This window comes from Wyeomyia smithii, chromosome 2, assembly GCF_029784165.1.
Source record: "Wyeomyia smithii strain HCP4-BCI-WySm-NY-G18 chromosome 2, ASM2978416v1, whole genome shotgun sequence".
In the NCBI taxonomy this organism is placed as follows: domain Eukaryota; kingdom Metazoa; phylum Arthropoda; class Insecta; order Diptera; family Culicidae; genus Wyeomyia; species Wyeomyia smithii.
The window spans coordinates 174,709,257-175,285,972 of record NC_073695.1 but is presented as its reverse complement, the minus strand read 5'-3'; the positions used below and the strand labels follow the sequence as shown (position 1 = coordinate 175,285,972).

Below are 576,716 nucleotides of genomic sequence, written 5' to 3'. Positions count from 1 at the left end.
AAAAAAACAAAAATACAAAAATACTAAAATACTAAAATACAAAAATACAAAAATACAAAAATACAAAAATACAAAAATACAAAAATACAAAAATACAAAAATACAAAAATACAAAAATACAAAAATACAAAAATACAAAAATACAAAAATACAAAAATACAAAAATACAAAAATACAAAAATACAAAAATACAAAAATACAAAAATACAAAAATACAAAAATACAAAAATACAAAAATACAAAAATACAAAAATACAAAAATACAAAAATACAAAAATACAAAAATACAAAAATACAAAAATACAAAAATACAAAAATACAAAAATACAAAAATACAAAAATACAAAATCAAAAATACAAAAATACAAAAATACAAAAATACTAAAATACAAAAATACAAAAATACAAAAATACAAAAATACAAAAATACAAAAACACAAAAATACAAAAATACAAAAATATGATAAAATGACAAAAAAAAAAACAAAAAGGCAAGAGGGCAAACAGATAAACAGACAAAAGGACAACAAGACAAAATAACGAAATGACAAAAATACAAAAATTACAGAAACAAAATAATACATTAATACAAAAATACAAAAATACAAAAATACAAGAATACAAAAATACAAAAATACAAAAATACAAAAATACAAAAATACAAAAATACAAAAATACAAAAATACAAAAATACAAAAATACAAAAATACAAAAATACAAAAATACAAAAATACAAAAATACAAAAATACAAAAATACAAAATCAAAAATACAAAAATACAAAAATACAAAAATACAAAAATACAAAAATACAAAAATACAAAAATACAAAAATACAAAAATACAAAAATACAAAAACACAAAAATACAAAAATACATAAATACAAAAATACAAAAATACAAAAATACAAAAATACAGAAATACAAAAATACAAAAATACAAAAATACAAAAATACAAAAATACAAAAATACAAAAATACAAAAATACAAAAATACAAAAATACAAAAATACAAAAATACAAAAAAACAAAAATACAAAAATACAAAAATACAAAAATACAAAAATACAAAAATACAAAAATACTAAAATACTAAAATACTAAAATACTAAAATACTAAAATACAAAAATACAAAAATACAAAAATACAAATATAAAAATACAAAAATACAAAAATACAAAAATACAAAAATACAAAAATACAAAAATACAAAAATACAAAAATACTAAAATACAAAAATACAAAAATACAAAAATACAAAAATACAAAAATAAAAAAATACAAAAATACAAAAATACAAAAATACAAAAATACAAAATCAAAAATACAAAAATACAAAAATACAAAAATACTAAAATACAAAAATACAAAAATACAAAAATACAAAAATACAAAAATACAAAAATACAAAAACACAAAAATACAAAAATACAAAAATACAAAAATACAAAAATACAAAAATACAAAAATACAAAAATACAAAAAAACAAAAATACAAAAACACAAAAATACAAAAATACAAAAATACAAAAATACAAAAATACAAAAATACAAAAATACAAAAATACAAAAATACAAAAATACAAAAATACAAAAATGCAAAAATACAAAAATACAAAAATACAAAAATACAAAAACACAAAAACACAAAAATACAAAAATAAAAAAAAAACAAAAATACAAAAATACGAAAATACAAAAATACAAAAAAAATAAAAATACAAAAATACAAAAATACAAAAATACAAAAAAAACAAAAAAACAAAAATACAAAAATACAAAAATACAAAAATACAAAAATACAAAAATACAAAAATACAAAAATACGAAAATACAAAAATACAAAAATACACAAATACAAAAATACAAAAATACAAAAATACAAAAATACATAAATACAAAAATACAAAAATACAAAAATACAAAAATACAAAAACACAAAAATACAAAAATACAAAAATACAAAAATACAAAAATACAAAAATACAAAAATACAAAAATACAAAAATACAAAAATACAAAAATATAAAAATACAAAAATACAAAAATACAAAAACACAAAAATACAAACCGAAAAATGAAATGGCAAAAAATAATAGAGCATTAGACTACAAATCTAAAAGAAGATTAGACAATATGCAAGGAGACAGAACGAACACAACACAAAATGGTTTAACTTTTTGGAACAAGACAAATTTTCGCGAAGCTATTTAAAAATGGTATTGATGACTAAAAATATATTTAGAACCAAAACGGTTTGTTCGATCGGTATGACGTCCTTGGAAAAGTTGTAAATATATGTACACTCCAAAAAAAAATATATTTTTTCCAAAGTTAAAAATTAATTATCTAAAGAAGCTTATTTAAAAAAAATGATTTTTTTTATAAATACTAAAAAAGATAACCTAAACAATGAAGACCGTCCGATCATGTAGAAATTAAGGGAAAAAAAATAATAACTATAAGTTATTAACTCGAAAACTTATAACTATAAGTTAATAACGTTATAGCATGAGCATGAGCATGATTGACCGCCCGCGGTTGCTACTCCGTTATTGCCTGATCAGCTGGATTTACACAGAGAACCAACGGATGATGTTTAGGGCTAACACCCATCCTCAATGCGTAAAAACTGGTGACCTTAATCTTTATATTAGGCAATACCAGCGCCGGCCGTATCCGAATGCAGGTCAAAGAAGGAGTGTGTATAGGAATATGTTGACGTGATACTCGCTTCATTTATAAGTTAAAAACGTTATAAGGTATTAACTTTAAAAAATATTTTTGAAGAGCGTACATTTTTGTAAAAGACGAAATTATTATCTACAACTTTGCCGAAGTCGTCACATCATCAAACAAACCGTTAGCATTTTCAAATAACTTCTCAAAAACGAATCGTGTTCCAGAAAATAGCACAAAATAGCATCTTTCGCCCATTGAAACATCTATGTCAAGCAACATCAGCCACATAAATAATGGTCGATAAAATTGGTTGCCCGTTTTTTTGGGGAATTGCACATAAAGAAAACAGAACGAAGAGAAAAACAGACAAGAACATAAGTATATCAAAAAATAAAACTAAACAAACGAAAACAAAAAAAATTAGACAAAACAAAATACAAAAATACAATAAGAAAAAAACACAGGCAAAAACTAAGGCAGAGACAAAAAAACTGACAGAAAGAAAAAAAAACAAAGAAACAACCAGACAAAAAAATACAAAAATACAAATACAGTCATACCTCGATATAAGGCAACTTTATTTTTATTTTCGTTACGTTATATCGAGTTACGTTATATCGAAGCAAAAAAAAATATGTTAAATTTTATGCAAGAATGTTAATGGTTACTCAAAAATGCGCGAAAACCTATTTTCCATAACCTATCAGTATTTTTAAACTTTTCTTATGCTCGTTTAGAAATATTTTCAGAAGCAAAAAAAAATTTTTTTACAATTGATACAAGAGGTCACTCAAAGATGCGTGAAAACTTATTTCCCATCACCTGTCAGTATTTTCAAACCGTTTTTAGGCCCATTTAGAGAAAATTTCAACAAGCAGAAAACAATTTTTTTTCTAATTGATGCAAGACTATGACTTGTTACTGGAGGATGCGTGAAAACCTATTTCCCATCACCTATTAGTATTTTTAAACCTTCTTTATGCACATTTTGGACAATTTTCGCATTGGTTTCATTGGATTCAAAATTCACTACAAACATTTTTTTGAAGCAATTTATAGCCCAAAAATAGTTGCTGTATCGATTATTTTCAATTTCAATACATTTTAAATATTACGTTATATCAAGGTAAAAGTTACGTTACATCGAGTTACGTTATATCGAGGTTGCCTTATATCAAGGTATGACTATATATAAAAACACATAAATACAAAAAAACAACAAAGCAACAACAAATAAATACATAAAGACAACAGGACGAAGAGAAAAAACAACATAAACATATCAAAAGGCAGAAAAAACATATAGATAAACAAAATAAAAACAAAAGAAGAACATACATACAAAAATACAGAGTAAAAACAGATAAGCAGATCAAAATAACCAAAAAAAGACTGAAAACAAAATAAACAAATAGATTAAAATACACAAAAATAAGCTAACAAAACAAAAGACAAAAATCAAAGAACAAAAGAGGAAAAAAGACAGAACGGCGAAATGACGAATAAACAAAAATAATCAAAAAGACAAAAAAACATCGAATCAAAACGAAACGAAAACGAAAGACGGAACGACAAAAAGTCATTGAGACAAAAAAGGCAACAAGAAAAATGAGAACAGACGAACAGACATATAGACAAAAAAAGACGAAAGACAAAGAGAAGAAACACAAAGCCGAAGAGAATGCCAAATGACAATGTGATAAAATAACAAAAAGACAAACTGATAAAAAAGAGAAGACAAAAAATAAAAGAGACAAAAAACAAAAAGCAAAAAAAAAAACAAACGACAAAGGAGACAAAGAGACAAAAAAGACAAGCTAACAAATTGACAAAAAGACAAGAACCAATAGCATAAAAGAAATAAAAAGTCAAAAGAAAATACTAGGATATAAAAAAAAACAAAAAAAGTCAGAAAACAAAAAGACAAAAAGCAGACAAGCAGACAGTCAAAATAACTAACTGACAAAAAGGCGAAAAGACAAGAATTCCAAAAGGCAAAACATAAAGAAAAAAGAGACAAAATGACGAACAGACAAATAGACAAAATGATAAAAACACTAGAAGGTGAAAAGGCAAAGAGCCAAAAAGACAAATTAAAAACGCAAAAAACAAGGACTCAAAAAGGCAAAAAGACATTAAGACATAATGACAAATATACAAAGAGACAGAATTATAAAGAGACATAAATTCAAAGCAGAGAAAGAGACAAACAAGAGACAAAAAAACAAAATTACATCGACAAACATACAGAAAGGGAAAAATACAAGACAAAAATACAAAAAAAAAAACAAATAAGATAGAAAAAAAAACGAAAACAAAGAAATAAAATAAACGGATGAAAAAAAAATAAAAATTAAAAAAGACATAAAAGACGAAAAGAACAAAAGATAAAAAACATAGACAAAAATAAAAAAAGACAAAAATACAGAGAAGACAAAGAATTAAAAAGACAAAAAACACAAAGAGAAATATGCAAAAACAGAGAGACAGAGAAATAAAGAGAAAAAAGAATAAACAAATAAAAGACAAAGAGGCAGAAAAACAATAAGACAAAAAAACAAAAGGAAAAATGACATAAAGGACAAAAAGAAGCAAAAACACAAAAATACAAAATGACATAGAGTCGAACAGATCAAAATGGACAAAAAGACAAAATGACTACAAGACAAAAGACAAAGGAACAAAAAGCCAAAAAAAAAAACAAAAATACGAATAGACAAAATGACATGCACAAAACAAAAAGTTGAATAATACATAAAGGACAAAAAGACAGAGACAAAAAGATAAAAAAAAATAAAAACACAAAAATACAAAGAGATACAATAATAAAAAGACAAACAGACAAATAGCCAAATAAGCAAGAAAGGACAAATAAGGAAGTCTTAAAGACAAGGAGACAAAAAGAGGACGAAAGGATAATAAAAACACAAAAAACTTATAAAAAGACAACCTGACAATGAGACAAAAAAAAACAAGACAAAGGAGACAAAAAGAGAAAAAAACTAAAAAACGAAAAAAACACGAAAGGAAAAAAACAAAAAGTCAGAGATAAAAAAAAAAAAAAAACAAAGAAATAAGCAGACGAAAATCATACAAAATGACAAAAAGACAAACAGATCAATGGACAAAAAAGACAAAATTATAAAAAATAAAACAAAAATACAAAGAGACAAAAATTGACAAGATAACAAAAAAAAAAACAAAAGTTACAAAGACAACAAGACAAAAAAGCAGAAAGGCAAAGAAATAATCAAAATAACAAACAGACAAAACGGACTAAATGACAAAAACAAGGCAAAAAAGGAAAAAATGCAATGAAAGACAAAATGGCAAACAGACAAATAGACAAAAAAGACAATATGACAAATAAAAGAAACGAAAAGACAAAGAGACAAAAGACAAAATAACAAAATGTCAAAAAAAGGCAAAAAACTGATAAAAAGACAAACTGACAATAAGACAAAAAAGGAACGAGGCCAAGGAGACAGAGAGACAAAAACGACGAAAACACTAGAAGAGAAAATAACAAAAATAACGAAAAAAAGACAATAAAGACAAATTGACTAAATCAAAAAGTACTAAAAGACAAAAAAACACAAAGAGTAAAACAAAAAAAAAACAAAACAAAAGTTAAAAAGACTAAAAGACAAATTAACAACTGACAAAAAATAAACAGTCAAAATCATATAAATGGCAAAAAGACAAACAGCCATGATTATCGTAGTAAAATTTTTTATCAATTTTAATTTCAAAACTGATATTCAATACACAGTATAAGGTAGTGCTTTCTTCATGATACTGAATTCAGTTGACCAATCCTATCCATACAGGTTGGACTCAATTATCCGGAGTTTTGAAAAATATTTCACTCCGGATAACCGAGTTCTCCGGACAATCGAACCGACTAATTAGATACATTTTTTAAAATTTCTCTCACCGAGATCAGTCAGTTTGTTGATAAAAATGATATTGTATTTGGTAGATATGCCGACCTAAAATATAAAAATTATCTAGAGTGTGTATCTCGATATTTGTCAAGTTTGTTCGTAATGTGATGAATCAATCGTGTAGGAAATGCATTGAATTAAAAACTCAGCAAATAGCGCAAACACTGCATCGAATGTCCCAATAAATGTAAAATACAGTAATCACCCGATTTTATCTGCCCCCGATTTTATCACATTTTTCACCCGATTTTATCATCATAAAACATTTCATTAAAAAAATGTCAGGGTGAACTGATTTTCTATTACGCTTCAATATTTAAGATATTTTTCATAATTCTGTGTATCATTCTGGATGCAGTTTACATTGAAAATTCAACCGATGCACAATGTTACATTTTGCTGTTATCGTGTTAATGATTGAATAGTGATACAAATGTTTATTATAACCGTATAATATGCTCGGAGAAGTTTCAAAATATTTGAAAACGCATCTTTTGGTGTAGAAAGCTTGGTGATCAATCCTCCTAAAAGTGAGATAGAATATTTACTTTTTGATTAGATAAAGATAGACGCTTGGTGTCTTAGGCAAAGTATTAGGTGATCTCAAAACAAGAAACATTACAGTAGACATCATGTTTCTATCTCTTACATATTGCAAGCAGCATAAAGTTTTCTATGAGAAGGCATTAAAAATCGTTATTTACATTTTAAGATTTCTCTGGTTGCAATATATGAGAGATATCAGCATGCTGTCTTCGGCAAAGTTAAGTGTTGTGAGAACATCTAATATTTTGCTTATGGTACTGCGCTACAAAAAAGCAAGTAATTAATTTTACCAATTCAAACAAAAACATGAACGAATAAAAACTTAATTGTAATTTATTTGCAACTTTACATCGATTTTTTTAGGTTTTTTATTTATTTAGGTTTGTTCAGAGAAGTTTTAGGCCACTGAATTATCTATCTAAGAAAATTTAAAAAAAAATAGTGACGATCGATTTTTTATAGTCACTTTTTGTTTTTGAAATTTTTTTTTCAGTATAGGATCTCGAATTGAATTTTTTAAATATTTCACAACAATTTTCTCAAATTCATGCCTTGACAACTTTTCTATATCTTTTGTCATTATTTAGATATATCGATTTATGAAAAAACAACTGCAGCTTCTTTCATATGTTTGTACAGATAAATTTTCCAAAAAAAGTTAGTTATTGATTAAACATCTTTAATTAAAAAAAAAATAAAATTTTAAAAATTTCCCTATTTTATCACGCCAAAAATCATCAGGGTGAGATATAATCGGGTGATCACTGTATAACATTTTAAAGGCTGAAATATTCAAAAATAGTGCTGTTTTCATTACATTTTGATATATTCTCACCAAAAAATGTTATTGTTTTTGTAGTTAAAATTGAACCTTGAAAACCTTTCCACACATCATTCTTGATACGAACTGTCTATCTGATTTATTATTGAGAAATTACAATTTCTCTCGCTCGCGGTAAGGACAATTCCAACTTCTTGTTGATGCAAGTTTTTTCCACCAAATATGCACCAAACAAAATCTAATGTTTTAAAAACCAAAACAGAAAAAAAAAGAAACTCAAATTTCATGGAAAATAGTTTTGAACCTAAGTTACTGCCTTGCGGAGCCTTAGCTCGATCGGAATTTTGAAAAATAAACTCTAAACCAACGAATAATCCTGTTTCAACAAACTTATACATACATATTTTGTCTGAGCACGATTGATGTTTTACCATTTTTCGAGGTCTTGTTTGTTCAGGATTTGTTTTTCATTACGTTATATCGAGTTACGTTATATCAAAGCACGAAAAAAAAAAATTCTCATTGATGCAAAATTGTTGCTGGTTGCTCAAAGGTTTTTTATCCTGTGACTACATTTTAGGTTTTGTAAAGTGGGCAATGTATGTAGTTTTACAAGGATGCGAAAAATGAACTGGAACATAAGGTTTGACATAGACTTAGAAAAATTTTCCCTCATCCAGATCCAGGTGGGACACGAACCCGCTATCTTCGATGTATCCGGCATTTGGCCAACTAAACTACTGGGAAGGTAATATCCCCTAAGAATAATATCGATCACCCTTCACTATCATGTTCCGATCTAAACACACACGCACACTGCCTTGTGTTCTACATGAGAATTTTTTTTTCTAAGTCTAAGACACACCTTTTGTTCTTGTTCATTTTACATACTCGTTGAATTACATACATTGCTCACTTTACCAAATTTAAAATAGATCTTCCTAAAAGAAAAAACCTTCTGATCTACATCAACGAGGTGTTGGTAGCTCATAACGCATGGTTAATATCAGTTTCAACATTTTTCAATTATTTCCTTTCGTAGAGAGACTAAGGCAAATTTTGTTATATGAACCTCCTAAAAATATTCGTTCGGTTGATTTGCTTTGCTCAATACAGACACAATGACTGTTTTCAGTAGTTCAATTTCCGCTAATCACAAGTGAGAAAATCCAACTTAAGCAAACCGTGTTACATATCCCAGTGTAAGCACAGACTCAATGCCATCAAAACCAGCATTGCCGTGAAACTTTTCCCTACATCAATAACTGAACCGTTAATTGCTTGAATGCACTTTCGCCGCGCCTGATGTAGTTGGTAAACAAAATTACGAAATACGATAATTACCGACAACTGAATACTGATTAGGGGAGCCCCCAGTGTTTGTATCTTGCGTTTGACTCGAATAAGGGGGATCGCATTGTTAAAACTACCGCAGATATTAGTTACGAAAAAGTTTAATGGCACTCCGGGAGCCGTGAGTGAGAACTTTACCAGCAATAAGTGTACACCAGCAGGCACCAATACGAGGTGTGTTTTTTTTTTTTCTAGGATATAAAAAAAAATTGCATTCATGTTTCACTGTACGTTTAGTGTGGGCTAACTGACGCTTCACACGAAAGCACATGAACTTTACCGCAAGAGATGTGCTCTTGTGCAGTGCCAATGAGAGTACACTAGACGAAGTAAGTACATACCAAGCGGCGCTGTACTATTCGGTCGGGGAGACGGATCAAGCCGCACCGTGGTTACTTATCTTGCCACCCAACTGCGTTGAATAAAGCTTGCCATAAAAATAGGTTTACATAAACTACCCGAGCCTCGCCGTTTCTCTTCCGAGCGTCCACTACCGCAGCCCACATCCGAGCACTAGCACTTTGTGTAGTGACTCTACTAGAGTAGATAGTGCTAGTAGATAGATAGCTCGAGCTTTGCTATGCTAGTGATGGTGGCGGCTGCTGATCATAACTACTGCAATAGTTCATTCAACTTTACGCTTCTACTTAGCGCAGCGGCGGCAACAACGGCTAGATCGAAACAGTTTCGGCACGTGTTTCTAGGGCTTGAACTTGTTTCCGTTCCTTTCACCATCAACCAGATGCCGACGGTCAGTTGTTTTTCAATGGGCTTTTCTGCGTTTCACACACAATTTCAATGTGTTTTGAGCACTTACATTTCGAACGATTTCTTTATCTGATGCATATTGCGCACTCAGTTAATTCTTTATCAACAGCATGAATCTCGATTACGGTTCCCCTTCGGTTGCACTTTCTGCACCTAAAACTTGAACAGGCTTAGCCAGTCCACTTGCATGCTCAACTCCCAGGTGTTATTTTTAATCAACTAGCAGGAGGTTTCGAACTGTAAATATACGAGTTCTTTTTGTTTGTTCAACTTATCACTATCACCTCTTGTTTCTCATCATTCTGCATAGTGTTCTAGTGAAACGTTTACTGCTGTAACTTCCGAAAATTTTCTGGTAGATCCAGTATAAAAAATTACGGGGGTATTCCAGGAAGTCTTTCGCCTGACTATACGCTCGTGTTGGTTGATTGGGCTTTTAACAGGTACTTATATTTGAAAAGTTAAGCAAAACAACGATTTGGTGAATCGCCTGCTAAACTTAGAGTTGATTGATTCAACAACAGCCTATCAGCTACGCACCTTGTCATCGCATTGCCCAAGGATATATGGACTACCGAAAGCACATAAGCAGGACCTACCGCTCCGGCCAGTCGTACCCAACATCGGAGGACCATCATACATGCTGTCTAAATATATTGGACGCATCGTGCGAGCATCGATTGAGTGTGAGTATAATGTAACAGACTCTTTCAGTTTCTGCGAGTACATTAATACGGTACGACTGCCACCAAGCTACATTCTTATTTCGTTGGATGTGGTATCTCTATTCACTTGCATACCCAGGAGTCTAGTAATACACACAATAATAACCAAATGGGATAGAATCAAACGACACACGAAAATCAACCTTGATTTTTTCATTGAAATTGTAAATTTCTGCATGGAATGTAGCTACTTCTCATTTCGTGGACAGTACTTCAAACAGATCTCTGGAACCGCCATGGGGAATCCCTTCTCGCCAACTGCAGCTGATTTAGTTATGGAATTATTGCTCGAAGAAGTGGTAGAACGGTTGAATTTCCCGCTCCCACTTTTGAAAAAATATGTAGATGACTTAATCCTTGCTGTGCCCGCAGACAAAGTCGAAGAAGTTCTAGATTTTTTTAATAGCTATGACAGCAACCTACAGTTTACGTGTGAAAGAGAAGAGGAAGGTAGAATTCCATATCTCGACATGGTGCTAGTCCGCAAAGCAGACCAGTCCCTCAAAACGGAATGGTATTCCAAACCCATGGCCTCGGGTAGATTCCTGGATTTTTTCTCTTGTCACCCGTTGCATATGAAAATTAATGTGGTTGCCAACTTTATCATGAGAGTACGAAAACTCAGCACAAACCTCCCCCCAAAAGCGATCAACGACATCATAGACGAACATCTTAAGGTCAACCACTATCCTTTATCGCTGCGAAATAGATTGCAGAACAGACTAATGAGGAAGAACGTACAAGATGCCCCAGCAGAAACATTGCCAACAACATACAAACCTATGCCCTACATCGACAGATTAACGGCGCGCATAAAGAAATCACTGCGTATAGATTTCCCAGAAATTACCCTCGCTACACGTAATGAGCACACCATAAACCATTTGTTCACGAACACCAAAGATCGGATCGCAACATTAGATCGCAGCAACGTCATTTACAAAATTCCCTGTGCCAACTGCGATGCGTGCTATGTTGGACTCACTACACAGCATCTCAAAACAAGAATCAGCAACCACCGGTCAAACATTAAAAAACTGGATGAGCTCAAGTCAAACGAACATGCCACCAGCCCATCTACTATTGCCAAAATACATCACCTGAGGGAAAAAACTGCTTTACTCCAACACAGCATCGACGAGAACCATTCATTCAAGTTGAATGAGGTGTGTATCCTGGATGAACATAGGCGAAAAACAGCGTTGAACGTGTTGGAAATGTGCCACATTATCACGAACGATCATACGGTAAACAAACGCAGTGATGTTGAAGGCTTAAGCACAACATATACAGCAATCATGCAACACGTCAAGCGGAGTACAGAAATAAACAACAGCAAACGTCAACGGTCGCTGACAGCTTCCACCGAGTGTCACACAGCATAACTTGTGCGCAATAGAGTTTGCATGCAAGGTTGCTGGTTACGGAAAAATTGGTTTAAGAATTGTTACGGAAAAATTGGTTTAAGGTTTAAGAAAAATTGGTTTAAAAATTGGTTAAAGTGTACAGTTTTTAATTTGTTTGTTTTTTTTTTTTTTAATTTGCATAATGTAAGAAGCATGAATTGTATTTGATATCATGTTTAGCTAATTTAATGTATTTTTGGATGTTCTGCTAGGATGATTACTTTCTGTTTTGACAATTAATGCTCTAGCCGAAGAACCACTTCACAGGAAAATGGTCCTCTCGGTAATGATGTTATGTGCATAATTCATGTATTTGTTTCTAAAAATCGTTTTGATCTTAATTTACTTGTAGAGCCTTGATAAAGAATATATATTATTCGAAACGTCGGTGTAAGAGAAAAATATCGTTTTCTTTTCACATTTTAAAGACTGCGAAGCCGAAAAAAACTCCCCTGAAAAGTTTAACTTCAACGAACATCGAAACTAGTCTCGATTCTACTTTGGAGGAGTTTGACCCTGCGCTAGGAACCGTTAAAGTAGTAGTGATAAACGTTTGTTGTTCCATAAAATAAAATTTACACGGCTAATTGCTTGAAAAAATTGGGAACTGTTCAAAACATAAAAGGAAGAAACAACATCCAGAATCGTGGGGACCAGAAAATGCGTAGCGAAAGAATGATTTCGGAAAGTTATCAGAGATGAGAGATTCATTCCCGAATGGCATTGAAGCAGCAGTGTTACCGTTCGTATGAGAATGCTTTACACAAGCGAGCTGTGTTTTGATAGAAAACTAACCGAATACCGATTCATTTTCCGAAACAAAAAATCTGCATGATTTCTAGATTTAATGCATATTCAGATCTTTTTAGTTATGTCGTTGTTGATAATGCAGTCGCCAAGAGCCAAGTGTTTTCCCCCAGCTGTCGAGTCTCACATCAGCCGTTCTGGTATCCCAGACACTGCTGGACATCCAATTCGTGGGCGATGACATTCGTGCCGAGGCTGAGCAGAAGACAAGGGTCACGAATGAGGAACTCACTGTGACGACTCCCGACAACTCCCGATATTGTAGTGTCTAAATGACTACTTATTTCCGAAAATGTGAAGGAACAGAAACTGAATCCCGCCAGGAGATCCATCGGCATACAGATCTATCTACCTGCTGAACATTATATTCAACACACTGGTGGAGCACACAGAGGGTATAAACGGTCCGGCAAGAACCCAGTTCGGTTTTCGAAACGGTAAATTCACGCTGTGTGCTGATCTTTCTGTCACCAAGACGACCGATGTGGCACTCCAGCGCAAGAGAAAGGTCATTCGCTATTGTGCACTCATCACGCTGGACGTGAAGAATGCAATCAATGTCGTTGTACAAAATTTTGAAAAACTACTTAGAAAATTGAGTACTAGTTTACAACATGGAGTAGGGTCAAAAGTGCGTTCCTATCACCACAGAAGTGCGGGAAGGTTCCATCCTAGGTCCGGTGTTGTGGAATGTCATGTATGACGGAGTGTTGAAGCCGAAGTTCACGGTAGAGGTTGTGATCGTCGGTTTTGCGGACAGGCGATGGCCAGAGTCGGAGACTGCAAAGCGATCTTTGAAGCTTTTGAGGGTTATGGTTGACGAAAAGCTCACGTTTATGAACCACGTCAACTATGCCTTTTAGAGAACCTTAATGGCTATTGCAAAGGTGTTAGGTATACAGCAGCTGGTGAAAACTTCTTGGCAGTGTGGTTTCGTCCATACTTAGGTATGGTGGCTGAGTGTGGTCTAAAGCGCTAGGTACTAACAGTTACCGTGGTAAACTGGAAAGTACCTACAAGCTCATGTACCTGAAGGTTACGAGCGTATAGTGTCATATGACGCAATCTGTGTCTTGTCTGGCATGATGGCATTAAGAAGGTCGTAGAGTGCTTCAAACAGTGTAACACAAGGGACATACGAGGTGCCAGTAGATCATCCTAGATGATCAGATACCAGCAAGAATAGTCGAATTCCGCGAAGAGTAGATGGACGCACCGACTTATTCTGGTGGCAGTCGGGCGGGTCGAGAAGTGCCATGAACAAGTGAACTTCCACCTGGCACAGGTCCACAGATGATGGATCTGCGGTGGTGGTGGTGATAGTAGCAAACATCCTGTGTCAACAGTCGAAATAAGTTTTGTGTTGAGATATGTGATGCAAGCTTAAAATGTCAGTGGTTCGTAATATTTTTTTGTGATCTGTTCGAAGTGTTTCCCAAAAAGAATATCAAAGAAAAAAAGTTTGTTTTTAATTTCATCGAATTCGAATCACCGACTAATCGCCGGAGAAATTAGCGAGCATCCGATTCCCATCCTGGACAATAAAAAAGTGTATCAATAATGCACCAGTCAGCGCACCCAACAACAAAGAGTGCAATTCGTCCTCGTGCCACACACTCGTACGGGATCACATTTCCATGACCTACCGCAAGCAAACATTGTGCAGCACACAGAAACCGGGAATACTGTAGCCTGCAGCATCGCCCCGCAGGCTTCCACACGGTCGCAACCTGGCAATGCAACGCGGTTGCTTCCGGAAGCGGTGGTTGCGCTCCTCTGCTAGCTACACGGGACATGTGGGTGGCGTCCTACTTTCTCGCTTACCCATCCACCAACAACAACGGCGACCACATCCGTGTTCTCATACCTGCGGCTGGCGCAGCCAGGCAGTCATTTCGTAGGACAGCATTTTATACTAGGAAAATTGCAAACTCACCACTATTCAGCAGGGTCAATTCGAGTGAAGGTGCCACAAAGAGGCAGAGGCTGCAGATTGAAAGTGCATATCTTTAATAGCCACTCAAATGCTTTCATCAAAGTGCAATTGCTACTGTACTGTGGATGCAAAGCAGCAGAGTGAGCGAGCAACCAATCGTATGTACGGTCATACATAATACTCAGGGTGAATGCACTCGCTATTACCCCAGGTCGGAAAACTGATCAAGTAGGGTTGGAACGGAAGAGGGGTGCGGGTTTGGGTAGTAAACTGCATAGGGTCTATTAGTGTGCAATTTTGCACACATTCGCGCACCAATTTGTAATCGCAAACTTCCGTGTCAAATGCAACGTTAGCTTAGAGAGTACGAGAGAAAGAGCGAAAATGCGACCACGGCGGCACGAGAGATTGTGAACTGCGAGCTTATAATCGATAAAATACATCCTCAGAAACGGAATAACAACACCAGCAACATTCGGCTTCGCGCAACAGATTTGTACGAAATTGCGAATTTGGTTGCGGGTAAAGTAAACAGTGAAGAAGTTTGCATCGTGAACGGTTTTTTTGCTGTGTTCGTGTGTTGAATCTATGGTGTGAAAAACATAAGGCAAAATTAGTACAGCGGCTTGGCGGCACCTGTTTGTGAATGCTATGAACTTTGTTGCTGAGAGCGATGCGAAGTAAAAAAGTACGCTAAAACATAATGAATCAAATGTGAGTTATTTTCTGTCCGCACAGCATGCACAGCAATGACACCTAATTGGAACTAAATTCCAGTTGAATCCCTCTAAAACGACATTTTTTATAACGAAAAATCTCGCTATAGCGACATTCTCAAAGGCTCCTCAGTTTTATACTAAAATCCTTCGTCTTATTGCGACATTTCGCACAACTATATGGTAATCTACACTTAAATAACATGTGCACTAATCTCGTAAATTATGTCACTAATTTTAAATGCTTCTTGATTTGCATTCTTTTCGTATATGTCATCATTTGTAGTGATGCTAGGAAACACATTATACACCTCTAAAAAGAGAGTAACTTATCCACTCTAGTTGCAAATGGTTGAAAACCGTGTAAAAATCGATAAATTGCTCGGTGGAAAATATCTTAATGATTGTTTTGTAAAATGTGCAAGTGATTTTAGTTCAGAACTTCAGATTTCAAAAATACGTTATGAATTACTTACTCACTAAACTCACTATTCAAACTTTACTCATGTTGAGAATGCAGCTTGGATATATACCTGCAGTTTAGCTCAAACTGACAAACGAATTGATATTGGAAGTTGGTTTCTTTCTTAAGAAAAATAAGAATCAAAGCATCATGCAAGTTCACGTTTTAGAGTAGTCACACGAATATATCACAAAAATATTTCAAAAAACCAATCAAATTATCCAAAAACACTCTATGTGAATCTTAGAATACATTTTTATTTTTATTACAAAACACAAAAAAAATAAAATATTGAAAACAAAATAGGTTCATGCTGCGGCCAGATAAATGAAGCATTGCAAAAAAATTCGACGATGATAGGTTCAGAAGGTTAAGAAAAATTTAGCAATATGTTATGATTGAGCATGAATAATTTTAATACTCTGAAGCTTTAGATAAAAAATTTTCCCAGGGATTTTAAGAGAGAGTGATAATCTAACGTGTTGTTAGCATTACATACTCTGAGGTTGAGCATGTTATTGTTTCCCTATTTTCATTTATTAAATAATATATTATTAAGTTAAATTAAATTATCCTTGTTATTTTTACCCGGCAAACTTCGTACTGCCACAAATTGAACTAAATGTTGTATTCTAAATTCTGGCTGAACTGTGACAATTACTGCCCCCCAGAATAAGCAATATACTCAAAATATGTTCTAGCTTTAGTTTATTTTATTTTTTTAGTATAATCACTGCGAAACACATAGCATTGATTTTCTAGGATATTTGATTGCACAATCCAATCAAATAATTTTACCCCTGAATATCAACGAATATTCTTTAGAACTTTCTTACTTTCTTTCTCACTTAACCTATTAAAGCCAAAACGTGTCTTCAAGGGGCCAATGTTGTTATAAACACTTAAGTTGACTTTGATTAATCTAGTCAGAAACAAAGCATTAAGAATACGTCCGTCAGTGGGCAATTCAGTCCTGGACACTTGATTTGATTTCTTTCGGTAAAGTCTATGAGTGCTTAGTAATTTTATGCACCGCCTTATGGGTTTGGTCCGTTTTTTGTGTTTAGACCCATATAGAACCGGAAATGCTATTCCAAAATGGAAAATTTATTCTTCAAGCGACAGGTATTACCTTGTAAAAGGGTTCAAAGAATTTAAATAAATATGATTCACAACCAATTTAGAACCTTTTTAATTCATTTTCAATGAAAATTTATGGGAAATAACAAACGTATGCAAAATTGTTGCAACATCTTATGGCTAACGGTTTTTTTGTTTACTGGGTACTTGAAGACTTTTCAAATTAAATGGGAAATATTGGGATATGCTGCAATCTGACGTCTCTTTATATATTTTCCTTTAGAATTGTTGCTTCAATGGTATAGATAAGCTGTTTTTTATTCGCGAATCACTTTTTTTTTGCACAACCGAAGTTAATTGATACTGCGCAACATCATATTCAACATTATAATTTCAAATTTCAAATCCATAGATTTGTAGATAGATATACAATAGTTCTTCAATTTCACTTTTGATAATGAATTTCATTTTTCATTGCACCAGCAAATATACTTAGATACTTAGATCAAGATCGGTCATTACAGTGTTAACACATCTATAAATAACAAACACCAGCATTTTGGTGTGAATATTTCTTTATTGATCAAAACAGACCGAGAAAAACTGACGCACGGTTAGAAAAAAATGGGCAATATTGCTGCAAGCGAGGAGTCCAATTGACGCAGACTATCTTTCCTGGGTTAATTAAAACAAACCGAAACGTAGATTGTACACAATTTTTTACTCATCGAAGGTTATGAGGGGGGAATGAACACACATTTTTTTCTACTAATAAATGAAAAAATAAAGAAAATGTTTTATATGTAACGAATCCGGATTCCTCTTATAAAGGATAAAGGAACCTCGAATGAGCAAATTTCTCTAGGAAGATTATAGCTATTCAACCATTCCTATGAATTTTGGAGTCCCTAGCCATTATCAGAACGCGTCAATTTACTTGAGAGTTCGCATAGTAATTGCTCGCCTGGTTCGTCGCTTCAACGTTATTTTTACGAGAAAACTTATTTAAGTTTCTGAAAAAATGTTGGTGTCTGGTGGCACCACAATTCACAGGAATGGCTAAAAACCTATAATCTTCCATTTATTTCTAGTTTGAGCTTTAGGGCCACATCGTGTTTACCAGTGTAATTATTTATTTATTATAATAACTTTCAAATTTTGCAATTATTTTTTATGCAAAAATTCAGCTCAATTTGCCTTCAACACCCCTGATAAAAGTGTATACTTAGTTCTTAGTTTACATGGAAAAAATTAATTTTTAATGATTTTTAACATAATTCAAATTATGTTATCTGCCTCTAGCAAAAAAGTTTATTGATACAAAGTGGTTAAAAATTGATAAAAAGGTGAGAAACTTCTTAAGAGAGATTTAATTCATTAGACCATAATGACACTGCTCACTAGGGTTAATCTCCTTAAGAGTATTAGGCTGATACAAATTTCGCATTCTGTTTATGTTCAAAGTAATTAAAATTATCGAAGCAGCGGGCGAAGAATAAATAACACCGAAAAGAAGAAAAAGGAATATCTTTAACACAAATTTTTATGCAAGTGAGCGGATAACACATAATTTATTTATAACTTTATCTTGGACCTCATTTTGATTGAAATTGTTCCCGACTTGTGATTAATTCAACAATGTAAGTCTGTTCTAATTTGATAAAAGGAAATAATCGTTCAGATGTTTTGAAGCATTTGATTAACGAGACTGTTAAAAGTATGAGCAACGCTGAGAGGTGACATCTGTGAACAACATTTTGTAACAGATGCAATTCTATATGAGAATTCCCAGCGATCTGGCATCGTGTCGAATCTGAGACGTTGGAAAGAGATAGCAATATTCGCATCAACCATGTAGCGATTACCAATCACTCACACAGCTGAGTAGAAATCAGAGCTCACATGTGTTGATCCATGCAAGATTCACACATGGAAAGATTTAGTACAACCAACACATCTGTGACATTCCTCATTCGAGCAGTTGACCAACACTGTTTTATGTTTTGTTTTTACCGACTGTTTCGCGCCCGTGTCGTTTTTTCCTGTACAACTTTTTTGCCGCGAAAGGCTTCAATCGAAAGCAAAGCATGGGCGAGATTTTCCGCGGCCCGGCGAGACAACAACGGTTCGTGCTGGTGTTTGTCGCGCGACGCAGAAGTTTGCCTGCCAGGAGAGGGCACAGTAAATTTGATCGCTAATTTTACTCGCTGCTGCATACATGCACATGAAAGATTATGCTACCGCGAGGAGAAAGCGCATGACGAAATGTATGCGCAAATCGCGAAAGCATGCGGTGGGCTTTTCCCACCACTCGTCCGCTTTGCCTGCATCCGCGAGCAATGTAGTGCGAATGGTGAGAGTGGACATGCAAATACGCAGTAACGACAAATGTGCAGCTGTAAAAAAGCGGTACGTCTTTGCTTGATTTGTTCAAATAGACACTAATCCAATTGAGCGCGTCACTACTAATTAAGAGTGCAATGATGTAGAACACTTCCGCATTATTGACGTTATGTTGCGAGAGGAAATTTAACTTAAAATGTATTCATATGTGATGTAATGTTTGTGCAGCTGCTGGATTTTCATTTTTTTCTCCCCTTCGATCTGAATTGGACCCCACCAGCGGTAATCCGATTCAGATATCGTTGGGCAAATACAACCCGAAACTGAAAGAGACTCGCACCGCCAGGTGGTTTGAGAAACCACCATCATCCAGCGTATGTATATACAGGGTGTATGCACATAACGTGTGTGAATATTTGTAGCGTGTGTCCCTAATATATAAGGTGTGTGGCTAGCGTGTGTGGCTTGCTTTAAAGCGTGTGTGTATGTTTATGGCGTGTATGCATCCTGTACCGCGTGTGTGCATGTTTATAGCGCGTGCGGCACCGCCACCACGACCGCCACCACCACCAGCGTTGCCAGGTATACAGATTTAGCTGGATTATCCAGATTTTTGAACATGTATCCAGGTAGACAGCTTTGATGTCCAATTATCCAGATTTTTCATGGATGATCCAGATTTTATTTTCTCTGTTCCGCAAAAAGGTCATCACTTCAATTTTGGCGCGAAATTTAGCAATTTTGTCACCTCAAATTTTGCGTACCTCAAGACTTTTATCCGAAAAATTAACCTTTCACACCACGAAATGACCTCCAGATTTTTTCCAGATTTTTATTTTGCCTTTTCCAGATTTTTAAAAAAATGACCCGGCAACGCTGACCACCACCGCCACCACCACCACCTATATAAGAGAATGTTTCTCCTCAAGCAAAACAGTTTACTAGCAGCAGGCAACAACTGCGAACATCAACACCGATGGCAGTAGGCGAAGTGGATCAGAAGCGGGCAACAGCGGCGGTGGTAGTGGTTAGCTGCAGTTCTTACCTCTTTCAGTTCGGCTCCCCTTCGATCTGAGTTGGACCCCACCAGCGGTAATCCGATTCAGATATCGTTGGGCAAATAAAACCCGAAACTGAAAGAGATTCGCACCGCCAGGTGGTTTGAGAAGCCACCATCATCCAGCGTATGTATATATAGGGTGTGTGCACATAACGTGTGCGAATATTTGTAGCGTGTGTCCCTAATATATAAGGTGTGTGGCTAGCGTGTGTGGCTTGCTTTAAAGCGTGTGTGTATGTTTATGGCGTGTATGCATGCCTGTAGCGCGTGTGTGCATGTTTATAGCGCGTGCGGCACCGCCACCACCACCGCCATCGCCACCACCATCGCCACCACCATCGCCACCACCATAGCCACCACCACCGCCATCGAAACCCCCACCACCACCACCGCCATCGCCACCACCACCACCACCGCTACCGCCGCCACCATCACCACCACCACCACCTATATAAGAGACTGTTTCTCCTCAAGCAAAACAGTTTACTAGCAGCAGGCAACAACAGCGAACATCAACCCCGATGGCAGTAGGCGATGGAATCAGAAGCGGGCAACAGCGGCGGTGGTAGTGGTTAGCTGCAGTTCTTACCTCTTTCAGTTCGGCTCCCCTTCGATCTGAGTTGGACCCCACCAGCGGTAATCCGATTCAGATATCGTTGGGCAAATACAACCCGAAACTGAAAGAGACTCGCACCGCCAGGTGGTTTGAGAAGCCACCATCATCCAGCGTATGTATATATAGGGCGTGTGCACATAACGTGTGTGAATATTTGTAGCGTGTGTCCCTAATATATAAGGTGTGTGGCTAGCGTGTGTGGCTTGCTTTAAAGCGTGTGTGTATGTTTATGGCGTGTATGCATGCCTGTAGCGCGTGTGTGCATGTTTATAGCGCGTGTGGCTTGCTATAGCGTGCGTGGTTTGCTATATAGCGTGTGAATGTCTAGCGTGTCTGTGCATGTCTGTAGAGCGTGTGGCTAGAGTGCGTGGCTTGCTATATAGCGTGCGTGGCTAGCAGTATTGCGGTTGAAATTTTGATATATACACTACCCGTCATAAGTTTGGAATCGCTTTACTGAGTATTGCAACACAGCGTTGCAATATTCGAACTGGGTATTGCAATACTCAGTAAAGCGATTCCAAACTTATGACGGATAGTGTAATTGCTAACAAATCACCTCATGTAGAATTTGATTATCACTGTGAATCATTCAAAACTAAATAAAAAATTTGCCATGTTGAAAAAATATTCACTTGTCAATAAATGGCATTGACAAACACAAATAACCTCAAAGTTTATCTGAAGAATTAACCCCAATTCAGTGTATTCCCAAACCTATTCCAAGAAATACATTGGCATGAGACAGGCTGTCATATTCTACGTTACCTCTGCGGTCGTGTCTTATAAACAACCTCTTCAACTTTTTTTTTGTATTTTCTTGTTTATTTGGGCTTACTAGCTTTTATGGTTTTTTTTTATAATTTTCCATAAGCTTGCTATTCTTTGTTTTTTTTTTCATTTCTTGATCTTCTATTTTCTGTTTTGTTTTGTTGTTTTTATTTGCTATTTTTGCACTATGTGTTCTACATATTTTCGTTTTTAATTTTTTTTGCGGTTTTACGAAAAAATAAAACATTTTCGTCAACATTAGATGAGTTAATTGTTTTGTATTTTCATTTTTGGTAATTGCTTGTTTTTTGAGTTTTAAGTATAATTTGTTTTCGTTTAATTATGTATGTTGTTTTTCCATTTTGTTTTTTATTTGTTAAAATAAAGCCTGTATTCTGTACTTTTTAATTCTTTTTATAATGTTTTTTTCGTTAACTTGGTCCTGTCATTTTTTGTTGTTGTTATCTATTTACTCATGTATTACCTTAAAATTGACTCCTGGTGTTTTTGTTTTTTTTTGCTTTGTGTTTTGTGTTCTAATCCTAAGTTTTTTTTCTTGTACTATTCGGTGAAGGCTGTTTCATGTGTTCACCATAAATTTTTCTGTTGTTGGTATTTTAATTTTATTTGGATTTATCTGTTTCCTGTTTTTAAGGAATGTGGCCATATTTGTTTGTTCTACTATTTTGGGAGTTTCAATTTTGCATATGTTTAATGTTTTTTATCTGTGGCGTCATCCACAAATTACGTAAGGACTTTTTTCGAAATTTTAGACCACCTTACCCCCTTCCACCATAATAAGGCTCAGTGAGATTTTGCATTACCCTCCTCCCCCCCACCCCATAAATCTTATATAAGATTTTCTTTTTCAGGAAAAAAATTTTTATGAAGAGTAACTTTTTTATACATGCCGTATTCGTGAAAAATGAAAACAAAACAAATTAACCAATTTAGTCAATATCATGTTAAAGTTAATAAAACTGAAAATTAAGTACACGAAGTAAAATACATAATTATTCAGATAAGGAGAATTCAAGCTTTCCCATGGTTCAACTGCTAAGATATCAGCGAGAAATAATCGAACTAATTTTTATTTTAGTTTTGTAAGTTTTTGTCTGTTTTTTATTTTTTTTTTTCAATCTTACATAAGATCTTCTCGAATTCCCCTCTCCCCCTCGTAAGCATTCGTAAGAAATTTTTAAACCCCCCTCCCCCACGTTCTCCCTCTGAACCCGTACATAATTTGTGGATGACCCCTACGCACCCTACCCGGTTCTTATATTCTCGAATTAATTCATCGTGAAAAAACGGTAACAAAAGTAATATAATACAATTTAGTGTTAAATAATAGTTTATAACCATTCAGCTTTCAAAATTAAAAAAAAAATCAAAATTGAAACAGGCAATCTGTTCCTCATTTTTTTTTTTTTTTTGTTCAAATCGTATTTAAAGAAAATTTCAATTTTCCAAATATATCTGTCATCTGTTATCTATGATTTGAAAAAGGAAACAAATCTGTAATTTTCCAAAAAAAACTTTGATAATGGCAACTCTGAGCACATATAAACATTGATTGTAATGGAGGCTGCAAAAATGCCCGTATCAAATTACAATGTATCATTTTCCGATTAGATGGAAAACATCGAACGGATACGGCAAAACGGGACAACTCAGCATCTCTCTGTATCGTTATCATTTTTATCATTTTGTGGAAGCAGTTTTGCTTTGCTCTACAGCTGTATAACGGCCCTGTGGCGTCACAAGTCAGCTATGAGCATATTGGTAGATGTTGCGAAAAATTTTCCCACGAAGGTAAATGACCGACGGCGACCCTGAAGCGAGGTCACCAACCTCCAAATATCGATTTTCCTCTCCCGGTAGCAACATTGTCCTGGCCGGTTTACCAACAGGAGAGAGAGAATGCTCTCCGTTTGCCTAGTTTCAGGCGCGGGTGCGGTTTGTGGATCCCGGAGGCGGCGGATGGCAGCAATCCGACGTCCCACTCGAGCCGGTAAAAGGACCTGTTACGAAACGAGCTGCTGCAATGCAATGCAGTAAAAATAGAACAATGTCTTCCGGGTTCACGATGGCGGCGAGTATTTTCGGAACGGGTGAACCCGTTGTCGATTCGTGTTCGAAATATACATTTGAACATAATCATGAATAAGGGACTAGACTAGTGTCGGCTGGCCGGAACGCAGCGGGTGACCAGGACACTAATTGCATTTCAATCGTCGTATATGGAGAGCTGCGAATAGATTTCCATTTAGTCCGATATTTCCTCCCCTCTCTGGCGGCATGGACCAAGCGTTCGCGTTTATGCTTTCAGTTTACTGACCTCGGACAATTTTCCCGCATTTTATCGATTTTCGCGCCCGTACTTGCAGGCCTGTCTGGATGAAGTACATAATCCTTTTCCTGGTTTCCCTCCCGGTTGTCGTTGCATCGCACCGACCGTTTGGTTGCACCGGTTATGCACATACGGAAATGCTTCCCATAGAGACATAAACGTACATGCCTACCAGGTGGTACTCGCAAAGTGGCCAAATTGAACGATTTATGATGAGTAAAAAATGCTGTACTGTAGGACTCATGACCAACGATGCACTGGTTAAAAAAAAAGGTTTTCAGAAGTGAAATTTTAAATTAATAAGGATGTGCGTTTGGTAAATCAAATTTTCTTTTATTTACGCATCCAGTGCATTGTATAATGGTAAGAATATTGCTTTTTGAAGCGTCATTACCAATTTTTTTGTTTATTTTTATTAATGAATATAGCAGTTTTGTATTTTATTGATTACCTTGTCATTATTCTGGTCATGTCAACGTACCTGTAACGAAAAAAAAATTATTTTTATGTGTACGATTGAGAACTAATCTAAAGGTTATCTATTTGCATTTTAAAAATATGAATCAGAAGATATAGGTAACCTCTTAATCCTCTGTTACACATACTGTTAAGTGCCTAAAATAACTTAACCTCCCTAATGAAAATCAAGTTTGAGATACCAAATAAACATGGTGTGGTGTGAGTCATTTTGAAAGCCCGTTTTAAAATATTCCATATTAGACTTTCGGTTGCTATGAAAACGGCTAAGTCCCAGAACGTCGATTTTCGGTCAAAATTTTTGTTTTCGAGATAACATCAGATCCCGACGTTTTATGAATTTTAAAGACATTTGGCATCGGAAAAATAAACTCGATTTCGACCCCTTGGTAGTTTTTCGAAGGTCAAAAAATCACAACTTTGAGCGCTTTGAGGCACCCCTAAATCATCTCCGATTGAACTGAAATTTTTCACAGATCATTTTTTTGGGACAATGAACAATATGTACATGGTCGGTGTTTGAAATCCAATGATGAATTTTTTTTTCATATAAGCATTCCCACCCTAATGGTCAGGATGGTGTCTGAAGTTTGTAAATCAACCCCAGTCGACATTTTTAAATGCAAGATGGCGACTCACGAATTCTGGAAAAACAACCCAAAATTGCCAATTGTACTTCATATGGGTGTTTCACGTTTAAAAAATATTAGTGTTGTATGGTTTATTGTTAAGGTGAAACGGGACGTGGTCGCGATCAACTCGAATTTTGCAATCTAATTTTTTCTTGATTTATGAAGACTACGTACATGGTCCCCGTGGCTCTGTGGTTAGCGATGTCGGTCGGCTAGCTCTCCCATACGGTTGTGATATCGGGTTCGATTCCCAATCGAGTCGAGGATCTTTTCGAGCTGGAAATTTTCTCGACTCAGCACTGTGGCACGGTGTACCGTTGTACTTATCCTACACATGCAAAATGTGCCAAAAAAACAATATCGATAACGAAATCTCTCAACTAATCTAGTTGATCGAGACCGCTATTAGCCCCAAGGCTGAGCGTGCGATATTGTTTACGTACATGAAACTTTGATTAATTGTTTTCACAACTGTTGCATGCCTGAAGTAGCAATTTGAGTGCTGTTTATTTAGTGAAAGCCGAATTTTTTACGATCAAAATACCGAAGTAAAAAGAACTCTAACCTCAAAATTGTATAGAAAAAGGACACAATCCCGTTTCACCTTAAACTTCAATGATTTTAATTTTTTTAGCGTCAAGGAACGTCGAATTTTAATAATTTTGGAAGCATTTGTAAGGTATTTTTAATACCTCTTAATATATAGTACATAGTTCACTAATACTTTTTAGGTTAGACAGAGGCGTCGAAAGGTGCGAGGGGCACGTGTGAATGAATTGTCTGTTTAGTGAATGTTTACATTCCAAGTATTTTTTCATCATTTTTTTTTTGCTGAAATTAGTGTGTATGGTGTGAGTAGTTGCTGCAGGCTGTAGAAGTACTCCAACATGCAACAACTTCAATGAATGCTGTAAGATAAGTATAAATTATAGTTTCGATTTGAAAAAATATTCGACACCTAAGTTCATTAAGCAGACAGTATGTAAAGTAGGGAGAGCGAAAAATAAACGAACTGGAAATATGATACAGATTTGGAAAAATATACCGCATCCCGACGGGATCCAAATCAGGGATCAGTTCGCTTAATTCTCGCTCTCCCTACTTCACATACTGTCTGCTTAATGAACTTGCGTGTTAACGAGTAAAAGCCGTTGTTAAAAATAGAAATACATTGGTGATGTTGATGTTACTTTCACGTGCGTCATGCCAGCAGTTCCATGTTTTCTGTTCAAATTTTATTCTTAAATTGAGTTTTGAAACATCTCGTAAAATCTTCTTCTATACCTATAAAAATGCAGTTCGGTCTGTCTGTTTGTCTGTCTGATCCATATAGGCTCGGAAACTACCGAACCGATCGACGTGAAAATTTGTATGTAGGGGTTTTAGGGGCCGAGAAAGGTTCCTATGATGGTTTGAGACCCCTTCCTTTCCTGGAAGAGAGGGCCCCCATACAAATGAAATACAAATTTCTGCATATCTCAAAAACTAACCAAGCAAATGGAACCAAATTTGGCATGTGGATGTTTTTATGAGTAACAAATATGTTCATATTGGTTCGGCACCTCTCCCTTTTCTGGAAGGGAGGGGTTCCATACAAATGAAACACAAATTTCTGCACATCTCGAGAACTAACCAAGTAAATAGAACCAAACTTGGTAGGTGGATGTTTTTAGGGGTAATAAATATATCCATATTGGTTTGACACCCCTTCCTCTTCTACAAGGGAGGGGTCCCATAAAAATGAAACACGAATTTCGTACAGCTCGGGAACCAATCAACCAAATATAACCAAATTTGGTATGTGAATGTTTTTAGAGATAACAAATATGTCCTAAATGGTTCGACTCCCCTCCCTCTTATGTGAGGGAGGGGTTCCAAACAAATGAAACACAAATTTCTGCTTATCTCGAGAACTAACCAACTAAATGGAACCAAATTTGGCAGGTGAATGTTGTTAGAGGTAACAAATATATCCATAATGGTTTGACACCCCTCCTTCTACTATAAGGGAGGGGTCTCAGGGGTCTTAGGTGTAACAAACCTGTCCATAATGTTTCGCCACCCTTCCTTCTTCTGGCATGTCTCAAAATACCATTTCGAAATCCAAGATGGCGAGTTCCGGTTCCAGAAAAACAGCGGCAAATGACCAAATACCACCCAACATGAGAATTTCCGGAATTGTTATGATGCACGGAAGCCACAAATCGACCTCAGACAACATTTTGAATTGTGATACCACCCAATATGAGTATCTCCGGAACCAGAATGATGCAAGAAGCTAAAAATTGACCTCAGACACCATTATGAATTGTAAGTTGGCAACTTTCGGTTACTAAAAAACGGCCAAAAATGGCTGATTTCCATACAATATATATTTTATATTGTATCTTCGGAACCAGAATGATACACAGAAGCTAGAATCGACTACAGAAACCATTTTGAATTCGAAGATGGTGACATCCGGCTTCTGAAAACAACCGAAAATAACCAAATAACACCCAATATGGGTGTTTCTTAAACCAGAATGACGCTCAGGGGCCAGAAATCGTCTCCTAATGCCATTTTAAAATCAAAGATGGCGATTTACGGTTTCTGAAAAATAGCCTGAAGTGACCAAATACCACCTAATATGAGTATCACCGGATCCAGAATGATGCAAGGTGCTAAAAATTGACCTCAAATCAATCAATTTGAAATGTTTAATATTATTAAATTAATCACTAAAATAGGCGGGACGAAGTTTGCCGGGTGGCTTATAAACGTGTAGGGTCGTTACTGTTTCGCTCGACCTGTGAACCGTCGTATATTGGTGCTCCGATTTTTCCACTTTTTGTTAATAACGTTCGTGGTTGTGGTTGTGGTGCAGTTGAACTGTTTGGCTGACTTTATGCGGTGAATGTTTGTAGAAAGAGGCGACACATCTGTGCGAGCGCTGCATTGTTGTTGTAATAATAAAGTCATGGATATGTTCACCGGTTTAATCTGCATAAATTTCATCAGCTACGGATTAGAGTAGCAGCTTGTTTTTATAACACTAATTTTGTTCAAATCGGTAACGTATTCTCTGAGATAAAAGTTTCATGGTTTTCTTATTTTGATACAATTCTATTTTTTTTCTAATTTTGATACAATCAAAAATCCGATAACAATGGATTTCAAGAGCAATCCACGGATCAACTAGATCTATCCATTGACACTAAGCCACTTCTGAGAGAAGTGGGTGAGATTGAAACATGGTACGCATACAGAAAATACTCAGTTTTTCGAACTAAATGGGTTGGTCTATGTGTATATGGCATTCGGCCCATTGGATCACTTTCAGATCTTCGGTTTTGCCATTGATAATTTACCTAAATAATATCGAAAGTATCGAAAAACAGAATACAGATATGTCAGAAAATAGGAACAGTATCAAAGAAACAGTAAAAATAAAAAAGTGGAAAAATACGAAGAAAGCTAACAACATTTTGTGAAAAAACGTAAAACAAGAAACATATTATTAACAAAGAACAAAATGAAAAGGGAATAGCATTCAGTTTGCATAGTTTCATTGCGCTCTGCTCGGTTAACGAGTAATTTTTGATGTTGAATTTTAGTGCACAACAATTACAAAATAATTCAAGCAAATAATTGAGAAACAAACAACAATAAAGTTGTAAGCAATTCATTTGGTTTCACATTCTATCATTTTTTCTAGTGTCCACGCCTTTGTTAAATACAATCAATCTAAAATAGGAAGTTTCGAATTTATTAGAACTATTTTTTTTTATTCTCGCTTATTTTCCGTCGGTCTAGTTCCGCCACTGTTGTGGCCAATCACCGACGCCCAGGGAGACGACTCCACACCCAGGACCCTAACTCACGACCCGTTTATTAACGGACCGGCGCCAACGGCTTTACTTCCTCATGCGATAGAAGGCGTGATCCCAGAGATTTATCGCCTCAGAAAATCTCCCGGTGTCGGCTAGGATTGAATCTTGACCAGTTGGGTTGGTTGTGAGTGGTTCACGCCACCTCACAACCATCGACACCTATGTCGGCGGTGGGATTATTAGAACTATTTTTAAATAAAACCTTTTGAATCATTCCATGAAAAAACGTACTAAAATTACTTAGATCTAAAACCTAAATTAATCCACCTAGCGGTCAGACTCAGCCTTTCTCATTCAAACTTATTATTTGTAAAAATAGATTTACATGATTGCTTGAATCCAATAATGGTATATTCACTCTTTTGGTTCTAAAACATTTATGTTGTAATTGAAGTATAAAATATGAAATTGGACGTAATGTTAGTGCTTAAGAAATAGCGAAATAAAAAAAATGACTCTTAATTTCGAACAGTTTAATCACGAGCGATACCGGGAACGTTCAAATACATACGATACCACATTTAAATCATGTTGAGGCCATATATATTGATCAAAGCAGGTATAGTGTTGAATAGTCTTTGAATTTCTTTTCTTTTTCCAAAACTTTTGAACAGCACATCAAATTGTTATGAAGTTTGTTATTTGTAAGTTTGAGAGATGACTCGGTTGTATGACACTAGTTATGTTCAAATAAGTCGTGTAATACTTAAGATAATAGTCTTTCGTTGTTTCAACAATTTAATACATAACGGTTGCTTAAGTTTGATAACAATCGAATGAAAAGGGAACGTATAGGGCAGCCAAACTTTGAAACAACGTGTTCAATCATAATTCATCAGTTAACCCTTAGCTAGCCCGTTCAGCTGATATCAATACTGTTCAAATCGGTTGTGTAGTTTCTAAGATAATGAAGTTTCGTGATTATCGCATTTCGATACATTACAGACGAAGTTACAGTTAAATTCAATAGGGTGTTATGAGTTAGCTAGACCTTTCATTTGACACTAATTTTGTGGAAATCGGTTCAACCATCTGTAAGAAAAGTGAGTTAGTCCAAGTAGTCTTCGGAATATGTTTCTTTTCATAGCTGGATTTCACATTTTTAAACATAACAGGCAAAGTAATAATCCGTTTGCAAAAAAATTAACAGAGTCTTAAGGGGCAAGACCTTAAGACCTTCCATATGACACTGATTTTATGAAAATCGGTCCAGCCATCTCTGAGAAAATGAGTGAGATTAAATAGTCTCCAGAACACGTTTCTTTCCATAACTTCTGAACCACATGTTCAATCTTCATAAAATTTAAAAGTTGAGGTTTTTTTAGGTAGCCTGTTTATAAGAAACTAATTTTATTTAAATCAGTTGTGTAGTTTCTGAGATATTGATGTTTCGTGATTTTTACATTTTGATACATAATCTCTAAACTAGAAATCAGATTACAATAAAATTCAATTGGGTCTTATGGGGCAACTAGACCTTTCATTTGCAATTAATTTCATTGAAATCGGTCCAGCCATCTCTGAGAAAATCGAGATTGGGAGAGCGTTACACTCACACACTTATGCACACACACATATACGACATTCGGCCCTTTTGAGCACTTTTATACCTTTAGTTTTTGCAGTGATTGCTATACCTTTCTAGGAGAAAGGCAAAAAGTGGCTTTTAATTTCAACTTCAATCCCGAGCAAGGCCGCAAAAATTGAAAATAGTAAAATATCAAATTTAAATGATGTTGAGGCCACATATTTTGATCGTAGCTGTAGTTTTAAACAGTCGGCGGGTTACGTTTCTTTCTATAACTTGACGCAGCGCCAAAACTAAAAGTTTGATTACAATGAAATGCTATAGCGACCTAAGCGGCAAATAGACCCTTCATTTGACACCAAGATAGAAAGAATCGGTCAGACCATTTCTGAGAGAAGTGAGTGCGAAAAAAAGGTGCACATACACACGTACACACCCACACTCACACACACATATACAGCTATACAGCTATACATGCAGAAAATTCTCGATTCGTCGACCTTTCATTTGAAACTAATTTTGTGGAAATCGGTTCAGCCATCTCTGAGAAAAATGAGTGAGTTTAAAAACCTTAGGATAACTTTTCTTTACATAACTTTTGAACCATATGTTCAATCATAACGAAGTTTAAAAGTTAAGGGTTTTGGAGACAACCCGATCATTTGCAACCAGTTTTATTGAAATCGGTTGTGTGGTTTCTGAGATATTGATGTTTCGTGATTTTTACATTTTGATACATAACCTCTAAACTAAAATCCGATTACAATGAAATTCAATAGCAACCTATGGCGCAACTAGACCTTTCATTTGCAATTAATTTTATGAAAATCGGTTTAGCCATCTCTGAGAAAAGTGAGTGAGAAAAAAAAGTTGCACATACACACACACATACACACATACACACATACACACATACATAGATACATACAGAAAATGCTCAGTTCGTCGAAAGGGGTCGAGTGGTATATGACATTCGGCCATTGGGACCACTTTTATACCTTTGGTTTTTCCAGTGATTGCTATACCTTTCTAGGAGAAAGGCAAAAATATTTTAGATGCCGTTGAAAGTTGGTCTATGTATTCGACTAGGAGACACAGGACTTTTTGACAGATATCCAAACTATCCTGACTCAGCATATTTTTCAAAAATGGCCTATATGGTTTAATAACTGAAATCTTTAAAAAATTGTATCTTAAAACCTTCAATTTCTACTGAGATTTTGTCTGCGGACGAGTTCTAGAAATTAAATTTCTAGACTCGGAACAAATATACACTGAAGATAAATTGAATTTTCATAGTGAATAAAAATTTTTTACTAGCTTTGCAAACAGCATCTTGTTTTTCAAATTAATAATATTTGCCAATTTATATTATTCGGGTATATGTTAAACTTGTCGCAAGATACAGCAAAGATTACTTTTTAAATTTCGTTGAAGTATATTTGTTCTAAATAAAGTGGTTCTCCACCTTGGCTTCGTAACCCTTTTTGCTAAGTACAAACAGCTTCGCGGCTGTTACAAGAATTCCAAATATAAGTTTTGTAACACGAGGCTGTGCTTGTCAGTCTCATATCGTCCTGCTTATCTAATTTGTTTCATTTCTTGATCTTAATTAGCAGAAGTGTTGAAAATCCGTCTTCACAGAGTAATGAAATGAAAATTTAACCGCCTGTCGAATTTTTCAAGGCCCTCGCGCCCCCTTTTCTCTGGTCGAAAGCAAACACAAAATTTAATTTGAAGCAAAAATACTCATATTTTGCCATTTCCCTATTTCGTGTGGGGTTTCACTATTGAAAATTGTATCAAAAGCTTGAGTTATGACGATTAACCCTCTAGTGCCCAAGTTAATTTCTGGACGGACTTCGGTAAAATCACTATGAATCATTACAAACACTTTGTAAGTATTCATTGAAGCTTTTTAGAGGTTTGACTGAAGCCCGCCATAAGGCGGCATTGGGCACTACAGGGTTAATATCTGGACGCACGGTAAAGTCCGTCACAATTCCTTTTGTTCAGAAAAAATTATACTTGATGGAGGTCGTTGCGTGGTTAGGTTCAGAATTCATGAAGGATTACTTTTTACTAACATATCAAAAGTATATCCAGGCCCGGATTAGGAGTTGTGGGGCCCAGGGGCCATATAATATGTCTCCTTTTGAGTTGTCCTAATTTCAATTAAGGAACATGTTTTACAAAAATAAAAGTGAGGGAAAGGTTACACGTTGCTCCCACAGACCGTTATAATAAAAAAATGTACACCATTCGATTCGTTATAACGTTATAATCTCTGGTCAAAATTTCAAAATCATCGTACGGCACATTTTTGAAGGTCGTAAAATACAAAAAATTGATATAAAACGTATTTCGTTATTGTAAAACACGTTTTCAACCACCATTTCATGAAATAATGTCCAAAATAGTTTCTACACATTCCAAGTGTTATATTTTAAGACATAAACAATTGGTGAAAAGATTTATTTGAAAATCTTACAGTGCACAGTGGTCTAAATTCGAAAAATCATGATCGTTCTAGATTTGACCGCGGAAAATTGATTTTATGCATTCAATGTCTTCAGCAAAATTGTTTTATAGAATAAGGTCTTACTTTCAGCGTTTTCGGTTTTTCGATCAATCCACCTAACAGTTAGACAAAAAAAAATTCAAATTTTTAATATACCAGCTTTTTTACGCGAATTCCGGAATTTATGCGTTTTTTTTACGGATTCCGGAATTTACGCGTTTTTTTACGCGGATTTCGGAATTGACGCGGTTTTTTACGCGGGTTCCGGAGTTTACCCGGATTCCGGGATTTACGCGGCACGTATCCTCCGCGTAAAAAGCGACTTTAGTGTATAATAAAAATTCTCTGTAGCAGCTTGCAGGAAACATACATGATGCGCAAACTTTGAACGTCGATTAATCGATACATTTTACATTTTTTAAGGCTTGATTCGGTTTGGCTGCACGCCGACCATTTGTCCTAAAGCATTTTTTCAAATCATTTCAAAAGTTTACCATAGACATCTAGACATACCTATATTTGAAACGTGGAAAAACTTTGATTCACCACTAAATCAAACCTGTTATTTTTTTAGCTTTCATCAACTCCCATCAACAGTCATCAAAACGAAAATAATCAGTTTTACTCAGCAGCTGCCCAATCACGAAAGCCAATTGTTGCAAACTTTCAAACCGGACAGGATATAAACAGTATGTCACAGACAACATGTTGCAAACAGTGAAACCATAATCGTATTCACCCAGCTCTCTTCTTTAGCCACATCCGTCAATTAATCAATCGTTCAATTAGTGCAATTGTGTGGCACCGGAAAAGCATTTCAACTCCACCGCTTGGCTATGACATCAATCATTCATCAGTCTGAACTAAGCAAATTATGCGGCGCTCGGTGATCGTACAAAAAAGAAAGACAGCCGGTAGTAGTTTGCTTCAACTGTTGTTTTAATATTTCGAATCAACAATTACGTACGGCATTCGATATACTACAGTCCCAAGGAAAGCCATCATCGGCCCTTGGGAGCAATACAGCTGGCTGGTTGGCTGACTGGCTTACGTTGCATAACTAGAAGACGCTTCTACACTATGTAAGTCCGTCTATATAGAGCAAATAATTTCCCGCGAGAAGATTTAGCTCCGGGGTATGGGTTGGTGCAAGGCGACAAGGAAAAATCCAACAGCATCACCAACTGCATTCAGCCAACTCGCAAAGGATTGGGGTAGGTCGTTGTCACTTATTACGGTGCGGGCAAGAAGAGTGTGAGTGCAGTGCAATTGCAAAAACCTCCAATCAGTCTGTCTGCGCCGTGGTCTGTGCTGTACTATTTATACATGGTACAGACTTGTCAAGTTTATGTCGGGAACGGAAACGGCCGGGAGCCGTGGAAGCAAAGTAAGGCACAGTGCAAACATCCCCTATTGCTGCCACTGCCGGCTACAAATTCACCGCACACCGCACTGCACCACCACACTGCATTCCACGGACCTGGCGACATTCTGCTCGGCCGGCATTTAGTGCAATCGTTCAAAGCGCCAGCGATAGAATCGTCCGTCGGTTGGTTTGGGGCGATACGAGAGGGGTAGATAAGCCTACTCCGTCGTTTTCCCTTGCCGGAACTGGCAGCACGGCAGCTGGCTATGTACGGCACAGTGGGTAGCAGGCGATTTCAGTTTTGCTTATTTATCAGGGGTTGCACCGTCAGAAGCGTTTGCATGCGAGTGCTGCATTTCAGTATTTTAGTGGCGTAAACAGAAGTATGGCTGGATTTCAGAGATGATGACTCATTTACATACAACATTCGCCAAAATGTAACTGGTTTCATTACAAGGCTGTGACTGTGAAGTGGTCATTGAAACACTAGTTTCACGAGCAGAGTGGTGAATTAATTCGACGAGATATTCTCGACACATAAATGAGGGAGATTTTGCCAAACAAAATTTTCGAATACATTCGGATTTTACAAAATTTGATTATTTAAGCAAACTTGAAGTGGGGCTCATGAATACCTCAACTGACGACAACTGACAATCTGTTATGATTAACCACAATTTAGAAATTAATATATTCTAGCAAACAGATAATTTGCAATTATCGGAATCGGAAATAGGAAATCACTGATTTGATTTGTCTAGACAACTAAACTGTGATAATGTTGTTTCGTTCTTCTGATCCTCACGCTATCAGCGAAGGTTGAATTCAGTTTCGATTATGTATTATGTAATACGATTTAAGTGATAATTACCAATCATAGAGCACATAATGATCAACTCTATAAATGCGTCCATTTTTGAATCATTCGTTACGTCTTTTTTAAGTTAATCGTTATTGTTCAGCGGCAATATGAGAGCGGCATACAACAGTATCTGACCCGGATCGGGCGGCTGAATCATTGAAATGCTGATCCCGCCAGCTACACCTAAGAATGCCATCCAAGAATGCCATCTGATTTATCAGCTGTAGGTATCACGACCCTGGTAAGGTAGCATACCGAAACCTCTCCTAACCACAAACAACGAAATCAGAAATACGGAACGAAACAATCGGTAGGACCTAGACTACGAACACTGGAACAGGAAACAATAAACGATTAGAAATTAGGTACTTGGAACGTACAATCTCTCAATGAACCGGTGCGAGCTGCCTTGCTTGCTCGAGAACTGGTCGCTGCAGCCATGCAAGACTGCACGCAACAGGCAGAACCGAGGAGATGGAACTGGAGGAGGACTTCAACCTCGACAGTGAATCGCTGGATGGAGGTTTCATCACTAAGCCTTGGTTCGCCTAGCGTAAAAAAAGAGAAGAATTCGACGGACTGTCTTTCCGATCCGGTGACGCAGCCGAATGACAAAGGGAAACCTGAGTTATCTCGTGCTTCTATCAAACGGCTCTCCCAATCGCAATGGCGGCGCCTGAAGAGACTGCTAAGCCAAGGCCATCCACGCGAGGAGGCCGCTATCTTAGTACGTCAACCAAACGACCAGACTGACCGCTCAGATCAAGTCGCAAACAAGCGACAACGGTCGACTGAGACAGTGTCGCCAAACACGAGCGCAAAGGGCCCGAACAGTAAAAAGCTCCGGGACTTGGGAGCCTGTTGCTGCGGTTACGCAGTCAACCCAACCCAGCACCACCGCTGATGGCAACCGTCCGCCAATGGGAACTCAACTAGATCCAACGAAGGATGCGTCGTCAACTTACGCTGCGTTCAGGAGAATCTCCATCATGCTCCGGGTGCCTCTAGGGTTCTTTGCAGGAGATTCGTCAAGGATCAGCTATACGTAGCGCTAATTCAGGAACCATAGATCCACGACACACGGATCCTTGGCTCAACCAACACAAACGGTAGATAATCTATTGCAACCAACAATCAAATCCTAGGACTGCAATTCTGTTGAACAGAAATATTAAATTTGTTCCTATTACAGAGTTCATCCAACGGGATTTGGTTGCTATTGAGTTGGAAGTCCCAACAACTAACGGCACCCAAGAGATAGTCGTTGACTCCCCTTACTGCCCTGGGGACGTGAACGACATACCACCATCCGAAGTCACAGCACTGAAGCTGAAGCACTCATCGCTGACTGCACTGCAACCGCGCACCACACAGTCTGGGGCAGCTTGGATGTCAACACACGAGGTGAGTACCTGCTTGAATACCTTACATTTAACAATGTTAATGTACGCAATGTAAGGAACGAGCCAACATTTAGTAATGCTCACTTTATGTAGCGCTCCGATAACAGAGTAAGTCAAAAACTAGCATGTCTCTGATGAAACCAGTTTATCAGACCATGGACACATCAGATTTGACGTCTAAGTTACCTCTCTGAGAAGAGAACATTTCAGGAGTCCTAAGAAAACCAACTGAAACTTTTTCAAGGCATATTTGGTTAGCTCAAAGACATCCTGCCATATAAATATTAGAACTCCAGTTGAACTGGATATCGCAGCGAGTGACCTACAGCATGGGATCACGGAAGCTTTCACGTCAAACTGTCCGTTAATGAAACAGATAGTCTGTCGTGATGTGCCCTGGTAGAACGAAACTCTCAGCATCCTGCGTCTGGAAACCAGACACTTGTTCAACAACACACACGCATCCCCCACAAAATATAACGCTGAGCTACGCAAATCCAAAAAGGAGATCCAGAGTTCGATTCCGTGGAAACATCCAAACTCTGCCTGAGGCAACGCGACTACAAAACGTGATGTTCAAAGATCATACCAATGGTCTTGAGCAATTGAAAAAGGAAGATGGAAGTATGCCAAAGAAACACTAGATGTTTTGATGCACATTCACTTTCCTGGTTCGACCGTGACCTCCGAGTTGAACGCTAAGAGCTACATAGCCTCCGACCCACACGCATGACGTCGCGTGACTCCGCAGGGCTCGTTTGTCGACTGTTCACGAAGACTTACATCAATCTTTCTGCGAAAATAGAACAGACTCAGGGAGGAGTTCTCTCTCCACTGCTATGGTCACAGCTAGGCTACGAAGTCTTAGGTTTTGCGGATGGCATAATCCTTATAGTTCGGGGAAAATGTGACGCAACTCTATCTAGTCGTATGCAAACGGCTCCTAATACAACCTCTGAATGGTGCTTGAAGGATGGGCTGAACATTAACCCCCCTAAAACAGTGATTATACCCTTCACCAAGCGAAGTATGTATTCAATCACTCCTCCACTATTAAATGAGGTAAGATTGAGCTTCAGCAACGAGACCAAATAGCTTGGAATCATTCTGGACAAGAAGCTGAACTGGACTGCTCAACTAGACTACGCTATAAAGAAGGCAACTTCAGCTATCTGGGCTTGCAGTACATTATTTGGCAAGACCTGCGGGCTAAAGACACAATAAGCGCCCTGGTCTTACATCACCATTGCTCAGCCACGTATAACCTACGCAGCCTTCGTATGGTGGACCAAAGATCATGAAACGACAGCCCAGGCAAAACTTACCAAAGTTCAGCGATTGGCCTGTCGTTGAACTTTGGTAAGTTTTGTCTGGGCAACTTACTGCCTCCACATCTACATGTGAAGAAGGAGGCGGAGCTTGGCGCACTACGGCTGCTAAGAAATACGACGAAGGTGACCTAACGGGTCATTCAAGCATCCTGAAGGAGTTCAAGCTAACACCTTTAGTAACAACAGTCTCGGACTGGATGGAAGCGAAGTCAAACATGGACGTTTCATATAGTGACAATCACATCGGCCGAGTCTTCCATCGGGCTCCATCTATACGGATGGTTCAAAAATTGGATCCCTGACTGGATAAATCCCTGATCCAGGTATATAAGCCACTATCTCTTTGGGTAAAGGGTCAACCGTCTTTCAAGCAAATCATACATCTGTGCTACGATCAGTCTAAAGCGTAACTATATACATGCCAAAATCTGGCATTAAAGTCTGCCATGTGTGTTTCCTGACTAGTCTGGGAGCGCAATACAGCACTCAAAGAACTTCCCCGCCTCAACAAAGTTATGCTACTTTGAGTACCCAGTTACTGCGGAATCGTAGGAAATCAACATGCCGACAGCCTAGCAAAACGAGAAACTGCTCAGCAATGCATTGAACCTGAACCTTTTCCGGGTACTTCCACATTCGCAATTAAAGGCGAACTAAGTACATGGAAAAACTAGAAATAGAAGGGTTGCAGACAAGCTAAACAATTTATCTACCCTAGCCTTGAGGTTACCAAAAAGCTACTTTGTGTAACCCGTAGTAAACTACGCATCATCACGGGACTCCTTACTGTCCTGCCCTTCATCATTGAAAGGAAATCGGCAAAGTCCCAACCGACAATTGCCGCTTTTGCAACGCTTAACCTGAGACCTCAGCGCATCTGCTTTGCTTTTGTGGGGCTATTGCTTCGTCGAGGTTCAACTTTTTTGGAAGTTACCTCTCAACTCCATACCAGGTATGGAGAACCAATCTCAAAACAGTCACTTTGTCTAATGCCCTTCAGGCATACAAAAAACGGCAGGGAGTCGAAATCGCAGCGATTCAGGAGGTACAACGGTTGAAAGCTGATGTCGTGGCAGAAGAGACGTGGATCAACGGGTCACAGAACAGCAGGAGGAACGAGACATAAATGGACTGTGGAGTAGTATCCACTGTGCCATTAAAACGACTGCGGGAGAGGTTGTAGCTACGACGCGTGGAAGCAGGGCCGGCGTCCAGTGCTGATAAAAGTCATTTTTCCCAGCAAAGTTTTTCGAAAATTACAGCCAATCATTTTCAATTTTCACTTCCAATGATCGCAGCACTCTTTCAGATACACTAGATTTTCGTCCTAGTAACGTGCTGTTATACTCATATGAAAAAGATCGCGCGCATCGTTCACGGTTACGGAATAAAATTTAACGACAAATCCAACCAAATGATCTTCACTTCAAAGCGAAAAAGAAAAACAAACAGCCCACTCAACCAAAATGAACCTCACCGAAACACTTTTTCACTGACACTGACCGATGCCTTGACAATCTTCGTTAACTGATAAACTGATTTTGTTGTCTTGCTTTCATCACATGAAATATGATGAGGTGTTTTGACAGTTCACTTCCATGAAAAAAGCGGGAAGGGAGAACTCTGAAAGGATTGTAAAAAAATAACATTTATGGATGCTTTTTTTCACCTTCACTCAAGAGTGTCAACAAATATCAACCCTGCCGGCGTCACATTGTTTTCCCGAGTGGGTAGTAATCAATGGAGGGGGATAATTCCGTGTGGGTAAGTACCCACAGAGACATTTTCCGAGTGGGTACTACTACCCACACTACCCACATGAACCGCCGGCCCTGCGTGGAAGACAGCGTAACGGCTGGTTCGATGCTGACTGCTGAGAGCTAGAGAGATGGATAAGAGAAACTGTGCCAGGAGCCACATGCTCACTGTAGTTACGCGACAGAACAGAGTGAGATACAGCGAGGCCATAGCTGCCGAAAATAGAGTCCACCGCCGGAAGAAGCGCGAGCACGAGGAGCAGGTGCTCGCCAACGCAGATAACAACTTTGCTAGAAACGACGTGCGGAGCTTCTATTGAAAAGTCAATAGAGTCAGAAGCAGGAATTTCCTAATGCCGGTGATGTGTGTGAATAACACAAAGGTTGCCGGCTTACGGATAAGCTGACGGTTACAGTCAGATGTCAGGATAACTTTCAGGCGCGATTGAATAGTGAGAAGCAGGATGAACAAAACTGGAACAGGATGCCACAAACATAGAAGGAGGTTAAAAAGGCCATTAATGAGCGGAAAACGGCAAGGCCACTGGGAAGGATGGTATCTCGGCCGAACTTCTAGAAGCGGAAAGCGAGCGGCTCTACTATGCGATCCATCAGATCATACTGAGGATATAAGTGGATGAACAAATGCCGAACGACTGGTTGAAAGGCCTCATATGCCCAATATACAAAAGAAGCCATCGACTGGATTGTTGCAACTATCGAGGCATAGGTAATGCCTCGATAATTGCAACAATCCAGTCGATGGCTCAACTCCGCATAAAAATTGCGCTCCTGTATCCTGTTCTTCAGATTGAACCCGTTAACGAAATCCTTCGTCGGCAAATACCAGACAGGGGCGTTCTATGACGGATCAAATTTTTACCATGCGACAAATCCTCGATAAGTTCAGGAAGTATAACTTGTAGACTCATTATCTGTTTGTAGATTTTGAGGCGTTATACGATTCAGTGAAATAAACGAGCTGCAGCAGATTATGTTGGAACACGGTTTCCCGACGAAAATAATCAAGCTGAGTCGTATGGCGCAGGAGGGATCGAAATCATGCTGGCGAGACATTAGTTGAGTTCGTTACGTTAGATGGACTGAAGCAGGGAAAGTAGATAGTAGGGCTGTGGAGGAGGACTTTAGGCCTTTTAGGAGAGGAGCGGTGAGGTTGAGACTTAGTACTAACTCTACCAAAACAAAGTACAGGGTAGCTGGCAGGAACCGTCGGAGTTCCGGTGGTGTCTGTGCTGAAATTAAGATTGATGAGAAACGATTTGAAGTGATTGATGAATTTGTTTAACTATGTGACCAACTGAGGTTTCGTAGTTTGCAAACTCGCACAAAACTAGCGCTGCATAAAATGCTGATCCTCCCGGTGGAATTCATAAGTATTTAAGCAAAGCAAAGCCTTGGTGCTACATTCCGATTCAGAACTCGACCTTCTGTTTACACAGACTTCGCAGTCAACTGTTTAGTGTACAGGACAGTTGCGGGGCTAGTGCTACGATCCTAATGACACTAACAATCTTTCCCGAGCCGAAACTCGAACCTACGACAACCGGCTTGTTAGGCCAGCATCGTACCTCGAGACCATCTGGGAGATCGTTATAAGCATTCATTGGTAGTAAAAAAAAACATCTTGACTTCCTGTTTCAGTTGTGGTATTCCTATTTTCGTCACATAGGACTTCTCTATTGGCCACGTTGCTAAAGATGTGATGTTCAACCAATATTCCCAATAAAATGCATGTATTAATTTTATAATTTGACTCGACCATCTGTTTTGTCGTTAGGAAAGTAATTCTAGTTCATTCTTTTTAGCCATTTTTCACATAAAAGTTTGCTCGTACTTTTTTAGTATTCGCTGTCGTCACCGCGTTTGAGCCCCAAGAAATAGTTGAGGTTAATTAAACTAAAGGTACATTTTTTTAGACATTTATTTTGACACTTGAATCCGTTATCAAAAAAGAACGGTCAAATAAACATAAAGGTCAAATCTTGGTACAGAATGTGATACTACACTTACCGTGTACTTTTTACGATAATAACATAGAAAACTCTTCGATACGCAATATTGAAAAAAGAACTTAGTATAATAGGTGAGGTAATAAGTATCGTGTCTTGTCTTGCTTCGCGTTATTAGTATAATAGGTAAGGTATTTGATGCTACCTTGCAGGAAAAAACTGTATCAACTGTTAAATCCAATAGTATAAAATATAATAACTCATTTACTATGGGGAATGTAGTAGATTATTTACAATTTATATCTACCCAATAAAAGGTGGGTTAATCTTTAATACTTCCTGCTAAACTGTACCAAAATCGACTGGACATGCATCACTGTGCACCAAACCACATCAAGCACGAGAACTCATACACGAACACGAAACGGCTACCAAACAACTTGCTGCTCGAAAGTGTACCTATGCTGCATACCTACTTCCAGCACGGGGTGGCCGATGCAGCTTGCGCTCGGGAATGGCTCTCCGGGGACCGGTAAAAGGTATGTACTACCTTAGAGAATCCATTCTTGGCTCTGCTTTGGGACCCGGCGGCGTTTGCCGGCAGATTGTCGCCATGCGGTTTGCTGTTTATTGATTTTAGATTGTTTTTTTTTCTAGTCTTCCCTGCTGTTCCGCTATTTTTCGAACTAGTCACAGGTAGATCGCCTACCCGGAAGTTGTTCCAAGTAGTTACACTATCGCTGCTCGATGAAGAAAAGAAATTTTGGTAGAGGCTTAGTCGCTTGTAAATTGAATTGGTTGAAACCATCTTAAGGAAAAAAGTTTTAAACCAATTTATGAAAGCAAACAAAGTTATACCTCGAAAACCTCGATATAACGTAACTTTTTCAGATATCTAAAAATTAAAATACAACAATTATTTTCGGGGTGTTCAATGTTCCGAATAAATGTTTTTAGTAAGTTTGAAGCCAGTAAGTACCGTACTGGGGTAAAGTTGAACTTTTTTCTTTCACTTGTTTGTGTCAGATTATGTTTGTCAACGAAAGGTTTACATATACTACTAGGTGATAGGAAATAAGTTTTAGCGCACTTTTTTAGTAACCATCAACAATTTTGCATCAATGAATAAAAATCTTTGCTTCGATATAACGTAACGAAAATAAATAAAGTTGCCTTATATCGAGGTATAACTGTATTTGCAATGTATTTAAAGGTCCTACAAGTTGTCCGTGTATACTTTAGTTAATAGCATTGGTTCTCTAACTCTTAAGATTTTATCAAAATTGCTCAAAGAATAAATATTAAACGGGACACAAACACTTATGGTTCTTACAATGTAAAAAAAAATTTTTACCTTTTTTACCGACCGGTTTCGGGTAAGCTGTTACCCATCTACGGGGCGATGTCCAACTCCATGTTGGAGGTTGGACATCGCCCCGTAGATGGGTAACAGCTTACCCGAAACCGGTCGGTAAAAAAGGTAAAAATTTTTTTTACATTGTAAGAACCATAAGTGTTTGTGTCCCGTTTAATATTTATTCGCGAGTTCTTACGTTGCACTAAAATTTAAAATTTAAAGTGATTGCTCAAAGATTCGCGAAAAAATATTGGGTATAATCGCGAAATCGGGTAAGAATTCCTTTGTTGATAGGAAGCCAAACGAAAGATTCAAAAGATGTTAAGCAATGGCCATTTTTAAAATTCATAGCTGTCAAACCCACCCAATAACCGATCACCGTTTAATAATCTCGCTACACTTGTCGCATATTGTTCATCCACACAATCAATTGTTTGCCTGCCATTCTGCGCCAAATTTCGCTTCACTGCGCGTCCGCAGATAATTGACGTTTTACCGGCTTTTTCACGGGGCAACCTCACAACAATAAACGATGAGAAATTTGTTTCCAATGTACGCCGCTCTTCGGCTGATTTTGATTGTTGTTGTTGTTTCTGTTGCTGCTTTCGCGGTTACTGTCGCGGTCATATTATTGCCGATGCCGCTGCTGCTGCTGACGAGCTGTTATTATTGTGTTATGATGATTGTATCATCAGCAGAATCGCACATACAGGCACAGCTGCTAGGTCGTTCGGCGTTCATTCACCCCGAGCTGGACAGAGCGTAGAAGCAAACTGTTTGGATGTACACTAGTATGTGTGCGTGCTAGAAGTGAGAAAATTTTGACAGCCAAAAATGGTTTAGCAGTGTTAGTGCGTGATGATATCTATCCTGCGAAACTGAAACTAACACCATCGCAAAGCTGTGGCTTCGAATGTGTTGATTTTAGTACAAAATTTGGTGTAGATTATAGCACATTGAATTCAACACAAAATAACCAAAAATAATATTATGGACCACAGATCTCGCTTCAAAACGCATCGCAATCGATGATATCGGATTGCAAGAGTAGGTAATGGTTTCTGTTTCCACACGGTGGTGAAGCGGACAGACTATACGCACCACTACCAGCAGGCATTTGTTTTTGTAGATCTCTCTCTTCACCCGATCGTCGCACAACCAACACACTTTCACGGCAGAGTTCGTTCACACATAAACATTATTTTGTTTACATACGATTTTTCTTTCCCCTCGCGCATACGTCATGCAATGCGTGCACCTCTTTCGCCGGAGGAGAGACAATTTTTGCATGTTTCTTCACCTCGCTTGCAAGAATATTATTGTTCACTGTTAGCTCGCTTTTTTTTGCTTCTATGCACTTTCTTCGTTTCTTGCGTTCATATTTTTCCGCATCGTTTCCTTGCTTTGATAAATTAATTATGCACTTCTACGTAAGTGCATGCTATTAAGGTCGGTCTTTCCCTCCTCAGGGGCGGTCAGTCAGCATATCGGCTGTTTCAGAAGAAATTCACTGAAGGAAGACTAATTAAGAAGCCCTCCGACGAAAACGGAAAAGTAGGGACAGATAAGCCATCTAAAGAGCAAGGTAGAGTGCAAAATACGAGATTTCTTCAAAAAAATTGCTAATGTTTGCAGCCTATGGCTCAGAAAATTTTGAGCTTTGTCATAGTCAACACTAAGAAAATTCTTTGCAAGTAGTGATGTTGGCAATGGCAACAACGCAAAATATCTAATCAAAGCGCGTAGAAAAACGACTTTGTTGTCAAGAGTGATAAATTTTGCGTTTGTATTCACACAATAAACGGGGCGTCGAATTTTGGTATGCCTTAAAAAGATGTTTGGAAGTAACACAGTAACACAACACATTGTAATGCGTCAATGGAAATTCACTCCTCCCCAAGTATGAGTTAGCTAAGATATGAATTTTGTCTAGGAATCCGTAGCATCTGACGTTTATTGAACAAGAGATAATGGCATGTTGTGAAAAAAAATAATAGCAAGTCTACAGTTTGCTCTATTAATCAGCAATTTAAGATTCTAATTCTGAAAATAGTCTTCATAATATCAAATCAGATAAATTATAACCAAATGCATCTAGTGCTTTCAACGAAAAAACTACTCTCTCGCTTGCGTGATGAAAGCTCATATCGAAATAATGGCTAGGATTGCCTAATTCGTAAGACCAAGAGGTTGGAAGGCAGCGAATTTTTAGCAGCTAACATTGTCAGATTTTGTAAAATATGGTTGCGATCCAGCGCCTATTGCATTATAGAAGAATTTCAGCAAAACCAGATCGAAATAGTGGTCTTATCAAATGTCATTAAATACGACACATCATATGAGCCGTTGCGGAACAGAGTGGTCTGAAGACCATTTGTTTTCAAAAGTGAGTTTTTTACATAATCCGCATCTACTCAAGAAACTGAAGTTAGGAGACTAGAAAAATTTCGAAAAATCGAACTTTAAGGTGAAACCTCATTAAATCCAAAAATGGCCGACTTCCAGTCACCACTTCGAATTTTCGAAAGCACAAGACTCGGAAATAGTTAATGCGTTCCCTGTGAAAATGCTATTTTATGTTTGCTGTGGTGGAGCAAACATAAAATAGAATTCTCATAGGGAACGCAATGAGTATTTCCGAGTCTTGTACTTTTAAAAATTCGAAGTGGTGAGTCGAAGTCGGCCATTTTTGGATTCAATGAGGTTTCACCTTAAAGCTGATTTATACCATGTTGAAATTTCGTTCGAAACAGAATGGCCATTCTGTTTCGGAACAGAGTGGTCTATGTACATAAATCAAGGTAATACCATCATGTAACATGTGACATGTAACATATTACATGTGATATGTAACTTGTCACTTGTCCTGTAACATGTTACATGTGGTTTGTAACATGTTACACGTAATGTAACACGAAAAATGTAACATGTCAAATATCATGTGATATGTAACATTTTGTGTTACATGTAATGTTACACGTCACATGTTACATGTGACATACCATGTACATCATATAACATGTGACACTAGCCATTTTATACGAGTTAACGTCATGTCCATTTATGTTTATGTACATAGGGCCCTCTGTTCCGAAACGATACAAGGATTCCAGTAAAATATATATGAAGTCAGAGTGGTCTATGTACATTGGTATGGTAAATTCACTTATTTCGCCAAAAAATGGTAATTTTATGTGTTCACATGTTAAACCACTTCATAACCTTTATATTAGAACATTTTGTTTGAAAGAATCCGTTGAACACAATTTTATTCAGATATTTTTCGAAAATTGCTTCTCCTGACAAATTTGCTCGATGGCACTTAGACCACTCTGTTCCGCATATTTTAACCAACAAATATTAACAGTTTATTTCATTTTTTAATGAAAGTTCTGAAGAATTTGAGTATGTTTTCATGCTATAGACATTTGAAATTTTGGTCCTTTTTTTAAATACAGTCAGGTTTTTTTACGCGGGTTTCTTTTTTCAATAATTCAAAAACACTACAAGATATCGACCTCATTCCAATCACGTTCTCCGTTCTAGGACGAAGTAATCATAAATCAATTTTCAAAAAAAATCACAATTTTTGGTGTGAGTATTGAAAATTTATAAAAATATTTTCGCGATGCAAGAAATGAAAAAGGAATGCCAGAAATCTATCAATGAAAAGTTTTCAAAAGTATTCGTTTAATTTATACAATTATAGTTTTTCCGAATCGCGAACCCAGAAAGTATATCCACCTATTTTATTATCATTTTTAAGCACTATTGCTGTTATTTTCTACTCCATTATAACTACTTTCTACTCCATATAACCGTAATTCTACTCCATTGCTTCCGACTCTATTACCTACTGTCAGAAGCAACTTTACATTTAGTTCCTGGATATCCAACCAACGTTAGACGAACTTCAAAAATTGACTTTCGTACCAAAAACAGAAATTTTCAAATTAGGTACAGTGCATTGTTGTAAAATCCAATACGAAATACATAAAATAAAACTGCAAAAACATAAAGTTAAAGTTTAATTATTTGAATGTTGCAAGTCTTAGAAAGTTTTAAATTGATCTTAACTAGGAATCTGCATTCTCAAATATCTTCCCAATAGTGCTGTTCGAAAATGTGTAAAGAGCAGTTTTTTCACTATTATTTCGATCTTGATCACCAAGATGAAAACTAGTGAAAAAAAAACGGTCAGGTAAAATTGATAAATCTTGAGCAATTATATTCTGGTAACTCAATCGATATCTGAAATAATCTGAATGAACGATTTCTTTGTAAAAACCGACTTTTCTCAGAAATCTACGTCAACAAAATGGTGTGAAAAGTGAGCGTATATTAGACGCCTCTGTTGAATTCACCTCTTTTCAATACAACTTACAAACAGCCATTGAAGTATTGATTACCTATAAAGTAAGAATTTCCTGCCGAGAGAAAAGTTTACTACAAGTTCGGTCGATGGGTCTGTTCTCTAATTATTTCTAATCTTTATATGATTATTTTTTTATCACAAATTTTCAATCAAGATAGAAGTTGAGTTGTCAGGTACAGCCATAACCCGCGCGAAATGAGTTGATTATGTAAAACTACGGTAAAGATGAGCGTGGCCAACAACATTCAAACAAAAATGCTACTATTTTTGGATCAACTTCTATTTTCAAACAACCCAACCTCAATCCAGTAATCAAATTTACTTGAAGTGTATAGTGAAATAATAAAACCCATATTAGAGTTATTATAGTTGATTAATCGCACACTTACAAAATAAACTTTTAAAAATCCCTCTGCGGTGCCCCAGGGTTCTCATTTGGGTCCGCTTCTATCGACCGATTTCGCATTAACCTGACCAAATGTTGGTAGCACAAGGATGAAAAAAATCGTTCAAGTGATAATCAATCAGTAGAGATCATCAGATTGAGATTTGCATTGGAGCCTTTGACCAAGGAATACATGAGAGAGTAAACGAGACACACGTTTGATACTTTCCGATGTTTAAAAAAATGAGTGTATATTTTAAGAATATTGCAACATCTTTATCATTATTATGAGTCCAATTTTATAGCATTGACAGACAAATTTTCATAATGTGCATCATTTCATACCGTCGTTTTCAAAAAACGAAAATTCTCGGTAATGATTCTACTGTAATTATCATTGACGATTCTTTTTCATATCTGTAACTAAGCAGCCGTATCATTGTTGATGAATGAAAACTACAAGAAGTATTTTATGCGATAAAAAATCGGAAGTGATTCTCCGAGTGAGTGATTTTTTCCATCCTTGGGTAGCACCCTTTAAAAAATTATTGGAACTTCATGAGTGTGGAGGCTCCACTACCCCAGGCTAGTGAGGCTTTGTTTTTAAATTTATCTGTTCAGGCATTTGAAAAGGGAGACCAAAACCCATCCCTGGACAACTTTTCCTGACTTTCTTTTCAAATTCAGTTGTGACAAGATTTGAGGAAAAGTTATCAAGGGGTGGTTTATAGGAAATTGTCTAAATTGTTATTTAAAAATATTGAAAAAATAACTGGCACAGTTGAGGAAAGAGAGTACTTCTAGCAATTTTTTTTTCAAACGGCTCCTAAACGACCATGTTGAACCCGCTCAATATAGCTTCAACGCTGTCAATAAATCTAAGATGACCGTTTTTTTTGTTGGATCACTTTTTGTATTTAAAGTAATTGCTTTTCAATGCGGGATCTCAAAATTAGTTTTTTGAATATTTTTTTTTTTTATTAAAAGTCCGAAAATTTTCTAAAAGTCATCCCTTGTCAACTTTTCCCTATCTTTTGTCATTATCCAGATATATCGATTTATAAACACACTAAATATAAACACGCTTTCAATGCGGAGAAAAAAAATCGCGTAAATTCCGGAATCCGCGTAAAAAAACCGTGTCAATTCTGAAATCTGCGTTGAAAAACTCGATTATCCGGAATTTCATTTTTTGGTGTTCGTTTCTAATTTTAATTCCGGAATTTTACCTTTACCATCCCTTCTGGCATATTTGTGACCATTTATGCCACTTACGACAGGTTTGGGACAGGTTTTTTTTTATTCTCGCTTATTTTCCGTCGGTCTAGTTACGCCACTGTTGTGGCCAATCACCGACGCCCAGGGAGACGACTCCACCACACCCAGGACCCTAACTCACAACCCGTTTATTAACGGACCGGCGCCAACGGCTTTACTTCCTCATGCGATGGAAGGCGTGATCCCAGAGATTTTTCGCCTCAGAAAATCTCCCGGTGTCGGCTAGGATTGAATCTAGACCAGTTGGGTTGGAGACCCTTTCCCGTGCCCTGTCCAAAATGAAACCATCGCCAATCAATTTGTTGATCAATTTTACATAAGAAATGCTATATTTAAGGTATCCAGCTCAACGGCTTTTAATTAGTGGGAATTTGGATTCATTTTTGCCAGTGTGCGTTAGTCGAAAATTAACATCGCCAACCAGCGTTGCCGGTGCTATCAATGTTTTGACTGGCTGTCGTGTGTGCCAAAAAGAGAAGCACACATTTTCATTTGTCAAGTCTCTATATGTGATCATGTGTAGGTGTGAAAAGATTCGTTTGCCTTCGCCATGTCAACGACAACAGCCGGCAACCGTTGGGAACGGTCGGCGGCAAAAATAGAAAAGATTCTATTTTTTGCAACAACAACAAGCGACGGTCGACCGCTGTGTTTTGATTGGTCGAAAAAGAACGGAACGGTAGTGGTTGACCGCTGCAACGGTTAGTCTGATACAGGCTTTAGGGTATCTTCAGCGGTGGTCCAAATCGTTGTTTTGTTCTATTCTTTTGGAACAAACTCAAATTCACTGCTGCACCGGTGGTGTAAATTTTGTTTTATACCAGATCTAGGGTAGGGAACATATTCTAAGCAGCTTTAGGAACCGCCTGTGTATTCAGACGAAATACTCGAAATGTGTTGGGTGAAATTCAAACAGTAGTATATCAATCTGTTCTTTATCGTTTTCTCTGTCAGAACTTGTTTTCAGATTGTAAAACTAAGTTAGCAAACTGTAACAATAATCAATTTAAAGTTCCCAATCGAGGGACACTATTCCAATCACCACGAACCAATTTTAAGCAGTTTCCATCTGTTTTGCAGCACCCGAAGTGGCTCCTGAATGGCTGCAATATAGGTCGATTTGTTTCAAATAAGGTTTGTTCATAGATTTCTATGTGATTAACGGTATTTTTTATATTCGTAAGACAGCTAGGCAATCAAAGTTTTCGTTTCCATCATTGAAATTGACGATATTGATCAAAAAGCAGAAGTTTGAGGCCTGTTTTCTGCGACTGATTAAAATAGGCGCTACTGCTTAAGCTGCTTTACCCTAAATTGAAAAAAATTGAAACTGGTATACGTTTTGGTCTATTTTTGTCGCGTTTTGAAACAAGAAATAGATCGTTCTAAAACCCTTTGTACGCTACCAATAGGTGGGTAAAATGTCATATGTCATATGTTTCAATTGAATTCCTCATTTTTAGCTATTTCCATATAAGCGTTTTGCGAGTGTTGGGGAATAAACAAAACAAAGATTTTTCATGACAATTCACAATTCGTTTTTGTGGCTTTTCTGAAAAAGAAAATGAACAGGTTTGTCGTTTTTGGCTTCAAGGAAACCGACCAGCAAAAGGGGGAATTCTAGAAGACCATAACCGTAGGTTCAACTACAGTCATCCCAGTATTATGGGCCAATGCACTTTGTATTGGGTTTTAATGTATGTTAATAACTTGTAATAGTCAAATTTAAGTTTGGTGAACGTTGTTCACGTTCACTAAACCTATATTTGACTATTTAAAGTTATTGAAATATGTTAGAAACCAACACAAAGTGTAGACTGGCCCATAATACTGGTTGGCCCATAATACTGGGATGACTGTACTTGGTTTGCAACCATCAGCAACCAGGATGACAAATATGTTGATTATTCGTTAATCGCCTTAATTTTAGTGGGACTAGAGAAGACCTCAAGAGGCCAGAAAAATGTTCCTCGAAGACACTGAACTGAAAACGTTCAAAATGCAGGATTGTTTCAATATCCTCAAAACCAAACCCAAGTTTGAAAAATTGATGAGACGAAAACGGAAGATGAACATTTACGCGATCAAATATTTTTCGCTGTCCTCCGAAGCCCTACTTGTAGCAGAAATTTTTCGATCATACCAATCCATCCTGAGAAATGTCACTGATGCTTGGGTCAAACCGTCAAATATATAAAGTCTTGAGGATATCTTGGCAATATAATCGTTCAATGTGCGTAAAAATTATCGAATTTCCGTTTGTTAAATATTAAGTGCTTTTTAATATAACAAGTTTCATAAACTGATAGCATGGGGTATTGAATTGTTGATAGTGTGACAGATGTCAGCGGTTTAAAACAACAAGATATACAACACCGGTGCGGAAAACGAAAAGTTGGTCTATATAAGCTGGTTCTATTCAGGTTTCGCTGGTGTATATCTAGTATAAAGTTGTTCCAAAAATAGACCACCGCTGAAGATGCCCTTAGACTCTAGCCTCATGGAAGCAAACATTAGTTGACCTATTGAGACGGGGAGATTCTGGCAAAAAAAATTGCCACTGATAGTTATAAAGGATATCACGACAGATAGTTGGTATCTACTCATAAAGTCTGTACCAGGCGTAATTGTCCGGGGAAATTCGACCTTGAAACTTTTCATCAATTTTTGCTGCTGAACAATGAAGTAATAATGATATCTGAAGTATCTCAAAATTGTCCATCATTTTATCAATCCAAAGACAAGTTGATTATCGTAAACCATCATGCTTTTGTAACTGTGTTACCATTTGAAAATTTTTATTCCGACGTCTCGCCTTGGTTTTAGTTTGAATTTAATTTAGAATGTACCCGTTATAGTGCGGGAAGGCATAGTTCTACAGGTGTACAGATGAATGTAAAAAAATGAAAAGGGGTAGAGCCCACACACCCACAAAGTTTCAATGAATTATGAGAGGGTGGTGCCAGCCTCTTAGTCGAGTTGGCGCGAAATTCTTCATTCATTTTGAGCATATATGTGACATTTCTTCAAAGTTAGCTCTATAATCGACAAGACAAACATTATGCTGGATCTTATTAGGCAGTTGAGTCAGTATTTTTAGGAACCATACACTTTCCAGTTATTATACGTCACTTTTATGAGAACAATTCTAGAAAAATGTTACCTAGTATAGAATTCTTAAGGTGTCACTCACGAAAAACGTACAGAAAATGTCCAAAAACAATTTCGTTAATACGCAATTCACTACTTGATTTGAACTTCATTTCCTCTATTGTCGTATGAAGCATTCTACATACGTAAACCGGGGTGACTTTGATCACTCTACCTCTTTTTTGAATTTGTGAGGAAAAGCGCTCGTAGAGCTTGGGATTTGTCGTAATCTTAACTAAGTGTGTTAAAATATGTCTGTAACTAAGTATGTATAAATATGTCTTTTCAAATGCAAATTTTTGTTTAAAATTTAATAATGAATGATCATTACGGTGTTAACACATCGATACATAACAAATACCAGAATCCAGTTTTTGGAAAAACGAGAACGGATTCGCACTACTTGAAAAATAAGAGGGTAATGTCATTTTCTTGTTCATTCATGACACAATGTATGTTTTTGATGGGGGTCAGGGGGCAGGGGGCAGGGGGTTGTTATAAAGCCACGTTATTATCTAGAGGGAATCTGCAACTTTGTCACAGTTGTTACAATGGGGTGGGGGGAGTCAACAAAACCTAAAAAAAAGTTACGTCATTCATGCATGCTCCCTAAGGTAATGCCGCGAACTGAAATCTTTATCTGCAATCATCAGGGCCAATTTTAGTCCTATAGCTGTCTTGAAATGTTGTAATTATAGTAGTTAATTACAGCAAAAGTTTGCTTGTGGAATAAAACATTTCTGCTGATTCGATTCAGTGATTGGTTGGAATTTCTTCTACACCTTATAAAAAGGAAGCTTTCTGGTAAGGGTTTGCATTTGCCATGAATCCACTTTTTTTTATACGAAGTAGGTATCTTTCTGATAAAACTTGAAAAGCTTCTAGTTCACAAAATCTGCCAGTGAATTTGAAGAGTTGGAAAATTAAAAATAAATCCTTCAAAAGTAGCTTTTCAGTTTGATCACATCTGTTCAACTGAAGAACCAAAAATGAGACAAAATCTTTTTATTTTAAGTATCGACATCTAGCGGTGGAGAGGACGCATTTTACACTCAAAATTTTATTACGCTTATATTCTATTCATCCAATAAAAGGACTGTATAAGTTCTCGTCGCTTTTTCGCCGTTTCGCCGAGAGAATCCTTTGTTCTCTCCGGTACTGGTATAGCGAGGGTGCCTTTTCATGATAATCGTACAGTACCACCCGCATACGTGCAACGGTTTTTATGTAGATTTTGTTTTAATGAATTTCATTGTTGCCCAAGTCAAAAAATGAATATCTTGACTAACGACAATCATTTTTTTACATTGTACCTAATGTCGTAAGCAGTACTGTGTAAAGCGCGTCTGATACGCATTACGTGCAATGTTAGGTATAAAAAACGGTACGAGAAAAAAGTATTGTCGTTGGTCGTGAAGTTCGGGTTCCAAGTACAACGAAAATATTCAAGAAAATCAACTAACAGGTTAAAATAGTTTCAACAGTCGCGTGATGTATAATCCAAGAAAATTTGTTAAACAATGTTTGAATGGTTGAAAGATTTTTAGTTCAATTTGTTCTATTGACGTTGATTGTAAATTGTTACTGAATTTCCACTTTAAAGATCTGCGGTCCTGTCTTAACATGATTTTGATAGATTCAACTATTCAAGATCACATTTTTGCCTGGTCATTGAAGCAAAGAAAAATAATTTTTTTGTGCATGTTCAAACTAGTGGAGCGAACTGTTCGAACGATGCACTGTAAAATCAATGTAGAATGGAACAGCAAAAAATGAATGCGAAAGCTTGGGCACCGATTTGCTGCAGAGTTTTGTTCGAAGTTGCATATCTGTTCTGTGGTTTGATCTTTACATAGGTATTCTTGAAATTTAGGATAAAGAGGAGTTAAGGTCTGGAACCAAAGATATGGTGTTTGATAGTCATAAAACAGTCGAGTTGTAATTCCAGCCGCTATTGTATTGTTACACTGTTCGAATGAAATTGCAAAGAAATTGTTCGATAATAAACAGAATTTTTTCTCATTGTGTTTGTAAACAATAGTTATTTTGCCGTATTAGATCATAATATGAAAGGTGCAAATCGAACAAAAAAGAAGAGTTCTACCGATATCTCGAAAGTAAAGCATGCATTCTAAACTGCTTGTGTAGCTTATTTCTGCTGTTCTCCACCTGGTAGCCCCAAGCTAAACTGGTTTCAACGCCTCACCGAAACCAGCAGAAAATTTGCCACAGTTTCTCTTCCATGACGAGAAGACCCCAAAATAAAAATTAAAATTTCATAACCGCAAGCTCTTCACGGATTGCCGAAATGCACATTTCTTGTGCGCTGCAGGCCTACCCGAGTTAACAGCCAGTGCTGCTGGCTTTCCACCTATATGCAACATTGATTCGCTGGAAAAGTCAATGCCCCTCGATGCGTTCGTGTAAACAAAAAAGTACCTACCTACCTACCACTCTATAATCATAATTCTTTTGATACGACCTTCTGTTCCTGTTTTGGTCGATTTTTATTACATCGACATAAATTGTGGAAGTGGCCGTCGTAATCGTAGGAATATACGACAAAAAAACTGACAAACCCACAGAGAACGATGCAACCGATGATTCTGATGGATGTCACCTCGAGCACTGGAGTGGTGAAACGAAATAAAAAAAAATGTATGGTGTACGTTTTCAATGTCGAATCTCGTTGCAGTAAAGGACAAGGGCGTCGATTATGCTGCTTCGGTAATGTTTTGTTGTATGTTGCGTCCGATGATCCACAGGCAAGCACCCACACCAATGAACATTTCACCACATATACAGTGAAACCGTGCAGATGATTTCGGAAAGGAAAGAGAGCATCGGGTTGGCGACTGTATGTGACGTCCGTGGTGCTACTGGGATTCTACGTTTTTTCGGGGGTCAACGACCTCATTGCTTTCTCTCTTTCTCTTTTCAGATCCTCTCTCTTGTGCACGTTCCACCGACCGCCGACTGGCCGACCTCTCCGGCCACGCAGCAACTGCGGATTGTCCCTTTTTTTGCTGGTGCGGCACGTGTATCCATGGTTGGTTGGCGACGGGCGGAAAAGAGGCGGAGGATTAGCGCGGAAATTCGTGCGAGGACCCACCGAAAGGAAGTGCACTCACTGCCGGCCGCCCGTGTGAGAGAAGTGTGAGTATTTTTGGGAAGAAAGAAAACCCGAGTATGCGCGCCAATTTCTTCAGAAGTTCTTCGCCGCCGCTGTGCGGACAGCGTTTATGCTTTTCGGTGACGGTTTTATGTTTCGCGATGCAGCGAAGTTCACTGGCATTTTTGTTGGCTATTTCATCGCAAGTTTTGATCAGAATTGGCAGCAATTTCATAAGAGTTTTTTTTTGGGTTGTCAAAATTAAATTGTTACAGTTAAGTTTCAGAACATATACTTTAATATGTACTTCAAATTGTATAAAATAAGAATCATCATCATATGACAATACCGTAATGCATCGTGAGTTTTCACAGGTTGTTTAGTATTCTTTTAAATTGGAACTATATATTTTTTCAAGGTTTCCAATAATTTATTTTCGATAAATTCCAAGTTTTAGTAATTTCATACCATGACATCCCAACATTATTGAGAAATGTGACATACTGGTTGCAATTTTAAAAATGATCGTGTTTGTTGAATCTATTTTTCATTTGTGTTGTCACCTTTTAGTCTCTTCGCTTCGCTGGGTTCTCCGTATAATAATAAATTATGAGCAATGAAAGACTTCATATCAAATATAGAAAATTCAAAGTTATTCTTGTATATTTGCTTTCCATCTATGAAAAGAAATCTGTGATGAAATTTTACACATATTTGGGACTTAGCGAACTAGGAATTTTTTGCGGGAAAAAAATAATAAAATATTATCGTGAAAAAATGTTTGTTTTGTTTTGAGTAAAACTAAAACATTACAATGAACACTAAATTTGAAATTGAAGGAAAAATCTGAAGATTATTCCTTCACAATACTATCGAAACTTAAAGTTGTTACATTATATTTCAATAATGTAGAATGATCTTAGTAATAATTTAAAATCAAAAAGCTATCTTTTCGGTACGTCAATATTCATGGAGATAACTTTTGAATTATTCGTCCAACTATCAGAAAGTGAATTATGTAATAATGATCATACAATTCCATGGATCTATACTTGTTGCTCAAGAATTGCGAATAACTCAGAAAAAAGCGTGTTTTCTTAAAGAAATCAACTGTACCATCAAAACCATTTTACATCATTAAAATATAATGAAAAAATAAGATAAATTTAAATTTAAATTGAAATTCAATAGTAAAATGACAAAAAGTGTAGATTTCTCTAAGATGTGTGTTTTTTTTAAATACTGTTATAATTTTTTGACAGTACAGTATTCAATAATCTAAATAGTTATAAGAAATTGAACATTTCAAATTTTTTAGGATATTAGCCTTAAGTCTGAAAAAATTTCTCCATCTGTGAAAAATTATTTATTTATTATTTTTTTTTTCTTAATTTAATTTAGCAGCCAAACACGTGTGCAAAAATTCATTCAAAACCAGATCATTTGGTATGGAAACGCTCTAGTGGTAGAACGAAATATAAAAAAAATTTGATGTGTCAAGCATCTTATATTCCACATGATATATGGAATTTGCATCAAACACAAGCGCAAAAAATAATTCTGATGGTTGTGACAATGCATGAAAACTTCTTAGTTTCCAAACGAAAAATGGCAGTAACTTTTGATTCAATTGAGTGAGATCATTTACACAGAAGATCATTCGAATAGTTGGGTAAGATTAGTATTACTTTTTTATGTTTGCTCTCTCATTTTTTGAGTGTGTAAATTCTTTCCGGTGGCAACGTTTGTTTCATCCCGACAATCAATTCTGTCTTATACCGATTTTTATATTTATTCATTCAACGGCACATATATCATGCAAATTTTGCGAGTCTATTTTCGCTCCAGCTTTTTAACTCTTAACCCGCTCTAGCATTCCATTTCCTGCATAGAGCAACAAAACATGGATGGTGAGTGTGTACTATTTCTTGCTACTAACCGCGACCAATCGATCAATCGAACAGACGAATGCCGGTTCCATGTATCTTTTTTATAGCCATGATAAATAGGGTAGACAAAAATTATCCACCATCATTTCTAGATTGTTGACTAAGATTGGAGGTAAAAATGTTGGTCACCCTATAACTTCGAGTTTCGTCACCGAAAGATCCAGTCGGTGCGGCTGGTGACTGAGTGACGATCCTTTGTCGTTGCATTTAATTTAGACGTTGGACTAACGTCTATATCGAAGTTAGGCACCTGAATTTGAAAATCTAGTAATTCAACCAGGGAAAACCAGGGAAAAGTGGTCAGGTTTTGAGCGCTTATATATCAGTCATTTCTTTTCAGAATTTCGAGGTTTTGGCATCAACCGATCAGAAATTCTTTTACGGTTGAATTTATGTAACAAAAATAACCTATTGTTCGAGATACACTATTGAAAAATTGATAAATCACATCGATTGTCTAAATCATACCGAGCAACCAATCACCACCTCTCTTCACAAGCACAGTCGACACTAACGGATACAACCGATCTGACTTTGTAAACAGTCTCGCAGCTTTCAACCAATAGCGAGCTCGCTTTCGGTAGTTGCAACAGGTGTTTCAACACCGTTTTATAATGCTTCTTTTATCATTACCACTGAACAGATTCTAAACACCAATGGCTTGATTGATAGGGGAAATATTGCGCAAGATTGTAATATAATAATTTAAATATGTTTTCGATACTAAACTAGTTAAAAGTTGTGTTAAAAGTCGCATTTCTTCATTCAGTTCGGTTCCCCTTCGATCTGAGTTGGACCCCACCAGCGGTAATCCAATTCAGATATCGTTGGGTAAAAACAGCCAGAAACTGCACGAGCCAGCACCGCCACTAGGAAAGCTACCTCCATTTAGTGTGTGTGCAGTGTGCACATATAGCGTATGTGCATCTGCATAACTATGACATTTGCGATAATAGTGATGATAGCTAACCAACCCATGTGTATTGATAGCTAGAGCTGTTGCTAGCTATAGCGTGTGTAAAGCAGGTATTAGACGAAGAAAATATTTGCTATTTTTGGTACGGATTTTATTTTGTGCAAATAAAATTCGTACCAAAAATAGCAAATGTTTGCTTCGTCTAATACCTGCTTAAGACATAGCATGTGTAGCATATTAAGGCTATTGCGTGTATATCCAGCGTGTGTACGGATAGTTATAGCGTGTGTGTGTGGATAGCTGCTGCGTGCGTAATGATTAGTTATAGCGTTTGTATGGATAGTAATAGCACATGGTTGGATAGCTTATGCGTATGTATAGATAGTTGTATCGGATATATGGATAGGAATAGCGTGTGTATAGATAGCTTTAGCATGTGTGTATAAAAAGCTACAGCGTGTGAATAAATAGTTTTTACGTGTGTATAGATAGTTATAGAATGTGTGTGGATAACTATAGCGGGAATAGATGAACAAAAAACTATAGCGGGTATCGAAGATTATTATTGTTATTAAAAATATTAAAACGTCTTAACGAACACAGTTATGAATTTGATTTAACAGCAGCGATTTTAACTTCTTCACCCAGTCTTAATTCATCGAGGAAAAATTACTGCCTATGAATGATCAACACTTATTTACTAGAAATTTCATTTAGATCAAAACAGGTTCTTTTGAGTATCATAAATTATTGGTAAAGAGAGTTGCAAGTTTTCTCAATGAGCATTCATTAAATTTTCGTTTTTGTTTCTCGGTGCGCGGTTTTGATTTTGTTTCTCGCACACAGAGAAAGAAACAAACTTGTCGCTATCGTGAAAAATTACAAAACAATTAGAAATGCTCTAAATCACAATTGAAGAAGTTAAGATATTTTCCTGTCACTCGCCAAAACCTTGATAACTACTACCGAAAAACGTGTAATTGAGCTCTAGCTATATAAGGTTATTGAAATAAACGTATTTTTTTTTAATGCATGAAGTTATATGCTGGGCTGGAGCTAACCTAGCATGAGTTTTATCGATTTAATGTCAAACAATTTTTAAATTCAAAATTTTCGTTTTAACCATTCTGGGCTCCAATTTCAGATAGTTTCGTTAAGTTTGCTTTTTGCTTAGATAGGAAAATTTTACCAATTCGCTCAATTAAATGATTGTCTTGGTAGTGCAGCTACGAACAAAGGTTTGATTCGAATATGTATGAAATGACAGCGATTAAATAAAAGATATCCATTCTTCTAGTATATATTATTATTTATAACGTTTAAACGTTTCAGCATTCAGAAATGCACTGTTAGATAAAATTGCAGCAAATACTAGAGTTGCAATTCTCTCTATTCTTTGTTTTAATGGAATATAAGAATACCGTAGTCCAACGTCATGCGGTCGTGTCTTGAATACCACCCTCCTACTTTTTTATTCCTTCTTCACTACCGCCGTTACTGTCGAGCGATCCAATCTTTCTGAATAGCAATTTCGATTCAAATTTTATGCATTTATTCTTTCAACTTCTCGCCAAACGATTTGCATCCGCTTCGAGTCAATGGCGACGCGCGGTAGCCGAGTGGAAGGGATCACTTCTATTGGCACGGCAACAAACCATTGGAAAGGAATATGAGGATTGATGAATTGGTTTTGCATTCGAGATCAGTACTTTGACTCGGAACGGAATGAATGAAAAACGAGCACCTCACGACGCACGGAGTCGACCGTCTCGGGCTGGAAATTAGAATCACTGCCTTGGAGTTAATTTCTAGAGCAACCGACGGTTGTTGACCCCTCCTGGGCTGGCCGGCAAGCTGCAGAACACAGCTGACAAACGAGACAGGAGAAAATCGAAGGTGTTGGAATAAAATTTGAATTTTGTGTGTGAAGGAAATAGAACAATAAAGGATTTGGGTATTTTTAGCATAGTGGTGGGTTCATAAGTGCCCACTATCGACATTACTCGGTTGTTTTTCTTGTATATTGCGAAATTTGTTCTATGCAACCAAAAACACAACCTTTCTGGATAGCCATTCCATATTTGCATATGAAAGTCATGCCGAAAATATTTTTTTTACGTTGATATTGCCAAATCTCGATCTACATAGTTTTTTTCATGTGACTTCATAAAAAATGTGAACTATTCAAAGTTTAAGTAAACTTAAGAATATTAATAATGTGTGAAAACTCATTTAAAATCATAGCAGTAAGAGGAAGGAAGGAATTCTACATTGTTATAATTAAATCAGATCTATTAAAAACATTTAATAATTTAATCAAAATAATCGAATTCATACAGATGCAAAATAAACTTACTGTTACTGTTCCTTTTGCTTGAATATGTTTTACGTACCTGTGGATGGTAGAAAAATAAAAATATTAGTTTAATTGTGTAAGATAGTAGGGTTGGTTCGATTTTTCAATTTCTGTTTGAACTTGCCGTAGAACCGTAGAACAAGCATCAAAGCATGCACAATTTTTTCAGGAAAAAAAGTTGCAAATTTCATTGACGAAATCATTACAGGGCTTTATTCATATTTTATATAGGTATTATTGCAGCAGCCATTTTTGGTTTAAAGCGTGTATGTTCATTTAATAATATATAAAATAAAATATTACCCATAATTATAAGCAATCCTTTATTTATATTCCTTTAAAAATGGTGCTTAGAACAAAAAAAAATATTCGAAGCACAATCCACCAGCTCCAAAAATTAAATCAAATAAAAACTATGTATTATGTTTTTAGCGGTTTCGGAAAACCGCTGAAAAAAATAAGTTTGAAACCTTACGACATTATTGAATCTCTAGTAATACTTGAAGGCAATGAATTTGAGAAAATTTACAGGAGTATTTGAAATTTTATTTTATGGTATCATAAAATTTACTATCTTCTGCAGTCAGAATGGGTGTTCTATTAGTGATCAAGATCACAAGCGTGTTGTGAAAGCGTTCACGCGGAATCCCAATGCTTCGATCAGGAATGTGGCCAAAAAGCTTAATCTGTCCAAGTCTTTCGCTCAGAAAGCCAAGGACCGGGAGGGACTGCATATATACAAAGTGCAGAAGGCTACAAATCGTGACGAACGGCAAAATAATGTTGGAATGTCATCATGGGCCTGGAAACTGTACGCCCAGATGCTGACGAAGCGTCATTGTCTCATCATGGATGATGAGACTCACGTCAAGGCGGACTTCCAGCAGCTTCTGAGGCTACTGTTCTTCACTGCCTAGCACAAGTTTGATGATCCGGAGTGTGGAGTCTGAGATGGTCCTAAGTACACGTAGTTCGGGAACGGCCAGTGCTAGTGCATCCTCTTCGAGCATTGGCCATGTCCCGTGTTCGTAGAGGACTATCGGGCTTGTATATGGACAAATGTTTGTGCATGGTGCACTTGGTACGGGGGCGACTTTGATTTGGTTTTTGTTAGAAAAACTTTTCTCTTCAAGAGTACCCACTTTGATTTGTTCAGCGCATCAAACTTCTCTATCTAGAAGAAATTATTTCGAAACATCCGGGAAACCCCATCAATAAAACCACGTTTTGTTATCAAATGATTCCATGTAAGCTCACTCTTTCTTTCTATCTCTCTATTTTTCTCTATTTTTCCCTTCTCGTTCTCTCTTTCTTTTTCCTTTTTTTCTCTTTCTTTTTCTCCTTCTCCTTCATTTTTTCCTTCTCTCTCTATGTCTCTCTCTCTCTCTCTCTCTCTGTCTCTCTCTCTCTTTCTCTTGCTCTTTCTCTTTTCCCAGACCTCAAGGTTTTGTTAGTACGCACGACTGCGAGCAAAACCTTCAATCCAATTTTCACTGCTTTGAGTTTCATACCACCTTCGAGCGCAATACCAAACAGGAGACAGGAAAGACCGTCGCCATGTTGAAATGCCTTGTGTGTTTCAAACGGGCACTCGAAATTTTTACACAGTATTGCATACCTTCCATCGTGGTCTTCATTAGTCTTGTCAGTTTGGCAGAGAAACCTTGTCGTCCATAACTTTTTATAGCTCTACACGGTCAATAGTATCGTTAGCGGTTTTGAAATCGATGAATGACAATTTAGGAGGATCCATGGGCGTAGCCAGAATTTCGATTAGGAGCGGGGGAGGGGGGCCAAGTTCTTCAAAATTTTAGAAGTAAAAAAATGATATCTTGAAAAATAGAAATAAATACTAGTAGTTAGTGACCAACACGGATTTGCCCGATACTTTTGCCGCTGCAATGTCCTTAGTAGATCAACTGAAAATCTTGTGCAACATAGGCCAAGCATTTCAATCAATTATTTTTGATTTGGATACTTCACACAGATGTTACGTCAATGGACCAAAAATATCGTTTTGCGCTAACGTATTCACTAAAAAATGGACTTTTTTCGGATGGTGGTAAAAAAATAACTAAGACAAATAATTGAGTTTCATAAATTTTCTTAGAAGGTAATTACGTTAGCTTACTTGCAAAATATATACGATCTTGAGTGCGGCTTTCAGGCAGTTAACCGGAACATTCGCCATGGCGGACGAAAACATACGTGCAGGCATCCCGATCAGAAGAGTATAACTAAAAAATTACAAAATTCTATCAACGGGAGATACAAATAACATATTTTGATACGATTTTGTATTTTCCAATTTGCTTTTGATAACAAAACTGAATCTGAATGAGTTACAATAACAAAACCTGAAATGAAGTTGTTCTGAAACAAATCTAACCTTTTTTGCGTCTCTATCAAAACCTGTTGTTTATAACAATGGTTGTTATCATACAGTTCTATGTGCTATCTACTTTTGTTAGAAAACTGATGCGTTAGTAACAATGTTTGATATGAGCTTGATATCAGTAGAATATTTTTTTGTTATGATTTCTGTTATTTCAACACCTAACGGGATCAAAATTAAAACACAATCTGAAAGGTTTTTCACATAACAAACTAACAGCCTCTGTTACATTTTTGTTTTGTCTTTCTGATCGGGATGTTTTTTAATTCTTTTTTCGTTTTATTTATCAATTCCTCCTGAAATTTCGCGACAAAATTGTTGAAGTAGATCTTAAGCTTGCCAGAAATCCTCGAACCACATCGACATTTAGTCGTTCCATCTCCTCAACCGATCGCCTGGAATAGTTAGCCGACTCCAGATCCGGCCAAAACTTCGTGTCTTCGGCCTTATCGTATTTTTTGGTGAACGACGCAACTTCCGGCAGGTACTTCGTACTATAAATTCCCCCATTCACGGCCAGTCCGGAGCGAAAGAAGAGCAGCTTTGACATCACCTTCTCACTGATTGTCAGCCACAGAAGCACCGTCTTGGGGAACTTGGTGTGGAAAGAAATTTCACCCTAGTGCTTACTTCTTTCGTGGTGGAAGTAAAATACAAAGTGCCCTACCAGTCGTTGCCATCCAGGGTGAGACAGTCGTCCATCACCACCATCGTGAATTGCCGGGAAAATCGATTCTTCCATCTTATTGAGGCGCTGCCGCTGCTTCATTGCCTGCAGCTCCGAGACTAGTGAACGGGTATTGGCCGTCCATGTTCGCCTGACATGTATGTGCATGTTCGCCAAGCACTGTTTGATCGGTTGCCCTGACCTCCAGGCCAGGCGCACGCAGCGATGTAGCAACTTTTCTCTCGGTCTTCCTCTTCAGTATCCTTTGGAACTTCTTGTCGCTCAGGGTCGTCGGCCGTCCGGAACCGAACTTTCTTTCAATGCTCTGATAGGTGTCCAATAGTTCCAATGTGTTATAGATGCCGGAACGGGCGTATCCGGTGTCAACGAACTGCCGCACGATGTCCGTTTTCGACGCGGCGGGGTACCGTTATTTAAACGCGCAAGTGAAATTTTTTCTGATGACTCATGGGTTAATATGATTGTTGCTGCATACGTAGTTTCGTCAGTGCGTGTAAAGGTAAATCCATGAAAAATTGGTATTTTTTGTCCATTTTCTTTAGCGCAAACGTTATTAGAGTTCTTGAAAACAAAATTCTGCCCCCCTCTGGCTACGCCTATGGGAGGATCTGCCGTGCGTGAAGATTTGGTCGGTTGTCGATCGCTCGATTCTTGCTAGCGGCGAATGATAATCTGGGAGAACACTTTATAGGCTGCGTTGAGGATCGTGATCACTCGGTAGCTCAAACATTCAAATTTTTTACTCTTCTTGTATACTAGCCATATTTCTCCCTCCTTCCACTCCTTCGGTGGCTTTTCTGTATCACAAATTCTGACTATTAGCTGATAGGGCCTAGCCTGGTAAGCTCGGCTGCGATGCCATCCTTTCTAGGTGATTTGTTTTTTTTTTGTGCAGCTGCGCATAAAAGTCGTCCTTACCGTCATCACTACTTTCTAGGTAAGGACTATGCATGTTAATCATTATCATTATAATTATTTATTTTCTAAAATTCAACCAACACAGGGCCTTAATGAATTGGTGGCTGGGGAAAGCTGCCTTGAAAAAGCACATGACGGTTTTCAAAGCGACATAAAAACCCAATATCTTGATAATGATTACAAAAATTTGACAATGTTTTTCTATACAATAACAGATTAGGCTAATCGCTCCTATATTCATCTCAGTACTCACATTCATCTCATCACGCCTTTTTGATCAACTTATCGTCAAATTTAACCATATTTTCAACGCAAAACTTTCAACCACTTGACAAAATCGAGAAGCAAATAGATTTACTTTCAAAAATTTGTAGAAATTTGACGGTAAATTGAACAAATGAGAGAAATGAGATGAGTATAGGTGCAGCTTGCTGTTGAGATGAATAATGGAGCGATTACCCTACAAACAAACAATTAAAAGTTGTCAAAAATTAAAATTTTGTCCATTCACATTGTACTCTTCTGCGAGACGACGGATTGGGTTCATGCAGGCCATAGACAGTCCTTGGAGTCCGGTGCAATCGTCGTGAGTTTGAATGAGCTTATACATTTTAGTATCATCAGCGTACAATAGTCTCGTGCCTGGAGGCAAGAGTCGGGTTACATTGTTTATAATAAAGGAAAATAGCAGAGGTCCTAATATACTGCTTTGGGGTACTCCGGAGTTGCTACAGAACCTGCTAGATTGCGACGTGCCCAGTTTACGGCAGTTTTTCGACCACGAAGATACGAACTAATCCATGCAACCATCTCAGGTGCATCACCTAATTTATCGCATTTAGCGCATAATATCTCGTGATTGACGTGATCGAATGCAGCTTTTAGGTGCGTATAGACCGCATCAACTTGAAAATTCCCATACCTCGTAAGCAAAATGATGTGAATTCCAGAAGGTTAGTCGTCGCGGATCTTGCGGGGTGAAAACCATACTGAACAGTGGAGATTTAGTTTTTCGCGTGGAACATTAGATGATCGTAAACTACGGCCTTCAAAACTTTCGATCAGACGCAGAGGAATGAAATCCCACGATAATGCTCCACATTGCTTTTTGAAAACCAGGAACATGTAGTATTCTTTCCAGCTGCGGGGGAATTGTTGACACTGCAGAGATATGTTGAAAATAGATGCTAATGAAGATTTTAAGGCCTCATGGCAGTTTTTTTTAAGACAACCGGAAAGGCATCAGGGCCAGGGCGGAAAGATTGTTTCAGATTACTGATAGCTTTCACTATATCCTCGTTCATAACTCTGAAAACGCTAGTGAAATGCTCAGCAAATAAATCACATTCACTGTTTAACATACATGCTTTTCTTTGGAGCAGGAACTTGCTGAAGAGGAGACCGTCCTCTTTGCGTCTCGTGTTGACAAATTTCCGAAATTCTTTGGAATTAAAACGAAGACAACGTTCTGTTTTTTGCACTACCGAGTGATAGAGTCTTCTGTTTAACTATTGATGATGCTAACAATGAATAAACGGCTCTTAATCCTTAACTTACATATCTACTTCCCAGAAAAAAAAGGGATTTGCAATTCCTTGTTCAGAGTTTTCAATCGTTAGTCCGTTTTCGTTGGCTGCATTTCAGGACGTATTTACATGATTTACTTTCTGAACTGATGGTTATTGCCGGATTGACAACATGGCCCAAGGTACGTCAATTAGCTGTTTCCATGTTTCAGCTGGCAGTCTATTGTAATCATAGCATGAACTTGTAAGGACCGAAGCTAGTTCGGTAGCTACTTCCAGGTTATTAACTCACCAATTGAGGCCCGGATCTGTGAACTCTGAGCATTAGATTGCAATCATGATAATTCATAGTACTACGCTTTTCCAATTCTTCGTGAAACGAACGAACGTGAGTACACTTAACTAATATTGAGCACGAGCTTGAACGACCGCACATTTCGTAGTTGCTCCGCCGTAATGAATTTGAGCTAGTAAAGCTGCACTAAAAACCATCGCATGATGGCTAATTCTGGATTAATTCAGTAGCTTCCGCTTTGTATAGATTGATAACGAAGCCGGCCACGTCCTTAGGGTCAGTTATGGAAAGAAAGAAGGAAGTGATAAGTGATGTATTTTTATGCTTTTACCCTTCTCTCTATACGCTTTTTCTTTACCACGTTAGTTACCCTGCTTAATATTGGTAACTAGGGTAATCGCAACAGCTAGAAGCATCATATTATATTCATTTTATTTCTCTCATTTTGTCCAGTTTACCGTCGAATTCGCATAAATTTTGAAAGTAAATCTATTTGCTTCTCAAGTGGTTGAAATTTTTAAGTTTTACGAAAGTAGAGGGAGGCTGAGAATAACTTGATCTGAACACTATTTCGTATAACTAGTTTACACACAAGGCAAATTCGTTACTGCTTTGTTATTAATGTTAATGAACGCTGCTAAAAATGATATAAATCGAACTTAATGTAATATCAAGAAGGCCGAATATTCAAAATCAAATACATCAAAATCAAAAATGCGAAGCTAACCATCCCTATGTCCTTCCAACCATCCCTATGTCCGTCATTGCTATATTTTCATCTATCTTCAACAGACCGGTAACTGCTCCGATAGCAACACGAATCTAGGATGTCACAAAAATCAGTTGCATATCTGTGTCATACACAAGTCAACCGACAAAGCAAGTAAGCTTTAATTTCAGTCTCAGTTGATTCTGCTGCTATAGCGATAGAGAAGCAGCAATATATAGAATTATTGACTTTGATAATAATGCTGGCATCAGTCAGTGAGAAAACTACGCTACGAGTGTGCGCAGGAACCCTCGGATCGGGGCTCATAAAAAGTGTCAGGATTCAATACAATGACGTTGCATCCCACAGTAGATTTGACGGTAGTGAGCGGACGAAACTATCGTAAGAGGGTCAATGACCTTCAGCCATGTCGACCCGTGCCGATTGGAATCGGAATGTAACAATATTTGCGCGAAAAAAAACGGGAAGTAATTACTTGTATTTAGTTGCATGAAAGAGGGATTGATAGCGGGTGGGATAATTCTCACGTAAAATGAATAATTTTTGTGTAAAACGTTTCCAATACGTAAATTGTATCCTGTGAGCTAGTGAACCATGATTTGATGTACATTTATGCGAAATGGGAACGAGAAAACGAACAAAGAATAAGTGTAACCCCCTAAGTCGTCAGCCGTATAACAAATGCGATTTTTTTATAAATTCCAGCGAACGAAAATACGAATGACAGTGACTTTCCCCAGCTTCATTGCGCAGAAAATGCAATCATCCAATGCCGTCGGTCGGCGAGAAAAAGGACCAACCAACTAACGGCGGTATCATCATAACAATAAAAAGCAACGAGTGCTCTTACCAGCGCAGAAGAGGAAAACAATCTGCATCTCTGCGATCCCTTTGAAAAGTAAAAAGACGCAGGTTGGAACTCATTCGCACCAGCCGCACGCTGCCTAACATCATAAAATGTAACGATATGACACTTGTCGCGTATTTTTTTCCTTGTTGTGGTTTAAACAACCTTCGAGGGATCAAACGATCGTCAGCGACGCTCTAGCGTGTGATATTGAGCGTTGCAGCGACCCACTCGTGAACTGCAGCTGTGATGCGACTTTTGATCCCGTCGAGCGATCATTTGCTTGTATGCGGAAAAGGTTGCTGTAATGTCGATCATTGTTTTGGTACGATAGAGGGTTTTCAAAACAAGATCATCGAACTAGTGCAAAAGACAGATTTTTTTAGTATATTTTAAAAGGATTACTACATCGATTACAGTTGTCACTTGCACAGGACTGTAACCTTTCGGCGCACAGGAAGTCTCAAGAATTTTAAATTACCCTGAATATATTCCAAGCACTTCTGTGACATTTATCATGTACCACAAGGAAGCAATCCTAAACCGCTGATTGTTACACGGTTTCGATTTTCGTGTTCACTAAGTATTTCTTTGCGTCTTAAATGTGCGCGTGTGCATCAATGGAATAAATTGTACAAAGTGTCATTAGGCAGTGCTTGCAGTCTAGTTGAATGAATATAGTACAAACCTAAACTTACGATGAAGGCGTCCAACAAAAAAAATCTATATCGTTTCTTTGTTTCTTTTGTGCATACACAGATTAAATTTTAAGTGTACATTTGTTTCTCACAACCTTTTACCAAAATTGTTTTTAATGCTTCATTCATATCCAAGATGTCCCGGGATTTGACTCCGCACCAAAAATGGTAAGCAGCAGAGCAAATGAATTTGAGTTTGGTTGTATTGCAATTTGTACATCCACGCTAACACCTTTTCATCATATGTAACCGGATTTATTCGTATTCCTTAGTATAAGATATCATTTCTCTGATAAATGTCGCTGATTAAAGGTCGTTAACTTTATAAATATGAGCCTGGAGATTTCTTCTACATTCAATAATGTACTAAAAATATATATTATTGCTCAGAATGTTTGGAATTTGTTTCTTGGGGAAACTTTCAAACTGAATACTAGGTAACACAGTGCACAGTGGGGCGACTCCATACAAAGGCTGGTCAGCAAAAAAAGTGTCGATAAATGCGACAAAAACTTGGTATTTACATAATTTTGGGGCGCTGAACACGAATTTGGCATAAATTTTTTGTTTGGGGCCGTCCATAAAGCACGAAATCCAATTTTTAATAATTTTTGGCACTTTTTTTTCTCTTTTTATAGAATTGTATGATCTTTGACCACAAGTAGGGCCACCGGGCGTTCTCCCCATTGAAAATATACGTAATTTATGGACGACCCCTCGAACTAAACAAATTTTGCCTAATTATATATATTTTTTTTAATAAACTAAAACAACATAAGTAATACAAACTATTTACAAATTGAAAAAATCATCATCGGCATCATCATCTTCCGCTGTGATCGCTTAAATCTCGTTTTGAATTGTTTCCAGAAAATTTGAAGTTCATTATACTTATCAGCACGAAAAATATCTTTCGCTGCAATTTTCATTTCTTCTAGTAATTTTCGATGTTTCATTGTTTCATATATATGTTATCTTCCTAACCCGGTTCCTATGGTTGAAAGAGGACATTTAAATACATGTATAACACCATGAATTGACAACTTACTAGACAATGAATTAGGTGGTGCCGCTAAAGTTGAAGGCTCCATAATAAAATTCAACGAATTTATGAATTTGAAAACCAAGACACTGGAATGACACAACGTTCTAAATGAATAGAAAAAGATGCAAAGGGGGACGACAGTTCTGTTTTTTTTTTCTCATAAAGCAAAATGTGAGCTTTTCTTTTGTATGCCAACGAGTGCGAAGCACAAGCAATCTTCAAACGGGCTATTGTTAGCCGGAGTTTGATGGTATGAATTTGCTGCTAGTATTTGACACTCTCAATCAGTTTAGCGAATTTTTTGAAAAGGGCTGGATGTTTTTAATATTGTTTCAAATTTGCAGAAAGTGATAAAGTTTGACATAATTAAAAGTTTCATAAAGATTTGTTTACTATTTTCTTATTTAACACTTATTTTATAACTTTTAATTGATAAATTTTGACATTTCGTCATATCATGATCGAAAAACTAACTTCGTTTAATATATCTGAAACATATTTATTAAAATGTAGGAAAAAAGAGTTTTTATATAAATCATTAGATAAAATTATTATCTTCTCTCCAGACTTAATAACCACTGCTCTAAAGCTTCGATAATATCATAGACTTCAGCACGTTATACACTGTTAGAGTGATAGTTTTTTTTTCTTCATCTATGAAGAGTGATAGCTTGCAGGAGGATATGATAAGGTTGATAAGGAAGGAAGTAGGTTACTAAGTCTGAAGAAGAAGACAAAAACCACTATGACACGGAGCAGGTTACTTCTCAATAAGTAGCCCTGCAGAAGGGTAAAAAAAAACAAAAATGTGCGAACAGCAAAAACGCCCGGACAATGCCACAAAAGATCAAAAAACTACTGGTCGCAGTGGGGTCCATACAAAAAAAAGTTAATAATTCGATAGGGTATCGGATCTACTGCCGCCAGGTTTGTCCTATTGCCGTCCGGGGGTTAACCCTAGAAAGATAGTCTGTGTTAATTTGACTCCTCGCGTTTAGTGACATTGCCCTCTACTTTCTTAAATAGTGCGAGTCCGTTCCCGTTTTTCAAAAAACAAAAACAATTGCGTTTGCGTTAGCGTTAGCATTTTCTTCATACTTTTCAGGGAAAAAATCTATAAAATTATTCGTCAATGTTTCGAAGGAATTCTCAAACTTTTCTTGTAATATGGCTCATTAGGCGGCGCACACCCTCATCGTCCGTTCGGGCTGTCTCATTTCACCAGGATTTCATCTGATTGATGTCTTTGACAACTTTTCCCTTTGCCTTGAGCCTTCCCATCATGATTACCTAGTATTCCTTTGTTCGAAGGATCGAATAAAGAACAAAATTCGTTTTTAAGGACATTATTTTTGGTACCGCTTAGACGTGATTGTTTTATTTGTAATGAAAACTTTCATTTTTCTGCCAAAGCTGCAAATGCCCTGCCAAATCATAAATTTGCGTGCAAATTTGTCGGCAAAAATAAATTGAAATTTGGTTTGAACATCCCCCAGAGCCGTTGCCAAATAAAATTTTTGACCTGAGATTTAGCCGAAGTTAGCCTTGACATAGGTTTCATCGTCCATCAGAAGATACCCGTCGAACTTGATCAGCACCTGGTACTATAGCTTCCGAGCATAGATTTGGCTACACTGTTCTATTTTATAATCCGATTTGGTTTGGTTGTTGCTCGATACGAGCTTTTTCCCGAAGTGGAACTCTTCTCACGATACTAAGGGCAGCACCGAATTTTCTGGCCAAATCACGGTCCAACAGATTGGAATTCCTCTTGATGGTCTTAAAATCTTACCACGCAGTTTCCGGTCGACATTTCCACTCCGATTATTGGGTTGAGGCTTTCGAATCGTCGTCAATGTTTCCATACACCATTTGATAACGCGTCATACGGTATTTCTGGTCAATTTCAGCTGTTTAGCTGGCCTAGAAGCAGACCATAATGGATTTTCCAAATGACTGCACAATTTTTTTCTTTTGCCTTCCATGTTGATTGTTTACAAAATACAATTGGTTTGCGGAATGTCAAAAATACATAGTTGAAGCTAACAAAATTCCCGACACATGAGCGCCAAGAACTTTCAAAACCGTCCACCAGAAGCGCCAATTATGAGCAAAAATTTGTTCAAATTCTGTAACAAACAAGCTCTACGTCAAGTAATTGAAGAACTCTTCCATGAAAGCGTCGATTGCCCAAAAATCGGCTGACGACTTTTCTCCACATATTTTAAGTTTCGGATAACACGGAATGTTCCTTTAAATGAGAATATAAAATTTGAAACTTTATTCTTTTCCTTCAGTAGTTTTGTAAGTGTTGTACAGTGTATGCTCATATTGATAGTGGCTTTTATATTGTTGATCGAATCCACTAATTGTTTTGTAATTTTGAAGTCTAGCTTTCCTAGAAAGATATAACGATCACTAACCAACCAAAATGTAAAAAAGTGATGCAAAAAGTCAAATGCCATGCACAACAACTGCATTATTGCATTCGAGAGTGATAGCAAGTGATATGTTCGAGGGGAAACTTTTCCTTTACAATAATTCTTTGAAGAATAGACGTAAGATAACATCAATGTGGTGGCCCTGAAAAGATTCAAAATGGCAATTAGGGTCGATTTACGGCCTATGAATATCATCCCGAATTTTGAAACACTCAAATAAGGTGGTATTTGCACATTTTTAGCTGACCAGATATCGGAGGTTGCCACTTTGCATTTCAAAATGGTATATGGAGTTGATTTCCGGCTTCCGAAAAAAAGCCATGTTGAGCAGTATTTGGCCATTTTCGGCTATTTTCCAGGAACCAGAAGTCAACATCTTAATTTTTATGCGGTTCTACGTCGACCTTGCGGTCGTGGCTTTACACACAACTCTTCTGTTTTTTTATAATACACTAACAGGAATGGAATAAACGCTCTGCGGTGCAAACAAGTTTAAACAATCAGGGTGCGCATGTAGATTGGAATGACATTTCACTTTTGATTCTGGCGCAAAACGAGAAAATATTAAATCTTTAATAATTTGTTTGTTGACCTCAAAAGGACAATTGCAGTTCAATTTACAATCGGATATGATCAAGGATGGAAAAAATCGTATCGCATAACAATCATTCGGGTATCATTTCTAACCATGCTATTCATTAGCTTTCAATCTAAGCAAACCATCGCTATTAGAAATTACACATTCTCACGCATACAAGAGACAAATTAGATCAAAGAAATATATGGTGGCTTTTTTTGATGATTTTGTTCCAGTATTGGCTGTCTTATGCGGAGTGAGCAACATATCGCGAGTGTTTCACGAAAGAATCATAAACGATTGCACTCGAGCGATCGCAATGATTCTTTCAAATGTTGGTTGCTTGTAGGCGGAAGTTGGCTACTCCACGTCGTGCTTTCGCCGTGATAAACCTCAATGATTCTTGGTGCTTTCAAATATCACATGCTAATGCACCATGCTGCAATCTCCGTGAGCATCGATGATACCTGCTTGCTCCGGTAAGCAAACCGTTGAACGCAATCTAACGTTCATTTGGATTCATGATTTTGTATCACTGGCGATAATCTCTCAAAGATTCTCGCGATACTGTTGAATGCAAGTGAACTTGGATACAATAAATATTATCGTGTTTGAATCATTCAGTCTCCTGCTATGGTATTCAGAACACTTAGAAGCGAAAAACAATCAGCAGCGTTTCTATGGGAAATTTGTACGCGAGTGGAATTATTAGGACGATACTTGATGAATAAAAAAACACATTTGCATGAAATATTGCTAGTGAGTGAAAATTTCCATGCTTGGATATGATGATGATGATCGCATCTCTATAGTACCCCGACAGTGGGAGTTAAGGCACTCTGACAACACAGTGGAAAGCTGTTTTTACACTCAAAATTAGACAGCCGGCAAAGATTGATTGGCAGGATCTAAAATGTTTCAGTTGCTTCCAAAACAAGTCAAAGTTTCACCGGAGGAAGTAGTCGTTTGTGTTCCACCTTCTGCTAGCATAATGATATATTTGATCCGAAAACAGACTCGGCAATTCTGCTGCTACCACTACCACTATTGGAACTCGCTGCCCGCTACTACTACTACTACTAACCACCACCAAGTTGGGTCCGTCCTTCTCACCATCCACTGTAGCAAAGGGCGAAATCGATCCGGCTTTTGCAGAATTTTTTTTCGAATCTTCCAAGCGATTTCTTACTGAGTCGATTCTTTAGCAAGTGATATCAACAATAGGCGAGATAAATTTTTTTGAGTAATCTTTCATATTTTGATCAATCGATATAGGCGAATCATTTTTTCGTCCATTGCTAATCCTTTAGTAAAATGATTGATTTGAGAAGAAGCAAGTCAAAGAATGCATTCCCGGTTAACTTGGTATAATATTCAGTCGACCATGTTAGGGAAAGCAAGTATTAAGCGACCATCAGATGTCGAAATCTGCCTTTCAACGAGGCTTGATGATTTTCCAATCGGTTGCTGTATGAATGAAGGAAATCCGTTAAAAATAATCGACTCATAAATATTTGAAATGGGCCATGTTGCCCGTTTTCCGGTTTTAAACATTGTAGCGGAACTTCCTGAGAGACGTAGTACTACGTCAAAAAAACAAACAGTGATAAAATTGACACGTCATTGTAACGTATTGATTTTTGAACACATAACAAAAATACAGAAAAAAAAACATTATACAATGCTCATCCTGTCAGTACCGTGGAATTTGATTGTAATGTTGATTTTCATACACTAGTGTTTATTTTCATTTCATAGGGTATCAGCTCTATTAACGTCAGGTTTTACCTATTATCGTTAGGGGGGTAAATGATGTCCAAGATCGTTAATTTCTTGCATAATGGTTCTTCATAATGCAGAGAACCAAAATATTGGTTCTCTATGACTTCGTTAACGATAACGATAATACGTAAAACCTGACGATAATGGACCTAACCTAAGTCGCATTTTGTTTGAGATTTTTAATACTTTTTCAAACAGTATCCAATTTTGACTGCTGGCAAAGAATTTTATTTTAGTTATTTATAATGGATTAATTTAATGTGTTTTTCTTTACTCAGTTTGTATTGCTCTTGGTTTTGTATATCACACATGAATTTCTAACGCCATAAAGAATTTAATGACATTCTGCCTTGACGTAAGTGAATCATTATCTTTACGTACAGCTTCGCGATCATTTTCTTGCCGACTTGTTTTGCTTATCGTCACGATTTGGAGTCACCATTTTTCGCAAGTCGACCGGCTCGTTTTTAGCTCGATTCACAGTTTAAGACGACACTCTCAGCTTGCTTGCGATATCTCGGACGGAGAGGTTTGAATTTCGTTTGGAACTCTTTTCGTCATTTTTGCGGACTTTGGATTTCGATCTTCCCCCGATCCTGTCTTCCTGGCAGTCGACAAACGTTCTTCGAACACAGTCATTGCGTTGATGCCGGTTGATTTGGCCACATTCAACAATTTTTCCAACTTGGCTTGCGAGTAGTTCGGATTTTCGCGATGCGCGAGCAAAACTTTGATGCGTTGTTTCTCTTGCTTCGACGCCATTTTTACAACTGAAGAGCAAATGTCAAAATCAAACATAATACTACACACACATTGTCAAAATTAAGGGGGTTCAGGTTTTTTTTTATCTAAACATAAAAAAATGCATCTCTGTCTGTCTGTCTGATCCATATAGGCTTGAAAACTACAGAACCGATTGGCGTGAAATTTTGTATATAGGGGTTTTAGGGGCCAAGAAAAGTGACTAAGGTATTTAAGGACCCCTCCCTCTTCTGGAAGGAAGAGGTCATACAAATGGAACACAGATTTCTGCACATTTCGAAAACTAACCAAGTAAATGGAACAAAATTTGGCATGTGAAAGTTTTTAGGGATATCAAATTTGTCTATATTGGTTCGACACCCCTCTCTCTCTTCTGGAAGGGAGGTGTTCCATACAAATGAAACACAAATTTCTGCTCATCTCGAGAAATAATCAAGAAAATGGAACCAAACGGGAGGGAGGTCTCCTATACAAATTAAACAGATATTTCAACCAGGTTTCCGGAAAACAGCCTAAAATGATCGGGTCGATGAATAAGTGCCAAAACTCGACTTCAGACGCCATTTTTGAATTTCAAATTGAAATTAAACAATAATAAATTTAATTTCAAAATGTGATTCCCGAAAAGTTTGACATATTTCATGTATGTTTCACGTAGGATGATGTTAAGAAAAACATCAATTTCGCAAAATTATACACCTGTAACCAAAAAACAAGTTTATTTCTGTTGGCATACAGAAAGCTGACATTACAGCGAAGCACTACACAAATTACGTTGATAAAATCCAATATCGTCATAGTACCCACCACACTCGAAAATGGTTTGTTTGGCTCCTGGCACGTATTGCTGCGAATATGCCAATAATGTATCCGTATACAAGCATTGATAGTTCAGCGCTCTTATCGTATATTATGCGCAACATGAAGCACTCCGCGCTGTACTTGCGAATACCTGCGGAAAACTGAACACATCGGTCGTACGTCTGAAACTTCACAATCCTGATAAGTTCAGTGGGTTGGATGAACGCTCCATTTTTATTTATAGGTTCGTTCCTCCTTCCGACTACACCGGTTCATGATACGAAAGGAAGAAAACTAAAATATGAAAAAGTTTACCATAATAGAAGAGGGCTGCAATGATTTATGATAGCTGTCTTCAGCCTAGGAGGTTCGATTATGTAAAACGAAGGAAAATTTGAATGAAGAAAAAAATCCTCACTGAAATGCATTGTTCGGTGACTGTATGTTTAGAACCAAGATTATAAATATTTTGTATATTTTTTCTTTCAGTTTCAACATCGAACCTTGGTAACAGCAAGGTCAATACTTCGCCATTCGGTGCTAAATTCCGCAAACATTTTCCAGTCTGCATGCGTAGGTGCAGAATGGCGGCATATTCGGAAGAATTTAATGTCCACGGTGACAAAAGCAGCGCGTCTCACGGTTCAGGGAACGTCATGCGAAAGCCGGCGTAAATTTGTCACCGTGTGCCTATGTGGCAACCTTTTCGATGGATTGCGGTGCACTTCTATCCGTCGCGTGCATGCGAAAACATTGTAGGACATGAACTTTTGTCGCACCACCAACAGATGCATCGCGGCAGCATGCGTGGGCCAAAAGATGACATTTACGGTCACAATCATGCGGAATTTACGGTCGCACGAAAAAGTGAAACGCTGGTGGTAGAACATTTAAAATAGCTCTTCTCTACTCGTTCGCTCAAATGTTGCTGCGAACGAATCAATTATATTTAACGTACGGTTGGATTTGCTTATTTCGCAGGACATCGACGAGACTGATTTGAGAGGTAATTAAATAGTTGGCAGTTTTGTTTGTCTCACAGAACCTTCGAGTGTGCCCTAATTCTACCTAAAGATGATTTTTGCAGCCTATTTAAGTATAGAATGTAAATATTGATTCTGGATGAAAACTGTTAAGCTAAAGAACTCTTAGGTCATCTTACAATGTGGTCGTTAATTACAACAAGAATGTAAAATGATAGAAATTTTATCAGAATGTAGTTGAGAGTGTCCATCGGTAGAAGGTCAACAAAATCGGAAAAAAGTAAAAGTGCCGAAAGTTTTCTATCATAATAAGTACTCATAAATGAGCTTGAATTCAAGAAAGTGAGGTTAAAAGGTCTAAATAAAATTCGGTTCTACCAGTGCTCAAAACCTAATGAAAGTAGTGAAGGTAAAGGTGCAGACATTTGGTTTGAATGATGACAAAACGTAACCATTAAAGTACACTAAAGTCGCTTTTTACGTGGGGGATACGTGCCGTGTTAAAAAAACCGCGTAAATTCCGGAATCCGCTTGAAAAAACACCGCGTAAATTCCGGAATCCGCGTAAAAAAAAACGCGTAAATTCCGGAATCCGCGTAAAAAAAACCTGCGTTAATTTTGCAATCCGAGTGAAGAGGAACCGAAACCCGAGCAAAAAAAAATACCGCGTAAATTCCGGAATCCGCGTAAAAAAAACGCGTAAATTCCGGAATCCGCGTAAAAAAAACCGCGTAAATTCCGGAGTCCGCGTAAAAAAAACGCGTAAAAAGAAACCTGCGTAAAAAAAACCGCGTAAAAAGCGACCTTAGTGTACATCATTTGTAGCGAGTTTGAAGAGTATCGAATTGAAAAAATTTTTGACAACTTATTTGTTTGTCGTTTTCTTATATCATCGGCCTAAGCATCTTGAACTACCTGTTTTTATTTGGCGATGTCAACAACATTTAAAGACGGTATTCTTTCTTGCATTCTTTCTAAATAAAATATTCTAAAATTTAAAGATTTGATAAAAAAGACTATACTAATTAGCCATTTGTGACGTTTTCATCACTCTCAACTGATCGGCTAATTACAGACATTATTCTATCAACGCAACCAGAGAAACCTGCCTATTTTCGCACATAAACCGTTTGTTATGAGCGTCAATCGAGAGATGAACAAAGTGCGAAAAAAAAAACGCCGGGACGCCGCAACTATGCTTGTATGTGCGCTTTAGGCAGCAACTTTGTCGTAATTTTGGGGATGTCTTAAATCAGTTAGTATGTAAGAACGTTGACAGCCACTGAACGCACACGCGTGTGCGTGGGGAGCACGCAGGAAAACTGGACGCACACGTGCTTTGTGTATTGTGACTGGCATTGTGTGTCTGTCGTTCGTGCGTAGCAAAACCGGTGATGAGAGTATCAAACTTTGGCGTTGCTCTTCTTTTCGTTCGCGGATACCAATCCTGTCAAATGGAGAGCTCTACTGCTGGAAGGTCAATGACCGTTTCGCAGTGTAATCGTAGGGTGGTCAGCTGATTGTGTTTGAAAAATTTATTCTTTCAATTCGGAGAATATAACAAAGCTGATGAAATACAGATTAATTCACAGATATCAATTGTATCTAAATGTAGTTGAATTGGTATACATCAGTCCCCCCCTTCCCACACATGATTTTCATTTTATACTAAAATCCTTTCGCAGTTCATTTTTTTTCTGCTCACGTACGTATATATTGGCACAATCAAACGACTGACATTTTAATTTAGCGATGATTCAGCTGATTGTCTAAGATCTATCGGTGTGGGCCGATCAGTATCATGCGACAAGGAAGAAAAAAAAATACGAAATTCGTTACACCAGCTGAAAACTGCTCTCCCACACATCGATTATTGTTTGTGTAGATAACTAACATTGCTGCGCGCGCTGTGTTTGTACTTCCCTGTGACCCAAATGAGACCAGAAGGTTTTGAAATGATTCAATACTTTCTTATGTGAACAAGTAAATGAAAAACTGCCTGTATTTTGTTTCGCTGACACTGAAAAGAGCGTCCGAATTAATTGACCTTGGAACGATTTCCGTACGAAATTTCGTTTCGGAAAGAATGGCGTATCACTAATTAGCCGTCGAAATTGAACTGTTCAGTACTTTGATTCAGTTGGTTGAATAAAAAGACGCACTCTATTTCAGTTACCAGATATCAATTGCGTTGATTGCTACCCGTCTTATCAGAACTTGTTCGGTACTCGCATGAGATTAGAAAAAAACCAGTTCTTATCTAAGTGGGTCAAAGCCCTGGCGGCGGAGTGTGAAAAACATTAAACTTCAAATACGTTGAATGCGAATGCGCAGGAGAACATCAAAGCGACCACCTGAGAAATTTCGTAACAAATTTCTAACGAAAAAACTTTAGATAACTAGTTTTCACTGGGCAACAAATGGTGAGTTGACAACCTGGAAGGAGCGTCAAACATAGCTTCGACCCTCACAAGTTTCTATCTCACACCTCCGCGAGTCATATGATTACACTAGACTGCCGGTTGGAACATGGATACAACTGGTTGGTGTTGCCTGGGCAATGTTGACATCCGACAATAGCTGAGTGAGAAGGTGCGACGCGATCATTGGCGCGTAAACCTTATTCCGGCGGTAGAGGAAATGCTTCGCCAACCTGAGCGTCTGTCACCAAGATGGTGCGGCTCAAAACAGCGTCTGATCTCCATGTTAGGAGCGGCTGATCAACGTCCTGGTGGCAGCGTGGGACTCTAAACAGAGCTGACACGATGGTCCCCCGGCGAGACAGGGGGTTGGGGAAGGCCCAACAAGCCGCCCCGGGAAACAACATGTTACAAACAACGTAAGAGATAATACGGATCGGAACAATCGGCATAGACCTAGGCAACGAAATGAGGACTACGATTGGAAACTTGGGACATGGAACTGCAAATCGCTCTGCTTTGCAGGATGCGACAGGATAATCTATGACGAGCTACATCCACGCAACTTCGAAGTCGTAGCGCTGCAGGAACTTTGTTGGACAGGACAGAAGGTATGGAGAAGCGGGCACCGGGCGGCTACTTTCTACAAGAGCTGTGGCACAACCAGCGAGCTGGGAACCGGCTTCATAGTTCTGGGTAAGATGCGCCAACGCGTGATGGGGTGGCAGCCGATCAACGCAAGGATGTGCAAGTTGAGGATAAAGGGCCGGTTCTTCAACTACAGCATCATCAACGTGCACTGCTCACATGAAGGAAGACCCGACGACGAGAAGGAAGCGTTCTACGCGCAGCTGGAGCAGGTCTACGATAGCTGCCCGCGACGGGACGTGAATATCGTTATTGGGGACATGAATGCTAAAGTAGGCCGGGAGGCAATGTACAGACCGGTAATCGGACCAGATGGCCTGCATGCCGTGTCTAATGATAACGGCCATCGGTGCGTAAACTTTGCGGCCTCCCGTGGTATGGTAGTCCGAAGTACCTTCTTCCCCCGCAAAGATATTCACAAATCCACCTGGAGATCACCCGACCAACAGACAGAGAACCAAATCGACCACGTTCTAATCGACGGCAGGTTCTTCTCCGACATCATCAACATTCGCACCTACCGCAGTGCGAATATAGATTCGGACCACTACCTAGTAGCTGTGTGCATGCGCTCAAAACTATCGACGGTGTATAACACCCGCCGAAGTCGAACGCCGCGACCAAATATTGAGCAACTGCGGGACGCCGAGGCTGCACAGGAATACGCGCAGCAGCTGGAGGCAGTGCTACCCACAGAAGAGCAGCTTGGCACAGCTACCCTTGAAGATGGCTGGAGAAGCATCCGATCCGCCATAGGTAGCACTGCTGTAGGGCTACTAGGTACAAGGGCCCCGAAGCATAGAAATGACTGGTTTGACGGCGAATGCAAACGGTTAGTCGAGGAGAAGAATGCAGCACGGGCGAGAATGCTGCAACATCGCACAAGAGCGAACGTGGAACGATACCGACAGGCACGGAACAGCCAAAACTCAGTCCTCCGAAGGAAGAAGCGCCAGCAAGAGGACCGAGATCGCGTAGCGATGGAAGAGCTGTACCAAGCTAACGACACTCGGAAGTTCTACGAGAAGCTGAACAGCTCCCATAAAGGCTTCGTGCCGCAAGCCGATATGTGCAGGAGCTTGGACGGCAACCTCCTTACTGACGAGTGTGAGGTGATCGAAAGGTGGAGGCAGCACTTCGACGAGCATCTAAACGGCGACGCAGTAGAGCGCGAGGACGGTATGGCAACTGATCTTGGTGCACGAGCAGAAGACATCAGAATTCCCGCCCCCGATCTCCTGGAGGTGGAGGAGGAGATTGGTCGGCTGAAAAACAACAAAGCTGCTGGAGTGGACCAACTTCCCAGCGAGCTATTGAAATACGGTGGAGAAACACTGGCTAGAGCCGTGCACTGGGTCATTGTCAAGGTTTGGGAGGAAGAACGAGTACCGGAGGAGTGGATGGAGGGTATTGTGTGTCCCATCTACAAAAAGGGCGACAAACTGGAGTGTTGCAATTATCGGGCAATCACTCTGTTGAACGCCGCCTACAAGGTACTCTCCCAAATACTTTGCCGTCGACTATCGCCATTCGCGAAGTAGTTCGTGGGGCATTACCAGGCGGGATTTATGGGTGCCCGCGCCACCACGGATCAGATATTCGCGGTTCGGCAGGTTATGCAGAAATGCCGCGAATATAACGTGCCCACACATCATTTGTTCATCGATTTCAAATCGGCGTACGACACAATCGATCGGGACAAGCTATGGCAAATTATGCACGACTACGGTTTTCCGGACAAACTGACGCGGTTGGTCAAAGCGACGATGGCTCGAGAAACCCGAAGAGGGCTGAGGCAAGGTGATGGTCTCTCGTGCCTACTGTTCAACATTGCCCTGGAAGGTGTCATTAGAAGAGCGGGGATTGACACGAGTGGCACGATTTTCCAAAAGTCGGTTCAACTGTTTGGTTTCGCCGACGATATTGACATTGTGGCTCGGACCTTTGTGAAGATAGCGGATACGTACATCGGATTAAAGGCTGAAGTCAAAAAGATTGGACTGGTCATCAATGCATCGAAGACGAAGTACATGAAAGGAAGGGGTTCACGTGAAGACAGTAACAGTATCAGTAACCTCCCACCTCGAGTTCAAATTGGCGGTGATGAAATCGAGGTGGTCGATGAGTTTGTGTACCTGGGCTCACTGGTAACTGCCGACAACGATACCAGCAGAGAAATTCAACGGCGCATTATGGCAGGAAATCGTGCATACTTTGGTCTCCGGAGGACGCTTCGATCGAGTAGAATTCGCCGCCGCACCAAGTTAACCATCTACAAGACGCTGATCAGACCGGTAGTCCTCTACGGGCATGAGACATGGACTATGCTTGTGGAGGACCAACGCGCCCTTGCGGTGTTCGAGCGGAAGGTGCTGCGTACCATTTTCGGTGGACTGCAGATGGAAAACGGAGTGTGGAGAAGGCGAATGAACCACGAACTGCATGAGCTGCTTGGGGAACCATCTATCGTCCACACCGCTAAGATAGGCAGACTGCGGTGGGCTGGGCATGTTGTAAGGATGTCAGACGACAGCTCGGTAAAGATGGTTCTTGGAACCAATCCGTCAGGGACGAGACGTAGAGGTGCACAGCGGGCAAGGTGGATCGATCAGGTGGAAGACGACCTGCGGACCCTACGCAGACTGCAGAGCTGGCGAACTGCAGCCATGGACCGAGTGGAATGGAGACGACTCTTACGTACAGCAAAGGCCACACCACGGCTTGGGACTGTTTGGTAAGGTAAGTAACTAGTTTTCACTAATTGTTCACAGCCTTGGAGTAGTAACAGTTATCGAGTAATTTTGTATTATCAAAAGCAAAAATTACATCGGCCTTGCTATGTTTATTTCGGAATTCCCAAATTATTTCAAAATCCTAATCGAAATCTGAGATCTGAGTTCATTAACCTACGAGTACAGAAATAAATCAAATAGGTAGAAGGATTCTCAATTTAACCGGAAAACGTTGACTCAAATCTTACCATCCGCTTAAATAATCTAAAAAAACAATTTGGAAAAACACGGATTAATTGGTACCGTGCATTAACTCCCTTATATTCAATCTTTCGTTAATCTTGAAAAAAGTTTATGCATTTGTAAAAATGTGCATCCCGTCGAAAAGCGTTGTTGAGAATCTGAGTAAAACGTGAATTTGGGAATGTCAAGAAATTCCTGTACTTAGATGCAATTTTAGTTAATAATTCCTGTAGATGCACGAAAAAAAAATTGGACAAATTTTTTTATTGTACCCATAAAAAACACTGGTATTTTTACTGTAAGCTTGGGAACGTTTGTTGTTATTACCATATTTTTACAATGTTTTTTGTTGTTGAATCTACCACCGACAATAATTTCACCATGAAAAACATTGTCAGTGACTTCTAAATGTATGGGAAAAGTGGCTGAAAAAATAATATCTGAACGTTTCTGCAATCGTCTGCCAATGACACGAAGATTCATCCTTTTACGAAAACGTTTGTGTTATCGCAGAACAATGGCTTTGTGCAAGAGTAAATCTGAAGTTAATATGTTGTACAGGACTGGACCCAAGACTGAAACTATGACAGAAAAACTATAAGGTTTTGAATTCCGGTAGACAACCTGCTGAGTTCGATCAGTTAGAATTTTTTTTTAAATTTTGATTATAGAAATTGGAAAATTTAAGTTAACAATTTCGCAATCAAACCTATATGCCAATTACTGTCGAATGCTTTTTCTATGTCTAAAAGAGCAACTCCAGTCGGATAACTCTCGAATTTTTTAACTCGTATCATATTAGTAACTCTGATCAATTGATGAGTAGCGGAATGCCCATGGCGAAATTCAAACTGTTAATTTGTAAAAATTGAATTTTCATTGATGTGTGGCATCATCCTGTTAAGAATAATTCTCTTAAACAGTTTACTTATCGAAGAAAGCGAACTGAATGCTCGATAACTTGAAACTTCAACTTTTATTTGGCTTTGAAATTAAAGTATTTTTTTCATTTTTCCATAATTTGGGAAAATATGCAATGTAAAAACTACTACTGAAAATTTTTACTAAAAATTCTATTGCGCTCTCAAGAAGATGTTTGATTAAAATGTTGAAGATTTCATTTCCACCAGGTGCTTTCATATTTTTGAAATTTTTAATAATTGATTAAATCTCAATCGAGCAAGTTTTTAATTATTTTCAACATGTAAAAAATCCTGGGAAAAAAACATTGAAGTGTGACTTCACCTTCAATTGGAATAAAAAAATTCAAATTTGAATTATGAACACCCTCAAACTGCTGAGCAAGTCTTTGAGCCTTTCGTTTATTGGATACAAGAAAATGATCACCATCTGAGCAGTTCCACAAAAAATGTCCCAGTTTCAGTATTATTTTTTAATAGTCATTTTTGATTTGGCTGAAACTTTGCATAGACGTTTCTAAGGACAATAGATGCCATTTTGTGCTTTTGGTTTAATTTTTTGGAACACGACTCATTTTTGAGGAGCTATTGAAAAATACTATTTTGGGAACGTATTGAGGTTTACAAATATTTTTAAAGCCAAAACGGTTTGTGTGATCGATGTGATATCTTCGGCAAAGTTGTAGATAATAATTTTGTTTTTCCGAAAAAATATACCCTTAAAAACAACTGTTTATTTTTTGAAGAAAAAGCTAAAAAAAATTGAAAACTATCTAAAAAAAAGCTCAGATTTCAAAAATCTGTTTTTTTAAATAAAAAACTACGAAAGATTACCTAAACAATGAAACCGGTCCGATCATGGAGAAATCACGAAAACAAAAGTTATAATATTTGAAAAAAAATTTGATTTTTTTTCACAAGGTATGAACCGTTTTGACTGTAAATTTTTTTTTATCCATTGAGCTCTATTGGAAAATAAAAATATTTCTACAGCCAAAACGGTTTGTTTGATTAGCATAGTGTCTTCGCAAAGAAATAATAGACATATTTTTTCTTCCAAAAAAAAATAAAACAAATTTCCTTCAAAAAAAAAACAATGCACCTCGAAAAAAAATAAAGAAAATTTTCTCAAAAAATCATAACTTTTTTTTATTAATTTTTCCATGATCAGACCGGTTTCATTGTTTAGGTAATCTTTCTTAGTTTTTATAAAAAAACAGATTTTTAAAAAATGAGCTTTTTTAGGAAATTAGTTTTTAATTTTTCTTCAAAATTTTTTTTAAATACCTAAATAATTTTTTTTAGAGTGTAATTTTTTTTCGGAAAAACAAAACTATTCTCTACAACTTTGCCGAAGACGTCACACCGATCACACAAACCGTTTTGGCTCTAAAAATATTTGTAACCATCAATACCTTTCCATAATAGCATTTTTCAATAGCTTCTCAAAAACGAGTCGTGTTCCAAAAAATTTAACCAATGCAATGGCACAAAATGGCATCTTTTGCTTTTAGAAACGTCTATGCAAAGTTTTAGTTAAATCAAAAATGGTCGATTGAATTGGTTGTCCGTTTTTTGTGGAATTCCTCATCTTTTGAAACTGCAATAGGCTTTAAAGGGTTCTTAAGAATCTTTGACAGCTTCCAAAAGGGTTTTGAATGTGGTTTCAATTTTTCAACTCTGGTCTCAATTTTTTTTTACTGCAAATCTGTATACATAGTTTTAAAAACAGGGTCACGAGAACGTTGATATTGACTTCTGCGAACATTTTTCAACGAATAAGCTTTTAGCTGAAGATTTTCATCAATTATTATTGGTAATTCAAATTTCACTTGACCCTTTGGAACAGAATAGTTTCTAGCATCAATAATCGCACATTTTAATGTTTCTAAAGTGGGTTCAAGATTCAATTCATTTTGCAAATCTAACTCATTATGAAAATTGTTCTCAATATAAGTTTTATATTTTTCCCAATTAGCCTTGTGATAATTAAAAACAGAGCTCATATGGTTTAAAATTGATTAAAGTGATATGGAAAGTTATTGTAAGATGGTCAGAATCAAAATCAGCATGTGTGATCAATACATGACTTTGATCTGATAGTACCAAGTCGATCGTTGATGGATTTCTTATAGTAGAAAAAAAGTAGGACTATTCGGAGATAAAATAAAATAATGTCCTAAGGAACAATCATTGAATAAAATTTTACCCTTAAAATTATTTTTAGAGGTATTCTATGATCGGTGTTTCATAAGATTGAACATTGCCTGTTGCAGAAAAGGAAGTTTACCTGCAGGCAGCTGATATTAGCAAATATATTCTAAGTAGCAATAATAGCTAAGCTAACCAAAGTATTTTCGTTTCCCGCCGTTTTTTGTTTATCCACATTAACGGTCATTTTCGAACTACCAGGATTTGCCGGCACTACGTTCGAACTACATACAATTCTTGCATTTGATAGGCGTTCCTCTACAGAAGTAGGAAAATTGAGCGGTACAATTGGAGATTTAAAATATGTTTTGAAGTTTGTTTCGAATGGGAAATTGATTTTTGTTTATCTTGCCTTTCCTTAACATTGGTAAAAAATGTACGCTGTTGGCACAGCGAAAATAATAATTCTTTTTCATTTGACATGTGCTCTTTATATGAGCAGAGTTTCCACAAATCAAACATTTTGGGTCCATATTACAGAATTTAGATCCATCATTTGCCATATCGTTGGCAAATACGGCATTGAGTAATATTCTTTTCACCTCCGCCAAACTTCCAATACAACTCAAACTTTACGCGCATATTATAGACAGCTTGTGCTTTTAAAAAATTAAATTGTTAACCTCAATTGTGCGGTTAAAATGAATAAAATAATTAACAAAGAAAATTCCAGGTCTCTGACTGTTCTCGTCTCGTCACGTGATTTTTGTTTTATAAAAGTTACCTGGGTAAGGGCTATGCCAAGTAATTCGTTGGCCAAGTAATATCGTTGGTGAGACCTTTTAAGACAACTTTTAACGGCTTGGCGTTTTTGGCGTCGCAGGTAAAAAATAGTTCAACTTTTCAATTAAATACTGAATAAGATGATTACAACCCTCAATTGAGCCCGCTAATAAGCGGCATTCGCTTCTACGGCCAATTTGATAGGTAACTTTTACGTCAGAAACAAACGTTGAAAGTTACTTTTTAAAAACATGAAATTGAGGAGAAATAGTTACTGCAATAGGTGGAACTTTTTCCTTTTTAAAAGACTTAATATTTTGAATAGGTTCATCAGAAATAATTTATATCGAATACATTTTCGCTGCAAACACCAGAAAAGTCCGAGAGGGAATGCTCTCTCTCTCTCTCTCTCTCTTTCTCCTCGTAGTGATGCGCGGTTTCTTTTTTCGCCCTGTCGTTTAGGTGTTACGATAAAAGTTAAAGACGAGGATGAAATTCAAAATAGGTAGTCTTGAAAAAAAAGGACGTGAACTTCAGGTAGTCTTTAAAAGACACATTGCCACTAATCACAAACTTTGAAGCTATAGCCCAATATGCTCACCCGCTATTTGTACGCACGGCACGCATGCAAGCTCGGCCAGGATAACGTCCTATAACTATACTACTGTCTATGCATAGTTGTCTCAATTTCTATAGAGTTTCCTATAAACTTAGAACAACTATACGTAGAACGGCAGTATACCAGAATCCAATTTGAACGTGTCATTTTTCATAAATTTCTTTACATATGCTTTTCCTGCCTCTATTCTCAAGTAACTGCAAATTTAAAAACTTAAAGTTATAACTTGAGAGACGTTCTAACTAGCAAAAAAGTTTATGTAATAAAATTCGCTGGAAATGGTGCATATATCAAGAAGATGGCTTGACAACGTATTTTTTTTATTTCTTTTATCACCAATATTTAATGGTTAATTTGTGAGCTCGAAATCCAATTTGTGGTAATTTGTGGTTAAGTGGTTTCCGAGAATTTTTCAAAAAACTGAGTCAAGCCATCTTGAAACATGATTTTTCTTAAAATGAATCGGACAACGATGATATATAGATCAATCGAAAGCTCTTAATTTGTGGTTAACGAAAATGTAATTTTAAAGTCATAATTATTAGTGTTTGTACAGAAATTTGTGTTTTATTGTTCACGTAGTTCTACGTTTTATTTATTTGTTGATGACGCTGCTGGCCGCTAATGGCGTTGGCTGTTTGCGGTGTTTGTCATTGCTATACTGAGCGTGCGTGTGGGGAATATGGTAAATATCGAGATTCGGGGAACTTAGCCAACACACTTGCTCTACTACAGGTAGCCCAACAGGCGCAGAATTGTATCAAAGAGTAACTCTAATAATCACGCACATAACTTGATGTTTACATTTACATAGCATATGTGGCTTCATTAATGTTATTGAACAGATGAAGAAATACGCTCGTATAATTTGTGTTCGCAAAACGGGCAGCGAAACAAATCGAAGAATTTGCAAGAAAAATGATGTAGCAAAATATCTTCATTTTGAATTTTCAATTTGTTGCTCACAGATTATATGATGCCTCGTGGAACCTACGTAGGTTGGAAAAAGGCTTTTAGACGGAATGTTATTTACCTGGATTATTGATTCTGTGCATCAAGTTAATTTTAAGTTTACTTAAATTAGTTGAAGTTCATTCACTTAACTAATCTCATTTAATCTTTGTTGAACTGAAACTCTGTTTTGAGCATGAGGCAGGTATTCGTCAAAATATGTCATGAATAACATTTTTCAAACGGGTCGCAAATGTCAATGCAGACGTTACCGGATGAGATATTTGCGAGGATGTGATGTTATGAACTTCCATTCCCCCGATGATTATATGATCGGATTCCGCGAGATTTGATAACTCTTTCAATATTGAAAACGCTCGAAAATACGTAAAAATCACTAATTTCGAAAACTTCTTAAGAGTAGCTATAATTTTTAATATCGGAATTTTTATCAACCGGTTTATTAGCATTGAACATAAAAAATTCATTTGGTGCATAATATTGATCAATTGTCATTTTTATTGACGCCTGGCACAACTTGGTTCGATTCCCAAAAAATGCTTGAAAATTTGTTTATTTTTACAGCGCTCCCAGCATATGATAATACCGTTTAACGTTAATCGAGTGATGGTATATTGTGAAGCATTTATTTAAGCTGCAGAAAAAAATATAGCGGCACCAAAAAGCGACATAATTTTTTTTCTTATTTTGGCCAGATTTTTGTTCTAGGTACTCTTCTGTGCGACGGTGCCACTAGTAGCTTTACAGACACGCGGACAGCAGAAATCTTCTTTATTACTTTGCTCATAAGTTAGCACATATGCATGAAAAATAACAGAAGAGCAACATTAAGTTGTTAACATCCGTCGAATTTGGATTGCTTTCCTTTGAAAGTACATTTTCGTTACCGGTATCCTTTTTGAAAACAAATTTACACATATCCATTCTGCGCCTGTTAAGCTACCTGTAATGCAAGTGTGTTGGCTAAGTTCCTAAGAATCACGATATTTAGCATATTCCCCAAACGCACGCTCAGTATAGCAGTGACAAACACCGCAAACAGCCAACGCCACTAGCAGACAGCAGCGTCATCAACAAATAAACAAAACGTAGAACCACGTGAACAATAAAACACAAATTTCTGTACAAACACTAGTAATTATGACGTAAAAATTACATTTTCGTGAACCACAAATTAAGAGCTTTCGATTGATCTATATATCATCGTTGTCCGATTCATTTAAATAAAAATCATGTTTCAAGATGGCTTGACTCAGTTTTTTGAAAATTTCTCGGAAACCACTTAGCCACAAATTACCACAAATTGGATTTCGAACTCACAAATTAACCACTAAATATTGGTGATAAAAGAATTAAAAAAAATTACTTTGTCAAGCCATCTTGATATATGCGGAAATGGTACACCAAATTTGAATCTACTGTTCTGTTACCTACCATTGCAAAATTTACAGACTGTTTCAGACTCACTTTTCAAATTGAAAAACTGTTTATGAGGTCACAATATTGAGAATAGCCTATGTTTCATTTGTTTCCACTACAAAAAGCAGAACTAAATGGAAGCAGAGCTTATTTCTAATATTTAATTTCATTCTAGGTACTAAGACGGTCAGTGAAAAATTATATTGCGATTAGTTTTCTAGCGTTCGAGCTGAAAATGATAGAAAACGCAAGTAAAAGAAAGACTGCCTATCAACTACGCTAGATTTGAAATATTTTTAAACAATTCGCGTCTTGACGCTCCTTTATATATTCAGTTTGGTAGTGAAACAACTGTAGAGGTCATTCCTGACTTGTCTGTCACTCAGTATAAATGAATACCGGAAAATTTGCAATAACAACAAACCATGACCTATCATCATTCGTTAGGATTCACTGACAGTAGTAGTAACAAGTCTAGCAGACCGTCCTTCTTTTCGGTTCATACAAAATATGCCAGCTACATTTCGGGTCCCTTTTTTCTACTATCTAAATAGGCAACACATCAGTTTTTTGCATGTCTGCCACGGCGCGCAATGCGTCTGCTACCGTGAGCCCTTTGCGATTTTCGTCCATCCAAAACGGACTGCTATTTTTAGTCATTGTCGGGTGTACAATGTCGCTGCTGCTACTGCTGCTGCAACGGTGTCTCTAATGACCACGGACAACGTCAACAGCACAATTCAGTTTCGGGCTTGTCAACTGCAAGGGACACCGAACCGGGGGAAGAGTGAGGACTTTTCTTAGCGTAAGCAATTTTTGCTGCAGTGTTGCAACTATTCCGTCGTTGCATTGTTAATTGCCCGTTACACACTGCACTCATTACACACCTCGTGCTGTGCCATGTGTGTTGGGGACTGGTGTTTGTGTGTGTTTGTGTTTATATGTAGGTGCACATTAGGCAGACTTTCGCTTGATTATGCTGATGACAATGAATATTTTAGCAGTCTTTGAACCCGGGATGACGAGTCGGTGTGTTGACCGGATGGCATGCTAGATCGGAGCTAGATGTTGGATGATGAAGAGATGCAACACAAACAGGGTGTACTGAACACTATGGGTCTTAATAATAGATTGGAAGATATTATAGATTCGTAAAAAAAATATGCACAAAACAATATAAGAGATTCGCATTATTGTTCACATTCAACCGTTATATGATTGACAGAATTGCCCGATGAGAATACCCGTGTAACTACATATCAATTTTGTTTATGTTCATTAGGTGTGACGTAGTCATAGGTACATACAAATAAAAAGAAATTCTTCGATATGGGAATTTTGGAGACATATTATCAAATCACCTAAAACCATTTAGGTGAGCTCCAAGTCTTCTAGGCTACACAAAAAATTTCATGAACTCTTATACCGATATTTTTAGAATTTTATTCAATCGCTTCTATAGCTACTAGAAGGCCCAGAAAAGTCAGTTTCAGATTGACCATTTTGGAAATACATTACCAAATCATCAAAGCCATAAAAATTGGAACCCATCTCTGATACTAATTTTTAGAAAAACAAGAACTCCAATGAAAGAGATTTTAAAGCAGTTGAGTTGTTGTATCCACTGGTGCTTAAGTCATAGTCATCGGACAAAAATTACAAAAGTTACAGGAATTTCAATTGGTAGTAGTCTTGTATTGGAATATCCAATAATACTTGGGATAACAAAGCTCTTTAGTAAATTTACAAATAAAAAAAATTCATAGAAGCCGTTGCAAATTCCACGCCGTGCTGAGAAGTTTGCATCCATCCAGCGCAACGAAGGAAAAAGTTCCATTCAGATTCATGTTTCCGAATAGACCAGCGGTGCGGGCAATAGCCAAACCAAGCAAGAAGTAGAAACTGGTAATCACGGGGAAATAGAAAGCAAAAATAGTGAAAACGTGAATCTTTCCGATTCTGTTCTTCAATTGCTTCTCCCAAGGGCCTTCGCTAGGTCTACCGTGTTTCCCGCTTATTAGCGATGCACATCTCCAGCAATCGATCGCTCGGAAATACAAAACATTGTGAAATAGGAGGGATGAAAATCATACCAGCAACAGAAGGCGAAAGAGAGAGAAAAGGCATAAGAGAATTGGCGAGATCCAGCAGCTCTTACAACCGAAACAGTTATACTGTGTATATATCATGGAAGCAGGGAACGCAAAGGCACCGGGGGGAAGTGGCGGACAAGAAGTAATGAAAGTGACCGCCGTAGAGCGAAACGACGTTGAACTTCGCAAACGGCCGGATAGCGGTATAAAATGGTTGGTTGGCAAGCATGTTAAGTAACATTGAAATCGAGAGGCCCGGCTGCAGGTAAATAATTACCCTCGAAGCCAAACTTGGCGGCAGGATGATAGTGGAAGAAAAATGATGTTGCCTGTTCATCGTACCATGAATTATTATCGAAGTAGGAAGTGAGAAAAAAAAACAAAGATATGCACAGCAGTTGAAGAGCTTGAGGTGACTTCAAAGTTCGTTGAAGCACTAGTCGTGTTACATGTGCTATAAATATTTCGCATTTAAAAAAAATCCACAAAAAATCTTACCTTGAACGCGTAAAATTACCCATTATCGCCTGCCATAGTTGTGAGGGGTTAGGTTCAGTAGATATCGACGAAAAGGCTTCTCTCAATTTTTTACACGCTTATGCACTTTACTTGGTTTTCTTCTTACAGTTATTGCTAAACTTCTTTTTCTTATTTTCTATGTAGATTTTATCCACTTTCACGGCCACTCCTGGACTACAGCACACCTGTCACTAAATTGTTTTACGATATCTGAAACGAACATAGAGGAAAAACGAGACACTGTTAAAATTAGTATTGTATAGAAGCAGATGTGGAAGGGTCGTAGCAGTAATCGATATGTTGGTGCATCATAACACGAATGTAGATTAAGAGAAACGCAATTGAACATGCATATTTTTCAATATATGTAATTTCATTCAGTGGTATCCAGTTGATTTGAAATGCCTATCATACGTAATTTTAACTTCATTTCCAATTGTTTCTTATTATTTCTATTCTAATTGGAAACGATCAAACAAACAATTGGAAACGAAGTTAAAATTACTTATGATAGACATTTCAAATAAAACCTGATTCGTCAAGATAATATAAATCGTTTGTTGATTTTTTCAAAGATTGTTTTATTCACTTTCGGCAGAAAAGTCTATACTATACCGTGGAATGCAACAAAATTTCTACGATTTCTTAATCATAATGTATGACGTTCAAGCAGTGTTGGGCGCAACTAACCAAAAATTTAGCGGCTCTAATCGTTACTCCCCTAAGCCAAAAATTATGTGTCACTGATCGGTAGACTCTAATAAAGGTGGATTAGCTAAATGTTTGTCAACTATAAATTTATATTTCTGCAACATTTAGTGAAACTTAATGTATTGCGTTAATGTATTGTGAGTTTTGAAAAGGTAACACGGTGCATCTTCTTGAATTTTTTTTAGTTTTTCTGGAGATTTGAGCAATTTAGAGCAAATTATATTATTATATTTATAATATTATTATTTATATTTTTTTGATTTATTTTTTTTTATGTATCATGCTCCCCAAAAGAAGTTAGATGTCAAAGATGACAAACAGTCTCATCAAATGTGTACAAAGCTGCAAGCAAGATCAAAGAGGAAACTCTACAAAACGTAAAAATGTAAACGCAAATGCGCAATGAACGAGATTTTCACATCAATGAACGAGATTTTCACATCAATGATGGTTTGAGCCCCTGATTTTGTAAAACATATCCCATAGTTATGAAATAGTCATATAAAAAGAACAATGCTTAGTGAGAGTGCCAGCCTTAATCTCCATCTGAGTGCTCTTTTTGAATGAATGGAATCAGTATTTTCTGCAAACACTCTTTCTGGTACCCTTCCTGGTAATTGGCCAAACCGCTAGATTTAACCCACGGCTCCGGATTTCCCTTATTGGATATCGCCATGTACAACAAAACTTTGCATTCAAACGTGTACTTGAACTTGTACATCACCTTTGAAGAAGTAGTGGATTTGTCTTTAGTGTAGAATCGGTCCTTTACGGTCATTCGAGACTATGATATCCGGAAAGTAGTATCATCCAAAATGAAAGACTTTCCGTCGTACTTCATAGTCATCCAGCAGCAGCAGGGATTTCACGGGTTGGATTCGATCGCCAGTGTACTCTGGGGATCTGGCTTTCTTGCTTTTTTTTATAAATTTTGTATATTTATATCAATTTGGATTTAACAAAATTTTACATTTTAAGTGATCAGCCTTGTGGCTATGCATCTTTGTTTTTAATAGGTTTTTTTACAAGAAAAAATGTTTGAATTTTGATGCTTTTATGCCTACTTCTCAAATCTGCTCATGTTATACAAAACATTTGTTAATTTTAATTATTAAAATATCCTAACTAGGGTAATTAACGGCTTCGTCAGGTGATATGCATTGTGGGCAGGATACAGTTTGCCAAGCTCCACTGCTTTTTTTCCACTTAGAAACTTAATGTATGTGAACTTACCTTGAACGTTGGAGTTTTTCTGTTCGCATGAATGAATCACTTCATCTAAAACTCAAACATATTTATTGCTATTTAACAAAAATTAAACTGCAACTCTAACACATCCAGAAATTCCACCCGGCCGAAGAAAACATTCACGAAACACATCTTCGCCGCTAGCAATATTTGGTTACGATTTTCTCGAGAAATATACACTCGTTCACTCTCAAATATTCTTAGTTCTGTCGCACTCGCGAAAGCAAATAACTCATGCACTTTTAACACTCACAATTCATGAAGGATACGTGATAAATAAAACTTAAATTCACCTAACACATCCAACAGGTTGGTTTACTTCGTCAGCAGATAGCACGGCATGTTTGCTGCTGTTTTTGTTGCCAGAACAAAAAGGAATCGTTTCTGTTGCAAAACGTGCCGTATCCTTTTTTTGAATAGAGTTTATGACATGTGAAACCATGTTTTGATGTTGATTGAATTGCAAAAACTCTTATTGCTATTTGCATGTTCCTACACAAAGAAATTACTTTATAAATCAAATAGATTTAGTAATCAGATTTAGAGTACAAACATATTTTGCGGTAAATTTGGAGCCACTGCACACGCTGCGCACTGCGCAAACATCTCGATCTCTTTTGTTCTCACACAGTAAACGACATCATGTATCAATCCCTCGAAAATCGTGTGTACAGAAGCGCAGCAAATACATATACAAAAATACAAATATGACATCACTAGTATTAATTTGCACGTACAACTTATGGCGTCAGAATTCTACTTATACTTTGAATGGCGGAATAACGAAGAACGTTTATTTGCAATTCATAGCAATGAAACTAGATGAAACGAGTATAGTTTTACAAGCTTTCTTTCCCTCTCTGCTACTGACGAACTAAACAAAATTTTGACCAAAATGGAAATGGCTTGACCAAAATGGAACTGTAAGAGTGTTATTTTTACAATTTTAAATTAGAAGCTCTGTTGAACTGTTTGTGTCTTTTCTTAATTTTTCCGATAAGATAAAAAGTAGGAAAGTATGCTAGATAGATAATAGATGCATTTGGTCAGCTTACTAAAGAAGGATGACAGTTTAAAACACGACAAACGACATAGACTGACGAGAATTGGTAATTTACCCTACTTAACCTAAATTGAAATTTTGAAATATTTCGTGCACAGAACTCGAGCACCTCACTCCAAATTTTTGACAGTACACTGAAGTCGCTTTTTACGCGGGGGATACGTGCCGCGTAAAAAAAAACGCGTAAATTCCGGAATCCGCGTAAAAAAACCGCGTTAATTCCGGAATCCGCGTAAAAAAACCGCGTCAAAAGCGACCTTAGTGTACTTTTCGAACTTTTGCTCTAGAGGTTCAATACCGGCGTGAATATGTAGGTCACTTGTTTTCATCCATGGTGGAAAGTTTAAAGCCATTTTTAGTATTTTATTTTGTACACGTTGAAGTCGCAGTTTATGAGACCGGGCGCATCCTTTCCACACAGAAATCGCGTATTATATTGCACGATAAATTATTTGCTTGTACACGTACACAGCAAATCGATTTTTGATGTTTAATTTTGATTCCCTATTTATCAGGGGGTACATGTGTCTTATAAGTAAATTACATTTGGTGATCACTTTTTCGACGTGGGCTCTGAAAATCAGTTTATTGTCAAATGTTGGTCCTAAGTACACTACTTCATTCAGCCATTGGAGGAGAAGTTCGCCAAATCGTATTCTACAGTCTTATGGAGGAACAAGTTTTGGAGATTTTAAATGAGAGAATAATATCACTTGAGTCTTGGTTGTATTTATAACGATTTTCCAGCTGGTGTAGTATTCGGATAAAGCATTTAGGCCAGTCTGTAGTTTTCTTGTTAATGCACGAATAATTCGACTAGTGTACATTATTGCCGTGTCGTCTGCAAATCGGGATAGAGACTCCTCCATCAGGCAGTGGAGGAATATCCGAGGTATATAAATTGTATAATATTGGTCCCAATATGCTGCCTTGTGGTACACCAGCTGGGATGGTATATTCTTGGGATAAGGCATGGTACAAAGAAACCTTAAATGGTCTGTCAGTCAAATAATCCTTGATAATTTTCGTTAAGTACACTGGGAAAATAAACATATGCAGTTTATATATCAGACCGTCATGCCAAACATTATCGAGTGCTTTTTCGATGTCGAAGAGCGTCATTGCTGTTGTTTTAGACCCGATTTGTTGTGTTGAAGAGTTTTGAAGACTCTAGTTAGCTGGGCATATGATAGGATTCGCTTTTGAATAGTTTTCTCGAACAGTTTCGAAAGAGCTGATAGAAGACTAATCGGTCTATAGCTTTCTGGGCTAGTAGGATCTTTACCCGGTTTTTGAACAGGTATTACTTTGGCCAATTTCCACAACGCAGGAAAGTGGCTCAATACTAAGCATCTATTGAATATCTCTGATAACAACGTGGTTTTCTTGCTACACACTATCCCTCCTTCTTTAAAGTCTTGCAAATGTATGACTTCGAACAACTTGGCTGCTGCCCGCGCTGACTTACCGAATCCTTGTTGTCAAACGTGTTACGTAGGAAGCTGAGCATTTTATTATACCACCTCTCTTCAGAATTACTGCCATGGAAGCCAGGATACGATATACGGTGGCTACCGGTACATTTCACTCCTAAAATGGTCATTTTTTCACGATCTACGTTTGTGTGGAAGAATTGTAGAAGACTAAACTTGCTAGAGAGAAATAAAGTATGTGAAAGTTTTCTGAAGAGTGTAAGGTTTTATAATATTTTTCGGCTATTTCAAAAAGTTGTATTCGAACTGTTGATAGAATGTATTCAATGCCCTACACATTAGGTAATTTCTAATTTTATGTTCTATCGTGTTTTATCATTTTTTACTTCACTTATAACGCATTTTTCATTTTACTTATCATTTTGAGGAATCCACCTAACCACGGGAAAAAGCTTTAAGTGGAAGCGGAAATACGTATATACGTGACCTGTAAAATGATAAAAGGTGTTAGAACTAAAAGTGGAATTTCTAGGGAATAATGGCTGTCTTAAAAAATATATGATTTTTTCTACAAAGATCTACAAAATGCAACATTTTGACTTTTTAACTAAAATGCTATGGAAGACGAAGGGGGATTATAAAAGGTATAAAAATTAATCAAAATACTTTCCAAGTTTTTTTTTTTTCGAGCAAAAAGGTGTACAGTGTCCCAAAAAAAACGATGTTGAAAAAGTCAAGGTGCTCAGCCCTAAATTGAAAGATAATGTTATTTATAGCATTTTTGTAGAACATTTCGACTTTCTAAAAAACTGTTTTCAGGTTGCCCAAACGTGATTTAGGAAAAAATGACTTTTTAATCTACAAACCCACTCTTTTGCACTTTTTTCAATTCTGTTCGATTCCTGCATTTTTTCATATATTTTTTTATTTTTGTGGGGTTGTTTTTGAATGTTTTGCATGATTCAGTTCAACATTGCATTTAGTTTTTTGATTCCCAGAACCCATTGAACATCGCAGAAAAATTAATTTTTCTAATAATATTTAGATAAAACCCTTCAAAACACAAAAAAAAATTTTTTGATCAATAACTGAAATTGTTATTGCAAAGCGGAACTTACAACAAAAATTTACATGAAATAAGATACTCGATATCTCATCGGAGAGCTGATATATGGGCATTTTTATATGTGATGGGAAACTATGCATTTGACCAATATGTTTAATAACTGTTTTATTTTGGGAGATAAAAAATAGCAATGTTCTGAGAAAAAATGCGTTTTCGGATGCCTGATGACTTAATAGAAGATTTGAAAATTCGGAAAAGTCTGCGGAAAAAGTTAGAACGAATATTGTGACTCTTAGTGCCTTCTAATAGAAAACTCAATTTTGCACGTAATATGTAAGAGATGGAAACATGATGTCTTCGGTAAAGTTTGTTTGTTGTTTTGAGATAACCTAAAACTTTTTCGAAGACATCTTGCGTCTATCTTATTCTGATTAAAAAGTAAATTTTTTATCTCACTCACTGGATTGATCACTCATCTTTCTACATTTAAAGATGCATTTTTGAATATCCTGAAACTTCTCCGAACATACCTAATGGCTATAATCAACATTTGAAGGCAAAGTAAAACACTGTGCAATGGAGATATTGAGCTTTAATGGCATTTTTGTGAAAATGCATAGTTTTCCATCACATGTATAAACGCCAATATCTCAGCCCCGATAAGATATCAAGGATCTTTTTTCATGTAAATTTTCGTCTTGAATCCCGCTTAGCAGTGAGGATTTCAGTTCTTGATCAAAAATTTTTATCATATGTGTTTTGAAGGGTTTTATCTAAAAATTATGAGAAAAATTCACTTTTTTGTGATGTTCAATGGGCTCTGTGAGTCAAATAATTGAATGCGATGCTGAACTGAACCATGCAAACTATTCGAAAACAACCCCACAAAAATAAAAAAAATATCTGGAAAAATGTAGGAATTGAACAGATTTGAAAAAAAATGCAAAAGAGTGGTTTTGTAGCTTGAAAAAGTCATTTTTTTATAAATCACGTTTGGGCAACCCGAAAACGATTTTTCAGAAAGTCGAAAAGTTCTACAAAAATGCTATAAATAACATTATCTTTCAATTTAGGGCTGAGCACCTTAACTTTTTCAACATCGATTTTTTTGGGACACCCTAGTGTACAGTTTCTTAGGTAGAATCACATAAACTAAAATTTTGCCAGTTCCTAATAAGGAACGCTAAATATCGTCTAAAGCTGTGATCATTATGATGCAGAATTATTAGTTTAATCATAAATATGACGCTATCCAACGTGAAATACAATACACTCTAAGGACATAAACAAGCATCAACTAGCCACAGGGTCAATTTAGAAGGTAATAAAAGACCTTCGAATAGAAAAAGGAAGAGGATTTTCCGAAAAAAACTGACGCCTTCTGTAGCTTTTGTTAAGGCTTCACAATAGGGTTAGTATTTTTATGCTCTGAAGCCAAAAATCAAAGAAAACTTCTTCGAAAAAAAAAAAACAACATCTCTGAACATCTGAATCTGAAGCATGAGACAGTAGAAATTTTGACGTAGCACTACTTCTTCCCGCAAGGTGTCAACATTATTCTGGAATCGGTTTCCTGTTACAACTTTGACATATGATTTTATTCATGGATAGCTGAACCAAAATTGATCACATTCTCATAATTTACTCACCAATCGATTCGTACTTTTTGTAAGATTTGTTATTACCAACTCATACACTACTGCAAACATAGTAAACAAATTCAAAAGAAATAAACTTTAATGCACCTGACAGGAATCCACTGAAAGGTTCCGAGTTTGTAAAATTGTGAGATAATGCTTGGTTTGCTAGGAAGTTGACTTATTTTATTTTCGAAGCTTGGATTTATTCTTACTTAGCCACTATTAGTTGTTTAATATGCAAACCGATCTATAAATTAGAATAGGTCCCTCTTGTTAGTATGCCATAGTTATTGCCTAAATTGTCAAACGATAAGCTCTCAATAATTTTCATCATGGATCTAGGAGTGGCATTTCTCTAATGAACCTTTTTGAAGGAAATATTTTAAATTTAACTTTATGTAACCAGTTGCTTTACGATAACTAATTTACAATATCGTTGTTGTAGAATACAAAATCAGTCTTATAGATCACGAGTCCTGGGCATGAATTCAAAACAACTCTAAACAATTGTTGGCAGATCGTAATCGACAATCGCAAATTCTCTGCTGTCCAAGTGTCCGAAAAACTGGGCGTTGCGCATTTGGCACGAGGAAAAAACCATTCGTTATGTTTTTCCCCAGTCTTTTTCCTCGTTCCCGGTGCAACCAGGAAGACAGGAATATCTTAACATTCAACATGAGGTTCGGTGCATTCTCAAGTACTAGCACACGTCTAAAAATAAGCAAACACTGATCGTCGGCATTCCGTTTGTGGGATGCTATTTTGCTTTTCACTGTGCATCGGAGCCTGACCCAAGTGCTCGCAAATGGTCAGCCGTGGCAATGGTGAGAAGGGTTCTTTTACTCGAACATAAGTGTCAGGCGAAAAAGCGAGTCGTGTTCTAGTACAGGCACGACTCTTTCGCAACAAATTGTTGCGTCAGTTGGAAAGTTGGTAAGCAATACGGGAATTGTCGATATTAAATCAGTTTTTTTGAAATTCTATAAGTAAAAAAAATCTTTTTAATTTAAGACTTGAAGAAACGGAACTAGAAACAAGTTTTTCAGAACAAAACTGTTGAGAATAAGTTTGAATATATGTCTTCATTTTATAACAATAGAGATAAAATAACCCGTGTGATGTCCATATATTGTAGGTATGGAGCGTAGTTTTGAATGGATTTGTTCTGTAATACGCAGACCCACCAAAGCTTTCAATCGTATAATAGCTCTTGGATCGATTACCGGAAAGACGAGCATTCTACAAATTTGTGTCACTTTAATAACGACAATTTTTAATCACACCTTTTTGAAAAGGTCTTTTTGAGGATGTAACCTTTTGCGTGGTGAGCCGGATGTATTGCAGATCAAAACCGGTAAACCTCAAACCTGTCTGATGAATAACAATAAAAGTGAAAGTCAGAAATACATTCTGTTAGTCATGCAGAGTATTGAAACGGATTTAATCAACTGCATTCAAATTATGATATGATCAAATATGTAAACCTTGGAATGGTCAGTTCAAGCCTTGGTGTAATCTATTTCGCCAAAGGTGTAACCCAGAATCATCGCAAACGGCTATTCGTACGTCGATCGGCAAAGTCCCCCAACCTTACAAACTGTCGCCTCGACGGTGAAAGCTGCAGATCGACTTAGCTTGCTAGTGAAAATATGTACGCTCACACACAGCCACAGTGCAAAAACTGGCAGAGCAGAAGAAATTGCGAAGAATTCAAACGAAACCTCTTCCGCAACTCTGCAACAACCGTACACAACATTAACAGCATTAGCAGCGCTCCACAAGACACTCTTTTCACTTGCTCCTCATCATCGTCATCCATCGTCGTTACCTCGTTCAACCACGGCGATGCACCTTGGGATGCATCATCGTCGTCGTCGTCCGTCGTCATAAAAGCAAAACTGCATTCACATACGTTACACAAGCAGGAAAAAAAGCCACAATCCACGATATGCGAAACAGAGACAAAAAAGGAAAGAGCATGCGAGCGAACGCGGACCAAGCAAAACAACTTCAGAACCTTCCGTCGAATCGAGGGCAACATCCTCGATCAACCTTAAATCGGCATGGAGAAAAGGCTATTGCTCTTTTGACACACATTTAATTATAAAACCGGCATATCTTGCGTATTTCTGTCCCCTGCTGCTTTGCCGGTGTGTGCGTGCTGCTATCCGGGCCGATGTGTGTGTGTATCCAAGATACGACCCCTTGGCTTCAACATCAGTCATGTGTTAGAAGTCATTCCGGTGTTGCTGCGGTATTAGTTTCAACGGACCCTTATCGCACACAGTCCCGACGATGATAGCCACAGAGCAAGGAGAGAGCGCATAAAAGGTTGAGCGAACCTGAGCATGTGGAGAGCACTGACAACACAACACTGATGACAACGACGACGACGGCACATAGCGAAGTCGCATGAAAATATAGGAAGCATCGAGTTTGCCGGTTGCAGCACGGCTTGTTGATAGGAATAACGATGTAGGGAGGACGGGTCGGGACAACGGCGCGGAGGTACATCGCGCGACAAAGTGAGAGCGCTGAAGAGCAGCTTATGTGTGTACGAAGAAGTACGTTGACACTGCGAGCTCGCCAGGCTGGTAGCGGATCGGTCCAACGCACTCAACAAAACAAAGCTGAGCCCTCTGTGAACATGACTAACGCGGGCTGGTCAGAGAAGCTAAATACCGCTTTAGCTGCGGATGGCATAGCTGGGTCGCACATATGAAGGGATGACGATATTTTACTGTTTAGTTTGTGACGCATTTTGTCTTTTTTTGCTGTTGAATGGGGTGCGTTTACGTGACTTGTTAGAACTTTGTATACTCTAATTTATGTAACTAGATTCGCTGAAATTTTATACGGTAATACATATTTTTAATTTTGGTGCTAATAATAAATTATTGATTAGATATACTGTAGATACGATAAATTAGCATTTATTCCCTTATAAGCAAACAAGGAATATGTGAATTTAAAAACATTGTAGTGACTAGTAGTTTATCTGTAGAACCCCAACCCTGTTGAATGGTTTCGGATTTCCAGTTCAAGGTAAGTTTGGTGAGTCTGGGTAGAAACAAACTCTAGTGAAAACAGAGTTCGAACCTAAAAATGCCTAGAAAAGCTGAAACATTTCCGCACAATTTTGAGATTGTTTCTTTCCACTTGATGATTTTGAGCGTAAAAATCTCAGCTTCCACCAAACAAATAGCACTCGAATTGCTACTCAATGTTTGCGTCAGCGCACATGGGGGTATTTTGATTGAAAAGTTGGAAAAAACTATTTTCATGCACAATAACGCTGAAATTTTCATATTCAGCAGTTTCTATGTCTTTAATATGAAAATTTTAATTGAAAGATGAATAATATCTACGTAGCAGTGATAAATAACTTTTCTTATATAAGTTATTTAAAATCATATACAGTCAGGTTTTTTTTACGCGGGGGATACGTACCTCGTAAAAAAACCGCGTGAAAAAACCGCGTAAATTCAAAAACCCGCGTAAAAAAAAACACGTTTTTTAAAAAATCCGCGTAAAGTAGTCCAGCAAGAAGGGCTTTAGAAAAAACCCGAGACACTCTAGAACCAGTATTTAATACAGTGTTTAATTGTCCTCTTTGACGGTCATTCCGGATCTTTCGGTGGGCGGAGAGTATTTTTTGGACTATGTCTTTTACTAGATAAACACTTAAACGTTTCTGGTTCCAAACCCACGTTAATTCGGAAATTCGTGAAAATGTTTTTGAATTAGCGCGGTGTCGCGTAAAAAAAACGCGTTAATTCAAAAATCCGCGTAAAAAAACCGCGTTAATTCAAAAATCCGCGTTAAAAAACCGCGTCAATTCAAAAATCCGCGCCAAAAAAACCTCGTAAAAAAACCGCGTATAAAAAACCGCGTAAAAAAAACCTGACTGTATATTGGCTCGGAAGAGGCTGTCAGCGTCAAAAGAATCTCCGAATTTTATTTATTTATTTCGTCAGGCAAATGTAGACTACAGTTATAATAATACAATGTTTTCTTATATTCTATACATTATTTCCAGTAGTTAGTCGTTTTTTGATTTGATTTCTGCCCATAGTGATGTCGATATTTTCGCAGTGCTGATTATAGTGACGCATCATGCGATTAATTGGGCCATTTTTTGAGTAGTTAGTTCTGTGAGAGTTTTCCGAAAATATTTTACGATTTCTTAATTGACGACTGGGTGCATAAAAATTTAGTTGCGATAATAATTTAGAAGATTGCACGCGTTGAGAAATAATGTCATTGATAAAGTAAAGCATTGAAGTTGAATGTAAGTTTGGAGTCTAAGACTACGCCCAGGTCCCTTACGATCGTAGTACTAGCCTCGCAATTGACCTGTACTGTGTCAACTGTTTGGACCGCGAGGTAATGATTTATAATAACAAACAAAAATTCGAGATTCGAATAGGAATGTAGGTCTGAAGGTTTGCTTTGTTGCAGACAGTTTCAATATAGACTGCACAAAAATGAACGATTGCACGAAAACAGATTTAGCTGGAATTATATTTTTATTTATATTTGATTTATATACAGTTTAACGAAGTAATATACAAAAACGTTTATTTATCAGACTTATCCTAAAAAACGTACCCAAATGTAACAACGACATCCTTAGAGGAATTGACTTGTTCTGGAACCAAGAGACTCAAAGTATCATTCATTGTAGGGAAGCGGATTTTGTGTCGATTAGATACTGTCCACGTGCGCATGATATCTGCTTTAATAACACCCATTCGCTGTTTCAGCATCTTTCACAATTTTAAGAACGATTCATTATTTGGAAAAACTGCGCCTCCAAAAAACTAAATTTTTCATTCCACGGTGTGGCAGAGGATTCTTGAAGTTATTTTCAAAGAAGTTTCCTTTGAAAGTTTTTTTCGGTGTCTGAAAACACGTCGCGATTTCAAAAAAACAACACATAAATTAAAACATTGCATAGGATTGCATAAAATCATAATATAACCTAAACGCGCAAACATGCGCAAGTTTTTTTTTCTGGACGTGTTTAAGGACACTCGTATCTACTCAAAAATGAGTTTGTTTGTGCACAGAAACGTCCATAACATAGAAAAAAACAATTTCGAAGCTTAATTCGAAAGGTAAAATATCTGTAATTGGCAATGCAAAATATACAGTCAACAAGACACCAAACCCTGCATCCAAAATGTTCAAAACCTAATGCATACCTCTCATTTGAAGATCCATATTCGAAACAGGCCGAATAAAATCACCAGTATTATAAATTCCACCGAAAAAATCACGAAACTTCGCATTCAAATCTGCTTTACTTTTCCTTCTAGTTTGGCAGCTGTTGTGAGCCAAAAACAAAACAAATTAAAGCAAAATAGTTGCCATGGGATACCCCCACTATCTATGAATCTAGTGGTATTAACTATGGGGGTTCAATGATAATTTTGAGTTTTGCAAATTATTCCAACTTTTTTACTCAAATACCCCTATGTGCAGCGGTGGAAACAATCGATCAACGTTTTACAAACGTCATTCTGATGATTTTCGAGAAAATTATCACGCAAAATTCGAGAACGGAGGTTCACCTTAAACCGAAACCTATCGTGTCACGTGGGATACTATAAATAACGTTGAAGCAGAAAAAACCTAGTTTAAAAAAAAATAAAAATACCAGACAATGTTGACCTCTCCACGCATGATCCGGATCTACAAGCTAGGAAGAGCCAGATTTTGAAATAAAATATATAACTATTCCAATGAAACTCAAATGCAATACCCAAGACCACATTGATCATATAAATTCGATTCGCATACCGCAGAGTGGTTCGAAATTTGATTAATGAGAAGGATTAGACTTATAGATGAGGAAAAAAAAAAAAGGATTAGACTTCACCACAATGTAATAAAGTTTGGTTTTCTTTTCAATATGAATCATTTATTGTTCGATAGAAAATCTAATCACCTATTTAAGATTGCTTAAACATTGTTCTTTGAAAATCTTCGGAACAAAAACATCAGTTCACAGAAATAACAAAAAAAACTATCCATAATGCACTCATGAGATTTCCGTAGTCTGTCTATTCACCAACTTAGAAGCCAGCCTTGCTCCTTAGCATACTTTTCACCATATTATGTACCAATTTAGAAGCCTCAGCATACTTACCAATACAGTTTCATCTAAAACATTAAGGTTTTCATCTGCAGGAGTAAGCGCTTCAGAGACGTGTAGACACTCCTCGAAGAAATGGTTCGAAATATAAGAATCATGATTATATGCTGATGGATTGAGAACCTTCTTAACAATTCCTTCGTCCTTCAGCATTTCGAACTCTGCATTATCGTCGTCGAAATTAACAATGATCGTTTGAACGTAAACTTATCATGAAACATGCCGATGACATTAAAGTAATTTTTGGGCAATCCTTAAATGATCAATAGTAAAAGGTCGTCCATATTCTATGTGGACAGAAAAATCGTCATTTTAAACCCCCTTCCCCGTTCCCTTCCGTGAACAGTGACAAAACCACCTCCCGCTTCCCCTTTTCGTCAACGGAGACATTTTTTTACAAAGAAGAAATGAAAAATGTTTGGTTCTGTGGTTTATATTGACTAAGCATGGAAAATATCAGCAAAAAATAACAATAATAATTTTAGATTCACCCCAAAACCACATAGACAAGAAAAATGGAATAAAAAAAATAATATCAAAATTCATCCCAATTGGTATGGTAAATACACCAAATCATCAGATCAAAAAAGGGCAAAATAGAAATCGATTCCAAATTAAGCTGTTATTGATCCCGATGTTGGAAGAGACTAAAAACGAAGATGATTTAGAACGTTGCAGGAAATTTTTGTTGATTGGGCGTCAAGAAAAGGCCGAAAGTTACTGTCAAAAATTTATTCCAAAATAATCTCAAAAATTTTAGAACGTTTCTCAAAAGTAGAAACTAGAGCGGGGGCCTAGTGTGGTTGGTAACGTTTCCGCCAACCACGCTCGACGCCTGGGTTCGAATCCCACCGCCGACATAGGTGTCGATGGTTGTGAGGTGGCGTGATCCACTCACAACCAACCCAACTGGTCTAGATTCAATCCTAGCCGACACCGGGAGATTTTCTGAGGCGAAAAATCTCTGGGATCACGCCTTCCATCGCATGAGGAAGTAAAGCCGTTGGCGCCGGTCCGTTAATCAACGGGTCATGAGTTAGGGTCCTGGGTGTGGAGTCGCCTCCCTGGGCGTCGGTGATTGGCCACAACAGTGGCGGAGCTAGACCGACGGAAAACAAGCGAGAATAAAAAAAAAGTAGAAAGAAAGCATACAAAAGTTAATGCTGAAAACATCCCTAAAATCCAGAAGAAGTTGAAAAAAAATCTTGAATAAATTTTTACTAAAAACATGTTAAAAAGAAAAACAAAAAAAAAATGGAAAACGTAACGAAAAACTAAAAATGAAAGAAACTATAAATTTTTTTCAAATCAGTTCGAACCTATTTTAAACAAAAATAATTTTAGTCCAAAAAATGGAAATTACTTTTGAAAGACAGTTAGGACAAAAAACAATAATAATAACAAAGCAACCAAATTTACATATAATCCACAAATGGAAACCGATTTTCATTTTCAAAATGTTCATAGATATAACATGTATTTGAAACTTCAACCTAAAAAACCAGAATAACTCCGAATTCAGCGGGAACTACTCTGAAGAATTCACCAAAAATATAAGCGCATGATTTTAGGTTTTGCTGAAAATAACTAAGAGCATTCAAAAGAACAGAACAAATTTAATTTAACTGCTGCGCTCTCAAATGCAGCAAAATAACCAAAAATGCACCCTTAAATAATTGGAATCACTTTGAAAGCTTATAACGTCAGAAAAAATAATAGCGAAAAGGCCACAAATAAAATTCCAAATTCCAAATTAAAGAAAAACATTGGAAGCAGTAGAAAAACATCTTCCAAATTTAGTTAAAAGAGGTTCCATAGATGGATGACACTGATTCAAAATTTAACTCACAACTTAGTTGAAAGCAAGGTTGCATATTCATTTTGAGGCGTCAGTTCAAATCAATTGGCCGCGTGCCGATAGCTAGTACAATTTTGAATCATGATGTATGACAAACTTGCAGTCCTGAAGTAATGCTACGAGTTTGACGAGGAAAGCTCTAACTCTGTTTTCATTCAATTCTACTACAAAACGTATCGAATCCCGCTTGAACCGTGATACGTATTTGGCTATGACTCATCGCGGTACTTACATTATGTAGACTGCTTCGAACCATTCGCTGCATGGAAAACTGTTTAATTTAGGGTATCTTTTGGGACTGTATTACTTTAAACAACAAGGTTGACCTCAACTCAGGAATGCACCTAACTAGTGGGAATAAACCGGTTTCCATCATCAGCTTGCAGTTGGGGGGTCGAAGGAAAAGGCTCCGAAATTTTTTACTCTATTTTCTACTTCTACTTTGTACTACGTTGTAACCCGGGTACCCACAAAAATGAAATGCTTCTAACCTTTTTTTATATTGACCGAATTTGGATCTTGGCCCGGTAAAAGATTGGAAAATTCATCTATTTTTAGAATCCGGGACTAACAGCAACATTTGGTTGCTATAAATCCGAAACTTCGGGAATATGTTTCAGTGAGACAAATTAGTACAATTGGCAATGAAACCAATTAACATTGGTAACAATCCATGAAATCACTTTAGAAGTTGATTTTTCTTCATTTTAGGTCCATCTGATGAGTTGATGGCCATTCTGCAGAAGTTTCTCGATTTTGAACATGGTCTCGGAGATCCGGTTTAACGGGAATCATATGGAGCCAACGGCTCCTTAGGTATCGTAAACCAAAATTAGACCAAATTTCCACAAACGGAACCTAAAGATCCGTTCAGAGAAATTCTTTTGACAGATCAATACCAAAAATCGGTCAAAAACTGAAAAAGTTAGAAGCATTTCATTTCAGTGGGTACCCGGGTACCCTGCCGAGCACTTATTGATGTTATAATTGTCGAATAGCTAACGGTTAAAAATAAATTGCAGGAAAATAGTAGTGCTGTATTGTTAAAAATAATTGTATTCCGATAATGTTAGGTTTTTTTAAATTTGAATGCTTCTGATTCAAAAATTTGAAAAAAAAACTTCTCGAGAAAATGTTTTCCAAATTTTCATAGAGATTTTAACAATAGCGAATTAGTGTAAGCAAAGCTCAGGTACTATAACAGCCTTCCTGTTTATGGACACAGATTTAGTTTATCACTTTAAGCTTTTTGGTTTGAAATGATTACTGTTATCGTTTAACATTATTGGCCAAAAAGTATTCCTAACAATATTTAAATTAAAAAAAATCTTAAACTTGGCCATTACTCTTTACGTCTTATTATTCTCTATTCTAGGCCTTGCACCAAATGTTTTGTTTTAACTTCACATTCCACAATAAAAGAATAAAGAATTACCACGAAAGATTAAAATAATGGTTGCAGTGTTTCAAATCTTACGAAAAAACAGAATAAATTCAATGCTTTTTGTTCAAATGTTACCATTGACTTTTTTCGCAGTGTAAATTTTTTCATGAGTTTTGTAAGTTTACTATATTTTATTTGGAAAGTTTCTTCAGTAGAAACACGAAGAAGGATTCCTGAGTTGTAATGCTTCTAATACTACAACGTATGCTACCCGTACAAAATATTCATTCTTTCTACAACAAATACGTATGCATAACTGCTTTTACAACAGAATCTGGCTGATAGGTCATTTGACCTGACAACTCTCTGCTTACACCGTATTCAATATATTCGAATACAAGTTTTCGAATGTTTGTCTTTTCCTGTTCTTTCGTATATTATATGAAAGAATTAGTAAGAAATCCGCCCTAGCATCATCATGGTAATGATAAGTATTCATAATTGAATTCCATGATTTTCCCTGAAATATAACATTATCTTCCCTGATATTTTTTTCAGCACAAAGAAGTGCAACGTAATAAACGCAGCTCTGAAATCCCGGTGAAAAATGTGCTCGATCGGATATGGAACCAAAACCGTAAAGGTCCCGGATTAGCCTTTTACGCTAAATAAATTCGTTTGGCGGTAAAAAGCCGTTAAAATACGAATCGCGTCTCGGTTGAAAATATTTCCCTGATTTTTTTTTCAGTTTTCCATGATATTCCTTGATTTTCGTGATCAATAATGAATTTCGTGATTTTTCCAGGTTTTCGCCACCCTGACAATATTCAAACGTCTGAATCGTGCGAGGTTAAGCGAAAGTTCTTCCATAGAATTATTGAAAGGTATCGTTTTGATTCAAACTTCGAACAGTCTCAAACTTCGAACACTTCAGTATAAAAATCATATTATTATAGCTAGAGTAATAAAAAATATGATTACTATACACCATTTCGTTCCTTGGAATGTCCTTTACCCAGTGATGTATAGCTCTTTACTGTGGGACCACTTCCAGGGAATCAGCAGGCGTTGAAAAAAGTGACAGCCAGTGTTGAGGCGGTTTGGCTATCTATCTCTTAGTGATTACATTGAAGTGTTCGGAATTTGAATCAAAGGCGAGTTCTGAATTATCACTTTTTTCATAAACAAAACATGTTTAAATCTATATAAATAGCACTTTAATTGCAACAACAATAAAATAACCGACATGTCAAACCTTTAGGATCGACGAGAAAATTTATTTTTCGTTGATTTTTCAGTGTAAGAAGTTATATCTTAGCTTAAGTGCTCGAAATTTGATGCCATACGGTACAATGAGTCATACTCTTTGGAGGATCGTAGAAGAACTAGTCAGTTAGATCTGCAAGGACACGGTAAGTCGTTAAATTTGTGAAGAAGCGTACCCGGCGAAAAAGGCAACGTTCAGTTCGAAAACTTGCCACCGATCAGAATATATATACTGGATCTGGCCAAAATATTTTGGTAACTGAATTTTGCTGTAATGCCTACAAAAATCGTAAAGTTCACGGCGGTTCTGAATCCTATCAGAAAAAAAATACTATTTTATCTGGAGCAGCCATAAAATGCACAACATGATCAATTGTGGGCAGCAGCAATATTTTAGGCAATATTTTGGAGTCCCAAATGAGTGTTTCCCGATTCTAGAGTGCACCTTAATGATACTTTGGGGGCAAGTTTGTCTTTTCTCCTCGGCGAAACACTGCCGTGTAGAAGATTTTGTTCCACCGCGCAAACTACTAGTCTCACACTGGTGAACAAAGCGACGCACTTGCTCGAAAAGAACAGCGAATCGCAAAAAATGCTGTATTTCTCCAGAGAGATAATAAACTGGTGTGGTCTTTCTTACACGAAAGGACAAAAAGCTCAACAACTACACCTCAGAGGTCACTGTGTGTCTCTCGTGTGAATATCGAATGAGAGGAAAACTTACGTAGGAAAATGTATTGCGTTGTTTGCTTTACATCTCGATTTCTATCCAGTTGATCTCTGCAGTGTACACTGCGGCGTACTTCTCTGTATTCTCTCTAGAGTAGGGTGGTCGGTTTTACCGACTTTTTGAAAAACCGGTAATTCGGTATTCATAAATATGAAAACCGGTAAAACCGGTAAAAAACCGGTATTTTTTCCGAATTAATACAAACCAGGGGTGACTCGTGGAATTTGAACCTACACACACAAATGTTTTTGCCGGGTTTCGGCAATTTATTGCCGAGAATGACACCACTGAGTACTCGGTAAAAAAAATGACAGCTGTCACATTTTTTCGTTCAACCAAACTGTAGTTTCGGCACAAAATATTACCGAGCCCGAATTTCAGTTACGAAAAAATGTGACAGCTGTCATTATTTCTTTAACCGAGCACTCATTGGTGCCGCTCTCGGCAATAGTTTACCGCGACTCGGCAAAAAATTTTAAGTGTGAACTTTTCCAACTATAAAATTCCTAAAATCATAGTTTGGGGAAGCAATGATGATTGTCCGCGAAAAAACGCAAGTCATTCTCTCAATAAAAATAAATAAAATAAAAGTGATAAATAATTAAAGAAATAGGGTGGCCGGTTTTCTGCGCAGTCTTATGCAAAAACCTGCCGAAGTGAACCACTGCCGAAGACATTACCTACACAAATTTGGATTTAAAATTAATTTTTTGTTTAGCGATTCAGTTTGCATCTACGTATGGACGTGTCGCTGCATAATTATGATTTTGCATTTATGAGTACCTATGCTTCATTACGGTCCAGTTTTTTTTGTAAGATTTGGACCTCTGCGACTATTGTTTTGATGATTTTGTCTTGTGGTGTAAGTTCCATATACAACACTGGATAAATTTAACAGTGTTTAAAAAACTTCAATGAATGAATCTAGTGATATGATTACGAAGAACATAATTTCGAAACCCATGTTACCAAAAAAAAAAACATGCAGATTTTTATTTCAATTTTCATTTACATCGCAAAACTTAGTTTCAAATTAGTGAATAACTTTAAAATTCTCAGAAAAACATTCAAAACTGTTGAGAAGAGTATATGAATGAAGAAAAAAAAGAAATAAAAAGAAATGACGATCAGACCAAAATTTACTTTTTACGAATCCGAAGGAATCGAAGGTAAATACTTCTTTATTCTGTACGATGCTTCTTAAACAGTTCGTCCAAATTATTTATTATTAAAATTATTTTAATAATTTTAGCTCCTGATGTAGGAACGAAAAATGTGGCATATGAACAAGTTTGTAACTGAAATGGAAAAAAAAATATTTGAAATGAGAGGTTGGTCAAAAATATATAAAAATATAGAAAATTATAGAAAAAGTCGAAATTATAACACGAGCAAATCCGGGAACATTCAGCTAGTTGCTAATAAAAGCCCGCTGCGGTAGGGGCGACGAAGCTTTGACCATTCTACAGCTATTTAAATTTCACTTTTTCAAGGAACAGTAATGGATGACATTCGCTGACATGATTGTGATTTTTACCTAGTTTGATTTTCATAATTTGTAGTTAAACTGGTAGGTTAAAAACCCACGAGTTTCCCCTGTGAGTATGAGTATGTAAGGAGATTAGCTGTTCTATTAAAAAAATAAATGTTTTGCTTTATTGACATGAAGTTTTTTGACAAATTATCGATACACATAAACACATCGTCTGACACATAATCACATATACACATAAACACATCGTCATCGTCCATGCAGAACAAGCAAAAAGATAACAAAAATTGATAAATAGGTAAGGGTAAAGGGGGGTAAGGGTTCAATGGTGCTTCTGTCAAAATGTAATTATTATATACCACGTCATGTGATTTGTAACGCCTACCTAGGTGGGTAGCGTTCATTAGCCTTACAATGATTTAACCCTTAAATGCGCACGACGTTAAAAAATCATCTAAAATCATAAAATCTTTGTTTAACAGGTTAACTGCTCTAAAACTTACCAATATGCATAAAAAAATTGAAAGATTTACTTTTTAATGTGCAAATATTACCATGTTGTTTCTAAACAACACTGTGACTTTATCGCAGAATAAAGTCGAAACAATTACTCATGTTAACAGTAACTTTAAAATTGACCTTTTTTTAGTATAACTACTGATAATTCAGACGTTTTCACTAACTAGTAACCTTACTTTGAAATTTATTTTCAAAGACAGTCAGCACCAGTCGGGAATCTCGCCATGTTTTATTTTGTTTCCGAGGTTTGGGCAGCGAAAATAAAAACAAAACATTCAAATACAGTACTTCCAGCTGTTAAGATTTCTTCGTTAGAGTCAAGAAAGCTGTTCTAATGAATTATATTTCTGAAAAATACTAAAATACGTATATTTTAAAACGTTTTTAGCAGTGTTGTTTTAAAACAACATTGCGCATTTAAGGGTTAAGAATTTTGTGACAAGTTTTTTTTTCTAATTTAAAGAAAAATACCGAAAATACCGGGTTTTCGCCTCTCCAATACCGGTATTTCGGTATTGAAAAAATATCGGTTTTACCGGTTTTTGTTTTACCGGTAAACCACCCTACTCTAGAGTGATTCACTACTCTTGTTTGGCTCAGCTGTGGTGTAAGCAGCAACTGTGTTATGTCTAAATCGTTTATGCGATGTAGCTACACGCGGACTAAACTTTTTATCCCGGTAATTTTTTTTTCACTTTCCGGATTACACTTTTTCTGTCCTACTCTACACTCGAAAGAAGCAGGGTGTACTTTTGGGAGTTACCAACACATTCACACGTATGTGTCAAAACTGGTGTGTTTTGGTTCTCGTTGCACGTGGTAAAGTGACAGGTTAATTTTTTTCAGCACATTTGCGAGATAGAAATATGAAATGGAAACGAGACAAAAAAATGATGGTGATAATGATCAAAACAAAACAAATTGACAGCTATCGTTATTATTACGCATACCAGTGCAACTACACTGAAAATGTTTTTTTCTCAAGCTGCAAAATGTAGTCCAGGCCGGTGTAGCTACAATATGAAAACGAATTTGACATTAGTTGTTACCAGGGGCGACACGTGGCTTTAAAATCTTGCACAGGTTGCATCCCCTACAAATAACATTATGCTTCAAGTTTGCTTGTTGTTTCTTGGGTAAAAACTTTGAGCGAAATAATGTCATAAAATATTTAATATGCGATAGCAAAATAAAATTTTAGAAAGTGACTGAGAATGTACAAAGCAAATCATATCTGCAGCTTAATTCGGGGGTTACCAGAAAAAAATTTGCTGCGTAAGTAATGTACAGAGAGGCGAAACCACAAAAGCATTCATTCAAAACATTTATCAAGATATAGTAAACTACGAGGCAAAAGCACTCAAATGCTGTTCATCCTCGCAAACGCTCTGCCGGCAAGCGGACACAGGATGGTCAAGGTTCGTTAATTCGTTGTTTTTGCCAGAAAAACTTTCAGCCAACTCAAACTCCGAAGAAGCGATTTTTCTGTGCAGCTCTTAAGCTCTTGCATAATCTACCTCCTTTCCCAGCTCTAAATAATAAACACCCAGTTCGCAGTCGATTACCATTCAATGAGGAAAGCACGGAGGAGAGAAAAAGGCTCGCCTTTCTTTCACTTCCACTAAAGTGCATTGCCCTCTTGCCAGTTTGCTCGTCCACCCGAGCAAGGAAGGAAGAAAGCATTACACTAAACTGTTTCTGTGTGTATGTGCACGGGTCATACAAGTTTTTTTTAATACATTTTTCCTGTTCTGCTCGACTTTCTTCGTCCGCCCCGCTAAGGCATTGCATTCGTTGCAATCGTTCGAGACTCTACACCGCACCGGGCCGAATTTCGCAGGATCACGGATGAGCGTTTGTACGAACTCGGATGGATGGATAGGAAGAATGGGAGGAATATAGGCCTCTTCTTGGATTAATTCAACAAGACTCGGATACCTTCTTGGGTTGCATTCTTTTATGTAGGTATGGGCAGCGTTTCCCCCCGAAAAGGGTTCATGGACCTCTACGGAAAATCTTCCTTGTTTTGACCCGTTTGTGTGCACTGCTGCCCCGGTGGTATCCGGTCTAATGCACCCGCTTGCAAAGAGCTGACTGAGAAATTCACCTTTAATTCGATGGATATCACGGTAGGCTTTTGTTCGCCGTCAAAGGGTTGTGTTTCAATTGTGATTATGACTGATCTAATCGTTTTTGTTTTTTAATGTTATTTTAAAGAACATTGAAATTAATGTGTAGTAACATTCCACGCGATTATGAATCAATAAACTATCCGAATGATGTCTTTATGTACCAAACTAATGTGAATTATAAATACAAGTAATTTCCAATTTTACCGCGATATAACATATTTCAATTGACTGCAAATCTTTCCTGAAGTGGAATCCAGTTCCTCTAAGAAAAACTTAACCGAAAATTAAAAACTTAATAATTATCATACGATTTCAGTTTAAATATTTTAGTTTTAATTGTCTATGTTCTTTTTTTTTATTTATTTTATATTTCTCTTCCTAATTACAAAACAAAACAATTTCACGGATAACAAAACAAAAATAAAATTTGAAGAAAATAAAACTAAAATCTAAAAGCAAAGCTTTTTAAATGAATTCAAAGAGAGTAATATCTAAGTAAAATTCTATTCAATAAATTGAATAAAAAATTTTTTTTTCACTCAGTGTACTTTTCTTAAAATATCTTTCAATTCTCGCCAAGTATGTGGAAAGGGTCCATGTGCCATATGTAAACAAGCCACAGCTTCACGTTTTTTAATGAATACAAGCTTAATCTACCCGTACAAGTAAGATTGTTTGAATTAAAATAAATTCTTTAATCAACAAATCTTATTGGTAAGGGTAGATTTTGTTTGTATCAATCAAAAAACGAGGAAACTTGGCTTGTTTACATATGGCACATGGGCCCTTTTCACATGTTTGGCGAGAAATCTGTTATTTTGATTGGTTTTTGAATAACCTATTTTGAAAGATTAAAGATGAAACCATGACTAATGAGAAGTTTTTGATAGTAAAAAGTTTTTTTGTACTCTATTTTGGATACACAAATACAAATCATGATATAAGTGGCTTGTCCTAATAACTTTCATTCACGGGATTGGTAGATCCACGCCAAATGATGGAACGCTCGGTAAGCATACTTTTTATGAAACTCTGAACTTAGAGCTACACTAAAAACCCTATTAAATTACGATATATTCCTAATTCTAGTTGTCAAAATCCACAGCGATTAGTCGTTTGAATGCATCCGTTTTTGAGATATTTTAAATACAATTACAGTTCATGGTGAACTCAAACACTCTTTCACGGATGCTCGGTACGCCCTTCTTCGACCCTTTTCATAACATATGAAGTTACTTCTACTCTTTTACTTTAAAATATTTGTTCATTTTTCAGTTCAAAATCCAATACTTCTCCTATCCACTTTCGTATGTTTGGCACAGCCATAAAAATCAAATGGAAAATTAAAAAAGATATCCACAATCAACCATGTTGTAAAATCCCACACCAAAAAAAACAAGCTTTATAAGTAATGTGCCTTAAAAACAAGCCACCTTTACTAACCTTGACCGTCATAAAGAAGGTTCGCAGTAATAACAACAATAATCCGTTTCGGTGTGCAAAATTCTTCGTCGCTATCGAATTCACACTAGCGCACCGCGTTTTCACATATCTTCTTCAATTTGCGATTCACTGACGAAGAAATAGCGAAGAAAAAATGGCACGTCACTTTTCCACTCCGCTCCGCTCTTCTTCAACTGTCCTTTAATTATTGCTGCAGTGCTTCAATCACTTTCGGTATCCAATTTTTATTAGGGATCTTCATTAACTAGTCGTGGCCGGTACTGCCACCAATCAATGCTTAATTTCACAAATCTTTCTCTCGTATTGCTAAGGTTATAACACTTTACATTAGTTGTTTTACTTCAACCCACGAAACTTTTGCTCACTATACAATCTTTGCCATGTCAAACTACTCTTCTTGTTTCGGAACAAAACGAATTCTACCCTCTACTATCGGTCATTTCAATTGACCAGGGAGGGGTTCCTTCACTCCAACTTCTTATCATCGTGCACTGTAAATTATTTCTCTGCCTTTCCAGCCCTTTCACTAGTGCAAATCTTTGACCTTTCGTAGAAGCCAGAAATATCGGGCGACTTTTGGCTACGATTACACCGAAATGTAAAACCAAATTACACAATTTTACCGAATAAATTCATACAGTATTAAAAATCGCCAGCATAGGACAAAAGAGGAGACAAAACTCCATTCCAGCTTATCAGTTTTTTTCCTTCTACAGAGAGCTCAGTGAAAAAAGAAAGACTTTCACAGTGCAGAACTCTGCTGTGCCGCTGCTTCACCAAGGCTCAAACCGACAACACTTTACTCCCTGAAATCACCGCTTCAAACACTATCGTCAGCCACTAAAGAGCATAAGTTAGAATAGTACACTATTTAGGATCGGTTACACTACTAGACGGGAATCGAAGGTCTCCAATGTCCAAGAGGAGAGAGCTAGCTGTGGGAACCGACTTTTCCGGCGAAAACCAGGCGATAAACATTAGAGACTATGAAAAAGTTGCGACCGTTTGATCAACTATGATGAGAGAAATGACTGTACGATATAATATGGAGCCCGGGGTGAACGACCGACCGAGCGCGTGTGTTTTTCAGGCGCACAAACACCAACAAACGCCAGCACTGCTCCTCCTCACGTAAAATGCGCAGCGACGTCACACGGACCCCGCTCTAACCCTCTTGCATTTTAACACTGTGTACAACGGGCACACTATCATCCGAGTTTCATCACACACACATTAGCACGGCTGCTCGACCCTCTCGAGCGATTATAAATTTGATTGAATGGGACTCGAATCGGCGCAGCCGTAAGCTAGCGGTACTGTGTGTGTTGTGTATATTGTAAGGAGTCGCCCATACTATAAAAACTGCTTTTAGTACAAACGTATCTCACGTGCACAAGAGATTATAGGGTGTTTAGAGCATTATCTATGTTTAGCTATTAGGGCAACAAAAACCTCTGATGATAAGTGTTACTGCATTTAGTTGACATCTTTGTTCTTTGCGTTGTACCCGTTGTACCTGATGGTTGCCAAGTATGATTAGCTATCATACGCAGCGCGCATTGGGCATTCAAACTGCTCGAATATTCTTTAGTGGAATTAATAACAACCGGAAAACACATACGAATATGTTTTCTATACGATCTGAAAAATGAAACAAGAAGACGCTATTGGCATCTCATTCTAACTTATGGTTTAGTACAATCATTGTGATATTCATAATTTTCGGAAGATTAGTTTCTGTTTTGACAACTGAGCGCCACTATCATGCGACGTCTATATTTGGTAATTCGTACTATCAAAATCAGTACGCATTTGTGTGAAATAATTAACATGAATAAATTTTAAAAAAAATCAAATGTTGAAGTGAAAATTTGTTTATAAATATTTTCTGTTATCTCCTGATGACAGCTTGTAATTAACATGAATTTCTAACATCGCAAGAGAAAACAAAGACGTTAGCACCGGTCTGTTAGTCAAAAAATACGGTTATGTAAATAACGATAATGTAATAATTAAGCAAAGTTTTTATCTTTAGTGAAGTTAATTATAACAATTTAATATGATTATAAAATATAAGAGAATATGAAGGCAACTTGTGGGCAACTGCATTCGTTATTTGCAACCAATATCATGTATACTGCATGAACATCAGCATGCATAAGCGAACTGCTTAGAAATTGAGTTTATGAAAGCCATTCCATGTCATTCTATACCATATGTTTTGATTTGAATGTAACATTGCACACGATTTGGCTGAGCAAACTAAGTAATTTCCACGGAAGGAGAAACTTTCTAGGCACAATAGGATTATGCACGATAAATCGATTTTGCTAATAGTCAGTTTTATGCGCATTTTAGTTAGTTTAGTTATCACGGTTTAATCTCAATTTTCTAAGCATTGAGCGGAAAACTAATGAAAACCATGACTCAACAACACCGAGATACCGAGATTTTGAATATTCTGTGTCGAAATCTCAGTTAGGGTGGGGTTGGGGTTTTCGGAAAAATGTGACATCTGTCCTTTTTTTTAACGGAGCACACAGTGGTGTCGTTCTCAGAAATAAATTACCGAGATTCAGCAGTAAATTCTAAGTATGTATACCAGTCTTTAAATATCACCTGAAAGATCTGCGTTTTCTGAGCAAAACGTGATTTGAAAAAAAATTGTTTCGTTGTCCTTCGGTTTTTTAAACACGAATTACAATTGCTCAATATCCATTGATAACAGTTCGCCCATACACTAGTTGTCATTTAATAGTTTTCGAGTAATTTTTATATTTTATTTGAAAACTGAAGGACAACGATGTACATTTTTTAAATATCACGTTTTGCTCAGAAAATTACACCCTTCTGCCATATATATAAAAATTAAAAATCCGTAAATAGCTAAACAACCCAAACTATATTTCATTGTACAAAAAAACATTATAAAACATTATTTTCAGTAACAAAATAAGCACTAAATTTTGAATTATTTTTCTGGAAACTCGAAGTTCTAAATCTAACTTTATAAAATTCAAAAATAAACACCAAATAATGTGATGTGATGTGATGTGAATAATGTGATCACAGAATGTGACTTTGAGCATCTTAATAGGATTTTGAGTAGGTAGTAGGGTAACGGTCGTCTTCGGCTGTGATTTTCTTTGGATGCTTTCTACAGAAGCCTACTACAGAAACTGCCGAAGTAGTCCATTGTTTTCTATGTTTTTGGTTATTAAGATATGTTTTCAAATTGATATCGATTATTCGTGTATGAATTTCAATACTAATTCAGATATTGTCCAGTTTGATTGCTGCTGATATGCATGTTAAACGAGATGGTTATCCAATGCACATCAGTTTTGTGAGAACATTATCATTATTTCTCCATTCTACGGACAAATTTCAAACATACTTAGAACAATAGCGACATCTAGTAACAATCATATAAAAGCTACAAGAAATATTGTTAGTGACATCTGTACGTCGTTAATTTGCAACAAGCATCTTGAAATGAGAAGCACATTTAGGTCAAATTCATCGTCATGTTGCCTCTAATGAATATAGATAGATAGTTGATAGTTTTGAAATGAAACTTGTTTTATCATTTTGACATAATTTTAACGCAGTTAACGGAAATCTATTTTATAGTAATGATCTGTCGATTAAAAAAAAATTAATTTTTAGTTATTTTTATAGAAACTAGTCAACGTTAAATTTTAAGTTGTTTCAAACCCAAAACGTTGTGGATTTCTTGGTGCTGATTGCCTCCTGCATACAACTTTATTGATAAAACGGATTACCAGTTGAAAAAAACAATAAGAAGAAACAGTATGATACAACTTGAATTTCTCACTTTTATCAGCTGCAATAAATTCATTTCTATAAATAATATAAATAATGATAATAACAATTGATTACAATTATTGTTACAATTATTTTTTTAATGAGTATCATTTTTCGTGATGACAAAGAGATGAATTAAATTCTTATCAAAAAATAATTTTGAAAATAAACCAAATAACCAATAAACAAATGACGATGGGTGAAACCCAAGCATTGAATCACACAAAAAAACAGAAAGCGCAAAAATAATCTGCGGAGTAACGTGATAATTCGTCCACTTAATGCTAGAACTAGATGACTCGAAATTTGTCGATTTTGAGTTAAGTATGCCATCGTATTTATCGCGTCGATCTCTATAATATATCCAAAACTCGTTGAAAAATGATTACAAGAAAAAAAGTTATTCATCAATTAGAAAACTAGATATCTCAGCGAAAATCCAGCGTATTTTGTAATAAAACTAAAGAACTCGGTTTTTTGTTGATTTTTTCGTTGCTATAACGAGCCTGAAACGATATGGATGCATTTCATAAAATCTGAAAATTTAATAATTGCATTTGAATCTTCATCACCAGAATAGGGCAAATTTTCAAACTCGTTTTTCTCGAAACGTCAATTTTCGAGTTATCTAGTTCTAGCATTAAGGGGACGAATTGTGCCGAAAGGCGCGTATTTTGACAAATCCTATTGGCGATTTAACGCAAAACTAAAAACAACTGTGCGACTTCTGGATTTGAAATTTAGAACTAGGAAAATGATAATAGATTCAATTTTTATATACACAGTAGACTGTTTTTTCATGTGAGATTTGCGTAAAATGGATGTTCTTGACCGCAAAAAGAATACAGCTGGTTAGAAATTTTCAGCAGCATCTAGTAGACTGCTTATTGTCAAGAAAATACATATGAAATTGTAAATATATGAGATCCGATTTCGTTTCAAATTTGAGGTTATGTTTTAACAGGAGTTGGTAGGTACATAGCGTGTTGGAATTGCATTTTCTTAGTTCAAATCTACCGTTTAGTGAAAAAAATCTTAATTTTTAAAGTTTCTCGCTACGTAAACTTGTGATAACTTACTTCAAATAAAATCTCGATAGGTTAAGATGCTGCCTACAAATCTCGACTACTTTGTGATAAGGTCGTATGTCTAAACGTAAACGAAACGAGTGAAAGTTATATCACAGACAGACGTCCAAGCAAGAACAACATTGATCAAAATTTCCATGTAAATTTTCAAAGTTAATTGCGTTATAAATCACTTGTACACTAGCGCCGCCTGGTGACCTTATCGCTACAATACATTTTTTGTACGAGGCTGGCGGTACTGATAGCGCTATCTGGTTACGGATTGCTACTACAAAAAACTTTACACAAGTTTGGAACTCAGCTTGGACGCAGACCGATGTCGTGGTAACAGTTTCCTGAAGCTGCCGCCGATGATGATGGCGCTACTGTTGGAAATATGGTCATAAGCTTTGTTCATTGTGCCGCATGTGTTACAGTACGGATTTTTCGCGTGCTTCTAACTATATTGAATGTAGGGCTATCCAGAACGTGTTGAAACATGTTTGAACGTGACCATTCATGATCTGCACAAAGTCCATAAAACGTTCAAAACAAAACAATCGTTTTTCGCTTTCTGCATTTCTTCACACCACTTGCAGCAACAGTTGATCTGGCATGGACGGTGCTTAATCGGCTGTTTCGCAAGCACTGACAGCCTTTTGACGTATAATCGAGCCAGAGAGCCAGAGAAAAACGGCTTCAAGCGAAATGTATGGGGATGACGTTCGTGACAGGGATGTGCTTGGACGTCTGTCTGCGGTTATATCCCTTGTACTTCACAAGAACAAATCATCTCTCACTCGTTTTGTTTACGTTTAGACATGATGATGATGATGATGATGGTCCCGCCACATACCCCTACAAAGGTTTGAGCTGGACGATTTATCTATAGATAATTAATATAGTCACATTTAAATCAGTTATACAAAAAAAAACGAACTGATTTTACTCCCAGATATAAACTTCTTCAAAAACTGTTAACTTGATTCACATCGGTAAAAATGTGAAGAGCTATAGAGCTACACAAAACTAGCACAGGGTTTTCATGACCTTCAGCCAGACTAACCACAACTACTTCATGATTTTTCTCTAAGCATTGTTAAAGAATCCATTTATATCTGAATTCCGCGCGCGAGGCTCAATCTTATGTAGTCACTTTCTATTATTTTTTAAAGCTACAACAATATAAAGGAAAAAATCCATCATCACCACCGTGACGAACACAGTAGTTTTTGTTAATTCATTACATATTGAAAAAGATCTAATATAAAATATGAATAAAATTTTACAACACAATCAGATCCGTTCGTAAAAACTTCGTCAGTTACATGCTTCAATAAAACAATAAATAAATAGATAGGTTCCAAAAATAAATAGTTCATCCAAATTAAATCCGTTGTTTAAACTTCGTCAGATAAACTCTCGTCATTTTATAAAAGTTTTAATTTTCGTTCTGTACAACAGAAACTTTCACGTGTGAAATACATTGTCTCTTGAACTCCGCAAGCGTTGGTGCACGTTTAACATGTCTTGGCATCGAATTGAAAAAATTTATACCTTTATAAAACAATGAATTTTGTGAAGCTCTTGTTAGAAAGAAAGGTGTTCTTATTTCATCCGCGTTTCTAGTGTTATATCTATGAAAATCACTTCCTCTTTCAATTCGATCACACAAATATTGAGGTAGCAAACCATTTATTATTTTAAAAATGAACACCATAGACAAAAAAACAATTCGTTGTTTCACGGATAACCATTGCAAAGCGTCCAACATAAAAGCAGAGGAAGTTAATCTTTCACAATTTAAAATCAAACGCATTATTCTATTCTGCAAACGCTGTAACCTCAATAATTGTGTATTATTGGCCAAAAACAAAAAGGTAGGGCAAAAATCTAAATGTGGAGAGATGATTGACTTGTATAGCTGTATTTTACTACTAATCGTTAATTCGTTTTTCAAACGGCATAGAGTTCCATACTTTTTGGCAATTTTCTTGATGACATTGTCAATGTGAGCGTTGAACTTTAGGTTGTCATCAATAATCATGCCAAGATATTTAATCTCCCGAACGCGACCAATTGCCTCATCATCAATCAAAACAGAGACATCGTCATTTACAACGGTGCGCGAGAAAATCATACACTTAGTTTTATCTATATTTAATTTCAATTGCTTATACTTCAACCATCTGTTTAGAGAACGTAAATCTTCGTTCAAGTGTGAAACGGCTTCTTCTACATTCTTAGCTGCAATGAATAACACGGTGTCGTCGGCAAAAAGATTGATATCACAAAAACGTAAAACTCGTCGCATGTCATTTATATACATAATGAATAAAAGGGGCCCTAATACACTTCCCTGTGGAACTCCAAGATCATTCTCCACGGGACTAGATACCGAATCATTATAAACAGTCAGTTGAGTTCTGTCAGACAAATAGCTCTCAAACCATCTGAATGCAGTACTCGAAATTCCAAAGCGCTTGATTGTGTTCAAAAATAAGGGCCTAGAAATTGTCTCAAAAGCGCGTTTTAGATCCAAAAAAACAGCAAATATTGTGTCTCTATTCTCTAAGTTGTCTTTCCATTTTGCTAGTACTAAGTTCAACGCGGTTCCACACGAATGGCCTTCCCGGTAGCCAGATTGTTCCGTCATTAATAACGAGTTGCTATTTAAATATTCTAACAGCTGACCTTTAACAACAAGTTCTAATATCTTTTCTAACGTGTGTAACATGTTGATGGGACGAAACTCTTCGGCTTTAATCGTTCCAGCAACCTTTTGAATCGGAACAACCAACGGTTCTTTCCACACTTTAGGGCACGTGCCCAGTTAGCAATGATTCATTAATAAGGTTCAGCAAAGTGTGACCAATAACATTGAAGCAATCTTGAATGACCCTAGCATTTACATTGTCTACTCCAGCCGTTTTACCTAATGAAAAACAAATATTTTTAAGGTCATCCATTGTAATTGGGTGAAAACCATCAAATCTACTATTAACGTTAGTCGGCTGTTTTATTTCATCCGGTTCATCGACCAGTTCAATTGATTGATTGATCAATGAAACACTATTGATGAAATAATCATTGAACTTACTAGCAATTACTTGCTCTGTTTGTTCTAATGTGCCATCAAAAGTTATGGACCGCGGTTTATTATTACTAGGTTTTAATGAAGATTTCAAAATTTTCCATAACTCTTTGCTGTTGTTTTGATGCTGAATAATCTTCCTCTGTATATATTCACAACGCGTCTTTTTTAACGTTTGTGAATACTTATTACGCGCGATCGTGTACTCCTTCCAATGATCCTGCCTGTTAGACCTACAAAACTTTTTGTACAATTTATCCCTTTTGCGTTTAAGGCGCAAAAGATCAAAATTGTACCAGCTGTTCGAGTTTTTCAGAGAAACTAATTTGTGTTCAACTAATTGATTCGTACACGTTTTCAAGATGTCTGTAAGAACAGCTGCCGAATCATCTAAATTACGGCCCGCGATTGGAAAATCCAAGCTTCTTTCAACAAGATTCGAAACAGTCTGTTTCGAATATTTTCTCCAGCATTTCAATTTTATTAAATCATTGTTATCATTCATTATATCTAATACATTAATCATTAATGTCTCATGATCGGTTATTTTCATATCGGAATTCGTAACTGAACGAATAGAATCAAAATTGGAATAAACATGATCAATCAAAGTTCTACTTCGCTGGGAAATGCGCGTATATTCGTCAACACTTTGTTTTAAATTGAAAGATTCAACTAAGCGCTTCAAATGATTCGAATTTGCATCATCTCGCCAGTTAATATTGAAATCACCAGCCAATATGTTCAATTTACTAAAATCAAGAAATTCCTCAAGCCAGTTTTCCAATATTTCAAGGAAACGCTGGTCACTGGTATTAGGAGAATGATATAAAACACCAAAATTACCCAACTTCATGCCACGAATTACTGTAATGCCCAAGAACCAGTTACCATCCTTAGCTTCGTTTCTGCAAAGCTCGAACTGAACCGATTCTCTGACATAAATAGCAAGACCGCCAGTTTGTCTAGAGTGTGATAAGCAAGCAGCAACGTTATATCCCGGAATACTATATTGATCAAATGCTTCAATATCGACAATATGTGTCTCTGATAAGAATACTAAAAGTGGACGTTTATCTTCAACTACCTGACGTAATGCAACGTAGTTTGTTGTCAACCCTGCAATATTAAAATACAGAAAATCAATGTGATTCACACTCTTCTTGGAACTTGTTTGCTATTTATTGAAACGCAAGCTGCTTTTCTTTTGATTAAAAAGTCTTTTATAAATCACGCACTCTGAACTGAATGCGGCATGGTTGACGTCCAAGTTCATTTTACGCTCTCTATTCATTTTTAAACAATTAACGCATTTCAATACAGTAGACGTGCACTCAGATGTCTTGTGCTTTTGGCTACACCTAGAGCATGTATCACAATTTTAGCAATCCATGCTCTTGTGTCCAAATTCTCCACATTTGAAGCATCTCAACACGTTTATCGCGGGAAGTACTAAGCATCGATCAAAGTCTACATTTACTTGCTTAGCAGCTAATAAGCTATTGTACGCTTCTAGATCAACTTCTATTACCGCGCTATACTTGTTATACATACGACCTTATCACAAAAGACTCCAGAAATCATCATTTTTACTACAGCGCCAGCTGTCAGTCGAATAGTCATTTTAATCGCCCATTGTGCTTTTTGAAAGGGGTGGTATCCGTGGTACATTGCGATCGACAGATTTTCGCGGCGCGTTTTATTTCAAAGTTTCGGTGTTTACGATTATGTGTATTAGTGGAATTGGTACCATAGCGTAATAGAAGTTGTATATCAGTGTTTACAACTTAAAATAAGTGAAATATGAATTGGTCGTTCGAATCCCCGTTGAACAAAGTTCGGAGAATTTTGGCATATTGATCTGAGAAAAGCCATTTTTGTTTATCCGCGTTCAGTGGCATAGTAGTGATGGGGAGAGACGAAAGGGGCCGTTCCTAAACCACGTGGTCATATTTGGATCACTTTTTACCCCCCGTACCCCCCCGTGGTCTTTTGGCCACCTCCCCCCCCCCTTTCGTCTTTAACCACGTGTTTTTTTAGTTTGTCAAGTGTCAAAAATTCGCTTAATTTTTTACATTTTTATTATTAAACATCCAGTACATTCTATATTTCTAACATTTGATTGCTTCTTGTGATCGACAGTTTTCGGCGGAGTAAATAAATTAAACTACATTTGCCAGTTTGTCCGTACGTTTCGAGTTACTACTGGCTTTCACTCATCATCAGCGGACTCTAAAATTAACTTTATTTAATATACATTCAGAACAAAAACACAAAATTCAAACATACAAACTTTACGACTTACTGTACACACCACAACTACTATTTTGTTTTCGTTTATCTAATTTTCTTCCTTTTCCTGTTTTTAGTTTGCAAATTATAGGGTTGTATGCAGCTTTGAAAATTATAGAGTCTTTTTGTTTGTTAACAACGTTATCATCTCCTCTAACTTTAATATGAAATGTTTCAGCTATTAGTCTTGTATTATGCCTAGATACCGTTTCTTTAATTTTAGTTTTGTCGAAATCAAACTTATGCCCTGTTTCTAAAGTATGTTGGGCTAAACCTGTGCCTCCGATGTTTTTCGTCTTAATATTATATTTGTGTTGTTCCAATCTCTTATACAAAAACTGGCTCGTTTCTCCGATATATGATTTGTTACATTGACCACAGTTAATCTCATATACCACGTTTGTGTTTTTGTCTTTTGGGATTTTGTCTTTAGTTTTTGTGAACAATATGTTTTTAATTTTGTCAAGTGGCCTATAAGCAACATCAATCCCAAATTGTTTTAGGTACCTAGCTAGTTTTACTCCTAAGCCTGTTATGTACGGTATAGCGACAAAGCGTTCATTCTTAATTACATTTGTTTTTTCCAGACTGTTGTACATTTTATGTAATCTTTGCTTTATAACATTTTTTACAAAGAAAACAGGATAATTATTTTTATTCATTATGTTTTTGACAACTTCTAAAGCTTTCTGTCTTAGGTCAGCATCGGTTAGTTTTAAAGCTCTATCTACTACAGCTATCACTGTGTTTTTCTTGTGACTGTCCGATTTGAAGTCCAGATACCTACCGTCTTGATCTTTGGGGAACCATTCAGTCGATATCTTTCCATCGCTTTTCCGTAGGATAGTGTCTAAAAACTTCAGCTTCCCTTCTGCTTCCATTTCGATTGTGAACTGCAGTCTAGGGTGAAAACTATTGAACACTGCAAGAATTTCATCTGTGTTTTCGCGTTTAGCACCCATCAAGCAGTCATCCACGTAGCGCCTAAAGAAATCCGGTTTTATACCTCGTGCTTGCAGTTCTTCTAGAGCCGCACTTTCAATTCGCTCCAAAACGATGTTCGCTACCACAGGAGACAAAGGTGATCCCATTGGAACTCCAAACTTCTGTTTATAAAAACTGTTGTTGTATTGGAAGAAAGTGGATTCCAATACTTTTTTCAACATTTCCAAAAATGAACATTTTTCGATAGAGGTATAATTTTCTATTTCATCCCAACGAAGGTCAACAGATTCTATCGCGAAGTCAACTGGTACATTTGTAAACAGCGATACTACATTCAGGGAGAAAAGTATTGTATCCGAATGTAGCTCTTGTTTGCATACATCGTTCACAAACTGAAAACTGTTCACTATATGGTGCGGCGTTTTTCCCACGACATTGTTTAAAACATTTGACAGGTACTTTGCCATTTTATAGGTCGCTGTTCCGATGATCGACACAATTATCCTCAATGGTCTTCCATTCTTGTGGGTCTTTGGTAAACCGTATACACGAGGTGGGTTGCAATAGAACAGCTTCAGTTTCATCTTTTGCGATTTATCTATGAAGCCTTTATCGTACCACTCGTCAATCTTTAAGTTGATCCTCTTCAGAGTAACAGCTGTGGGATCTCTTATCAATCGTTCATACGTTTTTTCGTCATTGATCAATGATTCCATTTTACTGTCGTACTCATCTCGATTCATGACTACAATCGTTTTGCCTTTATCAGCTTTCGTTACGATGATTTCGCTATGCGATTTTAAAAACCGCCTAGATTCATGCAAATCTTTTCTCAACCACTCATTCCGGTCGTGGAAAGGTTGCTTCGTATAATTGATATGATTGACAAGCGCATTTGATACATCATTTCGGATGATATCTGCTTCTTGAATGTTTTGTATTACACCTTCTATCTCGGAAAGTATCTAGGCGGTTTTCAAAATCGCATAGCGAAAAAATCGTAGCGAAAGCTGATAAAGGCAAAACGATTGTAGTCATGGATCGAGATGAGTACGACAGTACAATGGAATCACTGATCATTGACGAAAATACTACAAGGTATACAGCCCTAGGGGTTGTATGAAATGGTGACGTAGGACTAAATATATAATATATGCTAAACTAAATATTATTATATGCTGCGCTAAACTGTTCATAGGTAACACTACCGTTTATTTTTAATAGTCGTTATTTTAAAACTAACGATGCATGAATACATGAAAATTTTACACTAGTAGTAGTTGCGAAAATTCTCATAACTCTTATCTATAAGCATCTATAGTTCTGAAAAGAACCGATTTCATAATATTCAGTTAGAAATTCGTGCTACAGAACGCTGATAATCGCACCATGAATATTTTGTTGGCCGCGCATAAAATTTGCTCTCCGCTGTGCCCTCCAGTAGCTGTGCTAGCAAAATATCCTGCATCGAACGATGGTAAGTGTTGCTGCCGTATGCAAAATAAAGGTGTAACATAGTTCCGCAGTGCCTGGAAGTTGACTCGTATGCAGCTCTCGTTTCTCAATGTCGCGTACTTTTATCAGCTGCACTGCTCTCGCCTTTGTGTAACAAACTAAACTGAAGCTGAATTTTCTACACGCAGTCTTTTGTATCGAGTTCAGCGTAGATTTTTACCATTAAGGCGTGGCCACGTAGCTTATAGAAAGAAAGAGAAACAAACCAACACATCTTCAATACTACTGAGTGATTTTCATAAGCATCAAAAGAAAGTTTTTGCTTTCCCGATGCGAAAATCACTCTGGTTCTTAGATTAACTAATTTTCGTTGCTGATATTTGACTGATAACGGTGTTCGAGTGAACACAAACAAACAATTAAACCGGAAAATCACTCAATTTAGCAGTGAAAATTCTTGAAATGAGGGTTATATCTTGTGACAAACTATTCATAGGTAACACTACCGTTTATCTTTGGTGCGTCCTGGTCGTTATTGTAAAAATGATTATTTAGAAATAGATGAACATTTCACACTAGTAGTAGTTGTGAAAATTCTCATAACTCTTATCTTCATCATCTAATAGTTCTGAAAAGAACCGATTTCATAATCTTCAGCTCGAAATGTAGCTACAGAATGCTGATGATCACACCACCACCGGTAGCATCGATTATTTTGTTGGCCGCGTATAAAATTTGCTCTCCGCTGTGCCCTCCAGCAACTGTGCCAGCAAAATATCCTGCAGCGTACGATGGTTATTGTTGCTGCCGTATGCAAAATGAAGGTAACATGCTCCGCGGTGCCTGGAAGTTGACACGTATGCAGCTCTCGTTTCTCATTGTCGCAAAGCGTTAACAGCTGCACCGCACTCGCTATTGTGGAACAAACTAAACTGAAGCTGAATTTTCCACACGCAGTCTTTTGTATCGAGTTCAGCGTAGATTTTACCATTAAGGCGTGGCTACGTAGCTTATAGAAAGAAAGAGAAACAAACCAATACATCTTCAATACTACTGAGTGATTTTCATAAGCATCAAAAGAAAGTTTTTGCTTTCCCGATGCGAAAATCACTCTGGTTCTAAGATTAACTAATTTTCGTTGCTGATATTTGACTGATAACGGTGTTCGAGTGAACACAAACAAACAATTAAACCGGAAAATCACTCAATTTAGCAGTGAAAATTCTTGAAATGAGGGTTATGTCTTGTTGTGATAAACTATTCATAGGCAACACTACCGTTTATCTTTGGTGCGCCCTGGTCGTTATTGTAAAAATGATTATTGAGAAATAGATGAACATTTCACACTAGGAGTAGTTGTGAAAATTCTCGTAACTCTATCTTCAAGCATTTATAGTTCTAAAAAGAACCGATTCGATAATCTTCAGCTCGAAATGTATGCTACAGAATGCTGATAATCACACCACCACCGGTAGCATCGATTATTTTGTTGGCCGCGTATAAAATTTACTCTCCGCTGTGCCCTCCAGCAGCTGTGCCAGCAAAATATTCTGCAGCGTACGATGGTAACTGTTGCTGCCGTGTGCAGAATACAGGTAACATGCTCCGCGGTGCCTGGAAGTTGAATGGTATGCAGCTCTCGTTTCTCAATGTCGCAAAGCTTAACAGCTGCACCGCACTCGCTATTGTGGAACAAACTAAACTGAAGCTGAATTTTCCACACGCAGTCTTTTGTATCGAGTTCAGCGTAGATTTTTACCATTAAGGCGTGGCCACGCAGCTTAGACAAAGACAAACAAACCAAAACACTTTGTTGAGTCAAAATATGTAGGCAGTGGAATTTATTTCGTCCATGTTATTGTTATCTGTGCTTGGGAAGCAAGCCAAGAACAAGGGAAATGTATGGGAAAGCTTGACCTTGGAACTTTTCACCTTTTTCCACCATTAAGCAGTAAAGCAACAATGTTGAGCATAATATCAAAAAATTGTTACACATTTTATCTATCCACCGACATATAAATGACTAAGATGCATTAAGTCGTTCGCTTGCTATAACCGTTGGAAATCTGACGCAACATTTGCCAGTTTCATTTTCATTTTCACAAAGTGTAATCTAGTATAGAAAACAAAGACGTAGTCCTACGTCAAAACGTATGAACGATTGATAAGAGATCCCACAGCTGTTACTCTGAAGAGGATCAACTTAAAGATTGACGAGTGGTACGATAAAGGCTTCATAGATAAACCGCAAAAGATGAAACTGAAGCTGTTCAATTGCAACCCACCTCGTGTATACGGTTTACCAAAGACCCACAAGGATGGAAGACCATTGAGGATAATTGTGTCGACCATCGGAACAGCGACCTATAAAATGGCAAAGTACCTGTCAAATGTTTTAAACAATGTCGTGGGAAAAACGCCGCACCATATAGTGAACAGTTTTCAGTTTGTGAATGATGTATGCAAACAAGAGCTACATTCGGATACAATACCTTTCTCCCTGAATGTAGTATCGCTGTTTACAAATGTACCAGTTGACTTCGCAATAGAATCTGTTGACCGTCGTTGGGATGAAATAGAAAATTATACCTCTATCGAAAAATGTTCATTTTTGGAAATGTTGAAAAATGTATTGGAATCCACTTTCTTCCAATACAACAACAGTTTTTATAAACAGAAGTTTGGAATTCCAATGGGATCACCTTTGTCTCCTGTGGTAGCGAACATCGTTTTGGAGCGAATTGAAAGTGCGGCTCTAGAAGAACTGCAAGCACGAGGTATAAAACCGGATTTCTTTAGGCGCTACGTGGATGACTGCTTGATGGGTGCTAAACGCGAAAACACAGATGAAATTCTTGCAGTGTTCAATAGTGTTCACCCTAGACTGCAGTTCACAATCGAAATGGAAGCAGAAGGGAAGCTGAAGTTTTTAGACACTACCCTACGGAAAAGCGATGGAAAGATGTCGACTGAATGGTTCCCCAAAGATCCAGACGGTAGGTATCTGGACTTCAAATCGGACAGTCACAAGAAAAACACAGTGATAGCTGTAGTAGATAGAGCTTTAAAACTAACCGATGCTGACCTTAGACAGAAAGCTTTAGAAGTTGTCAAAAACATAATGAATAAAAATAATTATCCTGTTTTCTTTGTAAAAAATGTTATAAAGCAAAGATTACATAAAATGTACAACAGTCTGGAAAAACCAAATGTAATTAAGAATGAACGCTTTGTCGCTATACCGTACATAACAGGCTTAGGAGTAAAACTAGCTAGGTACCTAAAACAATTTGGGATTGATGTTGCTTATAGGCCACTTGACAAAATTAAAAACATATTGTTCACAAAAACTAAAGACAAAATCCCAAAAGACAAAAACACAAACGTGGTATATGAGATTAACTGTGGTCAATGTAACAAATCATATATCGGAGAAACGAGCCAGTTTTTGTATAAGAGATTGGAACAACACAAATATAATATTAAGACGAAAAACATCGGAGGCACAGGTTTAGCCCAACATACTTTAGAAACAGGGCATAAGTTTGATTTCGAAAAGGTATCTAAGCATAATACAAGACTAATAGCACAGAACGGAAGGTCATCTGTGATTCGAAAACTGCTGAGTGCTCAGTGAATTTTGCAGCGCTCCCTTGTGGTGGAAAGAACGCTTTTTACACGGAAAATAAATAGAATTTATACTTCTTTTATTGAAATCTGTCATACACACTGGTATAAATCTGCCATGCGAAAACACTACAGGTGCACTCTTTTAATGCGGTTATGTGTTTATTCTATATTATTAATTTGAAATTCTCTCAAGTTTCCCAGCAATAATGATTATCACAAGCATTTGAAAGATGTTTTATATTACACTTTTGACGTATGAGTACGAATAATATAATCGATCTAGAAATTTGCAAATTTTTACTACTGAAAGGAACGGGGATGAAAGGAATATTTAAATTGCGTCCGTCACGAAAAGTGATTAGGATTCGAATGGTTATAGAATCTGCGATCTCGAACCGTCCCAGATGGCCTCGAGGTACGATGCTAGCCTACCAAGCAAGTTGTCGTAGGTTCGAGTCTCGGCTCGGAAGAGACTGTTAGTGTCAGTAGGATCGTAGTGCTAGCCCCGCAATTGTCATGTACACTCAAACAGTTGGATGCGAAGTCGGTGTATAACAGAATGTCGAGTTCCGATTTAGAATGTAGTAGCAAGGCTTTGCTTTGCTTTAGAATCTGCGATTTACATAGTATCGCTGCACCAGAGAGATTGCATATCCTATTTGCAAAATCCTCTGTACTACCATTGAAAAGAAGATATTGGTTACATCCACATAATGTGAAAGATCATTCTAAGACTTATTTCAATTTAATATAAAAGTGTTCTAAATTAGTTTCGCTTCGACGCATATTGATTTTGTGGAATAGAACTCTGTGTGAAGAAGACCTGCTTTTTCGTGTGCATTTTTCGAAACAAGACCAGTAAAACAGTAGGTGTGAAACGACCTGCTCTCCTGCACTCCTGCTCAACATGTCGACGGGCTTTGGCAAAATGTATAACTGTGTTATTTAGGCCGAAGAGCAAGACTTCACATAGTGGTGTGCGAAACGGCTCTTTTGCAAAAGCGGCTCTGAACCGCTCACTCACCGTTCCGAACAGACTCATATGAACGGCTCATAGTTCACAATGATTCACGAGCGTTGAAAGTTCGTATTTTCTCGGTAAACTTCGGGTGTGCGCGAATCCACCAGTTTTGGTGCGCTCAAAAAACCGTAGCTCTTTTTCGTGAGCCGTTCATTCTTTCGCTCTTTTCTAAGAACCGGTTCATTCACACATTCAAATAAAATTATGATTTTTAAAAATTTTCTATCGTTATCCATCGGTTTTAAAATTCCGATTTAAAACAGTTAGAAATCTGCTCGAAATCGCTACAATAACAGTTCGCCCATGTACCAACTGTTATTTATACGATTTAGTGCGATTTCAATTCTTCATTGAAAAATTGAAGGACAATGATATAAAATCACGTTTGTTCTGAAAATTACACTCTTTTAGCTGATATATAAATACCAGAAATCCGTGAATAGTTAATATCGAAACATCGTTCGCCAAATTAATATGCCACAACCACATTATCCGTTCGTACAACCACATTATCCGTTGCTCCAGAAGCTTGTCCAAGTTTATCTAATCTCATCCTCCTTATTTTTATTCCATCGGATGCATCTAGCATCAATGAGTCCAAAACCGATATACCTTCGGAGTTTGGATCTCGGGTGATCGATAAAACGTGTGATATAATGAAATAACAGGATGAAACCTGTTTAGAAATTTCATGGTCGACTAAGGTATTGGTTCAATATTATAAAATATCTAGATATTTGCCTAACAAAGTTTATCTGTACAACATCTTCTTACAACACATAGTAGCACTTCCTTTAAACAAAAACAAAAAAAAAACACCATATTTGATTTATGACAACGATAAAGTTTCAAACTAATTTTTATAAATAACTGGCGCTAACACATGATACAATCGTGAGAAGAAGACCTTCGCAATAATTGCATCATTAACAGTTTCGAACACCCGGTTTTGAATAGCATTGATTGTGGTTCGTGTTCCAAACCAACATGTACGGGACATCAGATAGCTTGGGTTGATACTTTCACTTACTTCCACTATGCCACATTATAGATTTTCGAATATAAAAAATTACACAAATGTGAAACTTTGCTGTTTTCGCAAAACGTTTTTGCATTGCACGTAAAAGTTCGAATTGAACAGGTTAAACTGTTGAAATAACCGTCAATTTAAAACAACGAATAAATTATGCCACTTTATACCACTGTCGCAGTGGCATAAACGTACACGACAAATATATATTGCTGAGGGCAAAGAGAATTCATTCGTGATTTTTCAGTCCTCTTTGTGTGCACTTTCTGTTTGATCATATACCTGAAGTTGACCTTCCGTTCTGTGCTAATAGCTGAAACATTTCATATTAAAGTTAGAGGAGATGATAACGTTGTTAACAAACAAAAAGACTCTATAATTTTCAAAGCTGCATACAACCTCATAATTTGCAAACTAAAAACAGGAAATGGAAGAAAATTAGATAAACGAAAACAAAATAGTAGTTGTGGTGTGTACAGTAAGTCGTAAAGTTTGTATGTTTGAATTTTGTGTTTTTGTTCTGAATGTATATTAAATAAAGTTAATTTTAGAGTCCGCTGATGATGAGTGAAAGCCAGTAGTAACTCGAAACGTACGGACAAACTGGCAAATGTAGTTTAATTTATTTACTCCGCCGAAAACTGTCGATCACAAGAAGCAATCAAATAGATGCGGCGATAACCACGTTAAAACAATATTTCTAACATACAAAAGCTTCATTTTTGACTTGGTGGCAACAATAAATTAGAAGTCAGGAAAAAAGACCACGTGATCGTTTCGTTTGGTCCATAATGGAGGTTCGAAAATGGTAGATGCAAGTAACCAAAAAGGTCGGCTCCACCATTGCACAAAATGTAATGAGAGATCTTAAGAGAAAGGTGCAAGTAAGTCCTGACGGACAGTTAGATATGTTACCCAGTTATATGCTCTTGTTTTATGATTTTCCTAGCTTTTGGACAAATGTTGATGCACATAAACAGTTTTTATTTAATTCTGTTGAAACCTTGTCGCTCGGAGTGACAAAAGACCATGATAACTAAATTTTGATTGCGATTGTTTTGGCATTTTGTAAATAAACTTAGAACTCTGTTTCGTTTGATATCCATATTTGCATTTTCATTTCCGGCTATGAATGCATGAAACTTTATCAGTTTTTGCACTCAGTAGGTGTTTTAGTTTTTTCATTTGACAGGTAAGAGAATATCGGTGCGAAACACTGTGCCTCTGCGCGTCTGCGTCGGTAGTAAGGAATGGAGTGGTCGTCCGTAGTGGTCCGGTGTAAACGCGTCTTCAGCCCGAGTGAGTTTTACTCTACTAAGGTTTTCGGAGTATAGTGAATTTGCGAGGTGTAACAACATGTCTTTTCATGTCTTCCTGTGATCGTTTAGTCGGAGACTGCTTATTCGCTGTTTCTGCTAAAGCACGTTACAAACCGGAGTAGGTTTCGTTCGGTCGATAAATATCGTGATTAATCTAATGATCACGAAATATATACCTCTATTCGCCTTCGTAATGAGTTCAGGCTTTGATTTGCTCATCTTCATCTTAAAAAGAAAGAGTTTTCTTCCCTCTTAACAACTGCGAGCTTACATTCAATGTGCATCACACCATCTGCTGTAGAGAGAGCGCAGAGTAATAGTTTCTCTGACGAAAAAACGCTCCTAATTTGACAGAGCATCCGCGCACGCAAGAAAAATGAAATAAATTGCTCGGCGACCAACTGAGCATTGCGTTACCGTTCTCATCGCTCTGGGGTGCGGCAAATACAGTATAAAATCGAACTTTCTGCAAAATACGCACCCATGGTGAGTTGTGAATCTTCCTATAATATCAAATTCGAAAACGGTTAGGATGTGGCTTCAATATGAACCTAAATGTTTTGATATTTGGTCAACTTCTCTTCTAGTAAAGGAGAAGCTAACGAAAACTACTCCCTCTTAAACTGAGAGAGCAAATAAAGGTTTATCCCTAACACGTGATGATAAAGAGTGAAAAGGAACTCTGTGACTTAAATACTCTACGCCTAAATGTGGATAATTACTCACTCTGTGTGAGAGAAAGTCTAGTTCTCCAAGGGGTTTGGCAGGTAGAAAAGGAAATTTGGGCAAAAATCAAGAGAACGGAAGAAGCCTGAATGAGTTAATTTCGCGCGCAACTTTGTTCGACTCGTAACTTACCACGGTGATCAAACCCTACCTATCCGTTGCAGTCGTGGAGATGCAGAGGTAAACTCGGTCTCCGACAACAACGACTGTTACACTTCCTTTCTTTCTTACAACATGTTTATTTACCCTAACGGACGTGGCCGGTACCGTTATCGATCTATACAAAGCGGTAGTTACTGAATTGTTGTACACTGAAAATGGCAAACTAATCCCAAGTAGCCATATAGGTGGTTTCTTGTGCAACTTCACTAGCTCAGATCAATCACGGAGGAGCAACTACGAAATGTGCGGTCATCAAACTCAAGCTCAAGCTCAAATTCTAGTCAGTGCTCTTTGATAGATAGCTAGGCATGTATCCAGGAAAACTCGATAAAACTTTTGAACGAAAACAAACCTTTTACTTAAAAACATATTTCTATAATTATCCATTTTCCTTACGGCACATCAATAATAATTATAACAGTCTTTTTCTTAAATATAACATTATTCTGGTAAATCAAATTTTAGGTAACTATATATAGTGATCACAAGTTATGCAGTAGAATTGTTGAATTGCGATTCTAATGTGTTCATTCTTGTTTACCCTTGCGCCATTGCTTTGATTGTACTTTACTCATTTTTCATTTATCGTTAACGCCTTTCTAGTTACACTGTTTTCACGCTAGCAAAATAACAGGCACCTACTATTTTATTGGTCTTTTTTTCGCTGCCGCCAATCTAGTAACGGTTTGAGTAGTGTAATAAATGGCATTTCAACGCAGACATGCAGTAGGAAGGCCACCAATAACGTGACAAATAGCACCGTGGAAGAAAACAGGACCTAGAAGAGATTAAAACGGCTAATATTTGTACTGAAAAAGCAAAGACGTTGAGGGTAAAAATACCAGATTGATTCCATTGTACATCAAAGGAGTCGTGATATTCCGATAAATCGTGTAAATTACACTATATTGGGCAACGTAAGCGCAGTATGTGAGTTTAGCTGCCACTAGCATAATGGGATGCTGAAGAAGGCAACCGAAAAGACTCCCTGGTTGGAAACAGAGGTACAGCATAAGCATTGCGGTCAGTATGCCCCAGGAACTTTTCAGTAGAGAGCCGTAGATTGCAGTCGGAAGCGATCGCGAGTGCAGCTGATCTCGAGGCAAAACCATCGTTAAAGCCATCATTGTAATGAAGAATATTCCAACTGTCAGGAACATAAGCTTGAAGTGCTGAAAAGATACAACTAGCATTAGGGTATTACTTTACTGTTACAGAATAGTTTCGAACACCTTTATGGACTCAAGTTGTTTTTTCTTAATGTTTAATTTTTGGTATATCATTCCTGTGATCATCCCAAAAAAGTAATTTCCTGCGTTACTTTCAAATGTTACGTATACTTTTGTATAAAAATCAAGGTTCCGGATTTCATTTGTTAGATATCTGTAAAAGAATGGTTGTATTTACAGCGACAGATGAGTTGTGAAGGAAACGTTACCTATTTATAACCATTACAGTAGCATCCAGCTTATACACGTAGATAATCACAGCTGGGACCACAAACGCAAAGACAATCATTGCTCGAATGATGAACCAAAACGTCCTTGGGTATCTAAAATTGTATGAGACAATTATACGGCGTTTATGTGTAGTTTATTCTGAAGCAATCTCAACCAAAATTCAAAATAAATCACTCACTTCCAAATAACCATCATCACTATTGTTCCAACAAGAAACAGCTGAAAATCTGCTCCCATGTACCAAGTAAATTGTGCACACTAAGAAAGCAGTATGAATTAGCAAAAAACGCACCTAACAATGCCAATATAATTTACCGGTTCACTAGGACGAATATAATTGTTTACAAACAGCAGATTTGTCCACCAATTTTCGCGGCAATAGTCCTTGTAGCGAAAAGCCATCGGACCGTTTTGCAATCGCTGAAACCAGGATGCCTGGAAGAGGACTACTAGTGCATAAACTGGAAAGATTCTACAAAAGATATGACTATATTTTAAAATGTAATTTTCATTACATTTCTGGCTTCAATTACCGAAACAACCGGTTGAAGACTCTGTTCACGAAATAAGAAAACTTAAAATCGCTGTTAGCTTGAATGTGATCCGTAAAATTAACTGCAAGCACTGCTCCGCCGAAGAAGAAAAACTGCTGCACCACGTAAGTGTTCCCAGCCAGTAAAACAGGAAACCACGCCATATCGAATTGCTGTTCCACACTTTCTGGATTTTTTAGAGGAAAACGTAACAGCGGAATGCTGGCGTGCAACAGTAGAATAACCATCATCGTGAGAACTCTGGCACCATCCAGAAAGAGCAGATCATTGCGGGATCGCGAATTCAATGCTCCCAGCTTCCGCAAGTTTTCGGACAACGAAAAGGACTTGATCAGTCTGGAGCCTAACAAGATTAATAGAAGGTACAATCGGAATGCAGCCAAATGTCTCAGAAAAGCTCACCTTTGCATGGTAAATTCTTAACGTCAATTATCGTACTTGTGATGATTAGTGTACCAATAGCTGCAATGATTGCATTGAATAGTGTTTCTGGTAGTACTAAAACGAAAAATTGAAAATATGTGAGTGACAAAAGATATCGTTTCATGCCGTCATTTCGCTTACTGGTTGATGATGAATCTACTATGTTATTTGACGCTCCGACGCAGGTCGATGTTCGCGATGAAGAATTCAGACCGTAGTTTAATTTGATTCGTTCCGAGGCACATTCTTTGGCAAATTTCGAATCTCTGGTTGAAGCAGTACTGTGGTGTCTCCCGTCTTCTTCTAGACTAACTAAAGTGCAGCGATCTAAACAGATTCCCAGTTCTATTATATCACGACGGTAATGGCGTGGGTCATTGGAGTATTGCTAGTGGTTGAAAAGAAAAAAGGAAAGTTTAGCATAGTTAGGAGAACAAATATTTTTCTTTACAAAAAACCACAGAATCTCCGTTATTGATCATTAAAAGGACTTCAAATCATCGCACGGTGACGTCACGCATTTGAGTTTAACAGATACTGGTAACTCTCAACTAATCTAGTTGATCGAGACCGCTATTAGCCCTCCAGACTAGCGTGCGATATTGTTGTTGTTGTTAATTATTATTATAATCATAAGTATTATAATTATTCACAAACTGCACTGAAGACTTCTGTGTAGATGCACCATTGACTCCCATCTGGAAAAATGAAGCATTTCACACAGCAATTGAATATTCAACAGTAATGAATAACGAGGATGTACCGGAATACCACAAAACTGACTTCGAACAAGTCAAACGTAGACTACGCATAATAAATTGGCGTAGTATAATTTGTAAGGAAGGAAATGTCAACGAAATTTTATGAAATAATTAATCAAATTATATCAGAAAATGTATCACTAAAAGTAAGAAGACGAACGAACACCAACAAATTCCAGTGTGGTTTAATCCACAATTAAAGAACCTAAAAATTGAAAACAAAAAGCACATAAAATATACAAAAAAGACAACAATAGCGAAAATCTTCGAAATTACCAAGAAATTTGCTGTCAACTTGACGCAGCCATTAAAATTGCACATGAAGAACATAACCGTAAAATCGAACATCAAATCAAGTCTTGCCCTAAGAACTCAATTGAGCATGAGCATGAGCATGATTGACCGCCCGCGGTTGCTACTCCGTTATTGCCAGATCAGCTGTAATTACACAGAGAACCAATAGATGATGCTTGGGATTAACATTCATCCTCAATGTGTACAAACTGGTGACCTTAATCTTTATATTAGGCAATACCAGCGCCGGCCGCATCCGAATGCAGGTCAAAGAAGGAGTGTGTATAGGAATATGTTGACGTGATACTCGCTTTATTGGAAGCCGAGAACACCTCTGCACTTCCACGAGAAATCACTGGGATGTTGGAGAAAAGGGTAAGGTTTGCAGCAGATTTCGTTTTGATAAACGATGCGCTGAGTTCTAATACCGGGTTCATAATACCAAATATCGCGCGTACGAGTCCATTACATCTTTTACGGAAATCATAACGCGATCCGAACCCATTCCGGTTGATGACGCAACACCGCAAAAATAAAGCGCACGCAAGGATACCGGACCTATAACCTAATCAAGACAGACTCAAATATTCGAAAATCTGTTTATGAAGTCATTATGCAACTACCGAAACGTATCTCTCATTGATTTATCTCAGCTGACTACACAATGTTACGAAGCAACCATATATGCATTACCCAAAAACAAGAAAAAAGTAAATATATAGGCCCTCAACACATACTTCAAGCGGTCAGCAAGAGAACTTCAAAAACGGCCTATTTGCTTGGCCATCGCCGTCTGAAACGAACGAAAAAAGAAAGAAAAAAAAAAGGATGTGTGCATTGACAGACGAGTCGCGTTTAATCCTGATATTAATTGCAAATAATTGCGATATTTGGTGGCGATTAATTACGATGTTTTGTCGCGATAATTTATTTACGATATTTATCGAACGAACGGAACCTACTCCGAATCACTGCGTGCTGGAATAGAACCTACGGGTGGACAGTCTGCGAAAAAATGGTTTGGTTCACCTCGGAAGTCACAACACACCGAAAATCCATATTCGAGCAAAGCTCACCTGGGCCGGAAACACGTTTACCCCGGAAAGTTATGCGCGACCGCTCTATTCCCTCTAACCGACGCATACGCGGAGACACGGTATTTCGCGTTGATTACCACTTACTTCTTGAATAATGAAGCGAAGATACCTACTGAGTATGAAAAACTGGCAAAGTTTCATACATTCATAGCTAGAAAATTCAAAAAAAATGCAAATATGCATATCCAACAAGACCGAGTACCAATTAGATTCAGCGAAATGCCAAAATAATCGCAATCAAAATTTATTTGCCATGCTAACCGACAAGATTTCTACTTAATTAAATTAAAAATTGTCTATGTGTTTAAGTATTTACTCAAAAGCTAGAAAAATCATAAAACAAGGGTATAAACTGCTCAAAATGAAAGCAGAGAAAAAAACAAAAAAAAAAACATTGGTTCCCTTTTGCCTTGCAAATCAAACAACAAACACAGGCAGAACGTCACCAACACCAACCCGGTGGCATCGGTCTTGTTTCCTGAAGCTGCCGTGAAAGATAATGGCGCTAGTCTCATTTATGTTCTTGAAGGTTTGTTCACACAGCAGTGTAAGCGTGACGAGCAAAGCATAATATATGTTGTAGAGAGTTATGCGGCTTGAATCAATTTAAATATTAAAAAAAAGCTTGGCTTAGCTTTGTAAATTTGAAACACACAGGCATTGATACGCTTTCTCTTTTACACATACATTGAGATGGTATTCTTTAAGTCATCGCACGTTTGCCAGCTACCTGCAAGAAACACCGCCATTCGCAATCGGCAAGAGCAAACGTTGTGTACATTCTATAACAATGCAACGCATTTATTTTTTGTTTTATCAAGTAAACCTCTCGACGTTATGTGTAATAAACATATCATCCGAAAACAACACCTAAGTACACTGCCGCTGAACACCGACACTGTGTGCACGTATGAACAATGCTTTTTTTCTTGTTTCGATGAATCAGCTGTCAAATTGCATGTAAAATTGATCCAGTGATCCAGCTAATGCTGGCTTCACTTATGTTGTACGTAAACGTCAGTGATGCCACCGGGTTGACCAACACTAATACTTATCCTTCAATTCCCGCGTCCTCTCGGAACTATCATGCTAGTGCGAGAAAGTGCCGCACGCAAGAGCAACGGTCATCCTGCACTCGCACTTCTCTCGCTTTTCCTTGTTCACCTTGCACTTACTCACACACACACTTATGACAAGGCAAGGGCTAGCGGGAAACGTGCTCCGCCACCGAAAAAGAAATGCAGCTCTCATAAATTAGCCACAAAATTGCACGAATCTTTCACGGATTTCAACATTGACGTCACTCGGGGGGGGGGGGGGGGGGGGGGTGAATTTGTGGTTCATTAACTTGAAAACTTCCTCCCCGATAAGCGTGCAAATTTATATCAACAATGTTTTTGTGTCTGAGATGTAGTCTTGCCTGTGTCATGTTAGACCTTCAATAATGTAAAGCTTTGATGATTTCAAAACTGGTGGACCGATCAGCATTAAATTCGGTATGTAGAATCTATAGTAGCTGATGTATCTCAACGACTTTGAATTTTGTATGTTCCATTAGCGTGGCAAGAGAGGGGAGTAAATTTGTTATTTGTAAACTTCTCAACACCTAACTCAATTACCGTGCCAATTTCTATAAGTAGGTATGATTCTATAACATTGATCTCAGTGGCGTAGTGAGGAGAGGGTGTATTGAATTTCATTATTTGTAAATTATGAAAAAGTTCTTCATGAATATTTATATACAGGTGTTTTCGGATATGAGACTTGGTTTTGCAACATACCTTTGTCATTTGAAACTTTGCAATACTCAGTAGCGTAGTTAAGGAGAAGGGAGAGGGAATATTGCTACTTAATTTTTAAAACGCTCAACCGATTATCATTTAATTCGGTAAATATAGGTCGTGTAGTAGCATATATGTTTCAATAATTTAATAGATATCTATATCTATAAATGCGTATGTCTGCCTGTCTGTCTGTCTGTTCCCTATAGACTCATAAACTCTTGAACTGATTACCGTGAAAATTTGTGCATAGGGGTTTTCGAGTACGGGGAGTAACACTAAAATATTAGTTTTGCTCTATCTCATAAGCGTAGGCAAGGGGGGGGTAGATTGATGGTTTATGCCCGTGAAAACATCCTTCCCGATAACCGTGCAAACTTATACTCTATATATGTTTTAGTCTGAGATGTACTTTTGCAAATTTTCAAACCGCTTAACCGATTGTTATTTAATTCGGTAAATACAGGCCGTAAAGTAGCGTATATGTTTCAAAAACTTTAAATTATGTTTATCTCATACAGGAAGGGATGAAGCGGATATGAGGGGGTAGCAACTACAAATTTGTTCATTGTAAACTCTTAAACGCCAAACATAAACACTTCTAAACACCAAGAATGATCATTGTGTTGTTCTGTACGAAAACGAATCCCGTGATTTTGACTTTTCTGTATCTCGTGGTCGTAGTTTAAGAGTCGGGGGAGGGGGGCTTATTGCAACAACCTTTATTATCGTCTAATAGTTCATCAATTTGAATGTTTTGTTTTGCAAAGATAGTTATTTTCATCATCATTTAATTTGATTGCAAGGTGTTTCAAGTTTCAAGGGTGTTTTCATGATGTTGGTTTCCAACAGATTATCTTTGTTTTCGTAACAGTGGATTGGGAAACTACTTACGCCTCCATCAATATGCGGCAAAGTTGTAATATCATGACGGGAACTATTAAGCTATTACAAATGTCGAGACATGTTCAAGATACCACTCTCTGGTTCCTGGAAAACGTTCCAAAACGGTCCAATACCACCCAATATAATATTTCCTAATCCAGAACAGTGCCGAAGCTGGAAATCAAATCTAGAGGCCATTTTAAAATCCAAGATGGCGACATCCGGTATCAGAAAATTATCAAAAACTGACTATTATGGTTTGTCATGAAACCAAAATAATACCCAGAGATTGAAACGGTTACAGACACCCTTTTAAAATTCATAGAGTCGATTTCCAGTTTACAAAAAACCAGCCGGAAATGATAATGTCCAGAGACCTGAAATCAACTCTAGATACTATTTTTAAACCCAAGATGATGACTTCCGGTTTCCGAAAATGACCAAATACCACCCAAAATTGGCATTTCTGTAATCGAGATGATGCACATAGACCAAAACCCGTCCACAGACGCTATTTTGAAATTCGAGGTTGAAACTTCCGGTTGCTGGAAAATAGCTCAAAATAGTCATTCCATAGCCGAGATGATGCCCAAAGACCGGAATTCAAATCCAGACGCTATTTGGAAATACAAGATGGCGACTTCCGGTTACCGAAAATGACCAAATATAGACATTTCTGTAATCGAGGTGATGAACAGACCAAAAATCGTCCCAGACGCCATTTTTAAGTTTTAAGTGGCAACTTCCGATTTGTTGAAAAACAGGTAAAATTGTGATTCCATAACCGAGATGATGCTCAGAGACCGGAAATCATATGCATTTGCTATTTAGATATACAACCCGCCAAGGGATCAGAAATCAACTCAAGACGTTCTTTTGAAATCCAAGATGGTGACTTCCGGTTGCCAGAAATCGAAATGATCGACATATACAAAAAATCGACCCTTGACGACATTTTTCAATCCGCAGTGACAACTTAAAATCTGGAATCGCAACGTCGAATTACTGGAAAATAGCCAAAAAGATCATTCCGAAATCGCTATGATAACCAGAGATCGGAAATCAAATCCAGGCGCCTTTTTCAAATCCAAAATTGCGATATCCGGTTTTCTAAAATGACCAAATACTTTGGCAATTTCCGGTTTCTAGACAACAGCCAGCAATGAATAGCGGAACTTATTGACATAAACGTTTTGATACAAGATAATCCATCATAATCTTATCGACTATCATTCAAAGAATTATTGAAAAGGAGCAGTAAGCAGTAAACTCGACCTTATCCCTTGCGATCGTTCTAACATGCAATAACGCAAGCCATGTAAGTCTTATGTAGTTATACGTCAAATATGCGGTCGTGACTTTGCAAACAACATTACAAGATAATACCTCATTCAAATTAAAATTTATGACTTTTACGGATACTATTGATTTAGATGAATCTGAAATAAAGGCCCCAACATTTATTTTACTAGGCCTTTTAAAGTTTATTTTATAATGTTAGTTATAGTTATTTACCACCCAACACAAACAGGTGAAGGTAGTTATTAAAACGACTGGATACCTTTCTTATTTGTAAAACAAAAATATTTCTTAAATTATTTTGAATCGAAAGAATTGATTTCTATTTGTTTATATTTGGCACCTTAATCCTTTTTCACGTGCTGCTTGATTAAAGATTAAGACATTGCTGGATCTATCCCTGGCCAAACAAATATGCCAAAATTTCCGAAAAATTGGTTTCTACCACATAACGATTTGGTTTTCAATGTTCTCTTTATGTGCATGTAAAGAAGTGTAAATTCAAACGCGTTTTTGTACTGCATGGTAATGTTTTTGTATGTTTGAAATTATGGCTCTTTTGAGAGACATATAATTGTGGTCATAGGCTAAGAGGCGCAGCAACGCGGGCCGGGTGTTGGCTAGTATATTACATACGTCCGACCAATTCTGAAATACTGTAGCATTGTATGGAATCCCTATATTGTAACACATGAAGAACGCATTGAATCTTTCCAAAAACAATTTCTTTTGTAAGCGCTTCGTAAGCTAAATTGGACAGCATTTCCCTTACCATCATATGAAGCACGCTGCATGCTTATAGACACACAAGCACTTGAAGAACGCCGCGAACTTTCAATGCTTTACTTTATCAATGACATTATTTCTCAACGCGTGCAGTCTTCTAAATTATTATCGCAACTAAATTTTCAATTTTCATGCACCCAGTCGTCAATCAAGAAATCATAAAATATTTTCGGAAAACTCTCACAGAACTAACTACTCAGAAAATGGCCCAATAAATCGCATGATGCGTCACTATAATCAGCACTGCAAAAATATCCACATCACCATGGGCAGAAATCAAATCAAAAAACGACTGGAAATAATGTATAGAATATAAGAAAACATTGTTTTATTATAACTGTAGTCTACATTTGCTTGACGAAATAAATAAATAAATTATAATTATCAATAGTTATTATTAATAAATTAATTTTAAAAGGTTTGAAAATGTTTACAAATAATGTAATTTCCTTCAGTGGAACAAATCTCATTACAAACTGAGCTGTCCAACTCTTTTAGTTTGTTGAAGAGGAAACTGAGTGTTAGGCAGGCATTAGACGAGGCAAATACTTACTATATTTGGTACGGACTATTTTGGAAAAAAAATTTCCTTGGGTCAATATATACGCTATACTTTTACACTATAGCAAATATTCGCTCAGAACATTTTTATCAAATATATTTGCTATTCCATTGCACAAAAAAAAAACTGCGAAGCAAATCTAGTTGGAGTTGGTATCACCATTGATTAGAGAGTAGGATTCCGTGTTAGAATTTTGGTTGATTAATTGGAACGTTATTTCGCGGTTCCGATAAAATACCGAGACAAACCAGAAAGAAACGATAGAATGCTAAATAATCAGTTCAGTACGACTCAAAGTAAGTCAGTTTTAAAGCATTCGTATACCTACTTAATTATGCCGTAGAGATGATTTTTATTTTAAAATAGTGGTCCCGACCTAAGTTAACCTGACTTTAAGGTAATTAAGTTAATTCAAATAAGGCAACTATTTGCTCAGTAGTGAACTAACCAACCAAGAATGATATTAGGTACACGATACAAATATTTGCCTATTTTTTCGGTTACTGAGTAAGATAGTAAAGTTGTTTGCAGAAATCATGCTATACTGAGTAACTACATCCCTCGTAATCTGCAAGAAATAATTCTGATGAAGTTGCACGCGTTCAAGGTGCGGGTTAAACTAAATTTATCATATTGACTTTGAGCATGTTCGTGTGGAGCTAAATATAAGTTTTGCGTCTCAAAAGGAGTAATTTCCCTCACGTGGCATTGCCGTTTACCATAGCAAAATCTCAATGTAACCAAGTGCAATGATCACCTAGGTGTTAACTAAAGAATCTACATTGGTGTCGGGATTTCCGATAACGAGAGTCGTTTGAGAGTGTAGCATACATGAACAATAAAGTAAATAAGGATTCAAGGTTGTCTATAATAATGTTAAAGTATCCATGAAATTGGAATCCTCAAAATTGCATCTGTTATAAATTTGTTTGTATTCAAAATTTTCAATTGAAATACGTTCTTTTTTAATTGCAATAAAGTTAATTAAAATATACACCGTACTTCCGTACACAGTACGGAAGATGCTTTAGGTACTCACGTTAATTTCTCGCCACAACTGCGAGCTTGCGTTCTCTTCGAGGTGTGCCTTCACAACGCAGTACTGGTACTTGTCTGGGTTCGCACGTTTGCACTCGTCGAAGTCATCATAATCGTAGAGCTTGGGAAAATGCCTCCACGGCTCGACACTTCCTGCAAATTGGAAGAAATGAAACAATGTTTGTCAAACAACTTGTACGTCATTTCTGTCTATTTGATTTTTTTCAAATATTTGACCAACATAATTACGGGTGTGGGTTTATATTTGGTTAGAACAAATTGAATTACATTGTTTGGTTAGGTTCTCACACAACAGGGATATTTTAAAGCTGTAGCGAGAGTATGACCTTCAAAGTTTCTTGGTTAAAAAAGATCAATCTTTTTAAATACACCGGACCATGTTGCACAAGATTGGTTGTTTCTTATGTTTATTTGAAAACGTATGTTTGATTGCAGCTCAAATTCAATGGGGTTTTGTGCACTTTCTTCAAAAGACAAAAATTCTGCAAGCATCAAAATTTTGATTAATGAAAACGTTGAAAAGTTGTGTATGAGACACGACCGCGGTCCCAAAGAGATTCAAATGGAAGAGTCATGAGCATTTAGAAATGGACAACTTTTGACACGCTCTCGATGTTTTCGGTACTTCGATTTGCACCCCTACATATTCCATAATGCTGCCGCTGTAAGACGTAATGCTACGTAAAAAAGCAAGTGATGAATAAATCATTAGTTTCACTTCTAGCCAGTTTTTCTAATTTTACTTCAGTACAAAAATTGTGTCGAATTTTGGATATTTAAAAAAAGGGTTGGAAAAAACAATTTTACTATTTCTGCTCATGTGAAAACATGATCAGTGTTTCCTTTCAGGATAATTTTCTCGTGAAAAATGATCAATCTTTCACATATTTTTCACCAGACATAAACAACATTGAGTTTTGAGTTAGCTCAAAATGCCAAAAAAATGTTGGCGTAAAAATATAAAAGAAAGAAAATACCTAAAAAAAATTTTTTATTTTGGAATGATCTTCTAGGATTGCTGAATTCTATCAACCTGCGACGAGCTCATCATATCACGTGATATGTGAATATGCGTTACTGGAATTAATATGTCTCTTCCAATCTTTCTGGAGTTTTCTCATTAGTTCTTGATGTTCTGCAGACTGTTAAGCTCTGTAATATACTTAATTGTACCGTTGTGCAGGGCTTCTTATGATATGCAGGGCTATTATGGACTTTTCACTGCCATCAAGTTTTTTTTGCAATAATACATTTTAAACCGTTTTTTCAACGTTAGCATCATTAACGTACATAGGAACGCCTTTGACGCGCAACTGGAGGAGCGTGCATACGATAGTTGTCCAAAACATGATGTCAAAATGGTTATCGGATATCTCAACGCTCAGGTCAGAGGGAAGAATTCAGAACGGTTTTAGGAAAGTTCAGTGCACAGCGGCTCACGAACGAAAACTTTGACCCCGCTGCTTCCCAGAACATGGACGCACGTAGTACCTATTTCCAGCATAGCCTCACATACACCTGGAGATCACCATAACAGACTCCAACACAAATCGATCACGTTTTGATTGTCGGAAAGCACTTCTCTGAGATAATCCGAACCTGTCGTGGCACAAACGTCGATTCTGACCACTATCTACTGATGGTCAGAATGCGCCCAAAACTTTCGGTTGTCAACAACATCCGCTACCGTCACCCACCACGCTGTGATCTGGAGCGACTTAAACTCCCCAAAGTCCCTACTGAAAACGCGCAAAGCCTCGAGGCAGCGTTGTCGGATGGGGAGAGCTTCCCGAAAACCCCTCTGGAGGATTGGATTCGTCGAGAGGAACTGACGTAACGGCTGGTTCGACGAGGAGTGTCAAACGATTCTAGATGAGAAGAACGCAGCGCATTGATGCTGCTACAAGGGACCCGTCATTACATGAGTCGATGTAAACACAAACGAAGACAGCAGACCCATCTTTTCCGAGACAAAAAGTGCAACCTGAGAGAGCTGAACACGTAGATTCTTCAAGGAGCTAAACGCATCCCGCGCAGGCTTCGTGCCGCGAGCAGAAATTTGCCGGGATAAAGTTGTAGTAATCTTGACGGATGAACGTGAGGTGATCGGTAGGACCAAGTCGGTAGGAGGAACGATTTTGTGACTTTGTGGGAAGTTACCGAACCGGTTTTATACATGGACGATCGACAACGGACCAATTTTTTACGATGCTGCAGATCCTCCAGGAGTGTCGCAAATACCAAGTCTCCACGCACCACCTATTCATCGATTTCTTATCGATCGATCGCTTATGACACTATCGACCGTGTAGAGCTATGGAAAGTTATGGACGAAATGGCTACCCTGCGAAAGTAACAAGACTCCTTCAGGCCATGATGGATGGTGTACAGTACTGTGTGAAGATTTCGGGGGCATTACCAAGCCCGTTTGAAGCACACAAGGGACTTCGACAAGGCGACGGTCTTTTCTGCCTCCTGTGCAACATTGCGCTTGAAGGTATTATAAAACTTGCGGCCTTGCGGCCACGCGGGGCACGATCTTTAATAAATGCAGCCAGTTCATCTACTTTGTTGAAGATGTGGACCTTGTCGGAAGGACGTTCTAGGCGGTTACTGAACAGTAGAAGTAGTTGAAACGAGAAGCAGAAAAGGTTGGATTAAAGGTGAATACGTCGAAGAATTATCTGCTAGCAGGAGAAACCGACCTTGATAGGGCTCGCAAAGGCAGTAGCGTAGTGATCGACACAGATGAGTTGGCGGTGAATAACGAATTTGTGTTCCTCGAATCATTGGTAACGTCAGTCAACAGTTGCAGCAGAGAAATCCGCAGACAAATTGTAGCTGGAAGTTGTGTCTACTACGGACTTCACAAGACGTTAGGGTCTAACAAACTTCTTCCCGGTACCATGTACAAGACGCTTATAAGACCGGTAGTCCTTTACGGGCATAAGACATGGACAGTGCTCGAGGAGGACTTGCAAGCACTAGCCGTTTTTGAACGACGAATGCTAAGGACCATCTTCGGTGGAGTATGGAGGATGGCGTATGGAGGCGAAGAATGAACCACGAACTGACACAACTCTATGGCGAGCCCAGTATCCCAGAAAGCCGCTGAAACTGTATAAGGGTAAAATGGGAGGAACATGTTGTAAGAATGCCGGACAACAATCCCGCAAACACTGTGTTTATCTCGAATCCAGCCGGTACAAGACGAAAAGGCGCACAATGAGCTAGATGGTTGGACCAAGTGGAGCAAGATCTCGGAAATGTAGGAAGCTCAAAAAACTGGAGATAAGCTGCCATGGACCGAGTGCGTTGGTGTAACATTGTGACGTAGGTTGAACCTTGAGAGATGTTTTACCAGAAAAGTAAGTGAGTACATTTTTAACGTGTACGTTATCTTAGCTGTTAGCTGTTGAAATTTTCGTTCCAAAATCGTTATTTCTGCTAGTGATTGATTAACTGGAACAATTTTGAAAAAAAAAAAACTGGCAATATTCTGTTATTTTTTCGAGCATAACTAACGAAAAAATAATAAGGCTTACCGTTGCTATTAATTACATTAATTAACGAATCAGTAAAATCTTTGTCACTACCCCGTGCGTCATAGACACACTCACTGAATTAGCCTGTGTTTGCGTTTCAAATTTTTTCTAGAAAGCAGGCACAAAACATATCATTCATACACTACTCGATAGTAAGATGTCGTTTGTTTATATCAGCATCTCAAATATACGCTTAAAAAACATCAAAGCGAGCCGAAATGATCGAAGAATGATTGACAAATTAATAAAGCAATATTTATTGCACAAAAAAAAACTAGTTTCTAACTGTTAAGACTTCCGTATACGTTCACCAGTCCTGTTACATTTCAACATTTCGCGATGACCTTTTATAAGTTTGTAGAAAGTGAGTTTAAGACTTAATAACGCTCGTTATTATTTGGTAATGCCATCCGTATTGGTTCATACTTCGCATCATAATTTTACGATTACGAATTTCACGATTACGTTAGCAAGAATATTATTACCAGTAGAACAAGAAATAAATTATTTTTATTTTGAGCAGTGAATGTGGGGTTGATGATAGCAAAAGAACAGAAAAAACAGGAGGCTCGGTGGACTAACAGACTGGAATATGAATAAAAAAAGAAAAGAAATAAAGGGAATAAATCGTTGAAACTTGTTCGATGATTTGAAGATTCAAAAATTCTGAAGAATATTTTTACTCACAACTGTAAGATCAAAGCTTTTATTGATATCAAAAAGGAATAATGCGATGATCCTGAATAATTATCGCCCTATTAGTTTGATTAACCCGGGTTACGAGCTTTTCACGATGGTTTTGCAACTGTTAATAAGTTTCTCATAATAGTTCTAATGTTAGTAAATTATCTCAAAAGAATTCCGAAAGTCCGGAAGTATATTTCTAATTCTCTCACACTAAATCGTTTTATCATGAAAACAAAGACAAAAAACGAGCACAAAATTCAACAAAATTTTAAAATTAAAGGCAATTTGCGGTTAGAAGTAAGTTGTATTAGTTACAAATTGTGTAATTATTTTCACAGCAAATTGTTTGTACTCCACAAAAGATTGCAGAAACAACACGGAACGACAGATACGATTTTCTATGAAAATTTCATAAATTTGTAAGTGTAGAATTGTGTTTTATATTTTTAGATACGATTTTCTATGAAAATTTCATAAATTTGTAAGTGTAGAATTGTGTTTTATATTTTTTATGAGTATTGCTAAAAAAATAGAAAACAAGAATAAGTAGCGCAGCCTGAACTGATATCTTTTCATAGCTCAAAAATATCTTCATTAGATTAACTTATTTGTTTACGAACTAATTTCATTTTTTGTCATATTGACTTACATTTTAAGTTTAGTAAAGCGGGCAATGTATGTAGTTTCGCGGGAATGCGAAGATGAACGGGAATAGAAGGTGTGACTAGAATTAGAAAAAAAAATTCTAATCTCGTCTGGACGAAGGAAATTTTTTTCTAATTCTAGTCACACCTTCTATTCCCGTTCATCTTCGCATTCCCGCAAAACTACATAAATTGCCCGCTTTACTAAACTTATTTGTTACTATCTGAGTTCTCCCCTTTGTTGTTCCAATCGATTGACTTGATATTATTACAACAAAATAATGGGTTCAATGTTGGCCATTTTTGTCAAGGGTTTCTTTTTTTCAAGGGGGGGATTTGTTAGTAGCTCAAGTATTTATGATAAATATTAGTAAGTAATGAGTATGTGTGTCCAATCACAAATGGTGACTTCTCAACACAGTTAAAAATTTGTAATTTTAATTGTTAGTATTTGTTTGCTTTCGCAATTAGAACTTATCGCTCGTAGGGATTTAAACCTACTTGTCAGAAAAGGGGTCAAGGGTTTCTTTTAAACACGTTTATTTCATGTCTAAGCCAACGTTCCTAGAATATATTTCCTCGTTTTCAGGGTAACTACGGTTAACAGTTTACAATTTACTTAATTAATCACAGGAGTTAATTTATTACGTTCAACAACGTACAAACAATACAAACGAGTTGATGGTGCACAATTTTGATCAAAGTTGTGACCCGTTGTGATACCCTGGCGGTTTGAATTGTGAGTGATCTGGTTTGATGATAGTGTGTAAGTTCGAGAATCAGCCGTTTATTTTTCAAATTGGAAAGTCACAAATTAATTTTTGCATTCTGTACATTCACAGTGTAGCTCTGTAAAATTCGATTAGAATTTCGCACCACCATTTGAAGAGAACTCGTTTGTATTGTTTGTAAGTTATTGTATGTAATAATTTGACTCATGTGACTAATTAAGTAAATTGTAAACTGTTAACCATAGTTGTCCTGAGGACGAGGAAATATATCCTTGAAACCTTGACCTAGACCTAAAACGAACGTGTTTGAAAGAAATCCGTGACCAAAGTTGCCATCATTGATTTGGTCGGCGTGCGACCAGACCGAACCAAGCGCCAAAAACATTATCTCGAGTAATCGGCGATCAAAGTTTACTCAACCCGTATGCTTCCTGCAAGCTGCTGCAGAAAAATTTTGTTATAATACCATTATAAACTGTTCAAATGACTTCGTTTCTTCGTGAAAGATAGATTATCAATTTTAACATCCACTAGTGTTAAAAACTCAATTTTCAAAAAAATGGCGCTTGGTTCGGTCTGGTCGCACGCCGACCATTTATCAATTGCCAAAATCACAACTAAACGTCGAGTAATGTTTTGAGCGAGCGTATTTTGTGATTTTTTTGAATGCAATTAGCCGGTTTCGTTTGTTTTAGCCAAGAAAACAGCAAACAAAAATTCTTCCAACCTAATGTTCTTGCCTATTTTTTCAGTAAAAAATAATCGGAGTCACTAGAAATTTTTTTTACAGGTCTCAAAATCGAAAACATCTTTTCACTTTGATTCGAGAAACATTTTCTAAAAAAAATCGTTCATGAAGAGTTTTTTCGTCATAACCGTCAATTTTCATGGCCAAAATATTTATCGGGAACTTTTGCAGTTAACACAATTAGCACTTTAAAATCCGACTTCTTAATTTCAACACTGTCATACTTTCCATCTTCTTCGGCAACCACTTTAGATTACATTTCTTCGGAAAATAGTCTAGTTAATAGACTCACTTCTTTGTTCCGTGCATCTAGCTTCCGCTGTAATGACCAAAACCCAAACAATTACAAGGATCCAAACGGATTGCGTTTCCGCCATGTCGCCGTAGGCGTTGCTTATGGCGCTTATCAGTGCGCGCGCGTGAAGCTTGAAGCGTGTTCTCTTGAAAGCAGCTCGCACCTGACTAACCATGCGATCAGTTTCAAGTTCAAATATTCCACATGGTGGCAGTACTCTAGCGATTATATGGACACGTCTATTTTGTTTGCACTTGGTTTCCACAACTGTTTTCAAGGATTGACTAAGAGATCAATTTAATCATTTACGCAAAGGATCTCAAAGCATATAATGTCTGGATTAGATTGAAATGGGGAACGAAAAAAAATTTAAACCTCATAATATAATTTAAGAAATACTTGGCTTCGTTTTTGTTCTGTTCTCATGAAAGTCAATGGAACAATGGAATAATACATGAGGTAGCATATCAGTTCATATAAACTGTGAACGATTTATATTGATCCGTTCATTCGAAGGTACAACGAAATTTTAAAACTTGAATATTCACTCTTGAATGTTGTTTACCCTTGAATGTTGTTTACTTTGCTGCGGTATTTTGTTCTTATTTTTTACTTCGTTTCACTGCGACTGCCAATTACTTGACCTCTGTTAAACGTCTTCATTATAAATACTAGGTATATATAGAACAAAACCATTTCAAATGACCTAGAAATACGCGAAAATTTAATCGACCAATTATTATTTGAATGAAACTTTGCACACGTATTTGGCTTAGCAAACTGAGCATTTTTCACAGATGGAGAGATTTTTTACACCCATGAGTTACATTCTGAAAAGGCGTATGCCTTTTGGCATAGGTTTTATTCGAAGCATCGTAGCCCAGAAATCGTTGGTTGTATAGAAAAACTGTCTGAGAATGAGTTGTAGGGAATTGAACATGCATCATAAAAAAAATATACACTGCACGAAAAAAAACTTTTTTGACCAAAAAAAAATTAAAATATACATTAAATTTCAATTTAAAAAAAAGAGTTGAATTTTTTTTATTTTTTTTAAAGAAACTTTACGTTAATACGCAACTTTCAAAAAAAAAGTCCAGGATGGAGAAATTAAAAATAATTTTTTATGGTAGATTAATTTTTTTATAAAAATTCTAATGCAAACATTTTTTAAAATATTTGTATTCTGATGATTTCAAAAGATGTAAAGAGTCGTTTTGAATCAAAAAGCTCTTGGTAGTTAACATTTTAAAGGCATCGGTTTTCGAGTTATTTCTAATTTAAGCTCGAAAAATTATAATTATTTAGGAAAATACACGTTTTTCTTAATTTGTCCATGGTTCTCCAGCAAAAACCTGGTTCCGCTGAACACATTGGTGACATCGGATTTAAAATAAAATGGGGGTGTTTTGAAATAAACGAAGTTTTAGTTTTTAAACGTCAATATTGGCAACACTATTTACAAAATCTGATGATGCCATTCGATTGTAAATTTAATAATATTTAAAAAGAGTGTCCAATATTGTCTGTAGCTTCTAGGGTCTCTGAGCTATGATGTTTTTCCAAAACATGGAAAATGATTTTTTGTCAAAAAATACAAAAATGGAGGGCCCCGTAATTGGAGGTGGGTTGTCCGATTGACCCAAAATTCTGGATTTTTCAGTTTCGACCTAAAACAAGTCATTTTATTCATTTTGAAGTGAATCGGAGAAGGTCGTTGCTTGGTCACTTGACATGGAATGACCCGTATAGAGGTCGCTGCATTAAGTTTCGACCGTCACTGCGTCTCTACAGTACGTGTTTACTCACAATTTCCCTTTGTTTAGTCGATCAGCCGTTCTCGATGTGTACGTTCCTTTGTTTGAGTTTTTCTATACTTTTTAACTGTGATGTGAGTCATATTCAAAAGTTCTTAAATATGAGTGACAAGTTTGAGTTTTGCGTGGGGTCGAGCGCCAACGCCGTCAAAGTCGCTTAGCATCACATGTCTGATATCGCGAAAGAGGCTAGGCGCAGCCTTACATCAGATAACAAAAAGGAAGAAGAGGAAGATAAAGCCGGCGCAGGGATAACTGACTAAAAGTAAAAAAAATATTAGGGGCTTTATTATTGCGATTCTCAAGGTTTAGAAACTTAAAACGCGTTCTTCTCAAAACTATGTTTTCAAAATCGGCGAGCAGTAGAATTGAAAAAATTGACATCCGATTGACTTTAAATTTTAACTGTAGCTTCTTCATTAGATTATCTAGTAAAGTACACACGATTTTAGCGATTGATTAACAACAACAAAGGTTATAAACGAATAAAGTCGATTTTTTTTTTGTCGAAAATGAATTTTTTTTCAAACCGTTGCCATTTTGCGAATAAAAATTCAAAAAATATAATCATGTGTACTTCACTAGCGACACTTATATAGACAATGAAAATAATTTTGTTTTGGTTATAGGTGGCGTTGGGCACGACTTCTACTGCTCGCCGCGGAAGAACTTTTAAAACAGCGGTTTACGGCAATCGCTGCAAAGCCGCCATTTTGTAAAAAAAGTAGCAATATAATTTTTCTTCTATTCTCCAAGAGTTGCTCAATCCAACGATATATTATTTATACTCCTTACATCTCAAATGTCCTTTCAAAAAAATCATGAAAAAAGCCTTGTTTTTTTGAGCATTTGATAGATGTTACCCTTTAAATTAATTAAAGTGCAGCAATAATTATACCTAGATGGGTCATTAAACTATAGCTTATATCCTTGTTTTGCAAAATGAATTAGTATTAGACCTGTGCGCCGACCATGTTATTCGCGGCGGCGGCGTAGAAAACATTTTACCTCGGCGGCGATCGGCGCGCCGGCGACGAGTATCGACGTGACACTATCTACCGTGGAATGGGGTGAAATTGATCAGTGGGGTGAAATTGATCACCTGAAAAACCCGTGATAAAAAATACTAATTTAAAGATATTGATCTTACAACACTAGGCAATGTTAACGTGTCCTTAAACGCAACTTTTGCATAAATTCACATACCTGTCAATTTTTCATATTTTCGAAAAATTCTTCTAACTCAGTCAAAACTTAATCAAATTTGATCGAACAAGTTTCCAAATAACAAAAAAAAGTATTGAATTTACCTAAAGTAATCTTAGTTGAGGGTTAATTACGTAAATTTGAAGAAGTAAGTAAAGTTTGATAAAAAATCGAAAAATGTTATTTTCAACAATGATCATTCCATACCATTGAAGAAATACTAATGAATTCGCAGGAAACCACAAAAACTTATTTTCAGAGCTAGTTTTTAAGCTTTTGCAATAAACCGAATTGAAATCGGTCTAACGACGATCAAATAAGAGCAAATTTAGCAACAAGCAGCTCGTGAACCAAAATAAACAAATTTTAACCTGAAATATCTTTTTTTTTTTTTAATAGGGGGGGAATGTTTGTAATGATTTATTTATGTACTAATATCTGTTCAGAATTAATATTGTGTGTTCTGCCACAAATGGTGACATTTCAACACTATTATACATATTTGTACGCTTTTTTATATTATTGAATGTTATCAGCTTTCGCAGTTAAGTTAATGTAATTGTAGGAAAATTATTAAACCTACTTGTCAAGGAAAAAAAAGGAATAAAACAAAACTTAAAATAAACTTAAAACTATCTTACTGACTATAGAGTGAGCTAATCGTTGCAATTGAGGATTGCAACGATTTTTGTCGGATTTTTTTGATAATTTGGCTTGACATATTTTCTAATGTTTCTACATTAGTGAGCCTATGTAGCTCGTTTGTGCTAAACTAGGGAGGACGCTTCAAAATCATTTTCAAAAGTTTATTCTGAATCCTTTGAAGTTTGAAGTCCTTCCTAGTTGTACAACAACTCGTCCAGATGGGAACTGCATATAACATTGCTGGCCTAAAAATTTGTTTGTAAATTAACAGTTTATTCTTGAGACAAAGTCTAGAACTCCTGTTGATAAAAGGATATAAACATTTGATATACTTATTGCACTTTGACTGGATATTTTCAATGTGCTCCTTGAAAGTAAGATTCTTATCAGAAATTAGCCCTAAGTATTTAACTTGATCAGACCAATTTAAGACCACACTGTTCATCCTTATAACGTGGTTATGGGTGGGTTTGAGAAATGAAACTCTAGGCTTATGAGGAAAAATAATTAACTTTGTTTTAGAAGCATTAGGGGAAATCTTCCATTTCTGCAAGTATGAAGAAAATATATCTAAACTTTTTTGTAGCCGACTGCATATAACACGAAGGCTTTTTCCTTTTGCGGAAATGCTTGTATCGTCACAAAACAGAGATTTCTCACAACCTGGTGGTAAATCAGGAAGATCAGAAGTAAAAATGTTATATAAGATTGGGCCCAAGATACTTCCCTGAGGCACACCGGCTCTAACAGGCAATCTATTAGATTTACCATTTAGATAGTTAACCTGAAGAGTGCGGTCAGTTAAATAACTTTGTATCATTTTTGTAAGGTAATGCGGAAAACTGAAATTTGACATTTTAGCTATTAAACCTTTATGCCAAACACTGTCGAATGCCTATTCTATATCTAGTAGAGCTGCTCCAGTCGAACAGCCTTCAGATTTATTAGTTCGAATCATATTTGTTACTCTAAGTAACTGATGAGTAGTGGAATGCCCATGGCGAAAACCAAACTGCTCATTTGCAAAAATTGAGTTCTCATTAATATGTGTTATCATTCTATTGAGAATTATTCTTTCAAAAAGTTTGCTAATAGAGAAAAGTAAACTAATTGGTCGATAACTTGATGCCTCAGCTGGATTCTTTTCGGGTTTTAAAATTGGAGTGACTTTGGCATTTTTGCATTTCGTAGGAAAATGTGCTAGTGCAAAGCATCTGTTGAAAATTTTTACCAAGAAATTTAAAGAGTTTTCGGTAAGTCTTTTGATGAGGATATAGAAAATCCCATCATCTCCTGGTGCTTTCATGTTTTTGAATTTTTTGAGAATAGTTCGCACCTCATTCAAGTTTGTTTCCAATACCTCTTCAGAAAGAAATTCTTGGGTGGTGATCTGATCATACTTTTGGTTTACTTCATTTTCAAAAGGACTAACTACGTTCAAATTGAAGTTATGAACACTCTCAAACTGCTGAGCAAGTTTTTGAGATTTTTGTTCATTCGTTAGAAAAATGCAATCACCATCTTTAAGGACTGGAATTGGCTTCGAAGGTTTCTTAAGAACCTTCGAAAGCTTCCAGAAAGGTTTTGAATAAGGTTTTAGTTGTTCAACCTCTCTCATGAAATTCTCATTTCGCAAGAGAGTGAATCTATGTTTAATTTCCTTTTGTAATTCTTGAAAAATAATTTTCAAAGCAGGATTACGAGATCTTTGGTATTGACGTCTCCGTATGTTCTTCAAACGTATAAGAAGTTGAAGTTCACTGTCAATAATTGGCGCATTTAATTTCACTCGAGTCTTAGGAACTGATAAATTCCGGGCATTGAGTATTAAGCTGCTAAAATTTTCTAATGCTCTGTCAATGTCAGCACTATTTTGTAAAATAATATCATCATTCAAATTTTCTTCGATCGTAGAACGATATCTATCCCAATTAGTCTTGTGATAATTTAACACAGATCTAGTGGGATTTAAAATAGTTTCATGGGAAATAGAAAATGTTATGGGAAGATGATCAGAATCAAAGTCAGCATGAGTTAATAAATCACTGCATGAATGACTTTGATTTGTTAGTACCAAATCAATTGTAGATGGATTCCTAATAGAAGAATAACATGTAGGACCATTTGGAAATAAAACTGAATGAAATCCAGCCGAGCAATCATTAAACAATATTTTTCCATTGGAATTGCTTTGAGCATTATTCCAAGATCGATGTTTCGCATTAAAATCACCGATGATTAAAAATTTAGATTTATTTCTTGTGAGTTTTTGCAAATCTCCCTTGAAATAATTTTTTCGCTCACCAGTGCATTGAAAAGGCAAATACACTGCGGCTATAAATAAAATGCCAATACTTGTTTCAATTTCAATTCCCAAACTCTCGATAACTTTGGTTTCAAGATGGGGTAAAACACGATGTTTTATCCGACGGTGGATAACTATTGCAACTCCACCACCGGCAACAGCAATTCTATCAAACCTATGAACCATGTAATTTGGGTTCTTTTTTAGTTTAATATTTGGCTTTAAAAGCGTTTCAGTCACAACTGCAATATGCACATCGTGGACTGTTAAAAAATTGAAAAATTCATCCTCTTTCGCTTTTAAAGAGCGAGCATTCCAATTTAGGAAATTTACAGCATTATTTAAAACCATTGCTGAATTTCAATTTCATAACAATATTAGTTGTAAATTTTATACCTTCTTGAACAGCCTCGTACATCGAGTTACAGTTCAACAAAACGGACATTAGCTGCAGCATGGATTGTTGTAGGTATTCAATCTTTTCTGGAGTTGGACTACCTAAATCAATACTGGCTGACTTTTCAGCACCAAACACGAATGGTTTGTTACTGTTTGAATTTGAAATATTACCTGTAAGGACACTGGCATATGAACAGCCTGGTGTTGCCTGAACAGGATTTTTTGTCTGAAATTTGTTAGCTGAATTTAAATTGTTACCTACAGACACACCTGCTAATGAAAGTGCTGGTGATGCCTGAACAGTATTGAATGTCTTTTGTATACCCACATTGACAACAGGTTGCTTAGAATTCCTACGTAGTCTGGAAGCAATAATTTTTGACCTTACAGGACAATTAAAGAAATTGGATTTGTGATTTCCCCCACAATTTACACATTTGAAACTATTAGTGGTCTCTTTCACGGGGCAGATATCTTTCGTGTGACCAGTGTCACCACAAATCATACATTTTGCTGCCATATGGCAGTTTCGAGTTCCATGCCCATAGGCTTGACAATTCCGACATTGAGTAAGATTATGGATTTCTCCATGTCTCTTGAAATTTTCCCACTTTTTTCGCACGTTAAATAAAACACGTGCTTTTTCCAAACATTTCAAATTATTTACTTTGGTACGATCAAAATGTACTAAGTAATTTTCCTGGTGTATTCCAGTTTAATTAATTTTGGCATTTGCCTCTCGTTTCATCAAAATTACTTGGTTGGGAGCAAAACCAAGTGATTCTGACAAACATTCTTTGATTTCCTCAATAGTTTGGTCATTTGAAAGACCTTTCAAAACAGCCTTAAACGGTCTCTCGTTTTTGGCATCAAAAGAATAAAATTTATACATCTTTTCAGTCAAATACTGTAAAAGATGTTCATGGCCATCAAGAGATTCGGCCAAAATGCGAATTTCGCCTTGGCGGCCAATTTAAAAATTAACTTTCACATCCGACAAAAATGATGAAAGTTCTAATCGAAATGCTTTTAAATTTGCTACAAATACCACAATAGGTGGAACTTTAACCTTCTTCATAACGGCTTTATGCTCAGTATGAGAAGTTTGAATTTCTTGATCCCCAACGGAAGAAAGAATATCATACCTGTTAGTCGAAATTTCAGTGTCACTTGGAGGAGATGCCTCACGTTTCCTTGAAGCCGCATCAAAGCGAGCTTTTTTATTTTTTCCAGGCATAACTGGAAAACTTCACTACACTAACCTGAAATATCGTTATTTTCGTTGCCAAACTAGCTGTAAATGATATTTTTCAGTACAGAAATCATCATTTATCTTTAGCATATCGGGAAAAAGCACATTGCCAAAAGAATGTATGGATTTCAATGGTGATCAATTCCACCCCAATTTAGCTCATAGTACCTTATAGAATTATCGAATTTATTTAATGAAATAGACGATAGAAATTTCACCAACAGCCATAGAGGTTTACTGAAGCACAAACCAGTACTTGCTTTAAAATTATACTATTTCGGGAAAAATGTACATGGAGCTAGTTAAATGGAAATTGCTATAAAAATTGATCAATTTCACCCCGTTCCATGGTACCACCTATACAATATTGCGCATAATGTGGGCTTTTGTACTCTCATGCTCAGATTTTGTTTAATTCAACGTTAATCAAACAGAGAAAGTACAAACAAGTGTAAATCCCAAAAAAAATCATCAACGACCCCACATTAAAAATTTACAAAAAAATAATAGTTCCAGAGACGTTCACTTTGGGAAAAAATGATAGATAATTTTTCGATATGTTTGTTTTAATTAACCGTAGCCCGACGTAGAAAATTCGAATCTAAGAATCTAAGTAGAAATCTTACGTTGGAGTATTGTTTTCAACTTTCATATATTTTGTTAGACTACCAATGGAAAAACTGGGAAAAATGGGAAACTCTTTTCATTCGAATAGAGTTCTTCTTTGAACTCCACAGATTCTTCATTTTCTATTGCGATTTTTGGAACATTTTCATAATCATTACCATCTGGAAAATTTTTGTATGTTTGAAATAGCGTTCAACGCAACAAAATCACATGAACTATGGAATGTTATTTCCATGAAAGTGGCGCTTAAATATGACGGGTCGAAAGAGCCCCATTCAGATCGAAAGTCCGCAAATATCACCATGATAGTGTAAAATACAGTCGAACCTCTCTATTACGACAATTCACATAGCGACGAATCTCTCTTTAGCGACATTCTCAATGGTCTCTTCCACTTCATATTCATAAAACTTATTCGTTTTATTGCGACATTTCTCTATAACGACGGTCCCTTGCGATGTCGCTATAGAGCGATTCGACTGTAGCTAAAAGTGTTATTTTCGATGCCTCAACGTTCAGGCAACAGAGTAACGATAAATCAGCAAAAAATATAGTCGTGTTTGAAAATGTTTTTTTTTGAAAATTTTGATTAGTATGAAATTTATCGTGAATTTTGGCTAAAAGTTTATAATCGATGTTCAAATATTTAATTTGCGCAAAATTTTCAGTAAATCCCCGCATATTATCTCCAAAAAACTTAGTATTCTAAAGAAAACTAAAGTCTTTACCAAAAAACCTAAATTAATCCACCTAGCGGTCAGACCCAGCCTTTCTCATTCAATTTTTTATTTGTAAAAACAGATTTACATGAACGCTTCAATCCAATAAATGTATATTCACTCTTTAGTTTCTAAAACATTGATGTTTTAATCTATACATATATAAATGCAGTCAAGTCTGTCTGTCTGTCTGATCCATATAGGCCAGAAAACTACCGAACCGATCGACGTGAAAATTTGTATGTAGGGGTTTTTGGTGCCGATAAAGGTTCCTATGATAGTTTGAGACCCCTCCCTATTCTGGAAGGGAGGGGTCCCATACAAATGAAACATAAATTTCTGCACAACTCAAGAACAAACCAAGCGAATGAAACCGAATTTGGCATGTGGATGTTTTAAGGGGTAACTAATATGTTCATAATAGTTGGATGAAACACAAATTTGTGCACATCTCGAGAACTAATCAACCAAATGGAACAAAATTTGGCAGGTAAATGTTTTTAGTGGTAACAAATATGTACATAATGGTTTGAAATCCGATTCCCTCTTCTATAAGGGATCCCATGAAAATGTAACACAAATTTCGCACACCTCAAGAACCAATCAAGAAAATACAACCAAATTTGGTATGTGAATGTTTTTAGAGGTAACAAATATGTCCATAATGGTTTGACGCCCCTCCCTCTTCTGGAAGTACATGTTTCTTCACAAATTTTTGCACATCTCGCGAACTAATCAACTAAATGGAACCATATTGGCAGGTGAAAATTTTTAGTGGTAACAAATATGTTCCATAATCGACCTCAGACAACATTTTGGATTGTAAGATGGCAAACTCCGGTTTCTGAAAAACAGCCGAAAATGGCCGATTTCCACCCAATATAATAATATCCGGATCTAGAATAATACACAGGAGCTAAAATCGACCACAGATAGCATTTTAAATTCTAAGATAACGAATTCCATTCCAAATGACCGAATACCACCCAATATGAGTTTTTCTTTAACCAGTATGCCGTTCAAAATCCAGAAATTGTCTCCAAATGCCATTATGAAATACAAAATGGCGACTTCCGGTATCGGAAAAACAGCGACAAATGACCAAATACCACCCAATATGGGTATTTCCGGAACCGTAATGATGCACTGGAGCCACAAATCGACTCCAGACAACATTTTGAATTGAAAGATGGCAACTTCCGGTTTCTGGATAACAGCCTGAAATGGACGATTCCCATTAAATATTAGTATTTCTGGAACCAGAAAGATGCACAGAAGCTAAAAATTGATCACAGACACAATCTTGCATTTTAAGATGGTGACTTCCGGTGTCTGGAAAATGACCAAATACCATTCAATATGAATGTTTTCGGAACCAGAATTACGCCCAGATGACAGAAATTGATTTCACAGGCAATTTTAAAGTCCAAAATGACGACTTTCGGCTTCTGAAAAACAGTCCAAAGTGACCAAATATCACCCAATATGAGTTTTTCTTTAACCAGTATCCTAAATACCATTTTGAAATCCAAGATGGCGACTACCGGTTTGTGAAAAACAGCCTAAAATAAACAAATACTATCCAATATGAGTATCCCTGGAACCAGAATGATGCAAGGAGCTAACAATTGACCTCAGGCACCATTTTGAATTGCTAAATGGCAACTTATAGGCAACAGTCGTAAATGACCGAATAATACTCAATATGGATATTTCCGTAAACGTGATGATGCATAGAAACCAAACATTGACCCTGGACACTATTTTGAATTTGAAGACGACCACTTTTAGTTTCTGGAAAACAACCAAAAATACCTCCCAATATGGGTATTTCCGGTGTCAGATTGATGCCGGAATGTCTGCTGATAATGACAGAATACCACCCAATATGAATATATTCAGAATTAAGGCGATGTACAGAAGCCAAAAGACGAGGATGTTGTCATTTCGATAAAACAGAAATCATTTCAAAAACAGAAAATCATTTCAAACGATTTGTTATTTGACTTTGATCATATCCTATGGCCGATTCGTCGTGCATTTGCAGACTTCAAACAAACCGCAAGGAATCAATGAACTTGGAACGTTCAAGTAGTACGACACCACATTTGAATTATGTTGAGGCCACATATATCGATCAAAACAGGTATAGTTTTAAATAGTCTTTGAATTTCTCTTCTTTCCATAACTTTTGAGCCACTTATCAAATTGTCATGAAGTTTGTTATTTGTAAGTTTGAGAGATGACTCGTTCGTATGACACTAGTTATGTTCAAATAAGTCATGAAATCTTTGAGATAATAGACTTTCGTTGTGTTATTAACAATTTAATACATAACGGTTGCTTAAGTTCGATTATAATCAAATGAAATGGGAACGTGTAGGGCAGCCAAACTCTGAAACCACGTGTTCAATCAAAATTCATCAGTTAACCCTTTACTAACCCGCTCATCTGATAATAATAGTCAAATCGGTTGTGTAGTTTCTGAGATAATGAAGTTTCGTGAATGCCACAAGTCGGCACATTACAAATGAAGTTACAGTTCAATTGCAGTAAAATTCAATAGGGTCTTCTGAGGTAGCTAGACCATTCATTTGACACTAATTTTGTGGAAATCGGGTCGGCCATCTCTGAGAAAAGTGAGTAAGTCCAAGTAGTCTTCGGAATATGTTCCTTTGCATAGCTGGATTTCACATTTTTAAACATAACAGGCAAAGTAATAGTCCGACTGCAGAACAAACCAATAAGGTCTTATGGGGCAATTAGACCTTCCATTTGACACTGATTTTATGAAAATCGGTACAGCCATCTCTGAGAAACATGAGTGAGATTAAACAGTCTTCAGAACACGTTTCTTTTCATAACTTTTGAACCACAAGTTCAATCTTTATGAAATTCAAAACTTAAGGGTTTTCTAGGAAGCTCGTTCTTTTGAGATTAATTTTGTTCAAATCGGTTGTGTAGTTTCTAAGATATTGATGTTTCATGATTTTCACATTTTTAAACATAACCTCTAAACAAAAAATCTGATTACAATGAAATTCAATAGGGTCTTATGGGGCAACAAGACCCTTTATTTGCAATTAATTTCATGAAAATCGGTCCAGTCATCTCTGAGAAAAGTGAGTGAGAATAAAAATCTGCACATACACACACATACACACACACATACAGAAAATGCTCAGCTCGTCGAGCTGAGTCGAGTGATATATGCCATTCGGCCCATTGGAGTACTTTTTTACTTTCGGTTTTGCAAGTGATCTAGGAGAAAGGTAAAAATAATGAAAAACCATTAGTGATTTTTTAAAAATTTTTTCAACATTTTCGGGCTGCTCATACGTTTGCATAAAAATAATAAATAAAGATATATTTATAAACTTATGTTATGATGACTGAAACAATATTCTCTTAACAAACTGGCTCCGTGAACATCATTGATATTGATATTTTTAATTTCATTCGATTAAAAAGCCTAAAGTCTAAATATTTAATGTCAAATATTGTATCCAATTTCCCCAAATTGAAATTATTGACACATAGGGAACATTCGTAAATGCACGCTTAGGGGAGGAGGGGTACTTGACGAAGTGTTACAACGTGTGAGGCCACCATGCTAAACTGCGTCACGTAGGGGTTAAGGGGTATTTAGAATTGCCAAATAGCGTTCCCTTATCGGCTGTGATTCGCGGTATTTCTATAATCTAGCATACACCATTACTATCGGCGCGGTAAAATTTCCCTCGGCGGCGACGGCGTGCGTAAAGGTGTCGGCAGCGGGGTCTCGGCGTGGCGGCGCACAGGACTAATTTAGTATGTGATGCAAGACTTTTCCACAGCAGGAAAACGACCTCAACGATCGCTGGAAAAAGCCAAACCAGTCACGGCCCGCGGCCCACAGCTAAATTAAAAACTAATTATAGTTGCTCATGGCCAATCGTATTAAGATACAGAGCGTGGGTGTTTTGTTTGAGCCTTGTCGGACTGATAAATTTTATAAGCAGAGTTGCGCTACAGATGGCCTCAATCATTACACCAGATTGCTTTCTCAAGGGACTGGATTCTGGCATTCGATTGACTGCCAATGAATTAAAAATCAAAGTTTATATAAATATGTAAGTCTTTATTTTCCTGTAGCTACAGCACATGCATTCTGAGTGTACGTCAAGCGAAAACCTCGGTTCGCCACATCACCTGCGTCGTTGGCACTCGTAACGTAATACACAACAAATGGCGTAGTTGCACCTGCGAAAAAAAAAATAGTGATCAGAAAGAAAATTGGTTGCCATCAGTCCTGAATATACTTTGAGTGGATGCTAATCCTAGACCACAAAATCGATCAGCCGTTAAACCGGTGGGGTTAGGAATAATCAAATAGTCCGTTGTACACGCTGCACCCGAAGCTCCCACCGCTGCAGTTCCAAGCATGGCGGCAGTAACTGCAGTAGCGTCATTTGACATGGTAAACGCGAACGAATCACCTGTAGGCTAGAAATGGAAATGCTAAATTCTGTCTTTATCGAATTCCCCCGGCTTTCTTACCAAAGCGTACGTTATTGCACAATTTCCGGCGTTGGCTCGAATACATATGCCATAGTTAGAGTTGGCCAGTTGCCGTGTTCCAATCATCCCCAAACTGTTTAAAGCCGGATTAGCAGCGGATCCGTAGTTGAAACTAGAAATAATCCCAGTATTGGGGAAAAAATACTGAAGACATCCAGCAGGTGCCTGATATTGACTCGTACAGGATATCATGCTAAGTTGCATAAGCCAAAACCGATTGAAAGCCGTTGCTGCGGTCGTTGAAACCGTTATTCTGATCGAAGCAATTCCATTGAAAGCTACGTAAACATGCTGCCCGTTATTGTCGCCACAGATTACAGGAACTGAAGAGGCTCCTCCACTAATTTGAACATTGTCTACATTGCACACTCCATCGCCGCTCGGTTGTGCTAAGGTTAATGTAGTGAAATCGACCCTCAATTGACATACGGTTGTATCCGGTGGAACTACTGTTATTGTGCATCTGAATAAAAATTGCAAATTGCTGTAGCCCTGTTCATAAAGGTTTGTAATTGATAATTCTCTACTAACGTTCCACCTCCATTGAATGGTGAAGGATAACCAGTGTTTGTGAAATACGTTACATTTTGAGACGTTGAAGTACCACAACTAGTAATGACTGGGATAAAATAAAACCGATGCATAAATAACTTATTATGCTTGAAATATCGTCACGAAACTTACAAGTACAACAAACTGCTTGAGTGGTTAGTGTGGTACAACTTCCAGACGCCAAACCTCCATTGGCGGCACATTCACCACGAATCTGACATGTTCCAGTTAGTCCATTCGTTCCCGTACATACCGAATTGGCAATTCGTCCAATGGACCAGAATGGAAACACTTGAAAGCCACAAAAACATAATTATTATTCAGAAAACTTTTCAAACACTAATCTGACTACCTCGACCCTGGCGACTACTAGAACTCGTCACGTTCGATTCTATGCTACTTTCCTGCCATAATTTCGAGCAAAACACACTGCCGGTGAGGGTTATTATCACAACAAATCGGGCGATAAGCTTCATTTTCGTGTGATTCCGGTTGAATCTTTCTTGTAAATATAACATGCACAGCATGTAAACACAACCGCGATTGAACTAAAGACGCTTCCTATATTACGACGCTTTAAAAGCTGCCAAAAAAGGAAAGTGTTAGAAAAGCGCATCACGCTAATCAATCGGCGGCGGTGTGAAATATTCCGAGCAATTTTGACTCACTTGTTGTCACCGGAGCGGTTCGTTTCAAATTATGATTTAATCGATTGGCGCTCTGCTCTTGGGCCGCCATGAAACCTACGTATATAAATTTATCTACGTGTGTTTTATTGTCGCAGACTAGCTTTACAAGAGAAGTTTGACTTATTTGCTCAAAGCGTGTTGATAGATAAATTTTTTAGCAGTTTTCTTTAAGTGAAAGAAATTGATATCGAAAGTTTGAAGAAAGCAAAAAGTTTAGTGTACTACGGTAGTCCAAGAATAGTAGGAGGTTGTATCCAAGACACGACCGCATAAATGACGTAGAATTACGTACAATATTAACAAATGCATTGAGTGTTAATATACCCTAGTAACACAACTGGTTTTATCAAAGTTTTATAGCACTTTTTTGGCTGTATCGAGCGCCATAAAACTGATAAAACCAATATTTTTACTTGGGGAATGAGTTATAATGTCTACTAATGAAGGGTTGTTAATTTCGTGAACCGGATTCAGCATTGTTAGCAGAACGTGCCGAGTTAAAAGCCATACACAGCATACACGCACAAATCATACCATATTATAGACACACACACATCATACCATATCATACAGACACACACACACATCATACCATATTATACAGACACACACACAGCATACCATACCATGTCATACAGATAAACACACACATCATACCATATTATACACACACACACACACATCATACCATATCATACACACACATCATACCATATCATACCATATCATACACACACATGTCATACACACACATATCATACACACACACATATCATACACACACATATCATAAACACACACATATCATAAACACACACATATCATACACACACACACAAACACACATCATACCATATCATTCACACACATCTCACAAATCAAATATCACACATGCTACAGCTATCAACACACGCTAAAACCAGCCTACCAGTGACTTTCAAGGTGGCTTTTCTCAGCCATACACTCGATTATTCATTAAGACGGATGGATTTATTTCAATAAATAAATAAATAAAACGCTTCTTACACTGCTTCCGGGCCGGGTCCGTGTTCTCTCCGGGATTTCAATGCATTCACACTACCTCCGTATTTGAACCGTGCTCTGGCAGAGATCCGACTGTCCGGCACGAATTCGGCCCGGTCCCGGCACTGAAGCAGTGTGCAAAGCGCTTAAAGCTTTCCGCACGCGCTATAGATATGCATATACGCTATATATACATACACGCTGGATGGCGTTAGCTTCTTAGACCACTTGGAGGTCTGGTCTCATAAAATTTCTGGCTGTATTCACCCAACGATATCTGAATTGGATTATCACTGGTGGGCTCCAACCCAGATCGAAGGGTAGCCGAGCTAAACAAGAAACTGCAGCTGCCCACTGCCAACGCCGTTGCCACCGTCGCTGCTACCAACAGTTTCCACCGCCGCTGTTACTGCCGCTGCCAGCGCCGGGGGAACGGCAAGCCGACGCCACTCGCGTGAACCATGACATCGGCCTAATCCGATGCAGCAATCTACTGCCGCTATAATCCTTTGAACAGTCCGTCCGTCTAACCGTTCGCCAAAAGAATGTGAATAACTCGACCAAAAACACCCTTTTATAACCAAAGAATGCTCTGATATAGGCCCCGCCTTTTTGTTGAGTTTTACCATTGTCTAATCTTCAGGCGAGATTCCAGCATTTAATTTTTGTATCCAGTGGAAAAACACCGATAGTGATCTCGCACATGCAACGATATAACCCGTATCGTGTTGCGGCTGGGAACGTCAAGCGATTTTTTTGCTCGCTGCCAAAGAAAAATAGAAGAATACAGGGCTATCATCAAGCGGGATCTCAAAAAGACACGAAAGACAGTTGTCAACGAGTGACATTTTGTGACATTCATGCACCGAAAATGACTATTCTCCGTTCGCTTCTAACACGGGCATCTTCCTCGACAGCCAGCGAACGCGAGCTTTACACAGAAGTCAACGGTATCTTTCAGGATTCCTGCTAAAAACAGCCTTAGCTGGTCGTCTCTTCGATTTTCTGGACTATATCTGCCAAATGTGTGCCCAGTGCACTTCATGGCGTCTGCGCCAAATACCATTTTCCAGTTTGGCACCAACGATTGAAACGCCAAGAGCTCACCGATCAGTTTCTTTTAATGTTCATGCTTCATGGCCATAAAGGGTCACCGGAGAATCAGTGTTTTATAGAGTGCAAATTTTGTACGGGTTTGCAGGATTCGATTACACATAGGTATGGAAAATGTTAAACTTCGTAATGATCGTGCCGCTTCTGTACACGCCAGCTCTCCGTATAGCATCTTGCAAGGCTATGTTGACCAACAAGTTTGATATCCCGTCATCCTGCTTTAAACCATCTATGGTCAAGCCATAACCCTGTTTTTAACTGAATCGTACACTGCCCTGAAGTCTTTTAACAAGTTGAATTCTCAAAATTCATCGAGAATTTATCGCAAGGTGAACATTTGGTACGTAGTTAACCCTCTAGTGCCCAATATCGCGGGCTGCAGTCAAACCTCTAAAAAGCTTTAATAAATACTTAAAAAGTGTTTATAATGATTCATAGTGATTTTACCGAAGCCCGTCCAAAAATTAACTTGGGCACAAGAGGGTTAAGCATCCCCCTCGAAAACCACATTGATATTCGCCAGAAACGGTTCCCAGCAATGGTCTTAGTCTGTGGAACAAGATGCGGAAGAGAATTTTGAACGCGGTATTGAGAAGAGCTATGCCTCGATAATTGCTACAGTCTTTTAAAGCCTTTTTTGTAGGTTCCAACCCGTCCCAGGGCAGTTCTTCATCAGACGACACTCTCAGCATGATCCGATGGATGGATCGCTCCCGATTGTGAAGAGTTCGGCGGGAATGTTGTCCTTCTAGCCATTTTTGTAGTTCATCAGCACTTTCATTCAGAACATGAATTGATCTGAAAGCAGCTTACCTCATTTGGGTGCGGCAGGGTGTGCTTTCGAAAATTCTGGTGTGCAAAATAAGTGCTACAGATAGCCATGCCTCTGGCTGCAGCAAAATTGATAAGCGTCATGCCATTGTCGTTCGTAGTAGAGAGGAGGCTTTTTCTACTAGTTCCGGGGCGGCAGAAGTTTTCCTACCCGACTTGCGCAATTCAATCTTCGATGACGATCTCGTGTCCTTGGCACTTACTGTACGTCTTTTTAGGGAGAGCAACTCTCTTCAATGGGTTTATTATTTGTTGTTGCGTACACATTCATTAGACTGTAATTGAAGAATTTGCCGTTAACCCTAGAAAGATTTATTTATTAATTATTTGTTTTTTTTTATGCCTCAATAAATTTTTCGTGATGAGGAAAAGCCCTTTCGAGTCACAGTTTGTTACTCAAGAAGGCATAAAAACCTCATTTCTTTTCTTACTCTACTAAACATTTACAAAGCATAATCAAGAACACAAAAAAACGAACAAGTTACACACATGTTGTACATGATGATTGGTCAGTCAGCATAAAGCTATTACTAATTCTAGAGGTAATATCAATGATCCAGGATAGTTTATTTCGTTAAATTCTCGTCATTGAAGTTCTCGCCCTCTATTCAGAAGTTTTCGTTGAAATGCCGCATTAGAGGAGTTGAAATCGTAGAGGTGGTAGACCTCATTGAAGCTGGTAGCCATAAAACGAATCGGCTCGTGGGGACCGTATTTCATACGACGGGCATCGAGAGATAAAATGTCCTGCTGCCGTACATTCCCTTCAGGTGCGTAAAAATTAATTTGTGTCAGAATTTGCTCAGAATCAGCGGCTCCTTTCAGTATTTTTCCGACAAAAACAGACTGAGCAACGGATCTTCTGTGTTCTAGTGTAATCAGACCCAATAGGTTGCACCGGTGTTCATATGGTGGCAAGTTCACTGTATCTCGCCATGGCAAACGTCGAAGAGCATATTTTACGAATTTCTTCTGCACTGATTCGATTCTGTTTTGACGTAGGACTACGTCTTTGTTTTCTATACTAGATAACACTTTTTGAAATTGAAAATGAAACTGGCAAATGTTGCGTCAGATTTCAAACGATTATAGCAAGCGAACGACTTAATGCATCTTAGTCATTTATATGTCGGTGGAAAGATAAAATGTGTAACAATTTTTTGATATAATTTTCAACATTGTTGCTTTACTGCCTAATGGTGGAAAAAGGTGAAAAGTTCCAAGGTCAAGCTTTCCCATACATTTCCCTCGTTATTGGCTTGCTTTCCGAGCACAGATAACAATAACATGGACGAAATAAATTCCACTGCCTACATATTTTGACTCAACAAAGTGTTTTGGTTTGTTTGTCTTTCTTTAAGCTGCGTGGCCACGCCCTAATGGCAAAAACCTTCTCTGAACTCGATACAAAGGACTGCGTGTAGAAAATTCAGCTTCAGTTTAGTTTGTTACACAATAACGAGTGCTGCGCAGCTGTTAAAGGTACGTGACATTGAGAAACGAGAGCTGCATACAAGTCAACTTTCAGGCGCTGCGGAACATGTTACTTTTATTTTGCATACGGCAGCAACAGTTACCATCGTTCGCTGCAGGATGTTTTGCTGGCACAGCTACTGGAGGGCACAGCGGAGAGCAAATTTTATTATGCGCGGCCAAGAAAAATATTCAATACTACCGTTGGTGCAATCATCAGCATTCTGTTCGTTCTGTTGTTGTTCTGCACACGTGAAGATTATGGAATCGGTTCGGTTTTATTTTGCATGCGGCGGCAACAGGCACCATCGTACACTGAATGATATTTTGAGGGGAACAGCGGAGAGAAAATTTTATGAGCGGCCAACAAAATATTCAATGCTACCGGTGGTGGTGCGATCATCAGCAATCTGTAGCGCACATTTCGAGCTGAAGGTTATGGAATCGGTTCTTTTCAGAACTATACTTATTGAAGATAAAAGTTATGAGAGTTTTCACAGTTACTACTAGTGTGAAATGTTCATCTATTTCTCAATAATCATTTTTACAATAACGACCAGGGTGCACCAAAGATAAACAGTAGTGTTGCCTATGAACAGTTTATCACAACAAGATATAACCCTCATTTCAAGAATTTTCACTGCTAAATTGAGTGATTTTCCGGTTTAATTGTTTCTTTGTGCCCACTCGAACACCGTTATCAGTCAAATATTAGAAACGAAAATTAGTTAATCTAAGAACCAGAGTGATTTTCGTATCGGGAAAGCAAAAACTTTTTTTGATGCTTATGAAAATCACTCAGTAGGTGTTTTGGTTTGTTTGTCTTTCTCCAAGCTGCGTGGCCACGCCCTAATGGCAAAAATCTACTCTAAACTCGATACAAAAGACTGCGTGTAGAAAATTCAGCTTCAGTTTAACCCTCTAGTGCCCAGTGCCGCCTCTAGGCGGTCTTCAGTCGAACCTCTAAAAAGCTTCAAAAAGAACTTAAAAAATGTTTATGAGGCTTAATAGTGATTTTTTCGAAGTCCGTCTAAAAATTAATTTGGGTACTAGAGGGTTAATTTGTTACAGCGAGTGCAGTGCAGCTGTTAAAGGTACGCGACATTGAGAAACGAGAGCTGCATACGATTCAACTTCCAGGCACTGCCGAACATGTTACACCTTTATTTTGCATACGGCAGCAACAGTTACCATCGTACGCTGCAGATATTTACCTGGCACAGCTACTGGAAGGCACAGCGGAGAGCAAACTTTATTATGCGCGGTCAAGCAAAATATTCAATGCTACCGATGGTGCGATTATCAGCGTTCTGTAGCACGAATTTCTAACTGAAGATTATGGAATCGGTTCTTTTCAGAACTATAGATGCCTAAAGATAAGAGTTATGAAAATTCTCGCAACTACTACTCGTGTAAAATTTTCATGTATTCATGCATCGTTAGTTTTACAATAACGACCATTAAAAATAAACGGTAGAGTTGCCTATGAACAGTTTATCTATGCCTGTTCCTTGCAATAATTTCGAGCTAAACACATTGCCGGCTAAGGTTATTAACACTACAAATCGAGCGATAAGTTTCATTTTCGTGCTTCCCTTTAAATCTTTCTTGTAAACATAACAGCCATACGCGAATGAGTTAAAGATGCTATCCGGTATTACGAAACTTTTCAAGCTGTTGCCAAAAAAAGGGAAAGTGTCAGCTGCTCTCACGTCGATCACGTTTATCCACACGCGTAGTGTCCTCGTAGATTACGTTAAGAACAAAAAGAAAAAGATAAAGACGTTGCATTCCGATACATTGTCATTCTGATGAACAAAATTTGCAAAATGCTAAAATAACCAAGCACTGTGCTTTGTTGTCAGTTTGTTAGTACATGTTAGAGCATTGCTTGTGCAATATTTAGTTAGCTAATGAATGAACTGCTCTCAAGGTACCTACAGTTTGCTAAATTTGCAATTGCCCGCCAATGGATAAACAGCAATGTTTAGCACTAACTCGATGACGTCGCCGTTGAGAGCTCTGTTTACATGTGCTTTTATCTTCTGCTTTAGTATGTCTATGAAGGTGCACCATTGATTATTTCTTATGTCAACATCATATTATGTCAACAGTCATATGGTGGCGCAGAGTATGAAAAGAAAAACACTGTACCTGCATTCCCTAGAAATCGATTGACTTAATCATCCATTAACGTAAGCGCTGAATAGCGTAGCAAAGCTGTTAATTGACCACAGACAAACAAGATTGGCATCGATATTTTTGCTGAAAATGTTTATACTGAATGTTTGTTGTTGCCACACACGCAAAACAAAATATATTTTGGAAAGCTGATTTCAAAAAATTTTGTAGGTATCTACATTTTCATAGTCGGGGTTTTCTACGATTTTCTAAGTGATCCCAATGGTGAAATTTTGTTGATAATAGGGTAGGGAACGGCTTAAGCAGTAGCGCCTATTTTAATCAGTCGAAGAAAACAGGCCTCAAACTCCTGCATTTTGATCAATATCGACAATTTCAATGATGGAAACGAAAACATTGATTGTCTAGCTGTCTTACGAATATAAGAAATACCGTTAATCAAAAAGAAATTTGTGAACAATTGCAATTGTAACAAATCAACCTATATTGCAGCCATTCAGGAGCCACTTCGGGTGCTGAAAAAAAAAAACGCCTGCAAAACAGATGGAAACTGCTTAAAATAGGTTCGGGGTTATTGGAATAGTGTCCCTCGATTCGTAACTTTGATTGATGATTGTCAAAGTTTGCTAACTTAGTTTTACAATCTGAAAACAAGTTCTGATAGAGAAAACGATAGCGAACAGATTGATATACTACTGTTTGAGTTTCACCCAACACATTTTGAGTATTTCGTCTGAATACACAGGCGGTTCCTAAAGCTGCTTAGAATATGTTCCCTACCCTATATTGAATAGTCAGTTTCTCATTTGTTTCGTCGTTCTTCGGGATTAAATATGGATTTACTCTTTTGAGAAATCAACGTTTTGAAATAAAATTCGAAAATTTGAAACCTTATTCGACTCCATTTCAGAAGCTGTAAAGATTCTTATTTTGGTTATCAAAGATGATGATAAGTTTCTTGGAATGAGCCCTAATTAAGCTAGTCGTAATACCAAAATGGGATCTTGACATTGGTGGCAAAAGCTTTTTTTTAGATTTTACTTATAGTTGATTTCAAGATTCCTATTATTTTAAGCTTAGTCCACGTTCCGAACTATCCAAACGAAAATCGATAGTGCCTCCAACAAAAGCAGATATAATGTTTCGTCTAAATCCAAAACGCTTGTTTCTAACTACAGCGTTTTTAAAACAGTTTCACTTCAATATGCTCAAAACTACAAGCTTTGCAAATATTTGAATGTCATTTCTATTAATTTTGACTCTACATTTTTTTAGTTTTAAATAGTTTATTTGACACGGCACGATACAATTTATGTTTAACCGAGCCAAGTACATTTTTTTTTAAATTCTAAATTAGCAGGGAAAAGAGGGAGGCCTTTTCTTTATTCTCGCGGCCGACTACGAGCTAGTGGGGATTTAAGGTGAGAGGAGGGGTGTTACAATTTTGTTTTTAATTATTTTATATTACAGAATGTATTCATTTGTACGTGGCTAACCAGTGATGTTCTGTTTGAGCAGTTTTGGTCTGAGGTGTCTGCGTAAACATAGAGATGCCGAGTCTTCATTTTAGTGTCTCCAGCCGGGTGTATCATTCTCTTTCAGTTTGTGACAGAAATTGTATTCTAGCAAACAGATAAAAGAAATCAAATTTTAATGCCAGCATTTTTTATAAACCCGTATAGTTGTGTCATGTACTGGAGATCACCGCTTCCCAGAATGTCTCTAACGGGTACGTTCGGTTGTTTTCCTCGGGCCCGAAGGGAATCTATAAGCTCAGACCTAACACCACAGTATTCGGTACACGACCAAACAACATGCTCGATGTCATGGTAGCCATCGCCACAAACGCAGTGATTACTGTCTACAAGTCCTATACGAAAGAGATGCGTGTTTAACGTATAGTGATTGGACATAAGTCTGGACATCACGCGAATGAAGTCCCGACCTACATCCAACCCCTTGAACCATGCTTTCGTCGATACCTTAGGAAAAATGGAATGTAGCCACCGTCCCAGTTCATCTGAGTTCCATGATGATTGCCAACTGTTGAGTGTTCTCTGACGCAAAATGCTATAAAATTCATCATAAGCAAATGGTCTTTCATAAATATCGCCGTCAATAGCACCCACCTTAGCTAAAGAGTCAGCCTTTTCGTTACCCGGAATCGAGCAATGAGAAGGGACCCACGCTAAGGTAACCCGGTAATTTTTATCTGTTAAAGCACTTAAAAACCGCCGTATTTTCCCCAGGAAATACGGGGTGTGCTTCACAGGCTTCATTGATCGCAGAGCCTCAATGGCACTGAGACTATCTGTGAAGATGAAGTAGTGGTCTATGGGTAGGGTTTCGATGATTCCAAGAGAGTACTGAATAGCAGCAAGTTCTGCGACGTACACGGAAGCAGGAGCATCGAGTTTGTAGGAGGCGGTAAAATTTTCGTGGAAAACACCGAAGCCAGTGGACTCATCTAGATTAGATCCGTCAGTGTAAAACCTTTTATCATAACTAACATGTTTAAACTTATTGGAAAAAATCTTAGGGATCTCTTGGGGTCGCAATTGATCCGGGATACCAGAAATGTCTTGTTTCATGGTGGTGTCGAAGAATATAGCATTATTAGAAGTAGCTAAAAGTGCGACATTGGAGGAATCGTATGAAGAAGGATTAATATCTTGAGCCATATAGTCAAAATATAAAGTCATAAATCTGGATTGAGATTGAAGGTCGACCAACCTCTCGAAATTTTCAATTACTAATGGGTTCATAACTGTGCATCGAATTAGCAACCGGTAAGAGAGATTCCAAAAACGATGTTTCAACGGAAGAATACCCGCTAACACTTCAAGACTCATCGTATGGGTCGACTGCATGCAACCCAAGGCAATACGCAAACAACGATATTGTATTCTCTCTAATTTTATAATGTGCGTGTTCGCGGCGGAGCGAAAGCAGAAACAGCCGTACTCAAGAACTGACAATATCGTTGTTTGGTATAACCTTAGAAGGTCTCCTGGGTGAGCACCCCACCAAGTTCCGGTAATCGTACGAAGAAAATTAATCCTCTGTTGGCATTTTTGTGTCAGATACCTAATATGACAAGCCCAGGTGCATTTAGAGTCGAACCAGACCCCGAGATATTTAGCGACTAAAACCTGAGAGATCGTTTTACCCGTTAGTAGGAGCTGCAGCTGAGCTGGGTTATGCTTCCTAGAAAAAACGACCAGCTCAGTTTTCTCCGGAGAGAATTCGATACCCAGCTTAAGAGCCCATTCAGACAAAGTGTCTAAGGTATCTTGCAATGGTCCTTGCAGATCGCTAGCCTTGCCACCAGTAATGGATACAACGCTATCGTCTGCAAGTTGCCTTAGCGTGCATGAATTTGCAAGACATTCATCGATGTCATTGACGTAAACATTATATAAGAGAGGACTTAAACATGAGCCCTGGGGGAGGCCCATGTAACTAATTCGGGAAGTTGTCGAATCGCCATGTGAGAAATACATATGCTTTTCTGACAACAAATTGAGCAAAAAGTTATTCAAATTTGGTGAAAGTCCCTGCGAATGAAGTTTCGCGCTTAAAACTTCTACAGAGACAGAGTCAAAAGCCCCCTTAATATCCATGAACGCAGAAGCCATTTGCTCTTTTCGAGCAAAGGCAAGTTGAATTTCAGTAGAAAGCAACGCTAGGCAATCGTTCGTCCCTTTGCCCCGGCGAAAGCCAAATTGAGTATCTGAAAGTAACCCGTTTGTTTCGACCCATTTGTCTAACCGTAAGAGGATCATTTTCTCCATTAATTTCCGGAGGCAAGAGAGCATCGCAATCGGCCTATATGAATTGTGATCAGAGGCAGGTTTCCCGGGTTTCCGAATAGCAATGACTTTTACCTCCCTCCAGTCATGCGGAACAATATTTAGCTCAAGAAACTTGTTGAACAAATTCAACAAGCGTCTTTTTGCAGAGTCGGGTAGATTCTTCAACAGGTTGAATTTTATTCTATCTAACCCTGGAGCCTTATTGTTGCACGACAGGAGAGCCATTGAAAATTCCAGCATCGAAAATGGAGGCTCTTCCGTAGTTACTAATAACGCGTCGCGAAAGGTTTTCTGTTCCGGTACAGAGTCCGGACAGACCTTTTTGGCAAAATCGAGTATCCAGCGATCTGAATACTCCTCGCTTTCATTCGAAACGTCACGGTTCCGCATGCGCCTGGCGGTATCCCAAAGAGTGCTCATCGCTGTTTCCCTGGACAACGCGTTTACGAACCGCCGCCAGTACCCGCGTTTTTTCGCTTTTACTAAGCTCTTCACCTGCCTGCCCAGTGCCTCGTACTTTCGAAGCAGGTTGACAGTGCCGTACTCCCGGTAGTCCTTATACGCCGCGGACCTTCGCGCGTACAGCTCAGAGCACTCTTTGTCCCACCATTTGTTGGGAGGGCGCTGTCTAATCGTTACCCCGGGTATCGGTTTCGTCTGAGCTTGAGTCGCGGCGTCGATTATCAAGCCAGCTAAGAACGCGTATTCTTCCTCCGGAGGAAGTTCCTCGTGAGTCTCGATAGATTGCGCTATAATAGACTCATAACACTTCCAATCAATATTACGTGTAAGGTCGTAGGAAATATTGATTGGGTTCGGGGAAGTTGAACCATTAGCAATTGATATAACGATTGGAAGATGATCACTACCGTGGGGATCGTTGATTACTTTCCACCGGCAATCTAACGCTAGTGATGTCGAGCAAAGGGATAGGTCAAGCACGCTTTCACGTGCTGGAGGATTAGGTACACGTGTCGCTTCCCCAGTATTCAAAACTGTCATATTGAAGTCGTCGATCAAGTTACAGATTAAAGAAGATCGGTTGTCGTCGTACAGCGACCCTCATAGCGAACAGTGAGAATTAAAATCTCCCAATATCAAAAAAGGCGCGGAAAGCAACTCTGCTATATCAGTGAGATGCTTCTGTTCAATCCGCGCGGATAGAGGCATATATAACGAAACAAGGCATAGGTCTTTTCCATTCATATTCGTTTGAATGGCAACGACTTCAATATTCGAGATCGAGGGGAGGTCGATTCGGAAGAAGGAATAGCACTTTTTAATCCCTAAAAGTACCCCTCCACCGTGTGAGTCTCGATCTCGACGAATAATGTTAAAATCGTGGAAATTGAGTTGATCGTTTGAATTGAGAAAGGTTTCACAGAGCGCAAATGCGTCACAATTGTATGTATTTATTAAATGAGAAAATAGATCGAATTTGGGGATGATACTTCTGCAATTCCACTGTAATACAGTGATAAAATTCCTAACCTCTTTCGCCGTATTAGTCATCGAAAGATATGATAGCTGAAATGAGGGGCCAAGTTGCTGCTAGTTGCATCAAAAAGGTTTTCACTGTAGGAAGAAGGGCAAGGAGAATATTTTGTAGGGGATCTGGTATGTTGAATGTTTTAAATATCCAGTCCACAATATCAGAAAATTTTATGAACCCTGTTTCTTTTTTATCTTCTGATCGAGAAATGGGTGCACGAGGGGTTTTTGGTGCCCCAGGAAGCGGTGGGTACTCCTGGTTTGATTTAAAATTAAAACCGGGAGGTACTTGCTTCGGTTTTTCTTCACCGCTTCCTTTTTGTGTTGGCTTATTGGTCATTCCGCTAGGGGTTATCTTGCGACCTTTGCGAGAAAGATTAGGAGAGTTGATCATTCTCCTCTTCCTAGATCCTTCTGGCATGGCATAAGAACACCCTTCGAGGGGATCGTCAGATGTACCCTCATCGGTTGGCAAAAAGGAAAAGATGTTTCCTGTCGAGGGTGGCTCAGCACTCTTCAGCATTTCTGCGAAAGAGCGCTTTGATCGTTCCTTGAGGGAACGCTTTATTTTTTCCTCGCGCTGTTTGTACGCGGGACACGCCGAAAGGTCATGCCGAGTTCCCTCGCAGTAAAGACACTTTTCAGTATCCTCACTGCAAGCGGTCTCAGCATGATTGCCTCCGCACTTGCTGCAGCGTGCCTTGTTGCAGCAGTAGGTGGCTGTATGACCTAACTGCTTGCAGTTTTGGCAATGCATGACCCGCGGTACGAACAGGCGTACAGGCAGACGAACCCTGTCCAAAGAGATGTAGTTCGGCAGTGCGGATCCGGCGAATGTTACACGGAAGGAATCCGAAGGGAAGAATTTCTTCTTTCCTTCTTCGATGGATACTGAATGCAATTGCTTGACATCCAGTATCTTTACATCTTGAATCAGGGGGTTCTTGAAGCAGCCAACCCCGTGACGCAAAATGTCATCGACCGTGAGGCTTCCTTCGGTAACCACACCGTCGATCTCCACGTCCTTGGCAGGGATGTACACGCGGTACTCTCTCGTGAAGAGCTCGTAGCTAGCAATTGCGTTTGCTTGCTTCAAGCTACTCACAACAACTCGCAGTTTGTTCGGTCTAACCTTTGTAATTTCGGTTACGTCCGAAAACTGTTTTGCCAGGTCCTTGCCGATTTGAATTATATTTAGAGGCTTCTTTATGGGCCTGAAGTAAACTACGAACGGACCTTTCGAAGCATCTGGGTAAGCTTTCACCCGTGTTGCCGGTACCCTTGGTACGGGGCTAGGTAGCGGGGAAGGTAGAGGGGAATTGATGGGGGAGATCTCAATCTCTTCCCCAGTTGTTTCCACATCCAGGAATAGTTGCACCTGCATGTCGTCCATTTTGCGGGAGCGTTACGCTCTACCGCACACAAACGATAAATATTCGAATGTGAGGGGGGGTCAAGTAGTTGCTATTAAATTTTAAAAACAATTTTTCAAACTACAATGGCTCAAAATAAAAAAAAGGCAGTAATACTAATACTAATAACAATAGTAATAATAATAATAATAATAATAATAATAATAATAATAATAATAATAATAATAATGATAATAATAATAATAATAGTAATAATAATTATAATAATAACAATAATAATAATACTATTAATAATAATGATAAAAATTCTAAAGTGAATACTTCACCGAACGTCTAAGTCACGACCTCACGGCTGATAGTAGGATTAATCGAGCGTCTCCGCAGAACAAACAATGACGATCCAGCTTCGTGTTGTGACACAGTGGCCGTATCCTACACGCGACCTTGTAGATGCCACTTGTAGTTGACTTCCACTCGCTCGATCGTATGGTGGTCCGTGCTGCTAGCGGGGTAACAGCGGTGCGGGAGAATTATTCTTGCTGATATATCAGCTGCGTATCGGATCACTGGCGGGGTAGCCTGCCCCTACCAGTGTGCAGAAGATGTTTCTGCCGATATATTGCAGGCTATTGTTATCGCACACAAGAACTAATCGAAAAAAAAACACCCGTACGATAACTCGTGTATTGTTATTTTGCGAATCAAACGGAGATAAACAATTTGCGTCTAATCAAGACGAAAGCAAAACAACGAATCTGACTCTACATTTAGATGCAAAAACTAACAAACTTTGCTTAGAGTATACATTAAAGAAAAATTGAGCGAAAAGAAGTTAAAGTGGTAAAGCGTGAAGAGGTTCCAAAGTAGTAAACTCTCAAGCCTTGCAGATCATGGACAATACTATTAATCGTAAGTTCGCGTGTCGGTGCCGAGCGCTCAGTCTGAGCGACTTCACATTCGGTTGTGATAGCGCGATCAGTGCACATGTCACTATAGCTTCAAAGCCAGCACCTGGTGCTAATAGACTCGAAGCATTACCATGGATTGGCAATGTGTTGGTAGGACAAAGGGAAGGTTAAAGAGGGTTGCATGGTGCAGTTATTTTTGTTTGTTCCTTCTGTGGGTGGATGGTGTTGTTGGGTTTCGAACGTGTAAGTTTGGAGTGACCATTGTCCTAATTGTGCGATAAGAATATATTTTTGATCTTTCATGCAATCAGTGGATGTTAAACAGAAGCTCCCGAAGCTGTTCAAATATGATGACTTTGACGAGTGTCGAATAGGAAACCCTTTTTTCCAGTACTGTGTAGTGCGTACCGTTATACACCCCGATGAAGAATCAGAAATCTGGCGTAATATCAGTGTAAGTGTTTGGATTAGATGTTTCTATGTGTGTTATTCTCAATGATTCCGTGTGAAAAATTCTTAGAAGCCCAAAGCAACATGGGAATTGCAATAACACATACAAATTTGTTTCAAACCAGAAGAGATTTCGCACCTTGTTGGGAAGTCAATAATGTCATAGAAGTCGTATGAGGGAAATATTTACCACCAACAGGTTTCTGTTTGTTCCGACTTTGCTATTCGATCTTCGATTTTAACTACATAACATATGAGTGAATTCATAAAACACGAGTATCAATATCACACCCTTTAATTTTTTGTTTTTTTTTTGTGTCTTATAATTGTAACTTATAGCGTGTGATCCTATAAATCTTAGGCAGATAGGTTTGAGAATTTTATAACCTTGAATTATTTTTTGTTTGCAACAAGTAATAATGATGAATGTTGAATAATAGTTCATCATAAATTTTTAGAAATTTCATTCATTTCCAAAGATTTCTTCACCAAAAGTGAAACCTCCTACTTTTTTCGAACAGGGTATTTTTATCCTGAAAAAAAAAATCAATTATCATTGAAATAGAGGATTTCGTTTAAATGTTCTATTTGAAGAAAAGGCAAATAATTTTACACTTATTCGCAGACACGAATTCGATTTCTGATTAAAACTCTCGAATTAAAACCATATTATAAAACTACAACAGAAAAAGGATCGCGCAAGACTCCACATCTCAGACCTAAAGGTCTTCAATTAAAATTTCAATGCCCCAGTATTCGATCACCCAATATTCAAATATTTAAAATGACAATCATTCACCGCCAGACGTCCACCCATTCGCTGTACATTTACTCAGTTTACTTATTTTTGTTTGATAAATAGCTACTCACGGCAAATTCCCTCAATTTCCCGCGTGATCGCCTTGAACGCGGTCTTTGTCTGTCCGGCTGCGTGCGACGGGTGTCCGAAGCCGCCGCACCCATCTTCAAGGACGGCAATTTGGATCATCAAATCGAGCTGCTAACCGGCGATGATGCGGCGCGCGGCAACTTTGTCAGTCAATGTGTCAACAGAGAAATATATGAATCACATCGGCTGCAGGGATCGTCAACAATCTTGCACTGCTTTTCGGAGGATGATTTTCATCGAAGATTTAGTAAATATTTACGTCCGTTGTTTGATGATTAAAGCTGCAATTACCTCTTTTCATTACATTGAAGGTTTTAACGAAAAATGCTTTCTCGTACTGGCGGCCGCCTTGATTCTGTTGGTAAATATTGCCACATTACGTGACTATTGGGGAATTGAAGGAAACTGTGAGTGTTACCAAATCTGCGAATGTGATTTCTTTACGATTACTGATTCCATTTTAATTATAGTCAATCGCTTTTTAAAACCATTCTCTCTGCGTCGAAACATAAGAATGTTACTAGAAGTTAGCACCTCGAATGGAAATCTACGTTATTTAGACGGTTTGCGTGCAATCGGTATGCTCGTAATCCTTCTTGTACACGCTTCATTGCCGATGATTCGGATGCCGCTAAAAAATCCAGAAGATCTAGAGGAGGTTGGTCGATAATCTTTTAATCTTTATAAATGTTAGTATATATATATTTTTCTCAAAGCAAACCAACCATCCGTCCTTCCCCATCTGGAACTCCAACAACACGCACATGATTCAGTTTTTCTTCACCCTCGGAGGCATGGTGATGGCGGTCAGTTTCCTCAAACACATCGATCAAGAACCCCGCTTCAACTATCGTTATTTGAGGCTTAAAATACTAAACCGATTGGCACGAATCACCCCGGCGTACGCGTTTCTTATTTTCTATCAGGCAACGGTTTTCAAGCGCACTAAACAGACGCCGGTGGCGCCAAAGTTCATCGACTACTGCAGTGAACACTGGTGGGGAAATCTTCTGTTCATAAACAACTACGTTCACTTGGATGAACCGGTACGTTTAACTAGCACGCAAGCTGGTGTTAAAAGAAAGCTTGTATACGAGCGGTACAAGAAAATTGAATGCAAACTTTTTTGCTATTTTCTAGTGTATGAAATTTGGCTGGTATTTAGGGGCAGATTTTCAACTATTTCTTGTGGGCCTGACAATCATGGCGTTGATCTGGAAATTCCCTGGCTGCAAAAGGGCATGCGTCACTGTGCTAGTTTTGACTAGTTTTCTGCTTCCTGGATTCGTAATCTACAAAAAGAAATTAGATGCAACTATGCATTTTAATATGCGGTAACATTTTTTTGTTTCCTATAACAATTTAACTCAATCAACAAAACTCTTATGTTGTAGGGATGCACTTACTGAGTTACGGGATAACAAGTTTTTCCTACAGTTTTACACACCCGCTCAAACCAACGTTGGGTCATATTTCTTTGGAATAGTTGCCGGAATTATGTATCATTTAATTGTTCAAAATAACCAACAGTTAAAGGCAAAATTCTATTTGTCCAAACTATTAGAAGCTAGTTTTCTAGTATTTTGTGCCTTGAATGGACTACTTGTTGTTATACCTTCGGTAACAATAGAAAAGCCGTCACTGTTTTTGGCAATTTATGGATCAGCCTTAAAAGCTATGTTCGGAATCTGCTATTCCACGCTTTTCTGTTACCTTGGTCTAAAATCGAACTCTATCTACGTGGCCTTACTCGAACATCCCGTACTGCAAGTGCTAGGAAAATTGAGTTATAGCATCTACATTGTTCAGTATTCAGTAATTTACACTTTGTACTCCAATATGCATGTACCTATGATGTATGGAGCATTCAATATGGTACATACCTGTTAATAACTATAAGAAATTATTTAATTTAAACTATGTTTTATTTTACAGCTCTTAACGTCATCCGCAATAATGACAATCACGTTTTTGAGTGGCATTATGCTGCATCTGGCCGTAGAGATACCGTTTTACACATTGATCAAACAAATTATCTATGGAAAAATCAAAATATCTAAACTAATTAATTTATCGGATAAGAAAAAATAATTAGTTTACCGAGTGAACCACATTGGGATCAACCAAAGTAATCAGTTAATTGTTTTACAAACAACGGTAAACTAGTCACATAAATAAATGTATTATTTAGTTTTATGCCTATTGTATAGACACATGAAAATAAATAATTCGTTCATTTTTGAATCCCGTTTTTGATCACTTTTTGATCAAATTTCGAACACTTAACACTTTATGTAACTTCTTTCTCTGAAAAACTAACTATAAATGAATTTTATCATCGATCTTGAAGGTTAAGCATGTTGATTATTTTATTTTTGTTGCAATTAAGTGCTATTTATGTATATAGATTTAAACATATTTTGTATATGAAAATTCAGAACTCGGCTTTAATTCAAACTCTGAACACTTCAACGTTATCGCTTAGAGATGACTATCACTTTTTTCAATGCCTGCTGGTTCCCTGGAAGTAGTTCTACAGTAACGAGCTATCACTAGGTGAAGGACATTGCAAGGAACGAAAATAATCATACTTTTATTACACTAGCTATAATAATTCTCGCGTAATTTTTCAAAGTGACCTAAGTAACAATGACAGATTCTCTCCTCTCTCACTTTGTTTCGTTAATTACGTCGTCATTATATATATTTTCTAAGGTTTCTTCCCCTTAAACGAGAGATAGTAATACTGTCTTGCTTACTATGCATTGAGTGTTATGAAATATGGAAAAAATAACATAATTATTGATCAAAGAGAAAGTAAACAAAGAGAGTCTCTCAATGTTAGATAGGTCGCTTTGGAAAATTACGCGAGAGTTCCATTCTTATTCTGAAGTGTTCGATGTTTGAGACTGTTCGAAGTTTGAATCAAAATGGTGTTTAACAAAAAAGATTGTCAAAGATATACATTGGCTTCGGACAATTGGGTCATAAAGTTCCTAACGGTTTTCTGATTTTTATATACCAGCTGAAAGAGTGCAATTTTCTGAGCAAAACGTGATTTTTAAAAAATGTTCGATTTTTAAATGACGAATCAAAAACTGCTCGAAATGCCTTAAATGACAGTTGTTCCATATACACGCTCGTAAATAATAACTTATAAACTGAGCAACTCTGACTCAGTTTAGAACGATGTTCGTAGACGTCAATAAATGAGTAGAAGTCCTTTTTGATTTTGAGTAACTTTGACTCACTTTTTGGGTTCCCTTCATATAACTTCTTTCTGAGTAACGTCGCATATAACGACGTCCATTTTGAAAGTTGATTATGATGTGCTTCAGTTTGTAACATATGTTTTGACGTGGGACACGTCTTTGTTTACTATACTGGGATGCATTCTGTAAAATTGGAAATGAAACGGGCAAATGTTGCGTCAGATTTCAAACGCTAATAACAGCATAACCACATGATGGATAACAATAACCAATATGTTGTTGGATAGATAAAATGTATAACTATTTTGTAATGTGTTAATTATCACTTTAATTTCATTGCTAAGCGGTAAAATTGATAGTAATTTCAATAACAAATTTACGCTAATAATAAACCAATTACATGCGAGCATTCCTAGCACAGACGACGTGAATGGACACCATCCGTTCCCTGTGATATTCCCTGTATCAATTTCGAAATAAAAATTGACAGAGTCTCCCCGTCCCAATAGGTCAATTTATTTTTGCTTCCATGAGCTTAGACTAATATGATGTCTCGAAGGTAAAAGTTTTCCTAAAAATTTGAAACAATACCCATCCTTGAACAATCTCTAAACCTGCGTGTTAGGTACTGTAGAACCTAATAAAAACTGATGTCTTGGAAGAAAACATGCCAGTAAAAGCAACAGTACCAGTGGAGTATAGAACCGCAGGTCTCTCGTCGTCTATGATTGCATTGGTACTCTTCTATTCGTACTGCAGCAGTACTATTCGTATTGCAGTGGTACACTTTTGTTCGTACATTTCTATTCGTATGCAATTGAGGAAAAACTACAATGCTGTTGTTGATGGTGATTGAAAGTTTATTTCATAAATATGATTGCCATGAATTACTCAACAAGAATTGTAAATTTTTGCAACGGATATTTTTTTAATTTTATCTTCGATATTCACTAAATAATCGTGACCGGATAGTATCGAAAGAGTAAATTCCTAGAGTAAGAACCTGCGAATGCTTGTGATTTTTTAGTTTATTTAGTAAGATTCGTACAGAATCTCTTTTCATATTTCAAAATTGTTAGATGATATATTATTATTCTAAGCTTTACCATAATAAACGTATATTTCCTGTCTTCGTAATACAGCGAATGTAGTTGCAGGCAAATGAAAAAATTGTCAAGCAAAAAATAAAAATGTAATTGTGGATTTCCACGATTTTTTGCTGGAACTTGTTAGGAATTTTGTTCAAAATTTTTTCTTATGTTTTCCAATTGATGAACCTCTGTAAGGGCTTCCATATTATTTTGAAAGTAATATCCATACTATAGATTTGATTTAGTTAGAGTTAAATAAGACAAAACCATTCATTATGATAACGTAAGCATTATTGGATTTGGTTTTTAAGGATATAGAGATAATTCTGACTTTGACGCATTATGAGAAATTCTTGATGCTTCTTCAACAAGCACGATATGCTTGTGCCTTGTTAAATACATATTTTTTTGCACAGAAAAAAAAAATACTAAAAGCATAATATCGCCAAATATAAATGATATTTCTTCGAGTGTTGTTGAATATATTCCAAAAATTGATTTCCAGGGGAGGCTGAAAATAAACACATTGATTCTGTCTGCAGACTCTGTATATTTTGTAACAAAAAATCCCCTAATTACAGTGTTCAGTCCCACGTCACCATTTCATACAACCCTAGGGCTGTATACCTTGTAGTATTTTAATTGTGTGCGCCTCAGAAGGCATCATAACTGTTTACTATTATTACAAGGTAAAATTATTGATGAATATGTGGTGTCGTTTATTGGTCGTGGCGGATTTCTAGCCAGTAATGAAACTGAACTGTACCCAAAAAATGAGTAATGTCGTACTCAAATTTTGAGTAATAATGACTCATTTTTAAAGACGCCTAGTGTTACTCAGTTTTGAGTATTTGTGGAGTTACTCAATTTTAGAGTTGTTCCACTTTTTACGAAAATGCGTCAAATGTTACACATTTTAGAGTTATAACTTACGAGCGTGTAAAAAAAAATCTGTATTGTTTAAACATAAAGAACTTAATATTTTTTATGTTTTTATGGTACATAAACAAAATTATTAGCTAAAACGTGTGAGGAGTTGAAAATATGTTCAATTTGCTTAATATTTAATTAAATAAAATTTGGAGTGTTTATAAAAATTTATGTCAATTTCGAAAAATCTGTAAATCTGTACTTTTCGACGAAAATCTGTATATCTGTATATACAGATTCTGTACCGTTACTTCGGCCGAAAATCTGTAAAATACAGATTAATCAGTACATGTACATGGCATCCTTGCTAGTGGCCCGAGTCATCCCAGTCTTCAGAGCCAATCCTTATCCCGAAGTTACGGATCTAATTTGTCGACTTCCCTTACCTAAATTGATCTATCGACTAGAGACTCTAAGCCTTGGAGACCTGCTGAGGATTCGGTACAAGCTGTTGAGAGTTTGCGTGCCCCAGTCTTCGATTTTCAAGGCCGAAGAAGAGAATATCGACACAGCAATTTAATACCATGCTCTACCAGCCTGTCCAACCATATCTCTCTATGAAAGACTTCCATGGCTAGTATGACTGTTAAACAGAAAAGAAAACTCTTGATAACTTTGTTGGCTTCTCGAAGAAAAGGATTCATGTTGCCATGATTACAAAGGCGCTACCGTTTCCGGTGTGCACGCCAATGCAAACGTATACTCAACAGGCTCCAGAATTGTAACCAGATTTTCTTTCGCTCGTTTAATATATACTAGTGAATGTTGCATCAACCCAGGAAAACGAACGAACCTGTACAGAGGTAATTTCTGCAGGGGGCTGAACCCCTCCCACTGCCCATGTGAACTAGATTAACCGAGTTAGGATAAAAAGGTGTATTTTAGATTTTTGTTCAAGAAGCCTCAGAAATCAATTCGCTACTGTGCCTGGTGCCTGGTGTCAAGCGCTTACTTATTTACTCCATGAAAGAACAAATGTTTTAGTTGATAATAAGTTGATTCAAATAATAAAATCGTTAACACAAAACTATTCAGCCTTTCAGCTCGATTTTCAGTTTTCTATGATTAAGCACATATGTTATACATTTCAGATATACAAAAACTCAGTTTAAACAGATTTTTCATGTTGAAAAAATAAGAATGCATATTTCTTCGTTTCAGGATTACAGTTTTCTGGAAAACGGTATTTTCTGGGAAATAGTTTTCTGGTGATCGTTACATTCTGGCCTTCTGTTTTCTGGGGAAAAGGCTTCGGCGTTTTATTTTCTGGGGAATAGTTTTCGAGGAATTGTTATACAATCTTTCTGGATAGTTAACTTGGCGTCTGTAAGGTCGGGTTTATTTTAAAAGCGAATTATTTCTAGAGAATCATTTCAAAAGGTCCTATCTGCTTTGATAGATTTTTTGATCGATCACTTTCATTCAATCACAACAACTTATCAAACACCTTTTATGACACGTTATTTGCAAAAGTTGATAGCGGAGGGATCACTCTAACCTTCAGAATAAAAATCCCACTTGGGAGAGTTACTAAAGCTGAACCATTACCATTGCTGGTACGATGATGGCGGCGTTTATTGTCCAGATGACTGCCGAGACCTCCGACGATTCCAACGTGACCGTTGAAAGCAACAGATGATGGAAGCTGTTTGGAACCGCTTTCCGTGTCGGTTGAGCTGTCAGAAAGTGTACGACCCGAATCAATGCTCATTCTACGCTGGTAACGATTGTTTGTTCCTCCACCACTGGTACTGTGATAGTGATTGTGATGATCCCGACTATTGTTAGCGCTAGTGTAGCTGCTAACCGGTTGCATTTCCAAAGGTTCCTCGCGTTTATACTAAAACAAAAAGCGTTACTAGCGTTTGCAAACGATAAATAAATCAAAACATTAACAACATTTACCTGCATTAAAGGGTTAGTTCGCGGCATCCGACTGCTCCCAAGTCGTCGTCCGTGCAACCCACCAAAGCCTTCAAACGTATTTCCATTGCCTGCATTTAACGAGTCCATATCCCGGTAATTGTCATTGTTGCTCAACCTTTCATCACTGCTGGAGGTGTGCAAATTACCTCCGCTTCCAATCGTGCTGAGATGATTCTTATACACACTGCTAACTCCGCCTGTGCCACCGGCACCGGCATTCGAACCAATGATTAGGTTGTTGTTGTACGCATTTAGAGCAGTTCCCGTAATCACGTTAGTACTTTGGTGATATAAAGCAGTTTTGTATCCCAGAGGACCATATTGACCATCTTGTTCATTACTATTGTTGTTATTGTTGATGCTTGTTAAACTGGAGACGGTGGCCGTATTACTGGCTGGCGCGTAACGTTGCTGATTAATGTATCCGTACTTGTTGTTACTCATCTTTCTCGGAGGTGGAACCTTGTTCGTTACGTATTCGATTTGCTGCTGGCCTAGCTCTACTGGACTCGAGCTTTGAGATTGCGTCGTGATACTTTGGTAACCGGAACTACAAATGTTAGATATTTGTCCGATTGATATGTTGCTCCCTTTGCCGGTCAGTTGCTCTTTCCCTCCCTTCTGGTTTTCCGTAACTCCCTGTTCGTCTGCGTAGTTAAGCAGATCTTCCAGATCATCCAAGCTCATCGGCATATTGGATGGATTGGACGCTGGCGCGGCCGGAGTAGGAGTGCTACTCGTTACCATATCGCTGTGCGGAATCCCGAGACTAAGCGGATTTTTACCTAGATCTGAAAGTAAACTTAGCTGGGAGCCATTCAGGTTTCGGCTTCGACTGCCGTTGATATGTACTGTCGACTTTAGCAGCGGGGTGGGACTCTTTCGGTTAAAGGGATTACTTGGATCGAAACCAATCTGAATTAGGTTGTTCACGTTGGCATGCTCGTCCGCTTCATTGCTAATGCTACCATTACTAACGGTGACGCCGTTGTTTCTGGGCAGTGTACTCGCTCGAATGCCGCAGTTTAAAACAGGGCTTTTCTCTTTCTCATTTTTTAGGCTGCCGATGTTACTCGAGTTGTTTGAATAGTACTGCGAAACTGTACCGTAGGTCCGAATACTGCCAATTGGATACTGATACTTGTTCTCGTTGGAATTTGTACTAGAAACATTGTGATGTTGAATGTTTGCATTGACGACGTGCAAATTGGTTGCAGAATTAATACTTGAAGTGGAGTGTGAGTGTTGCAGTGAGTTCATGCTTTGGTTCTGACTCAGCAAAGGTCGTACTGTCGGATCATTATAACGAAAGATGTTCTTCTCTAGCGAGGTTGGAGTCAAAACACCACGAATAATTCCTCTTTCGGCAGTTGGTTTAACCGGTACGGTTATTGTGTTCTGATTCTCCTGATTTGGATATTTCTTCGTTTCAGGATTACAGTTTTCTGGAAAACGGTATTTTCTGGGAAATAGTTTTCTGGTGATCGTTACATTCTGGCCTTCTGTTTTCTGGGGAAAAGGCTTCGGCGTTTTATTTTCTGGGGAATAGTTTTCGAGGAATTGTTATACAATCTTTCTGGATAGTTAACTTGGCGTCTGTAAGGTCGGGTTTATTTTAAAAGCGAATTATTTCTAGAGAATCATTTCAAAAGGTCCTATCTGCTTTGATAGATTTTTTGATCGATCACTTTCATTCAATCACAACAACTTATCAAACACCTTTTATGACACGTTATTTGCAAAAGTTGATAGCGGAGGGATCACTCTAACCTTCAGAATAAAAATCCCACTTGGGAGAGTTACTAAAGCTGAACCATTACCAAAATGAAAAGACGCTCCGGAAAAACGATGAAAGTAGATAGGACCTTTTGAAATGTTTATCTAGATTTAAAATGAGCTATAATGCTTATTACTCGATCATAGTATTGAAATTTGAACGTCAAAGTCATGGGTATATCCTATCCACCTCATAGCTGGTGTAACAATGTCTCCCCTCATTCACGCCGGCTTTAATAATTTGCGTCTAAAAACTAGGGTTTATAAAAAGTATCTATTCAATTGTTCTGCTAGTTACAATTGTTATGCAATCTCTCTTAATTAAAAAAAAAGCTTTTTTCTAGGTAATTGCAAGAGTATCGAAGACATTGCATAACACTGGATATTCGAGATATAAAAGATATTTCCATAACCAACTTTATGATTATTCCGCAATCCATTAGCTTCCCTCGAATGCCGTTTTGGCATACCATTGCAAATAATAGTGACGGTAAGGAGCGTTAATCTCAGTTTCTTCATAAATCAACTAAATCAGTCACAGGGCAATACATACTGGACGGTTTACATTACAACAAGTTTCACATAAATAGTTCATATATTTCTTGATTACAGAAACCCTTTCTACAAGTAGCATGGTGTGGTGTGCTTTTTTGAGGAGGCATTCATATACGTAGAAAAAAAAAAACAATCTAACCGTACGTGGAAAACGATTCAATACAGATTGAGTTGAAAGGAAAAAGAAATAGTGCAAAGAAAAAAACCGAGAATCGAAGATCGAAAGTTTTACACCAATAGATTATAAGTGTATTTTTCAACAAATCTTTCCAAACAGAGCTTTCAAGTGTACGGATTTGTGTTTAAGACTACTGATAAGCTGAATTGATGATCGGGTCGATCGTATATTTTATTTATGAAATGGTTCTTTGGTTACATTTAATAAATTTACTGCATTTCTCTTGCTAATCCATAATGCTGCGCAGCCAAAAAAAAATCTTTTAAGACAAAAGCATCGCCAAGTCGCTGAATTGTTGAAGAGACAATCAAGCTGAATACTTCAATTTGTTATTAGGGAAACAAACAATTGATTCCAGGCAGTCGAATTGCTTTTCCATTGGCGTCAGGTTAGTTTTCAGTGGGCAGCTTTTCTTGTGGTTAATTATTAAGGTGGTAGCGTATCTCCTTCTGCATATAAGTACGCTTAGTTGTAAAGATATCCTTTAACAAATTTAGCAGAGCATGATGGTTGGTGTTTGATCTATATGCATCAATTGTGCTTTACTTAGAATCGAGTAAAAACTAGTAATGATAGATAATTATCATTTCTTAAAACTTCCTGCTGAATAATACATGTTTCAGGGTGCATCATATTGTACAATAAATAATTTAAAACCTTAAACGTAGGTATGTATAATTCAAAGCTTCTACATTTTACGATTATTTACAAATCATTTCTTTTCATTGAACTTTACCATTGCATTTCATTTGTTTTCTACGTTTATTTTTTTTTTTTCAAATCGACTTTGATCTTGGAATTTGCATCCTGGAAGTGTATGTGGGTGTGTATGCACGTGTGTGAGAGAGAGCAGTATCGATTTAGCAGGAGGATGCACTGGCATTGGTTGGTTGTGGCGAGCTGGCATCACTTTGATTCGACTGATTCTCGTAGCGATTGCGCAGACTGGAGAGGGCTGTTAATAGCCTATTGTTTGCCGCATCTAGAGCGGCAATTTGCTGACCTTGCGCCTCGATAACGCGCTGCTTGTGCGTCAAAACGAGTGACATTTTGTACTGTTCCCGTCGAAGTTCCTCCTCCATCGCCAGCAGACTGAAATAGAACCAGAACAAATGAGTACAAATACATTCAACAGAATATTCCAAAGCGTGCTTCATCACTTACCGTCCAATGATGCTTCGAATTTTGGTATCACTGTGGTGTGAAATGGCTTCCAAATCTTCGGTAACCTCCTTCAGCTCGGACTCCTCCAGCTTCTGCCGCAGTTCGTCCACTGAAGCCTGAAGTCGTTGGATTTCCCGTTCGCACTGTTCGACAGATTTGCTAGTGCTGGTACGATGATGGCGGCGTTTATTGTCCAGATGACTGCCGAGACCTCCGACGATTCCAACGTGACCGTTGAAAGCAACAGATGATGGAAGCTGTTTGGAACCGCTTTCCGTGTCGGTTGAGCTGTCAGAAAGTGTACGACCCGAATCAATGCTCATTCTACGCTGGTAACGATTGTTTGTTCCTCCACCACTGGTACTGTGATGGTGATTGTGATGATCCCGACTATTGTTAGCGCTAGTGTAGCTGCTAACCGGTTGCATTTCCAAAGGTTCCTCGCGTTTATACTAAAACAAAAAGCGTTACTAGCGTTTGCAAACGATAAATAAATCAAAACATTAACAACATTTACCTGCATTAAAGGGTTAGTTCGCGGCATCCGACTGCTCCCAAGTCGTCGTCCGTGCAACCCACCAAAGCCTTCAAACGTATTTCCATTGCCTGCATTTAACGAGTCCATATCCCGGTAATTGTCATTGTTGCTCAACCTTTCATCACTGCTGGAGGTGTGCAAATTACCTCCGCTTCCAATCGTGCTGAGATGATTCTTATACACACTGCTAACTCCGCCTGTGCCACCGGCACCGGCATTCGAACCAATGATTAGGTTGTTGTTGTACGCATTTAGAGCAGTTCCCGTAATCACGTTAGTACTTTGGTGATATAAAGCAGTTTTGTATCCCAGAGGACCATATTGACCATCTTGTTCATTACTATTGTTGTTATTGTTGATGCTTGTTAAACTGGAGACGGTGGCCGTATTACTGGCTGGCGCGTAACGTTGCTGATTAATGTATCCGTACTTGTTGTTACTCATCTTTCTCGGAGGTGGAACCTTGTTCGTTACGTATTCGATTTGCTGCTGGCCTAGCTCTACTGGACTCGAGCTTTGAGATTGCGTCGTGATACTTTGGTAACCGGAACTACAAATGTTAGATATTTGTCCGATTGATATGTTGCTCCCTTTGCCGGTCAGTTGCTCTTTCCCTCCCTTCTGGTTTTCCGTAACTCCCTGTTCGTCTGCGTAGTTAAGCAGATCTTCCAGATCATCCAAGCTCATCGGCATATTGGATGGATTGGACGCTGGCGCGGCCGGAGTAGGAGTGCTACTCGTTACCATATCGCTGTGCGGAATCCCGAGACTAAGCGGATTTTTACCTAGATCTGAAAGTAAACTTAGCTGGGAGCCATTCAGGTTTCGGCTTCGACTGCCGTTGATATGTACTGTCGACTTTAGCAGCGGGGTGGGACTCTTTCGGTTAAAGGGATTACTTGGATCGAAACCAATCTGAATTAGGTTGTTCACGTTGGCATGCTCGTCCGCTTCATTGCTAATGCTACCATTACTAACGGTGACGCCGTTGTTTCTGGGCAGTGTACTCGCTCGAATGCCGCAGTTTAAAACAGGGCTTTTCTCTTTCTCATTTTTTAGGCTGCCGATGTTACTCGAGTTGTTTGAATAGTACTGCGAAACTGTACCGTAGGTCCGAATACTGCCAATTGGATACTGATACTTGTTCTCGTTGGAATTTGTACTAGAAACATTGTGATGTTGAATGTTTGCATTGACGACGTGCAAATTGGTTGCAGAATTAATACTTGAAGTGGAGTGTGAGTGTTGCAGTGAGTTCATGCTTTGGTTCTGACTCAGCAAAGGTCGTACTGTCGGATCATTATAACGAAAGATGTTCTTCTCTAGCGAGGTTGGAGTCAAAACACCACGAATAATTCCTCTTTCGGCAGTTGGTTTAACCGGTACGGTTATTGTGTTCTGATTCTCCTGATTTGGATGAGGCTGTGGCTGAGGATTCTGTTGCTGAGTGGTGATGAAGTTGTTTGTTTCTTTGGCAATAGTAATTGCTTCTAAAATCGCAGGAAGAGGGTGCAGATCAACTTGTTTCGAAGCTGGTAATTTCTGAATACTCTCGGCAAGTAAAGTGTGAAGAATGGAAAGTTGTTTGCCTTGGTCAATATAACCGGCCCAATCGAGGATACTTTCTTGCAGTGGGGTTTCGGTGCGGGTTGAAATACTGTGGAGAAATTGTTTCATTCGGGGTGCTTCCTGCTCGAGAAAGTCGTTGAGGAATTCCATGAAATTTTCCTTCCCTTGAAACCGCGTAAAATTAGCCAAAGTTTGAAGAGTTTTGGCCACAAGCGTCAGATTGCGAGTTGCACGCGCGGATGGAAGCTCATTGGTGATGTTGAATAGACTAGGAGAGAGAATGGCCGGGCAGAGAAAGCGTAGGAAAATTGACGCACTAATTAGGTTATCAGCCATGTCTTCACGATCCAGCAACTGCAGTCGCTCGCGGAATGTTGAGAAGCAATCTCTCAGCTGGACAGGAAAATTTTTGCCACTGTCTACAATGCTGCTCCAGGCAGTTTTCACTGCATTTCTCAATGCTTGTTGTTGACGTGATAAGGAACCGTTAGCTTTCAAGGGATCCACTTCACAATCGCGATCTGACGAAATTATTTCCGATATGGGAGCGGAGAGAGTATCCTGAAGGTACTGTTCGCCTGTCAGTTTGAGGAACGCCTCCATACTTTTAGTAGCAAGAGAATTCCCTCTGAAGGTTAACCGTTGATCACCAACGCGAAGCAAATCCAAAGCGACCACATCCGTCAGAAAAGCCGCTGCCATCCCCTGTGCGTGCATTAGCAGAACCAGCGCTTGGCCAATGTCTTCCTTAGCTTTCACACCGATTACTGGCTCCAACACTTCACAAACTTTCTTATAGTTTTCTTTCAGGTAGTCCAGAAATTCCTGATAAACTCCAATGGGAAGAATATCTATGCTTTGGAAGCGACATTTTATCCTTAACGTAGGAATGGGTTCTTTGGAGGAGTTTTTGCTGATGCTATCATGCTTTTCCGCAATGATCGGGTACCAATCTTCGGAAAACGTTCTGGAAGTCACTTCGTGTATTGGAATTTTTACACAACCCACAAGTGCGTGTTTATCGCGCTTTTTCTTCTTTTCACCCTCTCGATAAACGTTAACCGTTATCACGTTTATATCCGGCACATCCGGAAAGTCAAAGTATTCTCCCCAGAAAAGTAGCTCCGTGCGCAACTTGATGGATGTTCGTCCATACAACGTTTTGTCCAGGTTAATCTCGCAAAAGTATTTCTTCTTTGGCGGCAGTGCTTTGGCTTCATACACCCACATTTTGAGCGAATTGTCCGTTCGTCTGGTGTTTTCGGCGTTCGGTGCAATCGATTTGCGTAAACTGTAGATCCAAAGATCCCGCTCCTGTCGTGACCCGCAGCTGTAATACCGCTCACCACGTGGACCGCCCCGTACCTGGAAGCAGTGTCTTCGGCCGAGCACTGAAGCGTGCACTGGAACCACTCCGATCGCACCGATACAGGAAAGGTCGATGGTGGACATCACAGCATGATTGGAGAGCAGACTCTCGTGTGATCGGGAACCCCGTAAGCCACCCTGTCCACGCTTCGAACGCTCCAGCTTGGTGACTGATTTTGTTCGCTTCAGCGGGTTCGATCGGAAGGAACTGAAAATATAAAACGATCTGTTAGTCGATTATTATTTAATGTCGGCGAGCTGGATTTTTGTAGCTACCGTTTTGAGAAGAAATTAGTGAAGCGGGATGTGGATTCGGACTTCTGGCCCAAGATCGGGGTACTGGGTGCCGACCCTCTGCGGCATGCCTTTTCATAGGATGTGTCTGTAAAAGAGAGAAAGAGAAGCAAAAATAAACACACTGAGCTTTTGTTCTGACATTTTCTGTGGCACGCAGCTAATCATAACTGGGGCATTGTGCAATTGAGATCACCACCATCAATCATCGCCTTTCATCTGCTGGAATTTTGGTTTCTTATCGTTTCGACCGTGACGGTGGCGGTGGGAAATGTGTCGTTTAATTTATTCTAACTGGCTGTCAGTTGATTAGGGTCTGTTTTGGTGATGCATCTGATTGGGATAAATGGAATGTGAGTGATATTCAATGCTGCAACTAGAAATTGTGTGCACAGCATATTACTCAAACGTCCAATTACTGTGATTAACGATTCTGAAGATCATAAAAATTTAAAAATTTAGTTCGAAAAATCCGAACAAATGGTTTTTTTATGTTATGCTATTATGTAGCATATGAAGACGGTAGTAATTTGATGAGATAGGTGAAAATGTCTTTCTCTACGCGCTTTAACTAGCAAACCGATGAATATGTGAAATGAACTATCATCTCAGATACACTCTCATGAAATCAGCGAAAGTGTCGCGAAGAAAAATGCATCATATTATAATAGATGTAGGGTAGAGCGGGGCTAGTTGGTTACGGGGTAAGTTGGTCAATGAAAATATCTTCGAATCTACGTATCAAACAAATTGTGTAATATGGGAGATATGTAGCGGATAACCAGAGAAACTAAATGACAGAATAAAGTACAGTTTCAATTAGGACGTATATTAAATACAGGTTGGTGCCAAATTGGCCATCATTCTACTCGGTTTTCAAGTTGAAACTTTTTGTCTGAACAAAGCTAGCCAAATTAAAATAAACCTAGTTCAATGCATAATGAAAGTACTTTTTGTTAGTTTTAAGTTGTGTAAAGCAAATTTTCGCCAAAATTTTATTTTCATGTATTTTAAGTAATTTTCATATTTAATACATTAGGGGCTAGTTGGCCCTATGCACATCATCAATGAATTCAAGTAACCAAGTAAATGCAATTTCAGGAACGGCGCATTTCGTGATGCATACTAAAACCAAACGAAAACAACACATTACTTTTCTCATGGTTTGAGATTTCGGAAAGCGAACGTATGACCAAAAATCCGGAAGAGGTTCGACTTCCACTGAGACGCTACAGGCTGCCGCAAATGCAGCGAGGAAGGATAGCTGAATGGTCCTTCCGAAATAAAACTGGTCAATTTACCCCACACCCTGACTAACTTACCCCATCTGAGGGGCTAGTTGGACAATTTGACATCAACTCAAAAAACATAAAATATCCGCAAAATCGTAGTCTATTTTGAGTCGTTCATGTTTTCTCTAGAAGCTACAGACTTAACGCAACATTGTCATGCAATGGGTTTTTGCCATAACATTCCCTACAAAAAGCTAGAGAACATTTTGACCAAAAATGACCAACTAGCCCCGCTTTACCCTACAACATTACTTTCGCCGTTTTCCAGAAGGGCTTTACTAATTGGTGTTTTTGAATCGTTGAATCTTTTCATCAAGTTTTTCGCTGATCAATGAAGGCATGACGCTAACTAACGTAACGTTTGCATTTAAAAAAATGGACTTTTTCCGGATTGTGATAAAAACACTAAGACAGATAATTGTGTTCTCCAGCTTACTTGCAAAAAAAATCTACGCCCTTATGAGCGGATTTCCGGCAGTTACCCGAAACATTTGCAATGGCATACGAAAACATGCGATTAGGTATATTTTTAAGTTTTTCCTTTGTTTTATTTATCAATTCCTCGACGAAACTGTCGGAGTAGATCTTCAGGTTTTAGGTTTTCCCAGAAATTTATGATAGGACGCAACTGGGGAACGCTGAACGGATTCGCCATTTTGGATACCACACCCAGGGTGGCAAAAAAAAATTAAAGTCAAATTCCCTGATTCCCCCAGAAATATAACATTAATTTCCCTGATACTTTTCGGCATTCGGAACAAAAAAGTGCAACATAGATGAACGCAACTCTGGAATCCCAGTGAAAAAAGTATTCAATCGGATATGAAACCGAACCGTAGATGTCCCGGAATAGCCTTTTATGTTACAAAAATCAGTTTTTGCGCTAAATAGTCGCTCAAAAAGGAATCGCGTCTGTCGCCCCCCTGACACCAGATCCGGCCAAAACACCACGTCTTCTCCCTTATAGTATTTCTTAATGAACGACGCAACTTCCGGTAGGCAGTTCGAACTTTAAATTTCCCCGTCTACGGTCAGTTCGCAGCGAAAGAAGAGCGGCTTTGACATCCCCTTTTCGCTGATTGTTAGCCACAGCAGGTGCTTTTTGGGGAACTTGGTGTGTGAAATGAACTTCACCTCGGAGCCCACTTTCTTCGCGAGGGAAGTAAAATACGAAGTGCCCTGCCAATCGTTGCCATCAAGGGTGAGATAGGTCCACGTCCCGATTCGCCGGGATTGACCTGACCTTTTTATTCAGCCGCTGTCTTTGCGTAGTTGCTTTTTAAGTATTTATTGAAGCTTTTTAGAGGTTTGACTGAAGCCCCCCAAAGGCGGCATTGGTTACTGGAGAGTTAAAAACCGTATGGTGAAAATCCGGGATGAAATGCCAATCGAAGTTGTGTGTGCGACTTGTGATAATTTTGAGAAGTGTTTGCGAGCCGTTATCAAATGCAAAGGGAAAAGATTTGAATTGAACTGATTCATCTGACTTTACTACTCTACTATGATAATGATAAAAAGGATTCATTTGTTAAATTTTTTTGGCATAAATAAAGTGTATCATTTTCACAGTCACACACAGTACACCCAAACATTTCTCATGAATGCGGCAACTCTCAAATTATTGCTATTGAATAAAAGTGATAATCAAGAACGTTACTAAAAATCATGCATGATTTGTTTTTTCAAAATCGTCTTAACGAATCTGCCTTTTTTAAGGAAACTGTTAAGATCCCTTCATGTACTAATTACATTTTTTGTCCTATGACATACATTTTAAGTTGTAAAGTAGGCAATGTATGTGATTTTTTCGACGATGAGAAAAATGAACACGGGCTGAGGATGTGATTTAGACTTAGAAAAAAAAATCCCTCGTCCATCATTACGCCTGGAAGCAAGTGATCATCATGGATTATGGCTTCATATTTTCATAAGTAATTCTATGGTGTGTAATGTGTGTAAAAGTGTCCTCGACGACTCGGACAACTCCCACTAAATTCGTTAAGAAAAAAATAAAAGCTATTCCTAAAATTCACAACATTTAAATGCCTGTTATAGAACAAAACAAATTTAAAAAAAATATTTTAAATATAAGTAAATCCATATTTAAGTAGAAGTTCTATTTTAGATTATTACAGGTCGGACTCGATTAACCAGAACTTCAAAAAAATTTTCATTCCGGATAATCGAGTTTTCAAATTTGCGATTAACGAACATAAAATAAATTTTTCCCTGTTTTATTTTATTTTTATGATGCAGTGGCAGAAAAGGGATAAAATCTTGAGAAGCAAAAGAAATTGGACATTGATTATTTTCACTTAATTCGAACATATCCCAAACATGCCGGAAGTGACATAAATGGTAACAAATATGGCAAAGGTAAAATTTCGGAATAAAATTTAAAAACGAACACCAAAAAAATAAATTCCGGATAATCTAGTCCGACCTGTATTTCAAGTGATCTAACAAAATCTATTACTCGATGATTAACAAACAAAACTAAACACAACCTGCGTCGCAGTAAAGCAGCCTCATAAACCTGTATCGTGCGTTAAGTTTCAAAAAGGCATATTTTACTCTAGTTCAAATAATTCAAATAATAATCACGATCTCATATTTCAAACTTCCCACTACTGAATCGAATCGGGAATCTTGTGGCGGCACGAGTCGGAATACTAAAGTGGCGACCGTGGCGTTATGCGGTCTCTCCTTTAGTCTGCGGTTTGCGGTGACGTGACCCACTCTCACTTCCGTTTCAGCTTGCTGGATCGTGCCAGCGTTTACTGATCCGACAGGAACGTGAATCTTAGGAAAGTCTAGTATTGTTCAGTTCGCGGGTACATTTCTAACATGGCCACTATTCATTAGGGAACAAATCAACAACGCTACCATAAACCAAATTCGAGTGTGTTATTGGCCAGTGAATGTAATCTACTAATAGGATCTTACCGACCACAAGTCATGGCTGCAGCCGGGGACTTACGGTGATCCGCTAAGTGTATCTCAGGGCTAAGTGACACTGTTGAAGCGAGTACACCAAGAGAGCAAAAGTGGTGTTCTCCATACTAGGATTACACTCGATCGTGGCTGTTTTGCGTCGGTCAAACGACGACGGCAACCGACCGTGAGGTTTCGATCCGACGTGAAAGTATAATTAACATATATATTTTCTCTGTTTGGTTTCGCGCTGCATCATGGTCGATACCGCTGGAGGTCGACCGTCTCAAGGGTATTTTAATTTGAGTGAAAATCTGTCCTCTTCGCAAGCCAGCTATTGCTGCGTTTGTAATGTCACGTGGATTGTTGTGGGACTTGAGCAGGTATAATAATCAAAATTTAATTTCCTGATCTCCCGGAAATAGCTTGAGACGTAGCAAACTGTGAGACCTTAGAGAAACGGAATAGAGCCATTACGATGCCAGACATCCCCCAATAAGTAAACGTCACGATATGGTGGCTAGTTGTTAGTTGGGTCTTTGACAATCAAGCCTAAAACAGGATGGAAGTTTTCTATTGAAAAGAAGCAATTTATTTATTACTGCTGTGTTTAATGAGTTCTCAGCTGTTGAAGAGTTTTTTGTGGTCACCTCGAACACAAGTCAAACAAAGGCGGAGAAGACTTCAATCAAGGGTGAAAAAACTCTAGGCCATTTTGTAACCAAGGTCATTTCATAGTTGTCTATAATTTTATATTAGGCAAGGTGTTAATTTTTCAACTTTAGGGAACACAATGAATTTGATTTTGTATCACTAGAGACTGAAATGATCGCAATAAAAAGTTCATTTCAAGACAGGTTTCCTTGCCTTATTTTGGCTAGCCCTGGTTTTTAGTGCACACAATTTTGTGCGCTAAGCTGTTTGGTGTTGACAGAACAGCGGGTTTCATACTACAAAACTCATTTTTAAAATAGAATTGGAAGATAATGCACAAATCCTGAGCAAAACTGTACGAAAATTAGAGGGCGTGTTTCCAATGCTACAGGGATACCAGATGTGCTAATTTGTCTACAAATACAGTTCTTTCTGATTTTCTGCAGATTTTTGTCCAAGTCTCCTTATATTTGCGTATAGAATTTTCAAAACGTGTGCAGTTTTTTTGCTCTTTCGCCTCTGCGAGAGCAGTTTTTTAGGTCTTCGAAAAGACCAGTGGCAAACATTTCTCAAAAAACATCTGTAATCTCTGTTGGTGCCTATACACATTATAACAACGCGATGTTAAAGTCAAAAACAAAACTACGTGAAGCACTAACTATAGGTAAGATAGTAAATTACTTGTCCATATTTTTCAACAGGTTCATTTAATATTGAATTTAAAGAACAAAGTATTAATATCTCTCTTTAAATTAACAGTTGCTGCGCTTTCTAGACATCATAATGTTCCTTCAAATTGTCCCGCACTAAAAACTTCTACCATTCTTCACTTATTTCTCACACTTGTACCATACGAAATATTACCCCGCATCGTGACTCAACCTTATCCAGCCAATTGAATGCCATATGAGCGGCAAAGGGGAAACCTAACGTACAATAATGGATTTCAATTAATAGGATTTAAAACCACGACGATGTCTTCTTCAGAACACCAAACGGCAGATGAAATTTATGCTAGTAAGTGTGAAGAAGATTACGAAGAAAAAGAAAGAAATAAAAACGCTGGGAGAAACCGTTGTTGGCCACAATAAAACAAGCAACTTGTACATGTGCGCTGCAGGAAGCCAAGATAAACAAACGAAAGATGTGATTTCGAAGCTCCAGAATTCATCGGTTAGGACGGTTCGGTTTGGATTTGTTTTCATTTCATCATCCACGCATAAGGCCTCCTATAACTAGAGTGGTAAGATGTGTTGAAATTCGGGACCCACGAAGACAAACAAGTTCAACCCGTTGAATCGGTTGTTTGGCTTGGGCTGATACGTGACACCTTTCCGAGTTTGGCAGACACACCGTGATGTTGGAGTAAATAGTTCCGAATTGGTGGTAAATGTTGGTATCAGTCCTCCTACTCACGAACTGTTCGTATTACAACCGATTCGGAATTAAACTTGAAATGCAACAAGATTTTGTCACGTTGAGATGCGAAGCGAAATGTTGGATTGACAGACCGATCATGACAGTGATTGTGGATGTAATTTTTTTTTCGAAGAAGGGAATGTCCGTGAAATCGATTCCTTTAAGTTCCAATGCGACGTGAACTGTTATAGAAAGGTCAATCGCATTTTCAACAACAACTGCTGGCTCAATGTTTGACATGCGTATTATATCTTTGCTTTCAAATGTGAAACTTGCTTGAATCTGACAGCGTCAATCGCCTTACTTAATGAATAAATTATTTTGGGACCAAAAATGCAACATTACAGATGTTCTCACCAATGTGAGTTGAGGAAATCACTTGGCATAGCTTATTATATTTGTAGACATATTATATTTGTAGCAAAGAAAATTTAATGATCATTACCAGAAGTTTTACAAAAATATTTGAAAACATTATGAGTGAGTACGAAGAAACTGTGCAAATAATTAGTTAAATATTGAACTTTCCACCCAACATTGTAAGTCATGTAAAAATTGTAGATATGGTAATATTTGGATAGCTTTAAATTGTCATTGCATAAAACCAATTATTTAAAAGAAATTGCAAAAGCTGATATAATCATGTTTCTGGAGAGATTCAAATCAGAGAAAAAATATTCAGTTGAAAACAGGCACAATAGGATTTGGCATGAAGTGTAAAGTGCTCACTTTCAAAATTCTTATACAGCACAGAGAAAAAGGGTGAGAAAAAGTGCAACAGAGCACACTGTTTCCAAAGCTGCAAAAACGTGATCGAAATTATTTTGACCCAGAAAACTTGATTTTAGAGGCATAGTGTCTTCAGTAAAGTTGTTTTATTAATTATTCTCCATATTATAGAAGCTACAGTTTTGTGATCAATCCACTTAACAGTGAAAAGAGAATTTTCCTTTTTTCATTTTTGCATATAAAAGTTCATCGTGTTCGGCAAAGTTGTAGCACAGAAACAACTTTGTCAGAGACACCTTACTTTTATCTGCCTATTTAAATGGAATTATGTGGAGTTTTCTATAGATTGCCACTAAAAATCAGTTCTTTCGATATAACTTTTAGTAGTGATTTTCTACAATTTTTCTATGTTCTATAATATTGTTTCCTATAACAAAACGAACAATTTTTTCGAAAGTAGTTTATTTTTATCTTACATATTTTTTTAGTTATTGACGATTTCTACTTAAATAATGCACTAATTCACACTAATCACTTTTTTACTCAAAAAAAAATTGAGTTTGGAGCCATAGTGTCTTCAGCAAAGTTGTTTTGTTAATTATTTTTCATTTTATGAAAGTTAGAATTTTGTGATTAATCCACCCAAAAGAGAGAAACGAATTTTATTTTTCTCAGTTTTGCATATAAAAATCAACTTTGCTGAGGAAATATGCTAAAAATATTTTATAACAAACAACTTTGTTGAAGACACCATATTTCTATCTGCCAATTTGAATAAGCTATTGTTAAGATTCCTTTTGATTGCCCCTAAAAATATTTTTTTCAATATAACTTTTTATAGTGATTTTCTAAATTTTTTCAATGTTCTACAATATTTTCCGGTATAATAAAACACACGAGTTTACCGAAGGAAGCTTATTTTTATCTCTTATAATTATTTAGTTATTGAAGATATCTATTAAAATAATGCACCAATTTACTTACAGATATAAACACAGGAGACAGCGAGAGACAAATGCCTATATCTGGATTGAATGATGTCTTAGTTATACTTTAATATAGAAATGGTTTAGTCTGCAGATATTTGCAGATTTTGAAGACATCTGTTAGTAAATTATTGCATTGTTCTAATAAAAAACGTCAATAACCAGAGAATTATGTGATACAAAAATAAACTTTCTTGGCAGAAATTGTTTGTTGTGTTATAACTAACAACATTGTAGAATATTGAATAATTATAGAAAATCACTGTTGAAAGTTATATTGAAAAAACTATTTTTAACGGTAATCTGAGGAAAACTCCACATAAGTCCATTTAAATAGACAGATAGAAGTACGGTGTCTTTGACAGAGTTGTTTATTATGAAATGTGCTACAACTTTGCCGAACACGATGAATTTTTATATGCAAAAATGAGTAAAGTAAAATTCGCTTTTCACTGTTATGTGGATTAATCACATAACTGTAACTTCTATAGCATGGAGAATAATTAATGGAATAACTTTACAGAAGGCACTGTGGCTCTAAAATCAAGTTTTTTGAGTCAAAATAATTTCGATCACGTTTTTGTAGCTTTTGAAACATTGTGCAGTGGTGAGCTAGAATTCCTTTTTCAGAAAGAATATCAGAACTGTGTTGTAGGATATGAACGGTTACGCAAAACGAAGTAAGTCTCAACTAACTAACTATATTTATGAAGAAAAAAAAACTAACTAACTATAGCAAAAAAAAACATCAAAATTTAACCAATAAAAATATAAAATTTAACTTTTGTCATAACTTGAATACCGAATAGCAACAACAACGTTAACGTCAATATTTGATTTCAAACTCCAAACCTTCCGGGCATGTGAACAGTTATCCAATAATTAAAGCATGTAAATGGCCTTTCTAATATTGGTTCTTCCCTGATTACGATCATCTTTCCCCGATTGTCGGGTGTACACATATCTCAAAGCTGTAGCTAACGGTCAAAATCGTTGCTGGTCATAAAAATGTCAGTTGTTGAGTTTTCCCATTCTTTCGTATAATACAGCGGTCGGAAAAAAACTACAGTAGCCAAGCGATCTGTGCTAGCCGTTCAAGCGCCGTGACTGAATCGATGACGGTTCCAAAGGTGCTGCCACTGAGAATTGGAAATCTAAACAAAACTGTACAATGGCGGTTGATACGATCTCTTTCATCGAAATTTCTAAAGATAAACTAAAAAGACTAGCTGTTAGTTGTAGAGTTTATTTGCTGCAAGAAAATTTGTCGGCGAATAAGAGTTGTTGATGTTATATTCCCCGTAAATTTCCCCATTGCTAACGCAAACTAATACGCAAATAAAACTGAATTTGTCGAATGTAGTATTGTAAATTTGAGCAAAACCACCACAGCATACAGTATAATTGTTTTACTTCAGTCTCAATATGATTTAAAATTACTATTTCACTGATTCGATAAAAAATTACACAGTATGCCACAAACGCAATACGGTACACACACTGCGGAGTGTTTTCCTTCCGCTAAATCAAATTTGGAATTCGAAATTTAATGAACTGTAAACGATAACCAAATTGGATTCCAGCAACGAATTAGGAACGATAACAGTTATGCGAGGGTAATGAAAGTCAACAAACAACGATTTTGTTGAGGACAAACGCTGTTATTATATTCGAATTAACATTCGTCGTTCTTAGAGGAGGCGTATCGCCTGGGTCCCTAGCAAGTGAAAACAGAACCAGACTGCTTGTTGTAGATAATACAGTTCTACTAAACATGATGCTGCATATTATGATCAGCGCCAATATGTATTCAAGCACATAGCTTTAGATACTGTGAAGTGGCAAAATGTGTAATATATATTTTTATGTAATGTTCGCTACAAATATACGAGCGTTGAAATCAAGAGCATTCGATAAAATAATAATTATACTTAAAAATAATCAGTACTCTGTCGGGCTCTGCACAGCCCGAAGGGCAAAATCTCTGCCTACTGTCGTAATGTACAGCGTACAAATTCGGAGGAAGCGTGTTGCTGGTTTTTACAGTTACTCCAAAACTGGAAGCATAAAACTACAAACGCGTTCCACTCCAACCATATCTGTGCACACTCCCATGTGCCGCTGACTTGTTACAGCTGGAGTAAATGACACCATCATATCGACTATTTTCGATTTATGATAGTAAGACTTTGCCGGGAGTCAAAAACTAAATCGTCCCCTTACAGTTTGAGTATGAGAGGGCAGTGGGTTCTGTTTGACGCGGTAAAAGACAGAAATCTCGTTGAAACATTCCATTCTCTGGGTTACCACCACTCCGAAGAATGCTGCACCGCGTGTGACTCACTCACAGCAACCTTCGCGGCATGTTAGTGATGTGCGTCTGAAGTGTATTTTTTTTTCAGAAGAATCCGATGGTGATGGTGACTTTGAGGTTATGAACTGAATTATATTTACCTGAAAAGAGAAAAATAACAGTCATTAGTCGTTAAGTTAGGAATAAATATATTTCTATGTTAATTTTGTATTTTTATTGTATTTCAAACATATATTTCCTGTATTATAATCAAACACGAATCATTTCAAAGAATGTTAACATGGAATCGTTCCTTCGAAAACACAATTTGCAAAAACCACCTGCAGTATGCTGGCGACACATGAAATGTTTCATTCTAACTATCTAAGTCATTTTTTAATCAAAACAAAAAAATACGGGAGCGTGATGGCGAAGTAAACAGTCAGTAAGTTCAAGGTGTTTTAGGTGATACTAGTCCAGTACATCGGTCACATACCATGCACAACGAAAAAGGGGTAATATTATCTATTCTTATTATTGTTGAAAGTTGAATCTTCATGTCGTGCCTCTATACAGGGAAGATATATGCAATACTGATTAAATCAGTATTGCATGTATCTTTCCTGTATAGAGGCACGACATGAAGGTTCAACTGTCAACAATTATAAAAATAGATGTATCATTTGCGACTATCATTCCAAATCAATGGGCTCAAGAAAATAAAACTAACGTGCAAAGTCCACAGGACAATTTAACGAGTCGATATGGTTTCTTTTCTCTAACTCCGAACATTTCACTTCAATTAAAAAGCCACTGTGACGACTCTGGTAATTATCGGACTTTAATTTTTCTTAACTTGGTCCATCCTGCTTTACAGATTCAAACCGACATGTGGGAAACCTAGCTAATGATCAGAACGTTTTTCATACGACAAATCTCCGAAAAGTTTCTACAATTTGATTCTGGACTTTAGAGTAGCGTACGATTCAGTCGGGTGGAATTAGTTATGCCACATAATACTTGATCATAGTATTAACCCTTGGTGTAATAAACGTTGGGGTAACGAGTGAGATATCTAAGATATTCTTTCATGCCGTTAGATGCCCCAAAGCAAAAACATTAGCAAAACATGTTAAGTTTACTATTGAACATTGCGTTAGTGGGAGCGCAAAGACGCACCCCTATAATTTTAGATGATTTTTTTCTTTATTAAGGTGGTTTTTAACCACAAGCTGACTCTCCACCCAACGCTGATGTTATTTAATCATTGATAAACATATATAAACATACAATTTCAATGTCGGATGTCCGATTCATGTTTTATTCATAAATCCTAAAAGATTTTAATTTTTTTTGCTACAAAATTTCAAATAATCTAGTAGAAGAATTAGAGCTTTTTTTCAAGAGCTTCGTTCGTGACGTGGGGTGATTTGGATCTTTTTTGAAACCGGGAAGATATTCTGTGAAAACTAAGCATGTAAAGTGGAATAAAAGTGGAAAATTTCGAAGGCTAACAGCTGCCATGAAACTGTACCTACTAAATGCATAAACAATATTCAATGTGTCGCCTGATAACTAACATTTAGAAGATTTGCCTGATATGATAATTAAGAGCAATTGCTCGCCGAGTTAGTCATTTCTACGTTTCTTATATGAAAACTTCATTTAAGTCTTTGAAGACTTTACGGCTTGGATTAGTCGATCTTCAATCGATCTGCGGAGGATCGATTTTTTCCGCCCGCATTTTCGGTTTTTGGATCGATTCATTAACTGCCGTGAGATGACATTGTGACGTAGATCCAAGTGATCAGTTTTTCAGTACGGCCCAAAAACGAAAGAATTCTTCGTCACTTTTGTATGGAAATGTATGCCAACGTCACTTTGTTTTTTTTTTATTTTATGCAACGTATGAATAAGTAACAACGAAAAGGAAGATACCAAAAGATAGGTCTTCGAATAATGAACAAATTGGCATGAAAAACTCAAATTCGAGAAAGTGGCACTTACGTCACTTTATCATCTCACGGCAGTTAATCCAAGAAAAATGGAAAAAATCGTTTCATTTTCGATTTGATTTTTTCTATCTTTTGAAAATTTTTATTTATTTTCAGCGTGCAGTAATTTTCTTAGATGCAATTTTGAGTAATTGTCAGTGATTCTGTACCGTTCTCAATGTTGTCTTATCGGTTTTTGAGCGGTTATGACATCATCATGGTGACGCACTAGCAGATATGATTTGATCGGTATGCAATTAAAACAAACCAAGCTACAAAATTATTATTTCGAGTAAACGGCCTTTAAAGTTTTAGGGAGTGTTTGCCATAGAGATTTCTTACAGGAAACGAGGCGAGCGGCGAGATACGCGTCTGACCAGTTTTGAGGGCGAGTAGCCGTCTATAATAGGATTTTGGACAAGTAGCTTGTTTGCGAAACTGTTCGATTCAGATGTCACCAGCCAAGTTTCACTCGCTTCCCTAATACAACAATTTACTCGTCTCGTCAGTAACTGCGGCGAGTTGCTCGCTCGTCTTCTGTAATAAGCTCCATATTATCATTATGAGCTATTCGAATGATTTCGATTCTTCATGAAAGATATCAAAGACACTACCGCATGACGTAGGACTACGGTATTTTTCTATATTTTTTATCTAACAGTGCATTTTTATTTGCAGAGACTTTAGAGCGCTTTGAACAATAATTAATATAAATAAAATATATGAATAAAACCTTATTTATATTGGCATCTCTACTTCGCAGATATTCGAATTAAGGAAGCATTTGTTCGTAGCTTTTAATGACAAGACAAACATTTGAATTAGCTAATTCGGTAGATTCTCCCTTTCTTAATAATCAGCAAATACGAACCTATTCGGTATTTGAGACCAGAACGATTCACTGCACCGGCGGCTGTCGAAAAATGAACATCAAGAAAAATATTTGCAAGGCTTTCCCTGCTATCAGCAAGGTTTTGTAGAAGAAAAAATTCAACTAGCCATTTTAATTACAACACTTTGAGGCACCAAAAGGTGCAAGTGGCCTTGATTCTTATTCTCTGGTTATTCCGGCCAGAATTCCAGCCATTTTAGTACTTTTGCAGTAGCCATGTACTACTAACAGCCGCTAGCATTACGGGTGAAAGGCAGGAGATGACCGGTGCTATTTTGTCTTTCCTCCTTTCAGCGGCTAGCGTCCGTACGTCACTGGTACGGTTTTAGAATGAAAATAATGGGGTGAAATGTTCGAATGTACTTTTTATATCAAGGTTTCGTCAGGAGGAGTTAAGAAGAGAAGATAATGGCCAGGGAAGTAAACAGAAAGTGACAACAACAACAACAAATCATTTACCGGTTGTATCCGTTAAGGTGCCGCCACACGGACGCTAATTCCCTTAGTTTCTAAGTCTTAGTTGAATGTAAAAAGCATTTTTTCATCACTGAATAGTAGGTTATGAACTATTCGGGCATGACGGAGTGATTCAGGGTCTCTATGTTATAGCTTTTGACAGTACAATTCCGCGTTATGATGAAAAAAATGCTTTTTACAATCAACTATGACTTAGAACCTAAGAGAGTTAGCGTCCGTGTGACGGCATCTTTAGTGTCAGCTGTGCTTGGGAAAGGAGTTAGTGATTGGCTGCTCGGTATGGTTTTGACAATCGATGTTATTTACCATTTTTTTAATAGTGTATCTCAAACAATAGGTTGCTTTTGTTACATAAATTTAACCGTAAAAAAATTTCTGATCGATTGATGCAAGAACCTCGATAACCTGATTTTAAATGACTGATTTATAAGCGCTCAAAACCTGACCACTCTTCCCTGGTTTTCCCTGGTTGAATTACTAGATTTTCAGATTCAGGTTCCCAACTTCCAGATAAACGTAGTCCTACGTCAAAAAATGGTGCTTGGTTCGGTCTGGTTACACACCAAGGGTATAGGCCTATAATCAATGCTACCTTGTATCACATTCCACATACAATAGAGCAATAGTTTGATATTTTGACGTATGCAATTCTGCAATGTCTTTTAAATGATGTTTCGACACGCGCGATTTTCCCTGAAAATCGTTCAATCCTACTTTACGCATTTTCGACTAGAAGCACCAAAACTCACAGGAACGATTCAAAAGCTATAATCTTTCTTTTTTTCTTGCCAGAGCTCTAAGGCAAACCTGTGTTGTCAAAAATTGTCATTAAACTCCCTGCTGGTCTCGGGATGCGATGCTGGTCTAAAAAGCCAGTCGTCGTATGTTCGAGTACCGGCTTGGGAGAATACTGCCAGTGTCAGTAGGATCGTAGCGCCAGCCCCGCAATTGTCCTGTACAATGAAACAGTTGGCTGTGGAGTCGGTGTCATATGAACAGAACAGTACGAGTCACCTACGCTCTAGTTCTGGGTTAGAAGAAAAAGAACTCGCTAGGGACATTTTAAATCACAGGAACGATTAAAAAGCTATAGTTTTTCATATTTTTCCAGTTGGAGCTCTAGGGAAAACCTTTTTTTTGCTATTATCGACCAGTATTATCAACCAATATTTGCTTATTACGTGGTGAAAATTAAAAAACCTAAATTAATCCTCCTAGCGGTCAGACTCAGCCTTTCTCATTCAAACTTATTATTTGTAAAAATAGATTTACATGAATGCTTAAATCCAAAAAGGTATATTCACTCTTTGGGTTCTAAAATATTGATGTTGTAATTAAAGTATAAAATATGAAATTTGACGTAATGTTAGTGCTTCAGAAATAGCGAAATATAAGAAATGACGCTTAATTTAGAACAATTTAATCACGAGCGGGAACGTTCAAATAGTACGATACCACATTTAAATCATGTTGAGGCCATATATATTGATCAAAGCAGGTATAGTGTTGAATAGTCTTTGAATTTCTTTTTTTTACAAAACTTTTGAACAGTCTATCAAATTTTTATGACGTTTGTTATTTGTAAGTTTGAGAGATGACTCGTTTGTATGACACTAGTTATGTTCAAATAAGTCGTGTAATACTTGAGATAATTGACTTTCGTTGTTTTTCAAATTAAAACATAACGGTTGCTTAAGGGGAGAAAAATGAGGGAAGTTTGAATTTATTTTTAAGTGCATAGCACCATTTTCACTGCATCAAAGTAATATTTTTCTGAAAGTACAGTTTATCAACAACAAGAAAATACGTTTGATTTTGAGATATATCAATTATTACTGTAGTAACGCTATTTTTTTGCACAGGCTTGCGGTGATCCTTATAGAGACTCAGCGGATCAACCGAAATCAAAAAACTCATATTATTTCATTAGTTTAGAAGTGTGCCGGGTCCTTGAACGATCGCTTTTATGAGTATTTTGTTTTCAGTGCAAACGGGAACGTTTTTCCCAAAAAATGCACGTTTTGAGCGCAAAAAATTGCATTAAAAAAATTTTCGCGGCAAAATGTAACTGTATGTTTCAATGTTAAATAAATTTCTTTTTGAGCGTCTTAGTAGAATGGAATTGAATATTGAGAATAGGTTATGTTTCCATTAATTTCTACTACAAAAATCGAATACCCTCTAATCGAATACCGTCCGCAGATACGTATTTCGGCTGCCACATGCAACCATCATCAGTGCTTATGTGGACTGTTGAAGAGCATAACTGAGTAACCCCTTTTTTATATGCGTGTAGGTAGAAGTAGGTAGATGGAAAATTCCTAAATTGAAGTTAGGTAGTCATATGTTGTGGTTGTTTTTGTCCTGTACTGGATCTAGGGTTTTTTGGGTAGTATTTTGAAAAGCCATGAAAAATGATTACCTACGTCTTTATTGAGCAGTGTGGATGGATGTTGTTTGTAGATTTCTAAACTTTCAGATACGTCCAATTTCCATAAATTATTAACGGGGCGAAGCAGGTGAATGTTATCCGAGGTTAGTGGATGTCCCTCATTAAATACATGTTCAGCCACTTTTGATTTGAAAAGGTGTGGTGGATCATTTTTGGAAACTTTGCATGCTTTGGTGACTTCTGCCATATCCTCTTTAAAAAGGATTCCCAGGTTTCTTTTGGTTTGCCCAATATAAACCTTGTTGCAGTGGCAACAAGCAACTTTATAAACCCCTGCTTTATTTAATCCATCAATTGAATCCTTAGTGGAGCCCAATATTGTTTTGAGTTGGGTATTCCTACTAGTGTAGACGATATCCATGCCAAAACTTTTGAATTTTGAGTGAAGTTGACGTGTTAAGGCCCCATCATATTCCACAGCTATTCTTTTCAGGTCTTCTGTAATTGGGATTAGTGTTGTAAAAGATTCTCTAAATTGAATTCGCTTCTTTTTGTTTATAATGGCTTCAATGGTGCTCTCATTATAACCGTTTACCTTTGCAACTTCGAAAATGTATTTCAATTCCTTTTTCCTGGCTATTTTACTGAGGGGTAGGATTTCCATCCGATGTATCATGTGGTGGAAGGATGCCATTTTATGCTGGAAGGAATGGCTAGAAGTGGGGGTATTACCCGTTTTGTGTTCGTGGGCTTCCTAAAAATCTCAATTTCTAAGTCCTTAGACTTTCTAACAACAACAACGTCTAAAAAGGGAAGACTATTGTTTTGTTCCTTTTCAATCGTAAATTTTATATCTCTGTGAATATTATTAAGAGATGTAAAAAACGCTTCAAGTTCCGTCTCTTTCAAAATAAAAAAATAAAAGGTTATTGGTTTCTAATTTGTTTTCTATGTTCGCCATGAATAGCTCACATAAGAAGGGAGAAAGAGGATTTCCCATTGGAGCTCCTTTTGTTTGTTTGTAAAATTTACCTCGAAAAGTGAAATAATTTTCTTTCATACAAAGGCGGGTTAGTTTCATGAGACTCACGACACTTTTTCCAATTGTATCAGTATATTGAGGAATTAACCAATCTCAAGAAGATTCAAGGTTTCATTCACTGGAACACTCGGAAACAAAGCCGTCACGTCAAACGAGACCATTATCTCATCCGCTTCAATGTTACCCGAAGATTTCAAATTTTCAACGAAAGCTTCCGTACTCTAAACCGATCGACTGGGCATAGCTTGAAATTCTTTTACTAACCGCTTTGCTATTTTTTCTGTTGGAGCCCCTACAGCTGAAATAATTTCCCTCATTCCGTTTCCTGGTTTATGGATTTTTGGTAGGCCTTTTATTCTTGGAAGAACTGGATTTGAAACTCGAAGATGTTGTAATGTATCGCCCAAAGTGGGTTTGCAGTCTTTAATTGTGTTCTCAACTCGTTTTACTATCTCAGCAAGTGGATTAGTTCGTAGTTTAAAATATGGACCGTTATCAATTTTTTTGGTCATCTGTTCATCATAGTCAGTTTTGTCCATGATGACAGTTTTTTTACCCTTGTCTGCTTTTAAGTAGAAAACTTGTTTGTCGCGCAACTCTTTAATGACCTTTGTATCAAGTGAACTTTTATGGCGTGGAATCGTTTTGGCAACATTTGAAAAAATTCGACGTACCTCACTAGCTTGTGTTGAGGAAAGTTTGCAAATATCGATACATGTTTCAATGTCAATGATCGATTGTTCAATGTTCGGTTTCGCGGGAACTGAGTAATTGAGATCCATATTTAGAAGATTCTGTTGTTGTTGTGAAAAATCGTACGAAGACTTATTGACCACAAAGTCGTCAATATGGTGTACTTTGGCCGCTTTTTTACTTTTGTTACCCTGTCGAAGTAATGGATTTAACTTTTTTATCCCTAATTTACGTTTTCGTTCACCCTCACCTTTTTCCGCTACTTTTACTTTTGTCAAAAAATGTTGAAATTCGAAAGGGAAATCTTTAGCTAGTTTCAAATGAAGTGAATAACATTCCAACGTTATAGAGCTAAGTTTACTATAAAGAAACTTGATACTACTTTTCAAATATTCTCTTTCCATGCGTTTTACGATGGTGGGAGATAAAGGACTCTTCACCTTTACCCTATGACTAGTAGGGGTCACATGGTGCTTTAGGCAATTTTTAAGAAAGGAAATTGATTTGTGTATACCCTTTTATTCCACGCCATAAAAGTTCACTTGATACAAAGGTCATTAAAGAGTTGCGCGACAAACAAGTTTTCTACTTAAAAGCAGACAAGGGTAATAAAACTGACATCATGGACAAAACTGACTATGATGAACAGATGACCAAAAAAATTGATAAAGGTCCGTATTTTAAACTACGAACTAATCCACTTGCTGAGATAGTAAAACGAGTTGAGAACACAATTAAAGACTGCAAACCCACTTTGGGCGATACATTACAACATCTTCGAGTTTCAAATCCAGTTCTTCCAAGAATAAAAGGCCTACCAAAAATCCATAAACCAGGAAACGAAATGAGGGAAATTATTTCAGCTGTAGGGGCTCCAACAGAAAAAATAGCAAAGTGGTTAGTGAAAGAATTTCAAGCTATGCCCAGTAAATTTCCAAGTCGATCGGTTTAGAGTACGGAAGCTTTCGTTGAAAATTTGAAATCTTCGGGTAACATTGAAGCGGATGAGATAATGGTCTCGTTTGACGTGACGGCTTTGTTTCCGAGTGTTCCAGTGAATGAAACCTTGAATCTTCTTGAGGATTGGTTAATTCCTCAATATACTGATACAATTGGAAAAAGAAAGTCGTGAGTCTCATGAAACTAACCCGCCTTTGTATGAAAGGAAATTATTTTACTTTTCGAGGTAAATTTTACAAACAAACAAAAGGAGCTCCAATGGGAAATCCTCTTTCTCCCTTCTTATGTGAGCTATTCATGGCGAACATAGAAAACAAATCAGAAACCAATAACCTTTTACCAACCCGGTGGTGGAGATATGTGGATGATATTTTTTGTATTTTGAAAGAGACGGAACTTGAAGCGTTTTTTACATCTCTTAATAATATTCACAGAGATATAAAATTTACGATTGAAAAGGAACAAAACAATAGTCTTCCCTTTCTAGACGTTGTTGTTGTTAGAAAGTCTAAGGACTTAGAAATTGAGATTTTTAGGAAGCCCACGAACACAAAACGGGTAATACCCCCACTTCTAGTCATTCCTTCCAGCATAAAATGGCATCCTTCCACCACATGATACATCGGATGGAAATCCTACCCCTCAGTAAAATAGCCAGGAAAAAGGAATTGAAATACATTTTCGAAGTTGTAAAGGTAAACGGTTATAATGAGAGCACCATTCAAGCCATTATAAACAAAAAGAAGCGAATTCAATTTAGAGAATCTTTTACAACACTAACCCCAATTACAGAAGACCTGAAAAGAATAGCTGTGGAATATGATGGGGCCTTTGCACGTCAACTTCACTCAAAATTCAAAAGATTTGGCATGGATATCGTCTACACTAGTAGGAATACCCAACTCAAAACAATATTGGGCTCCACTAAGGATTCAATTGATGGATTAAATAAAGCAGGGGTTTATAAAGTTGCTTGTTGCCACTGCAACAAGGTTTATATTGGGCAAACCAAAAGAAACCTGGGAATCCTTTTTAAAGAGGATATGGCAGAAGTCACCAAAGCATGCAAAGTTTCCAAAAATGATCCACCACACCTTTTCAAATCAAAAGTGGCTGAACATGTATTTAATGAGGGACATCCACTAACTTCGGATAACATTTAAAGAAAGTTTAGAAATCTACAAACAACATCCATCCACACTGCTCAATAAAGACGTAGGTAATCATTTTTCATGGCTTTTCAAAATACTACCCAAAAAACCCTAGATCCAGTACAGGACAAAAACAACCACAACATATGACTACCTAACATTAATTTAGGAATTTTCCGTCTACCTACTTCTACTTACACGCATATAAAAAAGGGGTTACTAAGTTATGCTCTTCAACAGTCCACATAAGCACTGATGATGGTTGCATGTAGCAGCCGAAATACGTATCTGCGGACGGTATTCGATTACAGGGTATTCGATTTTTTGTAGTAGAATTAAATGGAAACATAACCTATTCTCAATGTTTCCCGCAATAAGGATCACGGCAAAGTCATTTTCCGGAAAAAACTATTCCGAGATAATCGCGTGTAAAGGTCAAGTTTAGCTTATGCGGCCGTGGCGAGGCGCGTTGCAAATCGCACTAACTTTTTCCTATTGCTCAGATCTTTACGAAAATTTGTGGAAATGTTCTCAAGATGTTGTATTTGAAGATAATGTAATAAAAAAATTTCCGGTTTTTTGAAAACTAAAAAGATATATAACCCCTTAAGCTTGATTACTTAAGTTAGTTAATCAAATGAAAAGAGAACATATGGGGGAGCCAAACTTTGAAACCACGTGTATAATCATAATTCATCAGTTAACCTTTAACTATCCCGTTCATTCGATATCAATATTGTTCAAATCTGTTGTGTAGTTTCTAAGATAATGAAGTTTAGTGATTTTCACATTTCGATTACAGCAAAGTTCAATAGGGTGTTATGAGGCAGCTAGACCTTTCATTTGATACTAATTCTGTGGAAATCGGGTCAACCATCTCTGAGAAAAGTGAGTGAGCCCAAGTAGTCATCAGAATATGTTTCTTTTCATAGCTGGATTTCACATTTTTAAACATAACAGGAAAAGTAATAATCCGTTCGCAAAAAAAATCATTAGGGTCTTATGGGGCAACAAGACTTTCCATATGACACTGATTTTATGAAAATTGGTCCAGCCATCTCTGAGAAACATGAGTGAGATTAAACATATTTTGATTGTAGCTATAGTTTTAAACAGTTTGCAGTTTCGTTTCTTTCTATAACTTACAAACCACAAGTTTAAACATTATGAAATTCATTGTTTAAGGGTTTGAAAGCCCATTTATTTGAATTCAACTATGTTCATAGCTTCTGAGATATAAGGGCTTTTTTTACATTCTGACGCAGCGCCAAAACTGAAAGTTTGATTACAATGAAAAATTTCAATTTACAATGAAATTCAATAGCAACCTAAGAGATCTCTGAGAAAAGTGAGTGCGAAAGAAAGGTGCACATACACACGTACACACCCACACATAAAGATATACACCTATACATGCATATATGCAGAAAATGCTCGATTCGTCGAACTGAGTTGAGTAGTATATGACATTCGGCCATTTCAATCATTTTTCTACCTTTTACTTAGCCAGTGATCGTTAGGAGAAAGTCAATATGTATACTTTCATTATGTGATTTCACATTTTTATGAATAACGGACACAGTTACAATCCGATTGCAATGAAATTCAATAGCAACCTATGGGACAACTAGACCTATCATTTGACACTAATTTTGTGAAAATCGGTTCAGCCATCACTGAGAAAAATGAGTGAGTTTAAACAATCTCAGGATAACTTTTCTTTACATAACTTTTGAACCATATGTTCAATCATAACAAAATTCAAAAGTAAAGGGTTCTGAGGACAGCCCAATCATTTGAAACCAGTTTTATTCAAATCGGTTGTGTGGTTTCTGAGATGATTTCTACATTTTGATACATAACCTCTAAACTGAAAATCCGATTACAATGAAATTCAAAATCGTTTTTAAAATTTTGTTTTGCACGCGCTGCGGCCTCGGCATGTGTGTCTGGGCACAGCCCTTCCAAACTGGTACTGCGTACTCTAACGTGGGGTAATTGATCTGTCTGTGGACAGCTATCTTATTCTTCTGAAACAACTTCGATGTCCTAAAAATAGTGATCCTAAAAAAAGTGATGAGGATGCTGCATTTGTTCACAGTCTTATCGACATGTGCCCGAGAAATCAGATGACTCTCCAGAGTCAGACCAAGATAGACCAATACGTTGGACCACTCTATAAGAGATTATTTAAGGTCATGTTCGTGGTAGGAATTGATTTCTCTATTATGTGGGGGCAGAGGGTTGAAAACTTGGTTGGTGGGCCGTCCTTTCCAGCTGTTTTGTGGGTTTTCAATTCTTTATAGGTTTTGTGGACCTCGTACAAAGTCACTCCTATTTCTTGCAACGGTTAGCATGTAACAACACCTCAGAAAAGTGTTTCCGACGCATGGCCCCATCGATTATCAAGTGCCTTTCAAGCCGTTGGTCATGGTAGGGATCAACAAAGTCCGATTCCTCATGCCGTCGATCGTTTAATAGAACCATTCCGTGTCGTAGAAGCATGCCTCCGTTTTAGGAAGAGATCGTTCGAATTGCTAGTGTCTCTGGCGGCAGTGGAGTCTCGTTTCGATCGCTCAAGCCTCTCGGGAACTTTCACTGCTGTTTTGTAAGAGTGTTATGAATGTTATGTTCTGGGGCCGCAAATAAAACAAACTTTGATGCGTTTGCAATCATTTGTATTAATTTAGTTGTCTTGAAACAACTCTCTTTTTTGAAGGTAATCGATACGTTGCTACCAAGAAAGCCGAATTTGTCAAAATAATATATTTTTCGTGGCAAAATAGGCATTTCGATCAATATATGTCTAGCACAGTACCAGTATCTTAAAACCTGTTCTACGGAGACCTAAAAATTTAAACTTAATACTCGGACTCAATTGAAGATTATTTTAACTATAATAAATCGACACAAAAATTAATTCAGCCCCAAGCCGGATAAGTATACGTTGCAAGTTAATTGGAGGTACGATGTTTATGGCGGGCACACTTTTTTTCATTAGGTCGAAACGACCGCTCACGTGCCGCAGCATAAAAAAGGGGAACTAATGGATAATACGTTTTCCCCTTTTTTATGGATTGAAGCGAATCGTGAATGTGGTCCAACTCGATCAGACAATGGATGACCACGGTTAACGGTTCTGCTCACCGTCAGGTTTACCACAACCACCTAGCCGAGGTCAACATTCTATAGATGCCACTGCAGCTGAATGCGAAGAAGTGAATACGTGGACGAAACACGAGCGGCTGATCTAATCGTGCTGAATGGAACGACTGCCGATCGTCAGGTCGTCTGTGTAACGCACAGTACCCACGGTCTCCTCGATGGCTTATCATAGAGTGAGTGATAAGCCAAATTTATAGCAACTCTTTGAATCTGCTCTCTTGTTATTATTAGTTGCTTTGTGGCACAGTGACAGAGACCTACCGCTGCCAAAAAACTGATAGCGTTCAACCATCATTAAGCAATTACGAAAATGCTTTCAATGGGTAGTGGAGTACTGGTGAATTATATTTGTACCAAAACAAAACAATTGTTGATAACCTAATTATTCACATGTAGAGTCAGTCGACTAAATTGAACAAGTAGGTCGGTGCAAGAATCAAGTGCAACTTGCTAGTTACGCAATTCTCGTTCATAAATACATCGTAATTTATGCCAATACTTTGCTGCGTATAAACATCGCGGCGCAACTTTCTGACACTGACACCAGATTCAATGCTATTCTATGTGTCACTCACAAATGGTGCAAATTGAATAGTTCGTGACTGGGCGAAATTGCCTTAGACTGCGAGTCTACTGGAACAAATCTTTAACAACAATAGCAAATTGCTGACTCGAAAGCACTCGCAGTGAGCAACCTATCATTAAATTTCTTATCTCAACAAAGCTGGCTGGCTTTCTGGGATTTCATAGGCACACGAGCGGCTTTTATGAGTCGTATGTAGGCGGTGAAGTGGAGGATCCAGTAGTTACGATTTTGTTCAAATGGACACTGCTGCACATGTGAGAATGCGAGAATGTGCTGTCTGTCGTTCGTAGTATTGATATTATTATGGTAATTGTCACTATTCATGTCTGATGTTACTCGAATGATACAGTAAAAAAAAACTAGTTTTTATCTATTGAAAGTGCATTTCAAGAAAAAAAAAATTAATAACTATATTCAGTCGAATCTGAACAAAATTTTCACTGAAAGTATTACATTTTTTTTAAACGTTAACAATAAATTCGAATGAGTTTAATTACAAGCGAATAACGGTCAGAATGGTTCGAACAATGAGTACATACTGTACATTTTTTTCTGGTATGTATGATTATTTTTATGTTTGACTCGTAGGCGCACCGACAAAACTCATACAGGATGATTGCAGCTAACCACTGTTGATCTCGACATCTGTAGGCATGTGGATTTAATGCACAAACGACAACGGATCGCACACAGAGAGAGAAAGGGAGAGTGGTTCTATAGCAACTTGCGTTTTTTTTGCTGACGTTACGTGGTTTTACGTTCGCTTGTTTTGTAGATGCACAAGAAGCGTGCAATTGCGACTGTGTGGATTGCAATGTGTGGATTAATGAAGGTCTTACTCTAGTGACTGCTTGCCCATTTCATATCTTTTTTTGTCTGGTACTACACAATCAGGTTCCTCTTCGCGAGTAGCAGCTGCTTCACTTAACATCACACTGAAGCGTTGTCGTGAAATGCGATTTACTATGTATGTTTAACCATCAAATTAATGTTGTCCATATGTATGCGCTAATGATCATCGTTCTAGGTTCACGTTGTCGTAGTAATTGTAGCCTGTTGTATAGTACGTGCATGTACAAACGTCTGCATTTTCAGCTTCAGAATATCATTACTATGGAATGTAACTAAAATTTGCTAATATTATTTTCCCTTGAACTATTTTTTTTCGTTAAAAGCAGCTTTTTAAAAAGGCGTTTTTAAAAATATTTTTTTTTTAATTTACTTGACAGATAGACAAAGGAATAGTTTTTTGATCGTATATTTTAATAAATCTATGTTTGTTGCGTGATTGCATGAAAAACTGAAAATTTTCAAAACTTAACCATGAAATATCTCAAAACTGATGCAAATAGAAAGTTATTCGCCAAGAGCTTTATGATTTGAAATTATTGTTAGATTTTTTTTGACCTTTTTATATTTGTCATTCGGGTCCTTGTTAGAATCTTATTGCATCATTAGAATTCAATTATTCTCAAAAATGTTGAAATTGAAAAAAAATTTCAAAACTAAATTTATAATTTTAAATTTGTCCTTCTTTTCTTCATCCATGACTATTTATCAAAAGTTATGGAATAATGGAATAATTTATAAACAAAAAAATAATTTGCGGAGAAAATTTAACTTTTTCTGGATTTATTATATAGATTAGAGTTTATTTTCTAATTTTCTCAACTTAGATTCAAAATAATTTGAAAACGGATGCATTTATGAAGTTAATCATCATATGTTTTTTTATTTAAAATAATCACCTAAATTATATACCATCGTTGAAATATAACTATCCTTAAAAATGTTGGAAATTAAATAAAGCTTTGAATGTGCCATTACCACGATAGATCAAATAATTTAAAAAAAAGTTACTTAACATATCAGCAAAACTAATGCAACGCATATGGCAGTTTTTAGCGTTTCGAGCTGAAAAGGCTCCATGACTGTTGAAGGAAAGGAGACTGATTACCAAGCAGACATGGAAACCAGTCTCCTTTCTATCAAACACTACATCAAAATGATGCTCCGCAGTATTATCAATCTCTTAAACCAGCGAACAACGAGCACAATAATTTCATTACTCAAATTGCCAGTCCAACTCCTTAACGTCACCTTTCGTTATGGTCTTTTAAAAGCATCGGATAAAAATAACCACCGCATCATTCGGAATCGGATCCAACCCGGTGGAATGACATAATCAGGACAGACCTCTGTCCGATCTTGTCGCAGGTTTCTATTTCAACTGAGCTGCAGAAATCAATCCCCATCTCGACACTTGAGCTTCCGAATTTATGTGACTAGAAAACGTGACGAAAAAAAAGATTTTTATGTATCGCTGTTAGAACCACTGTCAGAACCGTCCGAAACTTGTTTTGAATCAACATGTGTTGACGTACGAACTTGGCTAAATATCAGTACCATGTGTGGCGCATATTTGTTTGGCACACAAAAAATGCACGCACATGTGGAAAACTCCATAAAGGTCGAAAAGATCAGATTCAATGATCAATAAAAACGCGTGACCTTAGTCAATACTGGTACAGCCAGTATAATTGATGTTACGAGAATTATGTTCCCGACGTATAAAAAAACTGAATGTCATTTAATTGGTCGAAATACAATCACACTCAATGGGTACAATGAACGACTTTATAGAACAATACCTTACGGTTGAAATATTATTAAAATTCTTTGAACTTTATCTTATAATCGTTACGCAAGAAATAACATAGTGTCAGATTTCTAAACTGCCACTCGATACCTATCGTAAGACAATTTTATAGACACGGCATAGACCAGGTTAAATCCAACAGGCTACTCCACTCAAGGACCGGTTTTATTCTAGCATTGCAGGTAGAGGATGTTGAGTTCAATTGTACACAGTCCGATACGCAGTGGTTTTCGAAACAATGTAATATTTTAATTATGAGTTTAAGTTTGTTCCCCCACAATTATAAAGCATGACAGTGTTGATTGATTACTGCTGTTTGTTGTCACTTCAATATAGTTCAATTAAATTGATTAAAAGAATCGACAATAATGACATCCACTAGTTGTTTCCGGAACCTCTCCGCATGGGCGCAACTACGGGGGGGCTAGAAGGGGCTGAAGCCCCCCCAGAAAGTGTTTAGCCCCCCCTAGAATTTCCCAGAGAATGATTGTATTCAATATATCTACATTCCATATTACTTATCAGAGCATCAAAATCAACACAAATTGAGATGTCGTCATTCATTGGCTAAGAACTAGTTCTGCACCCAGAATCGATTCTCAACCCTTGCTCTCTTACTCACCTTACCAGTCAGACGAGAGCTGTAATAACTCGTGATGTATCAAGAAGTCGCCATTTTACTTGGTTTTGGGCTGTGTTTCAGCCGTTCCCCAGACGTCTCATCACTCGCAAGCAGGGTTTATATTTGTTGACAGTCTTGAGTGAAAGTGAAAAAAAGCATCCAGAAACGTTATTTTTTTACAATCTTTTCAGAGTTCTCCCTTCCCGCTTTTTGCATGGAAGTGAACTGTCAGAACACCTCATTATATTTCATGCGATGAAAGCAAGACTACAAAATCAGTTTATCAGTTAACGAAGATTGTCAAGGCATCGGTCAGTGTCAATGAAAAAGTGTTTCGGTGAGGTTATTTTGGTTGAGTAGACTGTTTGTTTTTCTTTTTCGCTTTGAAGTGAAGATTATTTGGTTGGATTTGTCGTCAAATTTTATTCCGTAACCATGAACGATGCGCGCGATCTATTTCATCTGAGTATAACAGCACGTTACTAGGACGAAAATCTAGTGTATCTGAAAGAGTGCTGCGATCATTGGAAGTGAAAATTGAAAATGATTGGCTGTAATTTTCGAAGAATTTTGCTGGGGAAAATGACTTTTATCAGCACTGCTCGCAAGTCTCTTTCGATCTGGTCGAGCCATCATGCACGCTGCGCCCTTTAATTTCTTGTGCCGGTAGGGTTGCTGAAGAGAAGTGATTTCACAGAGTTGTCGTCCGGCATTCTTACGATGTGACCGGCCCACCGCAACCTGTTGTCTTTCGCCAGGTGTGCAATGGGGTTCTCTCCAAGCAGCGCTTGTAGCTCATGGTTCATGCGCTGTCGCCATTATCCGTCGTCCGCTTGTGCTCCACCGTAGATAGTCACCTTCTGTTCGAAAACACCAAAAGGACCTCCGTAGAGGACTACCGGTTATATCAGGGTTTTGTAGTTTTTTGTATCGAAGTGGTCATGTCCGATCATCACCGTGATAGGTGCGTACGTTCTTAATGTCTGAGAAGAACGGGCCGTCGTTGAGAACGTGGTCAATTTGTTTTGCTGCACGTTGGTCGAGGAAAGAAAGGACTTTGGACTGCTAATCCGCGGGAAGCTGCGAAGTTGGTGCATAGCAGGCTGTGCGGGCCAATAACCGGCTTATTTAAGTCTTTCCTTTCGTTCATGTCCCCAACGACGATCTTGATGTCTCTACGCGAGCAGCTATCGTGCCTTGCGGCCACAAATCCACCGTACCTTCTCTCCTTTCCGTCAAAGCTCCTGGAGCGCAACGATCCGGGATCCGGGTCGTTAAGCGATCTACTGTTACATGTACTGAGCTTCTAGTCGTCGTCCTTAAGCAGGTATTAGACGACGCAAATATTTGCTATTTTTGGTACGATTTTTATTTGCACAAAATAAATTCTGTATTAAAATATAGCAAATATTTGCTTCGTCTAATGCCTGCTTTATTTCGTCGGCTGGGTTTTGAATTCTTGATTCTCCGTAGTATGTTGATTTTACTAGGGCTGCGATGCCTAGTCTCGCGACGGAGCTGCCGCCATAGATGTAGCTGGCGAGACACCGCATTTCATAGTTCAACCGTCCGGTCCGGATCAGTCGCTGTTTGAGCCGCCCCTAGCCTGTGGGGTAGACGCGCAGACAAGCTGCTCTCTAAGGAGAACAACTACCCCTTCCTGTCAGCATACGACCAAGTTCCCACCGGTTCACCGGTTTTTCCTTGGTTGCTCGTATCCCAGTCGGTACCACGTGGAGGTAGGAATAGGGCATTATGCCTTGAACCACACTGGGCTCTATTTTAATCTAACTAGTACGGGTGAACTGTTAAAAAACACTGCCCAGCCGTTTACCAAATCTGGCTCTCCTCAATAACGAATCAGTGTTGCTGAAAGAGCTTGGCGTTGACGGTGTGTTCAAGATATTCAGTACATCTTCGGAGATTCTATCCCTAAGTGATTTGTTTCTGCTTTTACGATACTTATTTTAAGCGTTATTAAATAAGCATATACAAACTCTTTTTTCTCTTTTTTAAAATGACATACATGAAAACTAGCCCCCCCTAGAAATTTTCCTTAGTTGCGCCCATGCCTCTCCGGAATTCCAGAAATGTTATCGAATACCCAGCAACGAAATTGACGCCCATGCAGATCACGCCACACCAAACCATCAGTCACAATGTGCTCGACAATCGCACTACAAACGACTGTCTAATAAACATTTGGCACCCTACTACAGTGCAAACCTGTTGGGGGGCTGGTCTTTTTCCAGAAAAAGGTGTGTTGGTAATTCAGCATAATGATAGATCTAGCCTCAATCATTTTACCAGCACTTTTCACCATTATTATGGGCGGTAGTCAGTCTTCGATCAGAAACGCTCAACGCCAAAACTAATCAAGTCAGTCTTAGCTGGGGCAACCTATAGAGCACAAATTGCGCAACCGCTCGCGGCCATTTCAAACTATGTCCACACGGTAGCTGCATCTATAGCGACAGTGGCCAATCGTTCGCCCCTTGTGAACAGATCAGACCACACGGAAAATGTTTGTGGTTCAAGGAGGGCCTGTCGAAATGCTGCATAATTGAATTTCCGTGGAGAAAATGGCGCGATGGAGTCAAATCAACCCAAACCACAGTTACCGGTTGGAAATTGACCCTAAAGAGAACGGCTTTTCCGCCTAAAGCAAGTTGTTAGTGTGATCGAGCTGTCGCCTATACTCAGGTCGCCGCCGCCTATCGTACCTACAAACCCGTCTCGTAGCGATCGTCTTTGGGAGGTATAATTGTTATGTAACTGTTCGAGTCGCTTTCCGACCACGTTCCCGTTTCTCTGGAGCGGAAATTATCGCTTCTATGGATGACGGTCCGGGATTGAATAGTGATTGGACCGAAACCGCTGATGGAGGTGCACCAATTGACCTTTGGTGCTTTTCATTTTATTGATACAGGTTTGAAATCCTATAATCTTGGTTATAACATGGTTATGCACTTATAGTTTTTTAAGGGGAAAAGTTTCTTATATTCTTATTTTATAGCAAAACATTGTCCGACACTGATTTTATTATTAGTTACAATTCTGAAAATAACGGCAGGGTGCGCCATAATTATTGCAACAAGAAACAGAGAACCGTCAACTATGTTTTTGGGAGAACTTTTGAATTAAAAATAATGTATTGAGTAAAAACAATTTAAAAAAGCAAGGCTTTGCTTCTAACATCCCCCAAATCGAGAAGTCCACCACATTGAGATCTGGCGAGTTTGGAAGCGGTGGTGAGAGAAAGTTAAACTTGCACCAGTCTTGAACGGTCTTCTTTGTGTAAGCCGGGGCACCGTCTTGCATGAAGATCCAGTTTTGATTGTTATTCTTTTTCTGGACCCAACAACTATCGATTCGCAAACCGACTTTGCATTTTTGGTTGCAATAATTATGACGCAGACCATAGTTATGTTTTTGTTGTCATATATACTATATATTCATTCCATGATCTCAAACACGGCCATTCAATATTTCCATTTGAGCAAACGTCACGATAGTGCGGATTCGATCCGTTACTTTTATTGACGATTACTTACTTTGAAAAACGTTGGAATATTCACGTTGGAATAAAAGGTGCGATTCCAAGACTACAGCTAGTGTATATTGTGAAATATATATTGTGAATCAGGTTTCGAGAAGTACAGAGTATTTTCCGACCTTGGATGAGGTGAATGATTTCGTTCCTGAAACCAAAAACTGTTCATAAATTCTGACAGCCTAATGTGGCCGAACTTTTGCATAGGGCTGGTGCTGATTCGGGTGGCATGTACAATATGTCAATTGCTTTGTGCCGTATGCTTAGATTTGAGAAAAAGTGTAGAACTAGTATTAAAATAACCTTGATTTGCCTAAATGAAATTTACTACTCTAGAACGTTAACAGTACGAAGTTGAAGCTTACTTGAAAGGAGAAAAAATAAAAAGGGATTAGTTTTAGGCTGCGTGATTAGATAAGATTATAATTAATTAAAAATACAAAAGAATTAACCAAAACCGACCCATGAATAGGCATCTGCCAGTTTGATAAGTTGTTTCATAAGGCTTTTTTGTTAGGAGAATAGAGTTTGGCGAAACAAATAATTTTAGAATTCTCGTGATTGAGATTCTCCAAGAAGAATTAGAAAGTAACTTTTTTTTAAAACAATCGACACCATTTCACTGTGAGTGAATAATTTTTTTGCGTGTTGGGTAATTGCGTCACTGCGACCAATTTTTTGATATTTTGTGACATATTCCCCTTTTTTTTATCTTGCTAGGTCAGGATAACGTATTACTACTGGAAGTAATCGTTTTAGCTGACCAATAGCATTAGTCCAGTCCGGAATTAGACTTTGTATGGAGCGTACAACCGTACTGGAATTTGTTCTCCAGATTTCAGAGGGTTCTAGAACCCTACATTGAAGAACTTATGCCTTTTTCTAAAAATGGCCGGACACCGCTATAACAGATGTTCCGAGTCATCTTTATCTATGTTACATAAACGACATGTATCACCTTTAAGTTTTTTCATAACCTTCAAATGATAACGGCTCGGACAATGCCGTTATCATTTGAAGGTTATGAAAAAACTTGAAAGGAATGAAAGGAAAGGGAAAATTTAGAATTTCCCATGTATTCCTTTTTTAAGGGAGAAATCCTATGAGTTAAAGAAACGATCACACGTCCAAACAAGTTTCGATGTGCATGTCGCAGATTTTAAAGCTGCTTGATTGTCGGACTTAATGCAAATGTTTGAGTGCCTAAGCGTTTACTGCGTTGACATATAACAGAACATTCCAGTATTGCTTGGATTTCAGCTTGGAAGACAGTTGACTATTGTCCCATTCAAATAGGTATGTTTACCCCCGGATAAGCTACCCCTGCTCACACTCGATTGTCCATGTTTGAACCATTTGTGTAAAAAATAATCGATCCTGGACGGAGATCGAGACCACCACGTCCCCAAACATCACGCTCAGGTTCAAGCATTCGGAATCGTTTTTCAAAATTGTATCGTTCCTCATCCAGTCTTCATTGTTGATTACTAGGAGATTGATACAAATTTTTAAAACACTTAGATGATCTGTTAGGCCACCCTCAGAGTTTTTAATCCTTAAAGTGCTCTTTTCTGCTTTTAATTGTATGATTTGATGTAATGGAAGCATGAAGAGTGAAGCTTCCAATGCCTTGGAAGATATGGTTCTCATTGCACCCGTTATTAAAAGAGTGGTTAGCCGTTTTTCCAACTTATTTAATTTCTTCGGTTTTGGACACCAGACCAATATAGGTAATTCTTGGTCTCGCAACAGTTGAATAAATCCAAAGGATCATTTTCGGTTTGAGACCCCACTGTTTACCAAAAGTGTTATTACATATCCATAGAGTATTAGTTGCTTACTTTTTGCCAAGAGATGTGTATTCCAGTTAAATTTTCTTGTCAAGAAAAATTCCGAGGTATTTGACGTTGTCTGAGTGTACCAGGAGCTCACCTTTTAGTCTGATATTATTTAGCCTAATTTTTCTCCTTCGTGCAAATGGAACGATATTTGTTCCAAAAGGATTTACATTTGAGTCCTCCCTATTGCACCACGAGAAAACAATATTAAAGACAGTTTGCATTCGGTTTGCGATGATAACATCATACTTGACACGAACAATTACGATTATATCATCAGCAAATCCGATTTTTTTTAACCCTTTTTCTATCAATTTTGTGAGAAGATCATGAACTAATAATGATCACAGTAGAGGAGTTATGCACTTATGTAAGAACTTCCAAGGTTTGCTGATATTTTTCTTTTTGATAACATCTCGTTAATCCTATCATTAATCATTACAGCAATCATTGATTCGTGAGATGAATTATAAAATGCTTCTTCTGTATTATGGAACGCCGCCAGAGAAATTTCTTTGTGCTTAATTTAAATTTATTGTAATTGTTTTGTTTGTGATAATTACATTAACAAAAGAAGAAATACAGAATTTCTGCAATTGACACATTCCTAGCTCTTCTACGCAAAGACAGCAAAATTTCAAACTGCATATTTAATCCAGAACTGTTGCAGGTGAAAAAGGATATATTGAACTTCACGGAAAACGTTTGTTTCATTTGAATTTAAATGATATAATAAAAAAAACTTCATAAAAGTTTATTAAAATCATAGTTTTGACACTACTTTTAAAAAATCTGCTTGTAACATCCCTTCAAGCTGGTCTCGAGGTACGATACTGGCCTAGCAAGCCAGTCGTTGTATGTTCAAGTCCCGGCTCGGGAGAGACTGTTAGTGTCAGTAGGATCGTAGCGCTAGCCCCGCAACTGTCCTGTACATTTAACAGTTGACTGCGAATGTTGTGTATGATAAACAGATGGTCGAGTTCCACCAAGCTTTGCTTTGCTTTTGCTTAGTATCATTTATTTTGAAGCTATGGGTATGTGATACTCAAGAAAGTAAAGGGTTTTTATGGACGTATTTGTGGCCTTAACGCAGGTTTTACGCCGGGTTTGAGAATTGATGCGCTCAATAACGCTGCGGATTTTGTACGCATTCGACAAAATAACCTTCCAGATATCCAGGCAGTACAAATCAAACCATCGAAAATTATCGCTCTAAGCTCCCGTGAAAACCTATGGGAGTCTTCTTCCCCAGTAAAAGGAATCAAATTTGCTTATCACCTTGTGCATTCCCAGATGAAACACTTACTATTAGTTGGTATAATTACAACATATTCAATCTATCCACATATTTAACGTAATATCGATGGATTCGCTACGAGACGGAGAATAAAATAGAAACCCTACATACACTATATATACTCTGATAATGTTTTTAATTCTAGTCGAAAATTGAAAACATATTATACCCAAACAATATCCCAAGTAACATTCAGAATGCTTCAAGAATTTATTCTGGTTTTGTTTTTGTTTCAAGTTGGCTTGCATGAAAACTTTCGATTTTAAGTAGATTTTATTTGATACTCATGAAATATGTTTTGCAAATAGGCTTCACAAACCATCATATGTCTACCATAATACAACTTAGCCTCACAGTTTTGAAAACGGTCATAAATTTGTTTTATATTCACTTTCATAACAACCAAATAAAACCAAAAATAAATAACCCGTGGAGTTGTATGATAGTCCCTCTCAAAGCTAAGATAAATTTTCAAGTTGTAATTTCCTTTTGAACAGAATTTGTTATGGCAACCCCGCCATGTAGGTTATTATTGTGGCTTGAATAAAACTTCATGATCGGAACATAGCCAGACGAATGCTATGATAGGTTGACTTAGGTTATCATATGCTATGTCCCGATCAAATTATAAGAATTTGTTATGACGAAGATTTTAAATTCGTCCGGGGTTTTATTCCTCAGTCGTATTGAATGGAAAAATTGCAAACTTTTGTAATTATATCTGAAATCAGCATTTTCTATTACGAGAATAACAAAACCACTCCATTGTTTTGAAAATCTAATGATAGATAACGGCATACATTTAACAAAATACTCCAAATCATTGCATTTATTTATTTATAACCTTAGTTTAGAGGAACTGAATTTCAATTGAATATTCATTTCCTACCGAGTTCCTGCGGCGCGTATTATTTGCGATGGAATTCGTGGCCAGTTTCACCATACATATTTCATGGCATGTGTTTTCTCATGCACGAAAACAATTAAAAGGCAACAATATATTCATTAATCAGTCAAGATGGAAATAAGAATTTACACAATTTTGTTTTCGCGACACTGCTGGAAAAAACCCCTGTCATAAAGAAATAAAGCCAAGATAAAATTCAATACATCACACTTAATTTGGAGAATATATTCCAATTAAAATTTCGAGGCCATTATGTGGTCAGTAAATCGGGTTGTATAAAACATCTGGTCCTATGTTGGAGCGTATATGAAGTTTTGATGACTGCAATAAAGCTGGGCCAACTAGCCATAACACATGTTTGTAGCTGTTGTAAGTAGGTTGTTATAACCGCATGGTCGGCATTGAAGGTTTTATGTTTTAGTTGTATCATAAGTATACCACTTTGATATAACTTGATATAAGTATATCACTTTGATACAACCAATTTTGTTACTTGGGATACCACTGAAAATTAATGACACATAACATTCTTCAACTCCATATATACTTTTTGATGGGGTCCAAAAAAACTCTATCGTTGATATTTTTTCTGAAAACCTATACAATTTTACATGAAATGTGAAAGATTTTGAAATTGAAACAATATTTTAGATATCTATAACTTAAGCCCTGCTTATCCGATATTAAATCTTGGGATATCGAAAAAATAAATATCTTTCTACAACAATTAAAAACCGGAAGCTCATAGGTTAAAACCACTCGTTTAAAGAAATTTTTAACATTTTTGACGATTCTTCATACAAACGAATAATAAAGCATCCTGTTTTATTTTTTATAAAAAAAACCCTTTCAATTAATTTGGTTGCACCAATATTGAAAATCAGATGACCAGGTTTGAAGTTAGAGTTATCCAAAAAGTAGTTTCAACTCTAGGAACCATAATTGTTGGCCGAAATTTAAATAAAAATCATGACTTCTTATTACAAAAAATTCTATCTCCGAAATTAAAAAGTATACATCCTTCAAAACTCCATATTCTACTTAAAATTGTATTTTTCTCAAAAACAATATTAAACGATCTTTGGTCCTCTAAAAACTCCGAAAGACGAAAACAACCCGGCTAATTCTACACTACCTTGTTCCTTGGAGAGTTGCTGACTAATACCTCTTCAACATTTATTCAAACTCATCAAACTCTAGGTACAATATAAATTAACAATATTCCTACCGAACTCACTCAATACCTGATGGTTACACTACCTAATATTCCAACATACAACCCACAAAAACCGGATTCATTCATGTTTTTAATATATCTTTTCTTACTAGAAGTACATTTTGATATTTTTTCTTGAAAGCCCCAATAAATACCGGGATTTTTCGCTGAAAGATTTGAAATCAGTCATTTTGTTGAAAAAAGTCGATTTTTTGCGCTACCCTAATGGTCAAATAACAAACAATACGGGTCTAATTATTCTGGACAGAGACCAATTCGTACAATTTTGAATAAGACTTTAGCAGAAACATCTATTTATTTCAAACGAGACGAGTTGCTCGCCGAGGCTTCTGTAAAATGGCGCAATATTTCCTAAAAATACAGCTATTTTTTTTTCACCAGTCGAAAAGTGGAGGGTGCGGAGAGATAGCTTTCCATAAACTATTTGTTTTTCCTTGACTATTAAAAAAAACTGTATCAACAAAGGTTGAGATCTGAATGAGATATGGCTTTTCATGCAGGAAAACATTCACAGTACGATACAGGTTAATTTAATATATATCTGAATTGCCTTCATCGGCGTAATTTTAAACTAAATCTAAATGTCATAGCATGAACTTATTGGTATTAGCCTAAACAACGACTTTGCCAAAGATACGCGACACCATTTGCAGGAAAATGTTTTGTGTAACGCGACACCACCGAAACATCGAAATGTTATTGGGAACATTACGCTAAGAATTCAGTATTCTTATGTTATAATATCTCATTTTGTGCATCTCATTTGGTCTCCGGAACAAATGCCCAGAAGAAACCAGGGTCCAAGAACTACTAGGGTCTACCGTAGAGCTGATATCTGACCGAAGACTAAAAATGCGAATTCAGGGATGGTGTCGTATCACGAAATGTATTGGGTTGCAGTACATGATACAACTATCTAAATTGCTAAACCAACCCGTCCGAAGAAAGTACATTTAGGGGAACTGCTCCATTATTCATCTCAGCCCATATATTCATCTCATACAACATAAAAACACAATTGAAAACAGGAAAAAAACCCATATTTTCTTTTTCAACCAGTCTGCTAATCCTCGGAATGGATTCTTCTTAGTTCACTTTAGATTTCTCATAAAGTATAATCCTCAAAAACTCACTTAAAAGCACTAAATTTGATATTATAGTCGGGCATCTGCACTCGAAAACTCATTTCATTCAATCACCTACCTAAAAAAAAAAAAACCCCGCATTGTTCTATACGGCTACAACGGGACTCGTTCAGTAGCCAACCAAAGTTTTTTTCACTATCACTAGCGGACCACTTTTTATTTTAATCACGAAACAAAATCACTCACTACACTAAGAATACTTCAATCTTTGAAATGTTCACCTCGAATTTCCTAAAACAAGTGTTAATTAGCAGAAATATATAAGATGAATTTCTACAATTCTTAAATTTCAAGTGTATGTATTTCCATCTGTTTTCACTGCGTTGAAGAAAGTCAAAAGTTGCCAAATCAGTTTCTGTTAATACGAAAAAATCAACTGAAAATGTTGCATAATTCCGACATAATATAACATAAATCTACAGCACTGTACTGGTTACCTAGGTTACCAATTTTGCACGTAAACAACTACAGCGGATATCTAGGTAACCAACTACGATGAGCTACGGCTACGTTCATTCATGATAATGTGATTCATTCATGATTAACAGTGTGATAAATATGGGGGCGTCGTGAGATGAATAATTGGGCAGTGATTCAAGTTTTGAGATGGATATGGACGCGTTGTGATAAATGGTTTGTTTTACAAAATTCAGGATGAATCCAGCTAATTTTACTGAATATACAATTCTAAACGATTCCATAAGAGCACGTAAACATATTTAGTTTATTTGCTCAGTGATTTCGTTGCATCGCAAGCAGTTTTGAATATTATTTATTAGTCTAGCTCATTTTTGAAACACAATAACCACAGATTTAAATATGATTTTAAAAACGATTACTGATTGCAAACAAACAATTTTCTTTTTTTAACGTTTCTGTAATATATAATGAAAAAATCTGGAAGATTAGTATTGAAACTTCGAGAAATGTCGTTTTAAAAAAAGTATAATTGGAAAAAATTTAAGCAGAGTTGTACGAAGCTGTTGGTAATATGATGCTGTATCGTAAGAGGTACATATTCAACAAAAACTTAATAATTTCAAAGGTGGCGTTCGGCGCAAACTTATAACTTAACAGTTCAGCTAATGCCTGATCACACAACGTCACTATTGTTCCCAGTCAGCTTGTCAATTAAAAGCAAACATTTCATCTATTGCATCCCATTCTCTCTGTGTGGGCTTGACACATTTCCTCGCCTAAGAACACTTCACCACACAGGAGGGCGGATGCATCACGCTAGCAGGTGTCAGTAAACATTGCTACTGGTTTGCTTTCTGGCCACGCCATCATAGGGCTTAACAACGCTGTTTGTTTTATGCTATGCACTCTCTTTCATCAATCGGGGTAACCGGTACTTCCTCCCATCGATACAAGTTACGAAATGCATATCTACACATACTCGAACGACTTCCAGACTTTTTTTTATATATTCATGAATGGAAGCGCAATTTAGGTTAAATAAAAACAATCTTCTGACTCATGCTGATAAAAATCGACGCGCCTAGGAAACAATATTTCCCGATTTCGATTGGAAGTGTTATCTTAGCCTAGCTGCTAAGTGGTACTCCACCTTGAGCGCACTTCTTACCTGTTGGCATTCATCGATCGGATGAGATATCGCCGAATCACGCGTTTTCATGAAGCGCTGCAGTTAATTTAGAGTGACGAGGAGCTTTTGTTCCCACAAAAGCGAGTCTATGAGAAACTGATTAGCCTGTCCGGAATTTTCAGTGCCTCCTGCCATCGAAGCAATACTTGACGGTTTGTGATTAAAGATAAGGCACTTTTTGATACAGCACTTCAGCTAAGATTTGAGTTTGTTTTAAAGTACATCTTGATGAAATTTGTACAGTGAATGAACGGAAGACTAAACATAACTTTTTTCGATAAATTCCTTATGTCTAATTCAACTGGACAAAATGACCTGCAATATCCTGTCGCATTCCGAACAGGATGCTGGTTCCGGTCCCCTTGTTCTGAAAAAGCGACGCGTTGAAGTTATGCTCGGAAATACAGATCCGACCGGAAAGAGGAAGTAAAAATCTTGGCATCGCTCGTTTGTAGGCTTTGCGGCTTCAGCGCTTCATTGTATGGCTCAATCTTTTCTGCTGCCGACAATAGGCAAGAAGGTACAAAAATGCTTTCAACATTTTTTCCCTCGTCATTTACGCTTCCGATAGACGGATGGTGACTTGTGGAGTTTTATGAGGAATGTGCCGCAGAAGAAAAAAAAAACTAACGTGGGGATGTTCAAGCGTGAAATTACATGAGATTCTCATGACACTGTAGCTGCCGATTATACACAGTACATATAACATTTGTGCTGTGCTGGTAGAACATTTAAAATTCAATTGAATTTTCAAACGAAAAAAAAAACAGTATACGTTAGTGTCGGATCTCGCTCCGATGCAAATAATCATCGCATGACAGAGAAAGTATGCACAAGAGATGAACTTTCCAATGAGTCACTGAAATCGTAATTGCGTCGACAGTATTACATGTACAAACCAACGTATAATATAATAAGACATTTACAGGAGACAAAATACTAGTAAACAATACATTTCGTTACTATCAAAGCTTATCATTTCGACATTCTTTGCCGTAAAACGATACTAATTTTCCATGACAAACCTAATCCCCTCTTCCTAATCCTCTCCTTCCTTTCTTTCCTTCCTTCCTTTCCTCGACCAACGTCAACAGTGTCCGCGGTCTTCCAACCCGAGGAAGTTGGCATGGCATGACGAGACACGAGCAGATACAATTACATTCGTATAACCTGCAGCTAGGCAACAGAAAACAATTTTACACCCGAGTGAGTCCAACCGAGAGCCGGTACTATACGTGCGCGCACCGTTTTGTGCTGGTCAACGTCAGCTTGAACGAATGTAAACATACATCAGACCTGCGGGTTCGATGGTAGTACAACGTGCAAAGTTGGGCACAACAGTAAATTTTATTATTATACCGTTTTGGAATGAAAGCCACAGCTATTCGGATTAACAGCTGTAGGTTCAGTGGCACACCTTTTGGTACGTAGGAGTCATAAACCTCCGGAGGCATCTATGACGTCACCAATATCGGCGCAGCATGTTGGATTAATGGCGTGCGAAAGCTCAATAAACCTTTCACCGGCGCTGCTGATTAACACACCAGGTAACACCCGGACTTTGGGTTGGCTGGAGTTTTATTACCTATTGAGACCGGTTTCGGTTCGTATGGTGATTTACAAATGAAAGTCAAGGTTGAATGACTGATGCATAATAACTACTACCACTACTACTTACCAGAATGAACGCCGCTTTCTTCGTCTTTGTCATCCGTACAGCGAAAAAACATATTGCGAACCATTTCGTCTCCCTTTTCACCGCAACGTATGAATTTCTCCAGCCGGTTGTAATCCAACTCCTTAACAACAACTTTTAGTAGATTGAGATTATCTACGCTCTGATCAACACATTTGGATGTCAGACTTTTCAACAGAGAGTTACTTCGGGACAGTTTAGTGGAATGAGTCCGCCTGATAAAACTTAACGATTTTTTCGGACTTAGTGCCGAATATGGCGATGAGGTTTGATCTGCAGAATGAACGGAACTTCCACCACCTCCTCCGGCGCCCGCATCCGAGGAATAGTTGAGCGAAATTTTCGGTGTTGACTTTAGCAAAAAGGAACTTTTCGGCGGGAATGTATTGGCGGGTGAAAGATTTTGCGGTAAAGTTTTCGATTTCTCTTTCGCTGGCGACGGAACCAATGAAGGTTTCTCCGGTAGGTTGAGAATATTGTTGCGGCTGCGTGACTTCAGCAACCGAATCGGCGTGGAGGTGTTACTTTGTTTTTGATGGCACGTGGTCTCATCATCATCGATATTGACGCTGGCATTTAGAACAATGCCGTATCGTTTTAGTTTGTTCTCCCGCTCGCTACCTCCTAGCAAGTTGTTGGAGGAATTCAGTGAATCGTCTAAGCTCCAATCGAAACTACAGGCGCTAAGGTCGGGATTGTATATTCGCTCCAGAGATCTTTTGGAGTAATCATCTGCAGTCGGCATCGATGTCGTACCAGCATCCGCTTTCGGTTCGTGACAAGAGGCATCTGAGTTTAGAGGTACATAAAACGTTGATCGCCGTCGAGACGATTCTGTTGAGGCGAATGATGTTTCAGCTGCTTGCAGCATTATTAGGCACTGTTAGCATTTACCGAACAATAAACACATACAACTTTGTTTTTTCGTACAACGAATTCCTGCCATAGGCAGCACTAACAGATCACAAATCACGTTGATTTATTTGCCTTTACATTCACTTTACTTTTTGCACAAAAAAAAAACAAATTGAGGAACAGAACATTAAAAGTTTTTAAAGCTGAATACGAGCGACCAACATTGGACACTTGTCCTCTAGTTCATTTTACATGCATGTGTCACAAGAGCCGCCACCTATCCAGAGGCGCTTAAATCATCTTCTCAATTTTACAACTATGCAACCCACAGCAAACAACAGAGAAAAGTGAAAACAAAGGGACGAATATTGTAAAATAATTAGAAGTTCTCTACGGTCAAGACAACCTTCATCTTACTTCAAAGCGAAAAAAGGTTCTGAAATTCAGTATCTAATAACAAGACCACAAATAGGGACCCTTGGCAAACAATTACCAGAAGAGAAAGACAACACTAAATTGACCGTTTCTATGACGCATATGCATTCACGTGAAACATAAACAGAGGGCAAAACGTGCGTAACAAAGAATGAAACGAAGAAAACCCTGTCAATATAGACACGTTTTTTTTACGATTTTCACCACTCAGGAAAGATCGCGTCGCTATGTAAAAACACACTTTAAAGAAACAATTTAATCGTGGAGAAAAGAACCCAGAATAAACAAACATTCTAATTTCCAGCATAGATTTTATCCTCTCCAGTGTCTTTTTGTGAAAAGACGGATAAGGCACGTAAAATATCTGACAGCTCACTTTGAATGTGTGTTGAATGTATAACTTCTGCCCCGTCGTCGGCGTTTTCAAATGGCGAATGACCGGGAAAATTTGTTTGATCGTAAATCTTTTGATGATTAGCACAAATGGTTTAGTGGCTGGAAGCGGTGACGCCATATCAGTGGGAATGTGATTATGACGATCGAGTCCGCTAGTCTTACGAAGAAATAAAGGATGATTCACCAAACAGACTCAGTGATGCTAACCGGGTGGAATCCCGTGTGATTGGAGAGAAGCATACAAGTCGTCATATGTTATATTTTCTTGTACATCGAAGAGGATGCCAATTAAGCAGGTTATGATATAAAACAGCGTTCTGTGGATTTTTAATTGTCGTTTCCCATCGTTTCAACACTTTTCCGGGATGGTGAAAGTTCAACCGAATAACAGATCTGTTTATTTAGGCTGTAGTTAGGTTATAGGCTGTATGGCTGTAGACTATGGACTAACAGCTAAGCTATCAAAAAGGAGCACATACAACTCAATATTTTATGGTTACAGTAAGGCCAAAAGTTGCTAACAAGAAGCATACGTTTTACCATAGTCAAAGTAGCACCACCCCAGGTTTGGTGCTGTTTACATAATTTCGTTTGCAATATTCTGTTCTCCAACGATAAGATCCGACGCGTTCGTTGAAAAATTCAAACCATACTCACTGAACCAACACTCAATCTTAATTAGAGGCGTATTCCCTCAACCTCGGGTCCTACCTTCCATGTTGCCAACACCGACAGAGCTCTTAACGAACGGAAGCAGACATCGAACGCCAGAGCTTCTCTGTATGCCCGTCTTGATAGAACCATATACAGCTGCAAATATATGGAGCCGGTCCCGCGACAACACGGCGATGCAAATAAGCCAGATTGCAATCATTCGATAACATTCAGTCGAAATGATCCTTAGAATTGAAACTAACACATGTTGCAAAAAATTTGTTTAACAATAGTAATAACATTCGACCCTCTATGGCCATGAGCAACGACCCGGCCAATCTGCCGCCTGCATTACCATCAGTCAAATCGTGCCGTGCGGGTTGGGTCGGGACAGACGCGTCAACGTTGCCGTCGTCTTATACCGCAGCCGTCGCGTCGAATGAAAAATGTGTCTACTTAATTTAGATGCAGATGTTTTGATAAACCTTAAACAAACTCACTACCTAGCAAAGTCATAAAGAAGAAAATAAAATTGAAACTGAAGAAATTGTTTCGCAAAACTATTTTTCGAAACTCAGACGCATGATCAATCAAACTCTATCTTATTATTATAGGGTGTCCTCCAAATCGAGTACAAAAGCTCGGTGCATTGAAAGCTGCCAAGATCTCAACTCCCCTGAATAATTGCACTTTGAAAGCATTAACATAAAATTTGGTTCTTTGCTCTTACGCGGTACCACACTCTTCTACGCATACTTGTTCATGCAGCATACTCCTTTATACAATCAATCAAATTATGCATTCAACACTCTTATTCAAGAATTAAATTGAAAAAAAAAAACAAGTAATCTAGAAGGTTAAATTGGTACCCTACAAAGCATAACACAACCTTCATAGGCCCGGTGATGTCAAGTTTCTTTAAAGCGGAAGGAGAAGAAACAACCAGGGATCTAGAGTACCTACAGAAGACACCGAATGCCAACCTATCGACAGAGATAGATGTGTTTTCTACGGTTCTGACTTTGGATCTCGCTTTTGTGAACATACCACACCAGTGACGATCGCTTATGTCGGGATCGGGAGTCGGCACAACATCATGCGACGTACAACCCATAAAAAAATCAACCCAAGAGTGATCAACGCACGCAATGCCAACTTTAGCAGCGAAGTAACACCAAAGTCTCAGAAGTTGCTATTGTTGTTGTTGATGATGCTGTTAGCTGATAGTTGATTGGTATGAAAAACCGGATCCACAAGTTGCTTGGAATTCTTTCGATACTTTGCTTCGCTCGTATTCTCTAGATTTCTTAGCGCACTTTCCGCCCTTCCATCGCTAGTGTAAACGCATTAAAATACTTCTTTTCATTAGCACATTACTTTTTCTTTCAATAATGGCTTTTTCTACCAAACATAGAGATCTATGCCTGTCACTAATCGAATTTCTTCACCGTTTTGTTTCATTACAATAATTCACACCAAACAACCGCCACTTACGATGCATTGTTCCATTAAAACCGTAGAACCGTTGTAAATAATTCAAAAACAATCTTCTCAAATATTAAAACAGCACTTCCGAATCAACATCGTAGAAAGCCGTAGGCAGCAAGCCAAAATAATAATAACAATCACTGATAATAATTGTACAACTGTTACACATGTAGCATAGGGAAATTAACTAAAACCAACACAAAGTTGAACTAGTGACTCGCAGCCACACAAATACGGAACATAACACGCAACGAAATATACCTCTAACGCATTCTCCTGCTCGACTGCCACTGGCAGTTGGAGATGGAAGAAGCACTAACGAACGAACGATCGATCGCCGTGCCGTTTCCATTCTTCTCTCCGCTCTCGCGGCAAACGAAATGTCCGAAGAGCAAAAATGATAGAACCGGTTTTCTGGTTTGTTTTGAAAATGTTTGCGTGTGAGTTTGTACAAGTTTTGTAGTGCATGCCCGTAGCACGAGGGACAAGATGATGGGCAACGATTGAAATATATTTAAGATAAAATATTTAGTCTTACAGAGAGGTTTGTCATTTTTAATTTATCTATTTTTCGAACAATATACTTCGACGCTTCAATAAAAAAAATCATTTTGTAGCAGGAAACATTTTTTCCTGAAACAGTGCATTGATCTTGTTGGAATTTTGTTTCAATGACCTGTTGTACTTTTTATGAAAAAAAAACAGTGTTGCGCTGCCGTTCCACGTATAGTTGTCTTATGTCTATAAATTAAATGAAAAAAAAAAAGAATGAATGAAAATAAAGTATTTCATGTATATTTAAAAAAAAAATTAATAAAAAAAATATGAATAATACCAAGTCTGTTTGATGATTTTCTACGCATATTCGTCCTATTAGATATTTTCTATTCAAATTCGTCTTACTAAACACTAATCATCATATTTACTATTTGAGAAGTGCTACGGAGCACCATAGAGTTCTTACAATGTTTGACTATATATTTCGAATCACCAGAAATTTGGTACCGCGAATCACTTCGTATGATCATTAAAAAGCGGCACGTTAATGTCTTTGTCAGGGATACTTCAAACCTTGTGGGCTGGTTTATCATCTGAATGCATTCGTTTTCTGAGCATAAGAGGATATTCGCACGAGATGCATAAGAATTGAAAATTGAAACAGTACCTTAATGTGTAGCCAAAATTGTGAAAAACCTCATCTATTTTTAAAGATAGGTCTTCTAATGCTTAGGGGCCATCCACATACCACGTAGACAGATTTGTAACGATTTTAACCCCTCACCACCCCCCCCCCCCCCCCCTTAGACAACAGCCAATATAAATTCTAAAAACTTTGCATGGACCGTGGACATAACACTATAGGTGTTCGAAGTATGCAAAAAGAAACATTGCACTTGATGAAGAGAAACTGTTTTTCCATATTCAATCAGATATTATTCATCAAATCGTCATAAACCTCATTTTCCTTTCAAAAACTACAAGCTTTATTTTGTTTTATAATAATTTTAAATAGGGTAACTGACGGCTTCGTCAGGTGGTATGCATTGTGGGCAGGATTCAGTTTGCCAAGCTCTACTGCTTCTATTTCACTAAGCTCAATGTATGTTAACTTACTTTGAACGTTGAAGTTTTTCTGTTCGCATGAATGAATCACTTCATTAAAAACTTAAACATATTTGTTTTTTTTTTTAACAAAAATTAAACTGCAACACATCCAGATATTTAATCCGGCCGAAGAAAACATTCACGAAACACATCTTCGCCGCTAGTGATATTTGGTTACGCTTTTCTCAAGAAATATACGTTTGTTCACCATCAAATGACCTCAGTTACGTCGTAGGGTACCGGGGGTATTTTGGCCAGCTTTGGGAAGTGTTCGCACAGTTCATTGAAAACAAACACAATTTTTCAACATAAATACCTACTCTATTATACCATTTTTAAAAGCTAAGTGCCTATTTTTAAATACACTGTTCATCAATGCAATATATTGAAAAATATCCTAGAAATATCAAAATTTCTACGAAGTACTGAAAACATATTTTGGTCCACCAAATTTTTACTTTGGCCCACCTTTATATCTATACACGTGTATGGAAATAATACGGACTAATTATATTTAAGATCATCATCGGTATTTTTAGAGCAAAAATAGTGGGTTTGAGGAGAACATCCTTCTGCTGTGAATTTTTGTAAATTTTAGGCATCTAAAAATGAAATGATTTGGCTTATAGCGGTTTGACAAGCATTCTCATCTAATTTCATATCGTTAAATGTGATAAATTAAGAAGTAATTACCTGTAAATTGACACAAGCTGCTTCTTTGTTCACGTGCAACGGCCGAACGGTAATCAGATGTCAAAACTTCGCATGGCCAAAATATGTTTGCTTCAGAAAGAGGCAAACATATTTCGGCCATGCGTTTAACCACTTTTTCAACTTTTTCCAACATGTTAGAGTATACAAACTGTTTTTATGACATTTTATTGATGTTACTACAACAACGAATTGTTTCAAAAGCATACATATTTGTTACAATGGCTTCCGGACGTTGACTTATATATTACCACTTCCTCTTGACTTTGTGTTGACTCAGCCATGACTTTGAATATGTATGAACTAATTCCAAAATAACACTACATAGAGCCAGTTTTTCGCCGAAAGTTATAGTGTAGTATGATTCTTAGGTGTGTTATTCAATGTTGCATGCCTAGCTTTCTAATATTCATTGAATTTATCAGATAAAATGCGTAAAATGCTACCGGGTGGGCCAGAAATCCATGTGGGCCAAAATACCCCCGTTGCCCTATTAGTGAGAGCAAATATCTCATGCACTTTGAATACTCACGATGAATTGAGGATGCGGGATGAACAAAACTTCAATTTATCAAACACATTCAACAGGTTGGTTTAGTTCGTTAGCAGTCGGCACGGCATGTTGCTGGAGTTTTTGTTGCCAAAACAAAAGTGAACTGTTTTTGTTGCAAAACGCGCCATATCCTTTTTTATTAGATTATGACATGTGAAACTATGTTTTGATTTTTATTGAATTGCAAAAACTCGTATTACTATTTGCATATTCCTAAAGAAAGAAATTACTTTATAGATCAAATAGATATAGTAATCAGATTTAAAGTACAAACATATTTCGTGGTAAATTTGGAGCCACTGCACACGCTGCGGACTGCGCAAATTTCTCAATCCCTTTTGTTCTCACACAGTAAACGACAACATGTACCAATCCCTCGACCATCGTGTGTACAGAAGCGCAGCAAATACATATACAAAAATTACAAATATGGCATCACTAGTATTAATTTGCTCGTACAACTTATGACGTCAGAATTCTGTTTATACTTTGAATAGCGGAATAACGAAGAACGTTTATTTGCAATTCATCGCAATGAAACTAGAATAAACGAGTATAGTTTTACAAGCTTTCTTTCTCTCTCTGCTACTGACGAACTAAACCAAATTCTGACTACAATAGAAATATCTTGACCAAAAAGGAACTGTAAGAGTGGCTTTTTCACAATTAAATTTAGAAGCTACGTTGAACATTTTGTGACTTTTCTTAATTTTTCCAAAAAGATAAAAAGTAGGAAAGTATGATAGAAAAATAATATCTCGTAAAGTATTTTCGTAAAGTAAATCAATAAAAACCTTGGAAGCGGAAAAAGGCTAAAGAGAATGCAAAAAATGCTTGTATAAGAAAAAATTCCATGTCCCCGAATATATTCTTACAGTAGACATCATTGTTCATCCAAAACAAGGAGCAACAGAGAAAGAAAGAGAGTGATAAAATAAGAAACGTCAAATGCTTGTAATGAAAATCGTAAAATGCTTGTAATATAAAATTTTAATCAACGAAAATTGCTCCAAAATCTCGTCACGAATCATACATTATATACATTGGGATTGAATCTACAGAACTGTTGAGCGGTCAGTTCCTATTGGTGGTGAAAGGCTGTGTTATTTCTTAACCCGTAAAGACCCGGGACGGAACTTGTTTTTTGAAAATGCTCGTTCTCAGCATTGGAACGGCCGATTTGGGAAAGCTTGGAATTTTATTCAAGGGGAATAGTTGCTCTAAGTTTTGGTTAAGATGCCACCTCTCTGGACCCCTCCCCTTTTTTGTGAGACGCAAATATGTCTGTGTTTTTTCTATTTTTTTCAAACATATTGAGCAAACACTGGGAATTTTCATACGTATCAATTGCTCCATGTATCAAATCATGTCAAGTGGATGAAATATGGTATGTGAGAGTGAATTTTGGAGTTTCCAAATCATTTCAGTACAAAACCACAAAACTACGTATTTTTATAAAAATTCAAACAACAAAACCGTTCTTCAAATTTTAAGCTCTACACTTTTGCGGTAAGGTGTCCTGAATCCATACGCGATGAAATATTTATTTTAGCATGCACATTTTGAGAAAAACCAGTTTAAATTCACCAAAGTACGTATTTTCATGGAAACCTAATTTTCTCAGTGTCCCACGGTAGGTTTCAACTTGGCTCTTCAATTTTCAAGCTCTATATTTTAAGAGTAACGTCTTCTGAATCCAAAGATGATGAAAGATTTTTTCTAGCATGCACAGATTTGGAGAAAATCAAGTTTTCATAAGAACTCGTACATTAGTGAATTCAAACTCGTTTTTCTCTAAACTTGTGCATGCTAAAAAAAATCTTTAAGCATCTTTGGATTCAGAAGACGTTACTCTAGAAATATAGAGCTTGAAAATTGAAGAGCCAACTTGAATCTACTGTGGAAGACTGAGAAATACGTAGTTTTGTGATTTTGTACTGAAATAATTTGGAAACTCCAAAATTCACTCTTACATACCATATTTCATCTAGCTGACATGATTTGATACATGGAGCAATTGATACGTATGAAAACTCCCAGTGTTTGCTCAATCTGTTTGAAAAATTAGAAAAAACAGACATTCTTGCGTCTCACGAAAACGGGGAGGGGTCCAGAGAGGTGGCATTTTTACCAAAACTTAGAGCAACTATTCCCCTTGAATGAAATTCTAAGTTTTCCCAAATCAGCCGTTCCAGTGCTGAGAACGAGCATTTTCAAAAAACAAGTCCCGTTCCGGGTCTTTTCGGGTGACCCTATTTGATACCTGGTTCTGGCAAGGGAGCTGCTGCACAATGGAGCTGGAATTTTCATGGGGAAGTTTTTCTAGAAGACAAAACTTTTGATACCTACCGCTAAACAAAATTCTAAAAGTCGATTTCCATTTTTCTTATCCCGTTTTGCTACAAGATTACCATTAATGTAGGATTCTTTTTCTTCAATGTTCTATTTTTTTTTATCTCCACCAGGCCAGGATTCCTGGATCAGACGTGAAGGCAGAGACCTTCTTTGCTCTTCACCCTTCAGCGAAGCGTTAAGTCATTCCAAAATTTCAAATTTTTCTTACCTCTAAATGCGGCTCTGATCACCACTCATCATTCACCATTCAACAGGAAACTAGAATCCTCAAACAATTGAACTGCAGATTAATTTTGACGATGATATTGTACATCACTAAATGAGTAGGTACACAAAATAAACATAATGATTTTCCTGACATTTTTAGGACAATGATTTTAGTCATGAATTGCTATAATTTAAGGCCATGGGAGTATATAACAGGAACTGATTTAAAAGTTATAACCAAAAACACAATAAAAGCCATGACAGGAATAACAACTAATAGTGATTAATTCTAAATTGAGAGATTTGAGAATAACGTTTAAGCATAGGAGCTACTTTAAGCAGTTTCGCCACATTTTCATCAGTGACTGCATTGACTCTCTTAGTTTTAGTTCTACTCCTACTAGCGCGTAATGCGAATTGTAATTTTAATAGATAGGTTTTGTTAGCTTTCGCAATTAGGACTTATTATTCGTAGGGATTCAAACCTACTTGTCAAAAAAAGGCAAATAAAATTATAACTTACTTAATTGCTAACTTATTGGCAATAATATGAACTTACCGTATTTTGCCGAAAATTAATAATAATTTTATTTGATATAGTTTCTAATGTTGCAACACCAGAAAGCCTATGTAATTCTAGTGTACCAAATAAACAAGGACGCTTTAAATTGCTATTTAAAATTTGTTTTGTATCCTTTGGAACGTTTTCTTCCTTGCAACAACTGAACCAGATCGGTTTAGCATAAATCATCACTGGTCTAAAGGTTTGTTTGTTAATCAAAAGTTTATTCATTTAACAAAGTTGGGAATTCCTGTTAATGAGAGAATATATGCATTTCGTGTATTAGATGCACTTTGCTTGTATAGGTGCTCTTTGAAAACAAGTTTTATATCGTAAATTAGTCCCAAGTATTTAACATTGTCAGTCCAATTTGAAATAACCCCATTCATCTTAATAACGAGATTATTGTTCGGCATGAGAAAAAAAGTTTATGATGAAGAATTATCAAGTGAGTTTTAGAAGCATTGGGAGAGATTTTTCACTTTTGCAAGAAGGCAGAATAAAAATCTTAGCTTTTCTGCAATCGACTGTATATGATATGAAGACTTTTCCCTTTTACGGAAATGCTTGTGTCATCGCAGAAAAATGACTTTGTGCATCCTTGAGATAAATCATGAACATTCGAAGTACATATGTTGTACAGGATTAGACTGTAGTTTTTTAATAATCAATTTAATCTCATTCAAGTTAGTTTCCCTTATTTCTGCAGGTAAATGAACCCGAAAAAAATTAAATTATATCGACGTGTGATTTCATTTTTAATTAAATGTTAGTAATGTTTTGTCTCTAACCCTCCAAAGCGATAAAATGCTTCTGCACTCCACGACTACTTTTTTATCAAACCGTAACACTATGTTCTTCACATGAATCAAATATAATCAATATCTGGAAACAAAATTATTTAAAATTGTTCTCTTTTTTTCTTTTTCAGAAATGCATTTATCGTCTTCATGGTCGGTTTATAATTATCACACCGAATCAATAAAATACGCGCGGTGTAAAAAAGCTGGTTTTAGCAAAACTAAAAACCTGCGATTACTCATCCATCTAACTACCTGTTAATTTCTTCACAAAAATATGCGGGAACAACACTGACCCATTGCAATCAACTCGTGCTCTCTTGCCTTCATATGTTTTTTTTTCATCAACGTACATTTACGCACACGAGCAGAGTAGGGAACCTATGCTTTGTCATTTCTCTAATGTAGGGGAAAGTAGGTAAAGACGGACACCCTAAGGTTTTATCTAAATAATTACTTAGGCATTGCTATTTAGATCGCAGTAGTCATACAAATTGAAACTTAAGGTCATTTGTTTTCATAATCATTTTTGGTATTAGTGAACTTCCTCCAAGTTTTATGTGTTTTGGGTCTTCAAAAATAAGACTACAAATTGCTGTTTTTTGACATGGTTGGGAAAGACGGACACTTGGGGTGGGTAAGATGGACACTACGAAGGTAAAGGTGGACACTCACAAAAAAGATGTAGTACGTTAAGTATTCTTTTGATTTATGTGTTAAGTGATGGCCATGCATTACTCTACGTTATTAGAGTCCATCTATACATCACGTGAACAGTTTGAGAGGATGGGTTTCGATGAAGGCGAAAATTCTCCGCCTATGTGGCCTGTTCTAACTGCTAAGTGATTAATATCTGCTAGTTTCTCTCGCGGGTGTACTTTGTGAACATCTGTAGTACACAACAGATACTACATGTGAAAATTCTTGGAAAATCCGTGTGTCCATCTTTCCCTACCTTAGTGTGTCCGTCTTGCCCGACCTGGTTGTAAATTTTTCAAACGATCGAAGCTCTTCATCGGAGCATCGAAAATCTGCTGGGATTTCACTAGAAAACCGAGGAAAGACTAAATAATCGCTTTACTATTGTGAACAAATGAAAACACGTAAGTTTCACAAGTTTTTCACTATTTTCCGTGGAATAAAAATTACATCAAATTGCGCGTTCAAGAAAATATTCTTTGTTTTACTCACAAATTTGACAGTTTGCTTGCTGAAAACCGATAATGCAACTCAAAAGCATTAACACACTATATAGAAGGTATTCGCATCACTCATAATACATTCTAGTTTGTGAAATATTAAAAGTGTCCATCTTACCCGCAGTGTCCGTCTTTACCTACTTTCCCCTATAGGTTCCCTAAAGCAGAGTTACTCGCGAGAGAAACGAAATCCAACAGCTGTACTCTACATGATCAGCATGACCCTTAACGTCTACGTCTCTCATACATTCTTCTTTTGACAGTCGCGACTCCACACTTCGAATCGCTCTTTATGTTGGCCATGTTTTGTTGATCGCGTTTTATGCTGCGCTGTCGTGCAGTTTCCTCCACTTTGTTGCTGTTTTATTTTTATTTTTTCATTTCTTATTTCTCTCTGCTGTTTCTGCTGCTTGCCCATGGGTGCTTATGGAGATGAAGGTGTATAGAGACATGAATGAATTAATGCTTCACACATTTATTTGAAGTACGTCGTCCGTTGGAGGACGTTCAGGTTCAGCTAAAGGTTTTCGGTTACGATTTGACTGTTTGAACTTATAAACGCGACGTGTCGCCAAGCTAAGAAAATGAGAACCAAAAGATCGTATCTTGGCCTTAACTAGGGTCAACAACAACTAGTGATTGGTTGTGAGAATTCCATTGTCGTTTTCGATAAATTTTGCATGTTTAGTAATATCTTGATCAAAAATTCAAATGAATGTCACATGGTCATAAATCCATGGCTTCTAACCTTTTTCAATCTAACCTAGAATTTTGGAGGTTCAACTTAGATAAATAATAAAATTTCTGGTCGTTCGAATCAAAATGTGAAGCTGATGAATAGTAGGTATTTCTAAGGTAATTATTCGATATTAACAATATTTGTGTTATACATCTTCGTGTCCTTTATCTATTATTATAGTTTATTCAATTTTATTTGTTTTACGGATTACTTTTTCACTGTTTATCCTAATTTCAAAAACTTCAGCAGAATTTCGTTCTACTCTTTTATAGACGTCATATCATCATCATTTGTAGTAATAATATCGAAAACCGTCAAACTAGTTTCTGCAAACAAATGCAAACTCAAACAAGGAAACAAATGTTTGACAAATAACGAGTCACTAACTCGAATTGAAATCTTAATCCTGCTTGGCTGTTTTACTGCTTTCGATGCTGCATCATGCCCTTATGAAATTTATTTATCAATGTGGCATATAAAAAAATCTCTCTTATAGTTTAATCATATGCAAACGAATTAGCCGTTACAGCTGACGCCGGGGTTACGTGGTGACATGAAAAGTAACGAGGGTAGCCACCCCAATGATGATTATAAATCATTTGATCCGGACTACCTTTTACTGGTCGGTTGCTTTTTCAAGGCTATAGCCACTAGAACAATGTGTAAAACCTTTGAAAGCAAGAGTATGAGAACCACGCAACTAACCATTCGGTAGTTTGGCACAGGCTGAGCGATAGTCTCAGTTATAAAGCGAATCAAATTAACTTCAGTGCATTGCAATATGGAATTCATAAAAAATTGATATTATGAATACTAATTTTTTACTCAATTGTTCTTCTGACTACCCAAATGTTTTAAAAAGGCTCGATCTTACTTTATTTTGCAAAACCCTTCTCAAATGCAAGAATACTTCTACCCTTCTTTTGTTTGCGAGAGATCAGTGTCCTTTGCAACCCATCGGTTATATCGATCCCGAAATCACGCGCATATGCTCAGTGACATAATAGGTTTAAAGCTGATTTAATTATTGGAACTGGATAACTGATTAGCAAACATCATTCTTTGAATGCAATCCTTCAGAAAGGCTTGGCGGATTTTTTAAAACTTTTATTAGAGGGGTGATCATTGCGACAAATCTGTCTAGAGCCAATTTCCTGTTTCGCAAATCAATAAAAAAATATTGGATTGTGTATTCAACTCATTGGCTGCACCCCGCCGAAAGAAGGGACATATATTTCATTCAATTACGGGTTCGAGGTTTTAATAATCCTGTTCGGAGCAATCCTATCCCTAAAAAAGTTTCATTACCAACCCCTTTTGCATATTTTATGAGCGGTGTTATATGATAGCTGCCTATTTACAAGTTATATGATAACACACTTATCCTATTTTGAGAAGAGGTTTCAGTTTGAACGAAACAATAGGCTGATTGTGAACACGTAACGAGCTCAGGTCTGCCGAAAAAAAAGTAATAATTATTAAAGTACCAATAATACAACGATATCGATGAGTACTTCAAGAAACAAATAATGTTGCACGAACACAAGGAGAAATCCACCAAGTTCCAGTAACATTTTAGGCACAAGTTTTTTTTTTTAATACTAAAAGCGATGTCAAAGCATTTCATAGATGAGACAATTCACTCATACTTTAAACGTAATCTCAGGTGTTTCTGATTCCTGTGAAAAATCTATCGTTTGAAGGTTTATAAAAATATATTTAGAGTTTTAGTGCCCATGATTTATGAACTAATTCGCAGCAAGATTTATGAACTGTAAAGCAATTAATCTCTATTTCCACGACAAAGGAAAAACCTATCTTTACCTCCGATCAATGAGATGAGAAAGGATAAGGTTTCCCCCTCTTCATCGGCAAAGCACAATCTACAAACATTCAACCGCATTCGAATGGCAATAACAAAGGACCAGATATTAGGATATCATTCAACAGACAGATATCCCGGAACCCTTTTGCTCGTAATCGAAATAACCAATGTGATTAAAACTCCCGTTGACAGTACAGCACCAAGAGCGTGGAAATTCAATCTGCGCGGTAAAGGACGCACCTTTGGAGGAGACCTGCGACTGCGCTGAAATCATTTGTCTGGATGAACAAAAAGAGTTAAGTGAGGCTGAGGATTCCACGTGAAACCAGTCTATTTAGTGCTTCTCCTTGGACTGGATTCTTTGCAGACTGCATCGAGAGAAAGAGAAAGAGATTCCCGCCAGCGTATCGATTTGAATATGAATGAGCCTCGCCCAGCAGGAATATCCAAATCGAGATTAACGGAAACCAGTTCCGATTGCGTACTCTATCATGCGGCGTCGAAAGTACTACGGTAAGGGGATGGTGCAAAAGTTTTCTCTACCGAGGGCACCGCGTGATCTATGCAAATTAGTTTCGACGTAATCGCTTCTTGTTCAGCAGTAGCACCAAGCGACTAACCGCACATAGCGAACCCGGTAGAAAAGTGTTGAGAATTTACGCAATGTATTCCCTTTTTTAATCCAATCCGCATTTTTTCATTTCTTAATGACGCTGAAGATGCTGTGTAAAGGAATCGTTGGTCTGCCATCCTTTTTTCGTCACGCAACGCCGGTATTCTGATAGAGGGGCTACTGCCACAGTGGCAGCTCCTTCCTGAGAGGCAGAAAAAGTCATCAACACTGCTTCTGGTTTCGAGGTGGTGATTTTAAATTGCTATGTACAAGCTTCAACAGATGGCAGGGTTTAATAAATTATAATTATGCGCACGTATTTTATTATAACTTTTTTCGAGTTTACTAAGAAAACTTAAAAAAAAAATTGATCAATGCAAATTGCTATTGTGATAATTTTGGATTGATGGTTAGCGAAATTGTTCGCGTCACTAAAAATTTTGAATGGTTGTAATAACCATGCAAAAAGTCATGTGTCCTTTAGTTCATCAAATCAAAAATCTTCATTTGAAATTTCTGCATTTTCAGGACGATTTTCATTTAATATTCCTAGAGCAGAAGTTAAAGTTTTGAATGATTATGCCTGGTAATTCGGAATCATATACTCAGTTTCATCAGTAGGAAGGGGGTTACCGTTTGCAAATAAACGCACTCGATTTCAAAACTGTCACGTTTATCAAACACTCACTTTCTACCCTTCATGTGCTATGCTAAAACATATCGCCAAACGGGAGCTATAAATTACTTTCAGCAGCAGTTAACATACTTGACGTATCGGAGATATCATCCTTACCTGGAAGAAAAGAAAAAAAATCACGTTTAGTTTTAATGTTTCTCGACTCGTTTACTGCGTAGATATATACGAAATTATTACGACTCATTAAAACCATGCTGGGAAAGCAACAATCGGTTATTATTTCCACAATGCAATGTTTACCCTAGCTGCGACAACACAGTGAATAAGGGAAATTTCGGCAATAATGCGGCTAAACCTGCTGCTTTCAGCGTTGTTACGTGAGGGGTTGTGAGCAATTGTTTTCACTTTCAATGTGCTTAGAAAGGTGAACATGTCAACCGTAAATCTTTCAGGAAAATGATACAGTTATCCGTAAAATTCTTTTTGACCACCCGCCAGCAACGCATGGCATGTATGCGAGTGACAGAAGTAATTTCGTAGCTAGGTCTGGCTTAGCGCTCCAGGTGGTGGAAATTTGAATGAATATAACAGTTTTCTTTTGATACCTAACATTTCTATAAGCTATTCGAGCAAAAGGTGAGAAATCAGCTTTGGAAAGATCGAACGTATTTGATAATGAAGAAAAAAAACCAATACAGAAAATCCTGGCGTTTACCCTTATGTTGTCTGTACTCTTAATTAAATATTCATGTTTGTAATATGAAATAATGAGGTCATCAATTTGTTTTCAAATTCTGCCCTTTTTATAGTTAACAATAAAAAGGGTCGATGAATTCAATTTTGAATTTCTTTTCTTCCGTTTGACGATTTGATATTACTTACTGCCCAGAAGAATATATGTTGGATAAATTCATTAAAATATTATTATTCTGATATCATAAAAATATGCTAATCGTTAATTTTATCAGCGAGCGAAGTGTTTTTACTGTGGATATAGGAGAATAACGTTTCTTGGCTTCAACATACTATTATTCATAGAACACAAAGATAATTCTATTAGCATTATTTAAAATTCGTCCAAAACGGGGCAGCCCTCGCTTGTTGTCGAATGAATGATTGCATTGCAATGCGTGACTATGGCTTTGACAGCAAGACTGCATACATTATGTGTGTCCATTGCCCGGACATGGTCCGTTAGAACAAACTAGCTACACAAACACATGCTGCAGCCGGAAGTGAACATCAGTTGGTTTCGGAATTGAAATTGCAACGGTCATTGAATAGTTTAATATTCAGCCGGCGTCGAAAGAACGAGATATAATTACTGTCACGAATCTAACACTTCACATTGACGCAATGGATGACTTCCAAGAACTAGAAGACACAGAAGTAGAGACCGAACGAAATGGTACTGTTGCAACATGCACACATCGTGGTTCCTTCCGTCCGTGCATTTCCTTGAAAAGTGCCCACATGCTCATATTGCACATTTCGGTCACCAGTCAGTGAGTAGAGGAGAGAAGAAACAATGACACCCAAGAGGGACTCGGATGGTTCGAACAGTTAAACGTCCAAACCAGCATTTGCCGAAAGAAAGTAAGGACGAACAGTTACTTCCAAGTCTCTTATTTCCTATATGCACTCATGCATGGTCTGTGTTGGGTGACACGTCTTAATTTTTTCAAACCTCTCAATGGGTAGAGTAGCGAAATTCGAGAGGGTCATAAATTTGCTGCTCTGGCATGCCGCCAAAAGAGCAGGAAATATGTCATTCGTTGAACACTTCCGGAAATATGCCGAAATTTAGGGTGAGCGCGGTGAAATTTGCATGACTTAGCGTTTTTTCTCGACCTCTTGAACTTGTTGATTTGATTTAATTGAAAAATTTGCACATTTTCATACATCTCATCTCATCAGTAAACAATGTATTTTTTGGTATAGAACAGGCCTCTGCTCGAAAATTTCTAGAGTCTCAGAAAGTCGATTTTTTTGAAACGTCTAAGACCTTTGGCATCAAAAAAAAAAAAAAAAGAGAAATAAAAAGTTCGATATCGACGATTTTATAAACTACTACCTATGCATTTTTTATCGGTCAAAAAGTTTGACTTTGACCGAAGTCCGATTGAGCGGAAATTTTACATTGGGACTTTTTTCGAGAAGACGAAACTTTTGAGCCCTATCTCTAAACGATAATCAAAGGTCAACTTTTTCCAAACATCTTATTGGCGCCCTGATATATGTATGTATACCGGAAAATATTTTTTCCTTTTTAATAAAATAAATTATAAATAGACATTAAATTTTAATTTTCAAAAAATAAACGAATTGTATTTTCTTTGATTCTCTCCAAAGAAACCTGAAGAAAACTTGGGCTAAAAAGTCCAGGATGGAGAAATGAAAAAAAACTTTCGAATTTTCAATTTCAACATTTTTTAAAAATATTTTAATCCCAAAATATTCTAATAAATTTTTAAAGGTTTGGATGGACATTTCAAATAATAAAACTCGAAATGATTAACTTTTTAAATGCATCCGTTTTCAGGTTATTTCGAATTTATGTATCAAAAATTATAAAATAAACACTGAGTTGAAAGAGTTCAATTTCCCGTAAAACTTTAACATTATTTCAAAACTTTTGGCTAAAACTCAGAATAAAAGTCAAGTTTTAAATATTTATTTGCGATTTAAACTTCGGTTTAAAAATAACCGAAATGTTTAATCCTATTATGCAATGTGGTTCGAATAGTAATTTCAATTCAAAAAGCTCTTGTTTACTTGGATGGCCAGTAACGGATAACACATGATTAGTTTGGTAAAAAATGACGAATCTGTTGCGGATAAGTAGAGCTGTCCATGTTTTTGGTCAGCTAAGCAAGCAAACTTCGAATCAAATCTGCAATGTAACCTTTCAATTATTTCCGAATGGCAGCATGGTTTTGTGAAAAAAACGTTCGACGACCACTAACCTGATGGCATACATTACTTCACTGATTAGCGCTTTGGATGAGCGCCAACAAGTCGATGCCGTTTACGTTGACTTTGCTAAGGCGTTCGATAAGGTACCCCACCTTCTGTTGGCTACAAAACTACATAAAATGGGATTGCCGAACTGGCTCACGCAGTGGCTGTCGTCGTATCTCAACGAACGCAGCGCGTAAGTACGTATCGACGGAACGCGTTCTTCACCTTTTGCGTTACATTCGGGGGTGCCCCAAGGAAGCCATCTTGGCCCACTTTTATTCATTCTTTTCGTTAACGATTTGTGTTCAACCATACGGTCTCCCAAGTACATATTTGCCGACGATCTCAATTTTTTTTCGAGTGATTACATCCACTTTAGGCTGCTGTGCAATTCAAGCTGATATCGACACTTTGTTGAGCTGGTGTACACTTAACGGAATGGAAGTAAACGTGCAAAAGTGTAACGTTATATCATTCTGCAGAAAGATTCAAGTTATGATGTTCGACTATAGGATGTCCACTGTCAGCATCAACCGAGTCAACACTGTAAAGGATTTGGGCATCCTCCTTGATGCCAAGTTGAATTTTGCCCAGCATACTTCAGCTACAACCGCAAAAGCATATGCCTTATTGCAGCGGTTTCCAACCTTTTTTTTGTCCGCGTACCCCTTGGTGTTATTTTTCATATCGACTGTACCCCTTGGCTTGGTGGTAGATCATGTTTTGGTGGTCTAGTTCAGGTTTCAAATTGAACTATGGTTTATTTGATTGCTACAGTCTTGTTTTAAGGTAAAGCGAGACGGAATCCAAGCATTATTTCACAATAGGTAACAGGACATGGTTACCCAATTTTTATTTTTTCAAAGGCTATTAAATTCCACACAACCATCAGGTTGAACATTTTTATATGCTAGCGCAGCCTGCTGCTAATAGTGCTAACAACACTGTCGCACAACTTGACACACACACAATTGACTTGAAACTAGAAAAGAGCAAAAATCGGGATTTTTCGAGGCGTTACACTTTATAGGCAAGTTTTAGACGACTTCGGCCAATTTTTCGTGTAAATTAGTTTCGATCGCGACGTTTATTAGTGTTAATCAACTGAATGGAACCATATTTGGCAGGTGAATGTTTTTAGTGGTAACAAATATGTTCCATAATCGACCTCAGGCAACATTTTAGATTGTAAGATGGCAACTTCCGGTTACTGAAAAATAGCCAAAAATGGCCGATTTTCACCCAATATAATAATATCCGGATCTAGAATGATACACAGGAGCTAAAAAGCGACCAAAGATACCATTTTGAATTCTAAGATGGCGACTTCCGGTTTCTGAAAAACAGCTAAAAATGACCAAATACTCGTTTCTTTAACTAGTATGACGTTCAAAATCCAGAAATTGTCTCCAAATGCCGTTATGAAATCCAAAATGGCAACTTCCGGTTTCGAGAAAACAGCGGCAAACGACTAAATACCACCCTATATGGATATTCCCGGAATCGTAATGATGTACTGGAGCCATAAATCAACTTCAGACAACATTTTGAATTTTAAGATGGCAACTTCCGGTTTCTAGAAAACGGCCTGAAATGAACGATTCCCATTCAATATGAGTATCTCCGGAACCAGAAAGATGCACAGAAGCTAAAAATTGATCACAGACACAATCTTGAATTTTAAGATGGTGACTTCCGGTATCTAGCAAACAGCCGGATATGACCAAATACCATTTATTATGAATGTTTTCGGATCCAGAATTACGCCCAGATGACAGAAATTGATTTCACAAATCGGATCAGCCATCTCTGAGAAAAGTGAGTGAGTCCAAGTAGTCTTCGGAATATGTTCCTTTTCATAGCTGGATTTCACATTTTTAAACATAACAGGCAAAGTAATAGTCCGATTGCAAAACAAATCAATAGGGTTTTATGGGGCAACTAGACCTTCTTTTTGACACTGATTTTATGAAAATCGGTCCAGCCATCTCTGAGAAACATGAGTGAGATTAAACAGTCTTCAGAACACGTTTCTTTTCATAACTTTTGAACCATAAGCTCAATCTTTATAAAATTCAAAAGTTAAGGATATTTCAGGTAGCCCGTTCATTTGAAACCAATTTTGTTCAAATCGGTTGTGTAGTTTTCGAGATAATGATGTTTCATGATTTTTGCATTTTGATACAAAACCTCTAAACCAAAAATCCGATTACAATAAAATTGAATAGGGTCTTATGGGACAACAAGACCCTTCATTTGCAATTAATTTCATGAAAATCGGTCCAGCCATCTCTGATAAAAGTGAGTGAGAATAAAAATCTGCACACACACACATACACACACACATACATAAAATGCTCGGCTCGTCGAGCTGAGTCGAGTGATATATGCCATTTGGCCATTTGGAGCACTTTTATACTTTCGGTTTTGCAAGTGATTGCTATACCTTTCTAGGAGAAAGGCAAAAAAGTAAATGCTCACTGTGATCAACCCAACCACTATGGCAAATTACTGACGCGGTTGGTCAAAGCGATGAGGGATCGAGTGATGTGTGTAGTTCAAGTATGGGGAGCATTCTTGAGCCCCTTCAAAACTCGAAGAGGTTCAAGGCAAGGTGATAGTCCCTCGTGTCTTCTGTTTAATATTGCCCTGAAGGTGTCATAAGAAGAGCGAGGATTACCACGAGAGCTACGGCCAACTCTTTGGCTTCACCGACAATATCGAAATTGTGGCTCGGACTTTTGTGAAGAGGACGAATACGTACAATGTCCGATGTACGGACTAAAGGCCGAAGTCAAACGGATTGAACTGGTCATTAATGCATCGAAGACGAAGAACATGAAAGCAGAGGGTTCACGAGAAGACAGTGCTAACCTCCCACCATAGGCGTAGCCAGAGGGGGGCAAGGGGGGGGCGTTGCCCCCCCCCCTAAATGTTGACATTGGTGCAGAATTTTGTTTTCAATAATTCTAATAGCACAAAACGACATCTTGACCCCATAGAAACATCTGTGTAAAGTAACAGGCAGATCAAAAATAATTGATTGAAATGCTTGCGCTATGTTGCGTGGAATTGCACAGGTTTTTCAGTTGATCCACCAAGGATATCGCAGCGGCAAAAGTACCGGGCAAATCCACCTGCATCAACTAGCTTGGAGTATTGGGACCGAGCTGTGACAATTCCTTACCTTGATTCTCTTGTAACCTCACTGGAGACACGGTTCGATGAAGATAGTGCACCTGCCTACGCGTTGTCCTTGCTGCATCCCGCTAACGTATTACGCATGTCGTTGGAAGAGTTCAAGCGCAAAACCGAAAATTTTGTAATTTTTTATGAAGTTGACAATTTTGTTGGAGAGGTGGAAGTTTTGTATTAACATTGCAGCAGTATGAGAGCAGATCGTAGACACTTGGAAGAGTTGGATCTTATAGACCTGCTAGCTAAAGCCCGTTCTTTCTTCGCTGCGACCGAGAAAGCAGTTAAAATTGTACTTGCTCTACCATGGAAACATGCACGATTGAACGTTCGTTCAGCACATTATGTCGGGTGAAAATCTGGCTGAGGTCAACAATATTCGAACAGCGGTTGAGTGCTCTCTGCTTGCTGAGTGTTCATCGGCAGATGGTCAACAACAATCGTGAAAAGAAACCTGAACCGTTTTCGGAACGTTTGACGTTTGATGCCCGAAGAATTTATTGAGAATCTTGACTGTGTTTTCAATCTTCTCGTCCTTGGGAAGCTTTGACAGGATGTAGTTGAGATAGTGGCTGTGCGAATGGGTGTCCAGATTCCAGAGAAGTAAACGTACCTTCGCCGCATCATTCAGCTGGCCTGCATCGTTCTCAAAAAGGTCCTGGTAGCGGTGAAACAACAACGTCCGAACGTAACTTCGTTTTTTTCGTCGAAGACAAACTCGATGATGTTCGAAGAGAGGGACTCCAAAATTTGCTCCAGGGTTTGATACTGACGCTATCCGTTGTAAAATTTGGGCCATCTTATGAATCATATCTTGAATTCCCGGTTGCGGCTTGGACAAAGAATAATCAAATTTTCCACTCTGATATCAAGGACAACTTTTCACTGGTTGCCTTGATGTAACAATCACTAAAGACTAGTATTTATTTCTATTTTTCAAAACACACTAAAGTCGCTTTTTACGCGGGGGATACGTGCCACGTAAAAAAACGCGTAAACTCCGGAATCCGCGTAAAAAACTCGTAAACTTCGAAATCCGCATAAAAAAACCGCGTAAATCCCGGAGTCCACATAAAAAAGCCGCGTAAAAACCCGCGTAAAAAGCGACCTTAGTGTACCATTTTTTTACTTCTAAAATTTTAAAGAGCTTGCCCCCCCCCCTATTTGAAATTCTGGCTACGCCCATGCCTCCCACCTCGCGTTCAAAACAAAACCAGCAGAGAAAATTATCGGCGCATTATGGCAGGGAATCTCGCATACTTCGGTCTCCGAAAGAAGCTTCGATCGAGTAGAATTCGACGCCTCACGAAGTTGACCATTTACAGAACACTGACCCAGGGATGCCACATATACAGATTTTTCTGTATTTTACAGATTTTTGAACTAAAAAAGCAATACAGAATCTGTATCATAGAATTACAGAATATTGTCAATAATACAGATTTTACATAATTTTTTGCTATTCGAACTGAAATCAATTGTTAAATTCGATTCAACGACTTTCAAACTTTTGTGAAAAAAACAGGCCTTAGACGCGCCTATGCTTTTGCACTGGGTTGTATGTGACTTTTTTGTGGCTCCATTTCCATTTCGAACCCACTGTGGTTCCAATGTTTCGCTCGTTTTTTTTCGGTCATAAAAAATGGCGTCTTTTCATAGGCCTGGAAAAAAACTGATGCTGTTTATGTTGGTATCGTCGCAGAAGAAGAGGAATGAGGCTTGGACGAAGGCGAAAAATGACGTTTCGAAATATTTGACGGGATTTCTATTTAAAATTCGTTAAACAAATTGCAAAGCTGTTCGATTTCATCGATCCTGTTGTAAAAACGGTAGCTTTATTTAATCCTAAAACATTCGTAAAATTGGAAAACAATAATTGCAGCAAGTCTAAAGCCAGAAATTTCATGGCCCCTAAGCTTATGAGCTCAATTTTAAAAGCGTGCAAGTTGCTAACTAAGCAGAAGCTACTAAAATTAAATTAACAAAAACATGCTTGAAAATCACGTAAAGAAAAATAAGCAATATCGTGTTCAGTCACTACATTCGATTATCGCTTGATTATAAGTTTGAAACCAATAAAAATTAAAGCTAAAGCAAAAAGTGGTGATTTGTTTCAATATGTTCTTTAACCCTCTAGTGCCCAAGTTAATTTTCAGACAGACTTCGAAAAAATCACTATGAAACTTTATAAACATTTTTTAAGTATTGATTGAAGCTTTTTAGAGGTTCAACTGAAGACCGTCTAAAGGCGGCACTGGGCACTAGAGGGTTAAGTAAGAAGTTTTCCATCCATCTTTTTTAGTTTGCTCGATACAGATTTTTGATACAGATTTTTTAGCTCGTGAAACAGATATACAGATATTTTCGAGCAAAAATACAGAAATAAATGTGGCAACCCTGCACTGACCAGACCGGTAGTCCTCTACGGCCATGAGACGTGGACTATGCTTGGTGAACACCAACGCACCCTTGCGGCCATCGAGCGAAAGGTGTTGCGTACCATCTTCGGTGGACTCTTACGTACAGCAAAGGCCACACCACGGTTTGAGACTGTTTGACGACGACGACAATTTGTGCCTATACTACACATCTGTGCGACACAAATCATTGTTCTTCTCTTTGACAAACGAGATGCATTCTTATTCGTATTCTTAGTAGTTTAAAAACAATTTTTTGACAAATTTTAATCTTTTCATTTTTTTATTTCTCCAAGTTTACTCAACTATAAATGTTTATCCAATACTGTGTAGTGCTCGAAGCATAATAGAAATCTTTAAGAAGTTTTTTTCATAGATTTATTTTATAAAGTTATGTTTTTTCTTTAAATTTTTTTAGATCTTACGGTGTATGTATTTTTTCTGGAAGCACGAACTAGCTGTCTTCAACTTTGCTGAAGATATTAGACCAATCCAACAAACCGTACAGGTTATTTTGGTCGATTAAAATGGTTGCCCGTTTTTTGTGCAATTACACATATCTGGTTAAACCAAATTATTTCCGTCCAAAAAAATCTGCATAAAGAACGATGCCATCTCAATCAAACAAAAAGCGCAACGAGTTGAATGAAAATATTTTTATGCAAAATAGTTCGGACACTTAAGGGTTGAACGAATCAGCATTGCATTTGTCATTGTTACCTCGGCTGTACGTTTTCAGGGGCTTATCAGTAGTTTATCAGTAGTTCATCAGTACGTTATCGATAGCTCGTCAGTTTCCTAACAGCAACACAACTCATTATGATCCAATCGGTAGCTCAATACTTGCTTATCTTTATGCCATCAGTACTTTATCAATGAGTTTATTTTAGGCTGCAATTTGCAACAGTTTTAAATCGCCACAACGGTAAATCTGTTTATTTATTGAAAAGAGTGAATAAATAATACTAAACTTCCTTATTATAAAATTCCCAAACCACTAACATTTTTCTCACTCTGAAGTGACCTGCTCTAAAAGTGAGCAACTTACCAGAGATTTCGCGCAATACTATAGTCGTGCCCAGTGTAATCATTTAAATATAACGGCTCTGACATTCAATGACCACATAATGTAACATCGAGATATATAGTGTCATGGTTTAGTGAGTTCAGTAAGTTTCAACATTTTAAAGTTTTCATTGACTTTCAATATTATACAATTCGACGTAACGCTGATTATAAATTCTCAAAAATTACCTTCATGCTACTCATTCCAATGGTCCTTTAAATGTCGAATAGGAACAATTCTAGATTTTAGTGAAGATACGATTTGATGTTATGACCTTCTACTTAAAGGAAACAAATGTTATGGTGTGCTATTTACAGTTTTTATTTTTCATATATTTTATTTTTTGCCTTTCTCCTAGAAAGGTATAGCAATCACTAAAAAAAACTAAAGGTATAAAACTAAAGGTATAAAAGTGCTCCAAAGGGCCGAATGTCGTATATCACTCGACTCAGTTCGACGAGCTGAGCATTTTCTGTATGTGTGTGTATGTGTGTGTGTAACGCTCTCCCAATCTCACTCGATTTTCTCAGAGATGGCTGGACCGATTTCAATGAAATTAATTGCAAATGAAAGGTCTATTTGCCCCTTAAGACCCTATTGAATTATATTGTAATCGGATTTTTAGTTTAGAGGTTATGTATCAATATGTAAAAATCACGAAACATCAATATCTCAACAACAAAATTAATTTCAAATGAACGGGCTACCTAAAAAACCCTTAACTTTTGAATTTCATTCATATTAGACATGTGGTTCAAAAGTTATGCAAAGAAACGTGTTCTCGAGACTATTTAATCACACTCATGTTTCTCAGAGATGGCTGGACCGATTTTCATGAAATCGGTGTCAAATGGAAGATCTAGTTGCCCTATAAGACCTTATTGATTTTTTTTGCAATCGGACTATTACTTTGCCTGTTATGGTTAAAAAATGTGAAATCCAGCTATGAAAAGTAAAATATTCACAAGACTACTTAAACTCACTCACTTTTCTCAGAGATGGCTGAACCGATTTTCACTAAATTAGTGTCAAATGAGAGGTCCAGCTGCCTCATAACACCGTATTGTATTCAACTGTAATCGGACAGTAACTTCTTCTGTAATGTGTGTGTGTGTGGAACCTTTCTAGAACCCACTGTCTGGCAGTGATATAGGTAAAAAAAGACAGTTGCAATTATCTTTCATTTCGTTTCAACTATCTTAGTTTCGGGTTCTAGAAGGTGTTAGCTCTACCGATCTTCTAAAGACCCTTTACAGAATGACTGAGTACTTGCAGTACATTCCGGAGTAATTTTCCAATCGGTAAGCCCCGCCTCAAAATAATATTAGAATCTTACAGATTTTATTATTATTTTCAGACTTTCAATTCGTTTGATACATTTGTATCAAAAAAATTGACCCGTATTTAATTGCATGTTATATTTATTGTGTTGTAGTCAATATCATATGTAACGTAATAAAAATAGTTCAGCTTAGGCAGCATCCATAAATCACGCAACTCTCACAAGGGGGAGAGGAGTATCCCTGAGCGCCCCGACCCGCTACACAGGGGAGGGGGTAAGACCAGCGCTACGGAACAAAAAATCTCTGGAGAGAATCTCTAAAAACAAGCATTTTTATCCAACAAATTCTTCTACAGCGTTACGTAATTTTTAATGAAGGGTAGGTTTTGGCGTTACGTTTCGTCACACATAAGGGGAGGGAGTGCGGATCCGCGAACTAAGCTTTTCTGCGTTACGTAATTTATGGATGTCGCCTTAAATAACAACATAACGTTCATACTGAATATAGATCAAATAGTTAAGCAAGAAAATTAAAAATGTGAAAACGAGGTAACATAGCGAAACAGAAATAAAATCACTCACCATTTTTGTTTCCTGGAATTAAATAAAACGTTGCTTACCCTAGTCACCCTATCTACTTACAACCCATTACTCCAGCCGCTCACGCCGGTTCAATGCTTGCTATGAAAACTTACTACTACCACCGCACCATGCCATACCAGCACCATTCATGCATTCCTTCCAGAAGATTAACGCATTGGGAAGACTGCATGAACATGTAGTGCAATCCACACGTATACACAGACGCATCACCTCAGTTGTTGTTGTTGGAGACCGCCAGAGATGTTGCTGCCACCAGGGTTGATATTTGTTGACACTATTGTTGTTTCCCATCCTTCGATCCATTCCTGAACTTGGTGGTCAATTTGTTGCTTCCAGGTTTGGTTGTAGGTAGCTACTTTTCGATGAACTATGACTGAACAATTATGAATCACTTAACATTCGAGGTAGGAGCTTGGCCACTAACGCATTACAAGAACTTTTGCTTGGAGAGGAGATTATCTTGACCTAGAACTGTTTCAAAAGGAAATGACAAAAAAATGTTGACGTAAAACTTTTTCACTACCGGTCGCGGTCGCAGATTGCTACAACATCAATATTTTAGAACCTAAAGAGTGAATATACCTTTATTGGACTGAAGCGTCCATGTAAATCTATTTTTAGAAATAATAAGTTTTAATGAGAAAGGCTGGGTCTGACCGCTAGGTGGATTAATTTAGGTTTTTTCAGATAAAACGATAAAAATCTATGTTTCGATTTTGAACACACCTGAGGACCTAAACCTGAGGACAGATCATTCCACTAGAGCAATAAATTTGAAAATACAAATCGAACGATTCGGCAGCTCTCCATTTGAACTGAAATTATAAAACAACACCGATTTCTAAGTTTTATTTTCAAACTTATTTACATTTGAACTAATGTAGCTGTTGAAATACAGTAGCATTGTATTTTAACAGCTACATTAGTTCAAATGTAAACAAGCACAGGAGCATTTCAAAAATGATCCACGAGATAAATTGCACCTGTTTCGCCAGAAGCTCGGCATCGTCATTAGCTCGAAAAAGTTATTTCATTCCTACCAATAAAAGTGGTTATCCGTGTTATCAAAAACTTTTCATGTTTTACCTTTGGGCACTCTGGTTAGGTTAAGAAGAAAAGCCCTCGATAGAAAGGGTCAGAATGAATCCTAGGCCTTCCAGTTTTAATCGGTTCGTTCCATGTCAAACAGGAAACGACTGCAATGCGCCATCTGCATTATCCCATTCCTCATGCTATATTCTCACAGCGGCTTTTTTAAGCCAAATGTAAACATGGTCGCAGCAACGGCCATCTGTATATTAAAAGGCTATCTCACATTGCTAGTATACTTCGTCTTCAATCATTATGACCCCTTCGTAAAGCGGATTCCAAACCGGGCCGATTGTTTATTTTGTAAATTTCTTCAATTATCATTCAAATAGCTCATTTTATTCACAGAATCGGTTCCGGTGAGTGACCGTTGTCTGACCTGTTCATCTTTCGCATTATCCTATCCCTCTACCGGTGCCGCGAAAGTTTTATGTAGGGACACCTATTAATTACATTCAAATCAACGGAAGGAAGAGAGCGAGGAGAACGAATCGAATCGGCTGACCGTCCCTTTCCCAATGATGTCCTATTCGTTCCGGTCTGTAGCGCTAGGGATAAGATTTTGTTGAAACTAAGAAAATAGCCCTTTATCACTTCTAAGACCATCACTGCCCTGGGCTGGGATTTTGACGTAAACGCCAAATTTTCAAATTTCGTTTTTTTACGTAATACTATAGTATAAATAGCCCACTTCAAAATGTTAGGTGCCGTTTTTAAAAATATTGAAAAATGGCTGATAAATATCAAAGACAAGATGTGATGTTAGCGCCATTTTATATAGAAATGACGATGTGATAGGAGTGCTGCGATGCTTCTGGAGCGATTTTGTGTTTCTGGCGCTTACGTCAAAACCCCAGCCCACGGCAGATCAGCATAGGCTGCACAATCGTAATGAAAACGACACCGGGCGCTCTGCACCGTGACGAAGAGAAAGGTACTTCTCGTGTAGCCTCAGAAGAAAAAAAGTCATCCATTAAATCGACATTAGAAACCTTTTTTGCGGAAATGACACTCTAAGGTATGGCTATATTTCATTTTTAATGTTTCCAGAAGTGCATTGCATGCTGCATATACAGAATACCCCCGAACGTTCGAAAGACGGGTTCTGTGAAAATCAAGAAATGAATCAAGTTTTTACGCATTGCGTTGGGTCCTAGTGTTAAAACGCGGCTTCGAGCAAGCGGTAAAACGGAAGAAAAAAATAGATTTGAAACTGGAAACCATCTCCGTCTACAATTAGGTCGGAGAAACTAAACAAACATAACCTCATAAATCCTGGCCCAAATGACAATGCTGAGATAGTACACAAATCGTTTTAGCATCCTGGAAGAGTGAGAGAAAGGGTTAATCATAAATTAAAACACATTTCGGTATGAGCACTGGGACATAACACTGCCTAGACCTTTAATACGAAAATGGCAATCGATTGTTTTAGGAGGTACAGCGTCCCGGTATTTTTTAGCTTAACGATTTGTCACGAGAAGAATTATAACTCGTAGTACTGATATTTTGGGTGTTACCAAAGGTTTTTTTTTTGACGTACGGTTTACTTCCTTGTTTAGTAGGGTAACATGTTGTGAGAAGTAAAGCAAAATGCCGGTATCAAAATAATATAATCTTTCTACCACTGAACGGAAATCAACCGTGTTCAGACAGACGTTTCTGAGAAAACCCGCATAAAGTCTGTAATCCGTGTGAAAAAACACGGAAATTCTAGAATCCGTATGACAAGCAGCGTAAATGCGACTTTAGTGTATAAATAACGTAAAACACACAGGTGAGTTCATCAATAAAAATCTAAATCTGCTTATAAAATCACAAAAATGTATATTCTAGACTTCAACTAAGCAAAAACAAAAAATACAAATCCAGTATAGATCTCAACGGTTCGGTCTAACGAATGTTTCGTTACAGAAGCAACCTGAAGCCAAACATATTCTCAAAACGGGAGGAGAACAACAGCAAGGGCCTCAAAACATATCCCTTTTTAACGAGCAAGAAAAGAAACCGAAGAGATACAAAAGCACAACCGAAACGAAGAACGTTCTTCAATCCGGGTTTATAAAGCAACAACAGCAGATGGGGGACAGGTGTTTCTGTGGTCACAACGGCAGCGGACGATCGCATCATCGGGCACAGGAGTTTACTAACCTACCATCGCACCGCTAGTTAGGTACACCAGTTTTTATGGTTGATGATGCCTTCACTTCATACGTGGCGCGATTTGATTTGACACGCAAATTCTTTGCAGATGTTTTGCGTCCTGTTGAGCGACATGAATAGTTGTTATTATATACATTTACTAAGGCTAAAAAAATGAAAATCATGAACGCAGCTGAAAATTTAAAAAAAGAAGTATCTTGTATAATATAACACAAACAGTATTATTACTCCAATAATTAAATGTGTTGATGCAGTATTTCGAACGAGAGAAACTAGCAACGTATGACCTGGGTGCCGACGGAGCCTGTTAATCTCGGATCAAACGTACGTTCGCTCATCATAAAACCCTGAAATAGCAGTGCTGCACACCGCTGCAAATCCTATGGAATGACCTGAAGTACCAATTTACCACTCATTACAGCAATTTTTACCGGTCTCGTTAAGTTCCATGCGAGTGCGCTCTAAACACTTAAGAACAATCAATCGGAATGGGAAGCGAAAATCTCAAGACCATCTCGGTGAAACTACCTGCCCTCGGCATACGGATGACCTCCTCCTTTCTTCTTCAATTTGTAAGTCTGACGGCTCTCATCAACCAAATAACTTTGAAGTGGTTCGAATTTTCCTTCCGTATCGTTACTGTTCCACCACAGCACAGATAGTGATTTTCGGCGCCCATAGCTTTGATCTTTGTCGCTCTTTCGGCAGGTTTTCTGCGGTTCAGGAGGTTCTCGGCTCCGAACAGCATGTATGCAATAATCGGCTTCTTGTTTTGGGTAAAATACCGGATGAAAAATTGCTCTGTTTATTGTTATAGTGAGCGTTAGACTTATTAAAAGACAGGTCGCGGAATGCGACTGGTTGGGTTTATCGTTGATTTAATCAGGAGCCATTTCCGATTTCCATTTCCATGGATTTGACTGAATGAACCGTTTTATATCCCAAACCGATTGGCTCTAAAAGCGGCATACACTTTTGGGAAAAAGTGGAACGAATTTATAAGTTAGTGGAATGATTGCTACGAAAAAGAATAATGATGATTTAAATCTGATAATTCGGATAGCTAACTTCAATATAATGCTGATTACCACAAGATCAGCTACTCGACTTGAAGAAGAAACCCCTCCACTTATTCACAGCACGTGCGTACAAGAGCTTGCTAGCTGTGATACTATTAGCCACGGGGTTGTTCTCTTAACTAGCTTTCTTTGATCTCGAATGGTACTGGTACTGAACAGGAGATGAAGATTGGGCATGAAAGTTGTATCTCAAGCATAAAGCGTATATGTTACACAATTGGTATCAATGAATGTGGGTAAAATTGTACCTCTTTTCTCAAATTACGATCCATTAAAATTAGGTTAAATGCTTGAAATATAGAGAATGGCAATAACTTCCGTTGTGACATTCGCAGTTTGTAGAGCTAAACCATTGGCGTTAGCGTTATTTCTTAGCGATTTCTTGTTTGTGTATCCATCTATCTGCAATATATTTTTCAATTTAGAGTATGGAAAAAGGAAAGACAGCTTGAATGAGAAATCCTTTCGTCAAGCTATAAATACTATAGCAACAATCTTGCATGCGATCATTATAGCGGACAAAACTTGCAAACAACTTACCGCAGAAACACCGTGCAAGTGCAGTATTGTGTTTGCGTTACCTGCCACCAGGCGTTTTTCAGCAAATGCAAGCGATTCGTGCTGATGATAGCGAGAGATTTTCAAGCCAATACGACAACCAATTGAAAACTTCAGCATCACCTTGAGCGCGAATTGCGAGCACATGTTAAGTTTATGGCGTGCAACAAGTTTCGTTTAGTCACAGACAGACGTTCAAACATGTGACTCCGTGAAGGATCCAAAAAAGTGAAAGTTCTTTATTAAAGGTTTGTCTGGAGACTTCCGGATGAAAAATAGCCATTTCTCGACGATTCGTGGCCTTGGTGAACCACTTGTTTCAAGAATCTAAGCCCATGATGCAAATAGGCATTTTTATCAAGCAACCCATTACCAAATCCATCAGAAATTTAGCAGTTTTACATCCGGTGACCTAGATCACATTTTTGTTTAGAGAATGCTACTTCAAAATTTTTCCAGTTTAATGGTGTTCGAATTATTAAAACCGAATAATATTTGACAAAGTTACAATTCAAAGTTGATCCAAATTTTGACTATTCTACTTATTTTGACTATCCGCTATAACTTTTCAACCGTTCTTGTGATTTTTGTAACCAAGTCGAAAAGGCAAAAAGTTTTCAGAGATTTCAACGAAGATTTAGAGTAAGCAAAGGTACAGCCGACGAACCCGGCGAGCAATTACTCTGCGGCCTTTTGACGCATTTCTAGCCAAACCATGGGCACTACAATTCACAGGAACGGGTCAAAAGTTATAATCTTCCATATTTTTCCAGTTTGAGCTTTACGGCAAAACCTGTCTTGACCAGTGTATTATTATAAAAAAAAACGAATAAAAGCAAACTTTATTCTGTTTATACCGGCACGGTTGAGAGCCGCCTAAAAACTTTACTTGTTTTCACTGCAACCGATTTCGAATCGAAATGTAAAGAAATAAATTATAGCAACATTGTGATCCTTTCTATACGCTAACAAATCGAACAAGATTTGTAGTTCACCGGAGCGATTTCCCTAGCTGGCACTCCAAAAGGTAATTGAATACAGTAGCCGCAAAGACAACGCGGCAAATGAAATGAAAACAAAAATCCACTTACTCACGCGCGTTGTTGTTACATTACACAATCGGAGAGAAATTGATCAATAGCAATTTTCGCATCATTAAATCAGCTCGCGCGTTTCACGCCAATCTTAATTCGGTCAGCTTCGGTGCCTGTTAGCGTTGTGCCGATTCGGATGTTATACCCAATTGAAGATGGGAAAAGTGAAAGGTGGGATGATATAAAAAAAATAATAGCTGAGCTGTTGAGAGTGTTAGAAGTTGATAATAAGAATTCATTAAGTTATTATACGTGTTTATCCTATACTAATGTCTGACTCTTTGGAATCGTTGTTTTTTGTTTTCGAATTATTAAAACTTAAGTAGATAAGGGTACACAAAAAATAAACTTTTCCAAGGCAAGATAAAATTTTGATGTTTATGAAACAAAAGGATTTTTTGGTAGGTTTTTGAGAAAAAACAGCTAATCTCAGGTACTAAAAAAACGTACTATTCTAACACAAAAGGTAGAGAGAGGAGAAAATCTGAGTAGTAATCGATCTACAAAACCTCATAGTACCACTACAGACAAACAGACGTGCCTCTTCGAAGAAAAACAGGAGGGTTGTGTGCAAAGCCACGACCGCAAGGTTGAAGTAGAATACTTTTACAAGAAAGATAACCCGGCTGCTTGCGTGTCAATCCTTTTTTCTAGTAAATAAACATTGACTAATCAGATCAATCGAATTTTGCGCTTCAACAAGGATTGACCATTTTCAATAATATATTAAGTTGCTTGTGATTGACGATTGGGGCTTGTTTTTAAATTTTGAGACACGGAGATAAAGTAAAATTTATAACATTTACAAATTTGAAAATGTGAATTTACTCATTAGAAAATATTAACTCTTCAATCAAGCTTTTATTTCATCCGGAAGGGGCAATTTGTTTTTCATTTTAGTATCGGAATCGGATAAGGTGCCGATCACACCTTTGCGTTATCACTGACAGTGCGAATAAAGTATTCCTTATGATAAAATAAACAGTGAAAAGCTGATTTGACACTCAAAACTAGACGGCTCACGTGTTGTCAAAATGAATCAACTTTTCATTACATGCATTTACTAGTGCCCACTATCGCATAGAGACTGCATTTCACTAAAGTGCCTCACTGCATCAGCCGCTATCGATGCTGAGATCCGCTGCAACTAGTGTGCTATCCATTGCTACGTCACAGCTGTGGCCGCTTTCCGCCATCGCTGGTATCCACTGCACTGCTGGTGCTGCTGCTAAGGGAGGACGACTGCTGTTGTCGCTGTCTAGAACTATTATGAGCGGCTTCGGCTGAAACAGGCTCTTCTATAGGCCAAATAGCTTGTTTAAAACTGCACGGTATATGATTCTGTCGACCGTGCTTGGGAAGCAATCATATAACGACCAATCAGAGGTCGAATTTTTCGTTTTAACAAGACTTGACTGTTTTCAATAGTACAATGGTGTGAATAACAAAATTACAATTATCTTCTTTTGGGAAGAATCTTAGAAGATTTTCCAATCTATTGCTGCAAGAACGAAGGAAATCCATTGAATACTAACCGATTTATTAGCATTTAAAATTGGACATATTTTTCACTTTTTTCGGTTTTAGATTTTCATTCCATTTTTTTTATGTAGCCGAACTTCCTGAGAGAAGTATTCTACTTCAAAAATCTTCGTCCTTATTTGAAACGTTACACTCATGCACCATTATGTGAGCTTATTGCCTACTAACTTATTTTCGTAAAACGGTTTTTGTCTTCGCTAATGGGTGTGCGCGCTTGTTTAAATCAACACCAGCGGCATCACTGACGGTTTTTGTCTTTGATAGAGAAAGTGCACGCTTGCTTATAGCGACACAAGCGGCATTACTGCCCACTAAGCAAAATGTCGAAATAATTGTTATTTTTCTGGTCGATGAAATCGTCATCGAGTGGCACGTCTGTTTGTCTGTGGTACCATTGTAACAGTGATAAACTGGACTTGAAAACAGCGTCTTGTGCAGTCTCTGAAATTTATTGCACATCCATTTAAAACTACCGACTTCAAATCACTAGGCTGCCTTTGCGTTTGAAAGGAAAAAGGTTGTAAAATAGTTCACAGCCAGTTCTTTCTTTTGCCCGCTCTAAAGTAAATACCTGCGTTACCCATCAAGGTCAGTTATTGTTTGTCCGGTTTGGGCAGGGGGTTCGACATGCAAAGCGTTACGCTTATAGCGATGTGTGTTAAGTGCATTCCAAACCAGTCAGTAGTGCTGGCTGAGCACCAATTTGAATGCGTCGGATGTGGGTGGAATATGGAGATCAGTTTTATAGTGGATCTACTGAAGTAAATTTTTAATTAAGCAGCCCGGTGCGCTCCATGGAGGCACAGACAGAGGATTTATTATCCCGCCAGCAGCGAGCGCTCTAGTGACGTCAGTGTGTTGTTGTTTGGGCTAATTGGATTAAATGTTAATCAACCATAAATTAATATACTGCCTAGATAATAGTTTAATAGATATTAAAACAATTAATCACCTCCTTCACCGCAGTATGAGTTGTCTACGTGAAAGCGTGGAAGCGTTCGGGATTTGAACTCACCTGTAACGAAAAAAGGAAGAAGTAATTAGATATCGTTAGGATTTTAGGAAAATTTATATATTTATTATATATTTCCATTTCTTCTTCGACTATCGTTCAAGTATTGTTAGAGTAGTAAATTTGTGGGTACTAGATAGTTTGCTCTGGGCAAACATTTTAAAAAATCTAGCAATAAGCTGGTTTGTCTCCAAACGAATTTTTTTCTATTATCAAACTTTGTACTCATAGTAGACGTAGATTCGGTTGCTCGAGAGAAGATGCATCGATAATATTGATGACAATGAATACAACCAAACTGGTTGCTTAGAGTAGTTTGTTTTGTTTTTGGATTTTCGATTTAGTAGTCTCAATAAATAATCTAAATGGTAAATTTCTTTGAATCCGGCATTTACGCCGTTGGTTGCGGTTTTTATCAAAGAAAATTTGAAACGTGAATTACTTTATTTGATAACATTTTTTGAGTAGCATAATGTAGTTTATAGTGGTGGGCCCCGCTAACTAAAAATTGTTTAGATCTGTTTACCAATGGAAACCAACTTTTCAAATTTGGTTTTGCGGTAGGGTCTTAAAAGTTTCGTCTTATCGAAATAAGTCCTCATGCAAAGCTTCAGCTCAATGATATCGAACATTCCTCGAGCTTCTACAACAACAATATCGCACGCTAGCCTGGGGGCTAATGCGGTCTCGATCAACTAGATTAGTTGAGAGAATTCGTTATCGATATTGTTTTCGGCACATTTTGCATGTTGTAGCATAAGTACAACGATACACCGTGCCCCAGTGCTGAGTCGAGAAAATTTCCATCTCGAAAAGTTCCTCGACCTGATCGGGAATCGAACCCGATATCACAACCGTGTGGGATAGCTAGCCGACCGACTTCGCTAACCACAGAACCACGGGGACCACTCCTCGAGCTTCTATCTGGGCTTTTATTCATCGTTCAAAAAGTGCAATTTTTACCGCCTTGAGGCACGACTAATCGTACCAAAGTACGAATCAGCTGAAATTTTGTATGAGCACTTCTTTCAAGAAGATGAAACTTTTGAGCCCGCTAAACAGAATTCGAAGATCAATTTTTTCCCATACATACCTTTGGTCCCCTCCAATTTACAACAAAAGGGTTGATAATAACAAAACGATGTTCTTACTTTGGAGTTTTGTGTAAACAAGAAGCAACGAAAATGATTTTCCTTGTATGTAAAATATATACTTTTGAGAATGTTCTTTAATTATTTGAATCGAAAAAATAGAACCGAAGTTACCACTATTTCAGGGGCACTACAACCTACAAAAATTTAGGCGTGTCAAAACATTTTGTCTGGAGATCATTCCGACTTTGTCTTTAAGAATGCTTCTGTGGCTGGTACGATAACTCGAGCCTCATTTTAGGGTAATAAGATATAATTGCACTTGTCTCGTAAAAAAAGAAATCTAGACAATTAAGGCAAATAAACGTTGTTTGAATGAAACATACGATCTAAAAGTATTTTTCGCAGTAAAGCTTGTTTTTTATTATTAGATTCGTTTCTGTAAAGAATTTTTTGCCGCTTCTCTACCAATTTAGCGAATTAGTGATGAGTGTTTCGTAAGTCAAAACTTAAGCGGCGCTAATAGTTCGCTAACCAGCTCTAAAATAAGCGAAATCGCTAATCCTCTAACTGAAAAGTAGCGAATCAGTGGAATGGTGCCCACCACTGGTAGTTCATCGTTCATTCATAGATATAACCAGAGGCTAGAGCAGCCGAAAAGTGATTCCACTCATGCAAGAAACGCGAGGTTTGTCAAACGATCTGTCGCGGAGGCATGCTTCCCTGGATGCGACACGAGAACAGGCATCGGAAAAGTACTGCGATGTGACACTATACTGACAACTAGGCTTTTTTACTATTCAATTGTGTACGACGCCTAAGGAGAGGAAAAATAACAGCCCTTTTGGCATTTTATAAGTGGCTGTAAGGATGTGTACCGAACGTATGGAGAGCAGAGTGAGCTGTACAATACAATGAGTGCCGTATTAGTTTAAAATTTGCTGTCACGAAAAAGAATACACGAATTGCTCGATAAGCTTCTATAAAGTGGCAAATGGAATCAGAAATTGGACTATGCCAATCCCTGCCATGTGCCATTGCAGGGAAGAAATATGGTAACCTATGAGACACTGGCGGCCATGCGTTGGAAATAACATTTCGAGATGTCGTTGAACGGCAAACAGGATAGAGCTGTCGTCAGAAATAGGAGAAAAATGAAAGAGGATGGATAAACTGTGGATCCGTCAAGCTTGGACGAGGTTAGAGAAACTTGTAAAGAGCTAAAAAAACACTGTTGGATAACACAGCCCCAACCAAATTTTTCGAAGCCAGGAATGACCAGTTGTTTTCTGGAAGGGCGATCTACAATGGACCAGAGCTGGCGTGCAAAGAAGCGGTACTCATATGCTTCTTGCAGGGCTGGCATCACACTATTTTCCCGAGTGGGTAGTAAGGAATAGGAAAGATTCATGGGTGGCCTTCCGGTAGTTAGCCGGAACAATCGCCATGGCGGACGAAAACATACGCGTAGGCATGTTTTTGAGTTCCTCCTTCGTTTTATTTATCAATTCCTCCTCAGAGTTCGCGACGAAATAGTTGGAGTAGATCTTACGCTTCAGTTTCACCCAGAAACTGTCGATGGCGGGCGCCCCATCTCCTCCAACGATTGCTTCGAGTATTGGGTCGACGGCAGATCCAGCCAGTACACCGCGTTTTCGCCCTAATGGTATTTCTTGATAAACGAAGCACTTCCGGCAGACACTTTACTATAAATTTCCCCGTTCACGGCCAGTCCGGAGTAAAAGAAGACCGGCTTTGACATCCCCTTCTCGCTTATTGTCATCCACAGCAGCACCTTCTTGGAGAACTTGGTGTGTCAAATGAACTTCACCTCGTAGCTCACTTCTTCGTGGAGGAAGCAAAATACGAAGTACCCTGCCAGTCATTGCCATCCATGTTCGTCAGGTAATTTTCACAGTTTGATAGGTGGCACCAACCTCCCGACGAGGCACACGCAGCGATATAGTTACTTTTCCCTTTGTCTTTCTCTCCAGCATCCTTTGAAGCTCTCTCATCGCTTACTTTTGTTGCTTTAAAAAAAAAAAACGGGCGGATTCGGCGTCCACAAAGTGTCGCACGATATCCGTTTTTGACGCGGCGAGGTACCGTTCCTTGAACGCGCACACTGCTGAATGAAGTAGATTCACTGTTTCCGCTATCACGGTTAGAGTTCGAGTTAAAATTTTCCTGCTGACTCATGGGTTACTATGAGTAATGCTTGTTTCGTTAGTGCGTGTTAAGGTAAACCCATGCAAAATGGACAATTTTTGTGCATTTTTCCAATGCAAACGTTAAGTCTCAACAGTTTTGTCTCCTCGAAAAAAGTCGCCATCCAAAATTTAAACTTAATCGGACTTCTGGTAAGGCTTCACTTACAGTAGTGATAGTCTCACTTTTTTGATCAATAAAAAAATGCACAAGAGTAGCTCTTGATGTTTTCGAAATCGAAATTTTGTTTGATAGCAAATCGCTTAGAAATACATGAAATCTGTAGCTTTATAACCTCTCACTCAACGATATTCATTAAAAAGCGGACGCTCGCACCTGTGCGCGGTAATTTAAAGTTTCAAACATAGAAAACATTAATTTTTTTTCGGTTTTGTCCGATAATTCCGTGTGGGTAAGTACCCACAGGGATATTTCCCGAGTGGGTACTACCACCCATACTACGTTAAACACTTTCAATTCTGTTTGACCACATTATCTCGTGAGGACATCAAACAACATTGGCGAATTCTAGTGTCGAACGAACGATAGAACAATAAAGCGCTTCAAAACAAAGTGGATCATAAAATTTGCCCAAATTTTTTACCTGTACTAATCAATCCAGTTTTACTTCAGAAATTTCGTAGTCGAAGCGGATAACATCTCTGGTTCGATAGCCATCAGCCCAACATTTCTCTAAACTCAGAAACATGCAATTTCTCATACATCAACTACCAAACAAATTTAGAAGTCGTTGCATTTCTCTGCATTCCTAAATACGCCTAATCACTGAGCAGATTTTCAGATCATCCGCAAAAAACAGTCTTTCACCTCGGTTGAGTAGTATTGCTGCGTCGTTAATATACAAACAGAAAAGCAATGGCCCAAGATTGCTACCCTGAGGTACACCAGAGCTACTTATGAATGGGCTGGAACGGCAGTTACCAAGCTGTATGAATAGTTGCCTATCCACAAGGTATGTCTCCAATCATTTACAGAATCGCGTAGAACAACCCAACTTGTTCAACTTGTTTAAAAAAAATTGTATGAAAAACAGTATCAAAAGCTGTTCTCGAATCTGTATATATTGTGTCGACTTAAGCTTTTTAACTCATATTTTTCGTGCAAAAAGATACAAAATCTTATTACCTTAGTTTATACGGACCGTTTCGGAATAAACCCGTGCTGTACTGTGCTGATATACTGTTGGCCGTAAAAATGTATCCTTGATAATTGTCTCGAACACTTTAGATTCGGCACACAAGAAGGTTATACCTCTATAATTTGCTACGTTGCATTTATCACCTTTCTTAAAAGCTGGAAACATGCACGAAATTTTCCATGACACCGGAAAGCGTTGCTGCTGAAGTGATAATCTGAATAAACATGTCAATGGGACCACTAGGTAGTCAGAGCATTGCTTTAGATTAGCTGTCGGAATCATGCCAGGTCCGGGCGAAAAGGACGACTTTACTTTGTTAATTGCTGATGAGACGGATTGCTCATTTACTTTAAAAACGTCCAAGCATAGCGTATCGACTGGAACATCACTCAAAGCTTGCTGAATTTGTGTTGCACTGGGCGCAATATGAATATAAATGCTAGAAAAATGTTTCGCAAATAAATTGCACTTTTCGGAAGGCGTTTCCGCAGATATTTCGTTCAGAAAGACCCATGATGGAAGCTCGGTCTCTTTCCGCTTCGTCTTAACAAACGCCCAGAACTGTTTGGGGTTCTTTCTGATATTTTGCTGGAGCCGATGAACGTAACGGTTGTACAGGAAATTATTGTAGAATTGGACTCATCATCAACTCTGCCAAAACCAAGTACATGGTGGCTGGTAGAAAGCGTGGATGTTCGCGAGTCTTGATACTGAGATTCTGTTAGATGGGGACAGAGCCTGACAAAATCATTTTCAATTGACAATTATCAGGTTATAGACGCTTTGACCCGTCACTTTCAATTGAAAAGCTTTTGTATCATTCTCAAGCTCTTCGTGAGTCACATGAAAACTACTCGGAAGCTCTTGCTTTGATTTTGACAACTGAAGAGTTAGATACTGATATAAATGCGTTTCAATTGAAAGAAAAGATTTTCACCGTCACTCTCACATGACGATTCTCAATCGCAAATGACAATAAGCGCTAACGGAGACAGGGGGTTTCCATAAAGTACTTCGCGCCAATATATGGACGAAGGAGAAAAGAAAAGCGTGACGATATGAAACGGAGAACATCTAAACCAGTTTCACAATCCGAAGTTGTTACGCAGCGCCAGTGATCAACAGCGAAAAAAATACGAAAAATTGATCGGAATTTGCGTGAAGTATTTATTAGATGCCATTGCCGTTTTAACTGCGGCTTGTGGTATTAGAAAACTATCATCAAACGACGCGATGCGGTGCTAGTTTTAATTGAGACGCTGAAGGAAATGAAAGAGTTTCTCTCTCCGTCACTATCTCCGGCACTCTCTCCGTCAATTGAAATAGTCATCAGTTTCATTTGAAGCGATCCGATGAACAACAGACGAAAGAGAAAAAGAAGTGATTCGATGACAGCAGCCGGAAGGAATCAAGTGAAAATTACAGCTTACGTAGCCAGCAGTGGTCCCGCAGCATGCATGTCCGTACGAAAATCGCGCTCTACAAGACGCTGATTCTCCCGGTGGTTCTATCACCGGCGATTACTTGGAGTCTTCGAACGTAGGATCCTGCGTCCAATACTTGGCGGAAAACTGGAGAATGGTGTGTGGCGCAGTCGCATGAGCCACGAGGTGTACCAAGCAATGAGGACATCATCGAGGTGATAAAATACGACAGGCTACAGTGAGCTGACCACGTGGCCGAAGGAGCGACCAGTGAAGATAATATTTAGCAAAGCGACCAGTGAAGATAATATTTAGCAGAGAGCCCGACAGAGGTCTGTGAACCCGTGGTAGACCCTTCGTTGGCTGTGTGGTGGGGCTAAGGACGCCCGATTGGCCGGTGGTAGTGGCGATTGGGAAGACTAACCCAAGATCGTGTGATGTGGAGATGTATTCTGGATTCGGCAGTGACCTGTCGTAGTAAAATAAGTAATGTTCCGGGATTGTACGTGCAAAATTTAACAGCCTAGTTATGGGCTGTCGGGATAGGGCTACAGTGAATCAAAAAACACAGAAACTTCAGCCTGTTACGGTGATGTCTCCATCCATTATTTGTCTAATGCGCGTTCAAAAGACACTGAAATGAAATGTTGCTCAAAAGTAACAGAACATTTCCGTTCGTGTTATAACTGATGAAGAATGCAATGACTTAAGCAGGTATTACACGACGCAAATATTTGCTATTTTTGGTACGATTTTTATTCGCACAAAATAAAATCTGTATTAAAAAATAGCAAATATTTGCTTCGTCTAATACCTGCTTTAGATAGATGTCATTGCAAAAGAACGATAAGTTAAACAATTTTTTCAAAATATTGTAATACTTGGACGTTTAGTATTTATATTGAAAACTAGCTGACCCGGCAAACTTCGTCTCGCCTATTTTAGTGTTTAATTTAATTATTTTAAACATTTCAAATTCATTGATTCCTTGCGATTTGTTTATATCGTTTGAAATGATTGGTTTTATCGGAATGACAACATCCTCGACTTTTGGCTTTTGTACATCACCTCTATTCCGGAAATATATTGAATGCATTTCAGTTATTTTCGTTGTTTTTTAGAAACTGAAAGTGGTCATCTTCGAATTCAAAATGGTGTCCAGGGTCAATGCTTGGCTTCTATCAATAATTTCGATTACGGAAATATCCATATGTAGTAGTATTCGGTTATTTTCGGCTGTTTTCCAGAAGTTGCCATTTTACAATTCAAACTGGTGTCTGAGGTCGATTTTCAGCTCCTTGCATCATTCTGGACCCGATGATACACATATTGGGTGGTATTTGGTCACTTCAGGCTATTTTTCAGAAACCGTAAGTCACGATCTTGGATTTTAAAATGGCATTTGGAGACAATTTCTGACCCCTGAGCGTCATTCTGGTTAAAGAAACACTCATATTGGGTGGTATTTGGTCATTTTCGGCTGTTTTCAAGACACCGGAAGTCGCCATCTTACAACTCAAAATGTTGTCTGAGGTCGATTTGTTGCTTCAGTGCGTCATAACAATTCCGTAAATACGCATATTTACGCGCGGTTTTTGGAAACCGGAAGTCACCATCTTGGATTTCGAAATGGCATTTGTGAACAATTTCTGGCCTCTGAACGTCATTCTGGTTAAAGAAACACTCATATTGGGTGGTATTTGGTCATTTTCGGCTGTTTTCCAGACACCGGAAGTCGCCATCTTACAATACAGAATGTTGTCTGATGTTGATAGGTCGATTTGTGGCTTCAGTGCATCATAACAATTCCGGAAATACCCATATTGGGTATCTGGTCATATGCCGCTGTTTTTCGGAAACCGGAAGTCGCCATCTTGGATTTCAAAATGGCATTTGGAGACAATTTCTGGCCTCCGTACGTCATTCTGGTTGAAGAAACACCCATATTGGGTGTTATTTGGTCATTTTCGGCTGTTTTACAGACACCGCCAGTCCATCCACCATCTTACAATTCGAAATGTTGTCTGAGGTCGATTTGTGGCTTCAGTGCATCATAACAATGCCGGAAATACCCATATTGGGTGGTATTTGGTCATTTGCCGCTGTTTTTCGGAAACCGGAAGTCGCCATCTTGGATTTCGAAATGGCATTTGAAGACAACTTCTGGCCACCGTATGTCAATCTGGTTAAAGAAACGCTCATATTGGGTGGTATTTGGTCATTTTCGGCTGTTTTCCAGACACCGGAAGTTGCCATCTTACAATTCAAAATGTTGTCTGAGGTCGATTTGTGGCTTCAGTGCGTCATAACAATTCCGGAAATACCCATATTGGGTGGTATTTGATCATATGCCGCTGTTTTTCAGAAACCGGAAGTCGCCATCTTGAATTTCAAAATGGCATTAGGGGACAGTTTCTGGCCTCTGAGCGTCATTCTGGTTGGAGAAACACTCATATTGGGTGGTATTTGGTCATTTTCGGCTATTTTACAGACACCGGAAGTCGCCATCTTACAATTCGAAATGTTGTCTGAGGTCGATTTGTGGCTTCAGTGCATCATAACAATTCTGGAAATACTCATATTGGGTGGTATTTGGTCATTTTCAGCTGTTTTTCAGAAACCGGAAGTCGCCATTTTAGATTTCGAAATAGTATTTGGAGATATGTCAGAAGAAGAAAGGGTGTCGAAACATTATGGACATGTTTGTTACACCTAAAAACAGTTACTTGCTAAATTCGGTTATATTTGCTTTATTGGTTCTCGAGCTGTGCGAAATTTGAGTTTCATTTGTATGGGACCCCTCCTTTATAGAAGAGGAAGAGGTGTCAAACCATTATGGATATATTTGTTACCCCTAAAAACATTCACCTGCCAAATTTGGTTCCATTTAGTTGGTTAGTTCTCGAGATAAGCAGAATTTTGTGTTTCATTTGTATGGAGCCCCTCCCTCACAGAAGAGGGAGGGGAGTCAAACCATTAAGGACATATTTATTCCCTTTAAAAACATTCACATACCAAATTTGGTTGTATTTGGTTGATTGGTTCTCGAGCTGTGCGAAATTCGTGTTTCATTTGTGTGAAACCCCTCCCTTGTAGAAGAGGGAGGGGTACCAAACCATTATGGATATATTTGTTACCCCTAAAAACATCCACCTACCAAATTTGGTTCTATTTGCTTGGTTAGTTCTCGAGCTGTCGAGAAATTTGTGTTTCATTTGTATGGAACCCCTCCCTTCCAGAAGAGGGAGGGGTGTCGAACCAATATGGACATATTTGTTACTCCTAAAAACATCCACATGCCAAATTTGGTTCCATTTGCTTGGTTAGTTTTATAGATGTGCAGAAATTTGTATTTCGTTTGTATTGAACCCCTCCCTTCCAGAAGAGGGAGGGGTCTCAAACCATCATAGGAACCTTTCTCGGCCTCTAAAACCTCTACATACAAATTTTCACGTCGATCGGTACGGTAGTTTCCGAGCCTATATGGATCAGACAGACAGACAGGCCGGACTGCATTTTTATAGGTATAGATAGCAAAAAAATCCATCAACTTTGTTTGTACTGAAGACCAGTAACCAAGATGTGACGTATTTTCGGAAGAGTAAATTTTTATTTTTGCATTATGGTTATAAAGTCGCATTGCAAAGTACTGCGCATAACCATAGTAGATTTTACAACTCAGCAAAATTCTGTTCAACTAGAATTTCGTAACAAATACTGTTGCGTTACTGAGAAACATTTTCTTACAGTTTTCAACTTTGATGATACTGTATAATGGCATCAAACAAAGCATTTCCGGTAACATTTAGTGTATTTAGTAAATATAAGAAGTTACGAAGTGACAAGATTTGCTAAGTAAAATAAGTTTTGAGGCAATCTCAACCTCAAATTCTGACACGTTTTGTATATCCCACTTATAATTTTCATCAAATTGTATATCCCACTTATAATTTCCCAAAGCTTGTGTGTTATCATATTAAATTCGCCTTTAATTTAAAGCCAGAATGGAGAAGAAATCAATTTCTAACTTTTAACGGGGAATGTCTAAAGGACAAAAACATTCTATTGAACATTGATTTTCAAGCTGACATGTGATGTACTAAAAGTGAGAAGAAACGATTCTTTTTGTCTGTTCCTTCCGTCAATATATAATATATTTATTATTATTTTCTGGAAATTGACAGCATTCCCATTCGTTTAGGATTTTGACATTTAAGATTATAAATTTCAAATCATCACTGTTTCAACCACATCAATTGACATTTTTTGTGGATATTACATCGACTGTCTGGCAGAGCATAGTGGTCAGTTCATATACCAAGCTGTGCAAACAAACTGCGAGAAAATGCATGTTAATTCGCCTAAAGTGGTGTTCTCCCGGCTCATTTAAGACAAATAGAACTTTTAAATCTATGCGACCTTCTTTTGAACATGAAACTGACAGGTGAGTTTGTTAAAATTACCAACTATGTAACCATGGACAGTAAAGTCCTTTCTATCTCTTCCGGTTCAATTACAGTTTCCTTCACTAAAAGAGAAAAATAATTACAAGACAATTTGTTTGTAGAGCAAGATCGCGCCAAATGACCTATGGTCGACCATTTTTGATTTGAATGAAACTTTGCACACGTATTTGGCTTAGCAAACTAAGCATTTTTCACAGGTGGAGAGATTTTTTACACCCATGAGTTACATTCTAAAAGGGCGTATGTCTTTTGGCATAGGTTTTATTCGAAGCATTGTAGCCCAGAAACCGTTGGTTGTATAGAAAAACTGTCTGAGAATGAGTTGTAGGGAATTAAAAATGCACCATAAAAAAATATACACTGTACAAAAAAAAATTTTTTGACCAAAAAAAATAAAAAATAAAAATTAAATTTCAATTTAAAAAAAAAGTTGAATTTTTTTTTTAATTTTTTTTTAAAGAAACTTCACGTTAATACGCAACTTTAAAAAAAAAAGTCCAGGATGGAGAAATAAAAAATAATTTTTTTTTTAAAAAATTTGCAAGTCTTTGCAAGTTCAAAACAAAATATAACGTCGATGCAGAGTGGCATTTTTTTGCGACTTCTCATGTTAAAGGCCCATGCGATGCAATCGGTGGCATATTAAAACGAATGGCAAGAGATGCAAGTTTAGCTAAAGATCATGAACATACCATTACAAGCGCAAAAAAATTGTATGATTGGTCTAATCAGGAAAGTAATAAAAATTCATCAAGAATGTCATTTAGTTGGGTATCATATGAAGAATATGAACAAGGAGTAACAGAATAGAGCAATATTTTAAAAAAATCTATAATAATAGCTGCCACATAAAAGTATTACTCTTTTGTTCCGATTTCAGAAAATAAGATACAAACGAAGCTGTTTTAAAAAGATGACGAATCATTTACTTATGATGTATATAAAATATAAGGTGAAACTAGTTCTGTAAAGTATCTATGTCATAAAAAAATATGTTCCTAAGATAATAAAACTCGAAAATAAATATTTGATTCTTATATATATTTATCTCACTTAGAACATTTAACTCTTTTCTTGAGAACCGTTTGCCCAATCGTTTTGTTGTCAAAGAACAAATTGTATATTTTTGATCAAGCATTTCAATGAACGTATGGTTTTTGCTGGAGAACCAAGGACAAATTAAGAAAAACGTGTATTTTTCGAAATATTAATAATTTTTCGAGCTTAAATTCAAAATTACTCGAAAACCGATGCCTTTAGAATGTTTACTACCAAGAGCTTTTTGATTTAAAATGACTCTCTGCATCGTTTAAAATCATCAGAATACAAATGTTTTGGAAAATGTTCAGATTAGAATTTTTATAAAAAAATTAATCTACCATAAAAAAATTATTATGTATTTCTCCATCCTGGACTTTTTTTTTAAAAGTTGCGTATTAACGTCAAGTTTCTTTAAAAAAAATGAAAAAAAAATTCAACTCTTTTTTTTTAAATTGAAATTTAATTTTTATTTTTTATTTTTTTTGGTCAAAAAAATTTTTTTTTGTGCAGTGTATATTTTTTATGGTGCATTTTTTATTCCCTACAACTCATTCTCAGACAGTTTTTCTATACAACCAACGGTTTCTGGGCTACAATGCTTCGAATAAAACCTGTGCCAAAAGGCATACGCCTTTTTAGAATGTAACTCATGGGTGTAAAAAATCTCTCCACCTGTGAAAAATGCTTAGTTTGATAAGCCAAATACGTGTGCAAAGTTTCATTCAAATCAAAAATGGTCGATTAAATTTTCGCGAATTTCTAGGCGATTTGAAATGATTTTGCTCTGTACTTATTTTTATTTGTGGCAATTTGTGAAGCGCTCCTGGAGCGGAGCATATTACATATACATATACATATTTCTCAGGTCGGACTGCGGAGTGGCAGAGTTGATTGCTTGGAGAAAACTCCACTGCGTGTATGGTTGATAATAGGAAATCATGAAGGCCCGCGAAATAGCTGGAGTGAGCGAGTTTTGAAATAGGAGTAAGGTTTGGAAAAAAGTGGGCGAAGTGAGAGTTTTTTTCTGGTTCTCTTGATCTGTCACAAGTCTGCAGAAGTTTACCTTTGAGGCAAATTACAACCTTTTTTCGTGAGGAGGTCTGAAGTGAATGAGTTTATAGAAGGTCGATTGCCTTATCAAATAATAATCAATAAAAAAAAACCTTTTTTCGTGAGACAGATAAAAACCAATTTTAATGTAGCAGTTTCATAGTCGGTGATAAATATTTGGTTAAAACACTGCTAAAGTACGTTGTAGGTAATTATTGAGTAATTAGTGGTGAATCAATTGCTGGGGTAAAGAAAAAGATGTTTTTTGTCCTTCATATGCCGCTAGCCGAAAGTTTGAACCACTGTGATACTCACTATACGTCATGGCTGATAACATAACTTTTTCCACTCGAATCGATACGTTTTTGTTGAACATTGAAAACAAACGAGAAACGGTTACTTTTATGAAATGATAGGCAAAAAATGATTTGACAAAAGCTTTCGAAATTTTCTTTGTGCAACGCTATGCCGTTGAGTCACTGCCACTGTCGTTGTGTTTCTCACCCCCCATATGTGCATATTTATACGATATTACCATCAGAATGCAGTTTCCTCTCAAGCTGAACAAATGAATGAGTTTCTCGGTGGCGTAAAACAGTTTTTTTCTGATTGGTTCGAACAGAACACGCAACTGTGTTTTCTGTTGCTCAGTCCCTTCGAAATGTACACTGTTGAAGTTAACTCGTTAACAAGAGCAAAGTGCGAGACCATATTCCGCCGATATGAGTGCGAAATTTATGTGCAAAAAAATAAATTCATAAAACAAAAAACTCTAATGAAAGTAGAGTTAGTTAGTTTCGTTGTTACGAGTTACCTTTTTTATTGAAAAGTAAAAAAATTTAACCGGCAGATATATTCGAGTGCATAATTGCATTTCGCCATAGAACGGTCGTCTTTCATAAATGCTAATTTTACATCTCATTTCATTTGCTTTTTGCGATTTGCAACTGTTCTGAAGTGTTTCTTCAATAAGTAATACAGGACACATAACAAGTAAAGTTTACAGTATCCCGTCATATGTAGAAGAGCCACAACCTCCGCCACCGCCACCCCCGACGCGCCGTGACAGAATCGAATCTGCGAGCTACAGTGAAATATGATCGATCATTTGCTTATGAATATTCATTCGAGGACAAATGGCTCCATTGCAGTTAAGATATTTACTTCCACTTGCACAAAGAGTCAATTAACAATAGCTCGACCTCAAATCCGACACGAGTATGGACGATATCGGCTATTGTCACAATCGGCTGCTGTCGACGACAACATAACCAACTTGGTGGTGAAGCGTGCGTGCTTGCGTGCTGTTGATGAGACAGCCTTGAATTTGAGCGTGAAATTAACCCTAATGATTGCAGAAAACAGCTTCAACACGCGGGTGCTTTTACCAATCATTACTACTCTTCGGGTTACAGACAGCCAACCGGCCAAGGTGCCATAATGACTACCTCTGCTATAATACATGATGCAACGTTCAATTTGAAACTCAATTGATGAAATGAATTATTATAGCTGCTGCATCCGTCCAAAATCACAAATCATTACATGTGTAGGCAGCAGCTGTTACCACAGTGGTCAGTTGTTAGCGTGAGCAAAACGCCCGTGCTGTACATGGTAGCATAACTACTCATAAACAACAAATTTTGCCGAAATAATGTGCGTCCGAATTTGAATAATCTGTTCGATTGCCAGCAGGTTGGTACAAAGGTATAGAGTCTTAGAAAAGCGTGTAACAACAGAATCTGATGTTATCCTAAAACCTTTTTTTCAAATCAGCTTTCTGGAAATAATAAATTTTTGAGCTAGGACCAATGGAAATTATGGAAAAGATTTGACCTTCGACTTTTGTTTAGTGGTAGGACATAAAAATTTCGTCTTCTCGAAAAAAGTTCTCATGTAACATTTGAGTTGGCCTTGTTGGCAGTTTGTCCGCATTTGACAAATTTGTTCAGCGACTACAAGAATATTTGTTTTCTTCATTCAATTCTAGACAAAACCGCCACGGTGCTAACTCTCATTATCTAGATTAGCTCGAATCTAGTCAAAATAATCGATCAGAACTATTGAGGTATAATTCCAATTGAATGACTGGGTGTTCAACTTATGCAAGAGCTCTCTCCACAAGAAGCTTAAGTAGATTGTAAAATAAAACTGTTTAAATTCAGTTTAATATGCATTTCTCAATGAATGTTCACATTTGCACACTATCTGTCACATTCCCACTATGCTTCATTTACGATAACATAGTGCCCCAGCCGAATCAGTTTTCGTCGTTTTCCCTAAATAGCGTCGGGCGTAAGACATAAGGAAAAAACTGAACCTCACCTTCAACTGTTGGCATTTGGTCAAATATTCCACGAATGCTCTCAACAGAAAACAATCACACTACACTGTCATGGAACGTTAACCATTCGCCCGCGACTGCCGAGTGCGGACGTTGGGACTAAGTGCCAAATTTCGTGAGAAAACTCATCATTAGGCCTGATGATGGCTGGCAACTGCCGCGGTCAGCCTTTTGACTTCTATCCCATCAGCATGCGAATGAAACTAGATTAGTGTCAACGATAGACCCGTTCATCATAGATTGCGTGATAGTGCAATTTAGTAGATAATATGAAATGTACAAAGTCTGAAACTAATACTGAAGGAATGTTACATGAAATTATTCATACTGATAATTGCTTGATCATTTGAGTGTTGTCAAAATAACGATGAGTACGGTTGAGTTTCATCATTTCTATTAATCGTAAATCAAATATTCCAAAAAAAAAAATGTCAAACACGATATTTCTAAACTGTGGCATGCTCATCACAAACTTCTTGCGACGCCAATCGCATAAAACTCACCTTATAATTGAAGGAGGTTTCTTGGAAGGTTTGAGCGTTCCAATTCTCAGCCCATTATTGGAAGTTTTTAGCGGTTGGTGCTGAATTGCTCTACGAGCTATTAGTTACCATTTTTATTTTGCACCCACATCGGACCTTGATGCTCAGGCAGCCACTGGCAATTACGAGCCAAACACTGCAACACAGTGACATCGAAAGCCAGCCAGGAGGAAGCTATTGGAAAACATATTAATGACTGTATCCAGGTTGAATAAAATTAACGAAAAATAGGTTGTTGAATAAATTTAACTACATTCGTGTCATATGCTGTTAACCAACAAAAAATCTGTCTGATTCAAATGCAAATAGTAACTCGAATCAAAATACATAAAAAATTCTCTGCAATTTTTCAGACGTAACAATTTTTGCAGAATAAATGCATTATTACAGTAACGAAATGTTACAGGCAGTCCCCTTTCACTTTAATAAATATGAAAGTTTTACTTTCAGTTACACAGGTACGGCGAAGGACATTGGCTGAAAGATTATTACGGAACATTGCGCTTCGTGTTTCTATTGTGGGCCCCGTAACTGGAGCATAGCAGCCCGTAACAGTCGCTCCGGAGATAATTAGGTTCAATACCGTGTGTAAGCTAAACAAAACTTTTCCCTTACCTTGCAGTAGCTGGTGCTGGAGTAAATCGCGTTCAAGAATAACGGTAGCAGCTGTGAACAATCGTTCACCGAAACAATAATGCTGGATAATTTTGCAGTTATTGAAATCGCTCGCTATTCTAGACCATGTCATCTGATTCGAGCTGGTCGTGTTACATTTAGACTGGAAACATTGGAGCATCTGGTGTTTCTGTTTCGATTGATACGTCGAAATGTGGGCTGAACTCTGAAGAAATATTGCCTAAAGTGGCTACTTCTTAGATTAAACATTATCTTTTAGTGCAGACGCATTACACTGTATCATAATGAAATGTGTGGAATGCAACTTTGAATGAACGAACTCATCTGCTAAAATTAGACCTCATCTCAATTTGCCAACCTCTAGTAAATACAATCACATCGATGAGGTCGTAAGGCACCATAATTTGCTCGAAACGATTGCCCTTCGCAAGTGCTGCAGCATTTTAATCGTCGGTTTTTTTGCTTGATTGCACTGCTATTATTTCTTCAGCCTTCCAAACGTAGCCCGCGATGATAATTTAATTAATCTCAATTGAACAAACGTTGCGATGAGTAGCTGCCTGGGATAGAGAAGAAATAATGTGCAGCATCGTGCAGCTGCCTGTACAGCCAAATTGTGTGCATTTGTAAAACAATAAGAAAATGAAAATCAGTACGGCAATGGGTAATTGCATGTTTTGTGCGAAGTGCGCTTTACCCAATGTGGAACAACTCATTAGGAAACGGGTTAAAAGCCACGTAAAAGTTTTTTTTCTCCATTTGAGTGACAATTTAGGTTAATGAATCGAAATCAATGCTCTTTCTACACTGAAAGTCAATACACGAAAATAAAAGAAAAATGCAAAACATATGGTGTAATTTTTTTTTCTTCCCTTATCAAGTTGCTACACTTCAACTCCTTGGAATTACCAAGTTCTTTTATGGGAATTGTAATGCCATTGAAAATCGACTTTTCGAATCTTAAGGTGAAACGGGACGTGGTCGCGATCAACTCGAATTTTTCAATCTAATTTTTTCTTGATTTATGAAGACTACGTACATGAAACTTTGATCAATTGTTTTCACAACTGTTGCATGCCTGAAGTAGCAATTTGAGTGCTGTTTATTTAGTGGAAGCCGAATTTTTAACGATCAAAATACAGAACTCTAACCTCAAAATTGTATAGGAAAAGGCCACAATCCTGTTTCACCTTAAACCAGCGAAAGTGCTGACAATTTTCTTATTAGAAAATAAGTAAGTGTTTCAATTGATTCGAAAAGAAAGAACAAAGCAAAGATTTCGCAATGTATATTGTTTCTGGAAGGACAAAATTGCTGCCGAAAACTTTACCGAAGATATCACACCGATCAAACAAACTGTTCTGGCCCTTCTTCTTTTATTTCGTTTTATGGCGACAGATCGTTGAGAGCCTATGCCGAATCCAGAATACGTCTCCACAAAACTCAGTCTTGGGCTGCTCCTTTCCAGTCTCCCCTTACACCCGCTGCATTGGCATCACATCCAGCGTGTGCGAGGTCTGGCTCGAAGTCGTCGGCCTCTATCCGGTTCTCTGCTAAATATTATCTTTGCCGGTTGCTCATTCGCCATTCGGGCTACGTATACTTCGAACAACTCGTGATTCATGCGCCTTCTCAACACCCCATTTCCTAGTTTGCCTCCGAGTATTGATCGCAGGATTATACGCTTGAAGACCCCAAGCGCTCGTCGATCGGCCTCCTTTTACGTCCACGGTTCATGCCCGTAGATTTTCATACGGATCTGAAGGCTGTGGGAGTGTTTATGGTGAGTCCAATTCTCCCAGCTTCCCTTTTGGAAGCCGTAAAGGACTCTTCAACTGCTCTACGGTTAACACCAATTATATTGATGTCGTCCGCGAAGCCTAGAAGCATGTGGGACTTCGTGATGATGTTGCCGCTGCCCTTCGTAATGCACCTTCTAAAGCTATGTTAAACAGCAAGCTCGAGAGCCCGTCACCTTGCTTCAGACCATCCAACGCCAAAAAAATCGTCCGCTGTCCTGGCACATGATGTGAAACCGTCAAGCGTCGCACACAACAGTTTAATTAGTGTTGTTGGAAAACCATGTTCAAGCATTATTTGCCACAGTTCGTTGCGTTTTACTGTATTGTACGCCGCCTCAAAGTCAATGAACAGATGATGTGTCTGAAAATTTTGTTCTCGAAACCTGTCGAGGATCTGTCTCAAGGTAAACATCTGGTTCGTTGTAGATCGTCCCACTTGAAAACCGCATTGATATTCTGCAACAAAGAATTCCTGCAACGGTCTCAGTCGCTGGAACAGGATACGGGAGAGAATTTAATAAAAGGAATTGAGGAGGGTTATGCCTCGATAATTACTACAATCGAGTCTATGTCCCTTCTTGTAGATAGGGCATATGAGTACTTTCAACCAGTCCGTCCGGTTCCTCAGACCTTACCATAAGGATAATCTGGTGAATTGCACTACACAGCCGCTTGCTCCCGAGTTTGAAAAGTTCGGCCGATAAGCCGTTTTTCCCAGTTGCCTGGCCACCTACGATTTATCGGTAATCAGGTTCCCCTTCTTGTTATTATACATGGCAGGTACTGGCGTGGTCCGGTCTTGATTCCGTTAATAGTTTTATAGAAGCTCCTCGTGTCGTGCCTGGTTCTGGTCCTAATTTATTTTTATTTCAACTTCTTTACATTTTTTTCTCCATCCAACCATCAATATTTAGCTAACTCTTTGTAAATTTGATGAAAAAAAACTATATTTGATATGTAATGCTATATTCAAAACATCATCTGACAATGTTTCGTCTTAATGAATAAAATTACTGAATGAAACTACAGTGAACAAAAGGCAATTATCTTAAGTGGATCCATAGGCAACGCAAAGTGATAGAGAGGCAGGCTCATGGCGTTGTGCCAGGGAAAATGCCATAGTGCCATACGCAAGAATCTTTTCTGGATAGCTTCTATGCGGTCAATCCAAATCATGTTGAATGAAAACTAAGCAACAACAGATTCTAGAGTCGAACGTACCAGGGCGCAGTGCAATAATTTCAGGACCCAAGATTTTGAAAACCATCGGTAATCTGAAGATCAATCCCAGTTGGCTTTTAAGATGACATCCTCGTAGTGTATCTTGAATATGAGCTGGCTATCTAAAACTACTCCAAAGTCTCTAAATCGTCACGGCTGACAAAGAGTGAACATGTGCAAATCTAGCACCTCTGGTCGCTAACTCCTATCCCTACCTCCACGTGGTGCCGGCTGGGGTATGCAACTTTGGTTGCCTACGCCAACAGGGAAAGGGGAGGGAGGATGGATCCCGCTTATTTTAGGCTGGCAGCCTCGTCAGCGGGATAGGGACCTTAGGCCAACAACCTAAAGCAAAGCAAAGCATTGGTGCTACATTCCGAGTCGGAACTTGACCTGCTGTTTATTTTACACAGACTTCGCAGCCAACTGTTCAATGTACAGGACAATTGCGGGGCTAGCGCTACGATCCTACTGACACTAACAGTCTCTCCTGAGTCGAGACTCGAACCTACGAAGACTGGCTTGTTAGGCCAGCATCGTACCTCGAGACCAATTAGAAGGCCAACAACTTACTGTACCAGAAAATATAAAAAAGTTGAACGCGTCACGGGACGCCATTGCCCAGGAGAGATGCGCGAAAACGAAAAGTTGTTTACAGAGTGTGGTGGTTATAACAACATGGATAGGACATTGGTGGATTGTTCTTTCCCCATAAAACAGCAAATAAGGCAACGTTAGTTTCCCGCGATGGCCGAACAGAGAACCAAATTGATCACGCAACAAGCGCAGCGCCGACATTGTACCCGACCATCACTTTGTTATCGCTGAGATACGTCTGCGCGTCGCACGTGTTCAATAATAAGAGGAGAAAGTTGGATGTCGTTACGCCGTCCGCCGACTGGAGAATACCGAGGTGAAAAGGGCCTTTGTCGAACAACTCAAATCCCGAGCCTCGGAGTTGCCTGCTACCGTACCGTCGAAGAGCAATGGACCGGCATCAAGAACGCCTTTATCGCGACAAGTGATAAAACCCTCGCGCGAACCAGAGCAGCTAAGACAAATGCCCGTCAACGATACGCTGAACTGAAAAGGGCTGGAAAAAGCGCTAATAGACGGGACAAGAGAGCCTAGACTAACTTCGTAGCCGTGGTGATATCCGCTCGTTATACGATATTTCTCGCCACCTTAGTACAAAGTACAAAGATGCCGCTAAAGAAAAAAGCTGGTAAGCTACTAACTGACCGTACTGAACAGCTTAAGCGCATCAATCGCGTCAACTCCGAAGCGCCAACGCCAGATGAAATTGAAGCGGCAATCAAAAGTTTGAAATCCTTTGTTGTACTTTGTTGGTGCCAGGGATAGACTGCATTTCTGTTGAGATGCTCAAAGCTGACCCATCTTTGTCGCAGATGATGTATCAGCTATTCAGCAACATATGGAAAACCGCAACTCTTCCGGTGGACTGGATGCAGGACATATTGATGAAAGTCCACTGAAAAGGAGTCTTTAATGAATGCGTTAACTGGCGTGGCATTACGTTAATCTATATTACTCTCGAAGTACTCTGTAAAGTAATCCTAAACCGGATCCAGGAGAAGATCTACGCTACTCACCGGCGGCAGCAAGCTGGATTCCGTGCTGGCTGATCATGTGTAGACCATTAACAATGTTCCGCATTATACAGAAGCAGATCAACCTAGGACTCTCTTCTACTACTATTTGTTTACTTTGAAAAAGCGTTCGACCGACTCAACCACAAAAACATTTGGGGCGCACTTAGGCGTAGAGGAATGTGTTGCACAATGACGTCTTGTCCAATCCTATAAGGGTTACTGCTGGTATGAGACAGGGCTGCATTTTATCACCGCTGCTGTTTTTATCGTTATAAACGAGATATTAGTTGAAGCGATTGACAGTAGACCAGATCGAGGATTGCCTTGGAATACTCTAACAATGGAGATCCTAAATGATCTCGACCTAGCCTACGACATTGTTTTGTTGGCACAACGCCAAAACGGAATGCAGAGCAAGTTAGATGACCTCTCTCAGTGCTCCCAGACAGCAGGTCTCTCAGTCAATGTAGCAAAAACTAACTCCACAATCAAAGCTGTGTGAATAGCCCGCAATTGGACGAAGCTGTGTGAGTATACAAATCACCAAAAAACATCGAAACTAATAATCCATCTTCCTTACGGTTGGACCGTACGAAAGACCAGAACTCTTTTGTATATCGACGTAAAGTTCTTTGAGTTCTCGTTTGAGTAGCTCGTTTCAATTCACGGAGATGTCTATTAGTCCAAGCAGGTTTCCTTGGTGATCATTGAAGTAAGAAATAAGCCTCGATTACTGTTCGTATCTCTGCATTGAACATGTTGATAATATCTGTCAACCCGTAATTAACCCGCCAAAAATCGAATCCAGAACGTTCTGATTCACTTCCCCGGTCACTGTCACGTCCAGAGCAGGATATTCCGGGTCAATATTTACTTTAGCTTAATCGGCCTCTATCACAGAACACTTTTGAGTGTCGGCTTGTTCGAAAGTACTAGAGAATTTTCGACTGTATTTGTCAATCCATGGAAACAGAATGCGTCGTAGCACTTTCAGCCGCGGTCCAACGTGATCTGCTAGTATCAACGACAAGTCCACTCCCTGCCGATGGTAGCCAGTTCTCGATGGTTGAAATCCTCAAATAACACAACTTTTCCGAAAGTATCACATCAATTGGACAAACAGTTCTGGATCTAAAAATATGTTTAAGCATCAGTATCATTTTTATACAAGCCCTTTTTAAGAATCACTAATACAAGCCCTTTTAATAACACTAATATGTAGCACAAAACGACATTTTTAGGAACATCTGTATAAAGAGTCAGCCAAATCAAAAATGGTTGATTTAAATCGTTGCTCTATGCTACTCGGAGTTGCCTTTAGCGTCGTCGATTTCGAAATTTGTTTGAACCCACTGATGAGGAGACTCCCTTCTTTTTATAGTATATCTGTGGCGGAACAATTGGTTGTTTTAATTATCTTCATAATGAACGTGAATTTAACCTTTAAATAAATGCAAAAGATTATGTGTCGGCGTCACTTTTTCGCCTCGAAAAAAAATATAAAAGAAACCACCTTCGAATTATTTTTTCAGACGAGTTATAATAAATTTCAGCACAGAAGCTGTCTACAAAATGACAAACCAACTTGATAGCGTTATATGAATGAATGGCATGATGTTTACTTTATTTATATTATCATAACTCTGAGAAGAAACTTTGTCATCGTAAGTCATTTGTAAAACAGCGAAATGCAGTTAACGTAATAAAGCTATCGCTTATTTTCCTGATAAGCAGACGTTCAGTTCATGGGGTACTTATCAAAGAACGGTAATAAGAGGAGATTGTAATTCTACCGGACAATAAACTGTAACTCAGGTGTTATTAAAAAAATACGTCCATTATTGCACTAGTGCCATTAAAAGATCGAGAATAAATATAAAAACGAAAGAATTGAAGGGTTCGCAATATAGTTGGAATATAAACCTCGTTTTACAGTTTAGAATTGAATCGAATGCTCACAGAAATTGCCCGTTATTATTTACTCTAAATAATTCGTCATTTTTACCTCTGCCTCCTGGAATAACAAACGATTGTACTTAGATGCTGGCTAATGCTGATGGGTAAGCGTAGTACTTATTTCCAGGTGATACTTATACCACGTTCGAGTTAAGACTGCTCTAACAAATCCAGAAGCTGGTCATAATGGTTAATCGAGTGGAGCTAGATAAAAGGTACGTTCATCCTTGATAAACTAGTAAAAACCGATAACCGATTGACATTTCAGAACCGATGATGATGAAGACTATAATCCGTTTCTCGACCGTAAGATAGCGAAACCGAATTCGTGAGTGACGTTAATATAAAATTATTGCACAATCCTAATTTGTTGTTTCTTCGCAAGAACCACAGGAACTTTAATTCACTTGATTAAAGGATCTTTGGGCACAGGAATATTGGCGATGCCTTTGGCATTTAAAAATGGAGGCCTAATATTCGGCTTGATTGGAACCATCGGTATTTGCTTGATTTATGTGCACTGTGTGCAGCTGCTGGTACGTTCCTTGGTGTACAATGTAAACAGAAGCGATTATTTGTTTCATTCTTTTTTTAAGGTCGGAACATCACAGAAAGCATGTAAACGCTCTCGTGTTGCTGTTTTAGGTTTTGCCGAAACGGCAGAAGTGGTTTTCGCAGACGGACCGCCGATGTTAAGGCCATACTCGAATATAGCGAGGTAAAACAGCCATATTGTGTCTTGTATATATCTAACACAGATTTATTTTCGAACAGAAACTATATTGATTTCATGATCCTGATCCAGAGTCTCCTGACGCTATGCCTGTTTCAAATTTTTGTCGCCAGTTCATTGCGTGACGTGGTCAACAATCAGCAACAGATACAGTGGAGTACGCTCGTGTATATTGCACTAGCTACGATTCCAATAGCCTTTATCACACAGATACGGGTATTGAAATATTTGGTACCTTTTTCGGCGCTGGCTAACACACTAATGATAACAGCGTTTGGAATCACGTTCTATTTCCTGCTGAGCGAACGAATCTCGCTAGACGATAAGAATTTCTGGCCGGAATGGAGCAAGTTGCCATTTTTCATGAGGTACCTTTATGGCATTTTGCAGCAGGCGTGTTTTGTTATCTTTGTGCTCGTTTAAGTACCGTGTTGTATGCTATCCAAGGGATTCGTTATGTTCTACCCATTGAAAACAACATGAAACATCCGGAGCACTTTTTAGGAGTTTGTGGAGTGCTTTCAAAAGCTATAGGATTTTTAACCATCCTTTATGTGGTGACTGGATTCTTCGGTTATGCATGCTATGGTGAAGACACGAAAGGATCTGTTACTTTGAATCTACCTAAGGAGAATGGGTGACTACTTTCATAATATTCTTCGAAAGGAACTCAATATAAAAAATGCATCATTCTAGATTAGCAGAATCAACTCGTCTTTTAGCGGCCACAGCCGCCATGTTCTCGATGGGTCTCAGCTATTATGTCCCAATGGATATCATTTGGCGTCGAATTGAATCTAAAGTTCCCGAAAAACGAAGAAACATTACACAGATAGTGTTGAGGTTGGTCGTACTAATTCTGTTGACCGGTGTCACAATGGGAGTTCCCGAGCTGGAACCATTCGTTGGACTTGTGGGATCCTTTTGCTCTGGAAATTTGGTAGTACTGGTACCAGTGGCTCTCGATATCGTATTTCGGTGGCCAAACAACTTTGGCAACTATCAGTGGCGATTAGCTAAGGATTGCCTGCTGGGGTTGTTTGGCCTGCTGGTTTTAGTTTCTGGAACCATAGCAAGTGTACGGAATATTATTGCTCTATATCAATAGGTTAGTAAAATTTTAATTGAAACCTGGACTTTTGCGGATATTTCGTTGTTGTCCTGGTTTTCACATTATCTAGTTATACCTGGACTTGATTTCTCTACAACAACTGTTACAGCGTTTTTAAATCGTGTGATACTCGTTCTACTACACATAAGAAAACGGTTAGCTAAACAAAAATAGGTCACTAGGTACACACTGCTCGTAAAATAAAAATATCGCTGACTTAAAACGCCATAAACGCATATAGCATATTTACTTTGCAAATGAAAGAAGTCATTCATCGTGAAGACTTCGCCAAATCGCAGTGATAGGCAAAGTCACAGTGACAGCCAAAACATAAGCACATCGCGAATAGGAACCTTATGACTTCGAGTCATGGAAAGAAATCATTTTGTTAAACACTTTCTGACTTAGATTTCGTTTCTAATAGTTGCTCTTTTCTCGCTGCCTATCACTGCCTATTTATAGTCGAATTTATTGTATGCACAGGCACAGGTATTATCAATTAGTACAATGTTGATTTACAGTAGTTCCCGTTCAAAATTCAACCGCTTTCTTCGTTATTAAACGCGTAACAAAGATGAATAGGTATCTGGATTTATGTTTTATTAGTAAATTCAATTTTTAATAAATTCTCATATCCATTCATTGACAACTGGTCTGCGAAAATCAAACGGTAATCTTACAACCATCCTGGTAAAAGTTTTGTCATTCCTCATTTTTGTCAGACTGTCGCGCGAAATCCTTTCTTAGTTAACCTATCGAAAACACTTTGAGTTTTGCTGATATTTTTCCAATAAAAAGGCCCTAAGAATGCTATGAATTATTGACAGCCCTTTTTTGCTCTATCGAGATCGACGTGCAAAGGTATTTTTGAGTCTGGATAAAAATATATCCTTACTTTGTAGAAAGTAATCCCGTCAAATGATTATTTGAGATGAAAATGAGTGTTAATCACAAAAATATGCAGAGTTAAGTAGATATGGCGGAATATTTCAAGTTTCTCTAAACATGGGAAAAACTTGGTTACGATTAATTGTATAGTAGCCTCATTTAATGGTAGTATTTTAGAAAAATATATTTATATGTGTGTAACAAAAATCCGTAACTCCAAAGGTGGCACAAAGTTCGCACTGGAGAACCAGCAACTTAAACAATCCAGAAAGCGTACGGCTAAAAAATTATGCCACTTTTTCGACTGTACGAAAAAGCGTTATCCAGTATAACATAGGGTAAGGAAGTGAGTGAGAGAAAATTGAATGAAAACCGAACACATACATTGTGTTCAATAAATTTGGATACATTTTCGAAATTCCACAATAATATGTCAAAAGCACACATTTAACTTCTAAGTATTTATTTGAAGTACTTTTCATAGTAAACATCTACAGCAGATCTTTAGGAATAATCCTTCCCTTGGTTGCCGCCAAAGTTGTCGCAGGCGACAGGCACGGATTCATCCCTGATTTTCTGGATAAGCATTTTAAACTGTTTTAAGTGTGAGATCATTTTAGTTTCAGCTCGTAGTCGGCAGCGAGGATAAAAAATTTGGCTTTAGCTTATAAGATATTTTAGACCATAAGGCTCCGTAAAACATTAATTTGTATTGTGCCGTGTCGAATAAATGTTATGAACAAAAAAAAGTGTGAGATCTTGTTATCAGTAAAGCAGGTATTAGACGAAGCAAATATTTGCTATTTTTGGTACGATTTTTCTTTGCACAAAATAAAATTTGTATTGAAAAATAGCAAATATTTGCTTCGTCTAATACCTGCTTAAGTTTCGATATCTTGTAGGACCAGACAAAAAAGTCCATTGGATTCTTTCGTATCCTGAAAATCTGTCAAATTATCTCTATACCAGCCTTGCACTAAGTTTACAGTATGCGCTGGTGCAACGTCTTACTAGAACACATAGTAGGTAGTCATCTCCGAATAGTTTTTTAAGACCTGTGGAATAATTTTCCAAAACCTTCGTTTCACTTTAAACAGCAGTGACTGTGAAGCCTTTATTGGAGAAAACCAGAGCAAGCTTACCTCGCTTGCAAACTGCCTTCCTAAACCATTCCTGAAACTGCATTCTGGATTCGAGGAACACTTTTTTGGGACTCCGAAACATTGTCTCTTGATCAGTGGCGTAGCTTGACCGGGTGACACCCGGGGCGGAAAATTTCGGTGTCACCCCGCTTCTCCTGGGTGTCACCCCTACCAGGATGCAGCGAAATCATCTTGTTATCAGAAATTGTGAAAGTTAGTACGCTCATTTTCAATTGCACTAAATTTACCCATTTTTGAAAAATTGGTTGAAATTATACTCTTAGGAGCAAATTTATATAATTTTCGAGGGTTTCACCTCGACCTCCGCCTAATTGATAATTAATCTCACGGAAGTCACCTTTTTGAGAGAGACACGTGTAAAAATTTTCCTTATGGGTGTCACCCCCTAGAGGGTGACTTGATGCTGCCCACATTCGATCGTTTTCTGCATGATTGCTGCAGGTTTCAAAGTTTCTCATCAGAAAAAATGAACTCGTGACCAGTGTGTCGTAAAAGTATCATTTTCGTTCTATCGACCCTCCTTTTTTGAGAGGACTCGGAAATGCCGTAAACATTACGATACTTGTAGGATTTCTATCCCATGTTAGTTGCCAAAATATTGTTGACAGATTCGATAGATATATTCAAATCCTAGACAACTTTTTGAACTGAACGTTACTTTTTTCGCTCGATAAACTCCCTCCCAACGACTGGCGGGGTCCTTGCAGATCGTGACCGACCGAATCTTCTGCGGTCCTCAAGGAGGATGTCTCATTGTATCTTTTGTTAGTTTTATAAACAAAATCTTGCCGCACCCCACACGATTTCAGACGTTTATGCGTTGTGCAAGGGCGGTCACCGTCCAAAAACTGCATTATACGACTCCCCGACAATCAACACCAACAACTGGTAGACAACCAACACGCATTAGTGCAGGCATAGAGAAGAACTCCCGTTAATACTTTCTAGGTAGGGTTAGGTAGGCTAACGGGGGTATTTTGGCTCACTTTAAAAAGTGATTGTACAGGAGGGCAACACTGCTTTTAAAAGTGTAGAGTCAATCCTGCATCGGCTCTTAAAAAAACTAATTTTAGTGGTGTAATTGGCTTTCCACATGAAGGCTTGCATGAAAGCTTGTGTGCAGGTCCGAGTGGACAGACAGTGCTGCTGTTTTCACCGTAAATGGAGCAAATGCATTGCAAATAAATGTCTTTTTTTTTTCTTTTTTGCTGATATATTTTAATTTATCATTAATATTTTTAGTTTAATTTTCTTAGTGTTGCAATTGCGGAGGCGATCGATTGACACATTATTTATTACAAGTTTAGCAATTTGTCATCAAATTTTAGGTAATATTTTGGTACGTATATATGGTAAGATTTATTCATTTTACTATTTTGCACTCCTACAGTCAATAAATATAACATGCTATTAAATTCGGGTCATTCTTTATACAATTGTATAAAATGGATTGAAAGACTGAAGATAATAATAAAATCTGTAAGATTCTAATATTATTTTGAGGGGGGGCTTACCGTATGGAAAATTACTCCGGAATGTTCTGCAAATACTCAGTCATTCTGTAAAGGGTCTTTGGAAAGTCAGTAGAGCTAACATCTTCTAGATTTCGAAACTAAGATAGTTGCAGAAATAAAAGATAATTGCCACTGTCTCCCAGATGGTCTCGAGGTACGATGCTGGCCTAACAAGCCAGTTGTCGTAGGTTCGAGTCTCGGCTAGGGAGAGACTGTTAGTGTCAGTAGGATCGTAGCGCTAGCCCCGCAATTGTCTGTGTATAAATAAACAGAAGGTCAAGTTCCGAATCGGAATGTAGCACCAAGGCTTTGCTTTTGCACTGTTTTTTTATCATTATATCACTGCTAGATAGTGGGATCTAGAAAGGTTTCCACACACACACTTTATGAAGTGCACAATTTGTTGAAAAAAAAAACACGACTTTTTTTTTAAATAAATATAGACTGGCCCAGAAAAAAGAGCACACTTTTCTAACGCTGTCATTCGAACTAGCAATACTTAAAGGGAGAGATGTGTGGAGAGAATGTGTGAGCCACACGAACATGTCAAAATCCGAGCCAAACGAACAAGAAAGGTATTGGTATTGCAATCAGGTACGCGAAAGCTGTATGACACAATTTTTGCCAAGAACAAGTAATGTATCCCGATGGACGACGAAACGTATTCGTTGTTGGACTATAGAGCGTTGCCCGGACCGCAATATTAAAAATTCGTAAAAAAGTTTATGTTGACAAGGTGGATACCTGAGTTCTCACAGAAAAATTTGGAAAAAAGTGATGGTGTGGCAGGCAATTTGCACTTGCGGTAGATTTACAAAACCTTTCATCGTAATTGGATCAATGAATGCAGATATTTACGTCGATCAATGCTTGAAAAAAGATTTATTGCCACTAATTCGCCAACATGACACTCCTATAATATTCTTACCCTGCTTGCTTCGTGTCATTACGCCATGTACTGGTACAAGCCGGAAAACGTGGTAATCGTTCCCAATAACATTGTCTTGAAATTTGTCTCATAGAACAATTTTGGGCTCTGGTACAGATGTGTCTTCGTTGCTAATCGTTGCTTATCAGTCTGTTAGGAATTTTATAAAGAACTATATTTTTCGTAGTTTCTACAATCATATTTTCAGTTAGTTTAATTTTCTATCTTCATTACTACATTTACTCCTTAAATTAAAATTTATAAAGAACGTTAGAGGAAAAGTTCAAGAACTCGCTTATTAATGACATAGTCATAGGAAAAAAAGAGGAAAAGTTGATATAAATAAAAAATACTCATTTTTTAACTAACTGATTGTATGCCCTTTCTCTCAGGGACACCCATATACACCCAGATGAAAAATAATGATGGGTCAAGATTGCCGCCTTGGGGCACTTCTGAACTATTCGAAAGAATGATAGAATAACAGTTTGCAATTTGTACAAACAACTACCTATGAGCGAGATATGATTCCATCCATTTCCAGAAGAGAAACATATCCGCTGAGTATCCGGCTGTATTGGTTTTTATTAGATATTATCCTCTGGCAAGTTGAGTGCGACATGTTCTTTGGTTTGATATCCGTAGCTTGTTGAGTAACCGTAGGATCCAATGATAGTGTAAAACACTCTGAACAATGTGATAGTGATTTTGGAAATCCCTACTGAACTCAGAACGTACTCCGGAAGGGACATACTATTTTCTGATGGAACGAAGTTTGTTGTTCCATTTAATATTGTTTCAGCTCAGAAATCTCAATAAAAATAGCGCTAAACTGTATGGTGTCATATCCAATCTGTTTTGTTGTTAGCTAAATTTAATTTATGTTCAATTTTGAATGTTTTTCTGTAACGAAATAAAATTTTAAATAGGCCCTGATGAAGCTATCAGCTAACCGGATCGAAACGTTGGCTGTTTTTATTGAGACTGCTGAGCGAAACAAAATCAAATTTAGTATCCCAGTCAAATCCCCGTATGCAATTTGCTGTGTTATCGTTTATTTATGTATTTTTTTTTTGATTTTTTACTTTTTGTCATTTGTGATTTTTGAACATCAATGATATATGTTATCCTCAAAACAGAAGTTTAAATTTAGAGAAAATATCCAAGCTACGTAGCTATCTCAAATATCTCCTCTCTACTATATGTAATACGTTTGCCCCTTCATGCCTTACGTTATCTTTGTACGATGCTATCATCAAATCATTCAATTTATATGCCTATGAATTAAATTTCTATCGTTTACTTCAAAAAATAAATTCAAGAATTGTTTAAAATCCGAAGAGATAAATCAGATGAAATCGATCACCAACGATATTCATGCATTCTAGGGATGTGCGAACACAAGCCATGGTTCTTTCAGCGCAATAGAAACCGAAGTTTACCGAAACAATACGAACTGTCAACGCACATAAATCATTGTAAACGATGCTTTTTGAACTGAAAAGTTTGGGAGCAAAAATAACAATATTTCAGGATGAAATCTATTCAATGTGGCTACGAATTCCAGTTTACTAATTTTGCTACCATTTAATCATTGTTTGACCGGTTTCAATTCGATTTGTTTGGCAAGGTCCAAAATTGGCTCTGAAATTGATTTCAAACAAAGTTTGAAATAATGTTTTTTCTCATTTTCTTCTTTTTGTTATGCTTATCTTTTTATGCCCATAAACGCGCAAAACCACACGTTTTTCTGAGAGCTTAATCATTTATGAGAATATAACACATTTAATTACTGTTATCATGATCAAAAGTTTTACTTATCTCGAAAAAAGTGCACTGTTTCACCATTTTTCATCTCGGGTATAGTACCTGCTACAGTCTACATTTGGAACTTTTCTTAGTTGAAGTGTCTACTTTCTAGAGAAAAATATAGAGAAATAGATCAGCGACAGTCATTTTTCCGATTCTTGTCCGCCTGAAATCCTTCAGTGCAGTGCATTAGTAGTATGCAATCATCTTTGAAAAATGTTTTTTTTGAGAATTTTTATCAAACTTTATCAGCCTTTCAAGCTCAACGTAAGTTACCCTGAATTCAGGTTGCTTAATTTGCTTAAAATGATACAATTTTGACATTTTCAAACTTGTTCGATCAAATTTTATTGGGTTTTGAGGAAGTTAAGAAAAATCATTCAGGGGTTTTCTTTGACAGGTACGTAAATTTTCTAAAAGTGGTATTCGAGGTTAATTGACATCGTGTGTTGGTAAATCAATATCTTTTGATCAACACTTTTTATCACCATTTTTAGGTACCTTACAAAGTACGGCACTATGCTCCATTGTGGCCACACTTTTCAGTCAGCAAATTATAGCGACTCAGTGAAAACTGTTGTATATGTTGTAATCGATATGTTTGATAGCGTAAAAAAGCACTAAACTTTTAAATTGCGGATCTGAGTTTATCAGATCATAGAAATCAGCAAAAAATATGGAAGCATATCGGACAACATATTTGGCCGTATCTCCGTATACATTCAAGTAACACGATGAATTCGATCACAATCATCAGACCCACGTAACCTCTGAAAGAAAATAGAAGAAATTAACAACGCTTCTGGTTCATGAAAAATAAACAAATTTCGTAGCTAATTTCGCGAGTGATTGCACCTTTGTAGGTCCGTTACGTACTGTATCATGCACGGTTTCGGTGACCCCTCGCCGGGGAACTTTATTGCGCTTACATGCTTCATATGCTGTGCTCAGCTGATAATGAGAACCTATCGGTTCAAACTTAACAAACTCAATGTAAATATATTATGTAAATAGTTCCTATTGATCTGAGTATGGAACATTCACTTTAATAATAAGGGTTTACTCATTATACCCGTGTTTATAGACCCTTTGATTACGTGAATCAAGGCTTTAATTTGCTATTTTGCTACGTATTGAATCCACCTGTTTTTTGTATGACTTAACCTCTGTTAACTTTTTGAGTATGCTACATTTAAATTGCTATTCTCGAGGACATTATTTTGTCAGCAAATGAACGAAGCTCGTCTCTCCAGAGCGGCAATGAAAACTGAATGTTGTCACATCATCTGCCAATCATCGAAATGATTGTTGTGTTTGACTGACAGTGTTGATAACAGACGAAGGAAGTAGTTTTTTCGCTCAAAATGAAGATTCCGTTCAAGATAACGCAATTCTACCTGCTTTTTTCATTTTAAGCGAAAAGTTCTTTCGAAATTCGGAACAGAATTCCAACTTCAGATTCAGTCTTCATCGCCACTCTGGACGAACGAGAAAGATTCCTGGCCGGTCAACACAATGACTTCGACAATAACCGTACAAGCGTATACAATTATAAAACATCAATTACTTGCTTGTTTATCTTAGTTAGTTTTATTATTATCCATCTATTAGGAAGGACGAAAATGGATACGAACCATATAAAAATCGGCAAATTGAAAATCCGAATAGGTTGCAGAGTATTATATGTACATGAGCCTTTAGGATATCAACTATAAGTTTCTGCAGCACTATAGCAGCCTTAATTCACGTGTTCAGTGGACCAATAGGAACGGGTGTAATGGCTATGCCACTGGCTTTTAAGAATGGAGGTCTCATATTCGGATTATTCGGAACTATAGTGATTTGCAAAGTTTACGCACATTGTGTTCATCTTTTAGTAAGTTTAATGAAGTATCCCGTGCGCAATGCAATTCAATTGCATTCAGCAGTTTATCGTTATTTGGTGAGCACAGCATATAAAGCATGCAAACGTAGTAAAGTTCCTTCGATGGGATTCGCTGAGACCGTGCAGGATGTATTTCGTAACGGACCTGCAAAAGGGCGATCATTCGCGAAATTTGCTGCGTAACTCGTTTTTTTTTCACGAACCAGAAGCGTTGTTAAATTCTTTTGTCTTCTTACAGAGGTTATGTGGAGGTTATGATTGTGATCCAAAGTTGCTTATCTTGTTGTTTGTACCTCGTGTTTATCGCCAAATCGCTGCGGGAGGTCATCTATAATCAAAAACAATTTGATTTGGATACTGGTTTTCACCTTCTGCTGCTGGTAATTCCTATGATCTCCATCACTCAGATTCGTGAGCGAAAGTATTTAGTTCTATTTTCTGTGATAGCACATGTACTGAATACAGCAACTACAGGTATCATATTATATACAATTTTCACTGAATCACAATCATTTACTGACAGAGAATTGTGGCCACAATGGAGCACAGTGCCGTTGTTCGTGAGGTACTCCACTAAATCATATATACATGTAATCAAGCACTAACATTTACTTTGCAGCACTGTTCTTTTTCAATCCAGAAAATCCGCTACGTTCTTCCAATAGAAAACAAGATGTTGCATCCGGAGCATTTCCTGGGTTCAGTAGGAATCCTGAACATCGCTATTGCATTGCTGACAGTACTCTACACCATCACTGGATTCTTCGGTTATGCAAGTTACGGAGAAAAAACTGAAGGATCTATTACACTTAACTTGCCTGATGATAGAATGTACAAAATCCTACACTCTACTTATTTTTTATGTTAACATTCATCAATTTGTAGTGTTGCTGAAGCATCGCGTCTACTATCAATGATAGCCATTCTGTTCACTATGAGCTTAAGCTATTACGTTCCCATGGAATTCATTTGGAACCATTTGAAGCCCAAAGTGTCAGTTCAACGAGTTAATCTGGTGCAGATTGTGCTACGTTTTTCAGGCCTAGTTGTATTATTCGCAGTAGCCATTGTGATACCGGAAATCGAACCCTTCGTCGGTCTCGTGGGATCGTTCGTATCTGGAACATTAGTAATATTGTTCCCGGTGATTATAGATACGATTTTTCGTTTGCCGGGTGGTGATTTTGGCAAAAGAAAGTGGCAGCTGGTGAAGAATATTATTTTGTTTGTGTTTGGATTGTTTGTTGTTATATCAAGAACATATTTCAGCATGCTGGATTTCGTAGCAATTCATCGATAATTTATAGAGTCAATGATTTTTCTATAGAATTAAAAGAATTAAAAAAAAACAGATTTATTATACCTATTTCATGACGAAATAAAAAACGATTCTGTTTTAAACTCAAATTGTGGCTAAATAATAATACTGGTATCGTGCATGTCTCGCATCTGCTCGTGTGGTTATATTCATACCGTTAATCATATGCATATTCCATTTTCATATCTAAATTTAAACCTTCATTTACCTATACAGCAGTAAAATGAATCTCAAGTAAGGTGCCTTGGATTAAATTACTGTTTTTCCATTTGCAAGTGAAACTTAGCAACCGATCCGTGCTTGAATACAGTAGCCGAGACAAGACAAGCGAAACAGGAGACACTCACCGTGTGTTTAGTTGTGCATTCCAGTTTCACATGCTCAGATTACACTCTTTCTGTTTTATCTTCCGACAGACATCTTGCAAAATTTGCTTATTTTCTGATACGCACCACTGCTGCAACCTTTTGCAAATTAATATTATCTTATGACTTCCAAGTGATCACGGTTTAATCCCTTTATAAAATATAATGTAATATAATCGTGAAAACACTGAAGAGTATTTGCATAAAATGCTGCTATCTAAATTTTTTCATATAGCTTTGTTCCAAACATACAACACGATATTAGTGTAATTAAAAAAGGATTGGCAAAAGGAGAAAAATGGTATACTAAGGTCTTTTTACGCGGGGGATGCGTTCTAAATTTGTAAGGGACCGCGTGAAATAAGCTTTTTTGAGTTGAAAATATAACAAGAAAACCGTCTTAAATTGTTTTAACCTCGTTTGAATATGATAGTGGTCAATCTAGAGACTAAACTGTAATATTTGAAGTTTTCTGTATTTACACCAAAAATCGTGAGTTTTTTGAAAACGAACATATGTGGTAATTATATGTATATGATTACTTTTGGCCTAACCGGGAAAACGTATTTTAAATGGGGTTGATATCTTGTACCATTTTTGAGTAGTGGAGAAAAGCAATCCACGTAAACAAGACCATCGTTATTCAACAAGTAACCTTCGTCTTTTACTATCGATTGTCACTCAATGTGACAGCGGCAAGTCTGCACAACCACTTTGAAGAAGGCAATGGCTACCAAAGCCACATCGCAAGTGTTTTTTGTTTTTGTTTAAACACGACCATATTTACGCTAAAAAATAATGGTTTTTATGGATTTCAGGAAGGAGGAGAATGACTACGAACCATATATAAATCGACAAACTACAAATCCTAATAGGTTTGAAATAAAAACAAAAGAATTTTACTTTCAAAATAATAACCACATATGTTTGCAGTACCTTTGAGACCTTGCTTCACATGCTCAACGGATCTCTAGGAACAGGTATAATGGCTATGCCGTTGGCGTTCAAGAATGGGGGTCTCATATTCGGGTCAATAGGGACTGTCTTCATATGCATGATTTATGTACATTGTGTACATTTATTGGTAAGAATATGCAAGCATCACGCGCGAAACTAACTATTGCAGTCGACAATTATTTTTATCAGGTGAACACAGCATACAAAGCATGCAAACGTAGTCGAGTTCCACTAATGGGATACGCCGACACCGTCCGTGATGTATTTTGGAACGGACCCGCAAAAGTGCAACCATTTACAAAATTAGCGACGTAACTAAAACTTTAATTTTACGGCAAAATTTATTTCCTTTCTTCTATTTTCAGATGTTACGTAGACCTAATGATTGTGATACAAAGTTGTTTGTCTTCTTGTTCGTATCTCGTATTCATCGCCAAATCTCTTCGAGATGTTATTCAAAATCAGCAACATGTTTATTGGGATACACGCATATATCTTCTGCTACTGTTGATTCCAATGATCTTCACCACTCAAATTCGTGAGCTCAAATATTTAGTTGTTTTTTCCGTGATAGCAGACATTTTGATTTTGTCGGCTATAGCTATTATTTTGTACATAATATTCAACGAGTCACTATCTTTTGCCGAAAGAAGAATGTGGCCACAATGGAGAACAGTACCGTCGTTTGTGAGGTAATGTATTTTTTTCACTGCTTCGCAACAAGCTCTGAAATTCTTTTCGCAGCACTGTTCTTTTCGCAATCCAAGGGATCCGCTATGTTCTACCAATAGAAAACCAAATGGCAAACCCGGAGCACTTTTTAGGCTTGTTTGGAGTTTTGAACATTTCGATGTCATTACTCACAGTACTATACACCATAACTGGAGTCTTCGGTTATGCCAGTTACGGAGATAAAACTAAAGGTTCAATTACACTTAACCTACCTGACGATAATGTGTAATTATGAACACAATTACTGCTTACTTTTATTTCTAATTAATTTTTTTTAGTGTTGCTGAATCAACGCGCCTTCTAGCAGCGATAGCCATTCTATTTTCCATGAGTCTGAGTTACTACGTCCCTATAGAAATTTTATGGCAACATCTGCAGCCTAATGTGATAGTAAAATGGGCAAATCTGATACAAATTGGAATACGGTTCTGTCTCCTTGTTATTCTGATTGTAATAGCCATTGGGATACCAGAGATCGAACCTTTTGTCGGCCTGGTGGGATCGCTCGGAACAGGAACTTTGGCTATAGTAATCCCGGTCACCATAGATATCATCACCCGATGGCCAGACGATGATTTTGGAACAGGGAAGTGGCAACTGGTGAAAGACATTATTCTACTCGTCTTTGGAATATTCGTTATTGTATCAGGAACCTACTTTAGCATTTTGGATATCATTGCAATATATGTTTAAGCGCTCAAAGTAGAAAAACTTTTCTTTCTTATTTTTCATCTGTCTTGAAACATTTATTGTTGTCGCAAAATTTCATTGCATCGAATCAATTTATCAAGCATAATATGATATGTTTTCCGATTTCAAATCAATCCTCGCTGAGAAACATGAAAGTAATGTTACCTACTTGGTTCAAAACATAACATCAGCAGCACTGTCAACGTAGGCAATAAATGTAATATTACAATTTTTAAAGAAATTACAAATAATTTTTATCTTAACGCATGAAGAAATAACTAATATTTTGGCTGACACCACTTTTCTTAAAAATGTAATTTGATTACTTCATAACCAAAATATAATTTGGACGGGTTTTTCTTAATTTGTTTTTGAGTTGAAAAAAGCAACGCAGAGAATAGTCTTTTGCATTTATTTAGAGGTAGTAATTTAAACAAATGTAAAAGATTGCTTCTTTGTTTCGCTTTTTTTTTCACTTAAAAAACCTTTTTTTGAAACCCCTGATGAGAGGACTTCCTTAACAATTTGTTATTTTTACAAAAATTCTTTGAATAAAATACATTGTAAGCTGTTCTCTGAACCCCATTATGATTGTGAGATGAGGATAGCTATCATTACAGTAAAGCAAAATTATTTTTTCTGAAGTTTTAGTCAAAATTGGTATGCCAATAGAAGGATACTCCATTATTGCTATGTTGATGTGTGTGTGGTCAAGATATTTCTTCAGTAACATTAATCTGTTTCATTCAAGCTGTTTATAGAACGCATACTTATACAACGCGTAAAATAAGTGCTACGACGAAAGATAAAAGAAAATATCAACATTTTATGGGCCGCATACAAACAGCGCAGTTTTTATACGGTTTTTCTTCCTCGTGTAAAAAATAGTACTGTATATAACAGCAACTACAGTAAAGTGTTTTCTTACACGATTTTTTTCACACATTGTTTTACGCGGGTTTTTACGATTTTTCAAATAACGCTGCTTACATGAGAATTTTTCCAAAACGCATTTTTACGATGATTTTTCAAATAACGCTCCATGTAATAAAAAGTAGGTACAGGTACTATGGAAGAGATATTTGTTGTGTGGTCAGTGGAACTGTTTCTCATTCGTTGCGTGCCGAGCATCAAGCACGGAGCGTGTGTTAGATAGGAAGCAAGAGCTACCTGTTGGTCTGCTCTTTGTGCTGTGGGCAGGGTTGCCAATAAAAATTTAATAACACATAAACGGGGGTGCTGCATATTGCTTCAGCAATATGCAACACCCAACAGCAGCGTAATGAAATGTTGCGTAACCGAGTGCGGCATCTCCTGTTAGTTGCTCAAATACGACACGCATATTTCAATTGGAGAGCTGGCAGCACGGCTATCGTCAGCACATGTAAATTCTCTGCTTAGTAGAAGTTTACATTTTTTTTTCCATTAGTTTTATTGCTGAAACTAGTGTGTTGGTGTAAGTAGTTGCTGCGGGCTGTAGAGGCGCTCGAATATGCAATAATTTCAATGGATTCAGCAAGATAAGTACAAATTTTTGTTTCGGTTTTGCTCATAACCAGTAAAAAACATTCGACGTCTTATCTTACACCGCACTGAAAGTGCAGGAAAATTTCGCATGTGTGGATTGCAGTATCGGGTTTTTTTCCTGCTATTTTTTTCATCATCATCATACACTGAAAAAAATAACACGCTTAGGGGAATTGTGGGTAAAATGAACAGGGGTGGTAAAATGGACACCTGTTTAAATCTCGACTATTACGTTGATAAGTAGTAGTACAAACTTCTTTGGCACCTTATATTAGAGGCACTAGAAGCTATTTGAGACAAAATATGCGACATGAAACAGTCAAAATAATAAACAAAAACAAAAAACACGTGCAAATTCGTGGTGGTGATGTTATTTTTGGCCTGCAAAAATAAGGTTTTTTCTAGTGTAAAAAAGTATTTTATAACGAGTTTTCTGCAAATATCTGTACTCAGACTACTAACCAGAGGAAATCATCAAAGGTTAGTAATTGTTTAAATGATTTTCTCGATATTTCCAGGCATTTTAGCAATATGTATGTGCGGGTAAAATGGACAGCCCATGGTGATGGGGAAAATTTGTATTAATTTCCATTGAAAAATCTAGATGCTACGTGTTTATATCAGAAAAACGCAAAGGTAAACTTGGTTTTAAGATTCATAGAGTTTTGCCGGTTCTCCTTTTTTAAAACAGCGGATGTTTTGACTTTTTCGTCATACCATTGGTCGGCAAGCTTTTGTTTGCCTCGGAGAGAGCAGTTCAGTTTCGCGCGCGGTATTTTGACTCCACCCAGTGTGACTATCTAAATACAGTGGATTCGAAGTTCAATGACCACGCATCAATGACCATTACATCGTTTACTGCCCATAAACGAATAAGAGTCACACTGTCAAAAACGTACAACTGCGTAAAACGCAGTAGACGCAGGTAAACCACGGCATTTTTTTCTCCCTATTGATTCAATCAAAAACAAAAATTTAGAACATACATTCATCCGAGGTTTTCCACTCATTATTTACAGCTCTGAGCCTGTTTTGCTTTTATTTGTAACATGGAACTACCCAAAATTTATATTTTTTTTCATCATTTTAGCAACAAACATAGCTTTTTCTTGTGATTTTTTGAAAGCACTCGTAACGTGAAGAAGTTTCTAAGGTTTATCTCAAAAGTAGTGAAAATTCACGTGGGACTGTTATGCATTTATGGGCAGTATAATGCTCGGGTGTGCCTTGTGGTGGCTCTCTGGTCAGAAATTCCACTCGCGGTTTTTTCCTTACTCGCTCTATCGGTTATTAGAGTGCATTATCCATCATGTCACAAAACAACGCGGTATTATATTTGCCACTGGTACCAGTAGTTTGCGTAGTTTGCGTTCGCCGTGCGGTTGTTGCGTTTTGCGGAATCCATTCGTAGGCAACACACGGGCGATCAAATATGCTATGCTATGCTTTGCAGATTTCAATTGATCTGATTGGTCACTTAATGCTTCTTCTCCCTAACACGGTCGACAAAATATTATACCTAGTAAACTTGGGCTATCGATCAATCTTTTCACTAAAGGATGGTGGGAAGAACGACCTTAACTTAGTAGCAGCTGATAGCAATAGCCGGTAGCAATAACGTCAGTGGTACATCCGGTCACTGTTGTAAGAGGATAATTTACTGGGAGCGGTATCGGTCGAGCAGCGGGCGACGATTTCAAACATCTTGCTGCCTTCCAAAGCGGACGGACTAACCGAGAAAACTGCACCTTCCACAGCGCTAGATTTTGGATTTTGTCTTCTGTGTGGGAAGCACCGTCGACATGCAGGCATATTGCCAGTTTTGTGGAAACTAAAAACAACCGTCCTTTTAAGGACAAGCACATATTTAAAATTGAAGTAGTAAAGATGAATTTAAAACACCTGAGTACTAAATGAATCGTGTGTTTACTATCAAGAAACGAAGTGCTATTCACTTCTAGGAACTGTAAGCGTCTTAGTAAGAAAACACAGCAGTCGCGAGTTTATAAAACGAAGAACGAACAAACTGTACGTTGTTTACTACTTCACAATGTGTGTAATACATTTTTTTCTTCTTTTTTTCAACAGGGTCAACGTGAGAACATATCGATCGTGTTTCCAAACCAATTAAAATAAATACATGAACAAAAGACAGGCTGTTGTTATTCTACGCTAACCTTGTGGTTATGTCTTATAAACAAACATTTCAACTTTATTTTTTGTTCTATTTTGGGCCCCAAACAATCCTCACCTAATGTACTAACGTTGTATGAGGTGATAACAAATCTGATAAAACTGGCAAGCATACAGAAAAGCAACAGAATGTGAGATTTAACTGCTTGAACTGAAATAATCCAGTTTGCTTTGCTAAGTTTGCTGTTACCTGTACCAACATGTTTTCCTTCAAGACATCAGTTTCAATAGACTGTGAGTGTAAACACCTGTACGAAGTGTGCTCGCACGTAGTTGGTTGGCGAGAAATAAAGTTTGAAACTTTCCGACGCACATTTACTCCTTACTCTTCAACTGCATTAGAAAACCAAGAATTGGAAGATGAAGGACGTGATAAAAATTCACGTTACGGAGCAGTCATCAGCTACGCCTTAACACGCTTTAAACAAAAACCTTCGATGCCAAATCCCTCCTTAAAAAAAAAAAAATGTTGCACCTGATGCAACTTTAGCAAGCATCGTTGTAGATTCGAGCTGGTTTACATGATCAAGAAAGCTAATATTGTTTATAGGTTCGTATAAATGCAAAATAAATGTTAATAATAATAATAGTTAATGACCGTAAGCATGAAATCATTTCGTCTACCCTTCTGATCTCTGTGTTAGGGAAATGAGCCAATTGTATGACGTAAACGCATTTCGGAATAGTTGTTCAGTACAAATGAGAGCAAGTATAACTTGTTATGAAGGTAACACCAACATCCAGGCTTGTAAATGGTCACGATAAAACAACTTTTCACTGCGATAATCGTCTTCTTTTTCTTCTGACGGTGGCAAGGCTCGCTGTCTAAATACATTCCTGAACAAACATGTCAATCGAGTACTCGTCACCACGGCGTTTTTTCCCCAAACATGTAATAACATTTCTTAACATGAACAGAACGAATTAAACAGAAATAAGCCAGAATAACATCACAAACTGAATGACAGTGTGCATCTCATCGATGCGCGAATGTCAATTGACCATCTGTTCTCTGTGTGAGAGGCGAAGCTTGTTCTACAATTAGCTGAAAGTTATAGATCAAGTGGAAACGGAAGTTCCTTGTCGATGAACTTTTAAGAAGCGTATGAACAAAGATAACTAGAACAAGGTACCTAACTTCCATATTTTTCATACATTTTGAACACGACCGATTTCCGACGGTTAGTGCTGCCATCTGATAACTTAAATTCTCATTAAATTGTCACTATGAGCAAAACCGATTTATCGTGCATAGTCCGTCATCGATCGTTGAGCTGATCAAGATTGTATATGAAAAAAGTGTAGCAGTTTGGTCAGCACGACGCTTAAGATAACATGCATATTAATGATTTGTCATTTTCTGCACTTAGGGCTTAAAGTACGAAAGAAAAGTGTGAAATTGCCTGTCAGAGTGGGGGTTTATTTTGAGGGGTTATATTTATTTCCAGGGCTCATTATACCAAAACTCAAAGTTTGATATGTCGCAAGCCAGGTTTCAGAGCCATTGTGCATATGATCAGGTTCACCGGGGCACCCGATTTTTGCTTTATTAACCTCGGCAAGAGTGGAAAACTTGGCTATAGAGCGTGCTCATAGCGGTTATCAGGAAGTTCTGATGGTACGCTTTATTTTAAATGATGCGCCGACAATTCTTGATTCTTCCGGAAAATTGTTTCACCTTTCAGCAGTCATGTCTTGGCGTTGTCATCAGTTGATTTTGACGTTAAGTATATTATCGTATAGTATCATATTAACAGTGTATAAATTAGTTCGACTTTTGCTCACGCGCAGCGACAATCAAGTCCGATGAATTCTGCAAGAGTCAGGTATCTTGTTCTAGTCATCTTTGGTATGAATTTGCATTATTCAATCGCAATTCAAGGCACGTAAATACATATTATGAAAAACAATATATTAATATTCAGATGACAAGCTGTTTATCTGAAGGAAAGGATGTCGGCGATAGTTTTCTTAGGTTGAATTGAGATGTAAAAGCACCGATTTTGATCTTGTTCAGTTAAGAATACTGAACAAGCTTGAACTATGTTCTATGTCAATCCAAAAGTAATCTGGTTATTGCTACCAACGGTAGTTCTACGTCAGACTTCAGACTTGCGACCGTGTCTTGAACATCACCGCCTAACTTGACTTAGTTGTTAGTTCCAGCAGAAAAAGGCTTCATCGTGACACTTACCTGGAAAAGAGAACAAAAAATACAATTAGTTGTTGGTAATTTTAAGATATGGTCTACAATCGTAACGTTTTTCATGAGAAAGTCGTAATTGGGTCGCTCGAAAAAAGTCTCTCGATCGACTTATTTTTAGGTTATGAACGGCACGAATAATGACTATCGTTTTGTGTACATTTATCTCTTTTTAGTAAAGTTTGTAAACATCGGTTTTAGAGTTTGGACTACAGAACAATTCAGTAACGTCGTTAAATCAATTCCCGATAACCATGAACCGCTGAGGAGACACAGGAAATTCTACAGCAGCCATGAATTACTGCATTTTCCTGGCTTGAATTGAATTACTGTACCCCAGACAACAGTTTTATTGCTGCGTTGTTGATCTCCGATCAAGGTTCATCGGCCGGCGACGCTGCGATGATATTTCTGCACATGGTGATGGAGCGTTAAAAATAAAGGCAACGATTTGAATACTGAAATATCCGATGACAAACTGTTCACTGACTCTCCCACCGTGTCACCCTATCTGAGCATAACATCTTCAAAGAACCAACCTGAGCGAGACGACATGGTTGGAGAGACTCTCTAGTCAAAATGAAAATTCAAGGGAAAATCGCGGAGACAGTGTTAAATCATCGTACGCTTTCTTGCGTGCATATTGCACTTCTGTGAACTACAGTCGTTAGATGCATGTGAAACAAGATTAATCAAAGGTGTGATTAAAATAGAAGTTGATTGCCCGACTGAAAGTAGGTATATGCAACGCACTGTGAAGTGCGTTAGACTGCATAAGACGCTGGAAAAACTGCTGAGAAAAACTATAATTGGGTTGTACAATAAGATTAAAGGCCATATTGAATCGTTTTACGGCATAAGAAATTAATGCGCCTGCCCGACAGATGCTTTCGTCACTCAAAATAAGCCACCTTTTAGGTGGCTGTCTTATACAGCGATTAACTTTTCAGTTTACAGGGTAATTTTAACCCGCATGTTTATGCGACATGGGTAGTATTTTAACCGTAGAATGCGTAACCCAACTCAAGCACGTCGAGTAACGCCGTGCCGACAACAAGCAAAAAAAAGAGGTTAGATGCATGTGCGTTTTCATTGGCAACAGTTCAAGCTTGGTGCGGGCTGAGTTATGCAGCCATGCGATGCATAACATAAATACGGTAGATGGGGGATACCGGTTCCGAGAAATACTGCATGTTGATTTTTAAAGTGTAAATATTTTGAGTGTAGTTCAGTGGGTGTTAATTTCCCACGGGAGCGATTTTTTACTGTGAAATAGTTTCCCTAGTGTGAGCGATGTTCGCTTGTTTGGCCCTATTTTTCATTTATGAGCTAGTTTAATTCAAAAGTATGTCTCTAAAAATTCTATATTTTTTACCTAGTACTCATTGCTTAATTAGGGTCACTAGTTCTCAGAATATTTTCACCAGTAAAAATATTCCGGAGTTTTTTAATTTTTCCAACCTGTCAAAATTTATATGGTTCCCATCTACTAATGATCGTGCGTATTTCCGTGAAGAAACTGAGTGGACTGAGTTCTAAGAGGTGGAATTTTGTAAGTAACTTTAAATATTTGATAGTACTAGGTACAATGAATACGCTTTACGCTATACTTTTTAGCGATAACAATACTCTCCACTAAACGATGGTATATATTTTTGGTTAAAAGTGACGGTTGTCCTGTTTTTTTTTTCACCCGTTCACTAACAGATTCCCAATGTTAATCTTTTGTTCCATTCTAATTAGAAGTTTAAAGCTCTACATTTTTCCTTAACCCTCAAGTTTATATATGATTCAGCCTTCAAAATGGCCCTGTGGTAAGATGCTAGCCTAATAAACCAGTTGTCCTGTTTTCCGAGTCACTGCTAAAAAAGGTAGTTAGAGTCAGCAGTCTGTATCTAGCAACCTAAAGATTACGTTCCGACACGACTGCTGTACTTTACTCTTATGAGTGATTTCCAACTACATAATAGCATGACTGTTAAACTTTAATCTTCGTAAAAGTTAATATCGAACATTTGAGTTCAAGATGATAATTCGAATGATCTAATTCTATAACGCTGGTGCTTCAAGAGAAGATCACATAACATATGATATAACGAGCGATGATTGTTAAACACTAAATCTTCATAAAATTTAATGTCGAACGTTTAAGTTCAAGATGATAATTCGAACTTCAAAAATAAATTTTATAATGCTGGTGTTATCTTCAAGAGAAAATCACATCACGTGTGATGTAACGAGCCAGCACAATGGGAATGGTACAAGTTGAGAAGCAACATTCGAAAGCTAATTCATCACAGACCTAACATAACAATAATTAATATGAAATAAATTGAAACAAGTTTGCATCCGCAGACGTGGATCGTACAATGAGTTATGAAAAAGACTCGTACGGCAAACGATTTCCATACAAAAGAAAATGCCTTCCATTCCGTTTCTGCACTTTGTAACTCTAAACATATCTAGCATATTTGCATACACAAGTCTGTGCGATTTGATTAGCGGCAAAGGGGCAAATATATCATAGTTTCTGCTTCATGCACCGTAAGCAGAGCAGATTTAATTGTTATCACAGCCGCGTACAACAAATCGACCATGCTTTCCTTAACAGAGGAATGCGTTTCTGCTTAAGTAAGCGGCTAACGGAAGCAGCAGCATCTCGGCAACTTTTAAAGTGTCAAAGAAGAATTCGCAATTGGAACTAATTTGCTATTTTATTTAGTTTGAAAGAATTGCCCTGTCGGTCTCTTTCTTCGGTCCGAGGCGAAGCACAAAACATTGTGAATTTTTTTATGGAAACGGCGGCACATTTCATATTCGGGGTGGTTTTAGTAAGTTATTTGTCCGAATGGCTTTGAGGCAGAATTTTAATGGATCCTCGGTGCCATCAACCTAGCGGGATCTAGTTTGATAGGTGCAGCGGTGATCTTGTAATTAATTGTCTGAACAACTAATTCAAGCTAGAAAGGTTATTTTTTAGTCAGTTTTGCTTTTGTTTTAGTAAACAACCAGGAATCGTCAAAGAAAAGTTTTCAGCGATTTTTATTGATTAAAATCTCTTTGAATAATTATATTGTCGCAGATTAGCTCTAGAATTATAACGGTAAAATTCGTCAAAACACAATGGTAATCAGTGCCAACAATCAACAAAATTTAGTTCCGTTGACCACTTCAAAGGCTCGGACGGTTTGTTTGTGTGAGTTGCCCCCTGTCATTTATTATCAACAATGAGCAAATAAATAAACGATCACGCAAAACAATGACGTACCCTGTATCAACCCATTACCCTATAGTGAAAGGTAAGTAATTGCTTTGCCTATTTCTCTGGCAATGCAAATTTCTAATAGAAAGTGAAATTTCCTCGTTACTAGACGCTACTAGGGGACGACAGTACCTAGGTATGAGTACAATTGTAAAACCTGCAAGCAAAGTTATAACATGCAGACTCTAATTGCTTTATCGGGTGGCACTTGGTATAAGAGCATGAGAGTAGCAAGGGAAAAGGGCTCAGCATACCTGGCTGATGAGTTTGCACCATAACTGACATGGGAAGCGGGCAATTTCGACTGTTTATTAAGATACATTGACTCTTTAGACAATAGAGTAAACGTCTCATAAAATTCGTTAATACGAGATGCACATATTGACAGCATAATAAATTATGGGCAACTGTTAAATATTGAAACTGCCAATCCCGTAGACGAGTTGGCACGGAATCCTCCATATTATGCTCGAATAGTTATTATTATGTTTCGGCTTTCCACACCTGTGCACCACTACAGGTAAATTATTCACCATCACACTGTCAGTCACTAGCTTGCCATGAACCTGATTCTGTTCGTTCATGTTTTTGCCACTTTTCAAGCGAGAACTGTTCAGCCTGTCTATGCATGAAAATGCAATTATAAATCCCACTCCGCAGCAAGCTCAAATGTTGTATCGTCCCACGGCGAGCAAGCGTGGTATGTCGCTGTAGTACCACAGCGTGACCTTGAAATCATACCCCAGCACTCCTCGACATCAGGGTTCACCGTTCCGCAGACCAAATCTATGTTTATAAAATGGTCTGATGATTTTTAAGCGTCGCTGCTTGTCAAAAAAAGTTTTAATAAAACCGCCAGTAATTACTAACATCTCAACTGACTGGAAAGTCTCTAACCATTTCGTTGAATTCCTGTCCCTCAGTCTCTACCATTTACAGGTGTTATACGACCGAAACGATCATGAAACGGTTGGGGGAGCATTCGATAATGGGACGTAAATGCTGTTTAGCGAGGGCAATCCCTCGTCATTTTAGCCACCGACGAAACGCCAATAAAAATCGACGATGTGTGCGAACAGTCACCATTACATCCATATATGGCAGCGAAGCAATTTGCCTGTCGAGCGACAAGATCTCCCTGATTCGTAATAGTATCCTCAATTCACTACTCCATCAGTGAACGACAATATTGCGACGACAGTGAATTATAAATGTATATAACCGACTTTAGCACCAGCACATGACAAATTATGACGCCTAGCGGTCGTGGAAAAAAATTACAGGAAATAGACTAGATGCAGCAAAGTTTGCAATGCAAGTCTATTTTCCGTACTAATTTAACGGAGTTAAAAAATGCAGAACTTGTAACACCCTTCCAAGACGGCCAGTAAAACCGAAAACGATCCATTAACTCACAGACGTGTAACGAAATGATCATTCACACTTCTGGACGCTAGTTATAATCCTACATAGAATGTGGAGGAAGCCAGTTTATCGGCTAATTAAAATACCAACCGATACTGTTTACAGAAGCAAACACTCGAGAAGTGATCTGCTCGATTTTTTCTGGTGATTATGCCGTGATTACATTTGCGTTTTGTTTGTATGATTTTCTCTCTGTCTTCAGCGATTAATGATCGCTGGAAAAGTCGGAGCCGGAAACTCCATCGAGCGTGTCTTCCGCACGCTATCTTCACAAGCATGCAAAGAAAAACTCCCGTCTCACTGCGTCCGCGCCGGCTGGGGCGCATCGCACCGGACAGTCTAATCGCACAAAGAAACGGTCTTAATTTCATTTTCTAGACATCGCGCTTCTCCAGACTGACTGGGTTGGCGTATTTTTTCTCGCAAGCGAAGTTCTCCAGCTGTGATGTTGTTTTTGCTTTGTTGCTCACATACATACCTTCATATTAAACAAAAAAAAAAAAAACGAGAAGAGAACAATTTTCATTTCGTTCGCACTTTTTAACGACCTCGTTTTGCCCGGTATACTAACAGCGAATGCGTTTCCGCTTCATTTGCTGCTACAGCTGGGCCGGTTGAAGAATGTATGTATATTGTTTCGCAATGCAAGAATGCTGCAATTTGTTTGAAGAACCACTACTGAACCCACGCTAGTTGGATTCGTATGCTTCGTACGAGAGCAAGATTCAGAACGACGACGTTGTGTGAGGTTTGCACTTGATGGATAAGAATGATGATGATGATCGTAGAAGGTTTGGTTGAATTAGCTATTATCATTATATGAAGTAAACCAAAAGTATGATCAGATCACCACCCAAGAATTCCTTTCTGAAGAGGTATTGGAAACAAACTTGAATGAGGTGCGAACTATTCTCAAAAAATTCAAAAACATGAAAGCACCAGGAGATGATGGGATTTTCTATATCCTTATCAAAAGACTTCCCGAAAACTCTTTAAATTTCTTGGTAAAATTTTTTAACAGATGCTCTGCACTAGCACATTTTCCTACGAAATGGAAAAATGCCAAAGTCACTCCAATTTTAAAACCCGAGAAGAATCCAGCTGAGGCATCAAGTTATCGACCAATTAGTTTACTTTCCTCTATTAGCAAACTTTTTGAAAGAATAATTCTCAATAGAATGATAACACATATTAATGAGAACTCAATTTTTGCAAATGAGCAGTTTGGTTTTCGCCATGGGTATTCCACTACTCATCAGTTACTTAGAGTAACAAATATGATTCGAACTAATAAATTTGAAGGCTATTCGACTGGAGCAGCTCTACTAGATATAGAAAAGGCATTCGACAGTGTTTGGCATAAAGGTTTAATAGCTAAAATGTCAAATTTCAGTTTTCCGCTTTACCTTACAAAAATGATACAAAGTTATCTAACTGACCGCACTCTTCAGGTTAACTATCTAAATGGTGAATCTAATAGATTGCCTGTTAGAGCTGGTGTGCCTCAGGGGAGTATCTTGGGCCCAATCTTATATAACATTTTTACTTCTGATCTTCCTGATTTACCACCAGGTTGTGAGAAATCTCTGTTTTGTGACGATACAAGCAATTCCGGAAAAGGAAAAAGCCTTCGTGTTATATGCAGTCGGCTAAAAAAAAGTTTAGATACATTTTCTTCATACTTGCAGAAATGGAAGATTTCCCCTAATGCTTCTAAAACACAGTTAATTATTTTTCCTCATAAGCCAAGAGTTTCATTTCTCAAACCCATCCATAACCACGTTATTAAGATGAACGGTGTGGTCTTAAATTGGTCTGACCAAGTTAAATACTTAGGGCTAATTTATGATAAGAATCTTACTTTCAAGGAGCACATTGAAAATATCCAGTCAAAGTGCAATAAGTATATCAAATGTTTATATCCTCTTATCAACAGGAATTCTAGACTTTGTCTCAATAATAAACTGTTAATTTACAACAAATTTTTAGGCCAGCAATGTTATATGCAGTTCCCATCTGGACAAGTTGTTGTACAACCAGGAAGAAGACACTTCGAAGGATTCAGAATAAACTTTTGAAAATGATTTTGAAGCATCCTCCCTGGTTTAGCACGAACGAGCTACATAGGCTCACTAATGTAGAAACATTAGAAAATATGTCAAGCCAAATTATCAACAAATTCCGACAAAAATCGTTGCAATCCTCAATTGCAACGATTAGCTCACTTTTTAGTCAGTAAGATAGTTTTAAGTTTATTTTAAGTTTTGTTTTATTCTTTTTTTTTCATTGACAAGCAGGTTTAATATTTTTCCTACAATTACATTAACTTAACTGCGAAAGCTAATAACATTCAATAATAAAAAAAGCGTAAATATATATATATATATATATATATATATATATATATATATATATATATATATATATATATATATATATATATATATATATATATATATATATATATATATATATATATATATATATATATATATATATATATATATATATATATATACAATAGTGTTGAAATGTCACCATTTGTGGCAGAACACACAATACTAATTCTGAATAGATATTAGTACATAAATAAATCATTACAAACATTCCCCCCCCTATTAAAGAAAAAAAGCTATTATCATTATGTGTCCTCAGAAGAATACACTATTTTGAGTAGTTGGGATGGGTCGCGATCTTATGTGGGATGTAGAGTTAAATTTGTCAGGATGAATCATGTTTAAGACAAAATTAGGATACTTTAGAAAGTTTAATGCATTTTTTAAATAATATTCAAACAAAGTCAAGATCCTGTAGAGTATGGGACAACCATTAAAATACATCAACTTAAAAAAAACGTTCGAATCGATTCAACCTTAGCAGAGCAGACCGTTTCCAGCCAGAATGTTGCAAAAAACCTAAGGCAAAACTCGACTACTAAACATTAATTTTTTGATAAAAATAAATGAAATTTTTACATTTTTACTGAGATCTTGAAATTTTAGAGCACTTTTTTCAATTTCTATTATGTGATGTAATGTAATATGATTCTAATGACAAATTTAAATCATAATTACCAACTTTCTGAAATGGAATTGTTTATAAAAAACAATATATGCAATATGACCAGAGCCCGACAACATCTTTTCAATTGGGTTCTAAAGCTATACCAGTTTCGTATATCATTTGGTCGGTGTTAAGTCAGACCGGACCAAGTGACATTTTGATCATTTCGAGAAAAACGAGTTTGAAGTTTGTTGCTCTGGGAATTTTGAAGTTTTCAATATTTATGCGCAGTTTTGATGTTATAAGTTGGAGTAACCTTCTTACTGTATCATGCAATGTGACAATTGAAAAAAAGGAGTGCCGTGAGCTCAAAAAGGACAGGTTTGTAACTGAATAAATGTACTTGGTCCACTCTGATTGAATCAAAGAAGAATCATTAATGACTTGGTCCATTATGACTGAACAATTGAACAAATAATTTCAGTCCATTGATCGTCGAACAGTCAAAAAGTTTTTAATCTACATAGTTAGCTTCTGCGACATCAACAATTATTGCAAATAGTTCGAATAAACTTGAAACTGTGTTTGTTTCAACAAATCAATGGTAGGAGCGGAATGTTTTAATGGAACAAAAATATGGTTAATTTACTCAATTAAGTTATTCGTAATCATCCATTTTCTCTGCAACTTTGGCCAAATTTGCCGTAGAATTGATGATGGACTGGATGGTTTCCTCGTGTTTTGGTTCTGAAATTTCTGTCACGTTTGGAAATTGTGGAATGTTGTGTCACCCACACAAATGACTAACGTTTCTCATTTACATGTTCAATCAGAGTGGACCATGTACATTTTCCTCATTTACTGGTAAAGTATACTTTTTCGACTAACGGGCAATGAAGCATTCCGATAAGTTGCCTGATAGTGTTGAAATTCATTCATGTTGACTTCAAACCGAAGCTGTAAATTCCGATAATTTCAACTTTTTTCTGCTTAACACATGGTTCACTTTGTCTGCACACTATAAGGCATGATATTAGGTCATGTTAGTGACAGCAATAAACGGTCCAAAAACACATCCAAAACCACGGCAGTGCGTGAAATTTTACAGATTCCGATGGGGGGTGAGTGAAAGAGTTCTCTGATACAAAGAAATCTGGAAAAACGCATGAAAATTCTTCCGTTCGTTCGCTTTTATCAATAGTTGACCGAAGGCAGTCTCCTTGAAAATAAACAATTGGTCCATTCTGACTGAACACTGTAATCGCTTTTCATTGGTCATGCAGACAAAAATCATGCTGTTATTTTTGCTGTTTTAGAGATAAATAAAATCTGATTGTTGTGTGATGTAGCTTAAGAAAATCTTTATCCAATACTATCGTTAACTAGTTTTTTTCAATTTTGCGACTTGGTCCGGTCTGACTTAACACCGACCATATATCATTTGAAAGAGTGTAATTTTCTGAGTGAAACGTGATTATTTTAAACTTTAAATAATTTTCCTTCGATTTTTAACTGAAGAATAAAAATTTGCTCTAAATCGCTACAATGACAGTTGGTATATGGGCGAACTGTCATTGTAGCGATTTCGAGCAGTTTTAAATCGTGATTTAAAAAGCGAAGGACAACGATAGAAAATTTTTTTAAATCACGTTTTACTTAGAAAATGCAGATCTTTCAGATGACATCGAAAAACTGATATAGCTAAACAACCCAATTGAAAAAGTTGTCTCATATTAGAGCACTTTGTGAGTCACATGAAAACTGCTAGAATGTTCTTGCATTGATTTTGACAGCTAAAGGGCTCGAAAAGGAATAAAATGATTTTTAATTGGCGATTTAACGCAAACCTGTTGAACACTATACGACATTTGAACTGTGGAATTAGTTAGATGATGATAGATTCAATATTTAGACAGAACAATATACAGGAGACTATTTATTGCGACATTTGCGTAATGCATGTTCTCGATGTCAAAAACAATGCATCTGGTAAAAAATACTATGCAGTATCTGGTAGATTGATTACTGTTGAGAAAATGTTTTTGAAATACGAAAAATATGAGAGCCGGTTTTTGTTTATAATTTGAGGTTATGTTCTCACAGGAGCTGGAAACATATGGCGTTATGACTGTCTATTGGAAAATCTAAACATTAAATTTTCAAACAGCGCAAACTTATGATAACACACTGGAGATAAAATCTTGCTAGGTAAAATACTTCTCACAAATCATTATAATCATTTTAACTGCAACGCCAGCTGTCAGTCGAACAGTGATTTCAATTGCCTATTGAAAGCGAAGGTTAACTATTAAGCTATTTTTTATTTTGATTACAGTATGATATTAAGCTTAAACTTTTCGTAATCAATTCATAAGAAATCTGTTAACTGTACCTACAATACAAAAATACTTGCGTTTTATCTACCATTCGTCCGTGAACGTAGCAATAATATCTTGTACGACCACCTCTGACTTTAACAAAACCTGAAAACGTCGAGGCATAGAAACAAGCAATGATTGAAGAGTAGTGATATCGATTACTTACCTTACCAAACAGTCCCAAGCAGTGGTGTGGCCTTTGCTGTACATAAGAGTCGTCTCCATCCCACTCGGTCCATGGCTGCAGTTTGCAGCTCTGCAGTCTGCGTAGAGTCCACAGGTCGTCGTCCACCTGAACGATCAACCTTGCCCGTTGTACACCTCTCCGTCTCGTCCCTGACGGATTGACTTCATTTACCATCTTTACTGGGCTGTCGTCCGACATCCTTACAACATGCCCGGCGCACCACATCCTGCCAATCTTATCGGTGTGGACGATAGGTGGCTCCCAAGCAACTCCTGCAGTTCGTGGTTCATTTTCCTTCTCCACGTTCCGTTCTCCGTCAGTAGTCCACCGAAGAAGGTACGCAACACCTTCCGCAAGGGCGCGTTAGTCCTCCACAAGCATAGTCCATGTCTCATACCCGTAAAGGACTACCGGTCTGATCAGCGTCCTGTAGATGGTTAACTTGCTGAGGCGACGAATTCTACTCGATCGGAGCGTCCTCCGGAGACCAAAGTATATACGATTTCCTGCCATAATGCACCGATGTTCTTCTCTGCTAGTATCGTTGTCGGCAGTTACCAGTGAGCCCAGGTACACGAACTCATTGACCACTTCGATTTTATCACCACCCACTTGAACTCGCGATGAGCACTGTCTTCTCTGGAACCCCTCCCTTTCATGTACTTCGTCTTCGATGCATTGATGACCAGTCCAATCCGTTCGGCTTCGGCCTTCAGTCCGCTGTACGTATCCACCATCTTCATAAAGGTCCGAGCCACAATGCCGATATCGTCAGCAAAATCAAACAGTTGAACCGACTTTCGGAATATCGTGCCACCCGTGTTGATCCCCGCTTTTCTAATGACACCTTCCAGGGCAATACTATACACCTTCCAGGGCAATACTATACACCTTGCCTTAAACCTCTTCCGGTTTCGAAGGGGTTCGAGAGTGCTCCCGATACTCGAACTACACACATCACTTGATCCATCCTCGCTTTGACCAACCGCGTTAGTTTGTCCGAGAATTCGTTGTCGTGCATAATATGCCATAGCTGGTCTCGATCGATTGTGCCTTATACCGATAAGAAATCGATGAATAAGTGGTGTGTGGCCACGTTGTATTCGCGGCATTTCTGTATAACCTGACAACCCGTGAATATCTGATCGGTGTTAGCGCGGGCATCCGTGAATCCCACCTGGTAGTGCCCCAGGAAATGCTTCGCAAATGGTGACAGTCGACAACCGACTATTTGGGAGAGTATCTTGTAGGTGGCTGCCAGCAGAGTGAATGCCCGGTAATTGCAGCACTCCAACTTGTCGCCTTTCTGGAAGATGGGACACACAATATCTTCCTTCCACTCCTCTGGTACTCGCTCTTCCTCCCAAACCTTGACGCTGACCCAGTGCACGGCTCTAACCAGTGTTTCTCCGCCGTATTCCAACAGTTCGCTGGAAAGTTGGTCCACTCCAGCAGCTTTATTTTTTTTCGGCCGGCCAATCTCCTCCTACACTCCAGAAGACCGGTGGCTGCAATTCTGTTGTCTTCTGCACGTGCACTAAGATCAGATGCCATACCGTCCTCGCACTCTACTGCATCGCCGTTCAGATGCACATCGAAGTGCTGCTTCCACCTTTCGATCACGTCACACTCGTCCGCAAGGAGGTTGCCGTCCAAGCTCCTGTACATGTCGGCTTGCGGCACGTAGCCTTTACGAGTGCTGTTCAGCTTATGGTAGAACATCCGAGTGTCGTTAGCTTGGTACAGCTCTTCCATCGCTACGCGATCTCGGTCCACTCGCTGGCGCTTCTTCCTTCGGAGGACTAAGTTTTTGGCGGTATCGTTTCACGTTCGCTCTCGTACGGTATTGCAGCAAGAGCGCCCGTGCTGCGTTCTTCTACTAACTGTTTGCATTCGTCGTCGAACTAGTCATTTCTGTGAATCGGAGCCCTTGTATCTAGTAGCGCTACAGCAGTGCTACCTATGGCGGATCGGATGCTCCTCCAGCCATCTTCAACAGCAGCTGCGCCAAGCTGCTTTCCCGTGGGTAACGCTGCCTCCAGCTACTGCGCGTATTCCTGTGTAACCCCGGCGTCCCCCAGTTGCTTGATATTTGGTCACGGCGTTTAACTTCGGCGGGTGTTATACACCGTCGAGAGTTTTGAGCGCATGCACACAGCTACTAGGTAGTGGTCCGGATATATATTCGCATTGCGGCAGGTGCGAACGTTCACTATGTCGGAGAAGAACCTGCGTCGATTAGAACGTGGTCGATTAAATTCTCTGTCTGTTGGTCGGGTGATCTCCAGGCGGATTTGTGGATATCTTTGCGGGGGAAGAAGGTTTTTCGAACTACCATATCACGGGAGGACGCATAGCAGCCATGTTCAAAACATGCTCTGCACTTAGGGATATACTTAAAACACGAAACGGCGTGCTTAGCAATTGCCACTCAGTGTTGGTGTAAGACAGACGGCACTAAGGGCGAAACTTGAAACACCGAAGCCAGTGGCAGTGATATACGATCGCCACTAGTGCCTCAAGCTTCGACAAACACCGGAAACGAGGGCTTCACTTTCGTGAAAGCACCGTGGCCGAATGTTCGAACTTCGTAGAAACACCTCGGTCACTGCCATATGGCTCTGCTAGGCCCAATGCGAAGGAAAATGTTCCCAAATATACGCACATTGTTGAGATTATTCTTTACGTGAGACCAGTGTTTTTCCGAAGCTAGATCCACCGGCGCCGGTGTTTGCCGAAGCTTATGGCACCAGTGGCGATCATATAACACTGACACTACCTTCGGTGTTTTAAGTTTCGCTCTTCGTGCCGTCTGTCTACACAAACACTGGGTGGTGGTAGCAAGACACGTCATTATTTCGTTATTTATTTATTTCGTCAATCATATATGTAGACTGATTACATTAATTTATAAACTATACACAAACATAAAACAAATTAGTTTTGTGACCTCGGCCTCAAATACTTGAAATACTACATTATAAGAATTCATCATACTATTTATAGGCCCATTTTTTGCGTATTCTGTACGATGATGGTTAAGAGCCAGTGGTGGGCACCGCTAATCGAAAATTTAGCGACGCTAATCGCTAAGCCGCTAACCGGAAAATTTAACTCGATAATCGCTAAACGCTAAACGCTAAATCCACATTAGCGGAACTTTCGCTTATCGCTGATCGCTAACTTTTTAATATGGAAATAGTCATATCGCTATATTTATTGCTCGTGTTTTGTAAGATTTGGACCACTTTGATCTTTTTTGGTTAAACAAACGAAAACAATTACTTTTTGAAACTAAGTATTTACAGTAAGAGGTTCACGAAACGGTATTCATATTTGATTTTGTAAAAACAAGAATAACAAAAGTTATTTAGCTTGCATTGAAAATAGATACTCTTAGGAATGTTTTCATAAAAATTCAATTATTAACCGAATCGAAAAAGTAGAATCAAAGTTATCATAATTTCAAGCGCATTGCAATTTACCAAAGTTCTTGGTGTGCCGAAAATTTAATCTAGACCTTGTGCTTGTTTTTCAAAATGCTTCTGTGGCTTGTACGATAACTGGAACTCCATTCTAGGGTAAAAACCTGACGAAAGTAACTTTCGCAGTAAAGTATGTTCATCTTTCGAATCAATTCACGTACGCCATCAGCAATTCAGTTTTTCTTAAAATTTCTATTGTCGTTTCTCTACAAAATTTAGCGAATTAGCGATTAGCGTTTCGAAGGCCAAAATTTTAGCGACGATAACAGTTTCGCTAACCAGCTCAAAAATTAGCGAAATCGCTAAATCGCTAACTGAATTTTAGCGTCGCTAATTAGCGAATTAGCGAATTAGCGGAATGGTGCCCACCACTGTTAAGAGCAAATAAACTACGATGTCGAAGTTATCGAATGGGTGCATAAAAGTTCAATTTGGAGAGTAGTACTGCTGAGTCAACGTTCTGCGAAACGATATCGTTTACAAATAAAGCCAACTCTCGCCGTTCTTTTATTGTTTGAATGTCAATCAACATGCAGCGTGCTTCATATGACGGAAGACGATGTGCGGTCCAACCTAGCTTACGAAGAGCATATAGTAGTAATTGCTTTTGAACTGATTCTATTCTTTCTTCATGTACGCCAGGACGAGGAGACCACACAATGCTACAGTATTCCAGTATTGACCTCACCTGTGTTGCTATGCAAAAACCGCACCAGTGCAGCACGGTTCAGTGTTTATACCATGGCTGCCGCAAAGTTTACGCACCGATGGCAGTTATCATTAGACCCGGCGTACATGCTATCTGGCCCGATTACCCGGTCTCTACATTACCTCCCGTCCTACCTATGGCGACTTTCACGTCCCGACGCGGGCAGTTATCGTAAACCTACTCCAGTTGCGCGTAGAACGCTTCCTTCTCGTCGTCGGGTCTTCCTTTATGTGGGCAGTGCACGTTGAAGATGCTGTAGTTGAAAAATCGGCTCTTTACCCTCAACTTGCACATTCTTGCCTTGATCGGCTGCCACCCCATTGCGCGTTGGCGTATCTTGCCCAGTGATGAAGCCGGTCCCAGCTCATTGATGGTGCCACATCTCTGATAGAAAGTAGCCGTCCGGAGCCCGCTTTTCCATACCTTTTTTCCTGTCTAACAAAGTTTCTGCAGCGCACTACTTCGAGGTTGCGTGGATGTAGCTCGTCGCAGATTATCCTGTCGCATCCTGGAAAGCAGAGCGATTTGCAGTTCCAAGTCCCATGTTTCAATCGTATTCCTTATGCCTAGGTCCATGTCGATTGTTCCGATCCGTATTCTATCTTACGTTGTTTGAAACATATTGTTCTCCGGGGAGGCTCGTTGGGCCTTTCCCAACTCCCTGGAGCCGGGGGACCATCGTGTCTGCTCTGTTTAGAGTCCCACGCTGACACCAGGACGTTGATCAGTCGCTCCTAATATGAAGATCAGACGCTGTTTTGAGCCGCACCATCTTAGACGCTCGGGTTGGTGAAGCATTTCCCTTACTGTTGGTGTATGGTTTACCCGCCAATGATCGCGTTGCTCTTTCTCACTTAGCTATTGTCGGATGACAGCATTGCCCAGGCAAGTTGTGCCGTGTCAAATAAATGTTGTGTGTACAAAAAAAAATTGGCCAGGCAACACCAACCAGTTGTGTCCATGTTTCAATCGGCAGTCTAGTGTGATCATATGACTCGTGGAGGTGTGGGATAGGAACTTATGAGGGCCGGAGCTATGTTTGGCACTCTTTTCAGGTTGTCAACTCACCATTTGAAGCCGATGTTTGCCCATTTTTTCTTAAATAGCAGTAGTCTTCAATTGACCAACTGAGTCCTACTGACGTCCATATGCAAAAACTCGCTGTGACAAAATCCCCAAAGATTCTCGATCGGTTTGAACCGTGGCTTATAGGAGACCATTTTAAAACAGTAACGTTTCGTGATGTTAGAAACGATGTTGTTAGATTTGAACAGTGGATCGCCGCGTTGTCCTGCTGGAAATTCCAGTTTGCACCCTTCAAATTATCTCCAAAATCGACCAAAACGTTGTCAACAACTAAGAAGTAAATTGAATTTATGAGAAATCAGAAATGTGGTGTCTTTCCAAAATGCCCGAATGCGGCCCACAAAGTTTATGGAATGGCGAGTTTCGGGTTTTCGGCGAATATCCTTCCAATACATTGGGCAAACAACAGGACCATCCTGGTTGAATTTCTTCTCATTGGAGAAGATGATGACCATTTTTTCACCGCAACTCCCTTTGGAAAAGAAAATATCAATATTTCTGCTTAAAATCTATTTATTGTAGTTCACGAGATGAAATTTACTAATTTTGTTCTCATTTGATCATCGATCGATTAAATCAACACAACAATTTAAAATCGTGCAACATGTTTTATTAATTCCGGGTGAATCATCGGTATGATAATGGTACAATAATTGTGGAAAATCATATTTTTTGAGCTACTATCTGACTTTACTCTTGAAGCTCTCTTGTTCGATAAAATTTGATTGAGTTTTGACGAAATTAGAGAAATTTTACGAAAATATATGAAATGGACATTCAAGAGTAAACTTTAACCGGCATGTGAATTTCGTATAAGGTGTATTTGAGATAAATTTTACACTGCTGCTTAATTTCATCCTATTTTGCGGTACTATCGTTCTTGTGATCTGTGTTGCAAATTTTCACTGTCAGTGATAGATACTCAGTTGAAACTGACGACTGCGAATATCAGCTTCAACGCGAACGAGCTGAAAGTGATAATTACTTTCAACTCCAACCAGTTGACAGTGATTAGTTGTTAGAATATTATAGAATAAGTTTACAGTCTGTGCGATATTCAAATAAAACATTTTCAGTGTAGTTGCATTGGTATGCGTAATAATGGGATAGCTGTCAACTTGTTTTGTTTTGGTCATTATCGCCATCGTCATTTTGTCTCTTTTCCATTTCATAGGTCCATCTCACAAATGTGCTGAAAAAAAATTTACCTGACACTTTACCACGTGGAACGAGAACCAAAATAAACCAGTTTTGACACATACGTGTGTATGTGTTGGTAACTTCCAGTTTTTTTCGGGTTTAGTCCGGGCAGAAAAATAGTCAGAGACAGAAAAAGTGTAGTCCGGAAAGTCGAATAAAACATTCACGGTGTCAAAAGTGTAGTTTGAGTATAGCTACACCGCGAAAACGAAAACGACATGACATGATATTTATTGAGAATTGACACTCAATATCAGTGTGATGAGAAAAAGAGAGTGAAATTGTTGTTGTATTATTTTCATTTTGCAGTGTCGAAATTTCGCAACACTGATTGTGATACGCAGGAACTTGCTCTTTTTTTGATGTGAGATTTGTGGAAAATTCTTTCCTCTAATTGATATGCCAACTTGGTAGTAAAATATACGACAATGCAAAAACCAGCTGGAAGGGTTCAGGGTTCGAAAGTTTTATTGTATTACTAATGTGGGTTTGAGGGTTTTATTGTATTATTGATGTTTTATTGTATTATTGATTGATGTTTGAGGGTTTTATTGTATTATTGATGATAATAAAAAGATTTTCGAAACCTAAAATGGAAGCAGTCATATCAACTTAAATTGTCTACAACAAATCCGATAAGAGAGTGTTCCCATGACAAACTTATTACAAAATCGCAATCAAATCAATTATTTGTATGGTGCCGTGTCAAATAAATATTTTGTGAAAAAAATTTAAATTATTATTTTTCAACATTTTGTAGCCACTAACAATATCGAAAGCATTTATTGAAAAAAATTGGAGGCGATTCTTAGAAATGATCAGGCTTAATGCTGGAGGAACTGTTTTCGAATTGAGCAACTTGGAATTAGCTTAGCGTACACTTCACACGATGGTCTAGAAATTGAATACCAGTGTAACTGATGAGTAACGATATGTTACTGTAAAAAAAAAACACACCAAACCAATTGAATGCAGCTGATAATATTCAGTTTGCGATAAGCTTTTTCCATTGCGTTCATTTTTATCTTTAGCCTATTTGTCGGCAATTACGGACGATACATTCTAGATTAATTTTCCCAGCAATTTGTATAAATCAAAAATTGCTCGAGCAACTTGGAAACCATCATATTTTAAAATGTATAATTTGATTCGAGAAATAGCATCTTATTATGTTTTAATAAGCTTCTGCTCTTGTATTACGGAATTAAACAATATCAACAATTTAACATAAATCAATCAATATTTATGTAAAGTCACAAAATGTGTAAAAAACGTGACGGCAAATGCAAATTATCAATTCTTTCTAATCTGGATTTCGGTTACCAAAAACTGGATCAATTGTGATCATTGAGTTAGTGGTAGTTCAGGATATACTTTCATCTGAAAGATTGGCTGGATAAGATTAGATCTTTGCACCAATCTTCACAACCAAATCAACGTGTACGTATCTCCTGAAAGGGTGCTGAATCTGGTTTCCCGTTGTATTCACTGGTTCGTGTCGAATCGTGATTAGGCCCTAGAGCTTATCAGAGTTTTTTTCGCCAACTAATCGTCTATTCATCACGTAATGATCGCTACACAATTTCACCAGACGCCCGGAAGCGAGCAGCTCCGACTGCATCAGGTCCGGTAATTGCTTACAACATCAAACTAACCGATTTATGTACACCGAAAGTCGATCACACACCGCACGGTGTTGATGAAATTAGCTGCACCGCCAGTCTGCTAACAGGTTTACTGCTCGATAGCTGTTTATCAATCAATCATTTAAAAGCCAGAGGAAACCGATTAGCAAACACCATCACACTTTGGGTGCATTCGTAAGAGCAATAGAAAAAGAGAGAGAAAGGAGAAATAAAGCAAATGTCAACAAACTTACTCTCCACTTCCACATCCCGTTCGCCCCGGAGGCATGCCGTTAAACCACGCGACGTCCGCCGTTCTCGCTCAAGGGTCCTCTGCAGCTGAAGTTGCTGCTGCTGTTGCTGATAATCATCCGGCGTGATAGCCGATGTCAGCGTTGCACAATTCATATCGACGCTGCAAACTTTCCCTGTGTGTAACATCCAACCAGGAGTCGTGGAGTTCGATCGTCGAAAGAAAGACAACTCGTTAGGAATGTCGCAGTATAGCTTTGGTTTGAAAAAGGTATTCGTCAAACTGCTAACGGATAAACCCTACTTCCGGTACAAGAATTTTCACTTGGCTTCGTTAATTAACCACTACACTTCTGCTCAATTCTGCCGTGATTCCAAGCTACAGAAATAAGGTATCAATTTACGAGTTCCACGCTGTTCAAATCAGTGCGACAGAAAGCAATCATCACATTCTTGCCAACTCTTCATTTCAGATTCCGGTCACATATCAAATCGTTGAAATCTCTGTAGTCTATACTGGGCAATCTATGACTTCTAGGCAGAGACGGCACCGTTCAGCCCACGAAGCAGAACAATACCGATGATTATTCATTCCCTCGAACAAAAAGGCCGCCTGTTTACGGTCGTATGCGATCTTGGCACTGATTCTAGGCTACTGATCGCAATCATTCACTCACTGCAAACGCGCGTCTTCAGACGATCTGCAGTATGGTGATATTTTTAGAAGCCGATTTGTCATCCGTGATCAATTTACACACAATTCTTGTCTATAGCTTTCAAAGATGATCAACACCCTTTTCATCAGATAAGAGAAATGATTTATTTTCAATGATCTTGTCGCGACAGTCTCGCACTGTACACGCTTCAGATAATTTTTACGCTGCAGGATAAAGTTAGTGGCACAGCCACTGGAAATCTAGGGCATCTGAGAGGTACGCGGGAAGATCCCAACTTTATGATATTGGCGTTGTACGCCTGCCGCGAACAAACAATACCCTGCAACGGTTTCATTCACAAACGACCGCAAATACACGTCAAATTTCGTTATGTCAACAAGAGAGATCAGAGCGTTCAACTCAATTTAACAACCAGAAGAAGCACATTAACACATCACTTTTCTTCCGTCTTGTTCCTCTTTTTTTGAGACTATACTGAAGTTCATTAACTCTGACTGCCGCTGCCGCAAACTTGTCATAAGCCAATCCTAAAATCCCAGTTGTAAGCCACTCAAATCAAAACCATAACTTAGCACTAATCTTCTCGCGTTGCATGCGTATAAACGCAAACTAGAACTACACGGAATCATCGCTATTTTTGAAGTTTACAACCGACACCATCCTCATTGGTATCGTCATCAGCGTCATTTGCCACAAATTTGACTGCCGAGGTCGCAGATTCACGCGCGAATGTTAGTAAATTTAACGTATGTGTTTTTTTTCTTCAGTCAGTTTTAGTATATTATTGGATTGTTTTGACTTCTGTAAATTACAGCACACATCTTGTTGATTGAAAGTGTATATTGTATTAGCTTTAACAGATCTATTTCATTTGTTGTCTAGAATCTCAACATCATATTTATGGTATAATTATTAAATCTGATGTATTCAATCTTTCGATTTTCTGTTATTATGCAGAAAGAATAAAAAGAACGTTGAATTTACTGCGTTTAGTTTTTATAAATCATAATTAGTAGCCTGGTATGGCTTCTTGTCCCAAGTTGATATTTCCATGTTAAATTTGTTTTTTTTTATTAATAGATATCTATCATGGCAGCAATCGCTTTAGTATGATAGGATATGTTTTTAAGGTTTTTAATGATTGGTAAGCAAAAATGCATCCAACAATACTTTGAGATGTACAGTTTTGTCGAGCGTAGTGACATATAATCTGAGGTCAACGGAGTTCAAAATCAAATCAAATACCAAAATGTTTGCAAAGCACAAATATTTGTGCAACACTAGTTCTAACAACCAACTTTTTTTTGAATCCAAATACCAAAATTGATAATGTGAAATAGCTCAAAAAGTACATATGAGATAACCGCATTGACTGGAGTTGATTCATGAAGCGTCGATGTCAATTTACCGCCTTATAACGAACTTGAAACGCAACGTCCTGATTTTAACACACTCAAATATTCTTGTTTCCGTGCTCGGCTAACACCCACATTTTTTGCAGATAATTTCACAGTCAGCTCCACAGGCACGGTTTACATTCACAATCTTAGCATGCCGGTGCGGCCGGCGTTCGCTCATCATTCGCTACGTCGCACAACAAATTAACTTCCTCCTTCTTTAAGAAGAAAGCGCAATGCCGCCACCGCAGGCGCAGACATCGGCGTTCCACGTCAGTGAACATCAACTACTGTCGATGGTCAATTTCACGTACAAAGCGTGCAAAACGGCGGTGAAGATCGCTGCCGCAGAAAAAAAACCTTTTCGACGCTGGTAACCGAACGCGTATATCAATGCAAAATTCGTTAGCACTCATATGTCACAAATGGCACCCAAATCCTACACCTTCCGGCGTGTGCGCAACGCGTTCAACCTACGATCGTCGCCCAGCACCAACCGAAAAATCAGCGATCGCGACTAATCCAACCGACCGTCAGCAACAACCAACTCCGACCAGGTTTCAAGCGAGACTGAATGTTTATGAAAATGTTATTATTTTCCTTCGCGCTTCGAGAGCTCTTTTTCTCTCTTGCAATCACTCCGGCGCAGCGGACAGAGGCTCAGCTGATTGCGTCGAACATCGACGTACGGCGGCTACGTACGGCGTTTGAAAACCAAAGAGATTCGCGAGATCTGGGAACAGGGCTGCTAGTTAGTTTGCGGAAATATCTGCAGCGAAAAGTCTGACTCTGACCCAAAATAAAAAGGAAGAAACTTGTTTCTGATAAAATCTGACCAGCACTAAATCCGAGACAACAAGTTTTAAGATTATTTTTTAATTTTGTCTTTCCGAAAAAAAAACACTGTGGAAAATAGTTTGAAAAAAATTTAATTAAATTAATTAAAATTAATTTGCTGTCAACTTAAATTTTTTGAATTATATTTTTGTGTTTAAAAAATCCTTTTTGTCTCACGGTGTATATTTTTTCTGGAAAGACAAAATTTCTGCCTACAACTTTGCTGAAGACGTTAAATCAATCAAATCAAATCTATGATCGTACAATATTTTGTAGTTTTTATAAAAAATTAGATTAAAGTTTGTTTTAACTTTTTTTCTCAGAAATATTTTTTTTTTTCAAAGACAACTCTGCCGAAGACGTCACACCAATCAAATAACCCGTTGTGGAACTAAATATACAACGCGTTTTTACATTGAGCTTCTCAAAAACGAGTCGTGATTCGAAAAAAATAACCAATAGCACAAAATGGCATCTTTTGCCCATAGCCATGCCCATCTATGCAAAGTTTCAGCAAAATCAAAAATGACAATTGAGTTTAGGGGCCAAAAATGGTCGACTTCAGACTTCGACAGAAGACTTGGAAATAATTATTTCGTTACCTGTCAAAATATATGATAGGTGACGAATTTACTAAGGTTTGTTGCATTTAGAATTTGGCCGCATACAATTTCCGATTTCTCCATGAGGAAATAACGTACAAAGTTGGTTAAAATATGGTATTACAGGGATTTTAATAAACTTCAAGGAAAAAATACAAGAAAAATTATTTGTCTGCTGTACTCATGAATTCTCGAACTTTTAGTCGAATACCTCACATCAATTTCTGCACAGTGGCAACATCAACTGTACCGGCTTTTTTTTCACCGCTTCGCCATATCAGATGATGTTTTGATCGATTTGCCACACTTCCTCAATTTAGGCTTGACTATTGCCTTTTTCGGTGTGACCAAAGATGACTAGAACAAGATACCTGACTCTTGCAGAATTCATCGGACATGATTGTCGCTGCGCGTGAGTAAAAGTCGAACTAATTTATACACTGTTAATATGATGTATACTTAACGTCAAAATCAACTGATGACAACGCCAAGACATGACTGCTGAAAGGTGAAACAATTTTTTCAGTATCCATGTGGACCACTTTACGGTGCTGCCATCCGAAAAATGATAATAACGTGTACGAATGTTTAGTTCTCAAACATGAAGCTTTCCGGAAGAATCAAAAATTATCGGCGCATCATTTGAGATTAAGCGTACCATCAGAACGTCCTGATAACCTCTATGAGCACGCTCTACAGCCAAAATTTTCAACTCTTGCCGAGGTTAATTAAGCAAAAATCGGGTATCCCGGTGCACAATGGTTCTGAAACCTGGTTTGCAACATATCAAACTCTAAGATTTGGTAGAATGAGACCGGAAAATAAATATAATTCCTTAATATGAGCCCCCACTCTGACAGTCAACTTCACACTTTTCTTTCATACTTTGAAGTGCAAAAAATATGGCAATAGCATTAAGTGTAAAAAATGACAATATCACTAATCTGCATGTTATCTTAAGCGTCGAGTTGACCAAACTGCTACACCTTTTTCATATACAATCTTGAACAGCTTATCGATCGATGACGGACTATGCACGATAAATCGGTTTTGCTCATAGTGACAATTTTATGAGAATTTAAGTTATCAGATGGCAGCACTAACCGTCGGAAATCGGTCGTGTTCAAAATGTATGAAAAATATGGAAGTTAGGTATCTTGTTCTAGTTATCTTTGGTGTGACGAAACTGTGGGTAATTTGATGGATTAACTCTTTTTCCGTTAACATCAATATTATTCTGCCTGTATCATTCCAATACACCCTAGGCGTAGTGGTAGCTAGCGAGGTCGGACAAGAACTTCACGGGGCCTTCGTGTGACTGGATGAATGGCAAAACAATCTTGAGGTTCCGTAAACCGGGGTGAGGTTGTGCCAGTGGGGGTGAGATTCTGCCATACACACTTAAAATAAAACACCGGATTCGGTAAAATTTCACCGAAATCTCAACAGCTGAACGTTCGGTGAAATCATCGGTGTTTCCGAAAATTATCAAACAGTTCGTGAAACCACCAACCAAGTGGTCGGTAATTTTCGCACCTTTTTGGTAATGTTCCAAACCAAGCAGCCAGTCAAATTTACCGAAAGAAACTGTAAAAATGAACAAAAATACCGAACTCATCTGTAAAAAATACCCGTGGCATAAAAAGTCGGTTATAAACGAGCCTGTCGGTACCGTCCAAAATTAAACTAAATTAACCAGATTACTAACGAACACTTTTCAAATTATAAATATTCTATGTTTACACACAACAACAATTAAAACAAATCAGCAGCACCAGTAGAGAGTATTCGCATCTTGCATGGTTGCACGTATGAGAAAAATGGCCAAAACATTCACAATTTGGCATTTTTTCAGATTGTTCGGTAAAAAGTTATACAGATTTCGGTGAAGGTAAAATTAAGCAAATATTTCGGTAAAAGTTAATAAAATTATGGTAAAAGTTACAGATCTTACAGTACCGTCGTTGATTTGACGCTTTTTTGCAGGAATACCGGTATCATTACACTTTACCGATGGATTATTGTAAAAAAATTACCGAACGACTTTTTTTTTGATTAAGTGTGTACAAATCCATTATCTATCAGCCATCTCATGGCGATCACAAAAGAAACTTTTTTCAATAAGTTTTTTCTCGAATACTTAACCTAGAAAGACAAGTCTTCCGTCCCAGAAGATATGGTTGACAAGTCATGGGTTGGATGACACAATCTCACCCTCGGCTGACGGTACTTGGCGCGTTTATGCGCGAATGTGCGTGCTATAAGAGAGACAAATTCCCGAAAAGGACAAGTGGCCGAATGATCGACTGTTTACTACCTAGGAAAAATGTGGTCTAGTAACTCCCAGAAAAGTGTTTAGCCTACGGCAAAAACCTACATTTGTATTATAATTGTGCCTGTCAGACAATATGTAAATGATTTCATGCCAAAGTACATACAAAAATCGACCAAACTGTTACAAAAAATCATCAAGCAGCTTCAACCATTTGTTTTATATGATTTTTTTGTGATATTCGGCCATTTTTTATATCTTGTCCATATAAAAATGCTTCCCATATCACAGCTCAGGTAATTTCGAGAAAACTACGTAAAGAAACGTGTGGAATAAAATCACGTGAAAATAAATCGGATATTAAAAGAATTTAATGTAATCAGAAAATATTATGCGCATATGGCATCCCTGATTGCGATTGAGAGTGTTTCAATTGTAGAAACAGAAAATAATAAACCGGGATGCACTGCCATTGTGCGCCATAAAATATAATTCATTTACACTCGGTGTCGTTGCTATTTTTTTTCATCCACAATGGACAAAAAATGACCGATCGAACAGTGGTGGGTGCGAGCAGAATTAATTTTTTTATGGAGGCGCTCGGTTTGTGTTGTTGTTGATTCTTCACCGTGGGCAAAACTACGAGATGATCTCATTCGTGACCGCAAACACGCATTTGTAAACATGTGGAGTATTTTAAACAAACGTATAAGCATGTTGTAATAAATCGTAAAAAGCAACAATCATAAGCAAACACCGGCTTTGTTCGTACAGAAAAAAAAATAATATGCTGTAAGAATTAGCATAAACATAGACATTATGGTGCTGCTGTGAGTTCTGTGACTTATATTGCTATTTCTTGACAATGATGAAATCCAAACATAATCAGCAGAGGTTACCTTCTCCACTGGTAAAAGTTTTATTAAATAATAATAAACCACTTCAAGGCAGATTTGGAATTTTGCGCGTTGCTGAACTACTACTGTCGTCCTTTTTTTTATAAACAGCTCAGTTTGATGAACTTCAATGGTGGGTGGATGAAATCACTCACCAGTTTACACAGTGCTTTCAAATAGCAATCATGTGAAAATAAATCTAAAGAGACTAAATGCTTTACTATGGTTGTGTTTTTGGATGAACGTACTAAAATATTTATGAAGAGGTAGGTATGCCCTTATATCAATGGTGAAGACCGCTAACTGAAAATTTAGCGCTGCACATTGCTTGATAACCGTCGTTCTGATTGTTGCAAAATTCAAATTGTCATTCACCAATATAAACGGTACTTGGATTTTCTTCGCCAAAAGAGGTTCAAATTAAAAAATATACAAATTGTTATTTAATTTCTCTTGTTAAATTTGGTCGTACATGAACATCACGCTTATGACAATTACCAATGTCTGACGAAGAGACTACGCTCAGTGCCCGAGCTAACAACCCGTGCATCTATTTTCTTATTTTTTTCGAAGAAAATGAACCTAATTTAGAACCACTAAACAGAGTTAGTGAATCCGCTCTTTCGATGCGCTTGCGCTTCACATACCTACTATTCATTTCGAGCTACTGTATGACAGAGAGCAAATGATGTTTTCCTGATAAACGATGACATAGCATAGTTGTCAACATCGGCATTAGTTTCAAGAAGTAATGCGATCGTGATGACAGGCTTATTGTTGGTGGGGTGGTTCTTTTGGTCGCAGGACTTAATAATTATTTAAGTTATATTTGTTACAGCTTTTAAATTTATTCGTAGAGCATTCCAGTTGAGCTAGATATCATTGCGAGTCATAACTGACTAACGATAAAAACGGGAACCCCAACGTTATGAGCATTTCATATCACTCAAAGCAAATAAGCAACGAAAAGTAAAGCGCGTTGACAAGGAAAATCTTACATAGGCGGCACTCTCCCTAAGCTGAAACGAAAGAGGGAAAACATCTCAGTCAAAAAAAAAAATCTTCTTACTTTAATATGAGCTCTTATGGAATTTAACACATAATTTAAACTCAAGCGTAGAGTTTAGAGCAATAATTTAAACAGTAATGACTCAGTAGCTTAGAAGCTACCGTCTACTGTATTTATGAGTAAGCGACACACAATAAAATTTAACTAATGTTTAGCAAGCTAACATTTGAACCTCAATGATGGCTTCCACCTTTTTCAAAAACCTAAATTAATCCACCTAGCGGTCAGACCCAGCCTTTCTCATTCAAACTTATTATTTGTAAAAATAGAATTACATGGACGCTTCAATCCAATAAAAGTATATTCACTCTTTGGGTTCGAAAATATATTTGTTGTAATTGAAGTATAAAATATGAAATTTGATGTAATGTTAGTGCTTAAGCAATAGCGAAATAAATGAAATGACTTAATTTCGAACAATTTCATCACGAGCCTACCAGGAACATTCAAATAGTACGAAACCGCATTTAAATTATGTTGAATCCACGTATATTGATCAAAGCAGGTATAGTAGGGTGGGGAAAATGATCGATTTTCCAGAACCAAGTTTTTTTGGTTCCTTTTGGGATCTCAAACAACCCTAAACTTACTTGAAGTCGATTGGTCTTGTCTCCGCTTTGCGCATTGCATTTCAAATTTGTATGAAAATTTATATGGGAAAACCTACTTTTTTGCATTTACCTTTCTAGAGAGCTCAATAATCTCTAATAATGCACTACATTATGTTAAAGTATAGTATTTTAGATGCCTAACAACTTTGCCAAAGACACTGAAGAGCTAAGATGTCTAAAAGAAGAGCTATAGCTGTTCAAAGATGAGTATGTCGATTTAAATGCAGAAAATCTTCTTTTCTGCCAACATTACCAATGTACCGGCATCAGCAGGATTCCCATCAGAAGTAACCTGTCGTAACGAGTTTATACACTCAGCTGGATCAAGTAAACAAATTTAGGTCAATATTATAGGCGTAGATGGTAGTTTCAGAGGTAACTTCTGATGGAAATCTGACTGACGCCGGTACACTGGCAGTGTTGGCAGAAAAAATGGTTTGCAACATAAATTTCGACATACTCAACTTTGAACAGCTCTAGTATTTTTTGGCTCACCCTAGCTCTTTTGTGTCTTCGGCCAAGTTGTTAGGCATCAAAAAACCCACCGTTTGAAGTCATGAAACCTTATAATTATTTAGAATGGAAAAAGCAAAAAAGTTGGTTTTTCCATACAAATCTCCATATAAATTAAAAATGCAATGCGTCCATCGGAGACAAAACCAATCGACTTGCAATAAATTCAGGATTGTTTGGGGCCCCAAACAGAACAAAAAAAACTTGGTTCTGGCTTTCTGCTATCAAATTTCGTTTTTTCCATATAACCATTCCCCACCCTAAGGTATAGTTTCAAATAGGCTTTGAATTTCTTTTCGTTCCATAACTTTTGAACCACATATCAAGTTGTTATGAAGTTAGATGTTTGTAAGTTTAAAAGATCATTCGTATGACGCTAGTTATGTTGAATAAGTCGTGTAATTTTTGATAGACTCGTTGTTTTGACAATTTAATATATAACGGTTGCTTAAGTTCGATTATAATCGAATGAAATGGGAACGTATAGAGCAGCCGAATTATGAAACCACTTGTTCAATCATAATTCATCAGTTAACTTTTAACTAGCCCGTTCATCTGATATCAATATTGTTCAAATCGGTTGCGTAGTTTCTGAGATATTGATGTTTCGTGATTTTTACATTTTTAAACATAACCTCTAAACTAGAAATCCGATTACAATAAAATTCAATAGGGTCTTATGGGGCAACTAGACCTTCCATTGGCAATTAATTTCATTGAAATCGGTCCAGCCATCTCTGAGAAAATCGAGTGAGATTGGGGGGGCGTTACACACACACACACATACAGAAAATGCTCAGCTCGTCAAGCTGAGTCGAGTGATATACGACATTCGGCCCTTTTGAGCACTTTTATACCTTAATGGTACATAATGGTTGAAATAAAAATACTATTATAGTCAAATAAAATGGGAACCTATAGGAAAGCCAAACTTTTCATTTCACACTAAGATTGTTGAATTTAGTCCAGCCATTTTTGGGAAAACGAGTGTATTTGAAAAGTCACCGGAACATGTTTCTTTTCACAATTTTTGAACCACGTGTTTAATACTATAAAATTCATCAATTAACCTTTAACTAGCCCGTTCATTTGATACCAATATTGTTTAAATCGGTTGTGTACTTTCTGAGATAATGAAGTTTTGTGATTTTCATATTCTGATACATTACAGACAAGGTAATAGACCGATTACATTGAAATTCAATAGGGTGTTATGAGGCAGCTAGACCATTCATTTGACACTAATTTCGTGGAAATCGGTTCAGCCTTCTCTGAGAAAAGTGAGTGAGTTTAAGTAGTCTTCGGAATATGTTTCTTTTCTAAGCTGGATTTCACATTTTTAAACATAACAGGCAAAGTAATTGTCCGATTGCAAAAAAATCAATAGGGTCTTATGGGGTAATTAGACCTTCCAAATGACACTGATTTTGTGAAAATCGGTTCAGCCATCTCTGAGAAACATGAGTGAGATTAAACACTCTCCAGAACACGTTTCTTTAAATAACTTTTGAACCACACGTTCAATCTTCATGAAACTCAGAAGTTAAGGATTTTTTAAATAGCTTGTTCATTTAAAACTAATTTTGTTTAAATCGGTTGAGTAGTTTCTGAGATAATGATGTTTCGTGATTTTACCATTTTTAAACATAACCTCTAAACTAAAAATCCGATTGCAATGAAATTCAATAGGGTCTTATGGGGCAAATAGACCTTTCATTTGCAATTAATTTCATGAAGATCGATCCAGCCATCTCTGAGAAAATCGAGTGAGATTGAGAGAGCGTTACATACACACACACATACACACACATACAGAAAATGCTCAGCTCGTCAAACTAAGTCGATTGATATACGAGATTCGACCCTTTGGAGCACTTTTATACCTTTGGTTTTTCCAGTGATTGCTATACCTTTCTAGGAGAAAGGCAAAAAGGCGCTTTCTGCAATCATCCTGTTTGACATGTGTTCACATGTACACAAATAGCACAAAACCGTGGTAATATATTTAATTGAATTTGAGTCACAAAATTCATTTGAAATTGAGAAAATTGGTTTAACAACCAAGGTGCGTGATTATAATATAAAACCCCTCTTTCACGGTTTCACGATAGAATATCGAGCAAAATCCCAATGCTGACGATCGTCGTGTGATCAATATTCCAATTCTGTTCCGTTCTGTCGAATCATAGCACGTCACAGTCGATTTGCATGTGTGCACTCTCCTGTGGATCCGGCAAAATTAACGATGCGCAACTTCAGATCCGCTTGGTATGAACGTGCTCTTTTAGTACTTTGCAGAGTCATCGCTTACTCGAATATCATTTAGCGGATAGTCGAGCGCTGGAGAACAATTTTTTGTTTGTTTGAACTTATCAAAAGACCGACTCTGTATTCAATTGAGATTTTTTGTTTTGCAATAAATTGCGACACGGCGTTAATGGTTGAGAGGTTTTCCATAAAAATGATGCATATGTTATTTGTTATTTTCACCAAACGCAATTTCGATAAATTGAAAATGGCTTTTGAAAAGGTGTTATAACTAATTTTTCATCGCCAGTATATACCCACATCTCAAATCATGTCGAGTACACATGAACGTACCCACTGAAAAGGTGCAAAATCACGAACACATTGGTGGCCTGCCTTTGGTGTCAAGAGAGGATTTGCGTTCAAGGTTTCCGAATTGTTATGTAAATTAGAAGCTGTGCCCGCATGTGTTAACGAATGGCTCAATTTTGCAAATAAATTGCAGCTTGAATCAAACAACCATGCATATATTATGACGCAGTTCTGTTAAACTTTACAACTAAAACAATTCTAGCAAAAACTGTGCGACTCCGAATCTATCTCATAAATTAATACTTGTTCACAACAGGTCAGCTCAAATGGAGTCATTTGTTTTGACGACTTATAAGCCGAACAATTGAATGTTGCAGTTATTATGGGTGGTACAATTCACAGCACGCAAACAAAGAATGCATTCCTTGTCGACGGTAAGAACATAAAGCCTAAACCGGAGGCGCATTTAATTGTCTGGGAATTATCTCGGGAACACCTTTCCGAAGAAAATGCATGCCATTCGTATCTCACTGTCGACAGCTTCAGCCCTCAAGTGGTGAGAAAAAGAGTCTGTCCCTCTCTTTTTTACGCCAAATTCCACCTCTTGGCAGGTTATGTGTAAATTGGAGAACAATGCGCACTGTCCATCAGTGAAAAAGTAGGTCGATTGTGCCAATTTGTTCGGTAACAGGGGAGCAATTTTTGTGGAATTCATATGAATGAAAGAAAAAATGTTCTGACAAGATTGAAGTGTTTTACAAAAGAGTTGATACTATTGATGCGGGTTTTAGAATGTACTCAGTCGATATTAAACTATAAAAAGTTTGTTTTGAAGAACCGCATAAACTTTTTCGAAAATGATGAGAAATAACAACTAAACGAATCAATTGCAGCAATCAATTGGTTAGTGTTAAACAGAGGGGACCAGGATGCAAGAATGCAAAACAGGAGTTTATGATAGCTTCGAAGATTCTCTTAATCTGTAGTATATCACACAACAATCAGGTTTGATTAATCTTAGGAAACACTTAGAGGACAAAGTGTCACTTTTTGGCCGATGATACAAACGAACAGGTAGTAGTTCATAGAAATGTCGATATTAGACATTTTTTATGCCAAAAATCATAGAAACATATAAAAAAAATCGAAGAAAATCGACTTTCTGGAATCTAGAAATTCTCGCTTTTAATTTAGAAGTAGGGCTCAAAAGTTTGGTATTCTAAAACAATGTCTTTATATAAAATTGCCGCCTAATCGGACTTTGGAATGTCTGAGGCTTAAATTTCAGCTTAATCGGACTCCAGAGAGCGGTCAAAGTTTCATTTTGACGTAGAATACGTCTTACGGCAACAATTACAGGCACCCAATTTCAATACAGGGATCCAATTTCAGAACCGAAAACATCGAGAGCGTCACAAAAATTGACCAATTTTAAACGTTTTAAACCCAGTCAGTTTCCAACCGATTTCTGTCATTTTTGCAGCAATCGATTGGAAAATCATTTAAGCACCCGTCCAAATGCAGAAAATTGTAATCTGATTGTTCAAACTATTGTCATATTGAAAATTGTTGAACATTGTCGAAACGCAAATGTCGACTTTCGATTAGTCGCTTGCTGCCTTTCCCTAAAAAGGACGACAGAATGGAGTACCTAGTTAGCCGGGAATGCATTCTTTGGGCTATATAAGAGACTGTTTCTCCTCAAGCAAATCAGTTTACTAGCTGCAGGCAGCAGCAGCGGACATCAACAACGATGGCAGTAGGCGAAGTGGATCAGCAGCGGGCAACAGCGGCGGTGGTAGCTGCAGTTCCTATCTTTTTCAGTTCGGCTTCCCTTCGATCTGTGTTGGACCCACCAGCGGTAACCCAATTCAGATATCGTTGGTTGAATACAACCCGAAACTGAAAGAGACCCGCGACGCCAGGTGGTTTGAAAGGCCACCATCATCCAGCGTATGTATATATAGGGTGTGTGCACATAACGCGTGTGAATATCTGTAGCGTGTGTCCTTAGCTATATAAGGTGTGTGGCTAGCGTGCGTGGCTTGCTATATAGCGTGTGTGGTTAGCTGTATAGCGTGTATGCATGTCTGTAGCGCGTGTATGCATGTCTGTAGCGCGTGTATGCATGTCTGTAGCGCGTGTGTGCATGTTTATATCGTGTGTGGCTTGCTAAATAGCGTACGTGGTTTGCTATATAGCGTGTACATGTCTAGCGTGTCTGTGTATGTTTATAGCATGTGTGGCTTGCTATATAGCGTGTGTATAGCGATTGAAATTTTCATGTATAATTGCTAATAAATCACCTCATGTAGAATTTCATTATCACTGTAAATCATTCAAAACTAAATAAAAAATTTGCCATGTTGAAAAAAAAATATTCAGTTGTCAATAAATGGCATTGACAAACACAATTAACCTCAAAGTTTATCTGAAGAATTTCTGAGCTAGTGAGCCTGAATCACATAATTTTTCGCGCAAGTCTTACTAATTGCAGCAATTAAATCGTAAAATGCAGAAAACTGTTATTTGAACTGGTATATCATAGATGGGGAATGCACTATTCACCCTTGTCTATAGCCTTTTCGTAGCCACTGCCTAAATTAAGATATCTTAGTGCAACTTGATACAAAAGACAGCCTCAAAACAATTCAATTTCATTCTTGTTTTGAATACGGCAGCAAATGAAACCGCGGTGCCGGCTACAGAGGTAAACGTCATCTGGAGCAAAGAGGCTATTAAATTAACTCCAATTGAGTGTATTCTCAAACCTATTCCAAGAAATACATTGACATAAGACAGGCTGTCGTATTCTACGTTACCTCTGCGGTCGTTTCTTTTAAACAACTATTTTTTTTGACTAATCAACCCTAAAAAGATAATCATATTTTGATGTGCGTAAGAGGATAATCATAAAAAAGGATAAATTGACTCCCGACTTTAAAATAATTAAAAATTCAAGTTTTTCTTTATAAATTATCAATGAATGGCCATCACAGTACAAGCAGTACAAAAAGTCTAACGAGGTCGTACGTTGATCCAGATTGATTTCGAGGACATTAAGCCGTATGAGTAAAGGAGTTTACTCTGCTTCTTCCGTAAGTTTTGCATGGGATTTACGGTGTGCACGAAAACGCTTTTATTCATATGGGCTATTGTATCACTGTCAAAAGGAGTTGATGATCAGCGACCTCAAGTTGAAATGCCTGAGGATGAGGACGAGTTTTTCACGGACTATGCGACCACTGATGCGAATGAAGTTAGTTAAAATTTGTGTTGCAGAGAAAGATGACTTTTGTCAACCTTAAAATAACAGAAGTGGCAAGTTTTTCATTCAGTTGCTAATATATATTTTATTGAATCTGAATTCGTTATCATGTTTTCCGAGAAGAAAAACAGGACAGCAACAACGTTTAAAAGCATCGAGATTTACAGATTTTTTTTCATACAATTCGATTACGACCCGTACTTATACTACTGGATTCAAGATGGGAAGAACGTGTTCGTTGTGGTATATGTTGACGACGCACGTGCTGATATTTTTTAACAATTGTTACCGTTAGCATACCTTGCCCTATTAACCTTGCTAAGAACGTTCAGAGCCGAAGAAGAGGGATTACGGCATACTAGTGATCGTGATGAATCATCGTGAGATCCTTGCCATAAATCAGAGGAAGTTGAATTAACAGAATAATTCCCTCTGAATAAACGATTCACTACAATAAATATACAATTAAAGATATAGATATTAAGATAGAGATGAATAAATAGATAGATTTAAGAGAACACATTAAAATAGGATAAAGATTTAGAATGATCGGCGGCTAACAGTCGCATTAAAAAATGTACCAACATAACACTGAGATGCATCAGCGAATGCAGCATGAACAGCATAACCGAATAACAGGACGAAGGGCCCACATGGTAGTGCAGGGCTAGAAGAAACATTCACCGTTGCCTTCCAGAAAGCAGCAGCCACCGTAGCCAGCAGCCGCTCCACCCCCGAGAGTACCACCAAGCATCGATGCAGTAAGGCGGCAAAAGTGAACGAGTGAATCTCATCCCCTATTCACCCAACAGAATCAGCCCAACCAGTCACCCGAAGCAGATCACCCGCTAAAACCAGTACCGCGAGCCATCATCCGAGGCAGATTCAGTAACCGGCCCCCTACGCACACACATACACCCAATTGTGAATTATTGAATAAGACCTCAATCTTATTTAGAGAGTTTTTAATAGAGCCGTCTGCATCCCTGACCGCTGTCAAAAAGAATTTTTCCTTCGAGATCGACCTAGCCGTGGCAAAATTGGTCGTGTGAGCCCACCCCGCTAGTCCCCGGGGATTTGGGGAAACTAGCCGTGACCCTTCCGGAACCGTATCCAGTAAAACGATGAAGCTGAAGGACTTGGAACTTGTGATGAGCTGCTTAGGCATTCGTGTTACCCATGTGGAAAGTTCAGTGCCGCTGGACTAGGAGGGTTTCATTGATTCCATCTTGTGCCGATTCAACATACAAAATGCAAAGGCTGTCACGATGTGTACGATTTGACGCGTGATAATGTTGTAAAATAACATAAAAATCCTAAGAGTAGTTGGCACTTAGTTTCTTACAATAACAATATACAATATGGTCACAGACAGACAGACGTGCCTCTTCGAACAAAAATCCTGAAAAATCTTCGTCCTTATTCGAAACGCTACACTCTTGCGCCACCATGTGAGCTTTTTGGCTACTAACTTGTTTTCGTAAAACGGTTTTTGTCTTTGCTAGTGTATGTGCACGCTTGCTTAAATCAACACAAGCTGCATTACTGATGGTTCTTATCTTTGATAATAAAAATGCACGTTTTCTTATAGCGACACAGCGGCATTGTTGCCCAAGTAAGCAAAATTTTGAAAATTATCGTTATTTTCTGGTCGATGAAATCGTCATCGAGTGGCACGTCTGTTTGTCTGTGCTATGGTATTGATTTCAACACCAGCATCACTGAAAACAGGCGGCATTTACAAGACGTTGGAGCCCACTAAGCCAAACATCATGGAACCGCACTTTCCTCGGAGCATCTTGCAAATTTATTTGGGCCGTATTGAAAAACTGGTCAAATGGATGTACGTCATAATGTCATATCATAGCAGTATAGGACACAGCATCGACGATGAACAGCTTTTCGTCGGAGAACAGAATTATCATTTTTTTTCTTCTTCAACGGAACGCCGATCTCCTCGAACAAGTCACTCGTAGCTCCTTTAACCGCTCCGTAATGAAGTGACGTTTCAGTGACGTTTGACAGTGCTATGAATAAAACCTCTATCAAAATGCATAATCCTGTGCAGAAAATTAGCTTAGCTTAGTTCTGACTGTACATATCAATGGTTGCAACTCCGTGATGGGTTCGAACCACTCAAGATGCACAATGAATCAACTGAAAGAACGACTGAGATAGGTAAAGTCTTTCTCACTGTGCATTATTCCCGATTTTTTGTAGACCAATAACGGCACCGGCCACGTCCTCACAGTCAGGTGAAGGTATCGTCAATTTTGTGCAACACCGACACATTTCAGTTTTTTGTTTTATTTCACAAAGACTTGTTATAAGCCTTTGCAGAAAATTACTTTATAAAGTCCAAAACACTCTTCTACCTGTGGATAATACTCAGTTTTCTAAGCCACGTTTGCAAAGTTTTATTCAAATTTGAAGTAGTCGAATAAATTTTGGCATACATTCAAAACAAATGATCACGTAGTTTTGCTCTAAATCGGTACCTAAATTGGGTTTACACGTTGTGCTAGGAATTAGAGTAAACTTCAATAAAAGCCTTTTATTTTAGTAACGGTCACTGAGTGAATCGCCAATCTCGCACTAATCATATTACCACTTTCATCGTGGTACTTTCTACAAATGATATTAATTGTTCACCTCTTTTCGCTTGAAAATATGAGAGCAGCAAAAAAATCCGTAAGAATGGCGGAAGCTGGAAAATATGCTCGATTTGCAGGAAACGATTTCAACATCAGTTTCGCATACTGAGCTACAAGCGGACAAAATATGTTACTCAATTAGCGCAAAACTTTCTAACTCTTCAAAATCAGTTGGGTATTCTCAAAACAATACACAACGTGCTCAGAGCAATAACGATGAGCTGTACTAAAATGTTAAATCTGTGGTTATAGTGCGTCGTAAAAATACATGACGAAATCGTTATCTAGTTCATGCCCGCTGTATCCATCCTGCACTACTGCTGGTAAAGCTGCAATACCGACAGCACGAAAGAGAATGTTCGCAATGAAATAATTGAGTGGCATTTCTTGTCACTATACGAAGATCGCTTCCCTTGTGTGTCCGTCCGCTGAGTGAATTAAAACATTCTGTTTTAGCTTTATTATTTATGTAATTTTTCCCCAGCCTATGGGAATAACCAGACGGACTAACGGTAGCTATGACACTTGAAGCGCCATCTCAGGAGGGGGTGATTTTTTTCTCCTTTTATTTTAAATTCAACTTCCGAACAATGAATTTAGTTGTTTACTACTGGCAGAGAAATGAAATAATCGTAAGAACAAAAGCAATTCACTCTAGTCTGTTTGGCAGGGGAGAATTGGCTTTTAATGTATTAAAGCTATAACGAAATATTTTTTTACTTAGCCGTAACGTTTTGACTTGTCAATAAAAAAAACTTTTTACTGGCTCATTTTAATTGTAAAGTTAAAATTATTTTTTTTAACTCACAAAGCTTTTTGTGCGATCGTTGCAAGTTCGAATATAAATTGTAGTAGTTGTTCAGCTCCGAGCTAAATGAAATTTCGCCAATAATCACTCGTCACCCCTTGTTTGCCCGATGGGGCCACCAAAAAATGAGTATAGCATGACATATTCACATCTCAACAGCAAGCATTGCATGTAAATATAGGTAAATATACCCACATGCTGTCATCCCAACGCATGCAACATTTATCTCGCCTGCGCTATCAACCTACATTTCGTAATGAGCCGACCGTGTGTGTTCGCATCAGTTAAAATAAACGCCACCATCCGCGAGTACCCCGCTACCGTATCAGCTTCTGCGAACAGTGAACATTACTGTCCGAGCGAGTCAACAAAGATCGATCGACGGCCCAACGCGAGACTTGCAGGAAATTACGCGCGAGAATGGTGAGTGCTGCTTCCCATTGCCGGTGAAGCTCATCAGCTCGGAAGCTCAGAACATGCTGACATCATCAAGCCCATCAACAGAGTGATATTCTAGCGCCCCTCAATTCAAACGACGGTTGCTCGGCACCGTAGTAAAGTGATTGCTGACATATTCACTGATGAGAAATAATTAATTGAGGCTAACGAACGACATACGCTCTTTAGTTCGAACTTGAACTAACAAATTATCCGCCCTGACCTTCGCGCACATCTCACTTGATTTGAAAGAAATTCCTCCAATGTTTATCGATCTTTGTTATTGGAAAGTTTCGACTTGTTGCAAACTCGTGGTTCTATTTTGAGGACCGCCCACAATCCAGCGATTTTGGTCAGTTACTCCCGGATTTTTCACCACTGAGCACCGAGTGAAAAAGGACCCATCATTTCCACGTGGGCATGTTTTATAAATCGCAAACTTCATTTTTCGCAATGTTTTAGGACAATCGTTCTGTTTGTTGGACACAAACTTCGCTTCCAACTATTTTTTTTTCCCTGTAGGGCCGAAACACAACTGCGTCCATTAGTAAGGACTATTGTTGTATGACCCATGTTTGATTTGGTATTAGTCGATTATCCTATCACAACTAAGGTGTGATGGACACTGGTTGACATAATACCCGATCCCAGTTAGGGTCGACTCGTTTTATGAAGTCTAATACCTTACCAGGATCACAATGCCAAATTTCATGGGGCTCTAGTAGCCCTTTTCCAAATATTGACATCTTTTGATTGAACCAGGCTCCACAGATGCAGAGTATATGTTTAGCAGTTTCGGTTTCAAATTGGCAAAAACGACATTCTGTAGATCGAGTTTTTCCAATTTTGTGTAGGTGATACCTACTCGGGCAGTGACCGGTCAACAGACCCGTTAGTACCCGAAGATCGTTTTTATTCAGATTTAGTAAGATCCGAGCTTTCACAGCACTCGGTGTGATTAATCTTCTAGCTTGTCTGGATGTATCCGTGGCGTTCCAGCTTGATTCTACCGTGGACATTTCCCAAGTTCTAAATTCAGTCCTCAGAGCGCATTCTGGGACTCCGCAGAATGGTTCCGGACCAATAAAATTTGATGCTGAGCCTTTTCTTGCTAGGCTGTCAGCTTTTTCATTTCCTTCAATGCCGCAATGACCAGGCACCCAGTAAAGAGTAACGTCGTTCCTACTGGCCAATTGTCTTAAAGAAAGAAGGCATTCCCACACTAGCCTCGATTTACATGTGAAAGCTTTAAGTGCATTTAAAGCTGCTTGGCTGTCAGAAAATATGCAGATTTTCGCAAATCTGTAATTTCTTTTTAAACAGATATCCACACATTCAATAATAGAATGAACTTCTGCTTGAAATACCGTTGGACTGTGGCCCATTGGTATAGCTCTACTGATTCCAGGGCCAAACACCCCGGCTCCAGTATTTTCACCCATTTTTGATCCATCGGTGTAAAACACAACAGAACCTGGACGCAGACTCGGCCCTCCTGACTCCCATTCATAGCGGCTTGATTTAACTACTTTGAAGGGGATGTCATAGTTTGTCTTCGTTGTCATCCAATCTTCGTTGTTTTAACATCAGAATTCAGTCTGAATTCCTTAAGGATTCGTAAGTGTCCCACAAGGTCACCATCTGAGATCTCATTATAACGTTTAAATGTCAGAGCACTTTTTGCAGCCTGCTGCTTTACATATTTGTGCAGAGGTAGCATACAAAGGAGGGCTTCCAAAGCAACTGATGGTGTGCTTTTCATTGCCCCAGTTATTGATATACAGGCAAGCCTCTGCAGTTTACCAAGCTTCGCTTGAGCGGTTACCTCATTAATTTTAGGCCACCATATAAGTGAAGCGTATGTAACCTTTGGACGAACAATTGCCGAATAAATCCAATGGACTGTTTTTGGTCGTAGTCCCCATGTTTTTCCCACGGCTCTGCTACAAACCCAAAGGGCATTTGTACCCTTAGAGATAGTCTTGTCTAGATGAGAATTCCAATTCAGTTTTTTGCCTAAAGTTACTCCGAGGTATTTAACTTCTTCTGCAAACTGAATTTGAACTCCATCTAGAATAGGCCGTTTTAAATTTAGCTTTTTTCTTTTGGTAAAAGGTACTATAACAGTTTTGGAGGGATTAACATCCAAACCCTCTTCTCTACACCATTTTAAAGTAGATTTGAGCGCAGTTTGTAGCCGATTAGAGATCGTGTCATCGAACCTCCCACGAACTATTATGGCTACATCGTCTGCGTATCCAATTACTTCATATCCTAGTTCTGTTAGCCTTTTAAGGAGTTCGTCTACAACTAAGGACCACAATAAGGGTGAAAGTACTCCTCCCTTGGGACATCCCTTATTAGATCTGATATTTAGCTGCGCACCTCCAAGATCAGCAGAAATTTCTCGATCTCTTAGCATCGCCATTGTCCATTCAATAATACAGTTATCCAGGCCCCTTGCTTCCATTGCGGACCGCATTGAGCTATAGGATGCATTATCGAATGCCCCCTCTATATCGAGAAAAGCAACCAGAGCTATTTCTTTGGCTTGAAAGGACTTCTCAATTTTGTTAACTAACGCTTGTAGCGCTGTTATTGTAGATTTACCTAATTGGTAAGCAAATTGGTTTTCGCTCAATGGAAACTTCAGACTGTTGACTTGAAAAAGTCGTCCGAATTTTTTTCCATTGCCTTTATTAGAACAGAGGAGAGACTGATGGGCCTAAAGGCTTTGGGAGTCGTTTTGTCTCTTTTCCCCACTTAGGAATAAAGACAACTCGAGCCTTTCTCCAGGCTTTTGGTATGTAATTCATGGTAACACTGGCTCTGAAGAGCTCAGTTAACTGGGGAATAAGAGCTTCTTTTCCCTGTTGGAGTAGTGCTGGGAAGATTTTATCTTTTCCAGCAGATTTGTAAGGTTGAAAAGAACTCAATGCCCATTCAACCCTACCAGGCGTGAAGATTTCACAGGCTTTAAGATAGACTTCAGTTGACCATAAAAGTCCTGCCTCTTCTAAGTCCTGTACTTCACCGGATATGGGTGTTGACCCTGGAAAATGAGTTCTCATCATTACTTCCAGAGTTTCGGCGGAATCAACTGTAAAGCTGCCGTCCTCTTTTCTTAGATTGCCAAGACCATTTGAATGATCTTTTGAAAGAATTTTGTGCAGCCTCGCAGCTGTTGGAGCGTTATTGATCTCTTCGCAGACCCGTCTCCAGTCCTGTCTTTTGGCACGCCTCAATTCTCTGTTGTATGCAGTCAGGGCTTTTTTGTAGTGATCCCAGTCTAAAGTGATTTTTGCTCGATTGAACAATTGTCTAGATTTTTTCCTCAATTCTGCTAGTTTCTCATTCCACCAAGGAACATCCCTGCTTGATGATCTATGTTGAACAGGACAACTAGCTTGATATGATGAAGTCATTTTATCAATGAATTCATCAGAGGCATTATCTAGTTATGAACAAGTTTTTATTGGGGTATCTTCAATTGTATTGTGGTTCTTTAAATAGAATCGGTACAGATCCCAGTTTGTTTCCCTTGGGTTTCTGTAGTTTTCAGTAATTAATGGTTCGGTTTTATAATTAAACCTGATATGTTTGTGGTCCGACAGTGATTCTTCATCAGAAACGTGCCAGTTCACAATCTTTCTTGATAAAAGGTCACTGCAGATCGAGAGATCAAGAACCTCTTTCCGGTTAGAATTTATAAATGTGGGCGAATTTCCTCTATAACATATGTCAAAATTGTTGGACGAAATGTAGTTCAGCAGATTTTCGCCTCTTTTATTGATATCTGAGCTACCCCACAGTGTGTGATGGGCATTTGCATCACACCCTATTATAAATTGGGCGTTTATGTTTTTACAGTAGTTTATAAATTTTTCAATCAGTGGAGGAGGAATGTCATCAGTGTCTCCAGGAAAATAAGCTGAAGCAATGCATACTTCTGTTTTTCCTCGGGTCGTTGGCACCTCCACCATGATCGCAACTATGTCTTTACTTATGAACTCGGTAATTGGGACAAACTTAGTCTTTTTGTTTACTAAAATTGCTGTCCTAGGTCTAGACTCGCTGCTATCGTACAGAAGATTGCAGTTAGGCAGAGAGCAGCCCAGTACTCTCCTATTTTTAACCCAGGGCTCCTGAATTAAACCCACGTCAAGATTTTGTTTGGAAAATCTTCTGCTGAGCACCGCTGAAGCACCCTTCGCATGGTGAAGATTTATCTGAATAAATTTAACAACATTCATTGGTTTTTTATTATTATTATTATTATTATTATATATATATATATATATATATATATATATATATATATATATATATATATATATATATATATATATATATATATATATATATATATATATATATATATATATATATATATATATATATATATATATATATATATATATATATATATATAGTTTAAACTCCCCTTCATGTTGAAGCATGTTCATGGTTTGTGGTCCTCTATCACCATAAGCAGCGGGTTGCCCTTGGCGTTTTGAACCACTACTTCCCGCGACACTACCCTTTTCACAATAGGGCATCTGGTTGGACTCCTCTGGCCTGTTATTACCTTGGTTTCCAAGGCCACTAGTTCCGGGTAGTTGTAGATGGACTTCATTGGAATCCATTGCTGCATCTTCGAACACGTTTCTTTGATTGTCTTGAGCTGAAGAATTTGATAGAACGGGGCGTTTCTTTTTCATTTGAATCTGCCCATATCTGTAATTCAGAACAAATTTTCTTTCCTCTAATTTGCGCTGCGAAGAATCATCAGCGGTAAGGGCAAGTTCGACGTGATCGCCCTTCACATGACGGTTTAAAATTCTCCACGCGTCAGTCGAGAGATTTTCGTTCTGACTCTCGATTAGAGACATAATCATCTGATTGCCATATTTGGCACTCCAAGGAAGAAAGGCGATCAGCACGTCAGGACGTGGGATTTTGTCCTCGTCCACTACTACTAAATCAGCTCCTTCCCAGAGTGTTAAAGTTGGTAGTTTTTCCTTAACCCAGATTGCTGTTTTTTTGTCTTGGCACGTGAGCACTAAATACCCTGGCTTAAACCGACAACAGACAAATTTGGGCTTGAACACTTCCCGTCTTTGTTGGACAACTTTCAACAAGAGGGCTTCTTGAACCACTTCAAGTTGATTAGTCGACATTTCAATTGCAGGGTAATTTTTGGGCAAAATACCTACCCTTACCCTATTGGCAATGTCACTATACGTGGGTGCTGGAAAAGCTTCACGTTTTAGTCCCTGAACCACATTCGAACGGTGAGGGCGCCCCGTGTTGTGAGATACACCAGCGGTTTGCTCAACATTTCGAATATTTGTTGCTATCGCGTTGTTCACAACATTCAAATTTACCTGTCGATGTGGGTAATCACACATCTTTTTTGAGACCGGCTTTTCTTCGCTGTTGTTGGAACGGTCGTGATCAGCATTCCTCTGCCTCTTTGGGGTACTGGCTAAAGGAAGTTTAGCCCGCTCCCGGGCCGCAGCGTAGTCCATTCCGCCATCCATTAGCTTTCTTAGCCGTCTGCTAACTCACGACCCGTTTATTAACGGACCGGCGCCAACGGCTTTACTTCCTCATGCGATGGAAGGCGTGATCCCAGAGATTTTTCGCCTCAGAAAATCTCAGGGTGTCGGCTAGGATTGAACCTAGACCAGTTGGGTTGGTTGTGAGTGGATCACGCCACCTCACAACCATCGACACCTATGTCGGCGGTGGGATTCGAACCCAGGCGTCCAGCGTGGTTGGCGGAGACGTTACCAACCACACTAGGCCCCCGCACAATAAGAACTTATCAATTATCACTAAGCTTATTTTTTATTTTTTTATTGTTTTTTTAAATTTTATTTTATTAATAACTCATTCACTGTATGTATATCAGAATATCGCGCACGCAAGCACTTTTCCCATGAACTAAATATACATTCACCCTGTAAATCCAGACTCTTTTCAAAGCGCGCGCACTAGTGTAGGTGAGGAACTATTAGAATACAGGTTAATTACGGGGCTAACGCTGCAAATCAATAGGGATAAATAGAACGCAATCTTTTCTAGCTTCAATTCTAATGCAAGTAAGATCTGTCGAAGCAAGCGCTTTCAAAAATGAACTTTTGAATATTACAACTATCATGAAGAAAACAACATTGCGTGGAAGAAGTCTTGTTGCAATCTGAGGGAGGCGAACCAAATGAGCGTTTTAAGCGTTATGTGCGCGACGGGGTACCTGGGAACCGAAGTTTCATAAGACGAAATTTTCGTAGCCGCAAGGTTACAGAGTCCGCTTTGAGAAGGGGGTAGTCATGAGTTCTTAGTAGAATCAGGCCATTCGATATCAAAGATCTTAAGCATAAGTTTTCCCAGGCTCCTCCATACGATAACTTCTCTCCAATGACGCAATGACGCATCGGCAGCGGCTGAATAAGATGGTCAAATCAATTTTCCCGGCGAATCGTGTCGTAGTGGTGGTGATGGATGACGAGACCTATCTCCTATCACACCCTGGATAGCAACGAGTGGTAGGGCACTTCGTATTTTACTTCCCTCGCAAAGAAACTGAGCTCCGAAGAGAAGTTCGTTTCACACACCAAGTTATCCAAAAAGGTGCTATGGCTTACAATCAGCGAGAAGGGGATATCAAAGTCACATTTCTTTCACTTCGGACAGGTAGTGAACGAGGTAATTTATAGTACGAAAGGCGTGCCGGAAGTTGCATTATTCATAAATACCAGAAATACTATAAGGGCAAAGACACGGTGTTCTGGCCGGATCTGGCGTCGGTCCACTACTCGAAGCGATCTTTGAAGGAGATGGAGCGGCTAAATATCAATGTACCTAAGTCGGCGGTGGTACTAGTTGGCATAAAATAGACCCCAGTGCGGTCCAAAGCAGAATGTCCAGCAACTCCTATTCCTACCTCCACGTGGTACCAACTGGGATACGAGCAACCAGGGGTACTGGTGGGAACTTGGTCGTATGCTGACAGGGAAAGAGGAGTTGTTCTCCTTGGAAAGTAGCTTACCTAAGCGTCTGTTCCCCAGGTTAGGGGCGGCTCAAACGGCGACTGATCCTGACCGAACGGCTGAACCATGAAATGTGGTGTCTCGTTAGCTACACCCAAGACGGCAGCCCCGTCGCAGGCATCGCAGCGCCAGTAAGGCATCATACTGAAATAAACATATTACGAACAATTCAGAGAATGATACGAATCGGAACAATCGGAATAGACCTAGGCAAACGAATAAGGACAACGATTAGAAACTTGGCATTTGAAATATTAGGACTCCGGCACGTACGGGGCATCTAGGCCAAAGTGCTACGGAAGGCAAAAGTAGAGGTAGCAGCCATACAAGAGGTGCGTTGGCCTAATATCTAGAACGTGAATTCCGGGCGGATGATCCGACCGCGGGTACTTCTTTCAAGTACCACGTCTACTACAGTGGCCGCGACAAAGCGGAACGAGGCGTCAGGTTTGTGGTACTAGGAAACCAAATGAGGCCTATTAATGACCGTCTATGCGTATTTAGGATCAAGGGCAGATTTTTCAATTACAGCATGTACGCGCCGACAAACAATAAAACCGGCAACATAAAGAAGGAGTTCTATGATCTCTTTGAGAAAACGTATGGAGAGTGCCCACAACACGACATAAAAATCTGCATCGGAGATATAAACGCACAAGTCGGACGAGAGGTGTTCTTTCGTCCCGTTATTCGTAGGAAAAGCCTTCACTTTACCACCAACGACAACGGCTTGAGGCTAGTGAACTTCACCGCAGCTAGGGGAATGGCCATCTGTAATACCCATTTTGCACGTCTGAACATTCGGAAGCAGACCTGAAGACACCCCAATAACGAGGCCTGTCCCAGATCGACCACACGCTGATCGACGGTCGGCACTTTTCAGACGTCATAAATGTGCGGTCCTTTCGAGGGCCAAACATCGACTCGGATCACTATCTCGTGGTAGGTTAGATTCGCGCCCTGCTGTCCAACGTATTCAAATCGAGATTGGCGAGGAAGATACATCTGTACATTAAGAAGTTATCTGCGGGAAGAGTTGCTGCAGACTATACTCGAAAAGTTGATAGACGGATCGGTGAAACAGCTGGAGTGGACCAGAACGGGCAGTGGAAGCACATCCATGATGCGGTCAGCGAAACAGCGTGAAAAGTGATATGCTTGACAACGGGAACCACGCGTAGTGGGTGGTTCGATGCTGAGTGTCTAGAAGTGACGGAAGAGAAGAACCGGGGCTACGCCAACACGTTGGTAGCAGCTAATCGTGTGATGCGTCAGATGCGGTAGAAATACCGAGAAGCAAGAGCTGCCGAGAAGAGGCTTCACCGCCGTAAAAAACGTGAGCGCTACGATCGCGTCCTCTCGGAGGCGGAGAATTGCTTCACCAGGCACGACACGAGGAGCTTCTATAGAACTATTAACGAAATCAAGAACCGTATGTGATCCGTACGAAATTTGCGTTCTATAGGACTCTGATTCTTCTGGTGGCGCTCTACGGACATGAATCGTGGACCTGGAAGGAGGCTGATCGAGAAGCGCTTGGAGTCTTCGAGCGTAGAATTCTGCGTTCAATACTCGGTGACAAAATAGAAAATCGAGTGTGGCGCAGGCGCATGATCCACGAACTGTACGAAGCATACAAACACGCTGATATTGCCAAGCTGACGAAACACGGCAGGTTACAGTAAACTGACTACGTTGCAAGGATGGCGGATCAGCGACCGGCGAAGATAATATTTAGCAAAGAACAGGATAGAGACCGATGACTTCGAGGCAGACCTCGCACGAGCGGGATGTGTGCTGTCGACGAGGATACCAGGGCAGCGGGTGTAATGGGAGACTAGAGAGCAGCAGCCCTAGGCCGAGTTTTGTGGAGGTGTATTCAAGATTCGGTATAGGATCCCAACGGTCTGTCGGCATAAAAGTAAAGTAAAGTAAGTACCTAGGTCGGTGATTCCGCACGACGCACAATGGTTTAAAAGTTAATTTTGACGCGCCTAATTGATAACTCCACGTACGTTGGATATGAAACGATGACGTCTTCAGCAGAAATTGATAAGTATGACTCCCTGCATCTTTTAGTGCTATGAAATTTATGATTAATCTCCCTAAAAGGGAGATGAAAAATCTATTTTTTGTTTCATAGAGATACAGGGTTGATGTCTTCGGCAAAGTTATAGGTCAAACCAATACGACCAATTCTACCCAAGCAGCAAAATTGGTATCTCTTACTCAAACTGACTTGGAGAGTTTTTATTAAAAAAATACCTGTCAAAACACATTTTTCAATGAAACATATATTTTACTGTTTTCTAGGCATTCACTATGTTCTACAAGTTAGTAGCTCTACATTCTACATTGTTAGTAGCATTAATATACAAAATTGTCTGAAAGATACTATATTCGTATCATTTGAAAAACTATGATTTATGGACTATTTTTTAATTTTTTTGCCATATTTCAAATCTCTGTATCTTTCTTAGGGGCAGTTAGATGCAAATTGGGTGGTCAGCATATGAAAGTACAACAATAGAATTTTCAAACGCTGGTGGTTTTGCTGGTCCACGACTTTCTGATGATGAGTTATGTTCAAAACAAAAAAACTCGTTTTTACCCTCTTCAATGATTTAAACAGGTAAAATACTAATATTGTAAACAAAGATACCACGTAAAAAGTTCGTATTTATGGCTTCTCAAAAAATAACTCTGCACAAGGAAAAAAAAACAAAGATTGCGAAAGCGAGAAACCTTCGGGACAATGCCAAAAGAGATTTAGTCGTGGGGTCTGTACAAAAAAAACGAAATTTCGTAGATCACCTCAATCAATGGTGATAGTAATCAGTAACATTTCAGAACTCGTATACAGGCAATTTTTTAAAACATTAGTTTTCATATAGTAACAAGAGGGGGTCAATGAGTGTATTGTAATAGTCTCCTATTGATACAAAATGAAAAACAAAACTTCTTTCTAACTGTACAGGATAAAGCTGACCTACTGATTTGGCAACTTATTTACTTTCAAATCAACGTTAGCGGTGCCCCAAAAAATGATCCTTCCGGAGTTGGTTTCGCTTGGGGTGCTTGTTGCATTGCTTTAAAATTTTATTTGAACTTTTCTAAAACAAGTCTCTAGAATTAAGAATTAGATTCTCTAGAATAGTTTTCTACGTCTCATGTAACAGTACAACTCTATTCATGTTCTTCTCGGTGGTTCCTTGTAAGTCCTTCCTTCATTTCTCTATAAACTTTCGAAACCCCGACGTACCAGCATAGAATAGTTTGATTCGACACTTTTAAGACCTAAAGTCCGACACTATTTACAGAACACGAATGTTAATATTTTTGCATCGTTTTTTTGTTATACTAATCTTTAAATTTAAACTTATACTTTATAATTCACAAACATCAAATTTGTGTACTTTCTGTTTCAAGTAAAAACCTCTTACAAAGAGCCTAGTAGATTAGTTCCAGTGATACTGGATACGATCCAAACGTACAATGACAAACTTTCCAACTCACTGGTAAAAACATCTCTTCAAGTTTCACCAGATTCCTAAAAAGCTCGTTTATAGCTAAAGCTTACTTGTAAACTGCAAAATACTCCGACAGACAGCACTGAAAAAGCGGCAAATTGAAACTTTTCAATAACATCTCCATTTCAACTAAAGCTTTTTATTCCGCAGCCACCTACCCGTCGCTAGCTGAACCATTATACGAACAGTAACCATGGTTTGTCGGAGTTATCCACATCGAAAAGTTCTCTCTCTAACTCTCTACAGCTTTCTTGTTCAAAAGTTTATTCCACTCACCTGTAATGCTCCCGAGCGTTGTGTTTTGCTGTATGTACTGATCGTTCTCCTCTTCCGGTTCCTCGTGCAACGTCGCGTGATGCGTTTGCCAAAGTGGCTTCAGCTGGTGGTGCTTTGGTGGGTAATCGAGCCGCACGCGCGGCAGTTCAGCAAACAAAACGTCCGTCAGCTGTTCGAATGAAAGCAAAAGTGAAAAGGATTTGAATGTCGAATGCTGAATGCTTTCGCTAGCATATGATTCGCTAATATAGCAGCGTGCGCGATTCGAACGCCTACGATCATGGCTCAACAGTTACCTTCACTTCTCGTTTCGGTGTTATTGGCAAAATCTAATTGTATTCCGTTAGTGTTAGGTGGCAGCAATTAGACGAAAGTATGCGGAGAGTAAGGTTAGTGTAGGTTAAACAGGGAGAAAAAAAGTTAGAATCAATATGAATGAGAAAACAATCTTACCGAAAGCTCTTCGCTGCAGTAAGATGTGAGGGTCTGCTCGTCTTGCTGTAGGACGCAATACAACGGTCCCCAGGGTAGGTTGGATGATCGTGTGGATTGTCCTTCGGTTTCTGAAATAAAAAAAAAACAATTATTCAAGAGAAACATGTTCAAGTATTAGAAGTAACAGCTGTTACATAGCTGACAAAATACTAGAAGGCTAACAAAATACTGCAGCTGTCAAACTATATGCCTACATTCTATAATATCTCATATTCCAAACATTACATTCACAGTCGCTCGCAGTTGCAGTTGGTAATTCAATCAATACTATCCCCTGCAAACATGCTTAGCAAGACACATTCGTGCGAATGCCAGTAAGCTAGACTTAAAAGATTAAAAACCAAACCGCTTCGCTAATCCAATTTTCAACCAAAGGAGTGATGACCGGATTTAGTAGGCTCTAGTCGGTATTAAGGTGGAGGTTGCTAATAATGCTAATGAATCTGTGTTGTTATTCGAAACTTAAAATCACAGTTTTAAAACTCACTTAGTAAATTATGTAAAATAATTACTTCTTTAGTTCTTAGTTCTTATCTACTGCAGATAAATAAGTTTTTGTCCGCTTTTCCTTGCATCGTGGTTAATGACTTTTTCAGATATACTCGACAAAAGATAGTTTTAATGGAAACAAAACCCATTCTTCCTAGAGCAACTGCATGGTTGGATCTCCATAGTAATGAGGCATGAATAAACTGTTGCTGGCGGAGTCTCATGTCTGGAAGATAAATCCAGCCACTGTTATGAAATAATTTGGATTAAAACTGTAACAACAGGAAGCAACTTCAGATTGAAACGATGGGAAACAATTGGTCTATGATAATGACCGTGATCGATACGGTTGCTTAGCTGCCAAGCCAATGTTACATTTCTTGTACTGACCGTCTTTCCATTGATGGCCTATCCGGCTATACAATGGCTGCATGGTACATCGGATTTCGTTCTTGTTTCTACTGACGGTGTAAAACTAGCATAATTTCATCCAACGTTAGTCTAACCAAAATGAATAAATGCTATACCGCAGATAGTACTTTGGTAGATGTTTAGTATGAATATTAAACAGTTGAAAGTTTATTGGGGGCGATTAAAAATTTATGAAAATAGTAATAGTGTAGGGTTGCCACCTCTCGGGCTCCAACTTCGGCCAAAGCGCAAGGTTTCCAAACCTGATAAGAATACTAAAGTGCAAGTTTGTTTTTGAATGAATATTCAATCGTTTCTAAGTAAAATTTATTACGCCTATAAATTGTGATTTATCTATATATGAGAGCTTTAAATAAAATAACTAATCAGAGATTTTGTTTTGCTTTTCGCAACAAATGTTTTGTTTCAAACAGACGTACAAGGTCTTGGGTGAATTTTTGATGAAAACGCTCTATTGCTGTTCATTATCTACAATGCGCTACAGTGGTATTTTATCTTTTAAATAAATCTATTATTTTATAAAAACCTATGATTGGAATTATAATTTTTCAAATAAATAATTTGAAATTGGTTCATTAATCAATCCATGATACGCTTTTTGATGAGTTATATTCAATTTCATCTGCTAGATCTGATTTGTAAAAGCAAAGCAAAGCAAAGCCTTGGTGCTACACTCCAATTCGGAACTCGACCTTCTGTTTATTATACACAGACTTCGCAGCCAACTATTCAATGTACAAGACAATTTCGGGACTAGCGCTACGATCCTACTGACACTAAAAGTCTCTTCCGAGCCGAGGCGAGAACCTGCAATGACTGGCTTGTTAGGCCAGCATCGTACCTCAAGACCAACTGGATCTGGAATATACAAAACTATCTAAATAGATGAGATTGGCTTTTGCTAAACCAACAATAGAATTGATGGATTCGATGGCATGATTTAAGAAAAAAAGGACAACATTGTTTGATCCGAAGCTTTGTTGGTGGTTCATATATGGAAAGGTTAAAGTTTTGCGCAACCGGATAGCTCAAGATCGCCTTCACTCTCTTCAGAATGAAAAGCAGAGACTACATTTAGATTTTGAAAGGCTCTCAGCTATCGTTTTTGCGCAAAAATCGTCGCAAAAAGTTTACCTCCCAACAATACAATTCAAACCAAAATTGAAATCAAAAATTCAGTCAGAAATATGATTTCTTGAAATGGCACGCTCTCCAGATTCAAATCTAGAAAACATTTGAAAAATTTTGGTTCATAGGATTTACGCCGAGGACACGCATTATTCTTAGTGATTCTAGAGACAGGTGGAGGGAGTTGTTCGATGGACACCTAAATGGCGATACTGCAAACAGAAGCGGAACAGCAGATGACCGAGTGCCAGCCCCCGATGTTCATAAAGCTCGTTGTTAAATAGGGAAGCTGAAAAAATAAAACAAACTTGCCGGCCAAAACGGACTGCCGAGCAAGTCGTCTGCCCCATCCACATAAACGACAAGCTGGAGCGCCGCAACTACCGCGGTATCTCGCTCATCAATGCCGCCTACAAAATACTCCCACAAATCCTAATCCGTCGTCTATCACCTTTAACAAGGAGGTTTGTGGGCATGAATCAAGCGGGTTTTATGGGAGCACGCGCCACCACGGACAGATATTACAGAAATGTTGTGAATACAACGTGTACACCCATCACATCACATCTTTATGGACTTCACGGTGGCCTTTAATACAGTCGATCATGCACGATAACGGATTCCTGGATAAACTTGCGTAAGTGATGTACTACGTGAAAGTTTCGGGGATACTGTAGAGTTCCTTTGAATCGCGCATAGGGTTTAGACAAGGTGATGGACTTTCCTGTTTCGTAAGACACTTCAATCGCTGTACAAAACCCTCTTTAAGCGGTAGTCCTCTACGGAATCGGGACGATAACGCTTTTCGCGGAGGGTTTGAACGACCATGCAGTTTTCGAATGGCATAGCGAATGGTGAAGGCGCATGAACCATGAGCGGCACGCGCTGCTTGGAGAGAACCCCACTGCACACCTGGTGAAATCCGACAGGCTGCGGTGAGCCTGTCACTTCGTGAGGATGCCGGCCGACGACATTCTGTAAAACGGCTTCTCTCGAGCAACCTTACCAGAGCACCAGAGGTAGAGGGGCTCAGCATGCACGATAGCACGACCAGATCGAAGGTGACTTGCGAGAGATGAGTTTGATAAGAATCGCAGAAATACAAAATAATCTAATCATATAACTTTACGCTGGCTGCTGAATGTTGAGACTTTTTCTCAAAAAAAAAGAGTAGTTAAACGGTTCTACCTAAGGGAAATTGGACAAAGTGTAGCTACAATGTAGAGAACAGTGTCATCGGCAAATAAATTTATATAACAAACCCGTAAAACTCGCTTCACGTCATGAATATATGTTACAAACAAAACGGGCAATGAAACACTTTCTTGCGGCATACCCAGTGCTTCTTATCCTTTCCAGAGTTTTTAAAACGAATTTTCTGAATTCTAGCACACAAATAGCTTTCGAACTATTTGTATGTTGTCCTTATGATACCAAACGCTCCAGTACAGCACATTGCGTGACCAACTTCGAAATAGGGTGACCATAAAAACGGCTATATTCGATGTATTTAAAAAAAAAATCATAACTTTTGAACCAGTTGATCGATTCTCGATCTTTTTGGGTCAAATTAAAGATAGTTACGTCAAGTTATAAGAAAAAATACCAAAAAACAAATCTGGTTGCTTTTATATGCATAATGTATAAAATTATTGAAATTTTCGTCATATTTCAAAGTTGAATTTACTCAAATTTAAAAAATAACATATTTCTGAAAGTTTCTCCATTTATAGAGTCAAGTATGCCCTTCAAAATGAGACCAAGAGATATTTTTTTTTGTTTGCCCCAAAAAGAATGACATACAAATGAAAAACGCATATTTTTTGATGGAAAATATTAATAACTTTGAGTAAAATTGAGATATTTACGATGTCAGCATTGCAAATTGTTTCTCTTAAAAAGTTTTAAAAGTCGTTCAAAGACAGTTTTGAGATGACACTTGAAATAAAAAAGTTAGAGCGTAAAATATGTTTTTTCAATATCAATCGGTTGTTTTCAAAGATAGAGAAAAACTTTTTTTTACAAAGTTACTTAAAATAATGGAGCTATAACATTTTAGAACAAATTATTCTTCTATCTACAAAGATAAAAAAGTTAGATACTTGATTGCATCGAAAATGTTGGTCACCCTAATTTTTGAAAATTTTTCAATGAGCGCTTTATCAAATGTAACAAATTTGTAGAAGAAAGTTTTTCTCTAAAATGTTGCTATAGAGCTCTAGACCCAAATTTCCCCCTAAACTCGGTTTCTGGACCATTGTGCAGTGTTTGCTATTACTAGGACCTAGACATTTTGGCGATAGCGCGTTTTAGATCCAAAACACCACAAAAATAGTTTCTCTAACTGATTTTCTCTTCTTAGTATTTCTAACACCAGATTTAATGCAGACTCACAAGATAGTTGTGCTCGATAACCTGATTGCTGTGGGATTACCAAATCATTACTTTTTCAATACTCCATCAAATCATCAGCTGGCCTCATTCTTCCTGTATGCCTGTGGCACTGGGTACTGAAATGCCACTGCGACAGTCTTGCTGATTGTCTTCTGTGGCCCCGATTGCTGTGCACAGGTTATGGATTGCTCGTACTCATTGATGGAGTAGAACTGTTTTGTTGTAAAGCTGTACCCCAATTAGGTACAACATAGTTGATGAAACTAATTACCTGCTAGGGCTTAGAACTTCACACTTGGTATGGAGTTAAAAGGTAGCTTCTTAAGAAGTTGTACCTAGAGGAAGCAAGAGCTTCACAAGAGCAAAGCAGATGCTCTGAACTCTCTGGTTCAGATTTGCAGAATCCGCAGGTGTCGTTCAACACTATACCGATTTTCTTTAAGTGATAAAAAGCGGGACAGTGTCCGGTAAAGAGTCCCGTGATTATCCGTAGTTCACTACGATTCAGACTAAATAACTTTCTGGCGGTTCCAGGAATCGGATAGATTAACTGTTTAGCTTGTCTACAACCCTGTACCTGTTGCCATTGGGATGCTATTTCTAGCCTTTCCCAAGTTAGTAGTTCGCTTTTGATAGCGCAATTGGACGTACCCAGAAACGGCTCGGAGCCAATAAACCGCTGAGCTGATCCCTGTCTTGCTAGGTAGTCAGCGTGTTGATTACCCTCGACTCCGCAATGTCCAGGCACCCAAAACAGAAAAACTGAATTCTGTCGGGAAAGTAGAGTTTCAATGCATTCCCAAACAAGTTTGGAAGCGCATTTGATGGACTTAAGTGTTAGTAGTGCTGCTTGACTGTCCGAGAATATACCGATTTTTGCATGTCTGTAGTTGCGTTCCAGACATATTTTTGCGCAGATATATATGGCATATACCTCTGCTTGAAAAATGGTGGGCCATTTGCCCAGGGAAACTGTTTCCCTGATACCGGGTCCGTATATACCAGATCCCGTTAGGAATCCTATTTTCGAGCCATCCGTATAAAAACTGACGATGCCAGGTGGAAGATTAGGCCCTCCATTGTTCCACTTAGAGCGGTTTGTTTCCATCACTCTATACGGAATATCCATGTTAGTCCTAACGTCCATCCAGTCGGAGACTGTAGTTAATAGCGGAGTTGGTTTGAACTTCCTAAGTATGCGAAGGTGGCCGATTTGGTCCCCTTCGAGTATAGTTATCCTCCTTTGCAACCTTAGAGCGCCAAGCTCTGCTTCCTTTCTCACATGAAGATGTATGTAGGGGCAGTAGGCAGAGCATTGCTTCCATGGCTGCAATTGGAGTTGTTCGCATAGCGCTGGTAACCGAAAGACATGCAAGTCTTTGAACTTTTTTGAGTTTGGCTTGCGCAGTCTTTTCGTTCACCTTAGGCCACCACACAAGGGCAGCATAGGTGATTCTTGGTCGGGAAATGCTCTTATAAAACCAGAGTGCCAAGTCTGGTTTCAGTGGTCTTAGCGGCATGATCCAGTTGTGCAAACCAGTTCAGTTTCTAACCCAGAATAATTCCGAGGTATTTGACTTCATTGCTGAAGCCCAGTCTAACTCCATTCAGTGTTGGAGGAGTGATGGAGATCTTCCTTCGTCTCCTGAATGGGATTAGGACTGTTTTTAAGGGGTTTATGTTTAGACCCTCCTGTAGACACCATAACGTGGTGGCATCCAGAGTCGCTTGCATTCGGCTCGACAGAGTTGCGTCGTCTTTACCTCTGACGATGAGGACGATGTCATCAGCGTATCCAATGACCTCGTATCCAAGCTGTGAAAGCTTATTGAGAAGTGCGTCGACAACTAGTGACCATAACAAGGGCGAGAGAACTCCTCCTAGCGGGCATCCCTTGATCACTGACATTGTTACAGACAAATCTCCCAATATTGCTGTGATCACTCTGCTAGAGAGCATTGCGTGTATCCAGCTCCTTGAAGTGTGATCGATTCCCTTATTGGAGAGAGCCGTATTAATTGATGCAAAGGACGTGTTATCGAAGACCCCTTCAATATCAGAAAGGCACATAGCGCCGTCTCCTGATAACTCAGAGACTTTTCAATCGACGTCACTAAGCTGTAAAGAGCAGTTTCTGTTGACTTGCCGCTTTGAAAGGCATGTTGGTTCGTATTTGGCGGGGAGTCTTTGGGAAACTCATCACGGATCCATTATTTTCTCCATCAACTTGAGAAGTGATGAAGTCAGGCTCAAATTGTTCCGCCGCGACCCATCACTATTCAGTTCTTCGGTCTCTGTCGATCCGGGAAAGTGGTGGTGACAGTGAGGCATCCATCCTCTTTCCTTACTTGTCCTAAACAGTTAGTATGGTCTTTGGACATCGTTTTTCGGAGCCGCGTAGCTTCCGGCAGAGTTTGGATTTTTCCACAGAAACTAACTCTGGATTTCCGTTTAGCCTTGCGTAGTTCGGCGTTGTACTTAGTGAGGGACGCTCTGTAGTCGTACCAATTAGATGTGACTTTTGCCCTGTTGAACAACCGCCTTGTTTAGCTGGCCTCATACCATTGGTTCTAAATTTTTCTTTAATGTGTACAACATGATTCATTAATAATATCAGCCGATTGTAGGAGGTGAGACGGTGTAACCAAATAACAAAGATAATAAACATACGAAAAAAACGTTATAAATCTCGCGTAACTTTTTAAAAAGACCTAAGTAACATTGAGAGACTATCTTTGTTTACTTTCTCTTTGATTAATAACGGAGTTATTTTTACATGTTTCATGATACTATTTGCATAGTAAGTTAGGCAACATTGCAAGCTCTCGATTTGTGGCAAGAAATCGCTAAATTTTTTAATGAAGACTTTGAAATTAACGAAAGAGAGTAAGAGAGAAGAGAATCTCTCATTAATACTTAGGTCCTTTTGAAATGTTACGCGAGAAATGTATTATTGTTACCGAAAGAATTTTTTAGAGTATAGTTAAACTCTTATAACATATGCACACCTGATTATTTATTTCGCTGGATTTATTAGCATTGTACCCGCGCCCCGACACTTTGGAGGCCCCCACACTTTGGGGGCCTACACAAAAGTTTAATTCAAACAATATACTGACACTTTGAATAAACTGGAATTTAGACAAAATTAATTAAAATTTTGACAACTGAAAAGGGGCCTCGACATATTACTTGGCCCCCGGGCCCTAGCAACCCTTAATCCGGCTCTGCATGTGAGAATTCGAGATCGAGATCTTGACGCATGATGATAAACCGTCAAGCCTAGTCAGCTTAATCAATTTTGTGGGGAAACCATGTTCAAGCATTATCTAGCATAACTCATTGCGCTCGACTGAATCGTATGCCGCCTTGAAATCTGTAGACAGATGATGAATCTGTAAGTTAACTTCTCTGAGCTTGTCAAGAATTTGACGGAAGGTGAACATTTAGTCCGTTGTAGATCGCCCTTCCCGGAAACTGCACTGGTACTCTCTAACATAGGTTTCCTACAACGGCCGCAGTCTATGAAACAGGATGCGGGAGAGAATCTTGATGGCAAAATTGAGGGGTGTTATACATTCTATACTTTTGAATACTTTTTTTTATATCAGCCTAAAATCCTCACGAGCTCACTCCCGACTTTGAAAAGTTCGGCGGGTAGGTCGTCCCTTTCAGGCGCTTTTTCAGTTTTTTACAAGCTTCCCTGACCACGTCCACACCTCGGAATATTTTTGCCAACGCATATCCACCAATTTCTTCAAATGGCAGGAATTGGCACACTTTCTAATTCCGTTTACCACTTCATAAAAATTTATCGTGTCGTTCCTGGAGAAGCATACCATCGCCTCAGCATGAGATCTTTCATAGTGCTCGCGTTTCTTGCATTAGTGGAAACTCTATTCGACCACGCTAGCCTCTCGATAACTCTCTCTCGTCTAGCTACCACACAATTTGCTACCACCATCATAAGACCCGGTTTTTCTCGCCCGTCACCTATTGATGCTCCGTATCCTACCAAGTGTTACGTGTGGTTTGTGCACACCTCTCGCACTGTATTTCTGACCGTATCGTGAATGTGTTTCCACTATTCAACCAGGTCTCCAATCGGTTCACCAATTCGCTGATCAACTCTCTGAGTATACTTAGCAGCAAAATTATCAGCTGACACTCTGGATGCCCAACCGTATCTTCTTCGAAGTACCCGACTTGTGGACGTTGGATAGCCAGGAGCGAAACGATTCTACCACGAAATGATTATCTAAGTCGATGTTTGGGCCTAGAAAGGACCGCTAGAATCTAATCTACTTCAGTCGTTTTTTTACGCGGCATGTTTTTAGTGATTTTTCATTTTCAAATCGTATCCGATGAGTTTACTCAATTCAGAAATGTGTAACCAATATTTTGTGCTTGAATAAACAATCGTATCATGCATCTTTGCATGACAATTACCAAAATTATTGTTTCCCTGATTACACTGGCCGACAAAATGTAGCCAAAATATGTAGCCCTAAAGCTCAAAAAAGTTGTCCTAAAAAGATTATAGCTTTTTAACCATTCCTATAAATTTTGGAGCCCTTAGTGTATGCAGAAGTGTGTCATAACGCCGCACAGTAAGTGCTCGCCGGGTTCATCAAAAAAGTTACCTTTGCTCACAGAAATGGTTAAAAAGCTATAATCTCACTTTTTTTTAGTTTGAGGTCTAGGGCAAAACCTGTGTTTAACAGTGTTATGTTTCCCTTGCTTCCGTTTTGGTTCAAAATGATGATTTGGTCGAACTCTATTAATACTAATTGACTCTGATTTTTATATACAGTCGAACCTGTTTTTGTGCGAGGGATAGGGACCGCACAAAATAAATCGCATAAAAAAATCATTTGAAACTTCACGTGCAGTTACAAAACAATATTTCCACAACATTATTGAAAACAATTTTTTTATGCGGTGGATAGGGACCGCATAAAAAAAAATTCTCAGTTAAAAATAACTCGAAAGATGTTGATTCTGATTTAGAATACCCATGAGAACAATTTTAAAACATCGGATTGATAAACGTTACTTTTTTAAACATACTAATCCTTTCAATCGCTTTTCTTCTTAGGCTAGCAATTCGTGACTTTTCCTAAGTAAAACTGACTCAAACAGTAATTTTTTGACGCAACACCTATGTAATGCGTTGGAATTGATTCCAAGAATCAGAAAAAAATGGCTGAAAATGTTGTCGGAAGTGGTCCTTTTTCATATACCGCACAAAAAACAAATTCGCACAAAAACAGTCGCACAAAAAAAATAACCGCATAAAAAAGTAGCACAAAATAAATTTCGCACAAAAAAAGTCGCACAAAAACAGGTTTGACTGTACTACTTACGGAGGCTTGTCTGCGTGAATTCGTTTTCCCTGTAGAGTACCGTGGAATGGGGTGAAATTGATCAGTGGGGTGAAATTGATCACCTGAAAATTCGTGATAAAAAATACTAATCAAAAGATATTGCTCTTACAACACTAGGCAATGTTAACGTGTCCTTAAACGCAACTTTTTCATGATTCACATACCTGTCAAAGTTAACCCTTGCATGCCCGGTGCAATTTTTCATATCTTCGAAAACTTCTCCTAACTCAGTCAAAACTCAATCAAATTTGATCAAGCAAGTTTCCAAATAACAAAAAAAAGTATTGATTTTACTTGAATCATTTCTGTGTGATAGAACGTTGCAGGTTGAGCTCGGCGCTACTGTCTCTACTTCCTTCACGAACAAATCTGGTGTACCGCAAGGTAGTAATCTTGGGCCACTACTTTTCATCATCTTTTTCAACGACGCGGCTAGCGCTCTAGGAATTGGTTGCAGACTTGTTTACGCCGATGATCTGAAAATTTATTTAACGATTCGTAATATTGAAGATTGTTACCGTTTACAGTCCCTACTGGACTGCTTCGTGACGTGGTGTAAACTAAATGCCCTGACACTGAGCACGGCAAAATGTGAAGTGATTACATTTCACCGGATTCAATCACCGATAATTTTTACGTACGCAATTGACGGAATGGTGCTAAACAGGTTCGATCACGTAAACGATCTTGGCGTTATCATGGACCAAAGATTGACTTTTGAAAGACACCGCACAACGATCGTTTCTAAGGCCACTAGACAACTTGGTTTCATCGCAAAAATTGGACGTGATTTCAAGGATCCCCATTGCTTTAGAGCGTTGTATTGTTCTTTAGTGCGTCCCATACTGGAAAATGCAAGTGTGGTTTGGACCCCGCATCAGCTGTCTTGGAATCTCAGATTAGAACGTGTGAAGAGAAGATTTATTCGTTTGGCTTTGAGAGATTTACCCTGATCCAGTTAATCTTCCACCGTATGTAGATCGCTGTCGTTTGTTAGGACTTGATACGCTTGAACGTCGCCGAAAGACACAGCAGGCATTATTCGTTGCTAAGATTTCAAATGGCGAAATAGACTCACCGAAATTACTATCCACGATAAATTAACGCGCTTCACATCGCATGCTGAGATCATCAACGATGCTACTAAATACATTCCACCGCACAAACTACGGTTACTACGAGCCTGCAGCATACATGGTTAGATTTTTCACAAATGTTGAACATCTTTTTAACTTTGGTGAATCCACACATATTTTCAAACAGAAAATTGTTAGACTAAGTTCCTTTTAACTATCGATTCATTAAGACAACTGTCAAATGATGCTATGAACAAATAAACAAATAAAGTAATCTTAGTTGAGGGTTAATTACGTTAAATTTGGAGAAGTGAGTAAAGTTTGATAAAAGTTAAAAAAATGTAATTTTTAGCAATGATCATTCCATACCATTAAAGAAATACTAATGAATTCGCAGGAAACCATAAAGATTTTAATTTCAGAGCTAGTTTTTGAGCTTTTGCAACAAATCGAATTGAAATCGGTCTAACGACGATCAAATAAGAGTACATTAAGCAACAAGCAGCTCGTGAACCAAAATAAACAAATTTTAACCTGAAATATCGTTATTTTCGTTTCCAAACTAGCTGAAAATGATATTTTTCAGTACAGAAATCATCATTTGTCTTTAGCATATCGAAAAAATAGCACATTGCCAAAAGAATGTATGGATTTCAATGGTGATCAATTTCACCCCAATGTACCTCATAGTACCTTATAGAATTATCGAATTTATTTCATGAAGTAGACGATAGAAATTTCACCAATAGCCATAAAGGTTCACTGAAGCACATACCAGTACTTGTTTTAAAATTATACTATTTCGGGAAAAATGTACATGAAACTAGTCAATTAGAAATTGTTATGAAAATTGATCAATTTCACCCCGTTCCATGGTATCTATTGAACCAGTTCCAATGAAACATACTTATTTAAAATAGCAGGCTCGAAAAGTATAGACATTTCCAAAGTCTGTAGAAAATATAAAATAAACTTTCACATCCATTCCATGTCACCGTATCGAACGGCTGTACTCGGGGCTTACACGCAGGTACAAATAGAACGAAAAAGTATTGACCGAACGAACTTACTATAATTATTGATAAATTGCTTCATAACTACTTACCAACCACGACGTAACCACCGAGATCTAAGCAACAACCTGTAACTAGGCAGTAAAGTAATCCCTCGAATACAGTGATTACTCAATTTCTACTACCGTAAGTCGCAGGTCTGTGTATAGAGACCAGACTTACTCACGCCAATTATCACCCAATCTTCGTGTCGGGTCAGTAGTGGCGTTTGTGCGACTGTTGGTTGGCAGGGTCTGCTGCAGGAAGAACATGTCATTACATAACAGTACCTCACAGATTGATCACCGGATAGACGCTCGCACTTTACGCTGCTGGTAGCGACAAAGCCGAACGCGCCAGTTCCTGCTCTTACCTTAGATCCCTACTTATAGCCGCACATAGGTAGGTACCTGCGAGAGAGGTGAAACGAGATAAAGTGATCTCGCGCGATGTGTGTTGTCAGTTGATGGCGGGAAAGCGTCTCCGGGATTTGTTTTTTTCTCGTTTCGTAAACTCGCTAGTCTATTACCGGTACATGCGTTTTTCGTACTCAGTCCTGAACTGCACACATTCGGGTTTCGTGGAACAAGTGACAACATTGGAACTGTGGAGAATGGTGTTCACCGTAGTAATTTATTGGATAGATTTGAAATTGTCTGTAACAAGCCAATGTAATATGTACTATTTTCGGCCACAAATATACCTTCGTTATTTTATTTACTTTTAAAAATAATCCATGTCTATACATCGTTAGCTAAAAACATATCATATGATAAGCAAAGCTCTAACTAGCAGCCGATCGCCCAGTAACAGCGCGCATGTTGTGTTATTTTTCTTATTCGATCTATGCTCTCCAAACATCGATGCCCCTGCTCTGCTCGATGTGATGTAATGTTGAAACGAGGCAATTAGCGGTTTGTAGGGTCATTATTCGACGATTGGGAGCACGATCCCCGTGGATAAGGAAACATGTGAATCCGGAAAGAAAAAAAAACGTGTCTTAGGAACCGATATAGTAAATGGAAACTCGGTCAGAAGGGAAATCCGTAAACTTCAAAGAAATAACATAATAACCGTAAAGACGACGGCGGAAAAGGTTTAATGATTGGTTTGATTAGTTACGATGCTACGTGGGGAACTGCAACGAATGCAGCAACATTTCCTAGCTGTTAGTTTAATTTACCCAATGACCCAAAGTAACGACCGTTTCGGATAAAAACAACGCTCGCAAATATGCGTTGATTGTTTTAAATAAATAGTCAACTCCCACATTCCAGCCGAAACACCAACTACGCTAGCAACAATTCCACCGAAGGTTTCACTTATTGAACAAATAAAAAAAATAAATATGAAAATAATGTGGGAAAATCTCAAACCTGAAACAGTTCAACGTCGTTACATTCCCATGCTCTACTGTTATGGTTTGGAGCAGCGACGGTAAACAATGTGTACGAGGCTAACCCAACTACGAGAGCATGTAATTTGTGTGAAACGAATGACAAGACCCACTGAGACCAAAGTCATTGACTTAAGACTTTTGTTTCTTAACAAAACATGGTGCGCTTTTATAGAGCATTCACTTTAATCTTCATGTTATTTCGTTGTTTTTCCCTAGTTGCTGCTAGACTTTGCTGTCAAGCAGATGAGAAATTTTATGAATACTCGAAAAAATATGCACAGAACTACAGTTTACTTTGTTACGTAACATACATCCTACAACTGACGTGCGATAGCAGTGAATCAACTAAGACGTAAAACCAATAAATTTCAATCTTAAAACACTTGACCTATTGAGTTCAAATACTTTGCTTTGGACCAATGCGCATATATAAATCTGAAGGAAGAACAGCGCGGTATAACGAGTAAAAATCATTAGAATACTTTCATTTCCGCGATGTTTGATGGCTGCGCATCATCACTCCAGAAGTGCTTAGAAATATTTAAATTTAGAAAATATTACACCCTTTCGTTTGAGCTCCCTATTCAAAGCACACAGCTTTTCTTCCGAAAACTGATTGACGTTTGGCATTTTGGCTCAACGTATCTGGTTAATAGCAGCGAATTGGTGGTCGTAAACAATTGTGAATGATTGCGTGTGGTTATAAAACTACAATTGCCATCAGTGTAAGTGTGTAAGATAGGCCATAGCAAGCTCGACACGAGCAATTTTTATCGGTCCTGAATACATCAATTTTGTTGGAAGTAATTCCATTCAAATTTAACACCACTTATGAATTTTGTACGCACATGTGAATTACTTACTACTTGAAATATTCTTCCAGTGGTGATGCTTCAAGAATACTTCGTTGGTATTCATTTTAGCTGTTTGTATATTAGCAGACATTATTCAGTTTAGCAGACGCACTTTGTCTCTATCCCCACGGATGAATCGTTCAGCGCTAATCGTGAGAATTTCCCACCTTTTGTCGAACGGTAAGAATAGAATCGACCTGCATCGCCTGCATAATTGCGATGCCATCAACAATGGCCAAGTTTGCCGCCTGACTGCTGTGTGAGGTATTTTCAAGCAATGATTCACTCAACAGCTACTATTATGTGCTAAAAAACAACTTCGTTATTGAATTTAAGCTATTATAAATATTTATCTTGTGGACCACCTACAACCTCTGAATTACAACAGGCTACTATCTGGCTATTGAGAGTACGATGGAGAGTACAAGAGATACGAGAGCCTTCGTGAAGTTTTTTTAGCTCAAGAGCAATTGAATTTGCATTTCAGTTTGTACTTAGTGGGGACTCCGAGTGGAGCTGGGCCGATCGTGTTTTCGAGCTCCCGTGGCAGCAATTACTTCGGTAGGCCCAAATAAAGTGTTTTTAATGGCCGACTATCAACGGAAGCAAACATAATGCCCAAAGTAATGAGAGTCGTAGCGAACAGAGATAGACCACCATCATTAGGGCTAATGACTCGCTGTGAGAAGCGGAGAAAAATGATTTACCTTGCAGAAAACAACCGAATAAAGTTGGATATCAGGGTGCACCACAACATGCTTGCCGTTGTAACGCTACGAGCCCTTTCAGACCCATAGCAACCATGCTTCGAGGTGGCCTATTGTGATGCTAACTGAATCGTTGCTATCCAACATTCACGAACGTTTGCTTTAATAAATCGGTTTATTTTTCTGAGCGCTTTTGGAAACAATTTCCATCTTGAAATCATAGGTTTATGTAACGGTTATACCGAAGCAAATCAATAAAATTAATTGATGTTTTGTAGAACAAAAGTAGCAGGTAGCCTAAACTTTTTCGAATTTCATTTTTGTTGATTGGTTGATCAACTCTTACCGCGGGTTTCTTTTTCTTCTGAGAACCCACAATAACAAATACTTCTACAAAGCGTGTCACTTTATACATTCAGTTTAATTTATTAAAAGAGAAAACCAGTGCTTCCCAAAGACTTGCAACTTTTGTTCCCAGATTGGATTTCGGAACGGAACTTACCAATTTGAATTTTCGTTTAGATTTTGATTTTATTTTTTTTAATCTGTTTGAAAATATCTAGCTGAGATTCTATCAGTTGAAGCCTAAGCAAGCAACGTATTCACCCCAGATGAATTTATTATGTACCTTACTTTTTTAACTCAATTGTCACTCTTATTTACTTTGACATGATATTATTTAACTTATTCTGTGTTTTTTATCTCTACGAATCTTCTGAATATAAAAAAACCTAAATTAATCCACCTAGCGGTCAGACCCAGCCTTTCTCATTCAAACTTATTATTCGTAAAAATAGATTTACATGGACGCGTCAATCCAATTAAAGTATATTCACTCTTTGGGTTCTAAAATATTGATGTTGTAATTGAAGTATAAAATATGAAATTTGACGTAATGTTAGTGCTTAAGAAATAGCGAAATAAAAGAAATGACTTTTAATTTCGAACAATTTCATCACGAGCGATACCTGGAACGTTCAAATAGTACGAAACCGCATTTAAATTATGTTGAGTCCACGTATAGTGATCAAAGCAGGTATAGTTTTAAATAGTCTTTGAATTTCTTTTCGCTCCATAACTTTTGAACCACATATCAAGTTGTTATGAAGTTAGTTGTTCATAAGTTTAAGAGATAACTCATTCGTATGACGCTAGTTATGTTGAATAAGTCGTGTAATCTTTGAGATAATAGACTCGCTGTTTTAACAATTTAATATATAACGGTTGCTCAAGTTCGATTATAATCGAATAAAACGGGAACGTATAGAGCAGTCGAATTATGAAACCACTTGTTCAATAATAATTCATCAGTCAACCCTTACCTAGCCCGTTCATCTGATATCAATATTGTTCAAATCGGTTGTGTAGTTTATGAGATAATGAAGTTTCGTGATTTTTACATTTCGATACATTACAGACGAAGTTACAGTCCGATTACAGTTAAGTTCAATAGGGTGTTATGAGGCAGCTGGACCTCTCATTTGACACTAATTTAGTGAAAATCGGTTCAGCCATCTCTGAGAAAAGTGAGTGTGTTTAAGTAGTCTTGTAAATAGTTTACTTTTCATAGCTGGATTTCTCATTTTGAAACATAACAGGCTATTACTTTGCCTCCGTCCGATTGCAAAAAAATCAATAGGGTCTTATGGGGTAACTAGACCTTCCATTTGACATCGATTTTATGAAAATCGGTCCAGCCATCTCTGAGAAACATGAGTGAGATTAAATAGTCTCGAGAATACGTTTCTTTCCATAACTTTTGAACCACATGTTCAATCTTAATGAAATTCAAAAGTTAAGGGTTTTTTAGGTAGCCCGTTCATTTGAAATCAATTTTGTTCAAATCGGTTGCGTAGTTTTTGTGATATTGATGTTCCGTGATTTTTACATTTTTAAACATAACCTCCAAACTAGAAATCCGATTACAATAAAATTCAATGGGGTCTTATGGGGCAAATAGACCCTTTCATTTGCAAATAATTTCATTGAAACCGGTCCAGCCATCTCTGAGGAAATCGAGTGAGATTTGGAGAGCGTTACACACACACATACAGAAAATGCTCAGCTCGTCGAACTGAGTCGAGTGATATACGACATTCGGCCTTTTGGAGCACTTTTATACACGCAAAACTTTTCCTTATTACCTTAGAAGCAATAGCGCTAAATTGCTTTTTAGGTAACAAACCTATTACTAAAAAGGCAATAAAATTCTTTCCCAGTCAAGTAACAACACATACTGTCATATATTTAGCACGTGTTACGGGAGTACGACTATCTAATAATGGTCGTTTCAACCACATGCAAGATTTTTTCTGTCAAAAACTGCTCCTTTTCCATCTCAAGTAAAAAAAAATCACACACCGTCGCATATGTTGCACATGTTACAAGTTTCTTCAATCTCCAATTCATCCGGTGAGCGTGTATTAGTTCGCTCGTTGTATGCATACGGAGTAGAGGAAGAATATGACAAGAGCTGCCAAGCAGCATTTTCCCCGTCATAGAGTATGCAAACGTTGATGATTTCAAAGTCTTGAAATGCGTCTTTAAATGACATCACGATCTGTAAACTGCGTTAGAGAAAAACAAAAACATTCGCTTTCTTGCAAGCTATCCAAAACACATACTCATTGGTTCATGGAAACTCATCTGCACCTGTTTGAAAATACAAAACTCGTGCCCATCCAGAACAATATTCGCAACTTCGGCAACTCTGTTCAGACAGTATAACATATATTCATTTCATGTAAACACTGGGGGACGAAACGAAAGTGTTTCTAATTAGACATTTGAGGTTGACGGGTGAGATTCTCATTATGTGTGGATGAATAGAGCAAAAATGAATCTGATCGTTGCATCAATACAAATGCAGCGAGTGAAGTCTTGCTAACACATGCACTGCGGTGCTTGGCTGTATGTTCTCCTGCAGAAACACATACAAGCGTGTGCCCGTCATAATTTTTGTTACTTTTCGGTTATTACTATTTGTGTATAATGCGCAGTCATAAGACGCAATAAGTAATAAAAAATTGCCCTAAAGTAATAAAATGTTCCCCGTTTGCGTTGGGTGTACCTTTAGTTTTTTCAGTGATTGCTATACCTTTATAGGAGAAAAGCAAAAAGGTGCACATACACACGTACACACCCATGCACAAACATATACACCTATACATGCATATATGCAGAAAATGCTCGATTCGTCGAACTGAGTCGAGTAGTATATGACATTCGGCCATTTGGACTTTTCTACCTTTTAATTAGCCAGTGATCGTTAGGAGAAATTTAATATGTTTTCTTTCATTATGTGATTTTACATTTTTATGAACAACGGACAAAGTTACAATCCGATTACAATGAAATTCAATAGCAACCTATGGGGCAACTAGACCTTTCATTTGACACTAATTTTGTGAAAATCGGTTCAGCCATCTCTGAGAAGAATGAGTGAGTTTAAACAACCTCAGGATAACTTTTCTTTACATAACTTTTGAACCATATGTTCAATAATAACGAAATTTGAAAGTTAAAGGTTCTGAAACCAGTTTTGTTCAAATCGGTTATGTGGTTTCTGAGATATTGAGGTTTCATGATTTTTACATTTTGATACATAACCTCTAAACTAAAAATCCGATTACAATGAAATTCAATAGCAACCTATGGCGCAACTAGACCTTTCATTTGCAATTGATTCTATGCAAATCGGTCTAGCCATCTCTGAGAAAAGTGAGTGAGAAAAAAAAGTTGCACATACACACACACACACACATACACACATACATACATACATACAGAAAATGCTCAGTTCGTCGAAAGGGGTCGAGTGGTATATGACATTCGGCCATTGGGACCACTTTTATTATAGGAGAAAGGCAAAACGTTTTTTAGGAAAACATATTTTGGTGTACAATTACGTCTTACGGCATCATTCTGAGGGAGGGTTGAAAAATGAAAATCTAAACATCGAGCGCGTCACGAAAATTGTCAAATTCGAAATGCTTATAGCTCAGTCAGTTTTCAGCGAATTTTCTTCATTCTTGCAGTAATCGCTTCGAAAATTAGTAGCGCGTCCACAAGAGGCCGAAAATAGTGATTTTATGCTGCTGACTACTGTACGAAAAATGTAAAGCTTTGTTTTAATAGTAGATTTCGACCGTCAAAATGAAAACAAGGCCAAATACTTTTTTACTTTTGTAATCAGAATTATATTGGAAGGCTAGAAATTGACTCCAGAGGCCAGGCTGGGATCGTCGACTTGGATACCACATCGATATTCAGCTGCTCCATCTCCTCCAAAAATCGCTTTGAGCAGCGATTCAAAGTGAGCGAAAAGTAAAACCTTTCTCCTCCTTTCCGCTGAGAACGAGACATGTGCTACGCTGCTGAAGTGTTTTGCACACTCGCTTTCGAGATACAGTCAAACCTGTTTTTGTGCGAGGGATAGGGTATGCACAAAATAAACCGCATAAAAAAAATCATTTGAAACTTCACGTGCTGTTACAAAACAATATTTCCACAACATTATTGAAAAAAAACTTTTTTATGCGGTGGATACGGACCGCATAAAAAAAAATTCTCAGTTAAAAATAACTCGAAAGCTGTTGATTCTGATTTAGAATACCTATGAGAACAATTTTAAAACATCGGATTGATAGACGTAACTTTTTTAAACATACTAAGCCTTTCAACCGCTTTTCTTCGTAGGCTAGCGATTCGTAACTTTTCCTACGTAAAACTGACTCAAATAGTAATTTTTTGACGCAACACTTATGTAATGCGTTGGAATTCATTCCAAGAATCGGAAAAATTAAATGGCTGAAATGTTGTCGGAAGTGGTCCTTTTTCATATACCGCACAAAAACAAATAATCGCATAAAGAAAGTCGCACAAAATAAATTTTGCACAAAAAAAAAGTCAAAAACGGGTTTGACTGTACTCTTTATATTTCACGCACTCGCCGAAGCAGCAGCTAACGTGCACTGGCACGCAAAAACTTTTTTGTCTTCCTACTCAGTGATTGTAAAAGGGTACGCGAGTTCTTGCTTGCGAGTAGGAGTACTCGACTTAACTTGCCTGATAAAATGTGCTCGAAAACGAAAATGCTTTCTCTCTCCACCCGGTTTTGCTTCGTGCATCGACAGCCGAGAGTGGGAGAATCTGTAAAGTATCGCCTGCTTTGGCTAGTTTTTTACAACATTCTAATGTAAAACCAGTTGAAGAATTTAGTGTAGTTCGACACTATTCGAAATATATTTTGTTACACCGCAATCATCGCAATGCATCTTGAAACAATTGTCTTTGGCTGGTCATGCTCGAGAGTAGGTGAGTAGATGTGAGTAGAATAGTAGACGCGATTTCAGGAACGAATGCGAGTTTGTGTTCGCCCGAAGAAACTTATTGTTGAGCAAGGACGAATGGAGTATACTCCAGTGTGTGATATCGATAGTAATGAGAACCTCACTTGAGGTGTTGCATGCTGTTTACTTGCAAGATTAACAACACTGGCTTCGAGTAGTGAGCTGACGCCAGATCCGGCTAGACCACCACGCCTTAGCCCTCATGGTATTTCTTGAAGAATGACGCAACTTCCGGCAGACACTTCGTACTATAAATTTCCCCGTTCATGGCCAGTTCGAAGCGAAAAAAACAGCTACTTTGACATGCCCTTCTCGCTGATTGTCTGTACCAGCAGCACTTTCTTGGGAAACTTGGTGTGTGAAATGAACTTCACCTTGTAGCTCACTTCCTTCGTGGGGGGCGTAAAATACGGAGTGACTTGCCAGTCGTTGCCATCCAGGGTGAGATAGGTTTCCTCGTCCATCACCACCGCCACGTCGAGAGTCGCCGGGAAAATCTACTTGACCATCTTATTCAGCCGCTGCCGCTGCGTCATTGCCTGCAACTCAGAGACCAGTGGACGGGACTGCTGCTTCCCGATGTGTATGTCCGTGTTCGCCAGGTACACTGTTGCACCGAACTCCCGGCCATGCGCACACAGCGAAGTAACCATTTTTTTTCTCGGTCTTTCTCTTCAGCATCTTTTGAAGCTTCTTGTCGCTCAGGGTCGTTGGCCGTTTATAACTGGGCTTCTTTCGATGCTCTGATTGTTGTCCAATAGTGCCAAGATGTTGTAGATGCCGCAACGGGCTTATCCGGCGTCCACAAAGTGCCGCACGTTGTTCGTTTTCGACGCGGCGGGGTACCGCTTTTTGAACGCGCACACTTTTCAAAAGAGTAGCTTCACTGTTTTCGCCTTCACGGTTATAGTTCGACTGATAGAGCTGTCATGGCTGACAGATGGGTTACTATGATTGATGCTGCATGAAAATCGGCAATTTTTGTCCATTTTTTTAAAGCGAACGCTACCACTTACTATTAGTACTCCCGAAATCGGGATGATGCCCAAAGACCTGAAATCGACCCCAGCCGCAATTTTGAAATCCATGATTGCAACTTCTGGCTCCAAAAAAAAAAAAAAAAAAAACAAAATAAAATGACCAAATACCACCTAAATGTTCCGGAATCAGAATAACGTTCAAAGTCCGAAGATCAGGGTGGTGACTTCCGGTTGCCAAAAACAGCCTAAATATGCCAAATACCGTAATCTGTATAATGCACAGCACCAACAGTCGAATCCAGACGCTATTCTAAATTTCAAGGTGATGACTTCCTGTTCCCAAAACACAGCCCCAAACGACTGAATACCACCTAATTTGAGTGGGTACTTCTGGAGCCGGAATGATATCTAGAGGCTGTTTGAATCTCTCTAGGCAATGGCATGTCCTTTTTCAGTACCACGTCGTCAAAACAAGATAGGCCATTTACATAGAGGCTTATTGCGGATCTCACCTCATGGTGACAACAAGTAACATCTCACGGTGTAGATATTTTTTCTTCCTACTTGCAAAAGTGGAAAATCTCTCCCAATGCTTTTAAAACTCAAATGATCATTTTTCCGCATAAGCCTAGGGCTTCTTTCCTCAAGCCAAACAATAATCACGTTGTCAAGATGAATGGGGTTATTTTAAGTTGGTCTGACAAGGTTAAGTACTTGGGACTAATTTACGATAAAAAACTTATTTTCAAAGAGCACATTGAAAGTGCACTTGGCTTGTATAGTGCATCAAATATACGAGATGTTTATATCCTCTCATTAACAGGAATTTGAAACTTTGTTTAAAGAACAAACATTTGATTTACAAACAAATTTTTAGACCAGCAATGCTTTATGCTGTACCGATTTGGTCAAGTTGCTGTTCAACAAGGAAGAAAACGCTCCAAAGGATTCAGAATAAAATTCTGAAAATGATTTTGAAGCGTCCTCCTTGGTTTGGTACACTCGAATTACATAGACTTACTGGTGTTGAACCATTAGAAGCTATGTCAAATAAAATTATTAACAATTTTCGACAAAAATCATTGCAATCTTCAATCGCTACGATAAGCTCTCTTTGTAGCCAATAAGTTAGCAATTAAGTTAGTTATAAGTTTACTTCCCCTATTCTGACAAGTAGGTTTAAATCCCTACGAACGATAAGTCCTAATTGCGAAAGCAAACAAATCCTAACAATTAAAATTACAAATTTTTAACAGTGTTAAGAAGTCACCATTTGTGATTGGACACACATACTCATTACTCATTACTTACTAATATTTATCATAAATACTTAAGCTACTAACAAATCCCCCCCTAAAAAAAAAAAATAAAACATCTCACGGTGAAAATGATACGTGCAAATCAGATTGGAATCTCCGTGTTTACTATTGCAGCGTGGTCATTTAACCCTACCTGGAAATCCGTATTAAATCATTAATAACCTATTAATAACTTTTATCTTACCACTAGTCTGTATTCTATCTCCTATCTTCCTTGTTCTTAAGCCATTTTAGGGCCATTTTATCCTATATGAGAGAAAGCTCCGGTAGTTGAGAGAGCTGAGAGCGGCGGCTCATTAATGCTCCTGATCTCTGGACTCACCTAAGCCACTCGTGCACCACTGAGTGCCTCGCATCATCGTACTGACTAACCTACTTTTTAAAGTTTGTTTATATGCATAATAATGTAAAGGTTTATGGTGATTCTAGATACAGAGCAAAAGGTTATGTATTTGCTTTACCGTATAATTTAGCCACCCGGTAGAGGACCACTTCTTTCTAACTATTTCATATCTTTCGACTGATGTCAGATCGGGATTGCTGTTACATTCGCCCCACTTCAACATGCTTTCTTCTGAAGAGGAAGACTTAGTAGTTCAGAGTTTAGAAGGATGATAATAGTTTTAGAAATCTTCATATGAATTCTAAATCGGCCTGTCATGCTGGCCTCTAAGTAGGAATGATATTTTTATAACTCTCTGTATGAATGTTACAATCTTTTTTCGTGTATGTAAATCTATGCACGTGGAAATCCGTCATCGCATTGGTGGATTCGAGGTCGAGCGACGGAAAAATTTGAACGGGAGGGGCGTGTCGGGCTTTGGAGCGTCTTGTCAGCTGATGTAGAAAGCATTATGGTATTCGTTTTTGGCGCATATACCACTGCGTTCCAGGTTAATTACTCTCCATTCCTATAAACCAAAAAAGTTGGTAAAGATCTCTGTTAGTGCCAGTGGCTCATTGCTCTTGTCCGACCGTGCAAATTTTCCAAAGACCCTATTCCACGGATTCGCACGTTCGTGGGGCGATAATAAAAAGGCAGTACGAAACAAAGAACCAAAGTCGTGGCGTTCTGCTCGTTAGGCATTTCGCTTTGTTATATTTGACTGTTCGTATAAGACCTTTCTTGCATCTTCTAATAATGAGTAAGGGTTTCATTTACTATTTTTTGTAAGATTTGGACCACTGCGACCATTATTTTGATCTTTTGTGGTATATTAATTGTTGGTATATTAATTGTGGTGTATTAATTTCCTATTACCTCATTCAGTATCACCAATTGATTTAGTGCAGCGGTTCTCAACCTGGGGTATGCGTACTAGGGTGCCAGCCAAAATGGTCATCTCGAATTAAAAAAAAACCCCTATACAAAATGTTCACCTGCTCGAAAAAACACCCTGTGCAAAATTTCAGCTCAATCGGACTTAAAATGGGGTGGCGCAAAGCGATTGAAGTTTGGCTTTTTTGAAAACCGAAAAATCACCCAAGGCCCCCCCCTTGGGTGATTTTTGGGTGAACCGGGTTCGTGAAACTTCGGTTTTCGAAATTTTTTTTTGATGCCAAATGACTTAAAAACGCATGAAACGTCGAGAATTGGTGGCATCTGAAAAAAATTTTTTTTTGCAAAAATTTACTCTCTGGGACTTAGTCGTTTTTTCAATTGTGGAAGGCGAAGTTCAAAATGTTTAGAATTTATCTTTTGAAATTGGTCACTAGTCTCTCGAAATAGCTTGTATAATGATATACCCTATAACTAGCACATTATGCGACGCGACGCGAGACCAGACAAACAACACTTATTGTTCTTACAACATAAAAAACGCATTAAAAATTACCTTTAGTCGACCGGTTTCGGGCTGCCACCGCCCATCTTCGGGACTTTGTCCAGACTAGTTGTTTTTTCTCTTCGTACGCTGTGAGCGTTCGAAGAGAGAAGAGATTTACTGCACTCCCAGTTTCGTCAGTCCGAATAAGCAGGATGTAACAGGGGGATCGTCTTCATTCATTAATCGTTACTGTGAATTGCTAATGAAGTACGACTCCCATGCATTCAATTGAGATACTTTCCTAACGTTTTTAATTAATTTCGCTGCTTTCCAATTGATCACGTGGTCACAACTGATTGCATGGGCGGCTACACTTGATTCGCTTATTTTTCCGTTATCAACGGCAGCTTTGTGTTCTTTCAAGCGCACTTTAACCTTACGGCGAGTTTGTCCAATGTAAACTGAAGGGCAATTTTGGCAAGGTATCCTGTAAATGCCTGAATTCTCATCTGGAGGAACCTTGTCCTTCAAATTGCACAGTAAATCACGTAATGTGTTTTCACTTTTATGTACAACCTGAAGCCCTTGCCGTTTCAGTGTTGCTTTGATCGGGTTGGTAATCTTTGGGTAGAACGGCAGGCTGACTCTTTTGATTTCTTCTCGTTCTGGTTGCAGCGTTGTTGACATTCGTCTATGTCGTTTGCGTCGGTGTGTTTGTAGGATTTTGTTCACGAATCCTTCTTCGTAGCCATTTACTTCGGCCGCTTTGTGAATATGCTCTTTTCCTTCGGCAAACTCTGCGTTTTCCATCGGTATATTATACAGGCGATGGGCCATTGAATGGAAGGCCGCCTGCTTTTGACCGCCAAAGTGGTTCGAATCCGATGTTATATAGCGATCAGTTGATGTCGGTTTACGGTAGATACCGAATTTCAATGTTCTATCCTCTTTTCTGGTTATTAATAGGTCCAGAAACGGTAGCTTTCCATTCTCCTCTCGCTCTACTGTGAATTATATAGAGCTGTGCCGAGAGTTGAGCATTTCCTATAACTAGCATCGAATACAGTATGTTTCATTAGGGTGGTTCATTTATTCGGCATAGGGTGGTTCGTAATATTGTGAAAAATGAGTATAAAATAAAAAAAGCACTTCGGTTCGTTTGATTGGTGTGACGTCTTCAACAAAGTTGTAGATAATAATTCGGCCTTTCCAAAAAATTACATTAAAAAAATTATTCGTTCAAAAGTTAGAAGAAAAATTAAAAATTTATTATTCATAAGGCCTCATTTTTGAAAAATTTGATTTTTCAAATAAAACCCACGAAAGATTACCAAAACAATGAAACCAGTCCGATCATATAGAAATCAAGAAAAATAAGTTATCATTTTTTGAAAAAAAAAATATTTTTTGAAAAAAAAAATATTTTTTGAAAAAACAAATTATTTTCAATTTTTTTTAAAGGCATATTTTTTTTGAAAGGACAAAATATTATCTACAACTTTGCCGACGGTTTATTTGATTGGCATAGTGTATCTGGCAAAGTTGTAAATAATAACTTCGTTCCTCCGAAAAAATGTACCCTGAAAAAAAAATCTAAAAAATATAACTTTTTTCTGATTTCTCCATGGCCGGTTTCGTTGTTCAGGAAAACTTTCGTAGTTTTTATAAAAAAATCGGTTTTTTAAATGGGCTGTTTTCGATAATTAATTTATAGCTTTCTTTTTTTTTTTAAATTAGTAATTTGTTTTCAGAGTGTATATCTTTTTTAAAAAACAAAACTATTATCTACAACTTTGCCGAAGATGTCACACCGCTCAAACGAACCGTGTTGGCTCTAAAAAAAATTGTAATCATCAATACCTATCCGAAATAGCATTTTCCAATAGCTTTTCAAAAATGAGTTGTGTTTCAATAAATTAAACCAATAGCACAAAATGGCATCTTTTGCCAATAAAAACGTCTATGCAAAGTTTCAGCCAATGGGCTCGTTCACGTTCTGATGATGTAAACTTGACAGAAAATGTATGGTCGAACTGTCAAAACGACGCAAACCCAGAAACAACGAGTCAAATGTGTTGCGTATCTGATTGAGATCCCTATACTCTCATTATCACTGGATAACATCGATACAGTCTTTTGTCCGATTATATAAGCCAGAGCACTGTGTGTTCAATCAAGTGTTGGCAAAGGACATTATTGTGGTAAATAAAACGAATAACTTGTCTGGTACAACATTCGAAAAACGAGTGCAAGTGTCTTAGAGAGTAGATTTTTCAAACAAAGTAATATAACATATTCCATCAGTTTCCACCGTTTCATGTAAAAGTTTAAGACACTTGGAATCGAAAACATTTTTCTAATATTAAAACTCCATGTACCTCCCGTGTGTGATTTTGCAAATGACATGAAAGCATTCAACATTTTCCACGAGACACAATCTTAATTTTGGTTGAGATAATGTTTTTTTTGCACAGAGTAGTTTGATACATTTTGTAAATTTGTTTTGTAATATTTTGCCTTTTTACTTATAATTTTTTCAATTCAACATTGCCAACCTAAGGGGCCATCCACATACCACGTGGACAGGTTTTTAACGATTTTGACCCCCCCCCTTCCCCACCGTGGACAACTGCCCATATAAATTTTAAAGAAAATGTATGGACCGTGGACATTAGCCAACCCCCCCCCCCAAAGCTGTCCACGTGGTATGTGAATGGCCCCTAACGACAATGATATAGCAAATATTATATTTTCAGGAATTTTTCTATTGGTATTCAGAGAAAAGTGATTTTTTTCGTTTTATACTCATTTTTACAAAATATTATGAACCACCCTATGTCGAATAAATGAACCACCCTAATGAAACATAATGTATTCGATGCTAGTTATAGTGTATATCATTATACAAGCTATTTCGAGAGACTAGTGATCAATTTCAAAAGATAAATTCTAAACATTTTGAACTCCGCCTTCCACAATTGAAAAAACGACTAAGTCCCACCCGCATAATCAATAACCATAAAACGTGCCTAACAACTAGTTCGGGGTATAGTCCCGACTGTATCGGGTATCGTTAAACCATATGGATTATCATCCGTTTATGGTTATTGATTATGCGGGCAGAGAGTAAATTTAAAAAAAAAAAAAATTTTTCAGATGACACCAATTCCTGACGTTTCATGCGTTTTTAAGTCATTTGGCATCAAAAAAAAATTTTCGAAAACCGAAATTTCACGTATCGAGAAAATCAGTGAAATACTCCCGACTCCACGCTTGGACGATATTCGCCGTGTGGATCGGTACATCGCCCTATTGAAGGACGTAATGATCCTTCTAGTAGAGATCCCGAAGTTCCGGGACTACAGACTAAGGTCTTATAGCACTCGGCGTTGATTTTCACGTTTTCTCGTGATAAACATGGCCTCAAACCGTCACCGACGCGGCACTCTGGCCACCGTTGGCGGGGGATGCTGACCAACGTCGACGCCCACAGCTGAACATTCTGGGCATTGTGTGACTGTTGCAAGATAAAGAGATTCTCATCAGAAAACTACGATGTCGCGGTACTCTTTCATCGTGCGCGGTAAACAAACAACAAATGTCAGCAAGTCGACATCTTGCGCGTCGGTTAGCCTATATATGAAGCTAAGAGTGACACCAATACTAGTACACACAATACACGTGGTGTGTACCTAAAGAACGGTAAAAGATTGCTTTCGAACTTATTGAACGCCCTATGTATTAAATAGAGGTTCTTCAATCAGTGATCAGCTGAACAGGCATCAATATTTTAATGAAATTATTAATATTTACAACTAGTAAATTGATCTGTTTAGGTGTTGTGTTCCACACTGTTTGCAATGTTACTATTGATATTGAATGCTGTGCTTTTTATTATTTTCTGGTGCATTATTTCTTCTAAGTTTACTGTTTAAACATAGCTAACGATCGTTGCTTCTAATGGTAGTCGTTTGTAATACATTGTTAAAGAGGACTAACCACGTTTCTTTGACCAGTGATCATGAGAGTGTCTTTTTCGAGAGCAAGTCATCAGGGTGATCTAGAACTCAATGTAAAGAAAGGGTATATAACGAAACCGAGTAAAATTATCAAATGACCTGATTCTACGAGAATTTGAACTCACGGTCACTTTTCAATCAAAGTGAGCTTTATAACCTAGCAGCTAATGGTAATGGTAGGTTTTACGGGCTTCAACGCAGTCTTGTTGAACCAATTAATATATAAATTTACAGATGATTCTTCAAAAAGTAATCTCATCGTTTGAATGATTATAATCGAACTTGAATACAGCATAGTGTTTTGAGACATCCTCGGACAACAACGAACAGTTGGCAGAGCTTTTCTTAAGTCTAATGATGAACACTTATATCTTTCGAGAACCTCGAAATCGATCGGCTATGGGTACTTCATAGTGGAATGAATATCACGGACATAATTTCAATAGCACTTCATACCAAACTTATCTTCAAAGCTGTGCAGCATTGCAGCAGATCCCCAAAATTTTTTCCAATAAATATCGAAACATCAACTGCGACAATATGTTCTACACTGACGGATCACTTATCGAAGGGTCCACTGGCTTCGGTATCTTCAATAACAATTTAACCGTCTCCCATAAGCTCGATAATCCTGCTTCTGTTTACGTCGCAGAATTAGCTGCAATTCAGTACACTCTAGGGATTATCGAAAAAATGCCCACGGACCACTATTTCATCTTTACGGATAGTCTCAGTTCCATTGAGGCTCTCCGATCGATGAAAGATGTTAAGCACTCTCCGTATTTCCTGGGGAAAATACGGGAACATCTGAGTGCTTTATCCGAAAAATCTTTTCAGATTACCTTAGTGTGGGTCCCTTCTCACTGCTCGATACCGGGCAATAAAAAGCGGACTCTTTGGCTAAGGTGGGCGCTACAAACGGTGAAATTCATGAAAGACCAATTGCTTTTAATGAATTTTTTGCATTTGTACGTCAGATTACGATCATCAGTTGGCAAAATTCTTGGACCAGAGGGGAACTAGGAAGGTGGTTACATTCCATTATACCCAAGGTATCGACGAATCCGTGGTCCAAGGGGTTGGATGTAGGTCGAGATTTCATTTGCGTGATGTCTCGACATATGTCCAATCACTATAGATTTGATGCGCATCTCCGTCGTATTGGGCTCGGAGAAAGCGGTATCTGTGCCTGTGGTGAAGGTTATCACGACATAGAGCACGTTGTTTGGTCATGCCCTGTCCACCGTGACGCCAGGTCTAAATTAGTAGCTTCCCTTCAGGCCGGAGGTAGACGGCCAGCTGTTCCTGTTCGTGATGTCTTGGCGAGCCGTGACATACCCTACATGACCCTTATATACATTTTCCTAAAATCCATCCATGCCCCAGTCTAGTCCCGTTCCCCTCCGTCTACACCCAACAAAACGACAAGAACACGTTTGAACCTTAAGCAGAGGTTTTGGAATCAACAACTGCACCCCACACGAATTCACCAGGACCTGAGAACCCGAGGCCTTCAGTGATATCTTGGCTCAGCGGCACATACCATAGGCCACTTGAACACCAGCGAACAACAACAACGAACCATAACCAGCAACTAGCCCCCGCACAATACCTTCAGGACCCGAGAATTACAAGCCCCTCTTCCAGCTCATGACATCGTGGCTCAGCAGAACAAATCCATACATGCTGCATATTCATGGCCATTCGAAGAGCATCAGACGACCATCAAACTACTAAACAGTGATTGAAAAATACATCCTAGTTTTAAGATAGACTTAATTTCAGCTCGTAGTCGGCAGCGAGGATAAAAAATTTGCTTTAAGATTTTAAGTCTTCAGATATAATTGGCGCCGTTAAACATTAAATTGTATTTGTGCCGTGTCAAATAAATGATATGAGAAAAAAAAGCTGTGCAGCAATAAATGCATATATGAAATTGCTTATGCAAAACCTTGCCTCATTTTTCTATCAACAATTAACATTGAACTATTTCACCCAGCGGAAATCGTTACCGGCATGACAAGTTTCGCCGCCATTGGCTGTGTACCACATGCACGCAATTCCTCGTACGATAACTGTCACCGACGTCGGCTTCCTTCTACTTTTGAACAACCGTGCAAAGTTCTCCCAAGCCCTCATAAACGGTTGCGTTGTTGTTGTTGGCTTGTGCATTTGCCGATTTGATAGCTACTTTCCTGCTATTGACGGTATAGACGGCAGCCATGGCATGGCGGCGTTTGGCGGTCACTTGCTTTTAAATATACCTCAATATGGTGTTACTCCTTGGTGCAACCATGATCTAAAAAACCTCGGTTCGGACGTGTCAGCCGTCATCCGAGCGACTGAAGGCTTATTAATTATTAATATTAATCATATATTCATGTCGTCTTGATGTACCTAATAAAATAACTTTTTTATGTTACTCAAAAATTATAAATTCATGCTTCTCCTTGCAGGTAAGCGAGCAACACATTACACATCTAATTGAAGGTAACACAAATAGCAGCTTTAAGCTTTCCTGAGTTTATGGATTCCGATTTTGACCGCACTCAAAGGTGTTCATTACGCGGCGGCAACCTTTGTGTGTGAATGAATGAACTAAAAGTTGATTCGGTAACTGAATGTCTCTAGGTAATGTTTATGCAACCGAGCTACAGTACGTCTGTGAATACTTTCAGTAAAGAGCATAATGGTCTTGTTGTAGGCTGAAGCTCCCACCCTAACCAGGCCTGGATCAGTATCATCCGATGGCACGGCGCAAGCGGTGGTGAGATTTCCTGGTTTTCTGACAAGCTATCTGATCAAGCGTCTAAGCAAGTGTCAAGTTTTTGCATGATTCACAGACAATGGATATCACTTTTCTGTAAGCAAATGCTTGGCCGCTGGTGCAACATCAAAGGTTAACTAATAATTTCTGCATTGAGTTTTCTTCTTATCTGGTTGTATTTCACATAAACCGTCACTTTTCCATTTAGTGGTGCTGAGAAAATTGGTAATAACTAGCTGGGTAGTTTAAAAATTCAGCCATAACAAAACTTTGCCTATTTTATTTCTCATGCGAATAAAACAAATTTAAATAACTTTTGTTTCCCGCTGGCGGCGACCAGCTTCGCAATGTACAAGGAAACAACGGTCGAGTGGTTTCGTGCAACTTGACAAGTGTATGCATTCAATAGTATGAATAAATAATTATTCATGTTTTAATTTGAGCCTGTTTATTGCTCAGAATGTGTTTACTATTCAAAACTTCAAATTTGCTAACAAGTCACCAACAATTGTAAAGGATGTTGAATAGTCGGTAAAATTCAGAAAACTAAGAAAAAAATATAATGATAAGAGCGTGTTTTTAAAACCTTATGCTCACTCCAAGAACAATAACATTAAAGATTCGTCTAAAACTCTTGAATAAATATTATAAGGGCTCAGGCAACAGCTGAACAAGCATATGACATATTTCTGTATTTATTGTAATAAAAGTAAGACCTTCACCTGCTTATATGATAAACAAGGAAGCGATAAGACTCTTATCACATGTTATCTCATCCTCTGCAATATGAGTAAAAGTCTTGTTAGCCTACACAGACAGTTCATGTAATCGCTTGATTATGGCGCAATAAATTAGTACAGCAATTTCCAGGACAAAATTTAAAATTTGTTTTCCTTTGCTTTCAAATTCATATTCCTGCACAGAACGAAAAAAGGAAGTGATTATGTGCGCAGTAGTTCATAGACCCAATGCTGACAAATTGTAGAGGAAATTATTCCATCTCCAGCTAAACCCTACCTAGATCTTGTTGCGATGAGACACATAATTTATGACGCAACGGAAGGAACGTAAGGTGAAAGTATTCTATTCTCCCTTTTCAGCCAAGAATCACCCAGTCAGTACAGAAACCAAAGAAACGCATCTATTTCCATCATCGGTATTGCTCCTACCGCGTCTATCCTTGTTCTTGGGTGACGTATTGTGCACTATTGATTTTGCTTTCTTCTTCCTGAGCTAAAGAGATTGTGATTTTTTTTATCTTGGGGGAATCTGGATGCTGCCCTCGTGCACATGGAAGGTATGAATCATGAAAAAGATGAGGGTGACATTCATTTCAACTGTTGTATGGATTTCATTACCAGACGATTCTAGCGCAAGTCGAACGGAAAGGCAATTACACTGTTTCCTAGAAGAATGAAATTGAAATTGATGAACACAGCGGGGAACGATGGAGGGTTGGTTACACATGGCATTGCACCTAGTGTTAATGACAGTCTAATCTTACTGTGTGTGTTGAAAAACACATAAAGTTTTATTCGTGTGCGGTTCGAATACACTTACCTACTATCTGAATTAAATGCCATAATTACTGGTAACAATTTGCCTGACATGCAATCAAAGTGTGAAATGCTTTTATAATGCATCTCGCATTGACACCGCTCCGCCTTTGGCTAGCCTCGAAGACAGTCGGCGTGCGAAACGTAGTTAAGTAAGTGTAGTAATTAAGTCGCCTTGAGAATGTTGCTATTCTGTTGTAGAAGTTAACCCTATTCCAACCGTGGTTATTTGTTTAAACTATGAGAAGCGGAACCAACACACATTTTACCTATCCAGGATCCAGGACAGTGTGTATGGAGATCTGAAGATTTGTATTTCGACATTTGTCAGTAACCGCTGGAAACAATGACCAAAGCTCAAAAATATTCTGAAAAAAATCTCATTCAATTTGTTTATGGATGATATGATAATAAATGAATTAATAATAACTGACATATACAACAGTGGTGAAAAAAATAATATGGGTATTCATGTCGAGCTCGTAAACAAATACCCAGCCGTAAAAATACTCACCTCCATTGACGAGTAATGGAAGATACACAGTTTACGGCTGGGTATTCGTATACGAGCTTGATGTGAAGACCCCTAATATGGGTATTCATGTCGAGCTCGTAAACAAATACCCAGCCGTAAAAATACTTACCTTCATTGACGAGTAATGGAAGATACACAGTTTACGGCTGGGTATTCGTGTACGAGCTCGATGTGAAGACCCCTAATAGGTATGAGCATTGCTCATAATTTCATCTGAATTTTAACCTATCATGTATGACGCATATTTGAACGCAATATCTGTGTGAAATTGCTTACATTATCGGAAATGAATAGAAAAATGCTATCTGTTGAAATACCTGGTCTTTTGTTCGTGAGCGAAAAAAAAACTTTTGTTGACCAATATTTGAGTGGAAAAAATAATACTGTTCATAGAATTTGTAAACATCGTGACGTGACTGTTAATAGAATTTGCTTGTTGAAAAATATTAATTTACGGTTTTCTGTGAGTGGAAACAGTAAGTCTGTACTGATAAACTAATATTTCATAAGTTGGATTTATAATTTTGCTTTTTGTTTACCGGTGAAGGGTCGCAGTTAACATTTCAGCCCTGATAAAAAACGGCTGATCAAAAACTACAATATAAAGATGAAACTTTCAAAAAAATAGCAGAAACTATCGGCTGCTCACAGAATATAGTTAAAAATCGGTGAAATAACAGCCGAAATCAGAAACACGAGGGTGGAAAGGAAAACTAGTTCTAGGAATGACCGCCGAGTACTGAAATTCCTAAAAAAGATGCATTCCTCACATCTTTAGCCATCAAAACGGAACTTTAATTAAAGGTGACGTTTGAAACCATCCGGAACCAGCTGATTGATTGTAACTGCCGTGCCCGTACTACCAGAAAAACTCCTTTCGCATGAGGAAGATGTGGCAAAAAAAAACTAGTGTATTTGTAAATACACCCTACACACAGACATCTGATCACCGAAAAATAAATCAAATTTCCCACGTTCTCATTGATGGGTGGTTTTTCTCGAACATCACAAACATACGCTCCCTTCGGGATAGATTTCCTAGTAGTCGTTGGTACATGTGCGCTCAAAACCATCTACGGTATTTTACACACGAAAAAAACGTCCTCTTCGGCCATCCATCAGGCAGTTGCACAACCCGCAAGCTTACGCGTGCTTATTTGACGAGGCTCTACTTCCACGGAGCAACTATGTGCTTCGACTCTCGACGATAGATGGGGAGAGACCGCAACCGCGGCACTAGGTTGAGCCGACCAAATGACTGGTTGGACGGGGAATTCAAGAAAGCGATGAAAAAAAAGTTACTTGTGAAAGCCATCAACGCATCGTCACAAGAGAGAAGGCGGCCAGATATTGACGAGTTCAAAGTGAATTAACCACGATTCTGAGAAGAAAGAAATGCCAGCAGGAGAACAGAGATCGCGAAGAGCTGGAGCAACTGCTTCTGGCTAATGACACGCGCAAGTATTACGAGAAGGTAAACCAATTCCGTAAGGGTTACACACCGAGTCCGAATATGTGTCCCAAGCAACAATTGAAACATAATAAAAAAATAAATCGCGAAAATTCGTTACACTAACGAAATTCTGAGGTTTCAAAAAACATTATTCGTTACTACGATGAAATTGTTAAGATACAAGCAACAACTAAAGTTGCATCGCTGCTTCAAAAAACTCAACATCAACAACGTAATTCGCGATGTTGGTTTTGTTGTTGAAACGTGTAAACGGCATTTGAAAATCTAACTTTCTCTGGATAGATCTAGTGGGCGGAGTATAAAAGTTGCCAACGTGATGCTCGCGAGATACACAAAACAAACACAAAATAATACTTCAAAAAGTTGCTGTCGTGTTCGCAAGTTTTGTAACAGCAACTTTTGCGCTAAACAACGTCTTCCATGGAAGGTAATAGTGTTTTGGGTGGGCGTCAGTGCGGCATATGGAAAAAAGTGAAAAGGAATGGAAGTTTTTATAAGAAAAAGAAGGAAATGTTTCAAAATGCAATTATTGAAAATAGTTCTATCAACTCAATAAGTGCTAGTACTCTGTACACGCCCTGGGCTCGGGAAGATACCAGAGCTTTATCAACATCTAACAAGTCGAGGCTGACATCATATATCACCACCGATCAACCTATTCATTTTATTGGTGAATCAGAAGAGGTATATATGCCGCATGAATATGAAACAACACAACCCGAAATAACTCTACCGGAAATTTCAAAACCAAAACAGTGTATGTACGAGTTTCGAAATGAGTTGAAAAGTTGGGCCATAGCTCATCTAATAAAGCACGACGCACTAAATTCACTCTTACCCATTTTAAAATGCTATATTCCTGATAATGTTCTACCCAAAAACTCGAGGACGCTCGTAGGAACACCAAATAAAATTGCAATATCGAAGGATGAACGCATCGGTGGTGAATATTGGCACTACGGTCTGCAAAAAGTTTTGCACGATGCTCTATCGAGTTGCTCAGGAACTCCGGATGAACTCTCTTTAAACATTAATATTGACGGATTACCTATATTTAAAAGCTCGTCCACCTCCCTTTGGCCAATTTTAATCAACATTCATGAAATGAGGAAGAATATTCCGCCCTTGATAGTTGGTGTTTTTTGTGGATCCAGTACATTTTCTTAAGTAGTAAATAATTTTAAAATAATTATCACTCTTGATTCTAGATAAACCAAAAGATGTTAACGCATTCTTGCGTCCGTTTGTAATCGAATTGAATCATGTTTTGAGAAATGGAATGAACTATGCTGGAAAAACAATATTATTTAGATTAAGATGTTTCATTTGTGATACCCCTGCTAGGTCAATGATACGAGGTAAAGATACATTATGGGTATTCATGTCGAGCTCGTATACAAATACCCAACCGTGAAAATACTCACCTCCATTGACGCGTAATGGAAGATACACAGTTTACGGCTAGGTATTTGTATACGATCTCGACGTGAAGACCACTTTATTTCTAGAATTGATTATATTTAGTGTGATATTTTATAGGAGTCATTGCTCATAATGGATACGGATCATGTCTGAAATGCGTTACAGAAGGAGAGTATTCTCATGAATATAATGCAATGATATTTCCTCAAATCGATGCGGCTCTAAGAACTGACCGCGATTTCCGAGCGCGGGTGTACCAAGGGCACTATAAATATGACAGTATAGTGGAACAAATTTACGGTCTAGACATGATCAAAGATTTTCCCATTGGCGATTCTTTGCATCTATTAGATTTAGGCATAATGAGAAGAATGTTGAATGGTTGGAAAAATGGAACCCTGAATAATCACGATGCAAAATGGTCTGCAAAACAAATCGAGGAAGTTTCAAATTTCATCAAGATGTGCAAACTTCCGCGTGAGTTTCGACGACCTGTTCGAGGATTAGAGCATTTACCTCGTTGAAAGGGCACAGAATTTAGAACATTTTTTTTTATCTAAGTATTGTTGTAGTTGACAAGTATTTTGCGAACAGGGAAATTTTCGATCATTTTTTAAATCTTTACTGTGCCGTCCATGTATGTACCCGACATGATCAATCAAGTGAAAACTACGGTGTTGCTCGACATGTAATCCGTGAGGGATAAAAATTTTGTATGGAGAACAATTATTTTGTAGTAATGTTCACAATCTGGTGCATCTCTTAGATGATGTTGAAAGATTCGGCCCGCTTGATACATTTGATGCATATCCTTTCGAATCTAAATTACAACACCTGAAGAGAATGATCCGAAGCGGAAATCTGTCTCTATCACAAATTTCACGCAGAATTTCTGAAATTCAAGAAGATATGAATAGTAAAGCAAAACTTAACGTGAAAAGTTCCGAAGAAAAAATAACTTTGAAACACAAATGCGCTCATTACGAAAATATTGATAAACAACTTCTAACACTGTTGGGCCTTTCGCGCTATAGTGATTTTTCCGTGTACTCATTTATTGATTTTGGTGATTATTGTGTGAACACACAGTCAAGCTCAGACAAATGGATTTTAACGACAAAATGTGACGTAGTTGAAGTGGAGTATATTGTTCAGAATAACATTGATAACTCTATATCATTTTATGGACGCGCGTTAGATGATGCTACTGATTACTTCACAAGACCTATCAAATCATCTTCATTACAAATATATGGCAGCGATATGAAATTACGAGATTTACAGTTGTATAGATATAACAACCTCCTCGGAAAAATGTTTAGAATAATTTGTCATAGTGAAAAATCCCCTAAGCATGTTTTTATTCCACTCATTCATACATTAAAAACATAAATATCAAAAAAGTGATGGCAGTTGGTTTTATTTTATATGAGTAACAATAAATATAGTATATACAGATGATAATTTTTCAAAATTCAAATTTGACTACAATTTACAAAAAATCATTCACAGAAATCTGATTCTGAACTAGACGTATTGTTGAGAGGTTTTTTATATTTAAATATACTATCAGAGCTTACGTCACTATCATCAGTGTCTGAAAACTCATGACGTGATGTATACAGTGATGCGTTTTTAGAGGTACTAATTGGAACTTTCCGGATCTCTTCGGGTATTTGACAACTTTCGGTGATTTGATTAATCTTCTCTTTCATTTTAGGTAAAGGTAAAGAATTTATTATATTCTGAACGGGTTGATCATTTTCCGGTAGACTGACATGGTTTGTATCAATGGTTTTAGAATCAAGCTGCGATATAGTGTACTGAGGGTTTACAGTCTGGCTCGTATTTTTCAAGCTTTTACCTTGAATTGATTTGGAAGTGCTGATCTGCTTAGATTTCCGAGAATATGCTATTTTTCTAATACAAGTGTCTCCATGATATCGTTTGATCTCGGTATTTTTTTGTCGCAGATAATCTATGAATGCTTTTTCATTATCTTCCTCTGTGTACTCATAGTCAGCAGTATTGACGATATGCCAGATCAGTTTAACAAAGTTCGGAAAGTGTTTTTTAAAGCTAATGTTCAAATTACTTTCACTTTCCCCTTTACGTTTTCGTGAGTTCCCTTTCCACGAATAACCAACTAATACAGTTGGCATCAAAAGGCGTCTCATCAATGTTTTAAAAAAAGGCGCTCCTTCGCGTTTGCCTGTCAGTATATATGTAGTCCGGAAATACCTTATATATTTAGATACATATTCTCGATCCTGCAGTTTTCTCTCCAGTAACAAAAGCTGTTCTTTGCATTCAATTTTTTCCTCCTTTTCAAACTCATCAAATTTTTCAATAACCCTGGAGCTATTGTCTGGCGGAAACTTGGACGGAACTTCTTTCGTTTTCAAAAATTTGTCTATGTCTGCTGTAAACGACAAAATTTTTTGTAGAACCCCTTGTTGGGCATTCATACCCTCCTCCAGTTTATTGAGTCTTTGATGCAGTTGGTCCATTTTTCTATCCAAACTAGAATATAAAAATCCCAAGTAGTAGTATAAATATTTTCATTTGCAGTCTCTGGCTGTTTAACTGTCTCCGATATATTATCAATTTCCACCAAATATCCATCGCTTGTTGGCAAATAGTGTTTTCCATTTAGTTGAATTGTTCGAATTTCTGGTTGCTGTATTTGCTAGAAAATTTAAAAGCTGCTGAATCTTCTTCGCATTCTTCATTCTTTTTTAGATTCAACAGTATTTGTTTATTAAACATACCTCAACACCTTCTGAGACCGTTGGCATTGCTGCTGGAATCGTAGTTACGAAATTGTAATTGGCGTCTGGGTAAACCATTGACATATCCGTTTGTTCGTATGCTGTTGAGGTGACTATGGTTGCTTTTTGCTGCTTAGACGGGCTGACTATATTGACAGGCGGTAGTTGATCTAAAACACTCGTGTTATTACTCGTTGATAGCTTTAATATAAGGAACAATATTAGAATAATCAGATAGATATGAAAAATATGAATACCTTGTCTAAATGTGAGGTTAACGTGTACTCCTTTGAAAAAAAGTTCTTATTTTTTCTCGCAGGAACTTGTCGAGTTCCTCGACTCATATGGATTGCATCCCCGGAGTCTGTTATTTGCTCTAAATTATTTAATACCTTCTCCGCTCCGGCAAAAGTCTTTTCACGAGCAACAACTTTGCATTTTTGCGGGGTCCACGTTAGGTCTGGCGTAGACCATTCGTCTAAGGATAAAGTTATTAGTCGATTCGGTGGCCAATATACAATATTATCCTTAACCCATCCGGATGGCACTACGGTCAAAATTGGTTTTCGGTTTTTGCTTTTACGCGTTTGCACCACTAAAAACGGCATTTTTATTTTAACAGCAAGAACACGACGTACAACGACCGAAATAGTTTGTTTCTATTTCTCGTTTTATTATTATACCTGCCTACTTCGATCGTTCACCTTATATTTGTTTCTAAGATAATGTTATACACTGCGTTGTAACTTGCAGAAGATCCGGAAAAATTGCTCTCTACGATGTTTTTGTAATGATACAAGCGCGTACAAACGAAGTGCATAGTAACTTTTTGTTGAGGGTCATTCTGCTGTTGGTGTCTTCACGACGCAAGGCAATCATTTCGCATAGTGAAATGTTGCTGTTATGATAAAAATACAAAGGTAAAATTAAAATTACTGTGAATGTCTTTATCACGTTGAGGCGCTGATATATTAAAGAAGCAGAAATCAAAACTGAGCGAAAAACTTGCCAGCGTTTCTAGAACAAACACCGTAAATAGTAGAAACTTGAGAATTGCGTAGAAATTGACAACTGCAGTGGAATACTCATCTTCAAATCAAAAACTTATTTCAATAAGTTGCTGAAAAAAATAATCGAAGATCATTTCATGCAAGTTGTTGTTATGGTGCATCTACGATACTAAATTTGATGCTACATTTATCTTGTTGTTATCAAATTGCATGCATAAGACCATACACATTGCTGTTTCATTCTTGAAACTTGTGTTGAAACAAAGAAGTTGTTGCAGTTAGCTCCACCTCCTGCGCTTTTTTTGTCGTTGTATAATAAACTGAAATGTAGCTGCAACTTAGTTTCGCATAAGAATTTGTTGCTGTGATGCACAAAGTTCATTATCAGAAACATGTTTTGCTGCTTGGGGTAGGGACAGGGATCGCAAGGGAGCAAGACGACAGGTAGAAGCAGTTTTTCAAAGTTAATTTTGGAGTGCCTACAAACGATAACAGTGTACCAGTTCCCGATATCCTGGAGATCAAACGGGATATTGGGTCACTAAAGAACAATCGAGCCGCAAGGGTTAGGACCGAGCAGAGCTCTATAAACAAGGTAAAGAGGCACTAGCAATGGCACTCCAGTGTGTATTTCCAGAATTTGGGAGAAAGAGAGACTACCGGCGGAATAGAAGGAATGAGTTGTTAGCCCTATTCATAAAAAGGGCAACTACCGTGACAAAACGTTGATAGACGCCGGCTAAAAAGTCCTCTCCCAGATGCTGTTCCACCGTCTTTCTCCTCTAGCAAAAGGATTCGTAAGGCAGTACCAAATGGGCTTCAAGCAAGCACGCGCCACTAAGGATTAAACCTTTACTCTCCTGGATCCTGCAGAAACGCCGGAAGTACAACGTGCCCACACATCACATCTTCGTGGACTTCAAGGCAGTGTATGATACAGTTAATTCAGACCAGCTATGGCAAATAATATACGACTGCCGTTTTCCAGATAAACTGACATGACTTATCAAAGCTACCTTGGATCGAGTGATGTGTTACTTGTGCGTATCGGGGACACTCTCGAATTGCTTCGAAGCGTGCAGAGGGTTGAGACCAGAAGATGAACTATCCTGTGTGTTGTTTAGCATTACTCTCGAGGGTGTAATCCGTCGAGCGGGCGTCGAAACGAGAGGCATAATTTTCAGCAAAGGTATTCACCTCATAGGCTTCGCAGACGACCTCGACGTTATTAAGACAAACTTTGCAACAGCGGAGGTAATCAACATCAGACTAAAAGTGGAGGCAAAAAGAGTTGGACTAGAAATTATTGCAACGAAAACCTAGTATATGAAAGGGAGAGGCTCTAGGGAAAACAACATTCGCCTGTCGCGGACAGTGATCATGGACAGCGATAAACTGGAAATGGTAGATGAGTTCGTATACTTGAGATCTCTGGTAACCGCCGACAATAACACAAGTAAGGAGATCCAACGACGTATTCAAGCTGAAAATGGAACCTCCTTTGGCTATCGCAGGACGCTTCGATCCAGGGGAATACGTCGTCGCACGAAACTGACGATGTACAGAACCCTAATAAGACCAGTAATTATCTATGAACTTGAAACCGTGACGCTGCTCACGGAGGACATACGCGCACTGGTCGTGTTTGAACGGAAAGTGTTGCGGACCATATTTGATGGAGTACAAACCGAAAGCGGAGAGGCGCAGGCGTCTGGATCACGAGCTGCAGGCACTACGTGGAGAGATTCCCATTGTGCACCTGACGAAGCTCGGGAGGCTGCGATAGGCCGCGAGGATGCCGGAAATTGGCGATAAGTAGCCCAGGACCGAGAAGAGTGAAAAACTCTTCATACGACCACGGCTCTAGGCTACTCAAGCAAGTAAGTGAGTATATGCGGCCGATTCCTGGCCTCTGGGTATCATCCCGGTTCTGGAAATATCCATATTCGGCGATATATGACTATTTTAAGATCTTTACAGAAGCAGGAAGTGGACTTCCAAACATCTGGAGATGATTCCTTATTTCTGATCTGAGCCTGACAAAGTCATTTTCAATTGACAATCGTTAAATGATAATAACGCTATCAACCATCAAATCGGAAAATGTGAAACCCTGCTTCTAAGCACTATCTCGATGCCGAGAATAGACATATTGGAAGATATATTCGGTCACTTTAGGCTGCTTACATATCAGGCTGTTTTCCAGAGAATGGTTGATTTCGAGCCACTGACCATTATCCAGATTCCGGAAATACATACTCATATTGGATGTTTGGTTACCTTAGGCTATTTTTCAAAAGCCGCAAATCGCCATCTAGGCTCTCAGCACCAATATTCTTTGTAAAGAATGGTATGAAAAATAGCACGATCATTAACAAGTATCTTGAAAAATCGTTGCTTATCTTCCGGAAGTTTTCGTTCTTATATTACATGTACACTTTCGAATCCTTTCTTTCAAAATTGATAATTTCATGAGCGAAACGATTTGCATGCATAATTAGTTTTTATTGGAACATATTTTTGGTAATAATAGTTATATAAATAACGCTGATATGCAATAAAACGGATTAAACTCATAATTTTTTTCAAGATTGCGCTTTTTTTAGCTTTCCAGCAAACAGTTTTTAAATAAAACACTGTTTGTGGAAACTTTTTCATCGAAAACTTGCCTAAGCCTACGGTTTCACTCGAGCGATTAAAGATTGTGATAAGAGCTCATATTAAGCTGGTATCAGAAATATTTTTGACAATTAAATAACGGTTTGTAATGATCAAATTACATTACAGCCTTTTTTATTTACATATGTTATTATAAAAGTAGTTAATTTCAGCTTAATTGACATATTCCGAAGTTAACATATAACAAGTATTTTCAAAAACTGTTAACTTTCGTTTCGTTCTGATTTTATACTCTGTGTATCATTGATTGATTTTTTTTTAAATATTAGATGAATGCATCAGAGAGTTAATCTAAAATAGTATTTTTAAAAACATATATACAGAATTTCTGAAAGACTGTCATAATTCCGTTCGTTTAGAAAAAAATCGATTTCAAGTTTACAATAAAAACAATTCTACTTTCCCCTTGATCACGCTCAAGGAGACGTGAAACTTGCATTAGAAGATCTTTCACCGTACTTAAAAACCCTTTTGTGCACAAGCTCAATGATACCGAAATTCAAAAACAAGCATAAAGTTGTTAGCACATCTGTAATAGTTACATCTTGCATAAGTCTACCAAGTACCATGTTCTGGATTCAAAACAACATCCTGAGAATGATTTTGAAGCGCGCTCCTTAGTAAACTAGAAATACATTGACTTACTAGTGTCGAAATAGTAGAAGCCATGTCAAATAACAGTACCAATCTTCGACAAAAAACGTTGTTATTCTCAATTGCTACATTAAGCTCTCTTCGTAGTCCATAAATTAGCAGTTAAGTATTTCCTTTGTCTTGACGTGAACGTTTAGATCCTTCCGAAAGATGAGTCCTAATTGCGGAAACAAACAAATCTTAACAGTTCTAATCCCCCACCGTAGTGCTGAGAAGTCACCATTTGTGATTTGCCATACAAACGAAGTTATTAATTGAAAATTCATTACAAAATACTTAAGTTACAAACAAACCCTCCTATTAAGGAAAGTCATGCTAGAGGGTGAACATTTTCCCACAGGGCTGCATCATACCATTACAATCACCGCTACATGACACATTAGCCCCAATATATGAAAGCTCTCACGGAGTGCCGCAATTGTGCAAACAACGGTCATCTTACATCCGTTACTCAATGACAACTGCCGTCGGTACGGCTAATAATAATTACTTGAGTAGCGATGCATTTGAAGCTGCAATTTGCTTTATATTCACAGTATGATATGCTATGCAATAAAATTATTGTGTGAAGATGCGTAAATTGGACGACCCTACTTATTCACTAATAATTATAATTGATACCGAGAAACTTTGAACTTGAAGACTACTGGTCATTTTGAAGCTGATTTCGTTTAATTTAATCTTCGGCTACCGTAAACGGCAGGCTTTAATGAAGATGATCAGATAGAGGTTGATAAAATGATTGTTCTTCGCAGCGTTCGCTGCTTCAAATGAACTTCATTCTCAGCTAGTCAAACAGTTTGATTGAAGTGAGGATCGTGTGCCAAATTGTCAACTATATAACCGAACTGCAGAGCTGTCTGTAGGTTTAAAAATTAAAATGTTATAAATTCTGGGTTTCCCTGCCGAACTACACTTTTTTGATTGTATGCTTTTGGATGAAATTCTCTTCAAATTAAGTTCAATATTTTTTCACAGAACCAAAAACCCATCAGTTAGCTTTCGATAGAACATGTTTCTTCGCGCGCCATCTAACCAGATCGTGTTATGAAAAATCTAACTCAACCAAAACTTCCAAAAATCTAGAAATCAATTCATTCAACACCAAGCAGAATTGTTTGGATAGTTTCAACCCATCTATCTTCCGTAGCGCACTTATCCATTGCAAGGCCATCGGCGGGGCAGGAAAATGCATCTCATTCACTCCAACCGCGATTGGTTGGCTCAATAGTTCGAGCAAATTTGGGTCATCTTTGAGCACGCGCTTCCATCTCCCGCAGCAAACGACGATGAAAGTGATTTTCCCGCAGACTCTCACTCTTTGTTACATCTTGCTACGTGAGGAGGCGCGTGCGGAGAAGGATGAAGATTCGCCGGTGAACAATGTTTTCCATTTCAGCGTACAAGTCGGCCAAAGTGGAGCTAATATTGTTTTTCTACACACTCACCATTAGCGCACGCGACCGGGCCGCCGCCGCCGCCGCTCGACAGTAACAATCGGAAACATCAAGTGCTTTATTTCGAATCAATGTAAATTGGGTTTCATGTGTTTTTAACGCTAGTATAAATAAACAACTCATTGAGCATTAACATCGCATTTTCGGAAATGTAAAGGGGTTGTATTTTTGACTGTTCCAAGTACAGTAAAAAAGGAAATCATAAAAATTAACTGATTTCTGTTGAAGGCAACTTCAAGAATGTAAAGTAGTTTTGCCCTGAAAAAATTTCAAGACATACATATTTGAACCACTTTTTTTAACAGTGTACCAAATGACTATAGAGTTTATTTCTGATGTGGCAAGTAGAAACGGGGTACTCTATCCGATTAAAAATGAAAAAACGATTAACTCAAATCAATTGAACCAGTTCTGTGCTCATGTGCTCGGCGAATTCTAAACCGTTCTAAGGATTGATTAGATTAGAGACAATTAGTTGCCTGGGTGGGAGTAAGATTGAGTAATTTATTGCGGTATCTGCTTCTGTTACAGAGCTGTGCACTATCAGCGTAGACAGTGGATACGGACGAGTCGAAGAAGCTCGCATTCGAAGAACTTGTTGCGGTGAATGCATTCTTGTCGGTAGAAAACGTTTTTATTAGGTGTTTGCATGCCACGTTTGTCACAGGACAACGACAAGTTGTTGATTGTGGAGAAGACAAATGGTACGTTCAAAATTAGAACAACGACTTTAGATGGCGAGCGTTTCTTGAGATTGTTTGAGAAAAATCGTCCATCTACGGAATGAGATGACAAAATTCCTGACAACCTGTTCAGTGGTAGTTTGAATGCTGTGAACTTCTATGTTTTACCGGTTTACAACTACAAGTACACTCATTACAACACGTACGCGCAGTTTTTGGCCTCTCTTGACGTTTAAGTGTTGAGTGGCTCACTCATTAGACGATTGCTAGTCATTAGATTTCAAGCGCGTACTTACAGTCAATGAACAAATCGGTTTCTCTGGCCATCTCGCTAGAAGTTGAATAAATATTTGCACAACTGTACTTGCGCCTCATTAAAATAAACAACCAAACATGCGGGTGTTCAGGCGGCGCATTCAATGCTCGCTCTCGATCAAGGCTGAAGCCAGTAAGAGTGAAATATGGACTCATCAAGTGTTCCGATGTCCGAGAAGTAAAAACCCGCGGCTAACTAATGTTCCATGACTGATTTCGATTGAATTTATTACTCATGACACTGCATCTCATTATGGGTATGCTTTTGAACGCTCGGATGGGAATTAATATTCCTTATAATCGCTGCCATTGGCCTCTAATCGATCGATCGGCGAAGCATTGTTCACCGGCATAATCATCGTTAAAAGTCCACCGTTTACACTGCGTGTTGCATAGACAACATAGTAAACGGAAAAGCATCGAAGGTGTTCACCTTACTGATTTGGACTGCAACAGGCGAGTATGTAAATGGTGGCGAGTTCGTGTTGCAATTATAAGGATTCGTGTATGCGAACTACCATCGAAACATAACTAACCGGCAGTGTCCGAATGTAACTCTAGCCTGTAAAGAAGTGTGCTCAATTTACGTTTACTTACTAATCCCGTATACTTTGTCTTGATAATAGGATTTTCCAGCATAGTATGACATAACACAGTATAATCACCCATGTGTTGCGATTGTGAAAGACTCACTGCAATTATAAAAAGATTTAAATATTTTATCTCACAAGCCGTTGATCGTAAAAAAGGTGTTAGTACGTCAATCTAATGCAAAATATTCTCAGCAATTTATATATCATCATGTTTTCGTAATTCAAATATACTATATAACATACTTATATATTTGAAATATATTCCTTCAGTGATAAAATTTTCAGGATATTCTTATTTTTTTTTTCTTAAACTTTGTTATCCTGTCAATATTTTACTCAGTTTTTCAGTGCAATTCGCTGTCGACGATGAATTTATTTTGAAATATGTTTTTTTTTGAAATTCTAATTATAATTCACAGCAAATTAAAGTATAATTATATTTATTCTACAGTTCATGAGTCATATCTTTTTCGAAAAAGGTGATTTTACACGATAATTAAAAAAAATTTCGCATAATATGTTAAGGTTAGCTCTGGCTAGATATTACAGTCCCTTCAAAATTAGGAATCACTTAAGAAGATGTATGAACACGAAAAATCATTTCTGGTCAATTTAATTTTTAAAAATCATCTATAAATGTGATCAGTCACAGAAATATGGAATCGAGAGTCTAGGTCTGTTGCTTCCGAAGGTAGCGATGAACCGTTGTATATGGTACATCATAACGTTTTGCCACATTAGTAAGTTTCCTGTCCCGCGTGCTTTGGAAACAGTATTTAGAACTCAATAGAAGTGAGGAAAGTGTTTTTATTAGTAAAAGTCACATTTTAATCGGAGGAATCCATAATTGCGAAAGGCTACCCGGTCCCTATTATGGAAAACATAGAAAATTGCTTTTTTACAGAAAAATTGTTACCGACCATCAAAATTCGTGCCATAAAAATATGTGCAATCCAGTTAGTTGGAGACCATCCACATACCTCGTGGACAGCTCAGTGGGGGGGGGGGGGCATGTGTAATGTCCACGGTCCATACTCAAATTTTAGAATTTATATGAGCAGTTGTCCACGGGGGGAGGGGGGTTTTGGGCCAAAATCGTTTAAATCTGTCAACGTGGAATGTGGATGGCCTCTGGGTATTTAGTTACTACAAAAATATTCTAAAGAAAATTCATAAGTATCTTCATATTCAATCTGGTGATTTAAATTATAATTTGCTACTGTTAATCTCATAAATTTCTCTAGAAAATTTACGAAAAGCTAGCAAGCCTTTAAATTTAGTGGTGGAAAATACTTTTATCGGTGGAATCCGAAAGATATCAGTCCCGCATTGCTTAAGCCAAATAAATACCAGAAAATGATGTCATTTTTGGGCACCTCTCCGCCTCGTCCCTGACGAATTGGTTTCAAGAATTATCTTCACCGAGCTGTCGTCCGACATCCTTACGGCATGTCTAACCCACCTAAACGTGCCAATTTTAGCGGTATGGACGATAGATGGCTCCCCAAGCAACTCCTGCAGTTCGTGGTTCATTCGCCTAAAAATGATCTGTGTAAAATTTCAGCCTCAAAGTGCCTCAAAGTGTTCAAAGTTTTGATGTTTTGACTTGAATCTAGTTGAAAATGCCTAATAAACATTAACATGATGTAACAAACCACATGTAAATCATTTGAATGTTTATTAGGCATCTTAAACACAAGTTTCTACTTGAAATGTTAATTTTCGAAGTGCAAAATACTGAAATTGCATGCGCTTTGAGGTACCCCCAAATCATGTCTGATTAAGCTGAAATTTGGCACAGGTTATTATTTTGGGCAAATAAACAAAATGTACATGGTCGATTCTTTAAATTCAATTTTCCCATGCATCGCATTGCCACCCAAAAACACATCGCTCGATCCACCGTCGCTTTGACCAATCGCATTTATTTTTCCGGAAACCCGTAGTCGTGCGCAGTTTGCCATAGCTGGTCTCGATCGATTATGTTCTACGTCGATTTGAACTGGATTAATAGACGATGTGTGGGCACGTTGTATTTACAGCGTTTCTGCATAACTTACCGAACCGTGAATATCGGATCCAAGGTGGCGCGGGCACCCATGAACCCCACCTGGTAGTGCCCCAAGAACTGCTTCGCAAATGGTGACAGTTGACAACCGACTATTTGGAAGAGTATCTTGTAGGTGGCGTTCAGCAGAGTGAATGCCCGGTAATTGCAGCACTCCAGCTTGTCGCCCTTCTTGTAGGACACACAATATCTTCCATCGACGCCTCCGGTATTCGTTCTTCCTTCCAAATCTTGGCAGTGACCCAGTGCTACTCTGATAAGTGTTTCCCCACCGTAATCCAACAAGTCACTGGGAAGTAGGTTTGCTCCAGTAGCCCTATTGTTTTTCAGCCAGCCAATCTCCTCCTCTACCTCCAGGAGATCGGGAGTTGGAATCCTGTTGTCTTCTGCTCGCGCACCGAGATACCCAGATGTACTTGTTGGCATAAAATATACCCCAGTGCACAATGGTCCAGAAACCAAATTTAGGGGGAAATTCGGGTCTAGAGCTCTATAGCAATATTTTAGAGAAAAACTTTCTTCTACAAAGTTGTTACATATGATAAAGCGCTCATTGAAAAATTATCAAAAATTAGGCTGACCAACATTTTCGATGAAATCAAGTATCTAACTTTTTTATCTTTGTAGATAGAAGAAAAATTTGTTCTACAATGTTATAGCTCCATTAATTTCAAGTAATTTTGGAAAAAAAAATTTTCTTTATCTTTGAAAACAAGCGATTTATATTGAAAAAACATATTTTACACTCTAACTTTTTTATTTCAAGTGTCATCTCAAAACTGTCTTTGAACGACTTTTAGAGCTTTTCAAGAGAAACAATTTGCAACGCTGACATCGTAAATATCTCAATTTTACTCAAAGTTATTAACATTTTTCATCAAAAAATATGCGTTTTTCATTTGTATGGCATTCTTTTTGGGGCAAACATAAAAAATATCTCTTGGTCTCATTGCCCTTCAACATACTTGACTCTATAAATGGAGGAACTTCTAGAAATATTTTATTTTTCAAATTTGAGTAAATTCAATTTAAAAACAAGCCGAAAATTTTAATAATTTTATATATTATGCATATAAAAGCACCAAGATTTATTCTTTGGTATTTTTTTTGGTGAAAAAGTTAGATACTTGATTGCATCGAAAATGTTGGTCACCCTAATTTTTGATAATTTTTCAATGAGCGCTTTATCATATGTAACAACTTTGTAGAAGAAAGTTTTTCTCTAAAATATTGCTATAGAGCTCTAGACCCAATTTTCCCCCTAAATTTGGTTTCAGGACCATTGTGCAGTGTGGTCCAATGCTGAATAGCAACTCTTATCCCTACCTCCACGTGGTACGGTCGTCGGAAGTCAGACAAGAGGAGTTCTCCCGTCTCGTTGTTGGCACGGCAAGCCTTCATGCTACCACCAACAACAACGGCTTGAGGTTCATTCCGCGTCGAACACTCGACAGAAACGGACGTGCAAAGTGGTCGTTCTATTACAATCCGGTCCGTGTGTACGAATAGCCAAACAAAAGAGTGTATTATTCAAGGCCATCAGTTGACAGTCGAGTCCGTGTCGCTGTGCTGAGTGATCCCACACCCGGCTCACTGCTGGTGGCTGTATTGGTGCTGCTGTACTGGTGCTGCTGGCTGCTTTGGGTGCAGCTTCGAACGATCGGACAACCACTGCTGGAAGGAAGAAGTAAAGAGGTACGTGTTCTTGTCGGCGCTAGTTCGCTAGTGCGCTACATTTAGCGCGATAGATATAGATCCCTCGCCTCCCGTGCCACCATCCCCGAACCCCCCTGACCCTGACCCTTCTGTTACCCCCTCCCCTGTTCATTCTCCAGTCCCCCCTCGCCCCAGGCTTTACCCGGACGGATCTCAACAGGGCAGCTATACTGTTTATTTTCGTCCAAAGGCAGGAGTGAATTCAAAGCGATTAAACATACTGCAAATTTCAAAAGACCTGACGAAGGGGTACAAGGCCGTGACCGAAATTTCCAAGGTCCGACCTAACAAGCTCCGTGTCGTGGTCAGTGATCAGGCACAGGCCAATGCTATCGCTTGCTCTGAGCTCTTCACACGCGAGTATCGCGTCTACATACCCGCACGAGACGTGGAGATCGACGGTGTCATAACCGATTCGAGTCTGTCTGTCGAGTGTATCCTAAAAAGCGCAACCGGTTGCTTCAAAAATACCGAAACACAGGCGAAGATTTTGGATTGTAAGCAATTGCGGTCCATGTCTCTCGTCGGCGCTAAAAAAGTTTACACTCCGTCAGACTCGTTTCGCGTTACGTTTGCCGGATCTGCACTCCCTAGCCACGTCTCGATCGACCGGGTTCGTCTGCCTGTGCGATTGTATGTACCCCGTGTTATGAATTGCACCAATTGCAAGCAGTTAGGCCACACAGCCGCCTACTGCTGCAATAAGGCACGATGTAGCAAGTGTGGGGAGACTCATGCGGAAGATTCTTGCAGTGTTAATGCTGAAAAATGTATTCACTGTGGGGAAAACCAGCATGAGCTCTCCACATGCCCGGTGTACATGCAGCGCAGAGATAAAATCAAGCGGTCACTTAAGGAGCGTTCAAAGCGTTCTTACGCTGAGATGCTGAAGAAGACCGTGACCACTTCTACCATAACATCGAACCCCTTTGATCTGTTGCCCTCAGATGAAACCGATTCTGACGATTCATCAGCGGGAACATCTTATGCCAATCCTGGGGAGTCTAGGAAGAGGAAAAATGTTTCTTCTCCTAAACTTCCCCGTAAAGGTCCTAAGATTTCCCAAAGTGTAATGAAAAGTACGAACAAACCAAACAGTGCTGCGGAAAAACCGAAGCAAACTCCTCCTGGGCTTGCAAATTTAAAGTCCCAGAAGGAGTTCCCAGCACTGCCAGGAACATCTAAAACCCCAGTTGTTCCTTTTGCACATCCAGTTGATGAAACAAACTCTGGATTAGTGAAATTTTCTGACATTGTGGACTGGATTTTTGAAAATTTCAATATACCCGATCCAATTAAAATTTTTCTTACAGCATTCCTCCCAACAGTTAGATCATTTTTGAAGCAGTTGACTGCCCAATGGCCCCTCCTTGCAGCGATTGTATCCTTCGATGCCTAATTCAACTGTGTATATGAAGGATTCTATCTCTGTCTTACAGTGGAATTGTAGAAGTATTTTACCAAAAATTGATTCGTTTAAAGTTTTGATAAATAAAAACAAATGCGATGCATTTTCCCTTTGTGAAACTTGGCTTACTTCAAATATTGATCTCAACTTCCATGATTTTAATATTATTCGCCTTGATCGAGACACCCCATATGGAGGAGTACTTTTAGGGATTAAAAAGTGCTATTCTTTCTATCGTATTAACCTCCCCTCGATTCCAGGCATAGAAGTTGTCGCATGTCAAATGACAATACAAGGTAAAGAGCTTTGTATTGCCTCAATATATATTCCTCCCAGAGCACAGGTTGGGCAACGACTGCTCTTTGATTTAATAGAACTTCTTCCCTCGCCACGTTTGATTTTGGGAGACTTCAACTCTCATGGCGTGGCTTGGGGTTCCCCATACAATGATAACCGCTCCTCTTTAATCTATGACCTTTGCGATGACTTCGACATGACTATTTTAAACAACGGTGAAATGACACGTATCCCGAAACCTCCAGCGCGCCCAAGCGCTTTGGATCTATCCTTATGTTCGACGTCGCTACGGTTGGATTGCACATGGAAGGTAATCCTTGATCCTCACGGTAGCGACCATTTTCCTATTCTTATTTCAATTAATAACGGGTCGACTCGCATGCGACCAATCGACATTCCGTATGACCTCACACGGAATGTCGATTGGAAGTTATACGAGGAAATGATTTCAAAAGCGGTCGAGTCGATTCAACATCATCCACCACTTGAAGAATACAACCTCCTCGCGGGCTTGATTCTCGACGCCGCGTTGCAAGCCCAAACGAAGAAATATCCCGGCGTATCGATCAAAGAACGGCCTCCCACTCCGTGGTGGGACCAAGAGTGCTCCGATGTCTACACGCAAAGATCCGACGCGTTGAAGGCCAACCAGAAGGGAGGTATACCTGGCGACTATTTACGGTATTCGGAGCTTAATACCAAGCTTAAAAGTTTGGCTAAAGCAAAGAAACGCGGATATTGGCGTCGGTTCGTGAACGAGACGTCGAGGGAGACATCGATGAGCACTCTTTGGAACACAGCTCGAAGAATGCGGAATCGCGTAACGGTCAACGAAAGCGAGGAGTCTTCAAGTCGGTGGATATTTGATTTTGCCAGGAAAGTATGTCCGGACTCTGTTCCTGAGCAAAACATTGTTCGCAATGCGTCTCCGGGCCACGACGCGATAGAATCACCTTTTACGATGGCAGAATTTTCAGTTGCCCTCCTGTCCTGTAACAATAACGCGCCTGGGTTAGATAGAATCAAATTCAACTTGTTGAAGAATCTACCCGGCAATGCCAAGAGGCGCTTGTTGAACTTGTTCAATAAGTTCCTGGAGCAAAACATTGTACCGCAGGATAGGAGGCAAGTGAAGGTGATCGCCATCCAAAAACCAGGGAAACCAGCTTCTGATCACAACTCTTATAGGCCGATTGCAATGCTATCCTGTATCCAGAAATTGATGGAAAAAATGATACTCCGTCGTTTAGACCATTGGGTCGAATCAAATGGTCTACTATCAGATACTCAATTTGGCTTCCGCCGTGCCAAAGGGACGAATGATTGTCTTGCGTTGCTTTCAACAGATATTCAGCTGGCGTATGCTCGCAAAGAACAAATGGCGTCTGCGTTCTTGGACATTAAGGGGGCTTTTGATTCCGTTTCTATTGACATTATTTCGGGTAAACTTCACCGACAAGGATTTTCTCCAATTTTGAACAATTTTTTGCACAATTTGTTGTCCGAAAAGCACATGCATTTTACGCATGGCGATTTGGCAACTTTTCGCATTAGCTACATGGGTCTTCCCCAGGGCTCATGTTTAAGCCCCCTTCTTTACAACTTTTATGTAAATGACATCGACGAATGTCTGGCAAATTCATGCACGATAAGACAACTTGCAGACGACAGTGTAATCTCTGTTACAGGAGCCAAAGCTGCCGATTTGCAAGGACCATTGCAAGATACCTTGGACAATTTGTCTGCTTGGGCTTTACAGCTAGGTATCGAATTCTCTCCGGAGAAGACTGAGATAGTAGTTTTTTCTAGGAAGCATGAACCTGCTCAGCTTCAAACACAATTAATGGGTAAAACGATTTCTCAGGTTTTGGTACACAAATATCTTGGTGTCTGGTTCGACTCTAAAAGCACCTGGGGTTGTCACGTGAGGTATCTGATGAAAAAATGTCAACAAAGAGTGAATTTTCTTCGTACAATAACCGGACAATGGTGGGGAGCCCACCCAGGAGACCTTATAAGGCTTTACCAAACAACGATACTGTCTGTTATTGAGTACGGGTGTTTCTGCTTCCGCTCCGCAGCAAACACACATTTGATCAAACTGGAGCGAATACAATATCGTTGTTTGCGTATCGCCTTGGGTTGCATGCAATCGACCCATACGATGAGTTTGGAGATCTTAGCTGGAGTACTACCATTGAAAAACCGCTTCTGGAGCCTGTCTTCTCGTATTCTAATCAAATGTGAGGTCTTGAACCGTCCCGTGATTGAAAATTTTGAAAGGTTAATCGAACTTAATTCTCAAACCCGTTTTATGACATTGTATTTCAATCTCACGTTCCAAAATATTAACCCTTCTTCGAATATTCCAAATCGTGTCGACTTATCAAATACTTCTGATTCTACTGTGTTTTTCGATACATCCATGATAGAAGAAACTCGTGGAATCCCGGATCACTTACGCGTGCAGCAGATCCCCAAAATTTTTTCCAATAAATATCGAAACATCAACTGCGACAATATGTACTACACTGACGGATCACTTCTTGATGGGTCCACTGGCTTCGGTATCTTCAATAACAATTTAACCGTCTCCCATAAGCTCGATAATCCTGCTTCTGTTTACGTCGCAGAATTAGCTGCAATTCAGTACACCCTAGGGATTATCGAAAAAATGCCCACGGACCATTATTTCATCTTTACGGACAGTCTCAGTTCCATTGAGGCTCTCCGATCGATGAAAGATGTTAAGCACTCTCCGTATTTCCTGGGGAAAATACGGGAACATCTGAGTGCTTTATCCGAAAAATCTACTCAGATTACCTTAGCGTGGGTCCCTTCTCACTGCTCGATACCGGGTAATGAGAAAGCGGACTCTTTGGCTAAGGTGGGCGCAACAAACGGTGATATTTATGAAAGACCAATTGCCTTTAATGAATTTTTCGCATTTGTACGTCAGAATACGATCATCAGTTGGCAAAATTCTTGGACCAAGGGGGAACTGGGAAGGTGGTTACATTCCATAATCCCCAAGGTGTCGACGAACCCGTGGTTCAAGGGGTTGGATGTAGGTCGGGATTTCATTTGCGTGATGTCCCGGCTTATTTCCAATCACTATAGATTTGACGCGCATCTCCGTCGTGTTGGGCTCGGGGAAAGTGGTATCTGTGCCTGTGGTGAAGGTTATCACGACATAGAGCACGTTGTTTGGTCATGCCCTGTACACCGTGACGCCAGGTCTAGATTAATAGCTTCCCTGCAGGCCGAAGGTAGGCAGCCGGCTGTTCCTGTTCGTGATGTCTTGGCGAGCCGTGACCTATCCTACATGTCCCTTATATACGTTTTCCTGAAATCCATCCACGCCCCAGTTTAGTCCTATCCCCTTCCGCCTACATCCAACCAAACGACAAGAACACGTTAAGACCCCGGATCCGGAAACAGCAATCAGACCCGCACGATACTCTCAAGGCCCGATGGAAACAACCCAATATGCCAGTCCGTAATATCTTGGCCCAGCAGCGGAACAAATTTAATATGCTGCTTACCTATGGCAATGAAAACCATCAAACAGCAAACCTGTGCTTTTAATGCAAAATATTCTAGCTTTTAATTAGATTTAGTTTCAGCTCGTAGTCGGCAGCGAGGATAAAAAATTTGCTTTTAGTTATTAAGATACTTTAGAAAGTAAGCTACCAGATATAATTGGCGCCGTTAAACATTGAATTGTATTTGTGCCGTGTCAAATAAACTATAGATGAAGAAAAAAAAAAAAACGGCTTGAGGTTAAGAAACTTCACCGCGGTCAGGGGTATGGCCATCTGTAGTACCCATTTTGCACGTCTGAACATTCGGAAGCACACCTGGAGACACCCCAATGGATAGGCCTGCTCCCAGATTGACCACATGCTGATCGACGGTCGGCACTTTCCAGACGTCATAGATGTGCGGTCCTTTCGTGGGCCAAACATCGACTCGGATCACTATCTCGTAAAATTCACGCCCTGCCGTCCAACGTATTTAAATCGGCGAAGAAGACACGTCTGGACATCCAGAAGTTATCAGCGGAAGGAGTTGCTGCAGACGGATCGGTGAACCAACTGGAGTGGACCTGAACGAGCAGTGGAAGCACATCCATGATGCGGTCAGCGAAACAGCGCGAGAAGTGATAGCTATGATAACGGGAACCACGCGTAGTGGGTGGTTCGATGCGGAGTGCCTAGAGATGACGAAAGAGAAGAACCGGCCAACACGTTAGTAGCAGCTGATCTTGTGACGCGTCAGATGCGGAAGAAATACCGAGAGAAGAAGCTTCACCGTTGTAAGAAACGTGTCAGTACCTGCCATGTGTAATGACAGGGAGAGGAACCTGATTACCGATTAATCACAGGTGGCGGTGAGGAAGATAGGAGAGTCGTCGAGGGGAACAGGGGGAACCCACCACCACTTTGAGGCTGCGTACTATACAGTGAAACGCAACGAACTGTGGCAAACAATGCTTGAACATGGTTTCCTAACAAAACTGGTGGCTGGCAGAGAGCATGGTAGTTCTGCGGGAGTTTGTACTGCGGTGGAGATGGATGGGGATACTTTCGAAGTAGTCGACGAATTTGTTTATCTTGGTACTCTCGTGACATGTGACCACGAGGTGAGCTGCGAGGTGAAGAGACGGATTGAGGCAGCGAATAGGGCTTATTACGGTTTGCGCAGCCGGCTTAGGTGCCGTAGCCTACAGATCCGTACGAAATTTGCGCTCTATAGGACTCTACGGACATGAATCGTGGACGGGGAAGGAGGCCGATCGTCAAGCGCTTGGAGTCTTCGAGCGTAGAAATCTGCGATCAATACTCGAAGGCAAACTAGGAAATGGGATGTGGCGCAGGCGCATGAATCACGAGCTGTACGAAGTATTCAAACACATTGATAGCACGGATGACGGATGAGCGATCGGCGAAGATAATATTTAGCAGAGTACCGGATGGAGGCCGACGACTTCGAGGCAGACTTCGCACGCGCTGGATGTGTGCTGTCGACGAGGATGCCAGAGCAGCAGGTGTAAGGGGAGACTGGAGGGGAGCAACCCAAGACCATCTTTTGTGGAGGCGTGTTCCGGATTCGGCATGTCTCAACGATTTGTCGCAAAGTAAGTAAGATACGTAGCCTCTGCGGGAGCTGTTTAGCTTTTCGTAGAACTTCCGAGTGTCTTTAGCTTGCTACAGCTCTTCCACCGCTATACGATGTTGGTCCTCTTATTGCGCTTCTTCCTTCGGAAGACTGAGTTTTAGCTGTTCCGTGCCCGTCGGTTCCACGCTCGTTGTACACAATGACGACTTTCACGTCCCGTAGACCTGCGAATGACGCTTCCTTGATGTGACCAGTATATATTGATGATGCTGTTGTTGAAGAACCGGCGCTTCATCCTCAACTTGCACATCCTTGCTTCCATATATATCACTGAATAAGTTTGAGGTTTCAAATTGATCACTTTATGCATTAGATTTATTATCTTTTCCTTTTGTTTATCCGTGAATTGCCATTGGCGCTACTTCAAATCATAAACATGTTTTACTGCGAAAATCAGAATGATTGGTACTGTCAAATTCCCTCAGTGCAGTCTGTTCTTCCTCTCTTCAACTATGAACAAAACCCTGATCTCTGAAAAGCAAACATCATCTTGAGCATTAACAAACGCTATACGCTTAACCCTTTGTTTGTACTTCGCATATTGTTCTAATAAGCAAAATGACTTAGGCTACTTCGATAAATTACGTAACGCAAATAACCCAATTTTTGAGCCCCCATCCCCCATATGTAACGGAACGTAACGCAAACACCCATCCCCCCCCATAAAAATTACGTAACGCTGTAGAAGAATTTGCTTAATGAAAATGCTCGTTTTCGGAGAGTCTTTCCAGAGATTTATTGTTACGTAACGCTGATCTTACCTACTCCCCTCCCCCATGTAACAAATCGTAACGCTCATGGATAGCTCCTCTCCCCCTTATGAGCGTTACGTAATTAATGGATGCCGCCTCAAGTTACTCACAAACCACAGTTTTTGGGCTGGTGATCAAGTGTAGGTAAAAACCATTTTCAAATATTCCTGAAGTTGTACCTAATTTCGCACTACTTGTAAATGGTTACATCATGCGGTTGAAATAGCCTAGAAGGTTTATGACCCAGTTAACATAACAAATTGAGAAATTACAAATTGCAAAAATTACATATGTCACGTAGTGCTGTTGTGCTTATTCAAACTACAACAGCCTTAGTAGGATAGCTAGCAGGCTCATCGTTGGGCCAACCACAAACAATTTTCTGTCAATCACGACTTGATCAATTTTAGCATTTGAGCTAAGTAAATTGACTTTCAATTTTGCTTCAGGTTATCGACAAACAGTTTTCTTGCTCAACCACACGACATGTTTCGTGCCTTGACCATAATTCCATCCAGTTTGCACTAATTCATCCCTTGCCTGTCAAGCACTGAGCACATCGGCAGCGACCCAAAGCTAGAAATATCATGGCGGCTCGACGCGTCCGGGTGCTTTCTTGCATCAACCATTCGCGCCATATCGACTGGAATTGCATCGCCTTGGTTTTGCGTATGTCTAGCGTCTGTTGGAGACACCAGACTGACTGCTTTCGTCACCACCCTGTCACCACCCGTTTCACAGCACAAGTCATTCGAATGAAAATGCAAGGATCATCTAGAGACGATTCGTCTTCCCACCACGAGCATTGTTCAACGCTCTGCAAATCATCTGGTTAGTCAAGCAATATTGAGGAGTGCCTCAAGTAATTATTTAATATGATTCATGCTTTTCTCAGTCGGCAGCTTGTATCGTCATAATATGTGCAGTTCTCAATGGTCGTTTTTTTCATCTCTTTGGCTTTAATTAATCGAAACATTCGAACCATTTAGAGAAATAAGAGTGAGTTATTATGATAAACTACATGAATTAAGAAAATTTGTGCCATCCGCAGAATCATCCTAAGCACGTTTAAAATTCCTATTCTAATAAAGTTTTTATCCACTCCCGCTCTCTTTATCTAATGTGATGCAACTCTACGGACAACTGCAATCAAGAGAAAACAGATTACATCAACCTTTCCAATGCAACGAATAAATGGATGTACATATACATAATCAGGTTTTCCGTTACTAGACTAAACCACACAACGAAAAAAAAAATATAATAAACTTGCCCCCATTCGCTCACAGCCTGGTTGCCCCCGCAATTCTAATCTTCCAAGCCGTCGAAAAATAGTAGCATCACTAACAGCGTAGTATCATTCCCCCAAATTCAAAAGACCGCAGGTTGCAGGGCACTCGAACAGTTATGACTTATAACCGGCTTCCGCATCCATAACTAAACATAGTTGATTCTGTTTTTTTTTTGTATTTCTTCTCTTGTCTTCCCTGGAAACACTGGCCTACCGAGCGTGGCCTCTCCGCCGTAGCGAATGGAAATTATTTTTCGTACTGTTTTTCAGCCGTACTCTAACCCAGCGATCCGACATTCTGAACTGGCGTGCTTCAGATTTTCACCTTGCCGTGAAGTACATTTCATGACGTTATAATTTGTGTGAGATTTTGATTTAATTAGTTTGTGGGGATAAATGTAGGAAAAAAAAACAATACGACTGCGATTGCTTATTATTGGATTGGTTTAGGTGTCATAATCAAGCAAATCATACATATACTAATTTGATCAGTACTGTAGACACTATTGTGAGGAAAGTATTAACCAATATGAATATTTAATAACATACCACAATATATCTAACTAGGGTAAATGACCCAATAGTGGAGGAGCTAAGCACGAGTTATGCATGTTTAGCCATGTTTTGGCTAAGAAAAACGAATCTAGCTGGTCCGTTTCACTATTTTCTGTTGAATTGGGTTCTATTTGATAATTTTGCACCTTAAAATTGACTTTGAACCCGCTTTGAGGGTTTAAATTAACTAAAATAAGTTGCACGTTTTTGTTCCAATAGTTGCGGTAGAGTTCCTATAGTTGTGAATGGGTGTTCCTGTAGTTGCGGTATATAAAACATTCGTGTTTGCTTGGTTAAATGAAGGTATTCGCCTCGCTTGAAGTGGTTTTTGATTGTTTTACTATTTATCATATTGTTTTTAATAGGTTGACAAGTCGGTTTGCAAGTAAATACAAAAATGCACGAAATTAACTAAGAGACGGATTTTGCGCCAATTTGGTCAGATGTTGGCGAAATTCAGTGAGGGTATGTAGGTTTTATTAATGTGGTCCCCGTGGCTCTGTGGTTAGCGATGTCGGTCGGCTAGCTTTCCCACACGGTTGTGATATTGGGTTCGATTCCCGATCGAGTCGAGGATCTTTTCGAGCTGAAAATTTTCTCGACTCAGCACTTGGGCACGGTGTATCGTTATACTTATCCTACACATACAAAATGTGCCAAAAACAATATCGATAACGAATTCTCTCAACTAATCTAGTTGATCGAGACCGCTATTAGCCCCAAGGCTAAGCGTGCGATATTGTTGTATGCAGGTTTTATTAAAATAAAACAAATTTTGCATACTTTTTATAAAATGTCTTTAGACTAATATTTGAAAAGGGCTAAAGTTGGCTGAAGAGAAAGACCAATGGCGCTCATTTTGAAATATTCAGAAGAATTTTTTCTTCACAAATGGTGACTTCTCAACACCTCTGCTTCGTACCATGTTTGCGCTTACATTTTTGACGTTAGTGTTTACTAAAAGAGCGACTGAAGCTGTGAAAGGCTCGTTAAAAGAATTACAAGACCAAAAGCAGTGGGTAAGCATCGATTAAGAGGTCATAAATGCATAATACAGCATTTTGGGGGTGAGAGCGAAAGCTTTTGTGGCCGATCATGTATGAAGTATCGGTAAATACACGGTGGCAGGGGAAGGTAGGGTTCAAAAATTGAATAGTAATAAGTTACATCATTTAGGTATGTCCCCTAGTACCTGCTTGTCCCTAATACACACAAGTAGTCCCACATACATATGTTCTAATAAACGTAAATCAGAATTGCGAAACATACCGCAACTATAAGAGCATAGTGTATCCTGTGATCCAATAGTGGAGGAAGTAATTTATAAATAATATGATCATCTATTAACGAACTTCACCTATGCATCAGTTCCCATAATAAACTGTTATCTGGGAAAATAATTATATGAGTAATAATCGCACTAAAACCACACACAAATCTTAAAACAATCGTGGACAAAATAAGAAAATGGGTAGTGAGTGGTGCCTTCCGAGTAAGTTTCTGAAAAATACAGTATTCTTCCGTAATTTGGATATTTTCAGTATATATTGTTGTAGTAACATATGTACTTATGTTTAATCTATTATTTCTTCAACATGTAGCATAAGCGATTCGGTTCTAATTAGTTTAAACGATGAATTTAAAAGCGATGCCGCAACTATTGGTGCTACCACAACTATTGGGTCATCTACCCTAATGGTAGCAGTGGTCATAGGCTCCTACAGGATCATACAAACGAGTTAGGCTGAAAATTATGCCTATGGTTTGTGTATAAAATATTTAAGTAATAAACCAGTGTTCATCTGCCTTCGTCCGATTGGGAGAAGACTTAAAACGAGTTCAAGTTGATGGCCAGACGTTCGCGGAAAACAGATTGTTTTGGTCGTAACTTTGCGCTCCTTTGTGTGCCACCAGCAAATTATGCTGCCCGTGTCGTATATTCGAAGAAACTTACAACTCCAAGAAACAATGCCGGTTTACATATACAGAACGAGAGTCTTTGCCTTTCTATCTAGCGCATTCAGCTGAAATAAGTCGATTTGCATTTTTTGGAATAGATTGCATAACTACCCAAATGATTTATGAAGCATTTGGTAATATAAACCTAATATATTCTTATCTTGAAAGCACATTCCTTGATTAAGATGTATAATATTTCATTGCATAGTATTCAATAATAATGCAATGCGGTTAAGTTACCAACACCTTACTAGATGCCTAAGTGTTACAATCAACGAATAACTGCAACGACAGAGCCTCAATACCAAAAACGGAAGCAATAAATTTCCCCTTAACTATCTGCTTGAAGCTTGATGATAGGTTATATTTCGTGTGCACTCTGAATAACTATGATTTAAAAACGGCTATTATTTTTGTTACCACCACCATAAAAACTACCGACTCTTCTCATACGCTCTGTCGTCAAAGTTATCAAAAATTGCCGTCTATCAACCGGCAGGCGTACCGTTCGTTAATGGATGCACACCCACTCACAGCTTCGCACAGCAGACAGTTTTTTTTATTTTATGTACCCAACATTGCCGTTGTTTATCATTCTGTTTGAAAATAAGAGAAATCGTTTGTTAGCTTCGCGCAAAGTTGATTACAAACATTGTACGCAAGCAGCGTGCACAGAGTTGAATGTAGAGAGGGGCTGAATTTGTGCATATTTTGGAGGCCCCGACAAACCAAGAAAATAATAAACTGTTTTCAATTAAAAACTAATGATTTCAAGCGCAATTGGGAAAAGGTCTTTTTCGAAGATGAAACAAATCAAAAATAGGCTACTACTACGAGGAATAAAAGACTTTCAGATCCCCTTTCTTCACAAGTAGGTTTGAATCGCTACGAATGATAAGTCCCAATTGCGAAAGCAAACAAATCCTAACAATTAAAATTACAATTTTTCTAATAGTGTTGAGAAGTCACCATTTGTGATTGGACACACATACTCATTATTTACTAATGTTTATCATGAACACTTAAACTACTAACAAGCCCCCTTCATTTAAAAAAAAGCTTTCAGATATGGCATAAGGTTGCGAGTACGATATACTGAAGGAATTAAGTGTTGATTAGTTATATAATTGATAGGTTTCCAGCGAAGGAACCTCGAAGGATGTTCTAAATACATCTGACCAATTTACCGTACTTTATTTTGGGTTACCTTCACAAAACTAGGCCCTGGGTCACGCAATCGTAAATCCGGGCCTGGGTATACAACATCAACATGTAATACGAAAAAAATAGCCCGAAAATAAAAATCGATATAAAAAAGAAAATTTAAAATGGTGTCCTATATGCAATGTTATTCTATATCTAACAGTTGTATTATATCGTTAAGAAGTTTTTGTTCCAGTAGCAGCTATCAACGTACAATATATCAATGTAATCCTAATAGGTCATCTTCCATTTTACAAGATGTTTTTCTTCTGTGTTTAACTAGTGTCAAAAGTGGGTCAAATGTGGCGAACAGTCACTCTGCGACTTGCGAATTGTCTAGTAAGTAGATTCAATTAGCACTCACATTTCGTAACCATGAGGCAGGTTTTCGTGCAAGCAATCATTGTCCATGATGGCGTTGTGGAGAGCTTATTTAAACACTATTTATGCATGATAGTACCCGCAAGCCGTGATACGGCCGGATGTCCATAAACGAAGATAAGGAACAGCTGTAATTGCAGATGTTTGTAGTAATTTCTTCTGAGCACGTGTACACAAATCAAAACCTGTGGCTTAACTACATACATGATTATTCAAGATTATGTTAAATAGGTGATTGAAAGTGATTCACTCTATTCAAGATATAATCTGTAATTGTAATTATTTATTCAAATAAAACTTTTCCTTTATTAAGGCGAAACGGTGTTGAAGCCACAAATGGCCGACTTCGAGTTTTCAGAAGCACAAGACTCGAATATAGATAATGCGTTCTCTGTGAAAACGCTATTTTATGTTTGCTTCACCGCAGCAGATTAGGGGCCTTTCTAAACCACGTGGTCATATTTTAATCACTTTTTATACCCCCCGTACCCCCCCCCCCCCGTGGTCTTTCGTGGTTTTTTGGTCCAACCCCCCCCTCACCCATATACGATTTTAACCACGTGTTCTTTTTATTTGTCAAGTGCCAAAAATGCACTTTGCTCCATGGTAGGTAAATTTTTAATTTTTGGTATTAAATTTCTAGTACATTCTATATTTCGGAGTAAAAGATGCAAAAGCTTCATTCTTGACTTGGTGGCAAAAATAAATTATAAGTCAGGAAAAAATACCACGTGGTCATTTCGTTAACCCCCCCACCCCCGTGCGTGGTCTTCCGTGGTCTTTTGACAACCCCCCCCCCCCCCGTCCCCCTCTTTATGACCACGTGGTTTAGGAACGAAACCTTACGTGCTAATCTGAGTATAATATTTAGTTGTATAACCGTGCTTTCGACACAATTTTGGCTTGAACTGACTCCGTTTAGAAAAAGAATGATATCCATCGTTTTATGGGACGCAGAATAACACAAAAAAGTGAAAGATTGAGCTTTTCAACCATTCCGGTGAATTTCGGTGCCCCTAGTGAATGAAGAAGTGCGTCAAAAGGCTGAAGAGTAATTGCACGCCGGATTTTTCTACGTTTGCTTACGAGAAAACTCATTTTAGTGTCCTAAACAGTCATCCTTGCTATTAAAATTCACAGGAATGATTAGAAAGCGATAATGTTTTATTTTGTTCCAGTTTAAGCTCTAGGGCAGAACTTGTGTTTACGAAGATCATCCACATCCCACGTAAACAGATTTCTGGCGATTTCGCGGGAGCGTCAAACATAGCTCCGGCCCTCACAAGTTCCTATCTCACGCCTTTACGGTTCATACGATCATAATAGACTGCATATTTCGGTGGAAGAGGAAATGCTTCGTGAACCCGAACGTCTGTTCACCAAGATGGTGCGGCTCAAAACAGCGTCTGATATCCATGTTAAGAGCGGCTAATCAACGTCCTGGTATCAGCATGGGAATCTAAACAGAGCTGACTCGATGATCCTGCGGCAAGATGGGAGAGAAAGGCCCAAAAAGCCGCCCGGAAAACAATATGTTACAAACAACGTAAGAGATAATATAAATCGGAACAATCGGCATAGACCTAGGCGACAAAATGAGGACTACGATTGGAACCAGAGTTGTGGCCCCACCAGCGAGCTGAGAACCGGTATCATAGCAAGATGCGCCTACTCGTTATGGGGTGGCAGCCGATCAACGCGAGGATGTGCAAGTTGAGGATAAAGGGCCGGTTCTTCAACTTCTCTCTCCACAAGGATATCCAAAAAATCAAATAGATCACGTTCTTATCGACGGCAGGTTCTTCTCAGACGTTATCAATGTTCGCACTTACCCCAGTATGAATATAAATTCGAAACACTACCTAGTAGTTGTATGCATGTACTCAAAACTCGCGATAGCCGCCGAAGTCGAACGCCGCGACCAAATATACAGCAGTTCCGGTACACCAGAGGTTGCACAAAAATACGCGCAGCAGCTAGTGGCAGTGTCCACAGAGAACAGCTTGGCGCGGCTACTCTTGGAAGTAGCTGAAGGAGTATTCAATCCGCCATAGGTAGCACTTTTGTAGCGTTATTAGAGCCTCCGACTGGATTGACGACGAATTCAAACAGTTAGTCAAGAAGAAGAACGCAGCCCGGTCGAAAACTGCTGTGAACGTAGAACAATATCGACGAGTACCGAACAGCCACAACTTAGTTCTCCGCAGAACAAAGCGCCAACAAAATGATCGAGATCTCATAGCGACGGAAGAACTCTACCAAGCTAACGACACTCGCAAGTTCTGCGAGAAGCTCAACAGTACCCGCAAAGGATACAAATTTTTTTAACACAATTTTTTGCGCTCAAAACGTGCATTTTTTAGGAAAAACGTTCCCGTTTGCACTGAAAACAAAATATTCATAAAAGCGATCGTTCAAGGACACGGCACACTTCTAAACTAATGAAATAATATGAGTTTTTTGATTTCGGTTGATCCGCTGAGTCTCTATCAGGATCACCGCAAGCCTCTGCAAAAAAACAGCGTTTCGGGGAAACGGCCATTACTCCAGTAATAATTGGTATCAGGCTTGTAAACGGTCACCATTTTCATTTGATCTCGCTTCCTTAGCGTGCGTCACAGTCGGCTTTCGCTCGTAAATGTAAAATAACCAAATCATCGCCGCTCAGCTCACAGAAAGAAAAGAATAGTCAAACGACACTCGCGTATCAAAGAGATGCACACTGTCAATCGTTTAGCGATGTTATTTCGGCCTATTTCTGTCTACTTCGTTCATTTATGTTGAGAAATATTATTACAATGATATAAATAATTCCCAGAATACACGCACTCAACGTGCGTAATTCTCATTTCTAGAAAAAATGTCAAAATACGTTTGAGGAAAATAACGTCGTAATGGCGATACTCATTTGACATGTTTGTTCAAGAATGTATTCAGACAGCGAGCCTTGGTAGCGGCAGAGGAAGAAGAAGACGATTATCGCAGTGAAAAGTGGTTCTACCGTGACCATTTCGAAGCCTGATTGGTATATTTCAAAATCAAACGTATTTTCTTGTTGTTGATAAAATGTGCTTTAAGAAAAATACCACTTTGATGCAATGAAAATGGTGCTATGCACTTAAAAATAAATTCAAACTTCCCTCATTTTGCTCGACCAAAAAGGTATATAACCCCTTGAAACGTTGGATCGAGTGATATGTTTGGTTCGAATACCGAGGGCACTATCGAGTTCTTAAGAAACTCGAAGAGGTTTAGGGTAAACTGATGGTCTCTGCCTCTGGTGCCTACTGTTTAATATTGCTCTAAAAGGTGTAATTAGGATAGCAGGGATTAAAAAAAAGTCGGTGCAGCAGTTTGGTTTCGCACACGATATTGGCATCGTGGCTCAAACCTTTGTGAAGATGGCGGCTACTTACATCGGACTGAAGCCAAACAGATTGGACTAGTCATTAACGCATCGAAGACGGAATACATGAAAGGAAGAGGTCCAAGAGAAGTCAGTTTTAACTTTCCATCTCGAGATCAAGTGGTGATGACGGTACTGAAATCGACGGGGTCGACGAGGTGTACCTGGGTTCACTGGTAACTGCCGTCAACAATACCAGCACAGAAATTCATCGGCGCATTGTGGCAGGAAGTCGCGCATAGTTTGGTCTTCGGAGAATGCTCCGATCGAACAGAATTTGCCACCGCACCAAGTTGACCACCTACGGGATACATCAGATGGGTTGCGGTGGGTTGGACATATCGCAATGATGTCGGATGACAGTCCAGTAAAGATGGTTCTAGAATTTAATCCGTCATGGATGAGTCAGAAAGTTGCACAGTAGGCAAGCAGGATCAATTAGGTGGAAGACGATCTCTGGATACTACGCAGACTGCAGAGATGGTGAACTGCAGCCATGGACCGAGTGGAGTGGAGACTGGGACTGTTTATTACCAAACAAGTAAAACGATCTTTTCACAACAAACGTGAAGAAGTAGAAATTAAAAAGTAAAAGTAAAAAGTAAAAAGTAAAATATTAATAGTAAAAAGTAAAAATAAAAAAATAAAAAGAAAAAGGAAATAGCAAAAAGTAAAAAGTATAAAGTAAAAAGTAAAAAGTAAAAAGTAAAAAGTAAGAAGTAAAAAGTAAAAAGTAAAAAGTAAAAAGTAAAAAGTAAAAAGTAAAAAGTAAAAAGTAAAAAGTAAAAAGTAAAAAGTAAAAAGTAAAAAGTAAAAAGTAAAAAGTAAAAAGCAAAAAGTAAAAAGTAAAAAGTAAAAAGTAAAAAGTAAAAAGTAAAAAGTAAAAAGTAAAAAGTAAAAAGTAAAAAGTAAAAAGTAAAAAGTAAAAAGTAAAAAGTAAAAAGTAAAAAGTAAAAAGTAAAAAGTAAAAAGTAAAAAGTAAAAAGTAAAAAGTAAAAAGTAAAAAGTAAAAAGTAAAAAGTAAAAAGTAAAAAGTAAAAAGTAAAAAGTAAAAAGTAAAAAGTAAAAAGTAAAAAGTAAAAAGTAAAAAGTAAAAAGTAAAAAGTAAAAAGTAAAAAGTGAAAAGTAAAAAGTAAAAAGTAAAAAGTAAAAAGTAAAAAGTAAAAAGTAAAAAGTAAAAAGTAAAATGTAAAAAGTAAAAAGTAGAAAGTAAAAAGTAAAAAGTAAAAAGTAAAAAGTAAAAAGTAAAAAGTAAAAAGTAAAAAGTAAAAAGTGAAAAGTAAAAAGTAAAAAGTAAAAAGTAAAAAGTAAAAAGTAAAAAGTAAAAGTAAAAAGTAAAAAGTAAAAAGTAAAAAGTAAAAAGTAACAAGTAAAAAGTAAAAAGTAAAAAGTATAAAGTAAAAAGTAAAAAGTAAAAAGTAAAAAGTAAAAAGTAAAAAGTAAAAAGTAAAAAGTAAAAAGTAAAAAGTAAAAAGTAAAATGTAAAAAGTAAAAAGTAAAAAGTAAAAAGTAAAAAGTAAAAAGTAAAAAGTAAAAAGTAAAAAGTAAAAAGTAAAAAGTAAAAAGTAAAAAGTAAAAAGTAAAAAGTAAAAAGTAAAAAGTAAAAAGTAAAAAGTAAAAAGTAAAAAATAAAAAGTGAAAAGTAAGAAGTAAAAAGTAAAAAGTTAAAAGTTAAAAGTTAAAAGTTAAAAGTAAAAAGTAAAAAGTAAAAGGTAAAAAGTAAAAAGTAAAAAGTAAAAAGTAAAAAGCATAAAGTAAAAAGTAAAAAGTAACAGATAAAAAGTAAAAAATAAAAAGTAAAAAGTAAAGAGTAAAAAGTAAAAAGTATTAAATAAAAAGTAAAAAGTAAAAAGTAAAAAGTTAAAAGTAAAAAGTTAAAAGTAAAAAGTAAAAAGTAAAAGGTAAAAAGTAAAAAGTAAAAAGTAAAAAGTAAAAAGCATAAAGTAAAAAGTAAAAAGGTAAAGGTTAAAGTTAAAAGTTAAAAGTAAGAAAAAAGAAATAAAAAGTATGAAGTAAGAAGTAAGAAGTAAAAACTATAAACTAGAAAGTTACAAGTACAAGTAAAAAGTAAGGAATAAAGCGTAAAAAGCAAAAGGTAAAACGTAAAAAACATAAAGAAGAGAAAAGAAAAAAGAAAATGAAACAGCAAAAGGTAAAAATTAGTAAGTAAAAGAGATGCAAACGGTAATATTATGTAATATCCACTTATAAATTATACTTATCTCTGCGAAACGTAATCGTCTTCGGTGTTGCCATTCAAATCTCATTAATCATAACACTACTAGGTACTAAACAAAAAAGATCAATTGATAGACTACCTCATATTATCTTGCAAAATGAACCTAACTGTATCTTAAACGATAAAATGGGTTTACGAACTATTAGCAACGTAAAAGCAATGACAGAAAAGTGAAACTCGCTGCCAAGACCCGCATAACTGTAATTCAAGCCAGCGAGCTCACAGGAAATTGGTTTTAATTTCAGCTTTTTGTTTTAGCATAATTAATAGGTTCACGAGCGAAGTGTTACTAACCTACATTTTTCCGCCCAACGTCAACCCACTGTTAAGCGAGCTGCACAATCGACAGCTTAAAAAGGGTTTCAACGAAATGTCCAGGACCGAAGGCAGCGCAAAAAGCGGGCTTTCCACGCTTCGTGGAGGTGGCAGCAGCTAAAATAACTAATCGCTACTTACTGCCTCTGTTGCCGGTCGGTTGGCTTACGTTAGTTCATTCGCCTTCTCGGGTTTCCCTTTTTTCACACTTTGACTGACCCCGATCACATTGAAGCAGGTGAGTGACGACGAAAAATGAATGGGCTTTGACAGTTTTATTTTGCTTCCTTTCTCAGATCCGGTAGTAAACTATTCGGACAGCCCTCCATTTGAGGCTCACTAGAATTAGCGGCAGAACAAAACATTCGCCCAACATAATATTATCTAAATAACTAGCTGATGTTTTATACGATGGCAGATTCAATGTGTTTTGTCAATTCAAGACGTAAATGGGTTGACACAACATAATGTGAGTTTTGTGTACAATACAAGCGTAACAATTTTACAGTTACTTTTCAAGTGGTCCAGGGAGTGAATAATATAGAACAAAATAAATATATAAAATATTAGCTAAAATATCAAACAATACGCAAAACATATATGGAATTTCATAAATTATTCAAAATGCAGTCAAATATTACAGCCAACATGAGGTTCTCTGGTTCTCTTGCCCGAATCTACATAAAATAAGGGTAAGCTCACCATTTTGTCGGGTGCAAGTGCCAGTGATGTTGGTAACGCGTCAAATGTATGGTAGCTTGCCAACTACGTGGGCCAAAACCAGTCAACTAATTTTGTGTCTCCTTTTCTTCACATTTTCTCAAAAAATTGCTTCATTGTGCCGTTTTTGAAACTAATTTGCAAAAATAGCCGCAACTTTCCATTTATTTCGGTCATAATTTTCGGATTCGGTGAGTGCCATTTAGTGATAGAGCTTGATTTATAAACTACATGCGTCGTCACGATTTATGTATCCATCACGTTCCATCGTACAACATTTGAACCGGAAAACATAATCACTGTGGGAACGAGATATTTTTTTCTTTAATCCAGCCAACATCATGAACATTAAAGTTGTGGGAGTGTGTCGGACATTGAGTGACATAGCATTTCTCGTGCAACAGAAATTTGAACCTGAAAATTTCAAACCCAATGGATTCCGCAAATGCGCAATCAAAGTCGAGTAACTTTCTAACTGTGAACGGCGCACCGTGAAGTAATAATTAGTAAATATATTACACAGGTGAGCAAAACGAAAGACACAATAAAATTAATTTACCGAATGTAGCTACATTTTCACTCTGGAAAAGTGCAATGAACAGGTCATATCTCGCTTTAACTTCGAATTTTCTTAAGGGGAAAATCAATATTTAACGGGTGTGTTGGAATTTAACAACATGTTTCGCACAACTCTAACTGTAAAGGTTTAACGTAACTACGCAGTATTGTTGATGTAAAACACAAGATATATCATGTTAAAAACATGAATATAATTACCTACTAGAGTTGAGTTCTGAGGAACTCGGGCTTCAAGCGAAGAAATTGGAGCATACAAAAATCAAATACAATATCCAACTCCAGTTGTCACTTAGTGTTGTGCTAATTAATAAATATCATGCCACAAATATTTCCCCACAAACTGCAGAGATTTCTTCAGAGTAATACTTCGTCGTAATGGGATAATTCTCTTACTGCTTGCAGCACTTGTCTACATAGGGCCAGCTAAAATCAGCCAAGAAGAACGAAGTTATTAGGTTTCTTATTATTTCAAATCTACCTGCGCTCAAAGGCACCCATGTGAACGGAACGTTGCAGCCTCATCCTAGCTAGGGTAGGTATGTGACGATACGGTGCCTGGTGCGAACAAAGATCGTACGCAAAACAAAAAAACCAAACTGCAAAATTTCATAAGCACCACAACTACAGTGTGGAACAAAACTATGGGGGTGGGTTCATTTAGTTATTAAAATAATTCTAATGTTGGAAAATTCAGTTGAAAGCAGATATATAAACCACTTTTACGGAAATAAACTACTACACATCACAAAACGGAAAAATTAGCAAGTGTTCAAATATTTGTACCTGGAAGTGTTTCCAACACAAGGCAGCAGCAACAATCATAAATGGTTGAATGATTGTGTTTACCTTTATTTCTAGATCAGATGCAGTCTCTTGATCTGGTGCAGGTAGGCAAACACTTGTAGTTATTTTACAACACACCGGAGATCGGAGACTGAGCAAGCAAGCATTGGAACTAAGTCAGTGTCAGCAGGAAAGCAAACACTTCGGTGGTAGGTACACTTTGATAGGAAATTATTGTGTGCAGGTTGAAGCGGATTCTTTCCGTCCTATGCCACAGAAAAAGCGAGAGAGATCCCACTTTGTTGTCTGGTCTGTTTCGACGCAGACTCGCAGTTCTAGAGATTTGAATAGCAAATAACTATAATTTTGAGCAGCTTTGTACCGGTGGGCGTGAGAAACTGCCATTCTCTGTATAACAACCTATAATGTTTAAAGTAATTATAACTAGTATTCGACATTGATGACTGATGCTTAATATCATGGGTGAGTCAGTCTTATGGTAAAGTTAACATCATTTTTATTCTAGGTATACTAAATTTCAATTATTGCAACTCTTTTTTAACGTATGTTGTTGATATTGTACCAAATCTGCACCTACAGTATGTACCATAAAAAAATGCAGAAGTTTTCAATACTCGTTTTTGGGTAACTTGAAACATTATTTTTACTGTTTTAATGCGTTTGTGTAATCATCTGACTATATACTCTGATACGATGTAAACAAAACAGTGGTTCGCGAGTAACAAAGTTGAGAAAAATGTTCGTAAAGGAGGTTGTGACTAGTTTGCTACTCGCCCAAGAGCCCGTGAAAACAAATTGCAACGATTGTGTGATGCCACGGGACCACGTCCACGGAACCCTGGAATTGGCTGTCCACGGTCCGCTCGCACACCGAAGGTCATCAGATCGATAAGAGACAAACTGAGGCGAAATCCTATCAGATCAATCCGGATATTGGCTAACGAAGCCGATATTTTGAAAAGTACCATGTAACGGTTGGTCAAAGATGACTTGAAATGTTCGTCCATGGCAAGAGTAATGCGCCACCTTGTAACGGGCCGAACTAAACAACTATGGCTGGAGCAGGTTTATTTCACCGAAAAAGTTTGAGCATGTTCCAGAGAACGTAAAATTCAAGTTTACAACCAAACATCCGGCCGGAATCATGGTTTTCGGGGCAGTTGCGTCCAATGGCTTGAAAATGCCTCCGTTATTGATTGAAGCTGGATTCAAAGTTAATACCAAGGTCCACATGAACATTTTGAAGGATCACGTTCTACCATGGATGAAAACCAACTTTGGAGCACACCAACACGTCATTTGCCAACAGGACGGAGCACCGTGTCATATCTCAAAAAGTATTCAAGCGTGGCTAAAGTCAAACATGGAATTCTGGCCAAAGGACATTTGGCCTCCTAGCAGCCAGGGTTGCCACATTTAAATCTGTATTTTCGTTTGAAAAAATCTGAGCATCTGTATCTGGAATAAATATCTGTAAAAAAACTGTATTGTCTAAAGATAGAAAATTTCATATTTTTTAAGTTGTTATGGTACATATACAACATCCATTTTTGAGCTGAAACGTATGAGAAATCTAAAATATATTCGATTTGCTTCGATGCATTGAAATTTGGAGTGTTCATGAAAATTAATGTCAATTATGTAAAATCTGTAAATCTGTACTTTTTGACGAAAATCAGTATCTGTATAGATTCTGTATCGTTACTTAGGCCTAAAAAATCTGTGAAATACAAATTAATCTGTATATGTGGCATCCCTGCTAGCAGCCGGGACTTGAATCCTTTGGTTTACTCAATATGGGCGTTTGTACAGGCTAAGGACTGTGAACGTTCTCTCCCCAGGGTTGGCACCGCACATCGCGGCAAACTCGAGAGTACGTACAGGCTAATGTGCCTAAGGGTCGCGTGCGCATACCGAACAGTGTCGTACGAGGCGGTTTGCGTCCTGGCTGGCATGATGCCCATCAGCATCATCGTCAAAGAGGATGTAGAGTGCTTCGACCAACGCGACACGAGGGGTATTCGCAACACCATACGGTCATCCTCAATGGCCAGGTGGCAGCGGGAGTGGTCCAACACTACAAAAGGTAGATGGACACACCGACTCATTCCAGAGCTAGCAGGCTGGATTGATAGGCACCATGGGGAAGTAACCTTTCATCTGACACGGATCCTGTAAGGCCATGGCTGCTTTAGGCAGTACCTGCATAGGTTCGGGTACGCCGAGTCTTCTATGTGCCCCGCTTGTACGGGTGCGGAAGAAAGCGCAGAGCATGTGTTCTTCACATGTCCGCGCTTCGAGCGGGTACGGTACGAAATGCTGGCAATAAGTGGGATGGACACCACGCCAGAGAATATAGTGCGTAGGATGTGCGAAAATAGGGAAATCTGGGATGCGGTCATCACGGCAGCATCACAGATCTTAGTATTTTGCAGGGCATAAATCGACGGGAAACCATCGACGTGCCCCAGTTAGTTAACGGTTAACTAACTGGCCTGTATAGGCTGCTCTGCTACCCATAGAGGTAAGTGCGAAAAGCACGACGGGCCCTCTCCCTGAAGTAATGCCTAACGGCGGTCCCGGGGAGACAAAGGGCTTTAGCTGTTCAGCTTAGGTTGCTCAGCATGGGTAAAAGCAGGGTTGGCACCCTGAAAACTTTCATTACCAAGGCATGGAACTCGATAACTGACTCATACATTGAGAAGGTATGCTCTCGATACCATCCACGTTTGGAGAAGGTGATCGCGAAAGATGGTGGAGTAATGTAATAATGAAAGGCTTAATAAACGATTCCTAAGTAAAATTATGGTTTTTTAAATTATTTTCTATGAAAAAACTTATTTGAAACTGAGGCATGGATTTTCGCATTTTTTTATGGGACATACTGTAGATTTTTTTTCTATTGTATGATAAATTAATTGATCGCTAGTTTTGATTGAAAACTAGTGTGCCGTAGTTTGTCAAAACACAGAAGAAAGATAAATATCCACTACTCTGAAATCCTGAATGACTTCCTGCAGTTATATGTTATAGGTAGAGATACAAACAGCGGTTATGTACTCAAAAATATTATTTATAAATATTTCTTTATATGAAAACATTTGGACGGACATCGGGTGTCGTCCCGAATGATGAGCAGACATTTGCTCGAAATCATTCGACGGTACAGATAAATATAATTTTTACATTTGAAATTAGTAAGAGGGATGAGTGTTGGTATCTGGTCCATGATATCGCTATCAGAAATAGCTCTTATGGTAGCACGAAACAATGTTGAAGTACGAATTGAACAATAGCGAATCAAAATAACTGACAAATAAACGCACAAAAATAAAAAATGTAGGGATTATTAATATCAAATGCCTATTTATGTGTTTCAATTAGATCTTGTGATGCTTCCCAATGTTTTTTTTCACCTTTTTATTTAACAGAGTCAAATCGTATCAAATAAAGATGGTTCCATTTGCCCATAACTTTGTAAGGAAAAGTCCTAGAGATGTGAAGTCTTGGACAAAAACATGTGTTTTGTATGCCACAATGCTTCCTTAGAACAATTTTGTCTTGTAAAATGCATTTAAGAAAAGTTAACTACAAAAAAACTAAATTTATAGTAACTTTCATGTAAAATACTCTATAATTCTGTACCCAACGAAGATAGAAATTTTGTTGATTCAGCAAAGCTTCATGATTTTACATTCCTTTATCTCATGACACAAAAAGTTAACACGTTCAAATTTTTTATGTAGCCAAAATCAAACCATGCCAAAAACGAACTTTTTTTTTCATCGATTTTTTTTACTTTTGCTGACTTAGACTCTAGATATGGCTTTCAATTAACTAGTTTTGGATTCCAAGTCGTTATTGGTGTCGCTTGATAGGTTTTGGTTCAATAATCCCGAAGTATCCGGAGCACAACCAGGACAGGTCCGCATGTGGCCCATGACGACCTAGATTTTTAGAACTACTATTATATTAACGGAACATAAAAATACAAAGCAAAGCCTTGGTGCTACATTTCGATTCGGAACTTGACCTTCTGTTTCGCAGCCGCCTTAAGTGTACAGGACAATTGCGGAGCTAGCGCTACGATCCTACTGGCACTAACAGTCCTCCCCGAGCTGAGATTCGAACCTACATTGTTCAGTAAAGTCTCATTTTTCAAATCTTCTACAACTTTGCCAAATAAACTATACCTCTATCTCTCAAAACAAAAAAGTTAATTTTTCAAATTTTAATATGGTAAACTTTTCATAACTTGTGATAATTTGAAATTATGCGGGTCATGCAAGGAAATAATTGTTTCGAAGACACCATTAAGCTAGGATGACGGTGAAAGACGCTATGGAATTAACTTCCACTTTTTGCCTTTTTGGACCAATGGTCCTGTCTCGAATCTTCGAATTTTTTACCATTAGCAAAGATTATGATTATGAGCTTCCCGGTGGATCTCGATTCCACTAAACGTATTTTACTCAGTTCGAACTAATGAGAATGCCTGATAATTAAGCAAGAGTATTACAAAGAATATATTTCACCGAATATTTCGTACTCACCTAAGATAGCTATATTTACAACTCAAGCAAAATAAAAATCTAAATAGGAAATGAAAGTGAGAAAAAAATGTTTTTAGCAGACTTGCTGTGCTTTTTGAAATCTGAGAAGAACTACAGATGACAGGAACAAGATACTTGACTCTTGCAGAATTCATCAGACATGATTGTCGCTGCGTGTGAGCAAAAGTCGAACTAATTTATACACTTTTAATATGATGTATACTTAACGTCAAAATCAACTGACGACAAGGCCAAGACATGACTGCTGAAAGGTGGAACAGTTTTTTCAGTATCCATGTGGACGACTGTATGGTGCTGCCATCCGAAAAATGATAATAATGTGTACGAATGTTTAGTTCTCAAACATGAAACTTTTCGGAAGAATCAAGAACTATCGGCGCATCATTTAAAATTAAGCGTACCATCAAAATCTCTTGATAACCACTATGAGCACACTCTACAGCCAAGTCTTCCACTCTTGCCGAGGTTAATAATGCAAAAATCGGGTGCCCCGGTGAACCTGACCATATGCCCAATGGATCTGAAACCTGGTTTGCGGCATATCAAACTTTAAGTTTTGGTAGAATAGGACCTGAAAATAATGTAACCCCTCAATATAAAGCCCCACTCTGACAGTCAATTTCACATATTTCTGTGCAAAAAATATGGCAATAGCATTAAGTGCAAAAAATTACAATATCATCAATCTGCATGTTATCTTAAGCGTCGAGCTGACCAAACTGCTACATCTTTTTCATAAACAATCTTTAACAGCTCAACGAACGATAAATCAGTTCTGCTTGTAGTTACAATTTTATGAGAATTTAAGTCATCAGATGGCAACACCAACCGTCAGAAAACGATCGTGTTCAAAATGTATAAAAAATATGGAAGTTAGGTATCTTGTTCTAGTTATCTTTGGAAGAACATAGTGCATATTCACCGTTTACTTCTTGTCCAGCATGAGCGCTGCGTGTAGTAATTGTTTTTACTACACTTATTTTTTCTCTTTTGTGCTTCGTTTCGGCTGCTTGCAGGAAAACCAACACACTTGCTACGCACACCTCAGCTGAGCGAAACAAGAGTGATGAATCACTCCAGGGAGAATACACAGTAGTACGTCGCGGTGTGCACTGCTGAGATGCGTGACGGGCGGCTAACTTTTTTTTTTCAGTTTCGAGATGATAAATAAATAACACCATTTTGCTCTCCTCATTCGATATTTACCTAAGTGCACACAGTCTGTGTGAGATTGCTTACTTTATGAGCAATGAATATAAAAATGTTATCTGTCAAAACTCATGGTATTTTGTCCGTGAGCGAAAAACACTTTTATTGACCAATATTTTTAGTAGAAGGAATATAGGTGTAAAGTAAACTATACATCGTGACGTGACTGTTTATACAATTCATAAATTGGGTTTATAATTTTGCTTTTTGTTTCCCGGTAAAGGCCAGTGGTCCCCGTGGTTCTGTGGTTAGCGATGTCGGTCGGCTAGCTCTCCCACACGGTTGTGATATCGGGTTCGATTCCCGACCAGGTCGAGGAACTTTTCGAGCTGGAAATTTTCTCGACTCAGCACTGGGGCACGGTGTATCGTTGTACTTATCCTACAACATGCAAAATGTGCCGAAAACAATATCGATAACGAATTCTCTCAACTAATCTAGTTGATTGAGACCGCATTAACCCTCAGGCTAGCGTGCGATATTGTTTTTACCGGTGAAGGATCGCGGTAAGACTTTCAGCCCTGATACAAAACGGCCGATCAAAAACTCTAAAACTCTAAAAGTAAAACTTTCAAAAAATAGCAGAAACCATCGGTTGCTCACAAAATATAGTTGAAAAATCTGTGAAATACCAGAAGAACTCAAAACACGAGGATGGAAAGAAAAATAAATTCTAGAAATGACCACCGAATACCATGCACCAATTTTTTTCATCTCATGGAACCTCATCGCTACTACCACGAGAAAAGAAATATTCTGCAGTTTAGATAGGAAACAATATCTAAGAATGCTTGTTTCAGTAAAATGCTATGTCGCTGAGTTGCAGTGTAAGCTATTACTGTTTTCACACAATCACACACTGCACACTTTTTCCAAAATTGCAAAAACGTGGTCGAAATTACTTTTAGATGAAAACCTAATCACCTAAAAGTGAGAAAAGGATTTTTGAATTGCAGATAAAAATCCAATTTGCTCAGGAAAGTTGAGGCTCATTTTATAAGAAACAACTTTGTCGAAGACGCTCTCCTCATATCTGTCTATTTAATGGACTTTTGTTGATACTTGTTGATAGAATGGACTCATTTTTTAATATAACTTGTTTTTTCAATATAACTTTTTGTAGTGGTTTTCTATTGTTTTTTTTACTGTTTTCTACAATGTTGTTTTTTTTTAAAACAAAGCAAACATCGAAGAAAGTTAATTTTGTATCTCTATAGTTATTGAAGATTGTTATTAAATCAATGCTCAAATTCGCTAACAGATATCTGAATGATATATGACTTATAACTGGTTTTGTCTGCGGATATTTGCGGTTTTTGTAGATATAATTGTAATATAGTAAACTTTCAGGGAGTGGAATTGTGTATTTTGTTTCAGTAAACAACAATGTAGAACATAGAAAACTTGTAGAGAATCATGACAAAAAGCTATTAAAAAAAAAGATTTTAAGAGACATTTTATAGAAAACATCCATTTGAATAGGCAGATACGAGAAACCAGTGGATCAAAAATTTTCGACGATGAAATGTGCAAGACGTTAAAAAATCAGGTGAATGGTCAGGTGCAAAAATCGCGAAGTGTCTCAAATTCCCTAAATCAGTAGTAAACAGGGCTCTCAGAACAAAAATTCTATATGTCCAAGCGCAAGGGTGATATTGCCAAACGGCTCGAATTCGTGTTTGCTGACAAGTTCGTTCGCAAGCTGATGGTGTGGCTCTGCAGCTGTCCCAAAAAACCAAGGTTTTCATCACTGGGTCAACAATGAATGGCCAGGTGTACAAAAAACAGTGCCTTCAGAAGCGGATTTTGCGTTCATCAGATCACATGACGGTCCAGTGAAGTTCTGGCTTGACTTGGCCAGCTGCCACTACAGCCGGTAAGTCATGGATTCGTAGAAGGAGAATGGAATTCATATCATCGGAAAAGCTAGCAACCCACCAAATTACCAAGATTTACGTCCAATTGAAAAATATTAGGCGATAATCAAGAGCGAGTTGAACAAAAGTGGCAGAACGATAGAAAACCAGCTGATTTACATATATGGTGGAAGAAAATGGCGGATCGAGTTGACAATTACACTGCGTGTTTTTTGGCGATCATCATTTTGAGTGCCCAAATATTAAATGGATCAAGCTTTATATGCCAAAAATTCGTTTCTCACTTTTAGGTGAACTAATCACAAAATTGTATGTTCTATAAAATGGAGAAAAATAAATAGAAAAACTTTGCTTGAGACACTACGGCTCTGAAATCAATTGGGTTGGCGTTTTTGTGGCTTTTGAAACAGTGTGCAATGGTAAAAATTTTACTATGTACACTGCTACGAAGTTTGCGTCGAATAATTGTGGAATATTTAAAATTTGTTTTGTTTACCCCGAAGAACATCCGGGTCCGAAAATTGAACTGTTACAATTCTTTAATACTCATTATTACGTTGCACACGAAAATACATTGGACGGCCTCACTTTATGACAATGTCCAGTCTTAACTGTCAATGGATACCTGCCATGGTGAAGATCGCCAAGAAGCACTTTAAGTGAAATCTTCGACGAAGAGGCATTGAATTGGCGTCAGTTCTTAACGTATCTGATCGAAGTTCCCGAGGAAAGATAAACTTCAGACCAAATCCAGAAGAATCAAGACCTTTCGGCGAGGCAGAAATAAGAATGGATAAAAGGAACAAAGGCCCAGGTAAAGAAAGGTTGTAAAATATCGTACAACAGTTCGTAAATAAGCAGAACATCAGAGTTTGATTGCTAGAAAGATCATGAACCTATACCGATATTCTGACAGCCACCACATGACACAAATTAGCATCGGTAATGGTTCGGAGCCAGAACCAACCATGATGGCCGAGCTCCGCTGGTGTTTGTCCCTGAAACTGAAGGACTGAGGATCAACCAGAAAACAGACAGAACGTCGTCATTTTGGTACCAGGAATGGGGTTTTCCAACAGAATTCGGCATTGGCCACAGTGAAGAAAACTCAACTCTGGATTGCGGACCATTTTCCAGGGTACATCTTGAGTTCGGAATGGAAGGCGAGTTCACGGGACTGGGTTTTGTTGGAGCTCGAAGTCTGCCCTAAAAACACGAAGGTGTGGAAGTTCTGAAGCAACATCTGGTGGCAACCTGAGAATAAAGCACCTGCGGGCCTCATGTGATGCGTTTCTCGATCATTTACAGCGAGTGGTTTAATTTAAGGGAAAAAGTTTATCTTCAACAGGGAGTTTTCAAATGAGATCAAATGAATTAAATATAGTGTTATTGTTTTAATAAATTTATCTATTTGTTTCAACGTGGCACTTTAAATACCGAACCCTGCAATCTTTCTGGTTCTACAACTGAGGAGATAGTTATAGAAATCTGAAGGTCTTATATCAGTAGATTGTTGAAATGTACCCATATATTCCTTCACGGATTTTGAAGGAACGTGGAATAAATTTAATATATAGGTATGTATTTCAAGATGCTGTTTACAAACAAAAATACATTCACTAGTACTTTCCTCTAGAAAAATCTAACACAGTTCACTATTCTTGAATCAAGTAGTACTATGCTTGAGCAGAATCCCAACTTATCACCATTGAGAAAGCGAATAAAGTGTTCCATTCATGCTCGAATTGTTTCAATTTTCTTCCCGGGCACTGTTCACCTTGACCAGAGCGCCATTTTCCCGTTTTCTCAGGCTTCCATTCAAGTATAAAGATCCATTACGTTGTCATATTTCCGAACATTCTCCGCTGCGCTTGCTAACATAAGTTCACATTTCGCAGGCAGGCAGCGTCAGTGGAGCGGAAATGCACTCTGCGTGTTGGGGAACCTGAGCGAACGCAAACTCCCACACATATCGTTCCATTTCGGTGGATTTCTGCATGGAAGAGATTTTGAGCTGATGCTGTGTGCTTAACGTTGGTTTCGATGAGGGGAAAAAGGTTGCACTTTGCCACGGAAAGCACTGTAGAAAACTTCGAGGGTGTGAGATGTCAAGAAGTCTGCGATATTGATTTCATAACATCAGAATACCGTTCGACGGTGTGTTTCAGTTCACGTATGCTGGAAACTGAAATGCTTATTGGTTTCTAGGTGTAGTCAGCTTTCCGAATGTCGATTAATGATGAATGCTTTGACATAGATTCAGTTGAAAAGAGCAAATCGTAAAAAGGTATCAATATTTCAACCAATCATTGGACAATTTCAAAACTCATCCAGTCGCTTACGTTTTTTGCCACATTCGTCAGAGCGAAAAGTCTGAATGGAAACGGTACGTGACGTTTTACAATTATAGCAGCAGGTTAAGAAGAAGCTTAAGAATGTGAACCAGCTTAAGTGGCCTTTCTTCTACGTTTTGCTTACCGTGAAGAATATAACACGTAATCTGGTCACGGTGCAATCAGACAGACGTGTTATTTCATATATCTACCGAAAAACATTCTTCTCCTCGGTTGTGGGAAATTTTGATAAGCATTGAATGGGCAAGAATTGTTTTTATGAACGAGTCGATCAGAATCAGAAGAGTGAAGAAGTATAAATCGTATCCATTCTGTACTAAAAAAATTGTCATATCTAATCGGATATAAGGCTCTCTGTCGCATAGTTTTCCCTACTGCAATGGAGTTATTCGGTCAAATACAGTCTCGATATCCATTTAAATGATTTTATCACCGTCTTCCATTATTTAATGCAGGATTAATACACTTCATATTGGGCTAAATTTGTTACCCTGCGAAAAGGAAACATGTTGCTCAGGAAAAACCCTGTCGGTAGCTTGAAGGTTTTCGCTATTAAAGCTAACGCAAAGTTAACCCCATTCGTCGCTAGTGTAGTGGCTATGATATTTTAATATTGTTCCCGCGATAGAATCGTCCTTTCGTTCATCCGTTTACGGACTCCCCGACCAAACCATGAACGCCGGCGACTTTTGCCTTCACTTATACTTATCGCAGCCCAAAATGCCGTTTGGAGTGAGTCCTGACATTCCAAGTGCCTAGCTAGAATGTCATTGTTTCTTTTAGTCCGCTTTATTCTGTAAAGATTGTCCCGATTCGAGTTTACTTCAGAATTGTAGGGGTAATTTTAACCAACTACTGGGACCACCCAGCCTGAAAGAACAACCACGAACGGAAATCTTTTTGAGTTAGCATACGACCAGAGCTCTCACCAAGGTTAGCACTAGATTGTTTAGGGACCTTTTTCCAAAAGCAGCAAATTATATCGACATGGGAAAAAAGAGCAACCTTAATTCATGTGTTTAACAAAAAGATAGCGCAAAGTGAAAAATTAAATTTCATTTTGATTTGGATTTGGATTTTGTTGTAATATAATTGTAATTCATATTAATTATCTATTCTCGTGTATACTACTCCAAATTCATAACTTTTTTTTTGGTAGGGGCTTAGAATTACGTTGTCCATTGATGTGAACTTTTGTAATATAAAACAAGACTTCACAACTTGGGAGTAGCGAGCATATAAATAAAGACGTGTAGACTGCTATTATAGTGTTGGAACATGCTGCTCAGTTACACATACCTACTTACTTTCTGCTTCGAAGTAGACCACAATGCCAAATTGAATAGCTTTCAATCAGGATGGGTTGTTTAGGAATTCTTGTCACGTTCGAAGTGCTTTACTCAGTACGAACCGGTAATATGTTTAACCGATACTCTGTAGGTACCAACAAGGTAAGCCACCTTTAATGGACGAATAAACAAGTTAATAAAAGTTAATCAGTCGGTTCCACCACTGATTTAAACGAAATCAAATAGATTCTGTACCACCTTCGCATAATAACGTAGACATAGAACATATTATAATTTATTCAAAATCATAATAAACTATTGTTATAGCTTTTTGGAATCTGAGAACGCAAGTGGTGTACGTTTACGACCGCGTACTGTCACTCACGTTAAGAACAATGGTTCGTAACGGTATTCGGACATGTTCTCTGTTTTCGGAAACGGAATGGCAATGGCGAAGTTGAGCTGGTTGAATCGGAATGGGCCAACGTTATCCATGCCATTCAGTTGTAATTTAATAACTGTGCACACACATAAACCGACGATCCGCTGCATGGTAAGGGCCGGAATCCAACTGCCATTCGCGAATGATTATACCGGCCCAAAATTGGCAGCACTTTATCAGCTGTTTGCACATCAATCATCGCCAGCAGAGACTAATTGGCAAATACTGTGCAAATCAATCAACACTGCAGTGCGGATGCCAAAGCGAATTGCGAACGAATGATGCTTGTACTCGCTAGCATTTATTTATTTTGAACCGTTACCGGTTCAAATTAATTTCAAGATTAACATCTGTTATAACTGTTGTTATAATTGGAAATATGAATTAAATAATTCTCTATATCTTTTTATGAAATAAAAAACTAACCGTCATTATTAAGTTTTGAAACGAAAAAAGCTACTCACCACAATAGTCCAACCAACCTTCTACACGGCTGGGATAATTGATGTTGTTGAATTTACTGGGTACTCTTCGGCGCATCATCTTGATGACTATTTCCTGTTTTCAAACTTTCGTCGGATCAAACGATGACGGATGTAATTGTTGTTCAATTCACTTTTTATTCTCGCGTTAAACTTTCTTTATTTAAGTCTGACTTATATCTCGCTTGCGAACCGAACCGAATTCCAGTTTCGTAAGCAGAAACATTTACATATCTTCATGCTCCTTTCAACCTTCTTCTGTTCCCCCGCAGATGACGAAGTTTCACTTTGACTTCGGTTGTCCGGTAGGTGACAGCTTTCGAGCGCTGATGACCATAAACAGCAACTCTTCACTCAGACCAGAAATCCTGCAACCATTCCGCAAAAGAGTACTACCAAAAGGTGTTCACTACTCTGTTTTTGTTCCGCTATTCCCCCACCACTTCACATAAATGCTGCAATTGATCGATGACACACTTTTCCTCTTTTCTTACTACTTCGGCTGACCTTTGCTACAAACGCAGCCACTCACACCTTCTCATTAATATTTCTTACTTTTTATGGAATTTCACTTTCGATTTCGCGTCATTACCTCTCCTCTCCGATACTGCGTGTTTTTTTTTCAACGCGCAAATGTGCTTCCACCAACTACAGACTCGTATCGCTCTCCTTTAACTTTTTTGTTTGGCTTCTGAATCGCTTCGAATACGCTCACCTGCGAAATCAGCCGTTTCTAAACAAACGAGAAAATCGATAGGCCCCTTTCACCTCACCACGATAAGATAAGTTCCCTTTACGTGCCCCGTCGTCCCGTCAACTGACCCTTCCTGTCGCCGCCTGCTCACTTGATCACGTCCGCAAATGACACTGTACGAAACCTTTTCGGACTATATACATAACCGCTCTTTAACCGTCTAGTCTATAGCGCTATTTCCACGAGAGGCTCGCCGTTTCCTTCCGCGGGATGCTGCGATGCGGCCGGGTGTGAGAAAACGATATCACTGGAATCTTCTGCCGGCAAGGGTGAATCATTTGTGTTCATCAATCTCGTCACTAGCGACGAAGGAGCAGAGTTCAGAGCAACGAACGAGGACGCAGGTGCTGTTTATTGCTCAGTGAATTTCATTTTCGAACTATTCATGCTGAAAATAGAGAAAAATTGAAATAGATTTTTTTATTATTTACTTGTGACATGGAAACTGTAATGATTACAAATATTTTCTAATATTATTAGGTTTGAAACTGATTTAATATGAATTTTGGTATAGATTTCCACAGGTAATGATACCTTTATTTTCTAGAACTCCTCACAACGAATCTTTTATGGTAGTATAAAAACAAAGTTGAGTGCGTGTTTGTATAAAAATAAACACAGTTTATACAATAAATCAGCCGTTGCGGAACAGGGTGGTCTAAAGATCATTTTTTCGAAAAAGAGTTTTTTGCATAAACCGCATCTACTCAAGAAACTAAAGTTGGGAAATAAAAAATAAATCGAAAAATCGAACTTTAAAGCTGATTTATAGCGTGTTGAAATTTCGTCCGAAACAGAATGGCTATTCTGTTTTTAAAGGGTGTAAATATGTTTTCTTTGGGAAATAATGAATCGCTTTCGGAAAACCTGTTACGCTACAGTTAAAGGATGGTAATGAATATGTAGCATTAAAAGTCAAATTTAACACTTTTAATCCAATACAGGTTGGACTCGATTATCTGGAATTTTGGAAAACATTACACTCCGGATAATCAAGCCGTTAGTTCATTTTTATTCGTTTCTTTTTGCACTTATCAAGGACAGTTAGTTTGCTAATGAAAAAATATTCCATTCAGTTAATCTGACGACTAAATGATCTAGATCGGAGAATTTGCACGCAGCCGATTTCATTTGAAACTTATAACGCTTTCTTCAAATCCTTGTAAACAATATCGGAGTTGTTTTACAGACTCCAAAACAAGTCCCGGATTAATCATAACGGAATCGTAAGGCCAGTAAAATACCTTACTAGAGCCAGCTAGCCAAGATGACTAGAACAAGATACACTGGGGTCGCTTTTTACGCGGTTGGTTGTACCGCATTTAAAAGATTAGATTAGATATAATTATACTAAACTTATTTCATACCACGTACAAATAATCTTCCGAATCGAGTAAAATAAATCCGCGTTATTGTAAAAATATCCCGTTCAAAAAAACGCATAAAAACAACCCGCGTAAAAAGCGGCCCCAGTGTACCTAACTCTTGCATCGGACACGATTGTTGCTGCGCGTGAACGAATTGTCGAACTAATTTGTAATTTGATGATGACGACAAGGTGGCGAAAGGTGAAGCAATTTTTGTCATTATCCTTGTATGGTCCTACTAGCAATACTCAGAGGGAGAGATATGAGAATAGAATGTTGTAAGCTAAACAAACATGTCCAAATCTGAGCCAAACGAACAACAAAGATAACACATTGAAAGGTATTGAAATCAGATACAAAAAAGGTTACATTTATTTTTACACGTTTTTCATGTTCTTTTGCTAAACAATGACTTGAGAATGCTTCAAAATTGCTTTATCACAGTGATTTTTAACTGGTGGTTCAAAGACCTATTGTATGGTCAACAAAATAATGATCAACTATGGTGAAAGTATATAAAATTGAACATAAACATAAAATTTAACACCTTCACGGTTTTTGTGGTGCACTTTATTATTCCCCAGGACTTCCACCGTCACCATCTGTTATACGAGTCGAATGAAAAAGTTAGTCAACGTTGCGCTTTGAGAAGAGATCTGGCACCTCTGACATGCAAAACCTAGTTGCCAAACAGGCAGTTTTTTTCATCGCTTATCTCTCTCTCTCTCTCTCTCTCAGTATCTCTAGGTCCTACCATCTAATTTTCAATATCCTTGCACGGTGGAGCCATCTAATTTTTAATATACTTATATGGTGCTGCCATCTAGTTTTCATTTTCATCTGGCGGGTTACGCGTGGTAAATCGATTTTGTTAATAACCAGTTTTATGCGCATTCAAGTCATCAGAGAGCAGCACTAACAGTTGTAAAGGTGTCGTGGGCAAACTGTATAAAAAAACTGGAAGTCAGGTATCTTGTTCTAGTCATCTTTGCAGCTAGATAATCGACGAATCAGAGGAAATGACTTATAACAGGTGACAACTTAAATTTAGATTTTTCTTCGAGGCTCTCTTACTCAACAACATACACGCTCAAAGGAAAATGGGAGTATGGATATTAGGGTGGGACAAAAAACAAATGTTAGCTCCCATGCACTTTTCGTGTTCCTTATGGGTCCCATAACATCTTGGTAACTTTTCAGATCGATCGGTGAAACGCCCGATTTTTAAAGTTTCCATACGATTTTATATGGAAAAACCCACTTTTTCAAAACTTATTCTCTATAAATGTCCAGTTGCCTCCTAAAATTATATGGATACATGATATTTGTAGGGAATTTTCTCTTCTGAAGACCGTAAGGCGCTACGATGCTTGTAGAAACAGCTATTCACTCCAAACTGATTGAATGTCTTGCGAGCGGCTCACCATTGAAATTTTCCAGCAACACTGCTACAGCATGCTGCTATTGCAAACTTGCTTAAGTATGAGAAATAATTTCGCGTGGAATTAATTTTCAAAGTATGATTTTTGCTCATAGTATCTTCGGGGAAGCCTTCAAGATAAATTTAAGCGATATCATTTCTCATCACATGGTTGAATTTGCAACAGCAGCATACTGCAGCAGTATTGCTAGTAGAATTCAATGGTGAGCCGTTCGTCAGATATTCAATCAGTCTGGGGTGAATATCTTTTTTCACAAGCAAGGTAGCGCCTTGCGGTCTTCAGAAGAGTTTTTCCCAGAAAAATTTCCTATAAATATCATGTATTGATATATTTTTAGGAGCCAACTGGACATCTGTATAGAAAAAGTTTTGAAAAAGTGGTTTTTCCCATATAAAATCCTATGGAAGCTTTAAAAATCGGGCGCAAATCGGGCGTTTCACCGATCGATCTGAAATGTTACACAGTTGTTATAGGACCCATAAGGAACACGAAAAGTGCATGGGAGCGAAAAAATAACACCATCGCTTTTTTCCCATATAACTGTTTCCCAGTCTAAAGGATATGTAAGTTCTCTCTTTCCTTTTATGCCAGTATTTTTTGTTTTGTTTTTAGCATACTTAGTTCTGTTCAAAACGGCGTCGAAACAAGGAGCATTGTCCAAGAGTGTTGTGCTGTTCTAACTAAACTTTGTTAAAATTTTGGTAAAAAGTTCACGGTAAACAATTTTAAAGGCGAGAATCATCCCGCTTCGACTGTGTATGATTTTCTCCATATATCAACAACAATTCGCCAGAAAGGTAGTGAAGACCGACTAAAGACAAAAGACGAGAATAACAATGAACAAAAAAGGATTTTGTTATTCTCGTCTAAATCATGTGTTCAAGTCCAGTGGTTTGGCTATCAATCAAGGTGTGTACCAGAATGAAAGTATGAGAAAAATTTTGATTTCAATTACCAATCGTACCACAACTTTTTATGCATCATCAGACAGAATAGAAAAGGTAAATATCTCAAATGTAAACAAAGTTCTGGGCGTCGGGTCCCCACAAATCAAGGAAACAAAAACGATTTTGTTGCATTGCGTAAATCATAAATCTAATGATGTCAAACTCAATTGAGAAAGAGTCTTTTTCTAAAATAAAACTGAAAAATCTAAGTTGCGTGATTATATAATGGATAAGTTCTCAGCGAGAAATCCTTGTAAAAAGGTATTCTAGAAATTTCTGACAATTTCTGCTACGTTTCCTAAGACAAATGAAGGTTTTCAAATATGAACGATCAAAACTTGGCAAGACTTGGGCCCGGCTTTCCAGAATCGTAAATTCCGCTCTGCGCAAAGATGTTAGATTTCATGTAAAAATTTATCTCACGTCATCGAAGTTACTTTATTTTGCAACACACCGCACAATGGTCCAGTAAGGCAAAAAGTGGAACTTAATTCCATAGCGTCTTTCACTTTCATTCTAGCTTAATAGTGTAGGTACGTTCTGAAAATTATCGAAAAAATAGGCTAAAATGTGCTATACTGCCTATAACCGCATATCAGTCCCACCTTAATTTTCATCATGTTGAGAAAACCACGCGTAAAGCCATTTTTCTTGCTTAAGTTAATTTGTTGAGCGTGGTTTATTCCCATATTTTTGACATAATATAATGAGATAGAGATTTACTATAACTTCTCTATAAAAGCGACAAGAATGCAGGTGGGACTGGTATGCGATTATAGGCAGTATAACTTTGTGATAAAAAGCTCTGGCCAAGTGCGGTCCTCAACAAAAACATATGTTTTGTATGCCCAAATATTTCTTTAGAACAACGTTTTCTTGTGAAATGTAACTAACTAAAGTTACGTTAAAAAACTAACTTTCAAGTAACTTTTATTTAAAATACTCTGTAACTCTGTACCCAATGAATATAGGAATTTCGTTTGTTCTGCAAAGTCCAATATTTTTGCACGTTCTAAAACTTTGCCAAAGAAACCATGTTTGGTTTCGCTCTTTTGCTCTTTGTATGCTCATTAGGCTATATTTTGCCAAGGAGGCAGAATTCGAACAAGTCGTATATAAAGCACTTGTAGAGATACTCTATCTCTACAATTTGTCCAAACATCAGGCCAAGCTTGTAAAACCGGAAGAGCTGCTCTTTTGTAACCTACGAAAATAAAACAACTCTGGCTATGGAACTATAGCAATTTCCACATTACAATGCACAGTGGTCCAGAAAGACAATTTAGGCGGACATGAGCTTTTCGATGCAATTTTGAGGTTTGAGAGATATAGTTGCTTCGGAGAAGTTGTTTATTATAGTTGGGACCTTATTTTGGTATCAACGTAAAATAGGGTGGTCCCAAAATCAGCGAATTAGAAACACTACCTTTTTTATTTAAAAAGATAATTATACGCGTTCTTCGACAAAGTTGTAGCAAAAGAAATTCTAAGCAACTTTTCTATAAAAAGTTTTTTGTATCTCTAAATTTGAGCGATTTAGACACTTTTTTTAGGGTGGTGCCAAAAAATAGTTTGTTTGCTCTATTTTTTTTCAGTTCGAATTTTTCAGCAATGCTGTCTTCGAGAAAGTTTTAGACCTTTAAAAGACGCAACTTTTAACGTAAAAAGGTCGCGAATATCTTTTGTTGGTAAAAAGTTACAAGCATTTCTATTTTCAAAATACGCATATTACATGTGATAAGTAACATGTTTCTAATTCGCTGATTTTAGGACCACCCGATTTTACGTTGATACCAAAATAAGGTACCAACTATAATAAACAACTTCTCAGAAGCAACTATATCTCTTAAACCTCAAAATTGCATCAAAAAGCTCATGTCCGCCTAAATTGTCTTTCTGGACCACTGTGCAATGTTCAGACAAATTGTAAAGATAGAGTGTCTCTACAAGTGCTTCATATATGACTTGTTCGAATTCTGTCTCCTTGGCAAAATATAGAACGTGCAAAAATATTAAACTTTTCAGAACAAACAAAATTGGGTACAGAGTTACAGAGTATTTTAAATAAAAGTTACTTGGGAATTAGTTTTTTTTAACGTAACTTTAGTTAGTTACATTTCACAAGAAAACGTTGTTATAAAGAAATAAGAATTTCTGCTTAACTTCGAGGAAAAATATTGATATCATCATTCCACTTGCCCCTTTTTAACCTATGCGTTCTTGAAGTTATCGAAAAAATAAGCAAAAATATAATATAACTTTGTAAGAAAAAGTTCTGGAGGTGCATGATCTTTGGTAAAAATGTGTGTTTTGTGTGCCCTCACAACAAAACTTTCGTGTAAAATGCAACCAACAAAAGTTAAGTGCACAAAACTTTATTTTGAGTAAGTGCCATATAATATACTTTATAACTTTGTAATGAATGAAGATAGGATTTTCATTTGTTCAACAATGTTTCATATATATGAATCTTCTACAACTTTCCTAAATATACCTTTCCTCTATATCTTAACACAAAAAAGTTAGTTATGCTATTTTTAGTATTGTGGACTTTTTATAATTTTTAACCATTTGCGATTATACGGATCATTCATACAAACAATTGTTCGCAAGACATCATTTAGTTATGGAATTAAGTTCCATTTTTGGCCTTATTGGACCACGTCCGACGCCGTAGCACTGCAGGAGGTGTGCTAAAAGGGTTCAATGGTACGTACGTTACGGGATGGTCATGCCATCTACCAAAGCTGCGGTACTACACATGAGCTTTCATAGTGATGGGCGAGATGCAGAAACGAGTGATTGGGTAGTGACCAATCAGCCCTAGAATGTGCAGGTTGAGAATCAAGGGGCGGTTCTTCAACATCAGCATCATAAACGTGCACAGCCCTCACCTCGGAAATACCGAAGACGACGAAGATACTACGCGCAGTTGAAGCGTGAGGTTCAGCGCACACCAGCTGACTAACGAAATGGGTCTAAGATATATCGGCTTTACGGCGTTCAAGTAGATGGCTGTGCGTAGTAACTGCCTCCAGCACAACTTCTTACGCAAGTACACCTGGTGGTCACCAAATCAGACAGAGACACAGATCAACCACGTTCTGATTGATTGTCCGCACATCTCAGACATCATCGACGTCAAATCCCATAGGAGCACTAACGACGACTCGAACCACTACCTGGTGATGGTTAAGATGCGCCCAAAACTCTCCCTGGTTAACCCTTAAATGCGCACGACGTTAAAAAACCATCTAAACACAACATTGCGCATTTAAGGGTTAACAACATTCGATAAAATTAAATGTGCTGGGATAAAGATGGTAGCATTCCGATGGACGACCGTGAGGTGATCGAAAGGTGGAGGCAGCACTTTGACGAACACCTGAATGGCACCCATGCACAGAACCATGGCTCGCGTCGGTGCGAAAAACGTAGAAGACGTGCCAGCCCCAAGGATAGGTGAAGTTGAGGATTCCACCAAGCAGCTGAAAAACGATAAATCGGCTGGAAAGGATGGCCTCTTAGCTCACTGGAAACTGAGGACAATGATACCAACCGTGAGATCCGGAGGCGTATTATCAGTGGAAGTCGCGCCTACTATGGGCTCCACAAGCAATTTCGGTCAAACAGACTAAGCACTTCTACGAAGTGTAACCTGTGCAAAACGCTCATAAGACGGGTCGTTCCATGAAACGTGGACAATGTTCAAGAAAGACCTGCAAGTGATCGGAGTTTTCGAACGACGGGTACCTTAGTTGATCTTCGGCAGCGTGCAGGAGAACGGAATATGGAGGCGGAGGATGAACCATATCAATATACTAATCCGTAATATGTAGTTGTATATGAGCCGTTGCGGAACAGAGTGGTCTAAAGACCATTTTTTTCGAAAATAAGTTTTTTGCATAAACCGCATCTACTCAAGAAACTGAAGTTGGGAGATTAAGAAAATTTCGAAAAATCAAACTTTAAAGTGGATCTATACCGTGCTGAAATTTCGTCCGAAACAAAATGGCTATTCTGTTTCGGAACAGAGTGGTCTATGTACATAAATCGGTGTAATACTATCATGTAACACGTAACATGAAGCATATTACATGTGATAAGTAACATGTCACTTGTTCTGTACATGTCACATGTAATATGTACCCTGTTACACGTAATGTAACATGAAAAATGTAACATGTAAAATATTATGTAATATGTAACATGTTGTGTTACATGTAATGCTACACGTGACATCTTACATGTGACATGCTGTATGTATCATATAACATGTGACACTAGCCATTTTATACGAGTTACCGTCGTTTTCTTTGTCATTTACCAGGTTTGTGTACATAGACCACTCTGTTCCGCAACGGCTCATATATAGAAATGTATACATTTGAATTCTCTCGAACATATAATAATTTTTAATATGGTAATCTTTCTATTGAGTTAACAAATACGACAACCGCTCTCCGGACAATTAAATATTAACACTGCAAATCTTAAACATTGTTAAACATTAAGAAATGTAACTTGTTTCAAATAAACATATATGTTTTTTTTTCTCTGGTAAAAAACAAGAAATAATAACAATATACACAAAAGTCGTTTTCAACATGCGGGATCCGCAGGGCAATATTTAGAATCTAGGGACCCGGGGTAGACATTTTCGCGGGGCTCTCTTTTCTTAAAACATTTAGAGGTAAAAAAAAATTCGAACTTTGAAATGACTTAACGCTTCGCTGGAAGATGACGAGCAAAAAAAATGTCTTCATTCTGTCTTCTCGGCATTCGCCCTGTTGCCCCCTCCCCCTTAAATTCGGGCCTGAGGATACGTAGCGAAAAAAAACGCGTAATTTCCAATATCCGCGTAAACAAATTCCACTTGTAAAAGTTTTCAATCATTTCTGCTAAAAAAACTCAACAGCATTGTAAGTTTCATCTCCAACTCAAAATAATACTCAGAAAAAAATAAAAAGTTCTGGTAAAATCAGTGAACATTGGATTAGGGAAACTCAGCCGGTACGTACTCTGAATAAGCGATTTGAGCATGAAAAACCATTAAAATTAAACCGTATAAAAGACTTTTTCGAGAAGTTTTGAAATGCACATTAAAATAATCGTGTTAAATAAACCGCTTAAAAGCGACTTTAGTTTACTCCAAATTAATTTTTTTCAATGATAGTTTAAAAGTTCTAATTGTTCTAATTCGCTGGACTGTTTTTTAAAATGATGGCTTTCTGGATAAAAAATCCTGGAACGCAGTTGAAGTTTATGCTTGTACGTAGCATGAGGTGCAAGGAGACCCCAGGTTATTATATTTTTCTCTAAGAAACTACTACTAATATTATACAAGATATATACACTACTAATATTATACAAGATACTACTAACTACTACTAATATTATACAAGATATATACAAAAATTAAAAACTCACAATGGTTTTTTTATTAATTTTCAATAGTTAGGTGAACCTTTCTCCTCCAAAAAACCAGTTATTACAAAGATTATTCACTAAACAAAATCTTCTAAACACGTTGAAATTGGCCCTTTTAATAAAACGTACCTAAAGTAACCTTTTTAAATTATTTTTTAGACACATCTGCCAAATAAAATCTTGCTCAAACAGTTCAAGTTGAATAATATGTTTCCGAAAAAATTAAATAGGAATAAGTCTTTAAATCACATCTTTATACAGAACTTTTGAAATAATTTGCCGATCGAAAAAAACATTCAATAGTGATCAGCTATATTCTAAACCAGTTTACATGCCACTGAAAGCGGTCCAGTCTTAGTAGAGAAAATTGTTCATAAAATAGTAACAATTACCACGTCCTAGCAGAAACGGCCTAATTGGAGGTCACGTTTCAATACATTCCAAACTCCCATTAAAAGAATTAAAATTTCAAAAAACGAAAATCCTACCTTTTTTGACATCTGCGGCAGCAACCACACACCCGCACAAAAAGAGAGTTTTTCCCTCTGCCAATCAAAATTCAACCCGCTTTCTGTTGGATCAATATTCATTATCTCACCGCAGACGAGAAAATCGCAACCCGTGAACCGCTTCAGATTCAGTCGATTGTCATGATTATTGCTGTTTTCACAGTTTGTATTTGCTAACCCTGGCCACACTTTTTCTATATGTACTTTTCATTACATGTTATTCATATATTTCATTAGCACTTCAAAAACAATTCTCGCTATTTTTCGGTTTGGAAACCTTTTAGCCACACACTTCCACAATCTTCCACCACATGACAAACTAGAAATTTATCTTGCAACGTTCATATCGTCACACAAAATATCTACACCGCAACCTCAGCACTCCGACTGCCCTTGCATGTATCAACATTTGACAAAAATCACGACTTCACCTCGAATGTGATAAGCACGTTTTTTTACCTGACCTGGCAGCGGTACGCCAACCTCATCGGTAGACGAAAGCGCACAAACAAACGAAACGTAGGACGTAGGTGCAGCGCAGAGACGAAACACGACAAATCAGCCTCACAGACAGCATTCGCGCGCGATCAAACACTGGTGCGCTAAGTCAATTCTGATATCTGCCAATCCACCGCAGGTACACAGACTCGCGCTTAGTAGGTATGTAACCGTGCGCAGCTTACAACGTTCGACCGATTAAACCGCACCGATCAGAACCGCCTTTATTACAAAACAGCACGATCCGAAGCGTACCGCTTGCGAGAAGATACTGAATAAACGTAAAACATAGTGCCGGCAGCATTCACACAATAACCGAAAGCTTTAACCAAGCAGCATAAGTTTTATGTGCGATCCAGTGAGAGAGAGAAATGAAATCAAAAGCTTCTGCTCCACCATCCGAGGAACGTATACCGGCCGGCATGCAACGAACACATTCGCCGCGATTCTTCGTTGAGCACGATTGTAAGCAATCCGGAGAGCCAAAGAGAATTTATGTATACGCGTGCATAAACTTACCGTGTGGGTGCATACTTCACCCTGTATCGCATTTAGAAAATACAAACCTACTAAACATCTCGTCCTCTAACTCAAGTTTTAGACTTTTTTTGCCTTTCTCCTAGAAAGGTATAGCAATCACTGGAAAAACCAAAGGTATAAAAGTGGTCCCAATGGCCGAATGTCATATACCACTCGACTTCTTTCGACGAACTGAGCATTTTCTGTATGTATGTATGTATGTGTGTATGTGTGTGTGTGTGTGTATGTATGTGCAACTTTTTTTTCTCACTCATTTTTCTTAGAGATGGCTGGACCGATTTTCATAAAATTAATTGCAAATGAAAGGTCTAGTTGCGCCATAGTTTGCTATTGAATTTCATTGTAATCGGATTTTTAGTTTAGAGGTTATGTATCAAAATGTAAAAATCACGAAACATCAATATCTCAGAAACCACACAACCGATTTTAATAAAATTGGTTTCAAATGATCGGGCTGTCTCCAGAACCCTTAACTTTCGAATTTCGTAATGATTGAACATATGGTTCAAAAGTTATGTAAAGAAAAGTTATCCTGAGGTTGTTTAAACTCACTCATTTTTCTCAGAGATGGCTGAACCGATTTTCACAAAATTAGTGTCAAATGAAAGGTCTAGTTGCCCCATAGGTTGCTATTGAATTTCATTGCAATCGGATTGTAACTTTGTCCGTTGTTCATGAAAATGTGAAATCACATAATGAAAGTTAACATATTGACTTCCTCCTAACGATCACTGGCTAATTAAAAGGTAGAAAAGTGATCCAAATGGCCGAATGTCATATCCTACTCGACTCAGTTAGACGAATCGAGCATTTTCTGCATATAAGCATGTATAGGTGTATATGTTTGTGTGTGGGTGTGTACGTGTGTATGTGCACCTTTTTTCGCACTCACTATTCACAGAGATGGTCTGACCGAACAGATTTCAATGAAATTGATTGCAAATGAAAGGTCTAGTTGCCCTATAAGACCCTATTGAATTTTATTGTAATCTGATTTCTAGTTTAGAGGTTATGTATCAAAGTGTAAAAATCACGAAACATCAATATCTCAGAAACCACACATCTGATTTGATTAAAATTAGTTTCAAATGAACGGGCTACCATAAAAACCCTTAACTTTTGAAATTTATGAAGATTGAACATGTGGTTCAGGAGTTATGGAAAGAAACGTGTTCTGGAGACTATTTAATCTCACTCATGTTTCTCAGAGATGGCTGGCCCGATTTTTATAAAATTAGTGTCATATGAAAGGTCTTGTTGTCCCATAAGACCCTAATGATTTTTTTTTCAAACGGATCATTACTTTGCCTGTTATGTTTAAAAATGTGAAATCCAGCTATGAAAAGAAACATATTCCAAGACAACTTACTTGGACTCACTCCTATTTCTCAGAGATGGTTGACCCGATTTCCACAGAATTAGTATCAAATGAAAGGTCTACCTACCTCATAACTCCCTATTGAATTTTGCAGTAATCGGACTGTAACTTCGTCTGTAATGTATCGAAATGTGAAAATCACGAAACATCATTATCTTAGAAACTACACAACCGATTTGAACAATATTGATATCAGATGAACGGGCTAGTTAAGAGTTAACTGATGAGTTATGATTGAACACGTGGTTTCAAAGTTTGGCTGCCCCATACGTTACCTTTTCATTTGATTGTAATTAAGCTTAAGCAAGCGTTATGTTTTAATTTGTAAAACAACGAAAGTCTATTATCTCAAGTACTACACGACTTATTTGAACATAACTAGTGTCATACAAATGAGTCATCTCTCAAACTTACAAATAACAAACTTCATAACAATTTGATATGCTGTTTAAAAGTTTTAGAAAGAACAAAAATTCAAAGACTATTCAACACTTTACCTGCTTCGATCAATATATATGGCCTCAACATGATTTAAATGTGGTATCGTACTATCTGAACGTTCCCGGCATCGCTCGTGATTAAATTGTTCGAAATTAAGAGTCATTGCTTTTATTTCGCTATTTCTTAAGTACTAACATTACGTCAAATTTCATAATTTATACTTTAATTACAACATCAATATTTTAGAACCCAAAGAGTGGATAAACATTTATTGGATTTAAGCATTCATGTAAATCTATTTTTACAAATAATAAGTTTGAATGAGAAAGGCTGAGTCTGACCGCTAGGTGGATTAATTTAAGCTTTTATAATTAATCAATCATAGTTTTATGATAACTGTTTCTTTGAATTTTCGATTGAGCGACTGAAAAAAAAACGTATTTTGTATATGTCCTGAGAGAGGTCAATAACCTTGAGACAGATTCCGGCAAGTAAAGTGATAACTAACTGATTAACTTGGGTTTATAGTCTAGAATTGTCGGGCGGATCTACATTATTTTCAAAACACACATTTTTTTCATGGCGCATTTGAACAGGGGGAACTTAAAAATAAAAACAAGGTGAAATAGAAGTGGACGAATCTCATTGTCAGAATGCTTTAAGGCTCATTTTAAAAGGTGTTAAAAATAAAAACACAGATTGCATGCATAACTGTACAAATTCCAAATTACGATTCAAAAATGTAATTGCAAATTGAGTAGTTTATTTATATACGAATTTCTGATTTATTAATATCAACTAGGAGAGTAAATTTTTCAGAGCAGAACTCGATTTTTTAAAAGTATATCGTTGTCCTTCCATGTTTAAATACTTGCGATCATTAACACGCTTTTAACTTAAACTCTTTTCACAAATAAGTCTTGATTAAAAAAAATACCGATGACACACAAAATACCAATGACAGACAAAATACCAATGACACACAAAACAACATCTTTATTTCATAGCTGCATAGCAACATCTGTGCCAAGTTTCAGCCAGATTAAAAATGATCGATTAAAAGGGTTGCCCTTTCTTTCTAGAATTGCACAGGTTCTAAAATATTTTGAACAAATTTCAATTTTTATAACGACTTTTTACCCGTCAATATTGAAGTTCATTGAAGCAGACAGTGTATGTAGTTAGCGGAGCGAAAAATTAGCAATCTGAAAAATATGATACAGACTTGGAAAAAAAATACCGAATCCAAACCATTTAAATCGCAATGGTGAGTTGACAACCTGGAAAAAATGTCAAACTCCAGTCCTCACAAGTTCCTATGTGACACCTCCACGAGTCATACGAACACAATAGACTGCCAGCTGAAACATGGACACAACTGGTTAGTGTATCCTGGTACTGTCGCGTTAACCATATCTCCGAGAAGAAATGCTTCGCCAACCCGAGTGTTTGTTCACCAAGATAGTGCTGCCCAAGATAGCGTCTGTTCGTCATGTCAGGGGCGACTAATCATCATCCTGGTGTCAGCGTGGGACTCTAAATAGTGCTGTCTCGGTGGTACTCCGGCGAGACTGGGGGCGTTCCGTACAAACAATAAGTACAGGAAGCAAATAATGTTGATACAGTGTTGCGAAGTTTCGACACAGAAAAATGAAAATGATACAACAGCAGTTTCACTCTCACTCTCTTCAATCTGATATTGAGTGTCACCCGAATCAATTATCAGTCAAAAATCATGTCAGTGATATAAATGTCATTATCTTAATTAATATCGAAATTATTTGATCTGAGCTCATGCCTTGCATGGAGTCAATGAAGTAGGTAGACACCTTCATCCTACACTGCATAAACATCGCTAGAGCAACATAGCGTGTGCGAAATCACAGTAATGCTGCCAGTCAGCATTACCACTGTCAACTGATTGGAGCTGAAAGCAATTATCACTTTCAGTTTGTTCGTGTTGATACTGATATTCGAAGTTTTTAGTTTCAACTGAGAATCTATCACTGACAGTGAAAATTTGCAACCCTGGTTGATACGGACCGTAACAATCGGCATAGAGCTACGCAACGAAACCGGACTGGACCGGATTGGAAACTCGGATCATGGAACTGCAAGTCTTTCATTTTTTTGGGAAGTACCTGCATTCTTTCCGGCTTATTCAGGATCCCAAAGTTCAACATGGTAGCGTTGCAGAAGAGATCTTGGAAGGGAGTATCGGTACATACGTACAAAGATGGTCCCAAGCAACAATTGAAACATAATAAAAAAATAAATTGTGATCATTTGTTGCACTAATAAAATTCCAAGGTTTTAAGAAACATTTTTTGTTACTACGATGAAATTGTAAAGAAACAAGCAACAACTAAAGTTGCATCGCTGCTTCAAAAATCTTCACACCAACAACGTAATTCGCGAGGTTGAATTTGTTGTTGAAACGTGTAAACGGCATTTGAAAACCTTACCTTCACTGAATAAATCTAGTGAGTGGAGCATATAGGTTGCCAACGTGATGCTTGCGAGATACAAAAAACAAACACACAAAAATACTTCTAAAAGTTGCTGTCATGTTCTGAAGCCATGTAACAGCAACTTTTCCTCGATCGTTCGCCTTATATTTGTTTTTGAGATGAGGTTATTTACTGCGTTGTAACTTTTGGATACTTGGACTTCAAGTCGTCCAAAAAGTGTGGGTCTCTAAAACGAAATGTGATAAATTGCTTTTATTATCACGCTGAGGTACTGATGAATTGAAGAAGCAAAATTAAAACTGGTAATGACCATTAGCATGATAAGGGAAGCAATTATTCAAAACTGAGCCATGAACTTGCAAGCGTTTCTACAGCAAATGACGTATATAGTACAAACGAGAAAAGTGAATAGAAATTGATAACTGGAGTTAAATTCTCAAATTTCTGGAAAAAACCAAAGATAAATCGCTATACAGACAATCTCTTTCCATTCTGACCATTTGCCGTTTTACAATCTTACCACAACGCCATGAAGTTTCTATTGCGCCCTAGTTGCAGTTACGATACCTCTTCGTAGCTGAAATTTTACCAGGCAGCATTTACCATGTTGTTATTAAATTCCATGCATTAGTTTATACACATTGCGGTTTCATTCTTGTAACTTGTGTTGAAACAACGAAAATGTTGCAATTAGCTCCACCTCCTGCGCTTTTTTTGTCATTGTATAAGAAACTGATATGTAACTGCAACTTAATTTCGCATAAGAATTTGTTGCTGTGATGGACAAAGTTCATAATCGAAACAAATTTTGCTGCTTGGGGTTACACCATCTACCAGAGCTGCATCAACACAAACGAGCTTTGCACAACTTTGATTGTGATGAGCAAAATGCAGAAGCGCGTGATTTGGTGGTGGTCAATCGACAACAGAATTTGCAAGTTGAGGATCAGAGGCCGCTTCTTCGACGTTAGCATTATTAACGTGCACAGCCCTCACCTAGGAAGTAACGATGACGGTACATGTCGTCAACGCCGTTATCGGAGATCTCAACGTTCAGGTTGGCCAGGAGGAGGATTACCAACCGGTTCTTGGAAAGTTCAGCGCACACTGGATCACGAACATGGTCATCCGCAGTATTCACTTCCAGCATAACATCCCTTATCAGTATACCTGGATAACATCACAACAGACTGAAACACAAATCGATCACGTATTGATTGACGAAAGGCACTTCTCGGATATAATCGACGTCCGAACCTATCGTGGTGCAAACGGTGATTCTGACCACTATCTCCTGATGGTCAAAATGCGCCAAAGACTTTCGGTTATCAACAACATCCGCTACCGTCGTCCGCCACGGTGTATGATCTAGAGCGACCTGAACTTCCCAAAGTCGCTACCGAGTACGCGCAAAGCCTAGAGGCAGCGTTGCCGGTTAAGGAACAACTTACCAAAGCCCCTCTGGAGGACTGCTAGAGTACTGTGAAAGCAACCATCAACAAAGTGCTGTTTGATTCGTCGAGAAGAATCGACGTGAAGGCTGTTTCGACGATGACTGTCAAACGATTCTAGATGAGAAGAGCGCGGGCATTGATGCTGTAGTTAAGGACCCGTCATAACCTGAGTCGATACAAACAGGAACGAAGACAGCTTTTCCGGGACCAAAAGCGCCGCCTGGAAATGGAGCAGCTGTATTGTTCTCAAGAAACACGTAGATTCTACATGAAACTAAACGCATCCCGCGCAGGTTTTGTGCCGTAAGCTGAGTTGCGTCGGGATAAAGATGGAGGAATCTTGAAAAGGATGAAAGGATGAACGTGAGAGAATCGACAGGTAGAAATAGCACTACAATAAACATCTAAATGGCGCAGATGCAGAGGACCAAGACAGAGGAGAGTAACGACTGTATGTAACACGCAAACATGATTGGCTTCGCTGTTTTGCTCTTTGAATGCTCATTAGACTGTATTTTGTTCAGAGCAGAATCGGGGTTTTCGGCTTTGTTCTCGTTAAGCACCACACAGGATTTAAATTAAACTAGCTATTGATGAGAACAACGTTTATTGGAGCTCCGAACCGTTTTGCGAAGCCAAGCATGCACGCAAGCGGCTTCGACAAGGCCTGATAGTGTTTTCTGCCTCCTGTTCAACATTGCGCTTGAAAGTTTCATGAAACGTGAGGCCTTTAACATGCGGGGCACGATCTTCAATAAATCCAGCCGGTTCATCTGCTTCGTTGACGACGTGGACCTTGTCGAAAGGACGTTCCAGGCGGTTGCTGGATAGTACATCAAGTGGAAACGTGAAGCAGAAAAGGTTTTGAAGGTGAATACGTTGAGGACTAAGTGTCTATGCTAGCAGGGGGACCCGAGCGCGATAGAGCTCGCGTAGGCAGTAGCGTAGTAATCGACAGAGATGTGTTCGAAGTGTTTGACGAATTCATGTACCTCGGATCATTGGTAACGTCAGACAACAACTGCAGCAGAGAAATCCACAGATGTATTGTAACTGGAAGTCGTGCCTACTACGGACTCCACAAGCCTGGCAAACTTCGCCTCCGTACCAAGTGCACCATGTACAAGACGATCATAAGATCGGTAGTCCTCTACGGGCACGAGACATAGACAATGCTCGAGAAGGACTTGCAAGCACTGGCCGTTTTCGAACGACGTGTGCTTAGGACCATCTTCGGTGGAGTATGCTAAGATGGCGTATGAAGGCGAAGAATAAACCACAAGCTGGCCCAACTCTACGGGGAGTCCAGTATCTAGAAAGTCGCTTAAGCTGGAAGGGTACAATGGGCGGGACATGTTGAAAAGAATGCCAGACAACAATTCCGCAAAAATGGTGTTCGTTTCGAATCCGGCCGATAAAAGACGTAGAGGCGCACAACGAGTTAGGTGGTTCAAATTTAATTAGAAGTAAAAGAACAATGTTTTTCAATAGAACAATGTTAACAATATTTTCATGGCATTTACAAAATTAATTTTAATAAACTTTGCGATTTAAAACGACTTATTCAAATTGTTTTCAATTGTATCAAAAGTTGCATTATTACTTCAATTTTCTGCAAAAATAAATTAATAAAACTAACTCTTTTTTCAAAAATTGGTGCAAATTTTTAACAAGGCAATAACTCTCTACAATTCATTCTCAGACAGTTTGTATGGAAAATCAACGATTCTTGAGCTACAATGCTTTGAATAAAACCCACACAAACATGTACACGCCCTTTAAAAAAATACTTTCGAGTCTGGGAAAATTCTCCATCTGTGAAAAATACTTAGTTTGCTAAGCCAAATACGTGTACGAAATATCATTCGAATCAAAAATGGTGAAATAAATTTTTCCATATTCTCAGGTCATTTGGCGCGATTTCGCTCCATTGCGAATAGTTGCATATGAGCATGACCATTGACCATGGGATTAGTGGATGGGAAGAATTTGCCGTGGGAGCGAAATGTAACTTATGCGTGTTGCTGGGGTTAGTAACGAAAGGCTGAAACCCGAAAGGCTGGAACTCGAAAGGCTGAAAAATATTTAAAAAAAAATTAACGAAAGGCTGAATGCACAAATGGCTGAAACCACAAAAGGCTGAATGAACGAAACACACATGGACACATGGATAGCAAATCTTAAGAAGGTGATAGAGCCCAATTTTCGAGTATTAATTGGTTTGTGCAATGGAAAATTAATTTTCGGCAACATTTGAATCTGTACGCACTTGACTCTTGTACACGTAGATGATTCAGGGCGAGACGGCCGAAGGCCGCGAGTGTGCGCCGGCGACCCACCGTCGGAAGCGCCGGCCACTGCGGGGGGGGCAGCTCCCCGGCAGAAATCACCTCTGTATAGGTTCGTTCGTTTTCCTAGGTCTACTGACTCGTAGGGGTGATCCCCTAGTTTAGTTAAGGACAGCATACATCTCAGACAATCGAGTCGGCCATAGGCCGCGAGTGTTTTTTAGAAATGAACATTGTGGATTTCAGCCTTATGATTTTTCAGCTTTCCGTGATTCAGCCTTTCGTGTTTTCAGCCTTATGTAGCTTTCAGCCTTTTGTGATTTCAGCCTTTCGGATTTCAGCCTTTCGTGTTTCAGCCTTTTGAGCTTCAGCCTTTCCTTATAGACCCGTGTTGCTGAACTTACCCAAAATGATGTTGGAGGATCGATGTACAGGCAGGTGTGGCAAAGTAATATTACAATTCAAGACAGTAGGGACGCGTTGCCAGCATAGGATGCAAAGAGAGCGTGTTTGGGGGATGAGTTTCTATTCAAACTAACGATTTTAGTACTTGGTCTATGCTTTCAGTATGATTTTAGACTAAAGGGTGTCCACGATAAAATTGCCACACACAAAATTGATTCGCGAAATTCGAGTTTTCATCCGATTGCCATCAAATTTTCGGGGATTGAAAAATAACTATTAAACTTCATTTTACCATTTTACTCGTATTTTATTTACAGTCCATACGCAAATGCCCGCACCTTGGCCATAACCCCGGCCATAAGATTATGCACAACCTGTGAATCAACCATTTTTTGCATGTAAACCCATACTTTCTTCAGTTCCTCGACTGTCTTCACTACCTTAGGTTGTTTAAGAAGGTTACTTACCTTTACTTACCGGTCAGCTCCAGGCCGAAGTGTCCCTTACTGTTCGAAGAAGTCGTCTCCATTCAACTCGGTCCATGGCTGCAGCTCGCCAGCCATGTCGTCTGCGGAGGCCCCGCAGGTCGTCTTCCACTTGATCGAGCCACCTGGCTCGCTGCGCGCCCCGTCGCCTTGTTCCAGTCGGGTTGTTATCAAGAACCATGGTGGTTCTCCCAGCAGCTGATGCAACTCATGGTTCATCCGCCTCCGCCATGATCCATCTGCACTCCACCACAGATGGTACGCAACACCTTTCGTTCGAAAACCCCAAGGGCGCGTTGGTCCTCCACGAGCATAGTCCAGGTTTCGTGGCCGTAGAGGACTACCGGTCTGATCAGTGTTTTGTAGATGGTTAACTTCGTGCGGCGGACGATTTTATTCGAGCGGAGTGTCCTCCGGAGTCCAAAGTAGGCACGATTTCCAGCCATAAGGCGTCGACGAATTTCTTTGCTGGTGTCGTTGTCAGCAGTCACCAGTGAGCCCAGGTACACGAACTCGTCTACCACCTTGATTTCATCACCACTAATATGAATTCGTGGCGGGAGGTTGACACTGTCTTCTCTGGAACCTCTTCCTCTCATGTACTTGGTCTTCGATGCGTTTATGGCCAGTCCAATTCGTCCGGCTTCAGCCTTCAGTCTGGTGTACGTCTCCGTCATCTTTTCAAGGGTTCGTGCTACAATATCAATGTCATCGGCGAAGCCAAAGAGTTGAACAGACCTTCTCAAAATCGTGCCACTCGTGTCGATACCAGCCCTACGTATCACACCTTCCAAAGCGATGTTGAATAGCAAGCACGATAATCCATCACCTTGCCGTAACCCTCTTCGAGATTCGAAGGGACTCGAGAGTGTCCCCGAAACTCTAACTACGCACATCACCCGATCCATCGTCGACTTGACCAACCGTGTCAGTTTATCCGGAAAGCCGCAATCGTGCATAATCTGCCATAGCTGGTCTCGAACGATTGTGTCGTATGCCGATTTAAAATCGATGAACAAGTGATGTGTGGGCACGTTATACTCACGGCACTTCTGTAGGACCTGCCGTACCGCGAATATTTGGTCCGTGGTGGCGCCCGTATCCCGCTTGGTATTGCCCCACGAATTCCCTTTCAAACGGTGATAGTCGACGGCACAGAATTTGAGAGAGTACCTTGTAGGCGGCGTTCAGCAACGTGATTGCGCGGTAGTTGCAGCAATCCAACTTGTGGCCTTTTTTGTAGATGGGACACACTGTACCCTCCATCCACTCCTCCGGTACTACCTCCACCTCCCAAATCTTGGCAATAACCCAGTGTAGCGCCTTAGCCAGTGATTCACCACCGTGTTTTAACAGCTTGCTGGGGAGTTGGTCAGCTCCAGCGGCTTTATTGTTTTTCAGCCGGCCGATCTCCTCTCTAACCTCCTGGAGGTCAGGGGCTGGGATTCTGTCGTAATCTTCGCGTACACCGAGATCTACTACCACTCCGTCGTCGTCCTCTGCTACATCGCCATTAAGGTGCTCATCGTAGTACGTTGTGATTTTTGGTGTTGTACGGAATACTTTTTCCTTCATTTCTGGGCTTCCGATTGGTGGTCAATCGTTCCTCGAACCGCTTAATCATTCGCGACACCGTGGAAATCGCGATTTCCAACGTTTTAGCGATGGAACGATGCGAGAGATCCTCGTTCTCGTGATGAATGCGCGAGATTTTATCACGCACGAGCTGTTCTTTCGACTCCATTCCCGCGAGTTTTGATCACAGGACTTTAAAACTTGTAGGATGTAAATAATGCACTATGAACTAAATCCACCCAAATTTTCATTAAATTCTACCCAACGGTTAAAAAGTTAGAGCAATTTCATGGTGTGGCAATTTCATCGTGGACACCCTTTAGATTTACGACTAGAAGCGTATGTCAAGTAGGGTGTGACATAAAATAAATGTTAGCTCCCATGCACTTTTCGTGCTCCTTATGGGTCTCATAACAACTGTGTAACTTTTAAGATCGATCGGTGAAACGCCCGATTTGCGCCCGATTTTTAAAGCTTCCATACGATTTTATATGGGTAAAACCACTTTTTCAAAACTTTTTCTATACAGATGTCCAGTTGGCTTCCAAAAATGTGCATGGGTGCATGGGAGCGAAAAAATAACACCATCGCTTTTTCCCATATAACCGTGTCCCAGTCTAATGTCAAGTCAAGTCAAGACAACTCAAGTCTTTTGGATGCGACGTGAGGCGTTTGAAACGGACGTTTTTGCTCATAACTTCATTCAAACTGTCTTTGATCGAAAAAATATCTGAACTGAATTTAAAACGTTTCATAACTTAGGATATATGCTCTATCACAGATTACATAAATAATTTTTTACATACTCGCATAATTGCCTACTCAAGAAATTCCAAAACACAATACGCCTAAAAAGAAAATCATTACACTTTCCCACGGTAGCCGTAAAATAGGTAAAATACCGACGCTCAACAATAAAGGGCAAGCTATTTTCCAGCAATTAAACCGACCACGCTAATGCCTAAGTCGTTGAATACGCTTTCTTATCTAATATTATTGTCGCAGTACAAAAGGTTGATATACCAAATTGATGCGCTACGATCGTGTCGGTTGCCTAACTGAGGTATTTTGTTTAAAAATGACAATACATGCTTTACCACACGACGAGACCGTTAAAAAAAAACAAGTAGGTTTGTGAGCATTAAGATTTGAAATGAAATATTAATGGTTATTGGATAATTTCAATCGAACCGCACTAAACCCAAATCGAAGAAGACCTTCTGCTGTAGCCTGGTAACCGAAAAAGATGGTAAGGTAAATCTTCATAATGCGCAACCTCTTTCATACGCGACTGTGATATATTATGGGTATTCATGTCGAGCTCGTAAACAAATACCCAGCCGTAAAAATACTCACCTCCATTGACGAGTAATGGAAGATACACAGTTTACGGCTGGGTATTCGTATACGAGCTCGATGTGAAGACCCCTATTATTTCACTGTGCGTGCCTGTAATATATCCGCAGTGAACCTGGAATTGGAGCATGTTACAGAACACAAACGATCGGGGAATAAATAAGGTTCAGAAGCCTAATATGCCGTACCCATAGTTATATGCTGTAGGCCTAGTTATAGCCTATCCTGTGTTCGGTTATATCGATATCCAACAAGCGACGAAAACACATGTTAGATGGAAGATTTGCTAGAGAAGCTCCCTCAGGGCATTACAAAAAAATCTATTTTAATAATACCTAGAAGTGCCAATATCAGGATCGACTTTCAAGATGCTCTACGCATTTTTTGCGGTCAATTTCAATGTATGTTAGCTTTAGTTTTCGGAAAACAATGAGAAGGCGCTAACTGAGTTTTCCTAGATTTTCGTATTATCGATTTTTATTTGTTTTTAACTTTTTTTCGGCTCATTTCTATGAATTTTATAAACTTTTTTTTGTGTTTGAATTGTTTTAGATACTTTGATGTATTCACTTTTATAATGTTTCATCAACATTCGTCCTTGTTTGCTGCTGCTCCTACTGCACCACTATATTTCACGCTGCAACCTAGTCTTACGTCAACTCTCTACTCATGCGAATTGTTCATACAATTAACTTGTTTTTATTACCATTTGTTATATATGCGTGCGTGGGTGTACATTTCCATCTAATTATCATCTCTTTGTTTTCCTCTGTAATGAATTTGTTTCGTTAATGTAGAAATAAATAAAACTTTTTTTGTTTAAATATAAACTTAAAACTCATCTCGCTGTTTTGCAAGTTCGAATTCGCGCTTTGCTCAAATTTCTTTTCTCATATACTCACATTGCAGTGTTCTAGGTCATAGTGTTTATTTTCATTTTATTTGTTTCTGAATTGAAATTTATATGTTATTTCGTTCCGCTTTTCGCATTAATTACTATAATGTTATTTATATACGTAGAATATTTAATCATGACTCAGTAAAGTTAATGCGGGTTACTCTTACCTTCACTCAGGATTTCACTAAATCGAATAAACGAAAAAAGCTGTTTTACGATTTTTCCTATTACCTTAACTTTCCGGCTCTATCTCGGACATTGTAAATTTGCGACAAATAATATAACCATTATATGTTCAAAGTTTTCACGTATTCTCTTTATTTATAAGATTGTTATAATAATTATAATAAGATGAATTACTAATTGTAGTTGTTTGAAACGTTTTTCTGTTTTGTTGCGGTTTTTGTTTAGTATATGTAATGTAGTTCCATTATACAGTATTTTTCCATGTTTCAGCATTTTGTGTTTTGCTTTCCTAATTTTATTAAGCTAATAGTCTTCCGAGTAGATACACTTGTTTTGTTTTTTTTTAATATTTGCTTGCCCATATATGAGTTTTCAATGAACGATTTGCGATTCTTGCATTGTTTTCATTTTGTTTGTTCTCCGGATGCAAGAGTTTCAACACAAAAGAGCGACACAAATTTCCAACTTATTCATGTGCCGTGTAGGCGCAAGGGAAATCAATGCGCTCTTATGTCGGATTCTTAACTAGTAGTAGTCATAGTAGTAATAGTAGTAGTGTATAGCAATAGTTTATTTCATTGTATTTTCTCACCGAATCCCTTTTCCCCGTATCAGCAACTAGCTTTCCACAGTTTTCCAGTTTTTGCATTCTTCTTTAAACTATGTCCCTCCATGGTTTAACACGTGAGAGGACTTGATACAAATTGTGTTCAAGAATATTTTATAGGTATTGCGCATGTACGATAACGTTGCGATTATTCAAAAGATTATATGTTCTTGCAGTATAACGTCTTGTAGTAGGAATGATAATTACTTCTAACCTCTCCCAGATTAAGAATCATTTTTACTGATTCATTTAATGTTATTATACTTTCGGGACAATCAGAAGTAAACCATTTCGTTTCATTTGTCCATTTAGGGATTAGTTTCGTGGCTAAAAAGATGACAATTACAACACGTGTCGAATAATTTAAGTAAGTTTAAGGTTCATTTTTTTCCTCTTTACGTTTATAGTGAAGCTCAGTCAAACCGATACATTTCACTGGTTTCTAATAGCGTGCTCACACCTCAACCGTGTAAGTTTTATTTCCGGTCAAGCTCATACTATTTTCAGAACGATTCCGCGTTTATGCAGTGACAGCCATTTCAAATTTAACCAAACGATTTGTTCTGATGATCTCCATTAACCGATCGAATAAATAGTTTCTAGTTTACTGTTCATGAATAAGTTTTGGTAATGTTTCTGAGATGCTTTTCAGACCAAATTTTCTCTTTTTTTGTTACGCTCTCGATACATATTGCAGAAAAACTTTTCTGTATGACATTAAAACCATCCACCTTGTAGAGATTACTTTTTCTTCGAATCATCCTTGTTCACCTCACCATCCATGATGGGTTTCTCTCCAGCTCCACCGCCGGGCTTTCCTCCAAGGTTTGGATCGTTCATTGCATTGACATGACCACCACCTACCAACCAGACACGATAAGGTGGAGTAAATGTTTAATTTTTTTAATAATTGTTATTTTAGAGATTTTTTTTATAATTTAACTAAATATTATTTTATTTGACGTCAAAGATTTAAATCATGAACTCACCCCGATTTCCACCGTAGTAATGCTTATTTGGGTTACCCATCGCTTGACCCATGTTAGCCTGTTGCTGTTGCTGTGGGCCCGGATTGTGATTCGACCGCATTGGTCGCGGTTGGTGCATTCCCGGAACTGGCGGTTGGGAGTAGTTTGTTGGACGTTGAATTGGTGATGGATAGCGCTGCTGCATACCCCCGCCCTGTACACCTTGCGGTGGAGGGCGACCACCACCACCTGCTCCACCCATTCCAACCGCTTGCTGGTTAGACTGCATCATGTTGCGGCCCGAATTGGGTTGTTGAGACTGTGGTTGCCCCATTTGCTGCTGCTGTTGTTGTTGCGGATGTTGTCCTGGATTACCCTGCTGTTGTGATACTTGTTGCGGATTCGACTGCTGATTTTGCTGCTGCTGCATGAGCTGATTTTGAAGTTCCCACTGCATAACGAAAAATAATGCATTAGAATCTATACTACTGCGACATCAGCTGAGGCTATTGTGGTAAAGAATTACCGTAGTCGTTGCATAGCCCTTGTGATGTGGCGGACTTGCTTGTGGTGGAATCTGTTTCAAATTATTCAACCCATCAGTATTTAATGGACTTTTCAACTGTCGACCATTCTGCAAGAGGTGATAGTGGAAAATGGATTTAGATTTTACTCTACAGAAACAACTGAAATAGTGGTCTATAGGATTCCTTTTCTACCACACAACTCAAAGCGCAGTAAAGAATTCTAATTATATGTAACACTGAGTCACTATTTAGGATAGAACTAATATGTGGGCAAGAACATTGAACAGAACTTGGAAAATTGGTTAAATCTTTGTCAGATAGTTGCTTCTGTAAACCGTTCCTGGTTTAATTACGATCTTACGAAAATCAACTGTGAATTGCAATTATATGGAGCGAAGTCGCAATCGTACGATTGTATAATTAGGGTATCTTCAATAGGGTTTTTAACAACAATCTCGACTTGATTGGAATTCTAATCCAACTCGAACACATTGTTAGAAAGTTAGCCAACTAACAACACAGCTAGCTACAATGTAATAAAAACACATTTGGGGCATTCTATTAGAAAACTGGTAATGGGTTCAAAAAGTTTTTTCATTCATGCATTAAACCAATAAAAAACAGCATGCCGTGCTGAAAACATCAACTCGATCGAGATTTTTTTTGTTCAAATTATGGATTGTTTTTGAGCGATGAATGAAACACAAGTTACAAGATTTTACCTAGGCTACCTACACCGCAATAAAAATACAGTACTGGGATTTCTGACATTTATTGCTTTTACGAGTAATACAAAGCGCTCTTTCAATATTACGAGTAGAATGCCGCTCATCACGCGGTGTTCAAAATCACCCCAAACTCTAGTATTTAAAATCCAAAACATTCAAAATCATCGTAAACTGAACAATAACAAATGGGAATACTGATGGTTATACATTTAGTTTTTAAACAATTGGTAACTCACGGGGTCTTGCATGTGCGATTGGGGCTGATTGTTTTTCATGTATGCCGCAGCCGCCGCTGCTGCTGCCGATTGTGGATTGTTCGTTGGTCCTCCACGGTACTGCTGTGCGATGGCAGCATTGGCTGCTAGTAGAGGCGAACTGAGGAACTGCGATGCACCTGCATAGTTTGGCAGCTGCTGTTGCGGTGGTGCACTGGATGGATTTTGTCCGCCATGACCACCAAATATACTGGTTGCTGCAGCCTGAATTCCATAGTTCTGAGTAGCCCCAGCACCGCCAAAAAATGCACTCTGCCCGCCAGCGGAGTTAGAGTAGAAACTGTTATTCTGCATGGGCGGAGCCGGCGGGAACATGCTCATGTACTGTTGCCCATATGGTTGTCCGACAGAACCGCTCTTTGAGCCTATTGCACCGATTTGTTGGGACGAAGGTTTCACCGATGACGACATTAGGGAATTTGTGCTGGACGAAATTAGCATTGTACTCGGGTTGTTTAGTTGTTGCGAGGGCGATGGATTATACGGTGATTGGACGGCACCGCCCATTCGAAATTGGGAAGTGAGACTTTGATACATATCGGGTGTTGGAGCGGTTTGCAGATTTGGTGGTGTAGTCATATAAGCATTATATGGAGCTGTACCGGTTGTGCCATAGTGGCCAGGATATTGGGAGAACTGTGTACGACCTGCTGCCTCGATTTGGAATGCATTATAAAGGCCAGTTTGAGAAGGCATGGCAGATGAATTGTAAATCACGGCAGGTGGCGAAGGAATGGCAGACATGCCGTATTGAGACGGTTGATAATATGTTTGCGGTGCAGATGGAATTGTACCCTGCTGCATCGGAGGCGGTGAAAGACCCAGTCCCGTAGATTGGTGCATATTTTGCTGTGTGGGTTTAACTTTGCACACTTGGGCATTGTTAGCCAACACATCCGCTGCATGCTTCATACTTAAATTCGCTGTTTGATGTTGGATGCTTCCTCCTTGTCCGACCGCAGCATGTTGTTGAGTGTTGTATCCCGTATCGACATCACCACCAGCTCCGGTTCCACCAATTACAACTCCCTCACCGCCACCTGGTTTACCAAAGTGCTGCTCAATTGAAGGCTGCTCCTGGCCAAAAGATCCGGTATATGATTGACCAGTAGCCGCGGCCAACGTATGCGCCGGCAGACTGTGAGTTAAATTTCCGTGTGACTGTTGGAACTGATGTAGCTGCTGCTGATGTTGGGAAGAAACGGCAGCAAAATTGGCCGCCAGATGAACTGCCGCTGCTGCTGCGCTTGTGGGATCTTCAGCGGTGTGTTCCGCAACAGATGGCATTTCCCATACTTTCTTTACACTAGCAATCTTCATGTTTAGTTCGGCGGTCGAAGGAGAAATCATGTTCTGTGCCTTGGACAGACAAAGACCTGGAGTTTTCTGCTTGGTTTCTATTAGCTGCGAAATGTCGGCTTCAAAGGAAAACGGTTTAATTTCCTTTTCGTAGTCTGCATCAGATGGCTTCTGGAAGGACATTCCTTGGAGAGCACTTGTGATTGCATCGGCCTGAGAGCTTGGCTGTCCTTGCTGCATCGTCTGTTGCATCAAAGACCCTTGCGCGTGTTGTTGCTGTTGTTGTTGAACAGCCGGCGACTGTGAGGGTGGACCGTTCGCTGATTGGGGTCTTTGTGGTTGTTCCACCAACATCTCTTGCATTGCTCCTGTAGCATTTTGCATACCAGCGGATCCTTTGAACACTTCTTCTTGTGAAGGATGTCGAGCCTGATGTTCGGGTTTGCTCATTTGAACAATTGCTTGCTGCTGTTGCTGCATTGCTCCTAATGGTCCCGTAGGCCCTCCAGAAAGTTGCCGCTTCATTTGAGCACTTACTGGTGTCTGTTGTGGGGATGGTTGAGGGACTTGATGAGCTTGTTGATGCTGCGCGTGATGATGTTGCTGGACTACAGTAACTGATGTTGCTGCGGCTGTCGAAGATTTGTAGTTTGTGTTTTCAAAGATAATCGTATTCACGGGAGGAGTTGCACCATCCAATAAAGGCTTACTAGTATCAGTCTTGGAAGTGGTTATGCTCATTGTACCTATTTTATCTGACAACTGTTGAGGCTGCTGTAAAGTTACTGTACCCACAGCGGATTCTTGATCGTTTGCTTCTCCTCCACTATGTGATCCATCCTGGAAGTTGGTGTCTCGCTGACGTTCTTTTTGTTTAACCAATCGCGGTAGAAGATTGGGTGAACGAACGTTGTTTGTTTGATTGCGAAGATCTTGATTCGGTTTGGGCTGGACTCCCACAACTACGGCCGTAGCAGACTTTTGCATTGTAGATGTTACTTGACCACTAACAGTCGTAGCAACAGGTTTTACCGGTGCAGCCACTTTTCCCGTCGGCAGGGTTGAATTTTGCTGAGGACCTTTCGAGACATGACTTTGTTGCGTCTGTTTGGTACGATGAGGTCCGCCTTTCAGGCTATCTTTTCCTGCATCATCCATGTCGTGAATTTCGTTTTCGGTCTTAGACTTCTCTTTGATTTTTTCATCGTGAGATTCGCATTTACTGTCGTTTCTAAGTTTTTTGTCCGTAACCTTAAGTTTATCCTGATCTGAGAGTGTTTCTTCAGCTGGTTTACCAGGTGGTTTCATATTACCGGATGGACTTCGCTGTGGAAGCGAACCAGTTGGCTTTTGCCCTCCTGCTGGTTTGTTTGTTAATCCAGCACTCAGTGCGGCCTGTTTCTGTTTTACCCGATCATCAGCGATCACTTGCTCAGAGGATTTAGTATCCTTGGCCGATACTTGATGCTTGGCATCTCCTTTTTCCTCGTTACTTCCGAAGGGGCTTTTTGAGCTAGGTGGACCATAACCGTCAATTTTCTTACCCACTGTTGTCTTGCGGAAACCTGGGCCTCCCATGGAGGAACCCATTCCTCCCCTTCCTCGACGAGACGGTTCACCACGAGGTGCGAACCCTTCCTTTGCATTATGACCTTGACCACCTAACGAACCTCCGTGTCTGTAGTGGCTACCTCCTTCTTTGCGATCATATTTACCCTCTTTTCTATACTCGTCCTCCCCATCCTCCGAGTAATCGGACTCACTCCAGTAATCTTGATTATAATTTCGTCCATGTCCACCCATTCTAGACCCTCCACCACCGCCTCTGCGTCCCCAGCTACTTCCACCACGATGATATCCTCCACTACCACCACCGTAACCAGCTCTGGAATGACCACCACCTCGAGAATCGTGTCTTCCTGCGCCTCGCGAATGCAGAGTTTTCTTTGCTCCATATTTACTATCGTCTGAATCCTTTCCACTAGTGGCACTTCCCTGTGAAATATTCATTTTACCATTATCCAACTCCAATCCACGCCCTCCGGCGCTTTCGTTTTTTGTTCCTTCAGAACCTGAAGCATCTTTTTTGTCTTCTATTGAAGGCGAGTTAGACTCGTGAGCTTTTGTGATTATACCATCATCAGCAACTTCGACAGAATCTTCCCAAGCCTTAGATAATGACTTTTGATCATTTGTTTTTGCGTCTTCGCTTCTATCTTTATTTGGCTTCTCGCACAGAACAGGTGAAGATTCTTTGATACGCTGAAGAATTTGCTTAGGCTCACCCTCGGACATCACTGATGATTCGGAAGTGCGACGATTCTCTAACGGTTGTTGTTGTTGGTGAAATTGTTGCAACTGATTCTCTTTGGCTAAAGCAGCTGCCGCTTCCGCCTGTCTTCGATCTTCCTTCTCTGCTTCGCTTTCCCACGATCCAATAGATTCCTTCACGGTAGCATGATGTTGTTCTGAATGGCGATTATCATCACTTGAAACGCTGGTCTTTCGCTGAGACGTATCCGAAACACTCCGTACCAACTGCGGGGTCGTTCTACCTCCACTTAATTTGCTCGATGATTCTCTTCCACTGCTACTGAATCGATCATCTTCTTCCGAGTCGATGCGACGCTTCATGATTTCTCTTGGGACCATTTCTCGTTCGCGATCTCGATCTCTATCGCGGTCACGATCATCGGAACGATCATGTCTCATGTCCCGTCGCGGACCATCATCTATTGGACCTCCTCGCCTTTGCGATCCAGCAGCCTGATTTTTGCCATAACTTTGTTGACTATGAATGAATCGAGGATCATACTGCTGTGCGAACGGAACACTTTTACCGTCACTCTGCTGTTGCTGGGTTTGAGAAGATCCCGTTGACCCTTGGTTGGCAGTGCTTCTGCTGTTAGGCTGATCTCTAGCAATAAATCCTGTACTTCCCTGCAAACTATTGCCTGAAGGATTTCGCTCCAATTTGCGCTTTTGGAATCGAGGCGGTAGATTTGATTGGAAAGTTTTGGAAAATGCCGGCATATCACCCCATTCTCCCGTCCGTTCCACAACCCGTTCACGATTCTGATCGGTTCTTTCACGGTCGTACCGTTCATGTCTACCGTACTCGTAACGATCCCATTCACGATCTCTGGTTTCCTTCGGATCAGCTTTATCTCGATCTACGCGACTGCCTGAACTAGTGCGATCTTTACTTTCAGTTGGTTCATTGTAACCACCGATAGACGGTTCGCGATCTTCTTCTTCTTTTGCCGATAGCAAAGTACTCGTCGTTTCCTCAGTCTTCTTCCGATTTAATTTCTGTTCCAGCTCTTGTAGCTTCCTTGCAGCAGCTTGTTTGCGTTCCATTTCACGCCGCTGATCTTCTTCACGTCGTTGTTTAAGCCTTTCTTTTGCCTCTGCATCAAGTCCTCCACGTCCTCCTCCCACATGGCCATTCTGCTGCGGCAGAGGGCGTGTAGATGGCTGATCTCGTTCTTTTTCGTATCGTTCATGATCCGCTCGTTCTTGGTCTAACCTCTCCTGTTCTCTTTCCACTTCACGGCTCCAGGCCATTCGCTTATCATCTTCGTGCTGCGGAGGTTGCTGAGGCTGTTGCTGTTGCGACTGCTGCGGTTGCTGTTGTGGTTGCTGCTGTTGGTGCGATTGTTGCTGTGGCGGCTGTTGTTGCGATACGTGACTCTTTTCAAGTTTAACTGGCGCTATCGGTGGCGTTTCTTTCGGTGGACTTGGTTCTGATTCATCATCCGAAAACTGTAACTTTTGATTATAATCGATTTCATCGTCTTTTGCCCATCCCTCATCCTTGGAAATTGCCTCAATACGCTGCAGCTCTTCATCACGAATGATCGGCCTTTGAACAACAATGTCCGGATCCATGTAAGAAGAAACCTGTTGCGGACGAGAATCGTCGTGTTGTTGATGCTGCTGCTGCTGTTGTTGTTGTTGCTGTTGCTGCTGCTGTTGCTGCTGACGATTGGCAAGTCGCGGTGGTTGCGTTTGATTACGACGTCCTCCAGAATATGAGTCCCGATATCTACCACCCGATTGTGTGGGCGAATAACTGGAGCCATGGGATTGATGATGATTTGTCGATGGAAGAACAAAGCTTGGCAACATACTGTTGTATGGGCTGTTGTTGTTCCGGCCACCACCGCCACCTCCTCCGCCCCCATCTCTGTTTCCACCACCATCGCCGCCAGCATCTCTGCCACCACGTCCCACATCCTCGTTTAGACCAGGTGGAGGGGTCACTGAGTTTCCACCTGCGCCTCCGCTGCCACGATACATGAACGGTGGCATTAGCGCTCGAAACTGCGGCGGGAGTGGGGCCGGGGGCTGCTGTTGTTGTTGCTGGTGGCCCAGGACCTGTTGGCTGCTGCTTGGCCCGTTCATACCGCCTCCGTTGTTTCCGCCTCCACTGCCTTGCTGTTGCTGCTGCATCCAACTGGCTGCATCCGTCTGTGGCCTCAAACTGACCTGTGGACCATCCATATAGGGAGTCGTCAACCGACCGTCGTTGCCTCCATCGTAGTGGTGGTGCTGTTGCTGCTGCTTGCTGCTCGGACCATACTGACCAGTGCCATCCAGGGAGGGGAACTCGTTCTAAAACAGAGAAAGAAACATATCGTTTAGTTATATAGGCCCACGACGTTGTACACTGCCATTTACCGAGCTCCATTGTGAAGAAGCGCTCGAGGGGTGAATCTGCTGATTGTTCGCGTGTGAAGAATTATGTGAAGCTCCGACACTAGCCGTTGCGTTGTTATTTAAATTGCTGCTACTAGTGGTTGTTGATAGAGATGATGCTGCTGCTACTGTGGATGTTGTGGTAATACTAGAATTGTTGTTTTGGATATTTTCGGTCTCGTTAGCCCAGGTACCTTGTTGATCCGACGGTGTGGAAATTTCAGCTTTCAGAGACGGAAGGTTTGCTGGTGGTCGACGAGCCGAGGGAACCTTTCCCAAACTTTGCATTCCATGTTTGCGAGGAGCTGCACTTTTTTGAGTTGATGGTTCAAGAGATTCTCCCTAAGAACAATGATGATCGACATTAGATGCGGATTACTTTACATAATACCTGATGAGATCTTACCCGACTTGTGCTATATAGTTTGTTGATATCTAACGCTGCGAATTTGGGCTTTGCATTGCGCTCCCCCCTAGTTCCCCCCAATGCATTCATGCTGCCAGAGAATCTTCATCAGCGAAAAAGTGTTGAAGCCTCTTGCGCGCCTCAACCAGTAAAAGTTGATTGCGCTAGGAGTTGCTTCGTGCGTGTGTAGGCCCAACGAATTTGAGCTAATTTTAGGAATGAACGCAGCAAGTATTTTTTATCTTACGTAGAGTGGAGTGATTAGCTTGATGCCTGTAGCTGGCTCTGTAAATAAAGAAGAAAAAACAAATAAGCTCTTGGTTTTAGCGAGACTTTAGAATTCATCATTCATAACCAATTACAAGCATATAAGATTCCGGAACAATTTCTCTTCCGACTGTTATTCTTCATGCAAAACAGTCCAAATATAAAAAAAGAATTTGTTAGGCTTAAGATCCGACAGCAACAATAGCTTGCCGCGCGCTAGTTTTTTCATGATTCGTTTTTAGTCATAATTCAAAAGAGTTGAAATGAGCTGAACCAACCCCGAAAATGATAAACGTGTCCAATATTAATCAAGCTTTTAACAAACTCTCAAACGTTTATTACAACTCCCAGTTCAACTGCATTTCAGCCGCTTGCTATTACTCTAAATAGAAAAAAAAATCCAGTCTCCCGCAAATGTGGTCTGTGAATATCTCCGACCTTTATATTTGAACCGATGAATCACCTTGAGACATGCAAGACATTCAGCAGACGCTTATTTTTCCTCAAAAAGCTTTCCATTTCACTTTCTCCTACACGCATTGGCTGGGGTATAGACGACGCGGAGGCCAATTTATTCCGATTACAACTCACCATTACACAGTGTGATTAGACTAGATGGTATGGTCTCTCCTTCGAATATTTTTTGCTATCTTTGCGTTCAACTGTGCCTCTTCAAAACAATAAACCATCGTACGTAATGTCGTGTCCAATTTGACTCCTCAAACTCAAAGGATGCACAATTCGTATTGCATAAAGAATTATAAAAACCTACCCCAACGCACATAACTATAAACAACACTAAATTCACGTCTACACAGCGTCGACAAAGAAAGAAATCATTTACACAAACAACCGCTTATTCGCACGTATGTGGATGAGGTTCAACTTCGCAGTCAGCATAAAAACTTGTGTTTTAGTTCGTCAATAGCGACGGAATCGAAGCAATGCATGCGAAATCGTATTTAATTTCCAGTTTCACATCAGCATCTTCCATATTGATTGATTATAAACAAAAATCTTTTAGCGAGTGGCGAAATGAGACGGAAAGTGATACATGCGAGAAAGAGTTTTGTTGTGCATAAAAATGCATAGCTCAAAGCACCAAGGTAAGCACATACGTGAGACGCTTTGATAACGCCATCATTTTTTCCTACATCGCGTTTTGTGCACAATCCAAGGTCTTATTCGCTGGTGTGCGCGTTACCAGTGGTATTCGGTATGCTATAGTTAAGCAACAACCTTCCACTGAAAACGCGGTATGAGAGGAGTACCCAGTTTTCCTTGCGATTGGATTCGATTAGGGACAGATTGGACGTGTGTATTGGAACAATATGCTCCAATAAAGTCGTTCATACTATACTATATACTTTCTTTTACTGCATAATGAGGAAGAATACTATTACTAATAATTTTAATTACTAATAAAATCCGAAAAGTTTCCCTTAACAAAATATAACATTCGCCAAAAACGACGGTCAAACATAAATAGCATAATGGAATATTTTCCCTGATAAAATCCAAGTAGAAAATTTTGCCTTTGTATGGGAAAATATGACAATCACTCAACACGATCGCCAAACATAGACGGCTGAGTACAGAAAGTCATTCGTCTCAGTTTGTCAAACTCATCTGACTTTCTCTCTTTCTCCTTCTCAAACACCGTTGTGTAATTTTACTTTCCTCATAAGATAACTGCTATTTATTCGATTTAAAACTAAGCACAAGTTCACTAAAGTTGCTTTTTACGCGTTTTAGGCGGTTATTTTTATACTAGTTTTTCATTATTTAATCGTTCAATAAGAATAGTCAGAATCGACTTCGAATTACAAAAGGTAAGAAAATCGGAAATAGTTAATGCGTCATCTCTCAAAACACTCAGCAAATAAAATTCACTGATTTAACGTCTCTCTATCAGCAAATATAATTCACTGATTTAACGTGATATTTTTATTTTTTTTTTCTGATTTGTAGGTGGAAATAACGTTGCTCTTGAGTTTTTTTTTCTAAAATACAGGGTGTCACCGTGAAAGTAATACACTTTATTTACGCAATAAAATTAAAACAGATGAATATTTTTTACTTCGACCAGCTTTCCCAGCATGTACCCTCAAATGTTGAAGTCCAATGGATTCAAATCGGGAGAGAATGCGGGCCATTCAGAGGTGCTCATAAAACAAGGCAAAACACTGGTTGCTTTATGATCTTGGAATGCTGATCCCGATCATAATATTTTTGCATGGAAACAGAGTAGGCAGTGTGACTTTGCACTCGTATCCAAGTGAGTTTTAAAACTTGCTTGCACATTTATTTTCGGTTTGCACATAAACCCTACTAACAGTGTATTACACTTGAGTTAGATTTGAGTTTGAATCCTGCATAACAACAATTGCATAACAATCGAATTGCGATGAAATTCGCGCCGCGTCTGCTGCAACAGTTTGTTGCATTGTCCTTTGAAAGCATGAAATGGATCTAAAAACAAAACTCATCGCGTCACATCATCGCCTGCATCGTTGGATACATCGTGCACTGCATGCTTTGCACGCATTTAAACTCAATCGATCAGAGTGTGCGGTGCAAAAAAACTCAAACTATCGAGAGGAAGCAGATTCAAGTTGGATTCAAATCTGGAAAAGTGTTACTCAGTTCAACTTTGCACGAGTTCATGCCATCACTGCATGGAAATGCACATTTTTATGGCCAGAGGATGCTTTTTATATATTACATGAGGAAAAAATTTTACATTGGTTCCGAAATATTAGAAAATAAACTGTATCGTGCTAACAAGCACGTAGTATTCCATATGCCAGAAAAAAAGCAGAAACATTAGTTATCGAGAAAATGAAAAAAAGTCATTTACCAATCACTCTAAATTTACATGAAACATACCTACAAAAATTATATTTTCGTGAACCACAAATTGAAAGCTTCCGATTGATGTATATATCATCATTGTCAGATTCATTTGAAGAAAAAACCTGTTTGAAGATGGCTTGACTCAGTTTTTTGAAAAAAAAAACACATTTTGATGATAAAAGAATTAAAAAACATTATTTTGCTAAGCCATCTTGATATATGCGAGCCATTTGATAAATTTACAATTCCAAAATCCTACTAAACACTCGTTGTTTCTTTTCGAAAAAATACACTGCGCCGCTCTGCGCAAGATCGAACAAGATACATTTAAAAGCATTTTTTCCAAGCTATCTTTAAAAACTAGTGCCAATAGTGCCAAACCCTGCCGTCTAAACTTTTAACCCTGTTCTTTGCAAAAAATACGTAATTTAACTCCACCTAAATGAAGGGGATTTGTTCTCTACTATTTTACAGATAACTTATCCTCAGATTCCCTTGGGGCTTACGCAAATTTCGTAACATTGCATTTTTTATTCAAGAAAAATACTTAAAAACGCTGACTCTGTACTCTTTGAAAAATTATAGGAACAATTTTGCAGTAATGCTCTAAAAATTTGGATTGTGACCCTTCAATAGTATACAACTACAGAAGAAATATAACTGAAAGGATATTGCCACTTTCAATTTTGGGTCGATGGCCCGCGATTCCCCACTGTGCAATGCCTTAGGGGCCATCCGCATTCCACGTGGACAGATTTCAAACGTTTTTGAGCCCCCCCCCCCCCCCCCCCCGTGGACGACTGCTCATAAATTCTAAAAATTTTGTATGGACCGTAGACATTACACATACCCCCCACGTGATATGTGGATGGCCTCTTATACGCTGGCACTGAGTCTTGTTGCAACTTTATGCAGTTCTAATTTTTTATGCAAAAACGGTATAGCAAGTTTTTTTTATGTTTTGTATTTCTCGTGGAATCCGATTTCGGCACGGCAGCAGTAACTGGAGGAAGCCGACAAAAAATTACCGAATATCTGCTCTGCTGTTCTCATTCTTTTTCATTTCTGAAAAATATTTGATTTGTGGTGATATGGACCGAAGTTCATAATTGAAATCACTCACCGGAATCGGCGATACCTTTATTTGCAATCGGGAGAACAAAGTTTCAAACGATTCGGAAAAATGTCCGCTTTTGGATTTCGATAGCTGTTTGTTGATGAAATCAGAACGCGCGTTAATGGAGGCAGAGGAAGAGATAGAGAGGTAAAGCAAAAAAGACTAAATGCTTATCCAATGACGACATTTTTTTCATTGAATTGATGCCTTGTTGAAGTAGATTCACAAAAATTTTGGTGTGGTCGATGAAAGAATTCCCAGTCCCCGAGTGCCAACTGTACAATTTTGAGAAGTAAAATTGGTAATGATATGATCAACTATAGAAAAGTCTACAGAAATCCTAGAGGGGCTATAGCTCCACAACCGAATTTTTAACTGGTCATTTTCCACAACAGTGGGCCCAAGCGTAGAAAAAATGTTTGCAGAAAATTGATAAATGGTACAAAAACAATGTCATCTGTTAGCTACTTGAATATATTATTATCAAAAGTTTCTATTGTTTTCTTTAGCCTCAATTATTGAAAAAATGTGTTGTCGAACAAATTTGTGCAAAACGCTCCCCTCCCTACGAAATGGGAGGGGAGGAATGCCTGGTACTTAACATTCCCAGCTACAGTGATAGGCATAAATAAAAGCCCACCTTGAGTATTTAGAAACATTTCTCGATTTCTGAACTTTTAAATGAAAATCTGCAGCCGTCTTTCCACACGATTGTTTGTTATTTATCACTTTTTCAGATAATTAACAAGTTTTGTCATTTTTGTAGGATTTTGTTTACTCCATTACATGACTTCTTGAATGTGTGCAAAAATGCATTGACACAAATAAAAGCCCACTCCCAAAAAATTATATGGAAATCATTGGAAATCTTTAAGTAACTCGTCGTTTTCACATGTTATGACAGCTAGGGCTGTGCGATATTATTTACAATCACTCAGTGGTTCAGTTGATGCGGTATAAAGTGTTGTTCACATTGGCACATAAAAGTCGATTTTTGTTGCTTGCACAAAGAGTTTTCATCAAAATTAAAATGGTTGGGTAAAAATCAGCATGCAAGTCCAAAATCTAGTAGATCACGATCATTCCGCAGCGGAAGATTGCAGAGAGGTTTAGAATCAGCCGGGGAGCAGTCTGTAAAATTGTGCAGAAGCATAATACTTACAGTTCGCTTGCTGACAGATCCCGAAGAGGCTGTCGTCGGAAGACCGATAGCTGGACGAAACAACGAATCATCCGTGAAGTGGAGAAATCTCCAAAAACATCGGTCAAAGTGATTCAGGAAAACCTCTCGTTGGCGGTTTCAACTAGAACCATACGCCGCAGATTAGTTAAGCATGGACTCAAGAGCAGATTCACAGAAAAACGTCTATTCATTAGCAAGAAAAATGAACTGAAACGGATGGAATTTGCCCGGAAACATGTGAACAAAACGAAAGACTTTTGGAAAAAAGTACTTTGAACTGATGATTCGAAATTTGAGCTTTTCAACAAGAAGCGGCATGAAAGATTGTGGCGAAAGAATGATGTAGGATTGCAACACATTTTTTTTGTGAATTTGCTCTTTATTCCATGCTCAGCTAGTCTACGGCGTTCGGTTCTAGTCGAAACAGCCAACGAGAGGTTTTCCTGAATCACTTTATCGATATTTTATCACTTTGATCGGTCTTCCGACGACAGCCTCTTCGGGATCTATCAGCAAGCGAACCGTAAGTATTATGCTTCTGCACAATTTTACAGACTGCTCCCCGGCTTATTCCAAACTTCTCTGCAATCTTCCGCTGCGAAATGATCGTGATCTACTAGATTTTGGACTTGCATGCTGATTTTTTTCCCACCCATTTTAATTTTGATGAAAACTCTTTGTGCAAACAACAAAAATCGACTTTTATGTGCCAATGAGAACAACACTTTGTTTATATCGCGTCAACTGAACCACTGAGTGATTGTAAAATAATATCGCACAGCCCTAGCTGTCATAACATGTGAAAACGACGAGTTACTCAAAGATTTCCAATGATTTCCATATAATTTTTTGGGAGTGGGTTTTTATTTTTGTCAATGCATTTTTGCACACATTCAAGAAGTCATGTAATGGAGTAAACAAAATCCAACAAAAATGACAAAACTCGTTAATTATCTGAAAAAGTGATAAATAACAAACAATCGTGTAGAATGACGGCTGCAGATTTTTATATAAAAGTCCAGAAATTGAGAAATGTTTCTAAATACTCAAGGTGGGCTTTTATATATGCCTATCACTGTATATACAGAAAACGGAATATGTTTATCTCATCCCAGTTATGCGTGAAAAAATTCTAAAGTATTGTTCGAAAAATCGAACACCTGGTCAATAATGGGTTAAATAAAAATAAAAGCAACAGTTTTATTCTAATCGCCCGACTGACCGTATATTAAGTAATTTTGATCTGCAAGATTTCAAATTAGATATGTATAATTCAACGTTAAAACAGTTCTAGATTATTACTGCAATTTTGGACTCGTTTATGCATTCGCTTATTCAGCTACATGACAGTTGCTCCGTAATAGTTTATTAATTTTAAGAAATCTTATGTTTGAATGTCAAGTTATAATAATATGAAAATCATAAGATACTATTTCACGACTTGTTCATAGGTGCAACCTGTGCATTGCATAAGGAGATGTCAGGCAAAACCAAACCAAGTGATGTAATGACTATTTTTAACTATTTTTTTTTTAAATAGTAACGAAAAGGGAGACTTGCGCTTTTTTCGGACTTGATTGAGATTACTTAGGCACCAATCTGTGATTTTCAGAAATTGTAGTTGAACAGGTAGATTAAAAAGCCACGAGTAGCCCGTGCACTATTTTCACAATAATTTCACAATCGCCTAGCAAAATTAATTGTTAATGATAGATTCAAGTTTACGCTTACTAACGATTGTTGGATTTGGTATTTGAGGAAATAGAGTTGTTTCTAATTTAAACGCATTAGCAGAAATTCTTGTATCATGTCAAATAAATGTTGTTTGAACAAAAATTGTAACTATAAATCCCTTTAATTACAGTGTTTAGTCCCACGTCACCATGGATTATAACTCCTAGGACTGTATACCTTTTAGTATTTAATTTTCATTTTTTGTCGTTATTTTCAATTGTTGATTTTTTGCATTATTTAAATACATTTTATATACTTCAATCGACTGTATGTTTAAGGGGTTAAATGTATCTACCAAAAAAATTTTTTTTCGTCATTTATTTTTATTGACCTAAATCATGCTAAAACTATCCAAGAATCAAAATCTACATCGCCCAAGTACAGATCTAAGCTCAAAGTTCGTTTAAATCAATTTTTACCGAACAACTTTTCTGCCGGTACCCGCATAACTGTCCCATACTGATTTTGGTCACTTTTGAGTTATCATCGGAAATCGACTCAATTGTTATCATATTTTCTGGAAAAAAATTAAAATTGATACTTTTGTATGGAAAAACATGGAAAAAATACCAAGTTGTTTTTGTCCCATATTGAAAGTACCCGCATTACAGTCCCACTGCATAGTGGTACAAACTACAACATATAATTTTGCTCCAGATTGGTGTATATAGGGTTATTTTAGGCATATAGAAGTATGTCATTTAATTACCTAGACTAATGTTGTTTTTCTGTAGTACAATCTACGTTGCCAATGATAATGATATGGGATGGGACAAAATATGCGAGTACTTTTGAAATGTACCCGCATATTTTGTCCCATCTTGTCTTTTTTTCAAGTTATATAACGTAAAACCAATTCCATCCATGGTTTTTTGTTCTTAACGATAAACTTGTGGTGCCATGAAACTGTTATGGTCATTGGTTCTGGACAGTGCTGAGAATATTCACTGTCATGATATTCAAAAGCAACGATTTTCAGCCGTCTTTATATTGATAATCATACTACCCATGCGACCGTTGATATTCATGATACCAAACAACCGGTGAACACCGACAAGATAAACTTAAACACTCGTGTTGATATTTTGATCGTCAAAAATAAAAATCATATCAAAATAGTGAAAATCAAAATTAACCTTATTCGACCATTTATATTGTACTGGGAAGTGTACAGCTTCTGAACAGATTTACCGAAAATCCGAAAATACGGATAATATTAAATCGCCGTTTTCTCAACATGTTGTTTTTCATTATGGGACAGTTATCCGGGTACCGGCAGTTTTATACTCCAAAATCACATTTTTTGTTCAATTTGGCGATGCTCGTTTTTCTTTTTATTTCGAGGCTTTGTAAACTAGCAGAAGTTACCTACGAACGTTATCTTGTTTCAAATTTGAAGTATAGAGGTCTCTGCATCAAATTTCGACCGTCATAGCGTCTCTACAGAACGTGTTTACTCACAATTTCCCTTCGTTTAGTCGATCAGCCGTTCTCGTTGTGTACATTCTTTGTTTGAGTTCTTCTATACTTTTTAACTGTGAGTTATATTAAAAAGTACTCAAATATGAGTGACAAGTTTGAGTTTTGCGTGGGATCGGGCGCTAACTGTGTCAAAGTCGCTAAACATCGCATGTCCGACATCGCGAAAGAGGCTAGACGCAGCCATACATCAAATGATAAAAAGGAAGAAGTGGAAAATAAAACCCAGGAAGGACAATTTTACGGCGCAGGGAGAGCTGACTGAAGCTAAAAAAAATTTTAGGGGCTTTGTTATTGCGATTCTTAAGATTTATAGCATTATGAAACTTTAAACGCGTTTTTCTCAAAACCATGTTTTCAAAATCGTCGAGCAGTAGAACTGAAAAAGTTTACATCCGATTGGCTTGAAATTTTAACTGTAGCTTCTTCATTAGATTATCTAGTGAAGTACACACGATTTAAGCGATTGATTAACAACAACTTAAGTTATAAACAATCAAAGTCGATTTTTTTTTGTCGAAACAGAACTTTTATTTCAAACCGTTGCCATTTTGCGAAGAAAAATTCTAAAAATATAATCATGTGTACTTCACTAGCGACACTTAAGTAGATAATGAAAAAATTTTTGTTTTGGTTATAGGTGGAGTTGGGCACGACTTCTACTGCTCGCCGCGGAACAACCTTTAAAAAAAAGCGGTTCACGGCAATCGCTGCACAGCCGCCATTTTGTAACAAAAATAGCAATAAAAATATTTGTTCTATTCTGCAAGAGTTGCTCAATCCAATGATATATCATTTATATACCTTACATCTCAAATGTCCTGTAAAAAAATCATGCAAAAAGCCTTGCTTTTTTGAGCATTTGGTAGATATAACCCCTTAACACAAATTGAATTCGATGTTTTTTTTACATGAGAATGTTTAAATTTTATTGCTAAGCTAGCAAGGTTTTTCCATATATTTTTGATTTTTTTTTTCATCCGAAGTAAATCCGAAAAAAAATGTGTATATTATCTGTACTTTCCATAAAATTACGAATTCGAGTAAATTTTGGATTTTCTTTCTATGTCGTAATCAGAACCAGTTTCATTCTATCTAATGATGTCACTTGTGACGACAATAAGGGGGTTAATCGAAATTGATTATTAAATCAATAGCAGCCGACGTCGAAAGATGACGTTTGCATTTCGTTCTTTATCAGAAACGAAAAAAGGGGTTAAGTTGGAGAAAGAAACTAGAGTAACTAGAAGACGCCTCCAGAAACAAAAATACGAAAACTTTGGGACGTTGTGATTTCGTTGTGTTCGATAGGCGAAACGATTTGAATTTAAAATAATAGGTCATTTAATTACCCACGGTATCACACCGATTCGATTCTGCCGATATTGGCAGCATAGCGTACACAACAAAGCGAACAAAATTTTCTTTTGTTGGTGTGCACTTGCAACACACCTTTTCAGTAGAACTGGCTATTACATTCGAGTTAGTTGTTTTAGTACAGCGCTTACATGTTTGTTATTTTTACTGTTTACTTTTGCCGTCATTTAGCATGGCAATAAGTTTGTACTCGTTCTCTGTACAAATGAGTTTATGAAATTCTGGAGGAGGATCAAAAAGAACGATCCACTTCCAGAATTCCATATGCATTTTTCTCTGCTCATGAATGAAATTTTCGAACTCCAAGTTCAAAGTTATTCGTTACTTCGCATCCCAATTCTCGAATAATGGCAAATAAATAAGAAAATTTCATTTGATTGTCTTATTTAACTCTGATTAAATCAAATACTTTATATAATTTTACTCTGAAAATAATTTCGAAGCCGGTACATACAACATTAGAACATATCGTCGGCTTCGTGCAACACTGGCACAACTCAAAATTTTGCATTTTTGAGTTTTTGATGGCAAACGATGCGAAACATAGTTAAGTTCCATCCCACGAAACCCCGTTTCAAAAATCCAGAATCAAAAATCCAGTTTCAAAAATCCAGAGTAATGAGAAGATGTGCCTTTGCTGCACAAATCGAAATTTCTCCATAAAGTTAGTAAAAAAATGTTTTAACTTGGACAACGTGCTCATAATATGTGCATAATAGACCTAAAAATGTTAAGTGAGGATTGGTAATCTTAAACTTCAAAGTTTTCTTGAAAATCGAAAAATAGATTTTCGACGCAAAATTTCAAACGCGTTTTTCTCGAAACCATGATTTTTGAGTTGTGCCAGTGTTGCACGAAACCGACGATATGTCGAATATAATTCTAGATAAACATTTCAAAAGGTCCTATCTGCTTTCATCGTTTTTTCGGAGCGTCTTTTCATTTTGGTAATGGTTGAGTTTTAGTAACTCTCCCAAGAGTGGTTTTCGTTCAGGAGGCTAGAGTGATCCCCCCTCTTTCAACTTGTGCAAATAACGTGTCATAAAAGGTGTTAAATAAGTTGTGGTGATTGAATGAGAGTGATCGATCAAAAAATCGATCAAAGCAGATAGGACCTTTTGAAATGTTTCTCTAGAATTATCAACAAGTTCCAGCAATTACAATCACAACACAATTACAACAATTACAACAAAGTTAAAGTTTAAAAGATTTATTTTCGGATTTTGCTTAACAAGTTTTTCTCTTTTGTTATTATATTATATTATATTACGAAGACAGCTAATAAACGTATATTGTTTGTTAAGTTGAAAATTAAAAATTTATTCTAGCAATGTTGAAATGTAAAAAAAAAGATTCTACATAAATCTTAGTAAATGAACAAAAAATTCCCAACCATTCGCCGGCTCTTATTTTTCTAGAAAATTGTGGTTTTAAGAATGTAATCTTTCGATATAATGCTCACGATTATTTAGTGAACATCGAAGATAAAAGAACATAAAGATAACTTATAACCGTTGCAAAAATGTTCTATTCTTGTTCAGTAATTCATGTTTTTTATGGTAACCATATTCATGAGATAAACTTGTTAATCACCATCAACAGTGAATTTATTCCTTGATTGCACAAGAACATTTTTTCCTTTATGTACTCATCATTGCGATCAGAAACATTGACCCTTTGTGATATCACTACTGAGAGCAAGTGAACTATAATTCGTGCTTGTGTGTATGCTTTTTTCACGCTTCCTTTTTACGCTTACTATCTCGAGCGTCGCTGCATCTGGCCAATATTACCGACAATTACAATTCCCTGGAGAGATTTTTACTGAATGTCCCTCTGGCCAGTTTTATTTTCAGAGGGACTTATTTTTGTCAAGAGATATTTTGTAGAGGTTTTGTAGAGTTCAACGTAAAGGAAGGACTAGTGGAGAGCTTGAGAATAAACCGATGCTCTAGTACGTTGCCAATGAATGGCCCGGATTGTAATCTAATTTGTTGTCAACAACGAATGTAAGAACTTCTTCAATTACGTAAATACCAAACTAAAAAGTAACAACTGAATACTAAAATATCTATAGCGCATGAGAATCACAACACAAGGGTAGAAAATAAAATTAAATCAGACCCAAAACAGTTTTTTAAATTTGCAAACGATAAAATGAAGTCTAGTAACTTCCCATCTCGCATGCAATATGAAGAATTTGCCAGTACTAACTCAAAGCAAATCTGCAACAAGTTTGCGAGTTTCTTCCAAACCGTTTATAAAAATAGCGACGAAGTCAGGGACTTTTCGCACTTGCATGAACAAATAAATAACGTAACTAAAAGAACTGGATGCTTCAAAAGGTCCAGGACCACATGGAATTCTACCCTCACTAATGGAAAATCTTGCTCCTGCTTTCGTAAAACCATTGTTTTGGCTTTTCAACTTATCCCTTACGTCCGGACAACTTCCATTAGTCTGGAAAAAATCTTTTCTTATACCGATTTTGAAGTCAGGTAAGAGATCTGACATCAAAAATTATTGTGGCATTGCAATAATAGCATGTATCCCCAAACTTTTAGAAGCTATCGTAAACCAAAAAATATTTAATCAGGTAAAGAACCGCATAACGTGTAACCAAAATGGTTTTTACAAAGGAAGGTCTACGGCTACCAACTTACTTGAATTTGTTGATTACTTTCTTGCGTCTATGGACAGAGGCAACTTGGTGGAAACTCTATACACGGATTTTAGTAAAGCTTTTGACAGAGTAGATATTTTTTCATGATTATGTTTAAATTAAAAAAACTGGAATTTGAGTCAGGCCTTCTTAGATGGATTGAATCTTATCTGACAGGACACAAACGGTTAGGTTTGAGGGACACGTTTCTGTACCAGTAAAAGTGACATCTGGCGTACCACAAGGCTCCCATTTAGGCTCTTTGCTCTTCATTTTATTTGTTAATGACGGTACCCTTGTGTTGAATCGTCTCAAAGTATTGATATATGCCGATGACATGAAATTGTATATGGAAATAAAAAACAAATCAGACATCCAACAATTCCAACAAGAGGTTGACATTTTCTACATTTGGTGTAAAAAAAGTCTTTTGATCTCAACTTAAAAAACCTAAATTAATCTACCTATCGGTCGGACCCAGCCTTTCTCATTCAAACTTATTATTTGTAAAAATAGATTCATATGAACGCTTCAATCCAATAAATGTGTATTCACTTTTTGGGTTCTAAAATAATGATGTTGTAACATAAGTATAAAATATGAAATTTGACGTAATGTAAATGCTCAATAAATAGCGAAATAAAAGTAATGAGCGATACCGGGAACATTCAAATGGTACGATAGCACATTTAAATTATATTGTGGCCACATATATTGATCAAAGCAGGTATAGCTTTAAATAGCCTTTGAATTTCTTTTCTTTCCATAACTTTTGAACCATATATCAAACTGTTATGAAGTTTGTTATTTGGAAGTTTGAGAGATGACTCGTTCGTATGACACTAGTAATGTTCAAATAAGTCTTGTAATCTTTGAGATAATAGAATTTCGTTGTTTTATTAACAATTTAATACATAACGGTTGCTTAGTTCGATTATAATCAAATGAAATGGGAACGTATAGGGCAGCCAAACTTTGAAACCACGTGTTAAATCATAATACATCAGTTAACCCTTAACTAGTCTGTTCATCTGATAATACAATTGATCAAATCGGTTGTGTACCTTCTGAGATAATGAAGTTTCGTGATTTTCACAATTCGGTACATTACAGACGAAGTTACAGTCCGATTACATTGAAATTCAATAGGGTGTTATGAGGCAGCTAGACCTTTCATTTGACACTAATTTTGTGGAAATCGGTTCAGCCATCTCTGAGAAAAGTGAGTGAGTTTGAGTAGTCTTCGGGAAATGTTCCTTTTCATAGCTGGATTTCACATTTTTAAACATAACAGGCAAAGTAATAGTCCGATTGCAAAACAAATCAATAGGGTCTTATGGGGCAACTAGACCTTCCATTTGACACTGATTTTATGAAAATCGGTTCAGCCATCTCTGAGAAACATGAGTGAGATTAAACACTCTCTTGAACACGTTTCTTTAAATAACTTCTGAACCGCAAGTTCAATCTTCATGAAACTCAAAAGTTATAGGTTTTTTAAGTAGCTCGTTCATTTAAAACCAATTTTGTTAAAATCGGTTGAGTAGTTTCTGAGATAATGATGTTTCGTGATTTTCACATTTTTGAACATAACCTCTAAACTAAAAATCCGATTGCAATGAAATTCAATAGGGTCTTATGGGGCAACTAGACCTCTCATTTGCAATTAATTCCATGAAGATCGGTCCAGCCATCTCTGAGAAAATCGAGTGAGATTGGGAGAGCGTTACACACACACACACACACACACACACACACACACACACACACACACATACACACACACATACAGAAAATGCTCAGCTCGTCAAACTAAGTCGATTGATATACGAGATTCGACACTTTGGAGCACTTTTATACCTTTGAGTTTTCCAGTGATTGCTATACCATTCTAGGCAAAAAGCGATATTATATCCTACACAAGGAAAAGAAATCCTGAACATTCCAGTTGCACTCTTGGACATCGAATTGTAGAAAGGTGTTATCATATTAGAGATTTAGGAGTGATTATGGATTCTAAGTTAACAATCATTGATCACTGCAATACGATCATCAATAGAGCCAACAGTATGCTAAGTTTTATAAAAAGGTTCAATTATCATTTCGTAGACCCGTACACTATAGAAACTCTTTTTGTTACATATGTTAGATCTATTTTAGAATACTGTAGTGTTGTTTGGTCGCCTTATCAAGACGTCCATTCCAATAGAATCGAATCCGTACAAAAAGTTTTTGTTATATGCACTAAGAAAACTAAGTTGGAAATCATTTCCTCTCCCTTGTTATGAATCGTGCTGCATGCTTATTAGTATAGAAACGCTTGAAAAAAGAAGAGAAATTGCTTCGGTAACTCTTGTCAACGATTTAGTCTCACAACACATATATTCGGAAAATTTGCTAGGAAAACTCAAATTTTGTAATCAATTCTTATAGAACAGAATATGCCGGGGCCGGGCCAGTTAATAGTATGATGAGTCTTTTTAATAATGCTCTTAGAAAAAAATTGAACACTAGAATTACATAACTATATTTGTGATGTTAGCAATAGTTTTTAAGATGTAGTCTACTATGATTGACGCAAATAAACAAACTTTGTTTGATTGATGTCACGTCTTCGGCAAAGTTGTAGATACTAATGTTGTCTTTCCATCACGAATGCATCTTGACAGTAACGTAGGACAAACTAGTAATGAAAAATGTAGTCTTTTTGCCACTTTTTTTAAGTAATATACACCACATTTGAAGAAACAGACCGCGGCTGTGAATATTTCTCGTATTTTCCTGAATATTCGGATTCTTTATCTGTCAATCAAATATCCGAATTCAAAATTTAAAACGCACCTAAAAATTGAGACGCTACGAAAGGTCCTCTGACAGAATAACTCCAATTTTTCTCAAAAACTTGGCACTATCTATACCTATACTTCTGGAGAATGGAATTTTTCCAGAACTCTGGAAAACTTCATATTTAGTGCCAATTGCAAATCTGGCGCTAAATCTGACATTCGTAACTATCGTGGAATTGTCATTATTTCATGCATTCCAAAATTATTTGAATCAATAATTAATAGAAAAATCTTTCAGCAAGTAAAAACCCAACTTACAACTCAACAACACGGCTTTTACAAAGGCCGCTCAACTACCACAAATCTCTGGAATTTGTAACTTTCACTTTGACTGTAATGGACAACGGCAACCACGTAGAAACTCTTTATACGGACTTCAGCAAGGCATTTGACAGAATCGGCATACCTTCATTGCTCTTCAAGCTCGAAAAATACGGAATGGAAACAAAATTTTTGGAATGGCTGCAGTCATACTTAACAAAACGAACACAAATAGTTCGCTTTCAGAATTCCTTTTTTAACCCAATAGAATTAACTTCTGGGGTTCCTCAAGGTTCTCACCTGGGCTCTCTTCTTTTTATATTATACGTGAATGACATTTCTTTTCTTCTTAAACCAATATATGTGCATGTATATGCTGACGACATAAAGCTCTTTATAGAAATAATCAATGCAGAAAACTTCGAAATATTCAGAACGAAATCAATGTATGCTACACTTGGTGCAACAAAAGTCTATTACAACTCAACATTAAAAGATGTAATTTAATAACCTTCAGCAGAAAAACAGTAACTCAACCAACAGACATTTTCTTAGGAAACCAACAAGTAGAAAAATGCAAAATCGTAAAGGACCTAGGCGTAGTATTAGACTCCAAACTTACATTCATAGAACATTATAGCACAATAAAAACAAAGATAATAGTATGCTGGGCTTTATAAAACGCTTCGGCAATAATTTTTACGACCCGTATACAATCAAACTATTATATATTACATACGTCCGACCAATTCTGGAATATTGTAGCATTGTATGGAATCCTTATATTGTCACACATGAAGAACGCATTGAATCTGCCCAAAACCAGTTTTTTTTGTACGCGCTTCGTGAGCTAAATTGGACAGCATTTATATGAAGCACGCTGCATGCTTATAGACATACAAGCACTTAAAGAACGCCGCGAACTTTCAATGCTTTATTTTACCAATGACATTATTTCTCAACGCGTGCAATCTACTAAATTATTATCACAACTAAATTTTTATGCACCCAGTCGTCAATTAAGAACTCGTAAAATATTTTCGGAACACTCTCACAGAGCTACTACTCAAAAAATGGCCTAGCAAATCGCATGATGCGTTAGGCTATTGACATACTGAGGCGTCAAATGGAGCGAAGCAAGAAGCGTCGCAAAAGCGTCCGAGCTACTTCTTCGAACGTCTATATGAAACGCTCAAACCGGTCATACTTAAGCGGCAACGACGCGTCGGTAGAGGCGGCGAAACAGAACGAGTAGAGTTTTGACGCGCGTATATTTACGCGCAGATACCTTGTTCAGACGAAATCTTTCATCGCAAGATGCTTTACATTTGCTTTGTTTTGGTTTGGTAATTGAAAAAAAAGCAAATAGAATACATTTTCGTTTACAAAATGTTAAAATGTTTAAAAAATGTTAGTGCAGTAATACCATGTTCAGACTAAACCTGATATCGCCAGGTGCTTTATATTCGCTTTATTTTGGTCTTAATATAGAAAATATCGGGAAAAATTTTCAGGTCGTCAGGAAAATAACACTGGTATTTTTGATTAATATTGCATGCCTGACATACTGAACTTCTTTAGTCGCGAAACGCCAGCCGCTGAGTAACTAGCTGTGCTCACAGGGGTTATTCAAAGCCTAACAGATATCATAAACTAGTTGGACGTTACTCGGGGTTAGCGGGTTTAAAATTTAGAATAATTTCTAATATTTTTTACTACGTCTGTAGCGCAAATGACTTTAGAAATATTATTTTACTTCATAAAAAAAATCTCTATGTTTACTAAAAACGTGATTTACCGTGTTGGAAGAACCAAACAAATCTTCATTGGACGAATTCATATTTCTTTTAAACGAAACCGCTGCTGGAATCTAGGAATATGACAACACAACGCATTTGCGACGCTCGCTCCAGTATGTCATAGGAAGCTTCACCCAACGCTTCTGTTTATTCGCTTCATTTGACGCCTCAGTATGTCATTGTAATCAGCACAGCGAAAATATCGACATCACTATGGGCAGAAATCATGTATTTAATTACAATAACTCTCAATAAGTAGCAATGAAACGCGTTAACAGCCTCGTGCCTTTGTGGTGGTTGAAAAAACTAGGAAAGCAAAACTAGGATTGCACTGGCGACGCCCAAGCAAAAGTTGCTTCTTCTCAAGTGAACGTGGGTATATGATAAACAACGCGAGATAACAAAGCAGAAATTTGCCTCTTCATTCAGTAAAACTTTCATTTAGAACTCCGAGTAAATGTTCTTACTTTGTAAATGTAGTTCTTACAACTTCCAGTTTGTTCTTATATTTCCAATGATGCTCTGATGCATTCACATAATTTAAGTATAACAAAAAAAAATAGAACAGAAACATGTGAGTGCACCTATTTCATAGGAGAATATTTTTTAATCTCGTCAAAAATTGTTTAATTATAGCGATTCAACAATTTGAAATATCAATTTTTTTGCAAAATTGGGTCCTAAAGTTTTAAATGGTTTTCTAATTTTTATATATCAGCTGGAAGAGTGCAATTTTCTGAGGAAAACGTGATTTTTAAAAAATGTATATCGTTTTCCTTCGATTTTTAAATGAAGAATAAAAAACTGCTCGAAGTGCCTTTCATGACAGTTCTCTCATATACTGTACATGGGCGAAACGTCATCTAAGACCTTTGAGCAGTTATTTTGTTCTTCATTTGAAAATCGAAGAAAAAATATAAACATTTTCTGAAAATCACGTTTTACTCACAAAAAGCGGCTTTTTCAAATGATGTATAAAAACTGGTATAGCTTTAGGACCCAATTGTGATTTTTTTTGATTACGTAATTTCAATAACACATGTTTACTTTTCGAAGTGCCAGAGTCCGCGGCAAATTGATTCCTACAGTTCTCTACAATGTTTTTTTTATTTTTTATGGATATTAACGATTTTTTTGAATTATTCCACTATCCTACTTTAATAAAGCGTAACAATCCTTTCATATGAATAAATATAAATTAGCAATAAATATTTAAATAGTTGGCTGTAAAGTCTGTATTCAATAAACAGAAAGATCAAGTACCGAGGGAATTGTCAGTACCCAGAATATTTGCATCAAAAATAGTAAGTAATGATTCCCGAATTAGTCTGGCAGGTTCGACACCTAGTACAATATATAAAACACTTACTGAAAGTTTTTTTGTGCAGTAGATTTCAGGGCATGTAATTTACCATACATTCGATGTATAAGTCAACTTCACTGATCTTAGCAGCCGAAAAATGGTACCCCCAACGAAGACAAACTGTGCAAAACAACCTTCTATTGACATTTCTTATTCTCAACCTTTCAAATGATATCTAGGTATTTCAATTACGTATTTAACGATTTTTTATTCCCGGATATTAATGGTATAAATCAATATATGTACTTTATTGCCATCTAGTTGGGGAAATCACAGTAGATAAGTCTAACGAAACTTCCTTCAGCGTTAGATATGACGATATGACTCAGCAAACGCCACCAACACAAATTCGGTCAGAAAGTATATCAATCTTCTTCTGGAACATCTCTTTCTTACTTACAATCGTGAAGCTCACTTACCTTCACCGAGCGATAGAAACAAAAAAAAAACAAAAAAACAGCTCTTTCGTCTGGCTGTCATTGAAGTTACAACGCTGCACAGCCGACACGGAATTGATATGAATGGGCAACGGAGATCCCCCGTAAGAACGTCATTCTGCATATACACACACCTACCTGTCTGTTTGTACGATACTTCACACACGTTCGCACAAACAGACGTGGCCGACATCGTCATTGCCCGCTATCACGCGCACTTAGACAATCCAAACTGTCTCGCTTTCCTGAGCCAAACTCATTTCAGCTTCGTTTTTCTATATCTGCACTCCAATGGCAAGGTATGACGACTTGAAAACGGTTTTGTTAATTATTAAAAAGCAAAATAATGCCAATGTAATGCGGCTTTTCGAATTTCAGGTGTTGTAGAGAAATGTGTAAAAACAAAATCAAAACAGGTACAGCTTTTCAAAATAAATATCAGAATATTTAAGATAACAGTAATAGTCTTACAAACAATGTCTTTTTAAAAGTATGTATAGTACGAATGGTAATTCTGGTGCTAGTACCAAAATTATCTCGAATGCAAATGTCTTTTCAAACATGTTTGCAAATACAAAAAACGCTTTCGATAACCATATACATATTTTGTCAAGAAATTTCGTTAGAAATAAACGTTGTTGAACATTGAGTAATTTTAAATAACTCTGTAAAACAATAGTGCCTTAGTAATTGTCCAAATATAAAATAATATCGGTTACAGTTTATTCAATCGCACAAAAGCAGTTAACATACTGAACAATTCGATTGTGTTTAAAACTTTACACAAGATATGTACATTTGTTATAGTTAATTATTGATTTGGTTTTCTATCAGCAAACACCATTAATTCCAAAGACCAGTGAGACTGAAGCAAGCAGCAAATCAAGATTGAGCATTATTATATTATATACTGCGTGATGCTGCGCTTGTGAGAATTCACAGTTTCCAGCTCAACTATGAACTCAGATAAAAGTAGAGCATTCTATGTACAATATATATAAACGAACAAAAGAATCAAAAATAATTTTTAAAAAATTACCGGCAGATCCTAGGTCAATTCGTGAGCTAAACTACTGCTGCCCGAAGATCGCTGTATTCGTCAGAAAATTCGATAATATTCTCACGCCGTTTGTACTCCAAATCGTGAGATGACGTTTGCGGTTTTCGAACAATGGAAAACTTTATTTTTTTGCGTCTGCAGTGTAAGAAATTTATGAACTCGCTGCCCACAGGAAAACTTTATTCCGTCTGTCCGTTCGCGGCCCGAATGTGACGGGGTAAGGAGTTCACCTCGAGTCAAGAATTCCTCTAGAAAATCTGGAGCTGTAAATTTAATAATCTTTTGCACTCCACTTCGTAACGGGAAATCTCTGCTCTAGCCTCTTCTTCTTGCCGCCTCTCTTTTTCACTGCTTTTCCACTTGCTTCTTCGTAAGACAAAAAAAAAGCGAGTGCTTCTTCCGCGCACCACCGCCGGAAACACAACCCACTATGTACTTGTAACACGCACACCGACACGATACACGCACACACGCCACTGACAAGCGACAGCACGGAATGCTACTGCAGGTACTTTGCTTTTCAGCTGTACGTTTTCGGAAATCCTTACTGATCCCTGACAGATCAACCTCACGATTTACACGTACAATTTTCACAAAAAAAAATTATTCACGAAAATCGATAGGCAAAAGCGTTTGCTTTACCTTGATTTCCACTTCTTTACAACTCAAAGCCCGACAGCTCATACATACATTCAAAAGCAATCGTCGTCGTCGCGATATACGGTCATCAAAAAGAGAACCTCACCAGCTCGCAGTGCGTGTGTGAGTAGGATGCAGAAAGCACTGAATAAGAAGAAACTCTTGATCTTTGCAACCGGGTTGTGAGGCAATGAAGAAAAATTTCCTTTTCTTTGAATACAAAAATCACTTCGAAAACGCGGTAAAAACCGTTGTAAATCACTTTCAACCGACACGGCGGGATTCAGGCGAGAAAATCCGAATATTTTGAGCACGGCTCAATACCTTTTGCAACAGAAAATCCGAACTTTTCCGATTGGTTGTACGCACCTTCACTGCTGCTGCTGCTGACAGGAGACGAATTTGTGAGGTCTACAAAAATGGCGTTGCCAGCCAGAAAATATAAGTGAAACTTCACTAGTTTGGTACGATGGTCACTTTTATAGTGTTTGTGAAACATGAGTATCATCTAGATAAAATTGCAAGCAAAATGCATTGAAATGTCAAAATTTGCCACATAGGCCACATAGTGATGCTTTACACTCTACTTAAAATATACACGAACTTTGAACCCATGCTGGAAAGCTGGCTCTGTCTGAGCTGATTTCGTGGTTGAAAGAAGTAAACAAACTCATTTTATAAAATTGGGTTGTTTAGCAATTCACGGATTTCTGATTTATCTATACCAGCTAAAAGGTTTTTCTGAGCAAAACGGGTTTTTTTTAAATTTTGTATCATCCTTCGGTTTTTAAATGACGAATAAAAATCGCTACAATGACAGTTGGTATGGGCTGACTGTCATTGTAGGGATTTCGAGCAGATTTTGAGCAGTTTTAATTCGTGATTTAAAAAATTGAAGGACAACTATAGAAAACTTTTAAAAATCACGTTTTGTGAAGAAACTTTCAGATTATATAAAAAACTATGGTATAGCTAAATAACCCAACCTCACGGATTTCTGATTTTTATATATCAGGTAAAAAAGTGTAATTTTTTTAGCAAAACGTGATATTTTTTAAATTTAATATCATTGCCCTTCAATGTTTAAATGAAAAATAAAAATACAGTCGTCGTTCGATAACTGCAACATGTTTACGTTGCAGTTATCGAATGCCGTTTGATGAACGCGACACTTGACACATGCCAAAATTTAGAGGGGGTCCGTCACTACCATTTTTGTTTTCAATGATGTCGAAATGTATTTTTGTAATGGAATAGTGGCAAAAATAGCAGAAAACCAAAATAAGCAATCGATTAATCAATTTGGTATTTATATTTCCGCATCATAGTTTATTGCGTTTCAGTAACTACTTTACATAACCAATATGTAGGCGAAGATATAGTTCATCACTACAATAGACCATTTCACGAGACGCTTTGAACTTAATTCATGAATAAAATTTTGATAGAAAGCTCGGAAACGCTGACATAACGCAAGTAAAAACAACATCAATGTCAACAAGGTACGTGACAGCTGTCAGTTCGTAAAATGATCTATTTAACGCTAGGTCACAAAATATTGTTAGTGATCTACTATGCACTGCCTCGCTGAGTAATGAAAGCTAGCCAAACAATGCACAAGATTTTTTTTTCTCTTATAGTAATTACGGAAATTGAAACAACATAACATGGTGATTTTGCTTCATTGATTAATAGTGGAGATCTATAATCTCCCATCTAGAGTACAGAGACAACAAGTAAACGAAATCGAAAAAAAAAACCAAGAGAAATGAAAGAGTCCTTTTGAAATGTTTCCAGAGTTTCAACAATGTTTATTTTTTTATTTATTTGTTCTATGTCTTCGAAAATTTCGTACAGACTGTTGCTTAAAATAAATGCCTTATTCTATTAACAAAAACATCTCTACTAATACAAAAATCGAAATAGTCGTAAACAGCGTTAAAAGCACGAATGCCAAAAAGTTGGAGCCAAAGTGCATCATGGTATCGAAGAGTACGAAATGGGACGAGGATGTTGATGCTTTGCAGTAAAGCTTGAAAATTCATACGGCAAGTGAGAATGTCAAAAACGAACATTCGCTGTAGCTTAAGCCGTCTGTCGGACAAAGTTTGCAAGCCAATCAAAAGGCAGCGTGACGGGTACGGTGGCAAATCTGTAGGGTTGGCCCATGGAATCTGACGAAACGCGAATCTTGTGAAATGCTTCAACGCTAATAATTTTAAATTAGCAGTTATCTAAAGGCAACTGTAGCTCCAAATCGCTACAATGACAGTTGGTATATGGGCAAACCACATACATAAGACATACGTAACACTCAGGAAGAAATCTTCCAAAAAAGTTGGTACTAAATGAACTACTCGAATGGTGCCACACCCTGAATAAAATCACTATTTGAGTTGTTTTTGAAGGCAGTGTACCTGCGCAGCCCTACATTTGTCTCGTTTCTACTCGAAAAATGCTGCATTGATTTTGTAAATAACTTTTTGACAGTTCCTTTTAGGTTTTCTTTGGAGCTCGATAAGGCCGAGAAAAAGAAATTTCATTTTGTTCATTATTTATCGAGCAGTTTGACAGGGCGAGATACGGAGTACTATGGGGCAACGTGTACCAGGAAAAAACGCCAGTGTTATGTATGCCTTATGTATGTGGGCGAACTGTTATTGTAGCGATTTCGAGCAGATTTTGAGCAGTTTTAATTCGTGATTTAAAAATTGAAGGAAAACGATAGAAAATTTTTGAAAATCACATTTTGCTAAGAAAATGGAGCTCTTTCAGATGACATTAAAAAACTGATATAGCTTAACAACCCAATTTTATCAGCAATAGAGCTTTATGGCAACTCAGTCACGCACACTAAATGCGGGTTGTTTGCCTCATAAATAACTCTTGCTTAATTCTACCGGGGTTAAGAAAGTCGAAATTTGCAGTTTTTTTTTAGTTGCTCGGCACTGGAAATAATAAACTCATTTTGTAAGATACAATCCGTAAACCAATCACACAACCCGCGCAGGAATAAATTAACTTTCAAGTCAGCGGAAGAAAATAAAAATTTCGCAGTCAATGCAGGTATTTTGGTAGCACTTTGTTGGCCTCATTTTCCACCCGACTTACACCGTGTAAATAGGGATACCATCCGTCGTGATTTAGCAGGACATGTCCTGATTTTGAGGCCCGCTTGGAGCGTCCTGATTTATTTTTCATATTTTCGCATTTTTCTGAATGATGCCGGATATTCAGATATGTTGAGATTGTTTATTTGTTTATTTGTAAAAATTACATCAACAGGCCTTGTGGCCCAAATGATTGTACTATGCTAAATATTACGTGCTAAAGTCAGAAAGCGGGTCTTCAGCATCTCGCGGCTGGTGTCGAAATCGAAGCTTGTAGCGAAACGATGAAAATGACGTTGGAGACCGGTTATCGTGCTGAAGCTACTGTAGTTTGTTCGCCTATTCTGAACGTGAAGGAAGAGGCTATTTCACAACATGCGTGGTCTAACGTAAATATTGAGTTGCTCGGGTGTTCAATACTTTTTTCTGGACTCCGGGAGGAAGGCGACTCTTTTCGAACGTAGGTATTTTTTCTTTGGTTGAATCTTGACGGGAGAAATTGTCTAGTCGTTGGAACCGTTAAACATCTGTCAATTGTTAAATATAATTTCAAACAGTTTACGTGTGCTACATTCTAAAGTATCTACTAACGCCTGATAAATCAAAGTTGCAGAATTGAATCGTCCGAGAAATACATTAAATAACTAAATGAGTGTTTTTGCGTATGTAGTAGTGCAAATATCAGATAACGTGGGTTATTTATTGATATCTCAAAAAAATAGCTTAGATCAAATTTGTGCCGCAAAAAATAAGTCCTGATTTTCAACTTTTGTTTATTGATATCTCAAAAAACTAGGTTAGATCAAATTTGTGCCGCAAAGAAAGTCCTGATTTTTAACTCCGACCAAATGGTAACCCTACGTGTAAAGTGCACCAATACATGCACGATTGAAAAGGTCTACAGAGTTCTCCAAGCGAAAACACACGAACACTACGACACGGCTCGCTTTACACTGTATATTGAAATTTGTGAGAGTGTGAATCGAACTCTTTAGTTTATTATTCTCTCTTTTAGATGACTGTTCTCACAGGTGACAAAAAATTCTTACAGCTAACAAAGAAAAATCGAATACATCGCTCTAATACAAACGCGCCTGGAGAACTCTATAGAGTTCTCCGAGCAAGGTCTCACGAACATTAGCACCATTGCAATCTAAGATAGTGTGCGTAGAATTCATCTCTGTTTATTTATTTTTTGTTCGAGATTCTTACAGCTAACAAAAAATTCTTACATCTAACAAAGAAAACTATCTCACTAACACTAATGCATCACACCAATACAGAATCAAATGGAGCACACTTAGATTTTATTGCCGAGAACTCAACAGCTGATAAATTCAGCGAAATGTTCTACAAGTTTTCGGCAGAATTATCAAGAACTTCGGCAAACGAAATTTAATACCTGCTGGTTTACGGTAGATCGATATATTTGCTAAATGTTCGTCGAAATATATTGCTGACATTTGTTAGAAATTTCGCCGAGCTTCATCAGCTGTTGGGAAGTTTGCCGAGATAAATTAATAGCGAATTTCTTTATTCCACCAGCGCACTTCGTTTTGACCGGAAGCGCACTAACTGCTGTCAAAACCCTTCTTTATTCGCTCGATTTTGACCCAGTTTTGACCTGCCGTGCTGCCCGAAGCGCACTGTAAAATTTGTCAGCTTCAACCCACCACCGCACGTGCTATGTTCGTGAACAATTATTTGGCATCTCTTTCTTACTTGCGTCTTAAATGGCGATGACGTTTCATTATTCCTCGACAGTTTTGCCCGCACACAGTGGAATAAAGAAATTTGCTATAAGTGTGATAATCAGCAATGAGCATAAAAGAGAGGTGAGGAGGAAACCTACTAACATTTGCACGCGCCCCTCTGCTCGCCCCCCTCCACCCAAAGTTGATGCCAAATAGTGACGTAGCTATTTGGGTTCACCATTGAGTTCGTCTAGTTGTTTACATTTGAATCATTTACTAATACTAGAAAAATGCACCCTCCTCCTCACCGCTCTTTTATTCTTATTGGGTAATCAGTGAGGTTGAGTGACAACCCTATTGAAAAGTATCGAACGTGATTTGTAAATGATGCCTTACTTTTTGTTCGATTTCGGTGACGGTGTCGGTTGCTGTCAACGAGCATTAGTTCTTTGGTAGGAGCTCACCTACTAATATTTTCGTAGCAGCATTCTTGCACACTTTTATGGTATTTATTCAACTTTTTCCTTTGTGTTATTAATATTCATGAGAATTTTATTTCGGGTGAAATTCGTTTTTTATTAAGAAAAAATCTAGAACAGTACAATTTCCTTCATGTCAGTTATGGAGCAAAGTTAAAAGTAGTTTTTTAGTGTTGAGTGCAAATGGTGATAATGCTGGGAATCCCGAAGCAAATTGATTGGTAGGAGTTGATCCAGTGTGACTCACATGAGTAATCAAGCTTAATTAGATGCCAATAAAATCCATTTCAATACCTTAAGCAAATCTCAGCTCTGATTCACCAGTAGCTTGCATTTGATAAAAGACCGATCAACATGCTAAAAACAAAAACACAACAACAAAAAAATATTCTCAATACGATTATTTGTGTTCTACCTGATAATAGGCCAATCACTTCTCTACAGTTAGTTGAAGATTACGAAAAGTGTCCAAAAAACTTTCAAGTTATAAATAAAACCTATGACCAAGATCAGGATGCTGATCTGTGGCGAGAGAATATTTTGTTTGGGAAGAAAACAGCTCGCTATTTATGCCAATCCAAGACGGAAGGACTGCCGGACTACATACTTGAAACGCTAAGGGTAATTGGTGACAAAGAAGCCTTACCAGAAGGATTCTCCCAGCTTACCAGAACGGCTGACACTGAGCAAAAAGCCTGGCGCAAAAAACAGCTTGTTTATCGACTGGCAAAGAAAGGTGTTGCCAAGCAGGCCATTACTGATATCATACTATGCTCTAGATTGCGACAGGCTCCCGAAGGGTTTACATTAGCTGGGTAAGCGCACTCATGTTTTTGTCCATTTTATTCCTTTAACATAAAAATTTATACAAATATCTGATTTAGGTTTTATTTATCAAGTAAATTAGCAACGAAATATTTGAAAAAAAAAAAACAGTATTAAAACGCTCATCCATCGACTTAGAGTAACAAGCACTATGTTCGAATACCCAAAATTGATAGCACCATATTTTGAGCCCGTTACCACAATTAAAAAAATATAACCTGCGAAATTGGAATGTGTATCAAAATTAAAAATCTGTATTCAATACTATTTTTTATTGGAAAATGTGAGAAATCTGAAATTTCCAATATAATTCTATTTCAGTGACATCAATGGTATATTAATTTGCTACAAAACAACATTAATAGCTCATCGTGCACCACCAGGTGTGCCTTCAAGACAGAGTATTTCGGATCTCGAAAAAACCATAGAAGATTTGAAAATTCAAGCCAGTCAGGAAAAAGCGCTTTATCCGGTATGTCTTATTTATATATAGTTTTATTCCTTTATTAGTTAGTTAATTTTTGTTCTTTGTTTTGTTTAAGGTGCCATCCGAAATTCTCGATCATGATTATGAACAGTTACTGCCATCATATCAATTGTCACCGAAGCGGCCTGCCCCAAAACCGCCAGCTTATTCCACAGGAACTCTAAATATTCACGCTGAAATGGAAGAAGTGCCATTTGTACTAAATCCTGCTTTGTGCAGGTACTCTACTGAGGTGAGTGCTACTCTACTGTGGTTAATGTCTGGCGGTGTATCGATTAATGTACTCTACATTTTTAGATCCCTCCCTTGCATGTTGTCAGTGATACCAAACTAGAGTACGATTTTCATCTGGAACGGCAAATTCTCTGCACAACCAAGACAACGAATGCTCATAATACTAACCCGTTCTTCCATTAGCTAATGGCTGTGCGTACACTTTGGCCAAGGAATGTGAACGTTAGTATGCTCATCTAATGTTTAAAAAAAGTATTTTTGAAATCCTGCCCACTTAATCCGACGAACTTCCATTCATGTTGTCCCAATCTGTATGGTTAGATTATCAGTTTTTTGCTGCAAATAGTATGTAGTGATCTGAAACTATGCGTCTTCCGGTAAAGGGTATAATCTTGTTGTTATCACTTATACGAAAGGCGCATAACAATAAAATATATCTGTTTTTCTAAGGGAGGTTAACATTTGTTTAAAAATAAAAGTATCACTAAACTGATAAAGCAATCAGCAAGTAGTAGTAATAGCGATGTTAGACCTTAATTTTCTTTGCAGACTGACTGTATTAACTCGACACAGTAACCATAAAGAATTGATATACAGATAGCGAATAGGATCTCATAGAGTTGCCCGGTTCTCCAAAAATAAAACTGAATAAAAATTAGAAATTTCAGTTTCATACTTAGTATTGAAACCAAATCGAACGTGTCCTTCGCTTTATTCTTTAATAAGTAGGTACTAAAATAGCATGAATGTATTTGGGGGAGGTACAGTGATAGACAAGAACAAACTATCTTTATTTCAACCGAACAGAAGCAAACACAAGTAGGCTTTTGCTTCTAATATGCAGTCAGTTGGTTCTTTCAATAAATCAAAATAATAAAAAACTCAAAAAAAAAAAACTTAAAAAATGTCAATTGCTGGTTAAGGGTTTTTCCATTATTAGAGTTACCGTTTTGTATTTTAAAAATGGCAATGCACCAACCTGGAACCATTTACATTGTTTGAGTGTGTTTTGAATATCCAGTTTGTTCAATTCTATTTCAACAAATCTAGACATGATAGCATGTCAACCTGTTTCGTTTTCATTTTATTCTTTTTATCAAGCATGTATTAATTGTTCTCTATAATATAATGAAGAGCTTCGAAGGTAACAGTTGGAACTGCTTATACGTTGTTTTGTATAACATATAAATATTCTGCAGCAGAAATATTCTACCTAGCTCTAGCCATACCATGAAAACATTGAACAATTGAGAATAAAAAAAAAACGTTGAAGATAGTATACCCATTTCAGTCGCCAAACACACATAGGTACATGCATTTCTGTGTAACGAAACTAGCTGTGCATACATATTTTGCGTTGGGATCAACATGTCATTTTTCAAAAGATTGAAAACAAAATTATCAGGTATACTAAGGTGACGCCAACGTTGATTAACGTGTAAACCAAACAGAATCCCAGCAATTGAGTATTAGTCATTAATTGGTAGTTAATGCATTTCATCGATTTATCATCAATTTACACTGTTTATTTGTATACTATTATATTGGATTTATTATAAGGTATATATCATAAAATATCTATTGAAACAAATGAAAAACTCATTTTTTTATGTTATGATGACAACAACAAAATAAAAATTTCGATCGCCAATAACATGTCATTTTTATCCCTCCGGCTTAACTGATATTTTGATTGCTATACCAAAAGTGACAAATTTCACAAAACTTTATTTTTTGACACGAAACTACGCCTCTTTTTGTCATACTGGCTAACAATATGCGATGACGAAAAATAAATGCAGGTGAGTGGCCGATTTCAAATTTTCTTAGCGTTTATAGAACTGTACGGAATGCAGTATAAGTTAATCCGTTAAGGATTTGTAATGACGACGATTCCCAGGATTATGTATTTCCATGAACTATTTCGTTTACTCATTCAGATAAAAAAACCGTTTCGTTTCGAGTTCTCGAAATTTATCTCGAGAACGAACCAATTAACTTAGCGAGAACCAAATTGAGATTGGGCAAATTATTCGCCTGACCAGTTTTGGTATTGCACGTTTAAGTAGACTTGTTCGTGACTCAGCTGGCACCAGCTCGCGTTTCGTAATACAACATTTTGCTTGCCTCTTCAGTAATTGGAGGCGAGGCGAGCCTCGTCTTCTGTAATAGGCTGCTATCTATTCCGACACCAGAACGGCACAGACTTTGTATGCGTAGTATATATTTCCATTGAAGTAGTTAAAAGAGACCGCGTAAAAAAGACGGACTAGAACCAGCAAACCGTGTGACGCGCTGGAAAATTTTCCTCGTATCCTGTACCATAGATTTGGGTCGTTACAGGAAGCCTTTGTTGGTGAATACCGCAGTGCGGTTTGGAGGTGGATTCAAAATCGTTAAAAATCTATCCACGTGGTATGTGGATGGCCCCTTTCGTGAAAATAAAGCGTTTGAGAAAACACGTGTAGGCCAGCTCAAGAAGTCGGGAACACTCGGGCCGGTGTTTGCCGAAGCTGCCGAGGGGCAGCTTCACTATGGGTTTTAGTTTTGTATAAACGATAAAGGGTTACGAACATGCCCCGTGGCAAAGCTCAAAACAAGCTTGTGCGAAGCTGGTGTGGAGGGTTTGGATATGCCTGGTAACAGTGGCGTAGCGTGACCGGGTGACACCCGGGGCGGAAAAGTTTTGTGTCACCCCTTTCTCTCTCTCCCCTACAGGTTGCAGTGAAACCATATTGTTATCTAAAATTGTGAGAGTTAGCACGTTCGTTTTCAATTGTACTAAATCTGCCTATTTTTGAAAAAATTGTTGATATTATACTCTTAAAAGCAAATTTATATAATTTTCAAACGTTTCACTGCGACTTCCACCTAATTGATAGTTAATCTCACGAATATCACCATTTTGAAGGTGACAAATATGAAAAATTTTCCTCATGTGTGTCACCCCTTAGAGGGTGACACCCGGGGTGGACCGCCCCCGCCGCCCCCACCACGTTACGCCAGTGCCTGGTAAGGTTACAGCGAGCTGGCCACATAACACGTATGACGGATGAGCGACCGGCAAAGATAATACTTAGTAGAGACCAGGATAGAGGCCGACGACTTCGAGGTAGATCATTTTTTTCCCTTGTAGAAGACTGAACCACTGCGACCATTGCTTGATCTATTGTGGTAGATCATACACGCGTTGGATGTGTGCTGTCTAGAGCTCGACGGGCGTAAGGGGCGACTAGACCCGAAAGTAAACGTAAGTGAGTATATTCCCATTGGCTCAAATACCAGAAAAGGAAATAAGCTAAAAGAAAAGTTAATTTTACAATAAATCTTTTTTTTTATTTATTTATTTTTATTTTATCCATAGCACAGACAAACAGACGTGCCTCTTCGAACAAAGATCCTGAAAAATCTTCGTCCTCATTCGAAACGTTACACTCATGCGCCACCATGTGATCTTATCGCCTACTAACTTATTCTCGTAGAACGGTCTTTGTCTTTGCTAATGGGTGTGCACGCTTGCTTAACCCTATTCCCGCGGAGAGAAATCAGTTTTTACATCGAGAAATAACATTTAAACTCTTATTATTCAGCAACCGCATGCATCATTAAAATCAATCTGTTCTCTAGCTGCTTAGAATACTTTCTTCGTTAGAAATTTCAAGTATAGTTGTTAAACTGTTATCAAAGTTTATATGTCAGGTGATGCCATATGGCATTACCCGCGGGAAATGGGTTAAGTCAACACAAGCGGCAACCAATTTATGTGAAATATTTCTACAGTCTTTCGTAGTAACACTGGCGTAGCGTGGTGGGGGCGGTCCGCCCCGGGTGTCACCCTCTAAGGGGTGACACCCATGAGGAAAATTTTTCATATTCGTCACCTTCAAAATGGTTATATTCGTGAGATTAACTATCAATTAGGTGGAAGTCGCAGTGAAACGTTTGAAAATTATATAAATTTGCTTTTAAGAGTATAATATCAACAATTTTTTCAAAAATGGGCAGATTTAGTACAATTGAGAACGAACGTGCTAACTCTCACAATTTTAGATAACAAAATGTTTTCACTGCAACCTGGAGGGGGTGACACCCAGAGAGAGAAAGGGGTGACACCAAACTTTTCTGCCCCGGGTATCACCCGGTCACGCTACGCCACTGCGTAGTAAGGACTTGAAATCGATTTGTTCGGTACAAGCATGCTGTTTCCCTAATTCAATTGGGTTGTTTAGCTATTCACAGATTTCTGAATTCTATATATCGGTAAAAAAAATGTAATTTTCTTACCAAAACGTGATTTTTTTAAATTTTATATCGTTTTCCTTAGCTTTTTTAATGAAGAATAAAAATCGCTCTAAATCGCTTGAATGTTGGTACAGTTGGTACATGGGTGAACTGTCATTGTAGCCATTTCGAGCAGAATTCGAGCAATTTAAATTCGTGATTTGAAAATCACATTTGGCTTAAAAAATGCAGCTCTTTCAGATGGTATAAAAACTGGTATAGCTAAACAACCCAATTACATGTCACAGGGAGAGAATGGTATGTTAAGTTTTCGATCCTGCGTGCTGATCTTACTAACTCCCGTTTTAAATCACCGTGTTACTGAAAAGCTTGTTCCGCGGCTGGATATATATTGCGGTAACCTGTAGCGTCTCGGTGCAAATCAAATTCCCTTCCGGTATATCGTTCATAAGTTCACATTCAGAAATCTTAAACCATAAGAAGAGTTAACACTCTCCCGCTCACAAGGTTTATCATTGAAATTTATAGTTTCACGAGAAAAATTCAAACTGAACACTTCGTAGACTAACTAAAATTACTGTCAACTGTAGTAATTAAAAAAAAAGCCCAGTGATGCTCTGAGACAGCATAAAAAAGTTTAGGGAACAAGCGTAAGCACAACAAACTATTTTATGTCAAGAAATGATGATTATAATTCTTGGTGCTTTAGAGTCACCATGAGCGGGAAAGGGTTAATTAAAAGTGACTAGACGGACTTCGACGTTTCGCGGGACAATCCCGCGTTTGAACAAATTGTCCCGCTGAGAAATACGTACCGCGAAATGTCCCACGATCATCAACAGTGTCCCGCTCGCCTTTGAAATGTCCCGCGGTTTCAACAAAATTATACCAATGGATGTCACATTCTTTTCACTGGGACATCGTGCCTCTCTGACAAGTCTCATTCTACTCATTAATGTGCCTCTTTACGTCTATAACCGCCAAATAAAAGGAACATAAGTGAAGAAGGAACCTGAATATTCAGTGATCAAACGAACCCTCGACAGGGACCCAAGTAACCAGTAAGCACTAAATCATTGCCCTACAACAATACTATATTTGATTACAGAATTCTGGGTAAGAACTTATTCTGACCTGAATGCTTGTATATATCTGATACAATGTTAAAAGGCGAAATAGCGAGCTGATAAAGTGCTGCAGGTGGCAACCATTGATATGCATCACTAATGCTGATTTGGAGCACACATGAGATTTCTCTTTTCTGACATGTGAGTTAAATAAACCAACGAAAAAAAATAGAATCTTAATTATTTGGTGTCTGGAACGAATGCAAAAAATATTCAGAAGTAATGGATATGGTTTATTTTGTGCATGTGTTCTTCCTCAACATCGTTTGTAATTCAACAGGAACTTTTTTTTCATCTTCTGATATTGACGGTTCGAAGACCACGAGCCCAGGAGATGTAGATCCTGGATCCAATTCACTAGTTTGCAATTGTTTTGTATTGGGTATTTCGGAAAGTTTCATGTTTTTATATGCCCGAACTTTGCGTCGAAAATTCCCACTCCTTAAAGTTTTTCCCATTTACGTGGAGTATCCATGTTCCGTCTATTTTTAATTGACCACTCGATATCGCTCGTTATTGGCAATTACGAAAAAATGTAATGCGTCTTCTATATGCATTAGGGTGTCCCAAAAAAAATCGATGTTGAAAAAGTCAAGGTGCTCAGTCCTAAATTGAAAGATAATGTTATTTATAGCATTTTTGTAGAACATTTCAACTTTCTAAAAAATTGTTTTCAGGTTGCCCAAACGTGATTTATGAAAAAATGACTTTTTTCAGCTACAAACCCACTCTTTTGCACTTTTTTCAATTCTGTTCGATTCCTAAATTTTTCCATATATTTTTTCATTTTTGTGGGGTGTTTTTGAATATTTTGCATGGTTTGGTTCAGCATTTCATTCAGTTTTATGACTCCCAGTGCCTATTAAACATCACAAAAAAAAAAATAATTTTTCCAATAATTTTTAGATAAAACCCTACAAAACACAAATAAAAAAATTGTTATCAAGAACTGAAATTTTCATTGCGAAGCGGGATTTACGACGAAAGTTTACATGCAAAAAGATACTTGATATCTTATCAGGGAGCTGAGTTATTGGCATTTTTATATGTGATGGAAAACTATGCATTTTAACAAATATGTTGAATAACTGTTTTATTTTGGGAGATAAAAAACAACAATGTTTAGAAAACAAATGCATTTTCAGATGGCTGATAACTTAGTAGAAGGTTTAAAAATTCGGAAAAATTTGTGAAAAAAGTTAGAACGGAAATTGTGATTTTTAGTGCCTTCTATTTGAAAACTCAATGGTGCTCGTAATATATAAGAGATAGAAACATGATGTCTTCGGTAAAGTTTCTTGTTTTAATATAACCTAAAACTTTGTCGAAGACACCGTGCGTCTATCTTATTTTGATTAAAAAGTAAATTTTTTATCTCATTCATAGGTGGATTGATCACCCATCTTTCTTCATTAAAAGATGCATTTTTAAATATCCTGAAACTCCTCCGAACATACCTTATGGCTATAATCATCATTTGAATCACAATTTAGCATGGGCGCAACTACGGGGGGGCTGTTTAGCCCCCCCTAGAATTTTACAGAGAATGATTGTATTCAATATAAATACATTCCATACTACTTATCAGAGCATCAAAATCAACACAAATTGAGATGTCGTCATTCATTGGCTAAGAACTAGTTCTGCACCCAGGATCGTTTCTCAAGCCTTGCTCTCTTACTCACCTTACCAGTCAGACAAGAGCTGTAGTAACTCGTGCTGTATCAAGAAGTTGTCGCCATTTTACTCGGTTTTGGGCTGTGTTTCACCAGTTCCTACGCCCCTTACTTTCTGTTGCCGGTAGGGTTTGCTGAAGAGAAGTGATTTCACAGGGTTGTCGTCCGGCATCCTTACGACGTGACCGGCCCACCGCAACCTATTGTCTCTCGCCAGGTGCGCAATGGGGTTCTCTTCAAGCAGCGCTTGTAGCTAATGGTTCATGCGCTGTCGCCGTTATCCGTCGTCCGTTTGTACTCCACCGTAGATAGTCCACAGCACCTTCCGTTCGAAAACACCAAGAGGACTTCCGTAGAGAACTACCGGTTATATTAGAGTTTTGTAGTTTTTTGTATTGAAGTAGTCATGTCCGATCAGCACTGTGATTGGTGCGTACGTATGTAATGTCTGTGAAGAACGGGCCGTCGATGAGAACGTGGTCAATTGTTTTGCTGTACGTTGGTCGAGGAAAGAAGGGACTTTGGACTGCCAGCCCGTGGGAAGCTGCGAAGTTGGTGCATAGCTGGCCGTTGTCGTTCGTTACGGTGTACAGGCTGTGCGGGCCGATCACCGACTTATATAAGTTTTTCCTTCTGTTCATGTCCCCAATGACGATCTTGATGTCTCTATGCGAGCAGCTATCGTAAAGTTTCTCCAGCTGTGCGTAGAACGTTTCTTTTTCTGCATCAGGTCTTCCTTCGTGAGGGCAGTGCACATTGGGAATAGTGTAGTTGTAGAACCAGCCTTTTATTCTCAACAAACACAATCTGTCGCTGATTGCCTGCCACTTCATCACACGACTCTGCATCCTGCACAGCACTATAAAACCGCTACCAAGCTCATTGGTTGTGCCACCGCTTTGGTGGTACTGTGCCTTGCGGTCACAAATCCACCGTACCTTCTCTCCTTTCAGGTAAAGCTCCTGGAGCGCTGTTTGAGCCGCCCCTAGCCTGTGGGGTTCAGACAAGCTGCTCTCTAAGGAGAACAACTACCCCTTTCCTGTCAGCATACGACCAAGCTCCCACCGGTTCACCGGTTTTCTCTTGGTTGCTCGTATCACAGTCGGTAACACGTGTAGGTAGGAATAGGGCATTATGCCTTGAACCACACTGGGGTCTATTTTATTCCAGCTAGTACGGGTGTGCTGTTAAAAAGCACTGCCCAGCCATTTACCAAACCTGGCTCTCCTCAATATCAAATCAATGTTGCTGAAAGAGGTTGGCGTTGACGCTGTGTTCAAGATATTCAGTACATCTTCGGAGATTCTATCCCGAAGTGATTTTTTCTGCTGTTACGACACTATTTTAAGCGTTAATAAATAAGCATATTAAAACTCCTTTTTCCGTTTATTTTTAAATTTCATACATGAAAACTAGCCCCCCCCTAAAAATTTTCCTTAGTTGCGCCCATGCAATTTAGGAAATTATACGCACAAACGGTAAAATAAAATACTGTGCAATGGCATTTTTGTGCATTTTTGACAAAATGCATAGTTTTCCATCACATGTAAAAACGCCAATATCTCAGCCCCCCGATAAGATATCAAGGATCTTTTTTCATGTAAATTTTCGTCTCGAATCTCGCTTTGCAGAAAAAATTTTAGTTTTTGATCGAAAAAGTTTTGTATATGTGTTTTGAAGGGTTTTATCTGAAAATTATAAGAAAAATTCACATTTTTGTGGTGTTCAATGAGCTCTGTGAGTCAAATAATTGAATGCGATGCTGAACCAAACCATGCAAAATATTCAAAAACAATCCCACAAAAATAAAAAAAATATATGGAAAAATTTAGGAATCGAACAGAGTTGAAAAAAGTGCAAAAGAGTGGGTTTGTAGCTGAAAAAAATCATTTTTTCATAAATCACGTTTGAGCAACCTGAAAACAATTTTTTAGAAAGTCGAAATGTTCTACAAAAATGCTATAAATAACATTATCTTTTAATTTAGGGCTGAGCACCTTGACTTTTTCAACATCGATTTTTTTTTGGGACAGCCTAATATGCATTTAAAACGCTACATCGTAGTACTTACGGTAGCCCTTAAAGCGCATATTTTTCTCATCAGTAATGCTAGTTTAGCATAATGTCCAAAACATTAAAAACATGATATAAAGCTATTTGACATTAACAAGGCTTAATTAGTGCTAATAAAATGTTATCTCCTAATGCTTATGGTTACTGGATGATGCTACTTATACAGGCTATGTTCGATTGTGGCAACACGTCCAATTTTAAATTTTTTATGATGCCTACCGGACTAAAGAGACGATTCAATAGCCAATTATATAACCAATCCGAACAGTGTTGTCCGATGCCTACCGGACTGAAGCGAAAATTCAATTCAACGCTTCATCCAAGCGTGCCAAAAACGAAACGTGTTGTAAATTTGAATCGGCTTTTCAAACTATTCTTCGAACGCCCCCTCCTTTCCTCGACTTCTTCTCATCTTAGAAATAATTTGGTGCGATGCATTGGAGCTGTTACCCATGTTCACAAGATTTAGGGCGGTTTTCTACGTTATTTTTACCTTTCTCCTAGAAAGGTATAGCAGTCACTGGCAAAACCGAAGGTAAAAGTGGTCCAGAGAGTCAAAAGTTTTCACTCGACTCAGTTTGACGAGCTGAGCATTTTCTGTGTGTGTATGTGTGTGTGTATGTATGTGTGTGTATGTATGTGTGTGTATATATGTGTGTGTATGTATGGACAAATGTGTGTGTGTATGCTGGTTGTTGCCCCATAAGACCCTATTCATTTTTTTTGCAATCGGACTTTTACTTTGCCTGTTATGTTTAAAAATGTGAAATCCAGCTATGAAAAGAAACATAATGAAATATAAATATAACGTGTGATTCGACAAATAAGGCAGTGATATTTTCTTCGTGCAGTGTATGCCTTCGTATTTAGTTAAGGACTGATTTTATCAACTAGAATGTAAGTTCTTGGGTGAAAAGTAAGACCCAAGAACTTACATTCTAGTTAACTCTACACAATATGTATATAAATAGTATATAATGTTAGGTTACCATCATGAGTCTCCAAGCTGAGTTAACCAATCACGCATAACACTCATAGGTGTTGGTAAACTCCATAACGTACGCCCCTTCCGAACGCGCATCGCGACAATAGCGCGACAGTGATACGAAAAAGGTCGCTTTAAAAAAAAAAAAAAAACTAGGCCATCTGGCAACATTGTTGCGGTTCGAGTGGTTGCTTGTTCTTGACCTGCATTCTTTGCTAAGCGGAAAAGAAACAATCCCAAATGTAGAAAGTTGATATTTGATATTGAGAACACAACAAGGAACCAAGTGCTGTAAACACTTGACTTGTTGTGTTAATGGAAAATAAGGTCTAGCGGTTCTGTAAAATAAGATTTCACAGTCCGTAAATTAAGTACCAATCCTAAGTCCTATTAAATTTTACTGTATTCGGACTGTAACTTCGTCTGTAACGTATTAAAATGTGAAAATCATGATGCTTCATTATCGAAGAATCCACACAACCGAGGAACGGGCTAGTTAATGGTTAATTAATGTATTATAATGTTTGAACACATGGTTCAAAAGTTGTGAAAAGAAAGTCTTATTTGAAATAGAAAAAGAATCCTGCTCTGAATAATCGAATCTTAAATGATATTTAATCGAATGGTATATAATCGAGTCTAACATGTGAGTACAGTGACGTTTCGATTATACCACGATCAAAGAAAAAATTCGCGTCATATATTTGAAACGTATTTATTTCATGCTATCTGCATGTGTAAATGTGTTCATATGTGGTTGAATGTTATGTTTTAAATGTTCGGTATAGTTTCACCACAGACTAACAGACGTAACACTGAAACCTAGCTACAGAGCTACAAAAAACGTTCATTTCAAATTTTCAATCGAATAACAGTCAGAGCGCGAAAACGTCGTTTGGGGCGCTGTCATGCAATCTTATACATATTTTGTAGTTCCCCATTTGACACATGCAGTAACGCTGGCGCTGATGTCGAAATACATGACGCAGCGCGAACACGACAGCAGATGGTGCTAGTGTTACTAACGTAAAGTACTGGAATCATCCAAACGATGATTTTATTGAAAATTTTGTTGAACTTCGTTGATTCCTGGTATATTAGTTAACCAGTTAATATCGTAATTTAAGTTAAACCACTTTTATTACTGTTTGGAAAACGATAAATATATTTCTATTACTTATCGATAGTCAGTATAATTGGACTTATTCAAATAGCGATATATAATCTACTTAACAATTATCTATCTATCTGCTAAACTGGTTACACTGCCCGTGCAACTAAGTAGAACATTACAAATGAATCTATCTGACAACATGGTTGTTCTGTCACAGTTGATTCTGCTCTATTGCTATTGGTGGAACGACTGGAAAGAGAATTGTTTACCAAAATAGTGTTGTTGTGATAACCTCACAGGTATGGCGTTAGTGCGCGAATATAAATTAATATTAATCACTGTTTATTTTCAGGTATTTCAACAAATTTGTTCGACGTGTTATGTCTGTTAGTCTGTGGTTTCACTGGTGGCTACCAAAAGTTTGTTATTTAGAGTGTAAAATGAATCCAGCAAATATTATCAAGGTGTATTTTTCTCTGAAAATTGGAGTGTTCGTGTAAATCTATTTTAACAAATGATATCATGATTACCATTATTCTAAGTAACAGCAAAAACATCATATCAAGAAAACTGGCATCTCTGGATCGATCCCATATAAATGACAAGCGTCAAATCAAACAGCGCACTCCATCTATTAAAGGTGGAAGTTTGCTATAAAAGTGCTGGTAATTACATCGCTGCGAAGACAGAGTGTGCGTATGTGGTGGTCCAGTCTGTGCGTTCGGCTTGCGCTTGCATCGCCAGCACACACACTAGCATGCGTCAGTTCCACTTTTACTCAACAGACGGCACTGCCAAAACTGTCGCTCAATCTCGTGCAGAGTTCCCATTCTTCTTGATATGATGTTTTTTCAAGTTTTTTCAACGCGTTAAAGAAACATCAACCACAGACAAACAGACGTGCCACTCGATGACGATTTCATCGACCAGAAAAATAACAATTATTTTGAAATTTTGCTTAGTGGGCAATAATGCCGCTAGTGTCGCTATAAGCAAGCGTGCACATTTGTTATCAAAGACAAAAACCGCCAGTGATGCCGCTGGTGTGAATTTAAGCAAGCGTGCACACCCATTAGCAAATACAAAAACTGTTTTACGAAAATAAGTTATTGTATAAGTTAATAAGTGACTGTCAAATCAATGAATTCTACAAAGTCTTGAGGGTATCTTAGTTGAATGAATAAAATCTTAGAACATGTTGCATTGTTTTGACCATTACAGACAAAATTCTAGACTAAAAACTGATTTTAAGGAGGGGTGTTCCATAAAAAACTCTATTTTGTCGTGTATAACATACAGATAGGACATCGCAGTGTTCAGCAATTGTTTTTTTTTTTTAATTTTTTTGCTTTACAACAAGTATTTCGTCGTTTTAATATCACTTTTCTATACTTTACGACCTTCAAAAGGGCATTACTCAAAAATATACCGTACGATGATTTTAAAATTTTGACCAGAGATTCCGGACGGCATAACGAATCGAATGGTGTACTCAGATTCTTTGGTGCATTATTTTTCATAATAACGGTCTGTGGGAGCACCGTGTGCATACAAACAAGTCGTCAAAAACATGAGTTAATATTTGTCTATTATATTCCAACTGTGAAGTTCAAGGTCTTTGGTTATTAAAATTAACAACCAGTTTACTTACTCAGCAGCAAATAATTGTCAACTGAGCAAATATATTATTAGTTTAAGAAACGCTACTTTCTATGGCGGGCCCGATCATGCCTGACCACGCCTGTATCACGAATGGTGGAATTGCTTTCTATTATAAAACGTTGGTCAACTTGATCATCGACGATCAATTGTTTGTCGGTGGTTTCGAGGAAACGTACTACTCGTGCGCATTTGATTAAATGGAAATGGAAAAAGTGTGGGTCTTAGTTTTTCTTTACGTTTCCTGTACCGCAGCATTAGACCGCGTTCAGAGTGAGTGATAACATTTTGTGTTATGATTCACAATCGAAGTTCATTTGTGTGCATTCTAGAGCGTGATTTCATACCATCAGCTAGCATGGACACCGAGGGAGGATGGCGAGTGCTTAAAGGATCCATACTAAGCAACGAAGAACTAGATGATAACATACCTGTCATATACCAATCACCGAAATCGGAAAAACTAAGTTCGAGTGCTGTCGAACCAGACTTTCTCAATAACGACGAAGAGTTTCGTATAAACGTTGAAAATATAACTCCTGATAATCTTCTAAATACTGACAGTTTACCCGTGGCCTCTTCGTACCTTACTGCTACTTCCAATCAAGTAACGCCATCATTAAGCTTTGTATCACCTTCATATGGATTTTATGATAGTTCCCAATTTCTCAAACCGCCTGCATTCGATAATTTAGAAAAATATTCATTCTACATGCCACCGGAAATACCGTTTTCAAAATTTTTATATGAGCCAGACCCTTCGCACTACTTGTTCCGTGACAAATTTCCACAAGAAACCGCCCTAAGAAGTTATCAGCAGCCCCCGCAAAGCATGAATGAATTTTTTGAACCGTTCAGTGAATACGCAACATTCCCTCAAATGTTGCCATTTAGAAAAGCACCCAAAGTAGAAGACCAAGTGCAATATTACGAGTTTAACAACAGCCTTCCACCGTTAATTTTGAGTGAAGAGATAGCAATGTTTGGAGTAAAGCGTCCAATTTCATCCCATTTGCCACCGATCCCACATAAGACGAATTTCTTCAGAGGTAATATAAATCCGCGACCATCTATTTTTGGACCACCGCCACCGCCTCATTTAGTAGTTGGAGCAAAACGGATAGCTTCAAAACCAAACTATTCTAAACGAGCCATCAAGCCATTCGGAAGTGGATTTTCTAAGAATGTGCCAATTATGAGAGGCCGATTTATGCTGTAGTAGCATTTGAAAAATCTGCAATTAAATTTCATGGTAAATAACGCTTATTTATTTCCTTACTCCCACCCTACCCCCAATCACCGATACATTACTCTTCTCCTTCTTAATGGTACAACATTCCGTCTCTGAATTTGACCTCCTGTTTAGTACATAAAGACTTCGCGACCAATTGTTAGTAGTGCACAGGACAGTTGTGTGGTTAGTGTGCTGGATGCTGCAAAATATAGGGATACAGAATTACTACGGAACAGGGCCGGCGTCACACTATTTGCGCGAGTGGGTCGTAAAAAATAAGGGAGGATTCGCGGGTACAAAGGCGCAGCCAGGAGGCGACCTACTGATACCTGAACAAAAGATTTCGAAAAATCAACAAAGCATCAACAACAGGGTGCCAATGGAAGATTCAAAATTGCAACTGGGGGCGATTTACGGCCTGTGAATTTCATTCAGACCTCGTGAACACTCAAAGCTGTTACTTGGCCATTTTTCAGAACTGAAACTTAACACCTTGAATATAAAAATGACCATATATCAACCCCAGATATCTGTTTGAATCTTTTTAGTGTCATCACATTACTCCCAGAGAGTTATTTTATTAGTTTTGGATAAAAGTTATTGTCATTGGTTACTTTCAAAAGCAACATTATAAGTAAGCTGCTGCTACCGCTGCTAGCACCCGAAAACAATAATAACTCTTCATTTAAGTATTTAATTTGTCCTCAAAAGGACGATTTGTTGTTCAGTTTAATTTCAGATGTTCATAGCATCTCTGTGCTATCTTCGACAGTGGGGATAAGGCATTCGTTTGATAACACAGTGGAAAACTGTTTTCACGCTTAGAATTTGACGGCCGACAGGCTTATTGCCAAAAACGTTAGTGTTTTGCAAAAATACGGTAGAGCTTCCCGAAAAAAAATTTACGATGCATTTTGCGGTGAGAACAGTAAATGCACAATGTTTTTCCATTGTAACCATAAAAAACATGGTATTTTTACTGTAAGCTTGCACACGTTTTTTGTTATTACCATGTTTTAACAGCGTTTTTTGTTGTTGAATCTACCACTGACAATAATTTCACCATGAAAAACATCATCAGTGACTTCGAAATGTATGGGAAAAGTTCCTGGAAAAATACTGTTAAGATACATAACAACCCCCCTTTTTCATAGTAAAAATGGCAAAAACAATGTTTTTTATTGTTCTGGACAATGATATTTAATGTAAAATTGATGTATTTATAATGAAAAACATAGTTAAATTATGGTAAAACTATGTACAATTACAGCAACTTTTGAGGTTTTTTTGATGTTATTTTTTTCGGGTTTTCACTGAAGTAAGTACTGGCTAATACATAAGAATACCATCTGGTCGAAGTTAGAAATCAGGGCACCTTTTTTCGGCACAAATTTTTCGAAGTATAATTTAATATAAGGGGCCATCCACATACCACGTGGAAAGATTTTTATCGATTTTGACACCCCCCCCCTCCCCCTCCGTGGACAATTGCCCATATAAATTCTAAAAAAAATGTATGGACCGTGGACATTAGCTACCCCCCCCCCTCCCCCAATGCTGTCCACGTGGTATGTGGATGACCCCTAACACGTTATAATGATTTGCACGATGCTTTCTTTTTTTTTAACATGTTCAATATATCTCTCAGACGCACATAGAAGTAAATATGTATGCTTTGAACCTGATCAAAAGTGAAAATCTCAAAGTAAATCAACTTTGTCGTGTAGTTCTGAAGTTTGATGTTTGCTCGATCATTTGACAGCTTGTCAGCATCCAAAAAATATGTTTACGGTCGTAACGAGCGGTTTGAACGGTTTGAACTAGGGATGGGTACAGACGGTGTTATAAACAGATACGCAAAGAGTGAGGTTGAAAACTCCAAGTGAACCGTCAAATCGAGGCTCCAAGTGTGCAAAGTAAACAAACTCATGCTTGTTACTTTTCGTACAGAATGTGTGTTGCAATCAGTATAAATTCTGTGAATCACATGCAATAATGGTTTCAACGAAAAATGTGTTCGTCCTGCTCATATTATGAGTGATGCATTGAAAATTGCATTTTTGTATGAACAAGTTTGAAACTCAGTAATATATCCTAACAAAGTTCCGACAAATTATAACACTTTCTAGTGCGTATGAAAAGTCATGCGAAAATAAATGTGTGGGGGGGGTTGGTTGCCATATTTTATGCTTTCACAGAAAAACAGACGTGCCACTCTATGACGATTTCATCGACCAGAAAAATAACGATAATTTTAAAATTTTGCTTAGTGGGCAATAATGCCGCAAGTGTCGCTATAAGCAAGTGTGCCTTTTCATTATCAAAGACAAAAACCATCAGTAATGCCGCTTATGTGGACACCCATTAGCAAAGACAAAAACCGTTTACCAAAAAAAGTTAGTAGGCAATAAACTCACATGGTGACGCATGAGTGTAACGTTTCGAATAAGGACGAAGATATTTCAGGATTTTTGTTCGAAGAGGCACGTCTGTTTGTCTGTGCTGCTTTTTTCTTTGCGTATCTCTTTATAACACAGTCTCTAGGGATGGGAAATATCGACTGAAATGGCTATCGATAGTTATGGATAATTCCCTGATACTATCGATAACTATCGATAATTATTGATAGTTCAACAGCTGGAAGCAGATGAAGAAAAACAACAAAATGTTGCTTTCGTTGTGGACAGAAACAATATTTGAATATTTATTCGCACACATAATTCGTAGTCTCGATTACAAAAATTACACTTTGTCAAACAATGGAAAAGTGTACTGAAACTTCTTTTCAGCCGACTATGACTAAATTAAAACTTTATTATAAGGAATGTTACTTCACAGACTAACAGACATAACACGTCGAACAAATTTTCAATAAAATCATCGTTTGGATGATTCCAGTACTTTACGTTAGTAACACTAGCACCATCTGCTGTCTTGTCGCACTGCGTCGTGTATTTCGACATCAGCGCCAGCGTTACTGCATGTGTCAAATGGGGAACTATAAAATATGTATCAGACTGCATGACAGCGCCCCAGACGACGTTTTCGCGCGATGACTGTTATTTGATCGAAAATTTGAAATGAACGTTTTTTTTTGTGGCGATGGAGCTAGGTTCCAGTGTTACGTCTGTTAGTCTGTGGTTAATCCATGCAAATACGTCTGTTAGTCTGTGGTTACCTCACCTTACCAAACAGTCCCAAGCCGTGGTGTGGCCTTTGCTGTACGTAAGAGTCGTCTCCATTCCACTCGGTCCATGGCTGCAGCTCGCCAGCTCTGCAGTCTGCGTAGGGCAGGGGGGATCTACCTGTCAAACATCGTGTAACCAACATATTCGACAACATGGCGTTTGTTTTGGTTTTTGTTCCTTTTGGTCATGAAAATGATCGATATGAAATATTATAGAATTGGAACGTTTTTTTATCAAAACTCGAGAAACCGCGGTAAACTTTCATAAAAGTGTTGTGTAGTGATTTTCCCCCATTATTGTTCATAGTTCAAATCACGGACCAACAAACGTCATGAACCAGAGTTGATCTGCGATAACGCACACATATATGAAATTTGACAGCAGTGAATCCCCTCTGGCGTAGGGTCCGCAGGTCGTCTTCCACCTGATCGATCCACCTTGCCCGCTGTGCACCTCTCCGTCTCGTCCCTGACGGATTGGTTTCAAGAACCATCTTTACCGGGCGGTCGTCTGACATCCTTACAACATGCCCAGCCCACCGCAACCTGCCTATCTTAGCGGTGTGAACGATAGATGGCTCCCCAAGCAGCTCCTGCAGTTCGTGGTTCATTCGCCTTTTCCACACTCCGTTTTCCATCTGCAGTCCACCGAAAATGGTACGCAACACCTTCCGCTCGAAGACCGCAAGGGCGCGTTGATCCTCCACAAGCATAGTCCATGTCTCATGCCCGTAGAGGACTACCGGTCTGATCAGCGTCTTGTCGATGGTTAACTTGGTGCGGCGACGAATTCTACTCGATCGGAGCGTCCTCCGGAGACCAAAGTATGCACGATTCCCTGCCATAATGCGCCGTTGAATTTCTCTGCTGGTATCGTTGTCGGCAGTTACCAGTGAGACCAGATACACGAACTCATCAACCACCTCGATTTTATCACCACCAATTTGAACTCGAGGTGGGAGGTTAGCACTGTCCTCTCGTGAACCCCTTCCTTTCATATACTTCGTCTTCGATGCATTGATGACCAGTCCAATCCGTTTGGCTTCAGCCTTTAGTTCGATGTACGTATCCGCCATCTTCACAAAGGTCCGAGCCACAATGTCAATATCGTCGGCGAAACCAAACAGTTGAACCGACTTTTGGAATATCGTGCCACTCGTGTTAATCCCCGCTCTTCTAATGACACCTTCCAGGGCAATGTTAAACAGTAGGCACGAGAGACCATCACCTTGCCTTAGACCTCTTCGGGTTTCGAAGGGGCTCGAGAGTGCCCCCGAAACTCGAATTGCACACATCACTCGATCCAACGTCGCTTTGAGCAACCGCGTCAGTTTGTCCGGAAATCCGTAGTCGTGCATAATTTGCCATAGCTTGTCCCGATCGATTGTGTCGTACGCCGATTTAAAATCGATGAACAAATGATGTGTGGGCACGTTATATTCGCGGCATTTCTGCATAACCTGCCGTACCGCGAATATCTGATCCGTGGTGGCGCGGGCACCCATAAATCCCGCCTGGTAGTGCCCCACGAACTGCTTCGCAAATGGTGATAGTCGACGGCAAAGTATTTGGGAGAGTAACTTGTAGGCGGCGTTCAACAGAGTGATTGCCCGGTAATTGCAGCACTCCAGTTTGTCGCCCTTTTTGTAGATGGGACATACAATACCCTCCATCCACTCCTCCGGTACTCGTTCTTTCTCCCAAACCTTGACAATGACCCAGTGCACGGCTCTAGCCAGTGTTTTCTCCACCGTATTTCAATAGCTCGCTGGGAAGTTGGTCCACTCCAGCAGCTTTATTGTTTTTCAGCCGACCAATCTCCTCCTCCACCTCCAGAAGATCGGGGGCTGGAATTCTGATGTCTTCTGCTCGTGCACCAAGATCAATTGCCATACCGTCCTCGCGCTACTGCATCGCCGTTTAGATGCTCGTCGAAGTGCTGCCTCCACCTTTCGATCACTTCACACTCGTCTGTTAGGAGGTTGCCGTCCAAGCTCCTGCACATATCGGCTTGCGGCACAAAGCCTTTGCGGGAGCTGTTCAGCTTCTCGTAGAACTTCCGAGTGTCGTTAGCTTGGTACAGCTCTTCCATCGCTACGCGATCTCGGTCCTCGAGCTGGCGCTTCTTACTTCGGAGGACTGAGTTTTGGCTGTTCCGTGCCTGTCGGTATCGTTCCACGTTCGTTCTCGTACGGTGTTGCAGCATTCTCGCCCGTGCTGCATTCTTCTCCTCGACTAACTGTTTGCATTCGCCGTCAAACCAGTCATTTCTATGATTCGGGGCCCTTGTACCTAGTAGCGCTACTGCAGTGTTACCTATGGCGGATCGGATGCTTTTTCAGCCATCTTCAAGGGTAGCTGCGCCAAGCTGCTCTTCCGTAGGTAGCACTGCCTCCAGCTGCTACGCGTATTCCTGTGCAGCCTCGGCGTCCCGCAGTTGCTCAATATTTGGTCGCGGCGTTCGACTTCGGTGGGTGTTATACACCGTCGATAGTTTTGAGCGCATGCACACAGCTACTAGGTAGTGGTTCGAATCTATATTCGCACTGGGGTAGGTGCGAACGTTGATGATATCGGAGAAAAACCTGCTGTCGATTAAAACGTGGTCGATTTGGTTCTCTGTCTGTTGGTCGGGTGATCTCCAGGTGGATTTGTGGATACCTTTGCGGGGGAAAAAGGTACTTCGAACTACCATACCACGGGAGGCCGCAAAGTTTACGCACCGATGGCCGTTATCATTAGACACGGCATGCAGGCTATCTGGTCCGATTACCGGTCTGTACATTGCCTCCCGTCCTACCTTAGCATTCAAGTCCCCAATAACGATCTTCACGTCCCGTCGCGGGCAGCTATCGTAGACCTGCTCCAGCTGCGCGTAGAACGCTTCCTTCTCGTCGTCGGGTCTTCCTTCATGTGGGCAGTGCACGTTGATGATGCTGTAGTTGAAGAACCGGCCCTTTATCCTCAACTTGCACATCCTTGCGTTGATCGGCTGCCACCCTATCACGCGTTGGCACATCTTACCCAGTTCCCAGCTCGCTGGTGGTACCACAACTCTGGTAGAAAGTAGCCGCCCGGTGCCCGCTTATCCATACCTTCTGTCCTGTCCAACAAAGTTCCTGCAGCGCTACGACTTCGAAGTTGGATGTAGCTCGTCATAAATTATCCTGTCGCATCCTGGAAAGCAGAGCGATTTGCAGTTCCATATCCCAAGTTTCCAATCGTAGTCCTTATTTCGTTGCCTAGGTCCATGCCGATTGTTCCGATCCGTATTATCTCTTACGTTGTTTGTAACATGTTGTTTTCCGGGGCGGCTCGTTGGGCCTTCCCCAACCCCCTGTCTCGCCGGGGGACCATCGTGTCAGCTCTGTTTAGAGTCCCAGGACGTTGATCAGCCGCTCCTAGCATGGAGATCAGACGCTGTTTCGAGCCGCACCATCTTGGTGAACAGACGCTCGGGTTGGCAAAGCATTTCCTCCACCGCCGGTATATGGTTAACGCGCCAATGATCGCGTCGCACCTTCTCACTTAGCTATTGTCGGATGACAACATTGCCCAGGCAACACCAACCAGTTGTATCCATGTTTCAACCGGCAGTCTAGTGTAATCATATGACTCGTGGAGGTGTGAGATAGGAACTTGTGAGGGCCGAAGCTATGTTTGACGCTCCTTCTAGGTTGTCAACTCACCATTTGATGTCCCTGTGGTTACTACATGCAAAAAATTACCCAAATCTACTCATCAGTTTTTATTACCACTATATGATGAGTTTGCAAAAAATAATAACATAATTATGATCAAGTTTGATGTTCTAAGTGTTCCACGAAGATCCAATTTTATTGAGCAGCTTAAGGTTACAAAGCCTACAGGATTTCTCTCGTCACTTCACGTTTAACCTTAAAATCGTAATCAATGATCGTTGTCTCCTGGAATCGAAAAAAGTTGCTGATTTTCAAAAATTCGGCATATTATTGCCACACTTACTTAATTTACTTTACTTTGTTGGCAAACGGACCGTTCACCGGTCTAGGGCCGTCCTATACAGCACTAGTTTCGTTCGAGTTTGCAAACCACGGGATCTTAGCTGGTTACGTAGTCCGTAGAAGGCCCTGTTTGCAGCTGCAACTCGTCGTTTCACTTCACGGCTCATATCGTTATCACATGTCACAAGCGTACCAAGATAAAGGAATTCATCAACACTTGAAATTATTCCCAACTATCTCCACCTAAGCACCAACACCACGGGAACTTCTACACTATTACCACATTACAAAATTCGGGAAAAACGCTAGAAAAAGAATAAAATCAATGCACCTACCACTAATGCTGCATCTACCGCACAACGGCAACTTTTTACTGCATGAAGAAGTAATGCCGGTACACCTACCACTGATGCTGTCACCAATACCGCTGCTACTATCCGCTGCCGCTTCTGCGCACGCAGTACATTTCCGATTTACGAGTTATATAATTTTGTCGGCCGTTCATTGAGGCAGACAATGTGTGCAGCAGGGGAAGCGAAAAATATTCGAACTGAAAATATGATACAGATTTGGAAAAATATACCGCATCCAGGCTGGACTTGAACCCGCAATCTCCCTGTCTCTGGCATGGTGTTTTAACCAACTAAACTACGGGGACGGTGGCACTGTTCCAAAATCTATATACGTATCACATTCCACTGCCGACTTATTCGATTGCTCATCCCTAACTACACACACTACCTTGCAAGCGACATTTATACGACTGAAAGAAATGTCTCATCACACACTGACTCCTCTGTTCTGTTCTGTTGACGCTGATAACTTTTATAGACCTGTGTGATCGAGACCAAAATCAGTCTGAGTCGTGCCTGCAAGCGCGACACAACGAACGCGAAATCAGACTGAGGTGAATACAGTCCTATTACGATACTCACGAAAGTGAGAAAAACGTTGCAAAGTGTCATCTGTCGTGAATTCTGGGTTATTGAGAGTGTCATATCACTGAAGTAAAAACGGAAAAAAGTGACGTTTCGCGTGGAATTATTTCACGACCATTCTCAAAATGAATCATTTTCAAATGAACGGTAAATTGATTTCACGAGGATGGGAAATGCTTAAAAATCGAGTGAATTGTGATCTAATGATAATATATATCGGATTTACTTTTCAGTAACAAGACGAATCATTTTTTTCTAAATCGACTCTCTGATACTTACAAATTTATGAGCAGCAGCCAATAGAACGTAAGGGAAAAATTTAGCCTCGAATTTCGTTTAGTTTTCAAATATTTTGTCTTCTCGAAAAATGTCCTCATATAAAATATCAGCTTAATCGGTCTTAGGGAAGTAGTGCCTCAAAGCGGTCAAAGTTTCACTTTTTCAACTTCGATGACGAAAGGCACCGGCAATGGTCGATATCGAAAATTTTTTTTAATGCCAAATATCTTAGTAATGCATAAAACGTCAAGATCTGATGTTATCTCGTGAAATTTTTTTTTTTAAGTCAACTTCTGGGACTTTTTTGAGCTGGGAAACTCCTTCTTTTCATTTGTTGTATTGTCATTTTCACTTCGCTGTCAATCTCACTTCACGGAACTAATTTTTGCCATTTGACTCTAGGTAGAATAGTCAACTTTCTTTAGGTGGAAAGGTCTTCTTTCTAGGACGTTTTTGAGCTGGGAAACTTCCTCTTTTCACTTGCTCATTCTCATTTTCACTTCACTGTCACTCTCGCTTCACGGAGCTAACTTTTGTCACTTGACTTTAGACGGAATCGGGAATAGGTCTCAAAAAGTGAAGTGAGCGTGAAAGTGAAATATATTTCACAGTGAAGTGACTCCCGTTATAAGTACCGTTGTGATTCCCATTTGATTTGCACGCGTATTTTTTCATCCTAACAATTTACCTGTCTATAAGTCCCTAAATAACCTACTTCGTCTAGTTGTTTTTCCCCAATCTTTCAAGCAGAAGATGAAGCGACGTTATCTCTGGTCATTCTTTTCCTATCTTGCTTCTCCTAGCTAGTCTCGAGGTAAAATGGTCTAACAAGCTAGTCATCGTGTGTTCGAATCCCGGCTCAAGTGACTATTAATACATATAAAAAATCTACGTCACACTGGCGATTATTTCTTGATACATACAAGCAATGCTGGTTGCTCACAAACTTCTCGACAAATAATGAACGAAATTCATTTTCTTTTTTCGGCGCTACTCGAGCCTCAACAAAATCCCTCGAGAAACTGTCAAAAAGTTACTTATAAAATTATTGGAGCATTCTTCGAGTGTGTTGCATGCAATGTTACGCAGGTCGTCCTCATTAACTACTCAATTCTAAACCATAATTTTTGGAAGATTTCTTCGCCAGTGCTACGTATGTCCTAAGTAGGTGCTATTAGTGTCAATTGTGCCTTTTACACTTAACAGTTGGCAGCGAGTTCTGTTTTTCAAAAGCAGAAGGTCGAGTATAAAGAAGCTTCGCTATACATACTTGGTCGATAAAGAAGAGATTCGAATGTGAAACCGATTGTTTTGTTTGAAATGCGAAAAATACGGATAGACTCGAACTTCTGTAGAATAAACTTTTTCTAAAAAACAGCACAATGGAGATGCATTAAGTAACAAATCATGATTTCAGTTGAGTTTATAACATGTAATATGTTTTTATTTAGTTTGTATATTTACAAGTACATTAATAATGCATACCTCTTTCATTGAAGTATGTCTTTCCTTCATGCGCGTCTCCCGGATGATACGCAGAGCCTAGATGTTCGTTTCTACCGGCTGGTCTATTCCCATGCTGCTGCCGGTTGCCAGAATGATGTCTGCTGGTATTATTACCGCTATGATTCTGATTCAGATTCCTGCTGCGATTTCCACCATTTGCCAACCCTGCCGTCGACATTGGTGGTGGAGGAGCTTGATGGCGCGGTTTCTGGTTGTATCGAGGATTTCTATCAACACTTACTACACTATCGTGATCATCATCGTCGTAATAATCGATATCGAACATATTGTTTATCTCGTTATCGAAAGCGCTATCGACGTCCCGCCCTGACGTATCGCCGCTCTCCGATTGTTGACGTTTACGATCATTATTTCCACGATTACCAGCAGATTGCTTCTTGTCCTTACGTCGATCATTCATCGGTATTCCTGTGCTGTCGTTACGACTACAATAAAATAAAACCCATGTTATCATTTATACAATGCAATGCCAATTTGTAAACCGAATGCATCACTTGTGATCTCACAATTATGGTCACTTTGTTCTAGATATATTTTCTGCTTGTTTTCTCAATGCTTACGGTTTTGCGAGATTACTCTTATACGGCGGTCGTTGAATGCCCTCCGACTTCATGGATCTTAAATCGTCGGTAATATTGCGTGCCACTGCTTCGTGCTCAAATCCATAGTTTTCGTACTTCTTCCTGCTTTAACATGAATCAATTATATTACAATACATCTTTTTAAACTATAGCTAATTTGTTTATTACTCAGATTCTTGGGCGGTCACCAATTTCCTAATACTAATCACATAAATGGCTAAAATCACAATAAGCACTAGTAGTAGCGCGGAGATGCCACCAAATATGGCTATTAATAAGTAAATTTGATTCTGTAGTTCCATTGCTCAGTTATTTATGGATCGTCCATTGAGCTTGTGCATCTGATTAAGGCGTAACACTTAGTCATAAATTTCTACTATATTCGAAGTGATCAATTAGAAATGAGCAATTTATGATATCATAGCTACTCAAAACAAATGATAAGATAAACAGCACAAGTTATCATTGATACGAAAACTTTGAATATTTTCTAACGTCTAAACCTTCCACATGCGTACGAGAAACTGAACTGAGCAATACCTAAGGCATCGAACAAATGTTTCTATCTTTAAAATGATAAAAGCCTTCTCTATGCAATATTTCGAGTGTCTTTATTTGCCCTATAATGTGCTATTCAATTTCCGTTATCAAACGTACATCAGCAATCAAAAGGATTTCTTATCAATATGTAACAAGGGCGTCCCAATCGCGGAATGTTTATACTGACAGCATCTTCACTTGCAAATTCACTAGATATACTCGGGTTCAGGTGGTTAGTTCTGACGCGCCGTATCGATTCTACAGAGACCAGCCCATTGCAGGAGTCTGTTCTATTTCTTTCGAAAGGGCATTTATACAACTCAGCACTACTGGAATTATTTGAATTAATTCGAATCAGTTTTTTGTATTCATTAATAGTAAACACACTCTCTCTCTTGTGCCTCTCCATCCTAATAAATTTTACGGTGTTAGAATTAGTGGCTCTATCACAATTATTCAATTAATATTATTAACACAGTGCCACAGTTTTTTGTCTTGACTTCTATGCATAATTTTTTCATGTATTTTGACGCAAAAACAACTTTCCCCGAGTTTGAACACATTTCAACTTAAGGGGCAACAGTGGCACCATTTTGAATTTTCAAGAAATCGGGAATTTTCGTTGTTTTTTCGATGCTATTTCGTTTTGAAGCCATATATCAACATTCTGGAACCATGCCAAAACCATTTTCGTAGAATCACCGTTTTGAGCTCAGTTTTTGTCCGATTTAAGATCTGTTTTTTTAAGATGGGTAAGAAAATGCTAATATGTGGACAAACTCTTAGAACTTTGATATTCAACATCGAGAATTTCCGATTTTTCAAAAAATCAAAATGGCGCCACTGTTGTCCCTTAAGGTGAAATGTGTTCAAACTCGTGGAAATTTGTTTTTGCGTCAAAATACATAAAAAATCGTGCATAGAAGCCAAGGCAGAATAAAAGTAAATCTTTTGTTGCACAGTGTGATCACATTTTTTGTTGCACTGTTTTGATGATAAGCATTGGAAAAGTCCAATGCTTATCATCAAAAATATCGTATCAAGAAGACTGGGAACTCCGTCTGAATTCGAGCGACAGTTTTGGCGGCGCAGTCTTTTGAATTAAGGTGGAACTGACGTATGCTAGAGCGTGTGTTTGTGTGTATGTGTACGTGTGTGTATGTGTGTATGTGTGTGTGCGTGTGTGTCTGTGTGTGTGTGTATCTTTGTGTGTGTGTGTGTGTGTGTGTGTGTATCTTTGTGTGTTTGTGTGTGTGTGTGTGTGTGTGTGTGTGTGTGTGTGTATCTTTGTGTTTTTGTGTCTGAGTGTGTGTGTGTGTGCTGGCGATACGAACGCACAGAGAGGGATACTGGATGTGCAGATTTGTCTGCAAAACACAGATTTTCAGAATCCATGTGTAAATTTTATTGATTCGCAGATATTTACATCTTTTCCACAGAGAACAGACATTTATGCTCATTAGACTGGGACACGGTTATATGGGAAAAAAGTGATGGTGTTATTTTTTCGCTCCCATGCACTTTTCATGTTCCTTATAAGTCCTACAACAACTGGGTAAATTTTCAGATCTATCGGTGAAACTATATATTTGCGCCCGATTTTTAAAGTTTCCATACGATTTTATATGGGAAAATACACTTTTTCAAAACTTATTTTCTAGCGATGTCCAGTTGGCTCCCAAAAATATTTCGATACCTGATATTTGTTGGAAATTTTTCCTGGGAAAAACTCTTCTCAAGACCGTAAGGCGCTACAATGCTTGTAGAAAAAGTTGGTGCCCTCAAACTGATTGAATATCTGACGAACAGCTCACCATTGAATTTTTCTAGCAATACTGCTGCAGCATGCTGCTGTTGCCAATTCAACCATGTGATAAGAAATGATATCGCGTGTAATTTATCTGGGAGGCTTCACCGAAGAAACCATGAGCAAAAATTACACTTTCAAGCTTAATTCCACGCGAAATTTGTTTTTCATTCCTAAGCAAGTTTGCAATAGCAGCATGCAGTAGCAGTATTGCTGGAAAAATTCAATGGTGAGCCGTTCGTCAGACATTCAGTCAGTTTGGGTTGAATACTTTTTCTACAAGCATCGTAGCACCTTACGGTCTTTAGAAAAGTTTTCGCAGGACAATTACCTACAAGCATCATGTGTCAATATGTTTTTAGGAGCCAACTGGACAGTTATACAGGATAAGTTTTAAAAAGTGAAGCTAATGAAGCGAAAACACAGCAGAAAACTGCTACTGCTAGCGAGCACGCAAAACCCGAAACCAGTTGATGATGATGATGGTCCCGCCACATACCCCTACAAAGGTTTGAGCTGGACGATTTATCTATAGATAATTAATGTAATCAAAATTTCAATCAGTTATACAAAAAAAAAACGAACTGATTCCATTGCCAGATATAAACTTCTTCAAAAACTGTTTACTTGATTCACATCGGTAAAGACGTGAATTGCTGTAGAGCTACACAAAGCTAGCACAGGGTTTTCATGACCTTCAGTCAGACTAACCACAACTACTAATGTATATTCTCTAAGCATTCAAATAACAATTTAAGTTTAAATTGTAAATTTAAATTTGTAATCCATTTATATCTGACTTCCGCGCGCGAGGCTCAAACTTATGTAGTCACTTTCAATTATTTTTTTTAAGCTACAACAACATAAAGGAAAAAAAATCCATCATCACCACCGCGACGAACACAGTAGTTTTGTCATTATATGTTACAAAAAGATCCAATATAAAATATAAATAAAATTTTACAACACAATCATATCCGTTCGTAAAAAACTGCAGTTGCAGGCTTCAATCAAACAATCAATAAATAAATAGGTTTCAAAAATAAATATTTCATCCAAAATAAATCCGTTGTTTAAACTTCGTCATATAAACTCTCGTCATTGTTAAAAGCTTTTAAATTTCGTTCTGTACAACAGAAACTTTCACGTGTGAAATACATTGTCTCTTGAACTCCGCAAGTGTTGGTGCACGTTTAACATGTCTTGGCATCGAATTGAAAAAAATTATACCTTTATGAAATAATGAATTCTGTAAAGCTCTGGTTAAAAAGAAAGGTGTTCTTATTTCATCCGCGTTTCTAGTGTTATATCTATGAAAATCTCTTCCTCTTTCAATTCGATCACACAAATATTGAGGTAGCAAACCATTAATTATTTTAAAAATGAACACCATAGACAAATAAACAATTCGTTGCTTCACGGATAACCATTGCAAAGCGTCCAACATAAAAGCAGAGGAAGTTAATCTATCACAATTTAAAATCAAACGCATTATTCTATTCTGTAAACGCTGTAACCTCAATAATTGTGTGTTATTGGCCAAATACAAAAAGGTAGGGCAAAAATCCAAATGGGGCGAGATGATTGACTTGTATAGCTGTATTTTACTACTAATTGTTAATTCGTTTTTCAAACGGCATAATATTCCATACTTCTTGGTAATTTTCTTGATGACATTGTCAATGTGAGCGTTGAACTTTAGGTTGTCATCAATAATCACACCAAGATATTTAATCTCCCGAACGCGACCAATTGTCTCATCATCTATTATAACAGAAACATCGTCATTTACCACGGTGCGCGAGAAAATCATAAATTTCGTTTTATCAATATTCAATTTCAATAGCTTATACTTCAGCCATCTGCTTAGAGAACGTAAATCTTCATTCAAGTGTGAAACAGCTTCTTCTAAATTTATAGCTGCAATGAACAACACGGTGTCATAGGCAAAAAGATTTATGTCACAAAAACGTAAAACTCGCCGCATGTCATTTATATACATAATAAACAAAAGGGGCCCTAATACACTCCCCTGTGGAACTCCAAGATCATTCTCCACGGGATCAGATACAGAATCATTAAAAACAGTCCTTTGAGTTCTGTCAGACAAATAGCTTTCAAACCATCTGAATGCAGTACTCGAAATTCCAAAGGGCCTAGAAATTGTTTCAAAAGCGCGTTTCAGATCCAAAAAAACAGCAACTATTGTGTCTCTATTTTCCAAGTTATCTTTCCATTTTGCAAGAACTAAATCCAACGAGGTTTCACACGAATGGCCTTCCCGGTAGCCAGATTGTTCCGGAATTAATAACGAGTTACTATTTAAATATTCTAACAGCTGACCTTTAACAACAAGTTCCAATATCTTTTCTAACGTGTGTAACATATTGATGGGACGAAACTCTTCGGCTTTAATCGTTCCAGCAACCTTTTGAATCGGAACAACCAACGATTCTTTCCACACTTTAGGCACGTGCCCAGTTAGCAATGATTCATTAATAAGGTTCAGCAGAGTGTGACCAATAACATTGAAGCAATCTTGAATTTTTTTTTAAAAAAAAGGGGGGATTTGTTAGTAGCTTAAGTATCTATGATAAATATTAGTAAATAATGAGTATGTGTGTCCAATCACAAATGGTGACTTCTCAACACTGTTAGAAATTTGTAATTTTAATTGTTAGGATTTGTTTGCTTCCGCTATTAGGACTTCTCATTCGTAGGGATTTAAACCTACTTGTCAGGAAAGGGTAAGTAAACTTACAACTAACTTAATTGCTAACTTATTTGCTATAATGCTTATCGTAGCAATTGAGGATTGCAACGATTTTTGTCGAAAATTGTTAATAATTTTATTTGACATAGCTTCTAATGGTTCAGCACCAGTAAGTCTATGTAATTCGAGTGTACCGAACCAATGAGGACGCTTCAGCATAAAGCATTGCTGGTCTAAAAATTTGTTTGTAAATCAAAAGTTTGTTCTTTAAACAAAGTTTAGAATTCCTGTTAATGAGAGGATATAAACATCTCGTATATTTGATGCACTTGGCTTGTATACTCTCAATGTGCTCTTTGAAAATAAGTTTTTTATCATAAATTAGTCCCAAGTACTTAACCTTGTCGGACCAACTTAAAATAACCCCATTCATCTTGACAACGTGATTATTGTTTGGCTTGAGGAAAGAAGCCCTAGGCTGATGCGGAAAAATTATCATTTGAGTTTTAGTAGCATTGGGAGAGATTTTCCACTTTTGCAAGTAGGAAGAAAAAATATCTAAACTTTTCTGCAATCGACTGCATATGACACGAAGACTTTTTCCTTTTACGGAAATGCTTGTGTCATCGCAGAACAATGACTTTGTGCATCCTGGAGGCAAATCAGGAAGATCTGAAGTGAATATGTTGTACAGGACTGGACCCAAGACTGAACCTTGAGGTACACCTGCTCTGACAGGAAATCTATCAGATTTTGAATTCTGATAGACAACCCGCAGAGTTCGATCAGTAAGATAATTTTTTAAAATTTTGATTAGGAAAATTGGAAAATTAAAAGTTTGCAATTTCGCAATCAAACCTTTATGCCAAACACTGTCGAATGCTTTTTCTATGTCTAAAAGAGCAGCTCCAGTGGAATAACCTTCAGATTGGTTAGCTCGTATCATATTAGTAACTCTGAGCAATTGATGAGTTGTGGAATGCCCATGGCGAAATCCAAACTGTTCATTTGCAAAAATTGAATTTTCGTTGATGTGTGACATCATTCTGTTAAGAATAATTCTCTCAAACAGTTTACTTATTGAAGAAAGCAAACTGATTGGTCGATAACTTGAAACTTCAGCTGGGTTCTTATCCGGTTTTAAAATTGGAGTAATTTTTGCTTTTTTCCATAATTTGGGAAAATATGCAATTTTGAAGCAGCAATTGAAAATTTTCACTAAAAATTCCATTGTGCTCTCAGGGAGATGTTTGATTAGTATATTAAAGATTCCATCGTCACCAGGTGCTTTCATATTTTTGAAATTTTTAATAATTGATTTAATCTCATTCAAGTTAGTTTCAATTATTTCTGCAGGTAAAAAATTCTGGGAAGAAATTAAATCAAATTGACGTGTGACTTCATTTTCAATTGGACTCACAAAATTCAAATTTGAGTTATGAACACTCTCAAACTGCTGAGCAAGTCTTTGAGCCTTTTGTTCATTGGATACAAGAAAACTGGAATAGGCTTTGAAGGTTTCTTAAGAATCTTCGACAGCTTCCAAAAAGGTTTTTAAATTTAGTCTCAAAATTTTGATTTCTCAGAAGAGTAAATCTCTGTTTAATCTCTTTCTGTAAATCTTTATAAATAGTTTTAAAAACAGGGTCACGAGAACGTTGATATTGACGTCTGCGGACATTTTTCAAACGAATTAGTAGTTGAAGATTTTCGTCAATTGTTGGTGAATCAAATTTCACTTGAGCCTTTGGAACAGAATAATTCCTGGCATCGACAATTGCACATTTTAATGCTTCCAAAGCGGAATCAATATTCACTTCGTTTTGCAAATCAAGCTCATTATTGAAATTTCTCTCAATATGAGTTTTGTATCTTTCCCAATTAGCCTTGTTATAATTAAAAACAGAGCTCATAGGGTTTAAAACTGATTCATGTGATAAAGAAGAAGTTATTGGAAGATGGTCAGAATCAAAGTCAGCATGTGTGATCAAATCACTACATACATGACTTTGATCTGTAAGCACCAAATCAATTGTTGAAGGGTTTCTTACAGAAGAAAAGCATGTAGGACTATTCGGAGACAAAATAGAATAGTATCCTGATGAACAATCATTGAATATAATTTTGACGATGTTTAGCGTTAAAATCGCCGATTATAAAAAATTTCGAACGATTTCTGGTGAGTTTTTGTAAATCACCTTTAAAATAATTTCTGTGCTCGCGTGTGCATTGAAATGGTAAATATGCTGCGGCAATAAATAAAATCCCAAGTTCAGTTTGAACTTCAATTCCCAAAGTTTCAATAACTTTCGTCTCAAGATGGGGAAGAGCACGATGTTTGATTCGGCGATGAATAACAATTGCAACTCCACCGCCGGAACCCTGAATCCTATCATATCTATGAACCACGTAATTGGGATCATATTTTAATTTTATGTTAGGTTTTAAAAATGTTTCAGTAATAATTGCAATATGCACATTATTTACTGTTAAAAAATTAAAAAGCTCATTCTCATTGGCCTTCAATGAGCGAGCATTCCAATTTAATATTTTAATTGTTTTATTTAAAATCATTGCTAAATTTTAAATTAGAAACAATTTTAATAGTAAAATTTGTGCCTATTTGAATGCCTTTTGCCTGCAACATGGCGTTCATAAGATCGAACATGTTGCAAAAAAGAAAGTTTACCTGCCGTAATAGGCCCCAGGCAGTTGACATTAGAAAAAATATTTTCGGCAGCAATATTAGCTGGAGTAATAGGTGTACAATTATTTTCTAGCGGGTTTTGCTTACCCATATTAACGGTCATTTTCGAACTACCAACACTAGGCGGTATAATGTTCGAACTACCTGTAACCTGTGCATAAGATAAACGGGTATGCAAAGGAGTAGGTAGACTATGCGTCACTGGTACGCTTGGAGAATTTTGTTTTGAATTTTGTTTACCTTGCCTTGCCTTAACAATTGCTAAACGGGCTGGGCATTGATAAAAATTCGACATATGGTTGCCGTTACAATTCGCACAGCGAAAATTTTTACTCTCTTTCACAGGACATGTGTTCTTTTTGTGAGAAGAGTCTCCACAAATGAGGCATTTTTGGTCCATGTTACAAAACTTTGAACCATGGCCATAACGTTGGCAAACACGGCATTGGGTGATATGCTTTTCACCTCCGCCAAACTTTCGATATAATTCCCATTTTACACGCACGTTATATAAAGCATGAGCTTTTTCAAAAAATTTTAAGTTATTACCCTCACTGCGGTTAAAATGAATTAAATAATTTACAAGGGAAATTCCAGTACGCTGACTGTTTTCTCCTCGTGATTTTTGTTTCATCAGAATTACTTGGGTAGGGGCTATACCAAGTAATTCTGTCAAAGTAATTTTGATCTCATCAACGGTTTGATCGTTGGTGAGACCTTTCAATACGACCTTGAACGGCTTGGCGCTCTTCGTACCATATGTAAAAAATTTATACATCTTTTCAGTTAAATACTGAATAAGACGATTCCAATCTTTCAATGTTTGGGCCAGTAAACGACATTCGCCTCTTCGGTCAAATTGATAAGTAACTTTGACGTCGGAGAGAAACGTAGAAAGTTCTCTTTTAAAAATATTAAATTCAGAAGCAATAGTTACCACAATAGGTGGAACTTTCTCATTTTTTACAGAAATTTCACTTTGAATAGTTTTACTTTCGAACATTTCAATTTCGCCGGCTTCTTGCTCAGGCAGAATATCATATAAATTTTCACTGCAAAAGCTAGTTTCAGAAAGAGATGCCTCTCTTTTCCTCCCCGTAGCGATGCGTGGTTTCTTTTTTCGTCCTGCCATTTCAGGTGATACGAAAAAAGTTCAAAAATAATATCAAATTGCAAGTATTGAGAAAAAAAGAAATAGGTAGTCTTGAGAAAGACTGATGTAAGTTAACTTCCAGGTAATCTTTCAAAGATACACTGACAAAACACAAACTTTGAAGCTATAGGCAGTCAAAGACCAGTCCACAAGCAACCGAAAATACGTCTGATCTGTCGGGCAGCTCAAGACGCACTGAAGCAATCTTGAATAACCCTAGCATTTACATTGTCTACTCCAGCCGTTTTACCTAATGAAAAACAAATATTTTTAAGGTCATCCATTGTGATTGGGTGAAAACCGATCTTCGATGTCGCTGCGTTGTTCCCAAGTATGCCAGTCACAGGTGCACTGCAAAGCCTACGTCATCATTTGGAGCGTCTGCGTGTTCCAATAAATCAAATAGAAGCTTACCTTCCGGTGGCAGAAGTTTGTATGAAACAAAATGTGTTCCAATTCCGGGGAAAGTTTTACAAACAAGTCTTCGGATTTAGTATGGGCAGCAAATTGTCCCCGTTGGTAGCTGAGCTTTTCATGAGTGACTTCGAGGTTGAATCACAAAAAAAAAACTCTTCCCCCGAGTTTGGAAAAGGTATGTAGACGATGTTTCTGCCCTTGTCAAAGAACGATATTTGCCCCAAACATTAAACCTACTAAACTCAAAACACGCCTCAATAAATTTCACCGTTGGAAAAGAAAAAGATAAAAAACTGCCTTTCCTGGATTTGTTAATCACGAAAATAGAAGACGGCACTTTGAAATACGGCATCCATAGGAAATCGACGTCTACAGACCGCTACATAACAGTGGACTCCAACCACTTTGGCGTCCAGAAACAATCGGCTTTTCACGCTATGGCGAATAGACTCTTTAGCTCTTTAACATTCCTTTGGAGAAAGATGAATTTGGATCGGAAATTTGTTCAAAAAATACTCCGGAAACATGAACGAAAAAAACACCGACAAGATGCAACCACACTTCAACCGGAAAAAGAAATCCCCACCAGAATCAGCTTGCCGTTCTACCCAGTTCTAACAAACCCAATCAAAGATGTTGTAGAACAACGAGGTCTCGCAGTAGCACACAAAAGTGGCAACACACTGTGGGAAATTCTATGTAACCTGAAAGATAAGGTCCCCAGCGATGAGCAGTCTGGAATCTACCAGATTCCATGTAAAGATTGCACTGCTGTATATATTGGACAAACACGCCGCAAATGCAAAACTCTTCTAAAAGAGCATAGAAAAGCAGTTGAACACGATAAATTTTGCGAATCAAGCGTAGCGGCACATACGATCAGCCAAAATCATGAAATTGATTGGAAAAGTGCAAAACTGGTAAAACCAGTGCGGAAGGTGTCATTGTTAAATGCCTGGGAGTCGATGTATATCGCCAATGCTGAAAAACTCTTGATGAATGAGGATGATGCACCGATAATATCGCCTCTCTTCAACCTGATAAGGCAGAGAGCGTAGGTCGCCACATTCCTCTCCAGACACTTGGTTAGCCGTAAGAGAAAAAAATATAGTAATCAGTTGATCATCGGGCCTCGTCCTGAATGATGAGCAGAACTTTGCTCGAAACCGGTCGACGGTACAGGTAAATTTTAATTTGTTCACTTGTTAGATTTAGTAAGAGTAATAAGTGTTGGTGTCTGGTCCTTGATATCGTTCGTCAAGTGAATTTTCCCATATAAAATTGTATGGAAACATTAAAAATCAGACGCAGATATATAGTTCCACCGATCGATCTGAAAATTTACACAGTTATTACTAGTGATGGGAAACTTATCGATACTTATCGATAATATCGATAAACGCCGGTCATCGATATTATCGTTAATTTTTTGACGTTAACGATAATTATCGATATTATAAGGGTGAGCACAAGTCAGTGCGGCTGGTTTAGTGATGGGAAATATCGCCCAAAACGTACATCGATAACAATCGATAATTCCGGGGGTTTTACTATCGATAAGTATCGATAATTTGACAGCTAACGTTTGCGGTAAAAAAAAATTTTTTCAGATGAAAAAAAAAACTATTTCAGAAGATGATGAAAAAGAAACTATGACAGATAATTGAGTTGGGTGAATTTCCCATGCAAGGTTATCATGTTAGCTTCCTCGCAAAAAAATATTACGTCCTTCCGGCAGTTAACCGTAACATTTGCCATGGCGGACGAAAACATGCGCGTAGCCATGTTTTTAAGCTCTTTCTTCGTTTTTTTATTAATTCCTCCTCTGTTTTCCCGACAAAATTGTTGGAATATATCTTGCGCTTCAAGTTTGCCCAGAAATTCTCGATGGAAAGCAGGTGGGGGACATTGGGCGGATTCGCCGACTTCGGTACCACATCGATATTCAGCCGCTCCATCTCCTCCTACGATCGCTTCGAGTAGTTGGCCGACGTCAAATCTGGCCAGAACACCGTGTCTTCGCGCTTATGGTATTTCTTGATGAACGACGCAACGTCTGTCAGGCACTTCGTACTATAAATTTCCCCGTTCACGGCCAGCCCGGAGCGAAAGAAGAGTAACTTTGACATCCCTTTCTCGCTGATTGTCAGCCACAGCCGCACCTTGGGGAACTTGGTCTGTGAAATAAACTTTACCTCGGTGCTCACTTCCTTCGTGGGGGAGGTAAAATACGAAGAACCCTGCTAGTCGTTGCCATCCAGGGTGAGATCGGTCTAGTCGTCCATCACCACTGCCACGTCGTGATTCGCCGGGAAAATCGACTTGACCATCTTATTCAACCGCTGTCGCTGCGTCATGCCTGCAGCTCCGAGACCAGTGGTCGGGACTGCAGCTTCTTGTATGCATGTCCATGTTCTCCAGATACTTTTTCACTGTTTGAGAGCATGCACCAATCTCTCGGCCAAGTGCACGCAGCGATTTAGCCACTTTTCCCTCGGTCTTCCTCTTCAGCATCCTTTGAAGCTTCTTGTCACTCAGGGTCGTTGGCCGTCCAGAACCGGGTTTTCTTTCGATGCTCTGATCATTGTCCAATAGTGTCAAAATGTTGTAGATGCCAGAACCGGCATACCCGGCGTCCACAAAGTGCCGCACGATGTCTGTTTTTGACGCCATTTTGAAACCCATGAAATCGGCAATTTTTGTCCATTTTTTTACCGCAAACGTTATTGCGGTTATAGTAACGGCCCAAACAGAATGGATACGTTTGCGTTGCTTTGGCGTCAATTTGACAGTAAATGTATGGGCTAACTGTCAAATTGACGCAAACGCAGCCGCAACGTATCCATTGTGTTGAGGCCTTGAATGACAAATCTTACGATACTGCGAATGATAATTCAAACTACCGGACGAGTTAAACAGTTTGTTTTGGAAAGTCTTTGAGTTTTACGCCGGGAGTGCTTTCTACGGAGTAGTTTCAAGCCGAAGTTCATTTTGAAGGTTGCGTAATAAGGGAAATAATTGAAGCAGGCAAAATTCTGTCAATTTTTAAATGGCCAAAACTTCACGAAAAATGAATCAATTCAGACAAAACAGGTTTCATTTTACTGGAAAACTGTCCTAGATTCCTAGTATAACTTGAGAACTGGACGTGACCAAGGGTCACTGGAAATGTTTCAGATTTCCGGAGTGTGTGCCAAAGTGTACATTTTTGCAACGCGTAGAACTTTTTCTGACATTCTGTTTCACATAGGTTTATATGTTGTCAATAAATAAGAATTTATTTCAGGTTCATTGGTAGCCAAAGATTGAAAATTCGCCAAGGTATCATCGAGGTATGAATTTATTAAGTATGGGTGTTGATTTTGGCGGTTTTTTCCCTGTTGGGTACTAATTTTCTTTGAGCTTGCAGCACTCTAGCAGAATTCAATCGAACATTGTGGGTGTGTAGGTCTTATTAAACCAAGCAACTTTGCAAACTTGCGTTTGAAAATTTATCTGGATTAATATTTAAAAAGGTCAGATTGAAAGTTGAGACCATGATAATTGTTAGTCAAAATTTCGATCATCATGTGACAAATTTTAGGAACTCATTGCTGAAAATTGCACTCTTCAGGATGGGGTAAGTTCATCGAAGCAGTCCCAATTGTTTGCATGCTTTGGTTGGAAAAAAAATTCAAAAATAAATGTTAACATGTGTACCGTTTTTTGAACCCGTTTGTCCCGTTTTTATCCCGAGAAAATCTGGTCAGCCTACTTCAAAAATATAAAAAAATGAGTTTAAGATCCTAGTCTGAAAAATATATAATTTTAAAAACAAAAAAATGATTTTAGAAATTATCGGTGATCTCAGATTTTTTTTAATGAAGTATTTTAGATAGGCAATTTAGTTGCCTAAAACGTTCTATGCGTTGCAAAAATGTACACTTTGACACACACTCTTAAAATCCGAAACATTTTCGGTGTAGGATGGTCACACCAAGTTCCCAAGTAATACTAATATAATACTGTTTGCCAGTGGAATGAAACTGGTTATCAAAATTGATTCATTTTTCGTAAAGTTCTGGCCATTTAAAATTCGAGAGAATTTTTTTTATCTCAATTATTTTTTCCACCCCCTGTATAAATCAGGATACTTTTTTTGGCGCAACAATTTCGTTGATTTGGATTTTTAGTGGAACTAAAAATTGTTTGTTGGGTAACAGATACTTTAAACTTAAACAGTTTCAAGTTAAACTAAACAATTACCAGAGAATTATCAATAGACTGCCGCTATGCATGTCCATCATATTATAAGAGTTGGCAAGCCAAAGAAAATGCATTTTATTACAATTTCGTGTCATTGCTTTTTATGAGATGGTGCGAAAAGTTTGGATATTTTTTTAAAGTTCTCCAGTACTGAGTTGTCGAATTCATCTGTTCATAGGAAACTAAAAGCTATAAATACCTTTTTAGTTACCATTATTTCTCAGGAACTCAGTGACATCCGGGGCGAACCTTTACACCACCCCCAACAATGCTAAATCTTGTCGAATAGCAACAAATACCCAGCGGCAAAAGCAACTCCTGGGGAAGGGTAGGTGAGGTCTCCTTCTTTTGGGTCTCCTCCAGTAACCAGCCGCACTGACTTGTGCTCTCCCTTATAATATCGATAATTATCGTTAACGTCAAAAAATTAACGATAATATCGATGTCAAGCACTTATCGATATTATCGATAAGTATCGATAAGTTTCCCATCACTAGGCTGGTTACTGGAGGAGACCTCTCCTACCCTACCCCAGGAGTTGCTTTTGCCGCTAGGTATTTGTTGGGTGCTGCTATTCGACAAGATTTAGCATTGTTGCGGGTGGTGTAAAGGTTCGTCCCGGGTGTCACTGAGTTTCTGAGAAATAATGGTAACTAAAAAGGTATTTATAGTTTTTAGTTTCCTAAGAACAGATGAATTAGACAACTTAGTACTAGAGAACTTTAAAAAAATATCCAAACTTTTTGCACCATCTCATAAAAAACAATGATACGAAATTGTAATAACATGCATTTTCTATGGCTTGCCAACTCTTATAATATCATGGACATGCATAGCGGCAGTCTATTGGTGATTCTCTGGTAATTGTTTAGTTTAACTTGGAACTGTTTAAGTTTAAAGTATCTGTTACCCAACAAACAATTTTTAGTTCCACTAAAAAACCAAATCAACGAAATTGTTGCGCCAAAAAAGTATCCTGATTTATACAGGGGGTAGACAAAATAATTGAGATAAATAAAATTCTCTCGAATTCTGAATGGCCAGAACTTTACGAAAAATGGATCAATTTTGAAACCGGTTTCATTTCACTGGAAAACAGTTTTATATAAGTATTACTTGGGAACTTGGTGTGACCAACCTACACCGAAAATGTTTCGGACTCAAGAGTGTGTGTCAAGGTGTAAATTTTTGCAACGCATAGAACGTTTTGGGCAACTAAATTGTCTATCTAAAATACTTCATTTGTAAAAATCTGAGATCACCGATCTTTTTTAAAATCATTTTTTGTTTTTAAAATTATATTTTTTTCAGAGTAGGATCTTTAACTCATTTTTTATATTTTTGAAGGAAAGTTCAGATAATTTTTACTAAGATATATTGTTTCATAAGAAAAAAGTTCAAATACAGTTAGGTTTTCTTACGCGGGGGATACATGCCTCGTGAAAAAACCATGTTAATTCAGAAATCCGCTTGAAAAACCGCTTTAATTCGAAAATTCGCGTAAAAAAACACGTTAATTTGAAAATCTGCATAAAAAACCTTTTAGAGAAAATCCGCGTGAAAATAAGCTGACCTTTTTAAATGTTAATCCAGATAAATTTCCATACGCAAAGTTGCTTGGTTTAATAAGACCTACACACCCACAATGTTCGATTGAATTCTGCTAGAGTGCTGCAAGCTCAAAGAAAATTAGTACCCAACAGGGAAAAAACCGCCAAAATCAACACCCATACTTAATAAATTCATACCTCTATGATTCCATGGCGAATTTTCAATCTTTGGCTACAAATGAATCCGAAATAAATTCTGATTTATTGACAACATATAAACTTAAGTGAAACAGAATGTCAGAAAAAGTTCTACGCGTTGCAAAAATGTACACTTTGGCACACACTCTGGAAATCCGAAACATTTCCAGTGACCCTTGGTCACGTCCAGTTCTCAAGTAATACTAGGAAACTAGGACAGTTTTCCAGTAAAATGAAACCTGTTTTGTTAGAATTGATTCATTTTTCGTGAAGTTTTGGCCATTTAAAAATTGACAGAATTTTGCCTGCTTCAATTATTTCCTTTATTCTACAACCTTCAAAACGAACTTCGGCTTGAAACTACTCCGTAGAAAGGGTATGCCGGTTCTGGCATCTACAACATCTTGACACTATTGGCCAACGATCAGATCATCGAAAGAAAGCCCGGTTCCGGACGGCAAACGACCCTGAGCGACAAGCAGCTTCAAAGGATGCTGAAGAGGAAGACCGAGAGGAAAAGTCGCTGCGTGCACTTGGCCGAGAGGTTGGTGCATGCTCTAAAACAGTGTGGAGAACATGGACATACATGCAGGAAGCGGCAGTCCCGTCCACTGGTCTCGGAGCTGCAGGCAATGACGCAGCAACAGCGGTTGAATAAGATGGTCTAGTCAATTTTCCCGGTGAATCGCGACGCGGCAGTGGTATTGGACGACTAGACCTATCTCACCATGGATTGCAACGACTAGCAGGGCTCTTCGTGTTTTACCTCCCCCACGAAGGAAGTGAGCACCGAGGTAAAGTTTATTTCACAGACCAAGTTCCCCAAGAAGGTGCGGCTTTGGCTGAAAATCAGTGAGAAAGGTATTTCAAAGTTGCTCTTCTTTCGCTCCGGGCTGGCCGTGAACGGGGAAATTTATAGTACGAAGTGCCAGACAGAAGTTGCGTCGTTCATCAAGAAATACCATAAGCGCGAAGACACGGTGTTCTGGCCAGATTTGACGTCGGCCAACTACTCGAAGCGATCGTAGGAGGAGATGGAGCGGCTGAATATCGATGTGGTACTGAAGTCGGCGAATCCGCCCAATGTCCCCCATCTCCCTTGTAGGAGCCTATGACCACTGCTACCATTAGCTAGATATATTGTCCCCCATCTGCTTCCCATCGAGAATTTCTGAACAAACTTGAAGCGCAAGATCTATTCTAACAATTTTGTCGCGAAAACGGAGGAGGAATTAATAAAAAAACGAAGAAAGAGCTCAAAAACACGGCTACACGCATGTTTTCGTCCGCCATGGCGAATGTTCCGGTTAACTGCGGGAAGGCTGCACGCAAGGACGTAATATTTTTTGTGAGGAAGCTAACATAATAACCTTCCACGGGAAATTTATCCAACTCAATTATCTGTCTTAGTTTTTTTTCATCACCATCTGAAATAGTTTTTTTTCATCATCTGAAAAAAAAAAAATTACCGCAAACGTTAGCTGTCAAATTATCGATACTTATCGATAATATCGATAAAAGCCCCGGAATTATCGATTGTTATCGATGTCGGTTTTGGGCGATATTTCCCATCACTAGTTATTACAGGACCCATAAGGAACACAGTGCATGGGAGCTAACATTTAGTTTTTGTCCCACCCTAAAGCTTATATAAAAAAAATTAAAATCGTGCACGCTGCTTTATTTTGACTCTAATCTGATTAGGATCTACTCAGTTTGGTATTCTTATGCAAAATGTCAAAACGTGAGTTAACGGGTACTGGATAATTGAGTAAAATTTACCCAAGTTTTCATAATTAACATGTTTACTCAGTTTTGAGTTATTATCCATGATGTTTACTCACCCCTGAGTATAGGTATATGTCAAAAGTTTTCAACAGCGATATTATCTGTTTCCAAAGAACAATTGTAGAGCAACATGTCAAAAGGATCTATCTGCTTTGATCGATTTTTTGATCGATCGGTTTCTTTCAACCGCCACGGCTTATTAAACACGTTTCATGATATGTCCTTTACACCATTTGATAGCGGAGAATCTAATCTAGCTTTTTAAATAAAAACCACGTGGGGAATAGTTACTTTAGCTGAACTAATAAACAAATGAAAAGTCAATCAAGAAAATCGATGAAAGTAGATAGATCCTGTTGACATGTTACTCTACAATTGGTGTCGCTTTTTCGTTGGCTAGCAGTAAGTATCCGATCTGTCATCAAATCAATAATTTCTTAATCAATTACATTACAAACAACATCACTGAAAATAAACCGCACGCTAATCCCTGAAGCTCTTTACATATGGATGTCAATAAACGAACCTTATCATTCTATTATGTCGACCCATATCGATTTTTATTGGAATTCACGGAATTTTAACGTGTTTTGGCACTTGACCTGTTCAAGCGTTGAAATCTGTGTGTAAATTGATTGATTCTGGCATGCATGACGTGGCAAACCGAAGTGTAAGACACTTGATTTTGTGCTGTGAACTGAAACGCAAGTGTATTCCACGTAGATATGAAATGTTTCATCTATTAGCACAGAAGTAAGTGGAATCCACTTGGCTGTAACGTGTCGATTTTTTACAGTGTATATATTCCATAACAATTTCACCCCAACATCAGTATTGTAGAGTGTTTGAAAACATAAAAAACATCTTTTCAAAATGATCAACTGCATGTTGTATGTTCTGCGATGCCATTTAAAGTCGGACTTTTATTCGTGATAATAAACGGAAACATTTTAATTGATGTACAGTGCCCAATACATGCAATTGATACAATTTAAATCCTTCGCAGAGTTTTATGACGCATGATTGACGGATTTTCTGGTGTGCGTACTGTACAAAAATGTGAGCCACAGTTCACGGGCAACTGTGAACCGGTTGGTGTCCGCATTCAATGAAGAGGACACGCAAAAGATTCAAAACGTTTATAATGTTTCGATGGAAAATAAATCTATTATTTTGATTCTTCTGAATTTTTTTTTTATAGAGTCAGATTTACAAAAACCAGAAATCATTAAATTTCCAAATTTAGGCAAACTGGGTAACTTGTACTCATTTTCGTTAATTTCTGGTTTGCATAAACAGAGTAGATTCTACTCAGTTTTTGACGTATGAAGCCCTTACTCAGAAGTGAGTAACCGTAAAAGTACTCTAATAGGGATACCTCCACCACTGTTGCCAACTGTACAGATTTATCTGGAAATGTACAGATTTTCTCGGTTTTTTCGGTACAGATTCTGTACCGCACAGATTACAGATTTAGAGAAAAAGTACAGATAAGTACAGATTTTTTAGCTGGTTAGAAAGGATTAGACAAAACTTTTTGGCCGACTCTGCAACGATACAATGAATGCGATCTTGCAATCCACGCACTTAGAATTTACTGCCAAATCTCGGTAATTTGCTGCCGAGAATGGCATCACTCGGTTGAAAAACGGCAGCTGTTACATTTTTTTCGTAAATCTCGATTTAACCAAACTAAAATGTTGGAACAAAATATCCGTAATATCGGTAGTGTTGCTGAATTATGGGTTTCATTTTTTTATGGCTGAATTTTCAGGATATTGAACCGCAATGGCTCGGTAATATGCATAAGTGTGTAAAAGTTTTATTGACAATCGAGCTAGTAGTTTGAAATTATTATTAACTGAGTCAACGCAGTCCCAGTTTCTCTAAACAATTTAAGCTGTATAAATATAAAAATAGAAACTTTGGGCCAGTGGTACATGAAAGGGTACAGATGAAGTGGTACAGTGGTACAGATGAAAAAGATTTTGCAGCTCCAAGTACAGATGAAAATGTGGCAACACTGACCTCCACTTTTTTTTCAAAAATGGGTGATATCTAACTCACTTTAGAGTAACAAATAATGATCGTGTGGGTTTGAATTAAAATACGTTAATACACTAACGACATCTGTCTTGTGGTGCCCCAGTTGCACTGCATAAATATAGACCTTCCTATCTGCGCTAGATTAGTGGTCGATTTTACTAAAAAGGCAATCCACGGGTGACGTTTCATTGTTTGTACGTTTGTTATTGTTGTTGTTTTTCAAGCTGCAAAACCAAAACACGACCATAACCGAAATCTTTTAATGTCGGCAATAATTTTTTTTTTATTCTCGTTTATTTTCCGTCGGTCTAGTTCCGCCACTGTTGTGGCCAATCACCGACGCCCAGGGAGGCGACTCCACACCCAGGGCCCTAACTCACGACCCGTTTATTAACGGACCGGCGCCAACGGCTTTACTTCCTCATGCGATGGAAGGCGTGATCCCAGAGATTTTTCGCCTCAGAAAATCTCCCGGTGTCGGCTAGGATTGAATCTAGACCAGTTGGGTTGGTTGTGAGTGGATCACGCCACCTCACAACCATCGACACCTATGTCGGCGGTGGGATTCGAACCCAGGCGTCGAGCGTGGTTGACGGAGACGTTACTAACCACACTAGGCCCCCGCTCGTTGTCGGCAATAATATCAGAAGTAATTTTTTATTCTTGTATTCAGGATTGGCACTCGCGATACAAGAGTTACCGATCGGATAACATTTGTTTTTTACGCTTCTGGGTTCGGATTGTATCCAAATTGTAACCGATCGAACATACATAAAGCTGTCATAAGTTGAAAACAGACTGGAATCAGCTGCTCGCAACTGTCTCGTGGATTGCCTTATACAAGTTTTATTTTTGGTTGCAAATAATCAACACGCTGGTGGTAACAAAGAATTTCCTCCTGCCCCGAACTTTTATTCAAGTTGTAAACCGATTTTTAGTTTTATTTCAACTGTTTTTTTCACTAAAACAAAGTTTGTTAAAACAGGTAACACTAATGAACTAGAGTTCATAAGTAAAATTTTTTGAAATTGAATATCAACTGATTTTTCGGTTGAAAACAAATCGATTTTATAAGGATACACGACTATGCCTGTATTGGTGAGATCTGGCGTAGAAAGCTTTATTGCCGTATCGATATTTTATCGATATCAGTGCTTGGTTTGTCAGTGACGCGAGCGCCACATAGCGAGAGCATTACCACTTACGGTAAATGAAAATTGCAAGTTTTTACACATCTTTTGGAAATATGATGAAAGTTTGTTCTCTGTGGTCCGAGTGTAGCTACACTATAAAAAATCGACACGTTACTGTCAAGTTGATTCCACTTACTTCTGTGTTAATAAATTAATAGGCTGACCAGATTTTCTCGGGATAAAAACGGGACAAATGGGTTCAAAAAACGGGACACATGATAAAATTGATTTTTGAAAATTCTTACCAACCAAAGCATGCAAACAATTAAACATTGCTTTGATGCACTTACCCGATCCTCCCGACCCGATTTGTCCTGAATTTGTGTGATTTTTTGCAATTAGTTCCTGAAATTTGTCACATGATGATCGATATTCAAACTAACAACTATCATGGTCTCAACTTTCAATCGCGACTTTTTCGTCAGTTCACGATAGGGGATGTCCTTCCAGTGTTGCGGTACTGTCAGGAAGGCACAAAACGTACTCAGTAATATTAAAAAAATCCTGGCTGCCTGACAACTTATTTTCCATTTAGGAAGAGTTTCGATGCAAAGCTCTATTTTAGATATTTTCAAGGAGTATCCGAAAACGGTACAAAATGGCAAAAAGACGGGACGGTTAAAAATAGTCGAAAAAACGGTACTGTCCCGTTCAAAACGGTACGTCTGGTCAGCCTATTCCCGCATAACCGCCAAACTGGCCAATTCGGTTTTCACAAACAGGTCCGAATGGGAATTTTTATAGGTGCGAGTAGGCTTTAAAATCTGTTTCTTCGTCTAACGTGGAATATTTGCGCCTGATTTTAATTATATTGTAGTTGCGTTGACGACAACCAACGCTCTTCTTTTCCCAAGAAACATTTTTTGGCTAAATAAGCGCTTTTATAACTAATCTTATTCAGCTGACGGCTGAACATAGGTCGAATAATGTATTTCTAAGTGTTTAATCAGCATTTAATCAGTCAGTTTTGGAGAACTAAATCAGCTATCTGTTACATTCGGCTTCCTAAATAGCCGAACACGGGCTTAATAAGAAATAACTCAGCCATTTAAACGACTTTTATACATGCTGATCGATTCTGTAGAAGCGATTATTCATTCTTCGTAAAGCTTGTAGAAAAACTCTTTTACAGCCAACAGCAGCTGGCTTATAGTCTATATAAGTGCTTTTTCAGCTCTATTACAGCTATGATTCGAAATATATAATAGTCTTAATTAGACAATTTTTTTTTGCTTAGGCGATTCGGACACATCTAAATCTTTCGATGTTTTGCATTTTTGTGTGTATTTTTGATCGTATATTTTTATATTATTGTTAGTGAAAATTACCTTTTTAGTATCCAATTAATTTACTGCCAGTCTCAAATCTCGAACTCATGCTCATGAGGTTCCTGGTAGAACGCGGTACCGATTCGTCCATCTTGACATACATGCATACGTATCGATTTAACCCGTATATATATTTCTAGTTTATTTCATAAACAATTTTACATTGGCTGTACATATACTGAATTGTAGCTGAACAAGCGCTCCAGCATTTGTATCATAACCCTTGAACACGATAGAACACGTTTTGTCAAAGTGACGGCCCTCTATAATTGGTCGATTTAATACAAGGCACTGTAGAATTTTAATATTAGTGGGTACGGCTAGCCGTGCTGCAAAAACTATCATTATTTTTCGTTTGCACTGTTGGTTTCTATTCACGAAGTGGATAAACTAGCCATGATTTCTACAATTTCTACAATTAGGGATACAAATGCTAAAGCGCTTGTTCAGCTACAATTCAGTATATATACAGCCAATGTAGAACTGTTTATGAAATAAACTGGAAATATATGTACGGGTTAAATCGATACCTATGCATGTATGTCAAGATAGACGAATCGGCAACGTGTTCTACCAGGAACCTCATGAGCATGAGTTCGAGATTCGAGTATTTTGTTTTTGGAATTGAAATTGGAGAATTGGATACTAAAAAGGTAATTTTCACTAACAATAATAGAAAATAAGCGATGGAAAATACACGCAGAAGTGCAAAAAATCGAATGATTTAGATGTGTTCGAATCGCCTATATAATAAAAAAATTGTCTAATTTAGACGAATATATATTTTAAATTATATTAATCGTAGCTGTAATTAAGCTGAAAATACACTTTTTCAGAAAACCAGAATGTACAATTTTAGCCATGGAATTGTCATATAGACGCCTATTCATACTATAAGCCAGCTGCTGTTGGCTGTAAAAGAGTTTTTCTACAAGTTGTAAAAAGAATGAATAATCGCTTCTACAGAACCGATCAGCATGTATAAAAGTTGTTCAAATGGCTGAGTTATTTCTTATTAAGCCCGTGTTCGGCTATTTAGGAAGCCGATCGTAACAGTTAGCTGATTTAGTTCTCCAGAACCGACTGATTAAAATTTGATCAAACACTTAGAAATACATTATTCGACCTATGTTCAGCCGTCAGCTGAATAATATTAGTTATAAGCTTATAGAGCTTATTTAGCCAAAAAATGTTTGTTGGGAAGTATCAAGAAGTGTTTATTCAACCAGTTCGTTTAGTGTTTGATTAATGTTGTCTAATAGCTATTTTTTAAATCGAAATAGCGCTTAACCAGCCAACAATTAAATAATGGCGTGGAGTATTTCACAAGTTTTTTTTAACCCGAATTTATTGCTGGTTCAGCTGATAAATCAACCTGAGCGTTGTGGCAATCCGTTTCACCTGTATGCAGACTTTATTCAGCTATTTTAAAATTATTAGCTGTTTTATTCAGCCCAAATGTTTGATGGGCTGATAAGGCAGAGAGCGTAGGTCGCCACATTCCTCTCCAGACACTTGGTTAGCCGTAAGAGAAAAAAATATAGTAATCAGTTGAACATCGGGCCTCGTCCTGAATGATGAGCAGAACTTTGCTCGAAACCGGTCGACGGTACAGGTAAATTTTAATTTGTTTACTTGTTAGATTTAGTAAGAGTAATAAGTGTTGGTGTCTGGTCCTTAATATCGTTCGTCAAGTGAATTTTCCCATATAAAATTGTATGGAAACATTAAAAATCGGACGCAAATATATAGTTCCACCGATCGATCTGAAAATTTACACAGTTATTACAGGACCCATAAGAAACACAGTGCATGGGAGCTAACCAGACCGATGTCATGGCAACAGCTTCCTGAAGCCGCCGCCGATGATGATGGCGCTACTGTTGGACATATGGTCATAAGCTCCGTTCATTGTGCCGCATGTGTTACTGTGCGGATTTTTTGCGTGCTTCTAACTATATAGAATGTAGGGCTATCCGGAACGTGTTGAAACATGTTTGAACGTGACCATTTATGTCCTGCACAAAATCCATAAAACGTTCAAAACAAAACAATCGTTTTTCGCTTTCTGCATTTCTTCACACCACTTGCAGCAACAGTTGATCTCGCATGGACGGTGCTTAATCGGCTGTTTCGCAAGCACTGACAGCCTTTTGACGTATAATCGAGCCAGAGAGCCAGAGAAAAACGGCTTCAAGCGAAATGTATGAGGATGACGTTCGTGACAGGGATGTGGAGCTAACATTTAGTTTTTGTCCCACCCTAAAGCTCATATAAAAAAAATTAAAATCGTGCACGCTGCTTTATTTTAACTCTAATCTGATTAGGATCTACTCAGTTTGGTATTCTTAGGCAAAATGTCAAAACGTGAGTTAACGGGTACTGGATAATTGAGTAAAATTTACCCAAATTTTCATAATTAACATGTTTACTCAGTTTTGAGTTATTATTCATGATGTTTACTCACCCCTGAGTATAGGTATATGTCAAAAGTTTTCCACAGCGATATTATCTGTTTCCAAAGAACAATTGTAGAGCAACATGTCAAAAGGATCTATCTGCTTTGATCGATTTTTTGATCGATCGGTTTCTTTCAACCGCCACGGCTTATTAAACACGTTTCATGATATGTCCTTTACACCATTTGATAGCGGAGAATCTAATCTAGCTTTTTAAATAAAAACCACGTGGGGAATAGTTACTTTAGCTGAACTAATAAACAAATGAAAAGTCAATCAAGAAAATCGATGAAAGTAGATAGATCCTGTTGACATGTTACTCTACAATTGGTGTCGCTTTTTATTCGTTGGCTAGCAGTAAGTATCCGATCTGTCATCAAATCAATAATTTCTTAATCAATTACATTACAAACAACATCACTGAAAATAAACCGCACGCTAATCCCTGAAGCTCTTTACATATGGATGTCAATAAACGAACCTTATCATTCTATTATGTCGACCCATATCGATTTTATTGGAATCCACGGAATTTTAACGTGTTTTGGCACTTGACCTGTTCAAGCGTTGAAATCTGTGTGTAAATTGATTGACTCTGGCATGCATGACGTGGCAAACCGAAGTGTAAGACACTTGATTTTGTGCTGTGAACTGCAACGCAAGTGTATTCCACGTAGATATAAAATGTTTCATCTATTAGCACAGAAGTAAGTGGAATCCACTTGGCTGTAACGTGTCGATTTTTCACAGTGTATATATTCCATAACAATTTCACCCCAACATCAGTATTGTAGAGTGTTTGAAAACATAAAAAACATCTTTTCAAAATGATCAACTGCATGTTGTATGTTCTGCGATGCCATTTAAAGCCGGACTTTTATTCGTGATAATGAACGGAAACATTTTAATTGATGTACAGTGCTCAATACATGCAATTGATACAATTTAAATCCTTCGCAGAGTTTTATGACGCATGATTGACGGATTTTCTGGTGTGCGTACTGTACAAAAATGTGAGCCACAGTTCACGGGCAACTGTGAACCGGTTGGTGTCCGCATCCAATGAAGAGGACACGCAAAAGATTCAAAACGTTTATAATGTTTCGATGAAAAATAAATCTATTATTTTGATTTTTCTGAATTTATTTTTTTTATAGAGTCAGATTTACAAAAACCAGAAATCATTAAATTTCCAAATTTAGGCAAACTGGGTAACTTGTACTCATTTTCGTTAATTTCTGGTTTGCATAAACAGAGTAGATTCTACTCAGTTTTTGACGTATGAAGCCCTTACTCAGAAGTGAGTAACCGTAAAAGTACTCTAATAGGAATACCTCCACCACTGTTGCCAACTCTACAGATTTATCTGGAAATGTACAGATTTTCTCGGTTTTTTCGGTACAGATTCTGTACCGTACAGATTACAGATTTAGAGAAAAAGTACAGATAAGTACAGATTTTTTAGCTGGTTAGAAAGGATTAGACAAAACTTTTTGGCCGACTCTGCAACGATACAATGAATGCGATCTTGCAATCCACGCACTTAGAATTTACTGCCAAATCTCGGTAATTTGCTGCCGAGAATGGCATCACTTGGTTAAAAAACGGCAGTTGTTACATTTTTTTCGCAAATCTCGATTTAACCAAACTAAAATGTTGGAACAAAATATCCGTAATATCGATAGTGTTGCTGATTTATGGGTTTCATTTTTTATGGCTGAATTTTCAGGATATTGAACCGCAATGGCTCGGTAATATGCATAAGTGTGTAAAAGTTTTATTGACAATCGAGCTAATAGTTTGCAATTATTATTAACTGAGTCAACGCAGTCCCAGTTTCTCTAAACAATTTAAGCTGTATAAATATAAAAATAGAAACTTTGGGCCAGTGGTACAGATTTTGGTACAGATTTTTCCCGGAAATAGTACAGATGAAAAAGATTTTGCAGCTCCAAGTACAGATAAAATGTGGCAACACTGACCTCCACTTTTTTTCAAAAATGGGTGATATCTAACTCACTTTAGAGTAACAAATAATGATCGTGTGGGTTTGAATTAAAATACGTTAATACACTAACGACATCTGTCTTGTGGTGCCCCAGTTGCACTGCATAAATATAGACCTTCCTATCTGCGCTAGATTAGTGGTCGATTTTACTAATAAGGCAATCCACGGGTGACGTTTCATTGTTTGTACGTTTGTTATTGTTGTTGTTTTTCAAGCTGCAAAACCAAAACACGACCATAACCAAAATCTTTTAATGTCGGCAATAATATCAGAAGTAAATTTTTATTCTTGTATTTAGGATTGGCACTCGCGATACAAGAGTTACCGATCGGATAACATTTGTTTTTCACGCTTCTGGGTTCGGATTGTATCCAAATTGTAACCGATCGAACATACATAAAGCTGTCATAAGTTGAAAACAGACTGAAATCAGCTGCTCGCAACTGTCTCGTGGATGGCCTTATGCAAGTTTTATTTTTGGTTGCAAATAATCAACAAACAACAAAGAATTTCCTCCTGCCCCGAACTTTTATTCAAGTTGTAAACCGATTTTTAGTTTTATTTCAACTGTTTTTTCACTAAAACAAAGTTTGTTAAAACAGGTAACACTAATGAACTAGAGTTCATAAGTAAAATTTTTTGAAATTGAATATCAACTGATTTTTCGGTTGAAAACAAATCGATTTTATAAGGATACACGACTATGCCTGTATTGGTGAGATCTGGCGTAGAAAGCTTTATTGCCGTATCGATATTTAATCGATATCAGTGCTTGGTTTGTCAGTGACGCGAGAGCAATACCACTAACGGTATATGAAAATTGCAAGTTTTTACACATCTTTTGGAAATACAGTCAAACCTCTAAGAGTCGATGTTCTATAAGCCGATATTTTCCTATACTCGATGATATTTTCAGTCCCTTCGATTTCCCATACAAACTCAATCCCAGTAGTCGATATTTCTACTACTCGATGCCTTTCGCTCGATGGTCCCGTATGGTAACTTTGCTAGCTGTTTGGTTTCTATGAGCCGATGTTGTTTTCAAATTCCAAGTTCTACTGACGTGAACGAGTAAATGACATCTCAATTCGCGTTGAAGATAAATAAAACTAAGAAATAAGGCAATAATGTGCTACTGTTGTCCAAATATGATAGGCTAGACGAAACAACAAACTCGAGCGCAATAATACCGGAAGGCTTAACAATTAGCAAAAAATCTGGCTTCTTAGTATGTAACTAAATTTATGATAAGTAATAATTCAATAGCGGAGGCGAACCAGCTGAAAGCCTCTCAAATAAAGACATATTATTACATGCTCATAACTCATTTTAACATCTGCAAATTTTGACACATGATATCAAGAGATGCTGGATTTATAGTATAAAAAATCAACGGATATATAATAATCCACTCATTTCTTATAATTATTTTTAACTCTTGCTACCAAAGGAAAAGTAACTTTTACAGGGTAAATTGTTTCTCCAGAACTGCAGTTTAACTATCTATAACATTACAGAATACAGTATTTCAATGAAACATATCATTATTCAATACATTTATATTTGACATATTATTGTCATTTTTGAATTATTTTTCTAGAATTGTGATTTTAAATGATCAACCAATATCATAAAATAAAATCTTTATCAATATCGAACAAATTCGCAGCTGTATCGGAATCAATCGGTCCGGATCGATCCGCGAAGCAATATATATTGACTACAGACACCTGTTGCTAATAAAATTGATTAATATCTTCAGTTTAAGATAACAAAAAATAGTGTACACAACTCTATGCAAGCTGTTGTATGAATAATTGACGTCTTTAAAAATTTATTCTATGAGTCGATATTTCCTTGAGTCGATGGTCCCTTCGATATCGACTCCTGGAGGTTTCACTGTATGATGAAAGTTTGTTCTCTGGTCCGGGTGTAGCTACACTATAAAAAATCGACACGTTACTGCCAAGTGGATTCCACTTACTTCTGTGTTAATAAATTAAACATTTCATATCTACGTGGAATATCAAAATCAATCTTCCTACACACCCAATCAGATAATGAAAGTTCGGTAATTATTATTACAATTTCGATCGGTAAGTTTGAGAAAATACAGAGTTGTTTTGTAAAATTGATATAACTTTACATATTTTCTGTATTCAACAAATAATTTGTACTCTTCGGTAAATTAAACTTTTACCGAATATTGGTAAAAAACTACCGGACCAACTATAGCGCTGTCAAATTTTCTTTATTCGTTGTCCTCCTTCTGCTGTGTCCTTCCTCGGTTCGTTTGAACATTGAAGTTCCTGCATAAGGAAAAAAAATGGAGGAAGTTTTCCAACAACTTCAGTAAGAAGATGATCGCATAGAACAAATTTTCGTGAGTATATGATGATAAAATTTGTGAATATTTTAGGCATCAAACCATCACAATTTTTGCTTCTACTTCCGAGCATCTGTTGCATGCTACGTGAATAGTTTACACCGCCATGTTAATGGACACATCAGGATGATCCTCGGCTTTGAAACTATGAGCACAACTGGCATGAAGTTCATGCACAGTCTACGGCAGTAAAACACGTTTGATTTTCACTCATGCAAATTCGGTGCGGCGAACGACGATTTTTGATTTTTTTTATTTTCAATAGTTAAAATTTTTAATAACATTTGAATAAAAATATGAATTTACGTCATATTTCTGGTTTTCTTTAATAATTAAAAGTGAACAAAAAACAAACATCACAGATCTTTCGGTACTGTCTCACACAACTTACAGATTTGATCGGTGGTTTTGGCAACTAATTGCATTCGCCGTTTTCACAAATTAGGTCGGTGATAATGACAGAAAGCAACAACAATTTGATTACTGATCGGTCGGTAGTGGTTTATATTACCGAACGTTTTACCTAGCGCTCAGCGGTTGAAAAGTCGGTGAAAAAATTCGGTGATTAAATGTAAGTGTGTACACTCAGATTTCAATGTTAAAACACGTCAAATGCCGAAACACGTCAAAATACTGAGGATTCCAAAAAAATCGATATGGGTCGACATGATGGAATGATTGGGTTTGTTTATTGGCATTCATATATAAAAAGCATTTGGTATGAGAGCGTGATTTTTTTTTTCGGTGTACACCGCAAAAACGGATTTGGCAATAAAGAGATAGCATGTTGTCATCTCCTTGGTTCAGGGCTGCCAAGTATAGAGTTCTCCTAGCAAGATCTCACGAACATTAGCACCATTGCAATCTAAGATAGTGTGCGGGAATTCATCTCTGTTTATTTATTTTTTGTTCGAGATTCTTACAGATAACAAAAAATTCTTACAGCTAACAAAGAAAACTATCTCACTAACACTAATGCATCACACTAATACAGAATCAAATGGAGAACTCTATACAAATTTTTCTGTATTATACAGATTTTTTGACCACGATACAGAAATGATACAGAATACAGAATTATGATTTTTAATACAGATTTGTACAGAATTTCAGCAATCGAAATTTTTGAAGTTTCGGTGTGAAACTGTGATGTTTCACAAAATATTCGTACTAAAGCACTGGTAGCTCTGCCTCACAAATACTTCATCCGAACATCAGTAGTCAGTTTTTCGAATGCGTTTCCCGCATAACCGCCAAACTGGCCAATTCGGTTTTCACAAACAGGTCCGGATGGGAATTTTTATAGGTGCGAGTAGGCTTTAAAATCTGTTTCTTCGTCTAACGTGGAATATTTGCGCCTGATTTTAATTATATTGTAGTTGCGTTGACGACAACCAACGCTCTTCTTTTGCTCTTTTATTACTTCTGTTCGATTTCTGCTGGGCGTCCGGCATTTAACTAAGCAAGAACTTGCTTTTCTTTGATTTCTTATGGACATCCGACATTTGGCTAACCAGGAAAAATACTTGATTTGAGAATACATAGGAAAACAACAAGGTTGTAGACCTGAGTTTTCTTTCCCAACCTTTCAACGGTTTTTCGGGAGATTTAAGGTCGGATTCTTAGCTAAAGGCTCTAATACACTATTTGACCAAGCGTCAAATATTTGCCACTTTTTGACAGATAAAAATTTGGTCAAAGATAATTGTTTGTCACTCCCCAATTTTTACATTGGGCAAATACGGGCAAACAACGAGCCATTGGCATCCCTACACCGAGTAATAGTGAATGACAATGAACTCATGTCCTGGGCTCAAACTCATTTGTGCCCACTGTCAGCTGTCAGATAAAGGTGTATGAAAAGTGGCGGTGATGCCATTAGGCTGGCAAACAACAACCATGATGTCAAATAATTCGACTATATGTCAGAAGGTCATATTATATTTGACCATTGGTCAAAGAGTGTAATACAGGCTTAACTACCACAACCCCAAGCACTTGTAAGCACACGAATAAAATACAGAAAAATACAGTGTTTTCAAAATAAAATCTGGCAGCTCTGCCTTGGTGTAACGTCAACTGATGAACACTACAAAGGTCTAATATTATTGTATCATTGCGCTCAGGGATACCAAATGTGCAGATTAGTGATGGGAAATATCGCCCAAAACCGACATCGATAACAATCGATAATTCCGGGGCTTTTATCGATATTATCGATAAGTATCGATAATTTGACAGCTAACGATTGCGGTAATTTTTTTTTTCAGATGATGAAAAAAAACTATTTCAGATGGTGATGAAAAAAAACTAAGACAGATAATTGAGTTGGATAAATTTCCCGTGGAAGGTTATCATGTTAGCTTCCTCACAAAAAATATTACGTCCTTGCGTGCAGCCTTCCCGCAGTTAACCGGAACATTCGCCATGGCGGACGAAAACATGCGTGTAGCCGTGTTTTTGAGCTCTTTCCTCGTTTTTTTTTATTAATTCCTCCTCCGTTTTCGCGACAAAATTGTTAGAATAGATCTTGCGCTTCAAGTTTGTTCAGAAATTCTCGATGGGAAGCAGATGGGGGACAATATATCTAGCTAATGGTAGCAGTGGTCATAGGCTCCTACAAGGGAGATGGGGGACATTGGGCGGATTCGCCGACTTCAGTACCACATCGATATTCAGCCGCTCCATCTCCTCCAACGATCGCTTCGAGTAGCTGGCCGACGTCAAATCTGGCCAGAACACCGTGTCTTCGCGCGTATGGTATTTCTTGATGAACGACGCAACTTCTGTCAGGCACTTCGTACTATAAATTTCCCCGTTCACGGCCAGCCCGGAGCGAAAGAAGAGCAACTTTGAAATACCTTTCTCACTGATTTTCAGCCAAAGCCGCACCTTCTTGGGGAACTTGGTCTGTGAAAAAAACTTTACCTCGGTGCTCACTTCCTTCGTGGGGGAGGTAAAACACGAAGAGCCCTGTTAGTCGTTGCAATCCATGGTGAGATAGGTCTAGTCGTCCAATACCACTGCCGCGTCGCGATTCACGGGGAAAATTGACTTGACCATCTTATTCAACCGCTGTTGCTGCGTCATTGCCTGCAGCTCCGAGACCAGTGGACGGGACTGCCGCTTCCTGCATGTATGTCCATGTTCTCCACACTGTTTTAGAGCATGCACCAACCTCTCGGCCAAGTGCACGCAGCGACTTTTCCTCTCGGTCTTCCTCTTCAGCATCCTTTGAAGCTGCTTGTCGCTCAGGGTCGTTTGCCGTCCGGAACCGGGCTTTCTTTCGATGATCTGATCATTGGCCAATAGTGTCAAGATGTTGTAGATGCCAGAACCGGCATACCCTTTCTACGGAGTAGTTTCAAGCCGAAGTTCGTTTTGAAGGTTGTAGAATAAAGGAAATAATTGAAGCAGGCAAAATTCTGTCAATTTTTAAATGGCCAAAACTTCACGAAAAATGAATCAATTCTAACAAAACAGGTTTCATTTTACTGGAAAACTGTCCTAGTTTCCTAGTATTATTTGAGAACTGGACGTGACCAAGGGTCACTGGAAATGTTTCGGATTTCCAGAGTGTGTGCCAAAGTGTACATTTTTGCAACGCGTAGAACTCTTTCTGACATTCTGTTTCACTTAAGTTTATATGTTGTCAATAAATCAGAATTTATTTCGGATTCATTTGTAGCCAAAGATTGAAAATTCGCCAAGGAATCATAGAGGTATGAATTTATTAAGCATGGGTGTTGATTTTGGCGGTTTTTTCCTGTTGGGTACTAATTTTCTTTGAGCTTGCAGCACTCTAGCAGAATTCAATCGAACATTGTGGGTGTGTAGGTCTTATTAAACCAAGCAACTTTGCGTATGGAAATTTATCTGGATTAACATTTAAAAAGGTCAGCTTATTTTCACGCGGATTTTCTCTGAAAGGTTTTTTATGCAGATTTTCAAATTAACGTGGTTTTTTACGCGAATTTTTGAATTAAAGCGGTTTTTCAAGCGGATTTCTGAATTAACATGGTTTTTTCACGAGGCATGTATCCCCCGCGTAAGAAAACCTAACTGTATTTGAACTTTTTTCTTATGAAACAATATATCTTAGTAAAAATTATCTGAACTTTCCTTCAAAAATATAAAAAATGAGTTAAAGATCCTACTCTGAAAAAAATATAATTTTAAAAACAAAAAATGATTTTAAAAAAGATCGGTGATCTCAGATTTTTACAAATGAAGTATTTTAGATAGACAATTTAGTTGCCCAAAACGTTCTATGCGTTGCCGAAACATTTTCGGTGTAGGTTGGTCACACCAAGTTCCCAAGTAATACTAATATAAAACTGTTTTCCAGTGAAATGAAACCGGTTTCAAAATTGATCCATTTTTCGTAAAGTTCTGGCCATTCAGAATTCGAGAGAATTTTATTTATCTCAATTATTTTGTCTACCCCCTGTATAAATCAGGATACTTTTTTGGCGCAACAATTTCGTTGATTTGGTTTTTTAGTGGAACTAAAAATTGTTTGTTGGGTAACAGATACTTTAAACTTAAACAGTTCCAAGTTAAACTAAACAATTACCAGAGAATCACCAATAGACTGCCGCTATGCATGTCCATGATATTATAAGAGTTGGCAAGCCATAGAAAATGCATGTTATTACAATTTCGTATCATTGTTTTTTATGAGATGGTGCAAAAAGTTTGGATATTTTTTTAAAGTTCTCTAGTACTAAGTTGTCTAATTCATCTGTTCTTAGGAAACTAAAAACTATAAATACCTTTTTAGTTACCATTATTTCTCAGAAACTCAGTGACACCCGGGACGAACCTTTACACCACCCGCAACAATGCTAAATCTTGTCGAATAGCAGCACCCAACAAATACCTAGCGGCAAAAGCAACTCCTGGGGTAGGGTAGGAGAGGTCTCCTTCTTTTGGGTCTCCTCCAGTAACCAGCCTAGTGATGGGAAACTTATCGATACTTATCGATAATATCGATAAGTGCTTGACATCGATATTATCGTTAATTTTTTGACGTTAACGATAATTATCGATATTATAAGGGAGAGCACAAGTCAGTGCGGCTGGTTACTGGAGGAGACCCAAAAGAAGGAGACCTCACCTACCCTTCCCCAGGAGTTGCTTTTGCCGCTGGGTATTTGTTGCTATTCGACAAGATTTAGCATTGTTGGGGGTGGTGTAAAGGTTCGCCCCGGATGTCACTGAGTTCCTGAGAAATAATGGTAACTAAAAAGGTATTTATAGCTTTTAGTTTCCTATGAACAGATGAATTCGACAACTCAGTACTGGAGAACTTTAAAAAAATATCCAAACTTTTCGCACCATCTCATAAAAAGCAATGACACGAAATTGTAATAAAATGCATTTTCTTTGGCTTGCCAACTCTTATAATATGATGGACATGCATAGCGGCAGTCTATTGATAATTCTCTGGTAATTGTTTAGTTTAACTTGAAACTGTTTAAGTTTAAAGTATCTGTTACCCAACAAACAATTTTTAGTTCCACTAAAAATCCAAATCAACGAAATTGTTGCGCCAAAAAAAGTATCCTGATTTATACAGGGGGTGGAAAAAATAATTGAGATAAAAAAAAATCTCTCGAATTTTAAATGGCCAGAACTTTACGAAAAATGAATCAATTTTGATAACCAGTTTCATTCCACTGGCAAACAGTATTATATTAGTATTACTTGGGAACTTGGTGTGACCATCCTACACCGAAAATGTTTCGGATTTTAAGAGTGTGTGTCAAAGTGTACATTTTTGCAACGCATAGAACGTTTTAGGCAACTAAATTGCCTATCTAAAATACTTCATTAAAAAAAATCTGAGATCACCGATAATTTCTAAAATCATTTTTTTGTTTTTAAAATTATATTTTTTTCAGACTAGGATCTTAAACTCATTTTTTTATATTTTTGAAGTAGGCTGACCAGATTTTCTCGGGATAAAAACGGGACAAACGGGTTCAAAAAACGGTACACATGTTAACATTTATTTTTGAATTTTTTTTCCAACCAAAGCATGCAAACAATTGGAACTGCTTCGATGAACTTACCCCATCCTGAAGAGTGCAATTTTCAGCAATGAGTTCCTGAAATTTGTCACATGATGATCGAAATTTTGACTAACAATTATCATGGTCTCAACTTTCAATCTGACCTTTTTAAATGTTAATCCAGATAAATGTTCAAACGCAAGTTTGCAAAGTTGCTTGGTTTAATAAGACCTACACACCCACAATGTTCGATTGAATTCTGCTAGAGTGCTGCAAGCTCAAAGAAAATTAGTACCCAACAGGGAAAAAACCGCCAAAATCAACACCCATACTTAATAAATTCATACCTCGATGATACCTTGGCGAATTTTCAATCTTTGGCTACCAATGAACCTGAAATATATTCTTATTTATTGACAACATATAAACCTATGTGAAACAGAATGTCAGAAAAAGTTCTACGCGTTGCAAAAATGTACACTTTGGCACACACTCCGGAAATCTGAAACATTTCCAGTGACCCTTGGTCACGTCCAGTTCTCAAGTTATACTAGGAATCTAGGACAGTTTTCCAGTAAAATGAAACCTGTTTTGTCTGAATTGATTCATTTTTCGTGAAGTTTTGGCCATTTAAAAATTGACAGAATTTTGCCTGCTTCAATTATTTCCCTTATTACGCAACCTTCAAAATGAACTTCGGCTTGAAACTACTCCGTAGAAAGCACTCCCGGCGTAAAACTCAAAGACTTTCCAAAACAAACTGTTTAACTCGTCCGGTAGTTTGAATTGTCATTCTCAGTATCGTAAGATTTGTCATTCAAGGCCTCAACACAATGGATACGTTGCGGCTGCGTTTGCGGCAATTTGACAGTTAGCCCATACATTTACTGTCAAATTGACGCCAAAGCAACGCAAACGTATCCATTCTGTTTGGGCCGTTACTATAACCGCAATAACGTTTGCGGTAAAAAAAATGGACAAAAATTGCCGATTTCATGGGTTTCAAAATGGCGTCAAAAACAGACATCGTGCGGCACTTTGTGGACGCCGGGTATGCCGGTTCTGGCATCTACAACATTTTGACACTATTGGACAATGATCAGAGCATCGAAAGAAAACCCGGTTCTGGACGGCCAACGACCCTGAGTGACAAGAAGCTTCAAAGGATGCTGAAGAGGAAGACCGAGGGAAAAGTGGCTAAATCGCTGCGTGCACTTGGCCGAGAGATTGGTGCATGCTCTAAAACAGTGAAAAAGTATCTGGAGAACATGGACATGCATACAAGAAGCTGCAGTCCCGACCACTGGTCTCGGAGCTGCAGGCATGACGCAGCGACAGCGGTTGAATAAGATGGTCAAGTCGATTTTCCCGGCGAACCGCGACGTGGCAGTGGTGATGGACGACTAGACCGATCTCACCCTGGATGGCAACGACTAGCAGGGTTCTTCGTATTTTACCTCCCCCACGAAGGAAGTGAGCACCGAGGTAAAGTTTATTTCACAGACCAAGTTCCCCAAGGTGCGGCTGTGGCTGACAATCAGCGAGAAAGGGATGTCAAAGTTACTCTTCTTTCGCTCCGGGCTGGCCGTGAACGGGGAAATTTATAGTACGAAGTGCCTGACAGACGTTGCGTCGTTCATCAAGAAATACCATAAGCGCGAAGACACGGTGTTCTGGCCAGATTTGACGTCGGCCAACTACTCGAAGCGATCGTAGGAGGAGATGGAGCGGCTGAATATCGATGTGGTACCGAAGTCGGCGAATCCGCCCAATGTCCCCCACCTGCTTTCCATCGAGAATTTCTGGGCAAACTTGAAGCGCAAGATATATTCCAACAATTTTGTCGGGAAAACAGAGGAGGAATTAATAAAAAAAACGAAGAAAGAGCTTAAAAACATGGCTACGCGCATGTTTTCGTCCGCCATGGCAAATGTTACGGTTAACTGCCGGAAGGCCGCACGCAAGGACGTAATATTTTTTTGCGAGGAAGCTAACATGATAACCTTGCATGGGAAATTCACCCAACTCAATTATCTGTCATAGTTTCTTTTTCATCATCTTCTGAAATAGTTTTTTTTTTCATCTGAAAAAATTTTTTTTTACCGCAAACGTTAGCTGTCAAATTATCGATATTTATCGATAGTATCGATAAAACCCCCGGAATTATCGATTGTTATCGATGTACGTTTTGGGCGATATTTCCCATCACTAAACCAGCCGCACTGACTTGTGCTCACCCTTATAATATCGATAATTATCGTTAACGTCAAAAAATCACGATAATATCGATGACCGGCGTTTATCGATATTATCGATAAGTATCGATAAGTTTCCCATCACTAGTGCAGATTTGTTTGCAAAACGCAGATTTTTGGAGTCCGTGTGCAGATTTTTAGTGATTTGCAGATATTTGTATTTTTTCCACGATTTTTGCAGATTTTTGTCAGAGTCTCCTTATATTTGCGCAGATATTCTTAAAATGTGTGCAGATTTTCACAGACTTTTGCCCGTGTGAGCGAAATTTTTTCGGATCACGGGTAGATTTTTTTCAGATTTCGAGCACATTTTTCCGGTTTTTCGAGCAGTTGCAGACATTTTTCAAAAACATCTGGCATCTCTGATTGCGCTTTCGATCATTTCTGTATTCGATTTTCGTTTGCAACGTCCGATTCCGTTTATGCTTAGTTTGTTTTATTCTAAACCTAAGACAAGACGTGACAGCTGGTCACCGTTACATTCAACCAATTTGAACCGGCTGCTGATTGGCTGAATCCGATAACGCAATCGTCACGTAGAAAATACAACGAAGTTACTTTTCACTGTAAAGCAGTGATGCTGGAGAGTCATAATTTAGCTATTATAATTGTTCATAAATAATGATGCAAAAGTATGCAAGGTACATGATATTACCGAGTAATGTATTTCACTGTTATAACTTTAAAAAGCATTGATTAATCGTTTATTACTATTTCGGTTGAAGTCCAAGAAACTTAGGAAGAAAAAAATTAGGTACCAAGAAACTTAGGAACAAAAAGTAAGAGGGTGGTATTCAAGACACGACCGCATGGGTTGACTACCGTATTCTTAAAAAAAAAAAATATTCCATTGAAGCAAATAGTAGAGGGAATTGCAACGCTTTTTTTACAAAACTTCTGTAACAAAATTTCGAGGCTCCAAAAGGTACCAGTTTCCGATTATTCTCGTCCAGAATTCCCGCCATTTTAGTATTTTGCAGTAGCCATTTATTACTAACAGCCACAAGCATAACGGGTGAAACCGGCACGAGATGACCGGTACTATTTTGTCTTTCCTCCTTTCAGCTGCTAACACCTAGCGCTGTCGTGAAATTAACATCATCATAAACATGCATTTTTGCAAGGTTTTTTCCGCTAGCAGCAGCATTTGGTAAAACAGAAAATTCAATTTGCCGCTTCTGTAACAAAATTTAGAGGCACCAAAAGGTGCCAGTTGCCGATTTCTTGTTTACTGGTTTCCGTCCAGAATTCCAGCCATTTTAGTACTTTGCAGTAGCCACCAGCATCACGGGTCAAACCGGCACGAGATGACCGGTACTATTTTGTTTTTCCTCCTTTTAGCTGCTAACACCGAGCGTCCGTATGTATCCGGTACGGTTTAATAATGAAACTGATGGGGTGAAATGTTCGAACGATAAGTTTTATACCAAGGCTTCGTCAGATAAATAGAAAGAGAGATGGGCTACATAGATGATGGAATGGTAGAGACAAATGTTTCTTGAAAGCTGCGCCGGCCGCTGTCATAATATTAACACCAACACAAACATGCATTTTTGCAAGGTTTTTTCCGCTAGCAGCAGCATTTGGTAAAACAGAAAATTTAATTTGCCGCTTCTGTAACAAAATTTAAAGGCACCAAAAGGTGCCAGTTGCCGATTACATTGTTGTTTTCTGGTTAATCTACTAAAAGCCACCAGCATAACGGGTGAAACCGGCACGAGATGACCGGTACTATTTTGTCTTTCCTCCTCTCAGCTGCTAACACCTAGCGCTGTCGTGAAATTAACATCAACATAAACATGCATTTTTGCAAGGTTTTTTTTCCGCTAGCAACAGCAATTGTAAAACATAAAATTCAACTAACCGCTTCTATTATAAAACTGCGAGGCACCAAAAGGTGCCAGTTGCCGATTTCTTGTTTACTGGTTTCCGTCCAGAATTCCAGCCATTTTAGTACTTTGCAGTAGCCACTAGCATCACGGGTCAAACCGGCACGAGATGACCGGTACTATTTTGTTTTTCCTCCTTTTAGCTGCTAACACCGAGCGTCCGTATGTATCCGGTACGGTTTAATAATGAAACTGATGGGGTGAAATGTTCGAACGATACGTTTTATACCAAGGCTTCGTCAGATAAATAGAAAGAGGGATGGGCTACATAGATGATGGAATGGTGGAGACAAATGTTTCTTGAAAGCTGCGCCGGCCGCTGTCATTATATTAACACCAACACAAACATGCATTTTTGCAAGGTTTTTTCCGCTAGCAGCAGCATTTGGTAAAACAGAAAATTCAATTAGCCGCTTCTGTACCAAAATTCCGAGGCACCAAAAGGTGCCAGTTGCCGATTATAGTTTCCTGGTTAGTCCGCCCAGAATTCCAGCCATTTAAGTGTTTTGCAGTAGCCATTTACTACTAAAGCCACCAGCATTACGGGTGAAACCGGCACGAGATGACCGGTACTATTTTGTATTTCCTCCTTTCAGCTGCTATCACCTAGCGTCCGCATGTCACTGGTGCGGTTTTGGAATCAGAATGATTCCAAAAAGATGCATATTTGCAAGGTTTTTTCCGCTAGCAGCAGCATAAACATCGGAAACAGAAAGTGACAACAACAATAACAACAAAGTCAGATCGATTGTATCCGTTAGTGTCGACTGTGCTTGGGAAGAGAGGTAGTGATTGGCTGCGCGGTATGATTCAGACAATCGATATTAATTACCAATTTTTCAATAGTGTATCTCAAACAATAGTTTGTTTTTGTTACATAAATTTAACCGTAAAAGAATTTCTGATCGATTGATGCCAAAACCTCGAAAACCTGATTATAGATGACTGCAAAATAAGCGCTCA

The 576,716-nt window shown here is 38.1% G+C and overlaps 10 protein-coding genes across 26 annotated transcripts; 4 read left to right on the top strand and 6 right to left on the bottom strand.

Annotated features, from left to right (window-relative positions):
* Positions 1-138,042: 138,042 nt before the first annotated feature.
* On the bottom strand, positions 138,043-155,481 carry LOC129725245 (O-acyltransferase like protein-like). 2 transcript variants are annotated; one of them, XM_055680817.1, is made up of 11 exons: positions 155,230-155,363; positions 148,631-148,782; positions 140,268-140,514; positions 140,106-140,201; positions 139,683-140,046; positions 139,465-139,621; positions 139,328-139,407; positions 139,128-139,241; positions 138,922-139,072; positions 138,532-138,861; positions 138,043-138,467 (listed from the first exon to the last, which is right to left on the bottom strand). In XM_055680817.1, the coding sequence occupies exons 1-11, from the start codon at positions 155,234-155,236 to the stop codon at positions 138,336-138,338; spliced, it is 1,830 nt and encodes a 609-aa protein (XP_055536792.1). In that variant the 5' UTR covers positions 155,237-155,363; the 3' UTR covers positions 138,043-138,335. The 2 variants fall into 2 exon arrangements, with proteins under 2 accessions (XP_055536792.1, XP_055536791.1); XM_055680816.1 differs by having other exon boundaries at positions 138,044-138,467; positions 155,298-155,481.
* Positions 155,482-168,381: 12,900 nt separating this feature from the next.
* LOC129724216 (uncharacterized) lies at positions 168,382-169,917 on the bottom strand. Its single transcript, XM_055678922.1, has 6 exons — positions 169,735-169,917; positions 169,515-169,673; positions 169,362-169,449; positions 168,810-169,293; positions 168,572-168,755; positions 168,382-168,512 (listed from the first exon to the last, which is right to left on the bottom strand). Exons 1-6 carry the CDS (start codon positions 169,907-169,909, stop codon positions 168,391-168,393), a joined length of 1,212 nt encoding a protein of 403 aa, XP_055534897.1. The 5' UTR covers positions 169,910-169,917; the 3' UTR covers positions 168,382-168,390.
* Positions 169,918-183,825: 13,908 nt separating this feature from the next.
* LOC129724783 (regulator of hypoxia-inducible factor 1-like) lies at positions 183,826-187,828 on the top strand. The gene is made up of 9 exons (XM_055679945.1): positions 183,826-184,483; positions 184,552-184,694; positions 185,553-185,826; positions 185,891-185,986; positions 186,050-186,237; positions 186,296-186,625; positions 186,720-186,913; positions 186,974-187,454; positions 187,515-187,828. The coding sequence occupies exons 1-9, from the start codon at positions 184,372-184,374 to the stop codon at positions 187,668-187,670; spliced, it is 1,974 nt and encodes a 657-aa protein (XP_055535920.1). The 5' UTR covers positions 183,826-184,371; the 3' UTR covers positions 187,671-187,828.
* A 4,419-nt stretch (positions 187,829-192,247) lies between these two features.
* Positions 192,248-194,252, bottom strand: LOC129725113 (ras GTPase-activating protein raskol-like). Its single transcript, XM_055680568.1, has 2 exons — positions 192,718-194,252; positions 192,248-192,652 (listed from the first exon to the last, which is right to left on the bottom strand). The coding sequence occupies exons 1-2, from the start codon at positions 193,996-193,998 to the stop codon at positions 192,263-192,265; spliced, it is 1,671 nt and encodes a 556-aa protein (XP_055536543.1). The 5' UTR covers positions 193,999-194,252; the 3' UTR covers positions 192,248-192,262.
* Positions 194,253-195,090: 838 nt separating this feature from the next.
* Positions 195,091-461,806, bottom strand: LOC129719768 (ras GTPase-activating protein raskol). Of its 8 annotated transcripts, none has more exons than XM_055671167.1 (9): positions 461,034-461,806; positions 450,588-451,747; positions 367,194-367,303; positions 367,037-367,069; positions 366,741-366,909; positions 200,163-200,268; positions 196,929-200,094; positions 196,412-196,863; positions 195,091-196,339 (listed from the first exon to the last, which is right to left on the bottom strand). In XM_055671167.1, exons 2-9 carry the CDS (start codon positions 450,664-450,666, stop codon positions 196,108-196,110), a joined length of 4,347 nt encoding a protein of 1,448 aa, XP_055527142.1. In that variant the 5' UTR covers positions 450,667-451,747; positions 461,034-461,806; the 3' UTR covers positions 195,091-196,107. The 8 variants fall into 8 exon arrangements, with proteins under 8 accessions (XP_055527142.1, XP_055527143.1, XP_055527144.1 ...); XM_055671168.1 differs by having other exon boundaries at positions 461,514-461,806; XM_055671169.1 differs by lacking the exon at positions 367,037-367,069.
* LOC129719769 (proton-coupled amino acid transporter-like protein pathetic) lies at positions 288,556-309,414 on the top strand. 4 transcript variants are annotated; one of them, XM_055671177.1, is made up of 9 exons: positions 288,556-288,744; positions 298,735-298,865; positions 298,919-298,978; positions 299,036-299,186; positions 299,247-299,368; positions 299,425-299,751; positions 299,808-300,020; positions 300,080-300,491; positions 309,301-309,414. In XM_055671177.1, the coding sequence occupies exons 2-8, from the start codon at positions 298,837-298,839 to the stop codon at positions 300,489-300,491; spliced, it is 1,314 nt and encodes a 437-aa protein (XP_055527152.1). In that variant the 5' UTR covers positions 288,556-288,744; positions 298,735-298,836; the 3' UTR covers positions 309,301-309,414. The 4 variants fall into 4 exon arrangements, with proteins under 4 accessions (XP_055527152.1, XP_055527150.1, XP_055527151.1 ...); XM_055671175.1 differs by lacking the exon at positions 309,301-309,414 and having other exon boundaries at positions 300,080-301,602; XM_055671176.1 differs by lacking the exons at positions 288,556-288,744; positions 309,301-309,414 and having other exon boundaries at positions 298,473-298,865; positions 300,080-301,602.
* A 12,584-nt stretch (positions 461,807-474,390) lies between the features above and the next one.
* On the bottom strand, positions 474,391-506,036 carry LOC129721143 (neurogenic protein mastermind). Of its 5 annotated transcripts, none has more exons than XM_055673339.1 (8): positions 504,961-506,036; positions 484,541-484,825; positions 484,329-484,476; positions 484,117-484,262; positions 478,096-484,050; positions 477,131-477,238; positions 476,626-477,055; positions 474,391-476,496 (listed from the first exon to the last, which is right to left on the bottom strand). In XM_055673339.1, exons 2-8 carry the CDS (start codon positions 484,628-484,630, stop codon positions 476,378-476,380), a joined length of 6,996 nt encoding a protein of 2,331 aa, XP_055529314.1. In that variant the 5' UTR covers positions 484,631-484,825; positions 504,961-506,036; the 3' UTR covers positions 474,391-476,377. The 5 variants fall into 5 exon arrangements, with proteins under 5 accessions (XP_055529314.1, XP_055529316.1, XP_055529313.1 ...); XM_055673341.1 differs by having other exon boundaries at positions 484,117-484,259; XM_055673338.1 differs by having other exon boundaries at positions 484,117-484,476; positions 504,961-505,244; positions 505,945-506,002.
* Positions 506,037-510,839: 4,803 nt separating this feature from the next.
* LOC129721499 (multivesicular body subunit 12B) lies at positions 510,840-514,047 on the top strand. The gene is made up of 4 exons (XM_055674153.1): positions 510,840-511,718; positions 512,050-512,200; positions 512,271-512,447; positions 512,513-514,047. Exons 1-4 carry the CDS (start codon positions 511,258-511,260, stop codon positions 512,630-512,632), a joined length of 909 nt encoding a protein of 302 aa, XP_055530128.1. The 5' UTR covers positions 510,840-511,257; the 3' UTR covers positions 512,633-514,047.
* An 11,391-nt stretch (positions 514,048-525,438) lies between these two features.
* LOC129723401 (uncharacterized) lies at positions 525,439-527,017 on the top strand. The gene is made up of 2 exons (XM_055677599.1): positions 525,439-525,598; positions 525,658-527,017. The coding sequence occupies exons 1-2, from the start codon at positions 525,526-525,528 to the stop codon at positions 526,542-526,544; spliced, it is 960 nt and encodes a 319-aa protein (XP_055533574.1). The 5' UTR covers positions 525,439-525,525; the 3' UTR covers positions 526,545-527,017.
* A 9,351-nt stretch (positions 527,018-536,368) lies between these two features.
* LOC129723675 (uncharacterized) lies at positions 536,369-537,586 on the bottom strand. 2 transcript variants are annotated; one of them, XM_055678025.1, is made up of 3 exons: positions 537,223-537,586; positions 537,034-537,156; positions 536,369-536,898 (listed from the first exon to the last, which is right to left on the bottom strand). In XM_055678025.1, exons 1-3 carry the CDS (start codon positions 537,354-537,356, stop codon positions 536,418-536,420), a joined length of 738 nt encoding a protein of 245 aa, XP_055534000.1. In that variant the 5' UTR covers positions 537,357-537,586; the 3' UTR covers positions 536,369-536,417. The 2 variants fall into 2 exon arrangements, with proteins under 2 accessions (XP_055534000.1, XP_055533999.1); XM_055678024.1 differs by having other exon boundaries at positions 536,370-536,898; positions 537,034-537,159.
* Between the last annotated feature and the right edge of the window lie 39,130 nt (positions 537,587-576,716).

Excerpts from the sequence above, each read along its gene's own strand:
- LOC129725245 (XM_055680816.1), bottom strand. The coding sequence starts at position 155,475 with ATGGTTAGTCAGGTGCGAGCTGCTTTCAAGAGAACACGCTTCAAGCTT. Across the intron at positions 139,408-139,464 it reads ATATTCGTCCTAGTGAACCG|TGTGCACAATTTACTTGGTA; the intron begins GTAAATTATATT and ends CTGCTTTCTTAG. Across the intron at positions 138,862-138,921 it reads AACAACTTGAGTCCATAAAG|CACTTCAAGCTTATGTTCCT; the intron begins GTGTTCGAAACT and ends GTATCTTTTCAG.
- LOC129724216 (XM_055678922.1), bottom strand. The coding sequence starts at position 169,909 with ATGCTGTGCATGTTATATTTACAAGAAAGATTCAACCGGAATCACACG. Across the intron at positions 169,450-169,514 it reads TCAAGCAGTTTGTTGTACTT|TCATTACTAGTTGTGGTACT; the intron begins GTAAGTTTCGTG and ends ATTTTATCCCAG. Across the intron at positions 168,756-168,809 it reads GTGCAATAACGTACGCTTTG|CCTACAGGTGATTCGTTCGC; the intron begins GTAAGAAAGCCG and ends TTCCATTTCTAG.
- LOC129724783 (XM_055679945.1), top strand. The coding sequence starts at position 184,372 with ATGGATTGGCAATGTGTTGGTAGGACAAAGGGAAGGTTAAAGAGGGTT. Across the intron at positions 185,827-185,890 it reads TGATTTTCATCGAAGATTTA|GTTTTAACGAAAAATGCTTT; the intron begins GTAAATATTTAC and ends ATTACATTGAAG. Across the intron at positions 186,626-186,719 it reads ACGTTCACTTGGATGAACCG|TGTATGAAATTTGGCTGGTA; the intron begins GTACGTTTAACT and ends GCTATTTTCTAG.
- LOC129725113 (XM_055680568.1), bottom strand. The coding sequence starts at position 193,998 with ATGAACTCACTGCAACACTCACACTCCACTTCAAGTATTAATTCTGCA. Across the intron at positions 192,653-192,717 it reads GAACTAACCCTTTAATGCAG|TATAAACGCGAGGAACCTTT; the intron begins GTAAATGTTGTT and ends TTTTTGTTTTAG.
- LOC129719768 (XM_055671166.1), bottom strand. The coding sequence starts at position 241,273 with ATGCTGCAAGCAGCTGAAACATCATTCGCCTCAACAGAATCGTCTCGA. Across the intron at positions 196,864-196,928 it reads GAACTAACCCTTTAATGCAG|TATAAACGCGAGGAACCTTT; the intron begins GTAAATGTTGTT and ends TTTTTGTTTTAG. Across the intron at positions 196,340-196,411 it reads ATTCGAAGCATCATTGGACG|TCTGCTGGCGATGGAGGAGG; the intron begins GTAAGTGATGAA and ends GTTCTATTTCAG.
- LOC129719769 (XM_055671177.1), top strand. The coding sequence starts at position 298,837 with ATGGTTAATCGAGTGGAGCTAGATAAAAG. Across the intron at positions 298,866-298,918 it reads CGAGTGGAGCTAGATAAAAG|AACCGATGATGATGAAGACT; the intron begins GTACGTTCATCC and ends TTGACATTTCAG. Across the intron at positions 299,369-299,424 it reads CCATACTCGAATATAGCGAG|AAACTATATTGATTTCATGA; the intron begins GTAAAACAGCCA and ends ATTTTCGAACAG.
- LOC129721143 (XM_055673337.1), bottom strand. The coding sequence starts at position 484,630 with ATGAATGCATTGGGGGGAACTAGGGGGGAGCGCAATGCAAAGCCCAAA. Across the intron at positions 484,051-484,116 it reads CTTCTTCACAATGGAGCTCG|AACGAGTTCCCCTCCCTGGA; the intron begins GTAAATGGCAGT and ends TCTCTGTTTTAG. Across the intron at positions 477,056-477,130 it reads AGGGCTATGCAACGACTACG|TGGGAACTTCAAAATCAGCT; the intron begins GTAATTCTTTAC and ends TTCGTTATGCAG.
- LOC129721499 (XM_055674153.1), top strand. The coding sequence starts at position 511,258 with ATGCTAAAAACAAAAACACAACAACAAAAAAATATTCTCAATACGATT. Across the intron at positions 511,719-512,049 it reads GAAGGGTTTACATTAGCTGG|TGACATCAATGGTATATTAA; the intron begins GTAAGCGCACTC and ends ATTCTATTTCAG. Across the intron at positions 512,201-512,270 it reads AGGAAAAAGCGCTTTATCCG|GTGCCATCCGAAATTCTCGA; the intron begins GTATGTCTTATT and ends GTTTTGTTTAAG.
- LOC129723401 (XM_055677599.1), top strand. The coding sequence starts at position 525,526 with ATGGAAATGGAAAAAGTGTGGGTCTTAGTTTTTCTTTACGTTTCCTGT. Across the intron at positions 525,599-525,657 it reads AGCATTAGACCGCGTTCAGA|AGCGTGATTTCATACCATCA; the intron begins GTGAGTGATAAC and ends TGTGCATTCTAG.
- LOC129723675 (XM_055678024.1), bottom strand. The coding sequence starts at position 537,356 with ATGGAACTACAGAATCAAATTTACTTATTAATAGCCATATTTGGTGGC. Across the intron at positions 537,160-537,222 it reads GTGACCGCCCAAGAATCTGA|CAGGAAGAAGTACGAAAACT; the intron begins GTAATAAACAAA and ends TTCATGTTAAAG. Across the intron at positions 536,899-537,033 it reads AAGAGTAATCTCGCAAAACC|TCGTAACGACAGCACAGGAA; the intron begins GTAAGCATTGAG and ends ATTTTATTGTAG.